The sequence below is a fragment of the Homo sapiens genome, chromosome 2 (assembly GCF_000001405.40).
Source record: "Homo sapiens chromosome 2, GRCh38.p14 Primary Assembly".
NCBI lineage: Eukaryota > Metazoa > Chordata > Mammalia > Primates > Hominidae > Homo > Homo sapiens.
This window is the reverse complement of record NC_000002.12, coordinates 85926497-86343253: the sequence shown is the minus strand read 5'-3', so window position 1 is coordinate 86343253 and position 416757 is coordinate 85926497. Positions and strand designations below refer to the sequence as shown.

Genomic DNA, 416757 nt, shown 5'->3' with positions numbered 1-416757 from the left:
CATAAAATTCTGAACATTTTGAAAAGAAAAAATGTCATAAATAATGTCTGAAGGGAAAATGATAACTTGGGAAAAAGATTTTAATGTGGATGACAGTCAAAAAGCTTATTTCTCAATATATAAACATTTTTAAATAATAAATAAGAAAAAGGCCAATAAAAACATGGTTATCCACAACTACAGAGCTTCTCATAAGACATCATGGAAAAATATGTTTTCTATTTTTTATTACTTAGCTTTACTGATGTATAATTTACATAAAACAAAACCTGCCAATTCTAAATGTAAAGTTTGATGAATCTGTTTATGGTTAGTAATTACCATCACAATTAGGATATAGAATTTTTCCATCACCCAAAACAGTTTCCTCTTGCCCTTTTACAATCCCCACCCCTGACATCTGGGAACCACTATGCCCTTTTGGTTACTATGGTTTTGTCTTTTCTAGAATTTCATAAAAATGAAATTATATAGTATGAGTCTTTTGTATCTGGCTTCTTATACTTAGCATAATGCTTTTGAGATTCATCCATGTTGTTGCAAGCATATGTAGTTAATTTCTTTTTTATTGCTGAGTAGTAAATATTCCATTGTATGGATATACCACAATTTGTACCAGTTGATGAAAATCTGGGTTATTTCCAGTTTGGGGCCATTATGAATAAAGCTGCTATGGACAAGTCTGTGTGGACATGTTTTCATTTTTCTTGGGTGAATATCTAAAGAATCGAATTTCTAAGTCATATGTAAGTGTATATGTAATTATAAAAGAAACTGGGCCGGGCATGGTGGCTCACGCCTGTAATCTCAGCACTTTGGGAGGCTGAGGTGGGTGGATCACCTGACATCAGGATTTCGAGACCAGCCTGGCCAACATGGTGAAACCCTGTCTCTACTAAAATATATTAATTAGCTGGGTGTGGTGGTACATGCCTATAATCCCAGCTACTCAGGAAGCTGAGGCAGGAGGGTTGCTTGAACCTGGGAGGCAGAGGTTGTGGTAAGCCAAGATCGTGCCACTGCATTCCAGCCTGGGGAACACAGCCAGACTCCATCTCAAAAAAAAAAAAAAGAAACTGTCTGACCAGTTTCTAAGGTTGGAACATGGGGAGAATCATTCACCAAAAAAAGTAGAGAGTTCTTCCCAGAAGAAAGGGGAAGGGTGTGAGGCAAAAGTAATTTCCACTTTTTTTGAAATATAGAAAACCATTTTTCAAAGTAGTATCATTTTACTTTCCCACCAGCAGCATATGAGAGTTCCAGTTGCTCCATATCCTTGCCAGAACATGAAATGATCAGTCTTTTTCATTGTAGCCATTCTTAAATGTGTGCAGTAATATCTTCTTGTGATTTCAATTTGTATTTCCCTAATTAATGATTAATGATGTTGAATATTTTTTTCATGTACTTTTTGTTTTTCCATTTGTATTTTTTCTTTGGTGAAATGTCTGTTCAAATATTATAAAATTGAAGGTATTTATTTGCTTATTGCATTATTTCTGTCACTTCATGGTCTGTTTCTATTGGTTGATTTTTCAACCTGCTTACAAGTCATTTTCTTTGCATGCCTGATAATTTTTGTTTGCATGTTGGACATTGTGAATTTTATCTTATTGGGTGTTGGGTTTTGTTGTTGTTTGTTTTGTAACTAATCTTGGACTTTTTTTTTTCTCTGAGCACAGTTAAGTTACTTGAGATCAATTTGATCCTTTTGAAGATTGCTTTTAAGTTTTGTTAAGGCAGGACCAGATAAGTGTTTATTTTAGGGCTAATTTAGCCTCCCCCTGCATTAAGATGATACCCTTCTGTGGACTCTGGCCAATGCTTTGTGTATAAAAGGTCTCTGTTTTGGCTGGTATGAAGACAAATTACTTCCAGCCCTGTGTGAGCTCCAGGAATTGTTTGGCATACTGCTTTCTGGTAGTTCTTCCCATGGCCTCATAGAATTTCACCCATGCATGCCTAGGACAGTATTCAGCTAATGACTTGAAGTGACTGCTCTGCAGATCTCTGCAACTCTCTCTCTAATCATCTCCCATCACTCTTATATTCTGCTTCACAAATTCTAGCCACTTTGGCTTCCCTGGACTCTGATCTGTCTCCTGTGTTCTGTGAAATTTCTGGGCTCTGTTTGGGTTCTCCATCCCTACAGTGATGCCTGGAAACTGCTTTGAGACAGTAAGCTCGGACGTAAGACTCACTTCATTTGTTTCTCTTCTCTTAGTTATCACAGTCCTGTGCTCTGTTGTTCAATGCTTAAAAACAGTTGCTTCTTGCCGGGCACGGTGGCTCACACCTGTAATCCCAGCACTTTGGGAGTCCGAGGAGGGTGGATCACGAGGTCAGGAGATCGAGACCACCCTGACTAACACGGTGAAACCCCGTCTCATCTCTACTAAAAATACAAAAAACTAGCTGGACATACTGGTGGCTACCTGTAGTCCCAGGTACTCGGGAGACTGAGGCAGGAGAATGGTGTGAACCTAGGAGGCGGAGCTTGCAGTGAGCCGAGATCACAGCACTGCACTCCAGCCTGGGCGACAGAGTGAGACTCCGTCTCAAACAAACAAGTAAAGAAAAACAGTTGTTTCTTTTTTTTGATCCTGTTTTTCTAGTTGTTTGCAATGGGAGGACAATTCCCACAGCAGCCAATGCTTCATAGAAGAAAGTGGAATTCTCTTTTTTCTATTTTCAACTTTAAAAATCCCAAGGGAGATCGTTGGCCCAGTTTCTGTTTGGTGATCACCCATAAGCCAATCAAGGTAGTGAGGATATATAAGAAAATCACAGTTTCTAAGGTTGGAGTATGGGGAGACTCATTCCCCAGTGAAAAACAGAGAGCTCTTCCCAGAAGAAAGGGGAAGGGTACAGGGTAAAAACAGATGAGAGACATCTATTATCAAAGCAGTTCTTATGAAAAAGAACTTGAAGTCAAGAAACTGATAGAGCTGTAAGAGTTCCATTGTCTAGAAGGTGGAGTCCGTTCCCTGGCCACATGTTTTCCAGGGCCAAGGACAAACAAGAGCAGGTCCAGGATAGAGAGATACAATAAGTGTAACAGTTACACTGAAAGAGACAGAATGCAGTACAAAAGCAACTTTCTTTCTTTCTTTCTTCTTTTCCCTCCTCTACCCATCCAAGTCCGCTCTATGGACAAGTTCTTTCTCATCCCTTGTGAGAAATATGTGTTGGTCTCACTAGTTTTCTGGTCCTCTTCAGCTAATGAAAAGACCTCAAGATATTTTAACCCCATGAATAGTTTCATTTTGGTAATTAAAATGCTCAGTCCTGTGCAATAGTCAAATCTGAGAATTCCACTTATAGGGAGTAGGGAACAAGCATGTGGTCACCTCTTCTTTATTTTCCCACCAACAGGGTCTCTTTGAACCACAGTAGTCCATCCCTCCGCTGCTCCCCCTGCAAGATGGGTAACAGCCTTTCTGACGCAGGGAGCATAGGTGAGGGGTATGGATGGAGGGGAAGGGAGGTCTCAGGAAGGTCCTCTGTGCTGGGTGCTGTCCTGATCTAGCTTTGGTGTTCTCTTTGCCTAGTAAGTATGGAAAGCTTTTCCCCGTGGAGCATTGTTTTACCCGTATAACCTTACCTTGAGTGAGATATGGTGGGGCCAGACACAGATCAAGAGAGAGAAGCTAGAAAGAGTTTTAGAGCTTTTTATATCCACAGTTTCCTGGAGAGATCACAGCACACCATGCAGGTCCACTCAGGGCCAGGGTCTGTCACAGAGAGAGGGAGAGAGGGGAATTGTGGACAAACATCTTTATCATGGTTTCTGAGGGAAGGAAAGAGTGAAATAAGGCAAGCAGATATAGGATAGGCTAATTTGGATAATTTCAGCGGGTTCTGAAGTACAGGGGCTGTAACTAGTTGTTTGGTGCCTAGCCCTGGACAGGTGTATAGTGTCCCGCGTGTGAGAGCCTGCTAACGGAAGTGGTTGGGGGTATGCAGTTAATAGACTGCTGGAGAAGGGGAACTGACCAGCCTCCAGCCTGAGCCTCAAAACTGGGTCAAGGCAGCATGAAAAAACTGCTACATTACAGCTATTTTATGGGTTCTTTGGAGACCTGAGATATGAGAGCATGTCTCATCTGCAGTCCCTTTGTTGTCCGTGAAGTCTTTCTTCTGACTATATCAGGCACACGCACGCACAGATTCTGCTACATCTGAGAGTACTAAGCTGTCTCCTGCGCTTCTCACATCTGACACTGAATTATACATGACACCATCATCAGCAAAGGACAGGGCGCTGGGAGCACCACGCAGAACCTAAGCTATTGGAGGGTGGGAAAAGCAGCAGCAGAGCCTAGGAGTAGAGGACAAAGCGTTTCCAGTGTAACAGAATAATGTACTATCTGCGGCCGGGACTAGGGTGAGCAGAGTGAGGCGCTCAGTGAGGGTGCAACATTTAAGAGGTGCCATAAAATTCAGCAACTAAAATACATAATAGGTGGCTCACTCCTGTAATCCCAGCACTTTGGGAGGCCAAGGCGGGCGGATCACGAGGTCAGGAGTTTGAGACCAGCCTGGACAACATGGTGAAACCCCGTCTCTACTAAAAATACAAAAATTAGCTGGGCGTGGTGGCGCACTCCTGTAATCTCAGCTACTCATGAGGCTGAGGCAGAAGAATCGCTTGAACCCGGGAGGCGGAGCTTGCAGTGAGCCGAGATCGCGCCACTGCACCCCAGAGCGAGACTCTGTCTCATAAAAAAACAACAACAACAAAAAAAACCACCATAATATTTAATACGGTATTTTAAAAAATACATAAAAACGTTTATATAGGGTGCACAAGTTCCCTTTTGCCTAAGAGTTCAACGTGGCTCAGCGGGGCACTGGTGCTAAGCAGTCGCAGCTTCTAGTCTCCTCCTAGGGCCCGGAGCAGCCCCCAAGGAAAGGCCTTCCCTAGGAAGAAGTAGCCCTTCAGCCCAGCCTAGAAGAAGGAGCTGAATCAAACCAAGGCAGGACGATGAGGCGTGGCGTGTACTGACAGGGAAGAAGAAACAGCAAATATTTGAGTCCAAGATGCCTGGAGGGAAAAGAGCTAGAGGACTATTTGGGGGAATGGTCTTGGCAACACGGTTCTAGGCAGGTACCACGATCATATAGGGACTCTGTAGAATTTTAAGTAGGGAGGCAAGCGCCCAGGTTTGTTTCTTATGCAGAAAGTGCTGAGCAACGGACAGACTGAAGAGGTTAGGTCTGGATCCAGGTAAACCCTTTATGAGGCTAACGCACTAGCTGAATGAGGGATGACAGCATCCCACCTAGACAGGTGCAGACAGATTCCCGAGGTTCAGGTTCGGACTTCAGTTTCTCCGCTGGAACGCTGAGGGTGGGGCAGCACCCGGGTCCCTGCCCTGCAAACGGGGCCGCTGCAGGGTTCCTTTGGCGGGGCCGGTGCCCCGGGGAGCGCGCAGGACGCGCCCGCCTTCAGCCGGGGGCCAGGGCGAGCGGGACGGGGCGGGCCCGCGGGTGCCCTGACCAGCTCACCGCCCAATCGCTGCGGGCCCGCCGAGCCCCGGGGGGCTGGGGCCGCCGCCGCCGCCGCCAGAACGTGCCGCGGCTGCGCCAACGCGCGAACGCCGGGCAGGGCGGCGGGCGCGCTCAGTCTGGCGGCGGCTGCCGTGAGCTGACTGACGTTCCGGGAACGCCGCAGCAGCCCGCGCCGCCCGCAGCCTAGCCGAGCCGCGCCGCCCGGGCCTCGCCCGCCCGCCTGCCCGCCATGGTGTCATGGATCATCTCCAGGCTGGTGGTGTAAGTGGCCTTCTCCCCCGCGCCCCTCCGTCCCCTCCCTCCCCGCCCCCGGCCCCGGGCTGCGCGCGCCCCTACAGCGCCCGGTCCCAGTGGCTCGGGCTATTAATACCCGGCGCAGCTAAATTTAGCAGGTACAGTAGCCGCCGAGGACGCCTGCGGGCGGACGGGCGGCGCAGGACGCGGCTGCTGCCCAGGAGGCAGCCGGCGCCGGCGGCCGCTTGCGGGGGGCTGGGCCGGGACGGCGAGGGCTGGGGCGCTCGGGGGTTCCGTGGGGGCTGCGTCTCGCCGCGCGCTGGCCGCTTTGTTCCTCAGCTCGGTCGATTTGCAGAGGCCCCGAATGGGCGCACCGCGGACACGCGTCTCTCTCCTTTGGCAGAAATGTGAGGTCGCCCGGCGCCGCGCCCCGCCGCCCCAGCTTTTGTCAGGTGGAAAGGACAGCGCAGACGAACCAGGGGCGCTGCCTGGAGGGTCAGCGCGGAACGGGTGGAGAGGCAGAGGCGGGGCTCCCAGTGGGGTTGGAAAAATCCTCCTTTTTAGGTGTCTGCATCGACAGCGGCAAAGGCAGCTGGGACATGGGAAGACGCATGTGAATCTTGGAGTAAACGCCTGGAGCCCCCGGCTCCGACTCCTTTTGCAGGGGATTGAGAGACAGGGGCAGGTACCTCCAGGAATGCACGGGAAATTTTCAAGTGACAGCCACCCGCATGGTGGCGATGACACCTCCCAGGCCTTGCAGGAGAGCGCAGAGTCATCTAGGGTGAGGTCTGTGTGAAGTCATTGGGGGTGGGCGTGGGGGCCGATTTTCTCCTTCAAGCCCCAGGACCTGTAGGCGTTTGAAGAGCTTCCCCGGTGGATTTATTCTCCTTTGGAGATAGACGTGGCTGTTCCAAGTCCCTGTTCTTCCCTAACCATCCTGGCCTGAGTCAGAACAGATTTGCCACCTGCTGTAGCTAGCAGGGGCTGAAATGGGTGTGGGGAGTCTAAGGCGGGGAGGAGGGTGGCAGGCACCTCGGGCTTTTTCTTTGTCTGAGAACACGGGGCTCTGGACCCCAGTGATTGTGCACCATCACTCCCCACGTTTTGAAACACCACCCATCTCCCTTCCCTTCTTTACTGATTTTCCCTTCCGAAGTGGATCTCAGCATTGTCTCCCGCCACCATTCAGGGCTTTCCTCCCAAAGCCAGTGTCTGTGCCTCTCAGCCCCCAAGTCATTCCGTGAAGGCCTCTCCACAGCTGTTCCTGACTGCGGGGTGTTTGCGCTGCACCTTGAGGTGGCATGTTAAATATTTAGAAGATTTCTGCTGGCAGAGCCGACATGAATAATACAGGAAAGTGGCTGACACGCCTTGCCCAGCCTCATGCCTGACCAACACTGTCTTGCCTTCAGGGTGGTGTTTCCTCTCTGGGATCGATATTGCCAGTGGCTTCTGGGAAGCCCTCAGGGTGGGGCTGGAGAGTTGAGCTGGCCTGGCTGGTGGGCTCTCTGTAGGTCCTGCTGGGCTGGGAGTGAGGGCATCTGATCCTGGGTCATGTGACTATCATTAGTTTTATTAGCACTGGGTCATGTGACTATCATTAGTTTTATTAGCACCTCCCTCACCCCTGCCCTTTTTTTTTTTTTTTTTTTGAGACCGAGTCTCGCTCTGTCGCCCAGGCTGGAGAGTGCAGTGGCACAGTCTCGGCTCACTGAAGCCTCCGCCTCCTGGGTTCAAGCGATTCTCCTGCCTCAGCCTCCCGAGTAGCTGGGATTACAAGCGCCTGCCACCACGCCCAGCTAATTTTTGTATTTTTAGTAGAGACGGGGTTTCACCATGTTGGCCAGCCTGGTCTTGAACTCCTGACCTAGTGATCCGCCCGCTTCGGCCTCCCAAAGTTCTGGGATTACAGGCGTGAGCTACCACGCCCGGCTCCTCCCCCTTTTTTACAATGAGCAACTGATGGGGGTGGAGAGGAGAGGCATATATTTGGGAGGTGTCTCAGGGATGTGCTGTTGCTTTCTAAAACAACCACACTCCCTAGAACCGAGACTTCAGAGAATTTAAATGAACAGCATTATGTGGCCCAAGGAGAGTTGATGGGATTTGGGATTGTTACTTCCACTATCAAGTCCAAAAGGTCAGGGATACCACTTATCCCCCAGTCCCTAATTCCCTGTAGAAACCTAGCATAAGCATATTGATTATGAGTTATGAACATCATTTTTAATAAGCAATACCTGTTTCATGAAGACAATATTTGTTAATTACAGGAAAATTAGAAAAGATAAACTGAAAATCATCCACATTTCCACCACACAGAGATAACTAATAATAATGATGGAGGGCATATTCTTCAAGAAATTTTCCTGTATTGCATATATGTACATATATTTGTAATTCAAGGATATTATTGATTCAGCCCAATATTCTACACTCCACATACCTTGAGGAACTTCTTATCAAGGGGAGGAATACTGTGTTTGGAGTCAGAACGCCCATGGTTCAAATCCCAGTTTTGCCTCTTGCCAGAAGATCCCAGTTCACAACTCAGATCAGAGCAGATGCTAGTCCACAGCTAGTTAACCTCATGTTGCTGTTGCAAAGATTTCCATGACACTTGATATATAAATTGCCAAGCACCACGGAGAGCACTAAATCAATGATGAGTCCCTCCTTCTGTCCTCCCCGGGAACCCTATGAGAGGGGCTCTCAGACTTAATTTACTCCTGTGGTTTTCAAACTGGGTTCCCTGAGGGCCACCCAGCCTGAGCAGATGGGCTCTGGGCTCCTCATCCCTGATTCAACCCAAGCAGTTCCCTTTTTGTTTGTCTTATATATTGGGGTTCTAGATAAAATACAATTCAGAAAAATATATGTGTTTTACTGCTAATAAAAACAACTGATCTAGTCCTCCCCCTCATCTGTAAAACTGCAGAGGAAATATGCCTTGCTCAGGGACACAAGATGAGCTGGTGAAGAAAACAGGCTCTGGATTTTTAGTCCAGTCCAGTGCTTTTTCCACCTTCACTCCCCACTGAGAAAAACATCTCTTTCAAGCTCCCTAGACCTCTGGTATGGGAGCATCCTATGGTTTTATCCGCGAGTCACGTTTTGTATAAGTAATCTTTTCATGGTTTTGTAAGCCTCTGTCACATCAAAGAACATGTAAGGAAGACCTATCACTGTGTTGTGAGGATAGAGAGGGAGTGTCTTCCTGTCTTTGTGTGGTCCCAACCATCCGACCAGAGGTATCACAACAAGCTGATGGCCTCCAGGGACAGCCAGCCAGTGCTCGTGGTTGTCTCTGCTGCTACTGGCCGTGAGCATTTTGAAGAAAGCAATTGTGGCTTGTTTCCCTTTACAACCGCTTTATCCCTGCCATGGGTCTTTCACAAAGTATCTGGCACCTGAATGCACTGAGTGAAGGTTGGTTGTGTTGAAGGAAATCCTAGGCCCTGGGGACAAGCAGAGTGGCTGGCTACTGCTGTCCCCTGGGGACGGAGGTCAGCAGGCATCAAGACAGGCTTGTGCCCACGGGCAAGGCTCTTAGAGTGAGGACCAGTTTGAGATGCTTATTTCTTGCCAGCTCTCTTTCTCCTAACTTCCTTGGCTCAGCCTGTAAAGAATTAAGGAAGAGATACTCAGTGCAATAGCACTCAGAACCAGGTTGATACCTTCATGGGACACAGGGGCTTATTTAGGACTTGCCTGCTTGCCTCCTTTCATTTTCTTTACATACAACTCAAGGCCTAGGCATGAATGAATTTCAAACTGGGGAGAGCATGTTTTTGTGCACCCTTTTGGAGGGGGGATACCAACGTTGCTCTGTGACTTCTTGGAAGAATATGCCATTTTGAAGCATTATTCTAAGGAGCAGGTATTGCCTCATTGTCTTGGCCAAGGCCCAGAATGTTGGCTGAACGGATCAAGAGCTTCTCACCCCTTATGGGATTAGTAGACTAAAACCCCAGCTCACTACATGGGGGAAAGAGAGTTCTAAGTCCACAGAATTTTCTGAATAACTAATGGCTGTGCAGAAAACATTTTATTTCCACATTGCACATTTTAAAAAATACTAGTTTTTAGAAAATACAGTGTGATGATCAAGACAGAGTCTTAGTTTGATGGCTGAAGATCTGGCTAAGTTCCAGGACTGGGATTTGGAGCATGAAGTCTGTCCTGGGTCAGGGATGTGCAAATGGATGGAGCTGGGAGGAATGTGGATTGTCCTCAAGATGTTCCCCAACTGTTGCAAAACAAATGGAAAAAAAAGAAAATATCGTAAATCCTTAAATATAAGCTAGCTTTTCTTTGGGGCCTGCTTTTAAAATGTGGCATGCAGGAAACTGATTCAGTTAATGGAGGGTTCCAGTTGGTTGAGGATTGATTTCCTGGCACTGTGCTGTAGTACACTGTGGGAGCTGGGTAAATGTTTCGGTTGAATTGTGAAAGGAAAGATGTTAGGCTAGTAGGCAGCAGACATGGGTTCTAGTCCCAGTGCTGGTCTGACTCACTATCACAGTCCTAAGGGCAACTCCCACCCACCTGGGCCAGCTCCCTGTCTAAGAGACAGGTTTTTGGCCACAGTCACCTTGCAGGTCCTAAGAGCTCCAAGAGTCAGTGTTCCTCTAGGTCCCTTCCTTCCCCAGCTGGCCTGTATGCATCACATTTATTTATAAACAGGAGGAGTATCCTCAAGGAAGTGAAAAATACTAGCTTAGATTTCTCCGCTGTTGAGCTGCCCTGTTTCTTTGTTTGCTAATCCTGCCTGTCTGCTGAGAAGTAGCTTTCATGCACTTCTTCCCACTGTGTCTTATTTGAGGTTAGCTGACAAGTGAGGGTCTCACCTAGTTATTACTGGGTCAGTCTCCCCACTTCCTTCTGAAGCCCGCTATCTTTTTTGGAGGGTGTATTATGTCGGGGGAGGAGGAGCCCTGGGGAGAATGAGGGAAGGGGGACTCAGGTCCTCTTTGGCCATTTAGTGAGGCTGCTGTTTTGTGTACGTATGAGTGTATGTGAGTGAACGTGTGTGTGTGTGTGTGTGTGTGTGTGTGTGTGTGTGTTTCCAGGAAAGTTAGGGAGGCTAGGGAAAGGAGAGATATGGCAGTGCAGCAGCCATAGCACGTGGCACCTTTAGAATTTCACTGCCAGGGATGAGCCACACACATGCCCAGCTGGTTACCAGAATTCTTAGTCTGGGGGAGTTTTTCCAACCCCCGAAAAGAAGTAAGGAGAGGGGGGTGCACTTGGGCACTAAGGATGTTCTCCTCTCGATTCTGGGCCTTGGGAAGGGAATTGGGATTCTTGAGGAACTGGAAGTTGGATCATTATATTCAGAGTATTTATTCTGAATTTTCAGATCTCATCTGTCTTTATACAGAAGCACATTATTTTCACTTTGGGATTTTTAAGTCACACTGGGGCTTCCCTGGGAATACAGGGAAAAAGGAAATATAGATCAAGGACCAACTATTGGGCACACAGTAGGGATTTCAGAAGGAATCTTGAAAGGTAATTTGGTATAGGCCTTCAAGCATGCGTGGGTACCCAGACCAGGATGGCAAGTGAGGCTGCCTAGGACACTGTCTTGAGGAGCAAGAAGCTGAGTTAGGCTCAGTGGGGAAGGAGTCCCAAGAGTGCTTTATGCAGGGAAGATGGCAATGGGGCACATGGGTTGGTTCAGTATTTGCTCTTCCACACTTAGCTCATTCCTGATCAGAAAAGGTCTGCCCCATTGTCAGATTTACTAGATTAGTAAACAGAGAGCATCTGTTATTTGAGTTAACATCTCCTCCTGACATCCTATCTCTCCCTCTCCCCGTGGCCTTGTCAGTCACCTGGCAGTTCTAGGACAAAGGTGCCTCCTGTTCCCACTCTAGGTAGCTGTCCAGCCTAGAGGCTGTCTTGCCCTGCTTCTCTTTCCTCTTAGGACTATCCTGCGTATCTATACTACATTCCCCGCCCCCCCACCTTTTTTTTTTCCTTTCACTGATCACAGCTCAAAGTCTGCCTTAGGCATTCTCCTGCATACTTAGGTGTGTATATCCTTTCCCCCTCTTTGTAGGGGACTCTGGATAGTACTTTGGGCTGCAAAACTAGTTTTCCATTCCCTTCTGGTAGCATGCTGCATCCTGCCTCCCTTCACTCAGCCACAGAAGTCAGCATGTGACCCAGGCCTAGATATGCATTTCCCTGGGCACAGACATTGGTCCAGAGGTGGGCAGGTGACCCAAACTGAGATCCTTCCCCAGGGTTTCTTGATTTGGAGCTGAGGGAGAATAGCCTTGCCTATGGGTTCCAGAGTTGGGAAGATATGAAGTTAGGGCTGAGGCATCTAAAGCCCCTGGCATACGTGGAGAAAGTCCATAAGTAAAAGTGAAGAATACAACAAAGCAAAAATAAATGGAGATGAGACTTGGGTGAGAGAAAGAGGCTGGCACAAGAGAATCTTGGTTCTGGTTGCTCGGGCCCCAGTTCCTGCAGCTGCTTTTTTGATGCCATGAACTGTCCGATATCCTAGAATGAAAACTTTAAATGCTGCTTATAATCCATTAAATATTTGTTGTTCGGATGGACTGGGGTATGCTGCAGGAACAACTCCCAAATCCCAGTGGCTCAAGAAAACAAAGGTTTATTTCTTGCTTTCTGCTGCCTGTTACTGTGGGTTGGCAGGGGTACTCTGCTCATCGCATTCACTGAGAGTCCCAGGCTGACTGGATTTCCTTTGTCTTATCGTTATAAGACATCAGGATTCTGGCTGGGCACGGTGGCTGACCGTGTAATCCCAGCACTTTGGGAGGCAGAGGTGGACAGATCACTTGAGCCCAGGAATTTGAGACCAGCCTGGGCAACATGGCAAAACCCCATCTCTACAAAAAAAATACAAAAATTAGCTGGGCATGGTGGTGTGCACCTGTGGTCCCAGCTACTTGGAGGATGAGGTGGGAGGATCACTTGAGCCTGGGAGCTGGAGGTTGCAGTGAGCCGAGATCATGCCACTGCACTGAGCCTGAGCAACAGAGTGAGACCCTGTCTTAACACACACACACACACACACACACACACACACACACACACACACACACCAGGATTCACTGTGGTAGGGAGAGTCACATACTAGCTCATAAGTACCTGCACCTGGAGATGATAACATGCCATTTCTGCTCACATGTCATTGGCCAAACCTGAATTCAAGTGGTTACACTCCTCACTAAAGAACAGCCCTAATGACCAGCATATATGTTGAATGAATGACTCCTAACCAGCTTTGCAAACCTAGAAATGTCCTTGGCATAATATGGTATTGTGCAACTGGGAGAATCCTGACATACTCCTTCAATCTCTACACTAGAAATATCTTTCTCACTTCCCTTTTAGTCCCTTTATTCTGTTCGTGAGTCAAGAAAGGAGGTCTTAAGTCTGAGGAGAAATTAGCAATTACAAAGAACCGATGCCATTCCATAGCTAAAGCCTTGGAAGGTGCCCTCTGGCTTTCACTACACTCTCCATACATGTCTCTACCTTTCTCCATGAAGCCTCTCCTAGGTCCCCTAACCAAGAAAGATTTCTGTCCTCTGGGTCTCCAGAGTGGCATTGTCACTTTGTTCCTGGTGCTATAGTGGTCTGTGCGTTGATATCCCCTTACAGACCACATCTGCTTCGTCTCCCTTATAGTTTCTCATATGCAGTAGGTGCCCAGCGAGTGCGTGTTGGGTGGTGAATGAGTCAGGACCTCACTCCTCAGAGTGTGGTCTGTGCACCAGCAGCATTGGCATTACTGGAATAGTTAGGAATGCAGAGTCCCAGGCCTGGTGAATCTGCATTTTAACAAGATCCCCATAAAGCCTGAGAAGGGCTGAGTCAGGAGACAGGGTGCCATCATGTCCCCTGTGAATTGAAAAGAGATGGACTTGCCTGAGGTTTTCATTATTGTCTGTGGACCTTGGACCTGGGATTCAATTGCAAGCCACCATTTGTGCTAGACTGTCATTCATGCTTTCTGGTTCTGAGAGGTTCTGACCCCAAGTTTTTATGATGAGTTCTAAATAGCATATCTAGACTCTGTCAACCCAGTGCCCAGCCAAGAACCTTTTGATATGGACAGGAGGCAGGGAAACACTGGATAGAAGAGGGCAGTTCCCTGGCAAAGGCCCCACCCTCAAGCCTGGAAACTGCGGCCCTAAATGAGAACAGTTATCCCTGTTTTCCTGCCCAAATATTGCTTTTTCCAAAACCACTCTGGCTCGCCACACCCCGCATCCTGTATCCATAAAAACCCCAAACTCCACTGGCAGAGAAGCAGAGTGGCATGGCAGAGGAGAGAAGAGAAGCATCTGAACGTTGAGAGGAGTTTGGCCAGGGATGGCCGCACTCCAGGGGAAGATTATCTTCCCACTGTATCCCCTTTCCAGCTCCCCATCTCACTGAGAACCACCTCCATCACTCAATAAAATCTCTGCATTCACCATCCTTCAAGTCTGTGTGACCTGATTCTTCCAGGATGCCGGGTTCTTCCTGGAACCCGGGTACCAAGAGGGCAGGGTATAAAAGACTGTCACCCTGACTCTCCACTGAGCTGGTTAACAGCCATCTGCAGACGGCAACTGCTAAAACAGCATTAATTGTAACACACCCCTAGACGCTGCCACGGGACCAGAGCCCAAAAGTGCTCACCCCAGCCCTGGCACCTGCTCACCTGCATGCTTCCCCTCCTGCAAGGGGTTTGAGCACTGCAGGCCGAGTAAGCAAGCCACACCCCTGTCACAAGTCCCACAGAGGGGTCAAGGCAGCCCTCCTGTCTCACTTTCTTTTTTTTCTTTTTTAAGATGGATTCTTACTCTGTCGCCAGGCTGGAGTGCAGTGGCACCATCTTGGCTCACTGCAGTCTCCACCTCCTGGGTTCAAGCAATTCCCCTGCCTCAGCCTCCCGAGTAGCCGGGACTACAGGTGCCCGCCACCACGCCCAGCTAATTTTTTGTATTTTAGTAGAGACGGGGTTTCACCATGTTGGCCAGGATGGTCTCGATCTCCTGACCTCGTGATTCCTCACCTTGGCCTCCCAAAGTGCTGGAATTACAGGCATGAGCCACTGGGCCTGGCCTCCTTTCTTACTTTCACAGATTGGCTGCCTAATTGTGATCAGTGTAAAATTTAGTCTTGTCACAACTAGGGCTTAGACTGCCAAAGCTATGCCTGTGAGACAGAATATTGGGCTGAGTGGGTCACGCTGCTCAGAGGAGAGGGAATACAACCCACCTTGAGAAAGAGGCTAGTGAGCCTGGCCAGCTGATGCTGGAGATTCACGTTGGATTTCCAAGAACATGCAAGGACTTTTTCTCATGAGCACCTGAAGCTGAGAACCACGAGTCCACACGTGCCCCTCCTGAGGGAGTTGCAGGATCCAGCAGGATCTGTGCACACTTCAGGCTGCGTGTTGTGGAATCCAGGCTCTCAGCAAGTTCTCCTAGCTCTGCCTTCAAAATACTCGCCTGTCTACCCATGACTCCCACCTCCACCACTGCCACCCTGCTCCAACCAAATACTGTTGCTCTCCTGGACCATTGAAAACCCTCCTGACTGTTTTCTCTGCTTCTATTCCTGTCCCTCCGGTGATCTCATTAAAATGTAAGATAGGGCCAGGCACGGTGGCTCATGCCTGTAATCCCAGCACTTTGGGAGGCCGAGGCGGGCAGATCATGAGATCAGGAGATCCAGACCATCCTGGCTAACACGGTGAAATCCCGTCTGCACTAAAAATACAAAAAATTAGCCGGATGTGGAGGCGGGTGCCTGTAGTCCCAGCTACTCAGGAGGCTGAGGCAGGAGAATGGCGTGAACCTGGGAGGCAGAGCTTGCAGTGAGCCGAGATCACGCCACTGTACTCCAGCCTGGGCGGCAGAGCGAGGCCCCATCTCCAAAAAAAAAAAAAAAAGTAAGATAGACCATCTTTCCCCTGCTGTTTAAAAACTGCTCCATCTCACTAAGAGTAAAACTCAAAGTCCTTACCATTGTCAACAACACTCACCAAGGTCTGGCTCCTGCCCACGCTCTGACCTTACCTTGCAGTGGCCTCCCCTCTCTCACTCAGCTGCAGCCTCCTCACTATTCTTAGAAGGTGGCAAGCTTGTCCCATCCAGCACCCTTTGCACATACATATATTAATAATATATATTATTTCTATAATAGAGCTACCAGTTAGAGACCTTAGAATAAGTCTTTTTTAAAATGAAAAAACAAATAAAGCAAAGAAGTGAAAATATAAGAAAACAGCATATCCTGGGGGAGGGAAATAAGCCCATGTGGAAAAGAAGCACTTCTGGAAGTAAAAAATAAAGTGTTGACATTAAAAATCCAATGACTAGGTTAAAACAGTGAAGGATTGAATGCCAAGAAGGTAGTGTTTTTCACACTGCATCTTAGAGCTAGAAGGAGTCTTGGTGATGTCATGCCCTTGTTCGACAGACAAGGAAGATGGGGACCCACAGAGATAGGTGATCTGTCAAAATCACTAGCCCGATTGGCTAGGCCAAGAGTTAAGGCCAGGTGTCCATGTTCTGAAAATGTTTTAATGTGGGAAAGAGAGTAAGCTTGTTTTATATGGGTAGAGAATTGGACTAGAACCTGTGGGTGGCTAGAAGATAAATCTTTGGCTTGCTGGAAGGAAAAGGTTTCCAGTAGTTGGCACTGACAGCACTGGGCTGCCTTGTGAGGCAGGGAGCTCCTGGCTTCCAACCCTAAAACTGTCCAACCCTAAAACTTTATGATTTTTTATTTTTTATTTTTTTTTTGAGATGGAGTTTTACTCTTGTCGCCCAGGCTGGAGTGCAATGGCATGATCTTGGCTCACTGCAACCTCCGCCTCCCGGGTTCAGGCGATTCTCCTCCCTCAGCCTCCTAAGTAGCTGGGATTACAGGCATGCACCACCATGCCTGGCTAATTTTGTATTTTTAGTAGAGACGGGGTTTCACCATTTTGGTCAGGCTGGTCTTGAACTCCTGACATCAGGTGATCTGCCCGCCTTGGCACCCCAAAGTGCTGGGATTACAGGCGTGAGCCACCATGCCTGACCAAAACTTTATGATTTTAATCTTTTTCCTTATACTGGTTAAGGAAGAGAGAGAGAAGAACCACTAAAAATATTTCCTTTTTCAGTGATTGGACTTCTGTCCTTGCTCAAGACTGATTGATTGATTCATAGCTTGGTCAATTTATTCATTGATGTACTGCTCATTTTTTTGACCATTTGATGCATGCCAGCCACCAGGGATATAAAGATGAATAAGTTCTGATTCCATCTTTGAGAAGTTTATGAGGTCACATAACCAGTCACTGGGAAACTGGGACTTGAATTCAAGTGTCCCTCTGCCTGCCCAGTGCTGTTTCCATTGGGTGGATATTTTGTGGGTGTGTGTGAATGACTTGTCTGGCTTTGGTTGGAAATTGTAGGGATAAGTCCTTTCAGCAGGGGAAGTGGTACATCTCACATATGAAGGAATTAAACCACTGCTTTGTCTTCCTACCGGGGGGACACTGTAGCATCCAATGTTGGAGAGAAGAGAAGGCAGAGGACAGGGTGTGCTAAGTGGGAAACAATCTGAGACGAAGAGGTGGGTGAAGTCAAGCATCCTTTCCCACTGTTTTAGTCTATGATTGCTGCTGTAACAGGTAACCATGAATTTAGTGGTTTAAAACAACAGAGGTTTCTTCTCTTGCAGTTCTGGAAGTCAGAAGTCTGAAATGACTCTTTTGGGGCTAAAATCAAGATGTTGGCAAGGCTGGTTCCTTGTGGAAGTTCCAGGGGACACTCCATTCCTTGCTTCTTCCAGCTTCTGGTGGCTGCCGGCATTCCTCGTGGCTGCATTACTGTAGTCTCTGCTTCTGTGATCACACTGTCTTCTGTTCTGCCCTTACATCTTCCTCTTAGGACACTTGTGATTACATTTAATCACATTTAATCACAAATCAAATAGGGCCCACTTGAATAATCCAGGATAATCTCCCCATCTCAAAATCCTTAATTTAATTCTACCTGCAAAGTCCCTTTTACCTTATAAGGTAACATTCACGGGTTTTAGGAATTAGGACCTGGATATCTTTGCAGGCCATTACTCAGCTGACCACACCCAAGATCACAGGCCTTACTGCCTCCAGGCTGAGGGGAGTTCATCTAAGAACAACCTAAAGAAAGGGGAAACACACAAGGGAACACTTTGATGTTCTAACGTCTTTATCTTTTTTAAAATTTTTTTTAAAAGACAGGATCTCACTCTATTGCCCAGATTGGAGTACAGTGGTGAGATCACAGCTCACTTCAGCCTTGAATTCCTGTCTTCCAGCAATCCTCTTACCTCAGCCTCCCAAGTTGCTGGGATTATAGGTGTGAGCCACTGCACCTGGCTTCTAACATCTTATTTTGTCTCCGTTTTTGGGCTCTCCTTGATTTGCAAAAAGTAATTAATGAGGCAATAGAAAAGACTATTTATAAAGAAATGGTGGTGAGGGGATAATGGATAATAGTACAGTGAACCCTCATTTACTCATCGCCAGTTTAAGAACTAGAACACTACCTTTATTGTATGAATATACCATAATGTACTTATCAAGCAAACTGTTGATGAATGTTTAGGTTGTTCTAGATTTTTCTTTTGCACTCTCTCAGAAAGAGCGCTGCAGTGAGCATTCTTGTGTGTTTCCTGGTATACCTTTGCACAGGTTTTGTTAGGGTTAGTCTGGCTGAGGCAGAGGACAGTTGCATCTTCTACTTGATAACATAAATTAAGTTTCCATAGAAAAGGGGGCCTATCCTGGGGCTTTTTATCCTGTGTCATTGATCACTTTGACTGACCCTGCACCAACACCACACTGTTGTAATTACGTGGCGTGATGAAAATTCTTGATGTCCGGCTTGGCAAGTGCTCCACCATTTGTTCTTCATAAACTGTTCTCCAAACCCGTTTTCTTTCAGCAGTGGGTGCGATTCCATTTGCACAGTGTCTTTACCATCACTTGATACTCTCACACTTAGAATTTTTGCCATTCTGATGGGTACCAAGTGTAATCTCTTTATGGATTTAATTTGCATTTTCTGAACACTCATGAGACTGAGCATCTTTTCATATGTTTATTGGCCATTCATGTTCTCTCTTCTGTGAAGCGCCTGCTCAAGTCTTGCCAGTTTTTCTCTTGTCCTTATCTTATTGATTTGTAGGAGTTCTTTAACTCTTCTGGATGCTAAACTTCTGTCATTTATGTGTTACAAATGTCTTCTCCCAGTCTGTGATTTATTTTATCATTTTTTATAGTCTACATTGATAATCAGAAGTTCTTAATATTAATGCAATAGACAGCATTTTTTTTTTCGTTTATAGTTTTTGCTTTTTGTGTCCTAGGAAAATAAAATTGTGAAATTATTCTTCCATATTGCTCCTAGCAGTTTTCTAGTTTTTCTGTTCACATTTAATTTCTTACTCTACCTTGAGTTGATTTTTATATATGATGTGAAGCAGCAGTCTAATTTTTTTTCTTTTTTTCTTTTTTCTTCACATGAAAAGCCAGTTTTCCTGGCTCTATTTATTCAAAAGTTTATGCTTTCTCTTCAGACCTGCAGTGCCCTGCCCTGTCATAAAGTGAGTTTCTATAATGTGCAGGCCTGTTTCTGGGCCCTTCATTCTGTACCATTGAATAGTTCGTCTGCCTGCCACAGTGCCACGCTGTGTTAGTACCAGAACTTTATGAAAAGTCTTGATGTCTGGCGTGGCAAGTTCCCCACCTTGTTCTCCTTAAAGAGTGCCTTAGTGCAGTGGTCCCCAGCCTTTTTGGCACCAAGGACTAGTTTCATAGAAGACAGTTTTTCCATGGATGGGGGTTGGGGGGCAGTTTTAGGATGAAACTGTTCCACCTCAGATCATCAGGCATTCGTTAAATTCTCATAAGGAGCTGTGCAACCTAAGTCTCTCACATGCGCAATTCACAATAGGATTCGTGCTCCCATGAGAATCTAATGCCGCTGCTGATCTGACAGGAGGCGGAGTTCAGGTGGTAATGCTGCTGCTCACCTCCTGCTGTGCAGCCAGGTTCCTAACAGACCACAGACCAGTCTCCGTCCTTGTCTGCAGCCCAGGGGTTGGGGGCCCTGCCTTAGTGCTTTCTTCTCCCATAATACATGTTTAGAATTAGCTTAGAGTTATGTGTTACAGCACATACACAAACACACAAATCTGTTGTCATTTTTATTGGACTAGCATTTAATGTACGAAACAATAGAATATTGATGTTCTTTATTTATTTTTAATTTTTGGAGACAGAGTCTGGCTCTGTTGCCAAGGCTGGAGTGCAGTGGCACAATCATGGCACACTGCAGTCTTGACCTCCTGGGTGCAAGAGGTTCTCCTGCCCTGGCTCAGCCTCCCAAGTAGCTGGGACCACAGGTGTACGCCACTGTGCTTGGCTAATTTTTGAATTTTGTGTAGAGACATTGTCTCACTGTGTTCTCACTATTTTGCCCATGCTAGTCTTGAACTCCTGACCTTAAGCAATTCTCCCACCTCTGCCTGGCCTCCCAGGTGTGAGGCCTTTTATTTTTTTAGAGACAACATCTCACTCTGTTGCCCAGGCTGAAGTGCAGTGGGGAAGTGTACTGCAGCCTCAGACTCCTGAGCTTAAGGGATCCTTCTGGTCTCAGCCTCTCGAGTAGTTAGGACTATAGGTGTGCACCACCACGCCCAGATAATTAAAAAAAAAATTGGGGGCCAGGTGCAGTGACTAATGCCTGTAATCCTAGCACTTCGGGAGGCTGAGGCAGGTGGATTCCTTGAGCCCAGAAGTTTGAGACCAGCCTGGACAACATGCTGAAAACCTGTCTCTACCAAAATAAATACAAAAATTAGCCAGGCATGGTGGCACACACCTGTGGTCCCAGTTACTTGGGAGGCTGAGCCAGGGCAGGAGAATCTCTTGCACCCAGGAGGTCAAGAGTAGCTGTGGTCCCAGCTACTCAGGAGGCTGAGGTTGAAAGATGCTTAAACTCAGGAAGTCAAGGCTGCAGTGAGCTGTGATGGTGCCACTGCATTCCAGCCTGGGTGACAGAGCAAGACTCTGTCAAAAAAACAATCTTTTATTTTTAGAGATAGGTTCTATCTCTTTTGCCCAGGCTGGTCTTGAACTCCTGGCCTCAAGCAATCCCCCCACCTCGGCCTCCCAAAGTGCTGGGGTTACCAACATGAGCCACCATGCCTGGCTGATATTGATGTTCTTAATATGTTTGTTGCACTCCATGTATATGGTATCTACCTTTATTTATTTGGGTCTTCTTTAATGACTTTCAATAAAATTTTATAATTTTGCTATAAATGTCATACACATCATTTGTTAGATTTATTCCCAGGTATTTGATATTTGTTGATGCCAGTGTATTTAGTATCTTAATAAAATTTCATCTTCCAACTGTTGGAAGAATACAACCTTGCTTACCTGTAGATTCTTTTTGGTTTTCCAGATAAATAGTCATGTCATTTGAGAACAGTGTGGCGTTGTGCCTTTCTGGTCATTATTCTTTTTTATTTCCCCATTTTACCCTGGTTAGGATTCCCAGTGCATGATGACTAAAATTGGTGAGGCAGACACTCTTGTCTTGTTCCTGACTTAAAAAGGGATGCTTCAACATTTTCCCATAAAGTATCATGCTTGCTGTAGGGTTTTCAGAAATATATTTTGTCACTCTCAAGTGATAGTTTGCTAAGAGTTTTCATAATGAATGATATTATATTTTATCTAACACTTTCATTGAGACAATGTGATTTCTTTTTGGTCTTTAGTCTAAGTGGTAAATTGCATTAATTAATTTTACCATTAAACCAAACTTGCCTTCCTGGATAAACCCAATTTGGTCATGAAGTTGTTTTTTCTTTTTTCTAGTTAAAATGATCCTGGAGGCGATTTGCTAATATTTAGGATTTTTTTTAAGCTATGTTTGTGAGTGGTATTGGCTATGTTATTTTTGTATGGTTTTGGTATCAAGATTGTGCTAGCCTCATAAACTAAGCTGGGGGTGTCTCATCTTTTTCTGTACTCTGAGATAGTGTGTGTAATATTGGATGTCTTTCTTAAATGGTTAGTAGAATTTGCCAGTAAACTGCTCAGAGCCAGGGGCTTTTTCAACAGGAAGATTTTAAACTACTGATTCAATGTATTTAATAGTTATAGGTTTATTTGATCTTTTCAGATCAATATTATTTTAGGACTTAATTCATTTCTGTAATTTTTCAAATTTATTTAGTTAACAATATTGCTTCTGCACCCTATTCCTTCTCCCCTCTTCTTCTAGCACTCTCATTAGACATGTGTTAGATGTTCCTACTCTGTCTTTCAAGTCTCTTCATTTTGGCCGGGTGCGGTGTCTCACACCTGTAATCCCAGCACTTCTTTGGGAGGCCAAGGTGGGCAGATCACCTGAGGTCAGGAGTTCAAGACCAGCCTGGTCAACATGGCAAAACCCCATCTCTACAAAATAGAAAAATTAGCCAGACTTGGTGGCGGGCACCTGTAATCCCAGCTACTCAGGAGGCTGAGGCAGGAGAATCGCTTGAACCCAGGAGGCGGAGGTTGCCGTGAGCCGAGATCGTGCCATTGCACTCCAGCCTGGGCAACAAGAGTGAAACTTTCTCAAAAAGTCTCTTCATTTCTTATTTCTGATTTATTTTTCTGTCACTGCTGCATTATGAATAATTGTGTGCACATCTGTCTCCTCAGCCATGTCTAATCAGCTGCTAAACATATCCGTTGATTTACAATTTTTTAATTATTAGATTCTAGAAATTCTATTTAGTTCTGTTTCAAAACTGGCCATATTTTATGATGTCTGTTCCTTCTACATATTTTAAATTCCTTTTTATTCCTTTAAACATATTAAACATATTTATGTTATGTTCGGAGTCTGATAATTCTAGCATCTAAACTATTTTTCAGGGGCAATTTAGATCTCTTTTTTTCTGGTGGCTCCCAATCAAGGTGCGTTATGTGTCTTGTAATTTTTTCTTTTCTTTCACTGTGAGCTTGTATTCCTTGGAATTTCATCTGTAGGAGTTCTTTAGGCCTGGGTCAAAGGTGAATTCCTCCAGGGAAGATTTGCATTTGCTTCGGTTAGGTGTCTAGGGACACTACCAATATTGGACTACTGAAAAGTAATTTCTTGAGATTTTAAAATTTTGACCACGTTGGTAGTGTAAATTTGGGCTGCAAACTTATGTGAGGATGAGGTTAGTGGTTACAAGTTTTCAGGGGAAATACGGTTTCCTCTTCACCTGCTGCTATGACTAGAGAATGGGTGTTTTTACTTTAACCTTTAGTGATTGCAGCAGGCTTCTCTCTCTTCACCCTTTTACTGATGTTGTAGTGCTTTGGGGTCTGAATTAGTTTCCTAGTGCTGCTGGCACACAGTGCCACAAACTGAGTGGCTTAAACTGACAAAAATTTATTCTCTCACAGTTCTGCAGACTAGAAGTCTGAAATCAGGGTGTACTATGCTTTCTCTGAAAGCTGTAGAGAAGAATCTGTTCCCTGCCTTTCTCTTATCTTCTGGAGGTTGTCAGCAAGCCTCGCCCTTCTTTGGCTTGTAAATGCGTCACTTTAATCTCTGCCTCCATTGTCACATGCTGTTCTCCTGTGTCTGTCTTTTTTCCTCTTTTATAAGGACACTAGTCATATTGGATTAGGGGCCACCCTAACCTAATGACCTCACCTTAGCTTGGTTATATCTGCAAAGACCCTTTTCTTTTTCTTTTCTTCTTTTTTTTTCGTTCTTTTCTTCTTTGGCAGAGTCTCACTCTGTCGCCCAGGCTGGAGTGCAGTGGCAGAACCTTGGCTCACTGCAACCATTGCCTCCTAGGTTCAAGTGATTCTCATGCCTCAGCCTCCCAAGTAGCTGAAACCAGAGGTGCACACCACCATGCCCAGCTAATTTTTGTATTTTTAGTAGAGACGGGGTTTTGCCATGTTGGCCAGGCTGGTCTCGAATTCCTGGCCTCAAGTGCTGGGGGTACAGGCGTGAGTGAGCCACTCTGCCCCGCCAAGACCCTATTTTTAAGTAAGATCACATTCACAGTTATTGGGGTTTAGGACTTCAACATATCTTTTTGAGCAACAATTTAATGCATACCATGGTCCAAGCTTTATAGAAGGATGCCCTGGGTCAGTTTTACTCAAAATGTGGTCTGGGGACCATCCCATTACCTCACCTAGGAGTTTAATAGAACTGTAAATTCTCAGCCTCGCCCCCTCCAGACCTACTGAATGAGAATACCTGAGGTTAGGGCCCAGGAATCTGTGTGTTAATACACTCTCCAGGCTATCTTATGCAGGCTGAAGTTTAAGAAGCATTGCCCTCAACTATGTCTCCTGTGCGTGACACTCTGTCAAGCCCTGTAATGTGAAATTCAGTGCTTCAGTTAGCAAGCGCCCTTAATTTACCTTTCTGGGGCTCCGCTTTTACTTTGCTTTTGGCCTCTAAAGCATTTTACACTGATATCGAATATCAATGTTTACAAATATTATTTATATTGATTACACTTTTGATTTTGTTTGGAAACCTGTATAAAAGTTGAAAGAACAGTACGAAAAATACTTCCATTATTCTTACCTTGGCACATCCGCTCCATCTTTTTTTATATAAATACAAACATTTCCCTCTTGTCTAACCATCTGAAAGGAGGCTGCAGACATCATGCTACCTCACCCCAAATACTAAAGTATGGCGCTCAAGGACAAGATTACTCTCCTATACCAGTGGTTCTCAAACTTGTTGGTCTCGGCCGGGTGCAGTGGCTCACGCCTGTAATCCCAGCACTTTGGAACGCCAAGGCAAGTGGATCACCTGAGGTCAGGAGATCGAGACCAGCCTGGCTAACATGGTGAAACCCCGTCTCTACTAAAAATACAAAAATTAGCCGGGATTGGTGGCATGGACCTGTAGTCCCAGCTACTCGGGAGGCTGAGGCAGAGAATTGCTTGAACCCGGGAGGCGGAGGTTGCAGTGGGCCGAGATCATACCACTGCACTCCAGCCTGGGTGACAGAGCAAGACTCTATCTCAAAAAAAAAAAAAAAAGAAAAGAAAAGAAAAGAAAACTACTTTTTCCAGAAAAAAAGCAAAATAATGTCAAGAAGAGAGTACTGTACATTTTTGTAAGTCTTTTTTGTATCAAGGTTAATTTCAATGTGGAATCTGAAACCTTATTAGTGGTGGTTGGTCTGTCTTACAGTTTGAGTGGATCTTTTCTGTATGATTTTTAACATTATGCATTGGTCATTTGGAAACTTGGTTCACCAAATAGATGCAGATCTTCAAATGTTGACACATTTTATTGTATAATATCCAAAATCCATATGCATTAATATCACTGTTGATTTCATCAGAAACGCCTTCAAGTATTGGGATACTGTTAAGTTAATGGTAGGATAAAAATGTCCAAAATTCTAATTTTTGCTTAAAATATCAAATCTCATCATTGGTAACAAATACTATTTGTTTTTTCTGATGAGATCAATCATTTTTCTAGAAAAGGATTACAAGATACCCAGGTCTGAATAACCGGAGTTCATCAGTCATTCAAGTAACTGGTGTTCCATGAAAAAAAGCGGATAATTCAGCACACAACTCAGTGACACAAGTGCTTTTCCTCTAGACAATCATTATACTTTAGTATGCAGCAGAAACACTGTATGAGTGCTACTTATTTCATCACAGAATGATAAGAACATCCATACTCAAGGGTCTGGATTTAATGAAAGTGATGATTTTTACTATATCATCTATGACATTCTTAAATGGAACAGGATTTTGTTTTCCCTATTGTATTGTGGTGAAGAACACAGTGGTGACAGGTGGAGTTTGGTGCTACTGCCATGATTCATGCAAAGTACTAGCGGCAGTTTTACCTTTCATTGGTTTTGCACCATCAGTGCAAATTCAACACAGCGAAAAGGCAAATGTCTTGGTAATATTGTTGAAATTGTTTTGACCTCATGGACCCTCTGAAGGGGTTTTAGGGATCCCCTGAAAGGTTCTTGAGATCCCCTAGGAGTCTGTAGATGATACAGAGAATCACTCACTGTTCTGTACAGTAAAAAACCATTACCACCCTAAGAAATTCAACTCTAATTCCACACCTTTATCCAGCATGAGGTCCATACTCAGATTAACCCAAATTTGTCAAAAAAAATCCTTTATTGGTGTTTTTTTTTCCTGTTTCTATTTGGATGCAATTAGAGTTCACACACTGAATTTGGCTGTTATGTCTTTTGACCAACCTAGAACAGTTGCCCCGATTTATTGAAGAGTCCGGGTCGGCTGTGTGGAGAGTGTTCTGCATGTGTCGGACTCATCCTAATGATTAGACCCAGGTCTGACAATTGTGGCAACACCACCACATTGATGAGGAGGTGCACCCTCGACCGCCTCCTGTCAGGAGGTCAGAGTGTCAGACTGTCTCACAATTGGTGATGGCAAACTCAACCACTTGGTAAAAGATTTACAATTTCTTTGAATCCAGAATTTTTTACTGTTTTCAGTGGGACAGTAAGTCAGGGTATCTTGTCTGATACTGCCCGAAACCATGGTCTCCTTTTGATTATTATTATTATTTTTTTGAGATGGAGTTTCACTCTTGTCCCCCAGGCTGGAGTGCGATGGCACGATCTCGGCCCACTGCAACCTCTGCCTCCTGGGTTCAAGTGATTCTCCTGCTTCAGCCTCCTGAGTAACTGGAATTACAGGCATGCACCACCACGCCCAGCTAGTTTTTATATTTTTAGTAGAGATAGGGTTTCACCATGTTGGCCAGGCTGGTCTCGAACTCCTGACCTCAGGTGATCTGCCCACCTCGGCCTCCCAAAGTGCTGGGATTACAGGCATGAGCCACCACGCCTGGCCCTTTTGATTTTTTTTTTTTTTTTTTTTTGAGACAGAGTTTCGTTCTTGTTGCCTGGGCTGGAGTGCAATGGCACGATCTCGGCTCACTGCAACCTCTGCCTGCCAGGTTCAAGTGATTCTCCTACCTCAGCCTCCCAAATAGCTGATATTACAGGCACCCACCACCACACCCGGCTAATTTTTTTTTGTTTTGTATTTTTAGTAGAGATGAGGTTTCATCATGTTGGCTAGGCTGGTCTTGAACTTCTGACCTCAGGTGATCCGTCTGCCTCAGCCTCCCAAAGTGCTAGGATTACAGGCGTGAACCACCGCACCTGGCCCCTTTAGATTATTTTTTAGGTTTGCAGGTATATCAGTTAAAATTCTTTTGGTTTTAGAAAAAGTAATACAACTGAGGCTGGCTCACACATCTTAAAAGTCTAGAATGGTGCTGATTTCAAGTGAGGCTTGATCTGGCAGCTCAAGATTGTCACCAGAGCATCAGGTTTTCTGGTGTCTCGTCTGTACTCTTTGGTTGGTGCCTGTTTCAGATTAAGCCTGGCTCCCCTGGCTGCTGGCGGCTTCTAGGAGCCTTGAAGCCCTCTTGTGTGTCCAGCAGAAAGAAGGCATCTCTCCCAGAGAGAGAGCATCTCCTATGGGAGACAAGGAAGCTTTTCCTCTGAAGTCCCTAGCAAGCCTTTAGCTCTCCTGATTTTGGTCACATACTTGTCATTGAGCCACTCCCTATGGCATGGGCATGGGATGTGTTTGACTGAAACCAGCCAGGACCCACCCTGGATCTGGGAATAAGATCAGTTGTCCAAGCACATGGCACTGGGATGGTGACCCAGAGAGCATCTGGGTCCTCTTACCAATACTAAAGCCAACTGGACCTGTGGGCTATCCAAAACCACCAACATCCACCAAAGAGTTTTGGTATCCATGAGGGTATAAAACACTTTACTGAGTACCCCCTGTGCAGCAGCTGTTGTGCCATGCCGTTCTTTATTCACTCAGCAGGTGCACTCTATCATCTGGTCTTGAGTGAGCTGGCACTGTGAGCCAGATGTGGGTCACCACTGAGGGAAACAACTGGAGTTTTGCCTCACAGCATTTCTCATGTAAGGCTCTAATAATTTAATTAATGCAGCAGTCGTACAGGTGGACATTACTTGTCTCTTCCCCAGATGATAAAATTGTAAGCTGGAGCTAGGCAGGCTGTGCAGGTTACCCAGCAAGCCAGGGGCTGGAGCCAGACAAACGAGAGCACCATAGTGCCAGCAACACTATCTGGCCCCGGACTGGATGTGACTTGGGGGTGTCACTCAGCCCTTGCTGAGCTGAGTGACCTTGGCTACGGGACTGTGCTTCCCAGGGTCCTTGGAGCAGGGAGGGGCTCACCCTCCTGGCAGGCAGCTTCCCTGATTGTTCATACCATCCCATCTTCTACGTCTCTAAGAGTCCCGGCTACTCTGAGCTAGATACACCCTCTTAGACCCTCCAGGGTCTCAAGGGCCCTGCAGGGTCTTTGATGTTTATGGTGAAGAGCTCATGAGGACAGGAGACCAAGGAGGAAAGAGGCCAGAGCCTTAAGAACTGCCTCCAGGTCGGGCACAGTGGCTCATGCCTATAATCCTAGCACTTCGGGAGACGGAGGTGAGTGGATAGCTTGAGTTCAGGAGTTTGAGACCAGGCTGGGCAACACAGTGAGACCTCATCTCTAGAAAAAATAGAAAAATTAGCTGGGTATGGTGGCGCATGCCTGTAGTCCCAGCTACTCAGCAGGCTGAGGTGGGAAGATTGATTGAGCATCTGCTTGTTGGGCTCAATCAATCCTCCCACCTCAGCCTCCTGAGCCAAGATCGCGCCACTGCACTCCGGCCTGGGCAACAGAGCAAGATCCTGTTTCAAAAAAAAAAGAAAAAACTGCCTCCCCAAAAGCACACTGGGGAAGAAGAGGAGGTGAGGAGTGCAGAATTGGCTGGTCCGTTCCTGTGGCTTCTACCTGCCCAGACCTAAGAGAGTACCTTTAAGGAGTGGCTGGAGAGGCTCTTTTCCATCTTCTTTTGTAACAGTCTAGCCCTGTCGCTAGGCCTCCTGTCCTAGCTGGCTCACCCCAGCCAGCCTGCTCACCCCACCTGGGCCTGCCTTAGCTCAAGAGAGGCTGGGATCCAAACTCTGAGGTCAGTCTGAGCCAGCCCAGCCCTGCAGTGCCTTCCAGGGTGAGACTGAGGCTCAGCATGTTCCTGGAGGCAACTCATCCAGTTTAATGAGACTCCAGGTGGGGAGGTGGTTTCCCTATAGGGCATGGGCAAATTTCTCAGCTGACAGCCAGGCATCCAAGCTGCTGCCACTGGGCTGGCAGCAGGATGAGATCAGCTGTGGTTGTGGCCTTCCTGGCAGGAGGTAAGGCACTGTGGGGCTTGGTGAAGTCACTCAGGTGGGAGCACTGCTCCCGGGAGAATTTGCAGAAGCTTCCTGGGTAGATAGATCATTCCAGTCACTGTGGGTCAGCCTTTTCTTCCCATTAGTCTGCTACTTGGCAGTTTGCAAATGGCTTCACATCTGTGGTTGGATACAAAGTCACAAACGTGGTGGCTCCTGGCTGAAATCAGCCTGCATGTTGCTTGTTTAGCTTGTGGTGTTTTAAATTTGAATCTACTTAAATAGAGAGATGTGGCACCAAAATTCAAATTTTGGGCTTCTCTTGAAGAGTCAGAAGATCTGGCACTGCAGGATGATTCCATCAGGGCAGCATCAGCCAAGCTGAGGGGTGGCTGCTCCCAGGGCCTGTGCTCCCTGATCTGCCTAGCCCCACCTGGCCCAGTTACTGCAGGCTGTGGTGGTGACCATGTCTCATCTCACACCTGGTCTTTTCCATCACTGGCCTGGCCCTTGATTCTGTATTTTCAAAGCAAACTGGGGAGGTGGGCATTAGTATCTCTGTTTTGCCAGAGAGGAAACCGAGGCTCAAACTGGTTTCAATATGTCATGTAGGAAAGTAGTCATGGCCCGATTCAATCATGGCTCTGCCATTTAACAGCTCTGTGACACTGGGTGAGTCACTTGCCCTGTCTGGGTCCCAGCCTTTCCATTCATAAAACAAAGAGGTTGAGGGCTAGCTAGGTAGCAAACTTCTCAGTATAAGAAACAGATGGAATCCAGAGAAGCTGGGAGAGGAGAAGGAAACAAAGGAGAGGTGATGGCCCAACAACTTAGCAGAAAGACATTTTAAAAGGATCTCTAGCCTTAGTAACATAGCAAGACCTTGTCTCTACACACCAAAAAAAAAAAAAAGAAAAGAAAAGAAAAACCAGCCAGGCATGGTGGTACATGCCTGTAGTCCCAGCTACTCAGGGTGTAGGGAGCCTGAGGCGGGAGGATCACTTGAGCCCAGGTGGTTGAGGCTGCAGTGAGCTGTGATTGTGCCACTGCACTCCAGCCTGGGTGACGGAGCAAGACTCTGTCTCAGAATAAAAGAAAATAAAATAATTTCTGATATTCTTTTAATCCATTTGCTTTTCTGTGATATAAACTTGCTCTGTGTCCCAGAATTTTAAGCAAAATTGGCTGTTCACACTAAAAAAGAAAAAAAAAGCAGAAGAAGAAGGATGGTAGCTAAATGCTCTCTGGGGTTCCCGTCTGAACTGATGTCTGTCACTCTGAGTAGTCATTGGCAGTGTGCTGCTAGGTGCCAGAGGAACACAGGATCTGTGCCTTGATTCCCAGACCTAAAGGCAAAACTTAGATCCATTTACCATAATAAAAATAAGTATGTTTGTTGACACATAATTTACAAGTATGCTTTATGTCAGATGTTGCATTGAAAGTCTGCATACATTATTTCTCTTAACCCTGACTGTAGCCCCATGGGGTAGGTACTATTATTTCCATTTTACAGATAAGCAATCAGAGGTTTAGAAAGGGTAAGGAATTTGCCCAGCTCTTTTTTCTTTTTTTGGAGACAGGGTCTCACTTTGTCATCCAGGCTGGAGTGCAGTGGCATGATCAGCACTCACTGCAGCCTCAAACTCCTGTTGTTCAGTTCTTAAACATTACATATTAGAGCCGTGAAGCAAATTCAAATCTGTCTGATTTTACAGCTCTTGTGTTGTCTTTGCCTAAGTGTTGCTGCAGCCCCATCTCCATGAATGGATCATTTATAGTGCAGGGCAATGAGATTAGGGTCCAGTGCTTCTGCAAGCAGGAAGAATCGTTGAAACGCAGAAGTGCTGTGGGCTGGACTGGCTGGTCCAGGGAGGGTGCATGGAAGGGGAGTAAATGGTCTTCCAAACACAGTTTGGATTCCCTTCTGCAGCCAGTATGAAGTTATGTGTGATGGTGAGATTGTGCCACTTGAAGGACCAGACTGGCCTGAAAATTAGTGTCATCTTAGGAGTTCAGGTGGTAAAGGTAGATGTTGAGGTCAAAATACAGAACTTTGCTTTCAGGCAGGGGTGAGCTGGTGAGGGTTTGTCAGGAGGAGTGATGTGAAAGCAGTGTGTCTGTGTCAAGTTGGAAGCAACAAGGGCTGAACCCGAGTCTTGGCGGTGAGAATGAAAAGAGAGGGCTGCATTGGCAAATCAGTAGAATGGGAACAATCGGCAGGACTTGAACCACACATGTGCAAATCAGAAGGAATTTTAGAAGTCATCTAGTTCCGTCTTGTCCCAGCACAGGGACTCCTCCATTGGTGACCTCTGTGATAGCTGTGCATCAAGTCACTGCCAGTGCAGGATGGTAGAACGGGATCTTACATGGCAGGTAGCTTCTAAGGCCAGCACATAGGGGTGACAGATACTCAGTGTCTACATTGGGTTGAATAATGTCTCTCCAAAATTCATGTCCACCTGGAACCTTAGAATGTGACCTTATTTGGAAATAGAGTCTTTGCAAATGTAATCAAGTTGGGATGAGTTCATACTGGATTAGGGTTAGTCCCAATCCAGTGATTGGTATCCTTATAAAAAGAAAATCTGGACACAGATTGAGACATGCAGAATACTGTGTGACAATTGAGCCAGATTGGAGTGATGCCCGTCCAGGCCGAGGAACTCCAGGGATTGACAGCAGCTGTGAGAACCTAGGAAAAGGCAAGGAAAATCCTCCCCTAGATCCTCCAGAGGGAACGTGGCCCTCATGATACTTTGATTTTAGACTTCTAGACTGCAGAATGATGAGAGAAACAATTTCTGTTGTTTTAAGCTAGGAAATTTATGGTACTTTGTTACTGCAGCCCTAGGAAACTAATGCAGTGTCCACTACCTTTAAAAACCCATCGGCCCCTGCTGGCCCCCCTGTTGCAGGAGGAAATAAGGGCAGCCTGGCACCATGCGGGCAGAACCTGGCAGGACTGGTGCAGGCTCCCGGTATTTTTCTCTTTCCTTTCTAGTGCTCACAATTATTTTAATAATTCCATCTAGAAGTTTGCATTGGTGTTCAGTCACCCCATAATTTAGTCCTAGGGGAACTTCAGTTCCTATGACTATTCCTGATTTCCGTGAATTGGCTTGAATCATCACTACCCTCTCCAGAGTGCCATCTCTCCTCCCTCCCTTAGCTGTATCTATCTACTTTTTCTTCCCTAGACCCTTCTAGACTGAAGTAGATTCTTTGTTCTGCCACCTCAAAGCACACACTGCTAGCACCAATTATTGGACAATGACCTACATAGCTGTCCAGAGGTATCATGTGTGTTTTTGTATTTCTTAACTCATAGATTTGTTTCTTTTAACTTCACCAGTGTTTATGTCTTGCCTCTTAAGTTTATATCATAGTCCTTTGAAGGCACACAGCCTGTCTTTTGCTTCCTTTTATCCTCTATACACCGTACATTGTTATTACTACACATACACACACACACATACACAGAGAGAGAGAGAGAGAGAGAAAGGGGAGGAGAGAGAAGTAATGATGGAGGATAATTTTCCTCATCTAGGAAAGATTAGAAAGGTTGAAGGTTGACTTGAAGGAGAATCTTGATCTTTAGGGTGGAAAGCATGCTCTGGCCCCTAGAAGGTGATGATATGTCTATATACAGTTATGCATTGCTTAATAATAGGGGTATGTTCTGAGAACTGTGTCACTAGATGATTTTTTCATTGTGTGAACATCATAGAGTGTACTTACACAAACCTAGGTGGTACCGCCTGCTACCCATCTAGGCTACATGGTATGGCCTATTGCTCCTAGGCTGCAAACCTGCACAGCATGCTACTATACTGAATACTGTAGGCAGTTGTAACACAGTGGTATTTGTGTATCTAAACATAGAAGACATACAGTAAAAATGCAGTATTATAATTATGGGGCCACTGTTGTATGTGCCGTCCATTGTTGAAACATCATTATGCTCTGAGCAAGTCCAGCCTCATTTGTCTGTAAAAGGACAACAGAGCCATTGAGCATCATGCATGTGCCCAGTTCTGTGATGGACCATGGGGAGGCGATGCTGAATAAGACAGACATGACCCTTATCCAGTGCTTAGTTTTGTGGGGAAAACGGGAAGTAACTACTTCTTGACCTGATTCCCTGTGGCTTTTCATTATGGTGGCAAGGTACAGACATGCTTGGTGATCATGGTAGGCCCCCGGCAGCCTTGTTTGTGCTGCACGACCTGCCCTCTCCACTTGGCTATGGCTGGTTGGATCACACATGGACACCTGACCCAAGCTGAGCCAATTATATTTTCCCCCTCCTGGAAACACAGACGTTAGATTCAGAGGCAGCCAATTGCCCCCCCAAATTCGTATTTTGAAGTTCTGATTCCCAATGTGATGGTATTTGGAGATGCGGCCTTTGGGAGATAGTTAAGTTTAGATGGGATCATGAGGGTAGGGCTTTTATGATGGGATTAGTATCCTTAGAGGAAGAGACACTAGAGAGCTTTCCTGCCTCTCTTTTCCCACCATGTGAGGACACAGCCAAAAGCTGGCTGTCTGCAAGCTAGGAAGAGAGCCCTCACCAGAACCTGACCATGCTGGCACCCGATCACAGACCTCCAGCTTCCAGTGCTGTGGGAAAATGGATTTCTGTTGTTTAAGCCATCCCGTCTGTAGTGTTTTTTGTTATGGCAGCCTGAGCTGACGAATTCAAGAGGCAGGAGCTGTAAAGAGTAAGAGTCAAGAGGTGTGAAGGCCGTGTTTGGCCGTGTGGATTGAAGAGCAGTTTACATGAAGAGCACGTGTGTTGTGATTTCTTTCAAAGTTGGTCTTCAGGTCTCTCCTGAGAGTGGCTGTAAGCCAAGATAGCCTTGACCAGGGGGAAGTTAGGTTTGGGTCTGCCAGTCAGGTGAAATACAGTGAGGAGGTGAAACCAAAATGTGTGAAAGAGAAGACATTTATTACTTACAGGTCCAGAGAGGTTAGGGGTGCTGACGGGAGGCCGAGGGGAAGTTTGGAAGTGGCAGGGAGCTCACCCAGGGAGTGACAGGAGCGGGCTGGAGAGAGAGAAATGTAATTCCCCCACAGCGAGGGGTATTTTTAACTAGGCCAAAGGTGACAGAGTGCTACTGTGTTTCAGATAACTCATGTCAGGCCTAAAGGTGGATGCCAAGGCAGCACCTATATTAAACAAATTCATGACAGTGTGGGAGGTGGGTCAGCAGAGGAGGAGGAGTGATGGAGACACTGGAGAATGCCGAGGTGGCAGACACATGGCCTGGCCTTCCAGGACTCTCCAGTCCCTAGTTCTAGACTGTTACAAGGCCCAGCTGCCTTGGGGTTTGTATGCTAAACCCTCCCTGCACCCGTGTCCTCCCCACAAATTCTCTTTACTGCTTATGCCAGTTTGAGTCCATTTCTGTTACTTATAACCAAAAGAACCTCTACCAAGACACTTCCCACTTTACAAGTGAGGAACAGAAGAGCAGAGAGGCTGAGTGACTGCCCAGGGTCCACTGGTGAGTGACAGCGCTCAAGCCTCACTCCAGCTCTTCAGACCAGTTCCCTGCTGTACATGCCCTTCCAGTTGTCACGGCAAGCTCCTTAGGGAAGCAGACCCAGGGCGGTTCTGAAACCACAAGGAGAAATCCTAGTTGTTACTCCTCTACCACTCCCTCTGTTGCCCAGGCTGGAGTGCAGTGGTGCAACCTCAGCTCACTGCAACCTTCGCCTGCCATGCTCAAGCGATCGTCCCACCTCAGCCTCCTGAATAGCTGAGACTGCTGGGACTACAGGCGTGCACTACCACGCCCAGCTAATTTTTTTTTGTATTTTTAGTAGAAATGGAGTTTCACCATGTTGCCTAGTCTGGGCATCAACCTTTTAAAACATGGTCTGTGTTCTGTCATATTAAAAGTGCCATTCACACATCAAATATGCTTGCCCCCTTTTTTCTGTAATGCTGTCAAATGGAATAGCTCAGCCTTTACCACTTGCATTATTGCCTTTGGATCTTGCATCTAAGAGATTCTTAGCAGTGTGCACTGGCTGATGGCCAGGATCTTCCCATGCCTCCGTGAGTTCTTTGCATTTATCTTCCTTTTGTTCTAGTGATCTGACCCATATTTATATCTCAAGGACAGGTGATTTTCTCTGAGCTGTATGATAGGGAATGCCTGACAACCCCTGTTTAGTTTCTATATTTATTTTAAGACATGTTTTTTAAATGAGCCAATTAATTGGAAAATATTTATATGGAAAGGAAATGTTATCACTCTTTCCATCATCCTACCACAACTGCCAATAACATTGTAGAGAATCTTTCTTCTAGTTTTCTATTTGTCAACTTAATTTGTAAAAATATATTATTGTAATTATACATATTAAGAATTTTGTATTTCACTTCTCTTGGTAACGTAATAGAAAGTCTTCTGTTTCAAACATTTTGTAAATAGCATTTTTTTCTTTTCTTGTCTTTTTTTTTTTGAGACGGAGTCTTGCTCTGTAGCCCAGACCTGGAGTGCAGTGGCGCCATCACGGCTCATGGCAGCCTCAACCTCCTGCAAAGCTGGGACTACAGACATGTGCCACCACGCCCAGCTGATTTTTACATTTTTTGTAGAGACAGGGTCTCACTCTTGCCCAGGCGGGTCTCAAACGTTTGGGCTCAAGTGATCCTCCTGTCTTGGCCTCCCAAAGTATTGGGATTAGAGGCATGAGCCACTGCACCCAGCCCTAAATATCATTCTTAATGGCTGTATCCATTCTAGTAAGTTGAACACAATTTACTTAAGTGTATCATAAATCCTTTTGGGCACAAATGGACAATAAATAAATAAAGGAAATGTAAGAGCCATGCCTCTATTTGTTAGACATTTAGGTTGTTTCTGATTTTGTGTGTGTGACTATAGGTAATGGTATGGTCTACTCATTTGTTTTTTGGGGTCTTTTCCTTATGCTAGATTCCATAAAGTAGAACATGGATAAATAGGTGTGACTTTTTTTTTTTTTTTTGACACAGTATTGCTGTGTTGCCCAGGCTGGAGTACAATGGCGTGATCTCGGCTCACTGCAACCTCCACCTCCCAGGTTCAAGCGATTCTCCTGCCTCAGCACCCGAGTAGCTGGGACTACAGGCGGTCACCACCATGCCCGGCTAATTTTTATATTTTTAGTAAAGATGGGGTTTCACCATGTTGACCAGGCTGGTCTCGAACTCCTGATCTCAGGTGATCCGCCCACCTCAGCCTCCCAAAGTGCTGGGATTCCAGGCATGAGCCACTGTGCCTGGCCAGGTGTGGCTTTTCAAAAGGGTTTTTTTTTTTTTCTTTTGGCTCCCAACAGGAAACTATCAAAGGACTTTTGGTACATGCCATCATGTTGCTTTTCACACAGAGTACTGATTTATTCCCCCTACCATGGGGACCAGCAGTGTGAGGCCTGTAAGAATCTCTGCCCTGGCCTCTGAATAAGTAATGTGTAAGAGTAAATACATGTGTTCTATTAGGGTCTTTGAGATCTGTTAGGAGAACTACTACCAAACACCAATTTGTAGATCAGATAACGCTCATCAGAGGACAGGGAAATGCATTTTGTTCTTTCATTTGATAAGGTTACAGTAACTGCTTGTCCCCAGCCTCTGGAAAAATGTTGCTTATTGCAGTACTGTAGATAGTTTTACATAAAATCCTTCCATTGTCTTTGTGTTTTTTTCTGATGGATGAGTAAAGACTAGGTAACAGTTTGAGCAAACTGGGAGTATTTTATTATTATCATACTTTTTCAAGAAAAGGGTGGGATGGAGAGCTAGATTATCTTGACTCAAATATTTTTGTGTATTCTGTGTTTTGGGAAGAGGAGCCTTTGTGTTTTTAGGCTAGGGTGGTGGAGAAGGTCTCACAGAAGAGAGACCTGATTTGGGATTTCAGAAGGGTTAAGAGAGAATGAGGACACAGCATGAACATACTGAAGACTGGGTTAGAATTTATGTGGTATGTTGGTTTTGGCTGGATCAGCAGGTATGGGCTGGATTGCAAGATGTTGGAAAGTCAAGCCCCGGAATCTGGAAAAAATTTAATAGTCCATATGGTGTCATTCAAAGGTGATGGGGAGGGAGGGAATGAAATGGTACAGCCACTTAAAAAAAAGTTTGGCAGTTTTAAAATTAGGTTAAATATATACTTATCCTCTTTCATAGCAAAATGAAAACATATGTCCACATAAGACTTTACTCCAATATTCTTAGCAGCCTTTTTCGTAATAGCCAAAGGTTACGAGCAGGCGAGTGGCCCGAGGAGAACTGTACCTCAGGCAGAGGAATCTGGCAGTGAGGCGCTAGGTGAGCCAAAATGGGAGGAAAGCTGGTTAGAAGTTTCTCGAGTCCTCCGGGCATGCAATGAGGAGGGCTGGAGTTGTGAGAGTAATAAGGAAGGGCTGAGGAGAAAAGTTCCTACAGAGGAAAAGTCCAAAGCCTGGAGCCTGCTGGCTGCAGGTGCCAAGGGAGGGAAGGAAGAGGCAAATCTGAGTGGCAGATGGTGGTACAGAGGGCAGGGGTCTTCAGTGGGGGACCAGGGGCACTTGGTAGAAGGGCAGATGTTCAGGCCCCACCTCAGACCTGCTGAATCAGACATTTTGGGGGTGGGCCTGGCAATCTGTGTTTTAACAAGCCCACCTGGTGATTTTCATGCCTCTCAAGTTTGAGAGCTCCTGGAATAGGGAAATTGGCTTAAGGCAAGGATATGTGATCCAAGAGGAAATCTCCCACAGGCTGTTAGAGACAGGAGAGCAGCTGGGCTGATGTGGATGCTGAGCTTGCTCAGCTGGTGCAGACCAGAGTGCAGGGGCTTGCCCTGAGGGAGGAAACGGGTACACAGAAAGGCAGAGGGCTGGGGCCAAACTTGGGGATGTCTCAGGGAGATTCCTTTGGATGCAAGTAACAGAAGCCTGCTTCACACCAGCTTGAGCAAGCGAGGACATTTATGGGAAGGATACTGGCCCAGCTCCTGGACTGTTAAGACTAGAGGGACCATCTGGGCCTCATGAGGGCGCAGAACCCACACAGCTTCTGTGTCTGTCTGTCTCTCTCTCCTTTCCCCCTTTTAATTCATTTAACCAATATCTGTATATCTGTTGAACATCTAACAAGGTACCTCGTCTAGGTACCAATGGTAAGCTTAAAAAAAAAAAATGAAGACTTGACTTTGCCCATAGAGCCTGTCTGCCTGTCTGTCTTAGCATGAAGTGTCTCTGCTTCTGTCTGTTTCAATCTTCTCTCTGGAGACATCCGTCTCTCTTCTGGTGAGCATTTGGCCAGATGTGGCCACCCCATAGCTGCTTAAGTTTACAGTCTTTGTTTTAAGTAACCTGCAGACATCTCAGCCATGATTCTATATTCCTGGGGAAAAAAATCTGAGAGCATTTTGGGCCCAACTTTGGTCACATCACCTCTAGCTGGAGACAGAGTCCTGTGGTGGGTGCCCAGGGGTGGGGGTGAAGGTGGGTGGTCTTTATAACAGAGGGATTGGGCAGCATAGCTATGCCAAACAGGTTGTGTTTCAGGGGCATTGTTTTCATCCTTGATGTAAGCTGGAGCAGGGAGATGGTCTTTGTTTGCTTAACTTCTTAACAAGCACTCCAGCAATGATAGCGGCTTTGGGAGGGGAATGCGGGTTTGTGTCTGCTAAATGAAAATTAGAAGGGAGGAGCTTGTGGATGCAAAGGATTGAAGCATTGCTTTTTTCTTTTAGGGGGTAGGTAGATAAGCTTTAAAGTCCCCCTCCCACCCTGAGAGTCTGCGATTGGAAATAAAACAACAGAGTTCGGGCAGCTGAACCTGAAGGAAGGGAATTGTGGTGGCATCCGTAGTCTTTCCCCTTATCCAGAGTAGACTCATCTTTTATCTAGTTACTGCTGTGACAAATTTGGATACATTCATCTTTCTTCACTGTGAAATCGAGGGCTTGGTTGCTAATGGTTTTACAGAAATTGTTCCTTTGTTTTGCTGGAATATTGATGAGTCCTGGGAGACCATAAGAGCACCTGTGCGAATGGCTCTTCACCCACCTTCCTTAGAGGGGATCTTCAACTCTCTGGTTCCCTTCACAGCCTGGGTTGTAAACTGCTTTTGTAACCTCTGTGCTGTACCTTCACCACTCGTACATTCATTCAATCATTCCTATTTACTACATATCTACCAAGTGTCGCACCCTGTGCTAGTAGGTCGGCTTCATATTTTCAGTCACCAGCCTAGCCACCTTCCTCTTCAGTTTTTCCTCCTCTTCTCACCCTTTGGATGGATGCTGTCAGATGTGCTCTGGGGGTGATTCCTCCCCTCAGCCTAGCTTCTGCCTGACCCAGCTGCACTGAGCCATTTGTAGCTGCAAACCCACCATGCTCTCTCATGTTTCTGGGGTTTATTCATGCTGTTCTCCCCTCCTGAAATGCCTCCCCTACCCTACCTTCTTCCAGAACCTACCAAATCCCTGCTCACCTTTCAAGATCTGCTGGAACATCTCCTGCCCTTAGAAGTTGCTGATTTGGAAGTCCAGCCTTAGGCCTGGTGTGGGGCTCACACCTGTAACACTAGCACTTTGGGAGGCCAAGGCAGGAGGATCACTTTAGCCCAGGAGTTTGAGACCAGCCTGGGAAACATAGCAAGACCCCATCTCTATACAATTTTTTTTTTTAATTAGCCAGGCAGCCAGGCGTGGTGGCTCATGTCTGTAATCACAAAACTTTGGGAGGCTGAATTGGGAGGATCACTTGAGGCCAGGAATTTGAGACCAGCTTGGCCAACATGGTGAAACCCTGTCTCTACTAAAAATACAAAAAAAATTAGCCAGGCTGGTGATGCAGGCCTGTAGTCTGAGCTGCTTAGGAGCCTGAGGCACGAGAATCACTTGAACCTGGGAGGCGGAGCTTGCAGTGAGCCGAGATCATGCCACTGCACTCCAGCCTGGGCAACAGAGCGAGACTCTGTCCAAAAAAAAAAAAAAAAAAAAAAACAATTAGCCGGGCATCGTGGTGTACTCCTGTAGTCCTAGCTACTCAGGAGGCTGAGGTCAGAGGATCACGTGAGCCTAGGAATTCGAAGGTACAGTGAGCTAAGAAGGTGCCACTGCACTGCAGCCTGGGTGACAGAGCAAGACCCCATTTCTAAAAAATAAAAATATTTTTTTAAAAAGCAATTCAGCTTCAGCCTTCAGAGCATTCATTATGGGTGTGATGATCTGCTCGAGTGGACCGTAGCTACACTTGAACTCAGTGAGATGCAGGACTGTCCCACTCATCTTTGTATCATGACAGTACAAAGGATCTGTCATGGATGAAGGGTCAAATGCTACTGTGGTCAATAGGATGGGGAAGAAAAGGAAAGGATAAAGAAGAAAATAAAAATTACTCATAATTCCATTACCTGGAGATACATTTTGGAGGGGTCCTTAAGACTTTTTGAATACAAAAAGTTTATGATTGAAGTTACTGTGTATCTTGCATTTCCACTTAACATTAATATATTAATACTTTATTGCCCACAAGAGTCCTAAGATAAGATTTTAGTGACCTTTTAATGTTTTATAGCCAATTCTTTCTTTATTGTTGGATGTTTATATCATTTTCAGCTTTGGACATAAGAACACCATGGAACATATTTATGTGTTAATCTTTGTTTGCCTCTGATGATTTCTTTTGGATAGATTCCCAGAAGTGCAATTACTGGATCAGAGGATAGCAACACTGTTAAGGTTTGAGAAATAATGCCAAATTGTCTCCCCAGACTGTGCCAGTCTCTACTCTCATCCTCAGTTTTTGATGGATGGGTTTGTGAATTCTTTAAAGAGATAGAAGCAAAAAACCGAAGCACCAATGGCTTCATTGGCTGTTGTTTCCATTTGGAGGAAACGGCAGCTTTTCTTGTGATAGGAGCCAGGTTGTAGAGAAAAACCTGTCCCATTGCAGCCCTAGAGGCTGGGAGGTTGGCCCTCAGTGACAAGGGCCCGTGTTCTCAGCCTCCCTGTCCTTTTCCAGGCTGGAGTCTGGGACCCGGGAGCCTCCTGAAGAGACTGCACAGCTTTCTGGAATAGGGGAGGGAAGGAAGCTGCTTGGTGACCTTTGGGCACAAGCTGCAGGCAGCACTCCATTAGCTGCACATCCATTAATGAGGAAGTCAAGCTTCAGGAAGCTGGGCTGGCTTTATAAAGCCTATGGGGAATTAAAGGAAAAGGGAGTGTGGATGAAGCATTTGTTGCTGTCATGGTGGGGGGAGGTCATGACTGGGCATTCATCTGCATGGGGCCTCCTGGCCAGTTAATCCCAGCAGCAAATGTGGGTTTTAAGAGGTTAGTCATCTGCCTACAGGGAATTGGACCTGCCTGGGAACCAAACTTGCAGCCTCTTGGACAGGTGCATCTGTTGAAGTGTTAAGTATACTCTCGCTTATTTTTGCTGACTTCGACATTTATGGAATTGATGCAACTTAGAGGACACTTTGAAAAATAAAGTGAGCCCTAATCAAGTTGTTATTTTCCAACTGATCATATGTGGTGAGGATGCTCTCTCATAAATGATATTTTAAAATTGACATTACATTGTCATTTAGTAAATTTTGAAAATGAATGAAAGAGTTTAATATAAACATGACGAGAGATAGGAAACTAGTATTTCTGGTATTGTCACGCTGGTCTCTTGAAAACTCTTGTTTCATTTAATCCTCAAAATAGGAATTGTTGTTAGTTATTTTTATAGATGAGGGGACTGAATCTTAGAGAAGTTCAGTAACTTAATCAAAGTCATAAAGCTAATACGTGGTAGAAATGAGATGAGAATCTATGTCTGACTGCAAAGCCCATGCCCTGCCCGGTATGCAGGGAGTTGTTTTGCCCCTGACCCTGGCAGGAACTGGAAGGAAGACCTTGCAAGCTGGCTGCCATTATCTGCTCCTAGGGAAGTGGGGGCTGTATGCCCATGGAAAAGCCTGCTGTGGTTTCCGCTGGTGCTGTGATCAGCTCTGAGAAGCACTTAGAGCCCGCTCCAAGGAGCTTCAAAGAGAATGCGGATGAAGGAGTTGGACAGCTCCCAGCTTCTCTGGTCTCACATCTTCACTGTGGGTGCTTGTATTTAGTTGGTGTGATGTGACTTTTTACGCAAACATACACGTTTGGTGGTCACCTCATTCACATCTGGATACTGCTTAATTGGATTCTTGGCTCTGACAGCTTCTGAATTGGATCCTCACCTTTTGGTGCCAGCGCAACCTGGGTTTGTCAGTGGTACCCAGAGGCGTGAAGGGCTTTGTACACAGAGATGCATGATTTTTCATCAGAGGGGACTTGGCCAGCCCCAGTGGATGCAAGTTCAAGATGGAGAGAAGGCTAAGGGGACCCAAGTTTTAGGGCATCCATTGTCAGAGGTTTTGAGGGCTGTATCTGAGTCAAGTCCTCTTTAAGCTTTTTTGGTTTTGGTTACATGAACCAAGATAGATAAAACCAACTGGCCTTAGCATGAGCCAAAACAACAACTCTTTATTGTAAAGAGGCAGGGAGTTGCAGCTGAGTCATGCGGCCCTGGGACCTGGAAGGCAGTTGGGAAGCCTTCCCTGGGCCCTGGTCTCACTTATCTGTTTCTTTGGCCACATCTGCTCGACTCTCTCTGTGTGTCTGGTACTCTCTCTGACTCTCTCTCACCCTAGACTTCTACTTTTCATGTGTATATGGCCAAGCACGGCCATGCACAGTTGCAGTCCCCACTCTTGAGTTTATATTCCTTTAGTTCAAGTATCCAGCAGGAATTACTCAAGTTTCTCAGTACCAATGCCAATTCCTGTGAGACAGAACCTGACTGTTGAGGGCCTGGAAGCGTTGTGTGGTATGAAACTGGCTTCTGGGGCCCATCCTAGTGGATGAGAGGCACAGTTCTCAGCGCAGAGGAAGGAGGGCAGGACCTGTCGATGGGAAATAGAGAGAGTGGACCGATTTGGCTAAAGAGGCAGAATTTGGACTGGACCAAGGAGTGAAATCCCAGGTAACAAATTTTAAGTCAGTAAAACAAAGAGCTCCTTAGGGTGGCCCAAGCTGGACCAGCCTGCGTGGGATGATAGCAAGTTCCTGTATGTGCAGAGGTTCAAACAGTCCAGAACAGCATTCTAAAGCAGATCCAAGCATCTGCTGGGGTGGACAAGATGGCTCTCATGGTCCCCCCTGGCCATGTCAGTCTGGCCCTGGGCTGCTGCCTCTGCTGCAGATATTTTCCTTGGATTCTCCACTCACAGAAGGAAGATTGGAGGGTATTTTACTGGTGTACTTGTATTAGAGGGCCATATTCAGTCTACCAGTATTTTAACTACTGTTGTTGCTGGGTGTTGGATTGTGGATGATTTTGATTTTTGTTTTATTTTTTACATATTTTAAAATTTTTCTACAATCAACATAGATGAGTTGTGCTTATGTTAACAGTAAGAAGTTAAACCATAGTTTATTAGTAGCCAATAACTACTTTATTAGTAGCCAATAAATAGTAGCCAATATTAATTGCTACTCTAGATGGTGTTGTGGCTTGTATAAGATGAACGCAGTATTGTCCTTGCTCTTAAGGAACTTGTAGCCTAATGAGGAAGGTATGATATAACCACATAATGCAAGCTGGAAGAAGGCTAGTTAAGTGCTAATAGAACATTACCAAGTGTGTAGAAGGCACACATATAACCCTTGTTCTAAGGAGCTCAGGAAAAGGTTTTATAAAAAGAATAGCCCTGGATCTAGGCATAGAACAGTGGTTCTCAAGCAGGGGCTGTTTTGCTCTGAGAGGACATTCGGTGGTGTCTGGAGATGTTTTTGGTTGCCACACTTGGAGTGGGGTCATCTAATAGTTAAAGCCCAGGGATAATGCTGAGGACAGCCCCTCACAACAAAGAATTGTCTGGCCCCAAATGTCAGTAGTGCCAAGGCTTCTAGTCCAATGCATTAGAAGAATGCATAGGATTTTGGCAGACAGAGTTGGGGGCAGAGCACTGCAGGCCAAGAGAATGATGACTGAGCACAGTGGCAGAAATGCATGAGTAGACAGGAATTAGCAGAGGGCCCAAGGAGCTGGTGGGACACCTGCAGCTAGGTGGCAGAGGCCCTTGATATCAACATAAGCAGCTTGGACGTTTTTCTTTGGGCAGTAGGGAACAATGGTATCTTTTGAGCTCTATCAAGAATAGAGTCAGTTCTTAACATCCCAGCTTTGCTTCATTGATTGCTCATCTGCACAGCCACAAAGATGAAAACACACCCGTTTTCCTGTTTTTCTCCCCAGCCTATCCACTCTTTGTTTTCCACCATCCAGAGGAAAGCTCGGTCAGCACTCTGCCTTGCTGACCCAGGATTCCCATCTGCTGGTGACAAAGGGATACAGCAAAAAGCGATCCCCTTTTGACCATTCTCCTTCCTGCTGCAATTTCCAGGAATGTACCATGGCAAGGGTGACTGTCCATGACTATTCTGCTGGCCCCATAACAGCTTTGCTCTGCGCACCGTTGTTTGAGTGTTTACTAACATCCTCACACTATCTCTGGATGCAGGGTGGAGGGTAGAGGGCCCAGTTCATGCTCAAAGCGTCCACACGGTAGAAACAGCCCAGCAGAGGCCAGGGCTGGACCTGGGTCCGACTGCAGGCATGGGGATAAACAATGCTTGAGCTGTGGAGGGGAGGGCACCCCAGAACTCGACACGGTGCTCTCTTCATGTGTTCACTCCTGCCTCACCAGCAATAGAACAGTGTTACACACCCATACTGGTAGGCACTAGGTGAATGTTTTCTGAATGAAAGAATGAAGAGACAGATCCAGGGAGCGGGTGTGATGGCCTAAGATTACCCAGCCTGTTGGGATCAGAGCTGAACCTGGAACCAGGATTCCTGACCCCCAGTTGGGAGCCCATCCCTGTGCCACATCTGCCCTTCCATGCCCAGGGACCTGGTGCTATCATCCTGGGTCCTGGCCAGGCACCTTTAGCCAGCACCCTGTTCTCCAAACTTCTCCCATTCCTTGAATTCCACCATTCCCCAAACCAACCAATCCATCAACCCAGGGAAACAGCCTAGCATGCCCTTCCCTACCTGCTGCCAGTGGCCACAGAGCTGTTAAACTACTCTACACTAAAATGTTGGAGACTGCTAGTTAGTTACTGTGGTTATCCACTTCCCCCAGGATGTCTCTGACGATGCCTCAACTCAGGCATTTCTTAATGGACCAGTTGGGGTGGGAAGTGGGGCATGCGACCCTATATGGTGCTGAAGTTTTTGCCAAATTATACTATTTATAGTAAGGCCTTCTTGGCTCAAACACATCTAGGGAAAGGGAACAGTGTGAACTTGTCAGTTGTTTTCTCTTTTTATTTTGAGAGGGACCCAGGCTGGACCTTAGGCATCCTCTGAGATCCCCCAGAGTCTTCTGGGAAGAGGCATTTCCCTCACACCCAGAACCAGTGAATGAGGAGGTAGGTTGCTTTTATGATTCCACTGAGACAGTGACGCTCCTCCCCATGGCTTCAGAAAACATCCACCTTGGAAAAGTAAGTGTTCTCTTCCTCCCTCCAACCCCCGGGGAGAATCTCTCTTGCAGGTAGTGGCTGTTCTTGGTCTCCCAGCTAGGTGGCATCCCTGCATCTTTTAGGTACCAGGGCTTGTACCAACTCCACCCCAGGACTGGGTAAATGACTCCCATGATGGCTCCTATGTCAGCCCTTCCAGTGGTGGGACACCATAGTCCATGGTCCTCTGGTCAGAGCTTCCCTTGTAGGAAAAGCATTTTTGCAAGTCTGTGCAGCATTTCCATTTTCAAGTATCATAACGTATATTATCCCATTTGACACCACATTTTGCAGAGGAGATAAAACAAGTGAGGCTTCTGGGCTCTTGTCCATGAACCCATGTCTAGTAAGTGGTATAGCAAAGACCAGCACCAAGGTCCCCAAGCTCCAAGCTCTCCTGGGTGGTCCCTCCTTCCATGGTGCAGCTTGGAGTGGCTTCACAGCCAGGCAGAACAGGGGCCACACCCTCGTCACAAGTGCTGGCCAGCTCTCTGGGCAGGGGAAGCCTCTGGATGTTGAGTATGGAAGGAGACCATGTGGGTGGTTGGTAGCACAGTGCCTGCCTGGAGTAGGCCCTCAGCAAGGGGCTCTGGGTCTGCATGCCTGACGTGCACAACGTGGCACATGTTCTGGTGGGAGATGCTGAGGGAGGGGGTAGATCCACGACATGGAGGGAGCAACACGGTCCCTCGCTGTTTTGATTGTTTTCAGCAGAACCCAAGTTGTGTTACAATTTGCATGAGGCTTGTTAAATGAACTGATGTATTAGACAATCTAATTTTTTTTCTTTTTTGAGACGGAGTTTCACTCTTGTTGCACAGGCTGGAGTGCAGTGGCGTGATCTCATCTCACTGCAACCTCCACCTCCCCAGTTCAAGCAATTCTCTTGCCTCAGCCTCCTGAGTAGCTGGGATTACAGGTGCCTGCCATCACTCCTGGCTAATTTTTGTATTTTTAGTAAAGACAGGGTTTTGCCACATTGGCCAGGCTGGTTTCAAACTCCTGACCTCAGGTGATCCGCCTGCCTCAGCCTCCCAAAGTGCTGGGATTACAGGCATGAGCCACTATGCCCGGCCTTAGACAATCCAATTTTAAACCAGTCCTCATGATGACTTAAAAGTATTTCCTCAGCAAAGCCAAGGACTTGTGGTAATACAAATACATGTGATCAAAATATTTTACTAATTTTGTGCGATCAAAGAAGTTGGAGCATCCATGGTTTAGTACCTAAGCTTTGAAATCTCACATTCTAGTTCTGGCTCTGCTACAAACTTGGTGTGTGACCTTAGTCCAACTATTTAACTTCTCTGATCCACATTTCCAGTCTGTGAAACGGAAATTATAATCATGTCTACTTCGTAGAGTTTTTGTATGTGCAAATGGATATAAACTGCTAAAAGCTGTGTACAGAGCGTGCATTGTATTGTAACCAGTGCTAATTACTGAGGAGTGCTATACTGGTAACTTTTTTTCCCCAAAGTGTGAAGCTTTCCTTTTTAGTCTTGATTCCTGGATAATAGGACATTCTTCACTTGGACTTTCCCTTATGGTCACCTATGATTGTGGCCATTTGAGGCTCATAAATGGAAAGAATGTATATTGTTTTCATTCTGAAGCAAATAAAACTTCTTACATTTCCATGCTCAGAGCTACCTCTTTCTGTTATTGTCTTGGAATTTTTTTCTCCTTAGTGACCTAGTTTTATCTATTCTCTTCAGATCTGCAAAAGCAAATGGCACAGTTGTTAAAGAGGAATTCTCATTCTGTGGTAGTTGAGAGAAATATCTTTATTTTCTAAACAAAGCAGCTGTGGGCTGGGCGCGGTGGCTCACGCCTGTAATCCTAGCACCTTGGGAGGCCAAGGCGGGCGGATCACGAGGTCAGGAGATCGAGACCATCCTGGCTAACACGGTGAAACCCCGTCTCTACTAAAAACACAAAAAATTAGCTGGGCGTGGTGGTGGGCGCCTGTAGTCCCAGCTACTCGGGAGGCTGAGGCAGGTGAATTGCTTGAATCCGGGAGGCGGAGCTTGCAGAGGCGGAGCTTGCAGTGAGTGGAGATCACACCGAAGCACTCCAGCCTGGGTGACAGAGCAAGACTCCGTCTCAAAACAAAAACAAAACACAAAGCAGCTGTTTGTTATATTTTAACTTTTTAACTATTGTGCAGTATTCCACCATACTTTTTAGAGCATTACCGAGGATTGCCCTTCAAAGCATCAAACATAAAAAATTGTTATCCAAAGGAGGACCTCACCTTCCTTACACAGGGTCTGTATTGCACATGGTGGCCAGGGCCCTTGGAGCTGTGCAGCCAGCAGTGGCTCTCCTAAGTCATCTGCAGGGCAGGTGTGCGAGAGGTACATACGGTGGGTTCCCGCCCCAGTCTCTCTGCTTCCTTCTTCCCCAGGTTGGCCAACTCGGGAGCAAGGTCCAGAACTTCCAGCCAGAAGCGCACTTTAGCAGCTGCGAGCTGCATTTGTTCCCTGATTGTCCTGACTCACTCATAATTAAGACACGTGCTGAAAATTCTCTCAGAATTTAAATTTTGCTCATTGAAGTAAAGCTGCTGTTTTCCAGCTTGCTTTTTTTCTTTTCTTTTCTTTTTTTTTAAAATAGGTTTTGTGTTCTAATCAGGGTGCCATGCTGGACCTGAGCCAAACATCCTTTGTTTCACACAATCCTTGTTCTTCTGTGGGCAGGTGGGACATAGTCCCACCCTCCCCTTCTAGTGAGGTAACAACCGTGCTTTTGTTAGCAGTTCTGAGCCCTTCTGCTGCCAGACAAACCCAGTGGCCTGGAATCATGGTAATTTCTTATGAGCCACACAATTATTTATAACCAAGCCATCTCAGATCCTTTCTGGAACAAGTTAGAAACCTATCTATCTATCTATCTATCTATCTATCTATCTATCTATCTATCTAAAATATAAATCTCAGAAACATTTTAATAGTGTAACTTCTTAATAGAACATAATATACAGCAATGTTTTTTCCTCTACAACCAGAACCAGTAAAAAATATATTTACTTGCATTACTTGTTAATTTTCACTCATCTTAAATGTCATTACAATGGATTGAATAAATTGAGATGTTTGAAAATTTTAGTAAATTTTACAAAATAGCATTGTCGCATCAAACAGATATAAATTGAAAGATTATATATTCTGTTTTCTTATAACTTTTTTAGAAGTAATCTTTTATGGATTAAATGAACTAATGACCTATACTAAGTAAATTCTGTTTTTATAAAATTTTTAACTATGGATGATTTTGAACAAATATTCATGCAGATATTTTTTTGGTTCCTAAATGTCATGAATTTATTTTATTTTAATTGTGATAAAAGCACATGACATAAAATTTACCATCTTAACCATTTTTAAATGTACAGTCAGTAGTGTATATTTATTGCACATTGTTGTACAACCAATCTCCAGAAGCTTCCATCTTGCAAAACTGAAAATTATAACTCCACACCCATTATCAACTCCCTATATCCCCCCAGCCTGTGGCAACCACCATTCTACTTTCTATTTTTATGAGTTTTACTTATCTAGTTAAGGAGTTGAGTTATCTAGAGTAGTCCACTTATAAATGTAATCACTCAGTATTTGCCTTTTTGTGATTGGCCCATTTAACTTAGCATAATATACTCATAGTTCATCCATCTTAGCAAGTGTCAGCGTTTTCTTCCTTTGAAAGGATGAATAATATTCATTATTTATTCATCTGTTGATGGTCACTTGGATTGCTTCCATCTTTTGGCTATTGTGAGTAATGCTGCCATGAACATGGGTATGCAAATATCTTTTTGAGACATAACCATTCTACTCTGTTAACTTGGCTGATTTTAACAGATGGGGAAATCAGTAACTAAACGTATAAGACCAGCCTCACTTGGCAGTGTTTGTTCACATGGTGTCATAGGACTATAAACAGAAGCGATGCAGCCTCAGTACAGCTGAGTGAGGGGGCTGGAAAAACCTGAACTTTCCTGTATAATTTGAATTCAAATCTTGATTTTCCTGATTAAATTTTCTGTATAAATTCCTAATAATTTGCACACAGTGAAATTCACCCTTTTTACTGTATAGTTTTGTGAGCTTTGACAAGTGCATACAGTCATGTAATCACAACCACAGTGTAAATATAGAACAGGTTCATTGCCTCCAAAACTTCCTCCATGCCCCTTTGTAGTCATCATCTTCTTCTACCCCACTGCCAGCCTCTGGCAGCTCATCTGTTTTCTATCTCCGTAGTTTTGCCCATCATCATTTGTCTTTCCTTCCATACTTAGCACACGCAGCTTTGCCTGCCACCTTTCTTGTTCTGATACACCTGGCACCCCGGCCATGTTGTGACTTCCCTGAAGATAAAACCTCTGACTTTGAGGTATCAAGTTGGATTAGAAGAGCAGAGTTTGAAGCCAGATAGAGCATTTGAATCCAGCTCATTCAGTTAGCAGCTCTGTGACCTTGTGTTGGCCTCAGAATCTGACACAGAGTAGGGACTGAATAAATGTCTGTTGGATGAACGAACAAACAAATGAATGAATGAATGAATGAATGAATGAATTTAACCTCTTAATGTCCCAGGTCCCTCCTGTGTAAGAGGGAATGGATAGTAGTTGCCTCACCTGACTTCTGTGGGGATCAGTGCCTTGTACAGTGCCTGGTGGGCATTAGTAAAGGTTTGTCCTGTTCCCATGGCCTTCCCCAGGGCTTTTGATACCCTCTGCCAGACCGACACATGCACTCAAAGTTGGCTGGGCCCTGGCAGAGGACATCAGTACCTGCTGTGTGAGAGCGAGGAGGGCACCAGCTGAGCAGACAAGTCCCCAGAAAACCCCACAGATACCCGCTGACCACCTGCCAGTCAATCTCAAAGAGCTCCTCACTCTTTCCCCCCACCCCTTTTTCATGGTGCACATAGGAAGGCCCAGCAGTCCTTTTCTCAGCCTAAATATATACCATGTAGGGGGCTTTAGATGAAGCCCACCAGAAGGAGAAAACCATAACCCTTCAGCACAGAACCCTCTGGCTGGGGGTCAGGTCTCTGGCTCTGAGGTCTGGGGAGGGGAGCATAAGCTGGGAAATAGGCAACCACAGGACAGTCATTGTAAGTGAATCTTCTCTCTTCTTCAAAACAGACTCAGCAGGACTCATCACAATTATTGTGATGACAATAACCAGTTATTTGTATAATTATCTGCTTGCTGCCTGCCTTTCCTATCAGATGGCCCAGGGCACACAGTAGGTGCTCAGCACATATTTAATGATTGAATGAAAAACATTTTGTGGTTAAAAGAATTGGCATTTGCAGTTACTGTTTCTGTAGAAGGGAGGGGAACTGATATTTGTCATTCATCTAGAGTGTCTCTGGTAAGTTAAATTTGTACCTACAGTCTCCTCATTTAATCTGCATAGTGGCTGTTGAAAGTAGGTGTTTTTGGTCTCTGTACTCAAGGAAACTGGTTCAGAGTAGTTAAGAAGCATGCTTGCCACTCCACAGCTAGTCAGGGTTGGAGCTGGATTCAAACTCAGGTCTGAAGTCAAAGCCCAGCCTCTTTCTACCACACACAATAAAGCTGGGTTGCTTAAGAATAGGAATCTCTACAATTAAGACTTAAAAACAAACAAAAACAACAGATTTAGGCAGACATTTGTGGTTGAGGGATTTGTGTGGATTGGATTGTGGAGTGGAACAGTATCAATTGGAAATTTACAGAATGTTTGTTCCTGCTTGCATCAGACTTTTCTGTTTTGTGCTTTCCTAAGTTGGGTTTGGGAGCATAAAAATCCAACTTAAAATGGGATTTTTGCAGCACACATTACAGACAGCTTTAAATAAGTAATGCAACTGCCTCTTCATGCTAAGAAAGGCAGTATGGAACGGGGAATGGCCAGGGACGTGGAGACAGGAGGCCTGGGTTTGCGTCTTGTTGGATAGGAGAAGGGCTTTGGAATATCCCTCAACTACTCTGAGGCTCAGTTTTTTTTATTTGTAAACTGGGAAAGTAATCCCATTGTCTCGGAGGGGTACAGTGCAGATCAGATGAGGAAATAAGCAAATGAGATGTTTGTGAGGTGGGTTACCCAAGGAAGAGTTGTGTATGTGTTCACTCTCTCAAATCTGCAGAGAGGAGCAGGGTCTGAAGCCAACTGGGAAAGGAAAGACTACAGAGAGGCTGGCAGAATCACATGCCAAGGTGAAAAAGAAGAACATGTCTCGTTTCTGTTTTCCCAAGATCAGCTCAGGTCGGGAGAGAACCTCGTTTATGTGAACAGTTTATGTGCTTGAAACCCTAAAATTATACTGTCACCTGTTGTCAGTAAATCTATAATTCAGGGCCAGAGTGGAATTTCATTAGGCAACGAAGCAGGCAGCAGTCTTCCTCCCACTCTCCTACTCCTCATTCATTCATTCAGAGACCAGCTGCAGACTCTCAGCCATGTACTGCAGAGTCAGGAAGGCAGTGTGTCATAGCAGTGAGGAGATGGGCAGTGGAGTTAGACATGTGTTTGACTTTGGCCTCCTCCCCTAATTGTGAGACTCAATTATTTATTTTCACTAAACCTGTTTTCTCATTATTATGAGGAAAATGATAATACCTGTCTCACATGAAGGTTAAAAGTGAGCACTCAAAAATAAATGGCTTATAAGTCACAATAATACAGTCTTTAGGGAACCAAAATGCATAGTGGGCCAGTTCTGCTGTTTTCCTATTTTCTCCCTCCAGCCTGTTAGAAAGTCACTGTGAGTAAGCAGAAGCCCAGGGGTTGGGACCCATGGCAACCAAAGCCCAAGTGGTTTGCTGTGCTATGGGAACCTGAGCTGTGTGCTCAGACGGAGGATCTCTTTTCCCAGATTAAGCTTCTAGAGAACCATCGTGAGTGACGATGTTCCCTGGGGCAGTATGGTAAAGGTCAGAGTTTCTCAAGCACTTAGATCCCAGGCCCACAGCGTATCTGAGACAGTCCTTTCAGGGCTAGAGGATCAGTGGGTCTTGGAGATGGATTATGGTTTTGGGAAGGCTTGTTTTGCCACACATGGACCTTCTGACATCAGGAAGGTACTGATTGTCTCAGAGCTTGGAGGCTGATGCTCAGGTCAACTTGATCCACTTTTGGAGAGCCACGACACACCTCACTTGTGAGTGTGAATTCCTCTGAATGCTTTGGTTTTTTTAAAGGTCAGGTGTATAGTGGTGAAATTGGTAAAATTCACTCTTTTTAGTGTGGGTTTTAATTCTGAGTTTGGGCAAACTTATACAGTTGTGTAAACAGCACTACAGTCAGGTATGCAGCAGCTCCATCCCTCCCCAAAATTCCTTCACATTCTTGGAGTCAACCTCCCACCTCCCCATCTAACCCTGGCAACGACTTATCTGGTTTTTCTCCCTGTAAACTTCCCTTTTTCAGAAGAGTGTATACCAGCCTGGCCAACATAGTGAATCCCCGTCTCCACTAAAAATACAAAAATCAGCTGGGCGTGGTGGTGCACGCCTGTAATCCCAGCTACTCAGGAGACTGAGGCAGGAAAATAGCTTGAACCCAGGAGATGGAGGTTGCAGTGAGCTGAGATTGTGCCGCTGCACTCCAGCCTGGGTGACAGAGTGAGACTCCATCTCAAAAAACAAAAAAAGAAAGAAAGAGCATATAAATGGAGTCATTAACACATGTCACCCTTTGAGTTTGCTGCTTTCACTCACCATAATGCATTTGAGACTCCAAATGCTTTTGACCACAGAAAGGTTAGTGGTTCTGAGAGCAGCCTGGAAAGTCAGTAGCATTCCTATATACCATGAATAACCACTCGAAAATCTAATTTTAAAAATCCACAATGCCACCAAAAAAACCCCCAAAACCTAAAGTGCCTAGCAGTAAGACAAAACATGTACAAGATCTTTATGGAGAAATTTACAACATATAATAAAAAGACATTAAAGAAGACATGAGGAAATGGAGGCCACCATGTTCACAAAGAGGAAACTTGAAACCATAAAGATGGTGATTCTTCTAGTAAATTTTATGAATACAGTGAAATTCCAATCAAAATCTAAATAAGGTTTTATGTGGGACTTGACAAACTATCATGAAATTTATATAGAAAAACAAAGGGTCAAGAATAGCCAAGATTCTACATTGAAATTTCTAATAAAAAAAAAGAATGGCCAAGACAATTTTAAGAATATCAGGATTCATTATAAAGTCATGGTTGTTAATATTATGGTTATTATAAAGACACCGTGGTATAGGTGCATGGTTAGACAGTAGATCAGTCAAATAGAGAGCTGAAAATAATACCTATGCCTATTGGAAACTTTATGTATGACGGGTAGCACTGCAAATCAGTGGGATGGGACAATTGGGATCCATATAGAAAAGAATAAAATTGAATTCCTAACTCACATCATACATAAAGATCAATTCCAAATGAATGAAAATCTAGTATTGAAAAAGCAAAAGTTTAAAACTCTTGTAAGAAAATATACGTGACCAGGATTTTCTCAACAAGATAGAAAAAATCTGGAAAAGACTGATATATTTGTCTATATAAAATTTAAAGCTAGAAAGCAAGAAAATGCACCACAAACCAAGTTAAGAGAGCTTATATTGAGGAAAAACATTTGTAATGCATATGTCCGAGAAAGGATTTATACCCAAAATTCACAAAGAATTCCTAAAAATCACTAAGAACAAGATAAACTAATGGAGGGATATAAACAGGGTAGTTAAGCAGCCCAAATGGCCAAAAGGCATAAAAAGTTGCTTGACTTCACCTGCCACTGAGGAAATGCAAATTGAAACAAACATGGGATACCATTTTACACCCATACCCATCACAGTGGCAAAAATCTAACAGTCTGACTATATAAGTTTGGCAAGAATGGGGAGTATTAAAATCTTAGACACTTGCAGGAAGGAGTATAAATTGGTACAGTCATTCTGGCAAGTGGTTTTGCATTATCTGGTGGAAGATGCTGTAAATTCTGACCCAGCAGTTCCACACTATGTAGATACCCTAGAGAAGGTCTCAAATGTGCCCAAGGAGACATGTATAATAATGTTCATCACAGCCCTGTTTGTAAAGGGGAAAAATAAGGAACCTAAGTATGCATCAACAGAATAAACTATAATATGTTCATATAGTAAAGTGGTACACAGTAGTTAAAAAGAATCTAAAAAAACTGGATGCAGGTGGCACATACCTGTAATCCCAGCTACTTGGAAGGTTGAGGTGGGAAATCAGTGAATCCAGGAGTTCGGGACCAGCCTGGGCAATGTAGCGAGACCCTGTGTCAATACAAATAAATAATTTTAGGCTGGGTGCTGTGGCTCACGCCTGTAATCCTAGCATTTGGGAGGCCGAGGCAGGTGGATCACCTGAGGTCAGGAGTTCAAGACCAGCTTGGCCAGCATGGTGAAACTCCATCTTTACTAAAAATACAAATATTAGCCAGGCATGGTGGCTCACGCCTGTAATCCCAGCTACTCAGGAGGTTGAGGAAGGAGAATCCCTTGAACCTGGGAGGTGGAGGTTGTAGTGAGCTGAGATTGTGCCACTGCACTCCAGCCTGCACAATGGGAGCGAGACTCCATCTCAAAAAAATAATAAAAATAAAATAAATAATTTTAAAAAATGATCTAGAAAGACAAGTGTCAACATGGATTGAATTTCAAAAACATAAGTTTGAATGAAAAAACATATCACAGTGGAATACATCTAGTGTGATTCCATTTGTAGAAGATGTAAACAGGTATAAACACTTTTTTTCTGTTTATGCATGGCTCATGTAGTTAATAAAAACATAGTGAGAATGATAAACACCAAATTCAGGATAGTGGTGAGTTTTGGGGAGGAGGAAAAGGATTGTATCAGGAAAGTACATATAGGGGATTTCAAATATATCTGCTGTGTGTTACAGTTTTCTCCAGATTAAGAATTATAGCATATTTATTGGAATGCCAAAAGGAGCTGAAGAACCAAGGAGCATTCTTCTGTTAGACAGCGAAAACAGTCTTGGAGATTAATGCTCATAAAAAGTGATAAAAATGGATTTATATGTTTTTAGAAAGTATCTTCAGAAAACATAATTCAAAATTATATTTTTATTAAGAACACAAAGCACAAAACATAGTGTAAATTTTAATACATTTTAATGCTCAGATGAAACACTGTGCCTTCATGAATTGGAAGACTGTGCAAATTTATTTTCTTGGGTACTGTACATCATTTTTAAAAATTATGAAATAAGGCTGGGTGCAGTGGCTCATGTCTTTAATTCCAGCACTTTGAGAAGCTGAGGCGGGTGGATCACTTGAGGCCAGGTGTTCAAGACCAGCCTCGACAATGTGGAGAAACCCTGGCTCTACTAAAAATACAAAAATTAGCCAGATGTGGTGATGCACACCTGTAATCCCAGCTACTCAGGAGGCCGAGCAGGAGAATCACTTGAACCTGGGAGGCAGAGGTTGCAGTGAGCAGAGATCATGCTACTGCACCCTAGCCTGGGTGACAGAGTGAGACTTTGTCTCAAAAAAAAATTATGAAATAAGATGTGTACAGTTTTATATATATTTGTCATTATAAAGCAAGTGCTCAGGTCAAGAAACACAGCATTCCAGAAGCCCTTGTGTGACATACAATTTCTTCAGTGTGATTTGTTTTTTAATGGTATAAAGAGCTGTATAAATACACTTGTTATTCCTCTTACATTTTAAAAAATTAATCTTAGAAAAATATATTGCCAGCATTGATTTTTAAATTTTTAGCACAATTTGGGATTGGGACATGTTGGTGCAACTCTAGGATGCCTGAGAAGACTGTGGAAAATACTAGTTTGTTTCATGGTTTGCAGAGGACTTGGCTACGGTCAGCAACAGCAGTGCCACAGCTTGTAGTTATGCCCTAGGTCAGCAATCTCTCTCTTCTGGCCAGAGCTCCAGGAAGTTGATAAGCAACTTCAGAGCTGTGTTTTCGCTGACATTGGCCAGCAGGCTACGTATGTGGTCTTTACCATTTGGGGCCATCCCCCACTATCAGAGCATTTACAGTTTTTCTTGGGACACTGGACATTTTTTGAGCTCTTGGGGTTCAAAAAAATGAACCTTGGGGTTCAAAAAATGACCCTTGATGGTCTAGTGAAGAGTCCATGGCCCAAAGACCAGGAAACAGCACACTAGTCTAGAAACTAGGGTTTCTCAGCAGTGGCACAATTGACATTTTGGAATGGATGATTCTTTGTTGAGAGGGGCTGTCCTGTGCATGATAGGATGTTTCGCAGCATCCCTGGCCTCTACTCACTGGCTGCCAGTAGCACCCTCTCAGACAACCAGAGTGTCTCTAGACATTGCCCAGATTACCCTGGGAAACGAGATCACCCCAGTGGGGAACCACTGCATCAGAGTGTAGTATTCACACGAGGCTCATGCTCCCTTCTCGATGCCACAGCTGTGGAGGAGGTGGGTGGGGAGGCAACCTGAATGAAGACCCCTAACTTGGAGCAAGAGGAGGAGTGAAGGGCAAAGATAAGGGAAATGCTGCAGGCAGATCCATGGAGCCTTTACACAGAGTCGGGGCTTCAGGGTAACAGTTAATGACAGTGGGGGGAAGAGAGGGTGGGCGCAGAGCTGTGAGGTGCAAGCTCCGTTCAGAGATAACCGAGAGAAGTGTGTTAGTGCAGAGCCTGGTCTCTCTGGAGGATGGCACTCCAGCCTTCCATCTTCCCTCTGCTTGAGCCCAGCTTGAGCATTAAAGGAGCTTTAGACCCTCTTATCTTACCACATTTTTTCTGACTTCCTAGAAAGTTACGTGAGTCTAGCAAGTGGGCTGAGTTCCTTGGAGACAGATTGAAATTGCTTGTTACTCAACAGACATTTCAAGCACCCACTTAAAGGGGGAGGTGCTGTGCCAGGCACGAGGGACCCTCCTGATTGCCCAGGACTATATGATCTGACTAGGGAGACAGACTCAGCCAGCACAGGCAGCCCCGGGAGAAGGCAGGCTCTGTTGTCAGGCTGCCTGGGTTCAGATCCCAGCTCTGCACCTGGCTGATGTGTCTCCTTGGGTAAGTAATGATGCTAAGCCTCGGTGTCCCAGTCTGTAAAATGGGGTAGTAAGAATTCTTTTTCCCTATGTATTTGAGAGGATTAATTGAAAGAGTGAGTACAGCTTGTAGAACAGTGCCTGGCATTAGTGAACACTCAATGATATAATAATATTATTTTAAATGTTTTATTATTGCTGCTACTACATAAGGCCTGTCACAGGCTTAAATAGTATCAAGAAAACTGAGGGGGCAGTAACCAAAGGCTTCACAGAAGAAGTGGCATTTCTGAGATGGGTCTTAAAGGATTAGTGGCGCTTTATCAGGAAAAACAAAAGAGTTGTGGGATTGGGAAAGATCCTGTGCTAACATTCAGACAGAAGAAAGAGCAGCCAGAAAGTCACAGATTGCAAGTGAATGTGGCTTAATCAGGGGACAGCTGCTGGCTCTGTGAACCCAAGGCTGAGGGAGGGGTGGGAAGCAAGGCCAGTGAGGCCGGTGGAGAAGGGCCGTGTAGGGGTACTTGGTCTGAAGGAGCAGAAGTACCAAGCCCTTTTGGCTTGAGCCTGCTTCCTTCATTATTCCTTATTTCCAAAATAGGTTAAGAAGAACTGACCATTTTCATCCCATTTCCCCTTCCCCAGGGCAGTGAGATGCTAAGTGTTACTGAGCTTTTAGAAACCGAAAAGCAAACTTGTGTGTAGGGACCTTGTGCTATAACACAGGAGCCAGGCGGAGGATGCTGGCAACCAGCTCACTCCAGAAGAGTCCAGCTGACCTAGCACAGGCCTTCCTGTCTTGCCTTCCCTGCTCTGTGACCATTCAGAGGGTGTCACGACCCACGGGTTCACGGGGATCCCATCAATCAGCTCCTGGGTAGCGCTGTACTTCCCACCTGTCTCTCCTCTGCTGCTCACATGCTGTCCCAGGGCAGGGGCTGGAAACCATCCTGGCAGACATGGGTAATAACCATGGCACCTGTGCCTGAGGAGTGGTGTATTTATTTCCCCCCAGTCCATGGCGTTGTGCCCGAGGCTTTGCTGAATCAGCCTGGTGCTGTCTGGCGTCCACCTCGCTACCGAGACCTCAGTCCCAAGGTCACGAGCGTTCCCTGGATGGTGCTGGCTTTGGCTTCCCCATTCTGATACTTCACACAGTGAACACGTACTTACTGAGCCCTTCCTGCTGTGCAGGGCACAGGGGTGTGTTATGAATGAGGGACACCATCTCTGGCTTTGTGGAACACAGTCTTGTGGGAGAGACGCACCCTGAGCTGACCAAGTGGATACAGTGGACAAGAGCTAAGAAAGGGGCAGGTACAGGAGCTAAAAACGGAGAGGAGCCCAATCGTCAGGGGGGGTGACCAGGTCAGGAAAGGCCTCCCCGAGGAAGTGAGGCTCCTGGATACCTGAGAATGCTTAGGAGGGGGCAGGCAAGGAGGCAGTGTGGAGGAGTGTGGGGACCTTCCTCACCAAGGGGGCGATGACCAAACCCAGCAGGCTTCCCCAGCCACCTCCCCCTTGGCCTGCCTGCTGTCTTTGGCACTACCCTCTCTTAAATGTTTCCCCCTCACCCCCAGGCCTACTTTTTCCCCTTCCTTCCACTACTCTCTCATCCCCCCAGTGGCTCATCCTGCTCTTCACACAGGTCATTTCAGCCTTCCTGGAGGGTGGGCTGCTCCCCAAGGTAGTGCACAGTGATCGCAAGAAGCCAGGCTTGGAGGAGGCTGGCCTGGCTGGGCTCCAGCACCTGCCTTACCCTTCACTGGTCATGAGGCCTTAGACAAGTAAGTGACTGGCTGCTCCGTGCATTGGAGTCCTGTCTGTAAAAGGGGTTCCCTTGGACAAGGCAGTCTAAGTGGGATAAAGCTCTAAAGCACTTCGCACAAGGTATGTGTGAGTCAAGAGTTAACAGCCCTCTCCCTTTCAGTGCCAGAAACGGACTTGGTTCAGTTAACTTTGTTTTCCCTGGAAACCTGATGATTGTGGAATGTCAGGGTGTTCCCTGGCAACAGTGCTCATGGTAAAGCTGACCCCTGCTTGGTAAATTGCTTCTGGACTAGGAGTTCTCTCAATACCCAGTGAACTACAGCTTTGGGTTTCTTCAGTGTGGTGTCTTCTGTAACTAGGCTGGCTCTTTGCAGGGACTCTGAAAGCTCCGTCTGTGGGGTTGTCACAGGAGATGTCAGCTCATATAGTACCTGGGCCAGGCCCACTCCTGCACCTAGTCAGCTTGGCCTTAAGTTGGCACCTGGGGTGACCTCATCTGTCAGGTGAAAAGATTAAACCTCCAGCTCGATTCATTTATTTAAAAATACCTGTTGAGGGCCTACTATGGGGTAGGTTCTGGGAACACAGTGTTGAGCAAAACAGATCCATTATCTGCCCTCAAGGCACTTACAGTGCTGTGGAAAGAGGGCTGTCAATCAAAACATTACACAAACAACAATAAAAGAACACCCTGATAATAGGTACACTGTGCTATGAGTGTAGTGGGGAGGTTTGAGCTAGTTAGGGAGGCCAGGGAAGAAGTCATATTGGAGCTGGGATATGATGGATGAACAGGCATTAACCAGATAAAGAAGGGGGAAGGAAGACTCCAGAAGGAGAGAACAGCACAGGCAAAGGCTTTCTGGGTGGGGGATAGTGCATGGTGGAGAGAATGAGGGCAGGTGGAACTCTGCCGTTCAGGTCCTGAGAGGCAGGGCTGAGCACAAGATCATTTAGTGACCCAACGCAGCCCTGAGCATAGATCAGTGAGAGCTGCTGCCCAAACAGTGTCACATTGCTGGTATTTTTGCTTCTTCATCTTAAGAGCAATGAGAAACAGGCTAATGCAAGATGGGATGTATTGGTGGGAGGAGGGCTTGGCCTGATTGGATTTACAATATGAAATGTGAAGAGTTTATTCTAGCTGCAGGATGCTGAGATCAAGTCCAAGGGGAGTGAAATTTGAGGGGAAAGGTTTTGATGGAGAAAGAAGCCTGAGGTGTTTGCAGGCTTAACAGAGCTTCAGAGGGGGGTTAGCAGCAGGAGAGGAAAGGCAGCCTTTAATTTCAGGGGTCTTGGTGCCTTCACATCCCCATTTTTGGCTTCCATGACCCCCAACCACCCTTCCATGTTGCCAGACCACAGGTTGAAGGGAGGTGGGTGTGGGCTTTAACAGAAGATAGAGGTGCCCAAGGATGCCCCAGCCACGAGCAGAACACCTTCAGGGCATTCATAAAAATAAATCAAGCCCCACAGCAGCACTTTCTGTAGCTTAGAGAGTTGCTCTTGGCATTGAAGACAGACATTTTCCATTAAATAAGATAAATGAAAAATCGTATTTATTTTTGTCTCTCTTCCCTCCAGGCTTATATTTGGCACCCTTTACCCTGCGTATTATTCCTACAAGGCTGTGAAATCAAAGGACATTAAGGAATATGTAAGTAGCACTGTGTATTTTCGAGCGGGTTGGCTGGAGTCAGGTCAGGTGTGAAATGTTGGGAGAAGGGGATGCCCTCCGTGCTATGGGCACTGGAAGCAGGGAAAAGGAGTTCCTTCATCACAGTTCTCATGAGACATCTCAGGAGTCCTCTTTTCTGTCTAGACCTTCCCCTGCCTAGACCTAGAGCGTTGAGGTGAGAAAAGCAGGGAGATACGGCAAGAGGCTGTGGCATCTGGAATTGGAGGTTTCTCAGCTGTGCCACAAGCCACAGGTGACTTCACCTCTCTCAGCCTTGATTTATTTGTCTGGAAAACACTCTGTAGACCTTAAAGCACCGTGATGGAGAAAAAGTCCAGCATCGCAGGCAGGAGCACAGGTTTTAGAGTCTGGCAGACCTGGGTTTGGTTCCTGGTTCTGCAGCTCTGCCCCCATTCCATTTCTTTCATTCCAAATCCACAATTCAGGCTGTGTTGCTCTATAACCTTCTGAAGGCAGAGGATTTTTATCATCCTATATCTGTTTTCATAGTTTTGTTTTTTGAGCCGGAGTCTCACTCTGTTGCCTGGGCTGGAGAGCAGTGGCACAACCTCGGCTCACTGCAACCTCCGCCTCCCGGGTTCAAGAGATTCTCCAGCCTCAGCCTCCCAAGTAGCTTGGATTACAGGTGTGTGCCACCACGCCCAGCTAATTTTTGTGTTTTTAGTAGGGACAGGGTTTCGTCATGTTGGCCAGGCTGGTCTCGAACTCCTGACCTCGTGATCTGCCTGCCTCGGCCTCCCAAAAAGCGGGGATTATAGGCGTGCCACAGTGCCCGGCCCCTATATCTGTTTCCTGTAGCACATTGCAGAAGGTGAGCACATAGGAAGGGGATCTGGGAGGACTTACTGGTCAGAGGATAATCTCAATTACTGTTGGATGATCTGGGTGCCCTAGTCACCAGTTCTGAATGTGTTGGGCACCTTCAGGCAGGAGAACCATTAGACCACCGCTGACTGAGAAAGACCTGCTGGGTGGGTGGTGAGGGAAGGGTGTCCTTCCCCACACAGGACACAAACTCAAAATGCAAAAGGTGTGGATTTTGGCATCAGAAGACCGAGGTTGGTCAAGTCCTGGCTCTGACATTTGAATGATGCAGTGCTGGTCTAAGTAGCTTAAACTTCCGAGAGCCTAAGTGTCCTCATCTGAACAGTGGGGTGGGTAATAGCCATGCCTTTGCCTCTTTTACTCAGATGTCTCTTGGCAGGTTTGGCGAAGGTAAAGAAACAATTCAAGGTGGGCTTAGAAAGTCAGTATTTTTTTTCTCAGATTTCCCAAGAAGTCTTTATGATGAAACCAACCATCTCTAGATCAACTGCAACCAGAACTCACCCCCCACCCCACCCCGCAATCTCCCACTTTCCCAGAACAACTTGCCTGGGCTTGCACCTTGCTGTTCGTAAGCAGGGAGTTCCAGAGGGGAGCGATTTTTCTTCTGGAGACTGGGTCTGTGGTATATGTGAGGGAATCTCAGAATGCACGCTATAAATAGCTGTTAAATTGCAAGCACAGAACCTCCTGATTCTCAATTGACTTGGCACAGGGCAAAGCATTAAGCAGCTTCTCCTAGCCCTCCCTCTCCCAACCCTTTCCCGCCTGCAATCTGTGCCAGAGAAGGAGGCCTTACCAGGATCACTGTGGTATAAGGTCTAATCCTTCACTTTGCAGGGGCGAAAACAACTCTGTCAGCTCTTCTGAGAGAGATCAAACCCTGGTAAATTGTTTTGCTCTGACTAAACTCACAGAAGCCTGGTTTATGACTAGAATGGCAATTCATTAATTTAGAGTGAAAACCATAATTGATGAGCAGAGCAGCTGTTTGTGTTGGCTGCTGAGCACATGCTTTTCCCAGTAGGGAACGTGCAAGAGTTTAGATTAGGTTTCTTGGTAAAAAAGGAATCTGAAGAAACAAGCCGAGTAGTATCAGGAGGGAACTGCCTTTCTCTGCACTCACACTCCTGTGTTTCCTTCCTGCAGTCCTTTCGACTAATGCGCCCATTTTGTTCAAGAGAGAAACCTGCGAGTTTCCTTAACACACCCACACCCACGCCCCACCCAGTTGGTGACCATGTCCCTTCATCCCTGTCGCCTGAATAATCTTCCAAACCAGGTCTGTCGTCCTTCTCTGCTGCCACTCTCAGAAATGAGATTCTCACTATTTTCCCTAGAAGGTTACAGTAGCCTCCTATATTAGTTTTTTATTGTCACCATTACAAATTACCGTGAACTTAGTGGCTTAAAACACCTGTGTACTATTTTATAATTCTGAAGGTCAGAAGTCCAATGAGTCCCACTTGGTTAAAATCAAGCAGGGCTGTGCTCCGTTTAGTGGCTCCAGGGGAGAGGCTGTGTCCTTGCCTTTTCCAGTTCCTAGAGGCCATTCCTGGATTCTTAGGCTTGTGCCCCTTTCTCTTCCTCCTTCAGAGCCAGCAACATTGCATCTCTCTGGCTGTTCTTCCATAACCATATCTCCCTCAGGCTCACTGGGAAAGGTTCTCCACTTTAAGGATTCATGTGATTACATGGGGCCCACCTGGGTCATCCAGGATACTCTTCCCATCTGAAGGTCCTTAATTTAATAATGCTACACAGTCCCATTTGCCATATGGGGATTAGGACATGGACATCTTTGGGGAGCCATTGTTGTGCCTATCACACCTCCTAACTGGTTCTCCTGCCTCCTGTCCCTGCTTTCCCACTCTGTTGCCACATGACATCCAGTGCCATTTAAAAATGAAAGTCTATTTATTTCACTCCCCTGGGTCATTTAATGGCTGCTTATCACCTGCAAGATCAAGCACAAACTTCATTACAGCATTTAACACCCTTCTCAATCTTGCTCTTCCCTACTTCCCAGTCGCTTCTCTACACGTCTTCAGCGCTGTAATCTCAACACCCAAGGTGTGGTTGGTGGCCAGCATTATCTGCATCACCTGGGAACTTGCTTGAATTGAAGACTCAGGCTTGTCTTTCTGTGGAAGGCACAGAAACGGTTATCATGAAGGAGTTTTTGACACACATTCCCCTAGAAGTAGGAGGCATGGCATGCCATGTAGGGCCACACAGGGGAACCACCAGGGCTGGTCAGGAAGCAGAGGGAGCTCTCCTAAATAAAAATGGGCATTTTTCACAGGATCTCCAATTTAGAAACATTGCTCAAGACATTTATAGCTGCTTATGTCTTTCCAACCAAACTTACTGTACCTGGATTCAAGGTTTTGGGATGAAAACTTAAACAGAAAGGAATTTACGGGAATTTATAGAATTAACTAGGTAGCAGGAGAAAGATACCCAGGAACTGGGGAGGATCCAAGGAGGCTGGGTGGTGCTGACGGCCCAGCTCACACCATAGGAAAGTGTGTGATTAGGAAGCCTCTGCCAAAGTCACATCTTGGGCACTGGCTGCTTGTGCTTTTGAGGCATCCCCTGACAGTGCACAGTCCTGGATAGGGGCCCAAATAACAGGACTTTCCTCCCACAAAGATGCTCATGTTGGGAGATGTCTCCCAATTTTAGAAGGCTTTGGATGCTGAGTAGTCATGGAAAAAAAATAACCAATACAGCTGCCTCTTAGGCTACCCCAAACTACATCCACATCCATTCCTTTACCCACATTTCGGCTTAAAAACAAGCTTCCAACAAGAATTCTATACAACTCACTCACTTGTCAAATCCAGATTCCGTAAGTTGCTGAGTCCAGCTCCAGGCCCAGTATCCCTGGGCAAAGTCTTCTCCTCCTCTGGTTCTGACAAGACCCAACCTTAATATTCAGCATTCCGAACACTGAATTGTTAAGTGAACGGTCACCAATGCAGCTCACATACTATTTTAGTGGGGAGAGAAAGAATTAAAATATAATTACTTAAAATATTAAAATCTATACTTAGAAAGGAGGAAAATATGGATAGAAGATACAGTCCATATTCATGCAACTGGTCATGAGTTCATAGCTGTATTTGTGTCTTTTGTTAAAAGAAAAAAGTTTTTAGAGGGTGGAATCATGACTCTTGTATGAATATAAAATGAACACATGTTGAAGATTTTGCTTAACTTATGAACTAATGAGGGAACCAGTAAGGTGTTCAAAGGAGACCCCAAATAACAGACATATGTAGGCAATCAGAAATGTTGAAATGGATTTGTTAATAAATATTAAACTGATTACTTGGAGGGTGGGATGGGGAGATCAGTTGTATCTCTGCTGGACAAAATTTATTTGCACCTCTGTGGGTGAAACTATATGCATTGCAATCAGTTTTAACTTATAAAGTTGTAAAATAGCTCAAAGACATTGAAAAGCAGGACACCTGCAGAATCAAGATAATTCAGAAGGACATGCTGGACACCTAGCATTCCACAGGATACCCATTCTGAAGTCTTTCTCAGGTTTTCCTGAGGCTTTCCTCTTCCGCCATCCAATTCATGCTCCCGTTGCTTTCAGCTAGAGCTTTAGTGGGATTTGTTCCTCATCCTGTGATGGGGCCCAAATCTTTATTCCTGAGGAATCTGAGGTCTTGGCAGTTTTGCCTCTGTAGGGCTGTAGTAATGACCCATTGACTTTTTTTTTTTTTTTTTGATACAGAGTCTCGCTCTATCACCCAGGCTGGAGTGCAGTGGCACGATCTCGGCTCACTGCAACCTCTGCCTCCTGGGTTCAAGTGATTCTCCTGCCTCAGCCTCCCCAGTAGCAGGAATTACAGGCATGCAGCACCATGCCTGGCTAATTTTTGCATTTTTGTAGAGATGGGGGTTTCACCATGTTGGCCAGGCTGGTCTTGAACTCCTGACCTCAGGCAATCCACACACCTTGGCCTGCTAAAGTGCTGGGATTACAGGTGTGAGCCACCACGCCAAGCAACCCATTGACTTTTACCCCTGAACAAGACAGTACTAGGAGGCCCCCCCAAGGCTGTTTGACTTCCATCTGCTCTTCTTTCTGCCTCATTGTGTAGCAGCAGTCCTGGTTCCCCTTGATAATTAGGATCAGTTAGCACCTCAAAGCCCATAAGCCCCTTTATCATCTATTTCCTACTGGCGTGAGTATCGTGAAGCCACCAGGAGACAATATAAGTCTCTGCTTCCACTTCATTGAAACCATTTTGTATCCCCTGTTGGAAGCATCCATCCCTCAAGTACCAAAGTCATTAAGAAGCAGAGATCAGAGGTCTGAGGATGAGAAGCAAAAATGTTGTGAGTGCGTTAGAGCAGTGATTCTCAAACTTTAACATGCATATGAATGAACAGGGGATCTCCTTAAAAGCAGATTATGATCCAGTAGGTCTGGGATGGGGTCTGAGATTCTGCATTTCTAACAGGCTCCCAGATGATGCCAACAGTGCTGGTCCACGGACCTCACTTTGATTGCAAGGAGCTGGCATCAGGCTTAATCATAGATTAAGGAACCCTCATTTCCTTGGTTCCTGCACCTTTAGATTCTGGCTAAGAAGCACCACCATATGTTGGTCACTGGTTCAGAGGAGAAACTGCACCCTCCAGGACTGCACACCAATCTCATAAAATGCTGACTCCCACCTTGGTTGCTTTCGGAACCCTCCAATGCCAGGTAGCACTGTATAAGGCCAGCCACCGCAGGGCATTGGGTGCATAAGATCAATGACTCCCCAAAGCATCAGCCTATTGCCTTATTTCTTTTGCTATAAAGGAGGGTCCTTGATGAGAAGCAGTATTGTGTGGGATGCATCAAAAGGAAAAGGGTAATCCCTGAGTCCACAGCTTGCTGTGTGGCTGCCAGAAGCAGAGCAGTAGGAAAAGCAAGTCCACATGCAGAAAAAATGAATATTCCAGAAAAGACCCTATGCCGCCCACTCCATGAGGGAAGGGGCCTGGTGGAATGAACCTGCTTCCAGAAGGCTGGCTGGTGCCTTGTGATATGGTATCAGCCTGGAGATGCTTGGTCATTGCTGCTGGCAACATGGTCTCTGAGCAGTGGTTGTGGCCAGGTCAGCCTTGGTGAGAGGGATTCCACATTGCTGAGCCTGTATGCTACCTCTGTCACTTCCACTTGGCTGTTTGGTACATGAGCCCATTGAACATGCACTATCAAGCCTGAGGAAGGAGGCTGGCCGACATCCACAGACCTGGCCATCTCATGCACTTGGTCACTAGGAGCCTCCTCTGCTGTGGGACCTGTTGGTGAGCATAAGCGTTGGGCCAACAATGTATTCATTCTCTGGGCCCATTCACCTCATTCCCAGACCACCTCAACAGGAGTCTCTCAGCCTCACTTCTTCCAAGAACCTCATCCTCTAGACAGAGCTTTAGCTGGTGTTTGAAAATGTGCCCGGGATTTGTTTTACTCAGGGATGGAAAGTCACAAAGACGTGGAAATGACTGTCATGAAGGAAGAAGTCTAGAAGTAGGAGAGTCACATGCTTTGTAGGGCCACATGGGGAAGCACCAGGCCAGTCAGGAGGCTGACGGAGAGTGGGAAACGTGGGCAGTGGCCTTCATTGTGGTTTCTGTGAGAAAGGTAAGGCAAGACAGGGTAAACAGATTTCAGATTGGCTAGGTGGAATCATTTCAGCAGGCTCCAAGGTGTGGGCGCTGCCTCTAGTTGTCTGGGACCTGGCTCTGGGGTGGTTATGGTTGGGGAATATTGCCCAACCTGTGGGAGCTCCATAAAGGAAGTAATTTAGAGTATAGACTCTGGATTGGTTAGTTTGCATATGAAAGGTGTGCTGGGGCAAGGCTAGCCCTGGAAGGGCAGTCCCTCTGTAATCATTGAGGCCCCAGATGCCAGAGCATCAAGAATATAGAAAATAAGAAAATGGAGTTCATATACCCGGTGACAGTGCGTGAACATTAACTTAGGGCATTTCTCCCTCCAGGCTAAGTGCCCTGCTCAAAGTCCTGCCTGCAGGGGAATTTCACTTTCCCGCTCTCCTAGGGTCACCCCTGACTATATAGCCATCCACGGTGAGCAGATGGTGCAGAGTCATCTGTAAAGCAGGCTTGAATTTTTTCTTTCTGTCATATGGCACAGGGAATTCCCTGTGAGGCTGAAGCGCAGGGCCCAGATGCAAGAGGGTGTGAAAGGCTTGAGAAATTGAATGTGCCTGGTTAGAGCAGAGTCCAAAGGTGAGGTGAGGCTAAAGAAGTAGCTAAGCCTGCTCCTCTGCAGCCCATAGGGAGGCCTTTGGCAGGCTGCCAGAAGCTCTGGCAGTGGGGTAGAATGGACCAGGGAATTTCAGCCAGCTGCTGTGGCTCATGGAAAGTCTCCAGGCCGCTTCCTACCCTGAGCTCTGGAGCTTCTTGCTGTGGCTGAGGGTCACAGCATCTTTCCCATCTCTTCACTCCTAGATCCTGCTCCTGACCAGTTTAGAGAGACTCCCCAGTCATACTGTCAACGTTCCATTTGTCCAGGAGAGTTACTCCTGAATATTACCTCTCAAATTGGCCATAGCTCCCTCTCTCTATTCTGACTGAAGGCCCACCCAGGCTCCTCATCCCTATCTTGCAGGGAGGTTTGGATAGAATCTTTCAAACATGGAAAATTATATTTCAAACCTTGGGGAAAATAACTGTCATTTGATTTCCACGAGGAATGATGGGGAAGACCATTTCCTAGTAATTTTAGATGGCTATGGTTTCCATCTCTGAGTCACCAGTGTTCCGTTGACCTTGTTAGCCTCAATGAGTCATTCTCAGATCCTTCTTTCTGCATGAAAGTATTTCAAAGGAGTGCATCATGGGAACTTCTTCAGGAGAATGCATTAAGTCCCCTCTCTGCCATGGCTGCAGCATCTCTGTCCATAGCCTCAACCTCCTTCCTGAGCTTTGGTCTTGCTTTTCTAGGAATCCGTTGGGCAATCTTCTTGGCTGCCCTGAGCCACATAAAGCTCAAACTCTTCTGCCTAAATTGGCTCTTTCTTTACTTTCTTGTTGGTGCAAGTGGCCCCATAATTATCAGTCTCTGATGTCCTGACTTCAACAGGTGCCTTTCTTCCTATGTTTATGCAGTCATCAACTCAGTAGGCACTCATAGGGAGCATCTGTTGCCTCACAAGTTGTCTAATTCTGTCTTTTCTTCTCAAAAAGCCATCTAGACAGTATTTCTCAAAGTATACTCTTTCTTAACCTTTTGAAACCATTCTTTCTGTCCCATTCACAGTGCCAGCATTCTAATCCGGTCATTTGAAACATACTCATTCAGTACCTATTATATGTCAGGAATTGTTTTGGGTACTAGAGATATAAAGATGTATAAGGAGAACTGGTCTCCACCCTCAGGGAGCTTACAATGTATTAGGAAAAGCAGGGGAATAAACAGGTACTTTCAAAGCAGTGTGATAAATGTTATGACAGGGAATGTGTGTGGTACTGTAAAGAAAGACAAGGAGAGGGTATTTACCCAAACTTCGGGTATGTCCTAGAGGAGGTCACGTTTTTGCTGAGATCTGAGGGCTGAAATCAGACGCAAAAAAAGATGCTTTGTTGAGAACTGAAAGACTCATATGGTTGGAGTGGAAAATGTGAGAGGGTAGGGGTGTGGATGAGCTTTTGATGAAAATAATTAGGGGCCAGTTTGCGGGTGTGGTGGATCAAGCCTGTAATCCCAGCACTTTGGGAGACTGAGGCAGGTGGATTGCTTGAGCTCAAGAGTTCAAGGCCAGCCTGGGCAACATGGTGAGACCCTGTCTCTACAAAAAATACAAAAAAACTGGCCAGCCTTGGTGGCATGCACCTATAGTCCCAGCTACTCAAGACGCTGAGTGGGAGAATCACTTGAGCCCAGCAGGTCGAGACTGCAGTGAGCTGTGTTTGCACCACAGCACTTCAGCTTGGATGACAAGCGAGACCCTGTCCCCCTCAAAAAAAAAAAAAAAAAGGTAGGGGCCAGTTCATGCTAGGCCTCATAAGCCAATGTAAGGAATTTGGGCTTTATCTTAACAACAGTAAGGAACTATTGAAGGCTATAAACTAGGAAAGAAAGTCACCCGCTTTAGGTTTAAGAATTTTTTTTTTTTTTTGAGACAGGGTCTTGTTCTGTTGCCAAGGCTGGAGTACAGTGGTATAATCACAGAGCTGTGATTATACACAGCACTGCAGCCTTGACCTCCCCAGGTTCAGGTGATCCTTCTGCCTTAGCCACCCTGGTAGCTGTGACTACAGGTGTGCATCACCATGCCCAGCTAATTTTTGTGTTTTTTTATAGAGACGGGGTTTCACCGCATTTCCCAGGCTGGTCTCAAACTCCTGGGCTCAAGTGATCCACCTGCCTCAGCCTCCCAAAGTGCGGGGATTACTGGCATGAGCCACCATGACTGGCCTTAAGAAAATCATTTTGGCTGGAATTTGGAGGATGGATTGTGAAGGGGACAGAGGTGTAAAGACCAGCATAAAGTTGTAACTATTCTAAACAGGAGATGGTGGTGTTCTGAAGTAAGGAAATGGCAGAGGAGAATGGAGAAAATAAGACAGGTTCAAGAAAAATACAAGAGGGTGGAAGTGACAGAACTTGGGGATTGGTTACCTGTGTTAGGTGAGGAATGTACAGTTTTCCCTAGGGACAGTGTCTAGTCTAGAGTTAGAAGCAGATGTCTAGAACAGAGCTCTAGGGAGGAAATGAAGACACTGAGAAGAAGTGGCAAGAAAAGCAATTGGGAAACCAGGACAATTGTAGTGTTGGGAGAGCTTTTCAGTATGTGATTGTTTCACTACTAGCCAAAAAGTCAAGCAAGCCAAGTAAAAACTGAAAAGAGGTTTCTTACACTTCCTTGAAGTATGTTACAAAGTGGAGGCCCCAGTGAGAGCAATTTTGATGTAATGGATGCACTGCAGTGAGCAAGTGAGGAATGAGAAAGTAGATCTTGCAAGTATAGATGACTCACTGGAGAAGTTTGTAGCTAAGGGTTGCATCAAGGAAAGGGATTTTTAAAAAATTTTCTGAGATGGAGTTTCACTCTTGTTGCCCAGGCTGGAGTGCAGTGGCGTGCTCTTGGCTCACTGTAACCTCCACTTCCCGGATTCAAGCAATTCTCCTGCCTCAGCCTCCTGAGTAGCTAGGATTACAAGTGCGTACACCACACCTGGCTATTTTTTGTATTTTTAGCAGAGACGGGGTTTCACCATGTTGGTCAGGCTAGTCTCAAACTCCTGACCTCAGGTGATCTGCCCGCCCCAGCCTCCCAAAGTGCTGGCGTTACAGGCGTGACCCACCACGCCTGGCCAAGGAGAGGGATTTTTAAAATTGTTATCATTGTCCTTTTGCTCTAATTGAAGACCCAAAACATGAATTGACTACTAAAAAGAAAAAACCTATAAAGAAGGAATTCAGGCTCCTGACAATGTGTCTGGATACTGATGTTGAGAATTCCCAGATCCTGAGCCCCAGCAGGCTATAGACTTTACCACTGGACAAAACCTCATTTGCCCCCTGCTAAGGAGTCAGTGCTGCTACAGACAACCTGGCAGTGTGCAGTGTCTCAGACAGTAGTTATTTGATGGACTAAACCTACCTTGTTTTTCTGATAGAGAAGATCTGTAAGTAATCCATTGAGAAACATGTTTTAGAGTCACAAAGACAACATGGATTCACCAGAACAGCTTTCATTTTTTGAAAGATATTTTTGCTGGGTATAGAATTCTAGGTTGACATTTTTTTTCCTTTTAGCACTTTAAAGATGTTATTCCATTTTCTCTGATAGTCATTTTTTCCAATGAAAAGTCAGCTATCATTCTTATTCTCATTCTCTTGTGTGTAATGTATCTTTGCATCCTCTCTGCTTTTAAGATTTTCTGTATGGTAATGATTTTTCTTTTTTTCTCTTCTTTTCTTTCTTTTTTTTTTTTTAAGCAGTTTTACTATGACTTGCCTAGGTATGGTTTTCTTTTTCTTTGTATTTATCTTGCTTGGGATTCACTGAGCTTCCTGGTTCTTTGGGTTTGTTGGTTTGTTTATTTGTTTATTTTTTTGTTTGAGACAGAATCTTGCTCTGTTGCCCAGGCTGGAGTGCAGTGGCATGATCTCAGCTCACTGTAACCTTTGCCTCCCGGGTTCAAGCAATTCTTGTGCCTCAGCCTCCCAAGTAACTGGGACTACAGGCACTCACCACCATGCCCAGCTAATTATTATATTTTTAGTAGAGACAGGGTATTGCCAAGTTGCCCAGGCTGGTCTAGAACTCCTGGCCTCAAGCGATCCACCTGCCTCAGCCTCCCAAAGTGTTCCCATCACACCTGATCAGGGTTTGTTATTTTTTTTTTAATCAAATTTTAGAACTTTGTAGCCAGTATTCTTCAAGTGTTTTTTTTTGTTCTCCATTCTCATGTTTCTTTCCTTCTGGAATTCCTATTACATGTATGTTAGACTGCCTGATGCAGTCCAACACATATTGAGCCTCTCAGTGTTGTTTTCCAATCTAGGCTTTAGTCTGCATGGCTTTAGTCTGGATTTGTCTTCAAATACACAGATCTTTTCTTTTGTTGTATCCAATATGCTGTTAATTCTGTCATACTGTTTCATTTCAGATATTGTGCTTTTGAATTCTAGGATATCATTTGTTTCTTTTTTAAGAGTTTCCTTCTTTCTCTTGAAATCCCCCATCTCTCCACTCATTGTATTCACATTTTCTTTTAGATTCTTTAACATATTTATACTTTTTAAAGAAAAATATGGCTGGGCACGGTGGCTCACACCTGTAATCCCAGCACTTTGGAAGGCCAAGTGGGTGGATCACCTGAGGTCAGCAGTTTGAGACCAGCCTGACCAACATGGAGAAACCCTGTCTCTACTAAAAATACAAAATTAGCCAGGCGTGGTGGCGCATGCCTGTAGTCCCAGCTACTCGGGAGGCTGAGGCAGGAGAATCACTTGAGCCTGGGAGGAGGAGGTTACGGAGAACTGAGATCGTGCCATTGCACTCCAGCCTGGGCAACAAGAGCAAAACTCCATCTCAACAAACAAACAAACAAACAAACAAACAAACAAACAAACAAAAGAAAAATGATACTGAACGCATCCTTTTCCTCCTAGGATAAGTATCTTGTTATGTGGTGACAAAACAAAAGTTTAGTTTTCATAATAAAAGTTTTGTTAATAAGTTGCTGTATATCTGTATATCTTCTTTGTGGAGTGTCTGTTCAGATCTTTTGCCCATTTTTTAATTGGGTTGTTTGTTTTCTTATTGTTGAGTTTTAAGAGTTCTTTGTATATGTTGAATACAAGTCCTGTATCAGATATATATCTTGCAAAATATTTTCTCCCAATCTGTGGGAGAAAATTGAGTTGTTTGTTTTCTTATTGTTGAGTTTTAAGAGTTTTTTTTTTATATTTTAAATATAAGTGCTTTATCAGATATGTGTTTTATAAATATTTTCTCCCAGTCTCCTTGTTCTCTAAATGTTACCTGTGCAGAGCGGAAGTTTTTAATTTTATTATTATTTTTTCCTGACCACCTATTACCATCATGTCCTGCACTAGTGTTTCAGGTTTATTTTTAAATGTCCTTTGCTGGGAGGAAGGGGCCATTCAGTTGGTTGGGAGCTTAGAATTTTATTTTTGGCTTATAATCCAGTATGTAGATGGTTTGCTGGTAGCCTAAGAATCAAAAGAGCAATGCAAAATTGATACTTTGGCTTAGTTAGAATTCCTCACCCACAGGGACTTCAGACCTCACTGGACAAATTGTAATTTGTCAAACCGAAGTAAAATATTTAGGACATTTGTCACTGAATGCCATAAAGTGTTATAATCTAGGAGTTAGCTAATTTTGCAGATGAAATGGCAACAACAAATATAACTTAGACAATTTGGGGGACTAGTAGGATATTTTCCACAGTGGAGTTCAGGGTCAAAGGCAAAATTACAACAAATTTAGTTTAAATACCTCAGTTGACTTTATTATGAGCCTAGAATTGGGCAACACTTCATTCTATAAAATAGAACAAGTGTTCTAACAAGCTGAGCTGAAGGGATTGGCTTTATAGACAGAAGGGATGAAGAAAAAAGGTTTTGAATTTTAATGAAGTCCAACTTAACGATTTTTTTCTTTCATAGATCATACCATTGATGTTGTATCCAAAAACTCAGTGCCAAAGCCCGAGGTCTTTAGATTTTCTTATATGTTGTCTTCTAGAAGTTTTTTAGTCTTGTGCTTTGCATTTAGACCTATGATCCATTTTGAGTTAATCTTTGTGAAAGATGTAAGGTCAGTGCCTAGATCCATTTTTCATTGTTGTTATTGCATGTGAATGTCCAGTTTTCCCAGCATCATTTGTTAAAAAGACCATCTTTTCTCTACTGAATTGCTTTTGCTCCTTTGTCAAGGATCAAATCACTATACTTGCGTGGGTCTATTTCTGGGATCTGTGTTCTGTTCCATTTATCTATTTGTTTATTTTTTTACCAGTTGCACATGGTCTTGATTATTTTAGCTTTACATTAAGTTTTGAAATCTGATAGCTTTAGTCTTTCAATGTTGTTCTTCTTTTGTATTATATTAATTGTTCTGGTCTTTTACCTTTCCATATAAACTTTATAATCGGTTTGTTGATATCCATAAGAAACTTGCTGGGATTGTGATTGGGGTTGCATTGAATCTATAGATCAAGTTGGGAAGAGCTGACATCTTGACAATATTGAGTTCTCCTATATATGAACATGAAATATTTCTCCATTTATTTAGATCTTTGATTTCTATCATTTGTATAGTTTCCTTTATATAGACTTTTTACATATCCTGTTTGATACATTTCTAAGTTATTCATTTTTAGATGGTACTAACATAAGTAGCATTTGTGTTTTAATTTCAAGTTCCAGTTATTATGTAGGAAAGCAATGGACTTTTATACATTAACCTTGTATCCTGCAACCTTGCTCTAATCATTTATTAATCCCAGGAGGATTTTTTTGGTGAGTTCCTTGGGATTTTCTACGTAGACAGTTACACCATCTATGAGGAAAAATGGTTTTATCTCTTTCTTCCCAGTCTGTATATGTTTTCTGTTTCTTGTCTTATTGCATTATCTAGGACTTCCATTATGATATAGGAGTGATGGAAGAGAATAACTTTGCCCTTTTTCTGATCTTAGGAGGAAATCATCTATTTTCTCACCAGTAAGTCTAATGTTAGCTGTAGGGTTTTAAAAAAAATATGTTCTTTATCAAGTTGAGGAGCTTCCCTTCTATTTCTACTTTGCTAAGGTTTTTTTTTTTTAAGTCACAAATGAGTGTTGGATTTTTTTCATTACTGATTCAGTTTCTTAAATAGACTATGGGCCCTTTGCACGTTTTTAACTGGGTTATGTACCCTTTTATTGTTGAGTTATAAGAGTTTTTTATATATTTAGATATAAGTACCTTATCAGATGAATGATGTGCAAATATTTTCTACCATTTTGTGGGTTGTGTTTTTACTTTCTCGATGGTGTCCTTTGAAGCAAAACAGTTTTTAATTTTGATGAAGTCTAATTTGTCTTCTTTTTGAGGTAGGATCTTGCTCTGTTGCCCTGGCTGAAGGGCAGTGACATGATCATAGCTTACTGCAGCCTTGAACTCCTGGGCTCAAGCCATCCTCCTGCCTCAGCCTCCCAAATAGCTAGCTAGGACTACAGGTGTGTGACACCATGCCTGGCTACTTTTTGAGTTTTTTAGTGGAGACAGTGTGTATTAGTCTGTTTTCACACTGCTATAAAGAACTTCCCTGAGACTGGGTAATTTATAAATGAGGTTTAATTGACTCACAGTTCTGCATGGCTAGGGAGGCCTCAGGGAACTTACAATCATGGTGGAACGTGAAGGGGAAGCAGGCACCTTCTTCACAAGGTGGCAGGACAGAGAGAGACAGCAAAGGAAACTACCTGTTATAAAACCATCAGATCTTGTGAGAACTCACTCACCATCATGAGAACCACATGGGGGAAACCGCCCCCATGAACCAATCACCTCCCACCAAGTCCCTCCTCTGACATGTGGGGATTAAAATTGGATTACAATTTGAGAAGAGATTTAAGTGGGGACACAACCACACATCCAAACCATATCATGGGCTCTCACTATGTTGCCCTGGCTGATCTCAAATTCCTGGCCTCAAGCAATTCTCTCATCTTGGCCTCCCAGTAAATTTTTTAGTTTGGTTGTTTTTTTTTGTTTTTTTTTTCCCCTGAGACAGAGTCTTGCTCTGTCACCCAGGCTGGAGTGCAGTAGCCCAATCTCAGCTCACTGCAACCTCTTCCCCCTGGGTTCATGCCATTCTCCTACCTCAGCCTCCTGAGTAGCTGGGACTACAGGTGCCCACCACCATGCCCGGCTAATTTTTTGCATTTTTAGTGGAGACGGGGTTTCATCGTGTTAGCCAGGATGGTCTCGATCTCCTGACCTCGTGATCCACCCACCTCGGCCTCCCAAAGTGCTGGGATTACAGGCGTGAGCCACCACGCCTGGCCTTTTAGTTTGTTTTTTTGTGTGTGTGCTTTTGGTAGTATATCTTTATTTATTTATTTATTTATTTTATTTTTTTTATTTTTATTTTTATTTTTATTTTTTGAGATGGAGTCTCGCTCTGTCGCCCAGGCCGGACTGCGGACTGCAGTGGCGCAATCTCGGCTCACTGCAAGCTCCGCTTCCCGGGTTCACGCCATTCTCCTGCCTCAGCCTCCCGAGTAGCTGGGACTACAGGCGCCGGCCACCGCGCCCGGCTAATTTTTTGTATTTTTAGTAGAGACGGGGTTTCACCTTGTTAGCCAGGATGGTCTCGATCTCCTGACCTCATGATCCACCCGCCTCGGCCTCCCAAAGTGCTGGGATTACAGGCGTGAGCCACCGCGCCCGGCCCTTTTGGTAGTACATCTAAGAAAGCATTGCCTGATCCAAGGTCAGAAATATTTAATTATATGTTTTTCTTGTAAGTGTTTTATAGTTTTAACTCTTACATTTAGGACTCTGATCCATTTGAAGTTAATTTTTGTATATGGTATGAAGTTGTTCAACTTTATTATTTTACATGTGGATATCTAGTTAACTCAAAACGTATTGATACCTTTTAAAGCCCTTGTCTGCTAATTCTAATATCGAAGTCATCTGTGGATCTGTTTCTATTGACCAATTTTTCTCCTAACCATGGATTATATTTTCCTATTCCCTCACGTGTAGTATTTTATTGTATACAGAACCTTGTGTGTGATTCATTGTGGAAACCACAGATATTTTATACATTTTTCTTATTTTTTTGTGTTTATAGCTTTAGGGGGTACAAGTGCAGGTTTGTTACGTGGATATATTACATAGTGATGAAGTCTGGGCTTTTAGTGTAACCATCACCCAAGTAGTCTAAATTGTACCCATTCGGTAGTTTCTCATCCCTCATCCCCTCCTACCTTCCCACCTTTTCAAGTCTCCAAAGTCTATTATTCCACTCTCTATGTCCATGTGTACACATTATTTAGCTCCTATTTATAAGTGAGAACATGCAGTATTTGGCTTTCTGTTTCTGAGTTATTCTACTTATGATAATGGACTCCAGTTCCATCTATATTGCTGCAAAAGACATGATTTTTTATTATGGTTGGGTAGTATTCCATTGTGCATATATATATATGTATGTATATACACCCCATTTTCTTTATTCAGTCATCCATTGATAGACTTAGGTTGTAGATTTTTTTTTGCCTTCTTGTGAAGAATGTTGAGTGTTGTTCTAGCAGGCAGTTAAATTCAGGCAGATCACCTTGACCCTGTGGCAGCTAGATACGTTTTGTTTGGGCAGGTATATTTAAATTTTGCTCTTAGTCATAGAGTTAATCTCTTAGTGTTAGGATGTAATTTTTATTGCTAAGATGTGGTCTTCCAGGTGTTTCACTGGAAATTCCAAATGCTTACCAAACCCCTCTAACTTTGCATGACTTGAATTCCAAACTTTGTTTCCCCAACAGTGGGCAGAAGCTAAATCTCTGCTCAACTCTGAGCTTTTCAGCTTTCCAGCTGTTTATATCTACATTTATATCTATATGTATTTATATCTATATTATTATACAGACTTCTTCGCTTGGAGTCTTACCTGCTTCTGTGCATTTCAGGGACCTGCCAAGTTTTTGAAGAGAATTTATATGTAGATTTTTGGGGTGCCCCTTTATGGCTTCCCTAATTCTGAGATTTTTCTCTGTCCACTTCCAGCATCTCTGGCAGTCTCAAACTGCATTCTCCTTTTCTTTGGACAAATAAGACTCTGGATTTGAGATTGAGTTCTCTCTGCCCCATGATGTGCAGAGTGAGGACTGTCCTCAGCCGCACTGACTTGTACTAACCCAGTGTGGTTCCCGTGCTCCAAAGCTTGAACCCCTTCCAGTCTCTGTCTGCTTTTTATATTGCTCTCCAGGGCCTTCAAACAGTTGTTTTGAAATATTTTGTTTGGTGTTTATTATCATTATTAGTAGGAGCCTTAGTTCAATATAAGCTACCTCACTTTTGCCAGAAGCCAGAAGGAGTAGACTAAGGAATCTGGACTTGATTCTGCAGGCTGGGATATTTTAAATGGGGTGATAGTCTGATGAGTTTATACTTTTGGGAGAATAGTACAGGGGTGGCTTGGTATTAGGATGGGTTGCTGAGGGGAAAGTCAGGAAACAAGGGAAGTAGGAGTAGTTCAAGAGAGAGGGGACAAAGGCCTTAGGGGAGAAAGGCAGTAGAAATTGAAAAGGATGGTCACATGGGAGAGATAAAAGGAAGATCAGAATTCCTAGATTACTACCATGCCATCCCAGAGAGTGTGGCCCAGTTACACTTCATTCCAGGGTGTGTTTGTGTAGAGGCCTAGAGCATTTTCTCCCCTGATGTTCTGAAAAATGACCTGATTGAATCCTGGGTCACTCTTGGTCCGCAGGTCTCCCCGGCTCACTTTAGGGCCATATGACCTTCAGCCTGAGTCAGTTGTGGAACAGCCCATTTGCTTCCAGCTTCAAGATCTGGAGCAGAACTGGACATAAGCTGGGGAAGGATAGGGAGAAGGCTACAAATGCAGGCTGCACCACCTGGACGTGCCTCCGTATCTGCCGCCGGGGCCTGTTCTTCCTGGTGTTGGGCAGTGTTTTTCCTGGACCTTTTCTACCAGCTGTGTTGCTTTCTGTTTCAACAGGTCAAATGGATGATGTACTGGATTATATTTGCACTTTTCACCACAGCAGAGACATTCACAGACATCTTCCTTTGTTGGTAAGTACTCCAGGAGTTGGGATGTTTCTAAGGACAATTTTGCTTAGTGTCACTCAGGGGGAGGTGGGAAAGGGCTGAACCCAGCCTCAAACCTCACCTCAGGCCAGAGACGCAAGAGCAGGGATGTTAACTGGAGCATTTTTAATAGATTAGTCCACAAAGTTGTTCTTCAAGTAAATATTTATTGAATGACCTTATAAAGAGCAGTTATTATTCTAAGCCCTGGGGATATAGTCATGGACAGGACAGATACACATCCTCAATTAATGGAGTTGGTAAAGAAGCATTCGTACGTTAAAAAAGTAAAGGAACAAAAGAAACAATGCACAAAAATGCACAGGAAAAACTGAGTTTCCTTCTCACTCAATTCATGGTCAACATAATCACTACTCACAGTTGTGTATCCTCTTAAAAAACTAATATATGGCCTAGGTGTGGTGGCTCATGCCTGTAATCCCAGCACTTTGGGAGGCCGAGGTGGGTGGATCACCTGAGGTCAGGATTTTGAGACCAGCCTGGCTAACATGGCGAAACCCCATCTCTGCTAAAAAAAAATACAAAAAAATAATTAGCCGGGCATGGTGGTGCACACCTGTAGTCCCAGCTACTTGGGAGGCTGAGGCAGGAGAATCACTTGAACCCAGGAGGTGGAGGTTGCAGTAAGCCAAGATCGCATCATTGCACTCCAGCCTGGGTGACAGAGCAAGACTGTGTCTCAAAACAAACAAACAAACAAACAAAAACTAATATATGTGTGTGTGTATACACACATTTTACACACACTTCTTTTTTTTAAAAGCAGTATTATAGTATACATGAGAGTTCTCACTTTGCTTATTAAATTTATTTTGGAAATACTTTTATATGAGCATAAATACATCTACCTAATTTTTAATGGCTACATAATATTTCATGGCATAGATGGAGCATAATTTATTTGTCATCCCCTTTTGATGGGCATTTAAGTTGATACCCATATTTTTCTCTTATCAGCAATGCAGCTATTTCCAGCAATGAAGCAATTAAAAAACAAGCTAGATCTTTGTATTGCTGTATTGTGCCTTCTTAGGCGAAAGAAGCTGTAAATAATATATCGATTTCTGTTTGTATTTAAAGAGTTGAGTGTGTGCACATGTGAATGTGTATTAAAAGTAGTGTGGAAAATATAGTTAACGAGGGTTATTTCTACGACTTGGGATCATGGGGTTGGTTTTGCATTTGCTGTGTTGTACGAATGTTTTAACCATGGTGAAGTGTGATCAGAGAAAGTAATCAAGATATTTCCACTTTGGAGAAAACAGGTTCTTACCCAAAAAGGATCAGTATGAAATTACCCTCTGGGACGTCCTAGGCCAAGGAATAGACCTGAATAGCACTCTCTGAATCCTGTTTTGAGTCAATGGCCTTAATTATCTTAGCATGTACTTTTCCCCACAACATAGCTTTCACCTCCACTGAGAGAAGTAGATGTCCCAGCCATTGTAGCCTCAAGCTGTAGTGAAGGAGTATGGATTTCCTAATTCAATATGCTTGTGCCTTCGCACCCTGCACTGTGCACAGGTAGTGCAGCAGACTCTGGATGAAGCTGAGTCTCCTTAAGTGGGACAGAGCTCTCTGCTGAGCCATCCCTTGTCTCCCCGAGACCTTGAGGCTGGCCCTGGAAGTCAGGCCATTTTGTACAGAGCTGCATCAGGAAATGAAGGGGTGGGTTGCCTCTCCACACCTGTGGGTGTTTCTCGTTAGGTGGAACGAGAGACTTGGAAAAGAAAAAGACACAGAGACAAAGTATAGAGAAAAAAATAGGGGGACCCAGGGAACCAGCGTTCGGCATATGGAGGATCCCGCCAGCTTCTGAGTTCCCTTAGTATTTATTGATCATTCGTGGGTGTTTCTCCGAGAGGGGGATGTGTCAGGGTCGCAAGACAATAGTGGGGAGAGGGTCAGCAGACAAACACGTGAACAAAGGTCTTTGCATCATAGACAAGGTAGAGAATCAAGTGCTGTGCTTTTAGATATGCATACACATAAACATCTCAATGCTTTACAAAGCAGTATTGCTGCCCGCATGTCCCACCTCCAGCCCTAAGGCGGTTTTTCCCTATCTCAGTAGATGGAACGTACAATCGGGTTTTATACCGAGACATTCCATTGCCCAGGGATGGGCGGGAGACAGATGCCTTCCTCTTGTCTCAACTGCAAAAGGCATGCCTTCCTCTTATACTAATCCTCCTCAGCACAGACCCTTTACAGGTGTCGGGCTGGGGGACGGTCAGGTCTTTCCCTTCCCATGAGGCCATATTTCAGACTATCACATGGGGAGAAACCTTGGACAATACCTGGCTTTCCTAGGCAGAGGTCCCTGCGGGCTTCCACAGTTTTTGTGTCCCTGGGTACTTGAGATTAGGGAGTGGTGATGACTCTTAAAGAGCGTGCTGCCTTCAAGCATCTGTTTAACAAAGCAGATCTTGCACAGCCCTTAATCCATTTAACCCTGAGTTTGACACAGCACATGTTTCAGAGAGCACGGGGTTGGGGGTAAGGTTATAGATTAACAGAATCTCAAGGCAGAAGAATTTCTCTTAGTACAGAACAAAATGGAGTCTCCTATGTCTACTTCTTTCTACACAGACACAGTAACAATCTGATCTCTCTTGCTTTTCCCCACAAGGAAACTCCTGTCTGATTCACAAAGATGAGAGTAGAGGCCGGCCCAGTCAAGACTGTGTAGTCAATTAAATAGCACCTCCTGCCATCCAGCCTTTCCTCCTTAACCAGGCCTTCTGTGTGGTGCTAGGGGCCTCTTCTGTCCTCCCGTGTTAGTCTCATGAGCCCATTCCTGGGGATATCAGCATTTCAGCCTCACTGCTTTTTGCTGGGTGGAAATCCTATCTAATGATGGCTGTGTTCCTCCTGGGTAGCTGGAATATGCCCTTACCTGTGGCCCTGGAATTTTAGAGTTTCATATCTAGTAAGTGCTCAACAACTATTTCTGGAATTGATTTCATTTTGATTTTGGGAGGCATATTAGTTTTCTATTGCTGCCATAACAAATTACCACAAATTTAACAGCTTAAAACAGTACAAATGTGTGATTCCACAGCTTCTGTAAGTCGGAAGTACAGGTGGAATCATCCTCTGCTTAGAATCTCACAAGACCAGAATCAAGGTGTGGGCCAGCCTGGTCTTTTATCTGAAGGCTCTGGAGAAGATTCCCCTTCCAGGCCCATTCAGGTTGTTGGCAGAATTCAGTTCCTTATGATTGTAGGACTGAGGTCTCCGTTTTCTTGACACATGCCACCACCTTCATCTTCAAGCCAATGATGGCCTGTCGAGTCCTGCCCATGCTTTGACTCTGTGTCTGCTTCTGCCACCAGTTAGGGAGGATCTCTGCTTTTGTTTTAAGGGCTCTTGTGATTAGATTAGGCCTACCCCAATAATCCCATATAATCTCCCTGTCTTAAAGTCGTCTGATCAGTAACCTTCATTACATCTTGGCCAAAACTCTGCCTACCACAGGGGGATGTTTGATGCCTGGTGTGTTTGGAGCATGTATGCAGGTATGGGTAGAATCCCCCTCTCTTCCTGACCCATGTGGAGGCCTCTTCTGCTCCCTTATTTGGTCTCTTAGCTGGGGGTGTCCAGGCAGTTTGTGGGTGGGAAGTGAGGGTCCTTTGCTCTTCTCCTGGTGGCCTGAGTTCTGCTTCTGCAGGGAAGAGGCTCCTTAGGAACCTTTCTGCCTGCTTTATCCCACAGCCTGATCATGTCCTCACCCTGCTTTCTCTTTTTCTCCCAACCTCCAGGTGTCATAGATCCTAGTCTTCTTCTGGGAGGGTCCTCTCTCTCCTTCCTTCCTCTCACCCTGAGAACAGGCACAGGATGGGCCCATCAGGGAATGTAGGAATTTTGCTTCACTTCCAAGCACATGGGCACCATCTCCGCAGCTCTGAGCATTCTTTACTATTCAAAAAGGTTAGGGGGAGAGTTTCTGTCCTAAAATATGTCTTTTGTCTTCCTAGAAGCACCTTTAACTTTTGTTCTCTTCCAGAATTGGAGCCACTTGTATGGACCTTCTTTTCCTCACTCTTCGCTCACCCCCATTCCCCTCTTCCCACTTCTCCCCTAGGGCGGATCCCTTTTCATGGTTAACTTTGTAAAACTTTCCATCTTGATGAAAACAACAATTATTTATGGTCCCAGAATAGATAAGATGGTGGCTTGTTTCACAGGTTGTAGAGGTGATTTCATTTAGTTTTTTTTTTTAGTTATAAAATAATACAGGCTGGGCGTGGTGGCTCATGCCTGTAATCCCAGCACTTTGGGAGGCCGAGGCGAGCAGATCACTTGAGGCCAGGAGTTCGAGACCAACCTGGCAAACATGGTGAAACCCCGTTTCTACTAAAAAATACAAAAATTAGCTGGGTGTGGTGGTGCAGCACCTGTTGTCCCAGCTATTCAGGAGGCTGAGGCAGGAGAATCACTTGAACCCGGGAGGCGGAGGTTGCAGTGAGCTAAGATCGCACCACTGCACTCCAGCCTGGCGACAGAGTGAAACTCTGTCTCAAAAAAATAAAAATAAAAATAAAAATAAAATAATACATACATAAGGAAAAATGAAATAGAAACAATACACTGAAGAGTAAGTGTCTCTCTTCTCCCAGACCCACAGTCTCCCTCCCTAGAAGTACCACTGTTTTTTTTTTTAGACAGAGTGCAGTGGTGCGATCTTGGCTCACTGCAATCTCTGCCTCCGAGGTTCAAGTGCTTCTCCTGCCTCAGCCTCCTGAGTAGCTGGGACTACAGGCACGTGCCACCATGCCTGGCTAATTTTTTGTATTTTCACCATGTTAGCCAGGATGGTCTCGATCTCCTGAACTTGTGATCCGCCCACCTCGGCCTCCCAAAGTGCTGGGATTACAGGCATGAGCCACCGTGCCTGGCCTGGCTAGTAACACTGTTAAAAGTTACTTGTGTTTTCTTTTCTTCCAGAAATGCTCTATACACATTTATTGCATGTATTTTGGACAGTTTCATCCCATGTCTAACCCTCTTAGAACACATCTGTCCCTCTAGAGTGTCTGGGTGTTATATGGGGAGAGTGGGGAGAGGACAACTGCCCTGTGCTCCAGTGCTGTACATATGCCTTGGAAAAGATGGAGGAAATGTGGTGGGTGCCTCTGGCCTTTTCAAATACATCTCAGAGGTCAGGGCTCTTCAAGGAGTTCTCATTACAAAATGAGTAGGGCCTTTCTCTGTCTCTCGAGGTAGGCTGGAAGAAGACTTGGCGGGGATTGTGTTGGTAGAGCCAAGGGACCCCAAGGCCTCTAGGAGACACAGGGTCTGAGTGGATCAGCCTGGATTATCTTGTGATGCCTGGCAAGGACCTGGTTTTGTATGTGATGATTCCAGAGGCAGCAGGACTGTTCCCCTCCATCCCACGCCCCTACACTTCAGTGACAGAGATTTTAAGGCTTTATGTGGGGAGGGCCTGGCTTTAAATCCGGAGTCAGCATACTTTTTTTTGTAAAGGGCCAGATAGTAAATGTTTTGAGCTTTCAGGCCATATGATCTTTATTGCAACTACTCAACTCTGCCATTAGCATGAAAGGAACCATAGACAATTAATAAATCATTGTGCATAACAGTGTTCTAATAAAACTTTATTTATAAAAACAGATGACAAGCTGGATTTGGCCCATGGGCCAGGGTTATTGGGACCCCTGGATCCATTCTAGCAAGCAACAGAGACCCCTCTGACAGACTCAAGGAAAAGAAAACAATGACGCTCTGTTGGTAGATGCTGAAGTAATTCACAGAATAAAAGGAAAAGCTGAAACACTAAGACTCTGGAAAGGGAGGAGCCAGAGTGCCTCAGGAACCCTAGCACTGAAGCGCTGATAGTTACTCCCCTCAGCACCGTTCACAAAGAGGTTCCCTTGTAGCTCGGCTGAAGTAGGTAAAGATCATAACCATCGTAAATATCCATTCATGGGGGCCTGAGCCGGTGCTCATACACTCGTATGCAGCCATTAAGATGAGTGAGATAGGCCGGGCGCGGTGGCTCATGCTTGTAATCCCAGGCGGGCGGATCACCTGAGGTCAGGAGTTCAAGACCAGCCTGGCCAACATGGTGAAACCCCCGTCTCTACTAAAAATACAAAAATTAGCTGGGCATTGTGGTGCACGCCTGTAATCCCAGCTACTTGGGAGGCCAAGGCAGGAGAATTGCTTGAACCCAGAAGGTGGAGGTTGCAGTGAGCTGAGACCGTGCCACTGCATTTGCAGCCTGCGCAGCAGAGTGAAACTCTGTCTCAAAAAAAAAAAAAAAAAAGATGAGTGAGGTAGCTATCCCTGTGGTGGTATGAGATAGTCCCCAAGGCATACTGTTGATTGTATGTATGTGCTGGGAGAAGCAAGATGTAGTAACGGGTGTATAGAATGCTTCTGTGTGTTGGGGGCAACTCAGGGAGTCATATATACCTGCATGATGTATCCCTCGCCCTAGTCTACCTCTGGAAGGATATGCAAGTAACTGATAATGTTTTTGCTTTTAGAAAAGGGACTAGGGGTTAGGCGGGGGAAGGAGACTCTTCGTTGTATACTCCTTTGGACTTTTAGAATTTTTTTTAACTATATGCATGCATGACCTATTTTTTTTAAAAGACATCTTTTATGTAATAAATAAAAGAGCTGCAGTGCGACAGATTATTTATGTGTCTTGTGTTGGTGTCTGAGCTTGCTGGATTCATTTCCTTTCCCCTTGGGGCTGGTGAATACTTGTTTTCAAAACAGAAGTTCCTCCGTTATTAATCACCAGAGTATTCAAATATGGGAGAATCACACCTCTGTTCTTCAGCCTCTCTCTTTTCTGGCTGTGAAACATTAAACAATCTTGCCATGAAAGTGCCCACTAATTGCTGAGGAAATATTCAGGAAGCACCCACCAGAGGCAGAAGGCAGGGGGCCAGGAGACCTTGGTGAGGAAAGGAGGCGTGGGTAAGGCTACTGACTGGGGGATAGGGGTGTCTGTGTGAGAGTTAAGGGCCCTCCAGTGACTTGCTGTTTTTGATTTTCTGATCGTTTATCTGGGGAGGATGCCTGGAAAGGACTTTCTGATCTCTAAGACTAGGACAGGTGACTGTCTCATCTCATAGCATCAGGTTTTAAGGATACCTGGGATTTGTTTTAAGCGAGTGTGGGTAAGACATAGACATGGAAATAATTGTCACGAAGGGAGAAGTTTCTTTGCTCACAGATTCCTAGAAACAGAGGCACAGCACACCATGCAGAGCCATGTTGGGGGCCACTCAGGGTCCGTCAGGAGAAGAGGGAGAAACTGGGGTGAGGGCCTTTAACATGTTCCACATTAAAGGAAGGAAAGGGCAAAGCAGGGTGGGCAGGCTTGGGCTTGGCTGGTTTGAATAATCTCAGTAGGCTCTGGGGTATATGGGGCTATCTCTGGTTGTCTAGCCCTGGCCCTGGGATGATTGGGGCAGGTGGATGGTGGCCTGGAATGTGAGAGTCCATCAGAGGCAGTGGCTGGAGCCTGGGCCCATGGATTGGTTGGTTTGCATATGAAAGGTGTGTTGCAGGTGAAGTTCTTTTTTTTTTTTTTTTTTTGAGATGGAATCTTGCTCTGTCGCCCAGGCTAGAGTGCAGTGGCGCGATCTCGGCTCACTGCAACCTCCAACTCCTGGGTTCGAGCAATTCTCCTGCCTCAGCCCCCTGAGTAGCTGGGATTACAGGTGCCCGCCACCATGCCCAGCTAATTTTTGTATTTTTTAGTAGAGACGGAGTTTCACCATATTGGTCAGGCTGGTCTCGAACCCCTGACCTTGTGATCCACCCACCTCTTCCTCCCAAAGTGCTGGGATTACAGGCATGAGCCACCGCGCCCGGCCAGTGAGTTCTTTACTATCTCTAGCAATTGGCTCACCTTGTGGGAGGGGCAGTTCCTCCAGAGTAAGCAAGGCCCCAAAGTACATCAGAATACAGAAAATCAAAAATAAACCATAAACACATGGTTACTACACCTCTGGACTGCCAAATATGGTTGCTCGGGTTGTTCACAGCACAAGATATCTGGCCAAGCAGGTGAATGGGGCTGAAATTCAGACCAAGCTCTGTGGTATGTGGCCACAGAACTGCTTCCAGTTGAAGAGGCCAGTTTTCTTCTAATACATTCAAAGGCACCACGTGGGCTAGCACTATGGCACTTGTCTCAGGTTTCTGTTCTATATTATTTGTGATTATTTTATAAATCTCTGTTTCCCTGACTGGACCCTTAGTTCCAAGGATGCCAGAATCTTGTCTGTGTTCCCAGTGGACCAGAAGCTCCATGAGGGCAGGAATCAGGTCTTCTTTGCTCACCGTTGCCTCCCTGTACCTCCTTATACCTGGTGCTCAGTACAAGCTGGCACGTACAGGGACTGGGTGCCTGCCTGTGGGGGGACAAATAAATGAACAGGCTTGAGGGTATGCAGGACTGCAAACTCCAGAATTATGTGCTATCTGCACCGTGGACTCTTCTGTTTCTTGGCACTAAGAAGATCAAAATCTGTTTGCCTGCCATTGACTTGAGTAGGGTGAGTAGCATTCTCCTTCCTGCCAAGAGCTGGGCTCTTGTCCCTGCCTCTGTTTGGGCCAAGAAGGCAGCCAAGAAAGAGAGGCTTTCATTCTCAGTCTAGAGATTTTTTTGTCAACTCTTCCCTGCTGTAATTCCCCCTGGTGTTTGTCCCTTCTTGGATGTGAGTGAAGAGTGAGTGACTGGGTGTACAGCGTAGAAGAGATCCTCTGAGCCTGTAGGCTGTGGCCAGAACCCTAGCTCCAATCTAAATGAGCACAGCCCAGCAGGAAGCTCCAGCCTGTGCCAGGCAGGGCCACGGGGGTGATTGCTGGAGAGAACCTGTGTTCCTGGTTTGCTTTGGCAACAAAAGAAAACACGAACTGGTTTTCAAAGAGAGGCGTTGGGGTTGTACTGTGTGTGTGCAAGTGTGTGCCCTCACCTTCATAGGTGGAGGACAGAGGAATCTGGGAAACTTGCAGCCACATGCAAGCAGGAGAGGCGTCCTTGCCACCCACCGGGTCTCATCCTTCAAAAGGGCAGTGTTGCTGAGAACCTAACAGAACTTGTGTTTTCATCTCTCTCTCCAGGTTTCCATTCTATTATGAACTAAAAATAGCATTTGTAGCCTGGCTGCTGTCTCCCTACACAAAAGGCTCCAGCCTCCTGTACAGGAAGTTTGTACATCCCACGCTATCTTCAAAAGAAAAGGTAATATATGCTGCCATGTCTTTCATTCTTTCTAGCAAGTGAGAAAATAAGTAATAAATAAAAAGGGATGATCTTATTGCAGGAGACTTCTCATTTGGCTCTCATTTGCCTCCAGCAAGTCATTCCTCCTAATCGTTTTTTTTAAGTGTATTTCTGAGACGTGTTTAGAAATAGTGGTGAAGTTCTCTAAAAGATGTTATTTGTCATTATTTACTGGAAAACATTTCCATAAATTGAAACAAAAGAAAGAAAAAATTCACTCAATTTAACCACGCAAAGTGAATTTCCTTCCTTTTGTCATGCTTAGCCCCTGTCCTTTTATAGACATGATTTTTACATAGACTATTTTAAATCTTACCTGGAAGCCAGGTGTGGTGGTGCATGCCTGTAATTCCAGCTACTCAGGGGTATAAGGTGGGAGAATCACTTGAGCCCAGAAGTTCAAAGCCAGCCTGGGCAACCTAGAGAGTCCCCATCTCTTAAAAAAAGAAAGAAAGATTAAAATTTTATGTAGAATTTTTTTAAAAAAATGATTTAAAAACTTAAATAAAATGTTTGTATCCTGAGATTTTAAATGTGTTTGCACACAAATCCATTTCTACTTGGTCTTCGTAATACCCATGATGATGTTCCCTTACTGCTAGATATTTAGATTATCTCTACCTTTTCCTGATATAGATAGTTCTGCAGTGAGCACTACCATTCCTGGAGTTTAGTTGCTTCCTTTAATTGTCTTAGAATTAATTCCCAAGAGCAGGATTATTAAGTCAAACGATTCCAACATTGTATCATTCGTTAACTGTATTACTTACTAAGCTGATTGTGTAGTGGGGTTTCTTAACTAAAATAGGAGCATTATAGGTGGCTTGACAGATTAATGTCTATTGTTTCTGAAAGTTGAATTCCTTGGACTAGAAAGGGGAAGGCTTTGGGAAACATATCCGTTGGATGAGCAGGCTACTGTACAAGTTTCGGAAAATCTCTTTAGGAACTCGGACCGCAGCACTTCCTGTCTCAGAAGGGTGGATTTTGAGGAACGGATCCCTGTCTTGACCTGGTTATCAAATCCCTACTCGTCTTACTTCCCTTTCCCCAAATGCTGGGCTTCCCCTGAAGCTGCCAATGTAACTTCCATTGAAGTGAAGGTGACTGACTCTTAAGAGTTGCCAAGAATCACTTCCAAAGGGGTGGTGGTGGGGGACAGGCAGGTCACAGTTAGAGGGCCTGCTGCTATGACTTCCTGGGGAAGCCTTCCACAGGGAATCCAGCAGGAGGTTGCTGACCCACTTGCACACCTCAAAGCAATGGAAATACACTAATGCACAGAACTTGACTAAGGCCAAATGTCATTGTCTTACCGAACTCTGAAATGAGCAGCTGTCATGAAAAACAGCCTTTTTTTGGGGGGTGGGGGGCGCGGAATCTTGCTCTGTTGCCCAGGCTGGAGTGCAGTGGCACGATCTCGGCTCACTGCAACCTCTGCCTCCTGGGCTCCAGCAATTCTCCTGCCTCAGCCTCCCAGGTAGCTGGGACTATAGGCACGTGCCACCATGCCTGACTCATTTTGTATTTTTAGAGGAGATGGGGTTTTACCATGTTGGCCAGGCTGGTCTCGAACTCTTGACCTCAGGTGATACGCCCACCTTGGCCTCCCAAAGTGCTGGGATTACAGGCGTGAGCCACTGCACCCGGCCGACAAACAGCCATTTTCTTAAAACAATGACAACAACAAAACACTCCCAAACAAACAAAAATAATACACCAAAGTTAATCCAAATTTGAACTAAACCAATATTGTACTTGGCTTTGGTCCCTGAAGAAGACCTCAATCCTGTTTTCCATCTCACCTTTACCTTGTTGCATGACACTGGATGACTTCTAATTTCTGATTTTATTTGAATATGTGTAAAACAATCTCCCTTATCCAGTAATACTCATTTCTTTCAGCTTTGTAATCCCTCCCATCGATATACAAATGGGGTGATATTTGATTTTAGAATTAAATAACTATAGAATAACAGAATTTTAGAACTGCAAGGGCTCAACCCTGTCAAGATAAGGAAGATGACATGGTTATCATTTATTGAAACTAGCCACTGTGTTAGATGTTTTACTGGAATTACCTCATTTAATCCTCACCATGCTCCGCAAGTTGGGTATTATCATTATCCTCGTTTTTCAGAAGACTAAAACTGTGTGTAGAGAGGCTTGCCAAGGTCTGGCAGTCAGTTGGTGGCAGGTCTGAGGCTAGAAGCTCGGTTCTGGGCACTCTCTCCACCCTGGGTGCTTTCAGTGTCTGGTGAGTGGCTGTGTGTAGAATGGCAGGCAAGGCTGTCCATATCCAGAACCTCCTGGAGCCTCCTGGAAGGTCAGAGGGCTTTAGAAACAATCTCAGGGCATCGCTGGATCCGTAAGTTGCAGTGTTTTCAGAGTTCCCTTTTCTACTCTCCTGTATCTCTGCTCTCCCCTCTGCACGCACACCTTCAAAGTGCCTACAGCTTTTCAGGCCCAGCAAGAACAAGGATTGGGCAAGCTGCCAAGCCCAATGCTCAGAGGAAAGGAAAGAAAACAGAGATGTGTTTGAACCTTCCAGCTCAGTGTGCCTCTGTTTTTCCTTTGACAGGAAATCGATGATTGTCTGGTCCAAGCAAAAGACCGAAGTTACGATGCCCTTGTGCACTTCGGGAAGCGGGGCTTGAACGTGGCCGCCACAGCGGCTGTGATGGCTGCTTCCAAGGTACTGTGCTGGAAGTACCACAACTACATGAGTCTCAGTCCCTCTAGTGTGCCCTGCTCATCACCTGTGCGACCACACAGAACAGGCTAAGGACCAATCAGTGGTTTTTCATCTTTTAGGGGTCCTTTTGAAAATCTGATGGAAAAAAATGCTGAATCTTGCCCCAGAAAATTCTCACCCCCCAACACACATGCCCACATACTTGCAATATCAAGAGGTTCCCAGAGCCCCTGAAGCTCATCTGTGCGTCCCAGGTTAAGAATTTCTAACTTATCCAACCCCACTGGAAACAAGAAAATAATAGAATTTCTAACTTACTTGGCACTTAGGCCTGGGAGAAACAGAAGAGGGCAGGGGAGAGAGGGAGAGAGTGCTTCTCTGCAGTTTCCTAGGGTGCACTGGGAGAGTCGCCTAAATGCAGTGGACAGGTGGAGAGACTACCTGAGCAAGCGGGTGGACTCACTCACGATCATGTGGCCCAGCAGATCCAGGGGAAGGAACCCAGGTCCTAGAATAAGTTGAGTGGTCCAGACATGGAGGTCAGTAATGTGCCAAGCCATAACAACTGAAGTGGAGGAGGTTTGAAATAAACACCAGTCTGTGGGATGTTGTGGTGTGAGCATTACTTCTTTCTCTATTCTCTCCAGCCCTTTTCAAAACTGTGTTTCTTCCTAGCATCTTCTCATATCACCCTCTTGTTGTCGTCAATTTGTCATTATTTACGTAGATCTGAAAAGTTAAATTGGTCAGATATTTCCTCTCATGTGAAATCAGCAGATCATCCTAGTGTTCCCCAGGGACAAGCCCTTCCCCAACAACCATGTGTGGAGTAGGGACCTACATTCGGCTGGTGGTGGAGGGAAGGCAGTTATGCTGATGATTGGAAAGACACAGTGGTTGGGAGGTGAGTTGTATTAGCATAAGGAAGTTTGTCCCTTGTGGTGATGTGAGGGTTTTGGGGAAGGAGGCGATGGGGCTTAAAAGGTTTGCAAGAAGATGATTAGTACAGATCTTGGTGCTCTATGAACATTGTGCGGATGGCAGGATGGAGGGTGCTGAGAGCCAGTTTCAAGAGACTGAGCTGGGTTTTCCTTGCCCTGAACCAAAGAGAAGCACATTAGGATCATTTCTGGAAGAGACTCAGCACACTGGGCCGGGTAGTTGCTTGAAAAGTACCTTTCAGGAAGCCAAGGAATTCTGCAGACAAAGCCTGGACAAGAGGGAAGGGGAACCAAAAATGAATGATTCCTCTTTCAGACAAGACCAGCTCCATCTATAACACAGAATTGTAGCTAGGTATCCCGCCACTCCATGTGGCAGATCTCGGGGTTGGGGGTCCAGGGGGTCTCTGCCCCTTTACTATAATAGCTGCTGGCAAAATGAGGGATCCCAGTGAGTATCTTTGGAAGGGAAATTCTGCTTTGGTTTCCCAAGATCAATCAGGATTTATGAACAGCAATAAATTCCAAGAACCTTCTATTTGAGATGCAACCATTTTATGCTTTAATCTTTAAGCTGAAACAAAAGAGAACTCAGAATTGCTAAATTCTGAATTCATCAGGCCAACCTGGCAACGTAAAGCTACGGAAACCCTGTCTCAGCCTCTCTCTACCCCATCTGTTCTGCCTCTGAAGCCTGAGGAAAACAGGCTGCTGCTCTTTCCTCCATTCATTCCTGGAGTATAAACGTGCTATATCTGTCAGGGTGGTTCAGTGTGCGTCACCTGGTGGCACAGCTGCGTGCATGTAGATTTCATTCTGACAATAACTTCTGCAGGCCATCCTTTTCTGGGTCTGCCTCAAGATGGAGCCTCCAGAGTCTTCCTATCATCCTGGCCAGTCACTGCCTGTCCCCTAACCACCCGGGAAGCCCGTGAGCCCGTCTTCTCCATCCAGGCACCTTATAGCAGCTGAAACCTAAAAGAAGCGCCAGACAGTCTGAAAGTTGCCTCAGGAAATAACTGCTCATTAGTTCTTTCCAGCTGGACTAACGTAGTGAGGGACATCTGCTTTCTGTTGAATTTGGTTTCAGATGAGAAAATTTTCTGCCTTGTGGGGCTTTGCTTTTTCTCTCTAAATATAAATATCTGGAGAGAGAAAACACATATTCTCTTCTAAAAATAATGCCCTCTATTTTTGAAACAGATGTGTACTTAAAAAAAAAATAAAAGAAGAAGTAAAATCCAAAAATCCAATCTAGCTGAGGTGTACATCAGTGGTTTCCATAGCAACAGTGGATCACTTCAGGCCTTGGTCAAAGGATGATGACTCACCAGTGGGTCCAAATCTGGCTTGCATGCCCAAGCCACCTGGAGAGCTTTGCTTTTTATTTTTTTTTTAATAGATTCTCAGATGTGCTGAATCAGAATCTCAGGCAGTGGGCCCATGAATCTCTATTTTTAACAAGTTCCCCAGATGATTTTTAAACAGCCAGCTCTGTACAAGTCACTGCCTGAGACCCCATACAGAACCATAGGGGGCACAGGTGATGAGGGTTAAAGCAGTTAATTTCAGTAACATTCCTGGAATGCAGATTCACCTCCTTGGAAGCCTTAACCTTGAGAATGAGGAAAGCAGTGGCGTGTGTGTGGGAACCGGGCAGCGGGGAGGGGGAGGCCGGTGTTTATTTCTCCAAAATTTACTGCCAGTTGAGAAATACTATGATGGGACTACAAATTCTCCCACTTTTTTTTTTTTTGAGATGTAGTCTTGCTCTGTCGCCTAGGCTGGAGTATAGTGGTACAATCTCAGCTCACTGCAACCTCTGCCTCCCGGGTTCAAGCAATTCTCCCTGCCTCAGCCTCCTGAGTAGCTGGGATTATAGGCGCCTGCCACCATGCCTGTCTAATTTTTATATTTTTAGTAGAGACTGGGTTTTGCCATGTTGGCCAGGCTAGTCTTGAACTCCTGACCTCAGGTGATCCGCCCGCCTCAGCCTCCCAAAGTGCTGGGATTACAGGCATCCCACCTCTTTTGTAGTGCTCCCAAGAGCCTAGCACAGTGCCTCGCACCTGGCTGAGCCCTTATCAATCTTGTTGATTACCCAAGGGGAATAATTAGAGCAACTGTCTGAAAAAAAGACACGCTGCAAAGTCACCCATAGCTGGGGTGACTATATAATTTATTGTTCAAACCAGGACACATTTGAGAATGTAAAGCATGCTTATAATAATTACTCTGAAACAACAGGTCTAAACTAGGCCTGTTTGGCCAGTCATGGTGGCTCACACCTATAATCCCAGCACTTTGGGAGGCCGAGGTGGGAGAACTGCTTGAGCTCAGGAGTTAGAGACCAGCTTGGGTAACATAGTGAGACCCTGTCTCTACAAAAAATTAAAAATTAGCCAGGCATGGTGGCATGTGCCTATAGTCCCAGCTACCTGGGAGGCAGAGGCAGGAGGATCATCGCTTGAGCCCGGGAGGTAGAAACTGCAGTGAACCATGATCACGCCACTGCACTCTAGCCTAGGTGACAGAGCAAGACCTTGTCTCAATAAATAAATAAATAAGTAAAATAAAATAAATAAATAAATAAATAAAATAAACTAGGCCTGTCCCAAGGAAACCAGGATTTATGATCAGGTGACTCCTGGCTTCATTTTAAATTTCTTGGACCTGCCTGTCTTCTCCTCCCACAAAACACCCTCAACTTACAAATCAGTTCTCACTCTCAGTATCTACTGCATTTAGTGAAAGGGATGCAAGAGAGAGTGTTGCATGGTGAGAATACTCTTCCTTAGGATCATTCCTGGAAGAGACTCAGCACACTGGGCTGGAATTACAGGCCAGGATACAGATTAGTTCTGACAGATTAAATGGAGGCTGGGATAAAACGATGGGATGAAAGAGTAATTCCTCCTTCTGTCTTCTTTTTTCCATACTTCAGTGACTTTCTAGGAGGAAACTATGGAGCTTAAACTGAAGAATGAAAAATCTTTTGACTACACTTTTAGTTAATCCTTTCAAAAATAATGTTGAGCCCTGTGTCCTTTCTCTAATAAAATTAATGTTTGCAGGAGTGTTTTTTGTATCATCATGAATTGTGGAAAAAATTTGTAAACCACATTATTATATAAATAGAAGTCCTGGCCAGGCATGGTGGCTCATTCCTATAATCCCAACACTTTGAGAGGTCGAGGCAGGCAGATCACTTGAAGCCAGGAGTTCGAGACTAGCCTGGGCAACATGATGAAACCCCGTCTCTCCTAAAAATACAAAAATTAGCCTGGTGTGGTGGCATGCACCTGTAATCCCAGCTACTCGGAAGGCTGAGGCAGGAGAATCACTTGAACCCGGGAGGTGGAGGTTGCAGTGAGCCACTGCACTCCAGCCTGGGCGGCAGAGTGAGTGAGACTCTGTCTAAACAAACAAACAAAAAACAACAACAACAACAACAACAAAAGGAAGTTCTTATTAATTTTTGTTTATATAAGGTCTTTCTATGTTGCTTAGGCTGACCTTGTATTCCTTGGTTCAAGTGATCCTCCTACCTCAGCATTCCAAGTAGCTGGGATTATAGGTGTGCACCACCATGCCCAGCTTATTAATGTTAATATTACTGTTTTGTCTTAGAACTGGAAGAGCTAAAACAAACAAAAAACATCAGGCATGAGAAATTTCTTCCAGGGAATTTAACCCCTATCCCACCCTCAATTTCCTACAAGGCTAACCCCTATCCCCGGGAAGTGTTGATGCATCTTTCTTTGAGTGAAAACTGCTGTGCGTCCTTCCTGAGGAAACACTTCTCAAGAACCCTCTGTCTCAGCATTCCTAGTCTCTGCTGGCTCTGCTCCTACATGGTACCTGTCTCCTAACTGGTAATTCCATCCAGAGGGAAAACTGAACCCCAGATCTTTTTAAGACTAGAAATGAAAAGTCTCTCTCTTAAAAAAAAAAATAATGCTCTAGAAATTTATTTGTTAAGCAAAACATATTCTCACATGAAAAATAAACCATAGGCTGGCCGTGGTGGCTCACGCCTGTAATCCCAGCACTTTGGGAGGCCAAGACGGGCAGATCACCTGAGGTTGGGTGTTTGAAACCAGCCTGACCAACATGGAGAAACCCTGTCTCCACTGAAAATACAAAATTAGCCGGGCGTGGTGGTGCATGCCTGTAATCCTAGCTACTCGGAAGGCTGAGACAGGAGAATCTCTTGAACTCAGGAGGTGGAGGTCGCGGTAAGCCGAGATCACACCATTGCACTTCAGCCTGGGCAACAAGAGTGAAACTCTGTCAAAAAAAAAAAAGAAAAAAGAAAAAAAAAGAAAGAGAGAAAGAAAAAGAAACCATAGTGAGACGAACCACTGAACAAAAATTTTAAAACCATGGGGTCTCCAGGCTACCTTACTTCCCTTGCAGTTTGAACCACATACTAGGTTTCTTCTGCCTGCTGAATTCTCAGACCTGGTAAACCAACATTCATTTTTCACTTGTCTCATAACTCGAAAAATAATGTTTTAGTTCCCCCGGAGATCTTGTCTCCAGAACATTTCCAGTAGTACCAATACTATTACTATAGTCCACCTATTGAAGAAAGCTGCTCTAAGTAAAACCAGCATTCTGTGAATTAGGGATTCTTCTCTTGCAGTTTGTTTTCAGAGTTGTGTTTGTGTGTATATGGCTCCATCCTCCCCCATCCCCAAATCTGGTATTGTAAGCTTCTTGAGATGAGGGGCTCTGGCTTCTTTTCCTTTGTTTCTTGCTTAGAAAATAAACAAAAACAGAACAATGCTTTGTTATTTAGTGCTTTGCACTCATAGCTATTCATTAAACCTTGTTGATTGATTTGAAGTATATACCTTTTTGATTCCTCTAACCCTGCCCTGTCTAATATGGTATCCACTTGCCACATGTAGCTGTTTAAATTTAAATTAATTAAAATTGAGTATACCGGCTGGGCACAATGGCTCATGCCTGTAATCCCAGCACTTTGGGAGGCCAAGGCGGGCGGATCACGAGGTCAGGAGATCGAGACCATCCTGGCTAACATGGTGAAACCCCGTCTCTACTAAAAATACAAAAAATTAGCCGGGCGTGGTGGCGGGCGCCTGTAGTCCCAGCTACTCGGGAGGCTGAGGCAGGAGAATGGCGTGAACCAGGGAGGCGGAGCTTGCAGTGAGCCAAGATAGCACCACTGCACTCCAGCCTGGGAGACGGAGTGAGACTCTGTCTCAAAAAAAAAAAAAAAAAATTGAGTATATGTTGGGGACCAGCCTCAACACCACCCATAGGGTAGCTGAAGTCCGGTGGCGACAAAGGAATGAGAAGAGACAGGTTAAGAGTTCCTAAAGGTGGGAGCCAGGGGGCCAGTTGCAAAATGGAGGCTGCAAAAGGCCCAGAGTTCTGGTCTCCACACTATTTATTGAGTACAATCACTTAGATCTAAGAAGCAGATGTTCAGGGCAAAACAGTGAAAAGGAGGCAGTGCGTCATAGGTGCAATCTATAGCAGTAGTGGTTTAAATGAATCTCCTTTGTGCTCAAACAGCATATCTTTAACTTATCGGAGAGTAGCTAGTGGGAGCGGGCTTAACCAGGAGCCTGCACGTCTGTCCACATTCCAGTGTTTCAAAGGAGTGTCCTTCTCCTTGAACACAGTGTTTACAGATAAGAGAGCAGGTCTCGCTCTGAGCATGGGAACATGATGGCAGTTAGGAGGCTTTCCTCCTTAGAGGCCTCTTGTGGCTTTCCACAACTTATTGTCCCATATTTTTGTGGCCAGTTTATACAGGCACCCCACAAGCCCTTTTCCCAACAGTATACCTAAAATTGAATTCCTCAGTTGTACTAGCCCCCCACCCCCTTTGTTTTTGAGACGGTGTCTCACTCTTGCCCAGGCTGGAGTGCAGTGGCACAATCTCAGCTCACTGCAACCTCTGCCTCCCAGGTTCAAGCAATTCTCCCTGCCTCAGCCTCCCGAGTAGCTGGGATTACAGGTGCCTGCCCCCACGCCTGGCTAGTTTTTGTATTGTTTAGTAGAGACAGGGTTTCGCCATGTTGGCCAGGCTGGTCTTGAACTCCTGACCTCAGGTGATCTGCAGGCCTCAGCCTCCCAAAGTGCTGGGATAACAGGCATGAGCCACCGCACCTGGCTGTACTAGCCCCATTTCAAGTCCTCATTTGCCAGTATGGCTGATAGCACATTTCCATTATTGAAGAAAGTTCTTTTGGACAGCACTGCCCCAAGCCCTTTGTTAACCCTCCAGGGTTCTCCTTTGCCTGTTTTTCACCCCTTTGCCCACAGTTGCTCTGGCTTCAAAAGGACACCCACCCCTCCTTACCTACTCAGCTCCTTGGGGCCTCTGTATATAAGGTTCACCAGGAGCTGGAAACTCAGCCTATAGCAGCACCCATGCTGTAGCTCTTATTTCTTCTTCCTCTTTACTGGTCTGGCCCGCTTTCACACCATGACCTCTGCTTTCCTGACTTGCTCTCTAAAACTCAGGCACTTGGCCTGCAATTATAGTCAGCGGCCAACAGGCGATAGCCAAGCGTTGGTTATAGCCCTTAGCATCTGAACAGCCAGGCACAATCCACTGAGAGTTATATTATTTTGTTTTTCTACTTAAAAAAAATTTTCCCACTCTTTCCTTAAAAAGAAAAAGAAGATCTACAAAACAGTCAGCACAATAGAAAAAAAAAAGCCCTCTCCCACATATCCTTATCTTTTATCCATCAGTGCTCTATCTAAATGTCTGGCTTGAATAAAATACTGCTTTTAAATCACCATGAAACTATTTTTGGAATCAAAAGCTCATTTGAGGAAGTTCATAAGCCCAGTGATTTGGGGTTTCTGACCTGACTGGAGTCAGTTGCCTTGCCTTTGTTTTGCTTTCTAGCAAAAAAAACTACCTGTTAACAATTAGTCAGAGGGCAGGCATTGATTTTCTTTTTATAAAACCTCCCTGTGTCAGCTCATACTTAGGAGATATTTCCAAGGACGGAGAAGAGATGACTGCTGTCCCCTAACCAGATCTGTATGTTTCACCTCTCTGGCTTTAGTCTCTACCATCTATTGAATCAAAGAGGGTAAGGATTCCAGAAAGCCCTATGTTTGTCTCTTCATCCCTCAGAGGAGCATTTCCTGGCCACTGTGCTAGCTCACATCAAGTTAGCCTTCTTTCTTCATTTTTTAGCCAAGGACTATGTGACATGAAGTTAATATTTAGAATTCACCACGGCAACCATTTTTAAACACCAAGATTATCTAAACTGTATGGACAAACTGCTGAAAAAGTTTGGAAGTATTCCCTACCCTCCAGTCTCCCAAATATTAGTCAACTCGTACCCAAGTTTCACTCTCAAAATGTGTCGAAGCAGAACCAAGCAAGACTTTTTACCAGTGTGCTGGATTCCGGCTCTCCCAGTGTTTCTACCTGGAGTGTTACCTCACCTCACACTGCTCCATGCATAGTGAAGTGGATTCAAATGAATGAAACACCCACATCACACTCAGCTGAAGAGGAAGGGCCAGGAATTCACACGGAGTTGGCGGTCCGACATTACTTACCTGCTCTGTTCTGTGGCTACCTGTGGAGATTGTGCAGCCTGATGCCTCAAGGGTCCAAGAGGAAAGAGGGAAGCCTGCCTGCCTGACCTCACAGGGCCTGGTGGAACCTAGAGGTCTGAGGAAATATTTGAGGATCATGCGTGAGTGGGAAGGGCTGTCTCTTGGCTGTGGTGACATGGCACCTCCTCGTTCTCCTCTTCTCTCTGATTCCCCTCTCATGTTTGCCTCCTCCCTCCTTTCCTCACGCCTCAGTGTTAGATGAATTTCTCTGGGCCCCACCTTTCTCTCCTCTCTCTCCTAGCACCATCTCATCCTGTCCCTCACCTTCCGCTGTCACCTGATGACCTGGTTCCCAGATGGGCTTCTCTGCCCAGGGCTCAATCCAAGTGTTCCTGGTTCTCTGCTGAATATCTCCCTTGTTTCCTTCATACTTTAGTTGACAGTCCTGTAACTCCAAATCTGCCCTTCCGTGTGTCCCACCATTCTGATGATAATGAAATTACCATCTTGTCAGGCACCCAAGCTCCAAATCTCTGTCACCTTTGATGCCCCACCTTCCTCCCACTTACTCTTCAAGCCCTAACCATTTGACATCCCTTCTCTGCATTTGGGCCTTCCTCCACACCCTTCCTTCTAGCTTGGACTCTTGCAGTAGCTACCCAAATGGTCGACTGCTCTCTCCCTTCCTGTTTAAGTCCTGTACAGTCCGACCCTGATCCTAGCCTTTCAGTCTTGTCTCTCCTTACCTCTCTGGCTCTTGTGATAACTGCATTCACAGAACTGCCTTCTGTACTGTTCTGGAAATAGCAACTCTGAGCGCTGTTTCCAGAATTTTCTCTTTCTTGCCTCTGCCTTTGCTCATGTTGGTGCTTCATCTGCCTCTGTTTCTACCTCTTTGAAATCCTCCCCACTCTTCCAGGTTAATGCCATCTCCTCCAGGTTAATGCCGTCTCCTCCATGAAGCCTCCTCTGATCCCAGGTAGAACTGGCCTCTCACTCCTGGGTCCTCTGCACTAATGTCATCATGTATATGTGTCTTACCTGCATCTCCATAGGTGCTCAGTAAATGTTAAAGGAATGAAAGACTGTTGTGCATATTTTTAGCTGCCATGACCAACAGAGCAATACTTAGAATCAAGGATATCCAAAGTTGGGCTTTGGAGATAAGCAGACCAGGTTTAAAAGTCCCAGCTCCCTGCTTACTGCTGCACCTCTGTGAACCTCGCTTCTTCACCTGCAAACAGGGATGATCATAGTACCTGCCACAGGAGTTATGAGGCAGTGTAAAGACTTCACAGAATGCAGAGTTTATAATAAATGTTTAATAAAGGTTGCCTGTTATTTGCTCATATGTCAGTTTGATCTCAGGCTGATTATGATCTTCTCTTTCCTCACTGTTGAACAGAATAAAAAAAAAAAAGTCAGGCCCTGGCATTGGGACGTTATTTACAAGGCAGGCTCTTCTGCACAGGAGGCTGACTTGCCTGCCTTGTCCTGGCCCACCTCGCATGTGCTGTGTCTTCCTGCGCAAGCCACGCTCCCCTGGGCTCAGGGTTCCCCACTGTTCTGGGCCTGACTTTTCATAGGGGTGCTTCTTCTTCCTCTTCCACCCTGAGGTGTAGCTTATGACACATGAGCACCTGCCACCTGCCAAGACAGGAGGAAGGTCAAACGTGGGCTGCTGGAGCAGCTGGAACCCTCACTTCAGGGAGGAAACCAAGCAGGGGTTTGAGTGACTTGCCCAAGGTCATGCAGCTGTTAGTTGTTGAGCTGTGATCGGCACCAGGGTCTCTAGTTCCTCCAGTGTCCTTGCATCACTCCAAGCACTCCCCACCCCAACACATACACCCTAAACTGACACTTCCTGGCTGTTTTGTGCTTGGATTACACTACCAGGCCCTGGTGGCTGAGTACCTGGACTGTCCCTCACTGAGGATTTTAGAGTCTCTCACACCCCAGGGTACTGCTCTTCTGATGATCGATCAGCTCTCTCTTGGCCTTGTGGTGAGGCTGGGAAACACTTAATGCAGGGTGAAAGAATGAGGATCACAAGTACCTGTCACCGTAAGTCACAGTTTCTGTAAAGCTCGATCACGTGCGATAGCGTGGGCATGTTTGCACACCAGTATAATTAGAGCTCACTTTGCACCAGCGGCTGGGCAGATTTGTCCTGTGGGTCCCCCTTCCCACCCTTAGTCCTTCCTGCCTTCTCATTGTCCCTTTCCAGCAGGGCCTTTGCCTCTGAAGGAGGAAGTATAGATGAGGCAAAGCTTCCAGCTGAGACTTCCACAGGCAAGGCCAGGGGCAGCTGCTGTATGTGGAGGGTCCCTCCTGGTGGCCCTGACTCCCCATCACCGGGCAAGGGCCTGGCTCAGATGGCCGGGCTTGGTCTGGCTACAGAGACCCAACTCACCTGAGCACTGTCATTGGTCAGCACAGGCCTGTCTAACCTCCCAGGCTTCCACTCCTCACCTCCCATCCAGCCTGCTCTGAACCAGAAGCACCAAGCCCACCTCCCTCACCAGTTAATGCTTGTTCTTGCCTGCTGTCTCTCCTTAAGGGCACTTCCCAGAAAGGAGACTAGAAAATACCGTCTGTATTCCAGATAACCACGTGCCTGCTGCAAAGTGAGAGAAATGGGGAGAACAGATACTGGGTGCAAGTTCTTGGTATGTGCCACGTGGCATATCTAGGATGTTCTCATCATTCAACATCCTGCCTCCTTCACACTGCTCACCTCTCAAAAACCTTCAGTGGAGTGCTCAGTTTATTGTCAAAAACCAAGTTTAGGCAGCTGAAGCCCAGTTCTCCCAGGCTGGTCTCCTTTTACTCACTGGCACCAAAGCCTCTTCTCCCCAGGTGGGTTCACTCACCGTTTCCCAGGTGCACCTTGGGTTTTCGTCCACTCTCACGCCCTGGCCCAAAGCACTTCCCCGCCAGCACGTGCCTTCCCCCGCCCGCTTCAGAGGATGCAGCCCTCACCTCACTCCTCACTCGGGTTCGACCCCTTGTGTGAGAGGATGAGGCCTCTGCACGTGCTCAGCCACGGTGACGGTGCCATCCCCTGCCCTGTACTCTGGCATGATGTTGGTCATCTTTGTCACTTGTGGCCTGGCATGCACTTTTGTGTCTTGATGCCCCAACTAGACTGTGAGCTCCATGGGAGCAGGGACCGTACCATCCTCGTCTTTGTTCCTCTGCGGTGCTTCACGCAGAGCTTCGTGAACACTCCAGCAGCATCTGTTGCAAGTGAGTGAATAAATGGGTGAGCGAGCGAGGGAGTGATGGGAGGAAAGAGGTGAGGACATGGCTCCCTTCAACTCCATTTTATTGCCTTGGTGCCCATGGCTTTTTTCTCCTTTTCCCCTTTATCAGGTGGCTCGACTCTTTCATTTTATCTTCTCTTTGGACCTGAGAGAAGGGCAGGTAACCCTGTTGAGAGGTGTGACTAACTCCAAACTGATCCAGTTGGGCAGCGAGGCCAGGCCACCGGCTCTGCTCACCAGCACGTGGTCTGGATCAGAGGCAGGTGTCCCCCCTGCCTCGGCACCTGCGTGTGCATGTGTGTTAATCCATGTGGGGCACACGGAGCCAGGCCCCACTTCATCGTCTTTCCAGAGACTCTTATGGTGTGAATTTGGTAGCATCTAACATGTGATTAACTTACTTGGGTTTTTTCTTTTCTTTGTTTAATGCCTGGAGAATGGATTGAATTTGATGATGGATGCTATTGCAGTAGAAATTCTCCTTCTCTGTTTGGTTTGTTAATCCCATTTTGTGTCACAGACAAGGGCCTGGTCCTCATGCAGCATGTCATTGGGAGCCTGCTTGGCTTGGATGTGGCGCATGTATGGCTGTGGAGGCTCACTCCACCAGTGAGGCGGGCACCCCATGGGGTTTGGAAGGAAGTACTAACTCCTTCTGAATTACTGGTGGGAAATGCGGTTGTGCTGGTGGCTTTGTTATCAATTTCCTGACTCACTAAAACCCTTTGTCTTTATTGTTGTTGTCCTCAGTAGCAGGCATTAGATATTGTGTCAAGTGAGATGGGCTAAACTTCGTGCTTTGCTGGAGCCTTCCCCTGTGACTTGGTGTGTCCCTCTGGAAAAGAGGACCTCATTAAGGGCTCAACACTCATTCGGTTTCTGGAGATACCATGTGCTCCTTCTTAGTTCTGTGTTGCTGTTATTGCTGTTTTAATTACTCCTATGTCTTTTTTTTTTTTTTTTTTTTTTTTTGGTCTAGATGGCATTGGTCAGCATCATGCACACTGTATATTCACAAAATGAGGTCCTCAGGGTGACCTTGAGTGAGTGCTGTGGGTGTTACTGAAAATTAAATTGTACTGATTTTTTAAAGGTAATGCATGTTCTTGGTGCAGAATTATAAAAGGACAAAAGAGAGTGTCCAGTGAAGAGTAAGTCTTACTCTTACCCCTGCCTTCTACTGGCATGGTTGTTTACGAAGAAACCACGTAGCCTTTCTGCAGGCATTTCCGCTATTCAGATACATCCCTGGCCATGAACAAGGTATAAGTGGACCCCCATCCCCTTAGCACACAAAACTACAAAGACCTCACTTGGGGTGGATTGAAGTGGCCGCTCTCAGTGGTGACAAATACTAACACACATTCCTTCTTTTTCTACCTGGTTTCTATCTTCACCTACCCAAGTCCTCCACCCACCCAAGTTCAAGCGCAGTCTCCTCTGGGATGCCTTGCCTCTCTGATGTGTGCCTTCTGCCCTGTGCACCCACAGCCCTCTGACACTTCTTATACGCTCCTTGCAGACACATCTCAAGGCTTGTTCAGCAGGATCCTCTTTCAGGTCTGGGACCCTGGCTGATGCATCAGGCTGAGGTGGGGATTTCCCACTGTCACGCTTCACCCAGGCGGCAGCTCCATAAATGGTCATACGTTCATTCATGCAACTCCTTAACCCCAAATATGTATCAAGTAGAGTGGCAGATGCCAAGGCTGCAATAGTGAATAAAACAGACAATAGCAATATTTAAATATCATTGTGTGGAGTACAAGAGAGAAGTACAGCTCAAAGGCTGTAGTGACAGCATTTACAGGGAACTGGGATGAGTAGAGAAAGCTGCTCTGAGAAGTGCAACCATATTTCATTGAATCTAAAAAGCTGTGGTTTCTGAGACACATCATTATCTTATGTTCCACTAAGAAAGATAATATTGCCAATTAAATTAGGACACAATGTTTTTTCACTTAGAATGTTTATTTATTTATTTATTATTACTATTTTTGAGACAGAGTTTTGCTCTTGTTGTCCAGGCTGGAGTGCAATGGCACGATCTCGGCTCACCTCAACCTCTGCCTCCCGGGTTCAAGCGATTCTCCTGCCTCAGCCTCCAGAGTAGCTGGGATTATAGGCATGCACCACCATGCCTGGCTAATTTTGTATTTTTAGTAGAGATGGAGTTTCTCCATGTTGGACAGGCTGGTCTCAAACTCCCGACCTCAGGTGATCCACTCACCTTGGCCTTCCAAAGTGCTGGGATTACAGGCATGAGCCACTGCGCCCAGCCAGAATGTTTATTTCTTCTTATCAAAAAGACTCTTAGACATCTTTTTTTTGTCACTTTTATAAATACATTAAAAGGAACACAGCTGGGCACGGTGGCTCACACCTGTTCCAGCACTTTGGGAGACCAAGGTGGGTGGATCACCTGAGGTCAGGAGTTCGAGACCAGCCTGACCAATAAGGTGAAACCCCGTCTCTACTAAAAATACAAAAATTAGCCGGGCGTGGTGGTGGCCACCTGTGATCCCAGCTACTCAGGAGTCTGAGACAGAAGAATCTTTTGAACCTGGGAGGCAGAGGTTGCAGTGAGCCAAGATTGTGCCATTGCACTCCAGCCTGGCTGACAAGAGTGAAACTCCATCTCAAACAAACAACAACAACAACAGAAAAAACAAAAAGAGAGAAAGAAAATAAAAAGGAACGCATTAGCACAATAAGTGGTTAAGATCTCTCTAACCTCACTTTTTCACTTTCAGAGTCTCCCGAATCACTTTTCAGCTCGGCGTGTCAGTATCCACTTATGACCATGCCATATCATTCTCTGTTCCTTCTAGTGTGTTGGGTGATGTCGAGCTGTTGTTTCTGGGATTTTCATTCATGCCAGTTTTGATGCTGCCACTTTCTTGATCATACCAGAAAGTGTCAGTGAGATATGTGTTAGACAACTGAGATTCATATTCCTTTCTCAAACAGTTCTTAAATGGTTTGTTAATTAAACACTCAGGGGCTTCAGTTGTCCAGTTATGCCAGGGAGAATAACAACCAAGTATATCTATGTGTAGGCGTTGACAATGATGTCAGGGCGGCAGCAATTGTAAGACCCACCCCAATTTCAGAGATGAAAAATACGTCTTAAAATTGATGAAAATCTGCTGGGCGCGGTGGCTCACGCCTGTAATCCCAGCACTTTGGGAGGCCAAGGCGGGCGGATTACGAGGTCAGGAGATCGAGACCATCCTGGCTAACACGGTGAAACCCCGTCTCTACTAAAAATACAAAAAATTAGCCAGGCGTGGTGGCGGGCACCTGTTGTCCCAGCTACTCTGGAGGTTGAGGCAAGAGAATGCGTGAACGCGGGAGGCGGAGTTGCAGTGAGCCGAGATTGCACCACTGCACTCCAGCCTGGGCGACAGAGTGAGACTCCATCTCGAAAAAAAAAAAAAAATTGATGAAAATCATTTTCAAGAAGTCTAGGAGTAGGTGGGTGTTGTCATTATTATTCTGGTGACTTAGCGATGTCTTTTTAAATTTTAAAAATAGAAACGGGATCTACCTATGTTGCCCGGGCTGGTCTTGAACTCCTGGGCTCCAGAAATCCTCCCCCCTCATCCTCCAAAGTGCTGGGATTGCAGGCATGCACCACCAGATGGGCCTTCTCAGAGCTTTTAGTATGATAATGTGGCTCATGGAATTATGGGGAATATGGTATTAATGCTTTCCAAATTTAGAGAATCCAAATTTATTTCCCCAAAGTAGGGAAACCAATTTTGCAGAATACCAATGAACAACTCGTGGTTCTTCCCAGAAGACAATGGTCTAGAATAACAAAGATTCTGCAGAGCGGAGCTGAACAGACAGTGTGGAATGGGGTTTGTGGAAAGTGAATAGGAATGAGATTTTGTGTAGAGACTGAGAAGGGCTGAAAGGTTTACAAAAGAGAGAGGCATGTTGATTTTTTTTTTTTTTGAGATGAAGTTTTTGCTCTTGTTGCCCAGGCTGGAGTGCAATGGCATGATCTTGGCTCACTGCAACCTCCACCTCCCGGGTTCAAAAGATTCTCCTGCCTCAGCCTCCCAAGTAGCTGAGATTACAGGCGTGCACCACCACGCCTGGCTAATTTTATATTTTTAGTAGAGATGGGGTTTCACCATGTTGGTCAGCCTGGTCTCAAACTCCTGACCTCAAGTGATCCACCTGCCTCGGCCTCCCAAAGTGCTGGGATTACAGGCGTGAACCACCGCGCCCGGTCAGGCATACTGATTTTAACCATCTCAGAGTGTTTTGATGGGCAAGGGCTAATTTGTTTTCAGGAGTCTTGTATCTATGCCACTATAATTTCCTCTGACACAGGCCTAGGTTGATACTGAGCTATTATTATCTCCCTCTCTTTCCTAACCTCTGCCACTGCCAGTGTGATATTGGAGCTAGACTGGCTGGCTTCTGGGAGTTGAATGGAGCACTTTGCTAAAATGAACGTGTACGATGCCTGCTGTTGCTTTCTCTCACATATGTTGCTGAGCGACAATGAGCAAGAACTGGCAAACTGTGTTGAGGGAATTCGTCCCTGGCCGTTTATTTGGGCTTGGGGTCATGAAGCTTAGGAAGTGACCTTTTCCACCTCTGCTTTCAATAGCAACCTTTGTGTCTTAGGCAGCTTTCAATAGCTTTCAATAGCAACCTTTGTATCTTAGGCAGTAGCCACAGCATCAACATCATTATCATCATAGTTGACATTTTTGAAGACTAAATATGCAATGGGCTATGTGATGGGTATCTTAAGGATGTAATCTCATTGAATCCGCACGAGCAGCCGGCCATTTGGATCCTCTTCTGCAAATGAAGGTCTTGAGGTGGAGAGAGGTTAAGATCACTCAGCTGTTGAATGACAGGGCTGGAATTTGAATCAAGGCCTGACTCAAGAACTGCTGTTCTCAATCTTCACTTTCTGTAGCTTCTGCTAGGATACTTCTGTGTTGTATCTGTACATTTGTCGTTCTCCGCTTTCTCAGAAATCAAACTGTATTTTTGGTGTTTCATGTTAGCACCTAGCACCATGTTCTTGCCCATAAAAAGTACTTGGTAATTGTTGAACAAGTAAAGTAAACGAAGAAATGAGAGGATGAATGAAAGAGTGAGTCAGTGAACAGTTTGCTTGAACACTAACCTAACATTGAGTTACTCACTTATAATTAGCAGAATATTTTCTCACTCATTTCAGAATCAAGTTTTGTTCCTTAGTCATCAAATTTCTTCTAAATTCTAGATGCTGCCTAGAATGTTTCTGCGTAAAATAATCATGGATCATTGGCTGCTATATTTGAAGGGGTTATATAATGGGTGTCTGGCTGGTCCAGCCTCCATTTTGCTGGCAGAGACCACCCAGCTGTTCCTGCCAAGGACGTGAGACCTTGGACCCTTGCCCAACCATCACTCTAGAGCAGTGTCTGAGGCAACCAGGGTGATTTCTGTCTTTTTTCATATAATATCCTCCAAATACTTCTTGGCCTGGACTTACAATTCTTTTTAAATAGTTTTCTTTGTGTTATTGTTGTTGGTTTCCTGGTGACATGGTTTTTATATCTTTGGTAGGTTGGGAACAGATCTAGTTCATATTTTAGTGCATCTTGCTTTTAGTCTGGCACTTCTTTCTTTCTTTTTATTTTTTTGAGACAGGGCCTCACTCTGTTGCCCAGACTAGAGTGCAGTGGTATGATCCCGGCTCACTGCAGGCTCTACCTCTTGGGCTCAGGCGGTCCTCCCACCTCAGTGTCCCGAGTAGCCGGAACTACAGACATATACCACCATGCCCAGCTAGTTTTTAAAATTTTTTGTAGATACAGGGTCTCGCTTGTTGCCCAGGCTGGTCTCGAACTCCTGGACTCAAGCAATCCTCCTGCCTCAGCCTCCCAAAGTACTGGGATTACAGGCATGAGCCACCACGCCTGCCCTCTTCTGGCGTTTCTTCTAAACCTGACTGCAAGCCCCTTTTTTTCCCCCTCCCCTCTAATGAACTCATTTTGCGTCTGCTCCTTGATCCTATCTGGATTTTTCACTTCAGCGAATTGCTGTGCTTTGTTGGTTCATTTTCATTATTTTTTATATTAAGTAAAATGAAAAAAATCTTCCAAACCCTTCTCTCACCCCTGAAAACCTCTTACTCAACTGTTTTGGCCCTTGCTTATTTCATCAATCCCACCAGCAGCCCTCTTGTCAGCGGCTTGAATTGATTTTGTGCTGATTTGTTGGTTCTGTTATGTCTGTTGTGCAGTATTGTCCCCCTGTCCCCCAGATCTCTGGGACCACTCTTTCCTTCATTATCCAAGTGGCATAGAAAACCTCTCCCATGCCACTGCAGTGCCATGCACCCGAGGGAACCCTGCACACCCTCCAGGCTTTCTTCTTTCTGAAGATGTCTGAGTTCATTCATTTGCCTGGTAGTTACTTGCCTGTCACTTCTTGCTCCAAATCCTAGCCGATTCTCAATTTCCCCAGTCTCCTCCCACTCTCAGGTTTCCATAACCTCTCTCTGCAGCCCCTGAGGCACACTTAAAGCAATGCCACCATCCCTGAGCCTTCACTGTGATCATTTTCACTCTGACACATTCTCTCATCCAGACAGTGAGGAGCTGCTCTTTCGTAAGTAAAATGGATTGATCTTGCTTTCTAAATAAAAGAACAATTCCCCCCGAGATTAATTCTCTGTCTCCCTCAGAATATGAAATGGTTACAATCAGCAGGGTTTTTTTAAATCATTTTTTTCCTTTCTGATTCATTACCTTTTGGGTATTTTATGAAGCTGAAATGCACCAGCAGAAGTAAATGTGCCTCGTAGACAGTAATATGCTATACAAATAAAAGAAATTTCTGTTGTCAAACATTTAGAAAAATATTGTCTGTATTTTGTGTCCTTTGAAAATAATAAGAACCAAGCACATAGAATATTAGGTTTTGATTGCCTGACCAGATTCTCATGTACTGAGAAAAATGGAGATACATGTGGATTTTTATTTATGCAAAGCAAGAGAAGCAGCAGGTGGCCTGGAAGGAGTAGGAGCTGCAGGCAGTAGTCACGCCCTTGGCCCTGGGTCTGTCTGAGGCTCCGGATCATCATCGTATCATCGTATCATCATAGTGGTGTCTGAGGGTAGGGAGGGATCCTGGAGCCAAAGGAGCAATTACTGAGCCCCAGAGGAGGCCCTGGAAAATTCCGGGATTTGACCCTCTCTGTGTTTCCAGCAGCTATGTCTGGGCACCTGCGCCTCAGAGTTGATCCAGGTCTTGATTTCCACCTGGCTGACCATCAGAGCTCCCTCTTGGCCTTTGTCGAGTGTGACCTGTGGAGCAGGACCTCTGACGTGTGCCCCTCCTGTGTTGTATCCAGGGACAGGGTGCCTTATCGGAGAGACTGCGGAGCTTCAGCATGCAGGACCTCACCACCATCAGGGGAGACGGCGCCCCTGCTCCCTCGGGCCCCCCACCACCGGGGTCTGGGCGGGCCAGCGGCAAACACGGCCAGCCTAAGATGTCCAGGAGTGCTTCTGAGAGCGCTAGCAGCTCAGGTAGGTGTCACTTTACTTCCCCTCTTTCCCACTCCTTGGGCCTCGCTTTCATTGAGAGAGGCCCAGTCCGCAGTGTGGCATGCAGCCTGGCCCTGGCCCCACGGACCTGCCACCAACGGGGTGTCCATCAGATCATGCCAGGTCAGCCAAGGGGCGGAGCACCCCTCAGGCCCGGCCAGGAAACCAGCCTGGTGACTGATCAGGGACAGGGCTAGGTCACCTGCACCAAAGGGTCCCCTTTCCTCCATATGATTGTCTGGGGAATTGGGGGTAGTTGGGGGCTAGTGTCTAGGCAAAGCCTGGAGGCAGCAGGCACAACTGGACCTGGGCCCCGGGAGCCTTCTGTGTTGTCTTCTCAGACTCCGGGGAGGCATACCTGTTGATACCTAAGTGTTGTCTTCTCACCCGGGGCTTACTGCTCTCACGGGCCCTCTTCCCTGCCTGAATATTGCCTGTCCTCTCTCTCACTCTGCTGTCTCCTTCTCATCTCTGACCTCTCATGTACCTCACACCACCCCCAGCCTCTGCATACCAAGGGCCATGCTAGCTCTGAGTTCTTGTTCCTGTGGTGACCAGGACCTTACAGTAACCACACCTCTGCCTCCAATGTCTGACTCTGGTGTCACACGCCCATCGTGGGATTGCTGGTATTGGGACTGACCTGGGGACCTCGTTAAACATGCAAAGTCCTGGGCCCATCCGCAGAGGCTTCAGTAGGTCTGGGGTGAGACCCAGAAGTGTGATTTTCATTGAGATGCAGCCGTGTTTGGGACCCCCCGACATCGGATCCACCAGCACGGGTTTCAGGCTCATGGAGGGTGGGGGCACACAGTTTCCCAGGCTGCTCCTTGGGAGGATGCCAGGGGCCTTGGGTCTCAGGGGCTGAGCACAGCAGCTGCCCAGGACTGATGGTGGGGGGGTGGGGGACGGTTCTGGATCACCACTTCTGCCTCGCTGTGGTGAGAAGGGTGGGAATCTATGTCCACAATGTCTGTCTGGTGACTGCGTGGCCCTTAAATCTATAAACAGAGATGTCTGGCCACCTGTGACTATGCAGCCTGCAGGGGACACCTTGGCCATAAGCCCCATGTCCTGACAGACCCCATCTGATGCCCGGGGGTCTTAGCCATCAACAGGAAGGCATGAGGCCTGCGGCTGCCTGGGAATGGCAACTCATGCTCAGAGCCAAGTGCAGCTCAGGGCTCCGTCCATTTCCTCCCTCTCAGCAGTGTCCCCTTGGCCCTTCGCAGGTCTTAAGACTGTGGCTTTTCTGTTGGGAGATGTTTTAACCCTGTCACTGCTGGAAGCAGGGCAGGGTTGGGGAGGTGGAGGCTCGGCTGTGGGGGTGATGGCCACCTCAGGGAGGGGTTACCCCCCGAGGGACCCCCCCCCAGGAATGGAATCCCAAAAGGCCAGACAGGAAATGACCTCAGGGATCTTTCAGTCAAACCCAGTGATTTTACTGGTGAAGAGACAGAGGTCCAGAGAAGGGGACTGTGCAGGGTCACCCATGCTGGGCTGCAGTAGAGCGTGGCCTTCTGACTCCGGGGCCAGTGCCCATGGTCACTCACTCATCAACCATCCAGGCTTTGTCAAGCATCTACAGCTTCTGATCTGCCGGACACTGCCCCAGAAATAGGGATACAAAACAGAGTTAAGTCTCATCTCCACACTGCATCAGCTCATCATCTACCAAGCCTCAGATGAAAGCTGCCCCTTAGATGGAAAAGGGGCCTCAATTCAGTAAAACCCAGAGGGCAGAGAGCAAGAACCAGTGGGGTGAAGTTCGAAGGGGGTAGCCACTTGCTCGCCGCATGACCCGGGCGAGCTATTTACCATCTCTGCACCCTAGATTTCTTATCTACACAAGGAATGACACCCCTTTGTAGAGTTGTTGTGAGGCTTCAAATGAAACCAGCCATGTGAAAGTGCTTATGGCCATGCCTGGCGCCAGTGCATAGTAGCTGTTATCATTGTTCTTTTTGTAATTTGTCTCTCCTGAGAAGGCGCATTGTCATGCTGCAAGTGTCCAGGAGCAAAATGGGCCATCTTGGGAGGTAGTGAGGTCCCTGACATTGGAAGGACACAAGCCAAAGCTGGATGGTCAGGTTCGAGGGAGGGATTCCTGCTTTGGCTAGGAAGCGGGCTTAGGTGGCCCTGGCGTCCCTTTGCCTCTAAGAGTCTGTGTTGCCATTTTAGAGGTGAGCCCAGTGGAGGAAGCAGGCTCAGAGAGGTTGTGCACTGGGCTGAGGCCCCCAGGCCCAGAATCCAGGCCTCCTGCCTAGACCTCCCCTGGTGAATTATTCAGGGCAGCCTCAGAACTGGGAATGCAAGAAGCTGGCAGGGTCTGCAGGGAGATGGCAGTGTCTTCTGGGCCTGGAGTATCTTCCCAGCCCAGCATCAGGTAGAAAAGCATTTGGGATGATTTGCTTTGGCACTGGCTCTGCCACTCTCCATGAGCAGAGGTGATGACGTCCCCTGCCATGCCCCAGGGAGGCAGTGGGGAGTGTTCTGGCTGTCCCAGGCTGAGAGGACCAGCTGTGCTGCATTATGCCCCAGCCCTCCTCACTGCTGGCCCCCTTGGCCTCCGCACCTATGACCACAGGGGGCAAAGAGGAAAGGTGCAACCCAGCAGGGAGGCCAAGGACAGTGTAGTGCTCTTTCCAGCTGTTCTGGAGCCTAAAATAAAAGCCATCTCAAAAAGGAAGACAGGAGCTGGGTGTAGTGGTTCACGCCTGTAATCCCAGCACTTTGGGAGGCTGAGGAGGGTGGATCACCAGAGGTCGGGAGTTCAAGACCAGCCTGACCAACATGGAGAAACCCCGTCTCTACTAAAAACACAAAATTAGCCAGGCGTGGTGGTGCATGCCTGTAATCCCAGCTACTCATGGAGTAGCTGAGGCAGGAGAATCGCTTGAATCGGGGAGGCGGAGGTTGCAGTGAGATGAGATTGCACCATTGCACTCCAGTCTGGGCAACAAGAGTGAAACTCCATCTTTAAAAAAAAAAAAAAAAAAAAAAAAAAAGGAAGACAGGTGAAAGATGGCCTGGGGCGTGGATATGGGGCAGAATTTCCTGGGTCAGAGGCTCTTGGGCTATCATACCCTGAAGTAAGGTCAACATGCCTAGGAGGAAGTCTGGCAGAGGAAGCCAATTTATACCGGGCTGGTGTACTCTCCCCAGCTCAGCCCCCAGTGTGGGCCTCAGATGCCAGGCCAGATCAGGTAGCAGAAAGGGCCCCAGAAAAGGGGAAGAGGCTAGACTTCATCCTGGCTGGGTGATGCCGGGCCTGTGCAGACACAGCAAATGCAGCACAGCAAGGCATGCTCCTTCCTCCTGAGCCTCAATTCAGCCTCAGAACTTCTCTCAGAACAACCCAGGCAGTCGCTACCATAGATTTGGCCTTGGCACAGAGGACAGACCTGATTCCCTCAGGCTTTCTTCTTTGTAAAAAAGACCGAATAGTCCCTATTCAGCCTATGTCTTAGGGTTGTGAGGAGAGCAAACCAGAGAATTTGCAAACCCTGGACAGGTGGCAGGGGTTGAAGACAACCTGGAGAGAGGTGGGAGCTGCACCTCGTGGAATTCTCTGCAGCTGCTGGAAGCAACAGATTAAGGGTGCACACAGTGGAACTTGAAAGCATGATGCCAGGTGAAGAAAAGTGCAAAACAGAATGAGATTTTATCTAACAATTTATGTAAAAAATATATGCCTATCATGCAAAGTAACAATACGGAGTTTATATGAAGAACATGTTCAAACAAAAAGTTGCACATTAAAATATTAAAAGTGACACTCCTTGAGGAGGAAGGAGAATGTGAGTGGGGTGTGGGAATAAAAGTCATGTAAAGGCACATAAAAAGGGTTGCCAGGCGCGGTGACTCACGCCTGTAATCCCAGCACTTTGGGAGGCCAAGGCGGGTGGATCACCTGAGGTAGAGAGTTTGAGACCAGCCTGACCAACACAGAGAAACCCTGTCTCTACTAAAAATACAAAATTAGCTGGGCGTGAAGGCGGGTGCCTGTAATCCCAGCTACTCGGGAGGCTGAGGCTGGAGAATTGCTTGAACCCGGGAGGCAGAGGTTGCGGTGAGCTGAGATCATGCCATTGCACTCCAGCCTGGGCAACAAGAGTGAAACTCTGTCTCATTAAAAAAAAAAAAAAAAGTGAAGGGGATCCCATGAACCAGTGTGGACCATTTGCTGTGAGCCAAGAAGGGACATCCATGTGACCTCCTGCATCTTGAGAAAAGGGAGGAAGATGCACACAAACGAGGAAGGGAGGAAGGGGCACAAAGACTGTCCCTGCACGGTCACTCAGCGCTGCAAGCTCCTGGCAGGCAGACAAGGGTTCTGTGCTTCCCTCTGTAAATGCCTACCCAACATACTCACCACATGCCTGGCACACAGAGACCTCTGTATGTGCAGTGAGGACACAGGGTCTAGGCGTTGGAGAAGGGGAAGGAGAGTTCTTTCCTGTTGCTTTCAGCACCCAGGATGGGGCTGGGCAGTGTACTTGGCCTGACCCTCTCTCTTGCCTGGAGTTTTCCTCTTTGCTTAAAGGGTCAGGGCAGGCAGGGACTGACATGGCCCTCCCTGCAGAATGAGCTGGAAGGTGTGTAGTCAGATACCATATGCTGAATGCCTAGCACTGGACACCAGGAAGTGTACAAGAAATGTTGAAAGAATGATCCTGGCCTTCCATGGACTTGGAGTCACTCAGTGAGCATGTATTTAGTGAGCACCTACTCTATTGCCAAGGCCCAGATGTGCACCAAGACCAATGGCGTGTACAAGGCAGCAGCCAGTTAGGCCTTTGCAAATGCCCAGATGCGAAGCACTTTGGGGTTCAGAGGTAAGTCTGGGGAGGTTTCCTGGAGGACATTCTGAACTGGAAAGCAAAGAGAGGAGGAGGCTTTGGGCAGGGGTGCTTGGAGTTATTTTCCAGAGGGAACTTTGACTCTGTCTCCGGCCTTCCCTAGGGCTGCAGGGTGCAAGGACTGACTTTGTGTGCCAGGTGAGGGTATCTTCTGCACCTGAGCAGAAACTGAATCTGAGATGACTCTTTCCCCACTTTGGTGTCTCTACAGAGACCCACCTTCCTGGGATCCCTATATTGTACACACTGGGATCCCCACACCTCTCCAGGGCCTCCCTGTTTGCCCGGGGCTGGTTCCTGTCCAGTGGGGGATGTCACTGATGGTGCCCCTACCCCATTCCCACAGTGTGTACCTGCTGCTCCACCTGCAGGACCTGGAAAGGTGAGTAAGCAGCCAGCCTCTCCGCAGCGTGCTGGACTCTCACTCGGAAAGAGCTTCTAACCAGGAGTGGGCACCTGACCCTGGGGCTCCCTTTCAGCTGCATGGTCATAGGGAGGGGTCAGGAGGTTAACCCTTTATAACAGCAAACACAGTAGCTTACAGTTCCTGTGGGCTAGAAATCTGGGAGCAGCTTAACTGGGTGGTTCTAGCTCAGGGTCTCTCAAGAGGCTGCAGTCAAGATGTCAGCCTGGGCTGAGTTATCGGAGGGCTTGACGAAACTGGAGGGTCCACTTTCAAGATGGCACTCTTATGGCTGTTGGCTGGGCCTCTCCAAGGCTGCTTAAGAGTCCTTACAACGTGGCAGGTGGCCTGGCCTAGAGTGAGCCATTCAAGAGATAGAGGGCAGGCAGGAAGCCAGGGTACCTTTTCTGTCCTAGGTTTTGAAGTCACACTCATCACTTCTGCCTTATTCTATTTGTTGGAAGCAAGTCATTAAGCACAGCCCACATTCAAGGGGAGGAGAATTAATCTCCACCTCTTGAAGGGAGGAGTATCAAAGAATGTGTGGAGATATCTTAAAACCACCACAGGGTCACTGGGCGGGGTGGCTCATGCCTGTAATCCCAGAACTTTGGGAGGCAGAAGTGGGAGGATTTCTTGAGCCCAGGAGTTCGAGACCAACCTGGGCAATATAGCAAGAATTAATCTCTACAATTAAAAAAAAAAAAAAGCCAGGTGTGCTGGTGTGCACCTGTAGTCCCAACTACTTGAGAGGCTGAGGCAGGAGAATTGCTTGAGCCTGGGAAATCAAGGTTGCAGTGAGCCATGATCGTGCCATTGCACTCAAGCTGGGTGACAGAGCAAGACCCTGTCTCAAAAAAAAAAAAAAAAAAAGAAAAGAAAAAGCCACAACAGGGTCATACTTCCTTGTGCTCCAGGTAAGGACACAGGAACTTCAGAGGACTAAGGTCCTCTGAAATGATGAAGTCCTGAAGTTCCAGGGGTTTCTGGTCCTGGGGCAGCCAAGGGAGCCCTGTTCCTGCTTTGCCACTTACTTGCTGTGCAACTTTGCGTGAATCACCTAACCGCTGTGAGCTTCAGTTCCTCCTCTTAAAACGGAGATGAGATCCCTGCTTCCCGGCCTCACTGTGCTGTTGTGAAAGTGGCTGTGAAAGGGCCATAATAATCCTGGGAAGGATGATGAGGATGATGATGATGATGATGGTGGTGGTGGTGGTGGTGATGATGGTGGTGGTGGTGGTGGTGGTGGTGGTGGTGGTGGTGGTGATAGCCTGGAGCATCCAGGAGACCCCAGGGAGAGTGGAGGTCTCCCGGTTCTGGACAGAGACTCCTGTTGCTGCCCTCCCAGCGTGTGAGTGATGGCTTGTTGGAGCCACAGCCACCTGGTGGTTGCCATGACCTGCTTCTCCAGTTGCCTAACCTTAAGTAGACACATTAGGGACTAGTGAGGGTCCTGGACTAATCCAGTGCCCCTTTCACACTGCCTGGCTCCCCATAGAGAAGCTGCCTTAGGCTTGGAAGGCAAGAGGGGCCGTGCCTGGCCTGCAGCCTGCTGGCTGGTGTCAGGGGAGGAAGGAAGGCACGCAAGGTGCCTAATATAGCTTTTGCTCCAGCCCTGGTGCCGCGGAGGCATGACATGCCCCTCCCACATCGGCAGTGAGCAAGACAGGAAACTGCATTATGTGACGTGTCCTGTTTTCCCTGCATTGCTTTATTTTTAAGGCTCTCAGTGCTCAGCTTTTTAAGTCCTTTATAGAAGAGCTGGGGATTAGGACAGGCGCAGTGGCTCACACCTGTAATCCCAGCACTTTGGGAGACCGAGGCAGGCAGATCACTTGAGGTCGGGAGTTCGAGACCAGCCTGACGAACATGGAGAAACCCCATCTCTACTAAAAATATAAAATTAGCCGGGTGAGGTGGCACATGCCTGTAATCCCAGCTACTCGAGAGGCTGAGGCAGGACAATCGCTTGAATCCGGGAGGCAGAGGTTGCGGTGAGCCGATATCATGCCATTGCACTCCAGCCTGGGCAACAAGAGTGAAACTCCATCTAAAAAAACAAAAAAGCTGGGGATTCTGGAGGCCATAAGGCCAAACTGAACTGACAGAGGAGTCTGAGCAGGGCTGCAGATGGAGAGAAGCGTCCCAGCCCAGCTCTGACTAACCCTGTGTCCCTGTGGGGCCTCCTGGTCCAAGTTGGAAATGAAGGGGCTGCGTTCAGCTGTTTCCAGCACCGGGCACTAGACGCTGGCCTGGTGGACACACTAGTTCATGGGAAATGACCCTGTGGTGCCAGTGGCTCCAGGCAATTGCAGGGATTTCTGTCTATTCACACTGTAGTTTTGAGTCTGCAAATTCTGTGAGCCATTCCAAAAGCCTCTAATTCTGGGAGATTGGCACTTGGGGGTCGGGGAGAGTGGCTGCCCTGTCCTCCATTCTTCCCCTGACACTGCTCTGTGCTGCTCTCAGAAGCCCTTCCCTGCCATGACATCTGGTGGTTTCATGATCAGACACAGTGTTTCCAGTGCATTTCAATAGAGCTGTGGTTGATTGTAGGAACTGAATAGTTCTGGAAGGCTGCATGTGCATAAGAGTGTGTCCAGGATTCAGTGTCCAAGTTCTGGTTCCTTATCCCCGAGCAGGTTGGTTGCTGCTGGGATGGGGGTTGCTGGACAGCGGGAAGCAGGTGAGGCCTGGTGGTGGCCTCAAGACCTGGAAGCCGTTGTCCTAGCCCTTCCTTTCTTGGACCTCCGCCTCTCCAAGGGCCTCTTAATACCTGTGCCCTGGCTCTCAGGTCTGCATGCAAGGAACCCTTTGATGATTGGCCTACACCATTCCCTCTGAGGCCTTGGGAAAGCCCCTGCACTCTGCAGGCCTCAGTCTCCCCCTCCATGAGGTGTCCCTTGGTCCTCCCAGCTCTGACAGTCTCTACTGGATTGTGCAGTGGTGGCAGATGGTGTTGGGGGAGGTCTGTCTTGCACCTGGGGCTATAGGCTGACTCTTAAGCAGTAAGAGGATTTCACAGTTGTCGGGGACACTTTCCTCCTGGTCCCCTGAAATGTTGTCACAAGGGGTGCTCACTCAGGCCAAAGCCTGGGAAGATTCAAATTACCTCTGGGGCCATGCAGAGCCCCAGGATCCCTCAGCAGACAGGAACATTTTCTAGGAGTTGTAAATTCAGGTCTTAATTCATGATGGGGGTAGGGAAAGGAGGCATTTCGGAGGCTGCTAAGTGCCTTTTAGGGCAGTGACAGAGCTTAGAGGCCCCAGGGGCAGCAGCCTCTATTCTAAGCTGCACATCTCAGATGCCAGAACATTCTTTTCCCATCTTTGCTCTGTTCCTGCCCCATTTGTCAACTGATTCCCTATTGTTTTCTGCATGTCTTTGTCTCTCTTTTTCTGTGTGTCTATTATTATCTCTCTCTCTCTTTTTTTTTTTCTCTGCCTACCTCTATGTCATATAGAACTGAACTCTGGATTACTGCCTGTGTGGTTAGTCATAGAGGTGTCCCTCCCCCCCTTTTAAAATCAAGCATGTAGGACATAATTTTTAAAAGCAGTCATCCTTTTTGTCCTCTCAGAGAGAGAGAGAGAGAGAGAGAGAGAATTGCATTTTGAGTGTGGCCTCTGGGCAGTGTCCTTCTGATTATAGCAGGAGGAGCTGCCTGAGGTTTAGAGCATGGGAAGTGAGTGAGCATGTGTGTGTCTACATGTGTGTATGTGAGTGTGTCTGTGTGTGAGTGTGTGTGGATGGGGATGTGTGCATGGTGCACACGTGTGAGTTTTAGTGCCAAAGACCCTTCTCTAACGGAATGTTCTTTTCTCTCTCCTCGGTGCTGTTGGGGACGTGGATGTAAGTGTTCCAGACAGGCGTGCTCTTCTGCAGACATTTGCTGCCTTCCATTAATGCTCCCGCTAATGTGTGCTGTGTGGGATGTTTTTGCTAACCTGGGGGAGGTTCTGCTGCACTGCAGGGGTGCGGCAGCCCTGGGCCCACTGCAGGCTACACAGGCCTTTAAAGGGCTGAGAGGCTCTGCCAGTTTCTCCCTCCCTCCCTTCCCCACAGAGAGAAGAGGTGGAGCCTGCAGCCCTGGCTGCTGTAGCCCTGCTGACACATTTGCTAATACAGAAACATCAGCCAAGGCCACACACCCATTCCCCTGCTGTGGAAGACGGCAGAAACCCTGCCCTTTCCTAGAAGCAACCCAGCTTTGGGCATCATAGTGGCAGCTCTGCAGGCTCAAGGCCGTGGCCACCATCACCTGAGGTTTGCAAGTTGTTATGGCCATGACCTTGGGCGGGAGACCCTCCTCCCACACACATTGTCTCTGGGAGCCAATTAGAGTACTAAGATGTGGATAGCAATACTCTTTCAGGCCTGTTGCCAGGGGTAAGGACCTGTTGGGTCACCAATCTTTAGATCTTCAGGGACAAGAACATGGAGGAGGCAGAGCATGGGATTTTCTACCCAGCTACTCACTCTCCTGCTCCTCCTGGTGCCCCTCTTTTGGGACTATGTTCTGTGGGGTTCATTTCTCCATTTATACTCCTTCCTGATATAAAAAGGAGTTAGGTCTACTTGTGGAAATATATCTAAAGTAGCAAATCAAAGTAAGAAAATTGAAGCATGGGGAGAAGGGAGTGGGCAAGTAAGATGGAATCAGTGGGGAGAAGGACATTTTAAATGCATACCATCAAGGTGTAGACTGTTGAGACACCTGGCTTCCTTGAAACCACTGCAAAGAGGGAAATACAATTATTAAGAGATTCAGTCCACTGTGCAACAGCCAGCTAGAGGCGTGGAAGCTTGTCTTATTTAGAATGTTTATTCTCACTGGTTCTGAGAGTAAGGCAAATATTATAGACAACACTCTTGGCAGAAATGCTCAGCGGACACAGTGACTAGGAGATGTCTTATCTTCTTAGGAGGTTCTCTCTGTAGCTTCTTCCTGAGGCTATTCTGGCTCCCTCACTGCCCACACTGGCCTCTTTTGCTCCCAGCCTCTGCTGAGCTGAGCACTTGTTTCTATTCCTGCTTGGATATCTGGGTTGTCCTTGAACCATCACTCCTACTGGGCTGGAGGGTCATTTCTTTTCTACCCTGCAATCCTTGCAGTGGAGAACATGCACAAAGCCATTTTGGTTTCAGTCCTGAGATTATAGTGATGATGGTGATTTTGGTAAGTGTGAGTTCATTGCTCAGCCTCAGTGAATCCAGACTGGATAACTAGCCTGGGTTGTTAGATGCCTGAGGATCTCACGGTGACTTTGGGCCACCTTCTGACACCCACAACCATCAGTACAGGGAAAGCCCTGGACCTGGATGTGGAGGGTACAGCATATGCAGAGGCACAGTCTCGAACCGGTACCCACCCCACTTCCATGTCATGGAGTTGGCTGCTGGGGTGGAGCTGGCCAGGCTGCTTCTGCAGTTTTTGCCTTGGTCTGAGGGCTTTTGGTCTTTTTTCCCTCCTGCCAGGCAGGAGGTATCTGTGTCCAGAAGGAATTTCCTGGTTTGGTTAATGGGGGTGTCAAGCTCTGACTTGGGACTAGAGCTGAGCTCTCTGAGATGACTTCAGGATTCTATTTAGTTTAGTTGATGAGTGGCCACTGTGTGCCCAGCCCTGGGTCAGGTGCTCAGAGAGACTGAGGGAGGATCAGCCATGGCCCCCCAGTCTCAGGATGCCTTCTGTTGGCTGAGGCAATGAGACTGACATGAGGACCAGGGCACCCAACACAAGCTGTGTGGCACAGCCTCCAAGCACTGTCGGGTCTCAGAGTGGGGAGGCCAGGGAGGGTCAGAGTATTCAGCGAGGGCTCCCTGGAGTCACTGGTCTTTGTGCTCAACAGGATGCAGCTGATTAGGACAGAGGAAGGGAGCAGAGGACAAACTAAGCCCAGAGTAAATAAGCTGAGGGAAGTGCAGAGTAGAAATAAAATAATAATAGTAATTTAAAAATCAAAGGAACATCAGTGATCTCAGGACTTTACTTACTAAGGCCCAGTCTGAACCAATCACACCCCAGCCTAAAATTCAGCTTTGCATGTTGTGCTGCTTCCTGCTGGCTGTTGGGGAGCACAGCAGTGGTAACTGGTAAAGCTGCCCAAGATTAGGGTTCAGTTGTCTGTTTTTTTACTCCACGCCTGGTGGTGGTATAGTCTAGCAAGTCCACTGTTGATGGAGAGAGAGCACATTCGGTGGCTGAATATGTTCTTAGGAGCAGGGTGTCTCAAGAAGAGCTGTGGTTTCTATCTGGAGGCCTCACGGTGATTGGACCAGATGACTTGAGAACCCCTTAGTCTTGCATTCTGTGATTCTAGGTAAAAACAATAGATGCAGCATAGAAAAATGTGTGTGTGTGATACCAGATAAGCTGGGTAGGGGCAGAAGATATTTTACATCTCAACTAAGAACCGCCTAGCAGATGACATGGAATATGTATTAGCATTTAACATTTAAAAAATACTGTGCGTTCAATGAGATGAATTAATTCTGAAGCTTTTCCCGCAGATGTATTCAAGGCAGACTGAAACAGGAATCTTGCTATCATTTTTTTTGGCAGAGGCATCTGTCAGATTCTCCTTCCTTAGGTTTCTCTGCTTCTCTAGGACTGGGCCTTCGCAAAAAAAAAAACAAACAAAAAAACTATATAGCTTTGTTTAAGGTTATCACTTAAGGCCTCCTGGCATTTTATATCCTGTCTCTTACAGGATGCTTGGAATTGAATATGCAAGTATAATATACAATGTCAACATGGCTTGTATGTACAACATAGAAACTGCTCTCCCACCCCACCCCACATCACTGCTGCCATCCTCTCTAGAGGAGATTCTTTCCCTGAGCATTCACCTGGTGTGGGATCACAGGACTGAGCTGCAGGGATTGATGTGTCTCAGTTAAAGCCGCTTCTTTCTTCACCCAGGGAAGTGATGCCCCCTTAGTAAATCTACTGAATTACTCAGAATTCAGTAGATTCTGAGTCTGTGGTTGTTTCTGTGCACAGTGCCTGGAGATTCACACAACTGCACTTTCACAATCCCAGATCCCCTGTAAGGAGGCCCCCAAAACATCAGTGCTTCCTCAGACCGAGGGGCCTCAGCTGTCCTCACAGGCCTGGTTTGCTGTGCTGTGTGCCTAACCTTGCCCTTCCCTGCTCCCTGCACTGATGCTTCCTTGCTATACCTTGTCTCATCTGTGTAGATTGTAAATGGACATTAAGTGGTTGAGGGAGATGTGAATGAGGGTGGTATGAAGGCATGGGAGCCCCACCAGGTCCAAAACCCATTGGCGTTTTCTGACGACGAGGAGGAAGACCTGCTGGATTTCATGTACAAGTATAAAGCACCTCGAAGGATGGAATTGCCCCTGGAGGTACACAGTGTCTGGGGCTGTGGGTTGGAGTGTGTTTGTCCAAAGGCTATGCCCTGGAGATTGGGGGTCCTGGGAGCAGCATCTCTTGGGGCACCAACATCTCCTCAATACCTGGGGTGGAAAGATCTCCTTCCATCAAACAAGCAGAACCAGTCACTGGATAGCATCCAGCTACTTGCCAAGGAGAGGAAATCCTATTAATTTCATTTAGAAATAGGAGCGTGAGCCGGGTGCAGTGGCTTATGCCTGTAATCCCAGCACTTTGGGAGGCCGAGGCAGGTGGATCACCTGAGGTCAGGAGTTCGAGACCAGCCTGGCCAACATGGCAAAACCCCTTATCTACTGAAAATACAAAAATTAGCCGGGTGTAGTGGCGCGCACCTGTAGTCCCAGCTGCTTGGGAAACTGAGGCAGGAGACTCGCTTGAACCCAGGAGGAGGAGGTTGCAGTGAGACTGCACTGCTGCACTCCAGCCGGGATGACACAGCGAGACTCCTTCTCAAAAAAAAAAAAAAAAAGAAAAGAAAAACAAATAGGAGAGTGGTAAAGTATCTAGGTCTTTATTGTTTTGTTTTGGTTTTTCCAGGTATTAACAACTACCACTCTAAGTTGACGTACAAGTGAAAAACAACCCAAATTGACTGTTTTGGGGGAAGAAAACTCAGAATGTGTTATTTGAAAAGTTTTTATAAATAAGAACAAGGCTTGTTCATCGCTGTATCTCCAAGACACAGCATATAGTGCCTGGTATAAAGTAGCTATTCATGAAATGTTAGTGAAGGGGTATAGCCCTTTAGGGTTACCAAAACCAATACCCTTGACATATATGCTATTTTCAGTTGTAGGATGTGGATGGAGTTCTGGCAGCAGGAGGGCTGAGCCTGGAGCCTCCTGGGCCTTGCTCTGTGATGTGGGTAGGGAGTCACCAGTCATGAGCACAGGTGCAGGGACCCCAGTCTTTCTCTCTGCTTCCTAAGGTCTCCTCTCCTATTCCCCATCTGCTGAGTATCACGGCCTGAGAGGCCATCTGAAGCAAATAGGAAGTCTCCGTACAGACCCTTGTGAGACTTATATGGGGAGATGCCTTGAAATGTTCCCTTCTGCAGACACTGAGCAGCCTAGCATTCTTATTTGTTAGGACTGTAATTATGACCACCTCCATGTGCAGTTCATCAGGTTCCTTTGCAAGGTGAGGCACACATGCATCCCTTTTAAAGTTAGAGGGTTTGGGAAAGGATGTTCTGGGCTTGGACACTGCTGGAGGAGTCTGGCCTGGGCAATCTGGCCTGGGCAGCCTCCTGATGGGGAGAGGAGCCCAGCCTAAAGAATTCTAAGGCCCAAGGGTTTGTGCTGTTTTGCTTTTGTTTATTAAAGCTGCACAAACTGCTTTACTGTTTACAGTTCACCAGCCTGCCAAGAGGCAGATTACTATAAAGGTGGGTTCCGTTGTTTCCGTTTTCAGTGTCTGTCCAGAGGTGGCTGGTAAGCATTTCCTAGTGGTAAGGCTGTAGCATGAGGACTCTATGAGAGGGCCTGAGTCTTGTTTTCTGGCTCATTCACTTCCTGCCTTGTATGTGCCTGCCCAGCACTGAGCCACTTACCAGGAAATGGTGGTGAATGCGACATGGGCCTGCCCTCAGGAAGTCCCCAGTCTGGTGGGGAGAGAGTGAGCAGGGCCCCCACACACTCCCTTCCCACTGGGTGCAAAGTCCTCTGCTGGGGGACATGTACAAAACATGAGAGAACAAAGGAGGTGACGATGCCTGGTTGTGCATGGCTGGGCAGTGGCAGGAGGGGCTCCGGGAAACCTTTGCAGAAGTGACTTTTGAGCTGGGTCCTCAAGAGGCCTAGAAATATGCAAGACAGAGGAGGGAGGGAAGGGCTTCCAGTCAGAAGGAATAGAGGCATGAATGGGCACAGTGTAGAGAAAGAAGTTCTCTGTGTATACAGAGAAGTGGACAGACACGGGGGCCAAGGGTAGGTTGGGGCCAGTTGTGTGAACCCCCTCAAGTGCTGTGCCAGAAAATGTTCCCTTCACTTTCATTGAAATAGGAACTCCTCCTGTGATCTGTGTATCCCATGGAAGGAGGGGTCTCTTGAGAGTCATTTGTGGGAGAGATGAGGTGGAGCCCTTCATATAAGTTGAGCATCCCTAATCGAAAAATCTGAAATTCTTTGAGTGTGGACAAGACGCACAAAGGTCATGCTCATAGGAGCATTTTGAATCTCAGATTTTCAGATTGGGGTGCTCAATTGGAATGTATATGCAAACATCCCAAAATCTGAAAAAAAAAAAAAAAAAATCTGAAATCCCAAACACTTCTGACTCCAGGCATTTCCGGATAAGGGATATTCAACCTGTACTTCAAGGTGGTGTTTGCCTTTGTGGTGTGGTGTGCTGTACATTAAGAGGTTTCTCATCCAGAAAGGGGACTGGAAATTTGATGATGGAAATTTGAGGCATGTACCAAAACACATTAGGCTGGTTCCCAAAGGAAATAACAAAAGCAAAGGAAGCATGCGGAGGTGTCTCTTTCTGCTGAATCATTTAAGATAATTTTGCTCCTCAGGCAGAAACAAGAAAGATGTGTCATTCTGCACAACCGTTCCCTTGGGAGATTGAGGAGCATAATTTAAGAGGGAGGCATCAGCCTCTCAAAGGGCTCAGCTTCATGCGATATGTGGGATGGGACTCTGATGATTGCTTCCTGTTGCGGAGATTCAGGGAGACCCCAGCCCTAGCCAGCTGCATTTGGCCAAAGGAGCTGGAAGTCTCAACACAATGCCTTCCAGGTGCTGACCTCAAAAGATCCCACATTTACACCAAACTGAGGGACACCTTTCTGTTTTCTCTACCAGGCACCGCCTAGAATCCTTCGATCTCGCTTCAGGAAGAAAAGTACCTCATCCTCGGCCACCGAAACCACGTGAGTGAGATGAGCCAACAGCACCGGATCCACAGAATGTTTCTTCTCTGCCTTAAAGAGCTATTCACTAATAACATAGAAATCCGCAAGCTGGGTGTGCTTTGAGTGTGCAGCCTCACAAACATGGCCTTTTCTCTCTCCCCTTCCACTTTTAAGGATTTATTTTTTTCCCCCTTTTCTTTATTTTGCTGGGGAGAGGCTAAAGGGAAAGGTAGTAGGGGCGGGGGTGGTGACCTTTAAGTCTTCTGAGGTTGGTAATTTTCCACAATTGGATTGTCATTATAGACAGCAGTGTGTTTTTTAGAAAGATAAGAGAATCACCCCTATGCTGCTGAGATGTACATTTGTAATTTATCTGTTGCATACTTAGTTTTTAGTCCTGTAAATGCAAACACAGCATTTTTTACAACTTTCTTTGTTCTTGGTACTTATACTTTGAACTATGATGTACATATTTATGGCTTTTGGCTTTTAATATAATGGACTTGCAAGGGCTGCCAGAGGTTCTGATATGTAAGAAAACTGCAAAAACAAATATAGACAAATATTTTGATTCTAGAGAACGTCTCAGATGTGCTTATAAAGCTTCCAAATACAACTCCAGTAAGACATCCCTTTCCCTGCAGGAGTGTGGTCTATATTCTTTAGATAGTTGTTTAGTCAAAAGACCAGACAAGTTACAAACTAAGAGAAACAATATTTCACAACACAGTAAAGTGTGATGAGAGGTCAGGGGAACATCCCAGTAAAAGAGAAGAGTCACAGGAAGCTCATCTCCTCCCTGGATTCTGGATTAGGAGCTTCTGAATCTTTTCCAGGGATAGGCAGGTAGCTCACTCTTGGTGCAATTTCTTGAGGATGGGAACATGTAGAGCTGCTGGAAGGAGTAATTCTGTGCTTGACAAAGGACGATTTCTCCTTTATCGTGACCAGTGCTGCCGATTTCCTGACAGAGGAGCTTACACTCTGAGCACCTTGTTTTAGCGAACTCTAGCAAAACTTGTTTAGCTTAGCAAAAACAAACACACAAAAAACTGAGAACTCTGCTGTTTCAGATATGCCATAACATACATCTGAAACACATGTGTAACAATCAAAATGGTGGGCTCTAGAATGGTTTTGGAGCTCGAGATCTTCATGGGTTAGACTTGCTGGTCAGACCCAGGAGCACCTGTGGCTCACACCTTCTGTTCCCCTCCTGGCCTGTGCAGAATGTAAACAGCAGACTCATACTCAATGGGCACTACAGGCCTTATCAGACGTTTTATACAAGCCTGGATTGCTTAGTAGGGGAATAAGGCATTCTCTGAGGGGGCTTTCCACTTAGATTGAGAATTTTATTTGAAAAGAATCTGGTTTAAATGGCATTGTGGTCCGAGGTAGCTGCTCTCCCCACTGAGAGCTGAGCCGAAATATAAGAATAATATATTTGTGCTTCGAGTTGGTGTTTCTTTCAGTGTAATGCATGCAGTGGTCACAACCCAGTTACTCATAATATTTGGATTGTATTTGTTCGTAGATATGCCCAGAAGACTAGAGAATTAGTGTTATATACCATATAGAACTTACTGTCAGTCAACTATAAACAGGCCCAATTAAAAACTGTTCCATTACTACGCAAACACATATTAGAGGCCTTTGCTGATGACACATTAGCTGGATCTTAGCCACCCCAGAAAGGGTTTGATTTGAAGCTGATTGTTGCCAGATATGCATATTGGAATCCCATCTACCCATAGTTCCTCTGAAGGTGATTTTGTAATTTGCAAAAGGGTATAGGAAAATATACCTAAAAGCGAATTTGTGGCTGAGAGGATAAACAGAAGCTGTTTGCTCATGTTCTGTGCCCCACACCCACCAATACCTAAATCTGTTAAGGAAGACAGAAAATGTTTTCTTTGTGCTCATTGAGTAGTTCCAGACAGAAGAAGAATATACTCTTTAAAATGTATTTACCTGTTAGTTGGAAGTACCCAGAATTATCAGAAACGAATGCAAAAAAAAAAAAAAAAAAAAAAAGCTTACACAGCTTCTTAGCAATTTTTTTTTTTTTGCCGAAACAATAAATTGCCTTTAGCAGCAGTTTAAAATCCTATCGTGAACAACCTATATTTTCGCCATTTTACAATGGAGAGTTGTGACAAGTACAGGTTATCAAGTTTGCACTTAACTATGCCAAAAAAAGTTTGAAGCGCTCTATTCTCAGACATGCTGTATTATTACTTCTCATTCAAGATTGAAAAATATAAAGGTATCCAAACTCTGTCTTAATGTAAATGTAACTATTTTTCCTTCAAGTGTTGACTAGGGAGTCGGTTTCTCTCTTAAAGACACTCACTGTACAACTGAAAGCAGCTGTCATATTTCTGGCAAAATGTGTTTACGTATCTGACAAGTTGTACATTTGTGTATGAACTGACATAAAATGTGAAAGCCTGTAAGTGTACATGTAGTGGTGTGGTGTTCTGTCTAGAGGATACAACTGAATGTTTTTAATTTGCTGACTTACAGACACAGGCTGTTTACAAAATGCTAGCTGGAAAGTCTGTAATGTTCATGTCATAACTTTTAGTTAATTGCCATTGAGCACCTGTTCTGAGGAGGTGAGATGTGGACTTGTGCTTATAAACTGGAGAGTTTAGTCATAATCCCTCCTGGCTTTGTGTGAATAGCTTGCTCACTTTGCTGGCCTTTGAAATGTGTTCTCCGTGATAAGCTATCCATGTGTTTGTGATAAGAGTGCTTGTCAACCATGACCATCTTTGAGCCTTCCTAGTCCTCCACCTGGCACAGTATTTGAAATGGCAAAGGATGTGCTTCATCCTCTAACAGTGTACACTCCCAGAGCTGATATTCTGGATTTTGACTGTGCACATTTCCTCTAGTTCATGTCTGTAGTCCCTATAGAATGATCTGTAATAAAATAGTATACTGGACTGTGCATCAAAGGGATGTAAAATTACAGTATTCCAAAGGTTGAAGTTCTGCTGTTTTGTTATAATGCCTGATACACATCTTGAATAAAGTCTTAACATTTTTCTTTTAAAAAACATCTTTGTAATGTTGGGCTTAAAAGGAAACAGGAAATACTTTTTTTCAAATATGGGAGGTAGCAAGGATTAGAAGCTGAGTGTTCAGCCACCGACTGGCCTGGTGACTTGGCCCCGTGCCTGTTGCATAGGATGTTGAGAGGGAAAGAAAACCAGATGATATAAATGTTTTGAAAACCAGTTCATCACACAACTACAAACCTGAAAGTATCACTGTTTATTTCACATTTAAAAAAATCATCGGCAGAAACTAGGTAGCTGTGAAAATAGAATAGTCCACTGGTAGAGTTTCAATTGTGCAAACAGACGTTTGGTCCATCATTTTTCTTCTCTGAACATTTCTTCATCTGCAAATGGGGGAGTGCCTGTGCAGGTGACAACAGGGTGGTGAAGGGCCACCCTTAAACCTGCTGCAGCCCTTACCTTTCACATCTGAACAGGCAGACTCAAACTTCATTGGGTGGCCACAAAGACTTGGAAGCTCAAAATTTGAAACATCAAAATTAAACACAGACCCAATTTCTTTGCATTTTTAGTCCTGTATTCTATGTTTGACAAAATCACTGTAAAATAAAGCAGCAGTAAGAAAAGAAGCAGATTCAGAGGACTAAAAGCAGGAACAGATGGGAAAAAAAGGCTGGAAATCCATTCGTTTATTTACTGAGCCTGGTCCAATGTCAACAGAACTAGGATTAACTAGGTTAAGAGTTGGCAAAGGACAGGAAAGCAAAGTAATAAAATTTAAAAGCTGAATTGGTACAGTGTTATGAAGAAGTGTTTATTTAGTATTTATAGTACCAGATTACAGTCACTTGTTGATTTAGATATGAATTTTCATATGTTAGAAGACTCAGGGAAATACACAGGATCCCAAGGAGTGAGACTGAGATTCTGGGTCTTATTAGCTGTACTTTGGGTAATTTACTTAACCCTCTCTCAGCTTCAGTTTCCTCAAATCTAAATTAGGGCTTAACTAATCATTATGTCCTTTGTAAGACTGGAAATGTGGATTAGCAGTTAGACAGTATGTATGTACCCAGTTTTGTAGATATGCTGGGACATAGTAGGTGTTCAATAAATTATACATATACCTGAATAAACAAACTATACATAAATATTTTATAAATTATACATATAATCGAACATCATTTAGGTAAACTCTTTAATGAAAGACATTTATTGTCAGATTATAAAATCAGTGTTGATGATAAGCCCTCCTACCCACAAAACAAAAATCGTATGTATGAAATTCCCTTTCCCGTAAGTTATGTGCCTGTCAGCCATCCCACTTCAGTCCATCTTTGGATGCTGAGGCTCTGGTTGCCAGTCCTTATCTCTACACCTGTCCCTGGTCTAGAGGAGAAACGAAGGTGCTCTGAGGCCCCTGTAACAGAGACCCTTGTCATCCATATTTGCAATAAAGACATCATGGAGGCTGTGCAAAAGTATCCTTCTCCCCAACTTCTGCAGGCACCATTTCCATCTCACTACCCAGAGGTACATCAGAGAGCAGGAGCCAGGCAGGTGACAAAGATGTGGAAGGCTTCTAAGTGGTTGGCTTTGCCGTCTCAGAAGTGCGAAGAAATGAAAATCCATCAAAACAGAATGCCATTCCATGTTTCAGGCTTTTACCTCACCTCAAATCAAATGTCTGTTCTTTATTTATTGGTCCCATAAGTAGACACGCACTTGGACTTCTGGTTTTAGAACATTCTATTGTTATCCTTTCTCCTTTTAATAAACACACACTAGTTTCGAGGAATCTCCCTAATAATCCTGGCCTGACATGCTGCAGAACTTCAATTTCATAATTTTACTAACAACAGAGGAATTTCATCTTATTATTACCAACTACCACATTAAAGGATCTGAAACAGTAATTCATGCATAATTCTATTTAATAATGGTTTTCAAAGTACTTTGCTGTTTGAAAATGCTTCCCAGATGATTCTGATCGGAGAGTTGGGAACCACTGCCCTAGACTGTAACCACTCAATTGAACTTTACTCAGTGCTGCTTCCCTGCCCACTTCAAGTAAACAATGCTTAACTTTTTCGTTTCTAAAACAACTGAGATTACTTTCTCCCCCTTAGTTTCTACAATGATTGTTGAAAATTTGTGGGAAAAGTTTATCCTTACAAATGAAAACATGAAATCTGAAGTGGATAAACTAACTTTTAAGAAATACATATCCTTACTCAGTAAGCTGAGGCAGGAGGACCACTTGAGCCCAGGAGTGCGAGGCTTCAATGAGCTATGATTGCACCACTGCACTCCAGCCTGGGCAACAGAGCAAAACTCCTGTCTCTAGAAAAAATAAATACCTATCTTTCAAAACTTGCATAAAAAGCCCTTGTCTTCACTTGTACAGCCTCTTCTGTTTCATGAATGAGCATGCTGAAGGGCTATTTACTCTCCTATGAAAAAATGTTGTTACAGTAAATGACAAGTGTTATGAACACAATGAACCTGGTGTGTTAGATGTTAAGTGTGCTGCCACCCCATGTGAACCTCCAAGTGAAACTGCTCACATAACTGTTTTTTTGCTGCATGCAAACCTGCTAATACAAAGCGGGCTCCTGACTTAAGGACAGCCAATCCCTACTCTAGACAATGACCCAACCAGACCTAGTATAAAAAGGTAGTCTGGCCCAGTTAAATTCCCTTGGCAATTGGAGACTAGCAGCAGGAGCTGAAGGTCATCATGTAGAAAAGAACCTCAAAGGTGCAAGTTAAAGTTATTACAAAGGAACAGAAACTGTAAGTATGCAAAAGCTGTGTAGAGAAGTTGGTGAATAGAGAGAATGGAGTTAACAATGCAAAAAGAAGCAAGTCACATGCATGCAGAGCCCAAGCCTAAACATCCACCTTCCCCTGCTGAGGAGCACCACCCAATTTCTACTCTTCCTGAGGCTGGGAGGTGATTTCTGAGTGGGAGATGGGGTTGGTGAGGTGGTTCCTGAATTCCCTGGCACATATCCTTGAAATAATGTCACATTGCTTGAGCTAACTTGTAGCTTTTGAGTCTTTTTATGTTTGTCCCACTTGAGATTCCTTGCAACTAAAAGAGCATAACTGAAACAACTAGTTAAGCCAATACCATTTGTTAAAAATAATGCACCATTCTAAATTTCTGTTTCCCTAACCAAATCTGGCAAAGTCTGATCCATTAAGTTTTAAAACTTTTCTAAGTTTAATGTTGTCACTGTATGTTTACGTATTCATTGGTACAATTTACATCAAGTTTTGTACTTATCCATTTTTGCAAAGATATGTACACAAAGATACATATCCAATAACTGAGAAACAAGTGAAACTTCTGATCTATACTTTCAGGTTTGTTCGATCATGATACTTCTGATAAGGATCATCAACGTACCAGTTTCGCCTCTTCCAGAAGGACGTCGTCATTTTATCTAAGAGTTTACTCTGGGTTTTATTGCAGAATACAAATTCCCTCAATCGCTTCTTCCTTGCAGGTGTCTTTTTCCATAATTTTTTCTTATAGCCAGCCTGTCAGATATTACAAAGAAATGTAAAACATCATACTATGTATGAAACAACAGGTATCTTCACAACTCAAGGTTTATAGACCCAATAAGAACAAAAACCAGACTTCCATAGGGGCTGGACTATTTCTTGGAAAGATGTGATTCTCAATGGCCGGGGGAAGGGAGGGTGGCGGGGAGGGGGATGGAGAAAGCATGTGTAGTTTAAAAAAGAATTAGTAATAAATCATATTTTAGAAAAAAATTATTTAAATTAAACTCACAGAAAATAAAACTAAATGTGTGTGGCTGGGAAAGTACAAGATAATGACAGAATTATAATCACTAACTTAACAGGTATGATCTTACTATCTCTTCAGCAATCTTTAACAACATACTATTATTCTATTTTACATCTTTAAAAAAAGAAACCATTGATTAGAGAAGTAGCAGACAGAGGTCTGAGGGCTAATAAGAGTTCTTTTTTTGTTTCATTTTGAGACAGGGTCTCACTCTGTCACCCAGGCTGGAGTGCAGTGGCATGATCACGGTCACTGCAGCCTCTACCTCCTGGGCTCAAGTGATCCTCCTGCCTCAGCCTCTCGTATAGCTGGGACCACAAGTGTGCACCACCATACCCAGCTACTTTTTAAATTTTTGTAGAGATAAGGTCTCACCATCTTGCCCAGGCTAATAAGAGTTCTTAACCACTGTCTTTCCTAATGTAGAGGAGGATGGAGTGCAGGCGAGGTAACAACATTAATATTTATTAAGGAGGCTGAGTATTACAAGAGCTGAGAAGCACAGTTCTCAAATATATTGCTTCATTTATTATTTTCACACACAAGGGACCAATTTTTATAGGAAGTACTTTTCTAAGGAATTATGAATATGGTAAGACTATTATTAGGAGTGGTGAAGGAATGGTTAACCCACATATTTAACCCAGAACTTTCATATACACCCATACAGGTATTATTCATTTTGAAGAATTTATTTTTAAAGACAGGAAAGGAAAATTTGATTGATTATAAAAACTATAATCATAGCCTGTTTAAACTAGAAGGGATCTTAGGTGCCATCCAGCTTAATTAACATCTGGCTAAAACCACACGGTGAGCCCTTGGGTCCTTTCAAGCCAAGGGCTCTTTATGGCACAATACCAACTGAACAAAACCATGGCTCTTTGCCGAGAATGTGCCTTGCATTTCTGACATGTCTTAGTATCATCACTGTGACCATCAACTTCTATAAGGACAGTGATGAAATAAGGAAAGGTTATTTAAGAGTTCTGGTTTTAGAATGCTAGAGGTTAGATTTTTGCTACTCACTGCTTACAATTTTAAATGCAAACATTTAAAGCCAAATCTCCACATTTGTGTAATAATTTCATAGTTTGCAGGCCAAACTGGGTTACTATGGATCTCTGACGTACAAACACCTAATTTATTGCCCTGCTCATTACCACCAGTATCCTTTAAAGATTATTCACAGAATGGAACCACTATGAAAATGCTTGAAATTTTTTAGACAATCTCTAGATTCAAAAATGGAAGGAGGGAATGAACAATAAATACCAAGGACTGCTGGATGAAACCGTGTCATGGAAAATACTTTGTTTTACACATTAGTTTGAATTCATCTACCCAGATTTTTTTTTTCTCTGAAAATTAGATTTTGAAGAGGCAGGGCATTCTATACAGGGTATACTTTCGGGAGCCCTGAACTGAAGCTAGGTATTATGACTGGAGAGTATGATCGGGTCCTTTACAGTAACATGAGGGCCCCAGAGCCCAGTAAGAGGGACATGGAAAGGAAGGCAAGGAAACCCACCCATTTCATTTTACCTAGGGCTAGAAGAGGACCTGGAAATAACTGGTATAAAAACCAAAGGGTGGGGCTAGGCGTCACGGCCCATGCCTGTAATCCCAGCACTTTGGGAGGCCGAGACAGGTGGATCACTTAAGGTCAGGAGTTCAAGACCAGCCTGGCCAACATGGTGAAAACCCGTCTCTACTAAAAATACAAAAATTAGCCTGGCATGGTGGTGCATGCCTGTAATCCCAGCTACTCGGAAGGCTGAGGCAGGAGAATGGCCTGAACCCGTGAGGCAGAGGTCACAGTGAGCCAAGATTGTGCCACTGCACTCTAGCCTGGGCGATAGAGTGACACTTTGTCTCAAAAAAAGAAAAAAAAAAAAACACATACACACAAAAGGGAAGAAATGTTTCCAGTGGTCTCAAATTCACAAAACTCAGAACATTAGACCTTTAGTTTAGCTGCTTTATGGATTATATGAGCTTCTGCTGACTGGTGTAGGAAACTACCCACCACAGTGTTTCAATAGAGAAATGAGCTGAGAGTTCCAACCAACCCATTTATCTACTAATTTAGTACTGTTTATAAAACGGGAGAATCCTTTCAACCTTTCAAACATCAAGAAAGTTCTACCAACTATTTTATTTTTACAGGGAACCAAATTTTGATTTTTAAAGATTTAATTTCCAAGTAATGAAAGGGAATTAGGATTTGGGCAGTTACTAAATCTCAAAAATGGTTTTGCAAAACTGGTCTTAAGCTGCTTTCTTTTCATTTTTTGAGATGAAGTCTTGCTGTGTCACCTAGGCTGGAGTGCAGTGGCGTGATCTTGGCTCACTGCAGCCTCTGCCTTCCAGGTTCAAGCGACTCTCCTGCCTCAGCTTCCCAAGCAGCTGGGATTATAGGCACCTGCCACAACGCCTGACCTCAAGTGTTCTGCCCGCCTTGGCCTCCCAAAGTGCTGGGATTACAGGCATGAGCTACAGTGCCTGGCTGAATTCTGAATTCTGTTTGATTTTAATCTGCTCACACTCCTTTTTTCTTTTCTTTTTTGAGACGGAGTCTCGCTCTGTCGCCCAGGCTGGAGTGCAGTGGTTCGATCTTGGCTCACTACAACCTCCACCTCCCGGGTTCAAGCAATTATGTGCCTCAGCCTCCCGAGTAGCTGGAATTACAGGTGCCTGCCACCACGCCTAATTTTTGTATTTTTAGTAGAGATGGAGTTTCACCATGTTGGCCAAGCTGGTCTTGAACTCCTGACCTTATGATCCACCCGCCAAAGTGCTGGGATTATAGGCGTGAGCCACCACGCCCGGCCTCACATTCCTTTTTCAATTTAGTAACAGTGTGAAGACTCACCTTTCTCCTCACCCAAAGGCCACAATGAAGTCGAAGAAACCTATCGATGACAGCTTTCACGGTCTTTCTCTTGCCTTTTCTTGCACTGAAGTATGTTAGAGATCTGACTGGCAGCTTCAGGACACTTGGAAGCACGGGGGCCATTCTAAAAATATATTTTAAAATTTTTAGCTTGTAATCAGACTGATTAAAGGATTAAAATTCATTATCTATACTGAGAAATGAGTAAAGCTGCTCCAATGGACTGGAACTAACTTTTCATATACAATATTACTTCCAATGACCCATGACATTAAGCATAAATTAGAATAGCAACCATCACCAACTCGCAATCTTCTAAAACCTACCCCCTCAATCCCTGTAAAATAATTCATTCTATTATCATCGCTTTATTTCTTATCCATCTTCCCACCAGATTGCAAACTCCTTGAGGACTTCAATTTGTTTACCCTTATGTCCTTTTTGCCAAGTACAGTGCTAGGCACCCAGGGGTATTTAACTGAGTATTTGCTGACTGAATGACCAACACATGCAGCCCATCCTTATAAGCTGAGCGTCTTGTGCACCCTCCACTTTGGATGACAGCCTCCATGCAGGAAAGCACACATACAACATCAGAAGCATGCTGTGTTTGGCATTTTCCTGCTGCAGGCGCCTAGATACATGGATGTCAGTCACAGTCTCCCACTCAATCAAGCAGATGTCTACATAATTAACTGCAGGTAGGCAAAGAATACCACCTACTTCTAGGATACCCCTGCAGGCATGAATATCTTGGAAAGTTTGTCTAAGCATCATGTTTATTGAAATAGACTCTACCAGCCAGGCACAGTGGCTCACGCCTGTAATCCCAGAACTTTCCAGCTACTTAGGAGGCTGAGGCAGGAGAATTGCTTGAACCCCGGAGGTGGAGGTTGCAGTGAGCTGAGAATGCACCACTGCACTCTGGCCTGGGCAACAGAGTGAGACTCCGTCTCAAAAAAAAACAAAAAACAAAAAACAAAAAAAACCCCACAAAGAAATATACTCTACCTATTAAGGATCACTGAGGTATGCCCACATGTCAGGTTTCTCTCAGATGTGGTAAGTCTGGGAGTGGAGGAAACAACTGGTGTCTGAATATGACTAAAACGTCCAGTGGACAATGCAGAAATAAGAGAGGCATTCTTGACACAGTTGCGGTAGGTTGAAGATGCCAAAATATTCAGGGGCCGTAGGATTCCTGTAAAGATAGGAGCATATATATTTAATACTCCAAAATATGCATCCAGATATTAAAAATTAAGAGATGTATCACTGCCACCAAGTATTAAACATAATTAACGTGCCCTGAGCATCAGACTCATCTGTGAAGCTTTTACCACCTTACTAAGGTATAACCATAAATTAATTACTGATTTTATGTATATAATTCAACAATTTTTGGAAAATTTAGAGAGCTGTGCAACCATCATCACAACCAAGTCGGATGTCTGCTAGCTCTATGTCCAGTACTAAGAAAAGAGATGTGTGTAACATTTATTCCCACCTCCCAGATCTTATACTCTGGTGAGACAGAATTCCCACACACAGTACAATGGCAGGTCAGGGATGCAAGAGCATGGACCCTTCCTGGAGAGACAAGAGTGGCGACAGAAAGATTCTCGAAGAAAAGAGAAGAGGCACTTGAGTTCTCTAGAAAGTGAGCAGGCCCTTAGAAGAGGAGGAGCACATTTCAGGTAGGACGAACAACATAAGCAAAGGCATGGGGACTGAAACAAATACAGGTGACCCTTGAACAACATGGGTTTGAACTGCACAGTGCCACTTACACACAGATTTTTTTCAAAAAAAGTTACACCGAGTATGCCTGCCTTTCCAGCCTCCCCTTCTAACTCCTCCACCTCTTCTTTCTCTGCAATCGCAGAGAGAGCAAAACCAACTCCTCCTCAGCCTACTCAATGTAAAGATGATGAAGACCTTTATGATGATCCACTTCCACTTAATGAACAGTAACCTATTTCTTTTCTTATGACTTTCTTTTCTCTAGCTTGTTTTATTGTTAAGAATACAGTATATAATACATATAACATGCAGGATATATGTTTTTAAAATTCTTTTTTTGAGGCAGGGTCTTACTCTGTGGCCCAGGCTGGAATGCAGTGGCACAATCATAGCTCACTGCAGCCTTGACCTCCTGGGCTCAATCTATCTTCCCACCTCAGCCTCCTAAGTAGCTGGGACTACAGCATGTGCCACCATGCCTAATTTTTGTAGAGACAGAATTTTGCCATGTTGCCCAGCCCAATCTTGAACTCCTGGGCTCAAGTGATCCACCTGCCTCAGCCTCCCAAAGTGTTAGGATTACAGGTGTGAGCCACCGTGCCCGGCCTCAGAATATATGTTAATCAATGGTTTATGTTATTGGTAAGGCTTCTGGCCAACAGTAGGCTATTAGTAATTAAGTTTTGGAGGAGCCAAAAGTTATACTTTTTTTCAACTTGATTTTCAACTGCTTGGGGTTGACACCCCACCTGCTGTATTGTTCCAGGGTCAACTGTACATGTATGGGTTGAGGACCAGACCTGCCTCAGAGGCTGAGACTGTTCGCCTGACTATCAGAGACGCCTGGGGAGAAGTAGTGGGCAGTGGGGTGGAACAGGTCAGAAGGCAGATTTCAGAGAGCCTAGATGTGTGGTCCGGATGCAGTCCTCTTATCAGTCCTTCCCACTATGGCCAGACTAATAGTTCATGGCTGCAAATCGGAATCACTCGTGGAGCTCCGACTCCACCCATAAATTCTGACTGAAGTCCAGTTTGGGACTCAAAATTGTGTGTTAAAAAAGTTCCGCAGGATGATGAAAATGTCCTCAGAACTTAAAGTATAAAAAAAAAAATGCACTAATACAAGACTAAAAAAAAAAAAAAAAGTCCTAAAGCTGGAATGTGGTAATGGTTGTACAGCTTGCTAAATTAATAAAAAAACATAAAGCTGTACACATAAAATGGGTAATTTTATGGCATGTAAATTCTACCTCAATAAAGTTGGTTAAGAAAAATACTCCAGCCAGGCATGGTGGCTCATGCCTGTAATCCTAGCACTTTGGGAGGCCGAGGCAGGCGGATCACCTGAGATCAGGAGTTCGAGACCAGCCTGACCAACATGGAGAAACCCCGTCTCTACTGAAAATACAAAATTAGCCGGGTGTGGTGGTGTGCGCCTATAATCCCAGCTACTCAGGAGGCTGAGGCAGGAAGATCACTTGAACCTGGGAGGAAGAGGGTGCAGTGAGCCGAGACTGCAACATTGCACTCCAGCCTCGGCAACAAAAGTGAAACTCCATCTCAAAAAAAAAAAGCGAAAAATACTCCACCTGAGTCTGATGCTTGGCTGGGACTTAGAACTACTCTCCTATTTTCTACTGCACTGATTTCAGATAACAAATGAGGGGCCATGTTGATATAGAAGTGCTAGGATTTGAATGAGATGATTTGGGCTCATATTCTAGCTCTATGACTTCCTTGCTGTGTAACCAGGGGCAAGTTACTTAACCTCTCTGTGCCCCAGTTTCCTCAAATTTAAATGAAGTTAATTATGGAGAGGTAATGAGACTTGAATGAGATGAAGCATGTATAGTGCTTGGAAGGGTAGCACAGAGAAAACATTTAATGAATGCTAATGGCAGATAATAAAGAAGAGGGATACTTAGCAAAGATGATACAGGTTGAGTATTATCTGAAATGCTTGTGACCAGAAGTATTTTAGATTTTTTAAAATTTTGCATAAAGGAGATATCTTGGAGATGGGACTCAAGTCCAAACATGAAATTCATTTGTTTCATATAAATCTTACACATATAGCTTAAAGTTAATTTTATACAATATTTTAAATAATTTTGTACATGAAACAAAGTTTTGACTGCCACCGATCACGTGAGATCGGGTAAAGAATTTTCCATTTGTGGGCCGGGTGCGGTGGCTCACGCCTGTAATCCCAGCACTTTGGGAGGCCGAGGCAGGCAGATCACGAGGAGATCAGGAGGTCAAGACCATCTTGGCTAACACAGTGAAACCCCGTCTCTACTAAAAATACAAAAAAAAATTAGCTGGGCATGGTGGCAGGTGCCTGTAGTCCCAGCTACTTGGGAGGCTGAAGCAGGAGAATGGCGTGAACCTGGGAGGCAGAGCTTGCAGTGAGCTGAGATTGTGCCACTGCACTCCACCTTGAGCGACAGAGCGGGACTCCGTCTCAAAAAAAAAAAAAAAAAGAATTTCCCACTTGTGGTGTCATGTTGGTACTCAAAAAGTTTCAGATTAAAGATACCTAACCTGTATATTAATATGTGGCCATCAGTGATAACAGGGCCAGGTGTGGTAGCTCACCCCTGTAACCCCAACACTTTGGGAGGCCCCGGCGGATCACCTGAGGTCAGGAGTTTGCGACCAGCTTGGCCAACATGTGAAACCCCGTCTCTACTAAAAATAGAAATATTAGCTGGGCAGAGTGACGCGCGCCTGTAGTCCCAGCTACTCGGAGGCTGAGGTAGGAGAACTGCTTGAACTCAGGAGGCAGAGGTTGCAGTGAGCCGAGATCTTGCCACTGCACTCCAGGAGACAGAAGGAGACTCTGTCTCCACAAAAGAAAAAGAGATAACAATTTGCAACTGAAAAGGGTAGCATAAACATTGGTGCAGAAAACTGATGAGAGAGCCCTTACATAGGGCCTTGGAAATCAAATAAGTTAAATCGCAAAGAACTGAAAAGATGTGCAGATGTAATAAGGCAGGAGGTAATCTTTGGAAGATTAAGTGCATTGGAGGACTGTAGACAAGAAAATGTTCCAATTTTCACACGTCATCAGATTTTGGTATCTCTTGGTTAAAAAATTAAAACCTATGAAATTCTTTTGTTCTCAATTTTTATGAAGATCCTGAGGCTGCATAAGACATATTTATCAATTTTCCCAAAAAGCAAGCTGGGAACAATGGCTTGTTAATGTATTTGTGAAGACACAGAGTATCAGAACTCCAAGTGATCTTAGTAAGAGAGAAAAACAGATCAAAACCAACAAGATGAAATCAGGAATAAATACACTGAAGTTAGAAAAAATGGTTACGGGAACAACAGGAACTGGGATCTTGGTTGAGAGCAGTTCATGGGAAAATATGTGGGGAGGCTCTATCTACTGCGCCTTCTGGTGGATCAATCATGTGATTAAGCCTGTGAGGGAAACCTAACAGTCTAGCTTTGTTAACAAAAGTGCAGTACATCAAGGAAAGTAACTAATTTCCTTCAGTCCTCTGCCCCGTCTGGGCATTTTCATACAGACTAGTCTACTCTAAACACACTGTTGTATAGAGAATACAGATGTTTTCACAAAAGAGGTAACGCAAAACCAGAGTTTTGACAGAGTACGAAGAGACAGAGGGAATAGGACGTACAAAGGTGACGATGTACATTTGGGGAATTACAATGGCCCTATGTGGCATGAATCAAAGGAATGAATGGGGGACATGAACTGCACTGGATGGGAGTGGAGGAGACTGTGACAGTATCGAAACCAGGAGTCTTCAAGATTTCTGATCCTATGTTTCCTAAAAGAATTTTGAAAAACTACCCTTTCACAAATTCTTAATATCTAAAATATCAAATAGTTTAAATTGTTAAAAAGGCTATAATTTCCAGCATATTTAAAATACTGACATTTTAAAATAAGCTGTCACATCACTCTTTAAATTGTTTTCAGTAGAATCTAAATTAATAGTAAGTTGATAACTACCTACATCATCTATTTAAAAATTACAAGAACTATAAATTCAAGTAGATGAAAAACAACTTTTCGTCAAAGGGCACTCCAAAATAATGTAAAAAAGACAAGCCTGAGTGGGAGAAGCTAAAGGACACACACAAATGAAAAACAAAAACAAAACAAAAAATACTCTAAATAAATAAGACAAACAATCCAATAGGAAAATGGGCAAAATATTTAAGTGGATATTTCATAAAGGAAATTCAAAAGGCCAATAAAAATGTGAAACACACTATAGCTTGTTATTAATCAGAGAAATGCTTATTTAAATCTCAATGAGATACCATTACAAAGCCACCAGATTAACAAAAATTTGTAGGTCTGACAATATCTATTGACAATATCAATATCAGGTGTTGGTGAGGATGTGGGGCCTCAACAGTTTGGCAATATCAGGCAATGCTGAATATATACATATTCTCTGACCAGGCAATTCCACAGCGATTTTCACACATACCCACATCCTCAGAAACAATTGGACTCATGCGCCAGGATGAGATCAATCAGCTTTGTACATAATTGCCCCAAACTGGAAATGGAGAATTGTGGCACAGTCATATAATATTATACAGCAGGCCGGGCAGGGTGGCTCACACCCGTAATCCCAGCACTTTGGGAGGTCGAGGCGGGCGGATCACCTGAGGTCAGGAGTTCCAGACTAGCCTGACCAACATGGAGAAACCCCAACTCTACTAAAAATACAAAATTAGCTGGGCGTGGTGGCGCATGCCTGTAATCCCAGCTACTCCAAGGGAATCACTTAAACCTGGGAGGAGGAGGTTGCAGTGAGCCCAGATCGTGCCATTGCACTCCAGCCTGGGCAACAAGAGAGAAACTCCGTCTCAAAAAAAAAAAAAGAATTATATAGCAATGAGAAAGCATTACAGCTACGCAAAATGAATGAATGAATCTCACAATGTAAAAGAAGATACTAAAGCGTATATACTGTATGAACCAATTCATGTGAAGTTCAAAACCAGGCAAAACTATGTTCTTGAGATGCACATATGGATGCTAAAACTACTATAGGAAAAATAGGCAACCTAATAGTAACTATAAAAATGAGAACAGTGTTTATATCTGGGGGGGAAGTAGAGAATTTTGATACATAGGGGAGAGGAGGCTTCTGGTAGTGCACTGTTTTGACCTGAGTGTTAAACAGGTGTTTGCTTTAGAACTGTTAAATCATTCATGCATACTATATAAAATTTTCTTCATATGTATTATATTTCGCGAACACAAAAAATACTCCACATAAAAAAAGCTTTTCTCTAACGGTAAAATTTACATCGCTGCATTTTCTTGACTGATCTCGTATATTCTCCCACAAAATGTTATCCTAACAATATATTTTGTGTGAAAGTAACTTACTGAGCATCCTATGGTATTTGGATGATTTTTAACTTTTTGCAAAAAGTACTTAACGTCACGGCAACTTAATTTAGTCGCCTTTACTTCTGCTATCTCTCAGTCAAGAAGTCCTCATACCAGCCCTTGTGCCGGGGGCTGTAGTTAAAAATTAAATTAGCCTTCAAGCTTACCATGTGTCAGGCACTGCCCAAAACGCTTTACGTGCATTATCTCATTTAATCCCCAGGTAGGTGGTTATGACCCCCATTTTAGAGGTGTAGAATCTTAAGTTAGGAGACATTAATTCTCAAGGTTAAAGGTCGTGAATGGCAGGTCGTAGCCTCTAAATCAGAAAGTTAGGTGAGACTTTTTGGTTTCCCTCGCCCCCTCCGTTCCAGTTTCTCTGGCTTCTTTTCTAGGGAAAAAAAGCTGGTAAGGAAGCGGCAAATGCGTGACACACAGGCCCGCGTGAGTCCGAGTCGGGGGACTTGGTACGGGCTGCCGGTCACACCGCCCCAGAGAAAATTGGGCGCAACCTTCTTAACTTAAATAATGACCCTTTTTGCTTGTTAACCTCCAGTCTAAACGCCCATTCCATCCCGCACCAGTTTCCCCTTCTGTGAAGGCATGCATGGAGTATGTCGCTCTCCACTGACCTGAAGCTGCTCTCACTGCACCAGCAAAGGCAGAGGCAGCCATCTTCACCTTCGCCTACGGCGGCCGCTTTGGGTTTAAAAGCACAAGAGCAAAAGAGAATGAAGGGAAAGCAAGGAGGCGGAGTCAAGGAAGAGGAAAAGAACAAAGTTGTCCACTCAACATTTATTCAATGTCATCTGCCGGGTTCCGTTCTTCGCCGCTGTAAAACGACTGCCTATAGAAGGTTCTACAAAATTTCTTATTAAAAAAAATTCTTGGGGCCGGGCACGGTGGCTCACGCCTGTAATCCCAGCACTTTGGGAGGCCGCGGCGGGCGGATCACAAGGTCAGGAGTTCGAGACCAGCCTGGCCAACATGATGAAACCCCCGTCTGTACTAAAAATACAAAAAGTAGCCGGGCTTGGGAGGCTGAGGCAGGAGAATCGCTTGAAACCGGAAGGCGGAGGTTGCAGTGAGCAGAGATCGTGCCACTGAACTCCAGTCTGGGCGAAAGAGCGAAACTCCATCTCAAAAAAAAAAAAAAAATTCTTGCCGGGCGCGGTGGCTCACGCCTGTAATCCCAGCACTTTGGGCGGCCGAGGCGGGCAGATCACGAGGTCAGGAGATTGAGACCATCCTGGCTAACAGGGTGAAACCCCGTCTCTACTAAGGGGTACAAAAAATTAGCCGGGCGTGGTGGCGCGCGCCTGTAGTTCCAGCTATTCGGGAGGCTGAGGCAGGAGAATCGCTTGAACTTGGGAGGCGGTTGTTGCAGCAAGCCAAGATTGAGCCACCGCACTCCAGCCTGGGGTACAGAGCAAGATATAGGGTGTATTACCTTGGAACACTATTGTTGCCAACTTGATCTCCCACCTATGGTGGCCACTTTGAGTCCAAAAACAGGCACATACGCTAGACAAGTATATTGAAACATTCATAAAAGCTCTTTGAATTGGCAACGGGAGTCATTGCGCACTTTTTTTTTTTTTTGAGACTAGGTCTTGGTCTGTTGCGAAGGCTTGAGTGCAGTGGTGCGATCACAGCTCACTGCAGCCTCGACCTCCTAGGCTCAAGCAATCCTCCCACCTAAGCCTCCTGAGTAGCTGAGACTACAGGCACACACCTGGCTAATTTTTAAATTTTTTGTAGAGACCTAGGTCTCACTATGTTGCCCAGGGTGGTCTCAATTATTTGGTATGGAATCAAACAGGTCTCCCACCTTGGCCTCCCAAAGTGCTGGGATTACAGGTGTGAGCCACTGAGCCTGGCCTCACTGCACATTTTTGAACAAGTGAGTGACTTGATTTAAATTTTGTTTTTTAGAGACAGGGTCTGAGTGCAGTGGTGCAATCACTGCAGCCTGGAATTCCTGAGCTCAAGGGATCCTCCCACCACAGCCTTCCAAGTAGCTGGCACCACAGGCATGCACAATCATCCCCTGCTAATTTAAAAAAATTGTTTATAGAGATGAGGTTTCACTTTTTTTTTTTTTTTTTTTTTTTTTTTTTTTTTTGGAGACAGACTCTCGCTCTGTTGCCCAGGCTGGAGTGCAGTGGTGCGATCTTGGCTCTCTGCAAGCTCCGCCTCCCGGGTTCACACCATTCTCCGCCTCAGCCTCCCAAGTAGCTGGGACTACAGGTGCCTGCCACCACACCCAGCTAATTTTTTGTATTATTATTATTTTTTTTAGTAGAGACGGGGTTTCACCGTGTTAGCCAGGATGGTCTCGATCTCCCGACCTCATGATCCGCCCGCCTCGGCCTCCCAAAGTGCTGGGAGAGGTCTCACTCTTTTGCTCAGGCAGGTCTCAAACTCCTGGGCTCAAGTGATCCTCCCACCTCAGTCTGCCAAAATGCCGGGATATGAGCCACCACACCCAGCCCCTGGTAACAAATTTTTTTTTTTTGAGACGGAGTTTCGCTTTGTCCCCCAGGCTGGAGTGCAGTGGTGTGATCTTGGCTCACTGCAACCTCTGCTTCCCAGGTTCAAGTGATTCTCCTTCTTCAGCTTCCCACATAGCTGGGATTACAGGCGCGCACCACCAAGCCTAGCTAATTTTTGTATTTTTAGTAGAGACGGGGTTTCACCATGTTGGCCAGGCTGGTCTCGAATTCCTGACCTCAGGTGATCCGCCCGCGTCAGCCTCCCAAAGTGCTGGGATTACAGGTGTGAGCCACAGCGCCTGGCCTGCCTGATAACATTTTAAAGCAAAAATATTGACAACTTCCAAGTGGAGAGTGAGGACTCTCCACGTAGGTTATGAGGGGTTGGGAGGCTAATTTTGAGGTTTGAGATCTTGAAGCTAGAGAGGTTGCTAATGATGTTCAGGCGCAAGTTGTGGCTGTGACGTACATGACTGAAGCAGGATGAAAACATTCACTGGCATTGACAAATTCAAAGCCAAGGGTGTTAGAAAAGTCATCACACGGGCACCACATGACTGAAGCAGGATGAAAGCGTTCACTGGCATTAAGAAGTTCAAAGACAAGGGTGTTAGAAAAGTCATCACACCGGCACCACTGGGCATGACAGCAGTGGGCAGGGAGGCAGCAATTCAATTGCTAAAATTACTAAAGAAAACGGGAGACTGCTCTGGAAGCTAAGTGAAAGAGATATGAAACATATGTAATTACTGTAGTCCCCTAAAAACCATAGAACATAGAACATATACAAACATAACTATTGCTTTCAGATAATTTTCAAGTCCATCTCTCCATGCTACAAGTCATAGCGCAGTCTACCTCTAGAGAGAATACATATTGTAATAAATTACCCAGTTAAGACTTGGAATACTTTGCAAATCCAATAGAAGATAGAAAAGTTAGTTTCCACGATATTGCAATAAGATGCTAATAGTATTAATACGAACATATTAATTCTGGAGTATACATGGAGTATTAATACCATGCTTAATATTTAACGTGTTTTATTTTGATTACAGAATCAATGGAATACTTTTGTTTTTTGAGACAGAGTTTCGCTCTTGTTGCCCAGGCTGGAGTGCAATGGCGTGATCTCGGCTCACTGCAACCTCCGCCTCCCGGGCTCAAGCAATTCTCCTGCCTCAGCCTCCCGAGTAGCTGGGATTACAGGCACCCGCCACCATGCCCAGCTAATTTTTTGTATTTTTAGTAAAGACGGGGTTTCACTATTTTGGCCAGGCTGGTCTCGAATTCCTGACCTCAGGCGATCCACCCGCCTTGGCCTCCCAAAGTGCTGGGATTACAGGCGTGAGTCATAGCTCCTGGCCCTACTTTTCTTTTTAAATTTTTTGTTTGTTTATTTTTCTATATAGAGACGAGGTCTCACTGTGTTGCCCAGCCTGGTATCGAACCTCTGGGCTCAAGCGATCCTCCCGCTTCGGCCTCCCGAAGTACTGGGATTACAAGCGTGAGCCACCGCGCCCTGCCCAGTGGAATACTTTCAACGGTGCTTCTGCATTGACTTCCCATCTTCCAACCCATCCACAAACTGCAGCCAAAATGATGTTACTACAGTAACAACTTGGAGAAAGCAGTGTGGCTTAATCTGGAAGGAGCAGAAGCTGTGGAGTCCAAAGGACCCGTGTTCCTATCCTTGTTGTGCCACTTGACACGTTTAGCACAAGGGTCCCCACAGTGTTAGTTCACCGTCTCCAGCAATCACTATGACTCCCTGGAGGGCTGTCAAACGAAACAAAGGCGCAAACTGAGACAATTCCATTGTTTACGTAACTTTCGCCAAATCGGCTCCTTCCTACGAAATATCCAGCTCATAGAGCAGGCTGAGATGCTTTGTTGCTTTAATTCTCTTTAAGAGTCACAGCTGTCCATTTTCCACGTGCGGCTGAAGAATGGATTTCAGAGCGCTCTCCCTCCGGCAGTGTTCACCTAGTAACCCCTTCCGGATAAGGACCTGCAGCCCGGGCGCGACCCGGAAAGGGAATCCGCCCTTTTCGCCTCCTTCGCGCCAATCGCCTGGAGTTGGCGTTTCCGCAGCCGGGACACAGCCCACCCTCTAAGAGCCGCGGAGTCGGGGACGGTAGAAGGGGCCGCGCGTGCGCAGTGGCGTCCGCTGTGCTTCCGGTGCGCCGGGCGCGGACGCGGGCACGCACACACGCAAGCACGCCTCCACTTAACTCGCGCCGCCGCGGCAGCTCGAGTCCACCAGCAGCGCCGTCCGCTTGACCGAGATGCTGCGGGCCTGTCAGTTATCGGGTGTGACCGCCGCCGCCCAGGTGAGCACTGGGGCTCCCGGAGGCGCGTGAGGAGGCTGAACTAGAACCGTCAGCGAAAAACGGGGGAGCCTTGGTCGCTGCCTAGCCTCCAGGACAAAGGCGAGCCTCAGGGCCACCCTCGTCGGGAGAGGCCCGGGCGGGCAGCTAGGCAGCCACCAGGGAGTTCGCCGGACTGGGATGACTTGAGGTTATTGCAGCAGCGGGGTGGGGTGTGGAGAGTAGCGGGAGGCGCGGCTTCGTGGGCATGTAGTCCAATCAGGGCCGCGCTGCCCCCGTCCAGGACCAATCCTGGCTGCTGGCGTCTGGGTCGCCGGTTGGGCGCGCGATAGGTTTTCAGTGCTGAAGGTCGACGGGCGAGAACTACAGTTCCCGTCAGGACGAGCGGAGCGGCGGCTTGTTGCATCCTTAATAAGGAGGTGCCTGGACTTCTAGCGAGAGTCCACATTTTAGGGGTCAAGGTTGTAATTATCTGGGAGGGAGTGCCTTTCTTTTCGCAGCTGAGAACACTTCTGAGTTATTCTTAATCCAAACAAAAGCGAAAGATTTTCATTTGTGGAGCTGAAACTCCTGGTCTTCAAGGAAAGACAGGAGTCATGACCTTGTGGCTCATTTCTGAGATTAGGGCAGGGATCTGTGTCTCCAGGCGCTGGGACTACTTTGACATTCAAGGAGCCTAAATACCCAGTTACTTCTAGTTTTGCGTAATTGCCAAAGTTACTTTCTAAAATTGAAAATTAAAAAGCCTGTTTCCACTGCTCATGATTTTCAGGAAGTTGATATTTTGGCAAAATGTAGATAGCAAACCAAGTACTGTGACTCAAGCAGTAATTGAACAGAATCCCTAGGAATAGTGAGTTAGAGATCATAAAAGTCAAGCTTTGTTTTTTCAAGTTCGCTTCTCTTCCTATTTGCTGCTAGGTAACAGAAGCAGCCCCTTCCATAGGAAAGTGGAACGAACCTGTGTTAGTTTTCTATTGCTGCGTAACAAATACCACAAATTTAGCAGCTTAAAACAACACCCATGAATGACCTTACGGGTTCTGTAGGATAGAAGTCTGGGCACGGATGATCTGTGTTCTCCGCTCCAGGTCACATAAGGCTGCAAAGTATTAGCCATGCTGTGGTTCTCATTTGGAGATCAGGGTCCTCTTCCAGGCTCATGCAGTTTGTTGGCAGAATTCAGTCCCTTGCAGTTACAGGACTGAAGTACTTCTTTTCTTGCTGCCTCTTGCCAGCCACTGCTCCCAGCTTCTACAGCCTGCCTACAGTTCCTTGCCTCAAGGCCTCTAGAGGCCATTCATAACATTGATGTTTGCTTTCGTGCAGGCTACCAGGAGCTTGCCTCTCTGACTTCCAAATTTCTTTTACTTTGGTCTTTCCTCTCTAGACCCAGATTTAAAAGGCTTATGTGATTAGACCAGGCCCACCTGGATGACCTCCTTTTCAGTTAATTCAGAGTCAACTTTTTGGGATCCCATTTGGGAATTAAGAAAACTAATTAAAACTTGGTAATAAAAAATGAACCCTTTTATAGCTCTGAATCAAGATGTCTAAGCTTCTTGAAATTGCTGTCTTGTAAAATTCTTTGGTTTATTCTCACCATCTCCTTAATTCTGTAGCATTTGACATTGCTGCTTTATGAGGCTCTTTGTACTTTTGGCTTCTCTCAAGTAATATTTTGGGTCCCATCTCTCTTGTTTTCCTTTACTGAGTCTGCTTCTGCTTTGTACCTCGAAATATACACCTTCTCATCTCTTCCTGTCTCTTTATAGACTCTCTAATTTGAGATTACATCAACTCTCAGAACTTTAATCCCCAAGCAGGTGACTCTCTAGCCTCGTCGTATTTGATTGTATCAACGTATCCAGAATATCTCACTTGTCAAGATCCTTTCCACTTTATTAAACCCCATCTTTCTTTTTTTTTTTTTGGATACGGAGTCTCACTTTGTCACCCAGGCTGGAGTGCAGTGGCACAGTCATGGCTCACTGCAGCCTTGACCTCCTGAGCGCAAGCAATCCTCTTACCTCAGCCTCCTGAGTAGCTGGGACCACAGGCATGTGCCACCATCCCTGGCTAATTTTTTAAAAAATTTTTGTAGAGACGGAGTCTCTCTGTGTTGGCCAGGCTGGTCTCGAACTCCTGGGCTCAAATGATCCTCCCACTTCTGCCTCCCAAAATGCTGGGAATATAGGCACGAGCCACCGTGCCCAGCCAACCCCATCTTCTTAAATGTCTTACTGCTTTTACTGTTCCCTCCTAGAGTCCATTCTTTACTCTAGGAGGGAATAGTAAAAGCAGTAAGACATTTAGTAAAAGGCTTTTTAAAAGGCAAACATGAGGTCATGCTCTTTGGAGACATCGCATCACATTCAAAATAAAATCTAAACTGCTTACCATGGGCCCTTGATCTGACTCTTCTCATATTTCATTTTTCTACTGCCTCACTCAGATTCTCCTGGTAATCTCCAGCATGTGCCTCACTGCCTTTTCATCAGGTGTTTCTTTTGCCCTGAACTCTTCTCACAGGTTTGCTTAACTTATTCCCTTCAGTTAATTTCTCAAATGTCACCTTCCCTTCAGAGAGGGCATCCTGATCCAAAATAGAATTCTGACTACTCTTGCCTTCCTTGTATCACTATATCTTTACCCCATCCTACTTTGTTATACTTTGTAGCTCCTAGCACTACCTGATGTTATAATGTGTATTTATTACACAGTTTCCACCTTTAAAAAGTAAGCTCCACAATGGAACTGTGTCCATATTTACTGCTGTATTTCCAGTATTAACAATAGTCCCTGGCTCCAAGTAGATGCTCAGTGAATGTTTATGACATATATAAATGAAAGAATGAATGTGTTCATGAATTTTTTTTTAATTTAAAAAGATTTTTTAGAGATGGGGTCTCATTATGTTTCCCAGGCTGGTCTTCAGCTTCTGGGCTCAAGTGATATGCCCACCTCGGCCTCCCAAAGTGGAATTTTTCTTAATCTGTGTAAGTGGATGTGACCTCCCTTTAAACATCCCATAGATTTTCAAACCTCTGATTATATATTCAGATTCTCCAGAGAAACAGAAACAATAAGGGTGTGTGTGTGTGTGTAGAGATAGGGTCTCATTCTGTTGCCCAGGCTGGAGTACAGCAGTGTGATCATAACTCATTGCAGTCTCAATCTCCTGGGCTTAAGCGATCCTCCCACCTCACCTCCTGAGTAGCTGGGACTACAGGCTTATGCCACCATGCCCAGCCAATGTTTTGGACTTTTAGTAGAGATGGGATCTCGCAATGTTGTTCCAGCTCATTTTGAACTTCTGGGCTCAAGCAATATCCCCACCTTCTCCTCCCCAAAGTGCTGGGATTACAGGCGTGAGCCATAGTGCCCAGCCTAGGAAGATTTATTATTTATTTATTAATTTTTTTTGAGATGGAGTCTTGCTCTGTCACCCAGGCTGGAGTGCAGTGGCGCCATTTCAGCACACTGCAAGCTCCGCCTCCCGGGTTCATGCCATTCTCCTGCCTCAGCCTCCCAAGTAGCTGGGACTACAGGCGCCTGCCACCACGCCTAATTTTTTTTTTTTTTTTTTTTTTGTATTTTTAGTAGAGACGGGGTTTCACCGTGTTAGCCAGGATAGTCTCGATCTCCTGACCTTGTGATCCCCCCACCTTGGCCTCCCAAAGTGCTGGGATTACAGGCGTGAGCCACCGCGCCTGGCTGAAAGATTTATTGTAAGGACTCTACTCACACAGTTATGGAGACTGGCAAGTCCAGAATCTGCTGTGTGGTTTGGCAGACTGGAGACCTAGGACAGCCAATATTGCAGTTGCAGTCTGCTGGCCAGCAGCCTGGAAACCCAGGAGAGTGGATGGTGCAGTTTCAGTCTGGAGGCAGTCTGCTAGAGAATTGCCTCTTGCTTTTTGTTGTTTTTGAGCCCTCAACTGATTGAATGAAGCCCACCCATGTTATAGGGCAAATTTTTTTTTTTTTTTTTTTGAGATAGGGTCTTGCTCTGTCACCCAGGCTGGAGTGCATTGGTGCAATCTCAGCTCACTACAACCTCCATCCACCAGACTCAAGCCATCCTCCCACCTCAGCCTCCTGAGTAGCTAGGACTGCAGGCATGCACCACCACACCCAGCTAACTTTTGTATTTTTTTTTCTGTAGAGACAGGCTATATTACCCAGGCTGGTCTCAAACTCCTGGGCTCAAGCAATCCACCCGCCTTTGCCTCCCAAAGTGATGGGATTACAGGAGTGAGCCACCATGCCTGGCCACTAGTTCACCAATTAAAATGTTAATCTCATCCAAAAACACAGTCCAAGTTGACACATAAAATGAACCATCACAGATAGTATCTACCTTATTCTTTGCCCAGGCTGGAATGCAGTGGTGCAATCTCGGCTCACTGCAACCTCCGCCTCCTGGGTTCTAGCAATTCTCCTGCCTCAGTCTCTCGAGTAACTGGGACTGCAGGCACGTGCCACTGTGCCCAGCTAATATTTTGTATTTTTAGTAGAGACAGGGTTTCACCATATTAGCCGGGATGGTCTCGATCTCCTGACGTCGTGATCTGCCCGCCTTGGGCTCCCAAAGTGCTGGGATTACAGGCTTAAGTCACTGCACCCGACACAGTATCTGCCTTATTCTTTATGTTTGGGCTTATCATCCTTGCATTCCTTAGATGTGGGTATTCAGTAAATGTGCTTTAGAACTCTGGTCCCTCTGTTTTTGTTTTCTTCTTTTATTCCTCAGACCTAACACCATCTTTCTTCTCTTAGTCCCAATACTGCATCACCAGGCCCAGCCTTTTTGAAGTGGTCATTGAGTTTGGAGGACATGGGCTTTCCGCCTAGCCTAGCCTTCTCTCAAACTACAAACCTGGAAGTGGTCATTTACATATGGAGTAGTCTTTCCTGCTTATAACTTGAAAGAAGAAGAAGAAACATTATTATTCTTGAGGATCAACCGCTCCAGCTTACTTAAGACCAAGTTTGATAACCCAGCTAGTTTAGGATTGAACTTGTGTGTGGACATGAGCTATCATCTTCTAGAATTCCTTCTTTCTGTTAGGATTATGAAACATTATGTTACTCAGTGATAGAGATAGGCAGCCAACCACACGTGCTAGAAAGTAGTTTAGTAGATCATGCGGCCAGGTGTTTGCTTCTACCCATGCTAGAATCCTCTTCATTGTTCCTTTTTTCATATCTCTAGACCAGTAGCCTTCAAACCATTTTGAAATACATCTTACGCCGTAACTTACTACACCGAAGTGATAACATACAAAATATATTCACATATGTGCAGGGAAAACTAAAGTGTCAAGTTCCTGCTTTTGTCATACTGATAAGTATCTGCCATTTCTATAACTAAAGAGCACGTGTTCTCCTAGAATAGAATATGTTTATACTGAAATGTAATGCTGCTTCAATGTAAAATTGTAATGTAAAATGTAAAATTTCAATGTAAAAACTTACTGGATTTTTTTGTGGGATATACTTTTTAACCTTAATGCATGATTCTTATAAACTATTTTAAATTAACAGTAGAAAAAGTTAATTTGTTGTATATCAATCTATATTTCAAATGTAGAACTGCCCATTAACTTATGGGTGCCTTTTTCGTTTGTGTGGGAGGAGTCCTTATGTATGACAAGATCCACAAAAACGTTATCAGTTGACAGCAACCAGCAGTCTGTGGAGGAAACCTGGAACCTCTAGTTAGAGTTCACATGAGGCAGCTCATACTACAGGCTCCATGTCCAGGTTGTCATGCTAGATTGTGGTTTCTTTATGTCTTCACTTTAGTTTGGTAGAGCTAAGGAACAGATGGTCTGTGTAACAGCATTAATCATGGGGCGGAACACTTGAGGTCAGGAGTTCAAGACCAGCCTGGCCAATATGGTGAAACCCCGTCTCTACTAAAAATACAAAAATTAGCCGGGTGTGGTGGCAGGTGCCTGTAATCCCAGCTGCCCGGGAGGCTGAGGCAGGAGAATCTCTTAAACCCAGGAGATGGAGGTTGCAGTGAGCCGAGATCACACCATTGCACTCCAGCCTGGGTGTCACAGCGAGACTCCATCTCAAAAAAAAAAAGAACATTACATGGGAATTATATGTTTCCTCTTTTTTTTAATATCACGTTTCTGCGGGTTAGAAGCAGCAAGGCTAACCTTATAACATATGTCTAGACAGATTGCTTTGAAACAGTGTTGTCCTTTCTATGTCATAGGTCCTTATTAATAAAAAGGAATTCCAGGACAAAAAAGTAGCCAATATTTTGTGTGTTAATGTAGGATATTTAGTTTATGTTAATAGTTTAGTACTTAAGAGAGCTCTGGAGACAGACCTTATGTTTGGCAATGGTTTCTTAACTATAACACCAAAAGCACAAGCAACAAGAGAAACTAAAGATAAATTGGACTTCATTAAAATTTTAAATTTTTGTGCATCAGAGGGATACTTGAGAGTGAAAAGGATGAAAGTATTCTAATGGATACTAGATATTTTGGATACTAGACCCTCATATCTGATGAGGTGTTTCTTTTTAGGTAAGGAACTCCTGCAACTCAGTAACAAAAAAGACTACCCAAATAAAAATACAGGCAAAGGGCCCAGGCTCTGTGGCTCATGCCTGTCATCCCAGCACTTTGGGAAGCTGAGGCAGGCAGAACGCTTGAGCGCAGGAGTTCAAGACTAGCCTGGACAACATGGTGAAACTCTGTCTCTACAAAAAATACAAACATTAGCTGGGTGTGGTGGCATGCACCTGTAGTGTTAGCTACTCGGTAGGCTGAGAGGTGGGAGGATTGCTTGAGCCTGTGAGGTCGAGGCTGCAGTGAACCATGATGGTGCCACAGCACTCCAGTCTCGGTGACAGAGTGAGATGCTGTCTCCACATATATACATATATGTATTTGTGTGCGTGTGTGTGTGCGCGTGTGTGCGTGTATGTGTATGCATGAGCAAAGGACTTGAATAGCCATTCATCCAAAGCAGATATACAGATGGCTAAGAAGCACATGGAAAGATGCTCAACATCCTTTGACACTAGGGAAATGCAAATTAAAACCGTGAGATACTCAGTTCACAACCACTAAGATGGTTATAATAAAAATGGAAAATAACAAATTAGCCGGGCATGGTGGTACACACCTGTAATCCCAGCTACTTGGGAGGCTGAGGCAGGAGAATCACTTGAACCCGGGAGGCGAAGGTTGCAGGGAGCTGAGATTGCGCCATTGCACTCCAGCCTGGGCGACAAGAGCAAAACTCCATCTCAAAACAAAAATGGAAAATAACAAATGTTGGTGAGGGTATAGAGAAATTGGAACCCTCATACATTGCTAGTGGGAATGTAAAATGGTACAGCTGCTGTGAAAAAATAGTTTAGTGGTGTCTCAGTAACTTTTTTTTTTTTTTCTGGAGACAGAGTTTCACTCTTGTTGCCCAGGCTGGAGTGCAGTGGCGCGATCTCGGCTCACCGCAACCTCTACCTCCTGGGTTCAAGGGATTCTCCTGCTTCAGCCTCCCGAGTAGCTGGGATTACAGGCATGCGCCACCACGCCCAGCTAATTTTGTATTTTTACTGGAGACGCGGGGCTTCTCCATGTTGGTCAGGCTGGTCTCGAATTCCCAACCTCAGGTGATCTGCCTGCCTCAGCCTCCCAAAGTGCTGGGATTACAGGCGTGAGCGACTGAGCCTGGCTGTGTCTCAGTAATTTAAACATAGAATTACCATATGACCTTGAAGTTCCCTGCCAAAAGAATAAAAAACAGGTGTTCAAACAAAAACTTTTAGATGAATATTCATAGCAACATTATTCACAATTCACAGCCAAAAGGTGAGGCAACCCAAATGTCCATTAACTGATGACTGGTTAAACAAAATATGGTATATTTACGTGATAAAATATTAGATTCAGCCATAAAAAGGAATGAAGTACAAGCTACATATGTGATACATGTTACAATGTGAATGAATCGTGAAAACATTACACTAAGTGAAAGAAGCTGGACAAAAAGATGTACATTGTGTGATTCCATTTATACAAAATATCTCAAACAGGCAGATTCATAGAAACAGAAAGTACATGGTGGTTGCCAGGGGCCAGAGAGAGAGGAAAATGGGGGATGACTGCTTAATGGATATAGGATTTCCTTTTAGGGTGATGAAAATGTTCTAAGATTAGATAGTGGTGATGGTTGTTGTACAACATCGTGGATGTACTAAATACCGTGGAATTGTACATTTTAAAATGGTTAGAATGGTGAATTTTATGTTAAGGGGATTTTGTCACATAGAGGAAAAAAAAAATACCTGCCACCAGGTATTTGCAGATGGCCGGAAGTATAGAGCCAGAGCTAGATACACACATACACACCCTAAACTTGCAGAGGCTTCCATTGGCCCAAGATAGGAAAATTTGAGCAAAAAGACAGTAATTACAAATGGTTGAAATCCATCAAAAGTGTTTAAATCCATGAATTTAAAAAGATCTGTTCTTATGAGTTACAGCTGCATAACAGGCCACCTTGAGCTTGGGGTAAAATAACAGTATTTATTGCCTTACTCAGTTCTGGAAAATTTTTGCTCAGAGACCCTCATGAAGTTGCAGTCAGATAGTTACTAGGTCTACAGTCATCCCCAAGTCTTCTTTACTCTCATGTGTGGCAGTAAATACTGGCTGCAGCTGACACCTCAGCAGGGACTGTTGGCTGGATCACCCATCTGTGGCATCTTTAAGTGTCTGGACTTCCATACACTTTGGTGGCTGGGTTCCAAGGGCAAGTGTGACAAGAGGCAGAGCTAGGTAGAAGCTGTATCCTTTTTATGTCTTAGTCTCAGGAGTTACAGAGCATCACTTTCACTGCCTTCTATTAGTGAATTAGTAACAAAGGCCTGCCCTTGTTTAAGGGAAGTGTACATAAAACTTATTATTGTTGGGAGAGGGGCACGTTTCTGGAACAGCATGTGGTATAGGAAGTATTGTTGCAGTCAATTTTGGATATTATCCTCAGCCTTCTGGACCCAACTGACATCCCTCCCACATGCACATCCCTCCCACTCACAACCTTCTCCAAGACTCTCCAGAGTCTAATGCCATCAAAGCATCAGCATTAGGAACAAGATCTTGTCATCTGAATCAGATCCTACTATGGATAAGACATCTTGAATGTGGTCCCTAGGGTATAGCTTCTTAAACACTTTTTTTGGTGATCTAAAGCCCTGTAAACTAAAGAGACAAATTATCTGCTCCCCATACATTCAGCATATGGTGGTATGACAGACACAGGATAATCACTCTAGACACTCCTATTCAAAAAGGCAGAAACTAAGAGGCACACAGCAGTCACCATTCCATAACAAGTGTAAAATTCAGCTGGCCCTATGTTTCTAATTCCTTGATGAGAGCTCAGTCCTACTGCTTGGGAATGATTCTCCTCAGCTCTTGGTTCTACCCTTTGGGCTCCTGGTTTTACACTTGAATTATTCTTCCGTTTCCAGAATATGTTGTCTGTTACAGCTGAATTGTTTCACAGCCTACTTCCTGTCTGTAGAAGTTTGTCTAGAAGCTTCTTTTCATTTTGTCCTCTTTTTCACTTTAAATATAAGCCAGCATGTTTTTTATTGACACAATTCTCAACAAGTTTGTGGGTTTCCTGTGAATCTTAATGGGATTTTCTTCATTAGATGCATGATACACATCTTATCAAGATAAGCCCTTCTCCATTTTGGGCTTCCTGTGAGGCTGCTGTAGGTAACACCTTTAATGTTCTGAGTAACCTTATTGATTCAATAGAATCTGGGAAACACATCCTTATGATTCTTAGAGGGCCTTTTCCTCAAGGTAAAAAGACTCTCTGAGGGGCACCTCCTTAGATCTTTTTGAGATCTCAAAGTATCTTTTGGTCACACACTAGATTTGATCTTTGGCTTGAAGCCCTTCTCTATTTGAGAATCTATTTGAAAACAATAAGCAGTTTTATTTTTGAACCCACCAAATCCTGACTCTTTTATATTTCCTTTAAATTTTGCTTGAAAGCAAAACAGGTTTTTGTTTTGTTTTTTAATGCTTATCTCTGTCCTTATCATACTCAGCTAAAAGAAACCAGTTAGCGCTTGTGATGAACACTATACTTGGAACTCTTTTGTTTTTTTTTTTTTAAGACAGAGTCTGGCTCTGTCACCCAGGCTGGCGCAATCTCGGCTCACTGCAAGCTCTGCCTCCCGGGTTCATGCTGCCTCAGCCTCCCGAGTAGCTGGGACTACAGGCGCACACTGCCACGCCCGGCTAATTTTCTGTATTTTTAGTAGAGACGGGGTTTCACCATGTTCAGCAGGATGGTCTCAATCTCCTGACCTTGTGATCCGCCCGCTTCGGCCTCCCAAAGTGCTGGGATTACAGGCGTAAGCCATCGCGCCTGGCCTACTTGGAACTCTTTAGCCAAGTACGTCAGTTCATTAGGTGTAGCTACAGCTATACTTAATTTTCTATTTTCCATGTCTGTCATTACAGATGACAGTTTTGATAAACTTCTGTCACTACATAACAAGAATATCTTTTCCTCCAGGTTCCAAAATTTTTTTTTTTTTTTGCTTTTCTTTAAGCCCTCACCAACAGGCTCTGGAAGGCCATTAGGCTTCTGCTCACAGTCTCTTCAAGGTTCTTCAGCTTCTGCCGCCCCCAACACCAGTCCCAAAGTCATGACCTCGTGTTTATGTTTTGTTGCAGTAGCACCCCTCTTCTAGGTATAAACATATGTTTGGTTATCTGTAGCTGTGTAACAGACCACCCTAAACTTAGTGGTATTAAATAGCAGTGTAATTATAATTATTATATTAACAATAACAAACGTATTAATATATAAATTATGTAAATAAAAATTACTCAGTGCTTTGAGAGGCCAAGGTAGGAGGATTGCTTGAGGCCATGAGTTCAAAACTAGCTTGGGTAACATAGCAGACCTGGCTCTATAAAAAACAAGAACAAAAATATTAGCTGGGTATGGTGGGCATGTGCCTGTAGTCCCAGCTACTCAGGGGGCTGAGGCTGGAGGATCACTTGAGCCCAGGAGTTAGAGGTTACAGTGAGCTATGATCATACCACTGCATTCCACAACCTTGGCAACAGAGCAAGACTCAGTCTCTTAAAAAAAAAATTATTTATATGCTTGAAACACTCTATTTCTGTATTTTCACCCCTCAGATTGTCAATGATGAAAAAAAAATGATACAATACAGTGTGTTGGAGAAAATGTGGGAAAACATACTTTCATATTACTAGAGGGCAGTTTGGCTAATTTGGCAGTATTAATCAACGTGGCAAATTTTACTTTTAAGAATAGACCCAAAATTGTGTATACAGTGTTACTCAGGTAGCATTATTTATTTTAACAAAAATTTAGAAAAAACCTCAGTGTCCCTCAATAGGGGCTGGTTAACAATTAAACATTAAGTAACAATGGAATACCAAATCATGAAATCCCTTGGGAAGCTTTTCACGTACTGATATACAGTGATTTAAAATATATATCCTTGAACTTTAATAGAGAATTGCGTGTATATTATGGTATCATTTGTGTAAAGGTGGGGAAAGTCAGGAGAATATGCACATTTGAATAAATATACATAAAATGTCTCTGGATAAATAAGAAACTGACAGTGTCAGTTGCCTATGGCAAGCATGGGGTGGCTGGGGAAAGAAGTATGAGGAAGATTTTACTCTATGCATATTTAAACTTTTAAAATTATTATTTAAAACCTCAGATTTTAAATTTATTTAGTATTAGGAGCTTTTAACTTATAGTCAAAACACATTCTGTCAAAGGGAGGATGGAGAGTCAAGATAAAAGAAAATAGAAGGTAGATAAAGAAACATTTAAAAATACTGATGCTGGGCGTGGTTGTTCATGCCTGTAATTCCAACACTTTGGGAGGCCGTGGCAGGAGAATAGGTTGAGACCAGGAGTTCGAGACCAGCCTGGTCAACATAGCAAGACCTGGTCTCTACAAACAACAAAAAAAATTATTTAAAGAAAAACTGATGTGACTTTGGGTAGTCTGAAACTCTAGTATTAAATTTGTCCCTGATTTCCTGGAGTCAGTTATCCATTGTGCTTGCTGCTTGATACTCCAGTTAGCTAATTATCCACTGTTGACAGTGCCTTAACTTTTTACCTGAATACCTATTTATACCTAGACAGATAAAAAATGCAACCTTAAATATAATACAACTTCAGTGGCCTCTTAATATTTTCTCCCTAAGTCACAAAAATGGAATTGTTGACATATAAAAATAGATGCATTTCTGTTTACAATTTCATACTACTTTACAGAATAGAAGGAAAACACCCTTTTCTATTAAAAATGGTTCAAAAATGTTGGGAATTCTACAGGGTAGGTAATAATTGAAATACTGGGTTTTTTTTGTTTGTTTGGTATTTTTTGTTTTTGTTTTTGTTTTTTTTTTTAAGGGGAGTGGAGGAGACAGGGTCTCATTCTATTGCCCAGGCTGGAGTGGAGTGACACAGTCTTGGCTCATTGCAACCTCCACCTCCGGGGCTCAAGCTCAAGTGATTCTCATGCCTCAGCCTCCCAAGTATCTGGGACTATAGGCACATGCCACCAAACCTGGCTAATTTTTGTATTTGTAGTAGAGATGGAGTTTTGCCATGTTGCCAAGGCTGGTTCTGACGTCCTGGGCTCAAGCAATCCCCGCCTGCGCCGCTCACCCTCGCCAGCCTCCCAAAGTGCTGGGATTACAGGCATGAGCCACCATGTCAATAATTGAAATACTTTTTAATACCAGTTGTATCTGCTTTACATATTTTAAAACATCTGATTTGTTTTTTTGTTTTTCAAAATGTATGACTGCATTAGTTAGCTGTTTACCTCTAGGCTTTGGCCAGTAGAGTGTAAATTATAACTAGAGTAATTTCATGTGTCCTATGATCATGTGATAGATTTTCCTAAAACTATAGATACTTTTAAAAGGAAGTTTGTGTTATTCTGATATTCGTTAAATACAATTTCATTAAAGAACCTAGAAAAAGCATTTTTCCTCTTGTTGCAGTTTGATTTTTCCTAGTATTTTTTAAAAAGATACTTTTATGGATTTGATAAGTGTAAATTTTCAAATTAATAGGTATGAATGGTTTAAAGTTTATGAAAACCTTCCCCAATAGTATTTAGATGCTTGTTCATTTGCTTAATTTAGGAGATCCACATATTTATTATTAAGAAATATTTAGGTGTATTTTACTCTTATTAAAACCAATCACAAGCCATATAGCCCTGATCATTTGTTTTTATGTAAGGATAGACTAGTTATATGGGGACAGGTGTACTTGAACATTTACAACATTAATTAAAATGTTTTTCTTAAAATGGTTGGCTTTTAGACTAACAATATGCTAAGATAAACCAAAAATCAGCTTTTAAATGAATGCCTCTAGGAGTTGACCAGCTGCATAGTTAGCTTAGAGATGAGAAACCTGGTTTTCTGGATCAGTTAGCTGAGGTTAGATCTGTCCCTTGAGTGTGTATCCTGTAACGCCATGTTTTTAGCTAGACTTTGTGGGTGATTTTTCAGATGTCTAAACTAAGCTTTTAAAGTAAAAATAGATTTTTTTTTTTGCCAATTAAGAAAACATATAGCAAATACCAATTGTATTCAAGAAATAATTAACATACTTAAGACTTATTTAAAGGTGCTAATTGATCATAGTCTGATAATTTTTTTTTAATATTAAAAGTAATTTTATGTGAGCCTTGGGGTGTAAGAAGCATCACTGCTTTTAGGAATCTATAAATATGGTTCATGATAAATTGACTTCTGAAAAAAAGTAATTTTTTGTTTAATGAAGACATTTTTAATAAAAGTATTATTTCTGTATTACCAACCCTAAAAGCTTACCAGTTTCCTTTAACTGTATTGGTTGTGATGTGTTTTCCTTCTTTAGAGTTGTCTCTGTGGGAAGTTTGTCCTCCGTCCATTGCGACCATGCCGCAGATACTCTACTTCAGGCAGCTCTGGGTATGTATTATGTCTCCCTATAACCAGGCTTTTCACTGTGTGCTGCTTAGGGAGTGTGTGTTTTCCTTGAATATGGGAATAGCTGTCTAAACCTTTTTTTAAAAAGGGGTACATACACCGAAGCTTTGCTGTAACATTATTGGGGTACCTTCTGGAGCATTGTTTGTAGGTAAAAATTTGTTAATAATGCACCTTTTGGCTCTTTGGTAATTGGATGGCATCCGAGGCATAGCCCTCCTTGTATGTGCAATCTTCCATTCTATGGCAAATAGATTTATATCCAGAACTCAGCATGTTGTAACTTAAATAAGTGTTAAATTTATTTGGCATTTTATTAGCTTTTCATATTGTGACTTAAGCAAGTGTTAAATTTATTTGGCATTTTATTATCTATTTTTTTTTCTTTTTTTTAAAGACAGAGTCTCGCTCTGTTGCCCAGGCTGGAGTGCAGTGGCTGGATCTTGGCTCACTGCAACCTCCACCTCCCAGGTTCAAGCGATTTTTCTGCCTCAGCCTCCCCTGTAGCTGGGACTACAGGTGCATGTCACCATGCCCAACTAATTTTTGTATTTTTAGTAGAGACGGGGTTTCACCATGTTGGCCAGGCTGGTTTTGAACTCCTGACCTCAGGTGATCCATCCGCCTCGGCCTCTCGAAGTGCTGGCATTACAGGTGTGAGCCACCATGGCTGGCTGGTATTTTATTATCTTTTGTAAAGAGTTTATTGTGTTTAGGCCGGGCGTGGTGGCTCACGCTTGTAATCCGAGCACTTTGGGAGGCCGAGGAGGGCAGATCACCTGAGGTCAGGAGTTTGAGACCAGCCTGGCCAACTTGGTGAAACCCCGTCTCTACTAAAAATAAAAAAATTAGCCGGGCGTAGTGGCGCATGCCTGTAATCCCAGCTACTCGGGAGGCTGAGGCAGGAGAATCACTTGAACCCGGGAGGTGGAGGTTGCAGTGAGCCAAGATCGTGCCATCGCACTCCAGCCTGAGGGACAAGAGCAAGACTTTGTCTCAAGAAAAAATAAAAAAAAGAGTTTATTGTGTTTATAGAAATGTTTGATTGAGGAAGAGGAGCCTTGAAAGTGATAGTTCTTGTTTGGGTTCAGAGAGAATCTCATGATTGTGAACATGTTGAGTTAAAGGGTAGATTTCTAGATATTGTATTTAAAAAAAATTTTTAGTTATTCATACTTTTATTTATTTATTTATTTATTTTTTGAGACAAGGTCTTGTTCTGTTGCTCCAGGCTGGAGTGCAATGGCATGATCATGGCTCACAGCAGCCTTCATCTCCCAGTCTTAAGCATTCCTCCTACCTCGGCCTCTTGAGTAGCTGGGGCACGTGCTACTACACCTGGCTAATTTTTTTGGCAGGGTGTGGTGGGTAGAGATGGGGCCTTACTGTGGTGCCTAGGGTGGTTTTGAACTCCTGGGCTCAAGCAACCCTTCCACCTAGGCCTCCTAAAATGAATAAATACTATTTTTGGTGGCAACATGTTATAAACAAATCAGGAAAAGGTGATGTGCAGACATGGTGGTAAACTTGGCTGCTATGATCTGAATTAGTGGTAGATAAGTAGAGGCTAGAGGTCTTCGAGATGGTTACATTGGTATAGGAAAATAGGTGTAGGAGAGCCAAGAAATATAAATGTATTTCCTGTTTCTTTCACTTAGGTTGACTACTGGCAAAATTGCTGGAGCTGGCCTTTTGTTTGTTGGTGGAGGTATTGGTGGCACTATCCTATATGCCAAATGGGATTCCCATTTCCGGGAAAGTGTAGAGAAAACCATACCTTACTCAGACAAACTCTTCGAGATGGTTCTTGGTCCTGCAGCTTATAATGTTCCATTGCCAAAGAAATCGGTAAGAGTTTTAAACAATATTTCAGTTTATCCAATGAAATACTTTAAAAGCAAGTTGTTTTCATGTTGAAAATACAGTTGTCTTTTGGTATTCTTGAAGGAGAGGTTCAGGACCTCCTGTGGATACAAAAATCCCATGGATGCTCAAGTCTCAGATATAAAATGTTACAGTGTTTGCATATAACCTATGTATACCCTCCCATATACTTTAAATCATCTCTAGATTAGATGTAATATCTAATACATTGTAAATGCTGTCTAAATTTTCATTATACTGTGTTATTTAGGGAATGATGACAAGAAAGAAAAGTCTGTCCATGTTTAGTACAGATGCAGTTTGTTTTTGTTTGTTTTTGTTTTTGTTTTTGTTTTGAGACAGAGTTTCACCCTTGTTAACCAGGCTGGAGTATAGTGGTATGATCTCGCCTCACCGCAACCTCCGCCTCCGGGTTCAAGCGATTCTCCTGCCTCAGCCTCCCGAGTAGCTGGGATTACAGGCAACTGCCACCATGCCCGGCTAATTGTTTGTATTTTTAGTAGAGATGGGGTTCACCATGTTGGCCAGACTGGTCTCAAACTCCTGACCTCAGGTGATCTGCCCGCCTCAGCCTCCCAAAGTGTTGGGATTACAGGCATGAGCCACCATGCCTGGCCTCAGGTGCAATTTTTTAAAAAATATACTTTTTCAATCTGTGGTTGGTTGAATCTATGGATGTAGAACCTACAGATATGGAGAGCCAGTTGTGTTTTGTCTGTATGCAGTGCAACTTGCCAGATGTATGTATGTTAGTTTTCTTTTTTTTTTTCCAAGACGGAGTCTTGCTCTGTTGCCCAGGCTGGAGCACAGTGATGTGATCTCGGCTCACTGCAACTTCCGCCTCCTGGGTTCAAGCGATTCTCCTGCCTCAGCCTTCCAAGTAGCTGGGATTATAGGCGGGCGCCACCACACCCGGCTAATTTTTTGTATTTTTAGTAGGGACGGGGTTTTACCATGTTGTCCAGGCTGGTCTTGAACTCCTGACCTGTGGTCCGCCTGCCTCGGCCCCCCAAAGTGCTGGGATTACAGGTGTGAGATACCATGCCTGGCCAGTTTTTTTTTTTCTTTTTTTTTTTTTTGAGATGGAGTCTTGCTGTGTCACGCAGGCTGGAATGCAGTGGCCTGATCTCAGCTCACTGCAAGTTCCGCCTCCCGGGTTCACGCCATTCTCCTGCCTCAGCCTCCTGAGTAGCTGGGCCTACAGGCGCTCACCACCACGCCTGGCTAATTTTTTGTATTTTTTTTAGTAGAGACGGGGTTTCACTGTGTTAGCCAGGATGATCTCGATCTCCTGACCTCGTGATCCACCTGCCTCTGCCTCCCAAAGTGCTGGGATTACAGGCTTGAGCCACCGCTCCTGGCCGCCAGTTTCCTTTAAATTGAACTAATAGTAGCTGGTACAGATGGATAATTATTCTTTTGGAGTCCCATAAGTGCTCTCAGTACATATCACATAGAAAATAACTGTGCTGCACACAAGGGTAAATGGAGGAGATACTTGGGTAGAGGTAACCATGGTTTCCCTATGGACTGAGGGGGACATCTATATATTATCCCATACTGTTGCAGCTATCAAGCTCTTACTTAGAACACTATAAAAACAAGTGCAGAATGGTCATGACATAAAACCACGTATTATGGTTAGTAATGGTTCCTTTTAGACCATAACACAAAGTCACAGAATTTTCATCTAGATGCTGATTAGTTGACAGGATATCTTGTACTATTCCTGTAACTTTGTGTGTATTCCTTTTTTTCTCACCAGCCTTAAAATTTTTTTCTTTTTTTTTTCTTTTGAGACAGAGTCTCGTTCTGTCGCCCAGGCTGGACTGCAGTGGCGCGATCTCGGATCACTGCAACTTCTGCCTCCTGGGTTCTGGCAATTCTGCTTCAGCCTCCCAAGTAGCTGGGACTACAGGCGTGCACCACCATGCCTAGCTAATTTTTGCATTTTTTAGTAGAGATGGGGTTTCACCATGTTGGCCAGGCTGGTCTTAAACTCCTGACCTCAGGTGATCCGCCCACCTCAGCCTCCCAAAGTGCTGGGATTACAGGCGTGAGCCACTGCGCCCAGCCTAAAAAAATTTTTAAACTCTAATCTTAAATGTTTCTTCATTCACACACAGCTTCTTGTAAAAAAAAAAAAAAGTCTGTAAAAGAGCATGGATTTTTGGCTCTTTGGTATTGGGCATTTCTTTACGCTAGGAGGCTGGACATAGCTGATCAGTTTATTCTTAGAAACTGGGTGGACTTACTGTCCAGTATCTAACATGATCTAGAGACCCATCCTATAGCAAAAGTTAACGTTTGGAAAAATAAATGTCATCCAACTTCCTCCCTGTAACCCACCCCAACCATACTTTTTCACAATGTTTTTGACTAGTCTTCTACATCATTTATTCTTCCCTATGGACTTTAAAATGTCCATATTGGCTGAGGGAGATAATTTTGCAGCTTCATAAGTCAAGGAGCAGAACCCTGTGGATTTATTCTAAAATCTTGAATCTATTTTAAGCTGCATGACCCAGGAAAAAATAGCTGGAAGCTGTTCTAGGAGCATGGAGTAAGGTTGAAAAATTCAGAGAAGTGTTCTTTTCTCAGTTGATGTGACTTCAGATTTCATTCTTTGTAGATGAATCCTTTATCTCTCCAAATAGCCTTGGCCTCTCCTCACTCCACTTTAGCTACCTTGGAGAACATTTCTAGTTAATAACTCAGCATGTTTGTACTAAACCACCTCCACACTTACACTGCTCCTTATTTGCTTTTTTGGATTAAAGATAGTACCAAGTTGTCAGGTGTAGCTAGGCCAGAATTCGTAGATTCTTCACAGGTTGCTCATATTTTGTTAGCTATCCTATCTTGTTTAATCTTCTTGCATTACCACTATCCGTACCCCTATTCTGACCTTTATCACTTCATATCCAAATTGTCTCCTGAACTAGGCCTGTTGCTCTCCATGCGCACACAGTCTTTCCCATCTTCCTCCCAGTCTCTACCCACCTAGATCTCTCCTCCTAACAGAATCTGGGTCATCCTTATATTAATACCAGAGAATCTTCTAAAAGAAGTGCTATGATATTTTCATGATAACACCTATTAATGTACTTCCAGATATTTTGTATTGTTTAAAAGATGGAAGACCACAGGATGTAAAAACTAGAGAAATCTTTCTTACCTTCTGAATAAGTATGAAGCCAGGAGTGCTTAAATGTCAGCCTAGGAACTGGCCATTGGGCTCCTTTATTTCTGTAGTTTGTGGTCTTTGCTAGCTTTTAAGTTGACATTCAATACCCTTGGCAATCTGGCACTTGTTTACCTTTGCAGCCTTATCTCTGGGTCCTGCACATAAGCCCTTAGCTGTACACCAGTTGCCCTTCATTACAAATATGTCTTTGCTTTCCATTTATTCATTTATTCAACCAATGTTAATCAAATGATTATTATGCTGCAGGCACTGTTCCAAGGGCCATGCTTAAAGATAGAACTCATCTAAGATCCCTTCCATTTGTACAGCTTTTTTTCAGGATGGTCTCCTACCCAGAATGACTTCCTTTCCTTCGCTTATTAATGTTCTCTTCAGGGGCTGCATCCTTCACTGTACAGATCTAAGTTAATTTTCTCACCTCTGAATTACAATAGCAGTTAGTGTTTCTATTTTTTTTTTTTTTACCATTTACTCAAGCACTCTCTACTGTTAAACATCGTGTCAACTTGTTGCTGTGCATTTTATTTCATAGTAACCTTTTTAGTGGCAACATGATTTGTTATAACATTGTCTCTATATTTACTGTCCATGCATAAAATCTTTTTGATGGACATGGAATAACACCTGCCTAAATGGTTACAACTGTTACATTCCTGGATAGAACTTCATATCATAAAAATGTCATTTCTCTCAAATATATATGTATGTCATTAAAGATAGTACCAAGATAGTACCAAATATATATTAAGATAGTACCAAATTACATTAAGATAGTACCAAATATATATGACATACATATATATATATTTGAGAGAAATGTATATGTATATATTAGAGAGAAATGATGTTTTTATGATGTGTCTATATACACAAATCTAGTAAGAATTTGAATGAATTTTTCTAGATGGTGAGGAACCAGATAATACAGTTTTAACATTTATATGGAGGAATTAATGATGTACAAGACTACTCAAGAACATTTTGAAAAAGGGATGAGGAGGGGTGCTTTTCTAGATAGACTTTTTTATACTGCTACTTTAATAAAATAAGGTTGGGACACAGGAAAAGAAATTAGAGGAATAAAACAACTGAATTTGGAAATAGATCACACACAAACTTTAATTATGAGAATGTGAATCACTAGAACCTTAAGTGAAAGTGATCTGTTAACATCTGTTAAAAATATACAACCCCTTTGACCCAACAATTCCTCTTCTGAAAACTATCCCATAGATATTACACTACGGTGCTTTTCATTTAAATGGACAGGGATGGATGTTCATTGCTTTGTTTGTAGCAGCAAAGCAAAACAAAACAGGAAACAATTTGAATGACTATAGAGGAGAAGTTGACCAAATTATGGGAAATCGTTATATGAGGATATTATGCAACTAAACAGAATTTCTTGACCTGAAAGAGAATGTCCATGATATAGTGTTAAATAAAAAAAGAGCAAGTTACAAGGTAATTTGTATAATATAACCCTATTTTGGTTTGTTTAAGGAAGTGAAACATTGTTTATGTGTATATACGAGAGCTTTTGCTCAGGAGTAGAAGGATAGATTCCAGGCTATTAGCAGTGGCTACCTAAGAGAGTGGAAAGGGAAAGGAGCAGTGAAGAGGCAAGTTAAAGCCACTGATATATCTTGGCATTATTTTGCTTGTTACAGTAAACAGTCTTCATCATTCAAAAATAATATTTTAATGAAAATGGAAATAATTCTGGTTTCTGGTAGTGACTAAGTTCAGAACCACCCTGTTGTGTTTAAGTAGTCATGTTAGGGATATCTGAGTCCTACTGCCAAGTTAGGGCAAAAAGTGGAATAACATAAGTGGAAATAAAAATAAAAGTAATTTTCTCTGGCACATATCTGGCAGCCCTCTTAAATGAATAGTGTCTTAAACTTAGAGCAGGCAATAATTGGGAAAGGGGAAGGCAAGCCTTGCTTACAAATTGATCATATATCTTACTGTGCAATTGCATGAATCCTGGAGATCAAAGAAACAAAATTCATTTGTATTTTCACTCAGAGCCTTTAATAATCATTTGCTTCTAACTGAATGTATACAGAAGACATCATAGTTTGATTTAGAAAGGAAATGATAATAGTCTTCTTAATACTGTGTAAGTACAAGCAATGGTGTTTAATGAGAAGATCATATGTCATGGACTTTATTGGTCACCCTAATAGAAACCTTTGTTACTATTAAAATATGGGCTGGTCATTTGGAATGAAATTTTTGAACTGCACTTTTCTAGTAATGGTGGTTTCTCTCAACTATGTTTAATAAAATACATATGTTACAAAGTGTTGATAACTTTATGTTAAAAGCCTGAAAGACTTGGCATTTGAAATACTGCAAATCACTGTACCTTTTTAAAAAACAGTAGTATATCTGAAATGTTAAATGTTTTTTATTTCCAAGATTCAGTCGGGTCCACTAAAAATCTCTAGTGTATCAGAAGTAATGAAAGAATCTAAACAGCCTGCCTCACAACTCCAAAAACAAAAGGGAGATACTCCAGCTTCAGCAACAGGTACTTATATTTTGAACCATCTTTTTAAAATTATAGGTAAATCTCTTCACCAATTCTTTTTTTTTTTTTGAGATGGAGTTTCGCTCTTGTTGCCTAGGCTGGAGTGCAGTGGCACAATCTCGGCTCACCGCAGCCTCCACCTCCCAGGTTCAAGCGATTCTCCTGCCTCAGACTCCTGAGTAGCTGGGATTACAGGCATGTGCCAGCACGCCCAGCTAATTTTCTATTTTTAGTAGAGGCGGAGTTTCTCCATGTTGGTCAGGCTGGTCTCAAACTCCCGCTCTCAGGTGATCTGCCCGCCTCGGCCTCCCAAAGTGCTGGGATTACAGGCGTGAGCCACCATGCCCGGCCTCTTCACCAATTCTTTATCCTCTCTTCTTTCTTAGTGATGAAAGTGTCTTGCTCTAGTCCCTGCAGATATTTTTTGACTTCAGAAACTACCAGTCACCCCACCCTAATTTACAGCACTTGCCTGTTGAACTCTAACCTGTTCAGTATACATTTGAACTTCTTATGTTTCTCCTTTGTTGTGTCTGTCCTTGATTAAATCACCTGACTTTCTTTAATTCAGCAGAAATTTACTGTCTTTTCTGTGCTAGACATTCTTGTAAGTACTGGGGAAACAGCCATGAACAAAAACAGTTAAAAAATTTTTTCAGCTAATATTTCTTGATTGGGTGCGGAGAGGAAATAAACAAGTAAAACGTATAGGATGTCAGACATTGTGGGAGGGAATACTGCAGTTTTAAATGGAATGTGTAAGGAATACCTTACCTGGAAGGGGTTATCTGAGCAAAGATTAGAAAGAGATAAGGGGGGTAAGTCATGTAAAAGGGTGGTGGGGAAAAGCATCCCAGGCAGCAGGATTAGCTGGTGTAGAGGCTTGATATATTCAAACAAAGGGCAAATGAGGCTAGAGTGAATTGAGTAAGGGGAGAACAGGAGCAAATGAGGTCAGAGAGGGAGCAAAAAGTTTATTGTGGCAGTCCTTGGAAGCCATTGTAAGAATTTTATTTTAGGCCAGGTGCATGGGCTCATGCCTGTAATCCCGCACTTTGGGAAACCAAGGCGGGAGGATCACCTAAGCCCAGGAGTTTGAAAGTAGCCTGGGCAACTTAGCAAGATCCTGTTTCTATAAAAAATTAAAAATTAGCTGGGGATGGCGGTGCATGCCTGCAGTCCCAGCACTCGGGAGGGAGGACCACTTGAGCCCAGGAGGTTGAGGCTGCAGTGAGCTATGATTGCACCCCTACACTCCAGCCTGGGTGACAGGGCAAGACTCTGTCTCAAACAAAAAAAAACATTGTTTCATATGCTGGGTGGGATGGGAAGAGAATGCTGAGCCAGGGGATTGATAATTGACTGTTACTTTAAAACCAAGGCCGGGCACAGTGGCTCACACCTGTAATCCCAGCACTTTGGGAGGCCGAGGAGGGAGGATCACTTGAGCCTAGCAGTTTGAGACCAGCCTGGGCAAGAGAGGGGAGACCCTGTCTCTACAAAAAAATGTAAAAATCAGCCAGGTGTGGTGGTATACACGTATAGTCCCAGCTGTGTGCCAGAGGCTGAGGTGGGAGTATTGCTTGTTCCTGGGAGGTCGAGGTTGCAGTGAGCCATGATAGTGCCACTATTCTCCAGCCTGGGCAACAGAGTGAGACCTTGTCTCAAAAAAAAAAAAAAAAAAAAAAAATATACTACACACACAAAAAATTGATTGAGTGATTGATAGAGATGGGATCTTGCTGTGTTGGCCAGGTTGGTCTTGGCCTCCCAAAGTGTGCAAAAAATATATATATATATATGTATTTTAACTCAGTTCTGTTCTTGATCACTGTGACCTTTCATCTTTTTGTTTAAAACTGTAATCTTTTTCCTGCTCACACGTCTTCTACCACTCTTCAAAGCAATTAAAAAATATTCTTTGTTTAGTTGCTTTCTTTTGTCTGTCTTCATCATTAACAGGCTTTTTCCTTTGTTACTCTTTTTCCATGTGTAAATGTCCCCTTCTTGTGTGTTAATATTATTATTATAAGCCTTGCCTGGAATAATGATGGTTAAAATGCAGGTGGATGCAGACAAGACTTCTTTCTTTTGTTCGTTCCCAACCATTGTCCATTTTGTGTGAGTTTATGTATGCAGTGGACAGTGCCCCTGTTTGTGTGTTATTCAAACATGTGGCAGTACAAATATTTGTGTCTCTAAGGAGTCAGATGTGAAGTGGGTGGTGATGGTGGTAGTAAATTTCTGTGTGTTTCTCTGTTAACCCAGGAAAGTATAAATACCATGAGTAACATATATTTATAGCACCTACAGAAGCGGCTCAAATTATTTCTGCAGCAGGTGATACCCTGTCGGTCCCAGCCCCTGCAGTTCAGCCTGAGGAATCTTTAAAAACTGATCACCCTGAAATTGGTGAAGGAAAACCCACACCTGCACTTTCAGGTAATTTAATTATTTCTATTTGTTCTTTTATACATGATACACTCATCAGAACTATTTAATGCCTAGGCAACACGTAGACACTAAGTATACATTTACACTAGGTTTAGGTCTTCAGAGTTTCTTAGGAAATTTTTAAAATTTAAATGTCCGAATGTATCTTTTTAAACAAGAAGATTAAAGCCTGATTCCTATTTCTTCATTTTGGAATCATTAAGAGTAATGATATGGTTTTAGAATTCTTAACACAAAAATGCCCTGCATTGATATAACTGGCCAGTACAAACGATGCTTTTTTTATATCCCTGTTAGCTATTAAAATTCTATGCTGAAATTTGATTTCCTCTTATTTACTTTTGCTGCAAGAAGAAGCATCCTCATCTTCTATAAGGGAGCGACCACCTGAAGAAGTTGCAGCTCGCCTTGCACAACAGGAAAAACAAGAACAAGTTAAAATTGAGTGTATGTAAACCAGACAGCTTCTTAAGGATTTTGGGTCATCTCCCAGTTGCTCTCTTCTTAAACTATCAGCACAAGTTTGTCATCTATCACCTAGTTGTGGTTTCTTTTGTTGCTGCGGTTGTTTTTTAGTGGCATTGCTTTATTCATCACCTTCATTTCATCTAAACTTCTTTTACCTAAGTGACAAAGGCTATTCTTAGTGTATAGTTGGTGAAAACTCCAAATAATACTAAAGATTATGTTAGCGCTAAAGATTCTTTATACTCTGGGAAACAGAAATTGATTATTTATGTTTTAGCAGCTTGCCTAAAAGTCCTTTATTTATTTTTTTGAGATAGGCTCTTTTCTGTCACCCAGACTGGAGTGCGGTGGCACTGTCATGGCTCACTGCAGCCTCAACCTCCCAGGCCAAAGCCATCCTCCCACCTCAGCCTCCTCTGTAGCTGGGACTACAGGCGTGTACCACCATACCCAGCTAATTTTTTAAAAATTTTTTATAGACACAGGCATCTCACTATGTTGCCTAGACTGGTCTCGTACTCCTGGGCTCAAGTGATCCTCCCACCTTGAACTCCCAAAGTGCTGGGATTACAGGCCTGAGCCCTTGTACCCAGCCCTAAGAGTCTTTTATTAATAATTGTTAATTTATACTTGTAAATAATTGTTTATTAATAATTGTAAATTTATTTGTTGGAGTCAGAATGGCTTACACTGCCTTATCATCTAGCCTCTGGACTCTCTAGTAGTGCTTTTATCTGACACTGGTGGGGCATGGAATGTTCTACACATCGCTGGTTTCCAGCTAACAAGCATATTCCTTTTTAAGTTTCAGTTTTATGGTTTTTTTGTTTGTTTGTTTTTAAGAGATGGGCTCTTACTGTGTTGGTCAGGGTAGTGTTGGACTCTTGGCCTCAAGAAATCCTCCCACCTTGGCCTCCCAAAGTGCTGGGATTACAGGCATGAGCTACCACACCTGGCCAAGTTTTTTTTATCATTATTATTATTTTTGCTGTCCTCGGTAGGTCAGGATTCTTAAATTTTTTGATGGTTTAAAAAAGATAATAGATATTTATCAATTTATTTTTCTGTCTTAAAGCACATGTAACATAATTTTTTGTACTGTGCTATAATATGTTGATGTCTCTGGAGGTCGTGGGATGTAGCTTTTTGCTGGACAGAGAGTTCAGTACTCATGGCAGCTGTTTATAGTTTTTTGATCTCCTTGTCATTTGTTTTGCTCCTGTTTCCCTTGTAATGTGCTGGTTCTGCCCTACCCTGAGGAACCAAGTTTCTTAGAATAGCATAGGTGTCATTCTGTGCCTATGGCATTAGTTTTCCTACTTGGATTTGGATTTTCGTTTTTGATTTTTTGTATTCTTCTGATTGTGTTACAAATATTTGTGAATATTTAATAAATGACTTCTAACTAAGTGAAATATTTCATTTTTCCTACTTCTTTTTTCTTTTAGTCCTGTTTTTTCTTCACTTTTCACTTTTCTCTCTTTATCACTTGGGCACCTTGAAATTAAGTTATAAACGTAAGATGGAGATGTCTGCTGTTCCAGCTGTTCTTTTCCTTGCCTGGTTCCTCTCATCTTTCATTTTGGGCAAAGTGAAAATTTTCAGAATTTTATCTGTCACCTCTTAATTCCCCCTCAAACTTGACTTTAAAAATATACACATATGCATTTGCATGTGAAATATTTATCAAGGATCAAAGGACAGTGACTAAACCTCTGAAGAGGGCTGGAAGCAGCAGGTGCCTCCCAGCAGCCCACTTTCTGTGGCCTCCATAAAGTGGTTCACAACTGCCTGTACTTGATGTCCACTGTTCACTCACGCATGTCATGGGATCCAAATACCACGGTTTCTCTCCCTTGCCCCTTTCTCTTGTTGTATCCCCTGCTCTCATTTCACTTCTATCACTTCTGTCAATTTCTTTTTATTTTCTCCTTATTAGTTTTCCTCTTATCTTTCTTGCAGAGGTACCATTTGTAGTTCCTCAGATTCCATTTGTTCATTGCTAGTTTATGCTTCTTTTCCTCAAAATCATCTTTTTTTCTCGCTTGTCAAATACATTTTTTATTTTTTGTCATGTGATATCATTTATTTAATTAATTTGTTTTGAGACAGAGTCTCACTCTGTCACCTAGGCTGGAGTGCAGTGGTGCAATATCGGCTCACTACAACCTCCAACTCCCAGGTTCAAGCGATTTTCCTGCCTCAGCCTCCTGAGTAGCTGGGACTATAGGCACCCACCACCATGTCTGGATAATTTTTGTATTTTTAGTAGAGACGGGGTTTCACAATGTTGGCCAGCCTGGTCTCGAACTCCTGACCTCAGGTGATACACCTGCCTCGGCCTCCCAAAGTGCTGGGATTACAGGCGTGAGCCACTGCGCCGGCCCATTTATTATTAAATTAGTATTCTTACTAGCCGCCTTTCTTCAAATGACCATTTATTTTTGCATTTTAGTAAATTATCTAAAATTGTCATTTGCTTTACTTTTTGGTATTCCCGAAACAGCATATAGAAATGTGATCTTAATAGATGGAAGCCTCTTGAACATTGGTGTCTGCTATTTCTTGAGTCCTTTTATGGAAGAACACTGTCCATTTCAAGTTGCCTTTGGGTTTTGTTTTGTATTTTTTGACCTGTTTTCTTATTTGTCTTTTTCTTTCTCTTGTCTGTTTTCTTGTATCTTGTCAACATAAGTGTTTTGCTATGAGTATTCCTTCTTGCCAAGGGGATGAAATGGGCACCTCTTTTTCCCTGTTACGATTGTTGTTTAAAATGAAGAAAGCTGATGGATTTGTTGAGTTTATAGCCACAATATGTAAAAGGGGCTATAGTGTCCTAAACCTTGTTTCTCCCATTTGAAATACATTACCCTTCTTTAAATAATTTTGAAAAAAAAAAACACTTTTTATTTTGAAAAAGTTTAGATATACAGAAAAGAAAAAGTAGGCTGGGCACGGTGGCTCACGCCTGTAATCCCAGCACTTTGAGAGGCTGAGGTGGATGGATCACGAGGTCAGGAGATCGAGACCATCCTGGCTAACACGGTGAAACCCTGTCTGCTAAAAATACAAAATATTAGCTGAGCGTGGTGGCAGGCACCTGTAGTCCCAGCTACTCAGGAGGCTGAGGCAGGAGAATCGCCTGAACCCAGGAGGCGGAGGTTGCAGTGAACTGAGACGGTGCCACTGCACTCTAGCCTGGGCGATAGAGTGGGACTCCGTCTCCAAAAAAAAAAAAAAAAACAAAAAACAAAAAACCGGGCACGGTGGCTCACGCCTGTAATCCCAGCACTTTGGGAGTCCAGGGTGGGCGGATCATGGGGTCAGTAGATGGAGACTATCCTGGCTAACATGGTGAAACCCCGTCTCTACTAAGAAATACAAAAAAATTAGCTGGGCGTGGTGGTATGCACCTGTAGTCCCAGCTACTCGGGAGGCTGAGGTAGGAGAATGGCGTGAACCCGGGAGGCGGAGCTTGCAGTGAGCCGAGATCGCGCCACTGCACTCCAGCCTGGGCGACAGAGCGAGACTCTGTCTCAAAAAAAAAAAAAAAAAGAAGTGTAATAAAGCTTCATAGATTTATCATCCAGACTAAATTATCAGTATTTTACCATGTTTTCTTTTTTTTTTTTGAGAGAGTCTCGCTCTGTCGCCCAGGCTAGAGTGCAGTGGCATGATCTCGGCTCACTGCAAGCTCCACCTCCCAGGTTCAAGCGATTCTCCTGCCTCAGCCTCCCAGGTAGCTGGAACTACAGGCACCCGCCACCATGCCTGGCTAATTTTTGTATTTTTAGTAGAGACGGGGTTTCACCACATTGGTCAGGTTGGTCTCAAACTCCTGACCTTGTGATACGCCCGCCTCGGCCTCCCAAAGTGCTGGGATTACAGGCATGAGCCACTGCGCCCGGCCTTTACCATACTTTTAAGTGAAACTTTGATTCCCTAAATTTGAGTCTCATGTATTTTGTTCCTTTTTAAATTTTTTGGGAAATGCAATGGAAGACTAGATAGGAGAACAGCAAAAGTTTAAAGTCATTTATGGGGGTAGGATTTGTTTTTTAACTGTTCTTTTTTTTTTTTAAGCTCTAGCCAAGAGCTTAGAAGATGCTCTGAGGCAAACTGCAAGTGTCACTCTGCAGGCTATTGCAGCTCAGAATGCTGCGGTCCAGGCTGTCAATGCACACTCCAACATATTGAAAGCCGCCATGGACAATTCTGAGGTGAGCCCAATGAATGATTAGAAGTGTTCTGGCTGTCATGACTTGGAGGACAAAAAGAAAAATCGAGGGTGGAGAGAAGTGTAATATTTAACAGACTGCTTTCTTCCGTATGATATCGGCTTTCTCTCACTAGGGGAAGATAGTCTGGAATAATTAATCTTTTTTTGTTATTGTTTTGAGACGGAGTCTTGCTCTGTCGCCCGGGCTGGAGTCCAGTGGTGCGATCTCGGCTCATTGCAACCTCCACCTCCCAGGTTCAAGCGATTCTCCTGCCTCAGCCTCCCGAGTAGCTGGGATTACAGGCTCCCGCCACCATACCCGGCTAATTTTTGTACTTTTAGTAGAGACAGGGTTTGCCATTTTGGCCAGGCTGGACTGGAACTCTTGACCTCAAGTGATTTGCCTGCCTCGGCCTCCCAAAATGTTGGGATTACAGGCGTGAGCCACTGTGCTTGGCCTTAGAGTAATTATGTTTAAAAAACAAACTGAAAAAAGCCTTTAAGTTTTTTAGAATGAATTTTATACATTGTGCTTTACTATATCTTACAACACCGATGCAGCGCAAGAATTAGTTCAGATTTGCTTTCATATTTTAATAGCACTTAAATATTTTTGTTGTTTGCTTTAAAATTGCTATTTCCATAGGTAAACTTTTTAAGATACTTCTCAAACTTCACATGCAGTTTTAAGAAATAATACAGAGAGCTCTCATGTTCCCTGAAACACCTGCTATTTTAAATGTTTATGATTATTTATGCGAAACACTTCAAAGAATGAAGTAATAACATTGATTTTTCAAAATTTAATACTGGGACTTAATACATTATTTTATAATTACATTAAGTTATTCAGTATGTATAAATGTATCTCTATTCCAAGTCATTTAAGGAGTAAATTAAAGTAAAATGCATAAATTATTAATCTTAAGGATCAGGATCATACATGGTCAGTAAAGTTACTTTGCCATCATAATTGTAGTTTTAAAAAAAATTTTACACACACTTTACATTGTTTCAGTCGTATGTACTTATATTACAAAAGAGTTTAATTAGACCTCTGATGTTAGTAGCAAGAAACTACAACCTTTGAAATTTTAAGGAAAATTCCATTTTATTCAAAGTCCAAGAAAAATACTTAAATATCAGAGTTCAGTCAGCAAAGTGGAAACCACCCAGGAAATTTAATTTGCTGGTTACCGATATGGGAAGGCTAGAAGTTGCGTGATGTAAGGGTGTTGGGTTCAAACCCAAGTAGACCAGTATCCCTCAGAAGGACACGGATTGGAAGCTTTAAATGCCATGTTACTACTTGGGTATAAGGGTACACAAGGTGGTATTTCATCTTCCTAACGCACATAATGTGTAGCACATGGTGATTAGACAGTGTAAAATCTATTGCAGTCAAGATTTTACAATCTAATGGTAGCAGTTAACAGATGAGAGTATTAGCTAATGTACAAAATAATTGGAAAAATGTATGAACACATTTTGGAATGTTAAGAATGAATTCCAGCTTTTGTTTTTTCTAGTACAAGAAGCTACAGGTGCACATGTAATTTCTAATATATACTGAATAACTTTCACAAAGCAGTGTTTGTGAAGAGTTGGATTTGGTAATACTAGGATTTAGTTTGGTTGTAGGGGAATCTGTGTCTGTTACAGGGTAGGTTTTCCTTGGACTTCTGTAAGCAGGAGTACCTTCAACAAGGGTGATAAATTTTGGCCCCCAGATATGTCATTGACATTTACATGCTTTGTAATTCTATTTGGGTCAGTTCATGTGGCCCAACTCAGCATCCATTCCTTTTTTTTTTTTTTTGAGACAGAGTCTTGCTCTGTCACCAGGCTGTAGTGCAGTGGCGTGATCTCTGCTCACTGCAACCTCTGCCTCCCAGGTTCAAGCAATTCTCCTGCCTTAGCCTCTCAAGTAGCTGAAATTACAGGTGCCCACCACCACACCTGGCTAATTTTTGTATTTTTCGTACAGAGAGGGTTTCACTATGTTGGCCAGGCTGGTCTCGAACTCATGACCTCAAGTGATCTACCTGCCTCCACCTCCCAAAAGTGCTGGGATTATAGGCGTAAGCCACCATGCCTGGCCCCAAATCAGTATACATTCTTGATGTATTTTATTTTCAAGATGACTAAAGCGGTCCAGGCGTGGTGGCTCATACCTGTAATCCCAGCACTGTGGGAGGCTGAGGCTGGTGGATCATTTGAGGTCAGGAGTTCGAGACCAGCCTGACCAACATGGAGAAACCCCGTTTCTACTAAAAATATAAAATTAGCTGGGCATGGTGGCCCATGCCTGTAATCCCAGCTACTCGGGAGACTGACGCAGGAGAATCGCTTGAACCTGGGAGGTGGAGGTTGTGGTGAGCCAAGATCGAGCCATTGCACTCCAGCCTGGGCAACAAGAATGAAACTCCATCTCAAAAAAAAAAAAAAAAAAAAAATGACTAAAGTGGGAATTCACTGAAACATCAACTTTATTTTTCGCATCATAAGATATACTTTGCAAAATTTTACATAGAACATTCTTTTTTTTTGGAGATGGAGTCTTGCTTTGTTGCCCAGGCTGGAGTGCAATAGCGTGATCTCGGCTCACTGCAACCTCTGCTTCCCAGGTTCCAGCGATTCTCCTACCTCAGCCTCCAGAGTAGCTGGGATTACAGGCGCCCATCACCACACCCATCTTAGTAGAGACAGGGTTTCACCATATTGGCCATGCTGGTCTTGAACTCCTGACCTCAGGTGATCTGCTCACCTCAGCCTCCAAAATTGCTGGGATTACAGTTGTGAGCCACTGCACCTGGCTACATAGAACATTTAAAAAGCGATACATGAAGACAAATATTTCTTCTAAATGTATGGACTCTTATCCTGGAGTTGAGTCTGTAGATAGAATTCAGGGGCTCATTGAACTTGAAGGAGGGAAACATCTTTATTTTCCCTAGCCTCAAATTGAAATTTAAAACCATTTTCTTCAACTATGAATACTGGCAACAAACCACAGTAATGTTAGCAGTACTGTGACCATGTCACCAATAGAAAGCACAGATGTTTTCAGATCACATTATAGTACTTGCAGATCTCTTGAATATTATCTGTGCTCATCACTACTTCTAAATAGGGTGTTTATTAGTTCTACCACTAGATCTTGTTTATTATTTCACATAATTTTTTGTTTTTGAGACAGGGTCTTGCTCTGTCACCCAGGCTGGAGAGCAGTGGTGTGATTACAGCTCACTGTGGCCTCATCCCAGGCTCAAATGATCCTCCCACATCAGCCCCTCAAGTAGCTGGGACCACAGGCATGAGCCACTACGCCTGGCTATTTTTTTTATTTCGTTGAAATGGGGTCTCACTATGTTGTTCAGGCTGGTCTCAAACAACTGGGCTTAAGCGATCCTGCTACAGTGCTGGGATTACAGGCATGAGCCACTGCACCCTGTCTAGGCCCTGAGTGTTCTGGGTACCTTGCACCCCCTCATAGTGTGGGACTCTTGCTGCACTTAGTGGTATTAGAGTGTTAGAGGGTTTTCTTCCTAATATTATATATCCCCTAAATATGAGCCAGCTCTGCTCAAAAAAGTGGCAATGAGTTCCATAGCTGGAGAAAAACATGTTGGATCTGCCTAAGATTTTCAAGGAAAACTTTTTTTTGAGAAGTAGTCTTTCTCTGTCGCCAGGCTGGAGTGCAGTGGCGCAATTTTGGCTCACTGCAACCTCCGCCTCCTGTATTCAAGCAATTCTCCTGCTTCAGCCTCCCGAGTAGCTGGGATTACAGGCACCCGCCACCACGCCCAGCTAATTTTTGTATTTTTAGTAGAGACGGGGTTTCACCATGTTAGCCAGGATGGTCTTGATCTCTTGACCTCGTGATCCGCTGGTCTCAGCCTCCCGAAGTGCTGGGATTATAGGCGTGAGCCACTGCGCCCGGCCAAAACTTTTTTTTTTTTAATACACATTTCACATACCGTAAGAGTCACCTCAAGGGAGGTTTTTGACAATAGTTGACTTATATGTAACAAATTAAGAAGAATAATTCCTTAGAGTAACATTTAGGAGGAATAAGGACCCTACAAATATGTAAACCTCCTATTTATCCTTAAACTCTGATTTTGGTTTGTACATCCTTTTGAGAATCTTAAAAAAAAAAAAAAACAACTCTCCTTAGAAAATGCTTATATGGCTGGGCAGTGGCTCATGCCTGTAATCCCAGCACTTTGAGGGGCCGATGTGGGCAGATCATAAGCCTTAAATTAAGAACATAAGCCTTAAATTAAGAGTTCTTACTCTGGAGAAACATTGCATATAAATTTTTACCTTTGAATTTAATGTCACATGTTTCTGTGTTCAATCTTGTTGGCCTATCATATGACAATAATAGCAGTTATTTATTATATAATTAAAATTTTTTGTTTAGATTGCAGGCGAGAAGAAATCTGCTCAGTGGCGCACAGTGGAGGGTGCATTGAAGGAACGCAGAAAGGCAGTAGATGAAGCTGCCGATGCCCTTCTCAAAGCCAAGTAATTACTCATGGACTTTAACAAGTAATTAGGGCCTCCTGGTGGCTTTCTTTGGGCCGGGTTTTCTTTGTATTGTCTGTATAGAATAAAGAGGAGGTAGAGAAACCCTTCTCTCACTTTTCCACCTGTGCTTGTTCTGAATTGGCATTAGGAATTTGTACAGGCCGGGCACGGTGGCTCACACCTGTAATCCCAGCACTTTGGGAGGCCGAGGCGGACAGATCACGAGGTCAAGAGATCGAGACCATCCTGGCCAACATGGTGAAACCCCGTCTCTATTAAAAATGCAAAAAAATTAGCTGGGCGTGGTGGCGGGCGCCTGTAGTCCCAGCTACTCGAGAGGCTGAGGCAGGAGAATCACCTCAACCCAGGAGGCGGAGGTTGCAGTGAGCCGAGATGATGCCATTGCACTCCAGCCTGGGCGACAGAGTGAGACGCTGTCTCAAAAAAAAAAAAAAAAAAAGGAATTTGTACAAAGGTGTAAAAAGAGAGAAGGAATAAAATATAATTAGTCCAGGCTGAGTACAGTGGCTCACGCCTGTAATCCCAGTACTTTGGGAGGCCTAGGAGGCAGATCACTTGAGACCAAGAGTTTGAGCCATCCTGGCCAACATGGTGAGACCCTGTCTCTACTAAAAATGAAAATGTTAGCCAGGCGTGGTGGCATGCGCCTGTAGTCCCAGCGACTCGGGAGGCTGAGGTAGGAGAATCACTTGAACCCCGGAGGTGGAGGTTGCAGTGAACTGAGATTGTGCCACTGCACTCCAGCCTGAGCCTGGGCGACAGAGCGAGACTCCATCTCAAAATGTATATATATAAAATTAGGCCAGAATAAATTTGGCAGAAACTTATATAAAGGATTTTTTTTTTTTTTTTTTAATTCATGGTCTTGCTCTGTTGCCCATGCCGTAGTGCAGGGGCATGATCAGGGCTCACTATAGCCTCAACCTCCCGGGCTCAAGCCATCCTCCTGCCTCAGCCCCCTGAGTAGCTGGGACTGGCATGAGCCACCACACTCAGACATATAAAGGATCTTACATAAAAGTCAGTTTCGCTTTGGATTATTGCTTAGATGATGTATCTCTACAGATGTACTGAGATTCTGCTGTAGTTTTAAGATTTTACTGGGACAGTTTGGGCAGTTTATCAGAATGTAGAAAGTATGTCACAATCTGTCTGCCTTAACCAAAATAGTGGGTATGTAATAGGTATGCCACGTTGACCTTGATTCCTGGAAGTTGGCTAAAACTAGGATTGAGCAAGCATGCCCAGATATAAGATCAACCTCTGTTGATGGAAACCTACATTTGACTAAAGATCCTCATCAGCAGTATGGAATAGTTATTTGTCACTCAAAATTTTGCTGTCTTTTTTAAGAAAATATTTATTATTAGTAGAGAAGGAAGTCTTCTGATAAAACTAGCATATCTTTTAGGAGATTTAAGGCATTATGCTCATATCACTTTGAGTTCTGTGTTTTATGGTGGGTAGACCACAGTCTGACGGACTTATGAAACATTCTGAATCGTGAGGGCTCCCTGAGACCCAGTTAAGTATTCGCCCAGTGAGGTTTTTGGCCTTCTCCTGTGCCTTTGCCTGCCTTAGCTCTCTCTCATTGGTTGGTGAGTCAAGTTGATCCTTGCAAGAGCTGCTGTTTATTGTGTGCTCATGATTCAGCCAGGCACTAAGTACTTCTCATGAATTACTTCTGTTCCTTACACGAAAGCATGTAGGAAATGAGAGGCTGATATGGGAGCTGAATCTGGGGCTGTCTTACTCTGAGGTCTGGGTCACTCCATATACCATGCTACCTCTCTGGTTCACTCTAGTAAATCTAGCTTCTAACCAAGGTGTTTTCAGTTGTTGATGAGAAAAGCCTCTCTGTGTATTGACTCCAGAAAAGCATTGATGCTCGTCCAAAGGTAGTGAGTTAGCTCAGTTGATTGTTCACAGTCAGTTACGGATCGAACAGTCTCGTTCTAGTCTTTCCTCCCTTACTATTGCACTTGACTAGTCTTTAAAAAAAAGAAAAAAAAAAGCAATTACATTTCTTTCATTGACTTTTCTTTTAGTTTTTTTAATAAAATAGAGGCATGGTTTCCCTATGTTGTCCAGGCTGGTCTTGAACTCCTGGGCTCAAGTGATCCTCCTGCCTTGGCCTCCAAAGTGCTGGGATTACAGGTATCAGCCACTGCTCCCAGCCTGTTTCATAGACTTTTAACAATTATATACTGTGCTGACATCAAAACTTTTTAATACAGTTGACAAGAAGTTATATTAAATCTTTGTTTTGTTGGTTTCCAGAGAAGAGTTAGAGAAGATGAAAAGTGTGATTGAAAATGCAAAGAAAAAAGAGGTTGCTGGGGCCAAGCCTCATATAACTGCTGCAGAGGGTAAACTTCACAACATGATAGTTGATCTGGATAATGTGGTCAAAAAGGTATGTTTCCTAAGTCTTATAGTATTTTATATTTTAAAATATAATCTCTTAAAGGATTTTAAGGATTTAGGAAAACAGCAAATTCCTACCATCTCCCCGTCTTTTCTCCTGCAAAGTGTATTCGTTGTTACTGTTTTAAAAAATTTGCCTTGGCTGGGTGTGGTGGTTCACACCTGTAATCCCAGCACTTTGGCAGGCCGAGGTGGGCAGATAACTTGAGCCCAGGAGTTTGAGACCAGCCTGGGCAACATGGTGAAACTCTGTTTCTACAAAAAATACAAAAATAAGTGGATGTGGTGGTGTGCGCCTGTAGTCCTAGCTACTCAGGAGACTGAGGTGAGAGGATGACTTGGGCCTGGGAGGTTGAGGCTGCAGTGAGCTGAGATGGTGCCACTGCACTCTATCCTGGGTGACAGAGTGAGACCCTGTCAAAAAAAAAAAAATTTTTTTTTTTTGCCTTGGACACCAACCAAGTGGATTGTTCCATATTGTTGATACTTTCTATAATAGATAACATTTTTGGTTATGATTATTGTCACTTATGAAAATGTCCATTTTGTAGCAGATCTTCTGCCTGCACTTATATGATATGTATGGAGGGAGGGGGCATAGTAAGATGGGAAAGGGCCTGTCCATGGTATTTGAATAGGAATTAGAAGGAAACAAATAAGGCTTATATTCTATTTCTGAGCTTCAGATTTCCTTACACATTTCCAACAAAATGTAAACAAATGAAGGAATACTACTTCTGTTTCTTGGAATGTTTATGGTATTTTTTGTTCAATTTAATCACATACCCTGTGTATTTGCTCAGGTCCAAGCAGCTCAGTCTGAGGCTAAGGTTGTATCTCAGTATCATGAGCTGGTGGTCCAAGCTCGGGATGACTTTAAACGAGAGCTGGACAGTATTACTCCAGAAGTCCTTCCTGGGTGGAAAGGAATGAGTGAGTACAACTGAAGTAATGTTTTTTTTTTGATGTTTTAACCACTAATCAATGAATCTAAACTTGCTTCATCTCCATTGTAGTCCACATCCCTCTGGCATGCATGCATATCTCTTTTTGTTACAGCGTTTTATTTTAACCACAGTCATTACAGATGACACAGCTGCAACACTACTCTTGTAGTTTTAGCTGTGGTGAACATGAGTTCCAGCTAGTGTTTAATTCCATAATCCGTGATTGGTTCTGTTCTGATATTTGCTACTCAAAAAAAAAAAGTTTGGAATTTGAGTGAACAAAAGTGACATTATAACCTTGACACTACTGAAATATTATTGTATATGTATAAGTATTAAAAAACCTTATTACTTTAAAAGTATTTGTAGTGAATTATTTAAAGCACACTTTATGTCTGCTCTGTGACAAAACAACACTTTGTTGAGAATTTACCTAGGGACCCTGCATTGAGAAAGGAACCAGCTGTCTGGCTATCCACTTCCTCAAGCTGAAACTACAGAGAACTTTGATGCTGAAGTCGTTACATGGTGTAGCTATAGTCACATTTCCCTGAAGTTCTGTGAGAGTACTAAGAATCACAGAGATCACCTGTCTCAGCAAAATTAAAATACCGTTTATTTTTATTTTTATTTTTTTTGTCGTTGCCCAGGCTGGAGTGTAGTCCTCCACCTCCCGGGTTGAAGCGATCCTCCTGCCTCAGCTTCCCAAATAGCTGGGATTACAAGCATGCGACACCACACCAGGCTAATTTTTTGTACCTTTTTTTTTTTTTCTTTTTTTTTTTTTTTGAGACAAAGTTTTACTCTTGTTGCCCAGGCCGGAGTGCAATGGCGCGATCTTGGCTCACTGCAACCTCCGCCTCCCACGTTCAAGCAATTCTCCTGCCTCAGCCTACTGAGTAGCTGGGATTACAGGTGTGAGCCACTGCGCCCAACCAATTTTTTTGTACTTTTAGTAGAGACAGGGTTTCGCCATTTTGGCCAGGCTGGTTTTGAACTCCTGACCTCAAGTGATTCGCCCACCTTGGCCTCCCAAAATGCTGGGATTACAGGTGTGAGCCACCACACCTGGCTCAAAACACTGTTTAAATGCTAGCATTTGTTAGAAAGCAGACTTCTCATGTTGTAGGCCTCTCTGGGCTGAAGGTGTCAGGGTTGCATCACAGAACCACAGCTGGTCTAAGGAATGAAGGTAATAAATACCAGTGCAGGGATTTATAATCATTCTGCATGATGGCCACCCAGGGAGACTGAATGTCAAGAAGTGGAGTTAAGGCTGTCAAAAGATAACTCAGACATTGAGCTCTTTGAATGCAGTTGACTCAGGAGGCAGATATCAGTTAGATTGTTGTCAAATAAAAAAGTGACAGTATGATTTATGAGAGAGAATAATGTGGAGAAATACAAAGTTCAGTCTGGGACCAGTGACTTTTGTTTAGACACTGGATAGCTACCATCGAGCAAAGAAGGCATTGTGGACAATTTATCCTTGAGAAGGATAAACTTGAGCCACGTTGGCACTGCTTCCCTCATCAGAATTTCTCAAGGGGTTGTCTGTGCCTCATTGAGGTTACAATTGAAACAGATGTGAGCACCTGAGAGACTTTCCCTGATTATATTCCTCCACAAACCACTGTACCATATTACCTTATTTTATCTTCTTGAAATTCTTATTCATTGGCTTGTTTGTTGTCTCTTTGCATTAGATATATGTAAGCTCCTTGGCATAAATTTGACATTGGTAGGTAGTAGGGAGTCTCCAGTGGCTCAAATAAAATGAAATTAGGTTGACAGGGCAGGACAAATTTTATTTGTGGAGAGTTAGATACGAGCATCAACCCTAAGAATTTGCATTCTGTCTTTGGTCTTCCCAGTAGACTAAATCCTACTAATTTTTCCAAGCCAGCTCTCAGGTTTTTAACTTTTGCTTTTTTTCTGCTTTTGAAAGTGCCTATCGCAAAACTTTTTTTTTTTTTTTTTTTTTGAGATGGAGTCTTGCTGTGTCACCCAGGCTGGAGTGCAGTGGTGCAATCTTGGCTCACTGCAACCTCCGCCTCATGGGTTCAAGCGATTCTCCTGCCACAGCCTCCCGAGTAGCTGGGACTACAGGCGTGTGCCACCACACCCAGCTAATTTTTTTGTATTTTTAGTAGAGACTGGGTTTCACCATGTTGGTCAGGCTGGTCTCAAACTCCTGACCTCAAATTATCCATCTACCTCGGCCTCCCAAAGTGCTGGGATTACAGGCGTGAGACACCACGCCCGGCTGCCTATCGTAAAACATGAAAATGTTAAACAGTGGTTCTCAACTGAGGGCATTTTGTCCCTCACATGACATTTGGCAACACCGGGAGACATTTTTGTTTGCCGCAACTGTAGGGAGCTACTGGCATGTAGTGGGTGGAGGCCAGACGTGCTGCTAAACATCATGCAGTACACAGAATAGCCCCCTTACAGCAGAGAACTGTCCGGACCAGAAGGCCAGTAGCACCAAGGTTGAGAAGCCTGTGCTAAAGAAAGGGCCATGTAGAAAATGAAGGTCCCTTGTGAAGCAATCTATATTGTTTCTTTTTTGAGTGACCTCCATTTAAATCTTTATTAATTTATAAAATAGAGTATATATTCACAATACAAAATTTGAAAGGTACAAATGGCATTTGAAGTTTCCCTCTCACAGTTTTCCTCCTCAGGGACAACCGGTATTACTGATTTCTTATGTATTTCTAGAGATAGTAATTATTCCATGATTACCCTAGCCCTCCGTGGATGTCCTCACCTCTGAAATCAGAACGCACTAAGACCTAAACCAAATTTGTTAGTACTGGTTTGTGTTATGAGGCATTTTGCTCTTATTGTCATTATTTCTTTATTATACTTTAAGTTCTGGGATTGCTCTTATTATTTCCCTAAACGACAAATGTCCTGATGATGTTCACTACATCCAGTACTCTTTCTGTGTTATCTGTAGCTGAGCAAGTTTCCAAACGCAATAATAGCTAGTGGTATTGAGCATTATTTTGTACCGGGCACTGAGTTCTAAGTGCTTCACATATATTAACTTATTTGAAATTCATAACAGCCTTACAAGGCAAATTTGGTTATTATCCCAATTACATAGATGAAAAAAGTGAGACAGAAAAGTAATTTGTGCAAGGTTGGGGTAAGAGCCAGGATTTCATTCTCCCCCACTAGCACTATTCTCTGCCTAAATGATTTGTATCAGCAGCACGGGACTCCCTTTTGGCCTTTTGAGAAGAGGAATGATATAACCATAATAAGGAGGAAATTTTATTTTTATGAGATTGACGGTGTAGGAGGGAGTGATGTTTAGTCAGTTGATGTTCAGAGCCCCTTGGATGAAAAATACCTGTCTTTGGACTTGTTGAATGCAAAGGTTATTAAGAAGGTCAGGACTGGCCAGGTGCAGTGGCTTATGCCTATAATCCTAGCACTTTGGGAGGCTGAGGTGGGTGGATTGCCTGAGGTTAGGCGTTCAAGACCGGCCTGGCCGATATGGTGAAACCCCATCTCTACTAAAAATACAAAAATCAGTCGAGCATGGTGGCATGCGCCTGTGGTCCTAGCTACTCGGGAGGCTGAGGCAAGAGAATCACTTGAACCCGGGCAGTGGAGGTTACAGTGAGCCGAGATCGTGCTGCTACACTCCAGCCTGGGCAACGGGAGACTCCGTCTCAAAAAAAAAAAGGACGTTCATACCAGGATGTTCAGCAGCTCATCCTGAGAGGCAGTAGCTGCGACTGGCTGCATTCCCCTTCTCCTGTCACGTGTTCACACTGGGTACTTGTGATACTTGTGATTGTGGTGGGGGACATCATTCAAACTATACAGAATGCCATTTTTTCCCTTTACTCTCAAATCAGGCCATTGTAGTTCTTTAATTTGCACAGGTTAAATGAAAATTTAGTTTGAATTCATTGTTTTAAAAATTTCAAAGAAGAACTGAATGTATTAAGTATCTGAAATGTTAAGAGAGGCCTGGTACTGTGAACAGAGAGTCAAAACTGTGATTTAGTAAAATACTGTATGAACTAATGAAAATGCGAGGGATAAAAGAAAATTATAGTTTCTATGAAATGCTTAAGTTGAGGCTGGGCATGGTGGCTCACGCCTGTAATCCCAGCACTTTGGGAGGCCGAGGCAGGCAGATCATTTGAGGTCAGGAGTTTGAGACCAGCCTGGCCAACATAGTGAAACCCCGTCTACTAAAAATATAAAAATTAGCCAGGCGTGGTGGGAGGCGCATGTAGTCCCAGCTACTTGGGAGGCTGAGGCAGGAGAATCCCTTGAGCCCAAGAGGCAGAGGTTGCAGTGAGCTGAGATTGCGCCACTGCACTCCAGCCTGGGCGACAGAGCGAGACTCTGTCTCAAAAAAAAAAAAAAGAAATGTTTAGGTTGCTGGGTGCAGTGGCTCATGCCTGTAATCCCAGCACTTTGGGAGGCTGAGGAAGGCAGATCGCTTGAGCCCGGGAGTTTGAGACCAGCCTGGGCAACATGGCAAAACCCCTTCTCTACAAAAAAGTACAAAAATTAGCCGGGTATGGTGGCATACACCTCTAGTCCAAGTTACTTGGGAGGCTGAGGTGGGAGGATTGCTTGAGCCCAGCAGGTGGAGGTTGTGGTGACCTGAGATTGTACCACTGCACTCCAGGCTAGGCAACAGAGGAAGGCTCTGTCTCAAAACAAAAAAACAAAAAATTTAAGTTGATTACTGTGAAACAGAGATAAGTCCTTTGAAACCAAAACCACAATTAATATCAATGATTCTTTTATTTTCTAAAATGTTATTTACCTTGATTTGTCTTGTTTTACAGTTTAAATTTTAGAAAATAGCCGTATCATTTCATTTTCCAGTATTAAAATAGCTTTTCCTGGTACTAGTCTCCGATTCCTTCTTGTTTCCTTTTAGATATTTCTGTTTAATGATCAATAACTAAAGTATGTGCATTCTTTTTTTTCAAACTGTTCTATTTTTTCCTTTGTAGGTGTTTCAGACTTAGGTGAGTGTTATGTATATTTCATGTTTAAAGTCTTTTGTTTTGGGTATTAAGAGACTAAAGTCTTTTTGTTGTGCCTATGATTCTTACACAAAGCCATCTAAATAGATATAAAGTAGAATTATGTCACATGATAAATCTGAATTGGATATTTTTGGCATCCGAATGCTCTCAGGAATGAAAATGTTTCATCAAGTGATTGGAATCCTATAGATGTGAAGTGTGTGTGTGTGTGTGTGTGTGTGTGTGTGTGTGTGTAATATGGATTGTAACTGATTACTTTGGAGAATTTCAAACATTAAAAAGTAAGAAGAAAACTAAAGAACTTCCAGGACCCATCACTCAGTTTTGTAGCCATCAGCACATGACCAGTTTTGTCTCATCTATTCCCACTCCTCCTCAGCTTATATAGAAAGCAGACTCAAATATCACATTCTTTCACTTGTAAATACTTTCAGTATGTTTCAAAAACATCACCATACTATTATCACACCTAAAACTTAGTAACAATTCCCTAGTCACCAAATGTCCATTCAGTGTTAAAATATCCCCTATTATTTCATAGAATGAGTCTTTACAGTTTTTATTTGAATCGATAACCCATAGACGTTCCACATGTTGAGTTTAGTCAATAAATCTCTTGCCCCTTTTTGTTTTTTGCTTTTCAATGTATTTATTAAGAAATTGAGTCATTAGTCATATAGAATTTCCTACATTCCATATTTTGCTGTTGGAGCCATAATTCTTCACTTCATCTTAGCCAAAAGACTAAGAAGTGATGGAGTCATAATTCTTTTTTTTTTGAGACAAGGTCTTGCTCTGTCACCAGGCTGGAGTGCAGTGGCACAATTTCAGTTCACTGCAATCTTCGCCTCCTGGGTTCAGGCAATTCTCGTGCCTCAGCCTCCTGAGTAGCTGGGATTACAGGCATGTGCCCCCATGCCTGGCTAATTTTTGTATTTTTAGTAGAGTCAGGGTTTCACCATGATGGCCAAACTAGTCTCAAACTCCTGGCCTAAAGTGATCCACCCGTCTCGGCCTCTTAAAGTGCTGGGATTATTGGCATCAGCTACTGTGTCTGGCCGGTGGAGCCATAATTCTCTCTTTTTTTTTTTTTTTTTTGAGATGGAGTCTTGCTCTGTTGCCCAGGCTGGAATACAGTGGCGCAATTTCGGCTCACTGCAACCTCTGTCTCCTGGGTTCAAGTAATTCTCCTACCTCAGCCTCCCGAGTAGCTGGGATTACAGGTGTCCACCATCATGCCCAGCTAATTTTTGCATTTTTAGTAGAGACGGAGTTTCACCAGGTTGGCCAAGCTGGTCTCGAACTCCTGACCTCAGGTGATCTGCCTGCCTTGGCCTCCCAAAGTGCTGGGATTACAGGTGTGAGCCACTGTGCCTGGCTGGAGCCATAATTCTTAATCTGTGTATGTGTTGCTACATTTTTGGATTGAGATTTTAAAAAAAAACAAACATTGGTTTAAGCCTAGATGAGAATCTTTGGGTGTATTTTAAAAAGCTTTGCAGTGATTCTGATGGACAGCTCTGGTTGCTGTGTTGGGATTTAATCTAGATCATATGTGTTTAAGAAAAGTAAAAAAACTTATTAAGGAAAAGTCTGAGAGAATTTGAATTTGATTTTTAGTTTTAGCAGAAAAGAATCTTCAATTGGATGCCTGTTATAACTAATCAGAGTTATGCCTGAAAGAAAATATAGAAGTGATTGTATATATAAGTTTTGTCTTTAAAGGCAAAGTTACAGTAAATGAGAAAGTCCATTTATAATTAGTTCAGATTAAAAGAGGGTTCCTGGAAAACAACTGATTATCTGAAGGCCTACCTGAATTTTGCCAGGGGTTGAAAATACCTTATTGGACACTAGCCAATTTCTGATTGAACTGGGGAATCTAAATCTCTTTTCATGTTAGCTAAGTTTTACTTTCGTTTACTGCTCTTAAATTATAATCAGTTGATGCAGATTACCTTGTAATGAGGTATAATTTCAGTGACATCATTAATATTTTAACATGCTCTTTTGCTTAGCTGACAAGCTCTCTACTGATGATCTGAACTCCCTCATTGCTCATGCACATCGTCGTATTGATCAGCTGAACAGAGAGCTGGCAGAACAGAAGGCCACCGAAAAGCAGCACATCACGTTAGCCTTGGAGAAACAAAAGCTGGAAGAAAAGCGGGCATTTGACTCTGCAGTAGCAAAAGCATTAGAACATCACAGAAGTGAAATACAGGCTGAACAGGACAGAAAGGTAAGAGAAATGAGAATTGTTGCCTAACATTTAAAGTGACTCTAACTTGATTGTTTACTTGTAGAAATAATACTGGCTCAGCCGGGTGCAGTGGTTCATGCCTGTAATCGCGGCACTTTGGGAGGCCAAGGTGGGTGGATCCCTTGTGGTCAGGAGTTCGAGACCAGCCTGGCCAATATGGCGAAACCCCCGTCTCTTCTAAAAATACAAAAATTAGCTGGGTGTGGTGGCTCGCACCTGTAATCCCAGCTACTCGGAAGGCTGAGGCAGGAGAACCACTTGAACCAGGGAGGCAGAGGTTGCAGTGAGCTAAGATCGTGCCACTGCATTCCAGCTTGGGCGATGGAGCAAGACTGTCTCAAAAAAAAAAAAAAAATACTGACAGTCATTGGCTTTAGGATATTGAATATAAGTCATGCCAGCTGACCTTTAGAATGGAGCTTAGGTCCTCATTCCCCTCATCAGAACTTCTAGGAAAGGAGTGATCGAGCAGAGTTCCTTTATGTTGAGCAGATGCAGAAGTGTAAGAAAGGAATAAGCTACTGGTATCCAGGATTATCTAGCTCATCTTTCCAGTGGAGCTGAGCCTCTGTCCCTTAAAGCAGTGCTGAACGAATCTTTGTTGGAGTCTGAGTATATTTTTCTCTGCTATTGTTGTTAAGTGGTTGGTGGTTAAAAAACAGGTGAAATAGCTTCTTTAGCCCTCTGTCTGGGCACACCATTTATTAAATAGGTGTCCACAGGCTGATTTGGGAACCTAACTACTCATCCCACCTTTGTGTCTTCTTAGCAGTACTACTGGCCACTCCTTCCTTCTTGAAACTATTTCTTCCCTAGGCTCCCTGACACCATACTCTTCTGGCCTTTCTCTTACCTTGCTGGCCACTCCTTAACCTCCTTTTCTGCTCAGCCTCTCAAATGGTGGCATACCTGGCATTAGTTCTGAAACGTTTTCTCCATCTGAACTGTCTCTAAGTGTTCTTGTTGAGTCCCGTGACTTGGAAGTTTAAATACCATCTATACCTGATAAATGTCTATCTCCAGCTCTGACCTCTGCCTTGGCTTCAGGTTCCTATCCAGCAGCCTACCTGGTATCTCCAGCTTGATTTTCAGTAGTCATTTCATGCTTATCATGCTCCAAACAGATTTATTTATTCTCTCCAACCTGTCTTCCAGCCCCTCAACTTGTTTCTCTCTAAATAAACTGAGTTGAACAATCTGCTCAGCTATTCCAGCCCAAATCATGCTTTGTTGTTCCTCCATCAACTCATATTCAGTTGCCCCACAGATCCTACCAGTTTTGCATCCAACATAAATCCCAAATCTGTCCACTCCATTACTACCACCTTAGCCCAAGCTGTCATCTTAACAGCTTCCACTATTTTTTCTTTTTCTTTCTTTTTTTTTTTTTTTTTTTGAGACAGAGTCTGTCTTTGTGGCCCAGGGTAGAGTGCAGTAGTGCAATCTTGGCTCATTGCAACCTCTGCCTCCCAGGTTCAAGTGATTCTTGTGCCTCTCAGCCTCCTGAGTAGCTAGACTTACAGGTGCATGCCACCACATGTGGCTAATTTTTGTATTTTTAGTAGAGACGGGGTTTTGCCATGTTGGCCAGGCTGGTCTCGAACTCCTGACCTCAAGTGATCCACCTGCCTTGGCCTCCCACGGCGCCAGAATTACAGGCATGAGGTACCATGCCCGGCCTTCCCCAAGGAATTTAAACACCAAAGTGCTGGGATTACAGGTGTGAGCCACCATGCCCAGCCAATTTGCCCTTTCTTCATACCCTTCTTTCTGTGTCTATTTACGCAGGCAAATAAAACATAGTCGAATCAGACACTACACTGCTGGAAATCCTCCATGGACTACCCATTTCATTTAATATAATTCCAAATTCTTAACCAGTACCCAAAAGGCTTCTTGATCACTGCATGCCATGAGCCATTTCACTGCTCCAGGCACCCTGGTATTTTTTGTCTGTACCTTGACTATATCTTTTGTCTTGGGACCTTTATGTTTTCTCTGCCTAGTACATTGTTCTATCCTCTCTGTTTAAACCTTGAGCTCTAAGCTTAAGTTTTAAGCCTAGATGTCACTTTGTTAGCAAGACTGAGATTTCCTATCCCTTCAGTCCAAAGTAGAGTCTCTGTATTACTTTCTGTTATGTTGCCCTGTTTATTTTAAATGTAAGGTGGGGGAAAAGGAGGTTGAAGGGGTGTTGATGCTTCACAACAGGTCCTTGCCTGCTCAGTCATATGTAGAAATATGTATCACAATCTCAGATGTCTTTTTTGTTTACTGTCTGCTGCCTCCATTGAGATATACACTGTGAGAGCAAGAAGTTCGTCTGCCCTAAGCACCATTGGATCCGTACAGATAGTAGGCACTGCCTGGCACACAGGGCTAGTAGCACTTCATAAATACTTATGCACTGACTGAATGGATTCATTGATTTATTATATTGTTTCTGAGAAAAAATAAGTTCTGGATTTCAGGTAATCAGTGTTAAGTAATTTGTAAAGTGACCTATGGCTATTTGTTAGGCAAGGTATATTTTTTGGTTTTTTTTGGCCCATGTTGAATTTAAATTCATTTAAAAATAAGCAGTTTTCTTTGTTTAGAAGTCTATGTCAAGTCTATGTCAATAACTACCAGATACTTACTAATTTTCTTTTCTTTTTTCTTTTTGAGATGGAGTCTTGCTCTGTCGCCCAGGCTGGAGTGCAGCAGCGCAATCTTGGCTCACGGCAAGCTCTGCCTCCTCGGTTCACGCCATTCTCCTGCCTCAGCCTCCCGAGTAGCTGGGACTACAGGCACCCGCCACCACACCCGGCTAATTTTTTTTTTGTATTTTTAGTAGAGATGGGGTTTCACCATTTTAGTCAGGATAGTCTCAATCTCCTGACCTCATGAGCCACCTGCCTCAGCCTCCCAAAGTGCTGGGATTACAGGTGTGAGCCACCACGCCCGGCCAACTAATTTTCTTAATGATTCTTCAAAGTAGGCATTATTACTCACAAATGAGAAAGTGGAGATTTGAGAAGATAAATCATTTCCCCAAGGTCACACAGATGGTTGTAGTAAAGCTACGCTTGATTCCAAGTATATAGTTACTTTTTTTCATATCCTGGATTTAGTTATTTCTCAGAGGAGCATGTGATTCAGGAAATGGCAGTGTTTTATATGAGAGGCAGCCTGGTGATGTGGAAAAACCACAAGTTTGGGGGTGAGAGAGACCTTTGTTTGAAATCTGGTTTTTGCCACAGCTGTGTGATCTTGTTTGAATCACCTTCCAGGGTTTAGTTTTCCGTTTCACATGAGAAGTAGAAGTGTACACATGCCTGGCACATTAGAGGCGTTCAGGATATGGAAGCTGCTGTTGTCATGGTTGATAGTGGTCTTTCTGTTTTCCTAAAAGTATATGTGGAGAATTGAAAACTAATAACTACTATGTTTGGTTTCACAGATAGAAGAAGTCAGAGATGCCATGGAAAATGAAATGAGAACCCAGCTTCGCCGACAGGCAGCTGCCCACACTGATCACTTGCGAGATGTCCTTAGGGTACAAGAACAGGAATTGAAGTCTGAATTTGAGCAGGTGAGGACCTGGACTCCCTTCAGCCACACCCCTCTTCCTGACAGGATTAAGAGACTCTCCTTTCCTTTTAATGTACTCTGAGGATGTCGAAGATTTGGAAATCTCCTTGTATGTCTACAAAACTGCTTCTTTTTACATAATGGTGTACCTGTGTGTTCATGATCAGATGTGTTTTTAAAATATATATTCTAGTCATTTGGAATCTTCAGAGCTTTAAGGAGAGTTGGTAAAGGGGATTTCAGGAATGCAGACAGTAATATTTGACATGTGTATCTTCCTCCTATAGATGGCATGGTACTGCTTAGATTTTTATAACTGAGGTAATTTCCCAGAGAAGTTTTGAAATCCCAGTAAATTATCAGGATGCCTGTAATCATAGTTTCTATTCAAGAAATCATTTACAGTAATATTAACTTGTTACTTTGTCTTGCAAGAAGATATTGAGGTTTTCTAAGTAAAATCTTCCAGAGAATCGCGATGTATGTCAGTATGAAAAGGTATTTTAAATTCTATTTGGATATTTTTCTGAGAAAAATTAATGTATAAGCTCTTAAATACAAGATATTAGAATATAATTTAATCTAATTATTATGTTTAGGTTTGCAGTACAGATAATTTACTTTCTAAAGCTGACAATTTGTGGCTGAGCACAGTGGCTAACACCTATAATCCCAGCAATTTGGGAGGCTGAGGCGGGTGGATCGCTTGAGGACAAGAGTTCAAGACCAGCCTGCCCAACATGGCGAAACCCTGTCTCTATTAAAAATACAAAAATTACCTGGGCATGGTGGTGCATGCATGTAATCCCAGCCACTCCGGAGGCTGAGGCATGAGAATCGTTTGAATCTGGGAGGTGGAGGTTGCAGTGAGCTGAGGTTGTGCCACTGCACTCCAGCCTGGATGACAGAGCAAGATTCTGTCTCAAAAATAAAATACAGTTGGCAGTTTGTTTCTGACTTTAACAGCCTTCTCTCTTCTCTTGGTATGCCTCCTCTAATATTAGGTTCCATCAGTAAACCTGTAAAGAATTATATACATCGGCCGGGCACGGTGGCTCACGCCTGTAATCCCAGCACTTTGGGAGGCCGAGGTGGGCGGATCACGAGGTTAAGAGATCGAGACCATCCTGGCCAACATGGTGAAACCCATCTCTACTAAAAATACAATAATTGGCATGGTGATGCATGCCTGTAATCCCAGCTACTTGGGAGGCTGAGGCAGGAGAATCACTTGAATCTGGGAGGCGGAGGTTGCAGTGAGCCAAGATTGTGCCACTGCACTCCAACCTGGCAATAAAGCAAGATTCCATCTCAAAAAAAAAAAAAATATATTATATACATCAAATATGAGTCAGGACATTTTTGAAACTTTACACAAAATGTAGGAATTTCGTGACAACTCTAAGGCCCTCTTTGCTTCAGCAAGTAGTTGCTGGAAGATTACACAGTTACATGACATGCATTGAGTATCACTTTTTTCTGGAACTATTTCTGTTTTATTTCAGAACCTGTCTGAGAAACTCTCTGAACAAGAATTACAATTTCGTCGTCTCAGTCAAGAGCAAGTTGACAACTTTACTCTGGATATAAATACTGCCTATGCCAGACTCAGAGGAATCGAACAGGCTGTTCAGAGTAAGCATAAGCTATGTTTATCTTACAGATAATTTTCCTCAGCATAATTTATCAAAATAATTTTATAGGGAAAATGGGGTACATGTACTGACATCAGGACATAAAAATACTAATCACTCTACTTAATTGCAGTTTTTGCCATTAAAAGTAATGGCAAAATCTATATAACTAGAAATTTATACCTTGTATGACAAACACAAAATCACCATTTACAAGGCTATTTACCCAGTATCCTTTGGCTATGTCGCATGTGCCTGGGTGGTAAGGGCTAGGGGTCAGTGTGGTCCCATGCTTGCCTTCCACAGACTTGGTGGGTTATCTGGAGGTGGTGATTTGCCGAGTCCAACTACCAAATGGACAGTATTTATGCTGAGGCCTCCATGTGCCACATTGAAAGAGAAATGTCATGACAATGAGGGTATTAATAAAATGGGTTTTTTTAGGATGTTATGGAATCTTTTTTTGTCACATAACAATAAAAATAAATTCAATACTCATGGAATTTCAAGATCCAGTAGTCTGTTAAGTTCGTTTGAAGTCTCCCATTTCTTTTTTTTTTTTTTTTTTTTTTTTGAGACAGAGTCTTGCTCTGTCGCCCAGGGTAGAGTGCAGTGGTGTGATATCGACTCACTGCAGCCTCCGCCTCCTGGGTTCAAGCGATTCTCCTGCCTCAGACTCCTGAGTAGCTGGGAATACAGGTGCGTGCCACCACGCCTGGCTAGGTTTTGTATTTTTAGTAGACACAGGGTTTCACCATGTTGGCCAGGCTAGTCCTGAACTCCTGACCACAAGTGATCCACCCACCTCGGCCTCCCAAATTGCTGGGATTACAGGCATGAGCCATTGTGCCTGGCCCTGAAGTCTCCCATTTCTTTGCAGAAAATTTCTCATGGCCTTAGCGTTAAGTCTTAGCCTAATTTAAATAATATGTTTCTTTCTCAACTAGTAAAGGTAAAAATATGTGGATTAGATATCATGCAGATGTGAATGACTTCTGACTTTGATATGAAGAGGCCAGCTAGGAAAATACACCAGAAATAAGTGGTGGGGGTGGGGTTGTAAGAAAGTCTCTCTGGCCTCATCTTGCACATGTGTAGATGTAGCTTGTTGAATGTGCATCAGTTCTGTGGATGTATGTTGTCAGATGGAGAGAAAAATGTTTGGCTTTGCCTTTTTTTCTTTGTAGGCCATGCAGTTGCTGAAGAGGAAGCCAGAAAAGCCCACCAACTCTGGCTTTCAGTGGAGGCATTAAAGTACAGCATGAAGACCTCATCTGCAGAAACACCTACTATCCCGCTGGGTAGTGCAGTTGAGGCCATCAAAGCCAACTGTTCTGATAATGAATTCACCCAAGCTTTAACCGCAGCTATCCCTCCAGAGTCCCTGACCCGTGGGGTGTACAGTGAAGAGACCCTTAGAGCCCGTTTCTATGCTGTTCAAAAACTGGCCCGAAGGGTAGCAATGATTGATGAAACCAGAAATAGCTTGTACCAGTACTTCCTCTCCTACCTACAGTCCCTGCTCCTATTCCCACCTCAGCAACTGAAGCCGCCCCCAGAGCTCTGCCCTGAGGATATAAACACATTTAAATTACTGTCATATGCTTCCTATTGCATTGAGCATGGTGATCTGGAGCTAGCAGCAAAGTTTGTCAATCAGCTGAAGGGGGAATCCAGACGAGTGGCACAGGACTGGCTGAAGGAAGCCCGAATGACCCTAGAAACGAAACAGATAGTGGAAATCCTGACAGCATATGCCAGCGCCGTAGGAATAGGAACCACTCAGGTGCAGCCAGAGTGAGGTTTAGGAAGATTTTCATAAAGTCATATTTCATGTCAAAGGAAATCAGCAGTGATAGATGAAGGGTTCGCAGCGAGAGTCCCGGACTTGTCTAGAAATGAGCAGGTTTACAAGTACTGTTCTAAATGTTAACACCTGTTGCATTTATATTCTTTCCATTTGCTATCATGTCAGTGAACGCCAGGAGTGCTTTCTTTGCAACTTGTGTAACATTTTCTGTTTTTTCAGGTTTTACTGATGAGGCTTGTGAGGCCAATCAAAATAATGTTTGTGATCTCTACTACTGTTGATTTTGCCCTCGGAGCAAACTGAATAAAGCAACAAGATGAAAACTGAGTATCTTATCCCTTTTCAAAAAGTACAGTTCTGGCCAGGTGCAGTAGCTCACGCCTGTAATCCCAGCACTTTGGGAGGCTGAGGCGGGTGGATCACCTGAGGTTGGGAGTTCGAGACCAGCCTGACCAACATGGAGAAACCCATCTCTACTAAAAATACAAAATTAAGCTGGGCGTGGTGGCGAATGCCTGTAATCCCAGCTACTCGGGAGGCTGAGGCAGGAGAATCGCTTGAACCTGGGAGGTGGAGGTTGCAGTGAGTCAGGATCGCACCATCGCACTCCAGCCTGGGCAACAAGAGCAAAACTCCGTCTCAAAAAAAAAAAATTCTAGTTTGTTGTATGTACAGAAAATATCCTTGAGAAACAACAACAGCAGAAGTAGGAACTTCTAGCTCACAGTTTCCAGGCTGTGAATTGCGTCACCAGAAGTCCACAGCCTGCTTTTTGCCTTTGAAGGTTTTGGTGAATTGATTCCTGCTGCTCAGACTCAAAAGAGTAATATACAAGCCAAAGTGCCACATGTATTTATAATTGGGGATATATCGTTCTAGTGACTTGTTAAAATGTTGGTCTCTACCCACAAGTTAATTCAGCAGCCCTCTATGGGTCACAGCTGACAGTTCTAAAACACTGGTAATGGAGCTTAGTTCTTTCTAGTACCTGGGCTGTGAATCCCTTCAAAGTGGGGGGATGGGGAGCCTGGAATCTTAATGAAGAGATTAAATAGTTTTGTTGTGTATTTGATGTAGATTGCTATAAAACCCAGAGAACTTTCTCAGTTCATCTTTCTAAAGATTAGTACAACTGTCATATTGCATAAGCACTAACAAATTCTTTTACTCCATGAAGACCACCATCTCTACATAAAAATGTCAACTTTCTTCAAAATTACAACTGTTTGTTGGGGATTGTGTGTTCACAAAGAAATTGAGGAGGCACTTTTATCTGGGCAACACATCTGGAATCACAAAAGGGGCAGCTTCTGCATCTGTAGGTGTATGGCACTGGCCTTGTCCTTTGATTTTGGGATATATTGGTCCACCTTTGGCTTGTGTTAATGTTGTCAATAGTCCTTATATTCCCTCCTAAGTGGATTTACTTAATTCAACAAAATATATTTAGTTTCTGATTGGAACACATGCTTTGTGTTCCTTCCTGAGATTAATGCCCGTCATCTCAAAGGCAGAGGCACTCTGTGCACCTACCTAGAGGATACTAAGTTTTTATTAGGAGATAATAGGACTGTTCTAAATTCAGTCTTCCTTTTTCGAATGGCACAAAATTGCAAAATACATTACTTGTAAAGCTAAACTTCCCTATTTGTCATATTAGAAATGCTTATAATTTCCATTCGACTTGTATATGTAAAATATTATAGGTTATAAGAAAATCTAAGTTTCTCTTGGAGCCCTGAAATAACTTCCTTCAGATGTGATTATCTGTCTGAACTTAGAAGCAGCAATACTGAGTGGTTTATTTATTATTATTATTCTTTTTTGAGACAGAGTCTCGCACTGTCGCCTGGGCTGGAGTGCAGTGGCGCAATCTCTGCCCACTGCAACCTCTGCCTCCCAGGTTCAAGCCATTCTCCTGCCTCAGCCTCCCGAGTAGCTGGGATTACAGGTGCCCACCACCATGCCCGGCTAATTTTTTTGTATTTTTAGTAGAGATGGGGTTTCACTGTGTTGGCCAGGCTCGTCTCGAACTCCCGACTTTGTGATCTGCCCACCCCGGCCTCCCAAAGTGCTGGGATTACAGGTGTGAGCCACCGTGCCCAGTCAAGTGGTTTATTTTAACCTGTAAAACAAAATAATGAAGACTACAAGCTTCTGAATCTTAGTAGTTCCTTTACCAGCCAACACACCCACCCCCCTTGATTGCTTATTAGGAACAAAGATGATACCGAAAAGGGGACCCTGCTTGGCCAGGCCTGTATTTTCCTTCCTCGTGCTTAAAAATCTTCCTGAGATGTAACTCAGTAACATGTGCAAAAAGCAGCGGAGCCTCTTCTTGGATTCTCAGTGCTACTTCAAGGAGATGATGGAGTCCCAAGGGCCAGGGTTATCCGGGAGGTGGATATAGCCCTGAGCCATTAGGGCAGGTAGGCTTCTCTTCACCCTTTCATTTAAACTGCAAGTGAAAAGTCACACGACTGCCATTTCCACAGCAAAAATCATAAAAAGCCAAATCATCACTTCTGTCTTGGTTTCATCCTCAATCTGTTTTACTCTGAAATTACTTTATTGCCTCCCTCCTCACTGATGTAGGACAGTGTTCAACATCTTAAAACTCACACATCCTGATTTAACATTTTCATGTTTAATATTTCAAAATAATGTAACAAACTAAAACCTAATTTTAGACTGTCTTTAAGGCACACCACCTTCATATTCCTTTGTATTTAAATCCCCTGTTCTCTTAACAGGTTCTGGATAAAAGCAGTCTCCAAGTCCCAAATGAGTGGTGCCACCAGTTTTAAAAGTAACTTGCTTGGCTCAGTGCAGAACAGATCATTTGATTTAACACAGAAGGGAAATAAAAAGGCGTATTAAATTTCAGGCAGATTCGCTTCATCAGGTCCAGTGGTCACTACACCCCTGTTGTACTATAGGTCTATGCTTCCCTGGTTTCCTTCCCATTGATGTATCCAGAGGTTGGCAGGGAGCTTGAGGAAGCAAAGGATGGGGGCAGGGAGGAGGGTCACCTGCCCACTGCAACTCTTACCCATGTGAGGAGTAGGTTTCACTAGTCTATTATTAGTTTTGTTGAAGGACTTCTGCAGGGGTTGTGAGGCAAGAGCTTGTGAAAGGGCCATTGTTGTGGGAACAGACACCACGGGTACTTGTGGCAGAACTTAGATTGTCCTGGGAGTAAATTCTGTCATGACCTTTACTCCTCTTGGACACTCTTTTCGAGCATCTTAAATCACAGAGCTCTGAAAAACATCCTTGGGCTTGATCCCCAGCAGTCCTGAATCCTGAAAGTCCACAGCTGGACAGTTTTTTTGGTTTTTTTTTTTTTTTTTTGAGATGGGTTTTCACTGTGTTGCTCAGGCTGGTCTTGAACTCAAGCAATCCTCCAGCCTCAGCCTCCCGAAGTCCTGGGATTACAGGTGTGAGCCACTGTGCCTGGCCTGGACAGCATTTTTTAATAGGCTATTTCCTGGGCCAGGATGAAGACTTGTTCACTGCCTAGATTTTGTGTAATCTGATTATCCCATGTCCTAGCAAATTGCCTTACAGCACCCAAATCAAATACACCCATTTTTTTGGTAAAATGCCACTCTACCATTAATGTTGAATCTAAATGGTTGTATAAAACCTGCCTTATACATCCATGCTCCTAGTGACTCAATTTCCTAGCGTATCTTACTTTTTGACCATGACCAGCAGTAAAAAATTTACATCACGATTTGCTACACTTAATGCATATATCTATGCACAGATCTATACTGCAATGCAAAAATGCACCATCACAAAACTGTAGGTGACGTGCTTAGATGTTCTAATGCATTTCATTAAAAAATTGCAATCACCCACAAAAACTGATTTCAAACCCTGCAGTTTGAAAGACAAATGCTACCCTGTCTTAGAGAATATGGGTACATAGCCAGTGACAGTACAATCTGACATCTTTTCCTCTAAGCCTAGTGCTTGGTATAGTGTTTATATAGCAGCTAACTGGTTTTTTTTTTTTTTTTTTTGCTTTGAGGTTGCTGAAAGGGGAGTCTGCTTTACTGTGGTTACGTTAGGACTTCTCGAAGTTCTGTTTCTTAGGCGGTCATATGCCCTACTTTTAGTAGCAACATGACTAAGGTCTCAAAATCAATGAATACTTTGCAGAGTTGGTGGCATTCATTAAGCATTTACTAAGAAGCACCTACGTGCCAGATTTGAGTTTGATTCTAGACATGTAGAATCTTTTGAGTGCCATCCAACCTCTTGAATACTTTGATGGCTATAAAACAACCCTCAAATGTTGAACCAAACTAGAAGTCTAGTTTCTGACTTCTACACATTGGTAATGTAACTCTGTGGCAACACTGAGCAAGTTTATTCCACATATAGTAAGACTCCCCTTCCCCTTCCCATTCCATGAGTCCTTAATCCCATTTGCTTTTTTTTTTTCTTGGAGACAAGGGTCACTCTGTCAACCAGGCTGGAATGCAGTGGTGCAGTCATGGCTACTGCAGCCTCAGCTTCCCAGGCTCAAGCAATCCCCTCCACCTGTCTCCAGAGTAGCTGGGATTACAGGCATGCACCACTACGCCCAACTAATTATTAAAATCTTTTGTAGGGAGGGGGGTCTCACTGTTACCCAGGCTGGTCTCAAACTCCTGGGCTCAGGTAATCCACATTGGCACCCTAAGTGCTGGGATTACAGGCATGAGCCACTGCACTCAGCCCCATTTGCTCTTCCAAAATTCTGGTTTCTCCAAGACAGGGTCTTGCTCTGTTGCCCAGGCTGGAGTGCAGTGGTGCAATCACGGCTCACTGCAACCTCCCTCTCCTAGGCTCAAACAATCCTCCCAACTCACCCTCCCAATTAGCTGGGACACAGATACATACCACCAGTCTGGCTTTTTATTTTTTTGTAGATCCGGTGTCTCACTATGTTGCCCAGGCTAGTCTCGAACTCCTGGACCTAAGTGATCCTCCCACCTCTGCCTCCCAAAGTGCTGAGGTTACAGGTGTGAGTCACCACACCCGGCCGAAGAGAACATTTTACTCATAGTAGAGGCTAAAGACTATGATAAAATAAGCATTTACAGAGAATGGAGACTCATCCTGTGAGGCCTTAATTTTTCTCTATGTTCAAGGCAGTTAATTGCTCAGAGTATGGGTTTGGAGGATCTGTACCACAAACTTAAAAGTACCAAGCTAACAAATCACTCATTTTGAAAGTCTACTACAAATTCATAGGCCATCTACCCAAATGGATTTTCTCCTATCAACTCTAGCTGCAGAGCAACATGGTGATTCAGAATAGGTGCCTGGATAGGAAGAGGCATACCGTGAATCTAAGGACTGTATTGAATAGTAAGGCTAACAAGAGTCAGGCATCTGCAGGTGCTGATGAACTAGAGACAGGAAGGGACCGAGTTAACATTTCAGGTGGCCAAGGCTCTCCTTGGAAGCTGTAAACCAAGACTGAAGGCTAATTTACTCTCTCTGTCCTGCAAATCTGCTTTGATATGGAGCAATACCCATGGATGCTTAAGTAGCTAGCTACTATATCGGCTTTTTTTTTTTTTGTCCCTCAATTAAATGCCTTAAGACCTGACATTCCAAGAGAAAACAAAAACCATACTTTGGTTTCTAAGGATGTATGACTGGGTCCCGGCCTTCAGAGGATGGCAGACAGATGGGAACACAAGTATAAGTAGACTAGAGTATCCCATAATTGTCAACTCTGGCAAGGTAAAGATGAAGCTGCTTATGTGGACAACTCGTGGGGTACCTAAGTAAATCTGGGAGCCAGGTACGTGCAAAGTGGTCAGTGGTAGAAGCCCTCATGAAGGCAGGAATGCTGCAAACCTCCACTTACTGCCTTCCAGGACCACTTAAGTCATAGTGGTAAGAGCTGCTAGAAGTAGTCGTTACCAACTTGATTACCAGCAATACACAATGATGTCAAGAAGACATTCCACATCCTTCTGTCATCACTAGCTCTCATTTCAACCACTAAAATAGGTAACAGCTATAGACAAAAAAAAAGGGAGACATGAAACATTCATGGCTGTTCAAGTTAGAAAACTATGGCAGCGGCTATATTAACAAAAATACAAACGTGTACACTAATTACAACATTTATCTACAGTCATTTTACCAGTTGTGCAGCCTAAACTGCCATTATCTTGTTTAGTCATTCCTAAGATGCGTTATTTCTGACATCGAAATATCCTGAAATTGGGAAACTATTGACCCAACCCCAACTGTGTTAGAACTGCATGAACACCTAAGATGAAGGACCAGCATCACAGCAGCACATCAGGCCAACAAAGGCAGAAGTCCAGCAGCAGGAGAGGGCAATCGCACGAGGACAGCATCGTGAGGTCAGCTCACCGACACTCTAGGTGTGCAGGCTTATCCTGATGACAAGAGCCATGGACCTCACCATGTGTCTGAAAACCGCAATGTTGCTACTTAAATGCTAAGCCTTTAATGGTGCATTAATAGATGGTTAAGTAGCATATTAGCAGCTTAAATCTACATAAGTCAGCTGTGTACTGACTGTACCTCACAGTAACAAATTCACCAAATCTGTATCTTTTCTTCTTTGTAACAATGTTAAATATTGGTATATCTCAGTTCTCAGGTGTGATTCCAGCAGCTATGGTGAGACCCATTGCTGCTCCTGAATCTCCACTTTCATTTGCCTTCACTGGTGTCACTGTCGCTGTCACTGCTGCTGTCAGTATCACTGTCACTGGTCAATGCAGTTAGATTACTTAGGGCTTCCCTGTTAAGAAAAGAAAATGGAGGATTACACTGCAATTCAACTGGGTGCTGGGGTTCTCGGTGTCTCTGACACTCACCTATAGCCTGTCAGTTTTGAAATCAGAAAAAGGGACCCTGCAGTTGCATTAAACTATATTAGAAACAAAAAGCTTCTAACAGTCAAATCTATAGGCTTTCCTGACTTGCATGACAAATGAAATAGTCATTAAATTACTACATTCTGACTTTTTGAAAGGAAATAGAAGGGATAGAAAGCTATGAACATTTTGAATGGGCAGATGGATGAAAGGTCTCCATTTTACAAACTATGCTTCATGGTGACCACTTACTTTTGTTCCTGGTTGATTGCAAAATCACTCATTACTCTCTGGGTGAGGCCCTCACAAATAGGTAAGCTGAAGGCACTTGCCAGCTCTACTACTTCAATGGCCTGGGAAGGGCTGTTAGACACTTTTGCACTGTCCATAAGCTCATTCAGCAACTCACTTCTGTAAAAGAAAGGCAAAGTGTGAACTTTCTCCAGCCCCTTCAGTAAAACATTTATAGGCAAGATCCAGTGTAAGTTCAGTAACAGAATTCCCAACAGTATTTCTGGAGACAAAGATGAAGTCTAACATTTATTTTTACTTGTTTCCAGTGAGGTTAGAAAGTCTAAAGGGCCAAATGGATTATCAACATTCATTCAGTATGACTTCATGATGATCTATTCAATGTAGCCCCAATGTATGATGATCCGTCAACACAGATAAAAAACTGCTTGCCTCAGGATGCCCTGGATAGTAGGGAGTTGACGGTATGCTTGCCTAACAGAAGAGTGCCCAAATGTGGTGGCTAAGGCTGGTGAAGAAATTCCAAATGTGGCTACTTCCAGGCTGTACCCAAAGAGAGCTGGCTGATTTCAACTTACCTAGGAATCTTATTATGCTTCCTGAAAAGCCCCAACATTTTCCTGCTCAAGAAAGGAAAAAGATTATGAATACTATTAGAAAAACAAGGCAATCAGACACTATAGCTGTCTTCTCTCTGAAATCAGAGACTAAATGCCCTTTTCTTAACTATACTGTAAGCTCCCAAAGACACACATCTGTGGGCTCTACTAGCTCCCAGCCCTGTGTGTACATGAGAATCACCGCAGGTGCTTAAACTCCCCAAACGAATCTACACTGCAGTTTTCACAGGTAAATCTGATATGCTGCCAATGTCAAGATTTGCTGGTACAGGTTGAATATTCCTAATCCAAAAATGCTCCAAAATCTAAAACCCCATACACTTCTGGTCTTAAGCATTTTGGAAAAGGGATACTCCAACTGTATTTGTCCTCTTGTAGAGGATCACCACTGTCCTTCTAAGGAGGGAATCCATCCTGTGCACAGCTGGAAAAGAGGCATAGAACAGAACCTGCTGTTTCCCTCTCTTAAAGTACAGCAGGGGTTCAGTCTGTCTTAGAATTCTGTTATGAAGTGCAGGCTCAGATTGAGGCAACAGTCTCATGTAAGTGCTCCCCATCAGCCTGCCACATGCAGGACAAAGGAGAAACACATACATTCAGCTCCCATGACTCAGCTGAGGTCCGTACCCCTGCGCCAATCATCACAGCCTGGTTGTATCAAGTGTGTGCCAAACTGCCTGCGCTAACAACCAAATGCAAATGTCATACGTCTCTGTCACTAGCAGCATAGTTGCTAGAGAGACACGTGTGAGCCACACCTCAAAGACAAGCCTTCATCATCTTTTCCTGGAGATAGCTGACTAGCAATCAGATGTTCAAATAAAGCTACTTTCTTGTACAAGGAGCCATGCACAAGCACCCCCCACTAATGACTTTTAGAACACACATTTATATACAAAACAAAATACAGGAAAACCACCTGTCACTACCCCTACAAAAGATCCTTTTGCTCATTTTTGGAAACATGAATATGCATAAGGTTCCCATTCACAAACACTAAAAATTAGTATGTGAATGAAGTGCTGATAAAAACATAACCAGAACACAGTGGCACCAATCAAGGACGGGTTGTGGTCAAGGCCAAGTTTAGTTAATGTGCGTAAATGCCAGCTTCCAGAAGTCTAAGTACACAGCCCACATTTTAAGCTGGAGAGTGGGATGGGAGAAGCATCCAAAAATACTTCAATAACCCAAATGACCAAACCATTTTCAAAACTACGTTTCTTTGATCATATATTTCTTTGATCTTTAGTTCATTTAAGTGGAATAATGAGGTTAAGTGACTTACTTGTCCATAGACACAGAAAGTAGAAAGATAATTCTCAGCGTATGGTTTGAGAGAACTATGCCTTATCTCAACTACATCATGCATACTGTCTTCTTCCAAAAGTTTGCTTTTTAGTTGGTATTTGCAAGTTCCCGAATCAAATACGTGTTATGTGGCCAAATGAAAGAACCTCTACCAGCGTGGGCCAATGTTTTAGATTCAAATACAAAAGCTTCTAAAGTGTATACTTGTGGTACTGTACTCACCAGGCTTCCTGAGTTCTCCCAGCCCTTAAAAAGAGGATAGCTATACAGTTGAGAGAGGTGGCTGGCCAATCCTGAGCAGTCTGTCTGATGGGTTGGCTTTCATACGCAGATTTGATATCAGCAGCACAGTCAGCAAATGCCACCTGAAGCTGAGAAGCTTAGGAGTCAGCAGAACTGCCTAACTGATTTTATGAGAATTTCAGTTCAGGAGACTAACACAGGATCCTTAAAATCTGAGCAATGCATTTTACCATTTGAATATATTATGTGTATAGCACACAAGTAATTTAATAAAAAAAGGACCCTGTCCTAAGTATTTTGATTAGCCACAACTTTCAAATTCAGCTATGCATTTCCTTTGTAGATGGAGATTTTTAAAAAAGCAAGCTGAAGACAGAAGCTAATTTCATGTTGCTTGCTTTGGACTACAGGAAAGAGGGTAACTTTAAGAACAGATTTCTGCTAAGGGCAAGATATGTTTAGATGTATCATCACTCAAATATGGGTTTGGGTAGCAGAACTCTCCAAAATGGCAGATAAAACCAGGGAAGCTAGCCTTAAGAAGACCTCAGTATGGGAGGATATACTGGCTGGTGAGTTTCAGGCCTACCTCTGGTGGGTGCTTGTCCCTTGCCATGAGCATCAGGATCTCTTCTCTCAGGTCACTGCGGAAAGTATGACCATATTCTTTACTATCTTGAAACAAGAAAGGAACAAGGAGTGATCATTGTTATGTAAAACCAACACACTTTTGTTCACTGTCAACCTATTTTTTGGTAGGTAAAAATAAGTTGCTGTTATTTATTCTAGGCTTATCCCAGGATTCCAGAAACCCACCAGGATTCACAGTGGAACAAATGTAAAAGCCAATGCCTGGGCCTTGCTCCAGTGACGTGTTCATCACGGCATGTGCACTACATGGGAGCAGCCACCAGCTCCACGTGGTTAAGACGTTGTTTTATAGCACTTGGGAATTTGATATACTTTTATCACTCATTAGAGCAGTCGTGTGAAGCAGGAGGGCGGGACTAGAGCCTACTGACTTTATGATACAGTAGTCACCTAGTGAAAGATACAGAATATCTATTTCATTTTGCAGCCAAGTTATACACATAAGACACACACACCCGTGATGCGTGATGCTCATGGCTATTACTTGGAAACAGAATCATCACTGACTGTGGTTAGTGAAGTGAGGCAACACTGGCACAGAGGAATTACACAGGCTTCCGGGTCAAAGACCTTTATTCAGATTTAGGGTCTGCCACGCCATTAGCATTTATTTTCTTTGGGTCATATCCCGCAACAGGTGCACAAAACTCAGCTCATTCCTATGTCACGAAGGGACTGACTTAAGTCATTTTCAACAAAATTTTCTCCTGATAGCCAACATGCAACATGAGCACATGACCTTGAAGTACATCTCAACTAACACATTTGGTTCAGTCAAAATGGAAGTTTTCATCCCTAACAGTAATGTTAGCACATTCATTATCAAAGTAGAGGATATTGAGGTGAGATGCACCTGGACACATAAAAAGTAAAACTGACCTTTCCAAATTTTAGGAATCACTTCTAGCCGATTGGCCACATCCAATGCTTGGAGAAGATGTATCATTGTTTGGGAGTGGGGAAAGTAGGCCTGATTAAGAGAAACACATTTTTAAAGCATTAATCTGCAGAAACCCAATTCATCTAGAATGATAAATAACAAGTAATGAACCATCTTACTGAAGGTATCAGGTCCTCATACCACTTCAAGGTAACATCAATTTGTTCCATTAGACAAATCAAATCGAAGAACTTGGAACTGTGATGAAGGCAAAAAGTATGTTTAGTCTAAAGTCCCTATGTCTAACAACAGGGGAAATAAGGGTTGAAATTATAGCATATTATATGTTACAAAGAATTTCAAAATACTTACAGTTTCAAGTTAAACGAGCCAATATTTGGTTTAAGAGCTGCCAGTGTGTGCTGACTTCTCAATTAAACACCCTACCCTCAACTGGTCATTTCTAACTGTTTCCTCTGTATACTCTTAGGTCATGGTGAATAGATACTGAATTTCAAATTCATTTTAAAAACATTCAATGTGAAACAAGGATTTGGATACACAGAAAACAATTCTCACACATCTGTTAACATGCTGCCTTCTTAAATTCATGTTCTTATCTGCCTAAAAGCAAACCCATTTAGGGAGTATCTCTAGGTTCCAGTATCTTCATCTTTGAATACAAAAGCAAGGGAGGTGAAAGGAAATCTTCAGGGCTCACCCTGCTATAACAATTTGAAAATGTAAAATGAGAGGGGGTAGAGGAAAAAGATATGTGGATTTTACAGTGTTGCAAAAAAAAAAAAAAAAAAACCCTTAAAGGACACAAACTAGTCTTTCAAATCTGGCAGTTTTACCACTGCTTTAATTCCTAAGTGCTCAATTAACATGTCCTATTAGATCATTGGCATGTTGCCTGAAACCAGAGGTGAGGTATGAAGGGACATCAACAGCCTCCCACTTGCAGAATCTGGTAACTCATGCAAAAGGATATGTTTCCAACACACTTACTAATAGAAATTACGATGTTGATCAGGTCCAATGAATTTCCAGTTGTCTCCGGTTTTTAAAAGGCCATGTACTTGGTAGGCAAGTTCTAGATCTCTGAGAGATGAGCACTGAAAATATGCAAGTAGTAAGTATCACTCTGATACCCTGTCAGCCAGTGGTTCACAAATAAATAACAACAGTAGAGTGTCTTGTGAAAATAATGTTGATTCAACATATTATTGGTTGACAGCAAGTAAGTTATAAGAAATGGGGGGGAGACAAATCCCAAGTTCTGTGAAATTTATTACAATATTATTTTAATTAAGCAATTATACCATTAAAAATTAATCCTGTAACAACACCTGGTCAAGTGCACAAAAGACACCTGCACTGCAGAGTCTGGACTAGTAAAAATCTCCATGAAATAACTCCAAAATCTACCCACAGGAAAGTTAAGTTATGGTTCTTACTATGAAATACTGGTTGCTGCCAACAAATAAAACACCCTGAAAGTATGCCTGGATATACATACGCTTGAGTACCCAGAGTAAAAACCTTGTGAGGATCCATACTAAATACTAGGTTGGTGCAAAAGTAATTGTGGTTTTTGCTATTGAAAGTAGCGGCTTTTGTAATTGCGGTTTTTGCCATGGAAAGTAATGGCAAAGGCCACAATTACTTTTGCACCAATCTAATAGTAAAGCAATTAAATTACCCTTAGGGAACAAGGTTCATCCTAAAACTGCCTGAAATTTTTCCTATGATAAGCATGATTACATAAACTAAAATAAAAACCATTATCAATTTTAACTTACTAATAGGCAAATCTGAAATATTATGGAAGCTTATCTGTTCAGGGGCATGAAAAATGTCAATGTAAACAATAAACAAAGGGTAGGGATAGTATGTGATTGAAAAGTACAGATTTTAGGCCAGGCGCGTTGGCTCAGGCCTGTAATCCCAGCACTTTGGGAGGTGGTCAGGAGTTCAAGACCAGTCTGGTCAACATGGTGAAACTACATCTCTACCACAAAAAATACAAAAATTAGCCAGGTGTGGTGGCGCACACCTGTAGTCCCAGCTATTCGGGAGGCTGAGGCAGGAGAATCGCTTGAACCCAGGAGGCAGAGGTTGCGGTGAGCCACTGCACTCCAGCATGGGGGACACAGTGAACCTCCATCTCAAAGAAAAAAAAAATTATAGATTTTAGAGAAAGAAGAAAAAACAGAAGCAAAGACATGAACAGAAGAGTTAGAAAGTGAAAAGAACCAGGGAGAACCCTCCAGTTACAGATAAATTTAGGAAATGGATAGCAAATTAATAAAGAAATGATACTTACTATGCTCATGGCTGACTGAAAAAACTTATCTGAAAATCAAAGTTCACAAGAGCTTTGGTTACAATGGATAAAATATATTTTCAAGTCAGTAACATTAACAAAAATCCTGCCAACAAAACTGGTAACATGCAAGATAAAGCTAAGAACATAAAAACTTAAGAGAGGCAGGAATGTACCACAATTTTGGCTTTCTCAGAAAGACCATGGCAAATATTACTAAGCTATATACACCTACTATGTACTCAAATTTATTTAAAAAAAAAAAAAAATACTTCTAAGCTATAGGGATCACAAGGCCTCTAACTGGTACTCAGGTAAACCGGCCCTCTGTCTTTAGAGGAGGAAAACACAAGTGATTTCTATACATGCCATCATCCGGGTCCTTTGGAGAAAATCTCTTTCCCATTAATTCATTCATTATATCATAAATGATGAAGGATGATCTCTTTAAAGGGTCTCCTGCAGAACAAGAAAGCAAATGTGTTTAATCCACTTCCTTTACCACCACCAAACTCACTGTACCTAATACAAAGGGACACATTTCTCCTTCCTCCACCTCCAGCCTAAGTCCTCGCATAGATCTGGGTGGAGGCCAATGCTTGCTAAAGGAACCACTATACCCTGCAGAGAGCAATTCTCTGTAAAATCTGGAATAATCACAGGTCTCTGTTCATGTGCTCCACTGAGACTTTCTCCTTCCTTTAGTCTCTTCACATGAAGCCTGACTTACTGAAGTAGGCGGCAGACAGTAACACACACTCCCTCACCAAACCAGCATACTTAGAAAAACAAAATTTTTTTTTTTTTGAGATGGAGTCTTGCATTATTGCCCTGGCTGGAGTGCGATGGCACAATCTCGGCTCACTGCAACCTCCGCCTCCCGGGTTCAAGCGATTCTCCTGCCTCAGCCTTCCGAGCAGCTGGGACTAACGCCCTCGCCACCACGCCTGGCTAATTTTTTGTATTTTTAGTAGAGGAGGGGTTTCCCCATGTTGGTCAGGCTGGTCTTGAACTCCTGACCTCGTGATCTGCCCGCCTCGGCCTCCCAAAGTGCTGGGACTACAGGCATGAGCCACTGCACCCGGCTAAAAATGTTTTTTGCTAGTAATCATTTGTGTTCCCTTTAAATATAATCAGAATGAGGTCAAGAAAAAGTAAACTAGAATTAATGGACAGGGCAGTTCTTAAATATAACATGAACTGAGCACTAATAGGTCAGAAAATCATCTGCAATATTCCCAGTCAAATATTTCTCTACACTCCTTTCCCTACCTGTTTTGTATGTTTGTGGTAGTAAAGCTGTAATGACAGTACAGATAGAGTTTCACAATTTACTCAAGCATGCTTCCCTTTGCTAATATTCTTAATTTTATTAGTTACATAATATTCTCTTTTCAATGTATTGTTTCTAGGTTATTTTAGGCTCTCTCTTTTGGGTAAATTCCTAGAAATTATTATTACTATTGAGACAGGGTCTTGCTCTGTCACCTAGGCTGGAGTGCAGTGGGGCAAACGCAGCTTACTGCAGCTTCAACCTCCTGGCCACAAGCAATCCTCCTGCCTCACACTCCTGAGTAGCTGGGACTACAGGGGTGCGCCACCATGCCCAGCTACTTTTTTCATGTTTAGTAGACATGGAGGTCTCTCTATGTTGGTTTCAAACTCCTGGGCTCAAGCAATCCTCCTGCCTTGGCTTCCTAAATTGCTGGGATTACAGGCGTAAGCCAAAACTACTGCTGCAGACAGGCAAATTTATATACATAAGACAAACCAACACAGCTCCCCCAGAACCCCCATCCCCCAGTCCTGGCTGTTACTTAGGAAATGTAAGTACATCTGACTTTGATTAGCAATTGAACCAGTGATGAGAGTTACAGAGGAAAGGAATATACTTTGGAGTCAGAAATACTAGCTCCATCACAATCTCACCAAGGTTGAGTAAAATTTTAGGGGACACAATTATGGAAACTGTTTACCTGTTTCCAAGGTATAGTCAATTAACTGGTTCCTTTTCCTAAAGATAAAATTTGCCTATACAGGTGAGGATATGGATTTTACAAAATTAGTCCTCCAAACCAGAGAGAAACAACTTCCCTTCTGTAATTTTTATAGTCTATCCACAAGAAAGAATGACTAGAACTGTCAATTCTGAACTCAAGGGTTATTTCTCAGGCTGGGGATAATGGACAAGAACCAAAAGATTTTGAGTGCCTCATATGTGCCCTCCAAGCACAGTAGCAGACACAGTGTGGAACTCATTTAACTACCACACCCTGCTGCTATTCCTCAGGTAGGTATCTAGTCGCTTTGACATAGCTGGTAAATAAATGGTAGAGTGGACATCTCAGCTCAGGTGTGTCTCTCTTCAAAGTCCATCTACTACAGAGCAGAGCTCCCACTGGAACTGACCTAAAAGTGGACAACGCATGGAGCCTTGAGGTCCTCCCAAAACGCTTCACAATAAGTTTACCTTTCCTCTGGAGCAGAAACGTCCACAAACTTTTGGCAAAGATGGAAATGTTCTGAATCTGCATCACGACACATGGTAGCCACTAGACACATGGCTACTGAGCACCAATGTGACAAAATAATTTATTATTTTACTTAATTTTAATTAACTGGCCACATGTGGCTAGTGGCTATGGTGTTAAATAGCACAGCTCCAGAGAACAAAAGGAATTTCAACCAAAATATATTCTACCCAATTCCTGTTTGTACAACATCACTGCCAGTACAATCCATAACCCTCTCCCCTCCAGCTCAAGTTTTAGACCACAAACAAGATTGCTACCCTCAAGAATAATTTTAGGTAGTAAGACCCTGTCCAAAAAAAAAAAAAAAAAATCAGCTAGGCATGCTGGTGGGCATCTGTAATCCTAACTACTCAGGAGGCTGAGGAGGGAGGACTGTTTGAGCCCAGGAGTTCAAGGCTGCAATGGGCAAGATCCTGTATCTAAAAAAACCACAACTTTCTGCTCAGGCTGTACAGGTTAATTTACAAATTCTCTCTTCTTAATTCATATGCAGAGAAGATAACTACAACAATTAATCACATAAACTCAAGAAAGCTGGTCAATTTTCTATATAAATTAACACAATTTAAGGCCATACATACCAGGTTGATCAAACAGGCGAATAATATGGTGATATGTTGCAAGCGAGGGTTCTCAAATTACCAGGTAGACAGAAAAAATAAACAATGAGGTAAAAACACAGCAATCCAAAACATAGTTTACTGAGACACACTGAATTAAAAACATATTGTTAATATTTAAGCAAAATATGCATTTCTATTCCTTTGAACAAAGTTATTTTCCAACTCATTAATGTAAAGGTAAAAAACTATCACAAAGACTGTATCACTTTTTGAAAGTCCAAATACTTATTAGTCACATTCTTCACTGAGAACAGTAAAATATATTGAAGTGAATTGATTCCCAAAGCAACTTTCAATAAAGTAATTAATGAAAAATATACAATACACTAGCACACACTTAGGTTCAAATACCTAATTATGTTGGGAAAATGTCATGAATTTAAAACTAGCTAACTCAAAGCAATCACTTCTCCTCAGATTCAACAGATCCATAAACAAAGTACCTAAAATACTAATGAACACTAAGATGATAAAGGCACTCCCACTATAATAAGTACATGTAAGTAAATGTGCCAAACATGGAAAGAAAATTTCCAACATATTATGTAAGCACAAGAATAATTTAAAGCTCTTTGCTTATGTAGCCCTGAAACCTCTGGCTGGCACAGTCTCTGTCCTCAGAGAACTCAAGGGCGCATCCTCACCTATTCCAATGGCTTTCATTTCACGTAAAACCTGTAAGGCTGGCGATCTTGCAAACACATGAAATCTTCGGAGACATTTCAGAATGGTATTAAAAGTCTGAAGATTTGGTTTCACCTTCTGTGCAACCATGTGTCTTAGCAGCTCCTAGGTGAATAAAAAACAAGAAGTATCTTTCATGCCTGGGTAATCTGTCCAATAATCTATGTTTCATACAAAGTAAAGAATTTAGCTTTCTTGCTTATGTTTAAAGCAGGTTAGTAACTATATCCCTCTTTTAAGAACTGTTTATTAATTAGCAGGTTCCATGATTCTGCCTTTTAAAGAAGCCTGCTAATTCAAACACCCACCCCACTTGATAGAGGTGGTCAACTGTCTTCAGTCTTCTACCTAGGAGAGTTTTCCAAGAAAAGACGCAAAAATAATAGACTAGTATGATATAAAAAAGTGGTTGGTTTTTTTTTTTTTTTGAGACAAAGTTTCGCTCTTCTTGCCCAGGCTGGAGTGCAGTGGTGCGATCTTGGCTCACTGCAACCTCTGCCTCGTGGGCTGAGGTGATTCTCCTGCCTCAGCCTCCTGAGTAGCTGCGACTACAGGCGAGCACCACTATGCCCGGCTAATTTTTGTATTTTTGTAGTAGAGACGGGGTTTCACCATGTTAGTCAGGCTGGTCACAAACTCCTGACCTAAGGTAATCCACCCGCCTCAGCCTCAAAGTGCTGGGATTATAGGCATGAGCCACCGTGCCCAGCCGTTTCTATTCTTAAGTTACTAGGCGAGAATCAATCCAGTGATTTCAACTTTTTGAAATTACACCTGATAGGATTTGACAGCAAATATGCATTACTTTGTAACAGAAAAACTATTATGAAAAATAAATGAATAAAATGGTCCAGAATTCTAGCTCTATACTCTCGGTCAAGCAACTTTTTCTTCTTATGTGCCAGACACAGCTGAGTCCCAGGGCTGCGGAAAGGGTAGTGAACAGGTAACTGCTACACAGTGACTGCCATACACATGCTCATAAATGCTGTCTCCAGCCCATGTACTTCTGTTTCTTTTTCTTTTTTTTTTTTTTGAGACGGAGTCTTGCTCTGTTGCCCAGGCTGGAGTGCAGTGGTGCGATCTCTGCTCACAGCAACCTCCGCCTCCCGGGTTCAATAGATTCTCTTGCCTCAGCTTCCCAAGTAGCTGGGATTACAGGCGTGCACCACCACGCCCAGCTAATTGTTTGTACTTTTAGTAGAGACGGGTTTCACCATGTTGGCCAGGCTGGTCTCCAACTCCTGGCCTCAGGTGATCTGCCCGCCTCGGCCTCCCAAAGTGCTGGTATTACAGGTTTGAGCCACCACACCTGGCCAGCCCATGTATTTCTGGTAAAGAGTATTTAAGCCCTATTAAAAAATAAACTGAGGATTCCTCCTTACCAGTATTTTACTCCATTTTTCCTCAAATTTCTCATTTATCGCACATACTGTTGCTTCAATCAATGCATTAAATGTGTATACATCAGCTGTAAAATAATAAAATGATAAAATTTGGGGTTGAAGATTAATCCCTAAATGGCTGAGTTTAAGGCAAAGCAGTCATTCCTATGTGTCCCTTGACTAATCACATGTCCACAAAACTGGAAAACTACTCTCCTCTCTGGATCTCTACTCTTGCTTCAATCATCTACGCCTCAGGAAAAGGTAAAGTGTAGGCCAATGACTGAGGCACGATCCAAAGCCTTCACACAGACAATTAAAAGAAGGAAATGGAGAAAGGGACAGAGGGGAGTTCTCAAACTCACCATGGAGTCTGTTGTTTAGTAACTCAGTGTACAAGTTTAATGCCTGCTCATAAGCTCGGTGCTGGAAAAGGAAAAATTAAGCATCATCAAATTCATTTACTTAAGAAGTCCTTGCACATTTCTGTCCTAGAGTTTGGTAATATAGCTCAGGCTCAATAGATCAGGCTCCTGTTCTCATGAAGCTCATACTCTAGTGCAGTGGGATTTTCTATCCACTGGTAATGCCTAAACATATTTTTATTTGTCACAACTGAAAGTGGGGGAGGAGTACACTACTCACATCCAGTGGGTAGAAGCCAGGGAGCTACTAACATCCTACAATGCACAGGACAGACCCCACAACAAATTACCTGACCCAAAATGTTAGTAGTTCTGAGGCTGAAACACCCTGATCGGTGGAAATGAAAGACAAAAATAAATAAAACAAATGTACCTTCACCATTCCTCGGATCATTGTGCAATAGGAATGTTCATTTTTCTCTGGCATTAGAGAAAAGATTCTCTCAGCGTTGTTTTTTGCTCTAGACACAAGAGAGTAAATGTGAACCCAGGCAATAAGAAATACCAATGAGAGCTACCACCATTTACTGACGGTTTATTATGTTCTAGGCAATGTGCCAAGTACTTTCTATACATTATCTCAATTCTTACAGGGTATTATGGTTATTATCATTTTGAAAATGGGGAAAATCAAGACTTAACGATCTTAATGTGTTGTCAGGGCTTCGCAGGTTAAGTGGCAGAATTACAATTGAAAATGAAAAGTTTATAAACAAGTATATAAATATCTGTGCTATTAAAAACAAGAAGCAACTGTATGACAAAGTCCCTAGTAAAGTTTCCTCACCTTTCTTCAATCTTCAGATACTACTTCCCAGAGGCAAAACGGTTTCTTTTGGATCCTTCTGGTCATATTCTAGCATATGTACTTTTAACTCTTCTCTCATTCCATAACCTCCACCTCCTGGGTTTAAGTGATTCTCCTGCCTCCACCTCTCGAGTAGCTGGAATTACAGGCACGTGCCACCACGCCTAGCTAATTGTTGTATTTTTAGTAGAGATGAGGTTTCACCATGTTGGCCAGGCTGGTCTCAAACCCCTGACCTCAAGTGATCCACCTGCCTCGGCCTCCCACGGCACCAGGATTACAGGTGTGAGGCACTGCGTCCAGCCTACCCCAAGGAATTTAATCTTTCATCCTATCAAATTCATCACTTCAATAACAATTTTAGATAATCATGGTAGCTTTCCCTCTCCAGACATTCACATGAAGTGTCTTCCTTTTAGACACCCAGCTAATTCTCCAATATAATTAAGTTATTACCTTTCATTCAAACTGCTGTGTATGTCTACATGTTGTCAGTGGTCTTAATTTAGCAGTACACTCTAGTGTCCATGATATTTTTAGTAAACAAAAGTATTAAATCTTTCAGAATTAGAGGTATATATTCCAAGGTAGCACTGTTAATGAAACTACCAAAGGAACCATACCATATGAAAGTTATGCTGAGTTAAACAGATGAGGGAAAAAAAAGGGTCAAAGTCTCAACAGATTCTTGTGTTGTTGAATGGAGATAAAGACCTTATTGAAAAACGGTCTAAATGTGTATGAATACAAATAGTGAAATTTATATTGCACAATAAAAATCAATTATTTTAGAACATCACAAGAAAACATCTTCACAGGGTGATGGGGCATATTCCATGCACTGTAAGACACTGTAATTCAAGGTTCTAATTACGTGTGACATACCGCCATGTAACTCCAAACTGATGACCAGCTTTCCTCCTAGATGTCTCATCATTTTCCTCTTCCTGAAATGAATAATCATCAAAAGAAATAAAAGTTAAGGCAATGGAATGCATTTCCCAGTCAGACTACTCAAAATCAGAAAGGCAAAGGGAACTCAGAAAAATAAAGGAAACATAGATCCAGCAGAAGGCAAAGAGGAAGCCCAGTTACGCTTACACCTATACAGTTAATTTCTTAAGTGCAAATCAGATGAAAGGCCAAGTTGACTCTCAAAGCAACAAGTGACAGCGTGGAGACAAGATGAAGCCAGTTCCCTGTATGGCCTGGTCCTCAGACAGAAAGAGGAAAACCAAACAACACAGCCTATTTGCTCAGAGACTACATCTGGCTTGATCCATACAGATAAACTGTCATAATTAGGGTGAAAGCAAGATAAACAACATATAGTTAATGCCTAACACTCACCCAAGCAAACTAAGACTTCTTTTTTTTTTTTTTTTTAAGACAGAGTCTCGCTCTCTCGCCCAGGTTGGAATGCAGTGGCGTGGTCTTGGCTCACTGCAACCTCCACCTCCTGGGTTCAAGGAATTCTCCTGCCTCAGCCTCCGGAGTAGCTGGGACTACAGGCGCGTGCCACCACGCCCAGCTAATTTTTTGTATTTTTTTTAGTAGGGACGGGATTTCACCATGTTAGCCAGGATGGTCTCGATCTCCTGACCTCATGATCCACCCGCCTCGGCCTCCCAAAGTGCTGGGATTACAAGTATGAGCCACTGCACCTGGCAAGACTTCTTACAAGAATAAATCTTGTCTTTATTTATAAACCAAGGTCTGGGATGAGGCTGACGTAGAGCAATACAGGCTTGGTTGGCATTGCAGAGGTCAGTGTTGGCTCTGTAGCCTGCTGCCTCAAGAGCTGGGGCTGGAGAGGCAGAGGGCCAACCAGAGCAGGGCTTCAGGAAGTGATACTCTGGAAAGCAAGGTTTAACTGCAACCTACTGCCTATGCACTTTTAAAAATGTAAAGTTCTCTACATAAATAATCCACATTTGGCCAGGTGCAGTGGTCAGTAATCCCAAAACTTTAGGAGACTGAAGGATCACCTGAGCCCCAGAGTTGAAGACACCATCCTGGGCACTACAGCAAGACCCTATGTCTACCCGCCCTCCCCACCCCAAAAAAAACTAGCCAGACATGGTGGCCCACACTTGTGGTCCCAGCTATTTGGGAGAATGAGGAAGGAGGAACACTTGAGCTCAGGAGTTAAAGGCTGCAGTAAGCTATGATAGCATCACTGCACTCCACCCTAGGTGACAGAGTGAGACCCTGTCTCTGAGGGGGAAACAAGAAATCCACATTTAGTTGGGCAAAGAGTAGAAAAGATAGAAACGAAGAAAAACACCAATAATCCCATCACCCAGAAACACTTTTTAAATGATTTTTTTGTATGCATTTGTAAAAACATTTTTACAAAAATGGAATATATACTGCTGATAGCCTGCTTCCCACTTATTGGATGAATGTTTCCATACCCAAACACATCTACTCTAATGTGCTCAATGGCCACACAACTTTTATCATCATTTGATCATCTACTGTTGGACATCTAGATTGTTTTCAACATTTTTGCAAGTATAAATACCTCCTCATGAAAAATGTCACATGAGCATCTCTATTTGACTGATCCAAAGGATTTCTTGAGACCTAGTTCTAGAAGTAAAATTCGCGAGTCGAGAGAGAGGCTATGACTCAACTTACAGGCGGGCCCCGGCACACTACTGTTCTGTCTCCAGCCTAGTGTGTTCTCTCCTCTAAGTCCACGTATGAATTTTTGAGGGGGCCCAGGCCACGGAGTCTTTCCCTGGCCAGAATACATCATGTCATTACTCTAAGTGGCACAGGCCAGCCCAAACATTTCTGATCAACGCTTTGCCTTAATATGAAGTAGGTGAGGACAACATATTGTTAAAAAGTAAACTAGGACAGAAGTAACTGTTTAAAATCTCTCTTCCTCCTATACCACTTTTTATCAAGGCTATCGTACCACACATCTCAGTACAAATCTCTACTACCCTGACACATGGCAAAACAACCCATCTTATTTTTAAAAGCAATTTCTTCAAAAAGAAGCTTAAGGAAAAAAAAAAATCAAGGCCAACAGTTATTACCAATGCTTCTGACTGTCCAGTTTGTTGAAAATGGTAATCAGTTGAGGGCTCCTGGTCACCATAGTAACACAATAAATCCAAGAGACTATTTGTTGTTTCAAGAGACACAGTGGTTCCTGTGGGTAAGAGACAGAAAGATAAAGAAACCTTGAAACAATGAAGAACTAAAGCCTGTTAGGTTAAAATGTGTCATTTTTTTATATTAGCGGTGGTCTTCAGGGCTACACACTTAATGTTGTCCACTACTTTATGCACTCAACGTCAACTTAAACACCTGAAGTGACGTAGACAGGGACATAACCCCTATTAACCATGTAATTTGACGTAGAAGATTGGAACACAAGATGAAGTTTGGGCCTGTGCTCACTTATTTTATGTACTCATTATCCTCAAACTACTTCATGGTTTTAATTATCATCACCAAACTGAACACACTGCAAACTATCCCCACTTAGTTCCCCCAGCCCAGGTGCATTTGAACAAATGCAAGTAGAATTATTCCATTTGGATCCAGATACTCACTGAAAACTTGCCTAGAAATACTAGCATAATTGTCGAACTATAGTAGTCTCTTAAAAATTGTTCAAAACATTATGTCCCCATCTTGACACTCATTAAAAAGGCTAAAAAGGGAATAGGAGGAAGACAAGTATGAGATATAATCTGCTATCTTATAAGAAAAGTAAATGTATCTTTTTGTTTTGAGATAGGGTCTCATTCTGTCGCCCAGGCTGGAGTGCAAGGACATCACAGCTTACTACAACCTTGAACTTCTGGGCTCAAGTGATCCTCTCACCTCAGCCTTCCGAGCAGCTGTGACTACAGGTATGTGCCACTGCACCTGGCTAATTTTTAAATTTTTTGTAGAGATGAGGTCTCGCTATGTTGCCCAGGCTGGTCTTGAACTCCTGGGCTCAAGCAATCCTCCTGTTTTGGCCTCCCAAAGTGCTGGGATTACAGGTGTGAGCCACCATGCCTAGCCAATAAATTATCTTTCTAAACAAAATACATTGATAAATTTAAAATGCCCATCAGGAAATGTAAAAAGTCCAGAAGAGAAAGCAGGGCAGAGGGTACAGGCTATGGAGAAGCAACTGGTTCACACTATCTCAAAGCTATGAGACCCTGGAAAAATTACCTAATAATTACCTTCATAAGATTATTATAAAACACACCAATGAATAAGGTATTGTAGAATTAAGTATGTGAAATGGCTAGCACAGTGTTTTGCACTTATTAGGGGCCTGACAATGAAATGTTCTAGGATCCTTTCCCTGGTATGTTAGCTCACTTTGTTACTGAGCTATGGGTCTGACACCTGTCTTTACTGAAGGACTGCACACACCTATCCAATAAAGGGGGTAAAACTAGAAAAAGACAAGCCTTAGCACTAAGAACTTCAATGCAGACTCACACCAGATGCCGATCATATTAACAAGCAGAGGGAAGCGCCTCACTAAATTACAATCTATTGCCATCACTCAGCCATACATCTGATGCTGTACCAAGCCACACACCAAAATTCTCAAACATAGCTTTCTGCAAATGTTTCTTGTGTTCAAGTGTATAATGATTCAGTCCAGTTTCCACCACTTCCATGTTTATTCTAAATCACCAAATAGCACTCTAGATTCTAAAAACTTAATGCCAGCTGCTTCTGATGTTGCTATATGTAGATTTTCATGTTGACTTATCAGCTGTGCTATTTACGTGTGTAGCTCCGCAAGTTTACATCCAGCTCCAATTCAGAGAACCACACAATTTTAGAGCTAGAAGTTTTGAGAAATTAAGTAACTTTTTGAATGCTAAGAACAATTAGTGACACAGATGGCACCAGCATCAAAGCCCCTGATCCTAGTTGAGTGTGCTTTCCTTTTCACGTATTTCTTTCTTGTGTGTTGTGGCCCAATCTTCCAAACATCCTTAAAGAGTCTAGGAAAGCTGGGCGCGGTGGCTCACGCCTGTAATCACAGTACTTACGGAGGCCGAGGTGGGTGGATCACGAGGTCAGGAGATCGAGACCATCCTGGCTACATGGTGAAACCCCGCCTCTATTAAAAACACAAAAAAGTTAGCTGGGCGTGGTGGTGGGTGCATGTAGTCCCAGCTACTCAGGAGGCTGAGGAGGGAGAATGGCATGAACCTGGGAGGCGGAGCTTGCAGTCAGCCGAGATTGCGCCACTGCACTCCAGCCTGGGCGACAGAGCAAGACTCCATCTCAAAAAAAAAAAAAAGGAAAAGGGTACAGGAAATCTGGGAGCACTGCATACCTACCTAACATTAAAAACAGAAGCTAAGGTAGAAGGGTGATACAATTTCTCTACCAGTGCTACAATAAACCAACAAAGCTGCAATTCTACTTCGCCTGTAATTCTTAAGTAACACTAAAGCTAAAAATGAAATAAACTACTAAAAATATAAAGCACGCAGCCATCAAAGCAGAGTAAGTACAGCAGGACCTGTAACTCTTACTCAAAATATATGAATCATATAACTTGGGCCCACTTCAAAGCCCATGTTATTAGAGGGGCTTTAATCGAACTCAGTCACCTGCTTGCAAAAGCTGATCAAACATGTCCACAGAGGCTTTGACTTTTCTGAGCTCAATTCGTTCCTTCAGGGCGGCTTCACTTATGTCTTTGATCTGAGGTTCAAAGTACTCAGGCATTAAACACTAGGAAAACAAGATGACTAAAGTTACTACAAACAGGTAAAGGTGAGGGAAGGATAACTGAGTAGGACAAAACTTTTATCACCAACATACCAAAGTAAAACTTCACTGCTCCAATTCATGTTTCCTGCACCAGATACTACTGATCATTTTAACATCACTGTCTTCACAGGGAATTGAACTAAACCTTTCATCTCTAATGCTGTGTATCATCTAAACATTTAATACTACCCAAGGTATGCTGATTTTACCTCATTCACTAACTTATTCAAATACTTTCTGAATGCCTACTATTTTACCCCAGACATTAAGCTTGGCACTGGGGATACAGAGACGAAAGGCATTCTCTACCTTCAGGGTGCTCACAATCTAATGGAGAAAGACACTGTCTTAGTTTAGGATTTTAATATTTTGACTTACACAATCACACTGGCTTCCTCATCTATGTGCAAGTTCTACTATGAAAACAAGAAGTGTGTGTTTCCCTGTGAGCTTTGGGAAGCAGAGAGATGTAGGGATATGGGAGCAGTTTAGATATGATGAGTCTGAGATTAGTACTTCCACCAACAAACTCAGGAGGGCAGAGGCGCATCTGTTTTGCTCACCACTGTATGGACAAGCACTAAGCACAATACCCACCACACTGCATAAATCCTCACTCCAAAACTACAGAACAAAGAGGGAGCTGGAAATACAATGTGGAGTTCAAAGTAAAGGGATCTAGGCTAGATATACAAAAGAGTACCAAATGGATTATAAGCGTCACTGAAACAGAAGAGTATACACAATAAAAAGAGAAAATGAGCATAAAAATCTAAGAAAGATACCCATGCTTAAGAAGTGGATCAAGGCCGGACACGGTGGCTCACACCTGTAATCCCAGGACTTTGGGAGGCCAAGTCGGGTGGATCACGAGGTCAGGAGTTCAAGACCAGCCTGGCCAAGATGGTAAAACCCCGTCTCTACTAAAACTATAAAAATTAGCCAGGTGCGGTGGCAGGCACCTGTAATCCCAGCTGCTCAGGAGGCTGAGGCAGGAGAATTGCTTGAACCCGGGCGGCAGAGGCTGCAGTGAGCCAAGATCGTGCCACTGCACTCCAGCCTGGGCAACAGAGTGAGACTCCATCTCAAACAAAAACAAACAAAAAAAGAAGCGGATCAAGAGCAAGCAGCAGTGGCTTACACCTGCAATCCCAGAGATTGCAGAGGCTGAGAAGGGTGTTTGCTTGAGCCCAGAAATTTGAGACCAGCCTGGGCAGTGCAGTGAGACAAGACCCTGTTCTCTACAAAAACTAAAAATTAAAAAAAATCAGCCAGGCATGGTGGCACACCCCTGTAGTCCAAGCTACTTGTGAGGCTGAGGCAAGAGGATCACTTGAGCCCAGGGGTTCCAGGCTGCAATGAGCTATGATTGTACCATTGCACTCCAGCCTGGGTGACAGCATGATGCCGTTTCAAAAAAAAAAAAAAGGAAGAGAAAGATGTGTATAGAGAGGTAGTGAAGGAAACTTCAGTCATAGAATTAAAGACCTAAGAGCATGGTGTCACAAAAATCAAATGGGGAAAATATTAAGATGAAGAGCAAATAAATACAGAAAGAATTTTAAAGTTAGTCTTGTGATCAAAGCTAACTCCACACTTTAAAAGGCTTATCATCCAAATATTGAGGGTATTCAAATAGCTACTGAAATATTAGCCATGAAAGCCTGGTTTAATTTACATTTAAAATAGTATTATGTAAATAATGTAACTACCTCTCCTTACCGGTATATGAGGTTCAGCTATGTCCTTCTGAAAATATTTGGGGTATGAATTAATAATAAACTTGGCCACATTCTCCCCGGATTTCTTTGCCAGTAAAAATGAACGCTATATAAAGAAAAAGATTTAAATACATGTAATTTAAACTCAAGCAAGATTATAGTTACACTCTCAGCAAGAATTTCTCCCCCCTCACAAAAAAAAACAAATGCAACAACACGCAGAATCCCAATTAGAAATTATAGACTATCCCACCTTTTCTACTGTGATATAATTTCAGTTAGCATCTTATACACAGCTTGAAATATATAAAAAGCAAGCCATTTAAACTGAGTGGGTCACTCCAGTGTGAAAAAGCCCTAAGTATTAGAAACCAAAACCAAAAATCCTTTCCCCATTGACGATATGTACATCTTTTTGAAGAAAGTAGTAAAGGATTCACATAGTCTATCAATTTCTCAGCATTTGTAAACCTTTCCCAGGTTATTACAACTAAATTATTTATGTACTGTTGTACGCAAACCAGAGAGATAAAACACTAGAAAATTATATGAAAATACTCACAGATTCCAAAGATGATGCTGGCATAAGGTAAGGATCATCTTGAAACACATAAGGCACAGCTGTGGTATCCTGTGGAAAAGACATAATACAATTTCTATATTTATTTTGAAGACAGCTCACTGTAACTTTTAGCTCCTGGACTCAAGGGATTCTCCTGCCTCAGCCTCCCAAGTAGCCTAGGCTACAGGTGTGTGCCACCACAGCTGGCCATTTCACAAAATTTTTTGCAGAGAGGGTGTCTTGCTGTGTCACCCAAGCTGGTCTCAAACTCCTGGCCTCAAGCAGTTCTCTCACTTCTGCCTTACAAAGGGCTAGGATTATAGACGTGAGCCACTGTATCCAGCCCACAAGTCTTTCTAGCTAAATTTTTAAGAGGACCTTGTGAGTTTTGATAAACAAAAATTCCGTAAGTTGTAATTATGTATGTAACCTAAATGCGCAAACGTGTGTGGGCATATATACATGTATATATAGAGAAAAAAGACAAAAGACAAACACCTGCACTGTACTCTCAGCTCTACAAGACTTGCCTTTAATTATGCAAGGCAAGCAATGGCTTAAGCCTCCCTCCCCATGGCTGATTTTAATATTTAAGTTTGCTACCACTGGGGACTGTTTTAAACTCTAGGTAAGAATCATCTGAATTAACTAGTCCTAACAGCAGAATCCCAGAATAGGATTTCCTCCAAAGCAAGGTCACTATCCACCCACGCTCAACTTCACCAAGAGTCCCTCCTCCAAATGGAAGATATCACCGTGCCCTCTGAGGAATGAACAACAGAACCTTCTCCCACGTCCTGTTACCCATTAAAATTGCTCCCTAAACCTGAGCATAATCAACTCTCCAATACCACCAGGGGCCCCACTGAGAAATGCCCCAGAATTGCTTTCTTTATTCTCTTCTGTGTCTGAGTGCCTTACTTGGGCCTTTATTCCAAAGCAAAAACTTATCCTATATCCTTAATGCTGTTTTACTGACCTGGACTCCTCAGGGAGGGGGCACAGAAGCTTCCCTGCAGCTCTCAACGGAAAGCTGCTCATACCTGGAACCTGGAGGCAGTGTTTTATTTTGGACCTAGCTTTCTGCTACCCCTTTCAAAAACCCCTTTCCCTTGAGCCTCACCTTAGCAGCCCTGTTGTGAACTTCAGTTTTTATTTGAATTATACTAATGGAAAGCCAATGTTGAATTCTTAAGAGTGATATGATCCAGGGTCACTACAGCTGCTGAACTGAGAGCAGTGTGCAGGGAGGTGCAGTGGGAGACGACAGAGACTGCTGCAATTAATCCAGACTTGTAAGACGACAATAACCAAGGTGACTGGTAGTGATATCAGGCATCTAAAATTTTGATATTTTGCAGAAAAGAGTTAACAGACCTGAAACCATTATCCTTAGGAAGGTCTGCGTCCAAGGCTGGCCCTTGGCTGCCATCTGGGAACCTGGATATTGGAAGGGTTCTCACCATTCCTAGAACTGCTAAGAATGGTTCACTGTGCCTAACCTGTTTGTACAACGTGTTTTGTGCCAAACACCTGCTTCCCTTCTGGGAGTATGGAAACTTGGTATAATATATGCCAGCCAGTGGGTGGTCTACATGGCCAGCCTCCCCTAAAAACTCTGGGCACTGGGTCTCTAATGAGCTTTGGTAGACACTTTGCATGTGTTGTCACAAGTCACTGATGGAGGAATTAAGCATGTCCTGTGTTGAATCTTCTGGAGAGGTCTTTTGGAAGCTTGTGACTGATTTCTTTTGGTCTTTATCCAATGAGCCTTTTCTCTTTGCTGACTTTGCTTTGTATCTTCTTGCTGTCATAACTCTTAGCCTGGGAGTGGTCACGGAGACCTCACACACACGTATCTTTTGAAGGGATAAACAAAGGCTTTGCTAACAATTCCCAGGATTTTGGCCTGAGCAGCTATAAGAATGGAGTTGCCATTAATGAGATGGCAAAGAAATATGTGAGGAATGTTTGGAGGGAATGGGGTTTGGTTTTGGATATGCTAAGCTCTTTATCACACTCTCAAGTGGAAAGCTTTCCCATTCTCCACATAGCTCTCTTTTCTAAAATGTCTGCTTAGAATTCCTTTACCCCCATCCTGGCTAACACAGTGAAACTCCGTCTCTACTAAAAATACAAAAATTAGCCGGGCGTGGGGGTGGGGGCGCCTGTAGTCCCAGCTACTCAGGAGGCTGAGGCAGGAGAATGGCGTGAGCCCAGGAGGCAGAGCTTGCAGTGAGCTGAGATTGCGCCACTGCACTCCAGCCTGGGTGACAGAGGGAGACTCCGTCTCTTTAAAAAAAAAAAAAGAAAGAAAAAAAAGAATTCCTTTCTCAGTCTTGGCGATACAACCCCTTCTCAGTGCTACCTCAGTCTTCCCCTCTAGAACTACACAATATCTGTGTCTAATTCTATATCCAGCACAGTGCTTGATAAGCATCATAAGGGCACAAAATATTGTTGCTGAATGAATGGATAAACGAATAACTCTTGGATTTTAAGGGCCAGATAAGTCACAATTCTACACACAATTCTATAACTTCTTTGATTTGAAAGTGGCCCTGGGCCATTCTCATTGAAATGTTGAGAATATCTCGGAGGTCCATTTCTATGTTTACATTTCAGGTGCCTATTTATGGATAAGTGAGCTACTGAAAATCTCAATGCTTTGCAAGTAGGGAGATGTAGTAAAGTCCTTTTTCAGAAACTGGTAGAGTACACCAGTGCACATTAGACCCAACACTATCTTTAGTAGCTCCATCTTTATTTTATATTTAATTTTTTTGTGTGTGGCGGGGGGGACAGGGTCTCACTCTGTGGAGTACAGTGGTGCGATCCTGGCTCACCGCAACCTCCACCTCCACCTCCCAGGATCAAGTGAGCCTCACCTCAGCCTCCCAAGTAGCTGGGACTACAGGCGCATACTACCACGCTCAGCTAATTTTTGTGTTTTTTTGTAGAGACAGGGTTTCACCATGTTGCCCAGACTGATCTCAAAGTCCCGAGCTCACAGGATCCACCCGCCTTGACCTCCCAAACTGCTGGGATTACAGGCATGAGCCACTATGTCCAGCCTAGTAGTTCCATTTTTAGATGTAGTTTAATATCCACAATAGAAGAACAATTCTGCGTACTTGTAATAATCGACTTAAGGAGGATCAATATCCATACAGATACTGTGGCAGAAAAAAAGACTTAATTATTTTAGACTTTTCCCCACAGACGAAATTAAAAGTTTTTGGTTAATAAAAAATACAACCAAGCAGAAAGTTCCATTTCTGATGCATTTACCAAAGTTTCAGTGTATCTACCAGACTACAAACTCTACTCTTGAGTTGCCAACAGAGAAAATTTCATGTCAATGAAATCAACAATACAGTAGTAGCAGTAACAAAATACAATGTACCAAGAATTTCCTTTGTCCCAGACTCTATCCTAAATCTTACGTATACTTAATTCATTTGTTAATAATTCCACTGCAACCTTGAGGTTTGGTGCTATAATTAACCCCCAATTTATAAGTCAGGAAACAGAAGTATCAAGAGGTAAAGTAACTTCCCTAAGATCATAAAGCTAGTTGCTTGGCTATTAAAACAAACCAGTAGGCTCCAGGACCCAGATTATTAATCATTACATGATTGTCAGCATGACAGGTACATTATTTCTCCAAGTTGGTATACTACAGCCAAATCGTCCCCTAAGAACATACATTTCAACAAGCCCTTCCAGGGATTAAAGATCACTGGTATGGTAGAAAAACACTGCATTTCGAGATAAAAGGCGTGAAATTAAGCCTTTAATTAAGGTTTTAACATCCTAACCAGCCACTGGCCACTTTCAAAACCTTAGCTTCCTCCTTTGCCAAATAAAGGGATTTGATAATTTTATTTTAAATTTTTTTTTTTTTTTTTTTTTTTGAGACAGAGTCTCACTAACTCACCCAGGCTGGAATGCAGTGGCAGGACCTTGGCTCACTGCAACTTCTGCCTCCCAGGTTCAAGAGATTCTCTTGCCTCAGCCTCCTGAATAGGTAGGACTACAGGTGCCACCATGCCTCGTAATTTTTGTTTTTGTTGTTTTGGTAGAGACAGGGTTTCACCATGTTCACCATGCTGGTATCGAACTCCTGACCTCAAGCAATCAGCCTCCCTCGGTCTCCCAAAGTGATGGGATTAGTGATGGGATTACAGATGTGAGCCACTGCTCCTGGCCAATAATTTTATTCTTAAAAAAAAAAAAAAAAGGCCGGGCACTGTGGCTCACATCTGTAATCCCAGCACTTTGGGAGGCCAAGGCGGGTGGATCAGGAGGTCAGGAGATGGAGACCATCCTGGTGAGCACAGCGAAACCCCGTCTCTACTAAAAATACAAAAAAATAGCCAGGCGTGGCGGCGGGCGCCTGTAGTCCCAGCTACTCGGGAGGCTGAGACAGGAGAATGGCATGAACCTGGGAGGCAGAGCTTGCAGTGAGCCGGGACTGTGCCACTGCACTTCAGCCTGGGCGACACAGCAAGACTCCGTCTCAAAAAATAAATTAAAAAAAAAAAAAAAAAAAAGTTTGGCGCAGTGGCTCACACCTGTAATCCCAGCACTTTGGGAGGCCAAGGCAAGTGGATCACCTGAGGTCAGGAGTTCGAGACCAGCCTGACCAACATGGAGAAACCCCGTCTCTACTTAAAATACAAAATTAGTTGGGCGTGGTGGCACATGCCTGTAATCCCAGCTACTCAGGAGGCTGAGGCAGAAGAATTGCTTGAACCCAGGAGGTGGAGGTTGCGGTGAGCCGAGATCGCGCCATTGCACTGCAGCCTAAGGCAACAAGAGCAAAACTCTGTCTCAAACAAAACAAAACAAACAAACAAACAAAAAACAGATGGGGGTCTTGCTACATTGCCCAAGCTGGTTTTGAACTCCTGATGTCAAGTGGTCTTCCTACTTTGGCCTCCAAAAGTGTTGGGATCACATTCATGAGCCACCTGGCTCAGCTGGATTAGACAATTTTTTTTTTTTTGAGACAGAGTCTCGCTCTTTCGCCCAGGCTGGAGTGCAGTGGCGCGATCTCTCCTCACTGCAAGCTCTGCCTCCTGGGTTCACGCCATTCTCCTGCCTCAGCCTCCCAAGTAGCTGGGATTACAGGTGCCTGCCACCACGCCTGGCTAATTTTTTATATTTTCAGTAGAGACGGGGTTTCACTGTGTTAGCCAGGATGGTCTCGATCTCCTGACCTTGTGATCCACCTGCCTCGGCCTCCCAAAGTGCTGGGATTACAGGCGTGAGCCACCGCGCCCGGCCTAGACAATTTTAAAGAAACTTTCTAGACGCACAACAGTTTAATTCTGAGTAATGACGAGGTATGAGTATTAAATGTGTTATTAGCCGAGTTAAAAAGTGTGTTATTAGCCAAGTTTTAGGTTAAAAAAAAACACAAAATCCTACTTACCCTGTTTACTGTGGATGCAAGTGCCTGAAGAACGGCTACTTTATCCCTAAAAATAAGAACCACAAGTTAATCCTCATCAGGGCTCTTCATAGCCACAAACCGAACAAGTGATTCTACTCTCAGTGTACTGGCCAATAACATAGTGCAGATCTCATCTGAAGCTGGTTATGTCACAAGGTCACTAGAATAAATTAGAAATTAAGAAAACTGCTGGTTCTTTCCCCTAGTTGGTACATGTTCCTCTCTTTGCCTGTCCTCTCTGGCCTGGTGCATAATGCCATAACCCAGGGCTAGTGATTTCCATCCCGCCCTCATAAAACTATCTGGCCTACTTCCTCTACCCACTTTCCTATGGATTCTTACTGCAGCTTTCGGGACTACTGTTGCCTTTACTATCCTAATTGGTAGCTCTTGATTCAGTTATAGGAGAATAAACCACAGGCTTCACTCTGGACCTATTGCATCAAAGCCTCCCAAGATCCATGGAGGACTGTCACACACACTCTTACTGAATTCCCAGATAATTCTGATGCAACCTCCTGGTTTAGAACCTCTCAACCATATATAACGTTATGGTAAGAATTGCAGGCCAGCTGTCCACTGCACCTCTGAGTAGAGACCTTTACTGAACTATTAGAAAAGGCTTCACTGGAATAAATGACAGACAAGATAATTTGATCTCAAATATATTTGTGCTCCTATGTTAGATTTAATGTGTTTCCTTTCCAAAAGGGAATTATACCAAGAGTATTTTTCTAAATAAAGTTTAACATAACATTCTTAAGACTATAAGTCATCTGAGAAAAACAAAAGTACAGGAAATTTTATATTTCATCAAAACTAATTCCCTGATGTACATAATATCCACTAAATTTTCTATCCACGTTTAGAAGTCACATTTATGTAATTTCAGCAAGTGTGATAACGACACATTCTCTCATCTGTCAGCATTCCTTCAGCAGATCTTTTATTGCCCTATTTAAGTCTTATCAAGTTAGCAAACTTTCCTAACATATTGAACAAATGGCAGTGAAAAAATGATGACATTCAGATTACTCACTAATTCTCTTTCTTTAAAGGGTTACTTTAAAAGGTATCATACATTATCTTAAAAAAATAAACTAGAACATTACACGTTAACCTAAAGTGTCTGGTGTCATCTTGTGACCCCTCTCCACGATGAATTTGGTATTTGTATTTCCAGAACTTTTAAAGGTATTTTCACACATAAACATCTCCCTAAAAAACGTATACACACTGTCATTCTGCATGTGTCTACATAAGTTTGGCTGCACTATCCATGTTATTAAATATAGAGCTAATTAATTCCTTTCAATGTAAAAAGTTATTGTATGATAACCTTTTAAAATTATCCATTCACTTTTCAATGGGCATTCAGGCTGTTTCAACCTGTTACTATTCCCAAGTAATAAAGAACAGTCTTGTCCATGTATATATGCAAATGTTCCTCCAAAGTGGCTAACCAGTAAGGTACGCACATTTCCAATTCTGATTCTGCCAAATTTCCCTCCAAAGAGCTGTTCCAATTTACTGTCCCATAAACAAACGTATTTCTTCAAATCCTCTCTCTGCCAATACGGTAAGTTTTAATTTGCACTTCTTTTATGATCCCAGTTACCTATGCATTGACATCACTGGGCTCCCTGGCCTCCCTAAAATAATCACACAGTTCAGATTAATAAAGTTCTTAAAAAAGTCTTTTTAAATGAACCCAAGTCTTTTTTTTTTTTTGAGATGGAGTCTTGCTCTGTCGCCCAGGCTGGAGTGCAGTGGCGCGACCTCGGCTCACTGCAAGCTCCGTCTCCCGGGTTCACGCCATTCTCCTGCCTCAGCCTCCCGAGTAGCTGGGACTACAGGCGACCCCCCACCACATCCGGCTAATTTTTTTGTATTTTTAGTAGAGACGGGGTTTCACCGTGTTAGCCAGGATGGTCTCAATCTCCTGACCTCATCATCCGCCCGCCTCGGCCTCCCAAAGTGCTGGGATTACAGGCGTAAGCCACCGCGCCTGGCGAACCCGAGTCTTTAGGTCACATAATTTTAAGACCTAGCTTTTTGAGGGGCCACTAAATGCGTTCAATAGGACTACACTGTAACAAGCACTTTTGTGAAGTTTTAATTCCTGCATATTCAACAAATGTTGAATAAATGAGATGAGGCAATTTGTTCAAGGATATATCCAGTGAATAAAAAAGCTAAATTTTGCTGTCCACACCATTTACTTTATTTTTACCTCATTAGAGATAATAAAGACAGTAACTGTCTGCTCTTGAATCATATGAGAGAACTTCCTTGAAAAAAATTATTCTAATGATGATGTTCATGTATAACCATGTATTATTAACCACGTAAATAGTAACCCACACTAATTCAAAATCTCTTTCAATTGTTCTTTTAAGTAAATCTCATTGCTCATTCACTCACTATTCTCCACCTTTCCATTTTTTGTCCTTTAAACTCCTAGCTTCTCCCCGCTCAGCTACTCTCTTCAAGAATGCTCTCCTATTGCTCTTCCTGTCACTGTCTCCTTACCTAACCCTTACACTTCTCTCATAGTAAGCACTCAACCATTTGCTGAATGAACACTGATAGAATACTTACCAAGTTTTCTTTTTTGGAATTACTACTTCTTCAATCCCTAATGTAAAAAAGAAAACATGAATCAGTTTCCTAGTACTACAATGGAATCCAACGTGTTGATATAAAAATAGAATTCAATATATTTTAAAATATACCTGTTACATCAGTTCCTTCAACCTTTGAGAGGGTTGCACTACCAGAATAAAATCTGCAAAAAAACAAAAGCCTTAAATCTAATAGTCATTAATGAAGTACCCAGCTCACCTCCACCTATGTGTACTTTGAGCCCAAATTCTCCAATTATCACGGATTAAACTGGATAACTCATGTCAATGAACGCTGAGAAGACAGTCTGTACACATGTTCAATATCATTAAGGAATGGATACAAGATATGGACAAGACTGTCAAAACTTTTTTTTTTTTTTTTTTAGAGACAGGGTCTTGCTCCATTGCCTAGCCTTTAGTGAAGTAGTGCAATTATAGCTCACTGAACCCTTGAACTCCTGGGCTCAAGTGACCCTCCTGCTTCAGCCTCCTGAGTAACTAGGACTACAGGCATATGCCACCATGCCCGGCTAGACAAAAGTTTTGGAAGCAAGCAATCTCATTACATAAATGGCAGAGAGGGAGGAAAGTTTTTAATAGCACTTGAACAATCTGGTTTGAAATGAAGAACTTTCAACTTCAGGAACCCAAAACACTATGATGTTTAAAAGAACAATTCAGTGAGCTCTTGCTTCTATACAGATACTGCCCTGATCAGAAAGGACTACCTCACTTAAAGCAATTACAACATAGGGAAGATGACCCATGGCTTCTCATTCCACTTCTTTCAACAATCAAGAATGTACCAAATACATAAGGCCTGATTTAGACTTGGAATTGCTGATATTTTCTATTTTCAGAGGTTCAATATGAAATCCTTTTTAAACCAAAATATAGAATCATTGGCCCATGACTGAGTTTTTAAGTGTTCTGTTTAAGTGTTCTGATCACACTAAAAACACAGTCAACACACCACAGATAATGTGACGGTTAGTATTATCTTGTGTTTCCCCTTACTAAATGGCATCAGTAACATTCAGAAAATTGTCAAGATGTGATTGCACAGACAGATACTTCCTCCAGTAGTATCTGGTTTCAGGTATCATTTAAAACAAGAATACCCCTCTACGTTAAGGACATTTCAGAAAGAGATCAACTCTTTCAAGTTTCTGAGATCAACTCTTTCAAGTCACACTATTTGTTTCTCATGACCTTAAAACAGAGATCACAGTTATTTTGAGAACGGATGCTGAGGAAGAGATTCTGCTTCAGGCAAAGAAAATGAGTAGAAAAATGCTAACGATGGCTACCAGGAAACGGAGGACTGGCATTGAATGGCAGCACAAAGGTTTCTGCAGTATCAGATGGAGTGGTTTCTCTTTCTTGAGGGGAACTAAGGGAGAGTACATATAAAAACATATTGTAAATTACATACCCCACTTATACCTCACAAACTTTTCGGATGGTTATTACCAACTCTAGTCTGCAGATGAGGAAATCTGTCTATTATCATCCAATTAAGTGAATGGCAAACACTAAACCTAAAATTAGGCTTTTAGCAAGTTTTCACTACAAATTACTGCCTCTCATATTCCCACAATGCCACTGTTTGTACTGAGTGAAAAAAAAATTACACAGATAGGTCATACATGTTCCAAGCTATAACTATCACAGATCAAAAGGGCATAGTCAGATCTTTTAGACTTTTCTGCTTTTACGAAAACCTGATAACTTCTTTAGCCAAAGTCCCCACGGTGGCGACCAGAGACTGCCTTTTATTTGGGAAGATCTTGTACGTTCTCCTCGCTCCTCCTGATTGGGTTAAAATGAGTAATGGCGGATAATTTTTAATTTGGGGTAGTGTTGCTAATAGCCACACTCACTGGAACGCAAGCTTCATGAGAGCAGGGTCCTAGCTTTGCGGATGGTGTTAACTACAGAATATTGCAAGCAACCAATAAGTATTTCTCTAATGAATAAATGCGTTGCGAATCCTATTTCAAAGGGCCACCTCCGCGTACCTGGTCTTAAGGGCACGCGACCGTTAAGGGCGCGCATGAGCAAACCATTTCATCGTGCCTACTTCCACAGCCAGCTGGGAAACATAGGACTAAGGTGACTCCGCGGTCTTCTTCGCGGATACCCTAAGCGTCTCTTACCTGCAGCTGCGTGCCTGTTCACACAAACCCGCCCGCCGACCCGTCAGCGGCTGGCCAAGCCTGCTGCGGAGGCCCAGCCAGCGAACAGCAGATACAACCGCCATCTTTGATTTCTCTGCAGAGCATGTTGGGAAAGCGTGCCTCGACCTTCAGGAAGGTGGGGCGCAGTGGGCGGGGAGCAGGGAACAGCTCCGCTATTGGCTGAAGCGGAAGAAGACGAAAGCAATCATAAAATGGGAGGTTGCAAGCTCATGGTTTGAAAGACTTCGTCACGGAAGCTAAAAGCTCTATACACCCGATTTGCCTCGGAGGAATTTTCCTAAATGATTATTTTGATGTCTTATATATCTTTGATTGTTTTCAAAACAAAAGAGCGAGCAGAGAGTCGTACAACTATTTGTTCCCCCCCCATGTAGAAGTGATCTCATCCACGTAAATGTCGTTCCTGCGACCGCTTCCGCGCGCAAGCGCACGTTGAATCGCGTGGTGACTCCGGGCTTGAGGTTGAATTAAGAATAGTCAGGTGGTGAGTGGAACGTCTCTTGGGGTGTCGGAATTCAAAACGGACCTGGAGGATGTTGATCTCCAAGAACATGCCCTGGCGGCGGCTGCAGGGCATTTCCTTCGGGATGTATTCGGCTGAAGAGCTCAAGTAAGGAGTTGGTCGGGTAGCGTGCCCAGCCTGGATCTTGAGGTCGGCGCCCTAAACTACGATTCCCAGAAGCGCTTTTGCCCAGTCTATCCTCTTGAGTCCAGGCTTGTCTGGCGCTTGTCCTGCTGGGAGCCGTAGTTCTGGGAACGTTCCTGGGCCGGCGTGGACTGCCTGGATAAGAGGCCGGTGGTGCTGGGGGAAAGAGTTTGCGCTGAGGTAGGGGAATATAAGGGTGGGGAGGGTCCTGGTCTGCAGCGTTATCATCTGCCAGTCTCCTCGTTAACTAACAAGCATTTGTGGAATTAACCATAGTGTACCTGACATGGTTAATTAGGCACGTAGTAAGTTTCCTCTTGTTTGTAAAATGATTGTCCTTCAAGTGTCAGTTCAGGCGTTAACTTCTCTTTGCTAGGACCCTGCTATATTCTCGGTCTGGTTGTTAAATCAAGGGAACTCTCTTTAGTCTTCATTTTGATCAAGGTAGCATTTGACATTCTCCAATGCACTCTCTTGAAACTTTCCTTTCTTCCAGAACCTTATTTGTCTTCAAGTTCTCCTATTTTTATGACAAATACTTCTACCTCCCTCTCTTCCTCTATCGATCTATAACCTCACAAACATTTATTGAGCATCCAGTTTTTTCCAGGCACCAAGCTAGGCGTTAATGACACATTGGTGAGCAAGGTCTGTACCTCATTTTACTCCTTAAATGTTGATGTTCTTCAAGATTCTATTCTAGTAATGTTTTCTTCATGGTAAATATTGTCCCTAGACAATCTCACCACTTTCATGATTTATAGTCTCAAATTTAAATCCCCAACGCAAATTTATTTCCCTGATTTTCAGACCCATTTGTTCAGCTGTCTGTACATCTTTAATTGAATTTCACACAGAGATCTTAAATGCATATCAAAAACTCAACATGGCCTAAATGCATATCAGAAACTCAACATGGCCGGGCACGGTGGCTCACGCCTGTAATCCCAGCACTTTGGGAGGCCGAGGCCGGCGGATCACGAGGTCGGGAGATCGAGACCATCCCTGGCCAACATGGTGAAACCCCGTCTCTACTAAAAATACAAAAATTAGCTGGGCGTGGTGGCGGGCACCTGTAGTCCCAGTTACTCGGGAGGCTGAGGCAGGAGAATCGCTTGAACCCAGGAGGCGGAGGTTGCAGTGAGCCGAGATTGTGCCACTGCACTCCAGCCTGGCGACAGAGCAATACTCTGTCTCAAAAAAAAAAAAAAAAAAACTCAACACGGCATCCCTCTTCAAAGGGAGGGGTTACTTACCCCTCCAAAATGGTGTACGTAGTGCAAAATAGTCACTAGAAACTGGAAAATTATTCTAGATCTCTCCTGACATATAACTTATTTATTGGGCTCTTACTTTGTGTCACCTACATGTCTATTTGTTCTTAGTCTCCTTTTTCTCCCAATTGCTACTGTGTTGCCTCTGGCCCTTATCTCATATTTGAATTGTCTTTTCCTTCCACCCTCCCCTTACACCTCTCAAGTGCATGCTCCACACTGCTGTCAAAATTATTCTTGCAAAGTGCAAATGTAGTCATGCTACTGTCACCCTTAAAACCCTCCAAATGTTCTCCATTTCCCTCAGATAAAGTATATTTTCTTAGCATAGCCTGCAAAGTCTCCCATGATCAGACCAATGCTGATTTTAGCTATAACATCATCCCTTCTTCAGCCCTATTAAACCACCTGCATATTCCAGAAACCGCCATCATATTTCAACATCTGGGCCTTTCTTTAAGCTATTCCCTCTGCATGCAGTGTCCTTTCAGCCAAAAGGAGGTACTTCCCTCTGTCCCCTACCCAACATACACACCTGAAAGCTCAGTTCACCTCCCTTGTTTTGTGAGGTCATTTTGCACATGATACAGTTGTCTGTCATGGTGCTTTAGTGACTTTTTGTGCTTATGTATATTTGTCTTCCTCCACTATCCTTGAGCTTCTTATATGTGTCACTCTTGTCTTTTATCCTCAAGTCTGAATAAATGGATGAATAAACTCCTGAGCCACAGCTCTGGTATCATTGGTAACAGTGTGCTAGCCCAGAAATTCCAATTATATCATCACTGCCATAAGTGGATACGATTTCATCCAAAAGCAGAAGTGTTTTAAGTTGCCTGAATTTTTAAAAAGATAATTGTGGAGTTTTCAAACAAGTTTAGAGTTGAGACATTTCAATAATACTGCCACCTTTTATTGTGCCAGGTTCTAATAGCTTCCCATCTCACTCAGAGTAAAAACCAAGTCTTTACAAATGGCCTGGAGGGGTCATTTCAGTCTCCTGTTACCTCTCTGATCTCACCTCTATTCTGGCTACCCTGACCTCCTTGCTGCATCCAGAGCACCACGGGCACACATCCACCTCAGGACCTTTGCACTCCCTGCTTCTTCCTCCTGTAAAACCCTCTGCCCAGGTGACTGTATGGCCTGCTCCCTCAACTCCTTCAGCCTTTGCCCAAGTTCCTCCTTAGTGGGCTTCTAGGACCACTTGCCTACTCTGCTCTTCCCTTTCCCTGCATTATTTTTCGTCATAGCCCTTTCTGCCGTCTAACAGACTATACATTTTGTGTCTGTTCCCGTTCCTCCAATAGAATGTAAGGCCTGTAAGCATAGCAGTTCTTGTCTGTTTCCTTAGCACTTAACACTGTCTGGCACACAGTGAGCACTCTGGGTATTTGTTGAGTGTATGAATAGATGGATAGAGGAGCTAGCTGCTCAGTGCTTGGCACTTTCAGTCCTTAACGACACCCATTCTCAGTTCTTAACAACACCATTTGTGGTGGCACCTCCAGTAAAAAATTCAGGCCCAGAGAACAAAATGTCTCTCTAGGAAGTGGCAAAGGTCATCTTCAAACCTAAGTCTATTGATCTCAAACTCTACTGACTGGTGGAATCCTTGCTAGTTGCCCCTACTCTTCATCCCACTCCTGTAATGGTGGGAGGGACTTTCTCCTCTACAAAGAGAGAGGAACTTTGTTTGACACTGTATTTTCTGTATGTTATCTTCTAATCATCCCAATAGAGCTGCTGTGATGCCCAGACTTCAGGTGAGAAAAAAATTAGGTAGTTATCAAAGGATACAGTCAGCAGAGTGAAAGGGCAACCCATGGAATGGGGGAAAATATTTGTAAATTATATATCTGATGAGAGATTGATATCTAGAACATAAAAAGAACTCCTACAACTCAACAACAACACAAAATTCAATTTTAAAATGGACAAAGGACTTAAACAGACATTTTTCCAAAGAAGACATACAGATGGCCAGTGAGTATGTGAAAAGATGTTGAACATCACCAATTTTAGGGAAATGCAAATAAAAAGCTCCTCAAATCCAGTAGGGTGCTACTATCAGAAAAACAGAAAGTAGTAAGTGTTGGCAAGGGTGTGGAGAAAGTGGAAGCTTTTTGTACACCATTAGTGTGAATGTAAAATGGTGCAACCACTATGGAAAACAGTAGGGTGGATTCTCAAAAAACTAAAGACAAAATTACCATGTGATCCAGCAATTCTACTTCTGGATGTGTATCCAAGGAATTGAAAGTAGGGTCTCAAAGAGATATTTGTATACCTATGTTCATAGCAGCATTATTCACAATAGTGAAAAAGTGGAAACTACCCAAGTGTCTATCAATGGATGGGTTGATACATAAAATGTGGTATATACATGCAATGGGATATTGTTCAGCCCTAAAAAAGGAAAAAAGTTCAACACATCCTATAACATGGATGAACCTTGAGGGCACGGTGCTAAGTGAAATAAGCCAGTCACAAAAGGACAAGTACGGTGTGATTCCACTTAATATAAGGTACCTAGAGTAGTCAGATTAATCAAAACAGAAAGTAAAATGATGGTAGCAGAGGAGATGAAGAATTACTGTATAATGGGTACAGGGTTTCAATTTTACAAGATGAAAAAGGGTTCTGCAGATGGAGAGTGGTGATGGTAGCACAATGCAAATGTACTTAATACCACTGAACTGTACTAATTGAAACAGTTATGATGAATTTATATATATTTTATTACAGTTTCAAAAATTAAGATTAAAGAACAAAAGGTAAGTAATTTGTTCAATGTTACCCAGTTCAGGGTTGCAGGTGGACTCTAGATTTGTGGGAAGAGACCACACGCACAACTTTTGAGTTAGATCAAGTTTCTCATGAAATTAGCTTACTGGCAGCAAGGTGACCATATAGACAAGAGCCACAGCAGCAGATCTGCCTCCCTGTCGCCTTGGCCCTTAGAGTGACACTGGCCATGCAACATAGAATCTTCTAGAGCTGAGCAGCTTAGTTCCTGATAGACTAACATTGTTTTACACTCAGAACATGTCACCACTCATGAAAACTTGACACTATTTTTGTGCTTTATTAAAGGGAGTGTTTACATCATTAGGGGACTCTCGTTTCAGCCTTCGGATTTCCTCTAGGCTGTCAGATTGGGATGGTTTCTTTGTCTTTATTTTCTAAATCAGAAAGGAGAAAATTGTAAAAGCAAAGTTAGCCTACTAAACATAGTTGTGTCCTATGGGAGCACCTTTCAAACCAAACATAAAATGTGATGAAACCTTTTTTAAGGTTTGACTAAATGTGTTTAATGTTGTCAAATTTACTATTTCTGCATACAGGGATTGTTGCATCACATTCCCTTCATTGAACTGGGTGGGCTTTGGAGTTAAGTCTATTCCATATCCTGCCTCCCCCACATTCTGTTTGTATTTGTGTCACCTGGATTCAATCACCTAACTTCCCTGAGCCTTGGTTTCGTCCTCTGAAAAGTACATGTAGTGATGAGTATTTCAGAGGATTAAGATCAGGACTAAATAATGCGGCCAGGCATGGTGGCTTACTCCTGTAATCCCAGCACTTTGGGAGGCTGAGGCAGGCGGATCTCTAGAGCTCAGGAGTTCAAGACCAGCCTGGGTAACATGGCTAAATCCTGTCTCTACAAAAAAATATTAATCGAAAAATTGTTTGGGCATATTGACACACATCTGTGGTCCCAGCTACTCGGGAGGCTGAGGTGGGAGGATCACTGGAGCCCAGGAGTTTGAGGCTGCAGTGAGTCGAGGTTGCACCACTACACTCTAGCCTGGGCAACAGGAGTGAGACCTTGTTAAAAAAAAAAAAAAAAAGACAGAATAATGCTGCCTGTGAAGCAGTCAGTGTATAGTAGATGCTTAACTCCTTTTTATGAACAGTTTACCAGTGTACTTAGTGCAAGTTTTGTTCTAAATCTGTTTTTAAGAAGTTACCACTCATTCATTTAGCACATATGTATTTTATGACTTATTCATTTAGCACATATGTATTTATTAACTATTGGGTACCAACTCTGCACTTAGTGTTGGGGTACACTAGTGAGAAAGACAGATTGTGCCCTCCAGAGCTATCAAGCAGGCATTAAATAATCACTTAACTATAGGTTTGTGCTGGAAAGGAAACATCAGAGAGGTTGGTAACTTTAGCTTTCCTCTTGGTCTTTTTTATCCCCTTAGGAAATTAAGTGTTAAATCCATTACGAACCCTCGATACCTGGACAGCCTGGGGAACCCATCGGCAAACGGCCTGTACGATTTAGCTTTGGGCCCTGCAGATTCCAAAGAGGTGTGCTCCACCTGCGTGCAGGACTTCAGCAACTGTTCTGGGCACCTGGGCCACATTGAGCTCCCACTCACAGTGTATAACCCTCTCCTCTTCGATGTAAGTGCTGCCTTAGTTGTGTGGGTCTCCGGGCTGCTGGTGGGATTTGTGAGTGCTGCCTCTCTCCCACAAGAGTGGTCTAAGGAGGTTAAGCCCCAGGCACTCCAATGAAAGCATTCTGTAGAATGAGATTTTGAAGTTTTGAGCCAAATACAATAACTTCAACTTACCCTGTGGCCCTAAATAAATGAATATCAGTTTGATTCCAGTTGAATAGAGCCACAGCCTGATTCCGTTTGCGTGGAGGGTCGGGGAGAGTTCAGATTCATTCCCTACACCTTTTGTTGCAGGGGCTTTGTGCTCTTCAGAAATCTCAGTGGCACCTGCCTGGTAATAGAGAGAACTTCAGTGTTCTCAGGGTCTCCCTGAGCCCTTCAGGTGTCTCTATAGGCACTTGTGTGGTGGCAGGAGAAGCAAAGCCCCAGAAAGCCCAACAGTGAGGTCAGAATGAAGCTCCTGTTTAGAGTCATGCTGGTACATTTTCAGCTTTTTATTTCAGCTAACCTCACCTCCAGGATTTTTTTTTTTAAGCTACACATATGTTGGTATACATGGACATGATTTTTGTCTGTTAATCGTGTTAAAGAGAAGTGTCTTTTTTTTTTTTTTTTAAGACAGTGTCTCATTCCGTCTCCCAGGCTGGAGTGCAGTGGCACGATCTTGGCTCACTGTAACCTCTGCCTCCTGGATTCAAGTGATTCTTGTGCCTCAGCCTCCCTAGTAGCTGGGATTACAGGCACGCACCACCATGCCCAGCTAATTTTTGTATTTTTACAAAAATTACGGGAGACAGGTTCATCATGTTGGCCAGGCTGGTCTCAAACTCCTGGCCTCAAGTAACTGGCCTCAAGTGATCTGCCCACCTTGGCCTCCCAAAATGCTGGGATTACGGGCATGAGCCACCGCACCTGGCTGAGAAGTCTCTTAATTAAATCTTGGAATAAAATAAAGATATTTTTCTACCTCAGGTTGTACGCCCAAAGTAAATTTCAAATCTAAATGGATTAAAATAAAACCTTAAAAGAAAATAGAGGGTAATATTTATCTGGTTCTTAAGATAACAAAGGCCTTTCTAAGCATGTAGGCTGAAGTAGAGTTTTTAAAGGAATAGACTGACTACATAAAGAAACTTGTGAGTATACCGAAAATCACCATGGCTACTGTGTCTCTTTCTAATATCCTGTTTGTTTTTATTCCCTCTCTTCAGAAGCTGTACCTGCTGCTTCGGGGCTCTTGTTTAAACTGCCACATGCTGACTTGTCCCCGGGCCGTGATTCACCTCTTACTCTGCCAGCTGAGGGTTCTGGAAGTCGGGGCCCTACAAGCAGTCTACGAGCTTGAGAGAATTCTGAACAGGGTAGGTGGGTAGTGGTGGTCACAGAAATCAGAAAAGGCAAAGTGGTGTGGGGAACAAGAGATGCTTGTATGTTGTCCTAGTTACCATGCCGATAGTCATCAGAACGTTTGATCTTTATATCTTATAACTGGATACCAATAGCTGAGTGTGAAAACAGGAAGCTATAAGAATAATAAAAGAAATGTTCATAGAAACAATAGTGAAATACCATTTAATCCATTTATGAGCTTTTGCTGATTTTCTGGACCAAGGATTCAATCAAGGTTTATTCAATCAAAAGACATTGCTTTTGATTGTTACATCTCTTTGATCTGTCTTAAAGTAGAACATTGTAATGTAGAAAATTCTTTTTCATGATACCAACTTTTTTGGAGACTCAAAGCCAGTTGTCTTATAGGATTTCTTACATTTTAGATTGTCCGATTATTTCTTGTAATTAGATTCACATTTTGGCAAGAATACAACCTACATGATACAGGGTACTTTGTATTGCATCATTTTAGGAGGCATATGTCAGGTTGTTCACCTATTGGTAATGCTTACTTTGTTTACTTCTTGTATTTGGTTTTTTTGGTCTTTTTTTGTATTAACACATAATATTTACACATATTTTATGGGGTACATAGTGATGGTGTGATACAGACAGTGTATAGTGATCAGATCAGGATAATTAGCATATCAGTTCTCTCAAACATTTATCATTTCTTTGTGTTGCGAACATGCAATATTCTCCTTCTAGCTGTTTGAAACTATATTATTGTTAGCTATGGTCATCCTATAATGGTGTAGAACACTAGAATTTATTCCTCCTGTCTAATTGTAATTTTATCTCCTTTAACAAATCTCTTCCTGTTCCCCTCCTTTCCCTACCCTACTCAGCCTCTAGTATTCTCTATTCTACTTTTACTTCTATGAGATCAACTTTATTTTTGGCTTCCACATATGAGTAGGAACTTGCAGTGTTTAACTTTCTGTTCCTGGCTTATTTCACGTAATGTCCTCCAGTTCCATCTATGTTGTTGCAAATGACAGGATTTCATGCTTTATTATGGCCAAATAGTATTCCATTATGTATATATACCACATTTGCTTTATCCCTTTATCTATTGTTGGACATCTAGGTTGGTTCCATATCTTGGCTATTGTGAATAGTGCTGCAATAACCATGGGGGTGCAGGTATCTCTTTGATATACCAATTTCTTTTCCTTTGGATAAATGCCTAATAGTGGGATGCTGGATCATATGGAAGTTGTATTTGTAGTTATTTGAGGAACCTTCATATGTTTCCCGTAGTGGCTATACTAGTTTACATTCCCACCAACAGTGTATAAGAGTTCCCTTTTCTCCACATCCTCACCAGCATTTGCTTTTTTTTTTTTTTTTTTTTTTTTTTTTGTCTTTTGGGGATAGCCATCCTAATGGGATGAGATGAAACCTTATTGTGGTTTTGATTTGTGTTTTTGTGTTTTCTCAATGACTAGTGATGTTGAACATTTTTTCATATATTTGTTGGCCATTTGTATGTGTTTTGAGAAATGTTTGTTCAGATCATTTGCCCATTTTTTAATCGAATTGTTTGGGATTTTTGCTGTTGAGATGTTTGAGTTCCTTACATATTCTGGATATTAAGCCTCTGTCCCTAAGATGAATAGTTTGCAAATATTTTCTCCTATTCCGTAGGTTGTCTTTTCACTCTGTTGACTGACTACTTTGTTGTGCAGAAGCTTAGTTTGATAAAATCTCATTTGTTTATTTTGGCTTTTGTTGCCTGTGCTTTGAGGTCTGATTCATAAAATATTTTTCCAGACCTTATATTTAGGTCATTGATCAATTTTGAGTTGACTTTTGTAGAGGGGAGCAGTGGAGATCTAGTTTCATTCTTCTGCATATGGATATCTAGTTTTCCCAGCATCATTTATTAAAGGCACTGTCCTTTTCCCCAGTGTATGTTCTTGGCACCTTTTGCAAAAATCAGTTGGCTGTAGATATGCAGATTAATTTTTGGGTTCCCTGTTTTCATTGGCCTTTGTTTCTGTTTTCATGCCAGTATCCTACTGTTTTGGTTACTACAGCTTTGTAGTATATTTTGAATTCTGGTAGTGTGATGCCTCCAGCTTTGTTCTTTTTACTCAAGATTGCTTTGGCCATTCAGGGTCTTTTATGGTTCTATACAAATGTTACAATTTTTTTTTTTCTGTTTCTGCAAAGAATGTCATTGGTATTTTGATAGGGATTGTACTGAATCTGTAAATTGCTTTGGGTAGTGTAGTAATTTTAACAATATTAATTATTCTGATCTATAAGTATGGGATGTTTTTCCATTTGTATCCTCTCCAGTTTCTTTCGTCACTGTTTTGCAGTTTTCCAAGAGTCTTTCACATCCTTGGTTAAATTTATTCCTAGGTATTTTTTTGGTAGCTATTATAAACGGGATTGCCTTCTTGATTTCTTTTTCAGCTAATTCATTGTTTGTGTATAAAAGTGCTACTGATTTTTTTTATCCTGCAACTTTACTGAGTTTGTTTATGAGTTCTAAGAGGTTTTTGGTAGAGTCTAGGTTTTTCTATATATGAGATTATGTCGGCTGGGTGCAGTGGCTCACACCTGTAATCCCAGCACTTTGGGAGGCCGAGGCAGGTGGATCACAAGGTCAGGAGATCGAGACCATCCTAGCTAACACGAAGAAACCCCATCTCTACTAAAAATACAAAAAAATTAGCTGGGGGTGGTGGCAGGCGCCTGTAGTCCCAGCTACTCCGGAGGCTGAGGCAGGAGAATGGCGTGAACCCAGGAGGCAGAGCTTGCAGTGAGCCAAGATCGCGCCACTGCACTCCAGCCTGGGTAACAGAGCAAGACTCCATCTCAAAAAAAAAAAAAAAGAAAAGAATATGTAATCTGTAAACAGGGACATTTTTACATCCTTCTTTTCAGTTTGGATGCCTTTTCTTTCTCTTGCCTAATTTCTCTGGCTGGTTACTTTTGGATAAAGTGGGGATGACCAGATCTCTATTGTAAAGAGATACTTTTTCATAGTTAATATTTACATTAGAATTTCTGGTGCTATTAAAAATACCTTATTTAAAATTTCATTTTGTTTGTTGATATGTAAAAATGTTATTGATTATTTTTGAAGCAACGTGGCAAAATTGTCTCATCAATTCTGACAGTTTATCTGTAGATATTTTTAGATTTTCAATACAATCCTATCTGCAAATACTGGCCTTTTTGTTCCTTTCCAAGCCTTGTATGTTTTCTTTTGATGGCTAGGATCTACATTACTGTGTTGAAGTGGTAGTGGGTATCTTTGTCTTATTTCTTGTCACATAGAAAAGTTGTTCCCCTTTCCTCTTCTCCTCCCTCTTCTTGGATGCTTCAGTCCCGAAGACATTAGGTGGGCAGAGCAAGCTGGGATTCCCCAAAGAGACATGGCCTAGTATGTGGTGTCTGAGCCACAGCAGAGTGAGCAAAGCTTCGTGGGAAGGGTGTCCCTGCACAGGGACTCAGCCAGAGCAGAGTGAGAGGGGATCCCTGCACATGTGGGCAGCCCTGTGCGGAATACCAGAGCTCGAATAGGGTAAGGAGGATGTTCATTTGGAGATAAAGGCACAGCTTAGAGTGTGAGAGCCCAAATCAGGTGAGAGGGTGCCTGTGCAGGGTGACCCAGCATGGGATGTATGAGCCCAAATATGATAAGGAGGGGTCCACAAGGAGGGTGGGCTCATGTGGAGCTTGAGCCCAATTTGGGTGAGGGCTCCACACCGAGGAGGGGATGACAGTGGCAGTGGTGGGAGAGTGGTTACATACGGGGAGAGAGAGAGATGTTGATGAATAAGTACTTAATTGATCGAATACATACTTAAGGATAATGGGGGCCAGGTTTTAACTATCAGAGAAGAGAGTTACAAATATATGAAAGAGAGAAGACAGAATTAATCCTGTATTGTTAAAATGGAATTAAAAGTTCGGGTGTAAAGTGTGTGTACACATGTATTTTCCCCTGGCCCTGTCCCTGAAAGGGCTCAGAGGAGTGATAGCACCTAGCACCCCCTTCTTGTTTTCTAAATACCATTCTCCACTAAAAAAGCTTCTTGGAGAAATAGCTGATCTAGAGCTGGGACAGAGAAAGTACAAGACCAGCCTGGAATGTCACATGCCAGAAAGGAAGTATGTGCTCAAAGAACGATTGGACATGTCCAAAGGGCACAAAAGCCTGTGTGAAGGGCCCACACTGGCCAAATCTAGGACAGTTTGAGCATCATAATAAATGATGATACTAAGTGATTATAACCCATTGAATAAAGTAGGAATCCATGAACCTACTTTTATGTTGATATAAATGAAAGAATGAATTGAGTGACTGAAAGTTTAACAGGCTACTAACGCACTTTCAAAGTACCCTCCCTCCCATACACACACATAGTCTTTTTTAATTACAAAGGTCAGAGAGAGAGAATAACTTTACCATGGAAAAGACTTCTTGCCTGGCAGTCACCCCTTTATTCAAGTGATCAAAGTGAAGCATACCTGATGGGACCAGTTGAAAGAACACAACATCGCTTCTGGATATTCCTGCCAAAGATGTGTTAGCCGAATCTGATCATGAGGAAACATCAGACATGCCCGCAATCGAGGGATATTCTATAAAACTTGCCTTTAATCTTCAAAACTGCTAATGACTAAAGTTAAAGACTAAGGAACTATTCTAAACAAAGGAGACTAAAAAGTGTAACAGATGGCTCTAAACTGGATACTTTTGCTGTAAAGGACATTAGTATTATTTTGAGACAGAGTCTGGCCCTGTTATCCAAGTTAGAGTACAGTGGCACTATCTCGGCTCTCTGCAACCTCTGCCTCCGGGGTTCAAGCGATCTCCCACCTCAGCCTCACGAGTAGCTGGAACTACAGGCATGCACCACCACACCCGGCTAATTTTTGTATTTTTTTAGTCAAGATGGGGTTTTGCTGTTTTGGCCGGGCTGGCCTTGAACTCCTGACCTCAAGCGATCCACCTGGCTCAGCCTCCCAGAGTGCTGGGATTACAGGCATGAGCCATCACTCCCAGCCTGTAAAGGATATTATTAAAGGAGTTGGCAAAATTTGAATGTTGTTTGAGGATTAGAAGGTAATAATTTATCAGTGCTAAGTTACCATTTTTTGATGATCGTATCACGGTCATATTTGTGAGTGTCCATGTTTATAGAAAATGTTCACCAAAGTATTTGGGGTTGTTGGTATATCAGATCAGCAGTGTACTGTCAAATGGTTCAAGAAAGATAGATTTCTGGAAATACTTGGAATTTTTCTATAAATTTGAGATTGTTTCAAAATATAAATAAATTATACCCTTAAAATAGGGAACCCTTTCGACATTTCACTATTAAGTATGGTGTTTACTGAGCTTTTAATCGGATTAAGGAAGCTCCTTTGTATTCCTATTTTGCTGTGGTGGCTAAATATTACATTTTATCAAATACCTTTTCAATATATACTGAAATTTTCAGATAATTTGGCTCCTTTTAAACCAGCTAACATGGTGAATGACTCCATTCCTTTCCTAATGTTAAATTAACCTGGGATTCCTGGGATAAACCCAAATTGTTTATGATATATTACCTTTTTAATATGTTGTTGGATTTGATTTCTTAATATTTTACTTGGGATTTTTGCCTCTGTAATCATGAGTGAGATTGGTTTACATTTCCTTTCTCCTATTGTCTTTTTGGGTTTTGGTATCTAGATTATGTCAGCCTCATAAAATAAGTAACATAATTCTTTCTTTTTTTTTGAGAGAGAGTCTCACTCTGTTGCCCAAGCTGGAGTGCAGCAGCACAATCTTGGCTCGCTGCAGCCTCCACCTCCCGGGTTCAAGTGATTCTGGTGCCTCAGCTTCCCAAGTAGCTGGGATTATAGGCATATGCTACCACGCCCAGCTAATTTTTGTATTTTTAGTAGAGACAGGGTTTCACCATGTTGGCCAGGCTGGTCTTGAAATCCTGGCCTCAAGTGATCCACCCACCTTGGCCTCCCAAAGTGCTGGGATTACAGGCATGAGCCACTGTGCCCAGCCGAGTTAGATAATTCTCTCTTTAAAACGCCCTGGAGGAGATTGGAGACATAGTATGCCAGCAGGGCAGTGTCACACATTTCTCTTCAGCAGGTGTCCTCACAGGGACTAGTTGTCTTTGGCTCCCCACATGACAGACGACTGCTCAAACGCAAAGGAACGAGATCACATCAGCGGCTATGGGAGCCCCCCTGGCCTAGAGGCCCCATCTCCCAGAAAGGAATCAATATCGTTTCTAACAGTTCCATGGGCTGTGCTTCCAGGGACCGTAGGATATGCCCAGCTAGGACCCAGGGAAGCTCAGAGCTGTAGTCTTTCCAGTCCAGATGTAGCCTAACCAATTGGGGTCATTTTTACCATCAGTAGTGTTGCCTAATAACACAACTGACATTTCCACTTTTATTTATTTATTTTTATTTATTTATTTTTTGAGACAGAGTCTTGCTCTGTTACCCAGGCTGGAGTGCAGTGGCACAGTCTTGGCTCACTGCAACCTCTGCCTCCCAGGCTAAAGCGATTCTCCTGCCTCGGCCTCCTTGAGTAGCTGGGACTACAGGCAAACGCCACCATGCCCAGCTAATTTTTTGTATTTTTAGTAGAGATGGGGTGTCACCATGTTGGCCAGGCTGGTCTTGGACTCCTGACCTCAGGTGATCTGCCTGCCTTGGCCTCACAAAGTGCTGGGATTACAGGTGTGAGCCACCGTGCCCGGCCTATTTCTACTTTTATTGCATTTATGAGGGAACAGAGCTAAAAAGTTAACTCATGGTCAAATTTGTCCGAAAGACAGATTGAGAGAGAGAAAGAAAGGATTTTCTTAAACCAGCGCTCACAGTAAGTTACATGTTTCTAGGAATTTCCCCATTTCATTTAAAGTTTCAGATTTATTGGCATAAAATTATTCATGGTGCCTACTATTATACCTTAAACTTTTTTTTGTAAAATATATACAGAAATGCATTAATTATATGTACAGTCCAATACAAAGTAACTATCACCCTTACAGTCCAGTTCAATGTCAGCATATTGTTTATGTCCCCAAAAACCCTCCCTCCTTTCCCTGTCCCCTTGTGTATTTATTTTTGACAGTTTGTCTGTCATTGACCTTTAAAAATTCTTTGTTGGGGCTGGACACAGTGGATAATGCCTGTAATCCTAGCACTTTGGGAGGCTGAGGTGGGAGGATTGCTTGGGCCCAGGAGTTAAAGAGCAGCCTGGGCAACATAACAAGATGCTATCTCTAGTTTTCTAATAATTATAAAAATAAATGTAAAAATAAAAATTATTTATGGGAATAATTTGAGGGCTAGGATGACGCTGCCTTCTCCAGAGAAGATTCTCATTGCTTCTGCTGTGTGCATGGCACTGATGCCAACTTGGGACTGTCATTATCCAGGTTCAACGCTTAAAGCTCCCTGGATGGCCTGAGTGATTGTACAAGGGCTGGTAGTTCCTGAGAGTATAGTCCTTTGTGTTCCGGCTTACTATGTTTATGTGTTGGGGGGTGAAGAATGATGGCTTCCTGTTAGATTTCTAACCTTATACTAAAAAAGCTTTAGGTTTTTAAATTTGTTCTTTTTAAAGGCAGGATCTCACTGTGTGGCTTAGGCAAGCAGTGGAGTAGTGCAGTGGCAATTCACAGGTACGATCATAGCGCACTGCAGCCTCAAACACCTGGGCTCAAGCGAGCCCCTGCCTCAGCATCTGGAGTAGCTGGGACTACAGAGGCACCACTGTGCCCAGCTTAGGTTAAGACTTTCATTTCTGTTTCCTACATCATTTGAGAGTTTGTGAATAAAAAGTTCAAAATTGCTGCATTGGAAAATGCACTCAAGGCCAGGGCTCCTGGGGAGCATCATAGGCATATTCCCTGGGGCACATGAGTATACCAAGTGATGTCCTGCTTCAGCACAGCACCAAAGCCCTGCATCAGCGCATGTGGCTGCATGCTCTTTCATCTTGCTAGATTCCTAGTTCCCCTTTAGTTTGCTCTGGTTATTTATTCCTCACTGTCCTGTCGGCTCTTCAGAACATTAAGGTTTTAAAAATATTTTAACCTATCTTGGCTCTTTGCAGTCTTAGGTTTGGTCTGGGGAATCTAGCCCACCATTATTGGACGTAGGATGTTCTCATTTGATTTTTTTTTTTTTTTTTTTTTTGAGATGGTGTCTGGCTCTGTACCCAGGCTGGAGTGCAGTGGTGCAATCTTGGCTCACTGCAACATTCCCCTCCCAGCGATCTCCTCACATCATCCTACCAAGTAGCTGGGACCACAAGTGGATGCCACCACACCTGGCTAAGTTTTTGTACTTTTGGTAGAGACAGGATTTCACCATGTTGCTCAGGCTGGTCTCAAACTCCTGAGCTCTAGTGATCCGCCTGCCTCTGCCTCCCAAAGTGCTGGGATTACAGGTGTGAGCCACCACGCCTGACCTTGTTTGATTTTTTTCAACAGCGATGCTGTCTCACTCTTTTGAAAGTGCAACACAGTAGCCATAGTTTCTTTTTCTCCCTTCAAATGAATCTTTTCCACCCTTGGAGAGGTTGGTCCCAGTTGTGCTGCTCATCAGAGGTGTACATTACTGTGATAATGGAGTTTTCCTCTTTGTTTTCCAGTTTCTGGAAGAAAATCCCGATCCCTCTGCCTCTGAAATTCGGGAGGAATTAGAACAATACACAACTGAAATTGTGCAGAACAACCTCCTGGGGTCCCAGGGCGCACATGTGAGTTAACACTGTCTTTCTCCCATGCTGTTTTGGGCATCATTTTATCACTTTCCCTCTGTGTTGTCCTTTGCATATACTTCTGGCTTCCCAAAGTAGACCTGAGTTTGCATCTGAGCTCTGTCTCTTGTGAGACCTGCAACCTCACAAATTACACAACTGTCCCTGAGTGTCCACTATCTAATCTCTAATGCCTGCCTGCAGGACCAATGAGAGGATTATGTGACATATGATTTCGGTATAGCATCCAGCAAGCCTCTTCTTAAAAAATGGCAGCAGGTCTTTTTTTCCTTCTCCAACACTTCTCTCTAACCCACTGCTACCTTATTCTCCCCTTCATATACTGCCTAAGTATTAATTTGTTCAACGAATGAATGAATGGGTAGATAATTCACCTGTGATACTAGTCTTGGAATCTGCTTCACTTCATGCCTTGGTTTCACACCAGAGATGCTGATTTAATTGGTCTGGGGTAGGGTCCAAGTGGAGTTACAAAAGCTCCCAGATGATTCCCATCTGCTGCCAGGTGCAGAGCCACTCATGTGGCTGGACTGTGGATGTGCCTTCCTTAGAACCCTGAGGTCCTTCTGAGGCAGGCCAGCTGCATCCAGAGGGCTTCCTTTTACAAGTGAAAGTAACTAGCACTTATTGAGTACTGGCTGTATTTCAAGCCCCCACTGCATTCATGATTCTTTGTCTTAGTAAGAGCTTACTGAGGTGGTTACTATTCTTATTCCCATATTATAATTGAGAAACTGAAGGCTTAAAGAAGTCACTCAGTAATTGTCAGAGCTCAAGTGTATTAGGGTTCTATGGAAGATTTTGTTTAAGAAAGTGGTGGTGGGGGTGTTTCCGCTGGTTAAAAATAAAAGGTGAAAACCATAAAGTAAATATATTGGATTCTCTTCAAAATGGCACTCCAAGGTTCTCTGACTTTTTTTAAAAAAACAGGTAAAGAACGTGTGTGAGAGCAAGAGCAAGCTCATTGCTCTCTTCTGGAAGGCACATATGAATGCTAAGCGCTGTCCCCACTGCAAGTAAGTATCAGGGCCCTTGCGCCAGGTGAGACGTCTCTGGGCAGTCACTCATTGCTATTATTAAATATCTTACTGGGTTTTTTCTCTCTTCAATCACAACTGTCCTCCTGCACAGGACCGGGCGATCCGTTGTCCGAAAGGAACACAACAGCAAGTTGACTATCACGTTTCCAGCCATGGTGCACAGGACAGCTGGCCAGAAGGACTCTGAGCCCCTGGGTGAGCAGGCTGGGTCTGGAGAGGAGCTCCATGTGAGGCCAGCAGATGTGTCCTAAACCCTGGGAATACCTGGTTCTCCTCACCACGTGTTTCTCTGCTGCATTTGGGAGGGGCCAGCAGAGGCACAGTGTGCAGGCCTCTCAGGCCTGAGGGGACCCTGGCAAGCGCCCAGCTCAGGCCTCTCACATGGGAGAGCTGATGGGAGGGGCTGTTTTATGAGGCAGTGCCCCACAGGCGCCTCTTGCCTTAGGTGGTCGTTTTTCTGAAAGGTTTTTCAGGAAGAAATTAAGAAATTTACCTGACAAATATTTTGAAACATTTTACTGTAAAACAAGTGTGGATCTATTTTGGAATAAAATGTAGGCGAATAATTTTTAAGAAAAACTGCAAGAATTCAGCAAAACATGAGCGCCTCCTGCAGGCTACTCCTGGCTGTCCACCCAGATCCCCCCAGGTAGAATTCTTTCCTCAGCTCTGCCCTACCCAAGCTCTGCTTGGGAAAAATTTTGAGATAACTTAATACTCCCACTTTTTAATTTTTATAGTCATAGGCTTATTTAAAAATGTTTTTTGGTTTTTATTCTGAAGTGGTCAGAAGATTAAATAGAGTATTCCAAGAGAAGCACTGAGAGCGGTACCTGCTGTGTAATATGTGCTATGTAAATGTTAACTGTTCATTTCTTATTATGTCATCAGTGTTCCAGGGTAGAAAATGCATAACCTGGCTGGGCACGGTAGCTCACACCTGTAATCCCAGTACTTTGGGAGGCTGAGGCAGGCAGATCACTTGAGGTCTGGAGTTCAAGACCGGCCTGGCCAACGTGGTGAAACCCCATCTCTGCTAAAAACACAAAAATTAGCCAGGCGTGGTGGCGGGCACCTGTAATCTCAGCTACTCAGGAGGCTAGGGCAGGAGAATCGCTTGAACCCAGGAGGCGCACTCTGCAGTGAGCTGAGATCGTGCCACCGCACTCCAGTCTGGGTGACAGAGCAAGACTCCGTCTCAGAAAAAGAAAGAAAAAGCACAACCTGCAATTGTCACTTGGCTCTGCCACTTTTTCTGAGTGGCAGATAGAAGGCTGTTTTGAGGCGTTTCCATTTCTAACTCTATATAATGGCATTCCTAAAGCCTCTTGCCTAGAATTGAGGAAGTTACATGCATGGCAGTCCATAGCAGATACTGTTACTAAACCTTTCACCAGGGTTTGAGAATATGGGATAAGCATGGAAATAAGATCCCCTCCTGGAGATGCATGATGTATGTTTTACATTGAACACTCTGGCATGGCCTGGACTAAATGAAAAACCTGTTTAATATTTTTTTAAAATGTTATAGTTTAGGATAATTTTTAGACTTAATAGAAGAGTAGTAAACATAGTACAGAGAATTCCTTAATACTGTTTACTTCATTTGCCCTACTGTATAACATAGTAGATTACCATGGTGCATTTGTCAAAACTGAGTTTAACATTGGTGCAACACTATTATCTAAACTACAGACTTTTTAAATTTTGCTGGTTTTCCAGTAATTTCCTTTTTATGCTCCAGGATCCAACCCAGGATACCACACTGCATTTAGAAAGCCTTTTTAATTTTGTTTCATGGTTGGTAGTTAACACTGTAAGAGTGGATTTTCCTACACTTAACCATTAAATTGCCCTCAAAACAATTTTCTTGTATTACCAGTTGGGAATTGCTTCTGTAGCCCTTAGGATGCCTTATAAAATGTTCATAGATTGAGAACAAAGATGGTCAGAATTCTTTCTAGAAGATAGTTTTCGTGGGGCAAATGTCCGGCAGGTAAGTAGCCTTTCAATGCCTTCACCAAACCCATTCTTCTAAAGTCATCTTTCATTGCAGCCACGCAAATATGATGGTGCAACCAAAAGTCTGTGCATTAGAAACAAGTAGACCATAGTCTTCTACAGCTCCAGGCTTGGGTATTCAGTATTTAGCACACATTTATTTGTTGGGTGCTCAGCATTATGCCAAGGACCATGTTTGTGATGAGCACAATGCCAGGACACAGACCAGACCATGTGGTCTCTGCTCTCTGAAGGGGCTGCAAGTGACACAGATCAGTAACCCTGGGGAGCAGGTGATGTGGAGGAAAGTGAGCAGCCTCAGCGTGGGTCTGACCATGTTCCTGGTATCAGAGGGAATCAAAAAGTGAGGGCTAGGCTGGGAGTGGTGGCTCACGCCTGTAATCCGAGCACTTCGGGAGGCCGAGTCAGGCGGATCATCTGAAGTCAGGAGGCAGGCAGATCATCTGAGGTCAGGAGTTCAAGACCAGCCTGACCAACATGGTGAAACCCTGTCTCTACTAAAAAAAAAAAAAATTAGCCGGGTGTGGTGGCGCACGCCTGTAATCCCAGCTACTCAGGAGGCTGAGACAGGAGAATCGCTTGAACCCAGGAGGCGGAGGTTGCAGTGAGCCGAGATTGTGCCATTGCACTCCAGCCTGGGCAACAAGAGCGAAACCCCATCTCAAAGAAAAAAAAAAAAGTGAGGGCTGTGCCTGAGTAGTCCCCATGGACTGGTGATCCCACAAGGAGCGCTGTCAGCTTGTGAAATGCCACACGTGCTGCTCCAGTGCGCTCCCTGTGCTCCATGTGCCCCCCTGAGCCCCACAAGGCACATTAACATTTAAAATGAGAATTCATATAGCCAAGACACTTCCAGCCATTGTGATCCCAGGTTATTTGACCTCTGAATCCCTTTTTCCTATGGCACCTCTTACAGCTGAAAGAAAGACACATTCAAGATGCTCTGAAATCCCAGCTAGGCAGAAGGCATTGTTGCAAGCTGCAGAAGTTCTTGTTAGGAGGGGATGCAGCGCATGTGAGGAGATGGGCTTCCACAGCTCTCTTCTGACTTTAAGATCCTGTGATTGAAGAACAGCCTCTGCCTTCACGGTGACTAAACTGCAGTGGGGGCATTGCTGGGACAGGAGCTGAGGAGATTCGACCGATCTTCTTCAGCATTTCCAACCTATTTAGTAGAAGAGAAAGTTCAGACACTCATTTTCAGAAATGCCCACAAAATGCAGGTTAATGGGGTCTGTTTTCTCCCACTGAACATATGTAGCTTTCTAATGCTGTGGTTATCCCTGAAGGTCAAGGCCATTCTTCATTGCATACCCATGCTTCCTTCAGTTGCGTTAACTCATTGAAATATTCTGCTTTTATCGACATCAAAACTTTAAACATGCAGACTCCTTGACTTAGCAGTTCTGCTTTGATGACTTTATCCTAAGGAATTAGAATACTCACAGTGTTGTTTGAATAGTGTATAACTGGACATGGGCCGGGCACGGTGGCTTACACTTGTAATCCCAGCGCTTTGGGAGGCTGAGGCGGGCGGATTGCAAGATCAGTAGATCCAGACCATCCTGGCTAACACGGTGAAACCCCGTCTCTACTAAAAATACAAAAAATTAGCTGGGCGTGGTGGTGGATGCCTGTAGTCCCAGCTACTCGGGAGGCTGAGGCAGGAGAATGGCGTGAACCCAGGAGGCAGAGCTTGCAGTGAGCGAAGATCGTGCCACTGCACTCCAGCCTGGTCGACAGAGCAAGTCTCTGTCTCAGAAAAAAAGAAAATACTGGACATGACTTAAATACCTATTAACAGAGACTACTTAAATTATGGTGCATTTGTTAATTGTTCTCCAAGTTAGGGATTTCTCTAAAAACTTATGATGACATATCCTCTGCAGATTTTAAAGAAACTAGCTGGAGAATTGGAGGTGGAATGAAGCTAGTTTTTAAAAATGGAGGAGGCTGAGGTAGGAGAATCGCATGAACCTGGGAGGCGGAGGTTGCAGTGAGCTGAGATCGTGCCGCTGCACTCCAGCCTGGGTGACGAGCAAGACTCCGTCTTGAAAAAAAAAAAAAAAAAAAGGAAAAGGCAAGAGTGGTGTTTTTAAGTGTAGACTATCTTAGGCTATTTTATATTTGAGCCGTATACTCTTAACTTAGAATTTGCTGTGAGCTAGACACCCTGTCAAGTGTTAGGAACACAGACAAGGCATAGTGCCTGTCCTGATATGTGAATAAAAAAGGAACATTGAGTAATGCTTAGTTTCAGTGGATGTATCCAGAAAAGCTTTTTGGGGTTTTTGTTTTGTTTTGTTTTGTGTTTTTTTTTTTGAGACAGGGTCTCACTTTGTCATCCAGGCTGGAGTGCAGCGATACGATCTCGGCTCCCTACAGCCTCTGCCTCTCAGGTTCAAGCGATTCTCCTGTCTCAGCCTCCCTAGTAGCTGGGATTACAGTCATGTCCAGTATTTTCTTTTTTTCTGAGACGGAGTCTCGCTCTGTTGCCCAGGCTGGAGTGCAGTGGCACAATCTCCGCTCACTGCAAGCTCCGCCTCCTGGGTTCACGCCATTCTCCTGCCTCAGCCTCCCGAGTAGGTGGGACTACAGGCGTCCACCACCATGCCCGGCTAATTTTTGTATTTTTCATAGGGACACGGTTTCCCTGTGTTGGCCAGGCTGGTCTCAAACTCCTCAGGTGATCTGCCTGCCTTGGCCTCCCAAAGTGCCCAGAAAGTTTTGAACCTGAAAGACACACTACTTACTTGTCTTAGGTAATCATCTTAAATGCCTGGTCCCTACCTCCTGAATGGCAGTCCCAAGCCTCGTTTTCTCATGTAACCTGGGTATTGCTGGTAGATGGCATCCCAGAGTGATCTTGCTTAGTGTGAGAAACCAAGCCCAATCTATTCCTCACACACCAGTATGATATTTGTAAAAAGAAGTCAGTATATATTTACCTATAAAAATACTTATTTATCCATAATTCAACTTATATGAACTTTTCTGGTAAAAAACAGGTAGATAAAGATATTTATTATAATGTTACTTATAATAGCAAAATATGGAAATCAATCCAGATGTCCAATTATGAGAATATGGTTAAGTGAATTAGGAATCATCCTTAATGGAATATCACATAGCCATGAAAAATGGTGATCAGGCAAAAGCTACATAGCAACATGCAGACATGCTGATGAGATGATACTAAAAGGGCAAAGTAGTGTGCAAAATAAATCCACACTGAAGATTACAGTTGTGTAAAATACGTGTATAGACAAAAAGGCCTGGAAAACAATATATAAAAGTGATAGGAGTTGTTAATGTGATGGGATTATGGGTAATGTTTTCTTTTACTTTGCTTTTTTTTTTTTTTAGGTTTTATACAATAGCCATATGGTTTTTATTACTATAGAAATGAGATTAAGGGCCAGAGGGAATCCAGGCCTGATAATATGCTACCCTTGAGATTGATTTTTGTGGTCAAGTTGCAGGCTTGGGGATAAAGAATTGATAAATCCCATTGCAGAAAGAGTACCTGTTTCTGATTTATTGCACTTTGATTCTCCTCCTTGGCTCCAGGAATTGAGGAAGCTCAGATAGGAAAACGAGGATACTTAACACCCACCAGTGCCCGCGAACACCTTTCTGCCCTGTGGAAGAATGAAGGTGCTGTATCAGGCTAAAGAAATAGCCTTGATCTTCTCTAGGCTTTTATTTCCTGGACTCATTAACCCTGCCTTATTACTTCTTTTAAGTTGTAGTGATTGTAGCTTCCTCCTGGAACTGATCCAGAGGTTTGGGGCAGTCTTCAGGGCACATTGACATTGAGTCATAGAGCAGGAGAGGTCATACCCAGCACCAAAAACTTGACAATTATCGCAGCTGAGCCTGGTTATGAAATGACAACTGCAGGTGGGCCTCACTTAATACAGGTTGGCATATTTTTAGAAGGTTCAGTGTAACTTATTTTAAATGCCCGTAAGTAAAATGCTTTGTCCTTCTGTGAATCAAAGAATGAACTCTGTCTTATTTAAATTGGGACTTTACTATAAGGGAAATCCTTCTTTCCTTTTGAGTGTATAACAAAACCTACGCAGTATATTCAAGCCCTTGTGAGAGTATGTTGTGGAACGCTGACTATAACCTCTGTGTAATAAGCGCTTACAAATGAACATGTTGTTAAAGAGGTATCAGAAAAAAAAAAAAGCACTGGAGTTAGTATGATTGCTTCTGTGGCAGGCCCTAGTACATTTTAATCTTTTTCTCTAGGCATTTTTTAAAGTAACCAGAAACCTGAAATAAAGCTTTGATCCACAGAAGATCCTTTCTTGGCAGTAACTGTTAGGGGTGGGAGGAGGCTAACTTAAAAAAAAATTTTTTTATTCAACATATTTTTTATGAAGATCAAAGTAATGATGTGTGTGCTGTCTGTGTTTTAATAGTCCAGGAGGGTGATTAAAAACAAGTGAAGTTTCTTCCCCATCCTTGCCCATCTCAGTCCCTGGTTTAAGAGCTATTGTCCCTGTAGTACCCATTTTTATGCTATCATATCCCCTGCATACAAACTGTCATGTACACAGGGGCTATTTTTTGTTTTTATAAAGAAAAATGAGGCCAGGCACGTTGGCTCATGCCTCCAATCACAGCAATATGGGAGGCTGAGGCAGGTGGATCAATTGAGCCCAGGAGTTCGAGACCAGCCTGGGCAACCAAGCAAAACCTCATCTCTTAAAAAAAAAAATACAAAAATTAGCTGGACATGATAGCACGCACCTGTAGTCCCAACTACTTGGAAGGCTGAGGTGGCAGGATTGCCTAAGCCTGGGAGATCAAGGCTGCAGTGAGTCATGATCGCACCACTGCACAGCAGCCTGGGCGACAGGAGTGAGACCTTTTCTCAAAAAAGAAAACTGTGACCTTAACTCTACATATTATCTTGTATTCTGTTTTTTCCTCACTCAGTAATATTTTTATGGTTGTCCTCCCATGCCCTTAGTGATAGATTTAAATGGTCTTCTTGGTTTATTTCTTTCCAACGCAGGATTCTTTCTGAACTACCTTTTTTCGGGAATGGATGATGATGGTATGGAATCCAGATTCAATCCCAGTGTGTTCTTTCTAGATTTCTTGGTGGTGCCGCCCTCAAGGTAATACCCTTTAATTAACTTATTTCACCTGAAAAAAAGCGTACTAAGGAACTGAAATGTGACCTCTAGGAGAGGTGAAAGGGCCAAGGGCACTGAGAGACAAAGCTGCAGTTCCGCTCCAGGTGCAGGTGGTGGGAGGGCTTGCTTTCCTTCCCGTTTGTTGTGAACGCAATAGGAATGTTGGTTGTTTTTGTTTGTTTGTTTTGAAGTGGAGTCTTGCACTGTCTCCCAGGCTGGAGTGCAGTGGCATGACCTTGACTTACTGCAACCTCTGCCTCCTGGGTTCAAGTGATTCTCCTACCTCAGCCTCCTGAGTAGCTGGGATTACAGGCACGCACCACCACACCCAAATAATTTTTGTATTTTACATAGAGATGGGGTTTCACCATGTTGGCCAGGCTGGTCTCGAACTCCTGACCTCCAGTGATCCACCTGCCATGGCTTCCCAAAGTACTGGGATTACAGGCTTAAGCCACCACACCCAGCCGGAATGTTGGTTAGGAAGGTTGGTTGTTTTGAGCATGGTGGGGTGTGCTCCCTACAGTAGGCATGGGTGAGAGGCTGAAGAACATGACCCTTTCCTCACACTAAACATTCATTTATTCCGTATGTCCCCCTGCAGGTATCGCCCAGTCAGTCGCCTAGGAGACCAGATGTTTACTAATGGCCAGACGGTGAACTTGCAGGCTGTCATGAAGGATGTAGTTCTGATTCGAAAACTTCTGGCATTGATGGCCCAAGAACAGAAGTTGCCAGAGGAAGTGGCCACACCCACTACAGATGAGGTCAGGGCTGCTCTGTTGCTGATGTGATGAGCACACATGCTTAGTGCTAACTCTGTGAGCTGTGGATGTAGACACTGGGTCTGGGAGATGCTTCCTGGGATGTTCTGTGCAGCTGGCAGCAGCCTTAGTGTGAGCTCTGGGCTTAGGGGGCACCTAGGAACATTAGGGGGACACACATGGGTCTGAGCATGGAAAGGTGTGGGTTCTGGTCTAGCTTCTACACCGAACGACCATGCCAGGTGACCCTAGTTGAGTCACTTCCTTATACTAGTGTCTGCTATAAAGTGCATGTGATTTGTGGTGAGATTTCACACCTAGGCTGTTCCGGGCTACCAGCTCTCGCAGCTCTAGAAAGAATAGCCTACTTCCCTCAGGCTTTAAGAGTGTCCCTTTTGGGTCACAGTACTAGAGCTCATGTTGCCAGCTCTATTTTGGACACGTTAATGTCTCCAGCATTGGGGTCAGGAAGGCAGTATTGCAGAGTGGAAATTCCTCTCAGAATAGGACAGTTTCAACTAACATTTCCTGAGCCCCATCTGTGTGCCGGGTTAATTAGTAGGTGTTCAGTGGGTACAAAGGTGAATTGGGCACCCAGGAAGCTTGCTGAGGTCATCAAGATCCTTCCCAGCTCTAAAGTACTCTCTGGATGCAAATAGGCAGCCTTGGGTAGACAGTCCGGGTTCTCAGACTCCAGCCGCTGCGACAGTCCCGCTGTCTGCCAGGCCCATCACAAGGTGGCGCCACTGTCTCTTGGACACTTATGGTGCAGGTTACACTTGGGGCTTTCTGTGGTTTTGCTTGTTTCCTGATCGGCCCGCATTGGTGTGCTTTTAAAAACTCCTTAGTGTAAAAGACATCAGCCATGTGCATGCCTTAGTGCAGTTTCCAAGAAAAGACCATGGGATAACTGTACCCAGTGACCAGGGTTGATGTCCCTTAAAAATCGGGCAGCCTGGCCAGGCATGATAGCTCAAGCCTGTAATCCCAGCACTTTGGGAGGCTGAGGCAGGAGGTTCACTTGAGCCCAGGAGTTTTAGACCAGGTGGGCAACATGGCGAAACCCTGTCTCTACCAAAAATACAAAAAATAGCTGGGCATGGTGGTTCATGCCTATGGTGCCAGCTACTCAGGGGGCTGAGGTGGGAGGATCACTGGAGCCAGGGAAGTCGAGGCTGCAGAGAGCTGTGATCGCACCACTGCCCTCCAGCCTGGGTAACAGAGTTAGACCCCATCTCAATAATTAAAAAAAAAAGAAAAATTGGTCGTCCCCTTTGTCAAACAAATGCTTCGCCTCTGAGGGGCAAATAGCATCCTCTGATTCCTATGTCCCACTGCCCTCTTTCCTTGTGATTGACAGGATGTGTTTTTTCTCCCCCCTTACTCTCTGTGTTCCATCCTCATGGCAGCCCTTGCCAGTCACCGTCTAGGCATTGGGGATACTCCAGTGAGACAAGTTCTCACTCATTTCACAATCACTGGTCTTGAGCCAGGTAATGCCATGAGCAGTGAGTTGGGCTAACAGGGCCCGGTCATCATGCAGGTGATCGTATCTCCCTCTGGGACTCCAGCCAGAAGGGGACCCTGAGTGTTTTATGTAGAATACATCTATTTTCCCTAGAGCTAAAGAAGATTCCTGTGTTCCTCAGGTTTGATGACAAGCCCACTTCATCACTACTGGGTTTTCATAACATTCTCGTTTACTGAATCTTCACCCACCCTCACCCTCCCACCTCAAGACACTGACAGGTTTCTTCTCTTATCTGCCCACACTGGAAGACGTGGGACCATCTGTCTCCTTGTGTCATACCCAGTCGATTGGGCCAGTAGGTGGCCAGACAGTATCAATAGGTGGTGCTCTAAGCCAGCTGAAGGCTTCTGTGTATTTCTGTCCCCTGGGTAGGGAGTGGGAGAGAGGAGGAGACAGGGCTAGGGGCAAAAATATTAAAAAAGGATTGGTTAAATATTCCAATGAGACTTGGCAATCAGCCACTAACTTGATATAGCTCAGCTGGAGACCCACATCTTAGTTGATGACATAGAATATCGTATGGCAAACCTAGTTCCTTTTAAGAAATTGTTCCACCTGCATGTTTGTAATTGGTTTGGATCAAGTTTTTCAAAGCCATAAATAAAACTGAAACTGCATGTGAGAATTGGTTATCTGGCAAGATAACAGAACTTCATAAGAAATGTACTGATGTGGGAAGGACTTCTTAGTTTTCTTTAGGAATTGCATATTAAGGGATTTCAGCAAAAATGCCTTAAGAAAGAAGCATGCTTATAAATTTTGAGTTCATCTTACTACTAGAAAGAGACAGGCTGGTAAATATATAATAGTGCTGATATGTCTTATTGACATGTACTTACAAGATTGATTTATTAGCATGTTTGTCTCTGATCTGTCAGGTTCAGAGGAGATAAACTCCAGAGTGCATAGTTGTCAGATCCAGGGTAAGAAAGAAAAATTAAATCAAGCCAGGCCTTTTGGAGCTTTTTTCCATCATCCCTGTTTTCTTGGTTTCATCTTCCAGGAAAAAGACTCTTTGATTGCTATTGACCGATCCTTTTTGAGTACACTTCCAGGCCAGTCCCTCATAGACAAACTTTACAACATTTGGATTCGCCTTCAGAGCCACGTCAATATTGTGTTTGATAGCGAGATGGACAAACTAATGATGGACAAGTACCCAGGCATTAGGCAGGTGAGCAAAAAACTGGATTCCCATTGCTAGCTACAGAAGATAAATAATAAACATTGTGTATTGAAACAAGAAACTAATAAGCCTACTGGAATTCTTGTTGAATGTTTTTTATGACCTTTTTTCTCCATAAAGATCCTGGAGAAGAAAGAAGGCCTGTTCCGAAAACACATGATGGGAAAGCGAGTGGACTACGCTGCGCGCTCAGTCATCTGCCCAGACATGTACATCAACACCAACGAAATTGGAATTCCCATGGTGTGTGTGTGTGTGTGTGTGTGTGTGTGTGTGTGTGTGTGTGTGTGCGCGCGCGCGTGCAGGGCTCATTTGCTCCCCGTGGGTGGCAGATGAGAATGCCGCAGAGGACTGGGGACAGGATGTGCAGCAGATTATTCTGGCTTGGGCGGAACTAGCTTCTGCCTCTTCCTGGACAGCCCACAAGGAGGTGACTGGAAGCTGCATGATGGCATTGCTGTCACTCCTTGCTAGGCTTACAGACACCTCCTACCAACAAGTCAGCACCAGGGAGCTGACTGCAGGGTGTTCCACATCCCCGCCGGCATAGCTTCCTCCTGCCCACTTCAGCCTAGTCTTTTGACCTTCCTCACCAAATTGAATACATGACAGGGGAGAGGAAGAGGGCATGGGGCATATCAGTTATCAGTCCTGTGTACTTTCCAGGCATCAGAAATGTGTACCCCAGGTTACTGGGAAGAGGAAAGGGAGTGAGTCCCGGAGAGAGGCGTGTGCATGTTGCCCAGGTCCTGTTTCGCTTCTCAGGGTCAGCAGCTTGCTGTTCACCTGTTAGTGCTCTCCCCCCGACCCCCTCCGGGAGCTAGCTTCGTCTTCTCACATCCTTAGCACTTCATGCTGTGGTGCTCAGCAGCAGCAGCCTTTAATCGGCTTCCTCCTTAATGGGCCGGCCTCTATGTCAGTAATGTGAAGGTGGTTTAATTTCCCTCCGTGGAGAGCCTCATTTCCTTGCACGCCACCCCCTCCACCCCTCTCTGGGGACTGGTGATGAGCAGCGCTGAAGTGTTCTTTCTGATCATCCTGTGTCCCCATGGCCTCATCTCTTTGTGGCACACTTGGGTTTCCTGGACAAAGGCGTGATGTGTCAGGAGACAGCAGTCTGAGAAGGCCCAGTCCTGTACCCACTGCCTCTTGGGAACCATAGTCCTTGCATTCAAAGGCTGGATCATGTGGTGAGGACCAGCTTTGCAAAGTCCAGTGGTGACATTCCCAAATCTGAGGTCCCGAGGAGACATGTAGCAACTTTTGGTTGCCCTCTCTGGACAGGGCAGGGGCCACCCTTGTTGGCCTTGACTTCATAGTGCCTACAGTGTCCCCAGCTCTGTGAGAGACCTTTTGTGCTGCCTTTTCTATCTTCTAGGTGCTGGGTTCTCTTTCTTAGATCTGGGTTTGTTTGGTAGTGGCTTGTCCCTGGAGGAGAGACCCCGAAGTCACTTCTCTGCCCACCTGCAGACTGCTGCAAGTCTCAGGGCCATGGTGGCCTGGGGCGTAGGTATTCCTCACAGGATAGCTGGGAAGATTAGAGTGGATAGAACTGCCTCTGGCCCCTTGGATCACACACTTCCCATAGAGCACTGTTGACAGGTGCCACAGGAGCAAGGAGCTGGAGACCAGCAGTGAAGCACAGACTAATGTGCTCCCATATAAAGCAGTGTCCAGGGGTGGAGACAGACAGTAAATAGATAGACAAGTATATGTATGCTCTGTTGAACGGTGATGGGTGGTAAGTGCATCAGCAACAGTAGAGCAGGCTCAGGCTGAGGAACGCAGAGGCTGGGGTAGCCCCAGGAGCCTTCTGAGAAAGTGTTGCTGCGCGGGACCTGTACAAAGCTAGACAAGTTCCTTTATGTAGGACATCTCAGAGCCTCTGGTGTATTTGTGTACATTTGGAAGCATTAGAGGTTTATAATATTCAGTAGCTCAAAAACTCATTTAACAGGGAACTTGTTTTACTTGGAGCGTATCCCAGGCCCAGCTTTAAACACAGCACACTGCATTTTCTTAGGTATCAGAGGAATGCGTCAGTTTCATCTCAAGTACCACCTTGATTGTAATGGCTGCCAGAACTGTGGAGTTGAGATATTCCGATGCCATGTCTGGGCTCAGGGACAGCACCATGATGCATTAGTGATGTCTGCCAGGGTAGATGAGGGATGTCAGGGTATTTGAGGACAGGCATTTGCCACCTGTCTCAAGGAAGTGCCCCATGCCACCTTTGGGAACTTTGAATTTATTGGCAGATAAGAAAATGAAGTTTTAGACTGGGTGAAAAAATTGGCTGGGCGCGGTGGCTCACGCCTGTAATCCCAGCACTTTGGGAGGCCGAGGCGGGCAGATCAGCTGAGGTTGGGAGTTTGCTACCAGCCTGACCAGCATGGAGAAACCCTGTCTCTACTAAAAATACAAAATTAGCCAGGTGTGGTAGTGTGTGCCTGTAATCCCAGTTACTCGGGAGGCTGAGGCAGGAGAATTGCTTGAACCCAGGAGGCGGAGATTGTGGTGAGCCGAGATCGCGCCATTGCACTCCAGCCTGGGCAACAAGAGCGAAACTCCATCTCAAAGAAAAAAAAATTATATAAACTGCTGCGCTTAAATTATTCTCCTCAGACTAACTGGTAGAAAAGGAGGCCTAGTCTCTATACCATTAAGGGAGTAGCAGAAGACAGGCAGGATGTTACTTTGCTCACTGGAAGACCTTCTTGGCCAAGTCAAACAGCTCCTCCACATCTTGGGTGAAAAGACAGCCTGTTGAGACAGATTTGGGGTCCATCAGACCTTTTTTTATCCCTGCCCTGAATTTCTACCTCCATTCCTCATTTCCAGGTGTTTGCCACAAAACTGACCTACCCACAGCCAGTTACCCCATGGAATGTTCAGGAACTTAGGCAAGCGGTCATCAACGGCCCTAATGTGCACCCAGGAGCCTCCATGGTCATCAATGAGGACGGCAGCCGCACAGCCCTGAGCGCTGTGGACATGACCCAGCGAGAGGCCGTGGCCAAGCAGCTTCTGACCCCAGCCACGGGGGCACCTAAGCCCCAGGGGACAAAAATTGTGAGTAAGGGCAGCTTTGGTCAGGGACCCATCCGGCTCCTGTTCGGATTCTGGTGATTGGTGGCCATCAGGTGTGGCTCCGGTGCGCACTGACACAGGAGCCCATCCCTAGGAGGAAGCTCCCCGACACGTGGGTGGCTTTTTAGATTCACCTTGTAGTCTCCGGGCAGAAGAATGGCTGCCCTTAAACAGGACTACTCAAAGGGCAGTCCCCAGACCAGCATCAGCAGCAGCCCTGGAGCTTGTGAGCAATGCACATCCCCCCACCTCTACTGAATTTGAATCTCTGAGAATAGAGTTCAGAATCTTTCTTTACCGTGCTTTCCAGGGGGTTCTTCTGCATGCTGATGTTTGAGAGCCACTCTTAGGAAGGGAGTGCTCTGTGCCAGTGATAACCAACAAATAACAGGTTATAACTAATGTTTCCATTTTGGGCAATTGCTAATGCTAGCCCATAGTGCTGTGGTAGGGAATCCTGAGGCTCTATCAGGTTCCACTGGAAGGAGCACATGATCGATTAACAATGTTGCTGAGTGCATGAAATCAGCAGGTGACAGCTCTGTGGCTCTGTCACATAATAGCCATTCCTGCTGGGAGGGGAGTAGCAGATGACCCCTAACTAGGCAACAGTGGCAGCAGTTGTTGGAGGGAAATGGATTCGACTTGGATGTAACCCACAAGTGACTACCGGAGTCAATAGGTGACTGCCTGGATTTTCCTCACCCACCTGCACAGAGGGCCTCTCCTTGCCCTCTGCCCACCCATACCCATGGCTGACCTGCCCTTCTTTAACACTGAGTTCACCTCTGCAAAGTTGCATCAGCCTTGAAGGAACTTTGGAGGAACCGAGAGGAAAAGGAAATGCTCCTGGCCTTGCGGCGGTGCCCATCACTGCTCATCACAGGCCTTCTTGCTTCCTCTCGTTCTCACCGCCGTCCTGAGGGGCAGCAGTAATACACTGCCTGTATTACTGTATTCTCCTTTGGTGACAGGGCACATGCAAACATAGATCAAGTCACCTCTTTTGTTCTTCTCTAGTGCACGAAGTAAGGTTTGTATTCAGGTTCGTAGAATCGGTCTGCCTTTCCTAAGTGCCTGGTGTTTCGCTAGGCACTGTGTGAGCAATGCAAAAAGAAGCAAGGTGTGTTTCACTTCACTTACATTTAACTCAGGTCAAACATGTGAAACAGACTCACAATAGGAAAGGATGAGAAAGAGACTAGGAGAAGGGGTGAGGGATGAGGCAGTACTGATGCCCCCTGCATGCTAGCACTTTGCAGTCCCTGCAGACGGATCCTCGCCACCCTGGAGTTGACAGCATGGTGGGGGAACCACTAGGAAGTAAGCATATAAATGTATTGCTGTTGCGGAGGGGTGTGGTAGACACCATAGGGAACAGCAGTGACAGACAGTGACTTTAAGCACATAATGTCCAAGAAGAAACAAGTTTGAGGGGAATGTGCAGGGCAAGTGGGCAGGGAGAGTTTGGGGTCATCAGGAGGCAACTGTGAGCCAGGTGCTGGGGCCAGCCTCAGGGCTAAAGAGGGGACTGAAGGCAGCGAATTCTTGCTGCTCTCTCAGGCCTTAGCAAGCCCTCATTCCTCTGGGGTCAGATAGTAAATATTTCTGTGGTCCTGGGCCATGCAGGCTCTGCTGTAGCTGCTCAGCTCTGCCACCTAATACCAAAGCAGCCACAGGTAGTACACAAACAAATAGGCATGGCTGTGTTCCAATCAAACTTTATTTACAGAAGCAGGTGGCCAGCCTGAGGACTGTAGTCTGCTACCCACCAAAACCTGTCATTTTTTTTTTTTTTATTTTATTTTTTTTTGAGACAAGGTCTCGCTCTGTCTCCCAGGCTAAAGTGCAGTGGTATAATCACAGCTTGCTTCAGCCTCCACCTCCTGGGCTCAGGTGATCCTTCTGACTCAGCCTCCCGAGTAGCTGGGACCACAGGTGTGGCTAGTTTGTGTATTTTCTGTAGACATGGGGTTTCACCATGTTGCCAAGGATGGTTTCCAACTCCTAGGCCCAAGAGATCTGCCCTCCTCAGCCTCCCGAAGTTCTGGGATTACAGGCATGAGCCACTGCTCCTGGCCTGTAATTTTTGAAGACTTTGGTTAATGTGTTGCATATGGGTCAGGGCAAGGCTGAAGGGGCTGTGTGAGGTTGATGGGAAGGAAACACTGAGGTCTCGTCCGGGGAGGAACCACAGGCTAGGTGAGGAGGGGAAAGGCCAAAAGGACCCATTTCCTCTATGAAGTATGAAAGCTCTGCCCCATCCCCTGGGCCTTGTAAATAAAAGAGGAAATGGCCCGGAGAGCCAAGGCTCATTGCCCTGCTCAGCAGCCTGCCAGAAGCAGGCCTTTGGCTCCGAGCCTGCCTCTGAAAATTCTGACCCTGGGGCACTGGGGCACGCTAATTTTCACTGCAGTATTTATTTAGAGACAAGAGAAAGGAAGGGCCTTGGGTTTGGGTTGGCAAGGGGAATACCCTGTGCTCCAGGGCTTCTGTTTGGATTGGCCGGTGCCTACCAGACTGGCCTGTGTACCTTCCCAGCTGTGGCGAGTTTGCTTACGCTGGAGGATGTCTCAAATTTGCAAGACTCAAATCCTAGGCCCAGCCTGGCTTATTGGGCTTGGGCCACAGGTCTAGGCAGTTTCTCCCTTGAGAGGCTAAAGCAAGAAGACCTCAGCTTGTATGACGCAGTCAGACAGCAGCCAGTGCCCTGGGCAGATGCTCATGGGAACCCTCAGAGTTTAGGTCTCCTTGGAAACATGGGACTTGGCAATGGGGAGGGGAAGGTTTGAATTCCTTCGGGAGCAAAAAGACGGACTCCATGCTAGGTACTTTTAAGATTGCTTTGTAGCACTTGAGGGTTTTGCTCCCTGCTTCTCTGAGCTAGAGAGAGAAAACTTTTAACCTCACTGAACAGGAATCGGGGAGAGAGTTTTGGGGAGTATCTCTTAATTACTTCTAGCCTCTCTCTTTAATGAACTTTCTAATGCAGTTTCATAAATGTGGGCAACATAAGAAGAAACTAGACTTCCAATAATTTGTTGTTTTCTCCTGCCTGCTATCTGTTGTGATTTAGAGGAGATTTGGGGTGGCAGAGATTTCACCAAGTCTTCATAATTCCTTTGTACTACTTAGAGGAGCCCTTCAGGATGCATGGGGTGGCAGTTACCTTCATACATTTGTCTTTTAAGGTGTCACTTTATGTTCAGTGTTTAGGAGGCCCAGTAGTTAATATAATTAAAGATAAGGGTGGTAAGTGTCTTAATAGGCGGTACAGGAAAGTCAGCTTTGTGAGAGAGATGTCTGTCAGAAGGACATGACCAGCCAGATATTTATAAGGGGGGAAAAGTATGAGCAGTGGTTATCTTAGAGGGGTACAATTACTTGTGATTTTTAAATTCTTATCTTTAAATTGTATTTTCTGTTTTCCCTCTAGCAATGAGCATAGCACTTGTTCAATATTTCTTTCTTTAAAAATAAGTGAAGACCTTTTTTAAAATTTACAGAAGCATCACATACTCATTATAGGAAGAACGATGCTAAGATGTAGGAAAGTAGCTGAGTGTGGTGACTCATGCCTGTAATTCCAGCACTTTGGGAGGCCAAGGCGGGAAGATCGTTTGAGGCTAGAAGGTTGAAGCTGCAGTGAGCCATGATTGTACCACTATACTCCAGCCTGGCAACAGAGAGAGACCCTGTCTCAGAAAAATAGTACAGCCTAGTGAGGATCCAACCACCCCTTTCCCATAGACACACACACACACACACACACACACACACACATGCACACGGAGAGAGAGAGAAGCTGGGTTGGTTTTTAAATTGTTTTTTTTTTTCATCATGTCACATGCCACCTGGGTTTTTTTTTTCTTTGCTGTAATACATTATTGCTATCACTTTAGGCCTTGTATACATTTACCTTATCCTTGTTCATCACTGCATAATATTCCATAGTGTGGATACACTATTGCCCCTTCTATGGGGCAGTCAGGTTATTTCTAGTTTTTGCCGCTGTAAATGCTGCTACACAAACATACATACTCATCTAACCTTGTGTGGGTGCTTTTTTTTTTCTTGAAGAGCCAACAGAAAATGTGTTTTAAGTGTTTTAATTGCTATTTTCAAACTCTGTTCCCAAAAGACTATGACAATTTACAGCTCTTAATTTTTGAAGTGCAATAAAGTGTTCTCTGAGGGCATTGAACTAACTAAGAACCCTTTTCTGGCTCTGCTATATGAAGCTGGGCAAACTTTTTGTGAAATGTAGAATTTCTGTTTAGAATAATGTACTCACATGTGATCACGGCGGGGGGGGGATTCGAAAGTCTGCCAATGCCTTTCAAACCCAGTGGTTTTATGGTTATGTCTTCATTTTGTTATGGTTATATCTTCAGGAGTTGTATCCATTTCTTTCTTTGGATTAGTTTTCAGAGTAATCCAGAAACCTGGGACGGCTATGCATCTCTGAAGAAGACAAAGACCTGTGGTCTTATTTGTTCCTTATACTTCTGAGCCTAGAGCCAGGATCAGGGTTGTAAAGGGCCAGGACCAGAAGGGCCTAGGACGTATTTCTCAGAGATTTCCAGGGTTTTGCTCCAGATGAAAAATTCCCCTTGCATTTAGTTAACTAGAACGTGAGACAAAAGCCACACCTTGGTCAAGCTGAGGTGAGCACTTGGAAAGAGCCGTGGTGATACTGACGTTTGCACTGATCACCCACCTGTCCACTCTGTTCCCAGGTGTGCCGGCATGTGAAGAATGGGGACATTCTGCTACTGAACCGACAGCCCACACTGCACAGACCCTCCATCCAGGCCCACCGTGCCCGCATCCTGCCTGAAGAGAAAGTGCTGCGGCTCCACTATGCCAACTGCAAGGCCTATAATGCCGACTTTGATGGAGACGAGATGAATGCCCATTTCCCCCAGAGTGAGCTGGGCCGGGCCGAGGCCTACGTCCTGGCCTGCACTGATCAGCAGTACCTTGTTCCCAAGGTAGGTCTGGCCTTGAGGCTGTTCCGTGGTCATCGTCAGCATGACTTAGCACTTTTAAGTTGGGCCCTGCCAGCCCCTGGGGTCATTGGGCAGCTCCAGGACAGGGGCGCCTGGAATGGAGGGTCCTGGTTTCTCCCAGGTGGGGCTTTTAGCCCATCTAGTGGCTTAGAGGCTGGGAAATGTTTCTGTTTTGCTGCGTTGTAAAATGTAAATCAGGACAGAAATTGTGATAGCCATCCCAGAAAGCCAACCTTAATAACTGTGTGATAGGTCTTGTGTTCAGCACTTAAATTTGGATTCTGCAACTTAGTAGCCCCCGGCTAGCATTAGCATCCCAACACTGTAATGGTTCTCATGGTCCACTGATGACTTTGATCCTTTGTTCTGACAAACATGAGTTTTAAGAAGCAGCCTAACCCCAAGGGCCCAGAAGAGATCCCGCAGCAGCCCGTGAAGGCATCTTCTGTCCCCTTTGAATCCTTTCCTTCTTTCTCCAAGTTCACTCCTCAAGGGCAACCCCTTGTGGTCACAGCTGTCCAGAGGGACACGAGGGAAGGATAGAACTTCCTCCCCCGTCTCCTTAGCAGCTGACTCTTGGCCAGGAGTGGCAGGGGCCTGAGTTAGCATGTGCTCATGGGAGGGACAGAGCGGGGAAAGAGGCAGGCTGCAGGAAAGAAGACAGAGTGTGTTCCAGTGCCTCCTTCACCCTCACCACCCACCCAAAGGTCTGAGTCCTCCTAAATTATAAGCCATTTGCGCCACAATGATTCATAGTTATACATCATTCATTTGGATTGTGGTGGAGTATGAAGAATAATCGTAACGTCAAACCAAGGCTCCCATTTCCCAAGTACTTTTTCAGTGCCATACACTGTGCAGAGAGCACTTTAGAGGCTCCTCATTTCACCCTCCCCACAGTCCTTGGAGGTAGGTGCTATTCATGTCCACATTTTACACTTGAAGGATTCGTGTAACTTGTCCAAGGACACTCAGCTGAGAAGCAGCAGGAAGGACAAGGAGTTCCTGGATCTTCCTAGGGTTTGTGCTACCACAGAGATGGAGACCTCTGTGCACAGGGAGTGCCAGGGGCTGCTCAGAGATGCCTAGTGTCAATCAGCATCCTCTGCTCCTTGGAGCTTCTCTATTCCCATCAGCCGTCTGCCACGAAGGAATCAGGCAGGTGGCCAGGAGCCCGGCATCCCGGACCCTTTTCCCACCAGATGCACCACTGTGGCTTCACAAGGGTCCCGGTTGTTTGAGTTGGCCTTTCCCTTCTCTGCCCACCTTTGTTGGCTGTGGATTAGCAAAGGGACTAAATGTAGGAAGAAGTGGTGAAGGGCCTACCCAGATTACTTGGAAATTAAAAAAAATACATTTGCTAATTTGAAAAGTGGCTTTTTATGTTTTCATTTAAATAATAATGTGGCTCTGTGGTGGTGGCAGTAAAAGCTGCCATTTATTAAGTGGGTCACAGGCCTTAGGCACTGCTGTAAGCAGTTTGCAGACATTCCCTTCCTTATGAGGTTGGTGTGATTTTCAGACAAGGAAACACCAAGTGAGTAATATGTCAGCCAGCAATGAGGCCAAGACTTGAACCCAGCAGCTTTGGACGACACCCGCCCCCCCCCCCCGCCCATGTGCTTGGCTGTGCGTGTTCTTAGCCCCACTCGACAGCCAAGGCTGGGACTAAGGGAAGGCAGGTGACAGGAAGTGGCTGCCAGAACTGTGTGGGTCTCTGACTCTATAGCAGCCGAGTCATATTTCACCAGAGGGGACACTACCGGGGAGCAGCAGATGGTTTTTTGCTGGCAGAGTGACCTGAGGCATTAGCTATGTGGGGAGTTGAGGTGCTCTGAAGTCCTCAGACCAGTGACCTTGAATGTGCTGTGCTTGATTTTGATTGAATACGGTGCAAAGCCATAGGAGACTTCATGCTTACATTGTGTCCTGCAGTGGGCTGACATATAAATCCAAGTGGACCTCATCACATGCTAATATGCCTATGAGTTTTAGGTTGGGCGTACACTTAAGGGAGGCAGGAGAACACAGGTAAATAAACTTAATGTCAATAAATTAATTTATTGAAAAAAGCTTATGGGAGATGGCTTGAAGATTCACTGTACTTTCATTCACTTTCTTTTGTCGGAGGTAAAGAGCTTTTGATTCTTGATAAATTTTATTTAGTCCTTGGTGTAAATGCCAAGAAGTGGAATCCTTATATTTGCTAATGGTTATAAAAATGCAACATGTCTTTATTGGCAGAGTCCTAAAAGGACAAGAGCTGATTTGGTTAAACTAGGAAAACCAGTATTTTGAGGTAATTTTTCTTAGCATATCTTTATTTCCCTTAGTTTCCATATTTCTTTATTTATAATTCAATTTCTTCTCTATTACCAGGTTATCTTCCTTAAGTAACCATAATACTGAATTAAAGTACATTTTGTCGTTGGTTTTATGTACTTAGTAGAGTTTTGTGGCGTCTTTTTACTTAAAATAGGAGTTGAATGGAACTCATTTCTTTTCCATGAAAACAGTTAAACTTTTCATTTATGTGTTACTTTTTGGACTAATTTTTTTTCCTTCTGTTTATTTATTGAGGGCCCATACTTTGTGGAAAGTTTTTAAGCAAGGCTTCAGATATGTTTCCTGACTTCTACTTAGTCAGCTAGAAAATTCAAGTTACAGGGATACCCTATTCACAAAGCATCCTAACCAGAGACATTAATTGTAATGTCATTTTGCTATTAAGGAGAATAGTAAAGCTGACAATTGTCTGGGGTTTTGATTCAGAGGTGTTCTTTCTGATCCTAAGCAGGAGTTAGGAAATTTAGAATTATAAGTAGACCTTTAGTAATTGCTTTAATCAGCATTCTGCCATAGAATTTGTGATGATTGCATTGAAAATGATTTAGCCATCAAAGTAATTGTCTAGTCATGGAAAAATCTGGACAGAGAGAGGAAAAGGCACTGAATAGATCACAGAACCTGTAATTATGTTCTTTAAGGAAAAAAACAAAAGGAAAAATCAGTATCTGCCCCCCAAAGACTGTGAGATGAGTCAAATGCATAATACTGGTTTGGGTTTTTCCCCCAAGCAAAATAAGACCATCTAGGCAACAAGAGGTAGAGTATAATTTTTTTATGTACATTATTAAGTGAAAGCCTTCATAAGAGGGGCTGTGTGCTCCATCTGATCTTGCCTTAGGTCTGTGCCACCTTTCCAGCCCATCTGTAATCGTTATCTTTGAGTTTACATAGAGCCCATCACTGTAGTGTTTAGACCATTTGACAAGGATCCTTTTTTAGCCTTTGAGTTAGTACATATGGTTAAATTTCTGGTGCTTCTCCCAGACTGCATTTGTGAGTTCCCTTAGCCTTAGTTATAAAACATGACCATACTGTTGGCTAGTATTTAACAAATAATCAAATGATTAATAATCTTTATATCCAAGGCACAGGTTTTTCTCAAATTCCTATAAACATTGAAAAGTTTACAAAATCTACATCTTAAAGAACGTCAGTGAGCATAGCTATTTTTACTTCAGCGTGCGTTATGTTGCCGTGAACACAGACCCGACAGATAAGGTTCAGGAGACTGGGGATCAGAATGGCTGTGAAAGTGTCAAATGAAATTAATGCACTCACCAAATCTCAGGCTTTTCATAAAAGCCTTTCTTTTTGGCATCTGGTAGATAACAGCCTTTATTAAGGGCCCACCATGAACCCTGTGCTGTGTTGTGAAGAGATAACTAATAATGGCTATTCTCCCTTCTGCAGTCATGCACATCAGGCCCACTCACAGCTCTCTTGAGGAACCTGTGCCGGAACCCCTTCCTCCCAACACTGGCCAGCTCACCCCTCAGGCCTCAACTGTGAAACTGCCCTTCGGAGAGGCTATTTCTGACCATCCCCCTCACCTCAAGTCTATATTATGACCCACCCTGTTATTTTCCTCTTTGGCATTTAAAACACTTTGTGATATTGTATTTATCCAATCATTTGTTTACTGTCTAGTTCTTCTTCATCATAAAGGACCATGTCTGTTTGGTCCCCTGGAGTAGGGAAAAGCCTACCCAGTGCCTAGGCATTCAGGAGGCTCCTGATAAATATTTGTTGAGTGCATGACTGATTTACAGAAGAGCCAGGCCAGAAACGTGTGAAAAATACTAAAGCATAAAACCAAAGTATAAAAACAAGAACACAGCTGACAGCAGCCAGACCAAATTTAGGCATAAATGCCAAAAATATGCTGGAGTAACTAGAACCAGATGGGATTAAACAGAGAAGGCCGGGGGAACGGGATGAGTTTGAAGCAGTCTTGATATAGGATAGTGGGCAAATGGCAAACGTAGAAGCCAGTGCTAAACCCTGGTCATGTGCTTTGGGAAGCAGTTGGCTCCCAAGCAAGAACATAGTGAGGATGTGGGCAAGACAAGACAGGGATATAAGAAGGGCTCTTGATAGAAAGTGGCTTCCAGGCAGGCGATTAGGGATTAGAGTTTGACTTAAGATTTATTTTCATTCTTCTTGTGTTGTCTGTTTTGGCTTATAGGATGGCCAACCATTGGCGGGACTGATCCAGGATCACATGGTTTCAGGGGCAAGCATGACTACTCGGGGTTGCTTTTTCACCCGGGAGCACTATATGGAGCTGGTGTACCGAGGACTCACGGACAAAGTGGGGCGCGTGAAGCTCCTTTCTCCTTCCATCCTGAAGCCCTTTCCGCTGTGGACAGGAAAACAGGTAATTGGGAGAGAACAGCCAGTGTATGTAACAAAAGGAAATAGGCCACTCATGTAAAAGGTTTTATTCTCAGAAGAGTCCAGACCAGAGACAGAGAAATGGCTAAGCCAGCAATAGTCTGACTTTCTTTCCCCTTTGTTTGGGGTTCCTGAGTCTGGGTGGCTTCAAGGGAGTGTCTAGCAAGAGTAGACTGCATAGTAGCCTGGTGCAGTGGCTCACACCTGTAATCCCAACACTTTAGGAGACTGAGGCGGGCAGATCACCTGAGGTCTGGAGTTTGAGACCAGCCTGGCTAACATGGTGAAACCCTATCTCTACTAAAAGTACAAAATTAGCTGGGCGTGGGATTAGTGCCTGTAATCTCAGCTACCGGGAGGCTGAGGCAAGAGAATCGCCTCAGCCTGAGGCAAGAGAATCGCTTGAACCCAGGAGGTGGAGGTTGTAGTGAGTCAGGATCAGCCACTGCACTCCTGCCTGGGCAACAGAGTGAGACTCCGTCTCCACAAAAAAAAAAAAAGTAGACTGCATAGTTTCTGTCCTTTGCTTCTAACTTAAATTTGGTGTCCTCATAATACAAATATGGTGGTAATAGGCAGTGGTGCTGGTGGAGTAATAGTAATATTTGTTGGGAAGTTCCATATGTTTGCTGAGTGCTTTAGACACATTATCTGATTTAATACTCACGACTAATCTGCAATGCAGACACCATTATTATCTCCATTTAGGAGATGATAAATTACATGCCCAAGACTACAGGAGACAGATCAAACCCAGGACTTTTCAACCCCAGAAGCATCATACCATACTTCCTCTCAAAGTAACCAAATTACATGATATGTGGCGACCAAATAATGAAAAACAGTAAAATATGTTCTTCTGCTGTTGCCTGAGTATCCAAGTTCAGCCTTAAGGATCAACTTCTAATTGGCTATGTGATCTTAGCCCTGTGTGTCTCAGTTCCTCATCATTTCCTGGGACAGTAGAAATTAACTTGCTAAGCTAAGTTCTGATTCTAAACATGGTTTTTCTCTTTGAAACCAGACTAACCCACAAACAAATTCTTGCATAGTGTAGTCACTCTTGCCCTTTTCACCTGTTGGCAAAAAAAAAGCCCGTACCAACCTTTAGAGACACACTAAAAAATCTCACCCGTGACAGAAGCAAAACCTGGACCTATTTCCTAATTTTATTTGGTACAGAGGATTTTAAAAGGATTCAAGATGTGGCCTCTGGGCATAATGGAATTTGGAAATCAGCAACCAAGATATTTGGAAAAGCCCTCAATATTTGTACTTCTAAATAACGTACTTCTTAAATAGCTCATGGGTCAAAAGAATCTAAAGGGAAATTAGAAAGCATTCTGAAGTAGATGAAATGAAAACACAACAAAATTTGTGGGATGCCACTGAAGCAGAACTTAAGGGGGAAATTTATACATAAAATGCCTAGGTTGAAAAGAAGAAAAAGGGTCCCAAATCAATGACTTCAGCTTCAAGTTCATGATCTCTAAGGTCTCTTCCTGCTCTCCAGTTCTTAGTCTGTGGACCTGGAACTTGATTTTCCTTTTTAAGCCAACCTTGCATTCCTGGATAAACCTTCCTTGGTCGTGAGGTATTATCCTTTTTATATATTATTGAATTCAATTTGCTAATATTTTGTCTAGAATTTTTTTACTTCTGTGTTTGTGATAGATATTGGTCTGTAGTTTTATTTTCTTATAATATGTTTGTTTGGTTTTGGTATCAGGGTAATCCTGGCCTCACAGAATGAGGTGTTAGGAGGTATTTCCTCTGGTTTTCTGTAAGAGTTTGTGTAGTACAGTATTCATATTATTTATTCCTTAAATGTGTTGTAGAATTCACCAGTGAAGGCATCTGGGCCTAGAGTTTCTTTGTGGCAAGGTTTTCTTTCTTTTTTTTTTTTTTTTTTTTTTTTTTTGAGATGGAGTTTTGCTCTTGCTGCCCAGGCTGGAATGCAATGGTGTGATCCTGGCTCACCGCAACCTCCACCTCCCAGATTCAAGCAATTCTCCTGCCTCAGCCTCCCAAGTAGCTGGGATTACAAGCATGCGCCACCATGCCCGGCTAATTTTGTATTTTTAGTAGAGATGGGGTTTCTCCATGTTGGTCAGGCTGGGCTCGAACTCCCAACCTCAGGTGATCCACCAACCTTGGCCTCCCAAAGTGCTGGGACTACAGGCCTGAGCCACCGCGCCCAACCTGTGGGAAGATTTTCAATTAAAATTTCTATTTCTTTAGTAGACATAGAGCTATTTTTGGTTATCTACTTCTTGAATGAGCTTTAATTGTTTGTGTTTTTCAGGGAATTTGTCCATTTCATCTAAGTTACTGAATTTATAGGCACAAAGTTGTTCATAATGCTCCTTTGTTGACCTTTTCTATCTGTATTGCCTGTAGTGGTGTCACTTCTCTCATTCCTGACATTGATAATTTGTGTCTTCTCTTTTTTCCTGATCAGTTTGCCTAGAGGTTTATCAGTTTTATTCTCAAAAAAAAGTCTTTGGTTTTATTGACTTTATTTTTCTGTTTTCTGTTTCGTTGATTTGAACTTTATCACTCCCTTTCTTCTGTTTACTTTGGTTTAATTTGCTCTTTTTTTTTTCCTAGTTCTTTAAGTTCTTTAAGTCAATTTGAGACCCCTTTTCTTCTTTCAATGTAGGCATTTTATGTATAAATTTCCCCCTTAAGTTCTGCTTAAGTAGCATCCCACAAATTAATATGTTGTGTTTTCATTTCATCTACTTCAGAATACTTTCTAATTTCCCTTTTGATTTTTTTTTTCAATCCATGAGTTATTTAGAAGTATGTTGTTCAGTTATTTAGAAGTACAAATATTGAGGGCTTTTCCAAATATCTCGATTGTTGATTTCCGGTTTAATTTCATTGTGCCTAGAGACTGCACCTTGGATCCTTTTCAAATCCTTTGTACCAAATAAAATTGGGAAATAGGCCCAGGTTTTGCTTCTGTCATGGGTGAAGTTTTTCATTGTATCTCTAAAGGTTGGTACAGGCTTTTTTATTTTGCAAATAGGTGAAAAGGGCAAGAGTGACTACACTACACAAGAATTTGTTCATGGTTCAGCCTGGTGCTACAGAGAAAAACCATGTTTAGAATCAGAAGATAAGGAACTTAGCTTAGGAAGTTTATTTCTACTGCCCTGGGAAATGAAGTCTTAGAGTGTTTCTCCAGGTCATTTCATACAGCCTCTTGATTGATTTTCTATTTACAAACCGAAGGTCTCTCATTATTTGTTCAAAGAGCATGCAAAGAAAGAGATTTGCCTGTCATTGCAAATCTCGAGTTTATAACTCAGTGCACATTCACAAAGTGAATACATCTTTGCAAACTCTCACCCAGATCAGAAAGTAGCATATCACCAGCACCCCCAGAAGACCCCTCCACGGCCCCTCCCAGTTTCTACCCCTCGTCAAAGGTAATTACTAACTTGACTTCCAACACTATAAACAAGTTTTGTCTTTCCTTGAAGTTTATTTAAATGAAATCTATCTTTGTGTGTTACCCATGTTATTGTATATAGTAGCAGTTTATTTTTTATTGCTTTATAATGTTCTATTATGTGAATATGCCATCATGTATTTATCCATTTTTCTATTGATACACATTTGAGTTGTCTTCACTTACCTTCATTTGACTGTTACAAATGGGGCTACTGTGAACACTTGTCGTGTGTATCTTTTGTTGAACACATATATACATTTCAGTGGGTAACTATTGAGGCATGGAATTACTAGGTCATAAGATATGTGTTTAACTTTAATAGATAGTTTCCTAAAGTTTTCCAAAATGCTTGTAATAATACACACTTCTACCAGGATGGAGTGCAGTTGTGCCATCTTGGCTCACTGCAACCTCTGCCTCCCAGGTTCAAGTCATTCTCTTGCCTCAGCCTCTCGAGTAGCTGGGATTACAGATGTGCTCCACCACACCTAGCAAATTTTTGTATTTTTAGTAGAGACAGCGTTTTTCCATGTTAGACAGGCTGGTCTCAAACTCCTGACCTTAGGTGATCTACCCACCTCAGCCTCCCAAAGTGCTGGGATTACAAGCATGAGCCACCTCGCCCAGCTGTTGTTGTTGTTTTCTTTTTCTGGTTTATTTGTTTAATTTTAGCTGTTCAGGTGAGTATGTAGTGGTATCTTACTGTTTTAATTATCATGTCCTTAATGACAAGAGAGGTTGAGCACCTCTTCATATGCTTATTGGCCATTTGGATATCATCTTTTGTGATGTGCCTTTTCAAATCTTTTGCCTATTTCTATGTCATTTTCTTATTGACAGATGAGAGGTTTTTAAACTATAATTTGGTATAAGTCCATTAGCAGATATATACATTGCAAATACCTTCTACTTGGTGGCTAGCCTTTTCACCTAATACTGTTTTCTAATGATCAGAAGTTTCTAATTTATAGCCAATCTTGGCTTTTTGTGACTAGTCCTGTAGGAGCTCTTTGCCTGCCCTGAGGTCTTGTAGGTATTCCCCTCTGTTATCGTCTAGTAGCTATATTGTTTTACCTTTCACACTTGGGTCTGCTATCTGCCTAGGGATGATTTTTGTGGATGTGCATGAAGTGAGGTAGGGGTCAAGAGTCATATTTTCCCATATGGATTTCCTAGCCAGTGAATGCAACATCATTTGTTGAAAAGTCCACTGCTCTACTGCTAGTACTCCTGTGTCACAAACCAAGTAGTAATATATGAGTGGGTATGTTTCTGGACCCTGTTTGTTTCCATTGCACCAACAGCACACTGTCTTAATTACTGTGGGTTTATACTAAATCTTGACTTCTGATAGTAAAAGTCTACAGCTTTGTTCTTCAAGACTGCCTTGATAGGCTTTAATTACATCTCAATATACCTTTAAAAAAAAAAGACTGTCAACTATTTTGGGGTGTTTGTATTTCCATATAAATTTTAAAGTCAGCTTGTAAACTTTCACACTGTGCACACAAATACCTGCTAGAATTTTTCATTGGGATTGCATTGCCTCTGTAGGTCACTTTAGGGAGAATCAACGTATTTACACTATTGAGTCATCTAAATTATGAACATAGTATGTCCTTCAATTATGTAAAAGCCTTATACATCTTTTCATTAGATTCACTCCTGGATACTGCTATGGTAGATGATACTGTCTATTAAATTTTCTAATTGTTTATGATTGGTGTCTAGAAATACAATTAATTTTGTATATTGTCCTTATATTCGACAAGCTTTATGAATTCAGTTATTAGATCTCTGTCCTTCAAGTTCTTTTAAACTATAAAAGTAAACAAGTTTATTGATAAAGATAAAAGGAAAAACTCCCTCCCTCCCCAACCCCACTCTCCATATACACACATACTCTCATAGAAAATAAATAAGAATGAGGCCAGGCATGGTGGATTATGCCTATTATCCCAGCACTTTGGGAGGCCAAGGTGGGTGGATCACATGAGGCTAGAAGTTTGACACCAGCCTGGCCAATATGGCAAAACCCCGTCTCTACTAAAAATATAAAAATTAGCCAGGGGTGGTAGTGTACATTTGTAATCCCAGCTACTCAGAAGGCTGAGGCACGAAAATCACTTGAACGTGGGAGGCAGAGGTTGCATTGAGCTGAGATTGCACCACTGCACTCCAGCCTGGGCGACAGAACGAGACTCTGTTTCAAAAAAAATAAAAGAAATAATAAAATCATATCATACCTTCCCTGGGACTGTTCAGGAGAACCATGAACCACAATTAAATCTGACATTCAACCACCTGATAAATCTGATATTTACAACCACCTGTTTGACCATGACATCCTGGTACCTGAAGCATGCATTTTCCTGATGGCCAGGCACATGGACCTCAGATTTGGCTGGTCTTTAAGATGGCTTACTCTGAACGAGCCACCAAGTCCTCCAAAGGGAACTCCATTATATCAGACAGTCTGCTTTTTCATTGGGACCACACTAACACACTCTAAATATGGCAAGAAGTTCATTTAAATGTTTTCATAGGCTATGCTGACAAATGTTTTTGTAATTGTCTTGTGACTGATTTCATTCACTGGATGTACTGGGGGCTCATTCTGTGTCTGTACATGTAGATCTGCCTCGTTCTTTTTAACCCCTCCTGTGTTGTATTCAGTGATATGGGTATACCACAGATGACTTAACTGTCCCTCTATTAGTGGATGTTCCGATTATTACCTGGTTTTTACTATTCTAAACAGTGCTGTGGTGAACACCCATTTCTGTATATGTTAGTGTACTTTCATTGACTTATCTTTTATTATTATTATTATTATTATTGTAGAGCTGGTGTTTCACTGTGTTGCACTGGCTGGTCTCGAACCCCTGGCCTCAAGTGATCCTCCAGCTTCAGCCTCCCAAAGTGCTGAGATTACAGGCATGATCCACCATGCCTGGCCAAGTATATCTGTTAGATAAATTCTTAAAGTACAATTGCTGGGTCAAAGGATATAGACATTTCAATACATTTTTTTAAATCCATTTTATTTTTAAGACTTTTTTTAAGGTTAATACAGGCTTAGTATAAATAATAATTCCCATAGATATTGCTGCCCTTCTTGGTTTAAGAAAACATTGCAGATTTTTTCTCCCTAGCATAGTTTATGACCAGAAAGTAAATTATACATTTCTAGAATGTTAGTGCAAGAGGAGACTTCAGTTCCTCTTGTCTGGGTCCTTTATGTTTTTTTTTTTTTCATTAAGATATAATTCATATTCAACATAAAATTTACCATTTTATGAGGTAGGAGGATTGCTTGAGGCTAGGAATTCAAGACCAGCCTGGCAACACAGTGAGACCCCCATCTCTATTTAAAAAAAAAAAAAAAAAAAAAAGGCTGGGTGAGGTGGCTCACACCTGTAATCCCAGCACTTTGGGAGGCCAAGGCGGCCGGATCACGACATCAGGAGTTTGAGACCAGCCTGACCAACCTGGTGAAACCCTGTCTCTACTAAAAATACAAAAATTATCCAGGCATGGTGGCACATGCCTGTAATCCCAGCTACTCAGGAGGTTGAGGCAAAAGAATCACTTGAACCCAGGAGGTGGAGCTTGCAGTGAGCCAAGATCGTGCCATTGCACTCCAGCCTGGGCGACAGAGCGAGACTCCATCTCAATAAATGAATAGAGTAGAGTAGAGTAGAGAGAGTAGAGTAGAGTAGCTGGGCATGGTGGCACACACCTATAGCCCTAGCTACTTGGGAGGCTGAGTATGAGGCTGCAGTGAGCTATGATTGTGCCACAGCACTCTAGCCTAGGTGACAGAGCAAGACCCTGTCTCTCTTTTTTTTTTAAAGGACCATTTCAAAGTGTATAAGTAGGTTTTTAGTGTATTCACTATGTTGTGCAACCATCACCACACTGTAATGCCAGAACATTTCCATCACTCCAAAAAGATGACATGTACCTAATAGGTACAGCAGTCAGTCCCAATTCCTCCTTCCTTCTCATCCCCTGACAACTACTTTTTACCTGTATGAATTAGCCTGTTTTGGACATTTCATATAAGTTGTATCAAACAATATGTAGCCTTTTATGACTTATTTCTTTTACTTAATGTTTTCCAGTTCCATCCATTTTTTAGTATGTAATAGTACTTTATTCCTCTTTATGGATGAATAACATTCCATTGTTTCCTCTGTATCCATTTGTCAGTTGATAAATGGATAATTTGGATTGTTTCCATTTTTTGGATACTACAAATAAACCTGCAATGAACATTTGTGTACCAGTTTTTGTATGAACGTGTGTTTTCAGTTTTCCTGGGTATATACCTAGAAGTAGAATTGCTGCATCATATAGTAATTCTATATTCAACTTTTCTGAGGAACTTGCAAACTATTTTTCAAATCAGGTGTGTTATTTACATTTCCACTAACAATGTATGAAGGTCTCAGTTACTCCACATTTTCACCAACACTTATTTTTTGTTCTTTTTTTTCCTTTATAGATTCTTCTAATTCTAGTTCTATTTCTACTACTGCTGCCATTACTTCCTCCACTGAAGTCTTGACCCTCTGAAAGTCATACTTAAGGGTTGGAATCAACTTGTTCCAAACTCCTGTTAATACTGATGTTCCTCCCATGAATCACAAATTTTTTAATGACATCTAGAATGGTGAATCATTTCCAGAAGGTTTTCCATTTACTTTGCCCATATGCATCAGAAGAATCACTATCTATGGCAGCTACAGCCTTAATGAAATGTATTTCTTAAATAATAAGGCTTGAAAGTCAAAATAACTCCTTTATCCGTGGGCTGCAGAATGGATATTGTGTTAGCAGACATGAAAACAGCATTAATTTCCTTGCATATCTTCAGAGCTCTTGGGTGACCAGATGCATTGTCAATGAACAGTAGTAATATTTTGAAGGAACCTTTTTTTCAGAGCAGTAGGTCTCAACAGGTACTTGAAATAGTCAGCAAAACATGCTGTAAACAGATGTGCAGTCACCCACGCTTTGTTCCACTTATAGGCACAGGCAGAGTCGATTTAGCATAATTCTTAAGGGCCCTAGGATTTTTCACAATGGTAAATGTTCACTGGTTTCAACTTAAAGTCACCAGCTGCATTAGCCCCTAACAGGAGAGCCAGACTGTCCTTTGAAGCTGTGAAGCCAGACTTCTCGCTAGCTGTGAAAGTCCTATATGTGGCATCTTCTTCCAATAGAAGGCTCTTTTATCTACATTGCAAATCTATTGTTTAGTGCGGCAACCTTCATCAGTGATCTTAGCTAGATCTTCTCGCTTAGCACTACCTTCTTTTTTTTTTTTTCTTTTTGAGATGGAGTATCGCTCTGTCACCCAGGCTGGAGTGTAGTGGCGCAATCTCGGCTCACTGCAACCTCCAATTCCCTGGTTAAAGCAATTCTCCTGCCTCAGCCTCCCGAGTAGCTGGGATAACAGGCACCCGCCACCATGCCCAGCTAATTTTTGTATTTTTAGTAGAGACGGGATTTCACCATGTTGGCCAGGTTGGTCTCAAACTCCCGACCTTAAGTGATCCGCCTGCCTTGGCCTCTCAAAGTGCTGGGATTACAGGTGTGAGCCACCACACCTGGCCGGAACTTTTTCTTAATTTCATTTTCAGATTGTTCATTGCTAATATAGAGAAAGAGAATTAATTTTTATATGTTGACCTTGTATCCTTCAGCTTTGAATAAGTCATTTACAAGCTCTAATAATTTGTTTTGTTGGCACTTAAGGGTTTTCTCTCTATAATATCATGTCATCTGCAAATGTGGTTGTACTTCTTTCTCTCTAATCTGGATGTCTTTTATTTATTTTCTTGCCTAACTGCCCTGGCTAGAACCTCTAGTACATTGTTGAATAGAAATGGCAAGCGTAGACATCCTTGTCTTGGTCCTGACTTTAGGCAGAAGGCATCCAGTCTTCTATCATTGAGCATGTTAGTAGTAGGTTTTTCATAGGTGCCTCCCTTTATTAGGTTGGTGACAGTCTGTTCCTAGTCTGTTGAGTATTTTTATCCTGAAAGGGTGTTGGAGTTTATCAAATGCTCTTCTGCCCCATTGATTTTACAGATGAAGTGGCAGGTCATATTTCCCTGCCCTTGGATGGGTGTGTTTCTGTTACCTTTCACACCAAGTTCCAGTCTTGACTATGCCTAGCCTGGGGGTCCCCACTGTGCATGTGGCACCTTGGTTGAGGTGCAGCTTGAAGTAGGCACCCCAGGACGTGTCACTCTCCTGCCTTTGCTCCCTCACCCCACTCACCGCACAGTGCTGGCCTTCTATGGAGTTGAGGCATGGAGAGTGTGGGTCATAACCTTTCTGGTCATCTTCTGCTGAGAAAACAGAATATTTTCTGCTCTCTTTAATAATGCTGTTGTCCATTGTCCCCTGCTCCTGGTGCACGTGGGTGAAAAGGCAGCTGCTCTTATAACTGCCCTGTCCCATTGCCCACTCTCTTTTTTTTCTTGAGACAGAGTTCCACTCTCTCACCCAGGCTGGAGTGCAGTGATGTGATCTTGGCTAACTGCAATCTCTGCCTTCTGGATTCAAGCGGTTATCGTGCCTCAGCCTCCTGAGTAGCTGGAAGTATAGGTGCACGCCACCATGCCCGGCTAAATTTTGTATTTTTAGTAGAGATGGGGTTTCACCATGTTGGCCAGGATGGTCTCGATCTCTTGACCTCATGATCCACCCGTCTCAGCCTCCCAAAGTGATGGGATTACAGGCGTGAGCCACCGCGCCCTCGTTGCACACATCTAAAGACACTACTTTGTGGGGCCTGCTGCAGGCACACTAAGCGCTGTTGATGGCAGTTAGTCTCCCAGCCCTGGAGCCTGTCACACCTGCCGGTCTGCCCCTGCCCTGCTTCATCTCTGGGAATGTGTGCACCTGCATTCGGCCCTTCTGTAGCCAACTCTGGTTATCTCCAGATAAAGCTGTCTCCCTTTGAGCTCTCTGCAGAGCAGCCGCTTGAGAAAGCGCTTCTCTTGGCTTCCTGTTAGCAGTGCTTGTTGGGTGGATGACCCCTCTGAGGGATCCAACTGGGGCCAGGGAAAGATTCCTTGGCTTTTCAGTAGCTATAATTAATTCCAGTCATAGTAAAGAAATATCTGAGTATGTGGCATAAAATGAAAACAATTTACTTTTTCCTCTCCTTCCTTTGGTCTATTTAGGAATTTAATTCAAGTCTAGGGGATTATTCACTTTAAGAACTATTTTAGGGAGTAAAAATCCCAGTGAAGTTCTTTTTTGTTTTCATTCCTCATTGGTTTAAATAAAACCTGAAATCACCTTGTCCTATGGAGGTGGACCTGTCTGTTTTTCTTGCCATACCTGAGATCATCAGAAATGGCATTGCAAGGGCAGGAGGTCCTAAAAGGGAAGTTCTTAACTCTTCTTTTTGCCATCAGTTTGTCCTCATTTTGCCATCACTTTTCTTTTTGCCATCAGTTTGTCCTCTTTTTCTTTGCAGGTTGTGTCAACGCTGCTCATAAATATAATCCCAGAGGACCACATCCCACTGAACTTATCTGGAAAGGCGAAAATCACTGGGAAAGCCTGGGTGAAGGAAACTCCTCGATCCGTTCCTGGCTTTAACCCTGACTCGATGTGCGAGTCCCAGGTATGGCTGTCCAGCTGTGTGGAGTGGAGACTTCTAGTGCCGGGGTTAGACAGATTGGTTTAAAATGGAGACAGAAATGGAGGCACATTCACAGAAGCAGGTACTGTGCCTCAGAAGAGAAGGCGTTGTGCCTGAGTTGTTGTCAGCTTTTGTTTCGGAAGGGTTCAGGGTTGATCTCCAGCATTTGACCCTCAGTATAAAACTCACAAGCAGTTTAGGAAAGCTTCTCCTGCAAAAAGGCTGAAATTGATTATGCAAAGCTTGGCAATGCAGAGTCCTGTTTTCCTGCAAGACTGCTGAGTGGCTTCAGATAATCAAACTGGTATAAGGCTCCACACCCATAACTCTGAGCCTTAGGAACCAGGCCACAAAAGGACAGGCCCAGGGCAGAGAGAGCTGTCCACACTGAAGATTTCCAAGGCCTCTGCATGTTCCCAGTGGAGAAGTCTTTCCAGGCCCCCAGTGCACAACGCGTTATCACAGAGTCTTAATGGACAGTCCATTCACCCCGAAACTGCCAGGTTTCTTTTCCTTTATAGACCATATGCTTCATGGGTGCTACATTACGCAGCTAGAAATGCTTTTCTGTTCATTAGCTTCTAATGCTTTAACCCAGCTTTGAGAAAGTACACATTCAGGCCTTAGAGGATGTTAGGAAGATTTTGTTGTTACTCCCAGGGTTCAAGGGAGGAAGTACCTAGGCCAGAGGCACAGTTACGAGGTTGAAGCTCGCCACTTCAGGAAGACCTTGTAACTAGAAGCTCCCATGTCCGGTCACAGGTCTTTGTCAAGGATACTTGACCTCAAGTCAGCGTGGGTGGGTGTGGGGAGTAGGGGATATAAAACACATGGAGAGAGAGTGTGAGTGTGTGTGTATGTCTCTGTGGTATAGTCCCTGAAGGGAAGAAAAAAAACTGCTGGTCTGTATATGCTTGCCTCTGTTATATTAAAAAATAATAATAATATATATAGAGAGAAAATACTAGTTTCACATATGCCCTACTTTTTTCCATGAAGGATTCTAGGCGGGTCACAGTAGAGGGACTTGCACAACGAGGGTCACACATGGAGTAGAGGGTGGGTGACTCCCACAGGAGGCATCACCCGCAGCCCGGCATTGGTGGCCTTGCCCTCTGCAGGTGATCATCAGGGAAGGGGAGCTGCTCTGCGGAGTGCTGGACAAGGCGCACTATGGGAGCTCCGCCTACGGCCTGGTCCACTGCTGCTATGAGATCTATGGAGGCGAGACCAGCGGCAAGGTTCTAACCTGCCTGGCCCGCCTCTTCACCGCCTACCTGCAGCTCTACAGAGGCTTCACCTTGGGTAAGTGCCGGGCTCGCTGCCCTGGGGCAGTGACCCGTCAGCGCAGCCGCCTGGCCATCTCCCAGGCCCAGGACAGAGAGAGCCGTCCACACTGAAGATTTCCAAGGCTTCTGTGTGTTCCCAGTGGAGAAGTCTTTCCAGGTCCCCAGTGCACCACGCTTTATTACAGGGTCTTAACAGATAGTCCATTCACCCCCAAAACTGCCAGGTTTCTTTTCCTTTGTAGACCATATGCTTCATGTGTGCTACATTACACAGCTAGAAATTCTTTTCTGTGTCCTCTCGGGAAGGAGCTGGGAAGTAACCAGGCTCCTCCTACAAAGGCGCCCTCACTTGGCCACCCCTCTCCTCCACAGCCAGTGCTTATTCCCGTTCACAGTGCAGAATGGCACCCTCGTGCCCATTTCCATTCTGTTTCTTTCCTAACCCCTCCCTTTACAGGTTTCTGTCCTCGGACTGATTTCTCATACTCTTACAACCCCATTCCCTGCTACACAAGTGCCCTTTCAGAATTCTCAGGGCCCATCCCACTCCACAGAGGGGTTTCCCTTTTGTCAGAACTGCCCACTGCCGGCTGGGTGCAGTGGATCACACCTGTAATCCCAGCACTTTGGGAGGCCAAGGTGGGTGGATCACTTGAGCCCAGGAGTTCGAGACCAGCCTGGCCAACATGGAGAAACCCCGTCTCTACTAAAAATACAAAAATTAGCCAGGTGTCGTGGCAAGCACCTGTAATCCCAGCTACTCAGGAGGCTGAGGCGGGAGAATTGCTTGAACCCAGGAGGCAGAGGTTGCAGTGAGCCGAGATTGTGCCATTGCACTCCAGCCTGGGTGATGGAGCCAAAGAACTGCCCACGCCTTCCCACTGCGGTGGGGCCATCAGCGCTCTTGGAAACACTATGCTGGGCAAACCTGTCGGGGTGATCCTAAGACACGAAGAGGAACTACCTTGTTTGCACCCCAGAAATGAGTGCACGCTGTTTTAGGAAAATGGCTTTGATAAAGAGGCTTCACCTTGGGTGAGTGCTGGGCTCACTGCCCTGGGGCTCCCCTGAAGCAGTCACCTGGCCCCTTTTAGTGTGGGCTTGAGATCAGATCTGTCCAAAGGCTCAGCCCCTGGCCAGGCTTATGGAGGACACTGCACCTCCATGTACACAGAGCAGGGTCCAGCCCTTCCACGCTGTTCGCGTTAGGGGGACGCGAGATGCTGCGTGTCAGGCATGCACCGCAGTGTGCATAGGCGTTGTCTGGTTCATGGTGGAAGTAAGGCTCCTTTGCTTCACAGACCCACTCGTGTGCAGACAGAGTGGGAGTCTCAGCGTAGGGCCTGTGGACCTGCAGCTGCTGCAGCTGGAGTTTGTTCATTGGCCCACACTGGGGCCTGCATTATACATTTTATTCTATTTTAATTGTATCATATATTTAATCATGGAAAGGTTAAAAAAAAAAAAGCATACATGAAGATAATTTAAAATCACCCAGCATGCATTTGTCAGAGATAACCACTAATAGTAATTTGATGTTTGTTTTTCTAGACTTTTCTAGTACAAATACATTTGGAAAAAGTGGGATCCTACGCTACATACTCTACTTCCCTTACCCACCCACCCACCAAATGTCCAAATGTATTTATAAATGTCCTTTGGGATCAGCTAATACAAGTCTACATCCTCATGTCTGGTAATTACAGATTATTCCATTCTTATGGATATATTGTAGTTTATTTAACCAGTTCCTATAATTAAACATTTAGGCTGCGTCCAGATTTTCACATTATTGCTGGGATGAGCATCCTTGAACAAACATCTTGGCTTATATGTCCCATTATTTTACCAGGATAAGGATTATAAGTTAAGTCTGTTTGGCAGCTGAAACTCACCTTCCCCCATCTTAATTCCACTAAGAGACCTGAGCCACTTCTGGGCTCAAGGTCCAAGGTCACCCACTTCCAGTTGGGAACCAGACTAGAGTACCTTCCAGGATAACCAAAGAAAGTGAAGCATGATGACTACACCTCATGAAATGTATATTTCAGTTTCAAATGGTGACCTAGAATAAGCACAAGGATTTCTGCTAACTAGAAAAAATCAGAGCGCTTTTGAAACGAAAATAGAGGAAGATCCCACACCCAGCTCATGATGAGGAACAAACTTAACAAAGGTGCCAGGCTTTAGCTCTGCTTAGTGCATGGTACAAAGAGCAGTTGGTCCCTTGAGTGTGAAGATGATCCAGAGGCTCAGGGCTGCAGAAGGAAGCAGGGCCAAGCTGGGAGTGGGGCTACAAGGGGGAACAGGCGAGAGATTGACTTCACTCCAGCCCGTCTCAGCTAGCGGGGTCCATAAAGGGCACAGCTAGTTGGCCTGTAGCTGAACCCATGGGAATGCCCACTTTCACGGTGTGGCCTGCTTACAGAGGAACTGTTTCTTTCCCCTTCTGTTCACACATGTTCTTAGAAGCCCTCCAGGACCTTGCGTTGGGAATTCCAAATATTTCAGCCCCATCTTTTGAACAGTACACCTGCTGTTTTCTTTCCCACTCAGATCTTGGCTGAGGGACTCTTGAGTCCAGTAGCACTTACAGTTGCAGAAAAGAACTAGTTTTGGCCAGGTGCAGTGGCTCACTCCTGCAATCCCAGCACTTTGGGAGGCCGAGGCAGGTGGATCATGAGGTCAAGAGATCGAGACCATCCTGGCCAACGTGGTGAAACCCTGTCTGTACTAAAAATACAAAAATTAGCTGGGTGTGGTGGCGTGCACCTGTAGTCCCAGCTACTGGAGAGGCTGAGGCAGGAGAATCACTTGAACCTGGGAGGCAGCGGTTGCAGTGAGCCGAGATCACACCACTGCACTCCAGCCTGGGCAACAGAGCAAGACTCAGTCTCAAAAAACAAAAACAAAAAAAAAAACACTAGTTTGATCAAGAGTTGATGTGGAAAGACCTACTGCTGCCCAGGATGAGGAATTCCTCAACCCTTTGAGCCAGAAGGGCAGGCTTCACTGAAGTGACCCAGGCTGTCATCCTCCTGAAGCAATGCTGAGGGACCTGTGGTGGTGGTCCTTGTCACCCAGGCTCGGGTGTGTCTGTGTGTGTGCCTACACAGGTATACTCAGCTATATAGGGTGGCCCCTGTGACATGTGACTTCTGGGACCCCAGACTGAGATGTTCTCTCTCTCTTTTTCCCTGAGCTTATCTTTTCATCCAAAACCTCTTCTTCACCTTCAGCCTATTCATCCAACACATGTCTATGGAGTGGAGATAGTATAGCTGGTGGCTAAGAACATGAATTTGGGACCCAGGCCTGGGTTTACTTTCTACCCATACGACCATGGGAAAGTAGCCCAATTTTGAGCCTGAGTTTTGTCATTTGTAAAATGGGGATTATAAGGTTTGGGCTCTGGTAAGCACCTAAGAGATGGTGGCAATCTGTTAATAATGATGTTAATATCATCTTCCTTACTCAGGTATTTCCTGCATCTGTGGCACTGGACTCTGTGCTCTGGCCTTACTGAGTTTAGTCTGGTGGGAGAAATCAGGCCTGAGGTCGCCTACAAGCTTGTCTGTTTCACTTCACAGGCGTGGAAGACATTTTGGTGAAGCCAAAGGCAGATGTCAAGAGGCAACGTATCATTGAAGAATCCACCCACTGCGGGCCCCAGGTAAGGAGGGACTTCGAGGCCGTGGCCTGCCCTAGAGGGGTGAAGTGTGTGCTGAGTCAAAACCCACACTCTCGTCGTTTGGCCTCAGCCTCCGCTGTGTTTCTGTTCTCATTCTAGGCTGTCAGGGCTGCATTAAACCTGCCAGAAGCCGCATCATATGATGAGGTCCGAGGAAAATGGCAGGATGCCCATCTGGGCAAGGACCAGAGGGATTTTAACATGATTGATCTGAAGTTCAAGGAGGAAGTGAACCATTACAGCAATGAGATTAACAAGGTTAGCCCAGCATTGCATGCATTTATCCCCACCACTATGAATGCTGATTTTTAAAAAAATTACATTTTGATTCTCACCTGGGCCCTACAGAGCACCTTGGCTGTTGAACAGCTGACTAGGTGAGATGCGAGGTGGGATGGGTAGAACTCGTTGTTTTGAAGGGCCCAGGGCTTTGTTCCCTGCCCCAGTTAGGGTCTATACAGGCCTCAGAATAGTGCCAAGAGAGAATGCTTTGTGCTGTTTTTCTTTATAAATGTTTTTATTTTGGGGTGACTGCATTAAAGGGGCTGAATGGGGCCACCAGGGGTGAATAAGCAGGGTGAGGGACCCGGATCGCCCTGGCTGCTCATGCAGCGGAGCCAGGAGTGAAGGCTCAGGTTCCAGTCCTGGCTCTGCCTTGAACTTGCTGTGTGACCTTGGGCAAGTGAGATAACCAGTCCCTGCCTTGGTTTCCTCACCTGGAAGTGGGGCTGTGAGGGGCACCACCTCACAGGGCTGCAGAGAGGCTTCAGGAGCTACTAGTACACAATGCCAAGCCAGTTCCTGGGCAGTTGAGAAAGGAGAGGGGAAATCTCTGCATGAGCTGAAACCACAGCCTGCTTTTCTCTGCCTTTCTGCCCCAGAGCCAGGGTTCTCCATCCTGCTGCTTGGAGGAGCTGGCCTGGCCCTCACCCTGCCTCCTGGGCCCTGGGGCCCAGCCTGAGGAGTGGGGAGGAGGAGGCAATGCCAACACTCATCAAAAGTCAAAGTTCGTCTGTAGTGCTCTCTTGCCTGGCTTTTAGCATCCCTTAGGCTGCTGAGAAGACCGACTTCTCATGGGGACAGGTTCCATCCTTGAGGGGTTTTGTTGACAGGAGCTTTCCTAGCACCTCCCTGAGAACCAGGAAGCTCAGCTTCTAGGGCTGACTGGGGATGCTAGGAGTAGGGAAGTTGTCTTCAGATGCATCTCAGAATGGTTTCTTGTCCCTCCAGTTGCCCTCTTCCCACCACCTCCGCCCACCCAGGCTCTGCCTCTCCTGTGTTGGGCCAAGTCTGTGGAATTCCAGGCACAGGCTAGAAGCCCCAGACTCAGAGCCCCCTTCTCAGCATCTCCCCAGGATCCCCCTGAAGGGGCATGCTTGGTTCTGCTGGCTCTTGAGCCAAGACAGAGCTTCCTACATGGGGCTTGGGTGGCATGTTCGTAAATGTGACATGATGCGGATGTTGGTATTCACGCTGGGAGAGGACCCAGGCCAGGCTCTGCTGGGCGAATCAAGGGCATCACCTTAAATTTTATTCTTCTCCAGCTTCTTTTTAGAATCACGAACTGGATCTGCCAGCCCCTCTACTTCTCCTTTTCCTTCTCCCTTTTTGCTGCTCTTTGGCCAATGAATGAAACCTCGGGGATCCTGGCAGAGGAAGTCCAGCGAGTGCAGGGCAGGGAGCACCTGTTTGACCTCTCAGGGGTTCCAGGGAAGGATTAATGCTGAATGAGGCTTTCTCTTACCTCGAGTGGGATTTGGTACTTAGGTCTGAATAAATATTCTGGCTGTATTGCTTCTGCTTCCTGGATTTACATCCTGATTCTGGGATTTTTAAAGAAGGTGAAGTCACTGACCACTGTGCTGATTTAATCTGCAGGCATGCATGCCTTTTGGCCTACACAGACAGTTCCCAGAGAACAGCCTGCAGATGATGGTGCAGTCGGGAGCCAAAGGTTCAACTGTGAACACGATGCAGGTATGTGCAGAGGCGGGTTGGCAGCTTTACAGGTGTCAGCAAAGGCAGGTGGGGGATAGCAGGAGGTGGTTTCAGTTTGTTCCCTATAAAACATGACAAGTAAAAAGAGGAAAGCGTGTAGAAATCACTACAGGAGCTAACCACTGTTAACATGCCAATGTTAAAGGCAGATGTAGTTATGAATATGCAGATGGGATATGTATAACGTAGATATATATTACAAATTTACAAACTGTACTATTACATATATTCACGTTATATAGATAAATTATGTATACTCACACAATTTTTACGTAATTTTGCATGATTGTTTCTTTCTTTCTTTCGTTTTTTTTCGAGATGAAGTCTTGCTCTGTCACCGGGCTGGAGTGCAGTGGCGCAATCTTGGCTCACTGCAACCTCTGCCTCCCAGGTTCCAGAGATTCTCCTGCCTCTCGGGATTACAGGCATGCGCCACCATGCCTGGCTAATTTTTGTATTTTTAGTAGAGACGGGGTTTCACCATGTTGGCCAGGATGCTTTCAATCTCTTGACCTCGTGATCTGCCCACCTCGACCTCCCAAAGTGCTGGGATTACAGGCATGAGCCACCGCACCTGGCCGATCTTTTCATAATATTAAATTATAAACATAAACATTGTCCTAGAGATTTCTTAACCTTAAACCTTGGTGACCTTGAGAGGGTCTAAAGGCCCACCCCATTGTCTGTTGAGTGTGACAACAGAAAGGCCGAAAGCCGTTAGGAAATCCCCTGACTACATCGAAACCTAGATATACTGCTCTCCTCCAACACGCCAAGAGTATTAACAGGCAGCTTTCTAAGCAAATAGCTCAATAGCTTGAGTTCCCATTTTGTTGTTGTTGTTGTTGTGTTTTGTTTTGTTTTGTTTTTAATTGAAAATAAGACAGAGTCTCCCTGTATTGCCCAGGGTGGTCTCAAACTTCTGGGCTCAAGGGATCCTCCTGCCTCAGCCCCGCAAAGTGCTAAGATTGTAGATGTGAGCCACCACACCCGGCCCTGAGTTCCCTTTTGGCTCTAGAATGTGAGGATCGCAATAAATGGCTGTTTCCTGCAGGCCTCTCTTTCCCCATCAGGACCCTCCAGTCCTTTACAGGTATAACATGAGATGGTTCTGAGACATGGCTCTTTTTATAGAGAGCACCCATTTTCAACTGACCCCAAATGTGAAAATCCAGATCAGTCAACCAAAGGAAGGTATTTTTTTTTTCTTAAAATGAAGGCTTCCTGGTTTGTTTAGAAATGTAGGTTAGCCTTCAAGAACTCGGTTTCCATGCAGCTTTTCTTCAAGGTCAGATTATACTTTCCCTGCTGGGACAAAGCACTGTTAAACACACATGTGGATCTTCAGTTTCCTGTGGATTTCCTGTCCTCCAGATCTCGTGCCTGCTGGGCCAGATTGAACTGGAAGGTCGGAGACCCCCGCTGATGGCGTCTGGCAAGTCACTGCCCTGCTTTGAGCCTTATGAGTTCACCCCCAGGGCTGGTGGCTTTGTCACTGGCAGGTTCCTCACCGGCATCAAACCTCCTGTATGTATTTTGGTTTTTCCATTTAGCTTTTTCCCTCATTTCTAGGCTTAATTGTAGGTGAACTATGACTGCCCTACAGGGTAGGGCAGAAGACACTGGGGGCTATTGTAGCTGTCGAGGTCAAAAAGTCCTAGGAGATCAGGGAAGGGAGTGGCCTGTCTGGTCAGGAAAGGCTGCTGGAGGTGTTGGCCTGAGCCCTTCAGGAAGCGCACTGTCCTCACTGTCACCTTTGGGACCTGGGTCCCATTCTCTGCAGGAGTTCTTCTTCCACTGCATGGCAGGACGAGAGGGCCTGGTGGACACTGCTGTGAAAACCAGCCGCTCAGGCTATCTCCAAAGGTAAAATGTATCTGCCGTGCCCCTTGAGGTAGAGTGCCAGGGCCCTTCCTGCCATCATCTTTCACATTATATCAGCAGCTCATTTAAGATTCCTTGGATGAAAAAACTTTTGGAAAGTTTCCATGAATGGCCTGAGACAGAAAGCAGCAAACACTGTTCCCCTTCGCAGGATCGGTAGAGCATGAGCTCAGAGGCTTATACCAAGGGCTCTGTGTTCTGAGGGTCTGCCATTCCCTGGGGGAAGCTATGGCTGTGGGAGAAGGTCTTGGGCAGTGGCAAGCTTATCTTGCTTCCTAGAAGGCTCAGCTGCCAAGACAGTAGTGACTAACATTGAGCTCTGTCCCCACAGCTTGGGGTGGAGGGACAGTGACTGCTGGGAAGCCCACTGTTAGGGTGGCAGGAGGGGAAACCTAGGCAGAGTGTCCGGAGAGGTAAGCAAAGGGGCTAGGACCAGGGCAGAGAGCAGAAGAAGTTGAGATAAAACTGAGGAGAAAGGCCGCCAGTGGAGGGATTCACATCAGCATGTGGTTCCCAATACCCCTTAGTGTCCTTGGCAATCCCTGGGCTGACCAAGTTTGAGAATCCTTGACAGCTCCCCTGCTTCGCCCGTCTTTTGGTTCTAAGGACACTGGTCTCTGGGGAGCTCTGCATTGTGGGAGAGTGTAGGGGCAGACAGTCATCTCAGCAGCTGGGGCTAGATGGGAGCCCAGGTCTAGGGGTGGCAGCCAAGCTGCTCAGTAACATGGCTGCAGCCTCCTCCTCCTAGAAAACCATCAGGAAATGCAGCCCCTGGCTGGGGGACACTGGAGCAAGCCCAGACCCCGGGGCATTGGATCTAGCCTGTTCTGAAGTCTTGTTTGCCTGCAGAACAGGAGCCCCCCTTTCCCTCCCCTCCACTGCCCCCAACCCTCATCAGAGGCTGCCCTGGGGAGGTGATGGGCCGGCGGGGACTGAGCCGATGGTGTCCTTACAGGTGCATCATCAAGCACCTAGAGGGGCTGGTCGTGCAGTATGATCTCACGGTCCGTGACAGTGACGGCAGTGTGGTGCAGTTCCTGTATGGGGAGGATGGCCTGGACATCCCCAAGACACAGTTCCTGCAGCCCAAGCAGTTCCCCTTCCTGGCCAGCAACTACGAGGTAGTGTGCTAGATCCCGGAGCCTGGGGGCCGAGCAGTAGGCCTCCCCCACCGAGGTTAGAGAACTGGAATGCGCTGAGCTTTGCAACCCAGTCCAAGTGGCCATTGGAAAGTAGAGTGGGAAGGGTTTATAAGACACCGGTCAGTGCCCTGAAACACTTGACAATTTCAAAGCCTGTGAACTTTCATCACTTGAGGTGGCTGGAGGGCACGAGCACCTCTGGAATAATACCTACTCTTTGGGGCCATTTGCCGTGTGCTGGGCCCTCAGCTAAAGCACACTATCAATACTATCCGTTTTCCTCCTCACTGCAACCCAGGGAAGTAGGCATTACTCTGCCGATTTTGCAGCTGAGGCAACTGAGTATCAAAGCATAAGTAAACAGTCGGTGAGTGGCAGAGCCAGCATTTGAACATGGGCCCGTCAGACACAAACTCATGATTTTCATTGTATACCTTAATGCCCTTGTAGTGACCATCACTGTTGACTGGGCAGTCACCCCATTTGCAGATAGGGAAACTGAAACCGATGTGACCTGTCTAAGGTCATCAAGCTGATGGTAGAATTGAGGGTTGTGCTCTGGTGCTGAGTCCTTTCCATCCTGGTTCCTATCCCTGAGCTTGGCCATCACTCTTCCCCTCTTCCTTTCTTCCCAGAAACTCCCTTGTGCTCCTGGAGGGGCTCTGAGTGTGCTGCTTTCTTTCCTGTGTCTCCCTCTGCTCCCAAGACCATTGGTTCCCAAATCTGGTTTGCACAAAGTGAGGGCCCTGATTAACAATGGATGCTCAGCCTCTCTGAGAGTGGTGCTCGGCCCCATCATGAGGGCTCCACACCAGCCACCTGGGTCCCCTGAATTTGTGCTCCATGGCCCTCTTGTCACGCCCTCATCTCTTTGATCTCATGTGTGTGATTTGTTTGTTTGTTTTTTTGTTTGTTTGTTTAGGTGATAATGAAATCACAGCATCTCCATGAAGTTTTATCCAGAGCAGATCCCAAAAAAGCTCTCCACCACTTCAGAGCTATCAAAAAATGGCAAAGCAAGCACCCCAACACCCTGCTGAGAAGAGGCGCCTTCTTGAGTTATTCCCAGAAAATTCAGGAAGCTGTGAAAGCCCTGAAACTTGAGAGTGAAAACCGCAATGGCCGCAGCCCTGGGACTCAGGAGGTGATGCAGGGAGGTGGTGTCCTTAATGTCCAGCACGTCCAGGCTTAGTCAGTGGGTGAGGGATGAGGGGCTGTTTTCCTAAGAGAAGGTAGAATCATGAACTCCAGCTTTGTTCACCGTCAGTCAGAACAGAATGGCTCTCAAATGGGAATGTAAGGTGGGGACTCTTAACAAGGGTGTAGGCAGGGTTTGGGGGGACTAACTGGGGCCTGTGACTTCGGGGTTCCCCGCGATCCCAGGTGTGAAGGAATGGGGAGCAGTCATGAGAAACGGAGAGGACGACTATGTGCTAGGGCCACTGGACAGAGCCCTGGGTAGAGACCCACTAGAGGGGGGTTGAGGATAAATACCAGGATCCCCTTCCTCCTGCCTTTCCCTCTGCTGCTGGTGCCTCCCATCAGCCAAGCACACCTGGGAGCTGGAAGCAGGGGATCTCTTTGAAGCAGTCACTTTGGGACAGCCTTGAGGGCACAGAGCGTGTGAAAGAGCCTGGATCCAGAAATAACCATGGATCCAGCACAGTGACTGCATCCTAGCTGGCCTGAGACAGTCGTGGCTTTGCCTCTTGTCCTAGCCTAATCATAACAGTCTCCTGTTTCACTCTAAAAGAAGCCCAGTTTGCTCAGTAAATTACATGCTTGCCCTCCCTGGGCTTGAATGGGCCAGGATGAAGAGCTGCTAGGCTTATAGTCAAGCAGGGTGCCCTAGGACAGGTTGAAGTCTCTCCCCATTTTAAATGGGGAGATGGTTTCTCATTGCAATCAGGTTTCTTTCTGTCTCCCTTTATTCTCATTGGAAGCCAATGCTTTTGATCCCTCTTATGCTACTGGGTATCCCTCCCACATAGCTGAGACCCATCCTTCTGTTCAGATGCTGAGGATGTGGTATGAGTTGGATGAGGAAAGCCGAAGGAAATACCAGAAGAAGGCGGCCGCTTGTCCTGACCCCAGTCTGTCTGTCTGGCGTCCTGACATCTACTTTGCATCAGTGTCAGAAACATTTGAAACAAAGGTTGATGACTACAGTCAAGAGTGGGCAGCTCAAACAGAGAAGAGTTATGAGAAATCAGAGCTTTCTCTCGACAGGTATTGACAGTGATTTGTTGCACAACATGTGCAGGAGAATCTGCCTCCTAGCCCCTGCCTCCTAGCCCCTGCCCTACTCACTCCGGAAGAGGGCTGCCTCCTGGGTTTGAGACTTCAGCTAGAGGGAGGGCAGTAAGACAGCCAGGGGCAACGCACAAGCCCCAAGGGCCCAGGAGTGAACAAGTGCAAGGGAGGCAGGAGTGGACACCCCCATCTGGGCCAAGATAGGGATAGTGGTCTGCTGGGAGGCTTGCAGGAAAGTCTGCTCTCTTGGGTTTGGTGTGGTGGGTGGGGCTGACTGAGAGTCAGGGAATCTGGTCACTGTTCACCTGCTGCCAACCGTGTGACCCAGGGCAGGTCATTCATGCCCAGGGACACCAGGTCTTAACTTCTCATGAGGCCTTGGATCCGATTACTCCAGTAATCCTTTGAGCTTTGGGTTCCCATTTGAAGGCCTCAGCTTGGACTAGGACAGACACACACACACACACACACACAGACACTGTAGCTCAGCGCGCGCGCGCACACACACACACACCTTTGAGCTTTGGGTTCCCATTTGAAGGCCTCAGCTTGGACTAGGACAGACACACACACACACACACAGACACTGTAGATCAGCACACACACACACACACACACAGACACTGTAGCTCAGCACACACACACACACACACAGACACTGTAGCTCAGCGCGCACACACACACACACACACACACACACACACACACACACACAGTGTAGCTCAGCGCTCCTAGTGGCTGTTCTTAACAGGGTCAGGCTTCATAGGAAAAATGGTTAGTAAATTACAGAATCGTGCGGCATGAATACTTCTGATGTGGTCTGCAGCCATTTGCACTAACTAAAAATATAAACACTCTCATCACCCCCATCCCCATAATGGCCTAGTGAACCTCTTTCTAATTTTTATAGCAGGAGGTTTAAACTGTCTCCAAATTGTCATAATTGAGAAGAAAGAATGGATAAAGGAAAAAGTGAATAATGAACCCAGAAATTCTCCTGCTTAGGGGGCTTGTGGTAACAGTCCCAGAGTGGATATGTGACATTCTGGGGGCAAACATGAGGAGTCCAAGCATGAATGTCTAGAGCTTCAGCCACCCAGCTGGGATCTGTGCTGTGTAATTTGAGGACATCTCAGGGTCACTGGTGGGAATTTGAAGATTAGAGGGATCTTTTGCCTAGGAAAAACGAGTCCAGAAAGAGGTAGAGGTTTCAGTTTTCTGGTTTCGGGCAGCATTGACAGTCTGTGGTGTCTGCTCCTGACCCCTGCCACAACCCCCACCCTGACCCCCCACCACCGTCTCTAGGTTGAGGACCTTGCTGCAGCTGAAGTGGCAGCGCTCACTGTGTGAGCCGGGCGAGGCTGTGGGCCTGCTGGCTGCCCAGAGCATCGGAGAGCCCTCCACCCAGATGACCCTCAACACCTTCCACTTTGCAGGCAGAGGCGAGATGAACGTCACCCTGGGCATTCCAAGGTGTGGGGCACAAGGGAGCACAGGGTGGGGTCTGTCCTAGCCTCTCCTGGAGAAGGGGCCATTTAATGAGAGGGGGTGAGTGAGTGTGTGTGAATGAGAGAGTGTGTCTGTGTGAGAGAGGGACAGGGTCTCATTAAAGTGGGGATCAGGGTTAGAATTTCCAGAGCCCAGCTGGTTTCTTTGGTGCCCAGGCCTGGTAGGATCTCCATTTATTCCTCTGCCAACTCCTGCATCCACGTTCCTGGGGATGCCTGTGAGACTGCACACTGCTGGGGGAAGGACTCAGGAACGTACATTGTTAACAAGCCCCACACAAGGTGCCTGGTTGCCCAACTCCAGGGGAGCCATTCACATAGAACGTGCCCCCACGTGGCCCTGGGCCCTGGCCCTTCAGGTAAATATATGTGCTGGACAAGGGGAATGAGTGTGGGGTCAGACCCATCTGCATTCAGTCCCTGGCCCTGCCTTTTTCTAGCAGAAAGACTCTGGACAGGTACCTCACTTTCCAAACCTCAGGGGGTCCTTCTGTGGAAGGCCAGAGGCTGGGACCCACTATACATCCAGGCAGTGAGGGCTGGCTGAGCTCAGCAGGAGCACTGTGGGTGCTAGTTGCCTTCCCTGCATCGCTTGTTCATTCAGTAAGCGTCAGCAGGCACCTGTTGTTTGCAAGGCACAGGTGATAGGAAACAAGAATCAGACAAAGCCCTGAGCACAAGGAGTGGGCCCTCCAGGGAGGAAACTGACAGGGGAGTCCCTTACTGTTGCACACGAGGCCAGAGCTGGGATTCTCTGATCTAGCATATTATCCCTGTGAGATCCCCAGGCCTCTCTCAGATTCCAAAAGAACTCTGACATCATTAGGAGAAGCTGCACCCAAACAGAAGGTCTGGTTGCCACTCATGATTGGATGTGCCCTTATTCTGTGACAGGTTGCGGGAGATTCTCATGGTGGCCAGCGCCAACATCAAGACACCCATGATGAGCGTGCCCGTGCTCAACACCAAGAAAGCCCTGAAGAGAGTGAAAAGCCTGAAGAAGCAACTCACCAGGGTGTGCTTGGGGGAGGTAACGTCTCTCCTTCCCAGGTTGCAGACGGGGTGAAGGCATGTTCCTATATCCTCCCCATGTGTGAAGAACAGGCTTTGCTTACTGCTCTGACCCTAGGCTCAGATTCCCACCAATGAGAGATAAGCTGTCTCTGCCAGGTGCTGAGCAGAGATGGATCAGGAAGCTTTTAAGAGAGTCATTAGTTCCACAGCATCCTCCTGTGCCTGAAAAATAAACCATTTCCTGAGTTTGCCTACCCGCTCTGCTGAGGCCACTCCTAGGAGGTTCAGGCCACTCTCTGGAGGTGACTGCAGGCTGTGGGCCCCCCAGCAGATCCACACCAGTATAGCTCACCAGGGTTTCTTTGGGGTTTGGCCTGTGGTCTCAGCTGCTATCTCTGTAAACCCTTGGGTCTCGTAACCCACTCACATTGCGCAGTCACCTAGGACCTGAACAAGTCAAGTTCTCTCTGTCCGTCTGGTTCCAGGTGTTGCAGAAAATTGACGTCCAGGAGTCCTTCTGTATGGAAGAAAAACAGAACAAATTCCAGGTGTACCAGCTGCGGTTTCAGTTCCTGCCACATGCATATTACCAGCAGGAGAAGTGCCTGAGACCCGAGGACATCCTGCGCTTCATGGAAACAAGGTCAGGGCTCAGGCTGTGATTGTCATTGACCTTGACCCAGAGAATGCGCTTGAACTGGGGCAGGAAGCACCTAGCCACAAGGCTCCTAGAGATTGAGTGCCTTTGCCCAAATGAGCCCTTCAAGGGAAGTGTTTAGGAAGCAGAGGGCCTTGCAGCCTGATCTGGAAACCTGACCACAGTCTGGCTTGTGGGTATGACTTTCTTAGCCACACGTCACTCCCTGAGCCCATTTCTTCTCTTGGGTTGACGTCAGGATTGTTGTCTTCTGGGGCTTGCAGGCATTAAGACATGGAAATGTGGGTGTGGTAAAGAGAAGGGAGCACCATCAAAGCGGTGCTTCTGTGGTGTCGGAGCAGCACATGCTGTTAATGTTTGCTAGGGTGTTACTGCAGGCAGTATAATGTGGTTCCTGATGCATTTAGATTCTGTGAATAATGAACAATGTGCGGGTGGCACGCTGCTGTTAGATCTCCATTCTATAACCAGGATTGCCTCCAGAGAAATTCGAGTTCCTGTCCCGAGTTCCTGTCCAGTAGGGAAAAGGAACTTTTGTCTCAAGTTCAAGTTACTGTTAGATATTTGAAAAGCAGAGGCCACAATGCTGAGTTCCGGGGAGCAGGAGGATGGGCTTTTTGGGGACTGGGGCAAGACTGGAAGAGCCCACGAAGCATTTTTGACTCACCAGCTAACCCTAGACGGTGAAGTGTGAACACAAAAAGGCTGCATAGCCCAGCAGGTGACAGGCCAGTGAAGCAGGCTTGGAGGCCCCCGGCAGACTGAAGAGTGTGGAACCTGTCTCAAGGGGCACCTGTTACTATGCAGGAATGGAGGCCCGGGGGGCCACATCTTTTGATTTAAAAAGAAAGAAAACAAGCTTCCCACCCCCTACGTTTTTTTCTTTCTTGGGTCACTTGTTTACTTGCCTTTGCTTTTATATAATTGAGGTCTCCTGACTTTTAAACATCAGCAACTAATTCATGTGTTTTTAAAAGCCCAGTAAGGCCCAGATGGTTCTCATCTGTTGCAGGATCTGGCCACAGGCCACTGACCACTGCCTCTAATCTAGACCAGTTCTTGGTCTTCTGGGAGCTGCTCAGATAGAGAAGCAATGACAGAGCAGAAGCAGAAAGCTCCCTGCACTCAGCCATCCCACAAACACATACTGAGCCATGCCCATTCGTCGCTGAGTCACGGGGGCAGGCGTGGGCAACACAGTACGACTTTTCTGCCCTCAGCCCTCTGCCCTCTCACCTTATGGGGCCTGGCCTCGAGCCAGCCCTCTGTGCAGGTGGCATTTGGGATGGTGGGTCTTGGGGTGGAGGAGCTTGGATGTGAACTCAGTCCTTTGGACGGGGGTCACTGGCCAGGTGCTTCCTGCCCCAGTTCACGAGCCCTGGGTGAAGTTGTTGTTGGCTGGGCCTCAGGAGCACCTGCGTTGGTGCCAGCCTGGGCTGAGAACATTCCTTCTGTCGAGTGGTCCTCTGTGCTATCTGGGCACTGGGCAGAGTGGCAGGGGAGTGCTGTGTGCACCCGCCTGCCAGCTCCTTAATTAACAGCGAGGAACATAACTACCAAGTGCAGGGGGCGTTTGTGCTGGCCTGGCAGTGGTTTTCTGGGAAATGGGAATTCAGATTTCATGGCCTCTAGAGAATAACTAAGGGTGGACGGAGTTAGATGTTTTGCCCCAGTTCTGTTCACAGGAGGCCCAGGCCAGCCCAGCAGGTAGGTCGGCATGAGGCTGGCGCCAGCCCATGCTGGGGTTCTTTTTACTTATATTACCTCATGGAATTGAAAATAGGAAATCACTTTTTAAGACTTCTTCCTGATGAGGGACAGCCCTGGCTTGTTCCCAGCCGTGAAGTACTTTTTCAACTCCTCCCTGTGTTTTGCTTGTGAACTTGAAAATCTGTGATAAATAAAGCCATGCGCAGTAGCTTTTGGTGGAGGTGGCCTCAAGGACTCAGCAGAATGGGGCTGAGGGGTTAGGCAGAGCTAAAAGATGGGGCAGTGGATGAGCTGGGTGCGGTCTGGACTCCCTTTGTCAGGCCCCAGGCAGCAGAGCAGCTGTGTTCAGGCCTCTGGCCGCCCACAGGAAATGGGAGGAAGTGTGAGTGCACTTTCAAAAGAGCAGCCAACCCCCAAGAAGCTTTTTCTCCTTCCTTTCTCCCATCCCTCCCCCTTCCTTCCTCTCTGCCACCCTCTTTTTCTTTCTCTTTGCCCCCACCCTCCCTTCTCCCAGCTGTGGAGTCATGAGACCCTTGACAGAGCCTGGAGAAAAACAGCACGAGACAGATGGTTCCCTAGGTAGAGATATACAAGCGTAGAAGGCCCCCCAGATCTCTGCACTGGCACCCATCACATGGGCTGTTTGTGTAAATTGTCTGGCAGGTGGCAGGGGAGATGAAGTGGAAAGAGCACTGAGCTAGGAGTTAGGGGCTGTAAGTTTTGGCCTCCGGTCCCCAGCCATGAAAAGACCCAGCTGACAGTCTGTAATTGTAGCTTCTGTGAATCTGACTTTCCAAACAGCAGGTGGTGGAGCTGTTGCCAGGCGCGTTCAGAAACCGCCAGGGGTCATGTGCTCTGTTTGTAATTATTTACGTGGGACGGGAGGCTTCTCTGCCCCTGCCCCTCCTGTTCCCTTTCTGTTGCTACATTCAGGTGAGCTGCACAACCTTGAGAAGGCAGTCACTGTGGGCCGTTAGTTCCCCTGCTCTTGGCAAAACCATAGAAGGGCAAATTGCACCTCCAGGAAAACTGGCACACTGGTCACATGCCTACCACTTACTCACCAGCCATTCATTCTGCCTTCTCACCTCCTTCCCTCCTACGTTCTCCACAAGTCCTGGTCACCAAAAGAGGCAGGGAAGGCAGAAGGCATCCCCAACTGGGGGAATCAGGGAGGGCTTCTTGGAGGAGTTACAGCTGCTGAGGCCTGGCCTTGAAGGATGAGTACAGCTTCAGTAGGTAGATATTGGCCAGGGAAGTTACTGGCAGAGTGAGCCGCTCAAGCAAAGGCCCAAAGGGTGCACAGGGTGGAGGGAGCAGATGGGCAGTTAGAGTTGAGGCCAGATGTGAAATGCTGGGGGCAAAAGCATCAGAGCCGTGACATTGCCACAAGTTGAGACAGGCTGGGGCGCCCAGCTGAGGGAAGCAGCCCTGTGTGTGGCAGCAGCTGAGCCCCGCACCCCCACTCCGCCTCATTCCATCTCCTCTGCTCTGCACAGTAGCCTCGGGTGCAGAGTGAGAGTGATCCCATGTTGCAGATGAGATCAAGGCCCTCCTCTCCAGTCTGTGGCAGGTCAGGACTTTAACCTGAACCTGTCCTTACAGAAACATCTCTCCCACCCCCTCTTTCCAGTGGGATTGTATCTTTCTAAAGTCAAGCCCGGCCTTCTCTCATCTGGCTATCCTGTTCCTGTCCCCAGTGCCTGGTAAACAAGCTCTTCTCTGGATTAATGGATGAGGGGGCTTTTTTTTCTGCCAAGGGCAAACCACGTACACCTTTAAAAAGTTAAAAAATAATATTGGGGTCTGGGTGCAGTGGCTTACCCTTGTAATTCCAGCACTTTGGGAGGCCAAGGCAGGTGGATCACCTGAGGTCAGGAGTCCACAATCAGCCTGGCCAACATGGTGAAACCCCGTTTCTACTAAAAATAGAAAAATTAGTCGGGCATGGTGGTGCATGCCTGTAATCCCAGCTACTCAGAAGGCTGAGGCATGAGAATCGTTTGAATCCGGGAGGCGGAGGTTGCAGTGAGCCGAGGTCGCACCACTGCACTCCAGCCTGGGGGATAGAGAGACTCCATCTCGGGACGGTGGGGGGAACTAATAATAATAATATTAGGGAAGATGAGTGGCATTCTTTTGTTTTTAATGAGCAAAATAGTATACATTTGACCTGCCTACTTTTTCAAATGAAGACTCTAAGCTCCTTGAGGGCCTGGAGTCTGTCTTTTCGTCCTTGCTTTGCCACCAGGGCTGGCACATGCTGGGCACAGTATAGGCGCTCAGAGAAAGTGGGACGGCTGGCTGGATGTGTGAGGGACCCGATTCTCACAGTCACAAGCAGCCCTTTTTGGTGTGCTATTCTGGCCTGTTGGAAAAGACAGGCAGGGGGTTACATGAGGAAAGAAGTGGTATGGAGGGGACAGGGTGGATCCTAAGAGGCCCTAAAAATAGATGGCTCTGGAGGAAGTGGCAGGGGGCCAGGTTCTGAGCTTCAGGTTGGTTCTTTTAAATTGGTGTGGTTCTAACTTGTTGACACGATTCATTGCCACAAGCTAAGTTATCTCTGCCCTTCGAAATTTTGATGAGCCCTTCCGAAGTCCTCGTTCTTTCGTCACATTGCCGGGGCTCCCACACCAAGGGAGTTCTCTGGCCAGAGCAACACCACCTTCTGGAGATGCTGCAGGTTGTGGGCAGGGGAAGGTCCTAGTCCTGGGTGGGGTTCCCCTCTCCTACAGTAGATTCTGCCTTCCTTGTTAGAGGACGACCACAGCGGCACCTACAACTGTCCTTCACCAAGCACGCACTCTGCCAGGCGCTGTGAGAGGAATCAGACATAGGGTTGTTTCTCATCATTAGCAAACAAGATTGCAGAATACGTAGTAATTCCCATATTTTCTAGACAATGGGGCTTAAAGCTGAGGAAGCTGCCTGTCCTACTCATACCCCGGGAGTGGCAGTGCACCTATTGAGACCAGGCCTGTTGGACTGTGGAACCGGTGTTCCTGATACGCCAGAGACGGTTCCAAAACAGCGGGTAGGGACAAGTGAGTGGCTAGGAGAGGCTGGGCCTCCATCTCGTGCACTGATCCCCTGTGGGAATCCCTCAGCGTCCTATCCCCCAAATGAGGGTAGGGCTGGACATGCTGGTACTGCACAGGGCTTTTTGGCTTTCTTCTTGTTTTAGATTCTTTAAACTTCTGATGGAATCCATCAAAAAGAAGAATAATAAAGCATCAGCTTTCAGGAACGTAAACACTCGAAGAGCTACACAGCGGGATCTGGACAACGCTGGGGAGTTGGGGAGGAGTCGGGTGAGTGAGTCCCCGGGGGTCACTAGAGTTGCACAGGGACAGCCCCCAGACTGGGCAGGCTCTGTGCCTATTCTCTGTGCTCCTCCAGCCCCATCCTGGTGCTGGCCCATCTCCTACCTATCTCAGCTTTTACCTGCTGTTCTGAGAGCCCAGAAGCAGCATTCACTTCTTGGCCTGATGGGCCAGGCAAGCGAGGCTGCCAGGCAGCATGGTGTAGCCAGCCCCGGGGCAGGCCTCCGCATCATAGCTCTGCTCTCCAAGAGCCCGCTGTAAGTGGTCTTCATCCTGAGGAGGGACTCGAGGTCATGGCGTGCGCTGAGCCTTTGAAAGTTCTTTTTCCGGTTTCCTTTGGCTCTGCCTTCGACTTGCCCAGGCAAGATGAACTGAGGCCCACCAGGGCACTGGCAGGGACCAGAGAGGTATCTGGAAGCAGAGAAGTTGGGCTGCAGTGACAAAAAGGGGAAGAGGGAAAAAACCAGTAGGAGCAAAATAGTCCAGGAATAAATAATCAGATATCTGCCAGGAGACCCAGGAGCAGGCCAGACCTGAGGGTGGTGTGGGAGCAGGTCCCTGGGTGCCATCTGAGCCAGCAGCCAGCCTGCTTGGGTTGGGGATGATGTGGACTGGGACTACCCCCAACCAGCTCTGTGGTCTCAGTTGTGTCACCCTTCTCTGGGTCTGTCTTCTCACCCCTAAAATGAGGGGCTGGCCTACACCAGGGAAAATGCTAGGTCTCTCCTGCTCCGTGAGTTCACCTGCTAGCTCACTCAAGCACAAGCGGGTGTGGACTATCTTTAGAATGCTGCCTGGTCTTGATTCTTAATTCACCCAGAAGGAGAGTATAAAAAACTAGGAGCCAAGTTCAGGAGGAGAAAGGAAGAGATACTCAGTATTCTACAAGATAACCCTTCCTTCTCATCCCCACCTGCAACTGGGTTTGATCAAAAATATTTGGAACAATATTTGACACCATCTTCTTCTAAGAAAGCAAGTCCTGGCACTTTTTTTTTTAATTTTTGGGAATGAAACTTTGCAAGTAAGTGGTGCATGTAAAGATGAAGACTGAAGGGAAGGAGGCCTGGGTTCTGGGACTGGACAGAGTAGATGCCAGTAGACGGGTTGGGTTGGGTGGCAGTGGATGGAGGGTGGTGGCTGGATGGGAGAAGGGGTTAGAAGGGTGGGGCATGGATGGATGGATGGGTTGGTGGGTGGATGGATGGATTCACTGAGCACTAGATATTGGAGTTAATCTTTTTCTTCCTTGCCCACAAACCACAGGGAGAGCAGGAGGGTGATGAGGAAGAGGAGGGGCACATTGTGGATGCTGAAGCTGAGGAGGGGGACGCCGATGCCTCTGATGCCAAACGCAAGGAGAAGCAGGAGGAGGAGGTGAGAGACCCTGTGTGGGGTGAAGGAGCTGTGGTCCCAGCCCCCTTCCCTGTTAACCTGGAGGGATTATCTCCCGGCACCCAGGCCACACCTCTGTGTCATGAACCCACAAGGAACCCTGAAGCAGCACCTGCCTGCCCAGCATACCTCTCTCTTGAGAAGATGGGGTTCATAGGGTGGGAATTTGGCACAGGTCCACTCCAGGGCTGCCTTTTAGATGTGGCCATCCCTGGACTTAAATCGGACTCAAGGATCCAGACAGGCTTCTGGCAAGAAAAAGTCAGGCTGCCTCTGGTTTTTACAATGAAAATATACCTCTCTCTCCTCCCACAAACCAGTCTCCTGCTGTCATAATGGCCGAGGGAACTTACCGGTGAGCAGGTACACCAGTGAGGGCTGAGTGAGGGTGAGCTCCACCTCTGTGAGGGGCTCAGGGGGACAGAGAGGTGGCATTCTCAAGGCAAAAGGAAGAAGAAAGACCAACCAGGCCGGAGCAGAGGAGCCGGGAGTGTGGAGCAGGTGGGGCCTAGGTAGCCCAGGCCAGCCAAGGCTTTGCAGGGGTCTTTGTTCCACAGGCAGAGTCCAGGTAGATGGTGGGTCCCCAAGTGACACAGCCTGTGCTCCCTTTTCTGCCAGGTTGATTATGAGAGTGAGGAAGAGGAGGAGAGGGAGGGCGAGGAGAACGACGATGAAGACATGCAGGAGGAACGAAATCCCCACAGGGAAGGTGCTCGAAAGACCCAAGAGCAAGATGAAGAGGTGGGCTTAGGCACTGAGGAGGACCCGTCCCTTCCCGCCCTCCTGACGCAGCCCCGGAAACCCACCCACAGCCAGGAGCCCCAGGGGCCCGAGGCCATGGAGCGCCGGGTCCAGGCTGTGCGTGAGATCCACCCGTTCATAGATGACTACCAGTACGACACCGAGGAGAGCCTGTGGTGCCAGGTCAGTGTGGCCGTGCAGGCCAGGGCTTGGGTGGTTGGTCCAGCTGGCCAAATCCCTCTGTGGAAGGGGCCTGCTGAGCTCCCCTGCACAGCTGGGCAGGGGGCAGCCAACATTCCCCATGGTCTCCCACTCAGAGCACAGCCAGGCCTCCTGTTTGGGGCCTGCGAGAGTCATTTGTTCTTTTTAATCCCAGATCCCTTTAGGAATCTGGTGATGGCTATAAACCCTCTGCCCCGAAAAAGGGCCCACACGTGTCATTTTCAAACCCCTAGTAAGCCAGTTCTCCCCGATCTTTCAAGACACACAAGACTGATCTACCAGGCCCTTTAGGTACTTTCAAATACACCACCTCCTTTAATCTTCAGTACAACAGATATGTTACCATGGACCACACGTGTTGTAGAGACACTGTTCGTGCCCTCAGGCAGGGACACTTCAGTTCCCCACACACACAGCCCCTGCCACCATCTTTTTAGGGATTTCATGGTTCCCTTAAAGCCTGGATGATCTGGATGCCTAGACATGTGCACACACTTACGCTTTGTCTTTCCTTTGATCCAGTTCAGTGGTTCCCAAGTGATGGGGTAATAACAAGAACCACTGATGGGATTGCACGCGTGAAACAACGTGTACCCTGCCTTGTGGTCTTTAAGGACATTAAGAGCAGTGCAGAGTGGATGTGAATCTCAATGTTGTCACCGACAGCTGTGAAAACAACCCCACTGTTTCCCCCTGAATCTGGGGGACTGGAGATGGCTGACCTGTACACAGTTCAGCCATCTCCAATGTTCAGACTACCTGCTGGCTTGCCCAGCAGGACCACTTTCCCCCAGCCAGGGAGTTCCTGAAAAGGTTTTGAAGGAGTCTCGCCTCAGTCCTCTTTGTGGGGACTGGAGTAGCTGTCACCCTACCCAGCTCTCCCTCCTTTTGCAGGTGACAGTGAAGCTCCCTCTGATGAAGATCAACTTTGACATGAGCTCCCTGGTAGTATCTTTGGCCCATGGTGCCGTCATCTATGCGACCAAGGGCATCACTCGGTGCCTCCTGAATGAAACAACCAACAATAAGAACGAGAAGGAGCTTGTGCTAAACACAGAAGGAATCAACCTCCCAGAGCTATTCAAGTATGCAGAGGTAAGACAGGCTGTCTGCTGGCCTGGGACAAAGCATTAGTCCTCACCCCACGTTGTCTCAAGACCCAGCCACTGGGAGGCTCGCTCTACGCGATTTACTCTGGCCCTTCCTGAGCCATTTGTGCTTCCAGGCCACATTCCCCAAACCAAGTGTGCGTGTCCTCGTCTGCCTCCCGGGGATTCTGGGGCACGTTAGCCTCATTCAGGTCCCCAGTAAAGCACCCTGCTGAACTTATCCAACCCAGAGTCGCCCGGGTTAATTTGAGTAGAGTTTTTTCCTTGAAATTAAGACCCTCGGGCCGGGCGTGGTGGTTCACACCTGTAATCCCAGCACTTTGGGAGGCCAAGGCAGGCGGATCACGAGGTCAGGAGATCAAGACCATCCTGGCTAACACGGTGAAACCCCTTCTCTACTAAAAAATACAAAAAAAAAATAGCCGGGCATGGTGACGGGTGCCTGTAGTCCCAGCTACTTGGGAGGCTGAGGCAGGAGAATGGCGATAACCCAGGAGGCGGAGCTTGCAGTAAACCAAGATTGCGCCGCTGCACTCCAGCCTGGGGGACAGAGTGAGACTCCATCTCAAAAAAAAAAAAAAAGAAAGAAATTAAGACCCTCCCGAAGTAGAGTTGTGAGAAATCATTGCTGCATCACCTGCCTAGATGCTGTTTGCTTTATCTGGTAAAGGGGGTCCCAGGGGTAGAGGTGCCCTGGCATTCCTGTCCCACCTGCTCACCAGCTCATCTGTCCTTTGAGCTGTGTCTCCAAGTACTCCCACTTCACCAACTCTCCCAGAACTTTCTGGGTTTCCCCCACAGAACACTGAGGAACTGGGGCCCTCTAGCCTAACCCCCCAACAAGTCTATGCTAAGCTGGCAAAGCTCCCCCTGCCACGTACACTTCTGCCCCCACCAATGACCACCCTGCAAAGTCTCCTGCTCCCCTGAACCCTTTTACCAAACACTTCCCAGAGGATGAGCAAGGAGGATTGGCACCTGCCAAGAGTGCAGGGTGAGAGGCTCCTCCAAGACAGCTCAGCCGCACCTTGGCCCCTTGGTAAGGCCCAGCACATGCCTGTGCGGCTGACTGGCCCCCACTCCATGCACCCTGGAGGGGTGTGTAATGTGTCGCTGCTAGGGGAACTTTCCTTGCTTCCTAAGGGAAGCCTTAATCCTAGTAAACAGGTCTCAGTTTAAAAATAAGAAGAAAAAATCCTTTTCTTCCCATTGAATCTAAAGCGTGTCCAAAGTGGACACGCTGGATTCTTGTAATGACGATACAGACCTTGGGCCCCGGCCAGCGAGCCGTCAGCAGCTCTGCCTAGCCATTTCCTTCTGCTAATCCTGGGCCACCTCTTGACCACTTTGTCATCAGCTGTACCGAGCTGCCAGACACAAGGAGAGAGAGAGCGGCCAGGGGGAGATACGCAGGCAGAAGGGAGCAGAAGGCCAGGCCCTCTAAATAAATCCCTTCCTTCCTCTCTCCAGGTCCTGGATCTGCGCCGCCTCTACTCCAACGACATCCACGCCATAGCCAACACGTATGGCATTGAGGCCGCGCTGCGGGTGATCGAGAAGGAGATCAAGGATGTGTTTGCCGTGTATGGTAAGGGGAGCTTGCAGATAACACCCCGAGGTCTGGGCACCAGCCAGGACACCAGAAGGCTCGGCAGGAGGGTCAGGACCGTGTCGGTCCAGCACCGAGTCAGTCCAGCACTAAGGCAGGCACTGCAGCATGCGTGCAGTGAGTGCACCTGTAGGAGACTGCAGATCTGTGAAGAGGTGACGTCTCCCATCACTGAGACCGCTTCAGTGGTGTCTCATCTGCTGGTGCCTTAGAGAAAGCTCCTGATTGATAACTTGGCCCCATCCTGCCTTTGGGGTTTCAGTTCCCAAGTGAAAACAGTGCGGTTAGATCCTCATTTCCTGTGCTGCTGGAAGGAAGCGGGAAGCAGGATGCAGGGGTCAGGGAAAGATGCCCCAGACCACGGGGAAGGGTTAAGTAGCGTGAGCAGGTGGCGGAGCTGAAGGGGAGCCCCAGAGTCTAACTCCCAAGCCATGTGCTGATGTGGAGGCAGCTTGGCTTGTGTCTGCTGACTGCTCCCGTGGTCACTGCTTAATCCCTCCTAATTTTACCTCCCGTTTGACAGGCATCGCGGTCGACCCTCGCCATCTCTCCCTGGTTGCTGATTATATGTGCTTCGAGGGTGTTTACAAGCCACTGAATCGCTTTGGGATCCGGTCAAACTCTTCCCCGCTACAGCAGATGACATTTGAAACCAGCTTCCAGTTTCTGAAGCAAGCCACCATGCTGGGTTAGTGCGTGGGCAGGAGCCCTGGCCTCCCCTCTACTGACGACTCTGGGCACACGGGCTCACCCATGGGCATCTTTCCATGGTTCCTTGCACACCAGTGGGATCTTGGGATCTGAGGGGAGCGGGGGCGGCTGGAGGGGGCTGAACAGCAGACACGACAGCTGCCTCTACGCTTTGAAGGAACAGGAAGAGGGCCTTCCCCTCTCAAGTGCTAGAGGGGGGCTGCCTCGTGATCCCATCAGCTTCAGAGACTCAGGACCCACCTGAGTCCCGAGACTTCAGTGTTCAGCCCCATAATCACCTCATGACATTCCCAACTTCTACCTCAACACCCTGACACATGTTTTTGTGTCTCTGTCAGGATCCCACGATGAGCTGAGGTCTCCTTCTGCCTGCCTTGTGGTCGGGAAGGTCGTCAGGGGCGGGACAGGCCTGTTCGAGCTCAAGCAGCCTCTGAGATAGCAGCTACCCCGGCACCATCTGCCCAGCTCCAAGGACCCTTGGTGAGGGCGTGGCCCAGCCTGCCTTCTGCATGAGAGGACCAGGAGACTGGAATCCAGGGCAGTTCCAAGTGACAGTACAGAGCACAGCAGCGACCTTGGGCCTGAAAGCAGTGGGCCTCTGAGCTGGGCCAGCTTCACCTGGAAAGTGACAGAGTTGCTCATCCTTGCCCCTCCCTGTCTCTGGATTTTTATCAAGGTTTACCAAGTCTTCTGAGTCCCCCTGAGATGGCTGGGGCCTCACCTGTGCTGCAGGAGGCCTCTGTGGCATAACCCCTAAGGAGAAGTCCTGATTCACGATTCACTGAGAAGACCAAGGGGAAGCCATGCTTTGCTGCTGGGGACCCCAGGCACCTCCAGAGTAGGGAAGCGGGGTTCTTTTGCTGTGAGTGGCCAGGGACAACAGACAAGATTCCTGGGGGCTCCCGATGAGCAGGAACGTGGAGCCTGCTGCCCAAGGCCTGCTCCTTCCGGCTGCTCCAGCCCCTGGGGGCAGAGTCCACAAAGAGTCCCCATCAAGACTTCTTCCCTGAGTCAAGTACAGCGTAGCATAGTCCTCCACCCACCCAACCTCTCTGCCTGGCCAGGGTCCTGGCCCTGCCACTGTGTGGCGAGGTGTCCTTCTAGACCACATCAGCCCCAAGGCTGGGAGCAGTCGCTCCAGGGCCGCAGCAGTTCACTCCCACACATAGAACCCAGGTCACTGCTGGGGCGATTGAACAGGTTGCCTGGCTTTTCTCTGCTGTCAGTTTGGTGTGGAGGCCTATGTTCTGCCCCATACACCCCACAGGCCCTGCTTATGGGAAGGAACACAGGCCTCCAGCCCAGAGGACTGTGCCGCCCTGTTCTTGGCCGTCCACGTTTCCTCTCCCTCTAGCACCAGCAATACATTTCCCTGGCATGGACAGAAAAGACAGAGAGGACTTATACAAAGGCTTTGTAAAACCAGAGGCTAGCTTCTATCTTTGTCTACTGTTATTTCAGCTCAGGGCGGGTAATTAACATCATTGGAACTAGCTATTAGGAAAGAAAAAAAACTTGGTTTTTTTTACAACAATTTTTTCCCTTGGTTTGCAGTTTCTGCATTTGGATTTGAGAACCCAGGGCGGGGATTTTCTTGGCACAGTCAGGTCTTGGGTCCCTCTTCCTGTGCTTTCTTGTCTGAGGCCTTAGGGGGAAGAGCTCAGCCTCTGCAGCCTCCTCCACCTCTGCCCCTGGCCTGCCTCTGCTGTGACCTCCTTCCAGAGCTAGCTGCTGGCCCTGTGGCCAGGAGAAGCAGAGGGGAGAAGCCTTTATGCAGAAGCTGTGCTAGCCTTGGTCTGGGGTGGGGAGGCTGCTGCTGTGACCTTAGGGGTAGGGTTGGGGATCAAGGGAGGCTTTGTCAAGGGAGAGTGACCATGTTGCTCCCTACATCCATGCAATAGGACCCAGCCTGCACCTCCTAGGCCTACACTGGGGAAAGCCTGACAGAAATCAGTACCTCCTAACGGGGTCTGCCAGGTTCACCAAGGCATGGGCACAGAGGAATATGACAGTTTTGAGGCAGGCAGGAAGGGCCCAGCCTGCAGGGTAAGACATTCATTCTTTGAGTTAAAGGCCATATTCACTTGATGATTTCTACACACACTAGAATTGTGAGAGTGTCCTTGAAGGAGATCACAAAGTAACCTGGTGACTGTGGCACAGGGTCCGTGGATTCCATCTCTCCCAGGCACTGAGGGCGCAGAGGCGAAGGAGCAAGCCCTGCATATTGGCAGGGCTGTGACCATCGCACTTAGATCAGACCCCCGACCTGTGTTGGGATGTGAGGGATGCCCTCCTGCCCCACCCATCCACATGGTTCCTGGGCAGCTCTGTTTTATTCCTGTGTCTTTCCTGATGGATGAGTATTAAGACAGCATGTCTGGTTTTTAAACAGACATTTGGGAGCTTGCACATCCTGATGAGCAGGGACTCACTGTGGTGGCCTTAGGGAATTACACGCTCACTTTGGTGGTTCTCTATGCTCGGAAGCCTCTGAGAGTGGCCTTGGCAGCTTAAGATGGCAGAGGCTTTGGAGTCTTCTTAGGACTGTAAGTGCCCATTGAGGATGCATTTGAGTTTTGGAAAGTAGGCCCAAGTCAAATCTGATGGATGGATTCAAGAACATGGACTAATCTGCGTTGTCATTTTTAATCAAAATGTAATGGAGATTGATCATCTGGTGGGGTTCACAAACTTTTCATGAGAGCTGTGAGTTCTTTTTTTGAGATGCACTTTTGCACTTGTTACCCAGGCTGAGTGCAATGGCGCAATCTCGGCTCCACTGCAACCTCCATCTCCCGAGTTCAAGCGATTCTCCTGCCTCAGCCTCCCGAGTAGCTGAGATTACAGGCATGCGCCACCACGCCTGGCTAATTTTTGTATTTTTAGTAGAGATGGGGTTTCACCATGTTGGCCAGGCTAGTCTCGAACTCCTAATCTCAGGTGATCCGCCTGCCTCAGCCTCCCAAAGTGCTGGGTTTACAGGCGTGAGCTACTGTGCCGGCCAGAGCTATGAGTTCTTTCAGAATCCTCAGATGCCATTAGCTAGCCACTGTTTGGACATCCTTCTCACCTTGCCCTTTGGGGTGATATCCATACCTACTTGCTTGCTTCTAACAGTTTTTTTATTTGTTTTGTAGAGACGGGTTTTGGTTTATTGCTCAGGCTGGTTTCAAACTCCTAGGCTCAAGCGGTCCTCCCACTGTGGCCTCCCAAAGTGCTGGGTGGTGTGAGCCACCGTGCCTGGCCAGTTAATTTTTTTTAGTGTCTCTTTTTTGGGTTCTCACCAGAAACACTATCAGCATTCCCACAGATATTCCTGTGAGTCTTTGAAACATTTTCTATCCTGCATTGAGTAAGAATAAAACCGAGGAAGGGGTGAAGCACCTTGTCTCATCCCCAGTCTGGAACTTGAACCTTCTTTTCTCTTCACTTTGCCCTACCCCCAAATAATATGTACAAATGTCTGTATCCATTGAGCACTAACTCCCTATTCCTTCCACCTCCCCAGCCCCTGGCAACCACTGTTCTACGTTCTGTCTCTACGAATTTGACTTCTCTAGGTCCCTCATACAAGTGGAAAAGTACAGCATGTCTTTTTGTGACCGGCTTATTTCACTTAGCATAATGTCCTCAAGGTTCATCCATGCTGTAGCATGTGTCAGAATTGCCTTCTTGCTTGAGGCTGCTGATACCTCCTCATGTGTATATACCGTATTTTGTTTAATCACTCATCTGTTGGTGGACACTTGGGTTGCCTCCACCTCTTGGCTGTTGCAAATAACGCTGTGAACATGGATATACAGATATCTGAGGCCAGGCCAGGCGTTCACACCTGTAATCCCAATACGTTGGGAGGCCGAGGCGGGCAGATCATCTGAGGTCAGGATTCGAGACCACCCTGGCCAACATGGCAAAACCCCATCTCTACTAAAAATACAAAAATTAGCTGGGTGTGGTGGTGCGCGCCTATAATCCCAGCTACTCGGGAGGCTGAGGCAGGAGAATCTTGAACTCAGGAGGTGGAGGTTGCAGTGAGCCGAGATTGCGCCACTGCACTCCAGCCTGGGTGACAGAGTGAGATTCCGTCTCAAAAAAAAAAAAAAACAAAAACTCAGACCCTGCTTTCCTTTGAATATATACTAGAAGTGGAATTGCTGGATCATATGGTAATTCTTTAATTTTTCTGGGGGAACTGCTGTCCCATTTTCCACAGCAGCTACACCATTTTATGTTCCCACCAACGGTGTACAACAATTTCAATTTCTCCACATCCTTGTTCTTGTTAATAGTAGCCACCCTAATGTGTATGAGGTGCCATCTCGTGGTTTGGTGTGGGCTGTGTTTCAATCAGATGTTGGGACCCTTAAGTGTTCTGCACCTGGGGAGAGTTAGGAACCACTTAAGGAGTGTCTGTTGCTTGCCAATCTTAAAATTTTTAGTTTGCACCTGAATCAGGGGCTGTCAGAGTCCAGACTGCTCTTGAAATAGAAAAGACTGGTCGTTAAAGGCTGGTTCGTTGAGTCTTTCATCGTTGAGTGATACCACCTCTGCAGATGGCTCAGTGGGGCAGCCCCGTACCACAGCCTGCCCTTGAGGTTGTGTAGTTTAGATAGGTCACAGAGTTGCTGGGCCTACCGCAGGTCTCCTGACCCTGGTGCAGTTTTACTTCAATTACAACCACCAAAATAGCTACAGTCAAAAATTCCAAAGTTCCTACACCATCAACCTCCACCCCACTTCCGTCCAAAGTCCACTTAGAGGCTCTCAGTTTTGGACCTTAGAAACACTTAGGGAGCTTTTTAAAAAGATCGATTCTGTATTTTTAGTAGAGATGGGGTTTCACCCAGCTACTCAGGAGGCTGAGGCAGGAGAATCACTTGAACCGGGGAGTTGGAGGTTGCAGTGAGCCGAGATTATGTCACTCCAGCCTGGGCAACAGAGTGAGACTCCGTCTTAGGAAAAAAAAAAAGATTGATTCTGGCCGGGCACAGTGGCTCACGCTTACAGTCCCAGCACTTTAAGAGACTCAGGCAGGAGGATCACTTGAGCTTAGGAGTTTGAGACTAGCCTGGGCAACCCAGTGAGACCCCGTATCTACAAAAATTAGCCAGGTGTTGTGACATGTGCCTGTGGTCCCAGCTACTCAAGAGGCTGAGGTGAGAGGAGCAAGTGAGCCCAGGAGTTCAAGGCTGCAATGAGCTGTGATCGCACCACTGCACTCCAGCTCGGGTGACAAGAGTGAGACCCCGTCTGAAAAAAAGATTGATCCCAAGGCCTTGCCCAGATTCTGATTTTATTGGCCTGGAGTGTGGCCTAGGCATTAGAAAATCTTCAAGAGAGTCTAAGGTGCAGCGGAATTGAGAGCCACGGACAGAAAAAGCCCTAAATTGTGGAAATGCACAGCCACCGTCACCACCTATCGGTACGATGACATCTCAAGGAGTCACTGGCCCTAGGTTTCTGCAGTAGGATCTTAAGATCTGATCTCTGCCCTCAAGTGAGTGCACGTGCAGTAAAGCTGTCATCGTGCCATGACAGATGTCTGCAAGGACTTTACAGTGGGGTCCAAAGGATGCCACCATCAGCTCCACCTGGGGCTCAACAAAGCCTGAAAGAAGAAAGGGATGATGCTTCCAGCAGAAACCTGGAGGCCTGCAGCTCTGCCAGCCCAGCACAGCAAGCGAGGCCATTTGTCCAGCAGGGGCAGAAGGAGGGAACTCAGCCAGCCAGCGTTTCCTACAAGCAGCTCCATGAGAGGTTTCCACTTAAAATGCTAAATCATAATTATTTAATCAGATTCGTTCCTTAAGTTCTTTAAGCAGCATCGCTGTCCTACCACGAGTGGTCATCAAGGAGCAGGGTTTAACTCAACTCTGAGTTACCCGGCAGGGTACCTGGGTAACTGCCTGGGTTGAGGTACCCAGCAGGCTTCATGTGCATGTGCACACTGCCCCCTGATAGGACCTGGTTTATTCACAGGCTCAGGTGTCACTGCAGCTCCCCAGTGACTATCTTCGCGCAAGTTGGACTCAATGGCCTGGGAGGTTTGTCCCAGCCGACAGATACCTGACCATGCCCATCCTCACCATTCCCTCCCCCATGCTGCATCCATCCAACCTTGATCTCCACTGTGTCCCAGGCACCCTAAGATGCACAAGCTATGTGGGCCCTGCCCTCACAGAACTTGTAGTCTTCTGCCCCAAACAAGCCAGTTCACCGTCTTCATGATCAGGCCAAAGGTTGAGGTACCCAGCAGGCTTCATATGCACATGCACACTGTCCCCTATAGGACCATGCCTTGCCCAGCTGGCTGCACTCTAGAGGGTGCTTTGTAGGAAGGACAGAGTGGAGAGGACAGTGGGGAGGTACTTGGGTGTTCAACAGCCAGAAGGGAGGGAAACTGAAAAAGAATCAGGAGTCCAGCCATCCCCTCCCCACCTCCTGCCCCCACTTCCACCCTGGCTGCTGGCCCTTTGCCCTTGAATATGGGTGATATAGGTGTGGCTATTCAGTTCCAGTCACAGTGCTGCCTCTATGTCTTTTGCAAGCTGGGGTCTTCCTTACTCAGAAGGCCTGGAGGCCCTGCCAGATGCTGCCTTCCGGACTGGCTGCCCGCTGCAGTGTTTTCACGGGAGCCAAGCCAGCCCCGGGCCTGTAGCCTCCCATGTGACAAAGTTTCAGACACCACAGTCCTCAGCTGGACCACAGTAAACACTTGCCTTCCCCAACCCATGATTCTTGCTTGGAAACATGAACCTGATGTTCCACGTGCGTTCAGCCAATCAAACCTCAAGAATGTGATTGAGCAGTGAGGCTGCGTTTTGGGCAAGACACTGAGCTCTGAAATAAGACTTTTCTTGGAATCTCAAGCCCTCAACTTACAGTGGGACCCTAAGAAATGCACTTCAGTTTCCTTTTATGTAAAATGGTGGTAAAATTAATTGTGTTCATTAAATTGCACACAACTATACATGTTTACCTATACACTAAGTGGTTCTCAACTTGGGGCAATTTGCCCCCCAGGGGACATTCAGCAGTGTCTGCGGACATTTTTTGTTGCTACTGGAGGGAGGTGCTACTGGCATCTAGGGAGTGGAGGCTAGAGATGCTGCTAAACTACAGTCCACAGGACAGTCTCCACAGCAAAGAATTGTCCAGCCCCAAATATCAATAATGCCGAGGTTGAGGAAACCCTGCCACATACACATAGATGCGGGTTAACATTGTTTATTTTACAAAGTGGAATCATTTACATTTTAGCCATTCTGATAGATGAAGCAGTGGCATCTTTTTTTTTTTTTTTTTTTTTTTGAGACGGGGTCTCACTCTGTTGCCCAGGCTGGAGTGCAGGGTTGCAATCACGGCTCACAGCAGCCTCGAAGTCCCAGGACCAAGCAACCCTCCCACCGCAGCCTTCCAAGTAACTGGGACTACAGGCACACAACACCATGCCCAGCTAATTTTTTAATTTTTTTGTAGAGACGGGGTTTCACCATGTTGCCCAGGCTCAAACTCCTGAGCTCACACGATCTGCTGCCTTCACCTTCCAAAGTGCTGGGATTACAGGTGTAAGCCACTATGCCCAGCCTCATTTGTACTTCAGTTTGCAATTCTCTATTAATAAATCTAAGCATCTTTTCACATGTTTATTGGTTATTCTGATTTGCACTTCTGAGAACTGCCTATTTGTATCCTTTGCCCATTTTTCTATTGGGTTATTGGTATTGCTTTTGTCAATTTTAAAGAATTGTATTTACTATAGATATAGATAACCTTTTGTCACTGTGCTAAACATTTTTCTCCCAAGCCAGGTAAAGAATTCAGCACAGTCCCTGCATTGTGTAAAACCTTGAGTAAAGATGTTAGCTCTTGGCCACCCAGGCCAGTGGCCGCCTTTAGACTTTGGCTAGGGCTTCTGGAGCAGTTTTTTTTGTTTGTTTTGTTTTTGTTTTGTTTTGTTTTGTTTTTTGAGATGGAATCTCTCTCTGTCGCCTAGGCTGGAGTGCAGTGACACAATCTCGGCTCACTGCAACCTTTTCTAAGGTACATAGATTGATTGAAAAAGCACAGCTGGGCATGGTGGCTCATGCCTATAATCTCAGCACTTTGGGAGGCCGAGGCAGGAGAATCACTTGAGGCCAGGAGTTTGAGACCAGCCTGGCCAATATGGCAAAACCCTGTCTCTACTAAAAATACAAAAAATTAGCCAGGCATGGTGGCACACGCCTGTGGTCCCAGCTACTTGGGAAGCTGAGGCACGAGAATCACTTGAACCTGGGAGGTGGAGGTTGCAGTGAGCCAAAATTGTGCCATTGCACTCCAGCCCGGGTGACAGAGCCAGACTCTGTCTCAAAAATAAAATTTTTTAAAAAGGCAAATTACCTATTGTGATGGATAAGAAGACTACACTTACAGCAGCATGTCCAGTTGTGCTGGAGGGGACTGTGGTAAGAGCAGAAAATTACCAGAAATCAGGAGCAACATGAAGCAGCCCTGCCGTCATTCGTGGCTTCTGCTTGGCTCGCTTACAAATGCAGGGGCTCACTTTGACCTGGAGCTCACCAGGTGCAGGCTGGCCCCAGTCTTTTATACCTGTTCATCCATCCACTCCTCACAACCACCCAGTGAGGGAGTATGGTGACTCTCCTCGTCTTACAGTAACTCACCCAAAGACATAGTCATCAAGTCGTGGAACAGGAATTTGAAGCCAAGCAGGTGTCTCCAGAGTCTGGGTCCTTAATCTCCTCTCTGTGTCCACCCCCTTTGCTTGGACAGACCCTGAGGATTGGACTTTGTTAAAGGCTGCCCTGCATGTGGTATGGCAGGTAGATGTGAGGGCACCAAATGCCTCTCCAGGCCCCAGAACACCTCTTCTAAGGTATGTCTCTAGGAGGTACAGACGAGACTACTAGGGGGTGGGGTCTGCAGTTTATCTAGTTGGGGAGCTGGCAGCTCACAAGAGATGAAATTAGAGCAAATGAATAACAAGCAGTCACCTTAAGGAACTGAGACTCCCAAGTGATGGCCCAAATCAAAGCACAAGTCAATATTGAAGAGTTTGAGGAAATAGTGGTGGGTTAACCCAAAGGGATCTTCCAGCCTTGGGGCTTTCCTGCGGAGAGGACCTGGCTATGGACTGTACCAGTTACAAAGAACCTCTTTGTGATATCATCTCATCAAATCCCCACAGCCCGGCGACACATGTCCTGTTGGCCCCATTTCACAGTTGAAGAAATGGATCTAGTGGTGAAGGGGAGGCCAGGTCTGCTGCCCCTCTTGGAGATGTGCCTTTGCGTGGGGCACCTCTGGCATCGTCCTCGGGTTCTGACTGGTGTAGGGTGACATCTCCTAGGTCGTGCTGATCAAAGTGGCTAGTTCTCTCCTTTGAAAATAGGAGGCCCCTGAGGAATGAAAGCCAGGTCGGTGAGGGAGGGAATGGAAGGCTACAGAAGCCTGGAGGGTGGATCCATGGGAAGGTAGCCTGCGGGGCTCAGCATGGGGGGCAGAGTATTGAAAAGGGGAAATGGAACAACTTGAGCCAAGGCCATTCCACTGCCCATAGGATGTCTGTCCTGCTCACTGTACTTCTCATCCACCTTCCATCGTGGCCTCTGAAGGCCTGGCCTGGGCGGGCACAGCCCTGTCGCAGGTGCTCTTCCACAAACCGGCTCCTCACCCAGCGTCCTGCCGCCTGGGGACCACCCAACCCCAGGGACAGGGCTGCCCGGGCTCTGCCTGGGCTCTCACAGGACCTGGCAAGCTGCCCTGGCCCCTGGCCTGGGACACGGTGTTTCCCTTCCACCTGCAGGCTGACTCATTGGGATTCCTCCGCGTCCGGTCACAGCAGGCTGGGTCCCTGGGCAGCCGGCGACCATCTGGCCAGCCCAGCTCTAGACTCTCTGTTATAGGCCAAGACTCTGTCTTTTTTTTTTCTCTGTAGTCCCAATTTTAATGCTCAATTAAATATTGGACAAAGAAGGAAGGAAAGGGAAAAAAGAGAAGGAGGAGGGAATCCATGTGTCCACGGTCCTCAAAAATGAACATCTTTTTCTCCTTCATTTTCTAGAGCAGTGGTTCTCACAGTGAAGTCCCCAGGTAAGCAGCAACGGCAGCCCCTAAGAATGTGTTAGAATGCAGGCCAGGTGCGGGGGCTCACACCTATAATCCCAGCACTTTGGGAGGCCGAGGCAGGCAGATCACTTGAGGTCAGGAGTTCGAGACCAGAAGGCCAATGTGGTGAAACCCTGTCTCTACTAAAGATACAAAAATTAGCTGGGCGTGGTGGTGGGTGCCTGTAATCCCAGCTACTTGGGAGGCTGAGGCAGGAAAATTGCTTGAACGCAGGAGGCAGAGGTTGCAGTGAGCTGAGATCATGAGATCGTGACACTGCACCCCAGCCTGGGTGACAGAGCGAGAGTCTGTCTCAAAAAAAGAAGAAGAGAAGGAGGAAGAGGAAGAGGAGCCGGAGGAGGAGGAGTTGTTACAATGCAAATTATCAGGCCGCACCCCAGACTCCCGAGTCAGAAACTGCAGGGTGGAGGCTGTTATCTGAGTTTGAACACTATCAGGGGGATTTTCACTCATGCTCCAGTTTGAGAACCTCGGCCCTAGAACTGTCATGAGGAAGCCATCTTACCTCTGGTCTGCCCTCTTTTTAGCTGTTTCAGCCCCAGAACTCTCCTGGGTTTGTGGAAATAGCCCCAGAGGCCCCCAGCCTCTGCAGACAGCAGCTCCTGTCAGCGCCCCAGTTTGACCCGCAAGCGGGCTGGGCGTGGCAGGCCTACAGCAGCAGCAGGTGCAGAATGAGCCTCCAGCTTCTCTCTGCATCCTTTGCAGGCATTAGTTCATTCAAACTTCACAACTGTCTGTGAGGCAGGCGGGCGACACCAGCACCTCTGTTTTATAGATGAAGGAAAGGAAGACTCGGGTGTGTTATCGACTGTTTTCCCGTGAGAACATTCCGACTCCTTGGGGACAAGGTCTGTGCCTGTGAAGCAGTTAAACAACTGGCAGAGAAGTTTTGTGTATCTTGGATGGGATGCGGGGCTCCCACAGATCCTCCTCCCCAGAGCCAGCTGAAGGGAGATGAACTAGGACATCCTAGGGCCTGGCATCCTCCTGCAGTGCTCCTGCGCAGCATTTTCCCAGACCCCAACGAAGCCCACAGGCACCTTTGTCTTGTATGTTTAAAACTCCTGCCAGGCGCGGTGGCTCCCACCTGTAATCCCAGCACTTTGGGAGGCCGAGGAGGGCGGATCACAGGTCAGGAGTTTGAGACCAGGCTGGCCAACATGGTGAAACCCCATCTCTAATAAAAATACAAAAATTAGCTGGACATGGTAACACGCGCCTGTAATCCCAGCTACTTGGGAGGCTGAGGCAGGAGAATCACTTGAACCTGGGAGGTGGAGGTAGCAGTGAGCAGAGATTGTGCCACTGTACTCCAGCCTGGGCAACAGAGTGAGACTTTGTCTAAAAAAACAAAACAAACAGAAAAACTCCTCTAGAACCAGGAATCCCATTTTTGGGTCTATACACAAAAGGACCCAAAGCAGGGACTCAAACAGATATTTGTTCACTCATAGCAGCATTATTGACGATAGCCAAAATGGTAGAAACAACCTAAGTATCCATGGACCGATGCATAAATAAACAAAATACTGTATATACATCCAATGGAACCTTATTCAGCCACAAAAAGGAATGAAATTCTGACACACGCTACAACATGGGTAAACCTTGAGGACATTACTCTAAGATAAAAAGTCAGACACAAAAGGACAAATACTATATGATTTCATGTATATAAGGTACTTAGAACACTCCAATTCTTAAAGACAGAAATTAGAATTGTGGTTGCCAGGAGTTGGGGTGAGGAGGGAATAGGCAACTAATGTTTAATGGAGGCAGTTTCAATTATGAAAGATGAAAAAGTTCTGGAGATGGATGGCGATGATGGTTGCACAATAATGTGAATGTACTGAATGCCACTGAACTTAAAATGATGCCACTTAAAAATGATGAAAATGATAACTTTTACATTGTGTGTATTTTACCACAATAAAAAAATATTGCAACCCCTTAATAATTCCCCATCCACCCCCAAAAAACCCTTTGGGTGTTGGGGCCATTTCCAGAGAAAGAGCATCACACAGATTATTCTGCAAACACTCCACACAGTCACGAGGCTCCATGACTCCACTGTGGCAGGGGAGGGAAGGGCCAGGACACTGGGTTTGATTTCCTGGGCCCCACTTTCTGGCCCTGTGACCTTCAGCAAGTGGCCAGCTGATCTCAGACCCCCAGCCTCCTCTTCTATAAAATGGACTAATAATATCTCAGTGTTCTCATGAAGACCAGTCAGGAAACGATTTGAATGCTTCTGGTACACGACAGGTGCTCAACATTGGTGTTATAGTTATTTATGATGTTCCCTCAGCCTCGAATGTTCTGGCCCCTTCTCTACAGAGTAAGCTCCTATTTATCCTTCAAAGACCCCTCTGCTTAAATCCCATCTCTTCTGTGAAGCTGTCATAGTCTGTAGTATGGTTCACCAGTACCGGCTTCCCCTCCCTGCCAGATGTTGGGCATGGCCATTTGACTTGAATGACTTCTAAGAGTTGCTTAATTCTTTGCCATGAATGACTTCTTTCCCTCTGGCCTGGTCACCAGTGCTGCTCCAGATGGTAGATGCTCTGGCCACCTGGCTCCCAGGCGCAAAGCCCCAGCCAACTCACAGTGCACAGGCTGCATGAGTAAGGAACAAACCTCAGCTATTTAAACCTCTGACATGTGGGGTTGCTTGTGACCCCAGTATAACCCAGTTTAGGGCCACTCCAAGTGTGATCTTCCTACTGCCAGGATCAGCAGCCCTGGGAGCATGTTGGAGATGCACACCTTGGACCCCACCCCAGACCTAATGAACCAGCCTCTCCATTTTCTCATAATTTGGTGCATGCTGAGCATGGCTTCTCTCCCATAAAAGCACTTAGTGGTGGTGGTTCCCCCCAACTCTTCCATGGCCTCTGAAGCAGGCCCTGCTAGTTGCTTCCTCTAGATCTATCCTCTCCTTCTTCCTTACTGAGAATTTGGATTTTATTGGTGGTGTCAGTGTGCTCAGGTTAAAATACTGTTTCCCAGACTCCCTTGCAGCTAGGGATAGTCATGTGACCCATTTCTTTCTCTGGACCAGAGGAAGGCACTGAATGAGACTTCGGGGAAAGCTTGTTCAAAAGGATAGGCCTAGCTAGGTGGCAAGTGCTTCTGGCCTTTGGCTTTGTTTTTCCCTTTCTTCCTGTCTGGAACTTGGATGTGGTGGTGGGGTGTTATGAAATGATCCCAGCGACTTGAGCCTCCTTGTATTCACACCGTCAGGTAGGCCCCACCAGCACTGAATCTGGGCTGGCCTGTGACTAGCTTTGACCAACTGAATGTGGTAGAAATAAGATTCAGGGACTTCTGTTCTGTTTGGAACCTGGGACCTGCCCAGGCTTGGGAGTCAATCACGTCTCTGTCAAGGGGAGAACTATTTGTGCAACTCATCATCATCCAGGCCAGAAACTGCCTCTTCATCTGCAGCTAATTGGTGACCAGGCCCATCCCTTCCCATGGCCCACATCTACCCTATGGTTGATCCATGGAACAGCTGCCTCTTGATCTCTTGCCCCTTCATCCCCACCCTTTCCACTGCTCCTCCCCACTTCTACTGATCAAGCCTGCACAGAGCAGTCAGATAGCTCTTTCTAAATGCAAATGTGAAGATCATTCCTCAGTGCTCTTAGGGTAAGTCCCAAGGCCCTGGCATGGCCTGCATTGCCATAGATGATATAGAGGCTCTAGCTCTCTGATTCCATCTCTAGTTACACCCCTCTCTAAATGCCATGGCCTCTGGACACACCATGCTACTCCCCGTTTCTGATACAAGCTATGCCTGTTAATACTCCCATGCCTTTGCCCCGTGGCTTCATGATGATTCGATGTCTCAGCCAGTTTGGGTTGCTGTAACAAAATACCACAGACTGGGTGGCTTAAACAACAGAAATTTATTTCTCACAGTCTGCAGCCAGAAGTCCGAGATCAAAATGCCCGCAAGGTAGGTTTTATTCTGAGGTCTCTTTCTTTGGCTTATAGGAAGCTGCCATCTTGCTGTGTGTTCACATGGCCCTTCCTCATTCCTCCACAAGGAGACAGAGAGAGACAGACAGAGGCAGAGAGAGAAGAGAGGAGAGAGAGCACGAGCACATGCTGGCACACTCTGATGTTTCTTCTTAGAAGGACATTAATCCTATTGGATCAAGACCCCACCCTAGGACTTCATTTAACCTTAATTACTTCCTTAGAGGCCCCATCTCCAAATACATCCACACTGAGGGTTAGGGCTTCAACATATGAATTTGAGGGGGGACACAGACATTCAGTCCATTATACTCAATTAGGGATGGCTGCCTAGAGAACTCTAAGCATCACAGCAGGCTGTGAGGTAGGGATGAGCCATCAGAGACAATTGAAAGTCTCTCGTGAAGGGTTCACCCTTCTCTTTCCTCCTCCTGTGTGGGATATGCTGCATCTGTCTTAGAGATGCTGCGCAGATGCCTATACTGGGGTCTGTCTGGATCACAGGCGGCTCTTCCTGCCACTGTCCCCTAGAACAGCTGAGGCTTTTGTCCTTCCTGCCATCTCCACTGCCTGCACCCCACCCATCCCAGCACTGCCACACCACCCTCTGGCTGCCATCACTTTGAATGAGAAGCAAATAGGTTCAGTGACTTCCAATCCTGCTAGAGCAGGGAAGGGATTGATTTGCCTTCTGACTGGAGGCAAGGGGGCCCATGTTAACCACTGCAATGTCACAGGCAAATCAAGAGCAGGCAAGGGTGTCTGCGACTGGGGAGCGGGGTGCTGTGGGGAATGGAGAAAAGTATTCAAGACTGAAGTACTTAGCATCGTTAAAACCATAAAGATGGAAAGCAGAATGCTGGTTGCCAGGGCCTGGGAGAAGGGGAAATGGGGAGTTAGTGTTTCATGGGTATAGAATTTCAGTTTTACAAGAGGAAAAGGGTTATGGAGATGGATGGTGGTGAGAGTTGCACAGCAATGTGAATGTACTTAATGCTACTGAACTGTACAGCTAAAAATAGTTAAGATGGTCATTTTTATATTATGTGTATTTCACTACAGTAAAAAAATTTTTTTGAGAATAAAAAGGACATACACTAGCTGTTAGAATGCAGCTCATGTGATTGTAAACGTGCATCTGAGTGTGTGTGGGGGCCTGTTCCCCTGCCCCCATGCTCAGCCAAGCTTCCTCCACCAGCAGCGCATGCCACATGGCCAAGCCCCCTGGGGACGGCTGCAGGTGGGCATCCTGCCCTGGCCATGCTCCTGCTCTGGTCCTGCTGCAGCCTCTCCCCATTGGGTGCTAATTTTCTGCCAGTGCCCCCTACCTAGCCCTGTGAGATGTGCTCATCGAGGCCATTGTGGGCTGCAGGACCATCCTGGGTCAGCTGCATGTTGGGAGGGCCAGAGGGGGGCAACTCTGTCTAGGTGGAAGATCAAAGACAGGCCTTCCAGGTGAGGGGCCAGGTAATAGGCACAGGAATGTGTGAGCATGTACAGGACAGCACACTCTCCCTTTCGCCTGAAGTGGATGGTGGGAGCACAGGGCAGAGGGTAGGGGGCGGGGAGACCCAAGCAGGAGTAGGTTGTTAGGGCTGGACTGGATAGTGAAGAGACAGCCCCAGGAGCCTGCTCTCTTTGGCTCGCAGCCTTGAGAAAGGAGCAAGGGCTTCCTGCAGCCGGTTCACACAGGGGTCCCTCTCCTCACTTGGGGGCAGTGTCTTACGGTCACTGCTGGGAGAGAAAGGAGTGGGGCCCAGCTCTGCTCAGGACCCAAGAGGGCCTAGAGCCCCACACTCAACAGGGGACTGGCCTTCAGCGAATTTCCCAAGGATGAAGGAAGGCTGGGAAAAGCCTGTGATCATTTCCCAGGCCCCTCACAGGCCTCCCAGGAGACCCATGCAGAGGGCGCTGGCCTCTGCACGTCCCCAGCATTTTCCTGGAGGTCACACTTTCCCAGCCAAGAAGGATGTCGAGTGCCTGGGAGCAGAGTCACAGAGGTGAGGACTTCCTTGGCCCTGCCCAGATGCCAGTGCCCTGGGGGAACAGCTCCCTGCCCAGGAGCTGGTGCCATCAGAGGTGCACTGAGAGGCGGCCAGGTCTACCTACACTCAAAGCCTGCTCTTTGGCATGCCCCAGTCCTGCGAGAAGGATCCTGGGTGACTCACTTTATGAGGCTCCTTGCTCTCCAACAAAGCTGTTTAATGTTTATTGCATTGTAAAAATCGAGCTTTTTCACATATGTTTCCTACCGCCCGCTGTGTCTTCTACAGTGGGCTCCCAGAATGGGGACTAGGGGGAGGCAGCAAAGGCAGTTGTCTGACATCTCACTCCCTACTTTGCAGCCCCTCTGCCTGCTCTGCCTCCCCTACTGACAAAACCCCAGTTTCAATCAGGCTGTAATATGTTCAGCTATAAGTGGCCTAAACCAATCATAGCAACCCCAGCCCCTGTGCTCTTGACTGGCCAGACCCTTATCAATGGCATGTAAGTAGCTTCTGGGAAAATACCTAGTTACATCCATAGGGAGAGGTCCATCCCCTTCTTCCCTTGGCAGTCACCTTGCTGCCACTGGCATGCCTAGAGATTGGCAGAGGGCTGACCTAGGGCCCTGGCATGGTTGAGTGGTTGTGACCCATTTCATTCTGCATTGTATTTTTTTTTTTGAGACGGAATCTCACTCTGTTGCCCAGGTTGGAGTGCAGTGGTGTGATCTCGGCTCACTGCAACCTCCGCCTCCTGAGTTCAAGTGAATCTCCCTGACTTAGCCTCCTGAGTAGCTGGGATTACAGGCACCCACCACCATGCCTGGCTAATTTTTTGTAGTTTTAGTAGAGACAGGGGTTTCATCATTTTAGCCAGGATGGTCTCGATCTCCTGACCTTGTAATCTGCCTGCCTCAGCCTCCCAAAGTGCTGGGATTACAGGCGTGAGCCACCAGCCTAGCCTCTGCATTATATTTTAAAGTTGATTTGCTGTCACCACTCTTACATTTTACAAGGAAGACAATACCTTTCACCATGTTCCTAAATTTAAGAAAACCTGCACAGTCCTCTTTTATAAGGTGAGTAAATGAAAGTGAGATCAATGAAGTCAGGTTTAATAATCACCTCAACTGGTAGATAAGATCAAATGCCTATGCCAAACACAATTTGCAGTTTTGTGTGAACAAAAGTTTTCTACAACACACATCCTGGCAGATGTTACTGTAACAAACATATCCTGGTCTCAAGATTGTAAGTCAATCAATGATCTTTAGGACTATTACTATTAGAACTAACACTATTTCAGAAAAACTCTATGCCCTTCTCAATAAAAAAACTTGGAAACTGAATTTTATGATAAAAATAGGGGGGACAAGGTATAGATTTAACTTACCTTGTTTGGTAATAGGTATGGAAATATTTGCTAACTTTTCTTTGTCTTATAATGGCTGACTCAGAGCTTGTCTTCCTAAAGCATGTATGTCATTAGACACCCATTCTGTCATAGTTCTTCAATAACTATGGATTCAGACTTGCAGGCTTGAGCTTGGATTAAACTCTTATAGCCAAAGCTGAGTTTAAAAATGTATGGCTTGTAAGTTTTTGTTTCCACAAACTCATGAGCCAATCTTGGAACTCCTACTTCTAGGTCTTTGTTATATTAATTATAATATAATTAAACATTTTTATTATTAAGTCTAGTCATTTGGGTTTTCTATTACTTGTGGCCAAATGCATTCTTTTTTTTTTTTTTTTTTGAGACAGAGTCTTGCTCTGTCACCAGGCTGGAGTGCAGTGGCTTGATCTTGGCTCACTGCAACCTCCACCTCCCAGGTTTAAGCGATTCTCCTGCTCAGCTTCCCAAGTAGCTGGGACTACAGGTGAGCACCACCACCCCCAGCTAATTTTTGTATTTGTAGTAGAGACAGGGTTTCACCATGTTGGCTAGGATGATCTCGATCTCTTGATCTCATGATCCACCCGCCTCGGCCTCCCAAAGTGCTGGGATTACAGGCATGAGCCACAGCGCCCGGCCTCTTTTTTTTTTTTTTTTTTTTTGAGTCTCACTCGGCCACCCTGGAGTGCCGCCCTCACTCTGCCGCCAGGCTGGAGTGCAGTGGCATGATCTCGGCTCACTACAACCCCGCCTCTTGGGTTCAAGCGATTCTCCTGCCTCAGCCTTCCAAGTAGCTGGGATTACAGGCGACTGCCACCACGCCAGGATAATTTTTGTATATTGAGTAGAGACAGGGATTTCACCATGTTGGCCAGTATGGTCTGGATCTCCTGACCTGGTGATCTGCCCACCTCGGCCTCCCAAAGTGATGGGATTACAGGCATGAGCCACCACGCCCAGCCCAAATGCATTCTTAACTAGCACAGTGATTTCCCAGTAAGGAATCCATAGAAACATGTCCAATGAACAAGTTTTCCCTTCTAGGGTTTCCCATCAGAGCTGATTACGCTCAAAGCCTTGAAGACATCATTGACCCTTCCTTCACTCACCTCCACCCTCCTAATCTACCAACTACTTCCCCAAGATATTTTGAACTGGTCCATTTCTCCCTATTTTTTGCCACCAGTGGAGTTCCAGCCCCTCTTTTATATCTTGCCTCTGCTATTGCAGTCCCCTCCCAACTGATCTTGCTGCTTCCATGTTCTCCCTCCTCGAAGCAGGCAGAGTAATCTTTGAAGAGTGCAAATATGATTCTTGCTCTCCATCCGTAAACTATTTCATGGATTCTCCTTGGACACAGGGGAAGAGTTTAAAAAATAGCAATTTCTATTTCTTCTTTTCAAAAGTTATTATTACTATTTTAAGTTGGGTGCAGTGGCTCATGCTTGTAATCCCAGTACTTTGGGTGGCCAAGGCTGGAGGATTGCTTGAGCCCGAAAGTTCAAGACCAGTCTAAGCAACATAGGGAGACCTTGTCTCTTAAAAAAAAAAAAAAAAAGAAAAATTAGCCAGGTGTGGTGGTGCACACCTGTAGTCCCAGCTACCTGGGAGGCTGAGGCAGGAAGATCAATTGAGCCTGGGAGGTGGAAGCTGCAGTGAGTCATGATTGTGCCACTGCACTCCAGCCTGGGCAACAGAATGAGACCCTGTCTCAAAAAAAAAAAAATAGTATTATTTTAGACTTCAGATCATGAGCATCAAAAAATTATTTTATTTTTACATCAACAAAAATATTGTACGCATTTACTATGTACAGCATGATATTTTGAAGTATATATACATTGTGGAATTACTAAATCTGACTAATAAACTAATGCATTACCTCACATAGTCATCATTTTTGTTTTGTAAGGAACACAACATCTTATTAACTATATTTACTATTATTGCTATTATATTTACTAATATACTATTAACTATATTTACTATTATAGCTACTATTAACATAGTCCCTATGTTTAAAATAGATCTCTCGAACTTTTTCCTCCTGTCTAACTGAAATTTTGCGTCTTTTGGCTAGTATCTTCCCAACCACTCTGCTCCCAACCACCACAGCCCCTGCTAACCACCATTTTACTCTCTGCTTCCCTAAGATCAACTTTTTTAGAGTCCACATCTAAAAAGGGGGTGAGATTATGCAGTATTTGTTTTTCTGTGCCTGGCTTGTTTCACTTAACATAATAGCCTCCAAATTCATTCACGTTGTCACAAGTGACAGGATTTTGTTTTCTGTTTTGTTTTGAGACAGGGTCTCACTCTGTCACCCAGGCTGAATGCAGTGGCACCATCACAGCTCACTGCAGCCTTGACCTCCTGGGCTCACGCGAGGCTTCCGCCTCAGCCTCTCAAGTAGCAGGGACTACAGGCACATCCCACCACGCCTGGCTAATTTTTGACTTTTTGTAAAGACAAGGTCTCACTATGTTGTCTAGGCTGCTCTCAAACTCCTGAACACAAGTGATCCTCCTGCCTTGACCTCCGAAAGTGCTGGGATTACAGGCATAAGCCACCATGCCTGGGTGATTTTAATACTTTTTTTATAGTCGAATGGTATTCCATTGCATATATATATACCACATTCTTTTTATCCATTTATCTATTGATGGACATTTAGGTTGATCCCATATCTTGGCTGTTGTGAATAGTGCTGCAATAAACATGAGAGTGCAGATGTTTCTTTGTCATACTGATTTCATTTCCTTTGGATATATACCCAGAAATGGGATTGCTGGATCATATGGTAGTTCTATTTGTAGTTTTTTGAGGAATCTCCATCTTATTTTCCATAATGGCTGTATTAATTTACATTCCACCAACAGTGTGCAAGTGTTCCCCTTTTCTCCACATCCTTGTCAACACTTCTTATCTTTTGTTTTTTTTTATAACAGTCATTCTAACAGGTATGAAGTGATATCTCATTGTGGTTTCAATTTGCATTTCTCTGCTGATTAGTGATGTTGAGCATTTTTTCATATATCTGTTAGTTGTAGGTCTTCTTTTGAAAAACATCTATTCAGGTCCTTTGCCCATTTTTTAATTGGGTTATTTGTTTTCTTGCTATTGAATTGTTTGAGCTCCTTATGTATTTTGAATATTAACCCTTTATTGGATATATAGTTTGCAAATATTTCTCCCATTCTGTAGGCTGTCTTGTACTGTTAATTGTTTTCTTTACTATGAGAAGCTTTTTAGTTTGATATGATCTCACTGTCAACTTTTGCTTTTATTGCCTGTTCTTTGGGCGTCATATCCAAAAAGTCATTGCCCAGACCAATGTCATAGAACTTTTCTTATATGTTTTCTTTTAGTAGTTTCATAGTTATGGGTCTTACATTTAAGTTTTCAATTCATTTTGAGTAGATTATTGTATATGGTGGGAGATAAGGGTCTAATTTCATTCTTTTGCATATGAATATTCAGTTTTCCCAACATCATTTATTGAAGAAATTGTTCTTTCCCCATTGTGTGTTCTTGGCTCTTTTGTTGCAAATCAATTGGCTATAAATGCATAGATTTATTTGTGGGTTCTCTGTTCTGTTTCATTGGCTTATGAGTCTGTTTTTATGCCAGTACCATGCAGTTTTGATTACTATCACTTTGTAGTATATTTTGGAATCAGGTAGTGTGATGCCTCCAGCTTTGTCCTTTTTGCTCAAGATTGCTTTGGGCATTCGAGGTCTTCTGTGGTTTCATACACATTTTAGAATTGTTTTTTTCTATTTCTGTGAAGAATGTCATTGATATTTTGATAAGGATTGCATTGAATCTGTAGATCGCTTTAGGTAGTATGGACATTTTAACAATATTAATTCTTCCAATCCATGAACATTGGATATCTTTCCATTTATTTGTATCTTCCTCAATTTCTTTCATCAACATTTTATAGTCTTTAGTATAGAGATCTTTCACCTCTTTGGTTAAATTTATTCCTAAGTATGTAGAAGACCTTAAACCTATAGCATGGTGTATAAGTTTCCTGTTGCTGCATATCAAATTACCACAAATGTAGTAACTTAAAAGAACACACATGTATAATTCCAGTTTCTTAAGTCAAGAGTTTGGGCACAGCTAAACTGGGTCTTCTGGCCAGGACCCCACAAGGCTGTAGTCAAGGTGCGGATGGGGACCATGATCTCATCTGAGACTTGCTCATTTTCAGCAGGTCCCTTGCAGCTATAGGTCTGACACTCAGCCTCTAAAGACTGCTTGATGTTCCCTAACACATGGTCCTCTCCACAACATGGCAATTTGCTCCCTCAAGGTCAAGGAGAGAACATCTCTGCTGGTTCTTCTGACTCTGACATCTAGACCCTTTTTAAAAAAATTATGGCATAATGCACGTAACAGAAAATTGACCATCTTAATCATTTTTAAGTGTACAGTTCAGTGGCATTAAGTACTTTCACATTGTTGTCTCTGTAATTTTAACTACTTTAGGTACCTCATATAACTGGAGTCATACAGTATTCGTCTATTTGTAACTGGCTTGTAGGCCTTCCATTAAATGGCTCACATCAACTGACCTAATGGTCATCCACCCAAGAAGATAATGTTCCAGGCTGGGCACAGTGGCTCACGCCTGTAATCCCAGCACTTTGGGAGGCTGAGGTGGGTGGATCATCTGAGGTCAAGAGTTCAAGACCAGGCTGGCCAACATGGAAGCCCCATGTCCACTAAAAATACAAAAATTAGCCGGGCATGGTCGCACATGCCTGTAATCCCAGCTACTCGGGAGGCTGAGACAGGAGAATCACTTGAACCCGAGAGGCGAAGGTTGCAGCAAGCTGAGACTGCACCATTGCACTCCAGCCTGGGCAATAAGAGCGAAACTCCATCTCAAAAAAAAAAAAAAAAGATAATATTCCTTTTTATCAATTAAAGTCAACTGATTAGGAACCTTAATCACATCTGCAAAATCTCTCTACTTTTGCCGTAAAATGTAACCTATTTACAGGAGTGACATCCCATTATATTCACAGGTCCAACCTGCACTCAAGGGGAAGGGATAATACAGGGTGTGTACACAGGGGGAAGGAATCTTGGAGCTCATCTTAGAATCCAGCCTACCACAGTGGCCTCTAAGGCCTTGCATGGTCTGGCCTCTATGTCTCTCTCCCTCTGACTTGGTCCAAGCCATTGTCCTCATTGTCTGCCCTCCTTTGGCCACACTAACCTTCCTGTGCCTGAAGTATCAACCTCTGAAATAAGTTGTTCCCATTTCTGGAACACTTCCCCCTAACTCTTCACCTGGTTAATTCCTACTCACTCATTCTTTAAGTCTCAACATAGAAGGTCCTCTAAAGTTCTCAAAACTAAATGAAGACCCTACTATATCCTTTCATGACATCCTGTACTTTTTTTTCTTTTTTTTTAGACAGAGTCTCCCTCTGTCACCCATGCTGGAGTGCAGTGGTACGATCTCGGCTCACTGCAACTTCTGCCTCCCGGGTTCAAGCAATTCTCCTGCCTCAGCCTCCCACATCCTGTACTTTTAATTCAAACACATATCACAGTCTGTAATTCAATATTTATCTGTGGGATTATTTCTTTCATGTGACTCTCCCCACTAGACAGAAATCTCTATTACAGTAGAACCCATGTCTGTTTTGTTTGCCATTGTATCTCCAGCCCCTTGTATAGCACCTGGCACTTGGGAAGCTCTCATTAAACATTGATGGACTGACTGACAGGCTGAATGAATGGAAAAAAATATACCAAGACAGTCATAACCACAAATTGCTTCCCCATTAATCTTTAGAAGCAGGAAGCTGAACAATGTTCTTGGTGGTAGAATTCACCACTCCTTATATTAGTGAAGATACAAGTAAGGTGACAGACACCTCGAAATACAGTGACTACAAAGGCTCAAATAAGATAGAAGTCTATGCCTTGCCTATGAAATTGGTCAGAAGTCGACTGGCAGTACAAGGTGGGAAGGCCATTTGGTTTAATGAGGTTGTCCACATCATCAAAACTGCTCACTCACCAGCACCATGTCCACAATGCAGTCCACAGAACAGAAGAAAAGTGGAGGACAAGCCATTTACTGATAATAGTGTGATCTGTAAGTTGCACACATCACTGCTGCTCACATCCCATTGGCTCAGACTTAGCCACATGATCACACCTTGCTGCAAGCGAGGCTGGGAAATGAAGTCTTTACTTGGGCAGCCATAAGCCCAGCTTAATCTCAAGACTAAATCTATTAATACAAAGAAGGAAGGGAGAATCGGTGGTAGTTCCTGCCACCCTCATGCCTGTGTAACTCTTCTTTTCAAATACACTTTCTTGTCTATTATCTCAATCCCACAGGTTGAACGTGGGCTGGTCTTTGGAAACACATATTCACGTAATAGCTTTGACTCATTTTGCAAGCTTAAATCAAAGTATCTGTTGCTTTTTCCCTATTAGTTGCCTGAGCACCCATTTGCGTATATTAGCAGGGAGGTCTGGCATCTCTTTTTTGAGATGGAGTCTCGCTCTGTGCCCAGGCTGGAGGGCAGTGGCACGATCTTGGCTCATTGCAACCTCCGCCTCCCAGGTTCAAGCAATTGGCCTGCCTCAGCCTCCCTAGTAGCTGGGATTTTGGTGTGCACCACCATGCCTGGCTAATTTTTCTATTTTTAGTAGAGACGGGGTTTCACCATATTGGCAGGCTGGTCTCAGATTCCTGACCTCAAGTGATCTGCCCACCTTGGCCTCCCAAAGTGCTGGAATTACAGGCGTGAGACACAGCACCAGGCCTGGCATCTTTTTTTTGAGGCTTTCCTCTCACTTTTCCCCACCCCATTGCCAACACCATTGCCCAAGGACCCCTAGAGGCTGACCATCCAAAGAGCCCAGTCTGCCCCAGCCACCAGGCCTAGAGAAGAGGCTGGGATTTGGGATTGTTCTTGTTGCTTCTGTTGCCACCATGCTGTGTCTTGGTTAAAAACTAGTCCTGCCCCATATGTTGCAGCTTTGTCCCTTCTACAGTGATGACCTCATTGGCCTGATTCCCCAGGAGCCTCCTGAGCAGGAACTCCAAGTTCACCCTTCTATGCTCAGCCTCAGCAGAAGTTGTGTGTGTCTGAGTGTCCAGGGCATTATTATACTTGTTCTTGTACTTGGCCAGGAGCAGCCTTTCCCCACAATCCTCTAGGCCTTGTTGCCCTCCTTTTCTTTCACGATAATGATGTCCTGAGTAGGGTCTCTTCCAATCCACAAGGGAGGTCCTAATGACAGTGATATTCAGAGGGGAAGCAGTTGGGGGTCTTAATTCTGCCTCCCCAGGAACTTCCTTGTCCCCCAGGCAGCCATCTCTGCATACAGAGGGTGCTGGGTGAAACAGATCTTGCTTGGCTGCCAAGGCTCCTACTATACATTGGCCCTGTGGCAATAGGGGCCCCTTTTTTTGTTTTTGCACAATTCAGAGTGGCCAGTAAGGTTCAGGGGGAGAAGACAACCAAGATCTAATCCAAGGTGACTCTCAATATCCACAGAGATGGAAAAGTTATTGGCAGCTTTTCTCTCTAAATGTACTTACCCCTCATCGAGCCCCCAGTCACATATGGGAAGGAGGCAGAGGCTCAAAGGTATGAACTGGCCAAGGTCACAGAGCCAGCCACCAGACAGACCGTGGTGTCATGCCTCCTGGCTCTGACCACCCTGATTCTGATGTGTCTATGCTTGGGCCCCACGTCTCACCCAGAAGGCTGACTTGTGTCACTTCAAGCACTTTCTTCTGATTAACACCTCTTTGTTTCCAAAGTCATTGCCATTATTTACTTTGAAAGGTTCTTCTCTCTTTAGCCTGCCCTTTGGAGGGACTGATAATGCTGCCCAGGCGTGGCTTCATTTATTGTCTGTGAGTGTTCATCCAAGAATTACCTGGTACCTTGATTCATTCATCATGGGGTGTCCTTCCACTCACATTTCATTGGCCAAAGCAGATTACATGATAGCATCTAACTTCAAAGAAGGCAAGAAAATACAACCTTACTATGGGGATGAGAGGAGGAAAAACTGATTATCTATGCACCACTGTAATGACTATCACAGCTTTTATGAGAGGATTCCTATGTGCTTTGTGGAAACCAATGCATTTCACCTAAAATTCTTCAAATCTATATCTATAGTAAATCTCTAACAGATCAGCTTGTTGACTCTGCGAGAAAAGAAAATGAGATTAATTTGACATGATATATTCTTAGAAAATATATTGGCTTCCAATGATTTGTATTTTTTCTTTTAACTTAAAAATATTCCAATTTAAATTCTTCTTATTTCTAATTTATATTCTATGTAGTCACAACCTAATGTTTAATGAACCATTCTAGAATTTTCCCAGGGAGAGACAGAAATCTACAAGTTTATGGTTTCTTAACGCATGTGTAATTAATTGCTGCAAAAAATTAATTGCATTATATTCACTGTTAAAATGTTGTAAAGGCCTTTGTTATGGAGGACTCTGTTGCTATGGTCAAAGCAATTGCAACTCAAGATTGAATGAGCAAAAGTATTATGAATCCTCAAAGCTCTGTGTGTGTATGTGTGTGTGTGTGTGTGTGTGTGTAGCCAAAGATAGTTGAAACCAACTGATGCTTAACCTCAAAAGCAGCAAAGACTTGGACTTTCTATATGGGCAAAAGGAGGCCTGGGGTCCCACAGCATTCACAAGGCCAGGTCAGGACTCCCCATCTGAAGATAGGCAGATTGTGCTGTGAAGGCACCTCCTGGGTGAAGTTCTTCCTGATACTTGCTTAAGGTCCCCTGTCTTACCCTTTGATCCAAGCACTCAGATGACACAACCTGGGGCCCCAGATTTTTCTGTCAAGAGAGAGTGACCGGCACCATCACATGATGAAGCCAGAGGACAAAACCAGGTAATGGAGAGGCCTGAAGAGAAGGTGACACTGCCTGGAGCCACAGGGTCTCCCCTTAGCTCCTTTGGGATGAAGTTGGCTATGCATCTGTGCAGTGAGGTGCACAGAGGGTCCTCTGTGTGTCCCTGAATGATATCCAAACAGGACAGTGCAGAGGCTGCAACTGGTGTATGAATATGGTTCTCTTTCCATCAGCTCTTCCTCCTTAATCTCTGAGCACTCCCACTTCAGAATGGCAGGGGTTAACCGTGAGGAGTCACCTCCATCTGAGTGGGCAGGGAAGGCCTTAGCTGGGATGTGGGATTTGGACGGCATGTTGAAGAACAGATGGAGAGAGTGGGAGCAGGGGTTGGAAGGTCAGTGAGGAAGATCTGATTTGTCAGGTGTGGGAAGTTCCTGAAATAGGAGGTAGACCAGAAAGTTGAGGACTGCTGCAGAAGCCTTGAATGTCAGGCTGAAGTGTTCAGACACTTCAGCAGGAAGCCATAAAATGCTTTGATCTGGGTCTTGACATGTATAGACCTGGGTCAAACCAAGACAAACTTGACAGAGGGCTGTGGAACAGACAGGGAAAAAGAGACCAGAGACAGGGTCACAGGCTATTGTAGTAGTCAAAGCCAAAAGCAAGATATCCATGAGCCAAACTGCCAAAGGAAAGGAAAAGACAGGGATTCCGGTGACTAATCCTATGAATTTGAGAGTGAAAAATACCTAGAAGTTGACAATTTAAAAATATTTTCTGTCCACACCCTGTATGATGCTGAAATTTTAGGCATCTGTGTGCCCAGAAAAAGAGAGAGCCCTGACCAAATTGATAGCGTATTTCTGCCTCTTCCCAGTGGTCACATTCTCCCGGGAAAATGAAGTTTTTTACAAAAGAAGTAACTCCACCCAGTGCACGTGCATTCTTTTTCACTCTAGCAGAATAACGGGTATCTGCTCAGTTCTATCTTATTGCTAATGTTTATCTCAAACCTAGAGCTCTTCATCCACTTCCTATGGGAGCCGGAGTGGGAGGTGGGGCAAAGAGACAAAGCTGACTTCCCCTTGATCTTATTGCATCAGTCAGAGTCCCAGCAGGAGAGAGATGGCAATTCAAAGTTACAGCTCAGTCACTGGAGAGAATACAGTGAGCAGACATGGGCAAGATGGAAAAAAATGAACAAGGATGGTGCAGCACCTCTGGGATAGTAACAGTGGGGAGCCATCACCACCCTAAGCGTGAAGGACCAAGGCGGGAACGTGGCATCAAGAATGCAGAGAGATAGCACTTTGGGAGGCCGAGGTGGGTGGGTTGAAGTCAGGAGTTTAAGACCAGCCTGGTCAACATGGCGAAATCCCATCTCTACTAAAAATACAAAAATTAGCTGGATGTGGTGGCACACGCCTGTAATCCCAGCTACTCGGGAGGCAGAGGCAGGATAATCACTTGAACCTGGGAGGCGGAGGTTGCACTGAACTGAGATAGTGCCATTGCATTCCAGCCTGGGCAACAGAGTGAGACTTCGTCTCAAAAAAAAAAAACAAAAAACAAAAAACAAACAAGCAAAAAAACCAATAACAACAAAAGAACGCAGACAGAGCTATAGCCAAAGGAGGGGCTTGCTGGAAAGTGTGCCATGGCCTTCAGTAGAGGAACCAGACACTTCACCACCAAGCCACCCCCCATGGCAAAGAGGGAGAACAGTAAGTGCCAGGATGGCTCTTTCCTCCTGCCCTCCTATTCCCTGCTGCTGGCCACGATGGGCTGAACTCAACCAGAACCCAGAAGGTGCGGGAGCTCAGTTGACGTGGTTCCTACAGGCCAGTCCCAGGATCAGGGCAAGGTGGAGAAGAAAGGAGAGCGAGTGGGTCTGGAGGGACAAACGAAATCTTCAGCATGCTAATATTGATGTGCAAAACCAAGCAGCACAACAGAAACCTGCTGTCTTTCACTGAGCTCTAACCATGGACCCAGCGTGAGGAAATGATGTCAGGCCAAGGCTGGGGCTCTGAGTAAATGGTTTGTACAGACAGGAGCCTACCACTGAGGCCCTGAGGGAAGCAAATACCCGAGAACAGGCAGAGACAGAGGGAGAGAAACTGCAAATCCCTTTCCTAATTCCTGATTCCAATTCTCTGAGAGGTTTTGCAGCCTGTTTCCATGAGAGTACCCTGATTTCAGAAAAAAAAAAAAATTTCCGTTTTACACAAGGCAGAAATAGAAACTTCCTCAAGTTTCTAGTATACCCAAAGTTTCAAGTTTCAAGTATACCCAACATTCTTTGGTTATAAGAAATAGAAACTTCCTCAAGTTTCATAGAAACTTATAACCAAAGAATTTTGGGTGTACTTCATCTAAAACAAGAACCTCAAACATGCTTAATTTCATCTAACCCATAACCCTGTCTCCTTCCCCATGTTAAAGAAGAGGGGATTCAGGATCTGAGTAAGATAAGGTGAACCTTATCCTGGGAGGCGGGACTCACACTCGGGTCTACCCGACTGCAGCACTGTGGAATTTTCTAGGACTCCACAGGCAGGCAAAGCTGGCCAAAAGCAACTTCCAAAGCCAGGAGGGAACTCCACCCCCAACCAAAACCACTCAGTGAGGAAACTGGTGTCTCCATCTGTTTTTGAGCGAAAACACCCTGGAGTTCTGAGGAGCTCGCAGGCGCGGCCACCCAGCACCTAAGTGTGGGACAGGGAGCAAGAAAGGGACTGACCTTGGACCTGTGAAACCGCAACCCAGTTTCCCCAAGGGCTCCTAGGAAAGCAGTGTATTTGAAAGTGCTGTCATTCCTTTGCTAAATGCCAAGGATGGAGTGGGCTGTGCATGGGTGCGCCTCTTCCCCACACAGCCACTGCTCCCAGCCCCAGTGAGAGCCTGAGCTCTTGGAGTGAGGAGGGACCCCTGGCCCCCCTTGGTGGGCTCTCCGGCCTCCCTCTCTCGTCCCCACCCCCAGGCCCACACCCTGTCGGCCTCCCACCTCAGAGTGGAAGGTGAGGTGAGGTAATGTCTCCGCTAACCCGCAGTGGCAAGGAGATGAAAAGAATCTCAGAAATGCTATGTTTAATTTAAAGCAGACCCAGCCTGCCTTAGCCAGGCTGTAATTTCACTCAGAATAACCAGATTGTTTTTCTTGGACATTCCAGGCCACCCCCTGTTAAAGCCCAAATGGAATGTTAGGGGGCCCCTTACTGGGGGCCACATGGCTGTCCGAAACTCATTCTCCCTTGGGCCAAGGACTCCTGCTTTGGGGAAGGTCAGGACCTCTCTGAGCGTCACTTAAGGGCCTCCCCTTGGCTCCCTGGCACTCCTCCCCACCCGGCACCCCACCCCTAACTTGGTGCCCAGAGTTCTAAGGGTAAAAGGTCGTCATAGATGAGAACAGCAACACCATCTGTTCACTCTGTGTTCTCTGTGCCCAGTGTTGTGTGAAACTTTCTATCCAATATCTTGCAAAATCCTTACAGCAACCCTATAAGGTGGGTAGAATTTTTTGTGATTCTCCTTCTACAGAGGGTGATAGGGAGGCTGCATAACCTGTCCCAGGTGGCCCAGTTGGGATTTGAGCTCGCTTAGCTCTGGGTGCAAAGCCCAGGCTCTCTGGGCTGCCCATCCCAACGGCCCCTCCCTCCTGGGGCTGAGGAGTTCGGGGGACATTTGTTTCAAGGGAGCTGCCCTTGTTGGCCATCTGGGTATCTGTGGAGGGAGTCGTTATGGGGACACCTGGGTGACAGACAGCTGAAGGGAGGAGGTGCTGTAATCCTGAGCCCTTCTTCTTTCTAGTTGCTGACACCCCTACTTTGGGTAGGGTTGGGTCGGGGCCTTCCAATCTCTATAGGTTTTACTGCTTCCAAAGACCTGGCATACTCCTGGTTTGTGATGATCAAGTTCTGGGTCAGAGCAGGGAGAAGCAGCCCATGAGGCCGGTGAAATGGTGCCCAATGGAGGGGAAGGCCCTGGCTTGTGATCTTGGGCAAGTCCCTCCTCATACCCAGCTTCAGCTTCTCCTCTATAAAATGGTAAGTGGGGATGGAATGGCAGAGAGATGCGGGGCTCTGATTTCTCAGGCCTCTTCTGGCCCTGACATTCTCTGACTTTATTCTGCCAGGATCTGTGCAGATGGGCCTTGGCCCAAGGAGACATGGGAGGTAGAAGGAAGGGAGGGACTGGCAGGGGAGGGACTTCTGGGGAAGTTTCCAGGACTTGGGGGAGGAGAAAAGAATGAGTGGAGCCTGAAGCCAGAACCAGGCATGGGGTGGCCCAGATGGATTTATTCCAGAGCCTGGCCTTCTTCCTGCAGGCCTGAGGGACACTGTGGCTGGCTCAGGGCATAAGTATGCCCCAAACAGAGGGAGGGGCCTCTCTCTGCCTGGTGCCCCCTCCACTCTCAAGGCTCAGCACAACTAAAAAATGGGCTAAAAAATGAGCACTAAAAAAATTTTTAGTGCAACTAAAAAATGAGCTCTCTTGCCTCACTACTGGGGCTGCCTTTGATTTCATGGGGAATAAGGAAGGGGCCAAGGAGTACAGGATCCCAGGTGGTGGATTCTGTGACTGATGAGACCCCTCCAGCTCCCCAGGCCTGGCCGGCAAGAGGAAAGCTCATGTTGCTGATGGGGTGGAAGCCAGGATCTGCAGGCCTGGGAAGGGGCTGATAAGGGGCTGCTCTCACTGCTCAGGGGACAATGAGCTTAGTGTGGGAGGGCTGGGCTGTTGCTTTCCCTCAGGGCTCCCAAGAGAGGTTTCCATGGCACCCAGAAGCTGACTTGGCCACAAGTGTCAATGAAGACATTGTGTGGGGGTTCTTGAGCCCCACCTCTCTCATGGGGTGGGGAGGAGGGGGTGCGAGGCAGGGGAGCCGTCCCTCTAGTCCTGCAGATGCCCCTGTGTACTGTGCTATGAGATGGGACTGGGGCCTCCAAAGATACCCACCTCCTTCCTCTTCTTCAGGAAAGGGTGGAGCTGTTGGGGGCCTTCCCAGGGCAGACACTATATGAGATCCCGAATCCAGGCATGCGTTCCTCAGGAGCTGCTCACCTGGGAGAGGGAGGCAGACAGGTGACACATGCCCTCTTTGTACCTTTTTCCCACACTGAAGCCAACAGGTTGTGTCCCTCCTCTACCAATTCACCTGTAGGAATGACAAGACTCAGCCGGGGTGACAGAGTGAGACCTTGTCTCTAAATTTATTAATTAATTTAGCTTGGAGACTCTTGCATGCCTCACCTAAACACTGGTCAATCCATGGGTTGGCCAGTGCCCCTTGACCTGGGTAGCTTGGGTCAGACAAGTGAGTGGGGTCATGACACTCTCTCTCTCAGGAATGTGGCCTCCAAGACTCAGAGGGAAATTGCCTCTCGTGGAGACACCGGTTCCACTTGGACTAGGCATGGTGCTACCCAGACTCCTCCAGGACTGAAGGGCCTGCACCCCAGTGGTTGTCCCTCAGCTAAGCCCTCTTTGGGAGCAATTCAGCCCAAATCCAATGACTGGTCAATATAAAGGCATAAAGGCCAGGTACTCTTGTCCCAACTCAGGGCAGCTGTCAGCGTCCAGCCCAGCTCCAGCGCTCCTCCAGGGCTTGGCCAAGGTCTTTGTTGGGACTGTATCACAGCCCAGTTTCTCCCACCGCCACTCCCTCCTTCTCCTTGTGTGTCCTGACTCCAGGGCACACAATAAACTGTCTGCCCACCTATGTCCATCTTAGAGTGTTTCCCAAGGAACAGGAAAGATGCCACAGGGAGGGCAGGAAAGAGGATGCGTAATTAGGCCTCTCACAGGTCTGCCCCTTCTGTCCCAGCTGACTCCTGCCTCTTCTGCAGGGGGTGGGGTGGAAGCAGTGCCTCCACCCCCACCTCTGACCTTCCTGCCTGTCTGTCCTAGAGAACGTTTGCCTGGCTCTCAGGGTCTCCAAAGGAAGAAGTCAAATAAGTCACAGAGAAGCAAGGCCAGACATGATATTGCCTCTCTGGGCCTTAGTTTCTTCATCTATAAAATGGATCACTGCCACTTACTTTGCAGAATTTAGAGGAAGATCCAGAAAAAGAACATAAAGCTACTAGTTTAAGGCTTTCTTATTCTGCTGGGTCTGAAGTCAGTCATTGATGGGCTAGAAAAACAAAAGAGCCCCAATGATCGTCATGTACAGTCCCAAAGATTCCCAGGACAATGGCCATCCACTTCACCATTTCCCCTGGAGTGAGTGCGCTTAAGGACTCAAACACTACCAGTGACTCTCCTTGACAGATGGCATCATCCATGCCAGGCGGTGCCCCGAGCCCTCTTCATCCTCCTTGTGCCCACTCATTCTGCAGAGAAACAACCGGAGGTCAGGGAGACTCAGCCGGGGTCACACAGCTGGTACACTGTGGAGCCAGTCCCACCCAAGGTGCGACACCCCCAAGCTTTGGTTTGGGTAGAGCCACTGCTCTCACTTCCTCCCCATTGCAAAAGGGACTCAAGGTGGGAATCAGGGTCAGCTGCACCCTGAGAGGAACTTACCTGATTTGCAGCCAGGGATGCTCCTCTCATCTTTTGGGGAACTATTGAGAAAGGAAAGACGTGCCCAATTTCCCAGGATTTCTCTGAATTCCTGGATATTTACTCCTCAGATTTCACATCTGGGGGATGCAGTGATGTGCTGAAGCTAGCTCATACCAGCTCAAAAAAGCTGACCATGCTCCTCTCCTCACAGTTCCACGTCCACACCTTCATGTTGGTCACCATGGTGGGAGTAGGGACACCATGAGAACTGGCAATTCTACCCATCAGGGATTTAAGGGCTTTTGTTTTCAGAGAGCTGTGGTTACACACTGCCCAGCACACCCCTGGGTGGGTTCCTTAGGACCCCTAGGGAAGTAGTCCCAGCTACTCAGGAGGCTGAGGTGGGAGGATCGATTGAGCCCAGGAGGTCGAGGCTGCAGTGAGCTGTGATTGTGCCACTGCATGCTAGTCTGGGCAACAGAGCAAGACTCTGTCTTAAAAAAAAAAAAAAAAAGATGCATTCTCTTTATACATGTTACACTTTAAGTTTTTGGAGGAAGAAAAAAAGAGCATTTTCTTTTGAAGTTACTCACATTTTAGTGGGGATAGAGGCCAATAATGCCACTGGCTCCAATGATAAGAGTTTTACTAGCTTTTCTAGTTTTTTGCTAGTTTTTCTAGAGGGCCCAGGGGAGCCAGGGAGATACCCTTTGGGCTGTGGGGTTTCATTTTGGTCACATGTCTCATTTCTGCCTCTGATTCTGCTAGTTCTCAGAACCACTAATATTCTGCCCTACATGTTAGGGTCTATTTTTAGAACTTCCTCTTGACAGCACCACTCCTATCTTGTGTCCACAGAAGGGGATCCTGACTCAGCACAGGGTTCTCGGGTGTGCGGATCCCGGGCTGGGCCTCTTGAAGACCTGTGTGGCCCTTGAGCCCTCAGCTTACTTTTTTTTTTTGAGATGGAGTCTTGCTCTGTCACGCAGGATGGAGTGCAGTGGCGCGATCTGGGCTCACTGCAACCTCTGCCTCCTGGGTTCAAGTGATTTTCCTGCCTTAGCTTCCCAATATCTGGGATTACAGGTGCCCTCCACCATGCCCAGCTAATTTTTGTATTTTTAGTAGAGATAGGGTTTCACCATGTTTGTCAGGCTGGTCTGGAACTACTGACATCAACTGATTAATCTACCATGGCCTCCCAAAGTGCTGTAATTACAGGCGTGAGCCACCACGCCCAGCCCCTCAGCTTCTTTTTTAATTTTTTAATTTTTTTTTATTTTTTTTGAGATGGAGTCTTGCTCTGTCACCCAGGCTAGAGTGCAGTGGCATGATCTCGGCTCACTGCAACCTGCGCCTCCTGGGTTCAAGTGATTCTCCTAGCTCAGCCTCACGAGTAGCTGGGACTACAGGCGCGTACCACCACGCCCGGCTAATTTTTTGTATTTTTAGTAGAGAGGGGGTTTCACCATGTTAGCCAGGATGGTCTCGATTGCCTGACCTTGTGATCCGCCTGCCTCAGCCTCCCAAAGTGCCCCTCAGCTTACTTTTAAAGACCTTGTTCCAATAACACATCAAACAGCCCACACTGAGTATATGTATGTATATACACATATATGCACACATATGTGTATTATTTATTTGTTTATTTTTAATTGACACATAATAATTGCACATATTTATGGAATACATAGTGATGATTTGATACATTTAATGTATAGTGATCAGATCAGGATCATGTGTATTTTTAATATTGCAAAATATTTTTAAATGGTTTTGATAATTTTTCTTTTTAAAATAATAGTACATGAGCAACTTGTTATTTCTTGGCAATCACCACACACTCCTCAAGAATTCTTGCAAAGGAGGAAATGCTACTTTCAATTTGTTTTGCAAATGTAATGAAATTTTTAAAAATACTGAATGTATCAATTAAGGAAGCTGACATAGTGTTCCACTTTGCAGGCATTTAATTAAACATTTATTCACTTTGATCATGCAGTTTTCTTTTTATATTTTGGAAGAAATTAGTTTTTTTTTTCTCATAACTCAGACTTTTCCTGTAAGGATAGTGGCCAATTGATCAACCAGGTCTGGCTGGGAAGTCAACTTTTTGGCCAAGTGGGTGGGCCTGGCCAGGACATTTGGGATGAATAGCAGAGCCACAGCTGGGGTATGCAGGAGAGGTTGTGGGCAGAGAGTAGATGGTCTCAGAAGAGTCAGCTGTTCCCTCAGGAATTAATGACTGTCAGGCTGTTTTCCAGTTTTTGGTGTTGGGGAGAAAATCTTTGGGTCAGTCTAGAATACCCTTGCAATCATGAACTTCATTTGAGCCTGACCCAAAAATGTGTCTGATGAGTCGTCTTTTTTTTTTTTTTTTGAGATGGAGTCTCACTTTTGTTGCCTAGGCTGGAGTGCAATGGCACGATCTCAGCTCACTGCAACCTGCGCCTCCCAGGTTCAAGCAATTCTCCTACCTCACCCTCCCAAGTAGCTGGGATTACAGGTGCCTGACACCATACGCAGCTAATTTTTGTATTTTTAGTAGAGACGGGGTTTCGCCATGTTGGCCAGGTTGGTCTCGAACTCCTGACCTCAGGTGATCCACCTGCCTCAGACTCCCAAAGTGCTGGGATTACAGGCATGAGCCACTGCGCCTGGCCTGATGAGTCATCTTAAAAAGTCCTCTCATCAGACAGATTTTTATGAACTGACGAGAAAAGATGTCCCAGGTAGAGTCAAGTGAAAGAGGCACAGTGAGTAACAGACAGCACAGTGTGGGTATGCGCACACTTGGCCACACACTTGCACAGAAACACAGACGAAATCTGGAAGAATGTACTAAGAACTGGAAACACCGAGTGTATCTGGAAAGCAAAATGATGTGTGAATTTTTGACTTCTAAAATAAGAATGCTGGCCGGGCATGGTGGCTCACACCTGTAATCCCAGCACTTTGGGAGGCCGAGGCAGGTGGATCATTTGAGGTCAGGAGTTTGAGACCAGCCTGGCCAACATGGTGAAACCCTGTCTCTACTAAAAATACAAAAAAGTTAGCCAGGTGTGGTGGTGCGCACCTGTAATTCCAGCTACTCGGGAGGCTGAAGCAGGAGAATTGCTTGAACCTGGGAGGCAGAGGTTGCAGTGAGCTGAGATCTTGCCACCGCACTCCAGCCTGAATGGCAGAGTAAGACTCTGTCTAAAAAAAATTAAAAACTAAAAAATAAAATGAAATAAGAATGTACATCCATCTCTTGATTTATGTGGTCAGTCCTAAAATGTGTCCATTCACTCAAAATGCTTACTGCAAAACTTCAGAATGAAGATTCTCATACAAAATACGGAAAACGTGAGTGGTATGTTCCAGTTGATGGAAAACAACATATTCAGACTGTCCTTTTTGTCATCTATTAAATGTAGCCAGTAAACAACCCATAAAAATATATATTAATGATTATCAGGAAACAAAAAGTCCCCAGGCAAAGACTAATGAAGTGGCAGGTGGTGTGGCCAGCCTATGACCACGAACTATGTGTTCCTCTATTTTCTCCATTTTAGAAAATCTTGTTTCCAAAATGTTTGTCATGGGTGACGTTTCAGTCTTTGTCCTTTTAAAAATGTTGTGGCTCTGTTGTTTGATAAAGTGACATTTGATTGAAAGATGAAGACGGAGGCCATTTCTCTAAGGGCTGGCAACTTTTGATGATAAATATTTGGCCATGTATTCACCCAGGGCCTCCCAAGGGTATGACTTGCTAGTTGCTAGTCACATAGCCCTACAAGGTAAACCCTGAGAAATGCATGTCACAGAGTGTCATCTCAGACCACCTGGAGGATGCAGTCCCCAGGCTAAGGAAGCCCAAGGCTGGCTGAGAGTTCACTTCACATCACGTGGTACATTTGCTTGTCTCCAGGTCACATGCCTGAACTTCCTGGTCAGAAAAAGGCCCCAAAAAAGTGGGCAGGCAGGTTATTCCAAAACAAGCTTCTATATCTTTTATTTTATTATTTATTTATTTATTTTCAGAAAAAGCCTCGCTCTGTCGCCCAGGCTGGAGTGCAGTGGCGCGATCTCAGCTCACTGCAACCTTCACCTCCCAGGTTCAAGAGATTCTCCTGCCTTAGCCTCCCGAGTAGCTGGGATTACAGGCATGCGCCACCACGCCCAGCTAATTTTTGTATTTGTAGTAGACACAAACACCATGTTGGCCAGGCTGGCCTAGAACCCCTGACCTCAAGTGATCCACTCACCTCGGCCTCACAAAGTACTGGGATTATAGGTGTGAGCCACCGCCTACATATTTTAAAGGAATTAATTTCTTTAATCATTTTTTCTAAAATGTGTATACATTAATCTTGAGTGAACTGGTTAATCAGTAACAGTCCTACTTAACAAAATTTTAAAAGGAGAAGCTCAGGCTCCTGGGTGTCCATGTTTTCATTAGTTGATTTGTTCATTTAGTCACCCAGCTTTGGCTCATTACTGACTGTGATGCTCTAGACCCCATCCTGGAAGGGTGCAGAAGGCATGATGGCACGTAAGCCAAGGCCCAAACCACCAGCACACGCCTCATCCTCTCATCGACTCACAAAACACAAACTCAAAGAGAAAATCATTAAAAATTTCAAGATAAGCCAGGCACAGTGGCTCACGCCTGTAATCCCAGCACTGTGGGGGGCCAAGGCGGGTAGATAACCTGAGGTCAGGAATTTGAGACCAGCCTAGCCAACATGGTGAAACACTGTCTCTACTAAAAATACAAAAATAGCCGGGCATGGTGGCAGGTGCTTGTAATCTGAGCTACTTGGGAGTCTGAGACAGGAGAATTGCTTGTACCTGGGAGGCGGAGGTTGCAGTGAGCCGAGACTTTGCCATTCCCCTCTAGCCTGGGCAACAAGAGCGAAACTCCATCTCAGGGTAAAAAACATTCAAGATAATCAACTCAGAGCATTAAACCCCAAACGTGAGGCCTTTTAAGTGAGGGCCTCACACTGGTCTCAAACATGACCAGCCCTGCTTTATGTTATAATTATCCTTGCACATTGTGTAAGTCAAACCTCCTCAATATAATCAGTGTTTCCCTGAAGGCAGCTCATTCCAGGGCTGGCCCACGAGATGCCGTTTGGTGATATGTGAACAGGCATTTTAAACATTTTAATAGTTTAGTATTGATTTTGATGTGCATTAGAAAAATATGTGATTATCACATTCCATCTATTAAGATAATTGCACAGGGGTACATAGACTCCCTTAGGAGCAAACTTACTGCAGGTAAAAAAATTAGTTACTCTAAAGAAAAATATTAAGTATTTGCTGGGCACAGTGGCTCATGCCTGTCATCTCAGCACTTTGGGAGGCTGAGTCAGGAGGATTGTTTGAAGCCAGGAGTTTGAGGCCAGCCTGCGCAACAAAGCAAGTTCTTGTCTCTAAAAAATGTTTAATAATTAGCCAGACCTGGTGGCACATGCCTGTAGTCCCAGCTACTCTGGAGGCTGAGGTGGGAGGATCGCCTGAGCCCTGGAGGTTGAGGCTGCAGTGAGCTATGATGGCACTATTGCACGCTAGCCTGGGCGACAGAGTGAGACCCCTTCTAAAAAATAAAAGTATTAAGTAAATGATAGTACCTGTAGCGAAATATGGGAAGATGGTACTCAGAGTTTGAGAAATACTACCCAAGACTGTGAGTTCTTTAAGGTGTGGAAGGCATGGGGGCAGCTTAACACTATGCTTGGTGGGTCAATCAGCAGGGGTAGACCTCTTGCTCACCCCTGATCCAGCATCCCAGCGCAGAAATGGTGATATCCCTGGGGGTCTACCGTCCCCCATGGGTTGGGGCAGCAGGCCCATGGAATAGGGAGATGCCCGGCCCAGCACACTGACTCAGCAGCTATAACTCAACATGCTGACCCAGCAGCTATAGTGGGAGGGGATCAGGGCAGCCAGTGGTCTATGGGCTCCGGGGTAGAGGGTGGGGGCCCAGGTGCCTGTGAGGGTCTGCACTGATATTGGTATCCTCGTGCCTGATGGAGCACGGACGTCAATAGAGAACAAAAAACAGGATGACATGCCGAAAGAGAGAGACCGTGGAGGAAAGGAGAAAGCTTTACATTTTAGCACTTTCAGCAACACCTTTTTCTCCCTTTTTAAACAGGGTGCCCACGGTTTCATTCTGCACTGAGCCCCACAAGTTATGTAGCATGTCCTGACCCAAAGCAGCATGTGTCAGGTCTCACTGGGCACATGTCAGGTACAGTTTCCAGGAAGCACTAGAGGATGTGTCTCCTGGTGGTTTCAGGATCCAGAGAAGCTTTGTGGTAGATGCGGCGTCTGTGTTGGGCTTTGGAGCCAGAGGCGATTAAGACCTGCAGGGCTGGGAGAAGACACACCTTGTGGAAATGCCTGGGGTGGGACACTGAGGCTCTGCCTGGAGGATTGCCAAGGTGTGGTCTGGCTGGAGCACAGGTGGGAGATGGGTCAGGAGGTGGGGATGGGAGAGAGGCCCAGGAAAAATAATCCAAGGCTGGGACGGGGCAGGATTTGGCTTCTCATGGTGTTCATACAAGTAACATGTAACAGATTCCTTTCTAAACTTTTAGAGGCCAGGGACTGAATTTTCGCAAGACATAATTTATGAGAAGAGAGTGAGACAAGCAGAGCAGGGTGTGGGGAGAGTTAAGAGCAAGCAAGGCCAGATGCGTTATCCAGGCCAAGAAAGGAGGATCGATTGCAGTTGTCTCCAAAGTTTTTTGGTTATGCACTCATAAAATATTTTTGAGCACACTCCCTAATATGTGTATCTGCTTCTGCATCAATTGTATACTTGCACAACATTATTATTTCTGATGGATGTTATAAAACAAAAGCAAAAACAGAACTTTTAAAAAGGTCATTAAAAATGAGCATAAAAGGCCTGTCAACCATCCTCCCTCTGCCCGGCAGTGGACCGTCAGCTCCTGCCTGTTGGGGATCTCCAGGCTGGCGTTGTGTCTGGAGGCAATTTGCCTGTTTTTATGTCCCCTGTGGCAGCTCGAGACTCTCTTCCCAGATCTTCTCAAGTAGATTGAGGCTGGGTCTCTGGGAAATTTATGTTTTATATGTGTGTGCAGAGCCAGGCAGATGCAAGACAGGGGTGGGGGAGGCAGATGCTGAGTTAGCTGAGTGTCAGGGAAGATCTCAGAGGGGAGTATCAGGGGACCCTCGCAACAACCCAAATTGTTGCCTCTAGGTTGTTAGGGGATGCTGAGAAATCCAGTAACTTGCCAAAGTCACACAGCTGGAGCCAGGATTTGAACCCAGGTTTGGCCAACTCCAGAATCTCCCCTTGTGAACTTTGGGTTCAGTGCCACTGTCAGTGCAGAGCTGGCCATTCCTGGATAAGGCAGGGCACTGGGACTTCTGGAATTGGCACCTTGTCCAGGAGTGCACAAGGGTGTCTCCCACAGCCACCAGGACCTCCAACTCAGGGCTCACTGTGGGGTGGGCTGGCAGGCTGGGGAGCATGGCAGGATAAATTGTCCCTCCCTCTCCCCTCAGGTGGAAAACTCTGAGGAACATTCCCTGTCCTCTCCCAGAGGTGCCCCCAGGTGGGCCTCTGTAACTTAGTGGGAACCCACTTATTAGCACCCCCGTATAGGCTTCTGTCTCTTCCCTTCTATCCCTTCCTTGTCCCACTCCCCACTCCTGGTATCCCTTCTTTAAAAACTACTTGCACACAAATCCTTGTCCTGGCGTCACCTTCTGGGGAGCCCAATGTGAGCAGCCTGCCTGGGAGGGAGCCCTGGGTCTGGAATTCGACCATGGAGCTTGCGTGCCCTGCTCTCTTCTCCTAGGCCATGGCCGACATTACCAATCAATTGCAGCATTGTTTTCTAGAAGCCCAGAGTTCTCAACAGGGCACTTCAAATACATATATATATACATATATATATATATTTTTTTTTTGAGATGGAGTTTCGCTCTTGTTGCCCAGTCTGGAGTGCGATGGCACTATCTCAGCTCACTGCAACCTCTGCCTCCCAGGTACAAGCTATTCCCCTGTCTCAGCCTCCCAAGTAGCTCAGATTACAGGCATGCACCACCACGCCTGGCTAATTTTTTTTGTATTTAGTAGAGACAGAGACCGGTTTCACCATGTTAGTCAGGCCGGTCGCGAACTCCTGAACTCAGGTGATCCATCCACCTCGGCCTCCCAAAGTGCTGGGATTAAAGGCGTGAGCCACCACGCCCGGTCCAAACCAGTATTAAACAATTGTTTGGAGGTGAAAAGTGAGTTGAAACCTATTTGCCAGGGACAGAGTCTAACTGGAATGCCTGCAGAGGAATATGCCCCTTGATTCCAGCACTTAGTGTGAAGTTAACTGATGCCCAGGATAGCAGAACAGGGTCAGGTGAACAGGAAAGAGGAGGCTTCTCCTCATGCACAGAGCACCCCTACCCAGACAGCTTTGGTGACAAGTCCCAGCAGGCCACAGGAATGGAGAACGGCAGTTAGAGGTGACATTAATACCATTCATTAAGTGCCTGATGAGCTAGGCCTTGGGCTGAGGCCCCTTATGTCATTATCACCAATCCTCTTGCCAACGATTCTCCTGGGTCCTCAGTAGGAGGGGACAGTATCAGATGCCAACGGAGGGCTATCTGACGTGAAGCCTCTGTTCTCCCCACCGCACCGCGCTGGGCCTTGAAATTCAGCCCCCAGATTGACCAAACTTCTTCTTATTCAGCATCACACCTTCGGTGACCATACATCCCAGTCTATCCATGGTGGTCTAACTCTCACAGAATTTCCTGCTTTTCAGTCCAGCATTAGGGCAAGAAGCGTATACAGCCAGCAGCATTTGCTGGATTTTCAACATGAATACAATTGCAAACCAGAGAAACAGCATTTGTGAGACTATGTGTCTGATTCTTTTTTTAATTGACAAATGACAAATGATATTTATGCTTTCCAACATGAAGTTTTGATATAAGTGTATATTGTGGAATGGTTAAATGAAGCTAATTAATATATTTACCACCTCACCTACTTATTGTTATGATAAGAACATTTAGCATCTACTGTCTTGGCAATTTTCGGACATACTATACATTACTATTAACTACGGTCACCACACTATACAACAGATCTCTTGAACTTGTTCCTCCTAACTGAACTTTTGTGTCCTTTGACTAATGTCTCCCCAATACCATCCTACCCCATGCCACTATTCTACTCCTAATTTCTATTAAATTATTTTTTTAGATTCCACAAAGAAGTGAGAACATGCAGTATCTGTTTCTCTGTTACTGGCTTATTTCACTTAACGTCATGTCCTCCAGGTTCACCCCTGTTGTCACAAATGACAGGATTTCCTTCTTTTTAAAGGCTGCATAGTATTGTATTATAAACACATATCACTCGCCAGGCGCGGTGGCTCATGCCTGTAATCCCAGCACTTTGGGAGGCTGAGGCAGGCAGATCACGAAGTCAGGAGATCAAGACCATCCTCACTAACATGGTGAAACCCCGTTTCTACTAAAAATACAAAAAAATTAGCCGGACATGGTGGTGGGCACCTGTAGTCCCAGCCACTCGGGAGGCTGAGACAGGAGAATGGCGTGAACCCAGGAGGTGGAGCTTGCAGTAAGCTGAGATCGCACCACTGCACTCCAGCCCGGGCAACAGACGAGACTCCATCTCAAAAAAAAAAAAAAAATCACCTTTTTTTAATTCATTCATTGATGGCATGTCCTGGTTTTTAAACTTAGAGACTGTGATCATCCTTAAGTCTGGGCTTCTGTAGGCCTTTCTGGTGGGGTCTTCTTCTTGTAGGGTTGAGATAGCTAGGCCTTGGGAGAATAGAATTGCTTCCTATCTGGAAGGTGAGATATACAAGCTCAACACATTTGCATGTGTTCTCTCTGCATCTAAAGCATTTCTGGTAAGTGCTTTTTTTTTTAATATTTAAGTGTTTCTGCATTTCCATACAATTTGAATTTATTAGCACTCAGCCCAGCTTGTAAGCAGCTCTGTTTCCTCTGCTTGGGGATGCTGCATCCTAGGCAAGAGAGGCTCCTGGGAGAAGCTGCAGGCACCCACCAGAAACCAAGGCTCACTGCGGAAGCCTTGCCCAATCTCCCCTCCACTCTCCCACGTGGCAGTTCCCAAAAACCCAGCTCTATGTAGACATGGCTTTTGCCTTTGTTTGTTTTTGAAATGGAGTCTTGCTCTGTAGCCCAGGCTGGAGTGCAGTGGATCGATCTTGGCTCACTGCAACCTCCACCTCCCAGGTTCAAGCGATTCTCCTACCTCAGCCTCCCGAGTAGCTGGGACTACAGGCACGCACCACCACGCCCGGCTTATTTTTTGTACTTTAGTAGAGACTGGGTTTCACCGTGTTAGCCAGGATGGTCTCGATCTCCTGACCTCGTGATCCACCCGCCTCGGCCTCCCAAAGCGCTGGGGTTACAGGCGTGAGCCACGGCGCCCGGCCGACTTTTGCGTTTGTAAGGACAGGGAATCTTTCCAGCATTCCAGATTAAAGGCACACCCTTCAACGCCCCCTGGAATGATGACTAAAAGATCAAGCTGGATGCCCCCCAGGACTAAGAGAGATGACAGCCAGAGGCTCCTGGAACACAGTTCCTTGTGTTTGGCACACTCACAGCTCACTGCAGCCACAATCTCCCGGACTCAGCCCCCTACCCAAGTAGCTGGGACTATAGGCACATGCTGCCATGCCCGGCTAATTTTTTAATTTTTTTCCTTGTGTTTGGCTGTGCTGGCTCCACTAGATACTATTCTCCCTCGGGTGTCACTTCACACCTCTCTGGTCTTCCATCCCACTGCTAGCCCGAGATGGCCATATTTGAAGTTCTGGTTTGCCATTAGAGAAGTCTTGGTTGACCTCAACTGTAAAGTGGGGATTCAGGCCCCTCCTTCTTAGAGATGATATAAGATTTAATGAAATGGGAGAGAACCTGGGAGAGCTCTCCCAGTGAGGCCTGCCCTCGGGGTGGGGGGAACGGGCTGCCCCAGGAGAGGGGGCAGAGGCTGATGGCATGTGTTAACTGCCTCAGTGTTAACTGTGAATGGGAACGGTTGTATCTCCTTCACAAGGTATTCTCGTAAAATGCAGATAAAACCAGCCTGACCAAGGTGGAGAAACCCCATCTTTACTAAAAATACAAAATTAGCTGGGTGTGGTGGCGCTTGCCTGTAATCTCAGCTACTCGGGAGGCTGAGGCAGGAGAATCACTTGAACCTGGGAGGTGGAGGTTGTGGTGAGCTGAGATTGCACCATTGTACTCCAACCTGGGCAACAAGAGTGAAACTCCATCTCAAAAAAAAAAATGCAAATAAAAAACTCTACGCAGAAGAATCTGCCCAATAAATGGAGGCAATTAGTTTTCCATTGCTGACAATTGCCCTCTGTCATCCATTCATTCACTCGGTGACATTTATTGAGCTCTTACTATGTGCCCCGTCTCTGTTCTAGGCTCTAGGATGCAGCAGTGAACAAAACAGACGAGTCTACAGAGTTGACATGACATGCAGGGGCCATGGAGAAGGCGAGAACTGTGGAAACGTCGTTGTTGAGTATGTCAAATGGTGATGTGTGCTGTAAAGAAGGAGTGAAGCTGGACTCAGAGCGGACAGGAAGACAGGGGTAGGGGTAGGTCTGGGCTTTTGTACAGGGTGATCTGAGAAGGCCACTTTGACAAGGTGATATGTAAAGTGAGGACACAAGCCCTGTGACTATGTGGGCACAACTCTCCTAGGAAAAGGGAGCAGCAAAGTGCATGGACCCCAAAGCAGGAATGAATATGCTCAGTGCGTCCAAGGAAGAGCCGGGACCAGCAGAGCTCAAGTGGAGTGAGCGTGGGGAAAGAGCGGACCCGGTCAGAGGGGTGCTGGGGACCAGACAACGTCACGCGTCATGGCCATCGCTAAGGATTTGGGGTTTTACTTTGCATGAGATGAAAAGCCACAGGAGGGTTTTGAATAGAGGAGTAGAATGATTTGACTTGAGTTTTTAAAAGGTTTACTCCAGCTGCTTGGTGGAGAGTGGATGGTGCAGGTGAGGGCAGAGGCAGGGAAACCAGTTAGGAGGCTGCTGCAGCGACGTGGGAGAGGACTGTGGGTGGTTTGGGCCATATTAGAAGCAGTGGTAAGAAACACTGAGCTCTGGATGTGTTCTGAAGGTATGCCAACGTGATTTACTAACCGATCCATGAAGGGCATGAGAGGAAGAGAGCAATCAAAAATGACCCCCAGGGTTTTTGTCTGAGCATCTGGAGTTGCCCTTATTTGAGAGTTAGAAGACCAAGAGGGCCGGGTGTAGTGGCTCACGTCTGTAATCCCGGCACTTTGGGAGGCCGAGGCAGGTGGATCACTTGAGGTCAAGAGTTGGAGACCAGCCTGGCCAACGTGGTGAAACCCCGTCTCTACTAAAAATACAAAAAATAGCCAGGCATGGTGGTGGGCATCTGTAGTCCCAGCTACTCAGGAGGCTGAGGCAGGAGAATCGCTTGAACCCGGCAGGCGGAGGTTGCAGCAAGCCAAGATCGTGCCACTGCACTCCAGCCTGGGTGGCAGAGCAAGACTCCGTCTCAAAACAAAACAAAACAAAAAACAAGAGGAACACATTAGGTGGATAGGAGATGTCGTTTGGGTGCAGCCAGGCTGGGTGGCTCACACTTGTAATCCCAGCACTTTGGGAGGCCCAGGTGGGAGGACTGTTTGAGCCCAGGAGTTGGAGACCAGCCCGGCTAACATAGCGAGACTCCATCCCTACAGAAAAATTAAAAAATTAGCCGGGCATGGCGGCATGTGCCTGTAGTCCCAGCGACTTGGGTGGGGGGCTGAGTTCAGGAGGTTTTGGCTGCAGTGAGCTGTGATCACACCGCTGCACTCCAGCCTGGGCATTAGAGCAAGACCTTGTCTTAAAAAAAAAACAACGAAAGTTTGAATTGCCCATTAGACATCCAAGTAGAAAGGTCGAGTTTTAAGTTGGGTATAGAAGTCTGGAGTTTGGGGTAAAGGTCTGGGCTGGAGATCTAGCTTTAGGAGTCCTTCAGTCCTAGAGAGAGGGTGAAGTCAGGAAGGAATGACAGAGGAAGCACCCAGGCCTGGACCTTGGGACCCTCCAATGTTCACGGGCAGAGAGAAGTGGGGAGCGGCCAGTGAGGCAGGGGAGACCCCCTGGAGTGAGTGTCAAGAGGATGGAGGGAGCTACTCTGTCAAAGACTGCTGCTCATGGGCCAAGTAAAATGAGGTCTGAGAACAGCCCATTGCATTTGGCAGCTGGAGGTCCTTCAAGGTCTTGACGTGAGCTGTTTCGGTGGAGCCAGGTAATAAAAGTTAGTGGGTAGGAGTTAAAGCAAGAAATTTCTTTGACTTTTGTCACCTGGCTCCACTGAAACAGCTCACGTCAAACCTCTGAGGAAGGGAATTGGAGACAGTAACTGGAACACTCTTAAAGTTCTTTAGGCTGGGGACAGTGGCTCACGTCTGTGATCCCAACACTTTGGGAGGCCGAGGTGGGTGGATTGCTTGAGTCCAGGAGTTTGAGACCACTCTGGACAATATGGCAAAACTCAATTTCTACTGAAAATACAAAAAATTAGCCAGGTGTGGTGGCCTGTGCCTGTGGTCCCACCTACTGGGGAGTCGGAGGTGGACGGATCACCTGAGCCTGGGAGGTGGAGGCTGCAGTGAGTCCTGATTGCATCACTATACTCCAGCCTAGGAAACCAGAGTGAGGCCCTGTCTCAGGGGAAAAAAAAAAAAAAGAATTATCCAGCCTGGGCAACAAAGTGAGACCCTGTCTCTACAAAAAAATAAAAATAAAAAAATTAACTAGGTGTGGTGATGGACACCTGTGGATCCAGCTACTTGGGAAGCTGAGGTGGAAGGATCACTTGAGCCTGTGAGGTCGAGGCTGCGATGAGCTGTGATTATGCCACTGCACTATAGCCTGAGTGAGAGTGAAATCTTGTCTCAAAAAAAAAAAAAACAGTTTTGTCTACAGGTGAGCAGAGCAGGGAGCAATGGCTAAAGCAGGATGAGAGATAAAGGAAGAGAACTAGGTTGTTGTTCTGCTTCCCATCTTGTTATTCCAGGTCAGACATGGTGAGGTTCACCAAGGCAAATCCAATAGTGGGAGTTGGAATGTGGGCAAGGAAGTTCTGTCATGATCAACTGTGAATCTACATTGGCTAAGGAGTGAAATGAGGCAATTAAGGGGCTAATGATTCATGAAGAGGTGGTTGGGTCATAGATTCTAAGTCTCAGCTGGTAGAAGGATTATTGAAGTCTGGATAAGAGAAAGAGTGAGCTGGAAACCCAGGGCACAGTGGTTGGAGAGTGGGACATAGAAACTGAGATGACTAGGCTGGGCGTGGTGGCTCACGCCTGTAGTCCCAGCTACTCAGGAGGCTGAGGCAGGAGAATGGTGTGAACCCGGGAGGCGGAGCTTGCAGTGGGCCAAGATCGCGCCACTGCACTCCAGCCTGGACGACAGAGCAAGACTCCTTCTCAAAAAAAAAAAAAAAAATAAGAAACCAAGATGACAGACAACTGCAGCCAGAGAAAATGACAGTTCTAGGGTGCGACCGTGGGAGTGAGAGGTTAGGGTGGAGGTGACCAGGTGGACAGTAGGACACAGAACTGAGAGGTACACAAGGATCTTCTGTGTGGATATTGAAATCAGTGTGAGATAAATACAGTGCTGGAGAGACTGAGAATGAACTCAAAGTCCTCAAGGATCGAGATGAGAAGTGACCTGGGGTCAGCAGGTACCTTCAAGAAGGAGGCGGTCGGCTGGGCACGGTGGCTCACGCCTGTAATCCCAGCACTTTGGAGGCCGAGGCGGGCAGATCACCTGAAGTAGGAGTTCGAGACCAGCCTGGCCAACATGGTGAAACCCCATCTCTACTAAAAATACAAAAATTAGCCAGGCGTGGTGGCGGGTGCCTGTAATCCCAGCTACTCAGGAGGCTGAGGCAGGAGAATTGCTTGAACCCAGGAGGCAGAGGTTGCAGTGAGCCAAGATTGCGCCACTGCACTCCAGCCTGGGGGACAAGAGTGAGACTTGGTCTCAGAAAAAAAAAAAAGAAGGACAGGGTCAGTGGTATAGTTTGATGAGATTCGAAGGGAGATTCAACCCAGTGGTTGTTTAGGAAGGAAAGAGCAAATGGTTTGGAATCAGCAATCAGTACTGAAGAGGTTATTGACCCCACCCTAGGGCTGAGGTATGAGGGCAGGAGGGAGAACAGCTACCACTTGAACACCCGAGCTCAGGTGATCCACCCACCTTAGCCTCCCAGGTAGCTGGGACCACAGTCTGGAAAGGGGATGTTAACAGCTTCACTAGGACACTTTTTGAGTCTTGAACTCAGTTTCTCAGATTACATAATTTCACTTCCTCCTAACTTGTTTGAGAGGCACCACTTTCTGAACCTGCATCTGATGCTGACATTGGGAATTATAACCCAAACCACAATTACCCATTCAAATAACATTTGGACAGTTTTCCTCCCATTTACCCAGGAGATATATATTTATAATCTTCAAGTTGCATTTTAAAATGATTTTAAAAAGCCTTATTTACAAAAACATGCAACTCTTTTCATTGTGAGGTCATATCCCTAGGGAGACTTACTAAATCTGTGTTCAAATTTCTTTGCCGATTTTTTCACCACTGTCATCAGGTGACCTTTATAAACATACAAACTAGCATTGACTGAGGTCATTTCAGGTGACGGCATCTCAGACAGCTGTCATTACTTAAAAAGATGAATTAAAAAAAGTGGAGGGAGGAAAGGTGAAAGAGAAATGCAGAAAGAGAAAAAAGAAAATAAAAGAGAGGAAAAGAGAAAGAGGAAAGAATGAGAAAGAGAAGGAAGGAAAGAAGGAAGAGGAAAGAGGGGAAGGAAGGAAAAAAGGAAGGAAGAGGAAATAGGGGAAGGAAGGAAGGGAGGAAAGAAGAAAGGAAGGGAAGAATAGAGGGAGGAAGTGAGGGAGGGAGAGAGGAGACTAAGGTTTCTAATATAAGACTACATGGAATTAGTCTTTTCTGAGGGATAATTTTCAGAAAAATAAACAAACAAAAAACCCTTGGCTCATATTCAGTCATCTCTGGTGCCATCTTTTCAGTCATAGTGTCTAGAACAGTGCCAATGAATGTTTCTGGAATGAATTAACTGATTGCTATTGTCTTCTAGCCCTAACAAAGATTTCTCCATGACCCTTAGATCCTTGGACCCCTGGTCCTAAGAGAAACATCACCCACCTCATGCCCCCATGCCTGGCTTTTGCTTGGCTACTAAGCTCCATCTTGCTTCTTTTTTCTTCCAACATGTGTATTCAGAAGCTCTTGGCTTTTATTAAATGCAACTCTGCTGCTAATACATTACAGAATTTAATCTTGTGCCAGCCACACCCTGGCACTGAACCCAGCTGGGCAGGGGGCCAGATTTGAAGTGAGGTTCTCCCTGCCAGTGATTAAGTTTGGTTAAGAGGTGAGATAGTCACTGCCAGATGCAAAAACTCCAGGAGGCATTTCCAGCTGCATGTAGAACTCTGTAGTTTCTGCCTCTGGTGATGGAGTTTGGGGGTCATCTGAATGGGGAGTGATGAGAGGTAGGAGCTGAAATAGAAAGATGCGGCCGGGCACGGTGGCTCACGCCTGTAATCCCAGCACTTTGGGAGGCCGAGATAGGCGGATCACGAGGTCAGGAGGTTGAGACCAGCCTGACCAACATGGTGAAACCCCGTCTCTACTACAAATACAAAAATTAGCCAGCCATGGTGGTGTGCGCATGTAATCCCAGCTACTCGGGAGGCTGAGGCAGGAGAATCACTTGAACCTAGGAGGCGGAGGTTGCGGTGAGCCAAGATCATGCCACTGCACTCCAGCCTGGGTGACAGAGTGAGACTCCATCTCGGAAAAAAAAGAAAAGAAAAAGAAAGAAAGAAAAAAGAAAGATGCAAATAAAACAGAGGTGAGGACAGCAGCGGGTGAGGAGTGGGTCTTCGATGTTGGTAGAAACTTCTCTAATCTTTTACACCTCTAACTCTATCTCCCTCCTGAAAGCCCTCATCTGGCCTGGAATTGGCTTTGAGGGTTGTACCACTATGCATTTTGATAACACATGATGAGTTTTTAGATCAAAGCACACTAGGGTAGTTGTTGTTGAATACATGCATGGCTAATTCTATAGCCTCCTGTGGGGTCAGGTTACCCCCAAGCCCTGTGCCTCAGCCATGGGACACATGGCGATGGTTGTGGATGGATCCTCATGCACCATTCCCTTAGCTCTTGTGTTCGTAATAGAATCCTTATTTGAGAACCTGGGTCCCTATCAGTACAAGTAAAAGGAAAAGAAGAAACACCCAGAGTGAGATTCTTCAGGTAGCTTTGAGGATGCCCAAGGTGAAACATTAATCAATCAATAACAACATGATGGAGAGGCAGGTGTTCCCTCTTCTGTACCCCCTTTCCTGGAGTGTGGGAACTACTGAGGCTCTCACAATGCAACTCAAGGCTAGGGAGGAGATAGATACCATTTTGTTTTTGTTTTGGTTTTGAGACGGAGTCTCACTCTGTCGCTCAGGCTAGAGAGCAGTGGCATGATCTCGGCTCACGGCAACCTCCGCCTCCCAGGTTCAGGCAATTCTCCTGCCTCAGCCTCCCAAGTAGCTGGGACTACTGGTGCCTGGCCACCATGCCCGGCTAATTTTTGTAGTTTTACAGAATTTTTTTTGTAGAGATAGGATTTCACCATGTTGGTGAGGCTTGTCTCAAACTCCTGACCTCTGGTGATCCACCAACCTCGGCCTCCCAAAGTGCTGGGATTACAGGTGTGAGCCACTGCACCTGGCCTAGACATATACCATTTTTGAATAACAAGGTATAGTAGAAACGCCAGCGGGAAGTTTACTCTTCATAGGTTGAACACGTGATGTTGCAGATGCATTACCTCAATGCTGATCACCACGAGGGCTAATGAAATCCAAAGGAACTTTCTGCCAGCCCACTCGTCACTCCCCCTGCCCACTAACCAGTCATGCAGACAGAAATGGCTAAAAAGGCCCCAACATCCACACCAAAGACTGGGCACAGAGGCTAGTGCTTGAAAAGGACCAAAGGGCAGAGGTGCAGAGAGAGTGGGAAGGAGAGAACCTGGCGGAGCGAGGGTGATCTTTGCTAGTGAAGGTGGCCACACACTTAGTCTTCCAGATGGGTACATGGTCACGGAGACACATTCAACAGGGCAGAAGAGCCACAGCAAACCCTGGCTGTGTGGGTTTTCTATGGAGAGGGCTTGAAGCGAGGCTTCTGGGGGTTCCCTGTGTGACCAAAAGACCAGCTACCAGAAAGGCTGCTTGGCATGGGTCTGGCACTGCCTTCCCTTCCCAACAAGGGTCAAAGGAGGGGCTACTTCAGCCTATGCTGAATGCTTCCTAGGTGCCAGGTGCTCGAACACACATAATCCCCTTGGCAGAGAGAGCCCAGTCACCATCCAAGGTCCCAGGGATTAGACACCGGGCCTGTCTGACTTGGGTCTGTGGTCTTCCTATAACACAGGAAAATGGCAGCAGCTGACAGGCTTCTTGTTTTAAGCACTGGCTGGGGTCCACCTCTCTTCTGAGGCTGCTTCAAGCCCTGCCAAGGTCCTCCCAACAGAGCTCGGTCATGCCAGATATGAATTCGTTTCACACCCCTCTGATCTTTTCCACGCTGCCAAACACACTGCATCCCTCCTTTTCACTTAGGCATTCTGTTGAAGGTGAAAACAACATGTTGGAAGAGGGCTGTGAGAGGAATGAGGGAACACTTATTTTAAAATGAGATTTACCCTGTTCAGCCCTACTCAGTCCTTGGAAATGAACTTCAGCACAGATTAGAGGTCTCTTTTTGGAAAATGGCAAAATTACAGAGACTGGTCCACTCCTATGTCCTCTTACTGGTCCCTTGGAATAGTACTTTTCAAACTTTACTGTGCCTAAGCATCCCCTACAGAGCTTCCTAAAACTCATATTCTTGGGCCCCATCCCCAGAGACTCTGATTCAGTGGGTCTGGGTGGGGCAGAGGCAGAATTGTCAGTTTTGACAAGCTCCCAAATGATGCAGATGCGAATGGTCAGCGAAGTGTGTGTGGAGTGCCCCTGCCTTGTGGATGTCACAAATGAACCTTTTCTAGGCACTGGCTGGATTTGTCTGCCAGTGCTGGAAGAGTGGTGAACTTTCTAGATTGCCCTGAGGGCCCCTGGGAAGTGTGGCTCCCTCGAGTGTTACTAACACCCAGGAACATCAAACGGTCCCCAACTTTCTCTTCCTCCCACTCACTTGGTGGGGAGAGAAGGACAGAAGATTGGAAAGAGAAGAAGGAAGCACTAAAATAAACTTTGCCTACTGGTGATTGTGCTGAGACCATTCCTGCCAAGAGAATGACTAGAAACAATATTTGCGTTTGATCCAGATTTGAAGATTTGAGGTTGGACACGCATATCAGTTTCCTTATTTGTAAAACCCGGATAAAACTACGACCTTGAAGATTCTTGTGAGGAGTAGAGTCACAGCTGGTGAGGGTAGCACCAGAGCCAACATCTGGTTTCTCAGAATCTCAGGTCAGTGCGCTCATGAGCACACCAATGACAGTGGTGCCCACAGAGTGAGCACCCACCAGGTCTAGGCATTGCATAAATGGCTCCACAGATGATGTTCCAGTGAAACCTCACAATACCCTGACAAAAAAGATATTGTTCTTCTCATATTACTCCTGAAGAAACCCAGTATTAGAGATTAAATAACTTGTCCAAGGTCACAGGGCCAGAGGTGGGATCCAGATCTCACTCACACTGTGGCTGTTACCACCTCACAAACCCCAGGGATCCTCCCACCAGTGCCCTCAAAAAACCGTCAGGTTGGCTGCAGCCCAAATAGGGCTGAGAGTGGGGAGAGCTGGGGTGTAGAACCTGCTGTCATGAAGCTATGTGGACTAGGGCAAGCCATTTTCCCTATCTGGACCTCAGTTTCCTCATCTGTAAAATGGTGTCTAAGTGCCCTTCCAATGCTGATATATAAGGACTCCACTACTTTTTCACTAGGGCATTGGTACCAAGTTGAGTTCCGTAAGATTCTCTCATTGCCAGCATGCCATCTCCAGGGTTCCAGCAGTCAGTAAACCAGGTCCCAGGGAACCACTTAGACTCTTGTACCCCTCAGGCTTAAAGAGGAGGGGCCTCTATAGATCATCAACAAAGACAGCTGCAAGTCAGAAAGCAGGAAGGTCCAGGTGAGCTGCTGGCTCAAACTAGGCAAGTACGTGGGGTGGGTCCTGTCATGTCTTTTCCTTGACATTTAAAGAAGGGAATATGAGCACAGTAAGGTATGTACTCTGTACAAAAATGTTTCAACACTATTTCTTCATAGATGACATAGTTAAAGAGACTGGATCCAGCTGCCAGGCTGAGTGCATACAACCATTCAATGTCAACACAACCTTCTTACAAGGCAGAACAAAGATTTTATTTTAATTTAATAGAGAACACCCACCATTAGCATGACATTTACCACTAACACTTTACTTGCTTTATCACATATCTATTGATCTAGCCATTCACTAATCCATCTTATTTTTGATGGATTTCAAAGTAAATTGTGACTTCAGTACATTTCCCCCTAAATATTCAAGTATACAGATCACTAACTAGAATTCAATATTTGATATATTCTCTTTGATGTAAAATTTATATACAATGAAATGCACCAATCTTGCATATGTGTTAGCTGAATTTTGTCAAATGCATCAAACCTGCACAATGCAAACCCCCATGAAGACACAAAGAATTGCCATCACCTCAGAGTGTTCTCTCAAGCCCCTTCCTGTCATAGATTCTTCCCGTTCTTCATTAAAGATTTGTTTTACCCAGGACAGGTTTTTAAATTTAGTTTTATCGAGTTATAGTTTACATACAATGAAATTCACCAATTTTGTTTTTCTGGATGAGTTTTAACAAAGTTGTGATACAGTTGTGCAACCACCACCAGAGCCATGACATAACATATTTCCATCACCCCAAAACTTTCCCTCATGCTCTTCTGCAGCCAATCACCTCTCCCTCACACCTCGCCCCTGGAAACCGCTGATCTGCTCTCTGTCACTGTAATTTCGCCTTCTCTAGAATGTCACATTAATGTTACAATATAGTATGTAACCTTCCACATTTAGCTTCTTTCAGTCAGCCATATGCTTTTCAGACTTACTCATGTTGTTGTATGTATCAATAGTTCATTCTTTTCTTACTGAAAAGTAGCATTCCATTGTGCTTGATGTACATAATTTGCTTATCCATTCACCTGTTGATGAACATTTGGATTATTTTCTGTTTCTGGAACTCAAATCCCAAACGAATACAATATAGAAATGATATGGAGTGAGTCTTGGCTGGAAAGAATTAATCTCTGTAGTAACTCTTGTATGGGGAGTGGGGATAGACATCTAGACCAAGGATCAGCAAACTTATTCAGTAAAGGGCCAGATTACAAATATCTTAGCCTTCGTGGGCCATACAGTCTTTGTCTCAACCACTCAACTCTCCCATGATAGCACAAAAGCAGCTACATATATAAACAACTATATATATATCTAAAGACAATATAGAAACAAGTAAGTGTGGCTGTGTTCCAATGAAACCTTGCTTATGGACACTGAAATCTGAATGCTATATACGTTTCATGTGTCATAAAATGTTATTTGTCTTTTGATTTTTTTTAACCACTTAAAAATATAAAGGCCGAGTGCAATGGTTCATGCCTGGAATTCCAGCACTTTGGAAGAACAAAGTGGGAGGATCACTTGAGCTCAGGAGTTCAAGACCAGCCTGGGTAACATAGCAAAACACTGTCTCTACCCCCTAAAAATAAACAAAAACCAAAAACAAAAATTAACTGGGCATGGTGGTGTGTACCTATAGTCCCAGCTACTCAGGGGGCTGAGGTGGGAGGATCTCTTGAGCATCAGAGGTCAAGGCTACCGTAAGCCTTGATTGTGCCATTGCACTCTAGCCTGGGTGACAGAGTGAGACCCTGTCTCAATAATAAATAAATACAAATACAAAAAAAAATTCTTAGCTTCTAGGCTGTGCAAAAATGTGGAATAGGTGGGATTTTGTTACCAAAATACCAGGGGTTCAGTCTAGGTCCTGCTGCTCACAGCACAGAAAGCCAGTCACTGAGACAACAAGCACTGCCAAGGAAGAAGGCTTTAATTGGGTGCCAAGGAGGTGGGAGCTCAGTCTCAAATCCGTCTCTCTGACAAACTAAAACCTGGGGTTTATAGAGCAGGGAAGAAATGTAATGATGTGTAAAGAAACAGGAACCAGGGAGGGGCAAGGAAGCAATCATGATGAATGAGGGGTCAGGCATGTCATTGTCTGAATGTGGTGATCTGGGGAGTTTCAGTTCTTTGCTACTTTCTTGAGAGGCCTGAAGGTCTTTTCCTGAGGAAGGAACTCAGATAAAGCAAATGTAAACTTCAAGCTTTAAGATCAGAAAAGTCAATTTCTATGTTTATCCAAAAGAACAGTCTATGGGACTATTTGGTTGGTTTCAACTTGGCCCATAGGCTGTAGTTTGTTAATAGTCTAGATTACTTCAAAACATTTTAGAAAACTATGTTCAAGTACATGTCATCAAAATTTAATTATAACCACAAGAGGAATAGAAATAGGATATATAACTGCCAATCCGTAAAAGGAAAAACAATGGAATAACAACGATCACCTGAAGAAAAGATTAAAAAGTAAAAGAAAATAAGAAAGTATGATAAATAGAAGACAGAAAATAACATGACAGGAATAAATCTAATCGCATATGTAATAACAGTACTCATGAATAGGTTAAATTAGCCTATTACAAGACACAGAGTTTCAGTTTAGGTAAAGAAAATTTAAAAAATGAGCCACTGCTGTTGCCAAAAGTTATATCTAAAATGAAATTATACAGGATATTTGAAAACAAAGGTATAGAACTATATATGCTACCTAAATGCGTATCAAATATTATGTAATTGCTTCAAGGACAGGTAAATTGTTGTTTATTACATAATAAACAGCGAACACTAGGTAAATTGCTAGAAAAACAGACGTATCAATATTAACACCAAAAACAACAATTTGAAATAAAAAGCATCAAGGCCAACAGGGAGAGTTCATATTGATAAAAGTTGTAGTCCACCAAAAAGATATACTAATCATATGCTTCAGTGTACCTCAGAATAGAATTCTGAAATCTATTGAATGTATATATATATCAATAGAATATTATACTGGATAAATAGAAAGTACCCATTCTTTCAAGCATCTACAGTCCTTTTACAAAATGAGTCATGTATTTGACCACAAGGAGAATTCCAATACATTTCAAAAAGCATAAGTTATACAAACCTTCTTGTCTGGCCACTGCACAATAAAATTAAAAATTAAAAAGCAGCAGCCAGGCATGGTAGCTCATGCCTGTAATCCCAGCACTTTGGGAGGCTGAGGTGGGTGGATAACTCAAAGCCAGGAGTTCAAGACCAGCCTGAGCAACATGGAAAAACCCCATCTCTACCAAAAATACAAAAATTAGCCAGTCTCATGACCTGGTCTCAAAAAAAGAAAAAAAAATTAAAAAGCCAAATGAAACATACAAGATAACAAACATATACATATATATATATATATATATATATATATATATATATATGTATGTATGTATGTATGTATTTTCCCCCAACTGGAAGTTCTAAAGCAACCTCTAATGCAGCAGTCCCCAACATTTTTGGCACCAGGGACCAGTTTCAAGGAAGACAATTTTTCCATATATGCAGTGAGAGGGCTGGTTTCAGGATGAAACTGTTCTACCTCAGATCATCAGGCATTAGATTCTCATAAGGAGCATACAACCTGGATCCCTCGCATGTGCAGTTCACAATAGGGTTCGCACTCCTATGAGAATCTAATGCTGCTGCTGATTTGACAGTAGGTGGAGCTCAGGTGGTAATGCTCATTCTCAGGCTGCTTGCCTCCTGCTGTGTGGCCCAGTTCCTAACAGGCCACAGACTGCTCCCGTCTGCGGCCTGTGGGTTAGGAACTCCTGCTCTAACATTACTCTTAAGTTAACATTACTCTTAAGTTAAAGAGGAAACCGTAAACTAGAAAGAAGTGACCATCAGAAACCCTGTTTTAGGGGCTTGTGGGACATGGCCCAAGTGGGACTCAGGATAAGTTTATTAGAAACAAGTAGGGCTAACACTAAATGAAAGAGCATGAAATCAATAGTCTAGAATGAAAAGGCAGCAAAATAAACTCAAAGAAAGTAGAGGGATGGAGTATAAAAATCAGCAGAATTTAATGAGGTAGAACACTCACAGAAAATATGAACTTAGTTAATAAAACAAAATCTTGATCTTTGAAAAGACCATTACTATTTACAAATCTAGTTAAAATTCATTTTAAAATATATTTAAATTTAAAAGATAATTAATGTTTGAAATGGGCAAGAAAATACAACTATGGATATTTTTTAAATATTTCCAAAGATGATCAAAAAGAAATTGTTAATTTAAAAAATTGAAAACCTAGATTGAAATACAAAATTTTCTAAGAAAGTGTAAATTACCAATTTTTTTTTTTGTAGGGACTATGCAATGAGATTTTGCAGCAGGGAAGAGAGATTGGGTTCAACTCTCAAAATTACCAAAATGAACACAAGAAGAGACAGAAAACCTATATAGGTCAATAAACACATAAGAAATTAGAACAACTGTCAAAGTTCTTTTTCTAAAAAAACACCCAAACAGACTCAGATGGTTTTATTTGTGAATTACATCTAATTTTCAAGGGTCTAATACTTTCTATGATATATGAATTCTTCCAGAGTATAGGAAATAATCAGAAATCTACAAAGCTAAATACCAAACTGGAAAGCATAGCATATGTGCCAGTTGGGTGCCACAAGAGGCAACTGGTTTTTTTTTTTTTTGTCTTTTTTTTTTTTTAATATACTTTAAGTTTTAGGGTACATGTGCACAACGTGCAGGTTTGTTACATATGTATACATATGCCATGTTGGTGTGCTGCATGCATTAACTAGTCATTTAGCATTAGGTATATCTCCTAATGCTCTCCCTCCCCCCTCCCCCCACCCCACAACCGTCCCCGGTGTGTGATGTTCCCCTTCCTCTGTCCATGTGTTCTAATTGTTTAATTCCCACCTATGAGTGAGAACATGCGGTGTTTGGTTTTCTGTCCTTGCGATAGTTTGCTGAGAATGATGGTTTCCAGCTTCATCCATGTCCCTACAAAGGACATGAACTCATCCTTTTTTATGGCTGCATAGTATTCCATGGTGTATATGTGCCACATTTTCTTAATCCCGTCTATCATTGTTGGACATTTGGGTTGGTTCCAAGTCTTTGCTATTGTGAATAGTGCCGCAATAAACATACGTGTGCATGTGTCTTTATAGCAGCATGGTTTATAATCCTCTGGGTATATACCCAGTAATGGGATGGCTGGGTCAAATGGTATTTCTAGTTCTAGATCCCTGAGGAATTGCCACACCGACTTCCACAATGGTTGAACTAGTTTACAGTCCCACCAACAGTGTAAAAGTGTTCCTATTTCTCCACATCCTCTCCAGCACCTATTGTTTCCTGACTTTTTAATGATCACCATTCTAACTGGTGTGAGATGGTATCTCATTGTGGTTTTGATTTGCATTTCTCTGATGGCCAGTGATGATGAGCATTTTTTCATGTGTTTTTTGGCTGCATAAATGTCTTCTTCTGAGAAGTGTCTGTTCATATCCTTTGCCCACTTTTTGATGGGGTTGTTTGTTTTTTTCTTGTAAATTTGTTTGAGTTCATTGTAGATTCTGGATATTAGCCCTTTGTCAGATGAGTAGGTTGCAAAAATTTTCTCCCATTCTGTAGGTTGCCTGTTCACTCTGATGGTGGTTTCTTTTGCTGTGCAGAAGCTCTTTAGTTTAATGAGATCCCATTTGTCAATTTTGGCTTTTGTTGCCATTGCTTTTGGTGTTTTCGACATGAAGTCCTTGCCCATGCCTATGTCCTGAATGGTATTGCCTAGGTTTTCTTCTAGGGTTTTTATGGTTTTAGGTCTAACATGTAAGTCTTTAATCCATCTTGAATTAATTTTTGTATAAGGTGTAAGGAAGGGATCCAGTTTCAGCTTTCTACATATGGCTAGCCAGTTTTCCCAGCACCATTTATTAAATAGGGAATCCTTTCCCCATTGCTTGTTTTTGTCAGGTTTGTCAAAGATCAGATAGTTATAGATATGCGGCATTATTTCTGAGGGCTCTGTTCTGTTCCATTGGTCTATATCTCTGTTTTGGTACCAGTACCATGCTGTTTTGGTTACTGTAGCCTTGTAGTATAGTTTGAAGTCAGGTAGCATGATGCCTCCAGCTTTGTTCTTTTGGCTTAAGATTGACTTGGCAATGTGGGCTCTTTTTTGGTTCCATATGAACTTTAAAGTAGTTTTTTCCAATTCTGTGAGGAAAGTCATTGGTAGCTTGATGGGGATGGTGTTGAATCTATAAATTACCTTGGGCAGTATGGCCATTTTCACGATATTGATTCTTCCTACCCATGAGCATGGAATGTTCTTCCATTTGTTTGTATCCTCTTTTATTTCCTTGAGCAGTGGTTTGTAGTTCTCCTTGAAGAGGTCCTTCACATCCCTTGTAAGTTGGATTCCTAGGTATGTTATTCTCTTTGAAGTGATTGTGAATGGGAGTCCACTCATGATTTGGCTCTCTGTTTGTCTGTTATTGGTGTATAAGAATGCTTGTGATTTTTGCACATTGATTTTGTATCCTGAGACTTTGCTGAAGTTGCTCATCAGCTTAAGGAGATTTTGGGCTGAGACAGTGGGGTTTTCTAGATATACAATCATGTCATCTGCAAACAGGGACAATTTGACTTCCTCTTTTCCTAACTGAATGCTCTTTATTTCCTTCTCCTGCCTGATTGCCCTGGCCAGAACTTCCAACACTATGTTGAATAGGAGTGGTGAGAGAGGGCATCCCTGTCTTGTGCCAGTTTTCAAAGGGAATGCTTCCAGTTTTTGCCCATTCAGTATGATACTGGCTGTGGGTTTGTCATAGATAGCTCTTATTATTTTGAGATACGTCCCATCAATACCTAATTTATTGAGAGTTTTTAGCATGAAGGGTTGTTGAATTTTATCAAAGGCCTTTTCTGCATCTATTGAGATAATCATGTGGTTTTTGTCTTTGGTTCTGTTTATATGCTGGATTAAGTTTATTGATTTTTGAATGTTGAACCAGCCTTGCATCCCAGGGATGAAGCCCACTTGATCATGGTGGATAAGCTTTCTGATGTGTTACTGGATTCGGTTTGCCAGTATTTTATTGAGGATTTTTGCATCAATGTTCATCAAGGATATTGGTCTAAAATTCTCTTTTTTTGTTGTGTCTCTGCCAGGCTTTGGTATCAGGATGATGCTGGCCTCATAAAATGAGTTAGGGAGGATTCCCTCTTTTTCTATTGATTGGAATCGTTTCAGAAGGAATGGTACCGGCTCCTCCTTGTACCTCTGGTAGAATTCGGCTGTGAATCCATCTGGTCCTGGACTTTTTTTGGTTGGTAAGCTATTAATTATTGCCTCAATTTCAGAGCCTGTTATTGGTCTATTAAGAGATTCAACTTCTTCCTGGTTTAGTCTTGGGAGGGTGTATGTGTTGAGGAATTTATCCATTTCTTCTAGATTTTCTAGTTTATTTGCATAGAGGTGTTTATAGTATTCTCTGATGGTAGTTTGTATTTCTGTGGGATTGGTGGTGATATCCCCTTTGTCATTTTTTTATTGCGTCTATTTGATTCTTCTTTCTTTTCTTCTTTACTAGTCTTGCCAGCGGTCTATCAGTTTTGTTGATCTTTTCAAAAAACCAGCTCATGGATTCATTGATTTTTTGAAGGGTTTTTTCTGTCTCTATTTCCTTCAGTTCTGCTCTGATCTTAGTTATTTCTTGCCTTCTGCTAGCTTTTGAATGTGTTTGCTCTTGCTTTTCTAGTTCTTTGAATTGTGATGTTAGGGTGTCAATTTTAGATCTTTCCTGCTTTCTCTTGTGGGCATTTAGTGCTATAAATTTCCCTCTACACACTGCTTTGAATGTGTCCCAGAGATTCTGGTATGTTGTGTCTTTGTTCTCATTGGTTTCAAAGAACATCTTTATTTCTGCCTTCATTCCTTTATGTACCCAGTAGTCATTCAGGAGCAGGTTGTTCAGTTTCCATGTAGTTGAGCAGTTTTGAGTGAGTTTCTTAGTCCTGAGTTCTAGTTTGATTGCACTGTGGTCTGAGAGACAGTTTGTTATAACTTCTGTTCTTTTACATTTGCTGAGGAGTGCTTTACTTCCACCTATGTGTTCAATTTTGGAATAGGTGTGGTGTGGTGCTGAAAAGAATGTATATTCTGTTGATTTGGGGTGGAGAGTTCTGTAGATGTCTATTAGGTCCACTTCGTGCAGAGCTGAGTTCAATTCCTGGATATCCTTGTTAACTTTCTGTCTTGTTGATCTGTCTAATGTTGACAGTGGGGTGTTAAAGTCTCCCATTATTATTGTGTGGGAGTCTAAATCTCTTTGTAGGTCACTAAGGACTTGCTTTATGAATCTGGGTGCTCCTGTATTGGGTGCATATGTATTTAGGATAGTGAGTTCTTCTTGTTGAATTGATCCCTTTACCATTATGTAATGGCCTTCTTTGTCTCTTTTGATCTTTGCTGGTTTAAAGTCTGTTTTATCCGAGGCTAGGATTGCAACCCTGCCTTTTTTGTTTTCCATTTGCTTGGTAGATCTTCCTCCATCCCTTTATTTTGAGCCTATGTGTGTCTCTGCATGTGAGATGGGTTTCCTGAATACAGCATACTGATGGGTCTTGACTCTTGATCCAATTTGCCAGTCTGTGCCTTTTAATTGGAGCATTTAGCCCATTTACATTTAAGGTTAGCATTGTTATGTGTGAATTTGATCCTGTCATGATGATGTTAGCTGGTTATTTTGCTCATTAGTTGGTGCAGTTTCTTCCTAGCCTTGATGGTCTTTACAATTTGGCATGTTTTTGCAGTGGCTGGTACCGGTTGTTCCTTTCCATGTTTAGTGCTTCCTTCAGGAGCTCTTTTAGGGCAGGCCTGGTGGTGAAAAAATCTCTCAGCATTTGCTTGTCTGTAAAGTATTTTATTTCTCCTTCACTTATGAAGCTTAGTTTGGCTGGATGTGAAATTCTGGGTTGAAAATTCTTTACTTTAAGAATGTTGAATATTGGCCCCCACTCTCTTCTGGCTTGTAGAGTTTCTGCCGAGAGATCAGCTGTTAGTCTGATGGGCTTCCCTTTGTGGGTAACCCGACCTTTCTCTCTGGCTGCCCTTAACATTTTTTCCTTCATTTCAACTTTGGTGAATCTGACAATCGTGTGTCTTGGAGTTGCTCTTCTCGAGGAGTATCTTTGTGGCGTTCTCTGTATTTCCTGAATTTGAATGTTGGCTTGCCTTGCTAGATTGGGGAAGTTCTCCTGGATAATATCCTGCAGAGGGTTTTCCAGCTTGGTTGCATTCTCCCCATCACTTTCAGGTACACCAATTAGACGTAGATTTGGTCTTTTCACATAGTCCCATATTTCTTGGAGGCTTCGTTCGTTTCTTTTTATTCTTTTTTCTCTAAACTTCTCTTCACGCTTCATTTCATTCATTTCGTCTTCCATCACTGATACCCTTTCTTCCAGTTGATCGCATTGGCTACTGAGGCTTGTGCAGTCGTCACGTAGTTCTCCTGCCGTGGTTTTCAGCTCCATCAGGTCCTTTAAGGACTTCTCTGCATTGGTTATTCTACTTATCCATTGGTCTAATTTTTTTTCAAAGTTTTTAACTTCTTTGCCATTGGTTCAAACTTCCTCCTTTAGCTCGGAGTAGTTTGATCTTCTGAAGCCTTCTTCTCTCAACTCGTCAAAAGTCATTCTCCATCCAGCTTTGTTCCATCGTTGGTGAGGAGCTGCATTCCTTTGGAGGAGGAGAGGTGCTCTGATTTTTAGAGTTCCCAGTTTTTCTGCTCTGTTTTTTCCCCATCTTTGTGGTTTTATCTACCTTTGGTCTTTGATGATGGTGACGTACAGATGGGTTTTTGGTGTGGATGTCCTTTCTGTTTGTTAGTTTTCCTTCTGACAGTCAGGACCCTCAGCTGCAGGTCTGTTGGAGTTTACTCGAAGTCCACTCCAGACCCTGTTTGCCTGAGTATCAGCAGCAGTGGCTGCAGAACAGCAGATATTAGTGTATCACAAATGCTACTGCCTGATTGTTCCTCTGGAAGTTTTGTCTCAGAGGAGTACCCGAAGGTGTAAGGTGTCAGTCCGCCCCTACTGGGGGATGCCTCCCATTTAGGCTACTCAGGGGTCAGGGACCAACTTGAGGAGGCAGTCTGCCTGTTCTCAGATCTCAAGCTGCGTGCTGGGAGAACCACTACTCTCTTCAAAGCTGTCAGACAGGGACATTTAAGTCTGCAAAGGTTATTGCTGTCTTTTGTTTGTCTGTGCCCTGCCCCCAGAGGTGGAGCCTACAGAGGCAGACAGGCAGGCCTCCTTGAGCTGTGGTGGGCTCCACCCAGTTTGAGCTTCCCGGCCGCTTTGTTTACCAACTCAAGCCTTGGCAATGGTGGGCGCCCCTCCCCCAGCCTCGCTGCCACATTGCAGTTTGATCTCAGACTGCTGTGCTAGCAATGAGCGAGGCTCCGTGGGCATAAGACCCTCCGAGCCAGGTGCTGGATATAATCTCCTGGTGTGCCGTTTGTTAAGCCCATTGGAAGAGTGCAGTATTAGGGTGGGAGTGACCCAATTTTCCAGGTGCTGTCTGTCACCCGTTTCTTTAACTAGGAAAGGGAATTCCCTGACCCCTTGCACTTCCTGGGTGAGGCGATGACTCACCCTGCTTCAGCTCACGCACAGTGTGCTGCATCCACTGTCCTGCACCCACTGCCCGGCACTCCCCAGTGAGATGAACCCAGTACCTCAGTTGAAAATGCAGAAATCACCCATCTTCTGCGTCGCTCACGCTGGGAGCTGTAGACTGGAGCTGTTCCTATTTGGCCATCTTGGCTCCTCGAGAGGCAACTGTTGACTTGAAGTTAGGAATGCAAACAGTTTGTCACACCTGCAAAAGAGAAAAGGTGGGCTCAGGATTAGGTAAGAGAAGCTGTCAGACCAGGATACATATCTGACCAAGTATTTGCCAGGCCAACAAGAAGCCCCAGAGTTCTAGAAGCCATGCAATAAAATTATAAATCAAATTAGAGGCGGGTACAGTGGCTCACGCCTGTAATCCTAGCAATTTGGGAGGCCGAGGTGGATGGATCACCTGAGGTCGGGAGTTCAAGACCAGCCTGACCAACATGGTGAAACCCCATCTCTACTAAAAATACAAAAAATTAGTTGGGCGTGGTGGCAGTTGCCTGTAACTCCAGCTACTTGGGAGACTGAGGCAGGAGAATCACTTGAACCCTGGAGGCAGAGGCTGCAGTGAGCCGAGATCATGCCACTGCACTCCAGCCTGGGTGTGACAGAGCAGGACTCCATCTCAAAATAAATAAATAAACAAATAAGTGGAGGCTGTGTTCAAGGAAAATGGCTGGGCCCTTGTTCCTTCCTCACTCTAGCTTAGTCATTACCTGAAAGCATTCTGAGAAAAGCATGACCTTGTGTCACCACAAAATATTAAAAACAAAGAAGAAGAAGAAGAAGAAAGAAAAGAAAACTAGGCTGGGCATGGTGGCTCACGTCTGTAATCGCAGCACTTTTGGAGTCCAAGGCACAAAGATTGCTTGAGCCTAGGAGTTTGAAACCAGCCTGGGCAACATGGCGAGAACCCCATTCTACAAAAAAATACAAAAAAAATAGCTGGGCATGGGGACATGCACCTGTAGTCCCAGCTACTTGCAGGGCTGATGTTGGGTGAGGATCATCTGAGCCCAGGAGGTGAAGGCTGCAGTGAGCCATGATCGCGCCACTGTACTCCAGCCTGAGTAACAGAGCAAGACCCTGTAAAAAAGAAGAGATAGAGAGAGAGAGAGAAGAAAGAAAAAGAAAGGAAAGAAAGGTAGAAAGAACGAGAGAAAGAAAGAGAAAGAAAGAAAACTATGGGCTAATCTCACTAAAAACTTAAAGGCAACAATAATAATAATAATAATAAACCTATTAGCAACTTGACTCCAGTGGTGTTTTAAAAGGATTATACACAAAGAATATAAAGATAGCTTTAAGCAGAGAATCTATTAAGATAATTTGCTACAGGACTAGATGAAGGGCAGAAAAGATATTCCCATCACAATAAATGCTTTCATGAATAGATTTGATAAAATGTATGCCTATTTCTGAATTAGAATCTAAAATTCTCAGCAATCTAAAGGTAGGAGGAAACTTTCCTTGCTAAAGGCTAACTAACAAAAACTTGTAGCAAACCTCCTATTCAGTGGCAAAAAATTAGACATTCCCAGAAAAGTCAAGAACAAGACAAGATGGCCCACTGCCGCCATTACTACTTTATTTAATAGTCTGCTGGTGATCCTAACCAATTCAATAAGAAATAAAAAGAGAAAGGAGAAGAAAAATTATGAATTTAAAAGTTGCCATTCCTTGTAAAATGGACTGTGGTTATGGTTGCCCAACTCTGAATATATAAAAACCATTAAATTATATCCTTTAAATGGGGTGAATCCTATGGTATTGATGGCAGGGGCAGGCCATCTGAAGCAGCTGCTGTCATCACGCTGGCTGCAGCAGTGAGGCATGGCTGGGGCTGCACTCTCTATTGAGCCAGCAGGAGCTAAGGACAAGTGGGAGACCCACTCCTTCTGAGTTGGGGCAGGAGCTGCCTGGATGCTGTTGCAGCTGCCCAATCCATAGCTGTGGACCTGGGCATCCCTGTACTCTTGGGGTTGGGAGCAGGCAGGAGACCCACTCTTCTGGGTGTAGCTGCAGCTGCTAAAGTTGTCATTGCAGACCTGGGCCTCTGGCTCCACAGAGCAGGCAGGAGTCCCACTCCCCAGGCACAGCTGCAGCTGCCCCAACTGCAACTGCTGACCCAGGCATCACTGCACCCTTGGGGGCCCAGGAAGGCACACCCGGCCCTCCCAGGCTCAGAAGTGCCTGCTCCCACTGCCTGGCTTCTCTCTGCTGTCAGTGCCTACTCCGTTCTTGGAGCAAAGTTGGGCCCGAGTCTGGGTGATGTCTCAGCCAGGCTGGGTGTGCGCATGCTTGGGACAGTGTTGACACACCAGTCCCCTGCTGCTTCAGCCCCCTCCAGACTTTGGTCACCAACGAGCATAGGAGGGAAGCTGAGTGGGAGTTGAGGGCAGCTTAGTGCTGGCCTTCAGGCACCCCTTGGCAACTACAGCCTGGATGCCATGAAAGGCAGCAGGAGGCAGACAGGTTCCTGGGTGGAAGGGGGTGGGTCCCCAGTGGCCCCACCTTTGGGCCAAGGAGGGCCTGAAGGCTGGCTGGCTAGGGGCCAGGCTGCCAGTCCCACAGACCAGAGTGGGAACTTGTGGTGCCTTTTCTGGACCTGCCCAGGGCTGCCCATGGACCAATCAGCATGTGCTTCCTCCTCTCTGAGGCCCATAAAAGCCCAGGGCTCAGCCAGAGCTGAGCAGACATCAGGATGACCAGCTGCAGAAAGGAGCTACCCACTCCAGGGCCTCCTCTCTGCTGAGAGCTGCAGAGATGATGGGATGACCTGTCTGCAGAGAGAAGCTTCCCACTCCAGGGTCTCCTTTCTGCGAAAAACTGAACACTTGTCAGGACACCCTGGCTGTGGAGAGGACCGTGGGTCTCCTCAGAGCTGTTCTATCACTCAAAGCTCCCCTTTGTCTTGTTCACTCTCCACTTTTCTGTGTACCTCATTCTTTCTGGTCACAGGACAAGAACCAGGACCCATCAAATGGCAGGGCTAAAACAGCTGTAACACAAACAGGGCTGAGATGTGTCTTGCTCACCACGTTGCAGGTGAAGAGGAGAGAGAGCTGTGGCCCTTCGGGGAGCCCAGACCTGGGAGCTCCCCAAGCCAGGGCTGTGACTCCCTCTTTGGGGCCCTGTGGTTCTTGGCATCTCCAAGCTTCCAGGCACCACATGTTCCCTGGTGCCAGCTGTGGAAACTGCTTGTAGTGTGCCTGGTCCAGCCATAGCCTTGCAGAGAGCCCACACTGGCACCTGGAACTGCCCACCCTGCTGCAGCAGCAGGCGTGTCTGACTGCTCAGTAGCCAGACCCCATGCTCGCTCACACACCCCTCACCACTCCATGCCTGACTTGCCCTTGGCAGGTGTGGGATCCAGGCTGGTAGCATGAGCTGAGCGCAGTTGCCAGGCCGAGTGGGCAGAACGAGCCCAGCAGGCCTGAGCAAAACTTGGGCAAAGGCACCCCCAGCCACAGAGGTTTCTGGCAAGAAAAACGGCACTCCATAGATCCCGTAACAGTATGTGAATTGTATTTCAATATAGCTGTTAAAAAATTATCATTATCAGCTCCATGATTATCTACTAAGAAAATCAAAGAGAATAAATTTTAAAATGAATTAAAAGTGAGAGCATAGAAAGTTGCCAAGTGAAAAATCAACATACAAAATCACTTTCCAGTACACCAGCAATAGCCAATTTCAAAGCATCCCAGAAAAGAAATCCCATTTACTGTACACAGAAAGATCAAACAGCTACAAATAGGTCCAATAAGAAATGTGGAAGGCTTAAATTGTAAAAACAATACAGCTTTACTGATTGATATTAACTGAGGCAAAAAAACTGGGCTGCCAAGCATTTCTGGCCCCTTGTCTCCCTTCAGGAATGGCCAGGGGGTTAGGGGGATTCATTGTAGAACAGCCTTGGGGATGTCACGGGAACTATGGAGAAGGTGACTAATGAACTATTTTAAATTCTTTGCACCAAGTCTGGCACGTAGTGAGCAGTCAACAAATATTAATCCATTTTCCATGTATATTCCATGTGCAGCCAGAACTTGGGGTCACAGACATTAAAAATCAGACTGGATCCTGTGGTGTTAGCTGGTTGATTGGGATGGCAGGAAAGCTTAGGGAAGAGCATGACAATTCCTGAAATTAAAATATGCCACTTAGAGGTGAGGGGATCTGAATGGACATACACAGGAAAGCAAGTTGTTACAGTTCAGAGACAGAACACACTCAGTGTGTGTGTTTGGGTGCAAGTGGGGAAGCTGTCTCACTTGGGGTGACCAGATCATGAGATATGGGGCTCCCTCATGTTCATCCCCGAACACCCCGACTCAGGGGTCTGCTAGAGCTCGCTTTGTGGGGTGTTTTAAGCTCAAGCTCCTCTTTAGCCATTCAAGGCTTCCACGGTCTGGTCCCACTGGTGGACAATGCTGGTGCTCAGCTTGGACCTCCTTCCTTCTTAAAAATTATTTTTGTCCTCCTCCTCCCACCCGTAATAGCCAGCAACTGCAGCTCATTCTCAAAGGATTATCCTCAGACTAATGGTGTTGGAAGTGCCTGAGAATGTACTTTCCCCAATTACAGTAATGTCTAAGGAAAACGATGTAAAAAGAAACCAATTTTCCCAGAGGCTAATTGATTAAACAGAAGTTAAGTTCCTACAGCCTACTTCCGGTTGTAAAAACATCACTAAACTTCTAAATAGAGACCAAAATACTTCGAATATTAACCATTGAAATAAATGTGAACTATACATACATTTTAAAAAGATTAATATAAACAAGCAAGATAATGATTTACCAACTTATTCCATTCAAGGTGGGGGTGTGTCAGAGCCCATCGCAGCAGCTCAGGGCACCCGGTGGGGACCCGCCCTGGACAGGACGCCAGCCCATCTCAGGGCACACTCACACAACCCACACTCTGGAGTACCCAGAGAAAACCCACGGGGACGTGAGGAGAACCTGCAGGCTCCACACAGACAGTGGCCTGGCTGGGGATCGATTTTTTTCTCATCAGTGTTAGAACAAAACCACGTTGAACTAAATGACATTATTCCAGGACCTGCTGTCCTAGGGTGGTGCAGGCACTGCGGGGGTCTCCAGGCTTCTGCTTCCGCGCACCAGCTCACCTCGGTTCTAACAGTGGGGGTCTGTATTAGTTATGGTAAAGCTGGCTGCCATAACGAAAACGTACCGTGATTCAAGGATAAAAGCAGCTTGTTTTTCAGATAAAGTCTAAAATGGGTATTCCTGATTTGTGGGTGGATCTCCGCTAAGAGGGGATTTGGGGTCCAGGTTCCTTCCCTCTTATGTTCTGTCAACTGCAACACATGTCTTCCAGAAAGTTAGAGGCTGGCCTGAAAGTGGCATGCATCACTTCTAACAGTAAGGAGGCTGGAGAGCTGTCAACCCAAGGAGAAGAGGAAATGGGTTTGGTGAGCAGCTAAGCAGTCTCTGTGTTGTACCTGTGCCATATGAGTTGTTAAATATTTTGGATACCACCCCTGGTCAGAGACATGGATTTGAGGCTTGACCCTGCCTTTTTTTTTTTTTTCCCAATCAATGGCTGCTGCCTAGGCTCTGCCTCTTTTTCCTCTTTTTTTTTTGAGATGGAGTCTCACTCTGTCGCCTATGGCCAGCTAATTTTTTTATTTTTAGTAGAGATGGGGTTTCACCATGTTCGCCAGGCTGGTCTCGAGCTCCTGACCTCATGATCTGCCTGCCTCAGCCTCCCAAAGTGCTGGGATTACAGGTGTGAGCCACCGCACCCTGCCGGCCCTGCCTCTTAACAGTTGAGAGAGGATAGCCATGGTGGCTCACGCTTGTAATCCCAGTACTTTGGGAGGCCAAAGCAGGAGGATTGCTTGAGGCCTGCAGTTCAAGACCAGCCTGGGCAACACAGCAAGACCTGCCTCTACAAAAAATTATTTAAAAAATTAAAAAATTAGCTAGGCATGGTGATGAGTGCCTGTAGTCCCAGCCACTTGGGAGGCTGAGGTGGGAGGATCACTTGAGCCCAGGAAGTCAAGGCCGCAGTGAGTTATGATCATTTCACTGCACTCCAGGCTAGGCAACAGAGTGAGACCCTGTCTCAAAAAAAAAAAGAAAAATAGTTGAGAGAGCTTGAACAAATTGTTTAACCTCTCTGAGCCTCAGTTTTTCCATATGAAAACAGAAATGCTAATAATTATAATAAATCATAACTTCAGGGTTACTTGGAATTATAAAAAAGATTATGTTTGTCAAGGGACCTTATAAACTATTAAGTCTCATGGAAATGCTCTTCTTCATTCACCCTGCCTGGAATGAACTTCCTTTTCCCTTCCTTTATCTAATTTCTATCCACCTTTCGAAGTCTGAGTACAATTCCCTGTTAAGAGGGCCAGAATGCTCTATTCTATTAAATAGCAACTGTGACCTCTTGGGGTCCTGACACCACTAAAAAGAAGAAAAAAACATTGGTTTGAAATAGCTTGGGAATTTTACTACCCTGGGGAAGCCTGAGAGCAATTCCCACAACTGTAGCCCTTCCCCCTAACTCAAAAATATTTGTTTCGCCTCCTGGTGAGCTTGTAGCAAGTTGTGACATTCCTCCCCAAAATACTAGGAATCAGGACCTTCCTTTTGGACCATTGGTATCCAAACCCAACAACCTAAAAGATTAAAAACTCAATTTAAGGGAAATTAGAGGCTTATAACATTGCTTCATACCGCACCAGCTATGATATCAGACTCCCAAAATGTAACTGGCAGAGCCCAGAACACCTGACTAACCCTCACAAAAATCCCCTTAACAATCGCCTCTTTTAGAAAATATTCTCAAGCGTTTCCAGTCCACTATATGTTCTATTTTTCCCAAAGGATTGCATTTCATAAATGCCACCTGATTCAGATGCCACTTAAACTCAAAATCCTTCTTTCGTTAGTTTTGCCTCTCACACTGATGTTCAGTCGCTTGAGACCAGGGACTGGGTCCTTTGACTCCACACTAGAGACATGGCAGACCATCACTAAAGACTGGTTAACCAAGGACTTCCTGTGGGGAGTGTCATTTCCTGGAATGGGATAGTCATGCTCCATTATCATGTTAAGCATCCAATATAACCATTACAATATTGGGATTCTTGAAATCTGGTGTTCTTGGGCATTCATCTCCCCAGGTTCGCATTGACCCAACCACATGGCACCACTCAGTGAATAGGAAATGGGTGAATCACAGAGGAGTTTCCATTCATTCATCTGACAAATAATTATTAGATTCCAAAACCGTTCTTAGCACCTGCAAGGAGTTTCAAGAGAAAAGGCATATATATATGATAAAGACCCACTTTCTAGTCTAGTACAGTGACACCAGGTTATAAGCAGACCAATAAAGTTGGATAAAGAAGCAGGCAAGAGATTTAGAAATAAGGTCCGAGGAGGCAACATTAGGGACAGGCATGTGGGAACATGACCCAAGGGAGGCCCAGAATCGAGAACAGGTTTCAACAGCTGTCTCCACTTATCAAACTGGCAAATGTTAAAGACTGACAACACCAGGTGTTGCTAGGGTGTGCAAAGCAGACTCCCACGTATTGCTGGAATGGTGTAAATTTGCACCAACCTATCTGTGGGGCAATCTCACAAAATGTACCAGCCTTTAAAATGTATATATGTATAACTCGGCAATTACAGTCCAGATATTTATCTTGTGGGAATAACTGGGCAAATGAAAACTGACATTGGTACCACTGTAGCCTATTCATTGTGTCACCGCTTGGAGAGGGTAAAATTGTAATCATTTGACCACGAAGTTGTCCCTGAACCAATCACAATGGCCAGAGGGATCGAGTCTTTTGCTCGGCCAGGCCTCAGTCACACATCTCTCCTCTGTTGTCAGGGGATAGAGGAGGACTGTGATTGACAGCTGAGCCATATGGATTAGGATTAGAGAAAAGACAATTCCCTAAAGGAAAAAAAAAGGAGGAACATTGTTACTAGAGGACTGAGAATGGGAAAGCCAAATAAAATCTGTAACTAGGGCCGGGCACGGTGGCTCACGCCTGTAAACCCAGCACTTTGGGAGGCTGAGGAGGGTGGAGAACTTGAGGTCAGGAATTTTGAGACCAGCCTGACCAACATGGTAAAACCCCGTCTCTACTAAAAATACAAAAATTAGCTGGGTGTGGTGGCATGTGCCTATAATCCCAGCTATTCAGGAGGCTGAGACAGGAGAATGGCTTAAACCTGGAAGGTGGAGGTTGCAGTGAGCCAAGATCGTGCCACTGTACTTTAGCCTGGGTGACAGAGCAAGACTCTGTCTCGAAAAAAAAAAAGAAAAAAAAAATCCTGTAACTACCCCAGTATACCATAGCAGGAGTCACTGGTGCAGGGGGAGAACTGCTTCAGGCAGACGGACTAGATTATTTTTTACAGAACCTTTACAGTCTGTGATGAAACCACCTCCAGAGAGGAGGAGGAGGAGCGGAGAAGGCCACCCCTGACGAAGGAGACCTAGACTTGTAAATCCAGCTCTATGAATAATTGAATAATTTTAAAGACATGGTTGAGGCTGTGAGGTAGTTGTAAGAAACATATAAGCAAACAAGACGAATGAGGATGCTATGGGCAGAGCCAGGAAAAGTCCCTGACCATGGATGGGCCCATGTGGTGCCCACACATGTCAGCGAGACATTGGCTAGCACTGTGGGTACAACTTGCTGCCAGGCGACCTGGGACAAATGACTTAACCACTTAAGACCTCAGTTTCCTTATCTCTGAGATTGAGAGAAGAAACCGATCTATGGGCTGACTGTGAGAATGTCATGAGCCTGTGCAGGTAGAAACACCTCTGTGCCAGTCATTGTGTACACAACTTCAGCAAGGAGAAGGGGAGGGCATAAATGGCCCTCCAATTTAAACAGAAGAGAAAAAAGTAAACAGAAGAGATGAAGGATGGTGGCTCCAGGAAGTCTGAAAACTAGGGGTTTATTCCAGGGCAACGGGAGCCCTCAAATTTAAGCTGGTGGCCATAATGAGGGTTACAATGGCACTTTCAATCAGAAACTATGTTGAAAAACTGGAACTTGCCCCCCTCCCACAAGTCCTTAACTGTGTATAAGTGGAACGACTGTTTACTTGTACATTTTTATTCTCCATGGCTCACTCTCACTGGCTATTGAAACACTTCAAAACAGGAACTTCTTAAACCCCCCAAGACCAGGTTAGGGCACCCTGCCACCACCACCCTGTTCCTCCATTTTGCCTTGTGCCAAGAGCACCACAGGCCTGCTCCTGTCTCAAGTGCCTTTCCCTGGGTCCGACGGGGGACAACGTGTACTGTGGTTGCCTTGAATTTCCTCACCTCAAATTCAGATCTAGTGATGCTTGCACCATCAAGGTGGCAAGCATGCATTGCTCTGTCTGGGAGGGAAGGGGAGATTGACACCATGAGAAGGTATGAGCGCGGAGAGAGCACGAGGTGGTCCCACTGCTCCTGACCCCCATGAGGTCCAGTCTGTGTGAAAAACAGCATTGACCCAGAAACACAAAGGCACCCCTGTGTGTGTGGTATTGGGCAAGCCTCTGGCCTCTCCAAGCCTGTTTCTTTATCCTTAAAATTGTGGCAATTCTATTCTCTGAGGGCAGCCATGAAAAATGGGGAAAATCTTGCAAGAGCCTCATAGCCTCCTAAGCAGCCATGCCCTGAGAGGTCTGTGTCTTTTTTTTTCCCCCCCGAGACAGAGTTTCACTCTTTCACCCAGGCTGGAGTGTAGTGGTGCCATCTCAGCTCACTGCAACCTCTGCCCCCCGGGTTCAAGCGATTCTCCTGTCTCAGCCTCCAGAGTAGCTGGGACTGCAGGTACCCACTACCACGCCTGGCTAATTTTTGTATTTTTAGTAGAGACAGGGTTTCACCATGTTGGCCAGGCTGGTCTCGAACTCCTGATCTCAGGTAATCCACTCGCCTCGGCCTCCCAAAGTGCTAGGATTACAGGCATGAGCCACCTTGCCCCACCGGTGTGTCATTTTCACTCTTCCCCATCCCACAGGATTTTACGGAGTGTCACAGCCGTGGTCTGTGCCCTGAGGTAAGAAGTAAATGGGTCAGATAATGAGGCATGAAAATGAAGCCAAAATGAAGCAGGTATTTCACAGAGGCTCGTCTTGGAGTTTTCCATCAGGAATCCAAAGTGTTACTGCTACTGCAGACATCTGGTGTTGCTTGGCTGTGGCCAGAGGGAGATGCGATGTGTCAGCCAGGAAATCTCAGAGGTGCCTGTGAACAGGAGGGAGGCCACTCAGAAGTGGTGTCCACGGGGCTGTGAAAGGGCAGGAAGAGAACGAGGAAGCAAGGAAGCAGGCAGAAGGTGCTTTCTTTCCCTTCCCTGGCTCCTCCTCACATGCCTGGGGGCCCAACCAGCTCCGGTATCAGAGCATAGCCACCCTCAAATGGCTTCATGTCACCCCCCACCCCCAACTGTGAGATCTCCCTAGACATGAGGCAGAGACTCTAGCAAAAGGATGGCAGTGCTCTATAGCAAACACAGCCATTCCAAATGGCATTCATGAGACAATTCCTTCATTCTCTGCTCTGTGCTTGGTGATTTGGAAAGAAGCAAAAGACATTGAAGCTGCAAGCTGCTCACAATAAATAGCTGTATTTGCACAGCCAGCCCTGTAGGCCTTCCCCAGATCTAAGCCACCTAGGACCATAGATGCCACTATGGCTCTTCTGTAAGCACATCACTGGTCACTGATGTCCGGCAGGATGACTGGAGTGACAGGAAGGTGGGGGTATCTGAGGGTGTGGTATGGACCCCAGTCAATGTGGAGAGGCACTCTGGAGGCTGGGTCAGGTTACTCAACCAGAGAGAAAACACCGGATCAGGATGGCAGATTCAGCAAGGGCAAGGCTGTGGCAGGAACCCAGGTGACAGTAGCAAAGGCTGTGCCATCAACATATGCTGTCAGGCCAGGGCAGACAGGGAAGCTCCCTGACCAAGTTCAGGCTGCAGGTGTGGTTAGGACGATAAAGAGAGGCAGCTCACTTAAGGAGGTTCCTGAGGATGAAGCCTCCTTGTTTCCCTCTCCTTTTCCTCCCCTTTTCCTCCCTCCCTGTCTCCTCCTTCCTGCCTTTCTTCCCTTGACTTAGCAACTTTACACAGGATTATTTCCAAACAGCAGGGGTTCTTGGGACTTTTACTACTCTAATGTGCATTGTGAGTCTAAAAACTACCTGACTGCTCTTGCTTGCCCATATTTCCTGGTTCTCACAAACACATTTCTTCCTAGGGAGCAGAGCAGCTCTACAGTCCAAGATTAGCTAGTCTGCGGTTAGAAAACGTCTCTCCAGCATCAGGTGAACTTTGGGTACACATCCCCTTGTGCAATGTAGGTAACTCCCTGGCCTTATCAGCTGCATGGTGGCCATCTCTTGGGTGGACTGTTTCCTCAGAAGGGCCACATGCTTCTTCCAACTCTCTTGAGTATTGTTCCAGAGCTCAGGGACACATGATTTTATCTTTCCTTCATGCAGGCCACAGACCTCACTTAGCCTATAGGCCCTCTCGAAACACTGCACCCCCACAGGTAAACAGGCAGGCAGAGAACTCATGAACACAGATTTCCCGGAGCTTTTGCCTCACCAGGGTGGGACCTTCCCTCTTCTCACTTCGGCCTGGGACACTCAGCCCATTTGAGTTCTCACGAGACGCTGGTGCCCAGGCACGAGATCTGAATGAAATCTTTCTAGGCAACAGGCACCTAACAACCAGTCTCCCTAATCCCACCAACCACCCTCCGTGTGATGCTGGCCAGAACCATTTTAAACACCAATGTGAGCCCTCCCTGCAGGTAAAAATCATGTCTAATCTCGCCATCACCTCCCCAGCCCCAGACACCCTTTGCTCTCCTCCACCTGTCCTGCTGCCCATGATGCACCCATACCCCACTCTCAGTTCCTGAGGACTCCATGCTTTTAAATAGCATGGCTCTCCTGGAAAATCATTACTCACTCTTCTAGAGCTGGAGCAAATGTCACTGCTCTGTGTACCTTCTCCTCCTCTAGGCAGTTTGCTACTCTGTTCTCTGAAGCCTGTTGCTCCAACTTGCGTAATAGGGTTACTGCCGTTAGGCTGTTGACACTTGTGTCTCTCCCATCTCTGCTAGAGCAGCTTGAAGGCAGGGGCGGGACACAGTGTCTGGCGGGTGCTTCCTACGGATCTATTGATGAAGACCGGACAGACATAAGAAGCTCTAGTTAGGGAAGAAGAATAGTGCACTGCGTACCTATTGCATGCCAGACACTGTTCTAAGTTCATTTAATAGTCACAACAACCCTGCGGGGCAGGTGCTATTGCCACCCTCAGTTTACAGCTAAGGAAACTGAAGAACAGAGTGGTTAAGTAACTTACACGAGGCCTCTCAGCTACTAAATAGTAAAGCCAGGATGGATTTGAACCTGGAGCCTCTGCTCTTAACCAGTATACCTATTGCCTTTCAAACTAACAGAAATGAGACCAAGAGTTAAATTTCAAGGTTAGAGGCATCAGCATCAAACAGACTGGATGCAAACGTTGGCTCTGACCTTGATCGTACTCAACCAAGCTGAGCCTCAGTTTTCTCAAATGTGAAATGGACATTATAATAATATTTGCCTCATCTTTCGTTTGGTCAATTTTAAAACTCTATGGATCTGTTGTAATCCATAACGTCAATGCCTGTGTGCTGTGACCTTGTGAATCTTTCAGATTTGAACTGCTGCTGTCAACCCTAATCTCAACCCTGTGAGAAATGACATTCACAGAGGATTGCCTGGAGTGTATTTAATATATCTCCTCCTTTAGATTTTTGACGGAACCAGACCATCAACGCCTGTGCTCTTGGAACTCTGACCTTCCCTGCAAGTATCACATTTGCTTTCATTGCCCTTGGGTGTTGGGCCCTCACTGTATGTTTCAGCTGATTGGGTTTATGGTGGACACATTGGGGTGGATGTGACTCAGTTTCCTTTACACAGGATTGCAGGGGCGAAAGAGCACCGGAATTGTCTTCATCCCTAGGAAAGTGCCATAATAAAAGGAAACTGTATTATTTTAATTGCTGGGAGTAGAATTTTTCTTAGGCAGTAAATGGCTTTTGTTTGGGAAAACATTTCCATAAGCTGTGAGTGGTGGGAGTAGGAAGCCAAAGCACTGGATGTTTCTACAAGTAACTCAAAAGAGATAGTCTGTTCTGCCTGAGACAAAGTGGGGAATTTGGCCTCTAAGAGGCTGGAGAGAAAATTCAGAGAAGCCAGGAGAGGAAGGGAAGGGATGCCTATAAGATAGTGTGTGGAGTAAAGGCCAGTGGCAGAGGGCCAAAGGCAGTGTCCTCCATCTCCCCAACCTTGACTTTTTGTGAACATCTTCACTATTTTGTGTGAGTAGAGTCTTTCATAGAAGTCAAAGAAAAGGCTAAGCTTCACACCTGCGAGCAATGTGGTGTGGAAAGAGGTAGCCTTTGTAAGATCAAGAGCTCAGAGAAACTTGGCCCCCAGGGGAACAGAAGAAAACTCAAGACATGTTCTGAACCTCCCCCGGGCCTGGAGACCCCAGCCAGCATCTGGCTTACATGACTGATTGTGTTTTCTTATTGGCTTTCGTCACTGGGAAACTCACTAGGTCACTGAGTATATCGGGGTCCCTTATAATAAATGTTCGGGAACTTATTGGCTTTCATTGTTGGGAAACTCAGGGTGTATCGGGGGTCCCTTTTAATCAATGTTCAGGAACTTATGCAGAGTTGCTTCCCACATCTTATCCTACTATTTGGCCTTCATTTCTCTTGCTTGTCCAGAATGAACCTTGTCTTCATCTGCCTGGCATCCCTTCCTGTGACACATATTGTCCCACTCCATATGGTCCCTACAGAGCTGCCAATCAGAGTGCTCAGCCCTACCTCTGTCACAGGGGTGGGTACCTGACTGCTGGCAAAAATGCCCCACCCACCTGGCCACAAGGATGGCCACAGAACTCAAGCTGGGTCAATCAGAGAATCGTCTAAGGTTGATATGAGGAGAGAATGTTCTCTCAGCTGCTTGCTAATTTGAATGAGTACGAATTTGAGGAGCTCTCTTCCCCATCATATGAACACAACTTTATTTAGCCTGGTGCCAAGTGGAGGCAAGCAGATCTGAGAGACAGAATAAAAGACAGAGCACTGACAGTATCATTTGGGCCCCAAAATCTAGCTATACCTTCAGCTGGAGCCATCCCTGGATCTACCTGTAAATTGAGCTAATAAATTCTCTCTTTTTTCACCATGCACTGGGATACAGGCTGGAGGCGGAAGTCAGATTAGCTTTGTTCCCATTTCAAGTCCAGAGGAAGCCCTCAATTTGGGCATAAGGCCAAAGGGGCTGTACTTATCCTTAAGTGTCAGAAACTACAAGGGCAAATTCAGTTCAAGAACCATGACCAGGAATAGATTTCTGAAGTTAGTTACTAGTTAACAAAAAATCGAACGGATCACCTCCCCAGTAGGATTGTGGGAAAATAAAATTTCCAGAGAACTCCAAGCTTGGCAAACGGTGATCTGTGATTGCTCAAATGCAAGGGCAAGTCCCAGGCCCTGCAGTTATGCTGAGAGGAGGCGGCCATTAAAGTAGCACCCCAATGAGGAGTCTTTCCCTAAGTCCTTCTCAGAAGTGGCCATGGAAAACCCTAGACAGGGGGTGTCCTTGAAATAGGAAGGCAGTTGGGGTCACTTGGGTTGGCTGACCTGGGAAGTGACTCCCCTGCCTGGGGCTGTCCCAATTCCTTCCCTGTAGACCATGCAGTATACAAATGGGACATTTTATTGCAGTGTTTCTTTTCCCTCTATCATTGGGGCCTCCCTATGTTGGACATGATGGTGACGGCGGTTAAACTTTTTTTAAAGCTATAGTCTACCAAATCCACAGAAGGTTGTTTCAAAACCTAATGAAGAAGGAGAATACATCACCCAGAAGCTCTGGGCCTGGGACTGGATCTGGCAACTAGATGCTGATTGGTTTTTAAGTTTTTATTTATATAGTCATTGTATTATGCCAGGTGGGGGCATTCAGAGAATTGCATTTATGGAGGAAGGGTGATTTTCTTGCTCTAGCTTTCCTCCCAGAAGAGACGTCTTCTCTGACCCCATGTAGTTCTGGAGTTTCTAGGAGTCAAAATACCCCCACCCCTATTCCATCTCCACAGAAGTGGGACCTAGCCCATACTAACCAGACAGAGGCCCGCCATCTCTCTATCCATTGTGATTGGTTCAGTTGTGGGCATGTCACCTAAACACAGCCAATCAGGGTTGACAAATGAGCACTAAGGTCGCCTTTACCCAAAAAATGCTAAAGAAGTCAATGCAGCTTCAAATTCAACATTCGGTTCTCTTTTCTTAAAGGTTCTTCCTTCATCCCAACATTGAGATGTTCCACTGTTTTACCTCATGAAAGTTTAGAGCCTCAGACCATCAGTTTTCTTTTAACCTATGACATGAGTTATTTAGACAATATGTTTTAATTTTCAAACCTATAGATTTTTTGTTGTTTCTGATTAACTTTATTGTTTTTATTAGAGAAAGTGATTTATATAAATGCCAATTCTTTGAACTTTATTTAGACTTGCTTTATGTACTAGCATGTGTCAGTTGTTGTAAAACATATGTTGGGTGCTTGAAAATAATGTTTTCCTAAATTAATTGGTGCAAAGTTCTATGTAAGTCAATAATTATTAGTGATGTTCAAATCATTAATATTTTTATGAATTTTTTTTCTATCTACTTGGTCTGTAAATCTCCCATTATAATGATGGATAAGTCGATTTCTTCTTGTTATTCTAATTTTTACCATCTTTTAAAGGCATGTCAGTAGGTATTTGCAAGTCTGGAATTGTTAAATCTTCATGTGAAATAAATTTTGTAGCAATATGTGTAACTCTCTTTATCATTAGTATAATTTTTAGCCATAAAGCCTATTTCATCTGTTATCAGTCTGGCTGCATCAGCTTTCTTTCAATAAAATTTGATTAGCTTATCATTTTTTCATGCTTTTATTTTCAACTTTTCAATGTTCTTATGCTTTATCTTTGTATCATATAGGCAACATGTAGTTGGGTTTTTTTTTTAATCCAATCTGGTAATCTCTGTCTTTTAACTGGAGATTTTGGTCCACTTACATTTATTACAGATGTCCAAAGTTAATGTCTTAATTTGGATTGCCTCAGAAGCAGACCCTGAGGTAAGAATTTGAATGAAAAGTTTTATTTGGGAGGTAGCTTGAGAGAACACTGATAAGGGAGTAGGGAGATGAGACAGGGAAGGGAAGGAAGCCAGTAAAGTATGTCTCATTTGGTTACCAATGTGGACAACTAGGGCTAAAACTCAATAGGTAACTCTACAAGGCAGTGCAGAACAAACCAAGGAATGAGGGTGAGGGAGCTGGAGTGTTTATCCATTAATTTCCAGCATTATTAGTTGAGGGCTGCTTCTGGGGACATTAATTCCTCAGCACTTCCAGCTTGTCCTGCACACACGCAGGGGAGACACAGTGGTCAGAAGGAGCCCTCATGCAAAGAGCCCCAAATACCGCCAGTTAGAAGTTTGGAGAAAGGCCAGAAAATGCTAAAATCCAAGGCTGTATGGGCAGGGCACTGATAGCATCTGCTATCAGTTAATATCTTTACCCTCCTTCTGCAAAACACAAAAACCTTAACTCAAACCACTGTCATCCAATTTATACAGTATTGTCTAGAATTGTAGTTCTTTTTAAGCACACAAATCATTATTTTATATAGTCAGTATTTGCTTAGATTTCACCAGACGTCTACATTTTTTTTCTTGCTCACTTTTCCTTTATACGCCTTAGATTGCTCTTCTGGAATCATTTTTATTATTCCTGAAATAAATCCTTTGGAGTTCTATAGTAGGAGTATGTTGGACTTACCAGTCTTGCCTGAAAATGTCTTTATTTTATTCTTGCTCTTGAATGAGAATTTTCCTGGATAAAAATTCTACACTGACCGTTATTTTCTCTATTTTGAAGATATTATTAAGCTGTTTATTGGCTTCTGTTCTTATGTTGATAAGTCAACTACTAGTTTGTCATTCTTTGGTAGGTAATTTGTCTTTTCTGCCTGCCTGCCCTTAAGATCTCTGTCTCGAGTGTTCTGCAATTTTGCCATCGGTGTTTAGGTATAAATTTCCTTTTTTTAAATTTTTATTTTATTTTTTTTTAGACAGACTCTTTCTCTGTTGTCCAGGCTGGAGCACAGTGGCACAATCTTGGCTCATTGCAACCTCCACCTCCCCTCCTGGGTTCAAGCGATTCTCGTGCCTCAGCCTCCTGAGTGGCTGAGATTACAGGCATGTGTCACCACACCCAGCTAATTTTTTGTATTTTTAGTAGAGACAAGGTTTCACCATGTTGGCCAGGCTGGTCTCGAACTCCTGGCCTCAAGTGATCCACCCACCTTGGCCTCCCAAAGTGCTGGGATTGCAGGTGTGAGCCACTACACTCGGCTTTTCTTTTATTTTTATTGCATTGAATTTGTTGGGCTTTCTGAATCTGACAATTTATGTCTACACCATTTAGAACTAAGTTAAACACATGTGACAGCAAACTCAAAGTAATGGTGGTTTGTAAAGGACAGAAGATTATTTCTCTCTTGCATGCAAGTAGTCAGATGTTGGACAATCCTGGACTGTTAAGGGTCTTCTAGCTCACTGCTCCACTGCCCTATAATGGCTTCCTTTCTCAGGGTCTGAGCTGGCTTCTGGAGCTCCAGCCCTCACACCTGTATCCCAGTCAGTAGGATGTGCAAGAGAAGGAGGGCTTGCCCCTTTTTCTCTAAAGAGACTTCCCAGAAGTCTTAAAGACTTTTGCTTATCCTTCAATGCCAGAATGCAGTCACATGGCCACACCTAGCTAAAAGGGAGGCTAGAAATAATAGAACTTTAGTAGGTTGCATTGCTACTATAGCTTGGATATTTGATCCTCCAAACCTCATGTTGAAACTTGGTCCCCAGTGCTGGAGGTGGGGCCTAATGGAAGATGTTTGGGTCATGGGGGCAGATCCTGTATGAATAGCTTGGTGTCATCTTCATGGTAATGAGTGACTTCTGGCTCTATTAATTCCTGCAAAAGCTGGTTGTTGAAAAAACCTGGCACCTTTCCCATCTCTCTCTTGCTTCCTCTCTTGCCATCTGATCTCTGCACAGGCCAGCTTTGCTTTGACTTCCACCATGAATGGAAGTGGCCTGAAACCCTCACCAGAAGTGGATACTGGCACCATGCTTCTTGTACAGCCTGCAGAACCATGAGCCAAATAAACCTCTTTTCTTAATAAATTGACCAGCCCCAGGTACTTTTTTATAGCAACACAAATGGACTAAGACAATTACCATTCCAAATGAATTTGTGGTTCTGACAACTGGAAGAGGAGGACGAGCGCTATTGGAATAGGCAACTAGCAATCTTTACCACAGTCTACCTTTTGGCTATCAGACGTCCATTTTACACTCCATTCCCACATTTGGAACATGTTCAGCCTCCAAAAGAGAAACCTTGAAATTCCCATCCAGTTACTACATCTAGGTCAAAGTTCAGTATCTTTGGGTAATACAAAGGTCTTCCCATCAGGTCTAGTTGTAGCTGTTTATGTTCTGGTGACTTATAAAATAAAAGACAATCCATCTGATAAACAATGACTGAATAGGTTAACACAATTATAGCTCTTGTTCAGCAAAGGGGAATATGAGAAGCATGCAGTCATCACTGGTCCATAGTGGTCACCAAGTCTAGTTGGGGAGGAGGAGTGGAGTCTTCCAGCCCTAGCAGTGGGGTAAGCTGCCTGGTTAGTCCATCTGGCAGCCCCAGGTTCTTCCTTCTGGGAGGAACATCCTAATCTATTGTCCGTTGTGACCATCACTTTGCCTTCTCTGAGGCTCTTCCCTATCCCTTTTCCCCCATGGTCACATCTGAGTGGGCATAAAAATTATGCTTCTTGGAGCTGCATAATGTTTACACTCTGTTTCCTGCTGATGCTGATTTAGGGCCTGGGTATGCCTTAGGGAGTTTAATTGTCACAGATCCAATATTCCATTGTGTTAATATTACCACAAATTATTTATCCAACCCACTGTTTGATGGGTGTTTTGGGGTAGTTACCTGTTTAGGGTTAGTACAAATAAGTGCTGCTATGAATATTTTCAGGTTTGTCTTTTGATGAATTTACATTTCTGTTGGGTATTGTTCCAGCTACCTATTACTGCATGACAAAGTGTCCCAAAATGTAGTACTATCAAACAACACTCATTTTATTATACCCATGGGCCCTGTGGGTGAGGAACTTGAATGGGGCATGGAAGGTATGGTTTGCTCTGCTTCACCTTGCCTGGGGTCTCAGTTAGGAAACCTGGATGGCTGGGGGTGATTTGAATGCCAGGGCAGGAGTCATATGGAGACTTCTTGCTCACAAACCTGGTGTCTGGGCTGGAATAAGTTGAAGCCTGCACTTACCTGGGACTAAACCTCAGGTTCCCTCTCCATAGCCTGCCCCTGTGACTTAGGCTTCCTCACAGCAGGAAGGTCTTGATATGGTCAAACTCCCTGCCTGGAGACTCAGGAATCTAAGAGAAATCATTCTAGAAAGAGAAATGGAAGGTGGAAGGCCTCTTATGAAATTTTTCTGTCTGCAGAGTCTCATAGTGCCACAAACACCACATTCTATTGGTTGAACTGTCAAGCTCTCCATAATTCAAAGGCATTTGATATAGATTCTGCCTCTTGAGGAAAGATGTGTAAAAGAATTAGACACATCCTCAGGAGTGGAATTTCTGGGCCACAGAGTATGCACATACTCAGTGTTGGTGCTGCCAATCAATTTGACAAAGGAATTATATCAGCATAACCCCCATAAGCAGTGTATGAGAGCTCTGCTTGGTCCTGCCTTTTTCATTTTAGCTATTCTGTTGGGTGTGAAGTAGCAGCACATTGTGACCTTAATTTGCATTTCCTTTAGATTTTCCTGATGCCTAATAATACAAGTTGTAGTGGGCTGAGTGGTGTCCCCCAAAAATATCACATGCTTTAATTCCTGAAAGCTGTGAATGTTGCTTTACGTGGTAAAGTTTTTGCAAATGTGATTAAGTTAAGGATTTTGAGATAAGTAGATTATTCCGGATTATCTGGTGGGCCCTAAAAACCATTGCAAGTTGATATGGCTTTGCTCTGTCCCCATCCTAATCTCATCTTTGTAGCTCCCATAATCCCCACATGCCAGGGGAGGAATCTAGTGGGAATTAATTGAATCATGGGGCAGGTCTTTCCCATGCTGTTCTCTTGGTAGCGAGTAAGTCTCACAAGATCCGATGGTTTTATAAAGGGGAGTTCCCCTGCACATGTGCTCTTGCCTGCCACCATGTAAGATGTGCCTTTCTCCTCCTTTGCCTTCTGCCATGATTGTGAGGCCTCCCCAGCCATGTGGAACTGTGAGTGCATTAAATCTCTTTTCCTTATAAATTACCCAGTCTTGAGTATGTCTTTAGTAGCAGTGTGAGAACAGACTAATACAGTAAATTGGTACTGGTAGAGTGGGGTGCTGCTGTAAAGATACCCAAAAATGTGGAAATGACTTTGCAACTGGTTAACAGACAGAGGTTGGAAGAGTTTGGAGGGCTCAGAAAAAGACAGGAAGATGTGGGAAAGTTTGGAACTTCTTAGAGACTTGTTGAATGGCTTTGCCCAAAATGCTGATAGTGATGTGGACAATAAGGTCCAGGATGAAGTGGTCTCAGATGGAGATGAGAAACTTGTTGGGAACTGGAGTAAAAGTCACTGTTGCTATGCAAGGAGACTGGTGGCATTTTACCCCTGCCCTAGAGATCTGTGGAACTTTGAACTTGGGAGAGATGATTTAGGATATCTGGCAGAAGAAATTTCTAAGCAGCGAAGCATTCAATAGGAAGCAGAGCATAAAAGTTTGGAAAATTTTCAGCCTGGCAGTGCAATAGAAAGGAAAAACCTATTTTCTGGGGAGAAATTCAAACCTGCTGCAGAAATATGCATAAGTAACAAAGAGCCCAATGTTAATTACCAGGACAATGGGGAAAATATCTCCAGAGCATGTCAGAGACCTTTGTAGCAGCCACCCCCCATCACAGGTCTGGAGGCCTAGGAGGAAAAAATGACTTCCCAGGCCAGGCCCAGGGTCCCACTGCTGTGTGCAGCCTATGGACTTTGTGCCCTGCATCCCAGCCATTCCAGTCGTGGCTAAAAGGTGCCAAGGTACAACTCAGGCTGTGGCTTCAGAGGGTGCAAGCCCTAAGCTTGGCAACTTCCACATGGTGTTGAGCCTGCAGGTGAATAGAAGTCAATAATTGAGGTTTGGGAATCTCCACCTAGATTTCAGAGGACTTAGGGAAATGTCTGGATGTCCAGGCAGAAGTTTGGAGCAGGGGTGGGGCCCTTATGGAGAATCTCTGCTAGGGCAGTGTGGAAGGGAAATGTAGGGTTGTAGCCCCTGTAAAGAGTCCCCACTGGGGCACTGCCTAGTGGAGCTGTGAGAAGAGGGCCACCATCCTCCAGACCCTGGAAAGGTAGATGCACCAACAGCTTGTACCGTGCACCTGGAAAAGTCACAGACACTCAACACCAGCCTCTGAAAGCAGCCAGGAGAAGGGCTGTACCCTGCAAAGCCACAGGGGTGGAGCTACACAAGGCAATGGGAACCCACCTCTTGCATCAGTGTGGCCTGGATATAAGACATGGAGTCAAAGGAGATCATTTTGGAGCTTTAAGATTTGGCTGCCCCTCTGGATTTTGGACTTTCATGGGGCTTGTAGCTCTTTTGTTTTGGCCAATTTCTCCCATTTGGAATGGGTCTATTTACTCAATGCCTGTATTCAGGAAGAAGCTAACTTGCTTATGATTTTACAGGCTCATAGGTGGGATGGACTTGCCTTATTTCAGACAAGACTTTGAACTGTGGTCTTCTGAGTTAATGCTGAAATGAGTTAAGACTTTGGGGGACTGTTGAGAAGGCATGATTGGTTTTGAAATGTGAGGACATGAAATTTGGGAGGGGCCAGGGAAGAATGATATGGTTTGGCTGTGTCCCCACCCAAATCTCATCTTGAATTGTAGTTCCCCTAATTCCCATGTGACATGGGAGGGGCCCAGTGGAAGGCAATTGAATCATGAGGGTCGTTCCCATGCTGTTCTTGTGATTGTGAATAAGTCTTATGAGATCTGATGGTTTTATAAAGGGCAGTACCCCCATACATGCCCTCTTGCCTGCCACCATGTAAGACGTGACTTTGCTCCTCCTTTGCCTTCCACCATGATTGTGAGTCTTCTGCAGTCACATAATACTGTGAGACCATTAAATATCTTTCCTTTATAAATTACCCAGTCTCAGGTATGTCTTTATTAGCAGCATGAGAACAGACTAATACACTAATACAGACTAATAATTTATAAGAATACACTAGTGTTCTTTTAAAAGAGAGGCAGAGGGAGGTTAGACATTCACATTGGAGAAGGTGAGGGCAAGATGGAGGTAGAGGTTGGAGTGATGCAGCCACAAGCCAAAGGAAGCCAGGAACTGCCAGCAGCCCCCAGAAGTGAGAAAAGCCAAGGAATGGAACTTCCTCAGAGCCTCCAGAGGGAGCAAGGCCTTGCCAATACCTTGATTTTGGACTTCTTACCTCCAGAACTTTGAGAATACATATCTGTTGTGTTAAGTTGCCATGATTAGGGAATTTGTTACAGCAGCCCCAGGAAACTAACACAAATGTATTTTTGTTTGTTTACCGGCCATTAGCATATCTTCTTTCATAAAGTACTCATTCAGGTATATTGCTCATTTTCTATTGGGTTGTCTACCGATTTGTTTATTGATTTTAGGAGTTCTTTCTATATATGCTGTTTCTTTTCTTTTCTTTTTTTAAAATATATTTTATATAAGTTGAACTGGTTTGTGTTCCCTGAGAAGCAGAGACTGAGGTGGTAGAAGTGTAAAAGGCTTACTGTGGAGTACACTATGAAAGAAAAGGAAAGAAGATGGGATTGGGTAAGGGGAGCCATCGATCTGCAATACAGCCCTGGTGGCCTCTGATAACCCCATAGGGAGCTCTGAAGCAAAGACCGCCCATCAAAGGAGCCCTGATTCAGGTGGAAATAGCTAGGCCTTTGTATCACTGCCTTCTTTAGTCACTGGCTGGAGCATACTCTGCAAAGAGCACGGTTGGTTACCTTTGCCTTTCTGAATTATTGGCCGAGGATGGCCTCCAAGAAGAGCATGACCTTGGCTCAAAAGCTGATGTGGACCTGAAGCATCCTGCCAAAAGCAGGACGTCGTGAGTTCATCACACTCCTCACAGCTCCACAGGGGGTCCTTTCTTAAAGGAGGACCTGAATGGTGCATTCACATTGCCATGAGTCCTATATTGTAAATGCCTTCTCCCAGTCTATGCTTATCTTTCCCAGTTTAAATGATGTCTTTTGATGGACAGCAGTTCTTGATCTTAATGTAGTCCAATTTTTCTTTTTTTCCTTTATAATAAGTTATTTTTATGTCGTTGTAAGAAACATTTGCCTACCCCAAGTTTTCTTCTAAAAGATTTATTTTTAAACCTTCCACATTTAGACCTACAATCCATCTGGAATTTTTATGAACAATATGTGAAGTAGGGGTCACAATTTATTTTGTCCATTTGACTATTCAATTGCCCTTCAAAAGACCATCTTTGCCCCCTGCCCCACCATACTGTAGGTGTCATCTTTCCCATCAATCAGGTGAACATATATATTTTGATTGGCAGCTCCTCAATGGCTAATGATGTTGAGTATCTTTTCATGTGCTTATTGGCCATTTGTATATCTTCTTTGGAGAAATGTCTATTAATATTCTTTGTTCATTTTAAAATTAGGTTATTTATCTTTTTATCATTGAGTTGTAGGAGTTCTTTATATAGTCTAGGTACAAGACCTTTATCAAACATATGATTTGTGAAAATTTCCTCCCATTCTGTGGGTTGTCTTTTCACTTTCTTGATTATGTTCTTTGAGGTACAAAGAGTTTAAATTTTGAGTAAGTCTAATTTGTTTCTTTTTTTCTTTTGTCACATGTTTTTAGTGTCATATATAATCCAAGGTCATGAAGATGTATGCCTATGTTTTCTTCTAATAGCTTTATAATTTTTTAGCTCTGACATTTAGGCTTTTGATCCATTTTGAGTTAATTTTTGTATATGGTATAAGACAGAGGTCCAACTTCATTCTCTTGCATGTGGATATGCAGTTGTTCCAGTACCATTTGCTGAAAATACTATTATTTTCCTCATTGAATTGTTTTGACACCCTTGTTGAAAATCAATTGATTATAAATACGAAGATTTGTTTCTGGATTGTCAATTCTGTTCCATTGATCTATGTCTGTCCTTATGCCAGTACCACCCTGACTTGGTTACTGTAGCTTTTTAGTAAGTTTTGAAATTGAGAATTGTGACCTCCAACCTTGTTCTTTTATCTCAACATTGTTTCGGCTACACTGGATCCAAGATGAACAAAGTGTCCTATTGCATAACATACTCCCTTCTTTCTAAGACAGTTGTGGTTTAACAAAGGTTTTGTTGCCTTCGGTTAGCCTTACCACAGGTGATTTGACAATGATCAGTCGTTCTCAGCTGGGGACAATTTTGCACCGCCCTTCCCTCCAGGGGACATTTGGTAATGTCTGCAGAGATTTTTGGTTATGACAATTGAGAAGAGGGTGCTACCCATCTAGTGGGGAGACACCAGGGATGTTGCTAAACATCCTGCAGTACACACAACAGGCCCCCACACCAAAGATTATCTGACCCAAAATGTCAATCGTGACAAGGTTCAGAAACCCTAGACAATAATTATCATGTCTTTTTTTAAAGCTTTCTATGGAAGTCCTGAGTACATGTGTGACTGTTATTTCTTTGAACTCCTTTAGCCTAGAGATACATTTTGAAAATGTTTATTTGTCAAAAATTAATGAAGGAGAATGAACATTGCTACCATTTATTGAAGACCCTTTCTGCCTTAGACACAGTGCTTAACATGTTAATGAGGCCACCAACATTCATTTCATTATTTTCTCCAGAACTTTTCTGCTTTGGGTCAAAGGTTGATATAAAGCTTCCGGAGGAAATGATGAGTACACTGCAATTTTCAAGTAAATCACATAATTCAAAGCAGAAACTATTTAGATTGAGTCTTTAGGCATGAAAATATGTAACATTTCAAAGTTGGATTTTACTCAGATGAACATGTCACATTGTGATTGATAGGAGTACAATAATTTTTCCACCCACTTTTGAAAAAGCTGGAGTCCAAAAGCAAGCCTGGTACTCATCTTCCAGCATCTAGACTCAGGCTGCCAGTAAGAACATTCCCACGATCACTCCCCTGGCCCCCAGTACAGACTCTCCCTGTCTCAGCTTGTGCTATCTTCCCTGCAGGTCTAGGGATTGAACAATGACTTGAAATTTTGAAAAATAGCACTTTCCCAGCTACAGAAAGAAAACAAAGAGAATAAAAATCCTCATAAATGTATAGGGCCATTTGACTCAGGGAGTCCGATAGCATTGTCCAGGGATCAGGGAAGTGGATAGGGATGAAATAAGCAGCTAGAAACCAGAGATGGAATAAGGGTTTTGTATTGTTAGCAAGGTCAGTGTAGGGTGCTGAGCATGAGTCTGAGGCAGTGTCCATATCCAATGGGAGAGAGCACAGCTCTCAACTGAGAACTGGCAAATGCCATATTTGCTATGCCTGCTTGAATGTCTTTTTTTTTTTTTTTTTTTTTTTGAGACTGAGTCTTGCTCTGTCACCCAGGCTGGAGTGTAGTGGCACGATTTTGGCTTGTTTCAGCTCATTGCAACCTCTGCCTCCCAGGTTCAAGTGATTCTCCTGTCTTAGCCTCCTGAATAACTGGGATTACAGGTGCCTGCCACCATGCCCAGCTAATTTTTTGTATTTTTAGTAGAGTCAGAGTTTCAACATGTTGGCCAGGCTGGTCTCGAACTCCTGGCCTCAAGTGATCCACCTGCCTCAGTGTCCCAAAGGGCTGGGATTACAGGTGTAAGCCACTGCATCCAGCCGAATATCTTGCTTTCATTGAGAAAGGCATATTAATGGGGGAAAGTTATTGGCTGTAGTTTATGTCATTTATACAGGGTTAGGACAGAGGTCATCTTATCCTTATTGGCACACACAGTGGGAAAGGGTGCACATCCAGGTGCATGTGGGCCTATGTCACCAGATTTCCACCACACCCACCTCCCCATTGTCCCGTAACACTTGGCCACTGTCTCATCTTTCCCAGTTCTCCCATCCTGGTTGGCTCAGTAGATTAGTTGATTCTCTTTTCAGGTGCCGTCTTTGAATTTTCCACACTCTTGGCGCATGCGCCTCAGCTCCTTGGATATCACCCTGACATTGAGCCCCTGGTGCTGTGCTTGGGACTGAGGGTAAATGACACAGTCAGTGTCCCCAACCCCACCGCATGGCAAAACAAATGCTGACACTTCTAATTGCCTTTTGTCAGCCGGGGAAGTGTTGAATATTACCAGGATTTCAGGCAAAATGACTGGGTAAGAGATGACTTGATACCTGACTTAAAAGAGGACACCCTGATGGGCAGAGCCCCAACTCTGACTTTGCTCTGGCTTGAGACAGTCCTCAGACAGTTCTCTTGGGTGAGGCTGCCAGATAAAACACAGGATGCCTAGTTAAATTTTAATTTCAAATAAACACGGATTTCTTTTTTAGTATAAGCAGGCCCCATTTAGCACAAGTATGTCCTATATTTTTATTTGCTAAATCTAGCAACCCTACTCGCGAGCTAATATTGGGTCGGTCACCAAGTGTACCTGACACCTTGCCGTGGGCCAGGGCTGGGCAAGAGTCAGCTCCCACCTCCCCGTGCCCCGCTACCAGCCCCGACCAGACCTGACTGCACATGCGCACTGAGCAGTACACGCCTGTGTTGAGGCCCCACGGAAGGATACCGGGAGAATGGGCGCAGTTCTCTGGCTTCTGCATGGGGAGGGCCTCCACCTCTGTCAAGGTCCTTGTGGTGGGACTTTCCACAACTGGGTTTGCGGTACTGCCAGGCAGCTAAAGAGAGTGATCAGCAGACATAGGTTTGAAGATTACCCCAAAGGCATTGCGCAAGGTCCGGCCTGGTACACCAGAACACGGCAGCAGCTGGCGCAGCCGGGCACCGAGGAGGGACCTCCCACTCCTGCCCCTTCCCGCGTGCTCTGAGTGACCCTGGGATAGAGAGAGAGGGAGAGGAGAGCCCTTGCTTCTTCCCACCCCCAGCCCACTGGCCACTCAGGAGGAACCCTGAGATGGGGTCAGAACAGGGCTAAGTGGACTCTCTTTGTTCTGCAAGTTTCCTGTGACGCAGCCCCAGCCACACCCTTCTCCCAGGGAAAGTGTCTCGTCCCGCCTGCCTTCCTAACAGGGACCCTTCTTCTGCCACTGGCCTTCCCTGTCTACCTACATGGCTGATGATTTTCATTCCTTATGAAAATAAAGCTGGCTTTAACTTATTTGTAATGTGCACACTTGATGCACAGATTCTAATAATGCCATCCTCCAATAAAAGAAACCAGGGCTCCTTGGAAATGGCCACTAAAGAAAAAAACAAAAACAAAAACAAACAAACAAACAAAAAAAGCCTTTAGACACTTAAAGTTAGTATTATTCAGAGTCTTACAGAGGAATCCAACCCCAGAGGGGTCCTTCAGAGCGTTTCTGTTAGACTGCTCCAAAGCAGTATTTCAGCCCACAGCTTATATACGGGTGATGGAGGTTCTCTGCTTGTGTTCAGAAGTCACATTACAGCAAAATCTCATCAAAGTTTGGGTGGGTAGATTACAGAGGCACAATCATTAATCTTGTCAGATGTTATCAGGCTCATTCCCAGGAAGTTACCTCTCTTGGCAGGGGAAAAGAATCTTCTTATTGCAGGCAGGCCAGATTGCTAGCAGCATGGGGTAGGTCACAACACAAGGCTGCATGCCATTCTCCTGAATAATGATTCATCTCTTGTCAGTGGGCGACCAGTACTGTGGCTTTAGCCATTGAAGAATAGTTGTCCAATTTTGAAGAATTTAGGTAGAGAGAAAGGTAAATGTTTTAATTTTGTTCACAAAAGTAAACTTTATCCAATTGTTGTAAGATAAAAATAGCTCAAAAGAAAAGAAGCATTCTTCACTTTGGAAAACAAAATATAAATAGAATCAGCAATGTTTCAAACAGAAGTCATAAAAATCACTGTAACCTTCCATCAGTTCAGCCCCATGAAAATCGTTTTAGTTCTCCATCAGTTCAGTCCCATGTAATTCTTGTTCTGATTGTTGTTTGGCAATCTTCGTAAATGCTCTCATTAGAGTTCTGGAATTTTTTGTTTAGTCCATTGATCTTAAAGTTACTAGACATCTGTGTTCAAGAGTACTTGTTAAGGCCAGTCACAGTGGCTCACATCTGTAATCCCAGAACTTTAAGAGGCCAAAGTGGGCAGATCACTTGAGGTCAGGAGTTCGAGACCAGCCTGGTGAAATCCTGTCTGTACTAAAAATACAAAAAAATTAGGCAGGCATGGTGGTGCACGCCTGTAATCCTAGCTACTTGGGAGGCCGACACATAAGACTTGTTTGAACCGGGGAGGTGGAGGTTGCAGTGAGCTGAGATCTCACCACTGCACTCCAGCCTGGGTGACAAAGCCAGACTCTGTCTCAAAAAAAAAAAAAAAAAAAAAAAAAAGAGTACTTAGAGAATAATTCAAAACAATAACTGTGGATGACAAAAACTTATAATAGCCATGGTTAAAATCTGATGAAAGTTCTCAATTGAAGAAAATGTAGTTCTTTCTATTACATATAGTATTTTAAGATAACAACCAGAATGATGACAGACAGTGGCCCATCAGGACCATCAGACTTTTATAAATTTTATTTACTCTTTAGAATGCTCACATTAATAACATCCATACTTTGGAAATGTAACTTTGGAAAACATTTAACATTACAATCAAAATTATTTGACAGATAACATATTAGAATATTTTTGAATTTATATAATTATAGAACATTTATATCAATAACATACCCATAAATATAACTGGAAGACCTAGTATCATTTATGATTTGATAATGCTTTCCTTATAATTTACCAAATAAGTCTAATCATTTAACATCTGTGCAAGATGACAGATGCTTTTTTTTTTTTTTTTAGGTTTTTCAGCAACCCCAACTGGAAAATCTCAAAGTTATGTGAAGCCAAAAAAAAAAAAAACCAATTAATTTAGGGTTTTGATCCTGGGGAAACCTGCCAAAGATGTCAAAAGGTTAAAAACATTTAATTGAAACAGAATTGCCGGTCATTGTTAAGTAATAATCATTTAGAAGTTACATTCGGGCAAAATCTCATCAAAGTTTGGGTGTAAGAGTACATCTGGTTATAGATTACAGAAGCATAATTCTTCATCCTGTCATTGTCTTATGTACAGGAAAAGGCAAGGGCTAGAATCATTGAACTTATCTTTTCTAAAAATGTGGTAATCAGGCAAGAGATGTGGGAACCTATTCTCTATCCTGCTTATCATGGTCAAAGCATTCTTCTAGAGGGCTGTGCTCAGTCACTGAGTCAGAGGTTTCTGAACGAGCAGAAGGAGCAAACGTGGCTTTTTTTTTTTTTTTTTTTGACGGTCTTACTCTGTGGCACAGGCTGAAGTGCAGTGGTGTGATCATGGCTCACTGCAGCCTTGAACTCTGAGATCAAGTGATCCTTTCACCTCAGCCTCCTGGGTAGCTGGGACTACAGGCGCATGCCACCAAGCCTGGCTAATTTTGTTTTTTATATATAAGTTTTTGTGCAGAGCAGTGGTTTCACCATGTAACCCAGGCTGGTTTGGAACTCCTGGACTCAAGTGATCCTCCCTCTTTACAGCAAGGGCCAACTATGTGACTAGTCAGAGGCAGATGTTCGCTATTTTTTCTCATAAAGGAAAGATTGATTTTAGGACAGGCAGGAAATGTACAAGATGAGATGAGCCTGGAGCATCATGTAGTGCCAGAAAGTAAGGAAGTGTTTTATACACACACACACACACACACACACACACACACCAACTCACATTGATGGGAAGAGGTCAAAGGAGCACAGGAGCCAATTGAAAGAGCTCCTAAAGGCCAAAGCTGGAACAATTTGAGCAACAAAATAAAGTAATATGGGACTATAACCCAAAGTGTGAGATAAATATTTATGAGTTATACTAATAAAAATAAATGATTGAATTTTAAAATGGAGAAGTGACAGATCTCCCAGTAGAAAAGTCTAAATAACTTATGTAGATAGTTCATCCTCAAGAAGGTAGAGGATAACTCTCGCCTCCTCCATGTGGGCTCTGCATAGTGACTTCCTTCAAAGCATACATGTGTGTGAAAGAGGAAAACAAGAATAACTACAGTGGAGAAACTTCACAAACACTACTTCAGCCAGGTGATCAAGGTTAACATCAAGTGATAAGTAATGCTAATAGTATGCACTCTTGATATGATGTGACGAGAATGGCCCTTTACCTCTGTAGTCTTTCTCCGAATAACCCGTAACCACAGTCTAATCATGAGAAAAACATCAGACAAATCCCAATGGAGGGGTAATCCACAATCTACCTGAAAAGTACTCCTCAAAACTGTTGGCTGGGAGCGGTGGCTCATGCCTGTAATCTCAGCATTTTGGGAGGCCGAGGCAGGTGGATCACTTGAGCCCAGGAGTTCGAGACCAGCCTGGCCAACATGGTGAAACCCCGTCTCTACAAAAAATACAAAAATTAGCCAGGTGTGGTGGCATGCACCTGTAATCCCAGCTACTTGGGAGGCTGAGGTATGAGAATCGCTTAAACCCAGAGGCAGAGGTTGCAGTAAGCTGAAATCACTCCATTGCTCTCTAGCCTGGGTGACAGAGTGAGACACTGTCTCAAAAAAAAAAAAAAAAGAAAAAAGAGAATAAAAATTTAAAAAAAAATTTAACTGTCAGCATCATCAAAAACAAGAAAAAGACAAGGAAAGCCTAAAGAAACATGACAACTAAATGTAATCTGATATTCTGGATGGAATCTTAGTACAGAAAAGGGACATTAGGTAACAACTAAAGGAAATCTGAGGCTGGGGGCAGTGGCTCACGCCTGTGATCTCAGCATTTGGAAGGCTAAGGTGGGTGAATCTCTTGAGCCCAGGAGTTCAAGACCAGCCTGGACAACATGGTGAAACCCTGTCTATACAAAAAATACAAAAATTAGCAGGATGTGGTGATGCATGCCCGTAGTCCCAGCTACACGGTAGGCTAAGGTGGGAGGATCGTTTGAGCCCAGGAAGTTGAGGCTGCAGTTACCTGTGATCACACAACTGCATTTGAGCGACAGCAAGACCCTGTCTCAAAAACAACGATAAAACTGAATGAAGCATGTACCTTAGTTAATAATGCATCAATATTTGTTCATTAATTGTGACAAATGTATCATGTTAATATAAGTTGTTGATAATAGGGAAAGCTGGGAGTGGAGTATATAGGAATTTTGCACCATCTTTTCAAGTTTTCTGTAAATACAAAACTATTCTAAAATGAAAGGGTTATTTTTTAAAAAAGACAAAGGTAGGGGGAAGCTGGCTTTATTGAGTTTTCTGATTATGAAAATAAATATGCAAATTCAAGCAATACAGAAAATACAAAAGCAAAAGTAGCAATTACTTGAAATCTTAGCCTGCCTTTAACATTTTGGTAACTCCTCCCAGTCTGTGTCTAATGTCCACAGAGTTGAATGTGAAAATTTTTATGTAAATCAGATCCTACATGAATTGCTATCCTATCACCTGGTTTTTTCTCCACACAACAAAACATTTGTGTGTATTTAAAGGTTATCTTTAAATGCTAGTATAGAGCTACCTCATTATTTTAATAGTTTATAGTATTCTATAATATTATAATCCACCTGAGAAAGCTTATTTGCCATTTAAGTGTGTTTATTTTCTCCTCTGAAAAACACTGCATTCACATGCATATACAAACATCCTTGAACCTGTCCTTTGGTATTCATGGGGGCTTGGATCCAGGACCTCTCATGGATACCAATATTCCTGGATCTTCAAGTCCCTGATATAGAGTAGCAAAGTATTTGCATATAACCTATGCACATCCTCCAGTGTACTTTAATTCATCTCTAAATTACTTATAATGGCTAGTACAATGTAAATTCTATGTAAATTGTTGTTATACTGTATTGTTTAGGAAATTACAAGAAAAGAAGTCTGAATATGTTCAGAACAGACACAGTTTTTGTTTGTTTGTTTGTTTGTTTGTTTGTTTTTGAGGCAGTCTCGCTCTTTTGCCCAGGCTGGAATGCAGTGGCACAATTTTGGCTCACTGCAACTTCCACCTCCCCAGTTCAAGTGATTCTCTTGCCTCAGCCTCCCGAGTAGCTGGGACTATAGGCGTGTGCCACCACGCCCGGCTAATTTTTTGTGTGTTTGTTTTTTTTTAGTAGAGATGGGGTTTAACCATGTTAGCCAGATGATCTCAATTTCTTGACCTTGTGATCCACCCACCTCGGCCTCCAAAAGTGCTGAGATTACAGGCATGAGCCACTGTGCCTGGCCACAGTTTTTTTTTTTTTTAAGTGAATGTTTTTGATCTGAGATTGGCTGAATCTACAGATGCAGAACCCATGGATCTGGACAGCCGACTGTACTTACATAAACTCCTGGATCTGGAGAGCCAACTGAACTTACATAAATTCCTGGATCAGGGAATGAACATTTACTATCTTGGTAGAGATTGCCAGGTAGCCTACAGAAGCATTGCTTCATTTTTCACTCCCATCACCAGTGCATGACAGTACCTGTTTCCCCACACCTTGCCAATATTGCATGTTGTCATTCTTCTTAATATTTGTCAATCTGATAGTCGAAGATAGCTGCTGATTTCCATCTAGTGTTGTTGGCCTATCTTTCAAGCCTGTGTTCCCACATTTCTGTTGTGAAATTACCATACTTACTCCATGTTCTAGCCTTTAACTGGCCCGTCGGTCCAATGGTTGAGTCAAGCCACTAGAAAAAGATCTTGGAAGTCAGGGCCATTATAATTCAAGATTTCCTTTCCCTTTCCAGGGCCTCAAGTATTCTGGGAAGGTACAGGGCAGCCAAAAAAAATTATTGTTGAAATGAATAGCCCTAAGCCAATGACTGCATGAAGGGTGAGTGTGTTGTTGGGGCCTGAGTAGCTGGGAATTGAGTGTGTTCAGCAGGGTGGCCCTTTGTAGACCAGGCTCCTTACTTGGGAGGGGCTCCACAGCCCCCAGGAAGATGGTGCTGCCTGAATGGACATGTTTTCCTGGGGGACCCATTCCCTGGTCACAACTGATTGAACCAGAGGAGGGAACTGATCCAAGCTGAGCATTCAGATTCTCTCTCTGGAATTTGAAATAACAGACACAGAAACCAGTTAAGTAATGTGGGCCATTGGAGTTGTAAGATCAGGGAGAGTTGAGGCCATTTTTGGTACCATGGTAACCCAAAACAATGAGTTATTGCAGATTAGGAGATTTTCAAGGCCATAAAACAAGCTAAGAGAGGCAGAAATGAGGAACACGGGGAGGGAGGGATTGAGAGAAAGAATCAGAGAATAAAAAGCTGTGTGGCTTCCCCAGGTCCTGTGGGCCCTGGCTATATTTCTTGGAGGTGTGCTCCCTGGGGTTACCTTGTGTGCATCTTCACAATAAATTATTTCAGGAACTCATCCTTAACCAAGACCAAAATAATGGCTCAAGTCCAACAACTCTTTTTGCTTATTCTTCACAGTTTCCAAACAACTTTCATATAAACGAACTAAATCCTGATAAACTAATATTATACGGATACATATTTGTAAGTGTATATTTATCCATTATAAATGCATGGTTAGCAAGTAGTTATTGATTAACCATAGTGTGTCTGGCACTGAGCTGGGAACCACAGACACACTAGAAGAGTAAAGACACAATTCCTCACCCCAAGGAGCATTGATGGGAGATAAGCTAACAACAAGTGATATCATGTGGTAATTACTAAATGCAAGAGACTTGGGAAAGGTCAGAATTACTGTGGGGCAAAAAAGTCAGAAAATTTCTTACAAGTAGGGAAACTTGAACTGGGATTTGAGTGGGCAAATGTTGAATAAAAAGAAGAAAAAAATGAGGACATTCCTGGAGAGGTAGAAGAAGAAACAAACAGTCCTCTAACATGTTGCCATTTGTAATTGCTTTTACTTGCATTCTTTCCTTTTTTTTTTTTTTTTTTTTTTTTTTTGAGACAGTCTCGCTCTGTCACCCAGGCTGGAATGCAGTGGTATGGTCTCGGCTCACTGCAACCTCTACCTCCCAGGTTCAAGTGATTCTCCTGCCTGAGCCTCCCGAGTAGCTGGGAGTGCAGGTGAGAGGTGACAACGTGCTAGCAGCCCTCGCTCACTCTCGGTGCCTCTTTGGCATTGGCGTCCACTCTGGCCACGCTCAAGGAGCCCTTCAGCTCGCAGCTGCCGCTGTGGGGGTCCCTCTCTGGGGCTGGCTGAGGCCGGAGCTGGTTCCCTCTGATTGCGGGGAGGTGTGGAGGGAAAGGTGTGGGCAGGAGCCAGGGCTGTGCGCACACACGGGTTCTAGGTGAGCGTGGGCTCAGCAAGTGCCTGCTGGGCTTGATCAGGGGATGAGCTCCCTCTGGGTGGCTGGAGTGCCCAAGCTAGGTGCTGCAAAGTCCCATGGCGAGTGCCAGTGAGAGAAGCCGGCTGGACTTCTCCTACCGATGGGGACTTGGGGAACTTTTCTGTCTAGCTAAAGGATTGTAAACGCACCAATCAGCACTCTGTGTCTAGCTAAAGGTTTGTAAACGCACCGATCTGCGCTCTGTCAAAACGGACCAATCAGCTCTCTGTAAAACGGACCAATCAGCTCTCTGTAAAATGGACCAATCAGCAGGATGTGGGTGGGGCCAGATAAGGGAATAGAAGCAGGCTATTTGTGCCAGCAGCTGCAACCTGCTAGGGTCCCCTTTCACGCTGTGGAAGCTTTGTTCTTTAACTGTTTGCAATAAATCTTGCTGCTGCTCACTCTCTGGGTGTGCGCCGCCTTTATGAGCTGTAACACTCACCGCGAAGGTCTGCACCTTCACTCCTGAAGCCAGTGAGACCACGAACCCACCAGAAGGAACCAGCAGCTCCAGACACGCCACCTTTAAGAGCTGTAACACTCACCGCAAAAGTCTGCAGCTTCACTCTTGAAGTCAGCGAGACCACGAACCCACCAGAAGGAAGAAACTCCAGACACATCTGAATATCTGAAGGAACAAACTCCAGACACACCATCTTTAAGAACTGTAACACTCACTGCGAGGGTCCACGGCTTCATTCTTGAGGTCAGCGAGACCAAGAACCCACCAATTCTGGACACACAGGTGTGTGCCACCACACCCAGCCAATTTTTGTATTTTTAGTATAGACGAGGTTTCACCACGTTGGCCAGGCTGGTCTTGAACTCCTGGCCTCAGGTGATCCGCCCACTTTGGCCTCCTGCATTATTTCCTTTAACTCTTTAAAGAATGCTAAATGTATTACTATTATTATTATTGTCAACAATAGCCTGGTTTATAGCTGAGAAAATGGAAGGTCAGAGAAGTGACCATGACGTGTCTAAAGACACCCAAGTCAATAAATGGCAGAGCACACACAGATAGACCAAAGGTAATGCCAGCCCCTGAAGGAGAAACGGCAGCTCCACTTTTCCCTCCTTGGGGAATCTTACTTCCCTAACCTCACCTTCACGGGCCTGACTCTGCTAGTGTCTTCACTCCATGCCTTCACTCTCCAGTTTCTAAATCAGCTCTAAGGCCACATGTTAGGGTCTCTGGTCACTGGGTTTCCTACACGCTTCCTTGGCTGACCTGCAGGAAGGCTGGGCTGGGACAGCAGCCTGTGGTCAGGTTGGAGCTTGCCGGGAGCCCTGTGTCTATGTGGTCTCTGACACAGTGGTCACAGGTGTGAGCCTGTCCATCCTCACACTTGCTACAACCATGAATCCTACATATAGGGGAGGAGAGCAGGGTGGGCTGTAAAAAGGAGTTCCGCATTGCCCAAGAGCTACTTACGATTTAGATAAGCCTGTCCAGCGTGGGTCTCCAAACTTGATTCCCACACTCACCTGAAGTGATGTGTGGACTCTGTGGAAAGGTTGGGGCCTCACCAGGCACCCCCATTCATCAGTCCAGCACGATAAGAGCTGAGCCAAGATTATTGCTCCTTGAGAAGACTGCTGAGATCAGAATGACAAGCCCCGTGCATAGACAGGGTGGGTGCCGGGAGGCCCAGTGGCCAGCTGTTGTGTCAGGGGCACCCCTGCAGAGGAGATGTCGAGTTGTTGTTGGAGAAGCCATCCCACATAGCCTTGTCCTGGCAACTGGGGACCTCCCAGGAGGCCAATGAGTTCTCCAGGCAACAGCCCTGAGGGCCAGGGGTGTGCCCATGGTGGAGTTGCCCAGGAAGCCGTCCTGCTGGGCTTGGCACCGTGGGGGAGGGGTGGGAGTGGGAATGGGGCAGGAGCTGAGCCTTCCAGCTCATGTGGGACCGAGGGGCCAGAGGACCTGGCCTATTCCAGGGACTACACTTCCCAGGCAGAAGTCTCCGTTTCATTTTCAGTGGAAACGAGGATACTCTGCTTCCTTGTGAAGGGTAGTTTTAAGACATTGACAAGCAAGTGTGTCATAACCATGTTGCAACTTTTAAAATGCTATTCCAAAGAGGACTGTGGTTATCCTGGTGATTAGAATGAGGAACATAGTTTTCCATTTGACACAGAGTATTTCTTTTAAGGGTAAGAGCCAGTGGGCTAGGTTTCATTGCACTGACCTGCAGCCCCCAGGACTGTCCCCTGCTCTGGGACCATCCCTCACTTGCTGGAGGGATTTAGGTTCTCAAGAATACTGATATGAATTGGCAGGTATCACACGCCAGGTAATCCCAGGTGCATTACATGCATTACCTTGTCTCCATCCTCCTTGGGAGGAAAGCACTACGATGATTCCCCTGAAGTAGAAAAAGCTGAGTGACTTTCCCAAGGGTCATGTGGCTAGGGAGTGGTGAGCCAAGAGTCACCCCGGGCCGTCTTATCTTGGAGCCTTTGTTCTGGACTTACCTGTTCTGTTGCCTTAGGAAACATGCCTGCCTCTGTGCTTCCCTGCCCCTACCCATGCCAATCTCCCTTTACCCCTTCCTTCTTGCGCTCCAAGCATCCAGATATGGATCAATTCTTTTCTGCTTTTTGAATGAATATGGTTCTGTCTTGCTTCTGGGCCTTTGCACATGCTGCTCCTTCCTCTAGGACACCTGTCTCCCCATC

At 44.8% G+C, this 416757-nt stretch overlaps 5 protein-coding genes, 3 long non-coding RNA genes and 2 other non-coding genes across 88 annotated transcripts, besides 29 other annotated features; 6 read left to right on the top strand and 4 right to left on the bottom strand.

Moving 5' to 3' along the window:
* REEP1 (receptor accessory protein 1) lies at positions 5171-129261 on the top strand. 16 transcript variants are annotated; one of them, NM_001371279.1, is made up of 9 exons: positions 5628-5775; positions 61012-61084; positions 79213-79289; positions 88440-88560; positions 91184-91297; positions 110452-110629; positions 115856-115891; positions 123133-123284; positions 126144-129261. In NM_001371279.1, the coding sequence occupies exons 1-9, from the start codon at positions 5744-5746 to the stop codon at positions 126213-126215; spliced, it is 855 nt and encodes a 284-aa protein (NP_001358208.1). In that variant the 5' UTR covers positions 5628-5743; the 3' UTR covers positions 126216-129261. The 16 variants fall into 16 exon arrangements, with proteins under 16 accessions (NP_001158202.1, NP_001358208.1, NP_001397784.1 ...); XM_011533045.2 differs by lacking the exon at positions 5628-5775 and adding an exon at positions 45488-45510; XM_005264504.2 differs by lacking the exon at positions 5628-5775 and adding an exon at positions 45567-45585.
* Positions 18599-19100: an enhancer, noted in NCBI's record as "H3K27ac hESC enhancer chr2:86551277-86551778 (GRCh37/hg19 assembly coordinates)". NCBI's record gives its function as "activates a minimal SCP1, AML or CMV promoter by ChIP-STARR-seq in naive H9 embryonic stem cells {active_cell/tissue: H9 hESC(naive)}" and the evidence as "EXISTENCE:reporter gene assay evidence [ECO:0000049][PMID:30033119]".
* Positions 82735-83325: an enhancer, noted in NCBI's record as "H3K27ac hESC enhancer chr2:86487052-86487642 (GRCh37/hg19 assembly coordinates)". NCBI's record gives its function as "activates a minimal SCP1, AML or CMV promoter by ChIP-STARR-seq in naive H9 embryonic stem cells {active_cell/tissue: H9 hESC(naive)}" and the evidence as "EXISTENCE:reporter gene assay evidence [ECO:0000049][PMID:30033119]".
* Positions 93246-93295: a silencer, noted in NCBI's record as "silent region_11711". NCBI's record gives its function as "represses an Ori minimal core promoter by ATAC-STARR-seq in GM12878 lymphoblastoid cells {active_cell/tissue: GM12878}" and the evidence as "EXISTENCE:reporter gene assay evidence [ECO:0000049][PMID:35858748]".
* Positions 107494-107788: a silencer, noted in NCBI's record as "tiled region #10790; HepG2 Repressive DNase matched - State 8:EnhW". NCBI's record gives its function as "represses a minimal TATA promoter and a strong SV40 promoter by Sharpr-MPRA in HepG2 cells {active_cell/tissue: HepG2}" and the evidence as "EXISTENCE:reporter gene assay evidence [ECO:0000049][PMID:27701403]".
* Positions 111884-112542: an enhancer, noted in NCBI's record as "H3K27ac-H3K4me1 hESC enhancer chr2:86457835-86458493 (GRCh37/hg19 assembly coordinates)". NCBI's record gives its function as "activates a minimal SCP1, AML or CMV promoter by ChIP-STARR-seq in primed H9 embryonic stem cells {active_cell/tissue: H9 hESC(primed)}" and the evidence as "EXISTENCE:reporter gene assay evidence [ECO:0000049][PMID:30033119]".
* Positions 124794-125088: an enhancer, noted in NCBI's record as "tiled region #10968; HepG2 Activating DNase matched - State 8:EnhW". NCBI's record gives its function as "activates a minimal TATA promoter and a strong SV40 promoter by Sharpr-MPRA in HepG2 cells {active_cell/tissue: HepG2}" and the evidence as "EXISTENCE:reporter gene assay evidence [ECO:0000049][PMID:27701403]".
* MRPL35 (mitochondrial ribosomal protein L35) lies at positions 129460-143821 on the bottom strand. Of its 3 annotated transcripts, none has more exons than NM_001363782.1 (5): positions 143721-143821; positions 136959-137148; positions 135927-136071; positions 132641-132774; positions 129460-129626 (listed from the first exon to the last, which is right to left on the bottom strand). In NM_001363782.1, exons 1-5 carry the CDS (start codon positions 143761-143763, stop codon positions 129605-129607), a joined length of 534 nt encoding a protein of 177 aa, NP_001350711.1. In that variant the 5' UTR covers positions 143764-143821; the 3' UTR covers positions 129460-129604. The 3 variants fall into 3 exon arrangements, with proteins under 3 accessions (NP_001350711.1, NP_057706.2, NP_663619.1); NM_145644.3 differs by lacking the exon at positions 129460-129626 and adding an exon at positions 129900-130828 and having other exon boundaries at positions 143721-143797; NM_016622.4 differs by having other exon boundaries at positions 129464-132774; positions 143721-143797.
* Positions 143709-143978: an enhancer, noted in NCBI's record as "active region_16158". NCBI's record gives its function as "activates an Ori minimal core promoter by ATAC-STARR-seq in GM12878 lymphoblastoid cells {active_cell/tissue: GM12878}" and the evidence as "EXISTENCE:reporter gene assay evidence [ECO:0000049][PMID:35858748]".
* Positions 147792-199318, top strand: IMMT (inner membrane mitochondrial protein). Of its 62 annotated transcripts, NM_001400120.1 has the most exons (16): positions 147792-147916; positions 161882-161955; positions 163632-163821; positions 169493-169604; positions 171942-172046; positions 172413-172505; positions 176610-176746; positions 181175-181278; positions 183583-183718; positions 184533-184662; positions 189680-189694; positions 191734-191957; positions 195421-195552; positions 197057-197186; positions 197767-197884; positions 198373-199318. In NM_001400120.1, exons 1-16 carry the CDS (start codon positions 147872-147874, stop codon positions 198386-198388), a joined length of 1761 nt encoding a protein of 586 aa, NP_001387049.1. In that variant the 5' UTR covers positions 147792-147871; the 3' UTR covers positions 198389-199318. The 62 variants fall into 62 exon arrangements, 52 of the variants coding, with proteins under 52 accessions (NP_001387049.1, NP_001387066.1, NP_001387047.1 ...); NM_001400137.1 differs by lacking the exon at positions 197767-197884 and having other exon boundaries at positions 161884-161955; NM_001400118.1 differs by lacking the exon at positions 197767-197884 and having other exon boundaries at positions 161884-161955; positions 172410-172505.
* Positions 147802-147921: an enhancer, noted in NCBI's record as "active region_16157". NCBI's record gives its function as "activates an Ori minimal core promoter by ATAC-STARR-seq in GM12878 lymphoblastoid cells {active_cell/tissue: GM12878}" and the evidence as "EXISTENCE:reporter gene assay evidence [ECO:0000049][PMID:35858748]".
* Positions 147942-148121: an enhancer, noted in NCBI's record as "active region_16156". NCBI's record gives its function as "activates an Ori minimal core promoter by ATAC-STARR-seq in GM12878 lymphoblastoid cells {active_cell/tissue: GM12878}" and the evidence as "EXISTENCE:reporter gene assay evidence [ECO:0000049][PMID:35858748]".
* Positions 148242-148291: an enhancer, noted in NCBI's record as "active region_16155". NCBI's record gives its function as "activates an Ori minimal core promoter by ATAC-STARR-seq in GM12878 lymphoblastoid cells {active_cell/tissue: GM12878}" and the evidence as "EXISTENCE:reporter gene assay evidence [ECO:0000049][PMID:35858748]".
* MIR4779 (microRNA 4779) lies at positions 150146-150228 on the top strand. The gene has a single exon (NR_039939.1). It is a non-coding gene; the product is annotated as a microRNA 4779 (primary transcript).
* Positions 199042-199242: a silencer, noted in NCBI's record as "peak3777 fragment used in MPRA reporter construct". NCBI's record gives its function as "represses an SCP1 promoter by STARR-seq MPRAs in K562 erythroleukemia cells {active_cell/tissue: K562}" and the evidence as "EXISTENCE:reporter gene assay evidence [ECO:0000049][PMID:32103011]".
* Positions 201097-237019, bottom strand: PTCD3 (pentatricopeptide repeat domain 3). Its single transcript, NM_017952.6, has 24 exons — positions 236903-237019; positions 234852-234904; positions 234718-234754; positions 232096-232141; positions 226656-226724; positions 226095-226199; positions 224210-224333; positions 221660-221775; positions 219492-219553; positions 218172-218259; positions 217739-217799; positions 217374-217459; positions 215949-216093; positions 215263-215313; positions 212517-212606; positions 212148-212176; positions 210830-210936; positions 209998-210076; positions 209818-209908; positions 208877-208962; positions 208267-208415; positions 206692-206733; positions 206114-206272; positions 201097-205785 (listed from the first exon to the last, which is right to left on the bottom strand). The coding sequence occupies exons 1-24, from the start codon at positions 237004-237006 to the stop codon at positions 205695-205697; spliced, it is 2070 nt and encodes a 689-aa protein (NP_060422.4). The 5' UTR covers positions 237007-237019; the 3' UTR covers positions 201097-205694.
* Positions 201794-202088: a silencer, noted in NCBI's record as "tiled region #1812; HepG2 Repressive non-DNase unmatched - State 14:Gen5'". NCBI's record gives its function as "represses a minimal TATA promoter and a strong SV40 promoter by Sharpr-MPRA in HepG2 cells {active_cell/tissue: HepG2}" and the evidence as "EXISTENCE:reporter gene assay evidence [ECO:0000049][PMID:27701403]".
* On the bottom strand, positions 207248-207384 carry SNORD94 (small nucleolar RNA, C/D box 94). Its single transcript, NR_004378.1, has one exon. It is a non-coding gene; the product is annotated as a small nucleolar RNA, C/D box 94 (small nucleolar RNA).
* Positions 236709-236968: an enhancer, noted in NCBI's record as "active region_16154". NCBI's record gives its function as "activates an Ori minimal core promoter by ATAC-STARR-seq in GM12878 lymphoblastoid cells {active_cell/tissue: GM12878}" and the evidence as "EXISTENCE:reporter gene assay evidence [ECO:0000049][PMID:35858748]".
* Positions 237349-237558: an enhancer, noted in NCBI's record as "active region_16153". NCBI's record gives its function as "activates an Ori minimal core promoter by ATAC-STARR-seq in GM12878 lymphoblastoid cells {active_cell/tissue: GM12878}" and the evidence as "EXISTENCE:reporter gene assay evidence [ECO:0000049][PMID:35858748]".
* On the top strand, positions 237368-323038 carry POLR1A (RNA polymerase I subunit A). Its single transcript, NM_015425.6, has 34 exons — positions 237368-237554; positions 243082-243286; positions 244494-244643; positions 253325-253432; positions 254384-254469; positions 254585-254688; positions 260086-260172; positions 261548-261653; positions 262276-262438; positions 264970-265140; positions 265273-265395; positions 267994-268224; positions 272982-273236; positions 277789-277980; positions 288965-289114; positions 290254-290437; positions 294012-294094; positions 294212-294370; positions 295991-296089; positions 297485-297637; positions 297894-297976; positions 298950-299115; positions 300059-300280; positions 301151-301365; positions 302695-302862; positions 303792-303927; positions 304397-304554; positions 309467-309593; positions 310872-310982; positions 311619-311924; positions 312858-313058; positions 314543-314660; positions 315205-315369; positions 315731-323038. Exons 1-34 carry the CDS (start codon positions 237478-237480, stop codon positions 315829-315831), a joined length of 5163 nt encoding a protein of 1720 aa, NP_056240.2. The 5' UTR covers positions 237368-237477; the 3' UTR covers positions 315832-323038.
* Positions 237759-237848: an enhancer, noted in NCBI's record as "active region_16152". NCBI's record gives its function as "activates an Ori minimal core promoter by ATAC-STARR-seq in GM12878 lymphoblastoid cells {active_cell/tissue: GM12878}" and the evidence as "EXISTENCE:reporter gene assay evidence [ECO:0000049][PMID:35858748]".
* On the bottom strand, positions 241933-243531 carry LOC124907852 (uncharacterized). The gene is made up of 2 exons (XR_007087121.1): positions 243457-243531; positions 241933-242049 (listed from the first exon to the last, which is right to left on the bottom strand). It is a non-coding gene; the product is annotated as an uncharacterized LOC124907852 (long non-coding RNA).
* Positions 267712-268212: an enhancer, noted in NCBI's record as "H3K4me1 hESC enhancer chr2:86302165-86302665 (GRCh37/hg19 assembly coordinates)". NCBI's record gives its function as "activates a minimal SCP1, AML or CMV promoter by ChIP-STARR-seq in naive H9 embryonic stem cells {active_cell/tissue: H9 hESC(naive)}" and the evidence as "EXISTENCE:reporter gene assay evidence [ECO:0000049][PMID:30033119]".
* Positions 268213-268713: an enhancer, noted in NCBI's record as "H3K4me1 hESC enhancer chr2:86301664-86302164 (GRCh37/hg19 assembly coordinates)". NCBI's record gives its function as "activates a minimal SCP1, AML or CMV promoter by ChIP-STARR-seq in naive H9 embryonic stem cells {active_cell/tissue: H9 hESC(naive)}" and the evidence as "EXISTENCE:reporter gene assay evidence [ECO:0000049][PMID:30033119]".
* Positions 272583-273782: an enhancer, noted in NCBI's record as "MED14-independent group 3 enhancer chr2:86296595-86297794 (GRCh37/hg19 assembly coordinates)". NCBI's record gives its function as "activates an origin of replication core promoter dependent on BRD2, BRD4, P300/CBP and CDK7 cofactors, and independent of MED14, by STARR-seq in HCT116 cells {active_cell/tissue: HCT116}" and the evidence as "EXISTENCE:reporter gene assay evidence [ECO:0000049][PMID:35650434]".
* Positions 276701-276901: a silencer, noted in NCBI's record as "peak3776 fragment used in MPRA reporter construct". NCBI's record gives its function as "represses an SCP1 promoter by STARR-seq MPRAs in K562 erythroleukemia cells {active_cell/tissue: K562}" and the evidence as "EXISTENCE:reporter gene assay evidence [ECO:0000049][PMID:32103011]".
* Positions 296824-298023: an enhancer, noted in NCBI's record as "BRD4-independent group 4 enhancer chr2:86272354-86273553 (GRCh37/hg19 assembly coordinates)". NCBI's record gives its function as "activates an origin of replication core promoter dependent on BRD2, P300/CBP, MED14 and CDK7 cofactors, and independent of BRD4, by STARR-seq in HCT116 cells {active_cell/tissue: HCT116}" and the evidence as "EXISTENCE:reporter gene assay evidence [ECO:0000049][PMID:35650434]".
* Positions 303797-303927: an enhancer, noted in NCBI's record as "conserved acetylation island sequence 34". NCBI's record gives its function as "activates a minimal heat-shock promoter by reporter assays in Jurkat T cells {active_cell/tissue: Jurkat}" and the evidence as "EXISTENCE:reporter gene assay evidence [ECO:0000049][PMID:17135569]".
* Positions 306556-306605: a silencer, noted in NCBI's record as "silent region_11710". NCBI's record gives its function as "represses an Ori minimal core promoter by ATAC-STARR-seq in GM12878 lymphoblastoid cells {active_cell/tissue: GM12878}" and the evidence as "EXISTENCE:reporter gene assay evidence [ECO:0000049][PMID:35858748]".
* Positions 307276-307335: an enhancer, noted in NCBI's record as "active region_16151". NCBI's record gives its function as "activates an Ori minimal core promoter by ATAC-STARR-seq in GM12878 lymphoblastoid cells {active_cell/tissue: GM12878}" and the evidence as "EXISTENCE:reporter gene assay evidence [ECO:0000049][PMID:35858748]".
* Positions 309330-309533: a silencer, noted in NCBI's record as "fragment chr2:86260844-86261047 (GRCh37/hg19 assembly coordinates)". NCBI's record gives its function as "represses an EF-1alpha promoter that drives an FKBP-Casp9 reporter gene in an ReSE screen in HepG2 liver carcinoma cells {active_cell/tissue: HepG2}" and the evidence as "EXISTENCE:reporter gene assay evidence [ECO:0000049][PMID:32094911]".
* Positions 320079-320138: an enhancer, noted in NCBI's record as "active region_16150". NCBI's record gives its function as "activates an Ori minimal core promoter by ATAC-STARR-seq in GM12878 lymphoblastoid cells {active_cell/tissue: GM12878}" and the evidence as "EXISTENCE:reporter gene assay evidence [ECO:0000049][PMID:35858748]".
* Positions 330634-331134: an enhancer, noted in NCBI's record as "H3K4me1 hESC enhancer chr2:86239243-86239743 (GRCh37/hg19 assembly coordinates)". NCBI's record gives its function as "activates a minimal SCP1, AML or CMV promoter by ChIP-STARR-seq in primed H9 embryonic stem cells {active_cell/tissue: H9 hESC(primed)}" and the evidence as "EXISTENCE:reporter gene assay evidence [ECO:0000049][PMID:30033119]".
* LOC105374843 (uncharacterized) lies at positions 345176-364133 on the top strand. Its single transcript, XR_940318.3, has 3 exons — positions 345176-345283; positions 345613-345823; positions 359765-364133. It is a non-coding gene; the product is annotated as an uncharacterized LOC105374843 (long non-coding RNA).
* Positions 348713-348892: an enhancer, noted in NCBI's record as "active region_16149". NCBI's record gives its function as "activates an Ori minimal core promoter by ATAC-STARR-seq in GM12878 lymphoblastoid cells {active_cell/tissue: GM12878}" and the evidence as "EXISTENCE:reporter gene assay evidence [ECO:0000049][PMID:35858748]".
* Positions 348863-349376: a transcriptional cis regulatory region, noted in NCBI's record as "candidate enhancer chr2.3134 targeted for multiplex CRISPR interference". NCBI's record gives its function as "positively regulates ST3GAL5 gene expression with high confidence in K562 cells {active_cell/tissue: K562}" and the evidence as "EXISTENCE:mutant phenotype evidence [ECO:0000015][PMID:30612741]".
* Positions 348933-349122: an enhancer, noted in NCBI's record as "active region_16148". NCBI's record gives its function as "activates an Ori minimal core promoter by ATAC-STARR-seq in GM12878 lymphoblastoid cells {active_cell/tissue: GM12878}" and the evidence as "EXISTENCE:reporter gene assay evidence [ECO:0000049][PMID:35858748]".
* A 41569-nt stretch (positions 364134-405702) lies between the features above and the next one.
* LOC124906031 (uncharacterized) lies at positions 405703-408626 on the top strand. Its single transcript, XR_007087120.1, has 2 exons — positions 405703-405928; positions 408582-408626. It is a non-coding gene; the product is annotated as an uncharacterized LOC124906031 (long non-coding RNA).
* Positions 408627-416757: the final 8131 nt, after the last annotated feature.

What these genes read in the sequence shown, in the direction of transcription:
- REEP1 (NM_001371279.1), top strand. Translation starts at nt 5,744, where the DNA reads ATGGTGTCATGGATCATCTCCAGGCTGGTGGT. An exon ending in ATCATCTCCAGGCTGGTGGT is followed by an intron (nt 5,776 to 61,011) that starts GTAAGTGGCCTT and finishes TCTTCCCTCCAG; the next exon opens with GCTTATATTTGGCACCCTTT. An exon ending in GGATGGAATTGCCCCTGGAG is followed by an intron (nt 123,285 to 126,143) that starts GTACACAGTGTC and finishes TTTCTCTACCAG; the next exon opens with GCACCGCCTAGAATCCTTCG.
- MRPL35 (NM_016622.4), bottom strand. Translation starts at nt 143,763, where the DNA reads ATGGCTGCCTCTGCCTTTGCTGGTGCAGTGAGAGCAGCTTCAG. An exon ending in ACCTCAGTGATCCTTAATAG is followed by an intron (nt 136,072 to 136,958) that starts GTAGAGTATATT and finishes ATATATTTTTAG; the next exon opens with AATGGCCCCCGTGCTTCCAA. An exon ending in GCCTTTGGGTGAGGAGAAAG is followed by an intron (nt 132,775 to 135,926) that starts GTGAGTCTTCAC and finishes AATATCTGACAG; the next exon opens with GCTGGCTATAAGAAAAAATT.
- IMMT (NM_006839.3), top strand. Translation starts at nt 147,872, where the DNA reads ATGCTGCGGGCCTGTCAGTTATCGGGTGTGACCGCCGCCGCCCAG. An exon ending in AGAACAAGTTAAAATTGAGT is followed by an intron (nt 172,506 to 176,609) that starts GTATGTAAACCA and finishes TTTTTTTTTAAG; the next exon opens with CTCTAGCCAAGAGCTTAGAA. An exon ending in TGGATAATGTGGTCAAAAAG is followed by an intron (nt 183,719 to 184,532) that starts GTATGTTTCCTA and finishes GTATTTGCTCAG; the next exon opens with GTCCAAGCAGCTCAGTCTGA.
- PTCD3 (NM_017952.6), bottom strand. Translation starts at nt 237,006, where the DNA reads ATGGCGGTTGTATCTGCTGTTCGCTGGCTGGGCCTCCGCAGCAGGCTT. An exon ending in CTGGACAGTCAGAAGCATTG is followed by an intron (nt 219,554 to 221,659) that starts GTAATAACTGTT and finishes TATTCATTTCAG; the next exon opens with GAAGAGGAAAATGATGAGAC. An exon ending in GATTCCTAAAATTTGGAAAG is followed by an intron (nt 208,963 to 209,817) that starts GTCAGTTTTACT and finishes TCTTGTTTCAAG; the next exon opens with ATAGTAAAGAATATGGTCAT.
- POLR1A (NM_015425.6), top strand. Translation starts at nt 237,478, where the DNA reads ATGTTGATCTCCAAGAACATGCCCTGGCGGCGGCTGCAGGGCATTTCC. An exon ending in AGCAGTACCTTGTTCCCAAG is followed by an intron (nt 273,237 to 277,788) that starts GTAGGTCTGGCC and finishes TTTGGCTTATAG; the next exon opens with GATGGCCAACCATTGGCGGG. An exon ending in CTACAGAGGCTTCACCTTGG is followed by an intron (nt 290,438 to 294,011) that starts GTAAGTGCCGGG and finishes TTCACTTCACAG; the next exon opens with GCGTGGAAGACATTTTGGTG.